Below are 576,716 nucleotides of genomic sequence, written 5' to 3' on the forward strand. Positions count from 1 at the left end.
TGATGCTGTGGAAGATTAAACAGCAGGATATGGTGACAGATTGAATGTGGAGGGGGGATATAAGTGACATTACTGGCTTTGTGGCTGAGGTGACAACAAAAGTAGTTTGTATGACAATTGCTTTCTGTCCAAGGACAACCACAAATTGAACGGTAATCATGACAGCATGTCTCTCTAAATAAATAAAAATATGTGATAAGACATGCATCCGATGAAGATAAAATTGGCCCATAAATTAATAAATCCAGTTATGATCTATATCTTCATTGACTTCTGCTTGGCTTTTGTTAACAAATGTCAATATAGAAAAGTAAAGGCCTTGTGTTAACAACAGTTCTCATTTATTGATTGCTCACCTACTAGGTAATATGCCAAGTATTTTCTACCCATCATTTTATTTAGTCTGTGTAGGTATGTGACCTACCTTGGAGGCAAAGCTGTCACTCCTCTCGTAACCCTTGAAGTGGACAAAGCATGAAGGAGAGTGGCCCAAACAAAAAAGGAAGATATTTGAGCCAAAAAACAAGCATACAAACAAAAGCCCAGATAGGCTTTTAGTGTTGTAACCTATCAACATCATCAATATCATCATGAACAACCAAACTCTAATGAGATGTATTTCCAAATTGGGTTTAGTCCTGATTGGCCACATTTTAATTTTGTGAAATGGAAGTTTTATAAAAACCAGTAGGCCTTAATGTAACTAGTCCATCTCAAATTAACCAAAGAAAGAGTTACGGGTTAAAGTTGTTATCCAGGGAAACCAAACCACACCAACCAAAAAGAAAAAAAAAAAAAAAAAAACTTCAGCTCTTTGAAGAAATTAGATGTAGCTTTGACATCACTTAATGAGTTATAATTCAAATCAGAAAATAAGGATAATCACACAATCCCCTTTAATCCAAAATCCTGAGCAAATCAAAAGGCCACTTGCCTTTATCCCAGGCATTAGGCCTTTTGATTAAATGTGATTTATAGGACATGAGTTGGTCTATAATCTTTCTTCCAAAATATGTAAAAAGAGTTTTTTTCCCCCTGTGGCTATTGTACAGGATAGAGTAGTCAAAATCTTCCTCAATTTAGGGTTTTAAGAAATTTGAGTGAGGATGTTTTTAAAAAAGAGTTAGACGTTATAGAGGGTATAATTTTATGTTAGGCTTTTTCACTTTTTGTGGGTAAGTCACTTAACCTCTTTGTACCTATGTTATTATCTCTGAAATAGGAATGAAAATGTCACCGTCACTGGCAATCTTGTTGTGAACCTCAAATGCAAGTCTGTTTGCACCACTAGAAACCAATACAGCAGTACAAGGTGTCAAAAGGGCCTTTAGTTTGAAAATTTTCTTTTTTCACTTGGTATTTTAGAGTTCAGAGTTATGTAAACTTTAGTATTGTATTAGATACAATACTAAAATACTCTTTTTGACTGAAAATACTCCTTGGTAACAAGAAATCTATCAAGCTACCTCAATATATTAGTTTCTTTAAACACATAAAAGTAATTGGCATACACTGAAGATTAATAGTGTTTGCCAAACACATGAATGCACTTACACAAAACCTCTTATGAACATAATTTATTGAAAAGATTATTATTTTTATTATTAATAGAATCACAATTATTTTTCCCAAAAAGATATTGAAGAATGAACACTCACATTTGGGAATTTAAATGGAAGAATATACAGAACCATGAAATAACATTTTGTGTCTTGAACAATTTTGTCTTCAGGACCACTTACTCAGCATTCCTAAATGCTTGCTGCTGTTGCTAAATCAGAATAAACAATTTGTTAAGAGAATGAATGCCAACTTCGCCTGTAGTTGCAAAACTATAATTTGATTTTTTTCGTTATCAATAGTGTCTTTAAAATCTCTGCTGAATTAAAGGGGATGAGGATGAGTATTTACTGAAGTAGCTATTGAAACTGACAGAAGTGAATTTTTTATTTAGACTCAAAAACATGGAGAAAAGCACAGATGATATAAGAAAACTTGAAAGCTGGGAGAGACTACCTCATCTTGTTACTCAAGAGTTTGCCTCAATTTTGCAGAAGAGTGACAACATCTATACCACAGGAGGATTTACACAGTTTACATGATTTGTAAGTGAAAAGTGACTGGGAATGTAGAGAATTCACTTGAAATCATTTTGTGTACAAGTATTGGAAACAGGGTTTAATCAGCAATGTTAACTTGTTTCGTCTCCAGTGCCTTAACACAGTGCTGAGCATACAGTAAACACTTAGTAAATGTTTAGTGGTCACATAAAATAATTCTATAAAACCAGCACATTTACTGATCATAACCTATGTCATTACTATACTTAATGATCATACAGGATATTTGCATATCCACAGATCCCTAAAGTATATCATCAGCTTCTCAACATTGAGGATACACAAGAATGGAAAGGCTACAAGAATTGTTTCAAAAGGGAAGGCATAAGAAAAATTAAGAAAAGGAAGGGTGACGAATTTGGTTTGGGACATGATGAGTGTGAGATGCCACCATGGCATCCATCGAGAAAAATCTAGTAGGAGATTGCAGATTGTCAGAATTAGCATAATTGAAGAAGCTTGGTTCTCTTCTTTGCAAATGCCCTTGTATGCCTTGTTGAAAGGTGGATCCTAGCAATGTATTAATATAGGTGGACACAATGTGATACTGTAAAGGTTTATTGGACCAAAGAATTTACTGATATAAAATGAGTTGCTCAGGTTATCTTGATAATTTGGACCGAGTCAGAAACTAGAGCTATAGGATAGGGTACTAGAGATGTAGAGTTGGGAGGAAGGTTGTTCTGTGGTGACCCAACTGTAGGCTTACTTCTCTTTGGTGGAAGCAGGACAGATATAAACACACCAGTCAGGAGAAAGAAAAGCTTGCTTTAGAATGGGATTGTTTTACTCTTTTCAGTTCTGGTTCTCATGAATCTTACTACCTGAGCTTTCTGCCCATGGTATCTCTGAGGTATCCCTGACTTCCCTTGCTGTGGATTGCTTAATTAAGACAGCTTGAGGTATAGCTTTTAAACTGATCCTTAGAGGAAATATTAGTAGTCATTAGAGCATTAGATTGGGGGGCTGAAAAAATAAGTCCCCCAATCTTAACTAATAAATATAGGCTGAATAATTCAAGTGATTCTATCCAGGAAACTGAAAACCAAAAGTAGAGCCAACACCATCTACATCTAAAGTAGTTTAATGTGCTCAGAAGTTTCCTCTAAAACCCCCTATGTCTCCAGTTATCCACCTTCATGCTTTGCTACGATCAGCTTAAGTCTTGATGATTTTTTTAAAAATCCATGCTGACATGGATTAGAACTCTCTTAAGTGGTTCACCTATCTGATGAGTAAAATCCTTTAGCATCCCTGCTTAATTATTTTTATTTAGGCACCCCTGATATCTCCCTCTTAAACTAGACTATTTCACCCTTACACAGTTCTAGCTATTGGATGGCTGCCTAATGTTGAGGTGAAAACCCATCTATGTATGTACTCACCCAGGAAAATTTGCTCTACCCCTCTGGGGCCACAAATGGCCTGAGACCCATCTTATATTTGTGAGTCTTTCACATTCTGTCTTACAATTTAACTTTCTTAACTTTGCTTCCCTGAGCAACTAATGGCAATAAGCTATGTTTCTCTTACTTATGCATGCTGTGTTGTGACTGACATATTCAATACGTGTCATTAGGACTCTGCTTATTCCAAACCTGGAATGATTTGGCAGACCATGAAATCTTACTGGAATTGTAGCCCCCTCAGAGTATATTAGCATGTCTATTAGTATCTCCTTTAATAAAAACATCACATTTATTTTTGGCAGTTGTGGGATTGTGCCTTGCCCTTATTCACAATTCACTCCATGTATATTTATTGGGTAATATTGTCTGGAGTTCTTCCTGTACAATCTCCTTCTCCTGAGTGTTTTTCTTCCCATTAGAAAGACCATTTACTCCATCAGAAAAGACTGGAGACAAAGATATAGGAATTTTCTTTTTATATACAAGAAACAAAAGCCTTTTAACTCATTTCTGGTGTATAGTAGCTGGAAATGAAAAGCTGGCAGGGGACTGGCTCAAAGGAATTCTCGATGCATAGTTTTCCTTCTTTGGAGGATAATACGTATATATTCTTGACAAAAGGAAGCCAGAGAGAGCTTGCTAAATTACAATTCATTTTGTCTATCCTAATAGAGCCATGATACAATTTGTAGCTAAATAAAAAAATACTGCATAAGAGAAATGAATGTAGGCTATATCCATTGCCTATATAAAATAGCAAGATTTGCTCCAGACTTTATCCAGAGAAAGGCAATTAATTGTGCAATGTCTTTGCAATAAAGTGTAATAAAACAGAGTAATAAATGTTATATTTGAAAGCTGCTATAACTTCCAGTAATTAAACAATGTCACAGGAATGCTTTAATTACAGCTGTCCTGTTAGTTATTCTGCGTATGGATTTCATATACTTTTACAAGATATTTTTCATATACTTTGATTTCATATACTTTGTGAACAAGGTTGTGTTCTAGAAGCAAGCATTAAAAGCTAGAGCATTTACTACTAATGAAGGGAAATATAAGGTTGAGAGGGTGTTTAAAGGTATTTCGGAGCATTCATTCAACTTAAACTGGTTAGAGCATTGACAGATGCAGGGAAATTGAGGGGTTAGGAGTTAGAAACAGTAATCTTAATAGTATCAACACTTTTTTTTTTTTTTTTGGACAGCTGGCCAGTACAAAGACTGAACCCTGGACCTTGGTGTTATGAACACCATGCTTTAACCAACTGAATTTGCTAACCGGCCAGCCCTAGTATCAACATTTATATGTGCAGCTAAAAGGAAACATGTGGCCATGGTTTGATTGAGTCCCATGAGAACACACTTGTCTTGCTTCAAAAGAGTTTAGAAGAAAATGCTCAAGTTTTCAAAAGACAAGTATTTTTTTTTTCCAGAAAATTTTTGTAAGAAATTGCTAAACTGTCTTCCAAAATGTCTGTACCAGTTTTCATTACCACTAGCAACGAGTGAGAATTTCTACTGCTCCACGTCCTTGACAGAATTTAGTTTTGCCAGTGTTATGGATTTCAGCCCTTCTAATAGGCGTACAGTGCTATTTTATTGTTTTAGTTTGCAGTTCCTTAATGATGCATGATGTCAAATATCTTTTCAGATCATTATTTGCTATCTGTACGTCTTTTTTGGTGAGATATCTTTTTATATCTTTTGGCCCATTTTTTAATTGGGTTGTCTGTTTTCTTATTGTTAAATTTTAAGAGTTCTCTATATACATTGGATATCAGTACTTTTTAAAAAATTTTGGTAATTTTTTTATTGTAACATAGTTGATTGTATATATCTGTGAGGTACAGAGTTGAATATCAATATCTGTGTGCAATATGTGATACTCAAATCAGGATAATTAGTATATTCAACATTGTACAATGTAATCAATTTCTGTGGCCCTTTACCAATTCTTACCTTACTCCCCCTTTCCCATTCCCACCTCTGGTAGCCTCCATTCTGTTTGCTCCTTTAAAAAGTTCAATGTATTATTGTGATTGCTGGATCTTTCTTTCTTTTTTTTAAATTTGTTTATTTTTTAGTTCCCACTTATGAGTGAGGATATGCAGTATTTCTCTTTCTGTGCCTGGCTTATTTCACTTAACATGATTTTCTCTAGTTTGGCTATGTTGCTGTGAATGGCAGAATTTCATTCCTGTTTATGGCAATGTAGTATTCCATTGTGTATATATAACACATTTTCCTTATCTAGTCATCCGATGATGGACATTTAGGTTGGTTCCAACTCTTGGCTATTGTAAATAGAGCTATGATAAACATGGGGATGGAGGTATCCCTTCAGCATGATGGTTTCCATTCCTTTGTGTATATACCCAGCAGTGGAATTGCTGGATCATATGGCAATTCTATCTGTAGTTGTTTGAGGAAACTCCATACTGTTTTCCATAATGGTTGCACCAATATATAGTCCCACCAATAGTGTAGAATGTTCCCCTTTCTCCACATCCTTATCAGCATTTGTTATTTTCTGTGTTTTTGATAATGGCCAGTCTAACAGGGGTGAGATGATATCTCAGTGTGGTTTTGATTTCATTTCCCAAATGCTGAGTGATGTTGAGCATTTTTAATGTGTCTGTTGGCCATTTGGATATCTTCCCTTTGAGAAATGTCTATTCAGCTCCTTTGCCCATTTTTTCATCAGGTTATTTGTTTTTTCACTGTTAAGTATTTGAGCTCTAAGTATATTCTGGATATTATCTTTTACCTGATATATAGTTTGCACATATTTAATGTGATTCTGTATGTTGTCTTTTCACTCTTAAATTTTCTTTTGCTGTGCAGAAGCTTTTTAATTTGATATAATCGCATTTGTTTATTTTTCCTTTTGTTGCCTGTGCTTTGGGGGTCAAATTCATAAAGTCTTTGCCCAGTCCTATATCCTGAAGTGTTTTCCGTATGGTTTTTTTTTTAGTAATTTTATAGTTTCACATCTTATTTTCAAGTCTTTAATCTACTTCAAGTTGACTTTGGTATACGGCAAGAGGTACAGGTCCAATTTCATTCTTCTATACGAGAATGTCCAGTTTTGCCAGTACAATTTATTGAAGAGGCAGTATTTTCCCCAGCATTTGTTCTTGGTGCCTTTGTCCAAGATCATTTGGCTATAAGCTTGTAGATTTATTTCTGGATTTTCTACTCTATTCCATTGGTCCGAGTGTCTGTTTTTATGCCAGTACCATGCTGGTTTGGTTACTATAGCTTTGTAGTACAATTTGAAGTCAGGTAGTGTTATACCTCCAGCTTTACTTCTTTGGCCCATGATTGCTTTGGCTATTCAGGGTCTTTTGTGGTTCCATATTAATGTTAGGATTTTTTTTTCTTTCTATTTCTGTGAAGTATGTCATTGGTATTTTAATGAGGATTGCATTGAATCAGTAGATTGCTTAGGGTAGTATGGACATTTTCACCATGTTAATTCTCCTAAACCAGGAGCATAGAATGTCCTTCCATCTTTTTCTGTCCTCTTTAATTTCTTTCAACAGTGATTTGCAATTGTCATTGCAGACATATTTTGTCTCCTTGGTTAAATTTATTTGTAAGTATTTTATTTTTTTGGTGACTTTAATAAATGGACAAGCTTTCTTGATTTCTTTTTCTGCTAGTTCATTGTTGAAGTATAAAAACTCTACTGATTTTGCATGTTGATTTTGTATCCTGCAACTTTACCGAAAGCATTTATCAACCCTAAGAGTTATTTTGTAGAGTCTTTAGGCCTTTTTGTATATATGATCATGTCATCTGCAAACAGGGACAATTTGATTTTGTCTTTCCCAATCTGGAAGCCATTTATTTCTTTCTCTTTCCTGATTACTCAGGCTAATACTTCCAATACTATGTTGAATAGGAGTGGCAAAAGTGGGTATCCTTGTCTTGTTCCTGTTCTTAAGGGCAGAGGTTTTAGCTTTATATTGGCAGTGGGTTTGTCATATGTAGCTGTTATTGTGTTGAGATACTTTCCTTCTATAACAAATTTACTGATGAAGGGATGTTGAATTTTGTGAAATGCTTGAGATAATTGAGATAATTATCTCTTGAAATAATCATCTGGTTTTTGTCCTTGATTTTGTTGATGTGGTGTATCACTTTTTTTTACTTGCATATGTTAACCATCCTTGCATCCCTGGGATGAACCCCACTTGATAGTGGTGTTTAATTTTTTGATGTATTGCTGTATTCTATTTGCCCATATTTTATTGAGGATTTTTGCAACTATGTTCCTCAAAGGTATTGGCCTATAGTTTTCTTTTTTTGTTGTATCTTTCTCTGGTTTTGGTATCAGGGTGATGCTGGTAGAATGAGTTCGGGAGAATGGTCTCTGTTTCAATTTTTGGAATAGTTTAGAGAATTGGTATAAATTCCTCTTTAAAGTTGTAGTAGAATTCAGCAGTAAAGCTATCCTGTCCTGGGCTTTTCTTTGTAGGGAGACTGTTGATTACTACTTCAATCTTATTGCTTGTTATTGGTCTGTTCAGGTTTTCTGTGTCTTGTTGGTTCAGACTTGGTAGTTTGTATGTGTCCAGAAATTTATCCATTTCTTCTAGGTTCTCAAATTTGTTGGCATATAGTTGTTTATAATAGTCTCTAATGATTCTTTGTATTTTTCTGGTATGTGTTGTAATGTTTCCTTTTTTATTTCTGATTTTTGTTATTTGGGTCATCTCTCTTCTTTTTTTAATTAGCCTAGATAATGGCTTGTTTGTTTAGTTTATCTTCTCAAAAAACCAACTTTTCATTTCACTGATCTTTTGTATCACTTTTGGGGGGGGGTTATTTCATTTAGTCCCTCTCTGATCTTAATTATGTCTTTCCATCTACTAATTTTAGGATTGGATTGTTCTTGTTTTTCTAGTTCTTTGAGGTGTTGAATTAGTTTGCTTATTTGAGCTCTTTCTATCCTTTTGATGTAAGCATTTGTTGCCATAAACTTCCCTCAGTACTGCTTTTGCAGCATCCCACAGGTTTTGGTATGATTTGTCTTTATTTTCATTACCTTTGAATAGTTTTTTAAATTTCCTGTTTAATTTTTTCTTAGACCTGTATGTCATTCAGGAGCATGTTGTCTAATTTCCATATGTTTGTATAGTTTCCTGAGTTTTTCTTGCTATTTATTTCTAATTTTAATCCTTTGTGGTCTGAGAAGATACTTGAAATGATTTCAACTGTTTTAAAGATTATTTGGACTTAATTTGTGACCTAACATGTGGTCTATCCTGGAGAATGTTCCATGCATTGATGAGAAGAATGTATATTCTGGTTGTTGGGTAAAATGTTCTGTAGATATCTGCCAAGTCCAATTTGGTCTAAAGTGTGGTTTAAATCCTTTGTTTTTCTATTGATTTGTTACCTAGATGAACTGTCCAGTGTTGAGAAAATGGTGTTCTGGTCCACAACTATTATCTTATTTGTGTCTATATCTTTCTTTAGGTCTAATACTGTTTGGTTTATGTATCTGGGTGCTACAATGTTGGGTGCATATATATAATGATTTTTATGTCTTCTTACTGGATAGATCCCTTTATCCTTACATAGTGGCCTTCTTTGTCTCTTTGCATAGTTTTTGGTTTAAAGTCTGTTTTACCTGATGTAAGAATAGCTACTTCTGCTCGTTTGTGATTTCCCTTTGTGTGGTACATATTTTTCCATTTCTTTGCTCTTAATTTGTGTGTGTCTTTACAAGTGAGGTGAGTCTCTTGTATTAAGCATATAGTTGAGTTTAGCTTTTTAATCCAATTAGCCTGTCTGTGTCTCTTGAGTGGGGAATTTAATCCATTTATGTTTTGGGTTGTTACCGAAAGGTATTATCTTACTTCTGGCATTTTATTGATTTTCATTTGGATGTTTGAAATGTCTTTTTTTTTTTTCCTTTCTTATTTTTTGTGGTCTGTCTTTGGTGTTTGTTGTAGTTGGTAAGACACAATTTATTTATCTTTTTTTTTGCATTTTTGCTCTACGAGTAGGTTTTGTTCTTTCTTGTATATTCATGATAGTTATTATTATTTTTTGGATTCCAGATGCAAGACTCCCTTGAGGATTTCTGTAGGGCTGGTTATGTGGTGGTGAACTCTTGTAGTTTTTGTTTGTCTCAGAAATAGACTATTTCTCCTTCATTCCTGAAGTATAGTCTTTCTGGGTGTAGTATTCTTAGCTGGCAATTTTATTTTTTTCTTTTAGTATTTTGACTATATCATCCCATTCTCTTCTGGCTTGTAGAGTTTCTGTTGAAAAGTCTGCTGTAAATCTGATGGGGACTCCCTTATAGGTTACTTGACAATTTCCTTTTGCTGTTGTTAAGATTTCCTCTTTGTCTTTTAGTTTTGCCAGTTTGACTATATTGTGTTGGAAGAGGACCTTTTTGGATTGAGTCTGTTTGGGGATCTTTGAGCCTGCTGAATCTGAAGGTCCGTGTCTCTCCTTATACCTGGGAAGTTATCTGCTATTTTTTTGTTGAGTATGTTTTCAATGCCTTTTCCTTTCTACCCCCCTTCAGGTGTACCCATGATTTGGGTGTTTGTGTGCTTTAGGTTGTCTGCTAACTCTCTTAGATTTTCTTCATTTTTTAAAATTCTTTTTTCATTTTATTTTTGTCCACTGAGTTATTTCAAAGGGACTGCATTCAAGATCAGGAATTACTTCTTCTGCTTGCTCTAGCCTGATGCTTAGCTATCATTTGTGTTTTTTATTTCATTGAATGAATCCTTCAGTTCCAAGAGTTCTGCTACATTCTTTTAAGTGTATTAATCTGTTTGTAAATTTTCTCCTTCATATTCTGGATCATTTTGCTCAGTTCATTGTGTCATCTAACTGCATCTTCTTCTATCTCATTGAGTTTCCTTAAGATTTTTACTTTGAATTCCTTTTCAGTAACTTCAAGAGTTTACTGAACTATGGAGTCTGTTACTTCAGAGTTATTGTATTCCTTTGGTGGACTCATAATTTCCTGTTTTTTCATATTTCTAATATCTCTACATTGATGTCTGCTCATCTTATATATCAGTTGCTTCTTCTATTATTCGTCCCTGGAGTCTGATGATGACCCTTGTTGTGTCAATGCAGTCAAATGGTCAGCAGTCTGTTCGCACAGTGGCAGTGGCTGCTATGGCTGCTGCTGTGGTAACAGGCCACCCTTGCTATGGTGGTGGTTGTGGTTGTGGGTTTGGTGGGCTGCCCATGTGGCAGCAGTGGCTCCAGTGGTGGTGGGCTACTCATGCAGTGATGGTGGCTGCCTGGTGGTGCCAGTGGTGGCAGCAGGTGCAGCAGTGGTGGTTTGGAGCACCCACTTGGGTGCAGTGTCTCCAGTGGTAGCCCATGCAGCTACAGTGTCTGCAGTGGCAGTGGGTTTACCTTGCACTGGCAGCAGCAGCACTAGTGGCTGCAACTGCCTCACTGACATCATCAGTGTCCTTGGTGGCAACAGGTTATCTCATGTATGTGGCAGCAGTGCTGGTCACTGCAACTGCCTCCCTCACATCTATGATGTCTATAGTGGCAGTTAGGTCACCTCATGAGGGCAGCAGGGGCACTGGAACTACCTGCCTCATGTCTGTGCAGTCTGCAGCAGCAATGGGGTCACCTCGTGGTGGTGGCAGGTGTGCCAGTGGCTGCAACTATATGCATCGCATCTGTGCAGTCCACAGCAGCAGTGGGGTCACCTTGTGGAGGCAGAGGTGGTGCCAGCAGTTGGAACTACCTCTGTTGCATCTGCAGTGTCCTTGGCAACAGTGTGGTTACCTTGTGGCAGCCACAGTGGCACTGGTGGCTGCAACTGCCTCTGCCTCCTTTGCGTCTGCCGTGTCCTTGGCAGCAGCAGGGTTAACTCATGGTGGCAGCAGTGGCAGAGGTGGTTGTAGTCACCTCCCTCATGTCTGCAGCATCTGTGGCTGAAGTGACAGGCCACCTGCAGGACTGCTGCTCTGCAGGGAGCTGCTCTGTGATGGGCGACAATTCTGTGACCAGCCAACGGTTCCAGCGACTGTGGCAGTGGGCCCATTTTGATTTTTTTCTGCTGAAGGAATGTGCACTGGGCACCTCTAATCCACCATCTTTGGGATATCAGTCCTTTATTTCAATATGTTCTGTGAAAATATTTTCTCCTAGCCTGTGGTTTCTCCTTTTTTTTTTTTTTTTTTTTTTTATTGTGGTAAGACATAACATAAGGACTGCCATTTTGAGTGTGATTTGTCTTTTAATTCTCTTAACCCCCAAATTTTGTAGTCATTTTAAAATGTAAATTCTAACCCAGAAAGTGAAATACATGTTCTGTATTAAAGCAGAAGCAAGATGGGAGGCCTGAGCCCCATCCAGTAGTGCCTCTCCCTACCTCCTCAGGGGCCCAGTAGAACCTAGGCCTGTGCCATACAGTTTAGAAAACAACATTAACAATATTGCTATAAGTAAAAACATGATTTTGCTTTAGAAGAACATTGTATTTTCACTTTTGGTCCATGGGGTTTATATGAGCTTAGTACTCAGGTCTGGCAATGACAATCACAGCATTTTGTTCTATGTTATTTAGTGATTGGCTCATAGATAGAAATATAGTCAATCAGAGACAATCTCTAGACTCTCGCTGCAAAACTCATGGGTTTTTTTGCTGGATTTAGTCCTGAGCAAATGTTAGTAGGATGTTTCTGGAAGCCATAATGCTGCCACATGGAATCTGAGTGGAAAGGCTGTTTGGAGGGGAACAAATCCAAAGGATGGAAGAGTCAGGTAAGGTTATCATCGTACACTCCCCTAGGACAAGCCATACCTGATCTATACCTGTACTTTCCACTACTTACAACCAAAAGAGTCCTAACTGATATAAGAGAAGATGAGTACATTCTATATTATGTTATTTATCTCTGATAAAGGAAACTGTGGTTCTGAAGAGATTTTCCTATAACACCTGTGAGAATTTTCTAAAATCCTCAGTCTGGAACCTGATAACATGGTTTTCCCCTCCCTCCCTAGTCCTCTCTGGAGCATGGGATTTACATAGAAAAGACAGAAGTATTTTTATGAGAAGTAGAACCATCAATGGCAATGACAAAAGGATGCACTTTTGATAAATAATGTAGACGCATTATTGCAAATCAGATGTGGATAACTGTGCACGTGGACTCTTTGACCTACGCCTTATAATCCCATTTGGTGTACAATTTTATTCTGAGGCAGCAAAGCTACAATTGTATTGTACCATATGACTCTTGGATAATTTATATCAGAAAAAGAGAAAAGGAAGCAAGCAAGAAAGAAGCAGAGTTTCCATTTCTTAAAATGTATTTTGGTCTTTGGTTTCACTTGTCACCTCAGCAAGCTCCTTGCCAACAGAACAGAAAGACAGTGGGACCAAGGAATTATCTGACCTGAATATGCTTCCAACAGCCAACTGTAAACATGCCTTTGCTGGCAACAAATAGCTCAGACCTTTGCCAAGATAGAGCTGTTCTTCTGTTGATTATGAATTAACTTCATTTCTTAATAAAAGAAGCAGCTTTTTTCTTCTTCTCTTCCCTACAGATAACTTAGGTTATAATATAATAGTCTGTGCTCTAATTGAAACTACTATAATTAAGTCATTCAGTCTTAAGGATTTTGATTAATATGAATTTATTATACAAATGTTTACTAGAAAGTTGGATGTGTATCACGTAACAAGGTTATACTTGGATACTGCTTTATTTTTTGTGAAGTATTTTATTTTCCTAATTTCTTTATAAATCTGAGAGCTCAGTGGTTTCTTCTCTCTCTTTTAGGAAATTGGGAAACCCAGAGAAGAAGAGAAAGACTTTCATGAAATCAGTCTTGAAGTAATCAAATATAATTAGTGCATAGGATGAAAATATGTGGTGGATTTTTTTCTCTTCTGGGAAAAAAAAAAAAAAAAAAAATATATATATATATATTAATTGTTGATGCTGTAATATACCCAACCACATTTTTTAGAAAAAAATATTTTAGAAAAATGATCAAAGGAGAAAGATCTGATTGTTATTATCCTGAGAGTTGGTTCCCCCTCTCCTCAGAGGGATTAACACATCACAAAGTGGTCAAAATATGTTATTGGTAAAGTTTTTTTCAAAGTGTTCTACACTTAGGAATGGGAGAAGATCACAGTGTGTGCCCTATTACATGCTCAAGACAAACCCCATTTAGTTTACAATATTGTCCCTTTGGGTTTAGCATAAGGACAGCAATTTCAGAACTGGTGAGTTCTCAGTTTGCAACAGTTAACTATTCTACCACCTGAAGTTAAGAATATCAACTGATCACTTAATATGTATAACTGAATTATAAGTGAATGTTCCTAATTTTATATACATTTATTTTTAATGCTCCTACTACCAACACCAAACAAACAAGATTGCAACCAGTAGGGTCATAGACTGCTGAGCCAGAATTTTAAACAAAAAATGTTTTAATAAAATTTTGTGTTCTACCTCTAAAGGCAGCACTTGAACATTTAGATCAAATGTCAGACACATGGGTGCACTAAAAAAGTCAACAAAGTAGCTTCTAAAGCCACACATTCTCTTCTCATGTTCTCTATGCACCTTGTTTATATGTCCTTTAAGCTAAAGTGACCATATAGTTAATAAAACAAACTGGGGCACTTTTGAGACAGAAAGAGGATCCTATTAATAGATGCATTAGAACAACTGGCAGAAATGTAAATGGAACTGGCAAAATAGGATCTGTGTTCACTTTAATTATAATACTTTCAGAGATGATTGTCAAGGTCAACATTCATTCATTTTATTTTATTGGGCACCTAATCTGCGCCAGAAACTGGAGATACAGCATACAAAAAGTCACAGTCCCTGCCCATAAAGAGATTATAGTCAAGTAGGGAAATTAAGAACCAATAAAGTTTCCAAGGGTAGAAGGAAAGGCTAATAAAGAGTAAGATATTAATTTTACCTGTTTGGTGTTCTGTTTGTGCTTCTGCATTTTTTTAAAAAATTCAGTGAAATCATACAACCGGCAGTTTTCTGTAGTAGATGGTATTAGAGCCCAGATCCTTTTCGCTGGAGAAAACTTCCTTCCCCCAGCAGTGTCAGCTGTTCAGAGCTCACAGCTGCCCCCAGAACAATTGCCTTTGCCTCTTGGAATTAGACCTACCAACCATGGGAATACCAAAAAAAAAAAAAAAAAAATTCTCTAGGACTGCAGAAAGCCAAGAGCTCTCATTCAGGCTGGGGCTCAACTGTGGTTTCATGATGTGTTATCATCCTCAGATATTAGTATCCTATAGGGTATTTTAGAGTGTTATTAATATATGTAGATATTTGGGGATGCTTCTTTTACTATGTTATTAGGCTTGTGAAAGAATTCCTCAGTGCTCTCCTAGAGGTTCTGAGTGGTGTACTGGGGTTTGGCTTATCCAGGGAGTTGACATTTCTGTTGGGCCAAAGGCATTCTGAATGGTGGCCTAACTGTGAAAATGTGGGGCTTTATTTGGGGACTTCAGCTGTTCCTGAAACCATTCCACTTGGGGTTTGGGCCCAGTGAAGCATCTTTTGTGTGGGAATAAAGATCAGTTTTGGTTAGTGCAAGGACTAACAGCATAGTACAAAGTCATGGATGAGAAAAACTTTTTAAAAACAGAATCAATTAGTATGAAGTCAAAGAATCTTCACGGATCCACCCTAGAGGTTGAACAGATGAATATGAGAATAGATTTTATAATGAGAGAAAAAAAACCTTGTTTTCTATTGTAAATAGTAGAGAAAATGCTTTGGAAACAATGACACTGAAATCAGTTTGTGGCTGTTCAAGGTACTGCTACATAGAGGCACTGGTTTGAGTACTGGTTTCGTCACCTTACTGTGGAGTCTGAAGAAAGTTACTTATCCTCTGAATGTCAGTTTTCTTGCCTGTAAATGGGGACAATTATTTCTACCCAGTCTCTCTCATGTGGTTTTGAGAGGCTCAAAGGGGTAACAAAATGTTTTGGACCTATAAACTGTTAGGGAAACATAACCTTCAGAATAGTTTGTTGGGGCTCTTTAGTTTGTGTTTCACATTTTTGTCTCATAGGGTTTATTGACCTTGGCTTTATTAATCTAGGTCAGTGACTGAAATTTCAAAAGGCTAAATTTCCCAAGCAGGTAACATCCATAAGTGGATCTGCCAAGTAGAAACAGTGGGGAACTTCAGAGGCCCACCCTTCTAGAAGGGACAGCCCTACTCAGCACCATCCTTTTTGCCGTATGTGAATGTGGGCCTGGGGTTGCCAGAGTCTTTTTTTTTTTTTTTTTAATATGTTAGAGTTCTTTTAATATGTTGTGTGGGACAAATAAAGCTCAGTTATTATCCATAGCCAGCCTGCAGGCCACCAGTTTGCAATTTGTGCCTCTGTCCAAGAAGGATTTAAAATGAATTCAAATGTAGAATGCAATAAGGGAGAAAAGCAGAGGAGGGAATCAAAGGAATAGAGTAAGCTGTTCTCTGTTGATCAATAAGAATTTATTAAGGTCTGCAGGCTGAATGCTTTCAGGGATGCTAACAAAACAGAAAACATGGTCTCTGACCTCAAAGAGCGCATAAGGCCCCTAGGGAAATATGCAAATACATGAAGTCTTAGAGAATGATAAAAAGCTGAGATATAATTAGGTGTGAGATAGCTCAGTACAGACCAGTGCCTCTAAAAGTGTGGTCTGCAGACTAGTGCCCTGTTTGTTACTCATCTGTGATAAGACATGAGCCAAAATTGAGAGTAAATGCTTAGAAACTTCCAGAGCAATTTGACAGAGTGCTTTTTTTGTCTGTTTAATCTAAAAAAAAAAAAAAGTTGGGGTTATATTTTTGACTTTGTTTTGTGTTTTATTTTTTAATCTTTATTTTTGTTGTAATTCACATTTATTGTATTTTACAAAGTATCAGTCAGCAGTGGGTTGACTTAACAAGCAAGCAAAAACCAAACCAACAGCACCAACGACCAACTGTTCTTTCACTATGGATATGTTGAGAAGCACTAGCAGACATCAGTGTTTGAGAAGTCAGAAGATGAATAATTTGCTATTAGATGGGAGTTGTTGGCTCTAGATTAGTTTACTGAATGATCAATGTAAGAAAATAATCTAAGTGATTCATTTTCAGAAATAATTCAGGCCCAGCCCAAATGTTGTCTGACTGGTCCAGCCCATTCTTGTGGGGTCGCTGAATAGATAAAGTTGCCCTTGAGATGGTAATGAGTTAATAGCCCTTTATCATTCTCTTCATTTCCTAATGTTTCTCCTTTCTCAGGGTTTTGGGTGGGCCTTATTCCCAGGCTTACCTTGAGCCCTCAGACAAAGAAATTTCCTACAAGGGGGTAGTAAATTGGGGTACTTTTAGACGTCATCTGGGAAGATTGTGCACCCCGTAGTACTCTCAGCGAATGAGGAGGTGGGGGGCAGGGACTTGCACACTAGGAAATAAATTGCTCCTTACAGCCCTTTTCCGTGTGCCTGCCCGTCAGACACCCAAACCTTGCAAGGCTATAATTAAAGTCTCGCTTTGCTGTACCTCGTGTCTCCATGTCCATCCTTTGGCCTTGTATGGGTGAGGGTGTTTCTCACAATCAATTCTTTAAAAAGTATCAAAAAAATCACCTTAAACTGTTTTACTATAAGAGGCAGGGCATAAGATGACAAATATTTAGAGGACAATATACTATGTTTAAGGGAAAACTTAACCTGTTACATAAAAACCATTGAGAAATTGAGATCTGCTGAGTCTGAAATTTGAAACATGAGAAATTGACATTCAGCTGAGCAGTCCTAGAAAATTCACAGCAAATTAGCCACTGGAAATTCACATTGAGACCAAAACTTCTTTGGGTGTGAGGGATCCCTCTTATTGAACCAATTGATAGTTTGGAAATTAATCATTCAGCAAACTGATTTACAACGAATAAATTTACTTCCAGAATTAGAGAAAGCTTTCTTGAGAAGGTAAGGCAGATCCCAAATTTCTCTCCTTACCACTTTGGCATGGAGGGAGACTGACTCATTGTGGTATTACAGAGGACATGTGTGCATAGAATGTGATGTATAGATAGTGCAAGGAAGCAGCTAGGATAGAAAACGTGGTGCCAGGCTGCCCTGGCAACTTTTTCTTTTGTAAGGACTCTCCTAACATCTTCTTCCGTTCTTCTCTCTTTTTATGGCATCATTTGTTCTTACTCCTAATCTGAGGTTCAAATGTTCATCAATTAGTAGATTAAGAAATACCCACTTTGTTAAGGAAGCCCATTCTCAAACGTGCCTTCCCTCACTCACAAGTATTGGGTGAGTGATTTCTTGGTGCCCGTCACTTTGCCAGCAGGTGCTAGAAACAGATGCTCCAAAGCCTTTTCATAATGTTTACAGTCACTTAGTATTAGTATTCCCCTTTTGTGCTATTTCAGTAGGGAATGCAGAATGGTGGTATTCAAATTCTATTAATCATCATTCATTTATTAGCTAGAATATTTCTATAAAGAATAACTTTCCCTGAACAGCTATTTGATTACCCTGAGGTGCCATTCATACAAAAAACAGTGTTTGACTTTCCCTTTATTTATCATCATCAAATTTTTTAAAGGTAACATCATGATAAAACAATTGTTGAGACTGATGAAAAGATATTAGAGGAAGCAGTGTAAAATAAATGCCAGAGAGAAGACTATAAGAGGGTACTCGTGTACTTTTTTTTTTTTAACATATTTATCATCTTACTAACCAGCCTCCCAGCACCCCCCTCTCCTGATCTTAGCAACTGGCTGTCGGCGTTCCTGGCTGTACAATGGTGATCCAAATGTGTGCCCTCCACCAGCTTTCAAGGAAAGAGTTGCTGTATGAGGGTACTTCAAAAAGTTCATGGAAAAATATAATTAAAATATAATATAAATCTTTCCATGAACTTTTTGAAGTACTGCCTTGGGTTGAGTTTTGCCCAAAAACTTAGTCTCTACCCTGACAATGTAAAGACGATGGGAAATCCTATTATGGTAATTGAAAGGTGGGGCCTTGAAGAGGTGATTAGATTACAGGACCATGCAGTATTGAATGGATTAAAAATGGTGGTTCTGAGGGCTTTACAAGAAGAGCACATGAGAAGTTAATCTCCCTCTCTGCTCTGCCATTTCACCATGTGCTACCCAGCTGTCACTAAAGTCACCGCCAAAGAACACCTTCACCAGATGTGTTCCTTGGACTTTGGAATTCCTAGCCTCTGAAAATGTAAGCAATAAATTTTGTTTTCTTTATAAATCACCCAGTTTCTGGTATTTATGTTATAAGCAACAGAAGTGGGCTAATACAAGAACCCTCATACAAGTATTCTAGGTTAAATATTTAGAGGCCTCATTAATGTGAGGCAAAATGGATATTGAACAGTTAAGCTCTGGGGAAAAAAATGTAAGCCACACATACAACCACATGACAGGATTCAGATTACAATATGTTTATATCTGGTACATTTAAATGGTGGCTGCCTTTCCAACATGCCAGATTTCTAGCTTTTCATTCTGAACTGTCGTTGTCTGTATTGTCTGTAAGAATGTTGGAGCATTATCAGGTCTCTGCTGTCACATAGATGATTTGTCCGCTAAGCATGATTCATGTCTATCACCAAAATTGCTCTTAATGTTTTTATTATCTAAATATTTTATGTTGTTTATATTTATTTGCTTTGCTTCTGTGGAGAGCTCTCTAGTCAGCTGTAGTTGCATAAAATCAGCACATTTTCGTCTCTGTCACACAGATAGTGGCAGGAGACCCATGTGTGTGTGAGAGAGAAAAGAACTCTTAAAACAGTAAAATTCTGTTGAAAAAATCGATAGTTTGTTTTCTGTTTGGGAAAAAAAAATAAGTTTATAGATTTTTTTTCCCTAACACACAATATTGATGGGTTCCATTAAAGCCCATGAGAAATTCGATTTTTAATGGAGTTGTTCTTTCACATATGCCGAACAGATTGATTTAGGAAGTTCTTATTCACTCCATTTGAAGGCAAGCGTGAAAACTGTTTCATATGAACAAGGAATATACTAAAGCTAAGAAAAAAATTTCAAAACCAACCATGAGCAAAAGATACAGTTTCACTATATTTACAGATGCATTAACATAATTTTATTTAAAAAATAACATCCTTTTTATTGTGCTCAATTTAAGCCAAGAGGTAGTGAAATACCACTATATAACTCAGCACATCTTTCCATAAATGGCTTTGCATGTTCCAGGAGTTGTCATGCCAGACCCTAGAAACACTGAGAAGAGCATCCAAGTATGGATATCGCCTGCTTACATCTTAATAATGACCACTTCAAGCCTAAAACATATAATTAAGCTCCCAGCACTAAGCATCTCAATGAAGGATATTGCTAAGTAACCAGTCTACAACCTATTTAATTAGCATAAACAAAAAAAGTACCACTTAGACTTGCTGTTGTGGGGCACCTGTGGGCCCTTTCCATTTACAGCACTTCGTGAGCAATTTTGAAAAGAGGAAGAGATAATGAAGATTATTACCCTGTTGCGCTGTTAGCCACACTTAGCTTTAAGACTGGAAAGAATAAGAAATTAGAGGATCACATTAGCCCTTTTTCATATGAATTCTGAAAGTCATGAATGGTTAAGTAGATTTTATTCAAGACATAAGAAGCATTCTGTGGGGACCTAATCATTAGAAGTCATTTCTCAACTTATTGAGCTTCCTTTGGTTTTTAAAGCTCATGGTAAGACTCAGGGAAAAAGGGGCTCCTGACTTGACTCAATAAGCAACGTTTTGAAACATTCTCTTAAAGAGAACTTAGTAAAATAGATTACAGTCCGTGTTCATTCAGTTATTTAACAGTAGCTTTATTTTTTAGCACCTATTATATGCCTGGTATAGTACATGAATGTAGCAGTTGCTTACCCTGATGGAGCTGACCTTGTAAGAAATGGAAAGAAAATAAACAACTACACATGGTGATAAGAGGAATTAAATGGTGACACAATAGAGAGCAATGGTGTTGGGAGAGGGTTTTTAAAATATTAAAGGGTTTTAAACAGGGAATTGAAGGGATTATTTTCAATAATCAATGTAGCTTCTGAGTAGATAAATTATTTTAGGAGAACAAGGGGCAAAGTAGGGAGACCAGTCGAGAGGTCATTGCAGTTGTCTGAGCAAGAAGATATGGTAATGGCTTAGACCAGGTCATTTTAGTGATGCTAGAGAGAAAAGAAGTGAAGGGATCCAAGATAAATGTGGGAGACAAATGCAGCAGAATCTGCTGGTGCTGAGAAAGGAAGGAATTAAAGTGATATTTAGGCTTCTAATATAGACAACTTGGTAGACCATGGTACTAGTTTGAGCAATAAAAATATGCAAAGGGAGGTTGGTTATTTAAAATCATAGTTTGGGAAGTAATTCAAATTTTCATTTTTAGTGCTTTACTCTCTCCCTTACTCTTACCTTGGATCTTAATGCAGAAATGGATTGATTAATTCATTCATATTTATTGAGTACCTACAATGCCTTGTTGTGCAATGGGCTCTGGGGGCCCAGCCCCTATTCATGGAGGAAATGGACATTAAACAAAGGTCTGCACTATTGAAACTATAATTATAAACTGGAATAAGTGTCCTGAAAGAACAGAGCATGGTTCTCTGGGAGTATATGACAAATGAATCTGCCAGAGGCAGGGATGGGGTGGAAGTGTTGAAAAAGGCTTCCCTGAGGAAGTGTCTCTTGAGCATAGTTCTGAAAGGTAGGAATTAAATAGAATAAAGTGTGTATTATGTTTCGAGTGTTTGTGTGTGTGATACAGAGAGACAGATAAGGCAGAGGGAGCACGTGTGATTGAATGTGATGAAGAGGAATGGGATATTCCATGTAGAGGAATAGAATCTGCTAAGTTCCTGTGGCCACAGAAATGATGGCTTCCAGAAATCAAAACTAAGGTCGGTGAAGTTCAGAGAGCAAGAGGAGAGAAATACAAGAGGAACATCAAAAGGCATGTTGAAGTTATCTCATGCTGGGCTTCATAGGGCAGTATACAGATTTAGGATGTTATCCTAGGATAATAGCAAACTCCCTAAGTATGAAAAGATGACTCTGGCCTCTGTGTGAAAAATGAATTGCGACATTGTTGGGAGATCAATTAGGAGACAATGGAAGTTCCTGGGCAAGACAAAGATGGATTACACAAGGATGGCAGCAACAGAGAAGGAGAGAAGCCATTCTTGATAGGACTTTATATGAATAGGATATTTGGGGTGAGAATGGAGTTGGCCAGTTGGCAACATGGCTTCTTGGCTGTATAACTAAATGAGGTGGAGTTGTTGCTCACCAAGTTATTAAGCCTGGAAGGAGACTGGGTTTGGAGAAGGGAGACATTGAACTGAAGATTTTTTTTTTTTTTTTAATCAGACTGGGAATTTATTTTATTTTATTTTTTGTGTGTGTTTTACAAATTTACTTAATTGGTATCATATTTTTTAAACTTTATACATTAATTTTTTTTTTACATTCTAAAATGTTGCAAAACACTTGGGAGGGAGGGGGAGAAGGGAAGGGGGAAGGAAATAGGGTGAGAGAAGGAGGAACGGGGGCATGTTTAGGCCTGTGATGCCCCCCTCATTCCTGTAGGAGAGACCAGGGGGCTTCCAGTGGTGGCTCGGTCATTGCTGGGCTGGATGCAGATGTCGGGGGGTGTAGCTGAAGCCCTCAGCCCCCCACCATCCCAGTTTGGGAGCCCAGGGGGCTTCTGGTTCTTCTAGGTTTCATAGGTGTTCTTTGGTGATTGAGACCTTTACTCGTCAATATCAAACTTTTTCTCTGATCTGTGGGTATTTTTTCTTTCAGTTCTGTGTTGGATTATTCACTGTTCCCACCACTTAAACTCTGCACTGGAACTGATTTTGTTGTCCTTTTCTTACTTCTAAACTGGGGGAACTTCCTGTGGGGGTCAGAACTTGAGTCCTGTGGTTGAGCTAAATTGCTGCTTTGCTGCTCTTTCCCTGGGGAAGGCTTTTGTGCAGCTCAGGTTTTAATCACTGACTTTATAGGTACTTCCAGGTCTTGTGAGTTCTGGTACACCTGGGTTGTATAGAAACTCCAGTCTGGACCTGAGACTTTTCAGAAAATTGCACCCCCTACAGATCTGTATTCCTGACCAGTCTTTTGAGTGGTCCTGTGCTGACTGGAGGGCAGATCAGCTGTCCATGCTGTGCCCCAGTGTTCCCCCAGTGGGCCCGTCTCCCTTACCGCCTGTGCTCCAAACATTTCCCATGGGACAGGTCAGGCTCCAGTCCCTTGTGATGACTCACCAGCCTCTGAGTAGCTCCTTTTTTTCAGTTGTTCTGGCTCCTCACTCATGTGGGTCCACAGGAACCTTGTTAGTGGTCTTGCTGGCTTGGGAGCCACCAAGACCCTCTTCTCCTGTGCCGCCTCCAAGCAACCTCATATGAAGGGCACAGCTGTGACTTTTGCCAGCTCCTGCTGTGTGTGCTGACCAGCTCCAGCCTGGAAGCAGCTAAGGCTTGAAATGGTTGGAGCCGTTCTTTCTTTCTCTCATCGTGGCTTCTCCTTCCTTCATGCACTCCATAGGTCTCTCCTCCTCTTCATCTGAGCTCTAGTGGCCCCAGCTTGGCTGTCGTTGCTTTTTATTTTTTTATTTTACTTCTCAAAATACATTGTACTTGTTTATCATGCCCCTTTACCCATTCCCCCCTCCCGCCCCCGATTGCTTTTTACTAGTTGTAAATTGGATGATTTGTGGGAGAGAGTGATGCTGGGTACCGTCTATTCTGCCATCTTGGTCAGAACTCCCTGAACTGAAGATTTGAAGACACCTTTGAACAGAAAGTTTGAAATGCTGAAAAGAGTTCCTGGATGGATGGATGTGTATAAGTAGAAATCAGAGCTGTGTGTCTGAATGTTAAGAGTGTGTAGTGAAAGGAGAGATTCTAAGGCTGAGCCTGGAAGAGCTGTAGCATTCAAACCTGCATGGAGGGAGGCAAACTTGCAATGGTGAGGAGGAAGCATGGACCAGAGAGACAGGAAGAGAATGACAGAGCGAGAAGTCACAGAAGCTGGGAGTTGAGATTGTTCAGTGAGAGGAGAGAGGCAATGGCATCCAGTGGTCCCAAGAGGAGGTCAGGTAAGATGAGGACTGAAAAATATGTTAGATAAGCCACAAGTAAATCTTGGTTTTCATGGGAACAGATGCCAGATTGGAATGCAGTAATAATCTTGCTTATGTGTTTGGTATTGAGAAATTTTCTAGGGCCTTTGTTTTTTCTCTGTGTTCTGAGACTCACAGGTTGCAAGACAAACAGTTTATGTATGGCAAAAAGCTTTGCACCTGCTATCAGAAGACTTAAAGTCAAGTCTTGGTGTCTGTGGTTACTTGCCATGTGACCTTTGTTGAGTCATTTCCTAGGTCTCTTTAAGCCCCAGTTATGTGTTGTGAAGAAATTGGGACATAATAATTACTTCAGAAGGATATTGTAAAAAACAAAATTGACAGTGTATGCATATGATCTCGGTGTGTGGTACATACAAAGAACATAATCAGCTGTACATATATATTTTTCTGTATTTATCGAAATTCTCTAAAAAGCATATTATTACCCTTTTAACAAGAGAAAAACCGAAATTATAAACTTTAATTTTAAGGAGGAAATGTATAACGAAATAAATCTGTGGAAAATCTGACTTTCCAGTTGGTAAGAAAAATTCCCTGGCCAAGCACTCATGTAGGTTTTTAACTACATACCCATAGACTTAACATGTTAAAAATTAAAATGAAGACTTGTTTTGTGTGATGTGGCTGTCTCTGGGTTCTCCTAGAGTTTTAGGTCTATAACCAGCATTGAAACTTTGATTTATTTTCCTGCTTGGGTATCCTTCTATGCCCGTGAAAATCAACACTGTTGTATTAGTTCATTTTCTGTTGCTTATAACAGAATACCTGAAACTGGGTCATTATAAAGAAACAAAATGTGTTATAGTTTTGGAGGCTGAGAAGTCCAAGGTCTGGGGGAAGCATCTGGTGAGGGCCTTGTTCTTGGTGATGACTCTCTGTAGGGTCCTGGGGTGTCCTTAGCTATTACATGGTGAGGAGTGGTAAGAGCAAGAGAGAGAGCTAATTTTCTCACTCACTTTCATTTAAAGCTATCAGAACCATGCCCATGACAACCCATTAAACCATCAACCCATTACTCTTTAAATGGATCAATCCATTCAAGAGGACACAGTTTTTGTGATCCAATCACCTCTTAAAGGTCCCACCTTCCACCATCATGAGCCACAGTCACTGTCAATTTTTTTTTTTTTTTTGGCATCTCCTATGAAGTCAGACAATTTATAAAGACACATTGAAAACTACCTGTGTCACACTGATATTTCCTGGAGATAGCAGGGTTGCTTTATAAAATGTAACCTGATTTTGGTGGAAAGGAATAGTGATGGCTATTCTGATGATCAGTATGGAAAAACTAGTATAAAACCTTATAAAACTGTAAAGTCCTCACAGTCTTATAAAACCTATAAGGACTGCTGAGAAAATTAATGAGGCTTCTGTTTAAAGATGTCAAAATCCAGTGTTTAAAACTCCAAATAATTTGCTTTACCCAAAATAATGTCAGAGGGAGAGAAGCATAGGAGGAGCAACCTGGACTGGAATCAGCGTCCAGCTCCTGCCCGACTACTAATGAGCTGCAGCCTGGACAGGCTCACACTGCTCCAGTTCACTTTTCTCTGGGAATACAAAGACAAGGTAAAGAAAGAAAAGAAAAGAGGTTGAACCTTCGCTCCTTTTGTCTATAATATTCATCAACTCTCTGATTCTGTAACAAAATCCTGAAATCCCTTTAAGAAAGATTCTGCTAGTGTTTGTTTACAGATTATTAACTGTTTGACACAGAACTGGAAGTTGGGGGTTAGTGATCAGGGAAAATTAAAACTCTTTTGTTTGGAGTCAATGCTGAAAGTAAACGAATTCAGACTGCAAATAAAGCATATCTGAAATTACTATGTAAGTCAGTGGAGAAGTAATGGTCATAAAGAAACAACTAAGTATCTTGTTCTTTTTATAGACACTTAAGCAGGAGCTTGAAAACAGGCATCCTCTGAAGAGAGTTTAATGATTTCTTTTGCTATAGTTTATTTAATTTAGCTCAGTTTTATGGTTTGCTAAATTACTCTTATCTTAGAAAACTTAGGTTAAAATGTTACTAAAATATAAACACATTTTACATTAATAAAAGTTTAGTGGGAATTAGGAAACCAAACCATTAAAGAACCTCTTCTTGTTTCAAAAAAGCAACCAAATAGCACACTTGCTTTTTGTGTACAATTTTTACTTGTGCGTTGTAGGCAGTAATATTACAGATGTGGTTTTTTGTTTTTGTTTTTTCTTTTCTCTCTTTCTCTCTTAGCAGGGCCTAAAGCAGATCTGAAAACATTGTGGTTGCATAATGATTGTTTTTAGAAGGGAAGACCGAGCTCGTGTGCAAAGGAACATGACATACTGATGGTCCCTCCAGTCTTTTGCCTAGATCACTTTTATTCCCTCAAAGATGACTACTGTTACCAACTTGGAGTAGATCTTTCCAGAGCTTTTGCTATGGATTTTACACTCATAGATAAGTGTCCATGGAAAATACATAGAATTAGTCAGTGTTTTATATTTTTGTTCGAAATAGGTTTTACATGCTTTACACTAACTTTTTTTCTTTTCTTTTCTTTTTTAACTCAATACTAGGTCTTGGAGATACACCATTGTAATTTACCTTACTCTATTTAACTTCTTTATACTATTCCTATTACCCCTTAAATCATAGTTTACTTAATCTCTCCTGTAAATAGCATCTTTGTTTCAAAATTCTCTTAAGCTTAGCTATGAAGTTAATAACCTTATTTTACTTTAAAATTTTAGTCTGCACTGTGTTTAAATCCATTAATGTAGCATTCATTTTGATATTAGTATTTTGGATGTGATAATGTGAATATGTGGAATGGAAGTGAATAAATAACACAGAACATTCCCTAGAAGCTGTTGTAGACCTATGGATATTTTGTGTGTGTGTCTCTCTCTCTCTCTTTTTTTTAAAAATAAAATGAGAGGTTTAATTGTCAAGAGGTTCTGAGACTAAATCATATATACTGGCAAATGCAATTACTTTTGGACTGTTCTGGTTATTGTTATTATCATGCATGAGTGTTGTTCAAACTTTTCTTTTAAATAACCACTAATGGCAGTGGAAAGCAGTGGGGGACTCTGTGAGGCTCCAACTTAGCCTCAAGCAGTCTGCCAGCAAGTGTGGGATTTCTTTGAAGTCTGATATTTTATCTTAAATATTCATGTAAAGTCTTAGTTTAATAATAAAAAAGTTATTTTAGATTACATAATATCTAGTAAATTTGACACTCCAGGAAGATGCAGCAAGATTATCCTGTGTCTCTGAATAACTGCTAAGTGTGTTGCTGGATGCCCTTGAAGTCCTCAGGCCCTAGTCAGAAACCTACCTGCAATGCTTTCTTACAAGGTGTTTCTGCTTACTATCTTGCAATGTCACTACTATCTGCTCTTTCAGAACAGAATATCACTGTTGTTGACCTAAAGAGAAAATGACACCAAATACATAGCACATATTTATTTATTTTGTATTTTTCCCTCAAAGATTTTATGGAAGTTTTATTATATGTACAGGAAAGTAAACATGTCATAAATGTACTGCTTCAAACATTTTTAGAAATTAAGTACACCTGTATAACCAGCACCCAAATAAAGACACACACTGTTCCCAGCACCCTTGAAATTCCCTTCATACTATAGCAAGTATTTATTGAACCAATGTGACGATTGCAACTGGGGAGACACATAAATCAGGTCACCATGAAAATGTGTTCCACATTAAAATGGCCAGCAGAGCTTACCATTTTGTAATCACAAGAAGGGGAAAGGGTCAAAAGAGAGAAGGAAAGACTCCCCACCTGAGTACTTCATCAGGCTTTCTATTGGTTGTACATGACATACAGATTTGGGATTGTTACTAGATTACATCCTACATGCAGCAATCTAGGGTTAGAGTAGTAAGTATTTTAGGTTATTTTACGGCCTTTTGGTGCCATTATGGCTGCCTTGAAGTAAAATTGTCTTATGATAATGTTTTCCAGGACAGGTGGATGTGAATACTGACTCATCCCAGGTCTCCCAAGGCACTTTAATTTAGCTGACCTGGTCAGAGCAGGTACTTTTGGTTATCACTGTAATACCTTAAGACTTTATTTTTCACATATGTAATTGTCAAGGTCTATGCTTACAAGTAGCAGAAACCCATACAACTAACTTTAATTTTTAACACTGTGTGTGCTGACGGTGGGAATTGTTATTAAATGGAAACAAGGGTATTTCACAGAACCGATGTCATAAAGTACAGTTGGGCTCCAAGAAGAACCAAATCTGGGAACAGGAAAGAGGACAGAACCCAGGTGCCTTGGGATATGAGCCTCTCTGGGTCTGACTGGTTTCTTCTCTTGACTTTCCTCTGAGCACGTGATCCATGATTCTCCATCTCTTTGCACATCATGACCCAACACATGGGGTCCCCACACAGCTCCTATATTAATGTGCTGTCTGTTCAAATGACCTGGAGAAACAAATTAGCATTTTTCAATTTCAGTTTTATGTTCTCAGGAAAGAAACTCTGTGCCAGAATAAGTCCCTACATGGGTGTACTTGAAGTTGGGATGAGAATTCAAAACTAGAAACAAAAAAAACAAAAAAAACCCACAAAGATAACAAAATGTATTATCGGCATATTTCTGTTTTTGTTGTAATTGACATAATTGCCTTTAAGTTGTCCAGAAAGGGCTTACCATTGCTGTATAATTTCCCATCATCCAAAATGCTTATTTCAAACACCTACAATTTACAACAACTAGTAAATATTTCAAAAAAATTTATGTCTTGTATGCTAATACCGTGTAATCCCTTAGGTAACAGAAACTAAAAAAGTTAGCTATACTCAGTCAAAGAAGAGAAAGTGGGATAATTTAACTGTCTTCTAGCTGAAAGTTCAGGTTCGGGGTGGTGTTCTGAATACAATTCTGAAATAATTATCATTTATACTTGGACAGCTTACTCAAAGGAGAAAATCAATGTTTTCTCTAACTCTAAGAGAATTTAAAGTTTCTTCGAATGGTTAAGCTGATTATAGCAAGATCAATGAAGTCATAGTCAGTAAGTAAAATAGTAAAAGCCACCTTACTAAAACACTTCTGTCACTTTTGATGATTTGTCTATATATTTGGAGGAGGAGAGATTTGTTTTACCAATCACATCATCTGCAAATGATGTCAATTTTACTTCCTTGTTTTCATTTCATCTCTAGTTCTCATTGTAAGTAGTCCAATACAATTGTTAAATAATACAGTGATAGTTAGCACTCATTCCTGATTTTAAAGGGAATGCTTCAAAGATTTCACCATTTATGACGATGTTTGCTCTAGTCTTTTTAAAATAGATAACGTTTATCAGGTCAAGGAACATTTTGTTCTTAATTAAAAAAGAAATTATAGTGGATTTTTTCTCCTAAATGGGTATTACATTCTCTTATTTTTTTGGTATCAGATGAGACAACCATATGATCTTTTTTCTATTTAAATCCCATATTGTTGTAAAAGACATTTAGGAATTTTCTAGTAATATTCTTGAGTCATTGAGATAAACCCCATTTTATCATAGTATATTATAATTTATGATGCAGGCTCAATTTGGTAAGTTTTTAAAGAAACTTTGAAATTTATATTCATTAGTAAAATGGACCTCTAATTTTTCTTGCTTTTAACGATTTTTGGGGATTTGGTGTTAGGCTCATACTGAACTTTACCTCCTATTCTATTAATTGGAACAATGTGCAGAAATTTGGATTAGTTGCTTGAAATTTTGGTAGTATTTATCAGTGAAATCAGATATGCCTGTTCTTGTTTTTTGTTTTCTGGGTTTGGGGAGGGGGATGTAGGAGGGGTTTTTCAATCAGTTTTGAAAAGTTATTTCTCTAGACATTTCATTTAGTTTTTCAAAATTGTTGGCATGTGGTTATTGATAGTACTCTTTTTATGCTTCTTTCAAAGCTCTATTTTTTCTGTTGCTATGTCCTGCTATCATTCATAATAGTTTTTATTTGAGTTTTCTCTTATTTCTTGATCAGTCTTACCAGAAGTTTATTTTCTTAGTTTTTGCAAAGAACCGACTTTTGACTTTATTGAGTGTCTGTATTGTATTTTTCTATTTTATTATTACCTATCTTCTATTTATTACTTCTTTCTACTTTCTTTGTTTTATGTTGTTCTTTTTTCAAACTTTGTAAGCTGGACAAATAATGTCCAGTAACTTCTTTTTTATTTTTATTTTTATTTATTTATTATTATTATTATTATTATTTTGCAGAAACATACATTTATGAGGTGGTGAAAATATCCCCAATACACAGGATATGCTGGTTTTGCTCACATTATAGCTAAATAAGCTTTCAGGTTTTGCATGCATCTATTCAGTCAAAAAGCATTTATTAAAAGCTCATTGTTTTCCCCGTCTGGTTTTACAAATTGAAAACATAGGCATAACCTAAAAACTCAAGGAGTCTATACTCTTTTGTCATTTAAGAATGAAAACTCTGTTATTTTGTTTACTGTTTCATCGATATAATTAACATACTGTAAAATGTACAAATCTTAAGCATTTGATTTAAGTTTTGAAAATTGTGTACACCTAAAACAGATTATAGAACATTTCGTTTCCCCCAGAAATTTCACTTCACACCTTTTCAGACCCACCTTTCCATGAACATGATATGGTTTCTATCATCATAGATCAATTGTGCCTGTATTTGAATTTTATATAAATGGAACCAGACACTGTATATTCTCATTTATGTTGTGCTCCTCTCACTTAACATAATGTTTTGGACAGAAACATTCAGTTATTGCATCTACTGGTTTTTATTTTTTTTATTGTCTAGTATCTTTCCATTCTATAGATATATGATGATTTGTTTATACACTCTCCTCTGATTGGATGTTTGGTTTTGTTTCCAAAACAAAAATGTTTTGGAATATGGTTGAATATGGTTGCTATAAACTTCTTTTACAAATATTTTGGTCGACATACATTTTAATTTCATTTGTACAGATATCTAGGAGTGAAATTGCTGGGTCATAGGGTAGATATATGCTTAAATTTTGAATGGTCGTACTCAGAATGAGGTCCATGGACTTCTGGGGATCTTAAAACCATTGCATTTGTCTTAAGACAAGGCCACAATCATTTTTGTGATAATACTAACACGATATTTGCCTTTTTCACTGAGTTGGCATTTACAAAAGCAATGTTGGGTAAAAATGAATGAAGCCTTAGTAATAGTCATGGTATTACTGCATTATTTTCCATCTCACACCCTCAGTATGCCAGTTTCAATTAAAAATGCTGTTGTGGTTTGAAATTGATTGCTTTAGGAGAGAAAGAGAGAACTGAGCCGACACACACGCCCTTGCCCTCTTACCATTGATGATCTCAGCTAGGTTATGTAAGCAGCAGCAAGAAGACCATTTAGGACCTTTTAGCCTCCAGAGCCATAAGGTAAATAAATCTCTCTTCTTTATAACTCAGGTATTCAGTTACAGCAACACAAAACAAATAAGACAGATGCCCTCGATAAATCAGTAAAAATGTATCAATTTTATTAAATCTCCAGTCTTAAATACTCATCTTTTTTCAACAATCTGCATGATGAAATGGGAAATACACATAAAGCACTTCTGCTTACTGAAGCACGATGGTTGTCTCCAGAAAAAGCTGCTGTACAGTGTTTAAGTTATACACTGAACTAGCTGCCTTTTTCATGGAGTACTATTTTTTATTGACAAACCGGTTATTCAGACTTCCATATTTGGTAGATAGTTTCTTATAAATGCACAAAGTAAGCTTGTCACTTCAAGGAAAATAACTGACTGTATTTGTTGGCAGTGATAAAATTTGAGCTTTCAAGCAAAAAATAGAATTTCAGAAAATGCATCATCATGGGCTTTTAGCAGCATTTTAGTATTATGCTCTTTTCTGATGAGATCGGTGGTAATATTAACAAATGTGATATCAAAAGATACATAGTGAAATGTATCGATATTTGGAAGAACCACATATCTCAGAGAATCAGTATCTTCCAAATGATCATTGCCTGGTGTTTCAAAGTCATGTATTTGGTACAGATTAATTAAAATTACAACATACACCAATGGATTTTAATGTGATTGAGTAAAACAAGTTCATTGATATGGTTTGATTCCACATTGCAACTAATTTCAAAAATCTACCACTAACTGAGTGTTGGTTTAGTACCAATAAAAATAGCCACAACCATCTGAAAAAGGCTATTAGAATAGCCCTTTCTTTCCCAACTATCTTTCTATGTGAAGCCACATTTTCTTTTCATACTTCAACCTACACAACAATAAGAGGGTGAACACAGACAGAAGAGTTCAGCTGTTTTCCATTAATCCGGATTTTGAAGAGATTTACAACCATGAAACTATGCCACTAATTAATTTTTATTCATTTTGGCAAACATTGTTAGTTCTCTTTTAAATGTTACTTAATGTTGATTGTTGTTATTTTAAAATGAATTAGGAAAAAAATTTTAATTGTTTTTAGTTCTAATTTCTAATATGGTAAACATTGATAGATAATTACTGTATAAGTGATAGCTCATTGGGTTCCTGAATAATTAAGAAAGTAAAGGGGTCCTGACCAAAAAGTTTGAGAACCACTGTTTTATAAGAAACTGCCAAACAAGTATTCAGTGAGATTGTACTATTTCACACTCTCCCAAGCAGTGTATATTTGTTTCAGTTTCTCTACATCTTCTCCAACATTTGCTGGTTTTATTTTATTTTAAAGTTTTAGCCATTCTAGCAAGTGTGGATTCATAGCTCATTGTAGTTTTCATTTGCTTTGTTCTGACTGATAATGATATTGAGCATCTTTCCATGATTAATGGCCATTCCTGTATATTTTGTGATTTCTGTGCTCAAGTTTCTGCCTATTGTTCTATTGTATTATTTATCTTTTTATTGTTTTGTAGAGTTCTAAGTCTTTCATTAGATATATGCTGTGAGTGCCTTTTTCCTATTTTGTAGCTTGTCTGCTCATTTTCGTAAATAGTGTCTTTTGCTGAGCAATTTTTTTGTTTTATTAAATATAATGTCACTAATTCATTTTAATTTCTATTGCTTACCTCTATTTCATTCCATTTTTCTATGTACCTATTTTATACCAATACCATGTGGTCTTTATTATTGTGGCCTTATAGGAAGTCTTGAAATCAGACAGTATAAGTCCTCCAAATTTACAACTTTTTAAAAAAGACTGGTTAGTCAATATTCTTTGCATTTCCAAATTAATTTTAGAATAGTCTTGTCTAGTTCATTAATTAGACTTCAGGAATTTTGATAAGGATTGCATTCAGGAGAATGGACATCTTAACAATATTGAGTCCTTCAAACTGAACATTTATTTAGATATCCATTTTTAGATCTTATTTAATTTCACTAAGCAATATTTTATAATTTTCAGTATACACTTCTTACACGTATCTTGTGTATTTATTTGTTCCAAGGTATTTAATGATTTTGATGCTGTTGTAAATGATATTGTAAGTTGATTTTTCCAAATACCCATTGTTAGTAAATATTGATCTTGTAACCTGGGACATTGCTAAATTTAGTTGTTAGTTCAGTTAGATTATAGATTTATTTGGATACGCATGTAATCATGTCATCAGTAAATAAAGTTTTTACTTATTTTTTGAACTTTATTTCTTTCATTTTTTTCTTGTTTTGTTGAACTCTCTAGGAGCTCCAGTAAAATTTTGAATAGAAGCACTGAGAATAAACTTCCTTTCCTTTTTCCCCTAATCTTAGAGAATGTTCAGTTTTTACCAGTAAATATGATTTCAAATTTTTATTTACCCTAAATATCTTTTATCAGGAGGAAGTTATTTCTATTTCTAGTTTGCTGAGGGTTTTTAATCATGAAAGGTGTGAAATGTTATCAAATGCCTTTTTCTTAATCTATTGAGGTGATTATGCTTTTTCTCTTTTATCATCGATGGGTTTTCTAATGTAGCACCCTGGCATTCTTAAGATACATCGATTTGGTCATGATATTTTATATAACATATGTTGCTGGGTTATATTTGCAAATAATTTGTGGAATTATGTCTGTGTTCACAAAGTATGGTGTCTTTTCTTACAACTTCGGTTGCTTTATTAACAAGGTTATGCTGGCCTCACAAAATAAATGAAAATTAGTCTCTCTTCTGTTTTCCAAGTTTTTGTAGTATTAGGATGTCTTCATTTTGCATTATTGTTTAAAGCATATCTTCACAGCCTATGGAATTGTAGTTCGATAATCCTACTATTTTTTTCATTCTCTATACTTTAAAGATGCCATTTCTTTGTCCACTAGTTTTTATTTTTCTGCAGTGCTCCCAAATATATAATGTGTCTCTTTCCACTGGCTTCTTCTCGAATTTCTCTCCTCATGTTTGTTTTTCAGTAGTTTGGCTATTATGTACTTTGATGTGGTTTTCTTTGTATTTATCCTGCTTGGGGTTCATGAGATTCATGAATCTGTGTGTTAATATCTTTCCTCAATTTCAAAAAAATTCTTTATTATTTCTTCAGATGTTTATTTTGCCACTTTCTTCTTCTTCTACAACTACAGTTATGTGCATATTTTAACATCTGATATTGTCCCATAGATTTTGTTAACTTAATCTTTTTCTATTTTTTTCCCCCACTCTGTTTTTCTTTGTGTTTAGGTTTGGATTCATTTCTGTTGAGCTGTCTTTTGATTTACTGATCTTTGCACGTGCTATGATCAGTCTTCTGTTTATTTGAATATAATAGTTTTCATTTCTAAGTTTTTATTTCTAACATCTCTGTTTGGTTTTCTTTTATAGTTTACATTTCTGTACCTAAATTTCTTTTTGGATACTGTTCATCTTTTTCACTAGATCCTTTGGCAGTTTCAACATAGTAATCCTAATCTGCAATATTTATTGCATTCTCCCACTCCCTTCCAGATACTATTTTCTGATGCTTTTTCTTTTGGGGGCCCTAATTATCCATATGTTAGTGCTTTTAGTTCTCCTCTCATATTCCTTAGCTTATTTTCTGGTAATTTTCTGTTCTTTCTGAAGTGTGTCTATACTTTCTTCTTCCACCTTTCTAAATCATTTTTTACCTATGCCCATTGGCTATTTATTTTTTCTACTTTTGTAATTCAATTGGTTTTTTTTGTTTGGTTGGTTGGGGGTTTTTCCCCCATTAACATTTCTTTTTGGTTATTTTAATTTTTTTTTTTTTTTTTTAAGCCAGCTGGCTTTCAGAATTTGTTTCCAAAGAGAAGACTTTGGCATGGTATTCTTTAGTCCAGTGGGGGACCTTATGTTTATTCGGCTAGTCAGTTATTTTATTAGATGCAGTTTGGGAAAGAAATTGAATATCACTCATTGAAACCAACACCTATGAAAAATGAGTTTCTGAATTTTCTAAATACCAATTAGTAGGTGAAAATTTTAGTAGATAACTTCTGATCAAGCAAGCCTAGTGAAATTCCTGGTGAATTTAAGAGCATAGCTTAGAGGGATAAAATAAATAAAAAGAAAAGAGAGAAAGTATAGTTAAAAAACTTGGAGGAGAGTTTGGAGGCTCCAATATATGCATGAGTTAGAGAAGAACATTGAAGTAATGTTGGGAAAGTAACATTTGAAGAGATAATAGCAGGGAATTTTTCAGAATTAAAGTCAGGAATCATAAGATTAAAAGTGAACTTCAAGTCCCAAGGAGGGGAGGCTAAAAATAAATCCCCACTTCGATAATCCGTAGTTAAACTTTAGAACATCAAGGAAAGATGAGAATATCTTTAAAACTACTAGAGAGAAAAGACAGATCACCTACAGAATAAAGAAATTGTCTGTTAGTGTCAGCAGTTTGGCACATATAGAAATCACATTTGATGGGTGGGAACATACCCCAAGTTTTTATAAAGGCCTTGGAATACAGCCATCATTAATATCAAAGTCTCTCGAATAAAGATACCCTCAGGTTCAAATGTCAGTGCTGTCACTTCCTGCCTCCTGAGATCTTGAACAAATTACTTTCTATTTTAAGCATTCTTTTTCTCTTTGGAAAAATGGGCAAACTAATAGTATCCATCTCAGGGTTGTGATATTTAAATTATATAATGCATAAAAGGGGCTCAGCATGGCATGTGCCAATCAGAAGGCATTGAAAATTTGCCACAGATACAGAGAGTAGGTTTGGAATACCCAGCGGACTGGGCATTTAAACCAAGCTCAGGCAGCTGACCAACCTGCTGGAGTGTAAGCTCCACAAAGCAGGAAATTTTGTCAGTTTTGTTTACTATTGTTTCTCCAGCACCTAGAACAGTACCTGAAATGTTGTAGGCATCAAGTAACTGTTTGGGGAGCGAATGAATGAGTTCTTTATGTCAAATTCTGTAGCTGGAATGAGGAACACAGAACATATTAGAACTGGAGATTATTATAGCACACCTGGTCAACACTGTGATTCAGGAGACGAGAAAAATGGGGAAAAGTGAGCAACCCAGCAACCACAGTGACAGAACAGCAGAGGAGGACTAAAAGCCACATCTTTTCTGTCATGACTGACATACTTTATGTCTTACCACTGAAGGCACATAGACACAATAGCTGCCCAACATTCTCTGAATTCCAGCCTCAGCCCTCATCCATTGTTATAATTCAGATTTCTTTACTTCTTTTAGGATTGACAGGTCAATCTGATTCTAAAGCTGACACTCTGAATAACTATGCTCTGCTCCCTTAGTCTTTGTGGGAGAAAAAAAAAAAAATGTTCCAAAATGGAACCAATGGATAGTGTTAGTGGTGAATATAAAGAGATATAAGAAACGTTACTTGCTAACCACTAAATTAGGGAGCGTGAGTTTATAGGGCATTGACAAGCTGACCACTTTACATGTAATTGAGCCTCTTGGTATGTTTTCTGCCAGAAACATGAATATGCTTACGCAGGCCTGGAATTTGAGACATCTGGTTGCTAGTTGAGGTTGCTAGTTGACTATCTGAACCAAACATATTGGTATTTGAATTTGCTGCCTAATGAAAAATTTGCCAGACAATTACATACCTTTTCTTTCTCCCCTTCATTAAAATTAAGAATATATAGTATTACTTATAATAATGTTCTATATCCTCAAAGGGAATGTAGTAACCTTCCCATTTTGACCAAAGAATTTTTCCTTTGCTTCACAAATCAACAGATGCACAAGCATAATGGAATCAGAAGTACACAGAAGAGCTGAATAAGTGATCCAATGCATTAACTCTTAACAAGAGAGAAATCTTGTAATGTTGGAGAGTAGTTGCTGGTAATTTTCTCATGAATTAGCTAGTAGCTAAAAGTAAACTCTCAGGTACTTCTCTAGTAAAGAATGAGTATTATGATATAGTTATCAAGAAGTAAAATTGGCCAAGTCTACACAGCATATTTAGATCTGCAAAATTTTCATCTAGGTAAATTGTATGTGTTAGAAATATTATAGTCAAAAAAAAAAAAAAAAACCTGAAAGCTAGCATTTGATATGGGCAAAATGTCTAATAAAACCCTCTGTGAAGTATACACAGAAAAGACAGTCTTGGTGAAAATAATTTCTTAAAAATTAAAAAGAAATTAGAAAAAGTATTTTATATTGCAGGGTAGACTATTAATCAAAAAATTGAATTGACTGTGGTTCATTCCAAAAAGCTTTTGCTCAATAAAAATATCATCTATGCTGGTACAATGCTATTAGTGTATTCATACACATGCACGTGCACATGCACATGAGAGAGAGAGTGTGATTTCTTGTTCATCAAGGACAGCAGTCCTTGGAAGCTATTTCTGTAAATACATCATGATCCAAGGGGCATGTCCCAGAGAACATGATGGATTCCTGTTCTCCCCTTGCTAACAATCTAAAGTTAGCTTGCTAAATGCAGCAGTGGCTAAGGCAAACTTTGCAACAGGTGCAGTGAATAAGCACATGAGCTGGCCATGCTGTCCAGATAGCTCATTCCCAGACAGAGCACCAACATTCTGATAAAGAAACTACTGGCAGCTTCTGACTTAATGCTTATGTTGAAAAGAAGGAAGGATGAAAAATCCAATGTGAAAGTTTTGCTTTTCCTTTCTGAGCAGAAGCAGAATTCCATTTGTCTTATAATTTTCTATTCAAATGAGAGTCCCATGGAGGTCCAAGGATAAGTTCCCCATTAATAGACATCCACAAGAAAGCACAAGCACTTAGTTCATAAGCTGAGAAATGCCTATTTTTCTCTCAAAGAACTATGCCTTCTTGTTTTCTGCTAAGACTGTGTACTTTTCATTTTTAAGAGTGGGGTTCATGCTTGCGTGCTTGCTTGCTTGCTTGTTTGTAATGTCCAAGAGTCTAGGAACATGATGCCAGATATCCTTTAGAGCAGGGGAGGGCGAACCTTGGCCCACACCCTGTTTTTCTAAATAGTTTTTATTGTTGTTGTTTTCTTGTTGTTGTTTTTAAACACAGCCTCAACCATTTGTCTCTGTATTGTCTATGGCTGCTTTTGAGCAGTGCAATGATAAAGTTGAGTAATACAAAGAGATGGTATGGCTTGTAAAACCAAGAATATTTAGTGTCTGGCCCTTTACAGAAGAAAGTTCACTGGCTCCTGCTTTAGAGGGTGAAAACTTACCCTAGAGAATTTTACTATTTTATTTCCTTATACCTTTTCCATGATCATTTTCTCTGCATAGACGAGAGACTATTGATATATTACTGGTAGGGTCCATGAAGAGAGTGGACAGGGCATGGGTACACGATGAGGACAATTTTCTCTTTACCCAATACTATTATCCAGGATTACAAGTCTCAGACGCCCATATGTCTTTAGCCTTCCACTAACTTGAAAGAAGCAGATGCAAAATAATTGCTTATGCCTGTAGTATTTATTTATAGTATGTCTTTCCTTGTGTATAGAGGAAAGAACAAAACACCAACAGGCTGTGTTGAATTCATTTTTCTTGCAGGTCAGTAGGAAGCCATGACAAGATAGGGAGAGATTTTGACAACATGGAAATTCTGCTCACAGCACATTGTCAGCTCGCTGCTGCTTGTGACTTCTCTCACTTTGGATCAATAGAGCAGTCTTTACCATCAGTATAACTTTTTAATCGGGCTGTGCTGTAACTCCATGATGGGATCTTTCCATTTTACTGGCTGAGCTAAATTTATTTCTCCTCTGACCTTTGAAAGGGTCTAATCATCTAGAAGAAAAGAATTTTTAGCACCCTTTCTACTGTGGTAGCAGTGGAGTCTTGGATATGTGCTATGCATGACACTTTTAAAATCTGGCTTTGGAATTTTTAAACATGAGAAAAAAGTTGCTGCTGGCAAATGGAGAAGAGTCACTTGGGGTTTATCACCAGATCCCAGAAGAGTGAGAAAAAAACTGATAAAAGCTAGAAACGAAAAAGTCACCGTAGCTAAAATTAGTAGTGCGAAAGCAGCTGCTACATTTGTAAGGTTGCTACGTTCTTGTTGGGAGCATAGATAGATGAGGAAACCCAATTCTGTCCTCAGTGGGGATTGAACATGATTCCAAGGCTTAATTCTTAAAATGATCCTGTGTCAGTTTGAAATACTATGTCCATTCTTTAAAATAGGGACACTGAGCCCCAGGGAATAAGTGATTGCAGCTATTGGGAGTAGTTCCAACTCAGCTCCATCTGAATGTCAAGCCCATACTCACAACCACTTCACTCTGCCGTCTTCTCTGTTCCAACCCGCTCACGCACTGGGCACAGATCACCAGGGGCATGGCAGTCAACATGGAGCCTCTCCGTTTATAGAGAGGTTCAACACTGCTGGAATTGTCTGCCTTATTCTTAAAGACACTATGGTATCACCATGAGATAATGCACACAGCTCACTGAGAGGCAGGTTGAAATCACAAAAGAGAACTACATTATTTGGTTTTATAAAAGGCTTTGAACTTCAAAACCTCAACCAAGTAATTTTTAATCAGGGTAGATAAGTTAACCTGGCAGAGGATGTGGTCGTTTAGCATTCAACATAAATTTCCCTTTTTCTAGTATATCTTTCAGTGCTGCAGAGGTAAAAAACCTAAAAACTACATTTTCCAAATTCCCATGTACCTCAAACCCCTGTATATATATATTTAAACAAATAAGAACATTAAAAATTCTCTCTGCGTAAGGTTTTTTTTTTTTTGATTTACTATATTTGTTAAATGGTGGCATAGGATTAACTCATTCTTCATGCATTCAACAAACATTTGTCGAATCCTTTTATGTGCCCCATAATGTTCTGGAAACAAAGTCTTTCCCTCATGTACTTATATATCTATAATAGAAACAAATAAGTACATTTAAAAATGTCTAATAAGTATGTATAAATACTAAAAATGTATAAAATGCCAGCTAGCAATCATTGTATAAAATTAATAATAATAGTGATGCAGTAATATTTCAAAGCATAAATGTACTAAAATTAATGTAACATCCCTCTAATGATAAGCATTTAGGTTGTTTTCAGATTTTTACTGTTAAATCAGAAAGCACTGAGCATCCTTTTGGATGCCTCTTTTTTCCCATGTGCAAATATGTATTGTTGTGAAAGACATCATAAAATTTCAAAATGGTCGGTTTTATTATTTGTAAGAAATACTCAAACACCCTATAGGTGTTTAGACTATGAAATGGAAGACCCTGTCGGGCTGTGAGATTTTTCTGAGATTTAGTATCTCGGAGGATTTCAGGTCAGTGCTTAAGAGGGTGAAGAGTGAGATGGGGCCTGGTGCTGGGCTGGCCACGCAAGCTGTACCTGTCCCTCTACCCCAGGACAATGTCTTTGCTGGGATCTTCACTCCTCCTTTCCCTCTTACGCCATCCCCAGTCTCTCCCTCCTCCCTTTCCCTGCTGTTATTCATGGCAGGCTGGCTGCAGTGCACACAGTGATATTGTTACCTCTCTTGGCCCTTGTCATATTTTATTCTGAGCCTGAGGTTTTGCTGATTGTTTGCAGCTAACAAGTATAAAAATAGCCCACTTGTAATAAAGGACATAAAAATGCAAAGAGGGCTGTGGGCTCTTGGAGCTGACCTATCAACCTTTGCAGGATGTTCTGTGGAGTATTGACCACAGCACAATACAACTTGGGTGAGTAAAAGAGGGACAGAAGAGAGCACTTGGATGACAAATGATAGATCAGTTTCACTATTTGAAGAGCTGGGGAAGAGACTGAGTAATTTTGCAATCAAGCTCTGATTCATCCCCTGCCACTCTACCTTGAGAAAGAACAGGCTGGATTTTCTTTCCTTTGGGATAATTAGATTGTTTTATCCTCAGTGAAGGATGTTTAGCTTTATAGGCAAACTAGCCTTTCCCATGATGCTTAAGAGATGTAAAGATGATTGAATGTTGAAAGGCAATCTATCATTTATATCTCCAGTCATTTGTATCTCACACTATGGACCAGGCATCGTGTTGTCACCAGTCATGTGGTCCCTGACCTCAAGGAAATTTTAGTCTGATCTGTGGGATGGATGTTACATGTACAATTGTATAAGTAGCAAATGGAGCATTGAACTGGAATATGCGTTAGGAAGGAAAGTCATAGGTTGGTATAAGAGGAAAAATGAAGGGGAAGGAGAGAGGGTCAGATTGCAGTGTCGGGGGAGCTGGTGCTTGAACTGATACTTCAAGGTAAAAAGATGCCAGTCCTGATAAGAGTGGAAGTCAGAACATTCTGGCAGAGGGAAGAACATATATGAAGGACTTGAGATGGAAGGGGAACTGAAAGAGCATTAATGTGACTGATGCAGAGTGAGCAAGAGAAAAGTGGAGAGAAATCACACAGTTACGTGTTGGCTGAGACCTGATTCTGCAGGGTTTTGATAAGAGCCTTGGGCTTGTTCTAAAGCAGCGGGACATTAGTGAAGAGTTTTAGGTGCAATGACACATGTGACTGGAATACATACTTTTTGATGTTTCCCTGGCTGCTCTTGCTTGCATAGTTTGGATTAGGGTGAGGATGGACACAAGGAAACTTCAGTTACTTGTAAAGATACCATCAAAGAAGAGATGCTGATGACTCAATAGAGTGAGGTGGTAGAGGACATGGAAACAAAGAGGAGCAAATCAAGATTTTTTTTTTTTATTTTAGGCAAAATCAAGGAGGCCTGATGATGGATTGGAAATCAGGAGTAAATAAGCGAGGCTTTGTAGGATATGGAACTCAAATCACTGTTATTTTAGTGAAGTAATTTATGATGCAGTTGTTTTGTGGCGGTTTCACAAGTACATTTCAAACCTATACTCTAGGAAATTGTAGGTTGCTTTTTTACTTACGTTTTTCATGGTTTTACTGCCATGAAAACACTGTGTAACATAGTTAACTTTTTGAAAGTTATCAGCCATGTAGACCCACATTCTCCTCTAGTGTTTCCTTCCATGCTCAATTTACTTGCCTTTTATGTCTCTTTTGCATTTGGAAAAATGGCTTGCCATGGCAGGGACAGAATTTCCATTTTGGAGACTGTCAAAGATTTCTATTCTCCATATGAAATAGACCAGTGGTTTTCAAATGGAAGCAAATTTTTGTCTTTTAAGGAGATGTTTGGAAATGTCTGGAGTTGTTTATCACAACTGGAGCGGTGCTACAATCATGCATTGGGTAGAGGCCTGGGATGCTGCTAAAACATTCTACAATGTCCAGGACAGCTCCTACAACAAAGAATTATCCTGTTCAAAATTTCAGTAATGCCAAGTTGAGAAAACCTGAACTAGAAGAATATTTAGGCTCTTGGGATCCTGCATGTAGCTGGAGAACTTAACGTATGGGTGATTATAGCCTATTACGGGCGGGGTAGGAAACATAAAGTTCTAAGTTCTTTCAGATCTTCGAAAACCTGCAACATTGTTCAGAGTGTTCAATTCTAAAAAATTTACAATATAAATAAAAATGACCTGTGGGAAATCCAAATATAGACTATATTGATAAAAACTTAAGTACCCCATTAATAGCATGCATTTCAAACTTAGATCATGCTGCTAAGTCTAACATTTAGAGTTTATACCCAATAGATACTTCTGTATATTTCTCCCAAATTAGATCTTTACTTTTTCCTTACTTGTTAATATGACATCATGAAAAATACACAAAACAACCCAATGGTGAAATGGACTAGTATATGAAAAACAAGAAATGCATAAAACTAACAAACATGAAAAATGTATCCCAGAACTTCCATAATATGAGATGCAAAAGTAAACAGTTATGCATATCAAGTCTCCCTACATTTTTATAAGACAAAAAATATCTAGGGAGTAGGGAAGTATACTGTGGGCGATGTTTGCTTTTTATAACCACCAGAATTTGTTCTTCTTTCTTTTTAGAAGAGTGGTCAAGAAAAGTGTTGGACAAGTGCAGTTATGCTTGAAGTTTTTTTCATGAGCAAGAACTATGCCATGCTATTTTCAAAGTCATCTTATTACTGGAGAGTAGGGAGATAGAAAGTGATGAGAATAAAGAGGGTCCCCTTGCTATGTTACTTCCCCTATGGATAGAAATCTCCAAAAGGCCTCACAGAGGGAGGTGTAGCTACACATTCAGGCAAAAATGATGGCCCCAGAATGAACCAAGTCATGGTGGCTGTTGCAAAAAGTAATCCACATAGGAATCTACTCATGTCTGAAATGGTTAGAGTCTAAGTTATATACTAACTAGTACTACTGAAAAACAGTTATACATATATGGATCTCCCCCCCCCCTTTTTAAAAAATACTTTACTGCTGGAGGCATTGTCTAGTCTTTTTCTCTTCCCAAATAAGATGAGATGTTACATTGACCAGAATGCTCCAATTTCAGTAGTAAACATTTTTGTTAGTGTGTTAGTGAGAATTAAAAAAAACAAACGCATTGACCAACAACTGGCAACAGTGTCATGCCCCCAGTTTGCCTCTCGTGATGTTGAGAACTGCTCATCGAACAGCTAGGATTTTGCACAGCATTGTATAAATAGGCATCCAAGGCCATTATCACAGGAAACCCATAGAGAATGTCTGATATGGCAATAAGAGTACATGCATAACTGTGCGTTTTAAAACATTTACTTACACAGTCAAGCTAAAAAATGCCCAGCAGTTTTAAGAATTCTTCCTGAGCCACAGAGACTTCTGAATATTTTATATTTCAGAAGACCTCCTTATAGCTTTTTGTTTCTTGGCTTTCAAGCTGATGTTTATTCAATCTAATGGGAAGCCAGATTTTAGGAAATATTTCTTCTCTCTGGGTTCTGCAATTACACAGCGCAGAGAAGAAAGAGTTTTAATGCTCCACTGGATATTTACAGTTGGATGATATTTTTCTTGTTAGGGGGCTGAATATACTCTGGTGTGCTGTTTATAAAATCAATCATAGATACATTTACATAGTTAGTACAAGCACAGGCAATCCACAGAGGGGGCACATTTCAGTGTTGTGGAGAAAAGAATTAAGAATACAATTCTTGCCAGTAACATTTGGACCCAATCTCCACCCATTTTTCCTTTAATGTAGCGAATTTTTTTACAGTGAATGAGTTTTCCTCACTGCATTGTATTAATTGGAATGAAAAGTCATTATTAGAGCAAACCTATAGAGCAAGGTTGCTTAATTAGGAGGCAGTTCCCAGAATTAAAGACATAGATGTGAGGGAAGACATTATATAGTATCACAGAGTGAAATTTTAACTAATTAACTTACATATATTCAACATTCAGCAGACGCTTATTGAGTACATACAGAATTCCAGGGACTATCTGGGTGATGTTGATACAAACATAAATGAGAGGCGAAGAAATTTACATCTTGATGTTTTGGAGAGTGTTACATTTAGAAATATAAGTACTCAGTTCCAACTCTACCTGATTTGTGCAAAAATATATGTGTGTGTGTGTACATGTGTGTGTACATATATATAGCTCCTGACATCTTACAGCTCTTTGTGATAATGAAAACAGAGTGTAAAGAAACATTGTGAATTGAATGAAAGGTACAATGATCCTAAGAGGATTTAGGGCATTGTAATAGGGTCAGTGAGTGGAGGAGGAGAAGGGGGGCGTGGTAGGAATGAAAAGGAAGATTAGAAACGAAATGATGCTCATTTGTTTATTTATTTATTTATTTTTTTGACAAATATTGAGCATCTGCCATGTGCTGAGTTCTATTCTATATGCAGAGGTGTGATAATAGACAGGTTCAACCACCTGCAAAAAAATAAAAAATAAAAATAAAAGTGACTACATGAACCTTATATTCTACTGGGTGAGGGATCTGACAGCAAACAGATATGTAAAACATACAGAATGTCAGGTGAAAAAAAAAATAATAAGGAAGGATGATATGGAGTGTGTATGTGTGCCTTCTAATTTAAATCCAAAGGTTAATCCTAGCTGCAGTCACGGCTAGATCCAGAAAACAAATCAAATGATGTCCTCAACACTTTACTTTTCCATCTCATGCTTGATTTCCTCAGTTTACCATATGCTCTCTCACTGTAGTAACTTGAAGAGTTCCCAGTTTATATTCTCACAAAACTAGCAATTTCAGCTGATAAAGCTTCTGTTTTCCAGTAGTTGTAATATAAATCTGAAGTGTTAAGTCTCATTAGCGTGGTTCAGGTCATATCCCAGACAAACCAATCACTGGTGGAGAGAATGTGCTCACAGAGGAGGTCTGGGCAATGTGACCATATCTAGCACCAAAGGGTGGAGTCAGCCCCCATCAAACCAGGTAAACTGGAAACGTGAGAGGGGCTGGTTCTCCAAATGAGAAGAGGATGACTCTCCTGTTAGAGGAAGGCAGAATGAGTGTTTGGAAAGCAAAAGCAACAGGTGTCTAATGCACCTTAACTTGCTCATCCTGATTTTACCTTCTAAAGCAACACAAAATAGAGCTATGTTGTTTGCATTACCTGTGTAGGGGAAAGGCTTATTTATCTTGCAGAGCATCATAGCCCTCAGTTAGTACAGCCCTGGATGTGGTAGGCACTCAAATACCTTTACTAAATAAATGGATGAATGAACCAATGGCGTAGGTATCTAATTGCAGCTGACTTGGTTAAATAATATTTTCTACCACTGGTAGCATAAGGAAAATTGTAAAGCAGCTGTGTGTATTTAACTGCCTTACACCGCGAACAAAGAAAAGTGATTCAATTAGTTGTGATATAGTTGGGTGCTATTAGATACTTAATTGAGTAATTACTGGTTTGGGCCAAGGAATATTTTTATCCTTTATTCTGATTAACTATTTTCTGGTTTATGTGCACTATTAAAAATTCATCTTTTGGAAAGAAAAAGGAAATCTCCTTTTTAAAAATTTTTTAATTTTTATTTTTTTATTATTTATATTTATGTTTTTACTGGCAATCTTTTTTTTTAATTGGCTATGAATATTCATGATATACAAAACTGATTGTCATCCCTTATGCCCAAGATGTGAAGGCCAGATTCATACTGGCAGCATACTCACTACCACAAATTGCATTGGTACCCCATGTCCCCCACCCCATCATCCCTATCCTCCCTCCCCCTCCCCCTCTACCCCCACTCCACTTTGTAGCCCTAGGTATGCTCTCTCCCTCTGCAAGTCCAATGCACCACTGTGGTCTTTCTTTCCTTCCTTCTTTCTCTCTTAGCTCCCACTTATGAGTAAGGACATGCAGTATGTATCCCTTTGTGCTTTGCCTATTTCACTCAACATAAGTTTCTCCAGGCTCATCCATGTTGTTGCAAATGGGAGAATTTCATTCTTTTTTATGGCAGAGTAGTATTCCATGGTGTATATATATGACAGTTTCCTTATCCAATCATCCATCAATAGACATTTAGGTTAGTTCCATGCTAAACAGAGCTGCAATGAACATGGGAATGCAGGTATCCCTTTGACATGATGATTTCCATTCCTCTGGGTATATACCCAGAAGAGGGATTGCTGGATCGTATGGAAGATCTACCTGTAGTTGTTTGAGAAACCTCCATTCTGTTTACCATACTGGTTGTGAATTTCCTTCTTTTAAAGAAGGAATTGGCATGCTTATCTGTTTACATTGAGAAGTTCAGTTGAATATTTGCAATTAAAATTTTTAAGTACTTTTAATAAAAGTAGATTGTCCAACTGGTAAATGTCTTAAGTAAGGAACATTTCTGTACATGGTATCATTGGCTGAAACTCTTAGCTGTGTTTACTATACTTCAAAAAAGATTCCAGGTGATTAAATTAGTGTTATTACAAAGACGAAAAGGAAAACTTTGCATTAAGTCTAATAACAAACTCTGCAGGCCTGTATTCCTAAAATTATTCCCCAGAGAGCTTAATATATAATAGGGACATTTAACTAGTTAACAGCACATTCACAGATGGTGATTGTTGAGGAGGGTGGTTAGAGTTTCCCATGACTATGCTGTCTATTACAGGGAAGGTGATCAGTACTGCTTGAGGAAAGATTCACATAAGCATTTCATTCACAAATGGTATTTGGAAACTAAAAAACTGAGTTGTCTTCTTTGCCCCAAATTGGGCTGTACTGTGGTTCAACATTAAGAACAGATCAGTCTCACCCAGAATGATCACACAGAAGCTTGTTCATACATCTCCTGCCCCCCTTTAATATTTCTTTACACTTACTCATTCTGTCATCCATTCTTCACAGCATTTTTTTTTTTTGAGTCTTTACCGTGGAACAGAGACTGTGTCAAACATTTTACCTCATCTCCTAGTGTTGTGATCTCTGCTAATTTCGTGACGTTCTTGCCTGTGTTATTAGTGACCATTGCTCAGCGCATGCTGTCTTAAAAGGAGCATTTCCATTTTAACAGGGGTTTATTGTCTTAACTCAGTGGTTCTCAAACTTGAGTGTACATCAGATTCACCTGGAGAGCTTGTTAAAACTTATTTCTTTGCCCCTTCCCAGAGTTCTGACTTGGTGGGTCTGGAGTTGTGCCCAAGTGTTTGAATTTCTAACAAATTCTCAAGTGATGCTGATGGCGGCAAACCATACTTTGAGAACCAGTGTTCAGTCTCAAAGAAGTAGATGATTATGATGAATAAGTTTGATATCGAGGAGAGAGATGTGGAAAGAGAAGTGCTGAGTTCCACCCCAGGTCTTTTATTTAGGAATAGACTGGGAATTTAACTATTGTGAGCTTTGCTTTCCAGAATTGTTAATGTGTGTGTGTACATGTGTGACTTCTTAGGGATTTTTGTGAGTTTGCAAATCAAGAAGGGATGTGTAACATTTTTGAGAATTGTTAGTATTATTTGGAAGAAGGGTGCTGAAAATGACTAAAAGAGCATTAAGATTGCTGAGACAGCACCAGTCAGTGGCTACCTGTTAGGCAGGAGCAGGTAAGTGAGGGAGAAGGTTAGGCAAGGAGTCCCTTTCTGTTCATTTGTTTTTTCAACAAATACTCACTGATCACCCACTTGGAGTTTGTGGGCAAATACAGCAGCAAACGAGAGAAAAAAACCCATGCTTTTGTGGAGTTTAGGTTCTAAAAGGGAAATACAGACAACAAAGAGGGTAAATATAGAGCACATTTGGTTGTAACTAGTGATAAGGAGAAAAATTAAGTGGAGGGGGCTAGGATGGGTGAGGAGAAATCAATTTTAATTTATATGTAGTCCATAGGCTTTTATAATACTACAGTAGCACTTTTCAAAATTTGCTGTGAAATGTAATCTCTCAGGGAAACCTGATCAAAATGTAAATTCCCAGATACTTGACCCCCAGATATTCTTATTCAGCAGATCTGGGCTGAAGCTTGGGAGTTAACTTTTTGGCTTAAAGGTGGTTCTAACGCAAATAGCCTCCTGGACTTCACCAAGAAACAGTGAACTAGAGGGTAGTCAGAAAGTTTAGAGATGCAGCGAGAGAATGTTGTAAAGGAGTGTGACACTGAAGGGGTAGAAACAAAAAGAAAATGAGGATTAACGTCTATATGGGAGAGATGTACTGAAAAGCTGAGGCAAAATGCAGGGTGGAAAGAACTTGGGTGATGGAGTCCGAGTGACCCAGGTTTGATTCTCGCTTCTGGCTCTTACTTACCAGCTTGATGGCCTTGGACATATTACTTAGCTTCTTGGAACCTAGTTGTATATCCAGACAATGAAAACATGTAAAAAATATATGCATAAACACATAGCAGAAAGGATGCATATAACATATGCACACACATATGTGTGTGTCTTAGTCCATTTTGTGCTGCTGTAACCGAGTACCTGAGACTAGGTAATTTATAATGAACAGAAAGGTATTGGCTCACAGTTCTGGAGGGTGGGAAGTCCAATATCAATGTGCTAGCATCTGGCAATAGTTAATATATGCCACGCACCAGAAACTGCTTCTAGACATAGGAGTATATGGTGATGAAGGTGGTCTTGATTTGCAGGCATAGGAAGTTGAGTTAGAATAAACTCTCAAAATATTATATGAGGGCTAAGGAAACCTAAAACCACAGAAACTATACGAGGAGGATCTTGACACTTTCATGTGCTTCATAACATCTTTTGAATGTAGGCGTATGCCAGGAAATTTTCACGACAGGAAACAGTTTGGAAATAGTTACTGTGGTAGAGTTCCCAGGAATTTTCTGACACTGAATTCTCTTTTCCTGTGTTTTGTGAATAGTTGTCTATTCACCTAAGGAAACCATTAATTCTGAATTCATCACTTGACACATAATATATCTAACATGGTGGAACTAAGAGTTTTTACTTTATTCTATTTGTACCATTAAGGTTGCTTTCTGTTCCCAGCTAGATCACAGGATGGAAGAAACATTTCTCAGCCTGCCTGAAATTAATTTTGTTTGTCAGCCCCTATGTTTTTTGTTGCCTATTTTGAGTGTTTATTTTTTACAATAAGAGTTACAAGGTACACTAAAGAGGATTGTCATGTTCAGGGTTTGTCCAAAGGAGAACCAGTTAAAGCTTTTTATTCCTGATACTGAACTGAATCACCAATGTAGTGGAAAACGTAGAATGGAAATCTCACTGTGTTAGCACCTTCATGGGACTGAAGATCAGAAGAAATGCCTTTAGTTCTTTTCTACAGATGAGTAAAAGATAAATTTGGACTTGAAAATATACATGTCTGGTTAACATTTTTCTGACATTTTTCAGATACCCAAAATTTACTTCAAGAAATTTTGTTTTGTGCTTTGATTCTGACTATGAGAATGTTACTCCCCAATTAAGTCTGTCAGAGCTAGAAACTGGTCCTGATTTCTAACCTATGGCATGTCCATTTTTATCCTGCAGAAAGGATGAAATACAGAATATTCTTTTTGCCTCCATGGTCTCCTAGCACAGCACTGGGCACATTATTGGTGTTGGGTAAGTTAGATTAGATTTCACTAATTAAAACAAGGTGTTAGAGTTCTTGTTAGCTCGTCTTAATTTCCTCTGGAGTGAATTTTCCAAAATGTGTTCTATAGAACTAATGTCCAATAAAATGCTCTGATAAAAAAGAACATTTTGTGCTGCCACTGCTACGGCGCCTGTCCAGGGTCCTGAGGTATGGAGCCAGGGACCTACCCCCTTCTCCCACAACCAGGCAAGGAGCATGCCAAAAAACTTCCGTGTGGGTGGTCCACCACAGCCACCACAAAAGCCACGACTGCCGCAAAAGTGGCCAGATGCCATAACCACTGTACAGATGGCCTGCCAGCCGCTTGAGGGCATTGACACAAGGAGAGTCACCAGCAGAGATCAAAGAAAAGAAGAGGATGTCTCTCTCCACAAAGCCCATTCCAGAGTGACAGAAGAAGCATCTGCTCTATGATAATAGTGGGGGACCTGAACACACCTCTCTCAGCACTGGACAGATCATCTAGGCAACCATTACTCTTTCAGAAGGAGAGAAGAAATCTAGGGTTATCAGAGGTGGGAGGGGGCAGGGAGAGGGGGATAGGGAGAGATTGGATAACGGACACGAAGAATAAGTACAATTTGTAATAATGTACATACATCAACGCTAAACCTGAAAAATATGTATAATCAATTATGATTCAATAAGAAAAAATCTGTTGGTCATATAACCTTGGAAACACTGTCTGTGTTGACTCCCTCTTGGAGATTCACAATACACATTGGATACAAAGCTCTGAAAAAATTCAGCATTAAGGATCCTATTTAATACTGTATAATTAGTTGGCTTTCAAAACAAATTTGACTAAGGAACCCCCTTCTAGTGCTTTATTCTTTTTACTGTGAGAACTCTTTGGGAAAACCTGCTCTATTGTACTTGGGCCCCACAGTCAGTTTTCATTCAAAAAATATTGAGAACCTATAGTATGCAAAGTAATATGAATTTCTAGTCTCCAGAATTTCAAATAGTATCAAGTTATATGGAGTCAAACACTGATTCATGTGCTGTAAAACAAATGTGATTGGTAGTTAGAGAAAGAAGACAACCTTAAAGGCAATTGGAGAGAGGTTGAATACTGGAAAGGTCTTGAATTGGGCTCTGGAGAATGGAAAAGATTTTGGACATTAATATTAGCAAGATGATCACAGCTAATGCTTAGTACTAGGTACTGTGCTGAGAGTACTATGCGTACCTTAATCTTCACAACTACTCTAGGACATAGATACTCTTATTACCTCTATTTTACAGATCAGGAGACTGAGGCCGAGAGAGGTTAAGTAACTTCCCAGTGAAATTATGTGGCTAGTGAGTGAAGGATGTGAACCCAGGAGGGATTACACCAGGGCCCATGTTCTCAACTACTGTGCCAAGCAGGACAGTTCCAGAATGGTCATGATGTTCATAAGTTAACCATATCTGTGATCATTGCTTTGTAAGTTATTCCCCAGTATCTTTTCATCAAAAAATAAGAAAGATTGCCCAAGGATCTGGATTCCAGTGCTGCTCCAACACTTACCCAGCTATGTGGATTTTGCAATGTACTTACGTTCTCTGATTCCCAGTGTTATTCCTTCTAAAATAGGTGGGTTGGCAATAGCTTCCCCATGCAGTACTGGTAAGGATTAAAAGAAACATTGCACATATAGTGTTGAACATAGTTCTGGGTACATATTAAATAAACAATAAATGGCAGAAGCTGTGAGAAAGTTTTAAATGTTAGATTTTCCATAAAGCAGCATCTAATTTTGTAGAAAGAAAATTAATTCACTGGCTTTGGTAACTGTACCTTTTCTCTATCTATGTGATTTCCTCTTTTTAAAAAATAGGATCCTGAGATGACTAAGAGGAAAATAGAAATGAAATTAAGTGAATCTCTGGATTACTGGAATCATTGACCACATTTATTTCCACCTATAGATCTAGAATGGAGGTTGACAAACTTTTTCTGTAAAGGGTCAAATAGTAAATTTTTTAAATTTTATTTTTACTCAAAATATTTTAACATTTACATGTATGTATTTGTGCAATACAGTGTGTTGTTTCAGTACATGCATATACTGCACAATGATTCCCTTAGGGTAGTATGTTTTGTTGGCCATAAGGTCTCTGTTGCAAACTACTCACCTCTGCCACTGTGGTACAAAGGCAGCCAGAGATGATGTTTAAAGAAATGGGCATGATTGTGTTCCAATAAAATGTTATTTAAAAAAGAAGCAGCAGGCAGGATTTGGTACAGAGTCTTAGTTTTACCAACCCTTGATCTAGCAAAACAAAGATTTTCTTTAAAATTCATCCCAAACGTAACTTGTCTATTTGGCCATTCATTCATTCATTTTTTTAAAAATTGTGGTAAAATACACATAGCATAAAATTTACTATCTTAAGCCTTTTATTTTTTACTCTCTAAAGGGAGAGAACTGGCTTCTTTAACAAAACTTGCCTTTTTGTGAAATGGTTTCTCTCTATTGATTCTTTCTTTATGTACTTATTATCATCTTTTTTAAATTGATAAATAGCAAGCTTCCAGTCAAGATGGTGGACTAGATGGTCCCCAGTGTCACTCTCTCCCACAAATCAACCAATTTACAACAATATAAAAAAGCAACAACAGCCAAGTTGTGCTGCTAGAGCTCAGAGGAAGAGGAGGAGAGACCTACGGAGTGCATGAAAGTGGGAGAAGCCACGATGAGAGAAAGAAAAAACTACTCTGACCATTTTGTGCTGCAGCCGCTTTAAGGCTGCAGCTGCTGAGCACACGGAGCAGGAGCTGAAAAAAGCCGCAGCTGTGCCCTTCAGATGGAGTTGCTTGGAGGCAGCAGGGGAGAAGAGGGCCTTGGTGGCCCCCAGACCAGCAAGACCACTCATAGGATTCCCATGGACCCACACAGGAGCGAGGAGCCACAACAACTGAAAAAAGGGAGCCATTCAGAGGCTGGTGAGTCATTGCAAGGGACTGGCACACAGCCTGTCCCATGGGAAGTGTTTACAACACAGGCGGTAAGGGAGATGGGCCTACCGGGGAAATCTGGTACACAGCAAGGACAGCTTAGGACCAATCAGTGTAGGACCACTCGGAGGAGACTGGTCAGGAATATAGAAATGCATGGGGTGCAGTTTGATGAAAAGACTCAGGCCCAGATCAGAGTTACTACACAACACAGGTGCACCAAGTCTCTGGAGTGCCGGAAGTGCCTATAAAGTCAACCATTGTAACCTGTGCTGCACAAAAAGCCCTCCCGAGGGAAACAGCAGCAAAGCATCAATTTAGCTAAACCACAGAGCTCAAGTACTGGTTCACACAGGAAGTTCCCCCACTTTAGAAGTAAGCAGAGCACAAAAAATTAGTTCTTGCTTAGACACACAGAGCACCTTGGGTCCACCCAGGGATGTGAGGCACGGAGCTAGGGACCAGATCCCCCTCCCACAACCAGGCACACCACACCAGCACCTTGGGGCCTGCCTGGGGACCCAAGATATGGAGCCGGGACCAGACCCCCCCCCCCAACTGGACACACTGCCAGGACCAAGGAGCATGCCAAAAACATCACCTCCATGTGGGTGCCCCACCACAGCCACCACAATAACCATGGCTGCCGCAAAAGCAGCTAGACAGCACAACCACCATGCAAATGGTCTGCCAGCCACTGGAGTGCGTTGACACAAGGAGAGTCACCAGCAGAGATAAGGAAAAGAAGAGGATGTCTGTCTCCACAAAGCCCATTCTACAGTGACAGAAGAAGCATCTGCTCTACAATAATATTGGGAGACCTGATCACACTTCTCAGCATTGGACAGATCATCTAAGTAACAAATCAACAGAGTAACCATTACTCTTTCAGAAGGAGAGAAGAAATCTAGGGTAATTAGAGGGGGGGTGGAGGAGGGAGAGGCGGATGGGGTGAGATTGGACAAGGGGCATAAAGAATAATTGTGATTTGTAACAATATATATGCTAGTAATATTGATTTGGTCAATATATCTCAACGCTGATTCCCAAAAATACGTATAATCAATTTTGATTCAGTAAAATTTTTAAAACAAATAAATAAAAATAAATAAATTGATAAATAAAAATTGTATGTATTTATGGTATACAACATGATGTTTTGAAATATGTATACATTGTAGAATGACTAAATCAAACAACTTAACATTCATTACCTCACACATTTATTTCTGGTGGGAACACTTGAAATCTACTCTCTTAGCAATTTTCATGTATATGATACATTGTTATTAACCATAATTACCATAATGTACAGTAGATATTGTGAAGTTATTTCTCCTGCCTAACTGTAATTTAGTATCTTTTGACCACCATCTCTTCAATCCTCCTACCCCCCCACCCCAGCCACTGGTAACTACCATTCTACTTTGCTTATATGACTTTGATTTTTTTTAGATTTCACATGTAAGTGAGATCACAAAGCATTTGTCTTTCTGTTCCTGGCTTATGTCACTTCATAATGTCCCCTAAGTTCTATCATAACCATTTTTAAATGTAGACTTCAGTGATGTTAAGTACGTCCATATTCTTGGGCACCACCACAGACATCCATCACCAGAATTCAGTTCATCTTGGAGTGTCAAGATGGCGGCGGCTGCGGCGGCTGGCACGGAGTAGCTGAGGTGGAAAAGGTGGCCACTGGGCCTCAGGCAGCCGGGAAACTTGTGGACCTTCCTCTGGCCATCTCTTAAGGGAGGACTGCTGCTGCTGGCCGGTCGTGGGGGCTCAACGCCACTTTCCCCCCGGCAGGAGAGGCTGCCTCATTTACCGGCAACAGCTTTGAAGTGTGGAGCAGGAAAAGAACTGATTCTTAGCTGCAAAAGCGAGTCTTGAAACAGGGAACACGGCGCCAGGGCTGCTGTGGATGCAGCCAGGATCCCGGAGGCTGGGGCCGCACTGAAGGCGGCCAGCTGCCCTATTCAGGATTCGAGGTTTCAGGCCGGCATTAAAGAAGATTCCTGGGAGCGCCCGAGCGGCGCCGCGACTGAACAGCCCGAGGCGGCAGCGCCGAGAACACGGAAGGCAACAAACCAGAGACAGAGCGAGCGCCCGACCTGGCACAGCACTGTGAGTGATCCCTGGCACAGCTCTGTTCGGGGGGTGGTTGCCCACCCGGCTCCCGCCTGCACCACCAGGCCACTCACTGCCCCAGTGCTGCCTCCATTTTCCCAGGTGCGGGCAGCTCCGCCCTGCTCGGCCATCACTGAGCCCATTTGCTTGGCCTGGCGCGGGGCTTTCCGGACCCTGCGGGCCAGCCTCCTCTCCCACTCCCTCCGCGGTTCTCTGGCGGGGCTGGGGGTGTGGGGCGTCCCGACCAGTGTTGGGAGGGCTAGGAAATACGGGCGGGCCGACTGTCACTCCACCACACCCTGGACTCCGGCCCAGTAAACTTCCTGTTACTGGGAGGCAGATACCATCTCTGCGACCACCAGTTTGGAAAAAAGCCTAACGAATTTCTGGTTGGGAATAGTGTGGTAGGAGAGTTCCCAGGTCCGCTAGAACCTGCCGGAGAGCAGGCTGCAGGCGGGCACTAGACTCGGTTTATACCGGGGGGATACAAAGGTGAACAAGACCCGAGAAAGATCTACACAGTGCTACAAAGGCATCCAGAGAGACCGGTCGTCTGTGCCTAGCAGAAACCTGGTAGACTTCCTGGGCGAGGCGGTGCTGAGCAGGGTCTTGAAGGCCCAGCTGATAGACGAGGGGTGCAGAAGACACACCCCAGCCCAGCACAGTGTGCACAGAGGGGGGAGACGTGCGGCCAGGGAGGCGGAGACTCGACAGAAACCACACACCCGGTGGGGTCGCCACTGCACGATCTAACAGCCTGGGCCAGAGCACACGGAACGGGGAGAAGTCCTGTACAGAAAGTGAAAGCTCAACAGAGATCACACACCCTGTGGTGCGTGATCCACCAGCCCAGCAGAGTACAAGCTGACCAGAAAGGTGGATCCCCGGAGAAGCCCAAGACCCGAGGCAACCACACACACAAGACACTAGAGGCCAACTGAGCAGTCACGGCGGGAGCCATACCAAATTGGCAACCACAGCAACATCCTAGTTAGTCATTAGTCTCAAACCGGTGGACTGTGAAACCCCCTGCCACAATGAATAAACACCAAAAAAAAGACACCAGAAATACAAAAAATCAAGAAAGTACACCACCAAAAGTTAATAAATCTCATACTCTAGATCCTATAGAACAAGAAGCCCTGGAAATAACTGACAAGGAATTTCGAGTGATAATTCTAAGGAAACTGAATGAGATACAAGAAAACTCAGCTAGACATCATGATGAAATGAGGAAAAGTATACAGGATCTGAAAGAGGAAATATACAAGGAAATCAATGTCCTGAAAAAAAATGTAGCAGAACTTGCTGAACTGAAGAAGTTATTCAGCGAAATAAAAAACACAACGGAGAGTTTAACCAGCAGGCTTGTCGAAGTTGAAGAGAGAACCTCTGAACTTGAAGATGGGCTGTTTGAAATAACACAAGCAGACAAAAAGAAAGAAAAAAGAATCAAGGACATGGAAGAAAATCTGAGAGAGACATCAGACAACCTCAAGCGCTCAAATATCCGAGTCATGGGTATTCCAGAAGGGGAGGAAAATGGAGATTCCATTGAAAACATATTCAACAAAATAGTGGCAGAAAACTTCCCAGGTATAGGAAAAATCACAGATCTTCAGATCCAGGAAGCTCAACGATCTCCAAATGTATTCAACCCAAAAAGGCCTTCTCCAAGACATGTCATAGTCAAATTGGCAAAACTCAGAGACAAAGAGAGAATCTTAAAAGCTGCAAGAGAGAAGCGTCAAATCACCTATAAGGGAGCCCCAATCAGGTTAACATCAGACTTTTCATCACAAACCCTAAAAGCTAGAAAGGAATGGGATGATATTTTCAAAATACTAAAAGACAAAGATTGCCAGCCAAGAATACTCTACCCTGCAAGGCTATCCTTCCGAAATGAGGGGCAAATAGTATATTTCTCAGACAAACAAAAACTGCGGGAGTTCACTACCACAAGACCACCCTTACAAGAAATCCTCAAGGGAGTACTGGGTTTGGTTCCTGAAAAATAACTACCACTGCCATAAAAACCTAAGAAAAATCTAAACCCACTAGTACAATAAAAATGGCATTCATGAAGAGAAAACAAGCTAACAAAAACACTATCTACAACCTAAGGAACCAACAAACAAAGAAACCAAACAGTAAATCAGAAAGCAAGGAACAAAAGACACCTAAGACAACCAAACAACCAATAAAATGCTAGGAATAAATCAACACCTTTCAATAACAACTCTTAATGTTAAAGGCTTAAATTCCCCAATTAAAAGACACAGACTGGCTGACTGGATCAAAAAGCAGGACCCAACTATATGCTGCCTACAAGAGACCCACCTCACCCATAAAGATTCACACAGACTAAGAGTGAAAGGATGGAAAAAGATTTACCATGCAAACAGAAAAGAAAAACGAGCTGGAGTGGCTATTCTTATATCTGACAAAATAGACTTTAAACTAAAAACCATAAAAAGAGACAATGAGGGACACTACTTAATGATAAAAGGACTGATCCATCAAGAAGACATAACAATCATAAATATGTACGCACCCAATGTTGGAGCAGCCAGATTTATAAAACAAACTCTATTAGACCTAAAGAAGGAAATAGACACTAATACCATAATAGCAGGGGACCTGAACACTCCACTGTCAATATTAGACAGATCATCTAGGCAAAGAATCAGTAGAGAAACACAAGATCTAAACAAGACTCTAGACCAATTGGAATTGGCAGATATCTACAGAACATTCCACCCAACAACCTCAGAATATTCATTCTTCTCATCAGCACATGGATCATTCTCCAGGATAGATCACATATTAGGTCACAAATCAAGTCTCAATAAATTCAAAAAAATTGGAATTATCCCATGTATCTTCTCAGACCACAATGGATTAAAACTAGAAATTAATAACAAACAAAACTTTGGAAACTATACAAACACATGGAAATTAAACAGCATTCTACTTAATGACATATGGGTCCAAGAAGAAATCAAGCAGGAAATCAAAAAGTTTATTGAAACTAATGAAAACAATGATACATCATACCAAAACCTGTGGGATACTGCAAAAGCAGTATTGAGGGGAAAATTTATTGCATTAAATGCTCACTTCAGAAGAATGGAAAGATGGCAAGTGAACAACCTAACACTTCACCTTAAAGAACTAGAAAAACAAGAACAATCCAATCCTAAAGTTAGCAGACGGAAAGAAATCATTAAGATCAGAGCAGAACTGAATGAAATTGAAAACCAAAAAACAATTCAAAAGATCAACGAATCAAAAAGTTGGTTTTTTGAAAAGATAAATAAAATTGACAAACCATTAGCATAGCTAACAAAAAAAAGAAGAGAGAAGACTCAAATAACAAAAATTAGAAATGAAAAAGGCGATATTACAACTGATTCATCTGAAATACAAGGAATCATTCGAGACTACTATAAACAACTATACGCCAACAAATTTGAAAATCTGGAGGAAATGGATAAATTTCTGGACACACACAAGCTCCCAAAACTGAACCGTGAAGACGTAGAAAATTTGAACAGACCAATAACAATAAAGGAGATTGAAGCTGTTATCAGAATGCTCCCAACAAAGAAAAGCCCAGGACCAGATGGATTCACAGCAGAATTTTACCAAACATTCAAAGAGGAATTGACACCGATTCTTTACAAACTATTCCAAAAGATTGAAACGGACGCAAATCTCCCAAACTCATTCTATGAAGCAAACATCATCCTGATACCAAAACCAGGTAAAGATATAACCAAAAAAGAAAACTACAGGCCGATATCCTTGATGAATATAGATGCAAAAATCCTCACTAAAATACTAGCAAACAGAATACAGCAACACATACGAAAAATTATTCATCACGATCAAGTGGGATTCATCCCAGGGATGCAAGGTTGGTTCAACATACGCAAATCAATAAATGTGATACACCATATTAATAAACTCAAACACAAGGACCATATGATCATCTCTATAGATGCTGAAAAAGCATTTGATAAAGTTCAGCACTCATTCATGACAAAGACCCTCTATAAGTTAGGTATAGAGGGAAAGTATCTCAACATAATTAAAGCCATATATGACAAACCCACTGCCAATATCATCCTGAATGGGGAAAAGCTGAAAGCTTTTCCTTTACGAACAGGCACTAGACAAGGATGCCCACTCTCACCACTCCTATTCAACATAGTGTTGGAAGTACTAGCCAGAGCAATCAGAGAAGAGAAGGAAATAAAGGGCATCCAGATTGGAAAAGATGAAGTCAAACTGTCCCTGTTTGCAGATGACATGATCCTATATATCGGACAGCCTAAAACCTCTACAAAAAAACTGTTGGAATTGATAAATGATTTCAGCACAGTAGCAGGATACAAAATCAACACACAAAAATCAGTAGCATTTCTTTTCTCCAATAGTGAACATGCAGAAGGAGAAATCAAGAAAGCCTGCCCATTTACAATAGCCACCAAAAAAATAAAATACTTAGGAATTGAGTTAACCAAGGAGGTGAAAAATCTCTATAATGAGAACTACAAACCACTGCTGAGAGAAATTAGAGAGGATACAAGAAGATGGAAAGATATTCCATGCTCTTGGATTGGAAGAATCAACATAGTGAAAATGTCCATACTACCCAAAGTGATATACAAATTCAATGCAATCCCCATCAAAATTCCAAAGACATTTTTCTCAGAAATGGAAAAAACTATCCAGTCATTTATATGGAACAATAAAAGACCACGAATAGCCAAAGCAATGCTCAGCAAAAAAAATAAAGCTGGAGGCATAACACTACCTGACTTTGAGCTATACTACAAAGCTATAATAACCAAAACAGTATGGTACTGGCATAAAAACAGACACACTGACCAATGGAATAGAATAGAGAATCCAGAAATCAACCCACACACTTACTGCCATCTGATCTTTGACAAAGGCACCAAGCCTATTCAGTGGCGAAGGGACTGCCTCTTCAGCAAGTGGTGCTGGGATAACTGGATATCGATATGCAGGAGAATGAAACTAGATCCATACCTCTCACCGTATACTAAAATCAACTCAAAATGGATTAAGGATTTAAATATACACCCTGAGACAATAAAACTTCTTAAAGAAAACATAGGAGAAACACTTCAGGAAATAGGACTGGGCACAGACTTCATGAATACGACCCCAAAAGCACGGGCAACCAAAGGAAAAATAAACAAATGGGATTATATCAAACTAAAAAGCTTCTGCACAGCAAAAGAAACAATTAAAAGAGTTAAAAGACAACCAACAGAGTGGGAGAAAATATTTGCAAAATATACATCTGACAAAGGATTAATATCCACAATATATAAGGAACTCAAACAACTTTACAAGAAGAAAACAATCAACCCAATTAAAAAATGGGCAAAAGAGCTAAGTAGGCATTTCTCTAAGGAAGATATCCAAATGGCCAACAGACATATGAAAAAATGCTCAACATCACTCAGTATCAGGGAAATGCCAATCAAAACCACATTGAGATACCATCTAACCCCAGTTAGGATGGCTAAAATCCAAAAGACTATGAACGATAAATGCTGGCGAGGCTGCGGAGAAAAAGGAACTCTCATACATTGTTGGTGGGACTGCAAAATGGTGCAGCCTCTATGGAAAATGGTATGGAGGTTCCTTAAACAATTGCAAATAGATCTACCATACGACCCAGCCATCCCACTGTTGGGAATATACCCAGAGGAATGGAAATCATCAAGTCGGAGGTGTACCTGTTCCCCAATGTTCATCGCAGCACTCTTTACAATAGCCAAGAGTTGGAACCAGCCCAAATGCCCATCATCAGATGAGTGGATACGGAAAATGTGGTACATCTACACAATGGAATACTACTCAGCTATAAAAACGAATGAAATACTGCCATTTGCAACAACACGGATGGACCTTGAGAGAATTATATTAAGTGAAACAAGTCAGGCACAGAAAGAGAAATACCACATGTTCTCACTTATTGGAGGGAGCTAAAAATTAATATATAAATTCACACACACACATACACACACACACACAAACCGGGGGGGGGGGGAAGAAGATATAACAACCACAATTATTTGAAGTTGATACAACAAGCAAACAGAAAGGACATTGTCGGGGGGGAGGGGGGGAGGGAGAAGGGAGGGAGGTTTTGGTGATGGGAAGCAATAATCAGCTACAATGTATATCGACAAAATAAAATTTAAAAAAAAATAAAGATAAAAAAAAATAAATAAAATGAAAAAAAAAATGAAAAAAAAAATAAAATTAGGTTACTTAGTTTTTAAAAAAAAAAAAAAAAAAAAAAAAGAATTCAGTTCATCTTGCAAAAAACAATCTCTATACTTATTAAACAACAATTTCCACCTCCCCACAGGCCCTGGCAACCACCATTACACTTTCTGTTTCTATGATTTTAACTATAAGTACCTCTTCTAAGTGGAATCATACAATATTTTCCTTTCTGTGCCAGGCTTATTTCACTTAGCATGAAGGCTGAATAATATTGTTCGTCGTATGGATATACCACATTTGCATACTCACTCATCTGGTGATTGTCACTAGGTTTCATTCCACATTTTAGCTTTGTAAATAAGGTTTCTGTGAACATTGGTGTACAGATATCTCTTTCTGAAACTCTGCTTTTAATTTTTCTTTTGAGTATATACCCAAGAGTAGAATTGCTAGATCTTATGAGAAACTGTCATACTGTTTTCCACAGTGGATGTACCATTTTATATTCCCATCAGCGGTGCACAAGGTTTCTAATTTCTCTATATCCTTGTCAACTCAACATTTGTTATTTTCTTCCTCCCTCTCTCTCTCCCTCCCTCTCTCCCTCCCTCTCTCTCTCTCTCTGTTTCTCTCTCTCTTTTTTCTGGTAGTAGCCATTCTAATAATGTGAGGTAATAAATATTATCATTGTTATTTTGATTTGCATTTCCTTAATGATTAGGGATGTTGAGCATTTTTTCATATGCTTATTGGCCATTTGTATATCTTCTTTGGAGAAATGTATATTCAAGCTCTTTGCCCAATTTTGAATTGCCCTGTTTATTTCTACATTATTGAGCTTTAGGATTTCTCTTTGTATTCTGGAAACTGGTACTTTATCAGATAGACAATTTAGAAATATTTTCTCCTGTTCTGGGAGTTGCCTTTTGACTCTGTTCATAGTCTTTTAGTACACTTTTTTTTTTTTTTTTTTTTTAAAGATGACCGGTAAGGGGATCTCAACCCTTGGCTTGGTGTTGTCAGCACCATGCTCAGCCAGTGAGCAAACCGGCCATCCCTATATAGGATCCGAACCTGTGGCCTTGGTGTTATCAGCACCGCACTCTACCGAGTGAGCCACGGGCTGGCCTTAGTACACTTTTTTTTTAATGAAGTCAAATTTATCTATTTTTTCTTTTGCCTTCGGTGTCATGTCCAAGAAATCACTGACAAATCCAATACTGTAAAGCTTTTGACCTGTGTTTTCTTCTAATAGTTTTATAGTTTTAGTTCTTACACTTAGGTCTTTGATTCATTTTTGAGTTAATTTTCTGCATGGTGTTAGGTAGGGGGCCAACTTCATTCTTTTGCATGTCCAGTTTTCCCAGAACCATTTGTTGAAAAGACTGTCTTTTCCCCATTAAATGATCTTGGCACCCTTGTTGAAGATTCTTTGACAATATATGTGAGAGTTTAGTTTTGGAATCTATTCTATTTCATTGTTCTATATGTCTGTATTTATTCCAGTACCACACTGTTTTGATCACTGAAACTTTGTAGTCAATTTTGAAATCAGGAATTACGTGTCTTCTGGCTTTGTTCTTTCTTTTCAGGATTGTTTTGGCTATTTGGAGTCCCTTCAGATTCCATATTAGTTATAGGAATGGTTTTTCTATCTCTTCAGACAAAAGGACCTTGGTATTTTGCTAGGGATTACATTAAATCTGGAGATAATTTTGAATAGTATTGACATCTTATCAATATTAAGTCGTTTAATCCACAAACATGAGATGTGTTTCCATTTATTTATTTCTTTAATTTCTTTCAGTGATATGCCATAGTTTTCATTGTACAAGTGTTTTACCTCTTTGGCTAAGTTCATTCTGAAGTACTTTATTCTTTTAGATGCCATTGTAAGTGGGATTATTTAACTTCCTTTTTGGATTGCTCATTTGTAGTGCATACAAACACAACTGATTTTTGTGTCCTGCCACTTTGCTGAGTTTGTATATTAGTTATAGTAGGGTTTATTTTGGTGGAGTCTTTAGTGTTTTCTACATACAAGATCATATCTGTGAACAGAAGTAATTTTACTTCTTCCTTTCTAATTTGGATATCTTTTCTTTTCTTTTTTTTTTTTTTCCTTGCCTGTTCATTCTCAGTAGGTCTTCCAGTATCATGGCAAACAGAAGTGGTGAAAGCAGGCATACTTGCCTTCTCCTTGATCATAGAGGAAAAGCTTTCAGTCTTTCACCATTGAATATGTTTGCTGTGGGTTTTTCATATATGGCTTTTATTATGTTGAGGTGTTCTCTTTCTATTTTTAGGTTATTGAATGTTTTCACAATGAAAGAGTGTTGAATTTTATAAAACACTTTTTTTGCATCAATTGAGATAAACATGTGGATTTCCCCCTTCATTCTGTTAATGTATATTACAGTGTTCAATTTTTGTATGTTGAACCATCCTTGCATTCCAGGAATTAATCCCACTTAGTGATGGTTTGTAATCCTTCCAATATACTGCTGAATTTGATTTGCTAGTATTTTATTGAGAATTTTTACATCAATATTAATAAGGAATATTAATCTGTAGTTTTTTTTGTAGTTTCTTTGACTTTAGCATTGGGGTAATACTAACCTCATAGAATAAATTTTAGAGAGTGTTCACTCCTCTTCAGCTTTTTTTTTTTTTTTTTTGAAAAAGGTTGAGAAGGATTGGTGTTTGTATATTAAATATTTGGAATTTACCTAATGAAGCCACCAGCTCCAGGGCTTTTCTTTGTTGGGATTACTGATTTAATTTCTTTACTAATTATAGGTCTATTCAGATTTTCTATTTATTCATGGTTTAACCTTACTAGGTTTTGTGTTTCTAGAAATTTGTCTTTTTTATGTAGGTTACCCAATTTGTTGGTGTAGAATTGCTCATAATACTCGTACTCTGTTATCCTTTTTATTTCTGTAGAATTGGTACTAAGGTCATCACTTTCATTTCTGACTTTAGGAATTTGAGTCTTCTCTATTTTTTCTTCAGCCCATCTAGCTAAAGGTTTGTCAATTTTGTTAATCTTTTCAAAGAACCAACTTCTGGTTTTATTGTTCTTTTCTATTATTTTTCTAATTTCTGTTTAATTTATGTCTGCTGTATTCTTCCTTCTGCTTTCATTTGGTTTAGTTTTTTTCTTTTCCTAGTTTCTTAAATTTTTTGTTTGTTTGTTTTGTTTTGTTTGTATTGCACGTGGGCAGTATGAAGATCTAAACCCTTAGTTTCTTAAGTTTTAAAGTGCTGTATTTTCCTCTAATTTGGTCTTGAGGTTTCTCTTAGGAGAATAGTTTTAAACTTGAGGCCTGCCCTGACAGAGCTCCAGGGCATTTTGTCATGGATGTTTACAGTGTGTTTTATGGGGTACGTTTTTGTCCTGGCAGAGGGCCTAATAACTAAGTGTTTAACCCATGACCTGGTGTCCCTTTCATGAAAAATTTGTTTATGCTGACCTATGTCCTTGTGTCTCTCATCTGACCCATTTTTAGTCTATTCATGCCGAGATACTCACTCTCTAGGAGAGCCCTGACCAGGAAAAAAGTTAGGTTTTGGTGTGTTGGTCAGATGAGACACAGAGGAGGCAACTCAACAAAATACATGATATAACCAAAGCAGTATATTACTTACAGATCCCAGAACGAAGAGGGCATCATGCCTCACGGCCAGTGGAAAGGAGGAGCTTTCCAAGACAAGCACACTCAACCAGTGGGTGGGGAGCAATAGAGAACAAGACCTGTCAGCCAGCATTTTTATTAGGGAACATGGCATTTCCCATGCAGATTTCCCCTGGGGCATTCTAACTGATGGATGTAGTTCAAGCAGGCACAAGTTCTGTTGAGTCACATTGTGACTAAAAGATGGTCACTGTGGTATATCTGCTTAGTTTGTGCAGGGTGTGATAGTAAGTAGGGTGAGTCAAGGTAGGTTGTTTCTAGCTGTCCCACAGGGATGTGCTCACCAGAAAGTGGTTGTGTAAGGCAGATATCTGGAACAACTGCTTTGAGGAACGAGGAGGAGGTGGGGAACTGGAAACTCTATCAAGGGTGACTTATCCTCACTTCTTGTAGGAGAAAGTCCAGTGCATATCCAAAATGAATGCTGAGGGAACATAAATTCTAGAAATTCACTACATAAAGTTAGTTCATTGATTGAAGATCGTTCTTGATTGTTTTTTAATGTGAGCATTTATAACTATAAATTTCTCCTTTAGCACTGCTTTCACTGTGTTTCATAAATTTTGGTATGTTGTGTTTTCATTTTTACTCATCTCTAAGTATTTCCTGATTTCCTTTGTGATTTTCTCTTTACTCTGTTGGTTGTTTAAAAGTATGTTGTTTGGGCCAGCCTGTGGCTCACTCGGGAGAGTGCGGTGCTGATAACACCAGGGCCACGGGTTCGGATCCCATATAGGGATGGCCGGTTGGCTCACTGGTTGAGCGTGGTGCTGACAACACCAAGTCAAGGGTTAAGATCCCCTTACCGGTCATCTTTTAAAAAATAAAAAATAAAAAATAAAAGTATGTTGTTTGATGTCCACAAAATTGTGAATTTTCCCACTTTCCTTCTGTTCTTAAGTTCTAACTTCATCATGCTGTGGTCAGAGAAGATACTTTATATGATATCTATCTTTGTAAATCTGTGATACTTAAATTGTGGCCTAACATATGCTGCAAAATGTTCCATGCACACTTGGCAAGAATGTATATTCTGCTGTCATCAGGTAGAGTCTTTTGTATATATCTATTAGATCTAGTTAGCTTAATTTGTTCAAATCCTGTACTTCTGTACTTATTTTCTGTGTGTTCTGTCCATTATTGGATGGGGGGAGGGTACGTAAGTCTCCAACTATTATTGTAGAAATGTCTACTCTTCCTTCTATTCTGTCAATATTTGCTTTATATATTTTGATGGTCTGTTATTAGGTATATAAATTCTTATGATTGTCATGTATTCTGCCTGTATTGAAATTTTCCTAATATATAATATCATTTGTCTCCTAAACTTTTTTTGAATTAATATCTATTTTTTTCTAATATTAATATAGCCACCTCTGATCTATTTTGGTTGCTATTTGCATGAGATATCACGTTTCATCCTGTCACTTTCAACCTATTTGTGTTTTTGAATCTAAAGGGTGTCTCTTGTAGACAGCATAACATTGAATCATGGCTTTTAGTTCATTCTGCCCCTCTGTCTTTTGATGGGAGAATTTAATTAGTTTACATTTAAAGTAATTACTGATAAGGAGGGACTTACTTTGGTCATTTTGCTATTTGTTTTCTGTATGCCTTATAGCTGTTCTGTCCCTTATTTCTTGCTTTACTGTCTTCTTTAGTATTTAGTGCACTTTTTGTAGTAAAATGCTCAAATTTCTTTTGTGTATGGTTTTTAGCTATTTTGTTTGTGGATGTCATGGGGATCACATTTAACATATTTAAGTTATAACAGTCTAATTTGAATTTAGGCAAGGTTAACTTTAATAACACAAAAACTCTGCTCCTTTTACAGATCTGTCCCCCATTTTTCAGTTGTTGATGTCAAAAAATTATATTTACTTTGTGTGTTGGAATACACACATATTCAGATAATGTTTTAATGCACTTATCTCTTAAATTATGTAGCAAACAAAATATGGTCTTAAAAACAAAAGTTACAATATCACTAGCTTTTAAACTAATTATTTTAAAATGCATTAATCTCTTAAATCATGTGGAAAACAAAAAAACAGGAGTTACATAACATTGTTACAATACTACCTTTTATACTTTCCCATGCATTTACCTTTATTAAGATACATATTTCTTCATATGCCTTCACTTTACTCTCTAGTGTACTTTCATTTCAACCTGCAGGACTTCCTTTTGCATTTCTTACTTAACTGATCTAGTGGTAATGAACTCCCTCAGCTTTTGTTTATCTGGGAATGTTTTAATTTGTCCCTCACTTTTAAAAGATAACTTTGCCAAATATACGGTTCTTAGTTGACAGTATTATGTTTTTTCCTTTTAGCACTTTGAATGTTTCAGCCCACTGACATCTCTGATGAGTTTCTGGTGAGAAATTTGCTGATAATTTTGAGGTTCTCTTGTATGTTACAAGTCACTTCTCTTCTTGCTTTCAAAATTCTCTCTTTGTCTTTGGCTTCCCACAGTTTGATTACAATCTGTCTTGGTGTATGTATCCTTGAGATTATTTTACTTGGGTTCACTGAGCTTCTTAGATGTTTGTATTCATGTTTTTCACCTAATTTGGGGAGTTTTCGGCCATTATTTCTTCAAATATTTTCTTTCTATGTCCCATTTTCTTCATATTTTCCTTCTCAAACTCCCACAGTACATATATCAATCTGCTTGGTGGTATCCCACATGTCCTTTAGGCTCCATTCACTTTTCTTCAATCTTTATTCATCCTGTTCCTCAGACTTGATAATTTATTTTATCTTACTTTTACCCATACTGATTCTTTCTTCTGTCCACTCAAATCTGACATTGCATTCCTCTAATGAATTTTTCATTTCAGTTATTATATTTTTCATTTCCAGAATTTCATTTTGGCTCCTTTTAAAGTTTTATATCTCTGTTGACATTTCTAATTTGTTTATACATCATTTTCTTGACTTTCTCCACATCCTCCTTTTAGTTCCTTAACCAGTTTTAAGGTAACTGTTTTAAAGTCTTTGTCTAGTAGATCTGCTATCACGTTTTTTTCAGTGGTAGTTTCTGGTTTTTTTAAAATTTTTGAATGGGCAGTACTGCCATGTTTCATTGTATGTCTTAATATTTTTTGGTTGAAAAATAGCCATTTGAAACTAGTAATGTGGTAATTCTGGAAATTGGTTTTTCCCTCTTCCCAAGGGTTTTCTGTTTTCTTATTTTGTTTGTTTTTGATTTGATTATTCTAGGCTATCTTTGTACCATGAATTAGCTTGAGGTGCTGACTTAAGGTCTTCTTGGGTCTTTTCTGAGCCCACACCTTCACTTGGGTGTACATGGTGATTTTTTATTTTCCTCCATACACGCAGTTGCTTCTGAACGTTCTGGTATTTAATGTCTGTCTCCTACAAGTGGAAAAGGGGAAAAATAATGTGGGGGCAGTTGGCCTTTCAATCCCTTGGATGTCACTTCAATAAAAAGAGGAGAGCCTTGCAACAATGGGGGGAGATGCAACAACACTGGCTATTGCCTCTTTGCACTTCTGTAATGAAAAGCAATTGGAGTATAGATTCCTTGATATTTGGAGAACAGGATCCTTTTTCCCTACTCTGGCATCTTCAAGCTATATGCAAAATGCCCCATGAGCACTTGCAAAGCTGCTTGCTCAGGGGTCAGGGGATAGGTAACTGCTACTGTGCTAGGATATGAAATTGAACAGAATTAACCACAATTTACTGTCCAGTCATTATGGAAGTTGCAAGCCTTCAGTAGACTCCAAAATTATTACATCAGACAGATTCTGTCAGTGAAGTTGTCATGTGGTTAGAGAGAAGGATTCCTGGTGCTTCTTAGTCCATCATCTTGCCAGAATCCTCTGTCACCACTTATTCACTTATTTGTTTTCTTTTTGTGAATGAATTAACAGATTATTTGAGTGCTTGGTATGTTTCAGATACTCTCTATGGAATCCAGTGTTAAAAAATAAAAGAGAGAGGCAGTGTTCTTGCTCTCATGAAACTTCTATTCCATAGGAAGGGATAGACGTATAGGGACAGGTGTCACAAGAAATTAATCACTTGTAATTCTACAGAGAAGTACAGAGTTTTTGAAAGAATATCAGGGAACATAAGTAGAAAGTGTCAAGAAAAATGTACTTTTAAGTGTTCTATAATGTCAAATAGGTAAAGAGGAGCAGAAAAACCTTCTGGTGAGAGGGAACAGCATCCCCGAGGCAAGAAGGATCTTGGTGAGTTTAAGAAATGAATAAAAACTCCCAGAACTGTGTTAAAGGTGGATAAAATTCAGGATGAAAAAGTGTTTTAATTACTAAATGCTAAGCAACTATAAAGTGGTTTTTATAAGAAGTGTTTTCCTTTCTCTCTGACACCTGCTATTTTACCACTGCCTGCTTGAGACTAGATTCCCTGCTGTTTTAAAATCTGTCACTTCATATGAGGTTTTGCAGAGTCTAGATTCATGAGCTATGCTATGAAAGACTCCTTGTTACTGTGTGGTGGTCTGGTTATTGAGCTTGAGCAGGGGTGGTCATTTGACCAGGCACACAATTAGCTAGGAGACTATGATTTTTTAATGTTCTAAGTTTTTCTATATGTCATTGGTTAAGAAATTCAATGGGTTTATTAAAACAATACAAATATATAGGAGTATATCTTTTCTAAAGGATTATCAAATGGGGGAGAGTGTTTTTTTGTAATATAGAATATAGTTTTTTAAGTGAGAGTCCTGGAAAGAGCTAAAGAGATAATTCAGTTGAATTTGCTCTTCAGAAATTTTTTACGGACCTCCATACAGAAGGAGTGAAGCTGATTTAGGGCAGAGCTCTATGCTCCTCTCTCCTACTCTACCCAGCAGAGTTCTAATTGTATTGGGTTTGTGTATTTTATTTCTATGCAATTTCAACATCAGTCAAAAAAAAACCCGTTTTTTCCTTTCACAAAAGGTTTTAAAAAAATACTGATCTAAGCTCACAGTTTTACTCAATGGTATGGTAGAGCCAGATCTTACCCATTGCTGAGAACTGACTTTAGTGACATCACATTGTTTACTTGTAACTAGCAAATGCTACAAATAGAAATTTCATTTACTTTATTTTTTTCTGAGGAGCCAGTTTATCAACCTGTGGTTACAAATGGATGTAAAGTATTAGCACCATGTTGCAGCTGGCTAAGGGCATGGTTGGGAAAAGAGCCCAGGTCTTCAAACTCTGATTCTGTGGGCTGTTTCTGAGATACCCAGTATCACAGGAAGGTGAAGGGAATTTGCTTGTGTTGCATGCCTACATGTACCAAGGCCCTCGTGTTGGTTAAATTGTTTTCTGCTAATGAACACTAAGAAGTTACAATTTTATTCCCATTTTTCAGGTGTAGACGCTGGGATTGGAAAGGGTTTGTTTGTTCAAAAACATGTGTTTCTTGAGCTGAGGGACAGAGTTACCAGGTACATAGATTGAGCCAGCTCTTTCCCGTCCATCATACTCACATTTACCAGCCCTGTGACCTTGAACTAGTCTCTTAACTTTTTTGAACATTAATTTCTTTACCAATAAACTTTGACACAGGTAATCCTTAGCTACCACATAAGGATATTGAAACCCAAGTGAAACACTGTGTGTGCAAATGCATTTTATAAATTACAAAGTGCTATTAAAATTACATTAGTCCATTACTCATATAAAATATTAAATCATGACACCACTCTAATTCAGTTTCATATTCGTTGATAGGAATGAGAAGCAGTTTAGCATAGCAATTAAGGACACACACTTTATCTGGCAGGCCTGAGTTGAATCCCATCTTTATCTCTTACCCACTGTTCCATTATGTGATTTGGGGCAGTCACTTAACCTCTCAATATCTCAGTTTCCTCACTTATAAAATGTAGGTAATTCTAACACCTAACTCATAGGGTTTTTGTAAGGATTAAATAATTTATATACAAAATTTCACGTGGTGCCAGGTGAAGAGTTAGCGCTCAAATATAATTAATTGGAATTATCATCATTATCATATTCATCTACACTAACTTAACTAGCGCTCTTAGAGAATTATCTAAGCCCCATTTTCCCCATGACACTGGCTGGATGACTACTCTTTTATTCTTTAACTCACTTGAAGCTTAATTTGTTTACAAAGCCTTTGACAGCACCTTTCTTCCAAACCTATTTGTTTTCATTTTTCTGACTTACTTTCTCCTGTCATCTCCTCTAAGTAGTTCGTCCCAAATTCATACATATCTAACTGTGCCCCTCATGGCTGAAATGTCCTTTTCTTTTCCTCCTCCTCTTCCTCTTTTCTCTTCTCTACCCTTCTCTTCCTTGAAAGTTTGACTGTCCTCACAGCCATTTAACAAATAATGTTAGTTACTGATTCACAATGCTTGAGGTTTCAGATTGGAAAAACCTATAGCTTTTATCTTGGAAGCTATGAAGATGCTTCTCTACCTTTTAAAATATCCAATTTTTTTTTTTTTTTTTTTTTTTTTTTTGTCGTTTTCGTGACCGGCACTCAGCCAGTGAGTGCACCTGCCATCCCTATATAGATTCCGAACCCGCGGCGGGAGCGTCGCCGTGCTCCCAGCGCCGCACTCTCCCGAGTGCGCCACGGGCTCGGCCCTAAAATATCCAAATTTAAAAGCATTTTAATTTGGTGCATAATGGATGCTTGATCTCTCACCCCTTTTCTTTCTCATTTTATTTTTTCTTTTTCTCTAGAAGTGGTTGGCTTCAGCAGTCTTTTGAGGTTTTAAACAACAAAAAAAGTTGTTTACCAATATTGAAATATATAAATAAAAGGTATATTAATAGGAAAACTAATTTGTTTTTTATTTTAGGGACCCCACCCTGTGTCAATACTGGACGGATCATCTAGGCAACAAACCAGAAGAGGGACAGTTAATCTATCAGATGGAGAGAACAAATCTATGGCTCTTAGAGGGGGGAGGCGGGAGGGGGGAAGGGAGAAGGGGAGAGATTGGATAAGGAGCATAAAGAATAAGCATGATTTGTAACAATGAATATGCTAGCAAAAAAATTAATTAGATAAATAAATATCACCTCATTAAACTGTAAAAAACAAAAAAACAAAAAAACACAAGCATTATTTATTAGTTTGATTTGCCAAAGCTACTTCCCTTCCAAATGAGAAGTCTGTGCATCTTCTCCAATCCTAGTTACAAAACATAATGTCCAATGAAGATTAAGTTTCCTGAGATAAATCCAAATACCTCAGATTGGCTATGGGAAATCAGATTTGAGGTAGTAGAGCTATATGAGTCATAAGGGCTGAAGGATGTTGTTATTTAAATGACAGAGTAGGTTTATAACTTTTCGGGGTACAGAGGTCATCATTATCTGTTTAGGTGGTAGCTGTCTCAGTTAAATAAATCCCAGTAACAATTTTTTATTCCTAAATGTAGACTCCACATTCAAGTTTGAGGTTTCCTGGCTAATGCAACGCATTCTGGAATTTGTAAATGCTGTTTATGTTGGCTTCTATGAAAATGGGTATGTAAAAATGCAGCACAGGCCATGGCATCTAGATTCTTTCTGTTAAATATTTAGGCATCTTTTCTATCATCACCTTTTTATAAACCCTGGAAATCTTGGTTCTCAGTTCTTGAAAGTTCAGAAATTGCCATTCCATGGTCACTGAGTTGATGAGATGTTTCAAGTTCCCCACAGTTACATACAACAAGTTCTTTGGAGAAAAGCCAGTTTAGTGAAAAATATAAAATTAATTAAACATAAACAAAAGGCTAAATCTAGAGGAAGGTTGTCATATTAATGAGGAGTCCATTCCCATTGAACTTCAAGGATGTGGTATTCAAGGCTGTATTAATTAATATAGTGGTTTTAAAGTTTTCTATCTTACGAAACTCAGTCTGTGAAAACTAAGCCAGAGAATAAAGTTTAAATGGACGTTTCATTAGTTGGTAAGCACTTTAGTTATTTAGGCAGAGCATAAAGTAAATGAAAATTTTCAGATTAAGCTTTATGAATAAGAATTAACTACAATATAAACATTGTTTTGTATTTAGCTGTCTAATCCACTGGTACTACACCTACCAATACCACCTGTTGGGGCACAGTTTTTAGTTCCTCCTTCCCTCCTTTCTTCATTCCTGTAACAATTGTTGTAGTGTCTGCTCCAGCTCAGGCAATGTGCTAGGCTCTGGTGATAACAGCTGAATCAGAACAGAAACAGTGCATTGTCTAAACAGCTGGCAATCTAGTTGAATATTCAGACAACTAAGTGATAACAATAAATAATGGCAAGTAGAAATTCACATTTTTTTCAGTTGTGTTTCTTTTTTCCCCCAACTTTATTAAAGTATGATGGACAATTAAATATTATATATATTTAAGGTGTGAAATGTGATGTTTTGATATATGTGCATATGGTAAAATGATTACCAAAATCAAACTAGTTAATATATTTATCACCTCACATAATTACATTTTGTGGGTGTATGCTGAGAACACTTGAGAGCTCTCTTAGCAAATTTCAAGTATATGATATATTATTAACTATAGTCATCATGCTATACATTAGGTGTCTGGACTTACTCATCTCATATCTGAATGTTTATACCCTTTAACTGATATCTCTCCTTTTACCCTGCCCACCTGCCCCTGGTAACCACCATTCTACTCTGTTACCATATGTTTGAATTTTTTTTTATATTTCACAGATAAGTGGGATCATGCAGTATTTGTCCTTCTATGTCTGGTTTATTTCATTTTGTATAATTCCTCCAGATTAATCCACATTGTCACAAATGGCAGAAGGATTTCCTTTATTTTTAAGGCTGAATAATACTGTATTGTGTGTGTGTCAACCATATGTTCCTTATACATTTATCTGATGTACACTGAAGTTGTTTACATACCTTGGCTATTGTGAATAATGCCACGAACAACATGGGAGTGCAGATTTCTCTTCAAGATCCTGGTTTTATTTCCTTTCAATATATACACAGAAGTAAAAGTGGGATTATTAGATCATATGGAAGTTCTATTTCTAATTTTTTGAGGAAGCTCTGTACTGTTTTCCATAGTGGCCATACCAGTTTACATTCCCACCAACAATGTACAAGGGCTCCCTTTTCTTCACATGCTCACCAATGCTAGTTATCTTTTGTCTTTTTGATAATAGCCATCCTAACAGGCATGAGGTGATATCTCATCATGGTTTTAATTTTCATTTTCCTGATGATTAGCAATGTTGAGCATCTTTTCATAAACCCATTGGCCATTTATATGTCTTCTTTCGATAAATATCTGTTCAGGTCTTTTGCTTGTTTTTAATCAGATCATTTGTTTTTTTTCTTATCAAGTTGTATGAGTTCCTTGAATACTTTGAATATTAACTCCTTACTGGAAATATGGTTTCCTAGCCAGAGCAATTAGGCAAGAAAAAGAAATAAAAGGCATCCAAGTCATTAGGGAAGAAGTAAAACTGTCTCTTTTTGCAAATGATATCAATTTATACATATAGAGTCCTAAAGATCCCACCCAAAAACTTTTAGAACTAGTAAACTAATACAATAAAGTTGTGGGATACAAAACCAACATACAAAAATCAGCTGTGTTTCTATACATTAGCAATGAATCATCCAAAAACAAAATTAAGGAAACAATCCCATTTACAATAGCATCAAAAAGAATAAAATACCCAGGAATAAATTTAACCACAGAAGTGCTAGATCTATGCACTTAAAACTATAAAACATAGATGAAAGAAACTGAAGAAGAGACAAATAAATAGAAAGAAATCCTGTATTCATGTTTTAGAAGAATCAGTATTGTTAAAGTACCTGTAATACCCAAAGTTCACTGCAGATTCTATGCAATTTCTATTAAAATTCCAATGGCATCTTTCACAGATACAGAAAAAAAATCCTAAAATGTGTATGGAACCACAAAACAACCCCAACTAGCTAAAGCAATCTTGAGCAAGAAGAACAAAGCTGGAGGCATCACTCTTAATGATTTCTAATTACATTACAGAACTATAGTAATCAAAATAGGATGGTACTGGCATAAAAACAGATAAATATACCAATGGAACAGAATAGAGAGTCCAGAAATAAACCCACACATAATACGGTCAACTAATTTTCAACAAAGATGCCAAGACTACACAATGGGGAAAGGACAGTCTCGTCAATAAATGGTGTTGGAAAATTCACACTTTATTCTAAGAGAAATGAGAATTTTTGAACAGTTTATACTAAGAGTGAGACTAACACTGTCTAAAGATTAAAGAGTGTGTTACCACTGAATGAGAGAGAATAGAGACAAAAAGTCAGGAAGTAATTGCCAAAACCAAGGTGAGTGATAATAGAGGCCTGGATCCAACTAGCTTTAGAAAGGATCCATTGAAGAACTGGTATTGAATATCATCTTACTTAAGAAGTAAACTAGAATGTCAGAGTCCTTCTATACTTAGGTACAACAATGAGTTCAGTCCTATAAGTGTACCCTCAAAATCATAAGCTTAAATTGTAATAATGAAGTCACTGGGAAATTAAGGGTAGACTTTGGTTCACTTTGAATATATCATCACAATTTTTTTTGGTATATGTGCTGCCAAAGGTAGCAGGATGTAGACTTCTGCTACCAAAGCATATCTATGTTCTGAATGTGTTAGATACAAACTAATGGGATGGCTCAAAAAAACTAAATAATTTAGTCATATATGCTCATGTTTGAGCATTTACTATGTAAGAGCACAATATGCACTTAACATATGTATGTTAGCTATTGCTATGTATGTAAAAACCACTTCTACCAAGATTGTTTTGCTAAACCCTTGCACAACCTTATGAGACAGCTGCTGTCCCACTTTATAGATGAGGACTCAAGAACAAGACAGTTTAAGTAACAAGATCTTCTCTTGACTAAGACAATAATCCAGGTCTGTCAAATTCCATTCCATAGCAAAGAAATTCTAGCTCCTGCAAATCACAAGCATGGTGGCAATTACAAAATTTTACCTTACACAATTTCCCATACCTGGATGTTAAGAATACTCTCAAGTTTGTACTATTAAAACTAAAGGTTACAGTTTCAAAATCATATAGAGGTAAAGCACTCACTTAAAATGTTGAAATGCAGTGAACTGCAAATTTTTTTTCTAGAGCCCCAAATATATTTCTTTGGTGTGGAAAAGTTCTATATTTTGACGTTGGCTCTTAAAAAAACAAAGATTTTATTAATACTAATTATGTCACTTCAAACTGAAGTTAAACTTCACCTTTTATATTGAGTTTCAATATTGCTATAGCTCTTCTAATAATAGAATCATTAAATGTTTCTGTAGAATAAAATATTGACGCATGATAATATCTTATAATGAAATGAAGTGGCTCAGCTCCTATGATCTCTTATAAATACATTAGTCCAATTCTGTTGCTTATAACAAAATACCTGGAACTGGATAATTTATGAAGAAAATGAAATTTATTGCTTACAGTTTCTGATGCTGGGATGTCCAGTGTCCAAGGAACACATCTGGTGAGAGCCTTCATGGTGGCAACAGTGATGGCAGAGTATTGCATTGCAAAAAATGGTGGCGCAGAGACAGCAAGAGAGAGCTCCTCATGCACTGTCCTTTTAAAGCCCTCAAACCACACCCCTGACCACCATTTTTAATCAATTCACGACAGCATGGTCCTACAATCTAATCACCTCTTCGAGGCCCCACCTTTCAATTACCATAAAAGGATTTCCTACACTCTTAACAGTCACAGTGGGGGACAAGTTTATAATACATAAAACTTGGGGGGCACAATTCAAGCTTCAGTGAGTTTTGGGGGACATACTTCAATCTACTACATACAAAAAATCTACTACATACACGGTTAAGGAATTGACCCATTTCTCTAGCTATAAACCCTTGTCTACATCCTACATCTGGGAATTTATAGATGTTATAGTGATTATTCATGGGCAAATCTCTGTCTGTAGAGTTCTCACAGAAAGTCTTTCATAACTTCAGTGAACAGCTTAGAAGGCTGATTCTGTCAATTCGGCAAGAGAGGTTTTCTCTCTAGATGGTAGATGTCCACTAACCTCATGAGATTGTCTAAATTAGAAATAAAATTTTTAAATTTACAATGAGAAATAATGTCATATGGATAGCAGTAGCTACATCTTCTCTTCCACTAAGAAGATCTGCACAAAAAGAGGAAACATAATGAGAAAGATAATTAATGCATTTGAAATCAGAAAAAGGAGAGTTAGATAAAAAGGATTCCTTAATGGCATCAGGCCAAACCAGCCCAACAGAGATAGTTTTGTCAGTGGTACCAGAGACACTAAAAGTCCACCTCCCGAAGACTTGTAAGTACCTTGAGGGTGAGGTCCCTATCTGTATCTACCATGTCTTTCATGCCTGGCATAGACCAGTCATTCATGAAACATGAATAGAGTCCACTGGCTAAACCCCCTTCATTCAGGGCTTGTATGAACTCTACCTACTTTTTTCCTTTTGTGGCTCTCCTTTCTTTTATGCATCCCTGGATAACCTCTCAAATGCCACATTCATTCATTAGATATACCGACATCATCACATTAGAGTCTAATATGCTGTTCAGGTAGCCAATCTGTTTCTTTATGCTGACTTTTATATTTTTGTTCTTGTTCGTTTGGTGTCTATGCCTCTTCCTGCTTTGAGAGGTGAGAAGTAGAACATGTCAGTATAGCCCCTAAGTACATTTTACACAAAATATATTTCTTCGAATCTATTATATCAACACTCCATCCTAAGACAGGATAGTAATGCAGTTCAGCCCGGCCCAGTTTCTAACAGTTTCTACTAATTATGAGAGATGAGGCTCAGGATATTAAGACACTGTTGAAGTTGATCAAAATGGAAGCCTTGGGGAAATCCCTTGCCAATTGAACCCTGCAATTCACTAAAGATACATGAATGTTTTCCTTCAATTCATTCTAGCAGATATTTAATGAGCACTTGATCCGTTAAGTGCAGGATTAAAGGTACATAAGACAATTTTTGCCTGCCTTTGACTTAGTATGGTAAGTCTATCTTTGGATTCATGTTTTAATTTTTTTTTAACAGCATTATCAATTTGCATTTATTTTTTATTTACTTGATACTTAGAAATCCTAAAAAGGACCTCCTGATTGCTTAAGAGAAGATAAGAAGAGAAATAGATAATCAGATAATGCATCTTGCAATACAAATTGTATTACAGGAAGTGAATTCCCAGCAGAAATTCCCCACCTGAGTAAAATGATACAGTGAATAATCTTCTAGAATCTGTCACTGCCCCAGGGGGCAATGAGGTATCAGATAATGTGAAGCTTTTGCCCAACTCCTCTCTTACCTATGTGTGACTCTGGCCATGTCACTTCCCCTTTTCAGTTCTCAATTTTCCCATATGAGTAATGAAAATATTGAACGTGATACACTGTCTGCTTTTAGGTCAGAATATGCTATGGCCCATCATTTGTGAGCTTTAAAAATTATATAAAATTCTTTTGCCTGCAGTCAATGGCAAAATGGTACCAGAATATTTTGTATGACTAACAATGTTCATTATTAGCAAAATAATGAACATTTACGAAGGAACTATTATGTGTCAGACATGGTGCTAGTTATGGATTTGCCCAACTATGTCTCTATCACATATCTAATGAACTCCTTCTAAAGATCAAATAATTTAAAATGTATAATGTTAGTTTTTCTCTCTTTGGCAGGTTTTGATTTTGGGGAGGTGTACAATTGCTGGGTTTAGGGGTTGAATTTTAAGGCTTGGCCTTTAGTTTCAAATAGCTCTCCTCATTCAAGGAGTTTATCATTAGATTGGAATTTCTACACCCAAGAGTTGTGTTTTGCACCACATTGATGTGATTGTGAAAGCAAAGGTGAGGGATGCTGTGTATTTTTGAAGCACAGGTCATATTCATTTCTGCCTATCATGGAGTCTGGCCCATTTTTATTGATAAATAAATTTTATTTCCAAATAAAAATGTGGTATTTCAAGAGTTTTACTTTAAGAAAGCTATAACAAAAAATTATGGACCAGAAAGAATTTCAAAAGAATTGATCAGTGTTTTGCACTGAAAAGGAAAGAATGCACAGAGCCATCTACTTAACTCTACCAGTATTTGCTTCATGTTACTTAATTAATCTCTTTTAAAAAGGTATGTTTGCAGTGCATTTAATTACTACTCACATTAAATTATCAAATGTGAGTTCCTTCTCAAAGTAATGACTTAGCCTGAGAATCATTCATTGTGTACCATGTATATTTTTGAGTTTCCAAAATAGATGTCAGCTTAGACATTATGTCTGGCCAGTGGAAATATTCTCAAAGTGTGTGGGTCATTGATTTGTCACTGAGCGAAACTTCCTAGTCTAGGTTGCTTCCACAAAAAACTCAAAGTCAACCAGGTAATTTTGCCCTTGGCCATTGAAAAATAGCATGAGATGTGCTCTGTTTTGAGGAGCCAAAGCAGGTGAGTGTCATTTCCCATCAGGTGCTATTTATGAAACGAACCCTCAGATGAAAGGCTGGTGTCATGTTGCTGTCTTAGTCACCTGCCATTAGTTGAAATCTAATTCAATTGTTGTTGGCTTATGTATAGTAAATATTTTTTTCTATCCTTTGACTAAATATTGCCTCATAATAGTTTTAAAACTGCCTTCCTTGGGTAAAATGCTGAAGTGTATTTTAGGTACCTTGTATTCGTAATCCACATGGTGCTTCAGTCTGCCTACCACCTTTTCTCTACTCCCTAATAATCCTACTTAGCCCTTGTAGTACAAACAGATGGAGCTGACCCCCTCCCTTTTGCCTGCAGGGTTGTCGTAGGAGGCAGATATGGCCAACACGACGACCTCATTCTCCTGGTCACAGAGATTTGTTCAGGGATGAGCATGTGGCTCAGGATGGGCTATCTAGAGTTCTTCTTGGAAAAGATCTCTCATTTTACCAGTGAAAGTGAGCTTGGGACCACCAGTGGATGTCTTGCAACCCAATGAAGAGAGCAAAACAGAGTGAAGTCCAGAGAAGAAGAGAGAGGTAGTCTTGATCATATTCTCACCACTACACTCAGTCCTGCCTTCACATTCACCACTTGGATTTACACTTGCATGATTTAGTACATCCCGTTCCCCTTTTTCCTTAAGCTAATTCGAATGCACTCTGTCTGCTGTAACCAAAAGTGTCCTGACCAACACCTCTTTTCAGGTTTGTGCCGTCTCTTCTGTACAGTATTATCTCAACACAGCCCACCCTCCACCCCAAATCAGTGGCACAACAGGCTCTCCTCCCTGTAATCACAGCTTACGTTGTATCTCAGGCCTCATGGCCTTTGCTAGGCACCTGACTTGCAAATTTCTCACAAAAGTCTTTTGGATAAACGTAGTAATGACTTACTCATTTTTGAGATTATTGCATCTTATAAGAGAACTGAGATTTCTTGAGTGGAATACAATATTTTAACAAGTCAGAAAGAGCAAATGAAATCTAAAAAGTCAGGATATAGAAAGTTGGGTCACATGCATATTCGTGTACTTGCGTTGAAAAAGAAAAAAACTGCATTCACTTAAAAATATTTATTTTGCACTTATGAGCTAGGCATGGTGCCAGGAATAGAATACAATGGTGTGCAAGCAGGCCTGGTCCCTGCCCTTGTGGAGAATATTCGTTGTCTATCAGGAAAGATTGAAATGAATCAAATAAAAATATAAATAAGTATGTAATCACCACTATGATAAGTGCTAGTCTGCGGATGTATGTAACAGAGGACTGTTGGGTCTGTAGGTGCAGGGAGAGATGAATCCTGGAGGAATGATACTGTACTAAAAACTGGACAAAGGATGAATAGACACTTTTCAAAGGAAGACATACAAGTGGTATATGGGAAAAAAAATGCTCAACATCACTAGTCAACAGAGAAATGCAAATCCAAACCACATTGAGATACCATCTCACCCCAGTTAGACTAGCCATTATTAAGAAGACCAAGAACAACAAATGCTGGTGAGGATGCGGAGAAAGGGAAACCCTTCTACACTGTTGGTGGGACTGTAAATTAGTACAGCCATTATGGAAAACAGTATGGAGGTTCCGCAAATAACCACAGATAGATCTATTATATGATCCAGTAATCCCACTACTGGGCATATATCCAAAGGAGTGGAAATCATCATGTTGAAGGGATACATGCACTCCCATGTTCACTGCATCTCTATTTACAATAACTAGACTATAGAGCTGTAAAGTAAGGCAAATCATAACTAAAGCCAAAATGTTTCACTATTTAGTTATTATTTTAGTTATACTAAGTTTCCATTTATATTGTCGGAGCTAGAGCTCAGACCCTTCAAACCCATTGTACAAACTGGGTCACCAGATCCCTCACACACCAGGCTGGGTCCCCAGACCCCTCACACGCAGGTCCATGCTAGGTAATTGGGAAAGATTCCAGGAGCTGTTGGCAGATGACACGAGATCAGTCCTCAGCTTCCTCAGCAGCAGCAGCTTACGGGTCCAGTAGCTTACAGGTCCATTGGTGGCATTGGCCTTGCAAAGGATCCCGGGAGCACTAGCAGTAGCAGCAGCAGCCTTCAGCAGCAGTAGTGGCCTCCCCATGCTCCCCACCCCGGGCATCTTCGGTGTGGAAGGCACCATGGATCAGAGCCACTCATCCTTTATACTTAAGTCCATAACCCGGGACACCCGGGTGCCCACGTGCAATTACATTAGACAGTAACTAAGGAACACCTGAGTGCACTTGCCTAGTTACATCAAATGCTCAGCAAGATTCCGAACATCTGAGGAGCCCTGACCATTTTCCTGTATTTTCCCAACAGGAGCCAACCCTAAATGTCCATTGATGGATGACTGGATAAGGAAAACATGGTGTATGAACACAATGGAATATTACTCACATATAAAAAAGAGTGAAATTCTGCCATTTGCAGCAACATGGATGAGTCTAAAGAAAATTATGTTAAGTGAAATAAGCCAAACAAGGAAAGAGAAATACCACATGTTCTCACTCGTAACTGCGTGCTAAGAAAAGGAAAGAAGGAAAAAAAGAAAGACCAAAACAATATGTAGAATTTTTGGAAGGGGAAAACAAACCTAAGGATACTAGAGATGGGGGGTAAGCAAGATGGGGGTTTGGGGAGGGATAGGTTGGGTAAAGGCCGTAAAGAAAAATCATGATTTGTAATTAGGTATATGCTTATAATAAATAATATAAAAAAAGGAAAGGATACTAGAGTATAAATTTGAAGGCTGAATAGGATTTAAGTAGATGAAAACATGACAGAGAGGGTAATTTTCAGGAAAAAGTAAAATCTTTCCAGATGAAGAAAAGAGTTTTTTTTCAAGATGCTCAAGTGGAAGGGTCATGATTTATTTGAAGAAATAGAAGAGGAAAGTGGTAGCAGATGAGGCTGACGAGGTAGGCAGGGACCAGCTCATGCCTTTTTTCTTTTAGGCAATGGTAAGCTATTTAAGGATAAGTTCATAGAGTGGCACAATTAGGTTTATGTTTTACGCTATTCTATAACCTAGTAATTCTTAATCTGACTCATATTAGAATGATCTGAGGAACTTTAAAAACAATACTGTTGCCTGGTAGCCATTCCATTCCAATAAAATAAGAATCACAGGGGTTAGATCATGGCTAACCCAGCTGACTCTAACATAAAGCTAGGCTTGAGAATCGTAGATGCAAATGATGTGGAGATTGAAGCTTGCTAGTAGTCCGCAGGATAGAGTGGTCCAAGCTGGCTTGACTCAATGTTGTTGCCCCCAGAGCTAATGTTGTCAACAGTTGCATTAATAGAAGTAGAGCTTCTGAAAGAGAGGGGCTTGTTCCTCCTCTCTCTGAATTAGACCCAGGACACCTGAAAGCATTGTTCACCTCTCAGTACTGCACTTATGCGGGAAATTAACTAAACTGAAATATTGCCAGAAGAAAGCAAACCAGGTGAGAAATCTAAACCATAATAAGGAGAAACGACCCAGTAGTACCAGATATATTTCAATTACAACCAAACCAGTTCTTAAAACAGGATGATTTAGGAATCTCTGTTTTCAAGTAAGTCAAGAGCTGTTAGAAGGGTACTTCAAAAAGTTCATGGAAAAGTAGAATTAAAAGATAATATGAATCTTGCCATAAACTTTTTGCAGTACCCTCCTATTTATTCAAAGGGTAAATATGAGTATATGAGGTCCTACTACGTACCAGTCCTAGGATTGGAAAAATGGTGGAAAATGATGCAGATAAAAATCCTGTCCTCATGGAGTTTACATTCTAGTAAGAATAAAGTTCTCTAGTTCATACGATCCTCAGGATAAGAATTTTTAATGGACCTTTATGGTTAGCAGTCATAGAATTTGTATGTATTATAATTTTGTTGTAATTTTAGAACATCAAAAGTAGAAATCTCCGAAAAGTAAAGAGGTCACTATCTGTAAAATAATTCCAGCAGGGATGGCCATTGCAGAAGGGATTTAAGAATCTAATGGTAAGATGAAAAGGTATAATAGGAAGGAGACTGATGAGTGACATCTAGAATCCTTTGCAAAACTGAAAACCAAGTATTATAGTATTAAATACTAGCTGTGTTTACAAAGTCTGAGCATTCACTGTCTGAATGCTCAAGTGCTTCATTATGCATTATCTCACTTAATACCCATAACACTCACTGCAAAGATGCAGAAAATGAAACAGTGGCAAACCATAACTTTTTTAAAAGTTAGAAACATGACCTATACAAATATAAAATGAAACTGTGTCAATGACTTTGACTCATTAATTAATGAGGGAATCAGTAGGATGGTAAAACTGCTTCTAAGAGCCTTTGAGAAACTCAATATTTATAGGTACAGTTAATAACGAAAATTTAGCATGAGATTGCTAGATCAGATACAAAACCAGTAATGTCCCATAGGGCAATAAACAATCACATCTGAAGTTTTTTTTTTTTTTTTTTTTTTAACAGAGCAAATGATTTGTTTACCAGACAAAAGTCTCCAAGTTAACATGTCACTTTACTACATCTGGGACCTTTATTCAGTAGCAAGCAGTGAGTTCAACTGAGCCCATTCCCCTTAAATTTTTCTTCAGAGGGCGTGTTGTGTGTAAACCATTCCACACATGGTGTTGAAAGAACATGACTACCTATTGGCCTTATTTTTAAGTTTTGGATAATTTTATTAATATTCGAGGAGGTTAGTAATTTTTCAGGATTTTCCAACTGGTAGTTATGAAACTGGGTCTCAAATTGAGGTGACTCCCAGATACCCACACTGAAACGAGGTGTGTAGCAAGTCATTGGGGCGACTTTGGGGTGGGGTCTTTTTGATCACATCACCATTGTTTTTCCTGTGTATAGGTCTGGCCCTGGTTTTACCAGTTTTTTTTTGTTTGTTTGTTTTTGTTTTTTTAATTTCCAAAACATTTGTAAACCAGTCCAAATTAACAATTGTTTGAACTATTTCTCTTCCTTTGCTTCTCCAAAGGAAGCTGGGTACACCAAACGTGATTAATAAATAGTAAGTGCTTCATTACCCACTTGCTTTAGCTCTAAGACAAAGGCTGTGGAATCCCAGATAGATTTCTGATTCTTTAGATTTTATAACAGCTGTTTGCTCAGAAGGATTTCTTCCTCCACTTGTGGGGTTTTCTTTTGCTGTTGTTAATTTAGGGCATTGCAGTTTTTGAACACGGGCATTGCAATTTTTAATGGTCTTCTATTTTTAGGATGATAATTTCGAGCTCTTAAGGTATAGAGAGAAAGTCCAGCTCTTTGTGGATGGCATTTTGTTTAGCCTCATGTAACTGACTGCAGACTTGATCTCGCTGTTTTCCTTTCCTATGAGTTAATCTTGAGAAAAGACTTCTGTTTTATGTTTAGGAAATGAATGAAAAGTAGCCATGTGGCTGGCTTAATGTTCCAATAAAGCTTTAGGACAGTTTCCTGTGTTTAAGGTGATAGGCCCCTATTACATAAAGATAAGGTAACAGAAAACTTAACTAGCCAATCAAATAGTTTATTCTAGAAGTCATACTAGATGTGAGAGTACAATTTTTCTTTTAAGTAAGAGAAAGCATCCGGTTTTTGCTGCATTAATAAAAACCACCCAACTAAACTGAAATTATTTACAGGCATTGTCATAAATACTTTATATGAATTATCTCACTGCATCCTTTAACAGTTCCATAGGTAGATTCTATTTTTGTTCCCATTTCAAAGATGAGGAAATTGAGGTCCAGAGAGGTTAAGAAAACTGACCAGGGTTCATAAGAGGCAGAGCTAAGATTAGACACAGGCCATCTGATTATAAGTCTACTCTCAGGAAGACTAGATGATATCACCTTCTAAATTATGATGAGAGAAAGCACATGGAAAAGGAGCACACATCCCATTGTCTAGCCTCAGCTATGGCATTAACTGTCTTTGCAACCCTGGGCAAATCATCTCATCTGTCTGGGCCTCTCTTTTCCTGTGTAAAATGAAGAGTAGAAACTATTAGGATTGGATGGTCTCTGGGGTTCCTTCCAACTCTAAAGTTCTCTGACTTTATAATTGCATCCTGACTTTAGATGTGCACATACACCCCACCAAACACACATACACCCATTGCTTCCCAAGGCAAAAATCTAATCCTGCTGAGAATATCCATTGCAATTTGATGCTAAACCCAAGACCCCACTGAATCCTATTACTTACAACAGCCCCTCAGGAACACACAATACTTTTTAAAATCTGGCAAACCAGTTTTTCAGAATAAGCTGCTAATGAGGTGTGATTTTTGGAAGTAAAATGTTAATATCAAAAAAAAAAAAAAAAAGGAAAAAACCCATCTCAAAACGAATGCTGCTCTCTCTTTAAATTGTCTCTTTTCTGCAATGTTACCTTGACAACTTAGCTTTGGCTGTTTAGATATGGGGTGTTTCAGTGTGGGAGAAGAGGGATGTTCTCCTGTGTTTTGAGATTTCATTTTGTGTTATGGAAAGAGGAAATGTCAAAGGTAGACTGCGAAATCCAGCAGATTGTACACAGGACATCTTGAGGCAGTGTCATCCAGAAATAATCACAGGTGCACAGAATTAGGACGCATTCTGATTCAAGGAACATTCTTTTCTCCTGTTTCCCATAATCATAACACACATTGCAACAGCCTGCAAAATGTTACATTTTGGGACCAACACAGTTATAGAGCAGAGAGCAACAAAAGTGCCTGAAAAATAATTGCATTATTTTTAGTTGCTGCAGCAATAGATATACCCATCAGGTTGAAGGGACAATTCTGAAGAACGGAAGCAGTCTGGAAATGCTAAAAATATTGTTCTCCCTCCAGCAATTGAAAATTTGAGCAAAGACTTAGGAAACGGCAGGTAGGGAGTTGAAATTAGAATTCCTATCTCTCAGCTGTAATAGGCTCCTTATCAGGACTGGCAAGAGCTCAAGAAGCTAACAGGGGTCAGTTGGGGACTGTGAGTGGCAGAAGCATGTTAAAAAGGGGCAGTGTTGAGCAGAAGAAAGAGAGGACTTATCTCCAGCATCTAGCACCACACAGAGCAGAGCCTGTGTGGAGAATGGCTGAAAATCAGAATTGGTTCTAGAAGCACTTTCTTTTCTGGTTGTGAATATGAGCCCAGCAGACGCCATGAGCACGGTTGCAGGGGCGTGAGCCCGGGCTTGACACATGTGTTTCCCATTGATAGCTGGAGACAGCCCAGTAGCTACAAGTCGGCCTGACAAAGCCGTATTGAAGTACAGAGTACGGTTTCAAAGCAGTCAGAAAAAGAACGGGAATGCTGTTCAGGAAATTCTTCAGGCATGGGCAGGGACTTGGCTGCAGTTCTGCAGTTGGAAAATCTGACTGGGGCAGCTTCTGAACACAGGCTGGGCCTGCTCACGAGCAGCGGGCTGAGTGGCCGCCTCCCTCAGAGGTCTCGGGATCGCGGGTGAGTTTCCTCGGCGCTTTGTGAAACACACAAGAGAGGTAGGGTCCTGTTCGGTTCTGGCATTTCCAAGCCTCTGCTCCTCACTTTCTAAGGTGTGTGCCTGCTGTTTGTTTGCAGGCACTCTGAGTTTTTGGTGTGTGCATGAGTGTGTTGATTAACAAGTTAGAAATCAATCACTTAAACATGTGGTGTGGAGTTGTAATCTTTGCTTTCCCCAGCTCCCTTCGAGATCTGATTTTCAGTAAGGCAGAGACACTTTTGTAAGTTCGGATTCAGCCGGCAACAGTACTGTAAAAAGTATGTGAACTCCTCGTATTGTCACTGCTGCAACCAGCTGTAACTTTTTCTTTCTGTGTGGAAGGACAGTTCATTGGCAGGAAAGATAATTTTGGATGAATCCGTCTGTGTTTTTGGCTTCACAAAAGTTTTGAGAGGCGTTCTTAGCAGAAAATGGCTCTTGTTTTAGGAGGGAATGAGAGTTTGAAGTTTCTATTTTGGATCACACTGTCAGAGTGTAGGAACAGATAAGTGTGTATGGGTTCCTGCGATCTTTTATTTTTACATGGGATTTTGACTGTCAATATGTGGAGTTTGATTGTCAGTTATATATTTGCCTAGAAATATGCCGGATCAACATTTGTAATTCTGTTTCTATAATTATTTCCAATTTTTCTCAGTCGAAGTATCTTGCAGTTTTACTCTCAAAATACTTCTGTGTTTTATGAGATGGAGATAGTAAAAGAGTAACAGAACACAGTAGTTTACTCAAAATCATTCTTAAAAGATGGAGATAAAGATGTGAATTCTATTTACTGATTGGTTTCATTTTTTACCTTACTGAAAAGATTGCTTTTTAAAAAAATCAAATTATAAATAATCAGCAGAAATTGAGATCTGTCTTCCTCTTTGGGTTTGACTCTTCCTTACACATACCAGCTATAACACAATATAGATGTCCCCCTTGTAGGAAAGCTATACCTTATTCTGTGCGAAGCATTTAGAAAACACACAACACAATGTAGTTGTAGTTGAGATTGGCTCAGCTCAGACTAAAGCTGGACTAAACCTCACTGCTGCTTTGTAATTACTGATAGATCAATCTGTGACAACAGTGGTGTTTTCCAAAAGGGGCTTGGCCAAGAGTCTGGTTGGTAAGATAGATGAATGAAAGGATTCTTGGATATTTCCTGAATAACCAAAGGATAACTAGATTCTTAGGGTGGATCTCTACGAAAACGGGTGTGTGTTTACCTCAGTGTCCTAAAATCAGTAAACAAGTAGCTAATAGTAGAGAGTGAGATAGGTGAGTGACAAGTGAGTAAAGAGAGCAGGGCTGAGGTTTCTCATTCTTTCCTTTGCACAGGACCTAGAATGAGTAGCCAAAGGCTCTGTTCTATTGATAGAAGGTCTGGATTTTCAGCCCACAATTTTATTTTCTCCACAGTTTTGAACTTAGAGGAGGGACTCGGGATATGACTGGCAGCAGGAGCTCTTATTCTAAGAGATGACTCAAGAATTTTTCTTTTTATTCAGCCTCATCTTTGTGTTGGGATTATCTGGGGAGGGTTTGGCAACTGCAGGACTTAGGGAAAAGATAGGGGTGCAGTTAGAAGTCAGGATGGACTGTGACATTGTATTTTTCCCAAGGTGCCTACTGAGTGAGCAAAATGCCAACACAAAGAGACGTGAACCATAGCCAAGCCCACTGCTGGTGAAAAAGGAGACTTCAGTGAGCTCGAATGTCACACTCCTCTAAATTTAGTGTGCATCAAGCGTTGAGCAGAAGAGGCATGAAATAGCAATTCCAGGTTGCAGGATTATGAAGAGCAGTGCCTAAAATGTGGAAGAAATGCTAGTACAGGAGGGGAAAATCAAGTTCTCTTGACATTTGAACAGAAAAAACGGGGGCAGGTGCTGGGGGAGTGTAGAGAAGAAATCCAGGGCAGAGGTGGAGGCGGCAGTGAGAGACGAGTGGCCTTGCCACAGCCCTGCGGCAGGGTGTGGGGGGGCGGGGAGCTGCCCGGGACTGCGACACATGCCATAGAAACAGTGAAAACCATCAGGCACTGATTTGCTGGACTTGAAGCGTATAGATAAACCATGGCTCCAGTGGAGAGAATTGTTTCACCCTCTTTAAACAGGAGACCCCATGGTCAGCCTGCCTGCAATGCCTTCTGGAAATAATCAGAAAGCACATTTTGTAAGAATGTCATTGCCCAAGGGCTCAGATTTCCTAAACAGGGAGGGGGAAGGCTCTTAAGGCCTTATTTTTAACCCATATTTGTTCCTTGCAGAGAGATTCCTGCTGGGGATGTTGAGTGAAGGGACCAGATGGACATGGGTGAGTGACCACATTGAGCAAAGCCTGTTCAAGGCCCTGCCTGTGGTCACTTTATTACGACAAACTTTTGAAAGGGATTATAAAGTGTTATATATGCTTTATTTTGATGAAAAAAAATTCTTTTTAATTTAAGAAAATAAATGTCAAGGACATATACCACATTGTTGGTTGTATTAGGGTTCTATCAGGGTTGCTATTAGAGCTAATAGGATGCAGATAGATATAAGAGATTTATTATGTGAATTAGCTCAGGCACTGGCCTCATGGAATGATACTATCATGACTAGTTTAGGCCAATCGTGTTTCACCCTCTGGGTCTGGAGTAGGAACCCGCAAATTCAGATTAAGGGCTTTCTGCCTGACGATGAACATATCAGTGTTCTATCAGCAACAGAACAGAGAGGATGCCTGTGCTATGGGTGATGGACAGTGTTGGCCACAAATGCTTAAGTGTTTTTAAAAAATAGATAAAATACATTTAAGAAAACACTACGCTAATAATCCATCTCTTCCATTTTAAAGACATGGACACTGAGACCAGAAATATGTTACTTACCCAAGGAACACAGGCAGCCCAAGACAAAGGCGGGGCTGCTTGTTCCTTGATTCTAAGTCTGGTGTGGAGTGCATGTTACATACTATGGCTCAATACTGACAGCTGAGTGATATGTTGGAAGCCAAGCTAGAGAGAATAACATTTATAGTGGTGTCTTAGTATTAGAAGGTCCCTCAGTAATCACTTGGTTCCATGGTTTCTCAAAACCTACTAATCAGAATCTCTGACGTTACAGTTGGAGAATTCCTATATTTTTGAAAGCTCTCTGGTAAAGCTGTTGAAGCCAGCCAGGCGCTGGTCCATGGAGTGGGGTTTGTTAAGTGCTGTTGTGGCTGAATCTCTCCTCTCCTGAAGGAATCCCGTCATAGCATTGCTGATGTCTGCCAGCCAGATGTGATAGCAGTGCCTTCAGAGACTGAGTGTCACCACTCTGCAAGGCAGCCTGGGGGTGTTTCTCTCTCGAGCCTCCTCAGATTGAGCCAAATTTGCCTCTGTGCACTTTGTAATCCATTGCCCTTGTCATGGTCTCTTAAGCCACATCTGAAGGTGGTGGTGGTACTCGGAGCATAAGTGGGGTTGGGAGGGGGAGTAAAGGTAGAAATAGTCAGAAGTTTGGGGATAGGTCCTGGCTCCACTAATATCTGGATCTCAGTATTCCCTTCTGTAAAATGGTATCCAATGCCTCTAAGGTGTTTCTGTTTCTTATATCCTATGATTTTTGTAATTCTAAGTCTGTCCCATTTCTTGAAGAACATCTTAGTCTTCCTTTCCCAAGGCTGGGTATCTTGAATCATTTCACCCATCCTTCCATCTTTTCCTGCACTATTCTCTTTAACCTTCTCCAAACATATTTTGGCCAACCTTCTCCTGACATATATTTGTCCCTGAGCTTAGCTCCAATCATCTGACTAGCGCATATTCCATGATCAGTCAGCATACATCTAAAAGAGGGTGATTGTAAGGGAGAGCAAGCACCAAAGAAAGAAGAATCGGAGGTGGGATGATCTTGCAGTAGAAGAAAGGTGATTATATTGTGAACTGAGCCCAGGCTCTGAGTCAGACAGATGCAGATTGAGATCCTGGCTTTGTTACCTTAAGCAAGTTACATCATCTCTGTGGCCCTGGAGTTTCTAATCTCTCAAATGAACAGTACCTCATAGAGTGTTGTAAGATTGTGCACATAATGCACTTAGCATGGTTTCTTGCACACAAAAAGCACTTTAAATACGTTAAATATACATACATTTAATATTAACTGAGATAGCACCAAGCAAACTTACAATGAAACAGATCAAGATGGAATCAAGAGATGAGATGCTCAGCAAAGGGGAGAATATTCTGCACTGAGTTGTCCGGGTTACTTTTTCTGCGTTGCTTGAATTTCTTAAGAGATTCTACAGTCCTCTTTATTTCACCTTTGCTGCCACACAGCAAGGTCTTCATTATTGTTTCAAGTTCCTGTTGCAAAACGTGAACCACCTCATCTAAAGGAAACCATGTAAGCTGTGGCCCCTGACCCGCTTCTCCGACAGGTCTGCAGGACTGGGGGAGGAACATGTCACCATGGTTCACTTAGTGTATAAATCCCATGAGATTGTTTTGCTCAGAAATCTTTGCTGGTGGTTGTACTAATAGAGCTCAGGGTGTGTAGGTGGACGTGGATGAAATCACTTCGTTTTTCTTTTTAACCGATAAAGCAATGGCACCTGTGAAAGTAAGCACAATTCCCTGATAAAAACTTATATTGCCAGGGATTGGAAACTCCCTCCTTGTTCAGACCACGTTCCCTTGCCAGGATGATAGGATCAGACTCTCTCGTGAACACCCTGATTTTCAAATGTTGCATTTGGAATGCCTGGAAACCCTGCTGTTCCTTGCCAAAGTTGAAGAAGTCAGTCACTGAAACTGCTTTCATTGAGCTCAGAATAAACAAACATCAGGGTTAACTCCCTTCTACAGGAAAAATCATTTGACAGCAGCCAGTTGTCCCAACCCTGATTGGGGTTGTGGTGATGGGCATGGCAGTCAATGACTAGGAATTGTTTAAAGGTAGAGACCGTTAGGAGCAGAACCCCACTGTTTTCTTTCATTCCTGTTCTTACCTATGGCTGACTTCTCTCCTTGCTCTTATCCTATGCTCTTTCTAGCTCTTTCCCTCTATTTCTTTACTCTGCTCTATCTTCCTACCGAGAGTTTCTTTTCTGTTATTTGTTCGGTATGTGCTTACCAAAGTCATTATCTGCTTCCCTTAAGGGTCAGGAGTATTGGTAATAGACCAGAGTCTGGACAGCATAATTTTTATCATATAATGACAAACATTAACTCCTAAAGTTGGCTGTGACCTTCAAAGGACTGTGGTCTCACTTCTGCCTCTGACAGAGCTACTCCTGGTGTTTCCCAGGCTGATGATCCAAACATTGGATCAGAAACTGGCAAGACGAGGGCTTTGCTTATAGGTACATTTTGGCTCACAAAGAGAGAGAGAGAGAGAGAGAGAGAGAGAGAGTGTGTTTAATTGACTTAGTTACAAAGCATTTAAACATCCTAAGTAAGATCTCATGTAAAAATCTGGATGTCTAGATCATCTTGAAAAAGCTGCAGATGGGCATCCCTTGGTCTGATTTCTCTCTGAGCAGTGGCTGGTTGTATCTGGGAAGCTCCTGTTCCTTTTGGAGGGCTTGTGCCCACATCGTTCACTGACCACACCTTCCTGGTCTGTAGGTTTACATTAGTCAACTCTGTTTTTCTCACTAGGGTTTCTCAACCGAACCATAGCACATAGACAGTGATTTGAGTGACCATTTTCTCAGTTCTTTCAAGGATGGTATGTACAGTACCATTCTAGACACAGGAGAGAAGTAAGGGCATAATTGAGTTACAGCTTAATTCTTTCAAAACACCATTGAGATGGGCCAAGCATCTGTTGAAAAGAGGTACAGGAGGACATCATGGTGGCCAAGAACACAGGTCTCAAAGTTAGACATTCCTCATAATAACCACCTCATAGGATTGAAAACTTTAAATGTGAGAAATCAGAACAGTCACTGCCTCTGCGGATGCAGATTAAGAAGGGCAAGAGGGAACTTTCTAGGGTGATGAAAATATTCCCTCTCTTGTTTGAATATTGTTTACAGAGATATGTGGATTTGTAAAACTCATTGAGCCTACATAGTTAATATCTGTGCATTTCACTGAAAGTAAATTATACCTCAATAGACATACATACATGTGTGCATATATACATGTGTACATACATACATGAAAGCATGCAAAGAGCTTAGCAAAGCACATAATCACTTTTAGCTATTGTTATCATGCTTGTTTCTGGAAACTTTGATTTAAAAAAAAAACAGATAAAATGACTAAAAATGAGATGAAGAACATTTCCTTTCAGACCACAGATTTCATTGCAAGCATTTAAGAGCTCAGGTAATAGCTGAAGGTTCTTGCCAAACACAGTTGTCAAGGGAGAATGTATTGGATCAATGCTAATTTTATGGAACTATTGAATCACTATAGAAGGATGTGCCTAATTTGTTGCAGCTGTTTTTCATGATGCTGTAAAAATTTATGAGTTACTGAGACATATCAAAGATGGTTTATGACCAGGCAGAAAATGGCTATACTTAGAGTAACATGCACCCTGGCTGAAGTACAGTAGTTGCTTAATAATTACTCTATAATTTGACTTAAAATTAATACTCATGTTGGGAAAGTCTAGCTAAAACAGTCTCAAAATATGATTTTAATTAGTAATCTCTATGCTATAACCAGTTGTTCACATATTTCTGTAAGCATCTAACACAAGAATTGAGAGAACAGATTTTTTTCAGCCAGGCATTCTAGGTGCACATTCTTGCTATATCTTTGACAAGCAGAGTGACTTTGGGTAGGTCACTTAACCTCCCTTTCTCCCTTGCCTCAACTGTAAAATAGCATAACAGTAGTACCTGTCTCACAGTCATATGTCTAAAGATTAAATACATTAAGTAAAGCATTTAGAACAGCGTCTGACACACAGTATCATTATACAAATGTTTATCATTTATATTTTGTGTGTGTGTTAGAAAACTGATTTTTTTGTGTGTCATTTATCTTTATTGTCCAAAAGGCATGTGTGTGGTGGTTGATGAAAGTAGTGTGAGACGGGTTCAAGTGGAAGAGATTGAAGCCTGGAATTTATGGGAAAACAGTCAGTTTTCAGTTTAGCTGACTGTGATTTTGTCACTCTCTCTCTGACCTTGATTAAGTCAGTTCACCTCACTGAACCTTGTTTTCTCATCTGTTAAATAAGAATTTGGACGTTACATTGTCCACGCTCCCTTTAAGCTTTGTGATCTTAAATATTGGAGTCATGTTCATTGTTATTTTATTACGTAGCTTGGTTCCCAAGTCCCAGAAGAACTGTAGTAGCTCGACTGTGACTGTCATGATCTGGATCTGGTCAGAATCATCCATGGGGATTTGAAAAGCACGAGGCTTGTACAACACAGGGTAGCTGGTTTGCTGAAGGGGTCTACCGCTGCTATGAAGAGAGCCGGCCACAGACGTGGCCATGATGGGGTAGATACAGCACCCTTTGCATGTGAGAGTGACACCATTGGATCTGTGGTCAGGTGTTTGGAACTGTTTTTCCTGTGCAAGGGTTTTCATTTCACATGTTCTTTTCCAGTCTTCAACTTGCAACACTAAGGCCAAGGTTTAGAATGACGCCTCTGAGCTTTATACAGAGCCAAATCTTCAGTAACTCTTGGGATTTCTTTACGTCTTTGTTCACATATGACCTTCTCTGTGAGGTCAGGCCTTCCTGTGCTTTTCAAAATTGGACCTGCTGTATTCCCCATCCCCTGGTACTACTGATCTCCCTCTTCCTGTCTTTTTTTTGGAGGGGAGAGTCTTTTTCCCATAGCATTTATTCTCTTGTAACATAAGCATGATATACTTCAGTTTTCACGTTTGTTATCTGTCTTTCCCATCACTACCTCCTACCACTGCCATGAGATTAGGGGTCTTTGTTTTTGTTCGTCGACGTATTCCAAATACTTAAAACAGTGCCATGGGAGGACCTGAAGGAAAACATGTATTTGGCAGGCAGGGCAGTGTTCGTACCCTTTTAAATGCATTCCACACTAAATACACCTCCATGATAAGTCTAAATACCTTGTATCATATTCAGGGAAGGCTAAGTCTTTGCCTCACTCTTTGTTATGGAAAGAAAATTGGGCCTGAGCTTGAGTCCACATCCTAACTGACTTACCAGTTAGGGGTCCTTAAGAACGTGCCTGCATTCCTTAGGACTTCAGTTTCTTCATTTATGAAATAGTTTTAATTATGTTGCTCTCACAGAATGTTGTCAGGAATGTATGCACTCACAGATCAGATAATGCCTAGTACAAGATATGTATGCATTGTACAAAAATATTTCTGTCTGAAACTACCTCAACTTGCACTTCTTACATCTGTATCTCTAGGATGGTAAGAATTGATTATTCATAATGATACTGAAATATTTTCATTATCAGAGATAAATACTTTTTGTTTTTTGGATGCTTACTGGATTTTTAAAAAAATTTTAAGGTCAATTGATACAGAACAAATTTAACAGAAAGATTAACGTCCTTATTGAAAAAAAGAACACTTAAAAATGAATTAGAAAGATTAAAGCAGAAACTTGGGGAAGGACATGAGCAGATAAGTCACAAACCTATAGAAATATTTGTGTCTAACAAGTACAGTCTAAGATGGTGTTATGCGGGTCGGGGGAGGGGGTAAGGGGTGGTGGCTCTAAGGCCCTCAGTCCCCCATCTCAGGATCCCTGGGGGCATCTGGCTCTGACTCCCTTGTGGCCGCAGGCCTGGTTGGGGACCAGAGATAATAAGTACTTTAAACTTAAACACAGAGCATATTACAATTTGAGGAGCATTTTGATAATAATGTCTATTAAAAACTATATGCACACACACACCCTTGACCTCGCAATTTGGTTTCTCAGGACTTTTCTGAGAGGCGAAGTTGGACATACATGAAATGTGTATGCTCTGCTTGGGTGACTTTTAATAATACTTACATGCTGAAGACTTAACATTTATGTCTCTAGGTCCAGTCTTCCCGCTGAATTTCACACTCACAATGATACCACTGGGGTGCCATCCTCTTGGAGTCTTATGTGCACTTTAAAATTAACACAACTCTTCCCCCCCTCCTCACCAGCCCCACTCCATTCACCTTCCGCCCTACGAGCCTCCTGTTCCCCACTGTTCCCATCCTGAGAAGTGGCACCGTCATTTCACTCAGCTGGCTGCTTACACCAGAACCTCAGCGTTCTCCTTTACTCCTGTCCTTTTCCCACACCCTGTGTCTCAAGCAGCAGCTTGCCTGCTAGCTCTGCTTTCCCAGTAGAGTCCAAATGCGGCAGCTCTCCTCCTTCTCACCCACCTCTCTCTCTGAGCGACTGCAGTAGTCAGGGGTCCCTACTCCCTACTCTTCTGTTCTTATCCTCTATAGCTTATTCCCTAGAGAACAGTTGGAGTGATCCCGGAGTGAAAATCCGATCGTCGCATTCCCACACCTCGGTCTCCAGTGATTACTGTCACAGTGAATATCATATCTAAGGTTTTTACTGTGGCTTATAAGACCCTACATGCGCCCCCTTCCGTCTATGCAAAGCTCATTTTCAAACACTCTGTCCCGGGTTCACTCTGATCTAGCCACACTGTCCTTCAGACCTGCCAAGCAAGCCCCGCTGTGTCAGGGCCTTTGCACTTGCTGGTACTGCTTTCTCTGACTAAATGCTTCCCCCAAATATCCTCACACTTTGCACTCTTGCTTGTTCGTGTTTCTTCCTCAGATTCCTCCACTACAGAGATGCTTTCCCTGACTGTCCCATAAACAGGAGCTCCACAGAATTGTCCCCGTCTGCAGTTTCACTTTCTAATTCATGAGACTGATCCCCAAGTTACATGTCTGTGTATTCGTTTATCGTTTCCTCTGCTAGAATGTAAAGTCTGTGAGGCAGGGAATCTGTCTTGTTACTGCTAGATGTCTAGTGCCAGCACAGGGTAGTACCTGGTAGTTATTCATTGGCTTAAATAATCATAGTAGAAAATCACTGGAAACAACCTCAGTGTTCATTTATAAGAAGTTGTTTAAGTTAAATGTCATACATTCATATAATTTAAAATGTCTAGCTGTTTAAAAAAAAATAGATTTCTGTATATTTGTGTGTGACTATCACTTAGCTATGTAAAGTGGGCCAAGTTAATTTCAAACAGTGTATGAAATATACTCTTGTTTGTGTAAAAAAAGAAAAATATTAATGTGTGTATGTATTGAGCATATATATTGAATAAAACCTGTATATGTATTGAAATTTCTGTAATGGTAAGGAAAAAGATGGTAATTGTGGTTGCTTCTGTGGAGGGGGGTTGAAAGTGTTGAGATTTTCTTAAGATTCTTTTAAATATAAGCACTTGTTTAATTTTTTTCAGTAAAAGTTTTTCAACAGTTATTCCAATTCTTAGAAAGCTAAAATATGGAATACCTAACTTTTAATCCAATATTTGTTTAAAAAGATGCCATTTCTGTGCTATTTTACATAAAGAGGCGTTTACTTTTCTGTATGAATTTCACAATTAAAATATGTTGATTATTATATCAAAACTAAAAGTAATGAGTTTGCTGCAATTGCGTAAATTGTGCCAAACACTAGCAATCCAAGACTAAGCCTTGTATGGATGGCTGAATGAAAACAACCCTTGAAAGCAAATAGTTTTAAATCAGAGACCTCGAAATTAACATGGCTAATGGAAGACTGTTTATGTGCCAAGATACTCCAAAATGACTCAGATTCTGTAACAAACTCTGGAAATTGTAATGAGCCTGCAAGGGAACTTACGCTTGCTATGTATATAAACTGGTTGCAATTGTATTGTTATATAATTCGTGTTTACTTTTTAATTTACTGGAAATGTTAGCATGCAGCATCACCATAAAATCCTAGCTCCAATTGATTTGTGTCACGTTTTATTTCTAAATAAGATAATATAGTTATTGTATTTTTTTCTCTTTATCATTACCCACAAGGTGTCGTACAGTGGTGCCCCCACCTCTTTCTGCAAACCCCTCTTACCCTGTCCTCTGAACTCATTCAGTTCCAACTCTAAGCTTAAGTGCTTAAAGCCACAATGCTTGCTGTGACTCCTTGTGGAAAGCTTGCTCCCCGTCTTGGTCTATCTTAATCATCACCTTGTCAGAATGGCCTTCCATGACCAGAGTGGGTCACCCTCTACTCTGTGTCATGTGACATGTTTCTTGCCTGGCACCTAACTCTAGTTCTAATGGTTTCACTCATTTACCTGTTTGTTGTCCATCTCTCCCATTAAAATATGAGTTTGATGAAGGCAGAATATGATTATTTCCCTCATTGTGAAAGACCTATGAATCTCCAGGACCTACTGTGGTGGCTGGCAAATAGTAGATGGTCCAAACATTTTTTTTTTTTTTTTTTTTTTTTTTGCTGTTGAAAAAAAATAGATTGGAATCGGGGATATACATGAAGGACAGATCTGTGCTTTGCCATGTTTCTTTTCTCCATCGTACATAATTGAATAGAGAACTGCATTCTCTAGCACTCCCCTTAATTTTTTTTTTTTTTTTTTTGAGCGAGATACTAAGAAGACTGGTAGGGAGCAGAGTCAAGCAAGCATTAGTAAAATGCCTCCCAATCCCTCCTTCTTCTCAGCTCTACCTTATTAGTAGAGTTGATCATGGCCCGTAAAATTTTACAGGTTAAAAAGAAAACTCATCATGAAATTTGATGGCATTGATGTGTCTTTAAAAACTTTACTGATTTTTTTTAATCATTCCTATAAACATAATGTACGCTTGCATAGCAAATTGGTGGTGCAGACACTGTAAGTTTTTTTCCAGATATATCTCTTACTTGGGGTGGAGGAAAGGGGAAGGAACAAAAATACCGAATGCAGATTGAAAGTGATGGCTTCTAACAGTCTAAGACTAGAGTATGAGCCCACCCTAACAAAATACACCACTGTGTATGTTTCTGCCCCAAGACTGTCCATCATTTCTACACCTCCTGTGAAAGTTAGGAAGAGGGGCAACTAAAGATTTTCATAGTAGTTATTTGATACTTACCAGACTTAGGAAGGGGACTCATGACTACCTTAGTATGATCAGGCCAGTTTCTCTGCTGGGATGTCAAAGTCTTATTAAAGAAGTGGGACTCACTACTTTGAAGCTCAGTGCAGCTTTCTTAATTAGAGGGACATTGGGAACACAGGATCCAGGTACCACTTAGTCTGGCCCTGGCTAAATCTTTGTGATGACGTCACACTGAGTGTGTTATTTGTACAAAGTAAGAAGGCTCCTTCTTATGACTGATGTTGGGCCCTTATGAGGCTATTGGAAAAATCTGCTTAGGAATCAGAAAGTCACTTCAAGTGTTGGTGGTGACTTCACTGGAAGAAGTGAAACAGGGCCAAACAGCCTGGGCGGAGCTTTTTCATAAGTACAAGCCATAAAAAATTCTTTCCCTGAGATTATCATCAAATTAACATCAGGCTTTGATTCTGTAATGTTATGTGATCCCAGGTATAAACATTTGAATGCCTGAGACCATGATGTTACAGCTCTCAAAACCATGCCCTAGTAACCAGAATGACCTCCTTTAGAAACTCCACATCTGTTATGCTAGTATTTGGTAACTAATTAGCTCATGATTATAGGTGGTTATATTATGACATTGCCTTGACTATTGGTAGTTCTTTCCTGTCTAATGGCAAAGTAACAAAAAGGTTTATTATATTCTCTGGGACTATTCTATTGCATTTTAGGAGCAAGATACATTATTTTTACGTCAACTGGATTTGTTTATAAACAGGTGAACACTGAAAATAGCCTCAAAGAAGTAGAGTAATGTTTTGGAATTAAGCCCACATAGCATGAGTATAACTTAGCGTGTGCCTTTGGAAAAGCAAACTTGTGTAAGTTTTCGTTCCTTCTTATATTAGAGCTGTTTGCTTATTACTAGAGGATATACTTTGCTGTTTACATTGGCTTGATTTTCATTCATTTATTCACTCATTGAACAAATGTGGGTATGTGAGTATGTAAACACACACACAATGTGTAGTTGCTACTAGAGTTCAAGGAGGTTTTAAATACTTAGGAGAGTTTAGGCTGTATTCACAGAGATGACATATAGCACTGTAAAAAAAATAATAATTAAAAAATAATAAATAAATGTTACATGCATTGTAAAAAATTCCCCCAAAGACTGATAGAATGTATTGCTGTCTTGTGATACTTAAGAGAGGGGTATTTTTGGACATGGATTCCTTGTTAAAATTCACATGCCCTGTGTATCCCCACAGATGCAAGGAAGACTCCTGGGGGGCGTGTTATAGTGGCTGAGATTAATTTTGCTAAATTAGTAAACTTTTGGGAGTGTTTTGGATGCATGATCATTAGAGAGGATAGGGGAAAAAAAGGTTGTTCATCATCATCAAACAACAAATATTTATTTAGCACTTATGGTGGTCAAGACACTGCTATATGCTTTCCAAAATTATAAACCAGATCATCACTCCCTTGCTTTAAATTCTGCTGAGGTTTTTACTGTCTTTTCCATGACAGCTGAACTTCTTACTGTGGCCTCCAAGGCCCAGCATCATCTGACCCCAGCTGGCTTTTTCAACCTCATCCCGTGCCCGGCCCCCTTCACCCATCACAAGTCGGTCACGCTGGCCTCCTGTGTATCGGGGCCTTTGCCTTTGCTTTCCTCCCTCTGCCTGGGACACTGTTTTACCCCAGTCTTCACTGCCTTCTTATTCTTCAAGTCTCAGCTCAAATGTTCCATCCTCAGAGAGTTCTGTCTTGATCAGTCTATGTAAAGTCCCTTTCATCCTGTGATGCGCTTTAACATGACCAGATAGATTTTGGTGCAGACACTTAACACGATTCATTTTCTATATACGTTTACAATGTTCATCATTCCCCACCTCCCAGACTGGGAGCTTCATAAAGGCAGGGTCACTCTTGTTACTTGCTTTATCTTGAGAACTTGATACGGTATATGGAATTGGATCGATGGTCTGTAATGATTTGATAACTGAACAGATGGATGGAAGACTTTTAGATAGGTTCAATTTGAGATGAAAACTGGAGTTAGTGAGGTGAGCTGTTTGATCCTCACAGAAGTACAAAATGCAAGTATGACATTGAACACTGTCTCTGAGGGGGAAAGAGAGATAATGCTGACTCATAAAATGAACCTGTAAGAAAGAAGCAAAGAGGGTTTGGAGAAACAGATGGTAATCAGAGATGTGGAGAAGAAACCTGGACTTGAAACATCATGAATGCCGAAGAAAGACAGAGTTTCCAGGCGGGAAGGAAAGTTGGCACTAGCGAAAGCTGCAGAGGGTTCAGGAAAAATGAGCATTAATAAAAATACATTAAGTTTTTATGAACGATATTTGAATGGGCCATTTCAGTAGATGGATGAGAACACGAGATTCCTAAAACTTACAAGGGATCTGGAAGCTCTGAGCATTAATGAGTGTAAAATAAAGCAATGAGTAGAGAGGACAGTAAAAATAAGCTGAGATTTTTTTCCATGGCAGTAAAGGTTTGTGTACATGGCCAAGACACAAAAGGCTGAAAATAGCATAAGATTAAATATACTGCTGTACCTACTCTGTGCCTTATTTTTATGAACTGTTAAATAGTAATGTTCTAATAATAACAGTAATTGCTTTGTAGCATTTCTGTTAGTATGAACATTGTTTAGAAGAGGACCTGGCAAGTAGGGAATGCTCAGTGAAGGTGTCATCAAGTTATTTTTTTTCAACAGTTTAATCAAATCAAGAAAAGAATAAAATACATAGGTTTCCTTAAAAATAAATATATAAATAAACAAATCTCCGAAAGAGGGTGATAGAAATGAAAGCTCCAGGGTAGAAATGCAGCAAGAATGTGAAGGATGACGAAGCACATATGTAGGGAGGTGGGAAGAAGATGGGCGATCCAGGTGGGAAGCGATGCCCGGGGAGGCAAAGATGGGCCTGGGGTGCATCTCTATGTCGGGTCTAAATTTGTGTGTTCCAAGCACGTCTCTGGGCCACTTGTATCTGAATCAGTTTTGGTGCTTTTTAAAAATACAGATTCCTGGGATGTGCTCCGGACTTACTGAATTAGAATCTCTTGGTGTGAGGCCCAAGGATCTACTCAATCAGTTTCCCAAAGTGGTTCTTATGCATTCTAAAGTCTGACAATTTCCCAGAGTGGTTCTTATGCACTCTCAGTGGAGCATAGATAGTTGTACCTTCCATTGAGTTCAGGTTGGCAGTAACGTCGATGGTGGTAGTACACTGAGGTCTTGGTGTATCCTTAGGCTTCTATATGGGAGGGACAAGAAGAGGATCGGGGTTTTGTAAGGCATGAAGCTTAAACAATTCGGTGGGCTGTTTCAAGAAAAAAACGAAAAGATTAAGAATATAAACTTCAGTTAAAAAAACATGAATATGTGTTTAGAATGAGAAAGGAAATCAGTTATTAATTTTTAAAAAGTGACATCGCAAAATCTAGAAGAATAATATTCAAAATGGACTGTTGCATACTGTTTGTACACTTTTGGGTTGCATAGCCTTTGACAGCCTTTTTATATGATAGCTATTTGCCACTATCATTTTCTGTATAGACAATAGAAAGATAATTATCTCCCATGGCAATCTCGAGAGAAGTTTTAAATTATTGATGGTTGTGATACAAAAAGCACGCATCTTTACATAGAGACATACATGGTATGTATAATCTACAAACACAAATATTCTGATTAATTTTATTTTCTATGATTCCCATAAAAAAGAAAAAAATGTATGAAGGATTTGTAATTATACATGCTGAATTGAGTATATTCTTGACAGAAATTTTGTTTTGACTAGACATCAATGAAAATTGACTCCTACACTTGAAGTTTTATATGTCTGATAATTAGAAAAAAATTTCCTACTAGCTTCTGGCTCCTCTACTACATTGTAGGTCATGTTCCATTGCAATGTGTCCTTTGGTCGTGTTCCTTCATGTCACCAGGCTTGGTGAGTTGGGCCATGGGTGGAAGGAGTATTCCTGGAAGACTTTCCTATTCGAGAAGAGCTAGCAATAATGCACAGGGAAGTGACTGCAAACCATATAATTATATTCTACTGCACCCAAACTATATGAAGTTCTAATTCAACTTCCTCTTAATTACATCTCCAAAATGCATGTACATCCTCCATAGCCACCCAACATGAAGGGAAATCACAGTTGAAAAAAGACAGGGTTTAGCTAGTTGCATTCAAAACATCTCACTTTTCTCAATTTTACAAAAATGTATATGTATGTTCATGCATTACTGGGCCCCTGCCAGGGCCTGGGAAGGGGCCTGCCCAAGAGGGAACTTAAAACTTCAGCTTCGTTTCCTGGACAATAAATTTCTTCTGGGAAGGAATAAGAAGAAACAAAGATTAGAGGTTGTCTTTTCTTTTTCATGTTTATCATTTCAACATGTTTTTATTTTTGACTAAAAAAAATAATGTACTCAATATGTCTAAATTTCCCTTTTCCTTGCAGGATTATTGATAACAGATGTATCCATTACCTTTTGTTTGGCTAGCAAGTTTTCCTATTATAATCATTCATAGAAAATTACTCACTCCCTTCCCTGTTCCTTATTTATTTATTTTTCACAGTTGGAAACCAGACTATCTTGTTTCATGTGGCTCATTAAAAGGGTGTGGTGGACATGTGAATGCCTCATAGCAGAACAGTCCACCGTACCATGCAGCAAAGAATCTGAGTTCTAATCCCTGCTCAGATTCTAACTCATGGTGACACTTGAAAGGAAGCTACTTCTTCCTGGCCTTGAGTTCCTTAGCTAGTCAATAAGGGTGTTGTCAAAGTCAGGGGTTTCTAGAAGTCCAAGGGATCTGCAGAGTTGCCTTAAGGGTGGCCAGGCCCTAGTTCCTACTTTAAGCAGAGGAACTCTGCTTTTTTGCTGTTTTACGTGCTATAATTTCTTTCAAGATTTTTGACATAAAGTGGTTATACTATGAGGGGGGGTGGCGAAAAAGCCATTTTTCTTTTTTTTTTTTTTGATAAATTGTCCCAAATGCTTGAAGTCACCTGGGAGCTTTTTAGCAATGTATCACCCTGAGCCCCGCATCTTAATCATGGAGCTTAGGATTTGTATTTGCTAAGTTTCTTTTGAATTCTGATGCATAGTCAGTATTAAGTGATATTATTCTAAACCAAATGGTATGCAATCCTGTCTACCCTTAACATTATCTGGGGAGCTTTTAAAAATACTGATACCTGGGTGCTACCCCAGTGATAGTTTTTTAATTAACCTGAATGTAGATGTTTTTAACAGTTCCATGGTGACTGCATGCAGGACTGAGAACCCCTAGTTGAGAAAATTCCTACACTCTGTGAAATTCTAACGTGTGTATGGGGGGAAAAAGACCCACAAGTGTGACATTCATATTCCCATTCTCTTATAAATATTTATTGAACATGTCATTTCCATTTTATAGCTAAATTATGTAATGACAGCATTGGTTGGGTCAAATGACAGAGAACAGGCAACTGGTATAGTGATAGTATCACGAGCTTCTGTACTCTGATTTGTGAAGAATTTCTCACTGTTCATCATACCAGCAAGAACCATGGGTGATCATTCTGGTTCTTGCCCTGCCACAAACCCTGTAGCTGGGCATGGGTGGGTTAACTTGAATCCCAATTTGGCTTATTCATAAAATTAGTTGAAAGAAATCAAAGGACCTTGCAGGTGTGATTTTAAGATGCTACAATCATTTCCTTAATTCATAGAAAATGAATTAATGGACAATAAAGGCCTAATTTCATTTTGGCTTATAAGACACTTTTTTCTTTTCTAATTGATCTTGGTGTATTAAAAGGCCAGTGAGCGATGACTTTATTGTGTTCTCATTTTCTTACAACACATCCCTGATCTACAGAAGGATTGTCAGGAGCTGAGTGATAAAATTGCAATCCTCGTGTAGGGTAAAGATCACTGCTTGGCTGGGAACCCAGTGCTCTGGGAGCCTGAAGTAGAAATTTGCAAGTATACAAGCAAGAACTTCCCTATGGTGTTTGGCTTGGATTTTGTACACCCACAGATGGGAAATCATTCATTTGTTCATTTATGCATTTTTTTAATTCATTCATTCCACGTATATATTTCAACATATACTTGTACTAGGTACTGATTTTGGCATGAAGGTAGTGTTTGGAATGAGATACATGCCATGCAGGCCTTCATGGAGGATTTTAGTTTACTGTAAGGAAGAACTCACTCAGTTTTTCAAATGGAATTTCACCAATGCCTAATGGCCATGAGTTCTCTGGGGAATTTTTAGATTCCATGTGTACATTTTGATAATTACCTAAAAACCATAAAATCATCATATGCTCAACCATCTGGAAGATAACCTAAAAATGAAGACTGTGATTTTAGGGCCTGCATTTTGGTTTATCATTATGGTCACTTTGGCACTGCATATTAATAATTTAATTGCTCTTGGCTAAGAAGAAAATAAACAGAGGCAGGCTTTATTTGTAGGGAATGCAGTACACCTATGTGAGGGCAAAATGAAGTAAAAATGCCAAAATAAAAGTCGTGCAATAATTGGAACAGAGAAAAGCAGTAGGGGCCATGTTGTCACATGGCTCATGGCAGAATAGGGATGATGTACTCAGAAGACCCTGTACCAAAGCCCTTGGTACCATATTCATGCCATTTAGTTTTAGCAACCATCATCCTTTGCAGTACTAGGTCACTTTTTCATTTTGAATGATATGCTTTTTTAGCTTTAATAGTATTTAATTTTAAATTTTGGTTTTAGGATTTTATAGAAGTGAGAAGCTTATTTAGATTTGTATTAGTACCTAATAAGTAATGCTAGCACAAAGGTAATTCATGTCAACAGCAGGGATTTGGGAAAGCTTCCTTACTTTAAAGAGGACTGACATAGTACTTCAGGTTGACATATTTTCTAACTTACCTTTCTCTACTGTGATCAATGTTTAATTAGTTGATTTTCCCATTAGCTACAAGCTCTTGGAAGGCATGATCACATCTCACTTGAATTTGACCCTCCTTTATGTTTATTAAATAAATTGGTTGATAACAATTAGAATTGCCTAACTCACAAGGACAGAGAGGGTTGTGACGTATTTACTAGACTGTCACTCGTTGAAGATTCCCAAGTCAAGTGAAGGTCAAGGTGTGTGTCCCCTAAGATCCCTTTTTAACAGTGAAACGGGAAAGGTCAAAACTGCTACTTTTGCCATTGACTGGCAATACAGACTAATTGCATTTGAAATTTTTTTCTCTCAAGATAAATTGCCTGAATAGTATTTTTATACTACCAAGATGAACGGCTGGGGTTAATTAATTTTCTCAGACTAATTCTACATTTTACCTTCAGGCCTTGGATAGGTCTTTGAGTGCCTCCCTTGCGAAGATGTTGGAATTCTGAGTCATTTGAAAAATGGCTTCCTAGGCATCCCTTCCCTCCTGGGATGTGTGTGCGTGTGGATGTCCCAGTGCACACCAGGAGAGATGGCTTCATGAACTGCGGGGGCCAAAGCAAGTACCCAGAGGAGCCCCTTTTGTTGCAAAGTACAGATTTTTAGAGTTGTCAGGAGGGTAGAAATGCACAGACAGCAACCAGGCATATCTCTTCATCAGTTGATTTTTCCCCTTCCTTTCTTTTTTTCTTTCTCTCAGCAGTTTAATGTGAGCACTTCTCTCTCCTCTCATTTATTTCAGATGCCTCAGGAACAATACACACACCACCGGAGCACCATGCCCAGCTCCGAGGGGCCACAGGTGTATAAAGTGGGGATTTACGGCTGGCGGAAAAGATGCCTGTATTTCTTTGTCCTGCTCCTCATGATTTTAATACTGGTGAACTTGGCCATGACCATCTGGATTCTCAAAGTCATGAACTTCACAATCGTAAGTAAAACCACACAGGTTTGCTTCGCTCTTGTTGAGGGAATATGATGAAGGAATGTGGAAGACTGATGATAGTAGGGTTCAAAATATCCTGCCACGTGGTGTTTTGGTTAAAAGGCATTTCTGTTCAGATTCAGTATGGCCATCACTTCTCTCTGATCTCAGTTCTTCAGAGACTGGTAAATCAGGTTCTAGGCATTTTCCTTCTTCAGGATTTCCTCTCTGCTTTCCTTGCATGTTGATAACTATGTTTCTGTATTTTGTAGATTTCAAGCAGTTGGAGTAAATAATGCAAGAGGTAATAGGGGATAAATTCAAAGTATCATGTTTCCCTGATTTTAGTTGTGATTATAAAAGGTTTTGTGAGGTAAGGGGTTGAAACATCTGAATAAAATTAGACTTTGCACATTATGTAACAATTTTAAGTGTCCACTGATACCCAGTTGTCCATTACTATGGTTAATTGCGAATCTCCTCAGTTTTTAGGAGGGCAATCCTCTTTGCCACTGCGTGGGTAAGATGGAAGTGAGAGGGATGTAGCCGTGTTTCATTTTCCAAGACTTCATGCTTATGTTTCGTTGAAGAAGTTCCTGCCATTAGTGCTGAGAGTCTGTGTACAGCTTCGGCACGTACTTGTTAAAGTTCAATTGAAAAGACAATCCTGGAAAAATGAATTCTGGAGTTATTCTGAGGTTTTTACCTAGATATTCTTCTCTATACTGGCAACATAAGTAATTTAACTTACTAATGAGAAGACAGTAGGCCCTAATCTGCTGCCCTAGGAATACTTCCCTTTCTTCTTCCGATGTTGAAAGTAAGCGATTAGATGGGCAGTAAAAATAATCTCTGTTTATAAAGAAATGTGACTGTAACAAAATTAACAGTAAGGTTTTCAGGGGAAAATACCAAATATTTTAGAGAATATTTGCCTTTCTGAATTATAAAGTTCATTTTTAGCCTTGGCTCTCCATGCATAGTCATACTTTCTTGCCTTTGCTTGGAGAGTTTCTTCTGCTTAGACTGCTTTTTCCTGTCTTCCTTGCCTGGTAAACCATGATGCTCCTGTAGCTTCATTTATACATCTCTAATTTATTATACATATCACTCCGTATGATGATTTTACTTGAGCTTCCCAGACAGACTGAACTTTGAGAACGGCGAGGGCTGCATCTTTTCTATATGTGCCTTTGTCTCCTGGGAGGGCTGGTTGGTGTTTGACTTAACTAGGACTCTGTAACGCCAGGTTAGAGACGCTGCTTCCGGCATCAGAATGGCTCACTTTTCAATACTTGTGGTTAAAGTGCGGAAACTATCTAATCAAAATATTACCTTAATATTAAAAATTTCTATCTTAAGGGGGGAAGAAAATTCAGTTCTTGTGAAAAAAACAGAACAATCTCTTTGTTGCAATTTTAACTTTGGAAGATTATACAGGTTAATTTCCATGGAGTCATTGTGAGAGTCTCAGGTAGTAAGTTCTAGAGTATTATAGCATATTACATTCTGTTTCTGAATTGCACTCAATGAACACTCTTTGAGCTTGGGCTTTCTTTATAGACAAACAGAATTCAGAGAAGTATTTAAGCATGTGTATCACATCTTCAGTGTTTAAGATGTGATCAGATTTACAGTCTAGAGAGCCGTGCAGATGAGGATGCAGTTGAATGTGGAAAGTTCCTTAGAGTTTAGGGCTCTGGAGGGTGCTCCATGTCTGTTTGGTCTTAAGTCTAAGCAGCCACAATTGCCATCTATTGAGGTTCATGTCCTATGATGTTCTCAATTTGTATTTTTAAAACTTGTATGAAAGCTTCTCTATTGCCATATTAAGCAGGAGAAGACTGAGCTATAGCAGTAGCATGGAGAATGAATATTAAATAGACACTTAAAAGATGGAATTGACACATGTGGACCGCTAGTTGGATGAAGAAGTTCAGGGATCAGAAGAAATTTTGGAAGATTCCCAGTTTTTGGCTGTTGAGACGGTTGGATGGTGGGGCCTAAAGAGTTAGATAGAGTTTATTATCTTTCCACTGGAATTTCGCTGGGGCTCAGGTATCCCTCTAATCCCTTATTTGAGGCTAATCCCTCTAATCCCTTATTTTTACTGAGTCTGACATGAATTTAATTTATAGAAACTGAAATATTTAGAGTTGGGGTGGAAGATATGAGTTCAAACCTTGATAACTGTGGTATTATAGAAATGTGGCTTCTAGAGTGTGTTTTATGTGGAAAGCTTAATAGAGGTATATGTAATGTATATTGAGCAGCACTTATATGACATTAAGGTAATAATCTACATGAAATAGGCTATTTCCTGTGGTTAAATAAATTGATTGCCAAAGTTGAGAGTCCTTAATGCTTTACCAAACCAAGTACTTACTGAAGTGAGAATAATGCCATTATTAACCATAATTGGTGCTTTATAGCAGTGATGCATTTGAGCTAATAGAACTGAAGTGTTAGAAAATTGGTCTGGCTCCACTGGTTAAAAGCATATTTTTCCATCAATCACAGTATAAAACATATTCTTTTAGAATTATAATTCTGTTGCACAAATAATAATTTACAGACAGTGAAGATCTTGGAAAAAGAATGCGGTATTAACCAATGTTATACTGGAGAAAGAGCAAAGGAGATCAGTATGACAGCAGCTAAGCATTTTATGTAGGGATTAAAAAATATTGTCAACAGGAAAGAATTATTGTTTTGTAGGCGTGGGTTGCTCAATAATTTGGGATTTTGGAAAACTCATGCTGTAATCAAACCCTCTCAGTAATAATGAACAAAGAGAATGATGTCATCTGAAAGTGATTCTGAGGACTGGGCAATTTCTCTAAGATTGTATATCAGGAATTTTACTTTGTTGTCAGACTTACATTCTGTGCCATCCCCAAGGATATATGCTGGAAGAGCCTTTACAATATAGCAATCTGGACAAGCATCCAACCAAGTTTTCTTTGTCTCAGAGGTAAATCAACAGAAAAATTATTTTGCTTTCCTCTGCTGTTAGCAGAATATCCTGGTGTTCATTACTAGGCAAGAGAGCAAGGTTACCCTTTTCTCTTCAATATCCCCCTATATTGAAGAGTGTGTGGTTTCCTATACTGTAAATACCCACAAATCGACCTGTCTTAGTTAAACACGCTGTGCTTTACAAAGGAACAATATTTATTAAGTGTCTATTCTGTGCTAGTCACTGTACATGGCACTTAAAAATCTCTCATTTAATTTTCAGAATAACTCTACAAAGGAGGTATTTTTATCCTCGTTGTATTAAATAAAAACCCAAGGTGCAGAGAACTTGAGTGACTTACTGAAAAACATACAGCTAGTAAAAGTGAAAAGATGTACTTCAAAGCCCAACCTTTTCACTCCTCTGTACCTCCTCCTCCTCATTGCTGCAATGATCTGGCTCTTCAACAAAATTCTGAAGCTGGAAAAATGGCTCATTATCTTTGTTGCCCACCCTCTGTCATTGGTCACACATTTCCCTCCCATCTGAGATCTCCAGTGACATCTTCTGCTTAGAGTAGTTCCCTGATAGCTCTGAATGTTCAGGCCTTACCTCACTGATGACCCTCTCCCTGCACTGTCTCCGCCTTTTGTCCTATTGTTGTATTAATACAAGCACTTAGTATAAATTCAATAATAATATCTGTGTCATAGGTTGGTGTGAAGATTCAGTGAGTTAATTTGCATTAAGCATTTATAGCAGCATCTGACACGTGGAAGACTTAGTGTTGACAACAGAAAGTCATAAGAGACCCTACATGATAATGGTGTGGTTAAGTGCTCAGACTCTAGAGACAGATGTTCTAAGTACAATTCTAGATTTTTCCACCTTTGACAAGTTTCTCAACCTCTCTTTGCTGCCATTTCCTAAGAGTAATAGCAATACTTGTCATGGAGATTAGAGGAGGTGATGAATGTAAAGTGTTTAGAACAGAGCTTGTCACATAGTAAGTGCCTTATGTAAGTATTGGCTATTATCATCTTCATCATTTATTATAGGCTCATCCTGTGCCAGACACTATGCTTTTGCGGTTGCAAACATCTAATTTAAACCTTATACAGGTAGGTACTATTATGATACCAACTTTACAATGGAAAGAAAGACTCAGTAACTTGATTTGAGATCACACAACTGTAAGGTGGCAGAGTACAGAGTAAAGATTTGAACCTAAGCAGTCGGACTCAGGGTCCTGGTCAATTAACTAGTTTGACATGTTGTAGGGAAGGACAAAAAGCCCTAGCATGACTGTCAGGGACTGGATGCCTAGCCCTAACCAGCCATAAACTACGTCACCTTTCTCTTCTGGGATCCAGTATAGAACTGAGTGCATTGGACTTGGTATCTTCTAGGGCATCTTCCTGTTTGGACATTATGATTTTGTCTTTTGGTCTTTCTCTTGGCCATGTGCATTTTCACTCTGTAGAGGGCTGTTGCTTCTGCCAACACTTTTTAGCAGGTCAAAGCAAATCACCTGGCCTCAAAGACCTTCCAAAATACTGAAGTATTGATTATCTGCACTATCATTTAGCACAGGTGGTTATTAAGTGACAAAACTAAAAAGGTTTAGGAATTATCAATAGATGGCCTGATCTTTTACCCCAGAGTGTGTAAAAATTAGATGAAGTAGGACCCTTAGGAGTCACCTCAACAAACATCCTGATTTTACAGATGATGGAACCAAAAGTAGATAGAGCGGTTTTCTGACCCAGCTTCAACCCCTCAGTTGCCTTGGGAACTTCTCAAAAACAAGGATTATTTTCTATTCATTTTTATAACCTTGGCCCAGTGCCTACTATACAGTCAGCTCAACAATATGTGCTTGTTAATGTTAAATTACCTTTTGCAGACCACACACATAAAATAATGGATGTCAAATACCTGGTCAGTGCTGGGTATGTGGTAGGTCCTCAATAAATTATAGTTATAGATAACTATAGTTTGTAGATCTCCCGACTTAACTTTCTCTTTCCACTCATTAAAATTACAAAATCCAAACCATTGTTATTTGTGATCATTTTAAGAAATGAATGTCTATTTGTTTAATGAAAACTTGTACAGAACATACTTTATCATGTTCTCATATAATACTTGTAAAAATCCGACGAGGTAGGCACCATTATAATCTACATCTTACAGATGAGGAAGCAGAGGCTCCAAGAAGTGCAGTAACTTGCCCAAGGTCATACAGTCTGTGAGCGATGCAGCTGGGACTGAGTTGCAGGGAGTCTTGCTGTGAAGCCCATGCTCTTAATCAGTACACGATGCTGCCCATTTCCCAAGTGCTATTTTTCACAATGACAAATTGAATTTGTTCAGTGCAATGTCTAAAACATGATTTATTTACCCTAAAGTAAGATAAAGATCCACTGAGGGTCAGAGGAAGGCATTCTAATCTTTGTAAATTGGACACATTGTAAAACAGTAAGAGCCGGGGAGAACGGCCAGTGTGTTCCATAGCTCAGCACACTGACACGTCCTCTGTTTTGGGAAGGCTCGAGGAACTGAAACCCAGTCAAACTAACTCAAGGAGGGGGCAGTGAGGAAAGGGAGAAGAACCTTAGGGGAATTCAAGACACCAAAGTAGCATGGGGGAGCCTCTTGGCAACAGGACCTAGAGCACTGTCAGGACCAACACCTCTCTGGGATGCCCTCTCTTGGGCCTTCTTGGACTAAATGACAAAGGTCTTGCCTTGGGAGATTCACTTCTGTCTGCAGGCCAGGTTCCCTCTACTCTTCCTGTGCTACTGATGAGCTCCTTATGTTTGTTTGTGTTTTCTGCTTCCTTCCAACTTCAGCCTATATCTGCCTTTGACCTTCCCTGTTTAATGACCTTTCCTCTTCAGTCTCCATCTCTACCTGTCCCAGTCTCTTGTTACTACCTAGGTGAAATCCCAGATAGGAAACTCTTCTGGCCCAGCAGGTTTTGCACATCACATCATAGTAGTTGGCTTGTACAGCCATAGACTAAGGCAGATGTCCTATCAGCTGTGGCCTGGGAGGTTATAAATTCAAATAGTTTGCAGAGCCCTGCTGCTTGAGCTGCCAGTCTGGACTCCCTTTTCATAAGAGAGGTCAGAATCATTTGAAAATCATATCTACATTTGGTCTTCTTTCAGTGCTGCCTTTTTAAAGATTGGTTTCTTTTCATTTTTTCTCTGAAGTCCTCCTAGATTGAGCCAAGGACTCCCCTTAGTGCTCTGTTGTGCCTGGTGTCAAGCAGGGGGAGCAAGTGATACTGAATTTATATATTTTCCTGTCTGTATCCTTCACCAGGCTGTGAGCTCCGGAAGACCTTACACTATTTATCTTTGTATTCACAGCTTTAAGCCCCTTATTTAGTACGTAGAAGATACTTAGAATATGTTTACTAAATAAATGAATGAGGAAAAATTAAGAATAGGCAGTCATTTTAAATTAAAATGTATAAAGATGGGTTAATAGAGTTTTATATGGCTTTTTAAAATGAAGTATTAGTTGATTTATTAAGGTAGACAGATCATAAATGAGATGAGTGCTTGAATTTGATTATGAAAAGGTATTTCTAATGCCAACTCTTCTTCCTGTTTATCAACTACCTGCTATGTTTTAATTACATGAGAAGAAAAGGGTAGTAATAGAGTGGGAAATAGATTAGAAATAAGAGACTTCATCCTAGTTAATAAATAGGTTTGCTCAGCAAATGCGAGAAAATGATATTTTTGGCTTTAGTTATACTTTTCATTTAACACTGTTAATGAATATATTGTGTATGCAAGGAGTATCTGCTTCAGCGTGGATGCCAGCTTCACTTGGGGACCTGGAAAGGTTTTCTGTACTGAGAACATCATGCTGCCATCTCTCAGTGCTTTGACTCTTGTGGCCACTTTTAATCATTAGCTCAAATCCATCAATCTGAAAAATTGCCGAAATGTAATTTTTTAAAAGCAACATGAAAATTATAATGCAGGAAAAAAAAAATTGTTCCATGGTCAGCCCTAGGATGTGGCTTTCTAATGTTCTATTTAGTTTGAAGCTTCCTATGTTTTATACCTTTGCAAAGGATGATTTTGGTATGATAATTTCTGCAAAATGATGTGAATCAAGACTGCTACAGGCTATAATTTATTGAGCATATTTGCTTCAATTCAATCAGTATTAAGCACACTGAGCAGTATACAATGCTTTGTGTGAAAACCAAATATTATAATAAAAACTATCCGTTAACAGCTCATAATTTACTAGGGAAAAAAACATGTATAATTTTAATACCTTCTAAAAATGACAGAAGAAAGTATGAAAGAAGAAATCAGGTAAAGCTAGAAGTCACTGGAAGACTTCTTGAGTTGAATCGTAAAGTATACATAAGGTGTTTTGAGTGTTGCTTACAGCAGAGAAAGCAACATGATTGTAGCCTGGAAGCAGGTGAGTTAAACTTGATTGGGAAGCTTCAGGCACAATGATTCTGGTACTGAGAGCTTAAGCCACTGGAGAGGAAGGAGGAGAGTGGAGCTGACACCAGTAAAGTCAAACAGGATGCAAATTATAGACACTCTTGAGAGGTCACACTGCGAAGCTTGAATCCCAATTATAAGCAAATTACTGTGCAACTTGATCCTGTTATTTGGATGATATTTATGCATTTTGCCACCTATGAGAGTTTTTATACACCCAAAATTATTTTGATGGTCCTAGAATTGAGAAAAATAATATTTAAAAAAAAATCTCCCTGGAAATATTTTTGTCTTCATTTATCACACATAGGTGCTCACACATGGAATTTTTAGTTCTTATTAGTTATATTGCTGTGAACTCTGAATAACTTTCAGAAATCAGCAGTTGTGACCACATCCCAGGGATCTGTTCACTTTTACTAAGGAGAGAGTTTACAAATCCCGAAGGACGTGTTACCACAGAAGTTAAGGGTCAGTCCTTCCAGAGTAGATAAGGTAGGTTCTATTATTCACACTGTAAAAATAACTAATAAATATGAGAAGGTGCCATCAGTTGGTTTGCCTGAGACTCATTATTAGGATTTCTGGGCTCAAGGTGCCTATGTAAGTACTCTCCCTAGAACAGTACTGTCCACTTAGGAATTAAAATTAAATAACACTAAAAATTCACTTCCTCAGTCACACTAGCTGCATCACAAGTATACAACAGCCACATGTGGCTGGTAGCTGCCATCTTGGACAGAGCAGATATAGAATGTTTCCTTCATTACAGAAAGGTCTCTGTTATAGAACTGGTCTAGAATCTGCTATCCTATCTCTTAGATTGGTCTTAGAAGGAACACTAAGACCCTTGAACAAAAAAGTTCTTCATTTCTCTCCATATGACAATTTTTGCCTGTCCTTTCTGTGCCTTGGACACGTTCCAAGACCTGGAGCCATGGGATAAAGGTAGGAAAACAAACAAAACAGTTTAACAGAAAAGAAAGTTTCTCATAATGTGGTCAACAGATGGCCAAAAATAACAACTACGTTATAGCAGCTTTGAACCCTTTCCACACTCTCTCTGTCTTCTCTCTTTTGATATTCCTAATTGGGAAAGTAGTGAGACTGTGAGAGATTTTTCATCTTGCCTGTGAGGAGCAAGATGGACTGTTGTTGGGTGAAGAGCTGTGTTGAGGAGGGAGGGTCAGGAACTGTTTCTGAGCCTTATTCTCCCAGTCTGTGAGGGAAAAAAAGCACCTGGACCAGGTCACCTCTGTGTGGAATTACTGGGTCCTCCCATACTCCTTGACTCAGAATGTGAGAGATGGAAGCATTTTTTTTTTCTAGAACTGTGTGTGTGTGTGTGTGTGTGTGTGTGTGTGTGTGTGTGTGTGTGTGTGTGTGTGTGTGTGTTCACTCCATATCTAGTGAGGCAAAGAGCCAAGATACTAAATACCAGAAAATACATCTCATGTGCTTTTGTATTTTTAATCTTAATTCATTCAATTATTTAATGAATAATTGGTCTGGTTATCTATTGCTACACCACAAACTACCCCAAGCTTAGTGACTCATTACCACAGCAATACTTCATTTTGCTCAGAAATCTGCAGTTTGGGAAGAGCTCAGTGGGGATGGCTTGTGTCTGTTCCCTGGTGTCTAGCACTTGAGCTGGAAGACTCCAAGGCTGGGGATGATTCCACAGCTGGGGCTGGAATCATCTTGAGGTGTGTTATTTACGTGTGTGGGCAGTTGATGTGGGCTATGAGCTGGCCAGAACACCTCTGCTGGCCAGAACACCTACACATGTCCCTTCCACGTGGGCTGGTTTGGGCTTGCTCTCAGCACTAAGACTGGGCTCCAGAATGTGTGTTCCATTTAAAGAAGGTGGAAGTGCATAGTGTTGCTATGAACTAGACTCAGAAGTCAGATACTCTGTTGAAGTCAGACACAAAGCCCTACCTAGATTCAAGGGGAGAGAGACTACTTCTTCATGAGGGAATTGCAAGATTCTACAAGGGTATAGAGGATGGGAGATTGTAGTGGGTTGAATGGTGCCCCCACCAAAAGATATGTCCATGGCCTAATTCTTAGAACCTTATTTTGATTAAGGTGAATGCTACCTTACTTGGAAAAACGGTCTTATCTAAATTAAGGATCTTGAGATAAGGTAATTTATCCTGGATTATCAAGCTGGGCCCTAAATTCAATAAGTGTCCTTATAACAGCAAGTCAGAGGAAGATTGACACAGAAGAGGAGCAGACAATGTGATCAGAGAGGCAGAGTTTAGAATGATGTAGCTACAAGTTAAGGAATGCTGACAGCCACCAGAAACTGCAAGTGGCAAAGAATGGATTCTCCTCTAGAGTCTGCAGAGTGTGTGTGCCCTGGTGACAATTTGTTTTCAGAATTCTGGCTTCCAGAACTATGAGAAAATAAATTTATGATGTTTTAAGATACCAGTTTTGTGCTAATATGTTCTGGCAGCCACAGGAAATTAATACAGATAATGTTGTGGCCATCATTGGTAAGTAGGATTTGGCACAACACCACCACCATCACCTACTGCTATTAAGCATGTGCCTTTGGTTGAATGTCTCCCCAAAACTTAATCCCCACTGTGACTGTTAAGATCGTGGGAAATCCTGTTATGACAATTGAAAGGTGGGGCCTTAAAAGGTGATTAGATTGTTAAGACCGTGCAGTAGTGAATGGATTAAAAATGGTGGTCAGAGATGTGATGTGGAGGGCTTTAAAAGGAGAATGAATGAGGAGGTGAGTCTCTCTGCTCTGCCATGTTATACCCCTGGGTCACTCACCACCACCAAGACCCTCTCCAGATGTGTTCCCTGGACTTTGGACTTCCCATCCCCTAAAACTGTAAGTAATAAATGTTGTTCTTTTACAAAATACCCAGTTCCAGGTATTTTTGTTATAAGCGACAGAAACAGACTAATACAGCATGTAAGCACCACACCTAATGTCGACCATTCTGAGAACAATGCTAAGTGCCTGCCACTGTTATCTTTCTCACAACAACACTGTGACGGGTACTATTATCTCCTCTTTGTACTCATATGTGAGGAAACTGAAATCGGAGAGCTTAATTAATCTGTCCAATTTTTTTAAGATAGTAAGTAGCAGGGTCAATATAGGCCCAGGTATGTTTAACTTCAAAGTTTATGCTTTTAACTTTTTCTGATGATACTGTCAAAAAGTAAAGTAAACGTGTCTTAAACGGTAATTAATTTACTTGTATAATGTTCAGTGGCAGTGGTGGTTAGTGTGTAGCTAGGACTAATGAGGAATGGGCATTTTCAACCTACTTTCATATTGTACTCAAGCTGTTTTAGCCTCATGGATAATTTAATGGCTCATACTAACTGGCGCCTGTGTTACAAGAATCATGGTTTGGTTGGTTTTTGAGTTATTTTTCTGCCTTTACTAAGCCACATGTAAATAAGGTCACTGCTCGTCACTTTGATAAACGAGGAGTTAAGGAACAGGAAGAAGTTGCTCAGTAGGAGAACGAAGCTCAGTAGCCTTTCTGTTTGTTGGAGAAACCTACCCGGATGCTTGTGTAGATACAATTATGCATCTTGATCAGCTTTTAATTACCAACTAGCATTATTAAGTGAAGAACTTCTTAGGTCTCATGCCTTATAAGTACTACAGTCAACCTCCCAACTTTAGAATAAATAACAATGAACAATGAGCATTAGAACTCAGCAATGTTTGCCTTTTGTAAAACTCAAGCAAGTCACTGCATTGGTACATAATGAAAGATTCAGCACATTCTCGTCCCTTAGCTAACCATCACACGTGGGTTGGCCAGTGTCAGGGAGTTTTGATGATTGTAAACTGCCATGTTAAGTAAACATGTTTTCCATCTCATTGATAATCTCTTAATTACAAAATTTAAAAAAATCACAGTTTCTAAAACCCAAAGAGAGAGGGAAATGATCATTTGGGTCCCTCGGTCACTCACTGGGCTAAATCAGTTTTGTGCCATGCACAATGGATTGTCACTTAAGAAATGAATGCTTTAGAGTTCACATAAGTAATTTCAGATATTCTCAATTAAAACCTGCATTGCAGTTATTGGCAAGGAGGGTTTTATGAGAGTGGGGATAATTTGTGTCTTGTTCATTTGCTATTGAAGAGCCTTGTGCTTCTAACTTTTGTGGTTTTCTTTTAAAAATAATTTTCTCGTCCCAATTAAGTGAATGCTTTCTATTTGATATCCTTACCTCTTCAAATCTATTATCATCCTAGTTACAGTCTGGTTACAGCCTAATGAATGAATAACAGTCATTTACTCTACAAATTTTTGTTGAGCTCTTCCTGTGAGCCAAGTGCTAAGTGCTGTACTGGGTAGCAGGAACAAGTATGTACTACGTGCTGGAGGTACCAGAGTTAGCAAAAGCAAGTCCAGTTTCTCCTTCATGGAGCCTTCTGTCTAGTGGGGTGCAAATAGGAATCAATCACAGGATCAAACAGATAAATGTAAAAGAGTAGCTATGATAAGTAGATGCTGTAAGAAAGTATGAAGGGGGGATTTGGCATTATCAAAGGGGGCGCTTTTGAGACAAGATGATTGCACAGATGCCAGAAGTGAAAACAGAACAAAGGAGGCTGGAGGAAAAAAGAGAGTGGCAATCTAATACTGTTGTATGTGAATCCCTGGAAAATCTGATAACAACACTTACTCTGGGGGAGGAGTTGAATGTTGGCGATGGTGGTGGGGTTGGGGTGGCGGGGAGGGGGAGCAGCTGGGAGAGAATGGTAGAAGGTGACTCTCCCTTATTACCTTATGCTTTTAAACATTTTGTGAGGAGAATGTACTTATGCAATACTTGTGGGATTCAAGAAACATTAAAAATAAGAAAACTAAAAGGGAAAGAAAAGAAGAGAAAAAGTGAGGACAAGCTATGATAGTTGCATTCTTAAGGACCGTTTGGCCATATTGTGATTGAATTGGGGACCTCATCTGTCAGGAAAAATGCAGACCATAATTCTCCACACTTAATACCAATATTTTCTGCATTAGGAAATAAGAAACTGTTTTATAGCAAGTCTTTTGCTTTCTTCCTGGACACAAAACAGTATTCGGCCACTCACAATTACATTGACATTGACCTCAGGATTTCCAGACTGATTAATGACATGTATTGAGAACTTATTCAGTGCCTGGCATGGTGCTGAATACTTAACATGAGGTATACGACCTAATCCCTGTAACAATCTTAGGAGATGGGTCCTATCATTATTCTCCTTTCCCAGATGAGGAAATTGAGGCTTAGAGGAGAGGTTAGGTCACTTTCTTAAGGTTCCAGTAAGTGACAGGGCTAGGATGGGAAGCCGGTCTGCCTCCAGAATTCCTGGCACCTGTGCCACACACCCTCCCATGATAGTCTGTAGTTCGAGAGGGTACTGTCTCAATCCACGTGCCATGGCATTATTAGGATGGTTCAAAGAATCAACAGCAGGGCAGATGAGGAATGCTGGTCTGCAGTATCCTAAGATGCACTCATTTCTGGAACCTTCTTAATGCCTGCATATGAGGATGAATACTACTTACTCACAGCTGGTGCTATGCCTCCCACACAGTTTACTGAGAAATTGTCTTCTCTTTGTGTTTTCTAATGGACCATATTGATTCTCTTTTCTCATATTGGATGAACCACTTATTGAACTTAGAGAGGTTAAGAGGCCTCACAACAAGCAGACTTAATTACACTGGAGCAAATCCTCTCAGTTCAAACTTCCCAGATTCTTGGCTCATTTTCCCATTGGGCTCTCATTGTCCAGAGTTGCTCTAAAGCTGTAGTGCTAAAGGATATTTGGAAAGTAGCCTGATATGTGAAAAAGTGATCTTAGGAGAGGAGCAGTATGATTTAGCAGGCTTTAGAAAAGACAGTCCTGGGTTGGAACCTCTGCTCTGCTACTAGTGAGGTAGGTGATATTAACAATGTATCTTAACCTTCTTTGAGCCTTGCTTCACTCATTTGTAGTAATGGGATTAATAATACTTGTGTTGCAGAGTTCTGTTGAAGAGTAGAGATAACCAGAAAGAAGATCGTGGTAGACATCCAGTGCTGGCTATCATTATTTTCAGCCTAAACACTTGGAGAATTGCCTTACAGAGGGGAGAGCAGGTTTTAGTTGCTAAAATTCAGCACAGTCATAAGCTCGCTTTCAAAAGAATGACTAATGGAGTCTTAAAAGCATGTTTAACTTGGGTGTTGCTGAAAATCATCATTGCTATAAGAATAAGAATTGCAATCACTCATTTCTTTTCTATGTACACTTTATTGCTGATTCAACTTAAAATAGAACTGTGCGAAACACAGCAAACTCAAACTATTCTGGTGGATGAGATGGCCTATACAGAAGCAAACTACTAAATAAACAAAATAATTACTGGTTGCAATGTGTCCTCTGAAGGAAACAGATATGATGATGTGAAATTGGACATGGGTCAGCATTTGCCTCTCTGTTGAGGTGAATTTTAGTAGAAGCCTGAAGGGATAGATTGAGACAGCTATGGGAAGAGCTGCGGGAGATTCCAGTCAGAGGGAAAAGTTCAAGGACCCTGATGGCGAAAAGACTTGGAGTAGGTAGTCTCTGCCTAGTGGTGAGAAAAGAGACATGCTGTTTAGACAGTCTACACTGTAGGAACACCTAAAAGGCAGTGAAGGAACAGCACACACCCACGGGGGTCCTGCCCTGTGCTGCGTCATTCATGAGAGGCCATTTGACCTTGAATGGCTTGTTTCTAATTGCTATAGTGTGATGCTTACATCAGGTGGTTCAGAACTCCTGCCCTCTTGGAAGCCCAGTGCCTGTAGCTTGTCCATTCAAGACCAATATTCCTATCTGCCTGTGAAGATCGAGTGTTCAAATTCTGTAGATATAATGGTCATGGCATGATGGCTGCTAACCTCATGGCTGGCCTCTGAGATGGCAGCATCGTAGGAAACCTTTCCAATAAGGGAGCAATTTATGAAAACATACTTCATTTGGTTTTTCTCAGAGTCCACAGCAACTTTAAAGTATTGAATGGGCTCCACTATCTAATCAGAGAATCATAGCAATCTATTAATTGCCATTTCTGATTATTTGCATTTAATTAAGGGGTACTCTTGAGAAAATGAAGGACAGCATAACCTCAAATATGGCTTTACACTTTGGATAATTGACTATAATTTCTGTCTTTACAGCTTTCCCTAAATTGTTTTTCTCCAGATGGTTCATAAAAACTATGATTTTACCTCTTTTAGTGAGTGAACAGGGTTTTCTGATAAAAGCTTATATGGTTTTCTCAGCTAAATTAAAGCTTAATTAGTCAAAAATCCAGATCTGTGATGTGTTTATAAAATTTATACAAGCATAATTAATTTCAGTTAATTGCACAAATAGCTTTCCCATGTAAACAGTAACCTTCTCATTGCTGACCTCGAAATGTTAGATTTCAGTTTATCTACATTTTTAGCCTTCCCTGGTAATGCTAAATCAACTCACATAATTCTAAATGCATTACTGTTTCCTTTGATTTATGACTTTTATCAAGGCAGTCAGTGATTACCTCAACAACCCATGTTTCATGCTTTGAAAACGCAGTGGAAAAAGTAAACTAGAATAACATTGCTTTTGTTTTGATGGAAGCAAAACTAAGTTAAAAATATGATTTTGGTTTGTTCTCCTAAGTTCACATGTTCTCATAGAGTTACCTAGGCTTTTTTAGTCATTTGAATGACAGTTCAAATTACATTGATCAGCTAAATGTCAAAAAGAATAGCTATTATTTTTAAAATGTCCTGATATTTCTAGGATTTCTGTTCCTGAGAAGAATAACTTTATACTGATCCAGATTCTCTTGCTGCAAAGCTATTTCCTTTGCAGAGGGCTTTAGAAAGCCATGTTTAGTCCTAAGGAATTATTCTCTAAAAGCATGTCTTCACATTTGATTGGCAATTAAACTTTATTAGTTCCCTCATCATTTCCCTAATAAGTCTTACATAAGGATACTGGTGAGTTCTCTCTTTTTCTCTCTTCCTTATCCATGTTCTGGAAGGGGAGTAAAGAGTTGCTTCGGGAGCTCCTTCAGAAGACCCAGGAGTACCCAGAAAAACTTAACACTTGTCTCATGGCCTAGAATGGAGTCATACACCCACATCTGGATCAGTAACTATGGCCATGGAATGTGATTATGGTCATTGGCTTGGGCCTTAGTCACAAGTCCCACACCTAATACTTGAGGCCTATGGGCTGTGCAGGGAGATACGGGCAGCAGCATAAAAATGAGAGTCATCCCAAGTAGAGCAGGAAGGGATGCTGGGGAGGCGATCACAGGTCCATCTTGCAGAACTGAAAGAACTGAATTATGCTGGGGGCATAACAGCAAAAGCTTGGGAACCTCTTGACTTCAGAGTGACTTTTGCCTTAAGGTGGTCAGTGTATGTGAATTTTGAATCTGAGAAGTGCTCTTCCTTGCTATATTTCTCCAAGGTTCATTAACAACCAGTATTACAGAACCAATTCAAAAGGAACATGTTTTTGGCTCCTATCTTATTATTGGCTTCAGGGCTACATTTTTAAAAATGCATAATGAAATCCATGGAAAGAATGTGGCGCTTTGCAAAATTGGCTTTGGGGGAAGTGCACGGCTTACAGTTGAGAGGAAAAGTGTCTGGCAATTGCATGAATTGAAAAAGATTTGGCTCGTCTCTAGGCTGCAGTTTCCCTGTAAGCAGTTGAAAAAGGAGAACTCCAGTATGTGTGTGACTTTCAAAGGTTCTGTCATGGTTCAGTACCTCTCTAGTCCTGTGCAAGACTATAGGAAGGTCATTTTCCCCTATGTGTATGAAGTTGGCCCCCATCCCTCTGTGCTGTTTTTTGCTCATTTCAGAGGATAAGAAATGGTCACTAGCTATTGTTAGTGACAGGACAGTGCTTCAAGAATAATGAGAGTCACTCCTCTTTTTCCCTAAAGATTGGTAAAGCAAAAGCACACACTGACTTAGTAGCTTTTTCTAAATAGCTATCATTACTATTTTCTCTCCAGAAGTATGTAGAGCCTCATCACTATAAAAGTCAGGACACTTGAGTTACGGTCTGAGCTTTGTCTCAAGCTGTGTGACCTTGGGCAAACTACATGAACCCTCTGGGCATCATGGTGCACCTTGATAAAATGGAGAGTTACAAAGGCATAGAGAACTAAGTAATACCTCAGGGAGCTTTTTCTCTAACATTGTACACATCTTCAATTGGGACTTGTAAAAAAGGGATTTGTGGCTTAAAAATGGCATGTTCTGCAGCCTCTCTTATCTACCTACTAAAATGTCTGAAGAGAAAACAAAGAAGGAAGAATCATTCCATTATCAAAAACTAGGAATGTTAATCAATTTTATGCCAAACCTTCAAGGTTTATGAAACTGCATTAAAGGACACAAAGAAGGTAATGTATGTTATATTATCTGAAATAGATAACACCTTTGCCCATCAGGAATTCTTCAGTAGATGCTTTATCTTTGGACCAATATTTGTGCCCTGAATGTAAACCACAGTATCACTAGCAACCAGGAAGGCAAGTATTTACTCTTCTTTGGCATGTTTTTGAATCAATCTGCTCTTTAATTCTCTGTAATTCTGTTCCCCCTCAGGGAATACACTCACACATGCATGCATATATATACACACACATATATACATATACACATATATAGACACAAATATACATATATAAACATATATATGCAAACATATCCACATGTGTATACGTATATATGTATACACACACAAACTAGTGAAAGGCTTCAATCCCCCCAGAAAAACTGAACTAGAAATAGGATGAAGCCAAGACACCTTGTATCTTGATAAATGTAGTTTCTGTATTTAAAGCTCTGTAAGCAAAAGAAGGTAGAAGATGACCTGAGTAGCCATGCAACCTGGAAAATGTTCTTTGTGAATTTCATGTGTTCAGAGCATCAAAGATGAAGGCCCTCCTGACCACCTGAAGGAAACTTTTCAGATGTGAGAATGGCATTCTCAGTCAGTGCCCACATGGATGGAGTGTGCCCCTGAGAGCAGCGTCACATCCAGATAGGTCTTTTCTCCTTGCTGTGCGAACAGAGACCATGTGGAGGCTGTGGAACAATACTGCAAAATAAGGAACAGAACATCATCCTAAAGACTTGAAGAAAGAGCCCACTGATGGGAATAATTTCCTTGACAAGTCAAAGATTTAGAAAACTGAGGTCAGGCACTGGTGGAACAGGGAAGGGTCATTGTGATTTCAAAAAGAAAGGAAATCCACAAGGACAAATCAGGCGGAGACAAAAGATTATAAATCAAGGGAAATCACCCAGAAAACATTATAAGGGTACTAAGAGGCAATTGCAGAATTAAAACTCACTTTTGAATCAGCAAAGAATTCATAATGACAAAAAGTAAATCAGCTAAGTAAAGAATAAAAATAAGTTTTTCCCCAGAATGAATAAAGAAGAAAAGTGAAAAAGCAGAAGAAAATAAATATGATTACTATGGAAGATAGAGAGTGAATTGTAGAAATTTCTAAGAACTATAGAAATTCCCAAGGAAGAGTCTAGAACTGGAGCTAACACATTAAAGACATAATGAAGAACATTCTTCTGAGCTAGACATATTGGAAGTTTTCACTGAGAGCCAAATGAAATAAACAAAAAGACAACCACACCCAGACACGTCCTGGTAAAGCATATGGTACCAGTGTAAAAACAAAAATCTTACAAACAAAAGGCGTGCTCATCAAAGGATTCTCCTTTAGAATAAATCAGAAAATAGACTATCTAAACATTTTTTAAGGAAAAGATGAATTCCAAGAATGCTTTAATCAGAAAACTTGTTTATCTTATATGAAGAAAGTTAAGATGCTTTCTTACATTTTATAAGCCTCACAAAACATACCTTCTATTTTCTCAGTTTGCTCCAGCCAACTAATAAAGTAAGAATCCAAAAATGAGAGGGTTGTGCTGTAAAATGACTGGAGGATAAGCTTTGGAACCGTTAACATATAAAAAAATTTTAAACAGTTTCTGCAAATTATAAAATGTAATTATAAACAGTTGAATAAGATACGATATAAAATAATCTAAAAATTGATGTCTAAATTGCCAGATTACATCCACAAAGACCAAAAAGGGGTAGATAGAGGATGCAGGAAATGGGGCATGGAGATGTAAATTTTTACAGAATTATATATTTTATGTAGGAGCAATTAAAAAAAATTATTTTTCACTTTGAAAGTAAATGTAGGTTTAAATTTTAAAAAAACAACAAAACCTTAAGTGGTATGTTTCTTCCAAACCTTGGGAGGTGGCAGGGGGCAGGGAGTTGTAATTTAAAAGTGACAGGCAGAAAACACTAAACACACAGTCAAACAAGCTTGAAGGGTATTTAGATTAATTTAAAAAGCTTAATCTAATTATTTGCTAATTCTAATGTGGAAACAATCAGTGGTTTCATGGCATATTCGAACATGCCGATCAACATTCAGTCACAGATCTTTAAGGAAGGGATATTTAGATCATCTGTATCATTCCTTCCTATAGCATGGACAGTCCCCACTGGATTGTGTTGTGCAGCAGTCCTGAGGATTGGTCCTAACCACACCTAGGCAGAGAGTTAATGGCAGACCCAGCATGGGCCAGCCACTCTGATGACTGTGCCTGGTGCTTTCCGCACCACTGTGGCTGCTGCTGAATAGTTTTTGGTGATGCCACATAGCCTTGGAAACACAGCAGGAACATTATGCCAGGGATAAACTGCATGACTTATCTGAGCTAAGTCTGACCTTCAGAAATGCTGTGGAATCTGTGCCCTTACATGGAAACCATTGTTCACAGTTCTTTGGCACTTTAAACACTTTTTCTCTTTAAGTGAGGCATCTACCAAGAAATGCTAAGACCCATTCCAGCCTTTACTGACCCTTCCAGAGACTATGGTTCCTTTTCAATGTCTTCGGCATATATGGTCTGTACTGTATGTTTTAGCACATAATTATATGTGTTATTTTCTATCTTATGATACAAAATGTCTGTTCCAAGGAAGAACCTCTATCCTTCAAAGCAAGAAGACAGGGTTCTTTGTTACTTACATTTTTTATTCTTTAAGGCCTCTGTAGTTTTTTTTGTTTGCTTTTTTTAAATTAATGGCAGTAACACTTTATCTGCCTGAGGCAAATAAAGGCAGTAGGATAGACCAGATGATTTCCTAAGATTCCTTGTAGCTGTAAGATCTGTAAGTGTTTGGGGAAGGCTGGGTATGTAAGAGGGAGAGTTTAGGTTTGACAGAAATGGTACAGATTATTAACCTCTTCAGGGCAAGAGCCGTAAATTCATGATTTTTCTACCCACTCCAGGGCTTGTAAATGAGTAGTGAACATAGTTGATGTTCCATAGAGACTTGTGTTTGTGATGGTGTATTTCCTCCTGTCTCCTCAGGATACAGGAACAAGCTGAAGAGGAAATTGCGGGTTTTGGATTAAGAATCAAGAGATCCCACTGGCAGATCTACATCAAATGTGCCCTAAAACAATCCACTTAGGTTTTCTGGGTTAAATTTCTGCATTTGTGAAATGAAAGGTTTGAATTAGATTGGGAATTACAGGGTATTAGTTGGCCAAACTGTCTAGCAAAAGTGTATTATTGGACTTGCACAGTGTTGACAATTTTTGTTGTTGTTGTTAATTTAAAAGCTGTTAGAGGAGGTGCCTGTCATCACTCCCTATTTCATAATCCCAGTCTACACCATTCGTTTTTCCTTACCTTATTAGCCTTTACAGGCATTTGATAGTAATCGAGAAAAAAAGGTGGGGGAGGGAGTTAGACTTTAAATCTAAAATTAGCTCTTCATCTCTGCAAAACTCAGGACAGTCAGTGTGCAAAGGTTTTTTTTCTTTCCTTTTTTTTTTTTTTTTTTGTAATAGACATTGGAGGTTAAAAACTATTTCACAAATTAGAATGGATTGATGTGGAAAAAAATGCCAATCTAGAAAGGCAAACCAGAGAAATTCCAAATGGGTTTAAAATAGAAATAGAAGACTTGAATCAGTCTACTTGTCTTCAGGTACCTTCTTTTCACAGTCATTAATCTGGCCTAAACTACATCAAAATGGTCCTAATGGCCCCAGTCACAAGAGCTATTTTACAGGTTGTCTAACTTGGTTAAATTCTTTTCTGCTCTAAATTGTTAATGATTCAGCATTTCATGGCTTGAGTCAGGTGCTGGCAGAGGGCGCCTTCCTTAAAGGTCAGTCACTCTCCAGAAATCAGCATCCAAGATTAAGATTGCAGATTCTGCTCAGTGACCTTGAGAGAATAATTATTTATTAGACACAGGGCTCAAAAAGCACAGTTTTATGGAGGAAGACCCCTGGCTGATAATACCAAGAAAAACAAAGAGGCTGCTGAAAAACCAGAGTGCTGGGACAGGCCAGGGGGTTGAGAACAGCTCTCCAACTGGGGGATGTGTGCCACTATTGAAGAAGGGGAAGCATTCTCTGTATGCCAAACACAGTTAAGAGCATCACATGCCCTGTCCTACTTCATCCTCTCTGGAAGCCTAGGAAGTAAAGGCTGTTATCCCAAGGTCACAGATGAGGAAACTAAGGTTAGGAGAGGTGAGGTAACCTGCTTCTTGTAAGAGCATTTTCAGAGTTTGCACAATATTTCATGAAGGGCATATTACTATTCTCTGCACACCGGTGCCTGATGAATGATTTATGTATTCTACTCATTTATTATGATGTTATGATATCTGAAAATAAGTTTCCAGTAAATGTTGACATGAGAACCCTTTTGTCACCTGCATGCGATTGTCACTATGAAATTTACAAGGCTAAAACATACACATTCCAAGAGGAAGTGCGTGGATGCATGGCACTTTTTTTATGGAGTTATTAAAGAGAGATCATTTCATGATATTAATAGATACAAAAAAAAAGAGGAGGGGGAAGATTTTTGCAAACAAACAGAAGAAGAATGATGAGGAAGTGGAATATTAATGTGGTCAGCAAAGCAGTATGCATTTACAAATAATTGGCCTCTACTACCTAAGATTCTGTGGGAGGCCATTGGAGGATTTATTGCATTTTTTTCCCATTTGCAAACCAGCAAGTAGATGATTCATGGACTGGAGGAAAAAAACAATAACTTTTTTTCCCCCTTCATGACATGCAGTTACCAGTTAGGTTTCTATTTTTACCCTCCCCTTGTCCCTGAGCATGTTTTTCCCTTATTTAGGAAACCTACAGCTACAATGTGTTAAATTCATTTTCTTACCTTTCTGCTAAATATAGAGAACAGTATTTCCATGCCTAGGGATTATTTTAAGCAGAAATGAGGGAAGTTCCACCAAGCAGTCCTCTGGTGCCTCTGGCATCATGCAAAACCAGTTGTTTTGTTTGTTTTTTACCCACTTTGGAAGATGCTTATCTTTAGGAATAATTTTTTATATTAAATTGAAGAGTAAAATAATCTTTAATTAAGGCTATTTTATGCTAAGACAAATGGTTTTAGGATTGGTGTAGGGAACTCTGTTAATCCTTTCATGATACTTGCAAGGAGTGAAAAACAAGGAGAAAACCTTAAGTCAAGTACTCGGATGGCAAAAGTTAAGGTTTCCTCTTGGAGGCCAGGTCTAAGCCCCCATGGAAGTTACTGGTAGGAGAGAAGAGTAGAGAGAGCCAAGTGGCAGTTGTTTGCCACCTTTGTGTTGGAATTGCTCATTCAGAGAAGTGGGGAGGTGAACCTGAAATCAAAATGCGAGTCTCTTCCTTTTTCTTTGGCAAACTGCCTCAAGAAACCAAGGTTTGCAATACCAACTCTGAGTCAGCACTTTGGCTCTGATAGCACTGGGGAAATTTATTTCCTTTTAAGTGTTTCTCCTGTCCCTCTCCCCTTCCTCTTCCATTTTCACTGCCCTCACTGTAATTCAAGCCCCCTTTATGTCATCTAATTCCCACTGGTTCCTGGAGGTCATGCCCTGCCCAACTAATCTTTCTGAAATGCTACTTTCAGGTGTCATCTCTCTCCAAAAATGCTCATCAGCTCGCAATTGCTGCCTGTGTAAAGACAAAATTTCTCAAATGTCAGAGGTGGCTTCATTAGGAAGCCTTTCAACCGTTGTTGGGAAAGTAGAATGGTTTGGTCAGGGCCCTCGCCCCGGGTCCAGTTGGTGTGGTTCAGCATCCTTTGTAAGCAAATTGTGTGTGCACATGTGTGTGCATGTGTGTGTGTGGATTTAGTGCACATGCGCACCAATGTGTCTTTTTAGTTTTCTTGCTATTCTTGTGTTCTTCAAAGAGAGAGAGAGAGGGAGAGAGAAAGAGAAGAGAGAGAGGAGGAGGAGAGAGAGAGGAGTTTGGTGAAGCAGGTGGGTGGACGTCTGCCTCGGGCATCCACCTGGCACAGCTGTACTCTCCAACCTATGGCTCCAAGGACCTGTTTGCCGGTTACCTGGCTCATAGCCCTCATGAAGGGCTCTGGTGACCCAGCCTGGCATGTGAGGGGTCTGGTGACCCAGCCTGGCATGTGAGGGGTTTGTGACGGGGTCTGTGAGCTCCAGACCCAGCCTTAGCTCAACCATCGGCCCAGTGGGTGCAGGATTACCCACAGGTAAAAGAACTGCGACAGCTAGCATGGTCGCGTAGCTTTACAATTGGCATCATGAACAGGATTAAGAGCTAGACAATTGCAGTAGGCAGACAACCGTCCATTGGACTTTCAACATTCTCTAGTGAATGCTCCCCTTTCCCTTGAGTGATGTAGTCACTGTCCCGTGAATGTGCTGTTCCTGATCTCCCTGCCTTGGAGCCTAATGTTTACAGTGCATCTTTGACTTTAAAATAATAACAGACACAAGCCATGTTGACTCCACTAACCTGCCTTTCCCATATTGAATTTCAACTTTTGTGTAGCAACTAACATTTCGAGCTATTGTGTGGTGACTGCCAGTTCATGTCTGCATGAGTGTTTATGCCACAACCATAAAAATGCACTGCATTTCCCTTAATTCTATTTTAATAATTGGAAAATAAAACTTAGGATGAAGGTTTGTTAATCTATGATGTGTGTTAATCTGTTATCTGACTTGTGTAATTTACTTTGGCACCCCTTTTTGGAGGTACGTGATGCCATAAGAGCAGATGGCACTTGCTCATCAACAGTGGGTAGGTAGCTTTACTATTCTCACCTGGATTCTCTCAACACCTTTCAGTCCATTAAGAAGCCGTCAGGACTCATTTGGGTTTACTTTCTCCAAGAAGCCATCTTCAATTGCTTTTAGGTTTTACCTCATCCTCCTTTGGGGCTGCTTTGAGATTACAGTAATACATATCAGCACAGTTCACATGTACATGCAGGTTATTTTGTACATACATCTTGCCTCATCAATGAAAGTGTGAATTCTGTGAAGTCAGGGGTAATGGTTTATCCAGAATACTTTGAGGGAGCATAAGACTATTTTAGCTAGTTATCTCAGAACTGTGGGACATACCTTTGCCTCCTGTTAAATATTGATAAGAATTAAATATCATGAAGCTTTTAAGACTTCATTCACATCCTCTCACAGTACTGGACCCCTTCAGTTTATTCCCCTTTGGGTGTTAAAATTTATTTTGTTCATTCTAAATACATCTCTTTCAGACTTAAAGAGCTTTGACTTGGGGTTTTGTATTTGCTTTTCCTGTTACCTTCAGATCTTTCTAGATTACAATCATGTATTCCTCCTTTGCCCTTGTGTTTTCAGCCTGAGATGCCCTAATGAAGGTGACATTTTATAAAATGTAGAGATGTCGTGATTTGCATATTCTCTTGTGCCATCTCAGAGAAATGAAATAGTGCTTCTTGATCATAAGAGGTATTTGGTGTTTAAATGCACAGCTAACAGTTGCTCATAATTTAGCTGTCCAGACACTGGAGTAGTTTCATTTGTGCTGGTGTTTGCATTCATGTCTTTTAGATAATTTACAGGAGAAGAGTATAATTTCTTCTAAAATATGTCCAATGGAAGACACTTGTCAATCCAATTACATTTCCATCATATTTCTTTTTCTATAATCTCTGGTAATTTTGCTGAACTTTTAAGGAAAACCATGATCTTATATTATTTTTTTATCTACCCTCAGTCAATGCTAATTTTAGTTGTAATGTTCATTCTTTGGTATCTCCTCTTCTATTGATTTGGTAACAGTTACCTTTAATCATTTAAAAGTAAGTGATGCATTAACACCACTCAAGGATAGCCTATATTTGGAAAAATCACTCCATTTACAAATTAAGAAGAGTCTATTACACATTTTACTTTGGAAATTCACTGGGATTCCTTCCATCTCTGAAAGCATTTATTATCCAAAAGAAATTAGGCCTAATTTTAGAGAATGCCATGGTGAAAAAAAATTCCTTAAATTTCCAGAAATCTCCATGACTCCAACTGTAATAATAATGTTTAAGATTCATAGACTTTCAGTTCTGAAAGAAAATGAATGCATAGAAGTTGTAGTTACTAGAACACCACCACCCAGCTTCTGATATTTTAAAGCCACATAAACAGTAAAATGAGGCACAGAAAAGGGGCTGCTGTTAATGCAGGCCAAGAGGGTGTCATGCTTTCATGGATATTTTTGTTTGGGTTTGTATTATGTTTGTGACCCGTTATCCAGCAGTCAGCATGGAGGGCCAGATATGGACAGACCAATTCCACTGTGTTGTGTTGGTGAGGAAGTAGGACCAAGACCTTAGATACCTCTTCCATGATATTTTGCTGAAAAGGAGAGTAGAGAAGTGAAATAGTCGCTAGAGGAGGAGATGTGGAGTCAACAGACATTTTATTTTTATTTGGGAAAGGCAGTAACTCTGATAAAATGGTGGGGCGTGCAAAGAGGTAAATGATGCTGGAGAGAGGGAAACTCAGGAGGGAAGAAAGGGTTCAAACTGCAGAAGCGCTTGTCGGCATCCTCAGTGTTCAGATCATTCATTTCACTCTCTAGCCTAAAATAAGTATTTAAATTTTTAAAATTCCATTTATTTTTATTGAAACATGGTTGATTATACACATCTGAGGGGAACAGAGTTAAATATCAATACCTGTGTGCAATATGTGATGCTCAAATCAGGATAATTAGTACATTCAACATTACACCATGTCATCATTTTTCATGTCCCTTTACCAGTTCCTCCTGGACATGTGTTAGTTATGTATATTTATGGGGAACAGAGTTATACTTCAGTACATGTTTACAACATGTGATGGTCAAATCAGGGTAATTAGCCTATTTTCTTACCCAGAAACTATATCACAGAAGATACCTATGAAACAAACTCACCCATGCCTGGCTTGGTAACAATAACTGGGGTTTTTGGATTGTCAAAGCTGTGGAGAAAGTAACAGGAGGCCACCTATATAACAACGCCAAAGTAATCCGTGGGTCACTACTGCCAATCAGCTTGACTCGGTAGCAAAGTAGGAATAGTTGTCTTGATCAGCAGCTATTGAGTTTTCAATCATTCTTCTTCAAGAGCAGCAGAAACCTAGCAAATTGTCTGCTTTTTATTTTTCAGCACTTGACCTATTCATTGATGGAAAGAAAAAAAAATAAGGGACTGTTTCTGATATTTGCTAAACACAAAGCATAATGAAAAAGATAAAAAGACTCAATTGTTTCTTAAAGCAGAAGCTTCCTGTGTAAATAAACAACAAAGCAACTCTCATTTTGCTGACCAAACAGTGACAGCTTACCACCCCTCCAGCCTGTGGTGATGAGAGCCGTCTTAAGCCCAAGCTCACTGATACGCCCACGGGTGCCATCCAGCTCTGAGAACAGCAATTTTTAAATAAACGTACAAAATGTTTGAAATGAAGCACAGCCAGAATGAAAATTAAGCCCACTTACTCTCTCTCTCTGTGTGTGTGTGTGTGTGTGTGTGTGTGTGTGTGTGTGTGTGTGTGTGTGTGTGTGTGTGTGTGTGTGTGTGTGTGTAAAATACCAGGCTTACAGAAAACGAGTTGCCAGAACTCCTAAAGATCCTTGACCAAGGTTCAACAAATATTTACATTTTCTTCTTCTGCTTTTCCTTCTCCTCTCCTTGCCTTCTCCCTCTTTACTAATCTTTCCTTTCCCTCTCCCTCTGTTCTCTTCACCCCCACATATGTTTTTTTTTTTTAATCTATTTGAAAGTAAGTTAAAGATGTTATGGCCCTTTGCTCTTAAATATTTCAGTGTACATTTCCTAAGAGAAATAATATTCATTTACATAGCATAGTACAATAATCAAGCATAAGAGCACTTAAAATTGATATAAATCTATTATCTAATCCACAGTCCATTTTTAAAAAAAATAAAACTTGTTAAATAGCACTTGTTAAAGCAGTAGTAATGTTACCTATGGTCCTATAGTCTGGCTTCTTATAAAGACACTGGGAAACTTTGAGAGAGAGCAGGATAGTCACCCTTGGATAATATTAATCCCAAAACTACAGGCATGTTCTGTGAGCATTTCCCAAAGTGTGCAACATAAAATGCTTGTTTTAGGAAATGCTGTGGAAAGTAAAGATTTTGAGTTGAAGGCTGGGGAAAAGCTTAAATAATACTTGCCCCACCCCTGCTCCATTCACTCCTTGGAGATTTGTGGTGTGCATTGGTTTATGAATGACTCTGAGCACTTAGTATTTATTTATACCATATGGAGACCTCATTATTTGTTTAACCTAGAATGTCTTTACCTTAGTTAAAGAATGTCCTTATCTACCTACATACTTCAATTTGGAAATGCTATTCTGTACTTTTACAGTACTTATTTCACTTTAAAAATTTATTTCTCTTTTAATCTTTTTTTATGACAGTGTGAGCTAGTCACCCTTCTTTTGGAACATTGAAAATAACTGCTACATTTTATAACAAAAAATGTAAGATCTATGCTGAAAATATTCTTGATTTCTCTTATGTATAGTTATAGATATAGGATCCATGACTTTACAGCATTGTCCTACTGCATGAGAGAAACACTAGATTCTATAACAGGTAAACCCCTGTCAGTGTCTTAAAATAGTCTGTTGCTCTCTCACCTGAAATGCGGTGGTGGGGTGGGCTTAGTGAGCGCTGTGCTCCTCACAGGTACTCAAGAACTCAGGCTGAAGGAGTTCATTTTTATTGCAGTGGCTCCCAAATCATCTTGGTGTTAACCTCCAGACAACAAAAAGAAAGCAAGAGAGTATAAAGAATTGTGGGGAAATTTTGTTTTGTTTTTTTGGGTTTTTTGGTGGCTGGCTGGTACAGGGATTGAACCCTGGACCTTGGTGTTATCAGCACCGTGCTCTAACCACCTGAGCTGACCAGCCAGCTCTTGTAGGGAAATTTGTATGGGACTGTCCTGTATCATTTACATACACATTCTCTTGACAAGAACTCAGCAGAGGAAAGAGAGCTGGGAAGTGCTGTTCTGGTCTGGTAGCTGCTTCCAAATAGTAACTTCCAACTATGAAAGGAGCACATGAATACTTGAGAACAACCAGTCTCTAGAATTCTGTATTCATGCATATATAATTTATAAGTTTGACTTTACTATTATTTATTAATCATGTTATCTCACTTGATTCTTACATTGACTATGGAAATTGGGAGGACAGTTGACTCTTAATTGACTATTGAGATTGGGAGGATATGCCCATTTAGAAATGGAGTAACTGAGTCCCAACTTAAGTGATTGGGGTAGAATAAAATGATTTGTGTGTCAGACTTTTTATTTTTTTATTTTTTGGTTATTAATCAAGTATTTTTGTATTTTAAAAATATTTTAAGCCTGAATTTTACTTTTTAGGGGGAATTTATACTTTTCAGAGAGGAGTTTATCAAACTTGCTACATTCTCCTAATTTACCAAGGAATTAACATCAAAAGTGGCCCAAAGTGCTTTCTGTTAAGATTGCTTAATAAAAATAGCATTTCCATTTCTTGACAGACAGTGGTGAAAGTAAGAAGTGTGTGGCCTTTGAATCCCAGGTTTGACTTTGGGTACACATAGCTAAGTAGCAGATGAGAGCCGAAACTAATCATCAGTGAAAAATAATGACAAAAAGATAAAAAGCTAAAGCTCAACTCTCCAACAGTTTCCATAAGATGTACATATCTCGACATCACTAAAATTGAAAATAAAACATTGTAGAGAAAAAAAATTTATGTAAAATCCCAAACCTCTGTTTTAAAAAATAGGTGTTTTGAAGTTAATGAGCTTAATACCTAGTATTTAATTAAACTTTAAGCCAATTAGTCTAATTAATTCATCTGATGAGCATCCAGATATTGCCAACGTTACTCTGAATCTTCCAGAATATGGTTTTAAATTTGGAGGGAGTAATTTAATGATGCTCAGCATTGGTTGTTTACACTGCAAAATAAATTTGATGTGTTAATGGGGACCAAACTCCCATTACATTATAAAATTTATCCTGATGCTTGCTGCTTCTACCCTGCAGGCTAGCCTATTCAATATTCTCAGAATACACAATGTTCTCTCATTAGAGCAAATATCACAGCCATAAAAGTAGTGATTTGTTATGATTTATGCAATATCTGTCTTCTGTAAATAATGGTAAGCTCTAGGAAAGCAAGGATTGTTTCTATCTTGGTCACTGCCAAATTCCCAGAGCCTAGTGCGTGGCAGGCATTCTGGAGACAGGGTGACACGGGAATGGATGTCCTCACTGAAAATGAAGCCAGGAGTGCACTTTAGCATGAGAACGGTGTGTACTGGTGTGTTCTAGCATTCAGTAAAACGTAGGCTTAGACATCCACTCCCTACCAATGATGTCCATTAGGTAACACCATTCTTTGCTTTAAAAATTTACAAAAAAGAAAATGGTTAAAGTTAATTGTGTAGTTTCTGGTGTTAAATATATTTTCCATTACTTGAATATTCATCCCACGCATGTGGAATGAAGTCCCTCTGGTGTAATAAAAACTCTCTTAAATTCTAAGGACTACATTTTTTATCTATTGCTATGTAACTTAGTGGCTTGCAACAACAGTAAACATTTGTTATCTGTCACACACACAGACTTTTTGTAAATTACCATATGATTTGGCAATTCTGCTTCTGGGTATACACCTAAAAGAAGTAAAATCAGGGACTCAAACAGATATTTGTATACCAGTGTTCATAGCAGCATTATTCTACAAGAGCCAAAAGGTGGAAGCAACGCAAGTGTCTACTGATAGATAAATGAATGAATAAAATGTGGTGTACACATACAGTGGAATGGTTTTTAGTCTGAATAGGATTATATTTCCTTTTTACATGTTAAGAGCTGAGACCAAGAGAAAATAAATGAATTATCCAAGAGCTCACAGATAGTGACAAAGAGGAAAACTAAGTCGTAGATGGAGGTTAGAAAATGTCAGTGGAGGGTTGAATTTTAAAATTTAAGCAGTTCAGGAAAGCCTCCTTTGGATGACTTTGAGTAAAGACCTGCACCGAGTGGAGGAGTTGTACATTCACCTGCCTGGGTAAGGGGCATCAGGGGGACCAGCATGTGCAAAGGCTCTGAGGTGGAATATGGATGGCATATGCAAGAAACAAGTGTCCTGTGTGGCTGGAGCAGTGTAATGACAGAGTAGTGAGCATGAGATCAGAGAGTTAGCAGGAACCAGAGTATGGAGTGTCGGAATCAAAACAAGGTTTGGGCTTTTATTGTGAGTGACAAAGGAAGCCACTTGTTAAGCAGAAGAGCAATGATCAGACTTTTGGTTTCACAGCATCTCTCTGGCTGCTGTAATGAGAATACACTGTGGAAGGGCAGGTGGGGAGGGGGTGAGATAAGACACTATTACAATAGTCCACGTTTGAGAAGATAGTGGCTTGGACCAGAGTGATGGTAAAATTGGGAGGGAGATCTTTCTAAAAAAAGAGTTGGTAGATGTTTTGTTGGATAGGATGCTGGTTGTGAGGAAAAAGGGAGTGCAGGATGACACCAATCTTCTTATTTTGAAGATTCCTTCAGAATAGTTCAGAAAATTGTCTTAGGAAAAAAAGAAAAAGAAAAACCTGGCTGCAAATGACAAATGGCCCATTGTAAGACTTCTTTTAGGCTTAAGTACTTGTTATTTTGCATTATTTTTCTGTATTTGAACAAGAGCAAAGAGTTCCAATGTTTGGACTCATCCAGGCCCGGAGCCCATCCAGAGCACCACATTTGTGGTCTTGGGTGTTCCCTAAAGCTATTGGCGGTTGAGTCTTAAACCCTACCCTTTAATTTTCTGTTCTCAGTGGAAACCGTCATTGCAAACATCTGCTTTAGGTTATTTTCCCAGGTCTTTTCGGCTCATCTGTGTTCCCTCTGGGTCTCAAAGAGAATTGCTCCAATAACAAAGAAGTTAATATATTGCAGACTTTACTAAAGCCAGATCAGACATCAAAAATGCTATACTACTTAACCTGATCTTAGAGAATCCTAACTTGATTAGTACGATTTGTATTTGGTATTTCTTTTCTTATTTAAAAAATGTAAACACAACCTTCCTCTTCAAGTCTACAACAGAAGAGGTTGACCAGGCTGAATTTATAAAAGCTGGAGGAGCATGATTTTCAGGCATTCATTCATTTACTCATTCATTCATAGAAAATCTTAGCAATAACTTGTGTGAGGCATTGTGGTTTACAGTGCTAGAAGTTTAATTTGTATTTGGTCTTAGGAACACCTGAGTAGTGAGTATTTAGGGCATGGCTTGGAGTTTAAGACTGATGTGGGTTAACTGCCATTTCAGCTGCTTCCCAGCCACACAGTATTGAATGTATCTCTAAACTTTTCTGAACTTCAGCTTCCTCATCTGTAAAATGGGGATAGTGGTACTAATCTCTCAAGATGTTTTGTATGAAGCAAAGAAATTAATATAAAGAAAATATGTAATACAGAGCTTGGAACAGAATACGGACAGATTGTGGTTCACGTTCTAATCTTAAATTATAAGGAGTATCTGTAGGCAAAGCCAAGTTACGGGCAGTGGAGGTCTGTCTTTGCTCTCACAAGTTGAATAAAAGCAGCATGCTTTTCCAGGGGCATTGTGTGCACTGTGATATCACCAGAGTTTGAGATACCATTTCAGTAACTTAGGTAACAGAATAAATTGAGAGTAAATAATAAAATTCTCCAAATAGTCTCTCTCCTTCCTCTCCTATAACATCAACTAAAAATAATGGTAATTGAAAAATCAAAGAAACGAACATCTCAGGAAGAACTGAGTTGGAGGTATCAAAAGAATCCAGAGTGGAGGCCAAGGTGATCAGGCTTGTGAATTGCCTGCAACATTCTGCTAGTTCTGAGGGTCTTTATTGTATATATTTATGATTAGAATTTTTTTTTTTTTTACCAATTTGTACTACTACATGCCACAGCTACTCGAGTCATCAGTGTCTGTGTTCAGAGGCATAGTTTGATATGGAAGTCATAGAATAATAGTATTTTAGAGGTGACAGTGACCTGTAAAGGGTTTGGTATATAGCAGTAAGTCTGCTCTAGGGGCAGTCTGCTCAGGGGTGGATTTCAGCCCCTTCATTTAAGCCTCTGTACCTTGGGTAGGTTACTAGTACTCTCTTTGCCTTTGTTTCCTCATTCATAACATGGGATAATAATAGTATATTCAGCCTAGGGTTGTGGGAATATAATCTGTGTAAAACACTTAGCACATGGTAACTGTTCAGTGCAGGTTTTTATTAATACCAATAAACATTATTTTTACATCATCTCCTTTAGTTCACACAAGTTGTTACAGTACGTACAGCTTTATCCTTAATTTACAGCTGTTAAACCAAAGGCTCAGAAATGTTAAATGACACAAGTAATAGTGGAAGCAGGAATCAAACCCAGGCATGTCTCATTCCAAAACCCACGATCTTAGGCAGCACAGTGCTCATGGGTCACTCACAAATATTTCATCAATGCTTCTTACATGTTCATCTGGCACATTACCATGCTCTCCCTGCCCTCACCTTTTTTCCCTGCCAAAAAAAGCCAGCAAAAAGATGGCAAAACTGCTTTGTAGGCTTTAAAGTCTTGGAGAAGCTCACTCATGTTACTGTATGTCAGAAATAAAAGTAAAAAGTCTATCAAGATTTATATAAACATAAGCACCAAGAAAATGCTGAGCACCAAGTTAAATGGCATAATGGAGTAATGGAAGGGATGCTATTGTGTCTTGATTCACTTTGCAAATCTACAGTAAATTTTATTAAGTCTTTCTATCTCTTTTCATCCAAATGCTAACAGGTTGTTACTCAAAACCTAAAACTAAAAATTTTGGTTTTCAAGAGCTATGATGGGGGTATAAAACAAAAATTAATAAAAATCAGGAACACTCAGTTTGACTTTTTGTAATAATATTAGTAAGAGTATAACATTTTCTAAGTCTAGTAGAGGAGATATTTACACTGGGATTTAGTTTGTCAGCTTTCTAAATCAGTTCACCCAAACATGTGAACAAAGCAAATTTCTCTCATCTAATTTGAGATTGCTTGACCTGGTGATTTACATAAGAAATTTTATGGACTTTCAAAGAGTAGAGTACAATGTCAGGAAAAACACTTCCTAGATTTTAAACTGGTTTATAAAGGCATCCTGGTAACTAAAACTATGATACTCCATTCATGGCAAATAGTTATATTTAGTATAATTGATAGTATCCTCAGCAACAACTAAGCTTATTCCTTTGTGTAACAAGCCTGCCAGCCATTTGTATTAAGGGTTGTTACAGAATAGATAGGCATTCATGAATGCCACCTGGTTCAAAAGATGGATATTATAGTAAAAAAGAGCACATGGAGTCTGGAAGATTATCCATGGTACTGTCGTGAAACCTGGGCCAAGTTCTCTGTGGGCCATTCTGTGCTTATCGCTGGAGTTGATCAACATGAAAGTTGGATGCTTAGGTATAGGGGTATTCTCTGGAAAGATAGGAGTCCTGGGGTTGCTCTGTCTGGTCTGCTGGGGAGCTGGGTGAGTCACTCTTCCTCTTAGCAATGTTGATTCTCTTATCTATAAAATGGAACCTTTCATTAGAATCTAAAGCGAAATCAATCCAGTGACTACAATGCAAAACACAGATGTGTTCAAAATGGCCTTGGAGATCCCTTCACATTAGAAACTTACATGCCATCTCTGCAGAAGTCTGAAACAGCCACTTTATTCCTTCAGTATTGGAATGGATCATGGTTTCTTTGATTCAGCACCAGATGTCAGATGTAGTAATTAGTTTATGTTTAGGGGTTATATGAAAATGTGTGTGTGTGTGTGTATTTATTTATTTAAATGCCAAAATCATATGAGTATGGCAAGAGACTCAATGTGTGAGAAAGATGCAGGGACTGAAATTGCCTGAGTGTCAAATCTTCTCTCTTGTGCTCATCCTAGAGTCCGTAAGGTTTACATTGTGTGCGTGTATATTTATATGCATGTCTGTGTGTGCATGTTTAGTGGTAGAGCTTGGGTTACTTGGGTCAAGTACATGCTGTTGAATCCACATAAGTGAAATATGTGCAGCTGCAGTAAACCTCAGAAAGAGCTGAAGAAGAGGGATAGAGAGGAGTGGACACTTTCCATTACTGGAAGGGACTGTGTTCTTACTCCCAGTCCTTTGGGTATATGCTTCTCTCTCTCTCTGGTTCACTGGTCTTCTTGACTCTTTCTTTACGTCCTCAGTTCCTGTTCTTTCACAAGCTTTTAATAGAAGTAAGTCCCTTCTTCCAGAAAGCCTTCCTTGACCTCTTAAATCTGGGTTACATGTCTCTTCTGTATGCTTTGCATCATTGTTGATGTTTCTATCAATGCCTTTTTCATACTGGGTATAATTGCTTGGTGACTTGGCTCTTTCTCACTAGTGTAAAAATCCATGAGAATAAGAACCTTATCTATCTTGTTTATTGAGCTCTTCTTGTATATCAGACACTGCTGGGCAGCAGAGATAGAACAGTAAACATGTGTTAAATGATTGAATAAGTGGACAAATAAATTAAAAAGTTAATGCCAAGAAACAATAAAATATTCAGAATTTTTATCTACAGAGTAGAACACTAAGAGGTATTCCATAATAAATGCAATTTTAAAAGAATATGGTATCTTTAAAAAACTGTCCAGTTTTTTTCTTTCTGCTATTATTGTCAGTGGCATCAGAGGTAATTTGGGATAGATTCTAAGAATTCTAGATTCTAGAAGGATGTTCTCTAATGCAGGATTGTAAAGACATGGTGTTCCATGTTTACGGGCAAATTTTGTCACTCCAGGCCTTCCGTGACCAGAGAAGGGATCTTTATGATCTTTATTGAGCAACAATTCAGGCATGAGTAATGGGGCTTGTAGGAATAGAAAGCCAGTTCCTTTGCTAACGTTGTCATATGATATAGGAGGAGGAGTCAGGGATAAATCCAGGCAGGGAGAGAAAGCCCGCTGTACCTCTGGGCAGGCAAAGTGTCTTCTGCAGCGTAGATGGGAGGGTTCAAGAATCCAGCCAGAAATGCGTGCCATTAAAAGTACCAGTAGACCAATCAAAAGTCTGTGTAACAGGGGTCTGCATTCACATGGCAGTAAGTACAGTAAAAAGAGCAATAACCCAGGAATTTGAAGACCTGAGTTCTAATTCTAACTTGGGTGGTAATCAGTCCTGTGACCCTTAACAAGCCATCTCCTGTTACTAGCTCCATCTTTTTATCTAACTATAAAATTAGGTTGGCCATTTCCTAAATTTAAAGTTGAGATTTCTCTTTAGACAACAAGCAACAGGACACCATTGTACCTTGTTGGTCAGCAGGAGGCTTTGAAGCGGAGATCCCCCACAGGTGTATTTTCTGTTTACAGCCCAAGTCAATTTCAAGTGTGGGCAGACTAGAGCCTAGGAGTAGGTAAGAATAAAGCAAAGAGAGAAATGGGGTGGGGGAGAGGGTGGCTATGAAGCAGCAAAGTTCCTCACAAGGATGCTGCATTTTGAAGTCAAAACCAATGGGAAAGCTGGCCAGTCACTCACCTGGGAGAGCATGGTGCTGATAACACCAAGGTCAAGGGTTCGGAGCCCTGAACTGGACAGCCACCAAGGCGGGAAAAAATACCAATGGGAGAACATTTATTTTTTAATTGACCAATCTTTATTGATGTTTCCTTTTTACAATATATTTGGGCCAAGGTTTAGAAGAGGGATTCTGAAAAGTATGTGGGAATATCAAAGTCAGAGAAGGGGTCCAACTTAACCCCCCTGGGAACTCTCTCTGCAGGAGGTAAGAGCTTCTCAGGGCCTACAAAGAAGAAAAGAACTTGACCAATGATTAGAAGGTGGGGAGAGGTAGATGAGTTCTTCCAGGTTGAGGGAACACTTTGAAGAAAGAACCAGAGTTTTATATGTTCAGAATGATGTACTTAAATACGTTGTTAAGTTTTTTTAAATTAGAGACATTTGCATTTATAAGCACTTGACAAGTGCCAGGCACTGTGCTAACTGATATTTACAAGTATGATCTCATACAGTTGCAGGAACTATCCTCACAGGTCTTTTCCATTACTGTCTCCATTGCTGAACTATAAAAAGTGAAGATTTAGGGTGTTTTGTCCAAGAGCATACAGCTAGTGAGAGATGGTATGTGAATTCTGAATTACTTAAATCCAGAAGATCTAGCAGGTGCGATGACTAAAATGTTTCTTACTCCATCAGGTGTAAAAATGGCCGCAAAGCCTCCCAACCTGTTTTGTGATAGTAGTTATTTGGCTTTCCTTAGTTTACATATTCACAAGTGTTTCTGAAGCACTAAAGGCCCTGTGCTAAATCCAATTGTGGGGTCAGCAGTGTGATCTTGGGGAGCTTTATAGTGTGGGTGGTAAAGAGGGTGGGTTCTATAGCCAGACTGTCTGTGGTTACTTTCTGGCTTTGTGACTCAGGGCAAGTTCTCTGGCCTCTCCGAGTCTAGTTTTTCCCACCCATAAAAGGGTGAAATGACCTAATATATTTAAAAGTTTAATACAAATGTCTCATAGCACACAGTGAAAATACATGGGACCGAGTGTTATAATCATCATCGTCTGCATTACCACATTTGATGGACCAAGTACTGGACCTAAGTATAAACATCTGACTTTGCAATTTTTAAATGGAGTTTAAAAGGTCACATATAATTCAGGAAATTCAGTTTCTCAGCAGGAAAGTAGGGGCCATAATGATCCCTCATAACATGATTGTATGCCTAAATGGAATGAAGGACATGGATGTATTTTTGGAAGCATAAAGCCTCATAGAAATGTTGGTGATGCTTTGCTGATGAGGAATCCCTTGGGGCCCCTCCACTGTCTATAGCTTGAGAATGCTCCAGATAATGGGGGGATGGGGCGTACGTGTTGATCTCTTCATGTTTGATTGTCATTACTTTGGATCAACCAAAACCATCTCAGGCTCATCTTGTTAGTTCAAGCATTTGTAACATTTCCCAAAAGTATTTCAAAAATGGTCAACCAAGTTAAGGTATGTTTATTCAGTGTTGTTTCTTGTTTTGTTATTTTTTTGTTTGAGAAAGTACACCCAGTGTGCTTTTAAAACAATGCCATTATGAGCAGTCAGGAATGAAAGTTCCAGAATGTCTCACAGATTCTGGAATCTTACAGCACCAGAGAACAATGTAGCATACACTTTCAAATCAAGAAGGCCTTTGAGAATGAGCTTGCCTCCCCTTTTCCTCTTGTTCCTGCCCATAATGAATGGTTTTGTCGCGAATGGGTAACACTAAAGCACATGAGCCTCATGCGTCTGGGTATGTGACAGATCCAAAGGGTGTTGTTTAAAAGAGCATGCTGTGTTTAAGCATAAGGATAATCAGTGTGTGGTGACATTTCAAGGTTGTGCAAATGCAGATTCCGTGTCCGAGTGCAGTATTAAACTCTGGATACAGAAACAACTGTTGTCTCTATCGTACTAGGCTCTACCAGATGATGAATGTGCTTTTAGCTTAAATAATTGGGAGGGGTAGCACCTCAGGGAATGCTAAACATATTTTTAATTGCTATATAAATATGTCATTTCCTTGCTAATTCAAATTATGCCTGGGAGATTATATCATACCACAGGGCTTCCAGGCATGATATATTGCACCTATAAGCTGAGTCAAAGGACTAACAGGGTCCAGCTGAAGATAAAATATTCTTTGCTAACTCTGTCTTAGCAGATGAAGAATTAGATGTTGAATCATGACGTTGCTTTATAAAACAAAATTATTGTTTGGCATAGAGTATGGTATCTAAATAACTTTCTGAGATGTTGGAAATAAAATTCATTTTCAATAAGAAAAAAGTGCCCAAAAACAATCCCAAGAAAAATACCTTTATTTGAGATAATGTACATGTTGAAGGAAAAATGAGTATTGTCTTTGACATGAAGCAAAATATACAAAATAGTGGAGGACATCAGTCTCGCATTGCCCGCATTCATAGTACAGTCTAAAACTGACCTTATCTGTGTTGGTGTCTCTGAAAGCAAAGATTCCTTTCACTCCAATTAATCTGTGCTCTTCCTTTCCATTTCAGTTCTTTATCTTGGAGAAAGAGAGAGATTTTAAGTTAGGCTCAGTAGGTATGAAGTTGTGCTAAGTCATCTTTTCAGGCTCAGTAGATATTGATGGATTGTCTAACCACAAGAGCTATGGAAGTTGGATTTCACACTCTGAGGCTGCAGAGAAGTCATATTTAAATTTTGGAGAGAGTCCATTTTTTGTTGACACCACCACCACCAACCTGTGATTCTCGATTATCATCAGAAAGAAACGAATGTGTGATAGAAAGGCAAGGTGACTACTGGGAAATCTGAGATGTCAGTATAAGAACTGTTTGCTTTTTTAAAAAGCCTCCTTATGGTGATTCCCTTGAATGCTTCTGTTTCTGCCATGGACCCTGATTCATTAACAGAAAGACGATCGATGGATTAACTACAGAAGGCAGATTCATTTAATGACTGGGTGCCCAGCAAATGGCAGTGTTTGGCAAACCCAGTGGTCTGATAGGGACAGCAATCAAATTGCTATCAGATGTGCCCAATCAGTTATCATTATTAAATTTACAAGGGCCTGAAGGTGTCATTTAATTTAAAGCAGAATGAAATCAGAGATCAGTTAATGACTGATTGCTGTTTCTCCCACAAATTGATTTTGAATTTGGCAGTGTGAAGACCCTTTTGTGCCAGAATCTACACATGGGCTACATTAAAACACAGCTAGGAGCTTAGATCACTTAATTAGGCCAGTTCTTCCAATTTCTTTGGAAAATCTGTTTTTTCCTTTTTCTTTCTTTTCTTCTTCCTTTTTTTTTTTTTTTTTTTTTGTTAAGTAATAAACTTTGTTATAGCAGTTTTAGGTTGACAGAGAAATTGAAGAAAGTACAAACAGTTCACATATCCCCCTAAACACACACACAGTTTCCCCATTGTTAACACCTTACACTAGTGTAGTACATTTGTTACAATTATGAACCAACATTGATCTATGACTATTAACTCAGTTTTACATTAGGGTTCCCTCTTTGTGTTGTATGATTCTATGGGTTTTGCAAATGCATGATGTCACGCATTCGCCATTATACTGTCATACAGAATAGTTTCACTGCCCTAAAAATCGTCTGTGCCTCACCTTTGCATTCCTCCCTCCCATCCGAGACTCTGGCAACTACTAATTTTTTTTTATTATTATTATTGTTATCTCAAATATTTATTATTTCTTTGTGTTGGATACATTCTGGTTTTTCTTAACAAAGTAAGTTTAACTTCTAAATTTTTCTCACTTCCATGTTTGCTAACTTGCCATTATTTTATTAATCTATAATTTTTGGCAAAAGAGGAGGAATGATAGCAATCCAATTGTGTTCTAAATATCTTCCTAATCATTTTTATAGGTAAAAACCTAGGACAGATAATACTTTGAAATATAGAATATTAAAACCAGAAAATCCCAATGTCATTTTTGTAAAATCAGTGTTATTTGTGCAATCTACTGAAATCTCATCATACCTGCAATGTTGATTTGACTTTGTAATGGGCATGGGAGAAGAGGGAAGGTACCATGCTTAGCTAGAAGGTACAATCATTGTCTAGAGTGAGCATGGCACAGTGCTTGTACATTCTCTCGTACCACAAACGTACACATGCAAACACTCAAACACTTGAAAAGGTACAAACTCCTAAAACTCCCCCTCCACAAGCCTCTTCAAAGATAAACCTCTCTAGGGTCTCATTCCCATGGGCCTTCTGTTGGCTACCTAATCTAGAGATAAATAGAGGCTTAACAAATTTTTCTTTCTGCGAGACATATCTCCATTTGAAATGGTGCCACAGAGGACTTGCCCAAAGGTAGGCAGGAATTCCGAGTCCTTGTCCCTCTGGTAAGGGGAGACATTCATTTGTACCCAAACCAGGGTTATTTCTCCCCTCTTCCAGAGACTGGTTGCCTACTGCAGAGAACTTCTAAGAAGATTAAAACTCCTACTTCTGAACAACTGCAATTTACAAGGATAAAAAGTCCAGGGACTTTTTTTGTTTAGTAGCTGTAGTGTGTAACACAATGTAAGAAGAGAGACTGTGGAACCAGACTGCCATTACTTAATAACTATTGACCTTGGGAAAGTGATTTAATTTGTGCCTCAGTTTCTTCATGATAATAACAGTCCATATATTAGAGGTTGTTGTATGACTGAATCAATAGTGCCTAGTATGTAAAGGAATATATATTTTATATATGTATATATGTACACACATATACATACATATTTATATGTGTGTGTGTATATATATATATATGTATATATATATCTGCTTCCTATGACTCTTTTTTTAAATTGCACAGGAAAGTTTCATCTAAGTCTAATATTTTCTTTTTTTGGAAACTTCCTCCTTATATTATGGACAAGAATAAAGTGTCATGTGAAATATTGCTATAGTTTTCTTAATTAGTTATTATTTGCTGTGTCATCTTGTAGTTCATAGCTAATGTCTAATGCTTTGCATAAACTGTTTTAAAAGGTGCTGCAACTGGCCCCTATTTGAAACCTTGGTCCTCGTAGAGTACATACACTGAATGTATTCTCAGGAATTTCTCACATGCAAGCAATATTAAGTCACACCAATAAAAGACTTCTTTTATGGCTCCTGTTTCAAACTCTAAGACACTGGCTGGCTGACTTGCAGCATTACCATTTTCATGGCAGGATAAGTGTGGCAACAAGACGCTCACATATTTATTCCATCCATGCATTCAACAAACATTTATTGACATCTTGACACCAGAAATACAGTGGTGAAGAACTCACAGAGCCTGTAGTTTGGTGGAGCAGATAGGCACTGAACATGTGATAAAAGGGAACTATGCAGTAAGGAAGCACAGGACAGGGACAGGGAAGACCCGCCTGAGTAAATGAATTGTAATCTAAGCAATGCCTTTACTATGTTGATCTATACCCTCAAATGTTATGGGTGTTTATTTTCACAACTGTCCTATAGGCTACATTCGTACAGGCTCCATGCTGTCCTTGATATAGTGGAGCCAGCTGTAAAATTTTTAGGAATTTTGCCAGTTACTCAGTTGTTAAACATAGCCATTGATTATTTGTAACCATACTGTTAAATAAAATAGATCGTAATAAATACTCAAAACTCATCACTTGCTAATTAAGTTTTACCACACTTTGTGGTTATGTACGCTCTCGAGGTTACTGAGTCTATTGTATTGGTATGGTGGTGGGAATACCGTATGATGGTGTGTTCCTGTGCATCTTTCCCTGCTCCACATTCAGTGAAGTTATGTTGATTGCTTGAAATTGGCCATGGTGAGAGATTTTTGTACCACAGAAATCGGCCAACACTATAAATCAAGATCCCCCTTACCCTAGAGACAGTTGTTAAATGGTTACTAGTAAAGTACTGTCTTACTTCAATGTTTGACATCTGGAACATCCATCTGCCTCTGTGATCTGGCTGGCTATGACTGAGATGTTGCTGGATGAACAGAAAGGAGGCAGGACTAAGGAACCAAGTGGCTCAGATTCTAGTACCAACTTTGCTGCTGGTGAGTTTTGCATTATGGGTGTGCCACTTAATAAATGTCAGTCCTTGACACTCAAAAGAGATGGATAAGATCTTATTCCTACCCTTAAAAAGCCCATACTCTAAGCTGTGGAAGACAGAGGTGTATCAAACTAATTATAATTATTTCTGATCTAATGGTACTTTGAGAGTAAGATAAGTAAGTCTCTTATTGGATATTTGGGAAGAATTCACTGAGAATATAATCTGTGAACTAGGTAGTGAGCAGAATGTATTGGCAGCCAGTAGGTGGAAGAGGACCATGGCAGGTTGTGATTTAGCCATATCTCTATGAAAGATGAGCTTTTCAGGGGCTTGTACAAGTGGGTGACACAGGATTGGAATTTATGATCAGATTGTTGGCACTCCACAACTGCTTATCACAAAATTTTAAAATTATATTTTTACGAGTTGAGTAATGATCTCTTCTGTGTTTTGATTAGCTCCAGTAACTTCTGAAGGGATAAATTAAAACTATTAATAAATGAGAAAATAGCTAAAAGACCAACTTGATAATTATCATCATGAGAGGAAAGATTATGAGAGGGAATCTGAAATGGATAAATGGCAGTGACCATCACCTTCTTCAGCCATAAAAGGACAATTATTATTTCCTATGACCAGGGCCACATTATGACTTTTGAAGGCCGTAGATACATTTGCTATGGTTAACCCCTTCCTCCACTAAAATATATTAAAAATCATATTTTATAACCATGTTGGCTTAGAAACTAATATGTTAATAATATATAAAATATTTTTTATCTAAAAGTTTACTTTTTTTCCTTCTGATGAAAAAATTTTTTGTGTGTGGTCCTCTAAAAGTATTGTGGGCCTTGGTTTTGAACCTACTGTGCTTTAATGGATAAGTCACCTCTACCTCTGATCCATTCATAAGGTTGACAGCAAATGAGGAAACAGTTGGGATACTCTTGGAAGAAGATTAACCACTGTACATATAGTCTTTTTAAGGTCCATATTGGCTAGAACAGGCTTGAGTAATCATATTGCATTGATTACTTCCTTTGCTGTTGGCTTATTCAATGGATTGAAAATCACAACACTGGTTTTCAGGAGTGGTATCTGTTCTTAATTCACTGAATGACAGCATATGTGCGATTATGCAGGGTATGTACAGGGTGTGCGTGCATTGTGAAAATAAGCAAAGACCAAACAAATGTGAAAAGCAAAGGCTATTTATTCTGAGCTTGCTATATCAAAGGAATCAGCTACCATCACTTGTATTTTTGGCAGAGTCTGGAAGGGAGGCAGAGCAGTGGGAAAGTTTCATAATAGAAAAAAGGGAAGGCTTTAGGTATGCCTTAACCAGAAACTGTTGGCATGGGAGAAGCTATAGGTGGGATAACTAGGAGCAGGGCATCCTATGTGATTGTTTAGGGTACACATTTGGCTTTTGCTGGTTGGTACTAAATTGGAAGCAGAGACAAAAATTAGTGAAGCTATCAGTTATTAATCATGTCCTGGCCATTTTAGGCCAGATTGTTACAGAGTTACTGTTTAGCTTCATGTATTGTCACTAGAGACATCAGTCTGGCTTCCTGCAAGTTTGACTTACAGCAGGCTGGCTTAATGAGTTTATTATAGATGAGGGATTGGTTTCCTGGGCAAGTTGCTACAGGTGGTGGGTCAAAGTTCTGTTTTTATATATGGTCTGGCCATAGTCGATTTGTCAGTCTTTCAGCAGGTACTAAGCCCTGTGCTAAGATCTGTGTCTGATCTTCTTAATGACCCTGTGAAGAAGGTACTCTGTTTGCAGAGAGGAAATGAATCATCAGAGAGGTTAGGCGATTTGTCAGTAAGAGGCAGTGTGTCTGTCTCCAAAGCCTGTGGGTTTAACCACCATGTTCTACTGGGGTGCAGTTTCCTTACTTGCAAAATGAGGAGATGAACTAAGATGATCTCCAGAGTTCCTTCCAAGTCAAATTTGCTTATTCAAAACTTGACCACAAGAGTCTTCCTTTTCAGTCATGTCCTTAGTTGGCCCACCAGAGCAACTGTTTCCCACCAGTCTGATGACACCATGAGTTTAATTTTGGTGTTTCCATGGGACCTTGAGTATGTTCATATTTCTTTACTTAGAATTTTGAAAACTCAAAAGAACTGAAGTCAAGCTACCTGGCCAACTGACCACTTTTCATGAAGCAAGAGCCCTGGAGGAGTTACGCTTCTGTCCTTTCCCTACAACAGCAAGCCATTTTCCCCTGGAATGGTGTAATATCATGCACACAGAGAGATTCAGCGTGGGTGAAGAGAATGCACTGTCATGCCATTCAGTCTTGTCTGCGATTTCTCAGCTTCTCCTCAGAGCTGTAGAAATGATTAATTCCTTGGGAAGGAAGCCAAGAAAATCATGAAAATAGCAAAAATATTTCGACTGCAATTGTAGAGAACATAAACTTGTCAGTGGAGTGATGAGAAAACTGCTGGGCTGCGTCTCATTAGCAACAAAATATTTTGTTTCTATATGTGGTTTTGTGTGTGTGTTTATTGTTCCAGTGTGAAGGGTATTGGGAGGGCTTTGGGCTTAAGTAAGTAGGGTTTTGGAGAGAAAATATTTTAGCCCTTGTTGGGTTTCTCAATTGAGGGATGCCAAGCCCTTTGCCAACAGTATTGATTGGTTAATATGTATTGAGTGTTCCCCAGTGGGCAGCACGGTAGGGTACTCTACAACATGCGTCCTATTGACCTCTGGACAGTATTGTTGAAGCTGTTTCAAGAGTTGGGCATGTGCAAGAGACAGAAAAAGAGTGTGTTCTCACAGTAATAAGATAGATTACATTGATTGATGTCTTAGTATGTGTCAGGCCTTCTGCTAAATGCTGCCCATGGATTATTTCATTTAACATTCACTGCAACACTGAAGTAGGTAGTGCTGTGATTCCTATTTGAGTGATTGACGTTTAGAGAGGTTAAGTAATTTACCAATGCTTACAGGTAGTAAACAATAAAACTAGGACTCAGTCCGAGTACTCTGACTCCCAAGCCTCCACACTAACCATTAGACTCTACTGCCTACCAGGAGCAAAGAAGATCAGAGCTAAAAGGGGGCTTTACAGATATGTTGGTCTGAGACTTAAAAACTGTACTTCCAGGAGCTTAAGGGGTTTGCAGAGAAGCCCTAGAAGAAAAGGTATTTATTCGTTTCCCACTCCTTCATCAATCTAAGCAGTTAGCATTTGGATTATATATTCAGTGTTCGGACTCCCTGTGAAATCTCCTTTACAGAGATGGTTCTAGTAAGACATGGGAAAGAGCAAAGTTTGAAAGAAAAAAATGTGGGTTTTTTTGTTTGTTTTTTTCTAGTTTATTCTTCAAACTTTTTCTGTAAAGGGCCAGTTAGTAAAAATTTTAGACTTTAAAGCCCCATATAGTCTTTTTGCATGCTCTTGTTTTGTATTTTATAAGTCTTTAAAAAAGAAGACTTATAAAATACAAAACCATTTAGCAGAGGGCCTTGCACATAGTAAGTCACCAGTCAATGTAAGCTATCATTATTATTGTGAGAATACACTCTTTTTCTATCTCTCACACATGCCCATCTGTTGAAACAGCTTCAGTACTGTCCAGAGGTCAATAGGTTGCATGTTGTAGAGTTCCCTACCGTGCTCCACACTGGGGAACACTCAATACATATTGACCAATCAATACTGTTACTTATCTGAGCCCAAAGCCCTCCCAATACCCTTCACACTTTAAAAAACCATTTTTAAAGACATAAAATACAGAGCAAAGAATATGCAACAAGACTATATGGGGCCTCAAAGTCTAAAATTTTTGCTAACTAGCCCTTTACAGGAAAAGTTTGCATAATAAACTAGAAAAAAAAATTAAACAACAAAAAGAGATACAACAATCATAATAATTCGCTGAACTTTTTAAGAGAACAGAACTGAGGTTGCCTGGGGTGTAAAGGGGGAGAGGAGGAGGGAAAGGGCCACAAAAATCAAATACAAAAAAAAAAAAAAAGAAAGTAAAAACCATTCTCAGCTCACAAACTATACAAAAACAGTCCACAAACTGGATTTGGTCCATAGGCGTAGTTTGCTGAACCCAAATAAATACAAAGTTCAGAGAAGAAAAGTGATTTGCCTAAGGTCACATAGCAAGGACCAGAGCTCAGATCACCCAGAATAGCTTCATGGACCCTGTCTACCAAACTGGGCAGGTAAACGTTCGCTGTGTGCTATGGCATGCCAGACCCTATGCTAAGTGCATGGAGGATTAACATACGTAGAACGAGCATCCTGCCTTCCTAGCAGCTTAGGCCATGGACAGGCAAGTCTTAAAGTCATGATAAGTTAACCAGCAATACAGAACACTGCGCCCCCTCCCCCACCAGCAGTACATAAGTCATTGCCAGGAAAGTGACTGACATTTTAAACGCTGAGTTCCACAGTAGCAGGGTGAAGTGATTTTTGACAGCTCCTAACTGAGGGCAGGGGCAAGTTCGATGAGTTTCTGGCCAAAGGAATGTGTTATTCTCCATCTCTCCTGCCTACTGAGAAATGGTTTTGAATCTGTTCTTAGGCTGATAGAGGCAGGATTCAGTAACATGGTGCTGTTTTGCTTTCGGGCCTGCATCCAAACCTTTTTAACCCCTTTGTGCAAGTGTTCCAGGGAATTTGAAAGCTGTTCCTACTGGTTAGATAAATATCTTCCCCAAGGCCCTGAAGTTCCCTCACTGATTATTTCTTCTGCTTAGGCATTAGATTCCTTAGTTTAGTGTGCAGATATGTCATCTGGGAGACTTGACAGTATGAAGAGATAGGATTGTGGATATTCTTAAGCACATGCAAGTGTTAATCGGATTAACATCATCCAGCTAGACTCTATGTGCAGTCAAGTTTTACTTGAAGGAAAAGAGAAATAGAAAAGCCGGAGTAAAGAATGTGTGGGAGAACAAGCCTTTCTGTAGGTTTCCTGAGGAGCCTATTTAGAAATGGAAAGGCCTGTCGGGGAATATTCTAAATGAACTGCCTGAACATCTGGTGGCAGTTGAATGCAATGATCTATTCATTTTTATTCGTCCCTAATAGTCTATGACTAGGGTTGATGGAGGGGGGGAGACGATAGAGGTTCCTAGAAAACAAGCTTCTTTATACATAGTCATGCATGGTAGAGAGAGCTGGCTGGTCACTGAAATAAGAAGTGCCTCCCTTCCATAATATGGAGTTCTTGCTGGTGGGTGGCTACACACCCAGAGATGACATTTTCGAGACTGTCATGCATTCACATGTGCCTGTGTGACTAGTTCTCACTCATGGAATATAAATGGAAATACTGTGTAGCACTTGCATGCCTGGCCCATAAAATTGCCCTACCCATACTTTCCTTTGTTTTTTTTTTTTTCCCTCTTCCAACTTAATGGATAGAGAACTCCCTATATTGAGGGTAGCAGAGCCCCCATTAGCCTAGATCCTATGCCTTTTTTGATGTGTTATCTAATAGGGTAGACACTAGACACATGTTGCTGTTTAAATTTAAATTAAATTAAAACTCAAGTTCCTCTGTCATATTAGCCACATTTCAAGTGTTCGATAGCTGCATGGGGCTAGTGGCTACCCTACTGGACAGCACAGAGATATAACATTTCCATTATTGCAGAAAGCTCTGTTAGATAGCTCTGCTCTATTGTATAAGATATGTTTTAATACTTACTGTTTTAGCAGTTGGCCCGCTTCTACTAATACACAGGTCAGGACAAAATTGACAAACGGGGTTTGTTGATCCCTAAAAGGCAAATATTTGGGTGCCTGCTGTGTGTTAGGCACTGTTCTGATATATTCAGAGTTCCGGAATATGTTAGTGAATACAGCAGATAAAAATCCCCACCCTCAATGAGTTCATTTAATAGGCTGTGTGACTTGGCTGTAGGATTTCTCGAGGTGCAGATCCAGGTATTTGATGTCTATTATAGCAGAAATATTCTCTTTCAGCAGTTCCCCAAATCTCAGCCATATTCCAAGCACAGGCCCACCCAACCATCAGCCTGACTTTGGAGGTTCAAAAGATCAGATGACCTAAGAGAAACAGGTCTGTCTTTGAGGGTATGTGCTGCGGCGGCTCTACTGGCCAGTCTCCTTGATGACGGTGACCTTTCCAGAGCCCTTGTATTTGGGGCTTCCTGAGAGCGTGTCTGTGGTACGCTTACTGTATCTGCTGAAGGAAGGTTCTTTAGTCCCCTCGGCCAAGGCAGTGGAGATGAGAGAGAAATGAGAATGGCTTGCAAAAGCAAATTAATGGCCCAAGTGATGTCGAAGTGTCCATTGTCCCTCTTAATGTGCCTTCGCTTCTTACACTGTGTGGACTTCATACATAACATTCTCCACACATTCATTGATTATCTGTCTTCCCCACTAGACTGTACATCCTAGGGAGGAAAGACTTACACCTGTCACATCTACTATGGTTTTCCTGGGGTCTGGCATGCAAGAAATATTTGTTCCTGTCATTATATATTGACAATCATGCAATGAATATGTTTTGATCTTCCATGATCTGGTGCAGCAATTTCTAATGTGTACCTCATGAACCACCGATTGTATGGACATTAATAGGTGTTACATGAAAAGGGGTGTGTGTGTGTCGGGAGAGGGCCACTGCATTTGAGTTAGGCTGCTTCAGATAAGTGTGTTTCATCACTGCAGGCCTCCTTGCTCCACTCATATGGTAACACAGTGATTTTCAAACTTTAGTGAGCATCAGACTCACCTGGAGGGCTGTTAGGGTACACCTCACTGAACTCCACCCCCACAATTTCTAATACACAAGGCCTGGGTTGGGCTTGAGAATTTGCATTTTTAACAACCTCCCGGGTGATGCTGAAGTTGCTGGTCCAGCAACCACACTTTGAGAACCACTGTGGAGGTGAGTTTTTGACCTTTAGAGAAAAGATAGTTTCCACTATTTCCCAAAAGTGTTTGATTAACAGTCATCTTAAACCTAGAATTCTGTCTGACTTGAGGATGTGCTGACCTACTTTATACTCAAGTGCCAATGAATTATAAATTAATGTATCCACATTTTAATAAGGGACATCTGGGCAGACAACTAGTTGAATCACAAATAACGTGTTTCTACCGATAGCGTTTAGACTTTATTTCAAAATAATAATGATAAAATTTTGGAGTGGAGTATCAAAAAAAATCACCTACTACTTCTAACCATAAAATGGGTTTGATCACAGCCTATATTGTCTGGAAGAGAATTCTTTATAACTCAGATCATTGACGTTGCTATTGTTTAAAGCAATTCTGATGCTTTATATCTGCAGCTGTTCTAGTTTAAACACACATTGCTTGGATCTGACAACATGCAGCTTTTTGCCTCTTGGACTCTCCTATGATTTGAAATGTGTTATTCCTAAGTCCACTGAATTCCAAGTATTTGAAAGAACAGTTGTGGACCTAAAGGAATAATCAAAGGAAGGATCTAAAAGAATATGTGTGTGCGTGTGTGTGTGTGTGTGTGTGTGTACAAAAAGTTTGTGGAAAGATTCCTATTATCTTTCAGTTCTGTTTTTCTGTGAACCTTCTAGAGTACCCTTGTAGAATTTTTGTTGCATTGTGAGTAAGAGTTCTACTTGGTTCTTCATGTTGTAAGATGTTGGGATGGAAGAAGTATCTGTAGGATAAACCAGTGTTGTATGCCTTTTTATGCTTGTATGAATATTAATCACTCAACTCAATATTTATTAATCTTTTAGATACTATAGGTAATGTCCAAAATACATAAGACATATTTCTTGCCCTCATGGAGCTTATAAGCTAATTTTGGAAGCAAGACAGGCTCGTGAAGTAATTAGAGCATAGATTTCCAAGCTTATTTGCACAGTAGTTAAGCAAACAAAAATTCAGATTCCCAGGGCCCATCCTAGAGCTACCGAATCACTATGAAGAGGATAGTGCCAGAGAATATGTATGCTTAACAGGTTCCCGAGTTGATGCTGATGACCAGGCAGAACTGGAACCCTCTGGAATATTTTAAATTCTTGGATAACAAAACATGCTGTATTGTATATTATTGAGATAAGTCCTTCTTAATCCAGACAACATGTTCGGTATTCATTCAACAATGTAGAGTCTATACTATCTAATCATGTTCCTTTATTGATAGATAGGAAAGAAACTTGGGAAAGCTTTGCAGGTGCCTTATTAGCCCAACTACAGAGGGCTGCTTAGTCGGGAAAGAACAACCTGCAAATACAGCCAAGAGACACTGAGTAAATTGTCAAAAAGCAGGACACTGTGATAAAGACAGCCACAGGTGGTGACACCTCCCAAGCATGGACAGGGGTTGATTCAATTACTTAAACATTTATTGAGAACTTGCCATGTGCCAGGCACTGTGAAAGCCACTGGGGATGTGATAATGAGCAAAGCAAAGGACCCTGCCCCATGGGCCCTACAATCTGGTGGAGATACACATAGTAAGTAAGTAGTTATGGTCTTCCCTCCTTTGAAAAATTGTGGTAAAATACGCATAACATAAAATGTACTATTTTAACCATTTTTGAGTATATAGTTTGGTGGCATTAAGTACATTCACATTGTTGTGCAGCTGCCACCACTATCCACCTCCGGAACTTTTTCATTGTCACCTGAAACTGTCCCCTTTAAACAGTAGCTCTCCATTGCTCCCTTCCCCCAGCATATGGTAACCCCCACTTTACTGTCTGTATGACTGTGACTGCTCTGGGTCCCTCACATGGCTGGAATTGTGCAGTATCTGCCCTTTTGTGTCTAGCTTATTTCACTGAGCATAATGTCATTGATTCGTTCATGTTGCGGCATGTGTCAGGATTTCACTCCTTTTTCAGACTGAATAAGATTCCATATGCGTATTCACCACATTTTGCTTATCCATTCATCTGTCGATGGATGCTTGAGTTATTTCCACCTTTTGTCTACTGTGCATCATGTTGCTGTGACAGTCACGTGCAAATATCTGTCTGAGTCCCTGCTTTCCATTCTTTGGGGGATATACCTAGAAGTGGAATTGCTGGAACATATGGTAATTCTACATTTAATTGTTTTAGGAACTGACATACTGTTTTCCACAGCAGTTGCACCATTTTATAGCCATGATCTTTTGGCAAGATAGCAGAGGTTAGGTATCATTCTTTTAAGGATTTTCTGTATGTCTGTCAGAACCATTTCAAAAACATTAAGGTTGACTACTTTGGGGCCACATTGCAACCCCAGGTCCCAATCCACCACCTGCCCCCACCTTCCCCTGTTCATTCTTCCATACATCATCCCCAATGAGGAAAAGCCACTGCATTGCATTTCAGCTTTCAGAGTGAGGAATTGAGGCAAGAGGCTTCAAGCTCAGGGTCAGGTGGCCTATAATGCATTCCTCCAAATTACAGTTTCCCCAAATCAAATCACCGTTTTTTTGTCCCTGGTACAATTTTCCATAATCCTGTTGCCCTACCCCAAAGGAAAAGCTTCTGGTTTTAGAGAACTCTGGCTCTGTTAAAGTTGAGCAAAGGCCTGGGGCATAGGCACTGGGGAGTTCTGATCTCAACTTTGCTCCTTAATGTGCAACAGCCCCAGGCAGGTCATTTAAACTCCACAGTTCCTCGTATTTTCTGACTCACTGAGAAGATTGTGATGACCTCCCTTTGGAACTGGTGGTAAGGAATACATAATGATAGACTAAGGGATGTCTCCAAGGTCTTTTGCTGGATGTTCACTCGGCTGCAAAAAGACTTGGACTTTCTTGCTCCTGTGTCTTTGTGTCCACATCTAGAACTGAGGCCCCCAAGTGCCAGACACAGCATCACTTTCAGATATATTCTCACTGCTTCCTGAGCACTGATCTAGGTCTTGTTCTTCATCTGCCAACCTTGCAGTTAAATATCTGGTCTGTGGATGTTTGTGCTCTGGTTTTTTGGAAAGAAGATGGAAAAGCTCCTGGGAGAGAGGGATATAATATTCCCTGACATCTTATTTCCCCTAGAATATTCAGAACTGAGCACAAATAGCACTAAGAAGGTTGTCTCCATTCCCTTCAACTTACCTGTGTGCAGTGCTGCTGTCTCCATGTGCAGACTCTGTCCCACACCACCTTTCATGTAGAACTCAGCACTGCCTTGTACATGTCAGGAAAACTCCAGTCCCACAGAAAGCATTAGCAAGGAATGTAGATTCTACTGAGGGTTTCATAGGGGAGCCAGAGGGAGAGTTCACCTCTCAGCTCCCACAGCAAAGACCTTGACATTTTCATCAGATGTGTCTTTCCTCCTAAGTCAGTACTTCTGTTCTGAATCACTGTGGGGACTGCCCTCCTCTGCCTTTCTCCCCTGCCGCATCCAGAATCTCCTTTCTTGTTTCCTCCCTCCTGTATTTCACCTCTTTAATCTCAAGTTACCCCCCCCCCATATCATACAGGGCAGCTGTCATCCCAGCTTCCGCCTCAAAGGGCTTTCTCTCTGTGTCCTCCCTCAGAAGGCATCATACCATCGTATGTACATGTATATGTATGTTTTCACTTACGCAAAAATAAGTTTTATGTAACAACTGTGATCGTTTTATATTTCAAGAATTTTTTAAAGATATCCTTGAAAATATTTTGGTATGGATTTGTCACTTTCTTTCTTTGGAAGAAGTGCACCTTGGTGGACAACAAGATGAGATGGCCACTGAGAACGTCGCCCCCTGGTGTCCATACCTTGCGTAGTATCCTCCCTTTCAGTGAAGAAGAGACTTATAAATATGATGACAGACCATTCCTGTGATTATGTTGTTGTCTAAGGGATTTTGCAGGTGCAGTTAAGGCGACTAATCAATTGACTCAGTTAATAAAAGGAGATTTTTTCGGCGTGACTGACCTAATCACGTGAGCTCTTTAAATATGGATTATGGAGCTCAGAGAGAGAGAGAAAGAGGCAGTGTGAAAGGGCCTCATGGAGGGATCAGATGGAAAAGAATTGAGCTGCATTCTAGGACCTGAGAGTGCACCCCCATCCGTCAGCCAAGAAGAGAACAGGAGCCTCAAACCTACAGCTGTAAAATGTTGAATGCTGCCCACAACCTTTTAAGTTTGAAAATGGATCTGAGCTCCAGCAAGACACGGCTCAGGTAAAACCTTGATTTCAGCCTTTTGAGACCCCAGTTCTGTGCCTGGGTTTCTGACCTGCAGAAACTGAAAGATAGCAAATGGGTGTTGATTTAAACCACTAACTCTATGGTATTCCATTACACAGCAGTAGAAAAGTATTACATGCACTTTATTCTGAGCTTGTTTTCCTTTCGTTTTGGATGTCAGAATATTCTTGATTTTATGAAATAATGGATCTAGTAGAGGATAGGTTTTTCTATTTTTAACAAAATGTTCTTACTTTGGCAAAAAATTTACAAACCCATGTCAGTTCTCCCCTGACTTACAGGGCTTGTTTGGTAATTTTAATGAACAATGAAATTGCCAAGTCTAAAAATCACAGATTGAAAATGCATCTTCTGTCATCTAAATTTTACCCCTCTCTGAATAAGAAACAAACAAATAAAACAAAAAAACAAATTTTACCCCTTTCCAAAGCTCACTTCAAGGCAACTTATTCAAGGGTTTCTAGATGTTTGCTGCTCCTGAGAAATCTTCTCTCTTAACAGCGAGTTCTGAAATCCTGTGCCTACGTAAGAACTTTCATTTTGTTGTCAAGATGGTTTTGAATCCTGGGTATTTCCACCTCCTCCACTTTTTGTCTTGCCTCTCCAGCAATGGGCCTGAAGGCAGAATCACAATTTGCAGCTCCTGTGTCCCCCACTGAGTCTGGCCAAGTACCTGATGCACAGTGGTGCTCCCACATACTTTCAGACTGATTGATTTTTACAAGCCAAGGACCAAAACTCCCTATTAAATAGTCGATTAACACACCTTTTGGATTCTTTCTCCTCTCCTGTGTGTAGATACCACCTGCTGTTTTTGATGCCACCTTTGCTAAAGAAGAAGAAAAGAGAGGGAGAGACCTGTAGGCATAAATCCCTCTTTCAGAGAGAGAAATAATTCTAGCAGCAGCTGGTCCGTGGCATTAGAGATTGAATGACTGTAATGTGTTCAGACCATGGTTGGCTTGTTAGGAATTCTGTGTAAGGCAAAAAAATAACCTGAGAGCCAGAGTCCTTGGTGACGGCACGGAGAGGATTGCTGGTGGTGATGTCCCTCCTTGAAGCATCATGTTATAATTTCTGGGCTGTTAACACAGATACCCTTCAGTGGCTTCTCATTAACCGCAGGAAAACCTCCAGCATCTCAGTGTGGCACACCAGCTTCTCATCCCCTTCCAGCCTCCTCTCCGGTGCTGTCCCTGTGCAGGCTGACATCAGTTTTACTCATCTACTCGCAGCTCTTCTGTGCTCCATGTTTTTTCTTCTGTCCAATTTTGGTGCATGCAATTTTCTTTACTACAGTGAACTTTTCTTACAGCCTCTTGCCCAGTCTTCTTCATCCAATGACTTCTACATCTATTCTTCAAGATTTCATCCGAGCATCACCCCCACACAGCCTTCCCAGACCTCCCCAGGTAGTGGGCTTTTTCACAAACATTTATTATTTTCCCTGCACTGAGCACTTTGTACACGTTATCTCACACAGTGCCCACAGCAGCCCGATGAGGTGGACGTTATCCCTGGTTTTACAGAGACTGAAGCTAAGGCTTAAGGAGGTTAAGTTACCTGCCCAAGTTTTTATAGCTTCTAAGCCAGCACATAAGCCTGGGGCTGTTTTAATCCAAAATCCATGTTTATAATGTCAAGGCCCCTCTCTTAGCCTGTGGCCTGTGCTGCTTCCTGAGCCCCGCAGAGCTTTCTGCTGTCTCTTAAGAAGCACTTGTCCCTTCCTGTCACTCTTCACGTCTGACGCCCTCATTGGTCTGTGAGCCTTAATGAGGTGGGGATAATCTTCTCTTTATCTTAACACATATCCCCAGGAATGTATAAAATGTTGGACATTCCTGAGCTTAATAAATATCTTTTTTTAATTGGCAAAGGAAACAGGAATGGAAGGAAAGAAAGATCCAAGGGAAATTCTAACTCTACACAAAACTCAATTTTCTATAAGCCCATTACTGACCTCGCTAGGAGTGCCTTGGCTGGAGCTTTTGTTTCATTGAAAGGGAAAGGAAAATGGCAAAGAGAAATCTCACACGGAGCAGGGAAGTAAAGGAGAGAGGGGAACTCGTCCGTTTCTCTCACAGCTGTATTGTATGTTTTTATTGCATCACTGATGCTTAATTCCACTTAATAAATATTGGACAATCTATTTTATGCCGTTGTGAAGTGTTCAGAGGAATAGTTTTAAGACATTCCACTCCCAAAGCTTATATTTACAAACTTTCCACCTTATGGCATCAGCTGTAACACATGTGGAGATTTTTTTTTTTTTTCCCCTTGAAGCAAAGGGTGATGGCATTTAATGCTTCGTTTTGGGAATATAAATGTGCACCTCAAAGATGGTGGTGTAGGGGGAGAGGAGCCATGCAAAGTGATATTCACATGCTCATTTTAGTATTACTGTTGAATATGTAATTTGAGAATATAAAATCACCACATCCTAATAAAAGTTTATTAGTATCTTCTTAAATCTTTTGTCCTTTTCTCTTAAGAGTGAACGTTTCTTGAGGGTTTAAGCATCTTACAAGGGATAAGAAGATATCCAGTAAAAACAAAATGATGGAGCCACCGTGCGTTCTCTAGACTTGTACATACAGGACTCACAGTAGAAGCAATCCTGAAAGTGCGCTTTAGCACGTCAGCTTCCTGTGCAGTGATCCACACTGGAGTTCATTAGCTGTCACCCCCTGTCTTGTGTCGGGGTCCTCTTCATTCCCCTTCTTCCTCTGCCATCACATTCTCTTTACCTCCTCAGAGTGTCTGTCTTTAGTCCTCTTCTCCTTCTTTCCCTTTCCAAAGGAAGCCATGCCTTCTTTTCCAAGGCTGAGACTTCTGTGTCTAGGGCAGAAATATGGCCAGGAAATGGAGAGCTCTGGAGTCAGTTTCACTACTTGCAAATGGTGATGGTGATTTAAGGCAAGTCCCTGAGCGTCTCTAAGTGTCAGTTTCCACGATCTATAAAAAAGGGATCATGGCTCCTCTGTGGCTCACATCTCCAGGCTCTGCCAGTGTACATTTTATCCCCCCATGAATGGGGCTTATATTCTCTTGGAAGTAAGAAAACAAACACAAAATAGTAACCTAATAAAAAATACTTACAAATATACCTAAGGCTCCTTTATTCTTTAAAAAATAAACAAACTTTCTTTGACTATCTGGGTGTCCTTAAGCCATGCTTGCTTTCCTTATTTTGTCTGGCTACATTGCAAAAGAAAAAAGCCTTATTCTCCATCTTCCTGGCCTCACCACCCATTCATTCATCCCTTAACCCATTACAAACCCCCTTCTTCCTTCCTGCCTTTTGAAATCATTCTCTCATGGGTCACCAAGACTTAAGTTTCAAATCCAGTAGGCTTTGTTTATTTTGGTCTGCTTGAAGTCTCTGTAGTATTTTATACTGCAATGGTCAAATTCCTCTGTTTTGAAACCATTGTGAACATTTTTTTTTTCTCTTTGTCCTGTCCAAATGAGGGCTTTCTCCTGATTTTCACTAAAGGTAACACAGTTCTTTTGGTCTCCCAAGCTTTGGACCTTATCATAAACTTGGTCATCCATCACGGATATTTGCTCAATGCCAGCCAATCAGCAGGCCCTGCCAAGTCTCCATCTGCAGCATACCCTTCCCATCCTTCCCTACCCTTTCTTTCCCTCCCATTCCCTTGTTCTCTCGTACTGTAGACAGATCACAGTTGCATCTATGTCCAGCCTCCATGTAATTGTGTGTTCTTTGGCAAACTACTTAACTTGTCTGAGCTTTGGTTTTCTCATCAGTAATAGGAATAATAACAATAGTTACCACCTCCAAGAGTTATTGTGAAAAGTAAACAAAGTAGTAGGTAGTTCAATCTGTTCTTGTACTGAATAGTTGACATATTTTAGCTATCATCCGCCCCACACCACCCCAACCCCCTGGTTAGGTTCTTTTTACTGGAACAAGAGGCAGCCATCTCATTTAAATTCTATTATTATGCTTTCCTCCAGTCTTCCCCCATCTAATAGTCTAGACCCCCTGTATGAATACTAAATCAATATTACCACTGTGCAATTGTGAAGATTTAGAAAGTAATGTGTTATTACAAGAGTATAGGCTTTGGTTTGAAGACCTTGGCTTGAATCCTTATTCTACTTCTTACTGGCTGAGTAATTTTGTTCTGGCTTCTAAACCTCTCTGAGTTTCAGTTACCTCATCTTGAAAAATCAAAACATGCTAAGAGTGAAAAATATTAAGCCCCTAGTATAGTGACAAGTACAGAGTTCTCACCCAGAAAATGATAACAGTTGATATTATATCCTCTCCCTGCTCTCTTTAATCTAGAGAATTAATGAACTAAAAGCTTTGATGGACAGTCAAACTCATCCACAGTTGAGCCTCCAACTATGCTTCCAGCTGCCCTTGCTTGTTATTCTTCCTAGTATCCCCTTACAGAGGCTGTTTGACCCATGTAAGGAGTCTCAATTTTCTCAGTCTCTGTTCTGTTTTCCCACTCCTCCTTTCTGGAATCCCAATCCCTTCTCCCTTCCTCTTTACCGTACTTTTTGTACTCCCAGGACCAGATCAACTCACACTTCATGAAATGAAAACATACAAGGGATTTGAAGATTGCTACTGATCTAGACCTTACTATGCCAATCTGTAAAAGGGACTCATTCACATTTATTATATAAACTCATCATGGTAGCAAATGATTTTACAGTCTTTGGTATTGTCTTAAAATAGGATTTTTATATGGTATTTTTTCCTCTTAATGGCTCTTTTTTTTCCTACCTTGTTTCCCTTATAATGCTGAGACAAGTGTTGGGCGGTTACACAATAAAAGCTCTGTAGACTCTTCCTGGTGACTTTCTTGATTGATTCTCATGGAATTCGCAGTTCATGCACCATCTGATCCTTAGGTCACACCATTTATTTCTTGGCCTCTGCACAGAACCTTTTTCTCCAAGCGGTTCCATCTGCTTTGCAGAAATTAGCTCCAGTCACTTCCTTCCCCACCCTCCTTGTAAACTGTAAAAGCAGAAGGGCAGCCCCTTCGGGGTAAGTGGAATTAGGGATCAGATGGAGAAGTTGGTGTTTTGAGACCTCTGGTAAATCAGTTAACCTCTCTGAATCTCTGCTTCCCCTTCCATAAGGTGGGGATAGCAATACCTGCCTTCCAGGCCTGTGGTAAGATCAGAGAGACTATATGAAAAGCCCCTAGCACGGTTTTTGGCCCAGAGTACTATTTAATACTATTATTTCTCAGTCCCAGAGATGTTTGGATGCCCCCAAAAGAGAGCACTGCAGAAATTACTGATGCACACACCAAACTTTACAAATAACTTCTCAACCACATTGAAGCCTGTTGTAAAATCATGTATAAAAATTGATTCTTTTGCTCTTCTTGCCTAACAGGAGGGACACATGATAAAAATACACCTGTGAGTTAGAGCTGTTTTGTTATTTCCTACCTGACAGCCAGAAAGGAAAGTCTGAAAATTACCTTCCTTTCTTGACTTTGAATTTTCAAGAGCTGATCAATTTTTATGTTCCCTAAAGAGGAGAATTCAATAAGGCAATCTGGAATTTAGCTAATATTTTTTTGCTGTGAATTCTAAGGTGGACTTTGATAGAATGTTTGTTCCTCCTTGGTGTTTTATATTTGCCACTTTAAACTGACTTAGCAAAGCTGATGTTGAAAAGCTAGACTGAGTAGGGGTCAGGGTTGCACCTGGCTTGGCCATCACATACCTGGGTGAGACACAAGTGCTGTGGCCTTTCGTTTCCTTGTCATTTCCACTCAGAATGATTAGAGTGACCCTCAGTTAACCAAACTTCGAAGAATTTCTCAGTGTAAAATTAGACCATATTTATAGAAGTGTTTTAAAAAATTGTAGTTCTATATGAATGCAAACAATAAAATATTTTTTTCTACACATTTATAAATTGGAAAATAACATAGTAATAGAAATAGCAAATAAGAATAGATGTTTTTTGAGAATATTCTTTATGTCTCAAGACCAAACTAATTTGAACCTCAAAGAATCGTATGGGTTAGATTTTTGTTTTTTGTTTTGTTTTTACTTTTACTATTGAGAAATGAGGAACACAGAGAAATTAAGTTACTGTTAACCATAGTTGCACTTTTAACAGAGGTACCAGTATTCAAATGTGTACAGTCTGTCTCCAGGGTCCAGGAAGAAAAGTCCCTCATTCTCATATTTATTCATTTCCTAATGGAGCAAATATTTATTATTCATCTCTTATGTGCCAGGAGGTGCAAATCACGGGTAATGTTGGGATGAACCACGAGGGCTTGGTTCTTGTTCCCATTGAGTTCGTAGCCTGGTGGGGTAAATGAGGAAATAAAATAATTGCACAATGTGGCTGTACCTAAAGCTAGCAGGTGCTGAGATGGAGAACAAAAGGTCCAGGGAGGCCCGATCTGGATCAGTTGTTGAAGCAAGACCTTTTGGGAGGGTTGCCATTTAAGCTAAGGCCTATGCAATGAGAAGGTAGACTAGCACATCTGTGACACCTCAACTTAACTGTTAAATAGGGATAGAAAACTCCAAGAAGATCAAACTCACCATGTTACTTTAGGCTACAAGGGCATTTAACCCAACAAACCTAGAAGGCCAAACAGGGCATCCCACCACTGGGCGGAAGTGGGAGTGGGTGAGAGTTGGATCTTGCAGTTGAAATCTTGAACTTCTTTTAGCAGCTGCTCAGTCATGTGTCATTAGCATTTACCTCATTCTTGAGACTTCTCAGCATGTAAAACAGACATCGTCCAAATGGATTCCTAATAGGTTAACCTCCTTGGACTGGGGCTAGAAAACTGGGAAAAGGAAACCTTTTTAATAGAAGCGAGTGCCTTTGCAAAGAGCTTGGGACTTATAGATTGGGGACGCAGTGCTGAGGCTTTGGAGATGGGAGCCACATGGGTTGCTTTCCTTACAGTGGTGCTGCGCAGGAAAGAAAACTGATTCATTTGAATTTAGGTAATGTAAACTTTGAGCTTTTGGAAAGGCTGAATTTTGAACTTCGCTTTACAACCCATTTTCTCAGTTAGGGTATAATGTGGTGTCTTGGCAATCCCTTTCCCATTCTCAGGATTTTTGGGAAAAAACTTAAAATACTTAAAATTAATATTCACTATTAAACTATCCCTAAGTACTCAAGGAAAAATGCAGTGGTTCTACAAACATTTTATTGCAATTATTTAAAGCAACTTTCTTGTAGATCTCTACCAGGCTTCACCTTTAAATGACTCTTCATTCCCTGTTTCTTGAAATTTATAAACTTAACCTGTAAAAATAGTTTACATATTCATCAGCAGGGTATTGGTTGTTATAAAACTTCTATAAAATTAAGTAATAACATTTCTATTAAGTTAGAAAATTTCTGTAAAATTCCTGTTATGTATCTTTTAAAAAGAATGAGGTAAATATAGTTAAAATTGTTATAAAAGGATATTTTTGATATCACATTGACAGGAAATAACAATTATAGAAGAGAGGTTGGCACCCTTTTTCTGTGAAGGGCACAAAGTAAATATTTTAGGCTTTGTAGGCCATATGGTATCTGTTGCAATTACTCGACTCTGCTGTTTTAGGGTGACAGCTGCCATACACAGTATGCAAACAAGTGGGCATAGCTGTATTTTAATAGAACATTTTATAAGTTTTTAAAAACAGACAGTGGGCTCACAGGCTGTAGTTTGCAGGCCCATGTAATAAACTGTATACTGTGAAATAATTTGTTATTAACCAACAGTTAAATATCTGGAAGGATATGTACCAAATTAATTAATGCTTATTATATTTTAGGGATACACTAATGGAGTGATTTTTTTTCCCCAACATTTGATAAATTATAATAAGCAAGGATTGCTTTTATAATCAGCAAAAACAATGAAGATACTACATTTTGATTAAAAAATGGATTTTGCCCAAATTCTGGATATCTCAGTCCAAAAAGGCAATATGTAACTATGTTTTTACTATGCTTTAGAGCAGTTGCTGGTACAGTATTTTATTCTTTGGAGGAAGCAACTGGAAATGTAAACTTGAGTTAATTAAATTTAGGCAAGAACAGAGTATAATTACCCCCAATCATCACGGACAAGTTTTCAGTCTTGAACTGAAGAGATATACAATGAAGGTCTATCTATAATTGTACTCTAATCTCATATTCTAGAAGATGAATTTGATGTAAACTTTTAGGGAATGCAAAATTGAAACAATAATAAAGCCTCAATACTAACTGGTTTGCTATTTCTCCACAACCTGAATTTTTTATCAGAGCATTACCTTCTTTTGCATTATACTGCCTTTAAATTACAAAGTACTCTTAGGGTTTTTTTCTATAAATGGCGTTAATAAACACAACTGAAGGGAGGAAAGCAGCTTACCTAAAAGTCTGTTCTTCATGGTTATTTCTTTTGCCTGATGATAGTGTTGAAGAATGGGATTTGATCAGTGGTTGGGTATGTCTAACGCTGTAGGTCCCTTCTGACCCTGAGGGTCTGTGATTTCCTCATTCAGCTGTTGATCAGATTGATTACTTTGTGTGGTTCTAGTCCTTGACTGGTTCTGAGATGAAATGAATGACCGTAATTCAGCATTTGAGATTCCCCAGCCAGGTCTAGTTGACTGAACAAGAAAATTAAAGCATAGTCCAGATTAGAACTCATTTTAATGAAAAGGGAAGCAGAAACTAAGCTGTAAGATATTGAGTGGCCTGCCCTCTGCTTGACTTCAGAATATCAAGCTAAACATTTTTCCCACCTGGTGACGTTTCTCTATCAGTGAAGCCAGTGTTCAGTGGATTTCAAATAGCCATTAAATGGAGCAAAGCTATGGTTTCTAATTTACTCTTCATTAGAGGAAAGTCTCTAAAACTTTAAATTAAAATAGGCTTTGTATTTTCAAATACAGAATCATAAATTGGCAAATATATATTTAGTGAATATATGTCTATGGTTCATCAAGTTTCTAGAAAAATGAATTGAACCATTTTCATATTTGGAACAATTACAATTTACTACCTTTCCATGGTTATAATAAATTTTCTGATAAAAATCTCTGGACACATAAATTTATCCTCCTTTTAACTAAGCTGGAGAAATGTCTAGGAGGGGAATAAAGTGCTTTGTCACCTCAATTTATTTGCCTGTTTGTTCACAAAGATTTAATAAGGATCCCACTGTATGACAAGCTGTGTGTATGTGCCGAGATTGTGTCAGTACTTGCTGTGTGATCTTGGGCAAGCTCCTTCATGTCTCTGGTCTTCCTTGTCATATTGACTTCATAAGAAAATGATTTAAAGCCTGTTCACAATGCCTCAGGAGGATCCTGAGGATCCATATCGTCAAGTTGCTCTCCAAATATTTGGTCAAATTCGCAAAGTTTTCTGCAGTCTTGTGCTGCACTAATTTCATCACAACCTTATGAGCAAGGGTTTTGTGTCCCTTTTAAAATTTTAGTCACTTAAATGAGTGAAAAATGTGCTGGGAACATTCTAAATCCTCTCACAGAAAGAAATGATGAATGTTTGAGGTGATGGATATGCTAACTATCCTGATTGGATCATCATACTTTGTACACATGTACCCAAATATCACAACATACCCTATAAGTGTATACAATTATTACTTGTTGATTAATAAAAAATAAATTTAATAAAATGGAAAAAAATTTTTTAAAAGGGTACTTTAAAAAGTTCATGGCAAATTAGAATTGAAAGGTAAGAAATATCTTTCCATGAACTTTTTGAAATACCCTCATATACGTGTGTGTGTGTGTTTAATGAAAATAAGGGCACAGTCAATAAAGACAACAATAACTAAATGAGTGAAAAATGGCACGTAATTGTTGTATTTTTTTCCTTCGTATACGCGTATTATTAGTTTGAAGAATGAACAACTTTGGCTCTGAGTCAAATACACTTTCAATTCCATACCGTGTTCTTGGATTTTCTTTGCCAAGAAAATTATTCTGAGATGGTAGGAAGCAGAAGAAAGGCCAGGAGAGAACAATGCTTTTTAAAAACAAACTCATTTTAGAGGAAAAAACTATTTGAGATAACTGTTTCTACAACACATTGCACATTGATAATGCAGCAATGCTTCAAATGTTTCAATTTTATTACTTCATCTCATTTCCCAAGGAAAATCCTCAATTTCTCTGTTTCTTCCCTTGTTCCAAATGCCACATGTTTATTTCCATCCCTATTTCTCTTTTGGAGATAATATCCCAAGCAACAAGACAGTAGCATACCTCTCTAGTCATTAATAAATAATCCTGAAGGCTTCAAAATGCAAAACACTGTATAAATACTTGGGGATAATGATAGAAATACCTCCCAGGGAAATGGGGAAAGCAAGTGAATTATTTGAAGTTTACTTAATGTTTGCAAGCAATTTTCAGGGAAGTCTTGAGTGTTGTCTTAGACTGCTTGGCCTTCCATAACAAAATACTGCAGACTAAGAGGCTTAAACAACAGAAATTATTTTCTTGCACTTCTGAAGGCTGGGAAGTCCAAGATCAAGGTCTGGCAGGGGTTGGTTTCTGGTGAGGGCTCTCTTCCTGGCTTGTAAATAGCTGCCTTCTCTCTGTGTCCTCCTCACATGGTTTAGGGAGGGTGCCCTGGCATCTCTTCGTCTTCTTACAAGGGCACCAGTGCCATCAGATCAGGCCTCCACCCTTAAGACCTCACTTAACCTTAATCACCTCCTTAAAGGCCCTATCTCCAATATAATCATGTAGGGGGTTACAGCTTTAACATATAAATTTGGGGGGCAGGGAAGGAATACAATTCAGTCCATAGCAGTTACATACACAGAAATTGAAGTATTGCAATTTAGAGCTCATTTGCCAATATCATAATATGCTTTCTTACCCTCATCCTTTGTCACATTTGGTTCATAAGCATCAGAAGTGTTTCTAGTCTTCTAGATTGGGTGACTTCTTGTCCATGGCTTGTCAACCATAAAAGGCAGTTGTAAAGATCACAGAAGATTGTAGACACATATCTCAGAAATCATCCAGACCAAACCTTACATTCAGCTTTTCAGATGGAGAAACTGAAGTTCAAAAACATGAAGAGCCTTGCCATAGGTCATTCTGTTGATCAGTTACTGATACGATCCCGGAGGTCTTCTGATTCCCATTACAGTGCCCAGTGTGAAAATGGATGTCATTATGCTTTCAAATGGAAGATTTTATGGAAATGGGTTCCAACTTCATGGAATAAGTCTTGACATCAGTTAGGATAGTTGTGGTTGCAAAAAAACATAAACTGACTATGATTCTAAATATAAAGGATATTGGGGGCTCACAGAATCGATGAGGAAGGGAGGGTTTGATAACTAGATGGGGTCTAGCAAGTTCCAGCAGCCACGGAGCAGAAAATACCACCAGCATCATTTACAGGAAATTGTCCCTGCTGCTGGAGGACACAGCTCCACCACCATCTGCTGGAATAAATTGAAATCAGTCCTTTGACTTTGAGGGACATCATAGGATGTGAGTGCCAGGAAGAAGGCTTCCCATAATCCCCTTCTAGATCGTGCATTTATGCCTTAACTGTAAGGGACTAGAAAGAGAAAAGTGAGGATCTGGCTCCTACATCTTCCATGAGGAAATGGTACCTTATTTCTACATAGAGAAAGTGGATACCCCCAAATAGAAAGTGGTTAGGTGCAGGTCATCCAAAAAAAATAGAGCAAAAACAAATATCTGCTATACAGTCTCCAATGTAAGAACTTTTATAGTTGAAGAGGGTTTGTGCCAAGGTGCGTCATTTCAAGTTAAAGTTTCATTTCTCAGCTTTCCCTACAGTTCTCTGGTCTATTACTAAATGAGTATTCATTTGGCATTACTTTTTATTTTCCCATTCTGAATGAAATCTAGTGTTGAATCTTCTATATATGTTGATTTCAGCATTCTGTTCCCTTTATAACTCTAAAGTATATAGCAACTTGGATGTTTCAGAATGGAAATAAGCTTTATTAATCTATTTTTTAAAAATTATATATAGTTGAGGGGGATGTCTTAGTGCACTCTTGGGGATATTTTCCCCACTATCCACAGAATGTAGGCATACTCATATTTGTTCATTTATGATCTAGCCAACAATATATTATGTACACATCTGAGTATTTGATATGTTGGTTCACTTTTCCATTTATAGAACTGACTAAAACAGAAGTAACAATCTCTATCAACTTTTTGATAAACAGCAAGAGATATATTTATCTCAAGCAAAAGAATGAGGGTTTGTCAACAGCAATGTTATTGTCCCAGATCCTGTGTCTTCTGAGATGTCTCAGTATCCTACCTTTTTCTATACAGCCCATGGCCATCATATTTCCCCAGAGCATAGCCAAGAAAGGAAGTTCAGGAATTTCTGTTCTGTTGGTGAGATAATGTGTCGATTTTTCTTTAGTCCCTGATACCAGCACCTCCATGACTTTCTTTTTTAAGATCAGATTAATAGTTTCTGCAGAACAGGAATACTGCCCCTCAGAATGGCACCTGGCTGCACTTCATGGATCAGTCTAAGAATGTGATAAAGCTGTGCAAGTGATAATGGCAAGATGTTGGTAGTCAGCAACTGGCTGGTCCTCCAGAAGCAAGGGGAGATAGGGATTAGTGGCTACCATTTGTAATATCTATTGGTTTTACAAGTGGATGAGAGAAAACAAAGGACTGGTTTAATCCACCTTCTTGATTTTTTCCTGAAACATTTTCTAAACATCTTTCTGGACTAAGACCTAGGCCAATTTCCATGGTTCCTGTAGCGCCACAGGCTATGGCTGATGTCTGGAATCCTGTTGACATCGCCAGTTATAGCACTCTTAATCCTGTTCCTGACGCCAGTTGTAAAGCTACTCGACCACGCCAGTTGTTGGGCTCTTTTACCTGCTGGTAATCCTGCACCCGACTGGGCCGATTGTCGAGCCAAGGCTGGGTCTGGAGCCCACAGACCCCTCACACCTGTTCACAGACTGGGTCACAAACCCTTCACATGCCAGGCTGGGTCACCAGACCCCTTCACGCAGGTCTATGAGCTAGGAAACTGGCCAAAAGGTCCTTGGAGCCATAGGTTGGAAAGCATGGCTGTGCCAGGCGGACGCCCAAAGCAGACGCCCACCCACCTGCTTCACTAAAGCTCTCTCTCTCAAGAACACAAGAATAGCAACAAAACTAAAAAGATATATTGGCGTGCATACACACTAACTCCACACACACACACAATTTGCTTACAATGGATGTGCTAAACCACACCCAACGGGACACGAAGCGAGGGCCCTGACCAAACTATTCTATTTTCCCAACAGTTACACAGCAGAATGGGCATTCCATTGCCATAAGTGACAGTGGGCAAGGGGATTGTGTGTATCTGAGAGTGTGCACTAAGCTTTGAGAATTAACTTGTGTGCTAATACAGTGGGCTCTTTTTCTTTATCCTTGTTCAGGAGAGCTCCATACCAGCAGAGAGCAGAACCTAGTAGCACTCATGTGACATGGCTCTGCCCCCCTCCACCTCAGGCTCTCCCCTCCAAAGACTTGATTACAGGATTCTTTGGCCCTGATGTGTCTTGCTTTAGCTTTCTCAGCCTCTTCCCATGGGAGCATTACAAAAATATTTACCCAGATTTTAAACTCACCTTTACCCCTTTTTTTTATTCACAACACCTGAGTCTTCTTTCTCTAAGTATTATCTATATTAATTACTATGAACATAGTAATTAATCTAAGTTATTCACTATATTAACATATTAATATAATTAATCAGTATAGCAAGAATAACTTCAGTGAGTCTAGACTAGTGATGGACCTGTCTTTATGGTTTAAATGAAGGCAGATGAAAAATGTCCAATGAATTCCTACCATGTGATTTTTAGATCTGAAAATGTTTCATATATCATAAATGCAAGGGAAGCTATTTTACAGGTGAAACACATGATATATATATATGAAGCATGAGGGAACTACCAAATGAAATTTGTTCTTGGGACATTTTTACTAAGCACACATGATTAGGAGCTTGAAGAATATTGGAAGAAATCTCTATAATGTACCAAATAACTTGTTGCAAATTTGTTACTAATTTTGTGTGAATTTCACAAGACTGTGAATTTTATTTCGCCTTATGTTTCTATACAATTTGCATAAAAACCCATCTCAACGGAGGCCAGATTCTAATTTCAATTTCTACTTTGCGAAGAAAGCTATTTTGCTTCTTCTCAGCTACAGGGGCAACCGTGTTCAGGTTTTTACAGCGATAAGAGATCAATGAGATATTTCCATCATGGCATTTTAAAGAGATTCTTTGCTGTGTAATTGCCAAGACAATTAGCTGCAAGCTATAGTTACTGTCTCTTAGAAATGAAAGCTGCTTCCCGCTGCAAGAATTATGTTACTCCTCAGTAGTGTTGACAAGATGAAGAGCCATTTTGGATGTTACGGTTCTGAAATGGCTATCTGGTGGTGATCAATGCTTTAAAGTGGTTATGAGTCAGTTCTAGTCAACTGATGTTTATGGCTTTTAGGATCTACACTGGGGCTTTCAATTCAGCTCAGTCAGGTGTCTGCAAACAAGCATTCATTATGATCAAGTTTCTTGATGTCTTTCTTTCAAACCTGTTATTTCCCCTAAATCAAATGCTTAGTAGAGCCTGAAAATAAAAAGCAAAACGTAACTCCAAATGGTCTCAATGGGATACTTTATAGGAAAATGTTATGAAAAGGCACAAAATATACGAAAGGGTTTAGAATGGAAATGGCCTAATTTCTCTAGTGTCTTTAAACTGTTACTAATTAAGAAAGTAATAACCCAGCCTAGATTGCACAGTGCATTCAAGGAACTTCTACTAGATCAGTTCAGTTCAGCTAAAGCATTGCGATAATCCAGTTGCAGAACTTGGTGGTGGTGTAGGGGAAACAACAGTACTCTGACAGCATGGATTGGCATCCTCACTGTGAATCTACAAATGCTATGACCTTGGGTAAGTTGCTGATCTCATATTAGCATTGGTTTCTTCATCTGTAAACTGGGGGCACTCCTGTTAGATTAACAAACTTTTTCATCCATACATAGCCTCTGTTTTTGTGCCTGGCACTGCATAAATCATGGGGGATTCAGGTAAAAAGGAAAACAACAAAAATCAGACATGTCCTTGCCCTTAGGAAGCTTATATTCTAACAAGGCTTAACGGCAATTAATATTATTATTTTATCCTAGATATCTGCTGAGGCAAACTGTCCTTTGAGATTTAAATGAAATAAATTCAAACCTTCTATTATGCATACATTGAATCATTCAGCATCACTCTCAGTATCATCAGAAATTCTTGGGAACAAAGAGACATACCTGTGTATTTTTCAGTCTGGCACTGAATTCTTTCTTTCACTACATTGGTGCAGTCTCTGGATCCTTTCACTGACCAACCTATACTGTCTCTGTTCTGTGTACTGGACACATTCCAAGCCATCAGGTCCCCAAAGTTTTGCCAACACAAGGCTATGGTCAATCAAATAGTTATGTGGGATTTGAGACCATAGAATAGCTTACATTACAAATTACCTAAACTTTAAATCTGTCTTTTCTTGTGAGAAGTCCTTTGGCTATTGCCCCACCAGAAATTTCTAACCTATTCTGTTTCTCTTTAGGGGCTGCTGCTACTGTATTGCTAAGTTCCTGCATCCTTTAGTCCAAGAGCTTGAGGCCTTACCTGCCAACCCATAGTAATCTGAGTATCATATCACTTACAGATATGCATCTTGTCTAGAGGATTTTTGGTGCTTGTAATTAAAGTAACATTTTTTCCCCTCACCTTTATATTGCTGTTGGTGTTTGGCTCTCCCAGCAATTGAGTTATCTTTGTTTTATTCCACAACCACTGAGAACTTCACAACAGATGATGACTTTGACAAACATAGGTCAGCACAACTCTGCAACAAAAGAAATTCAGCCACACCTGTGACTCTATAGCACCACAGTATCAACCTCACACTTGTATGATCATCTCTTCACTGGAGATGTGGTGTGAAGGGCATAACTTGAGAGGAGGAGTGGGTCACATGAGCAGACAGGTCACATCTCAGTAGCAATAACATTTGAATTGCTTAAATGGCCCTCAAGTAGCACTTGAGGCTCTCAGTGGTGGCCTGAAGAGGCCCAGTTTGAAATCACAGATGTTACTTATAAAGCCCAGGAGATTCCTTCACTTACTCCTTGTTGCCTTTGGAAAGATTTCTGATTAGGCTCTGGTTTAAGGATAAGTCCTAATACCCAATCAGCAAGCTTTTATCAGGCACTGCACACAGGATAAATGTGAAATGACAGCTCGTGCCCTCCGGAAATTACAGAGATAAATACAGCTCGTATTATGCTGGGCCGGTGAGTCCGGGGAGCTCTTGTGGAAACATACACTTTCCACCTGCCAGCTCAGCGTGTTTTATCAGCACTTTACTAATGTGGTTTCCAATGAAGGTCAGAAAGTTAAACTTATCACCCAGTAGCCAGGGTTGATAGTTCATATCTTGATCTTATCACTGGGCCTCTTTTTCCCATTCCAATTGCTTTTTGAGGGCTTAAAACTGCTCACTTGGGGGAACTGTTTCCTGTGAGCAGGAGCCTAAGTAAAACTAAAAATTACATTGTATAAGGCAGAAACAAAATATCTGAAACAATATTGCAGTTTGCTCCTCAGAAGTGGAATAGGACCCATCCATTTCTACCAGAGTAGTGTCATCCAATAACAAGATCAATTTTTTTTTTTGTCTTGGTTCCTCTTTCTCAGATATCAAAGAAAAGCTTGTTTTGGATAGGTGACTGTCAAAGAAATCCTCTTTTGTTTTGGCCACTTTCCATTTAAATACAATTGATGGCAGCAGCATCACAGCAGATTTTTAAAGGCATCTGCACTTCAAATAGAAGGGGATTCACTGAAAATGACTAGATCCTTGGTATTCATAAGCAACATAACTTGATATGTCCTCAAATCCCCGAATAGAATACAATTTCTTCCATTTCCTTATACATAGAGTTTCTCAACAGCACTGTTGACGTCTGAATCCGGGTAATTCTCTCGTGGTGTGTGTCCTGTGCCGTGTAGGATGTCAGCACTCCTAGCCTCTACCTACTAGATGCCAGTAGCACCCCCTCATACCCAGTTTTGATATCCAAAAGTGTTTTCAGACATTGCCAAATGTCCCCTGTGAGGCAAATTGCTCCCGTTCCCCAGCTGAGAACAACTGATGTAAAGTGAGATTAATACTTCCTTTTGTAGACTGCCAGGAGGATTAAAGAAAATCATGTGCAAGGTGAGACCAAGAAATCTGGAAGTCGTGAGTGCCTGGAGGCCTGCAGTGTTCACTCACTAACTGATTGATTTACTCAGACACAAAGCTCAGTGTTGGATTAGTTTTAGCAAAAGTACGTAAGGCTGCATTTCACAAGGGTTCCTAGAAACAGCTGAAACAGGAAATATTTAATTGCTCAAGGGTACAGGCCTGCTGGAGACTCCTGCACTCTGGATGTGAAGGTTCACCTAGCATCTCACATCTTTTCTTCTTTGGATATTATAATATGAATTGTAAGAATGTTGCCTGGTACTTAGCATATGCTCAGATAAATGTTGAGAAGGAAGGAAGATAGCATCTCAAGAATAGCCCTAAGACCGCAATGGTCATGCAGGCACAGGCTGAACCTCAGCATCCTTTTATCAACTCCTAGGTTCAACTCTATGCTCAGTTCATGTCTTGGCTCTTTAAAGCCTACTGTGTAATCTTGGCAAATTGCTTCACTGTTCTGCACCTCAGCTTCTTCTTCTGTAAGGCAGGGATATTAACAGTGCATACCTCATAGAATTGTACTGAGGATTAAAGTAATATGTTAAAAATATGGTACATTAGATGCTTAATAAATGTTATCTGATGATAAATGATCACATCTGGTACATTAGATGCTGAATAAATGTTAGCTAATGTAATCATTGTTGTCTTCATCATGGTCATATCTTAGTTACAGTGTGAAATAGATTTATTTTGGATCTCAGGAGCAGAAAGTTGAGTTAGTCCTACTCTTGTGTTTGTGACATGTTTTTATTATCAATTTGTACAAGGCTCTACTCTTATTTTAAGGGTTAAATATGTTCTTTAATTTTCACATCCCAATTTCACCACCCTTCCTGCACCATAGAAGATCATTTCAATGTAGCTATTGAGAATCTTTTTGTTTGTATGTGTTCATGCACAGTGTATATTGTTTTCTATGCACATCTTTAATTTTCATGTGATATGTGCTAGATCCAATTTTTCCTAACTCTTCTCACTCTGCCTGTTACCGTGTGACCCTACACTCCTTTGCAATTACATGATGCTCAGTGACATACATCTATATGTTTTACCTTTGTATTCCCCAGTGAAATGCACCCCAATGGTCCCCATTTCTCCACAAGTAGCACAACCATGAATATTCACATTCACAAACACTTCAGATATGTGTGAGGATGTATTTGGGGTATATATTTTCCCACATTCCTGTCAAAAAGAAGCTGATGTGGGAAAGTCTTCCAAAGTTTTGGTCTTGCCACATCAGTATCACTATTGCTGGCAGTTTCATTCAGAGCAATAACATCAATAGACTTAGATGATGACAATGATAAATACATCTACTAATTTGAATGGTTTTTTAATACGCTGGATATTATGCTAGATATTTTATGTTCCCAAGACCACCCATGGGTTTGGTAATTCACTAGGAGGACTCACGGGACTCAGTATGTAGCCATACTCATGGCTATGATTTTTTTCAACAAAAGGATGTCAAGCACAATCAGCAGAGGAAAAAAGCACATGGAGAGAAGTCCAGGGAGAATCAGATGCAAGCATTCAGAGTCCTCTGCCAGTGGAGTCCTACACAACACACTTAATTCTCCCAGAAGTAAGTTGTAACAACATGCACAAAATGTTGTCATCCAGGATAACGCGTTTATGTTGGGGTCGGTCACATAAGTAGCCAGCGCCTGGGATATACCAAAATTCTAGACTCCCAGAAAGAAAAGCAAATGTTCAACATAGAGCATATTGTTTGTGCAAACAGCTCAGGAAGAGTGAGCCATTCTTATCACTTCTTGGAATGGTGAGAACCTTCCCAATATCTAAGTTCCCAAACCCCAGCCAAAGGGCAATCTTACAAGCAAGTCTCTCAGAGGACAGCAGTGAGGGCCACTATGTTAACTGTTTTCTGCACATTTTGCTTTCATTATCTGTCAGTACACACAAAAGCAGACAACATTCTCATTTTAAAATGAGGAAACTGAGGTTCGGAGAAGTTAAGTAACTTGTCCCCAGTCACAGAAGTCAGAAGAGAAGGAGCCAGGAGGTACCCACACTTCCTAGAAACCAGCCCCCTTTTTAAACCCCCCTCAAAACTGACATTCTCTCTGCTATTAACTTAGGCTCATTCTTAGTAATTAGACACACAAGATTCGATAGTCTTCTCTTTGCTGTAAATAGCTTGACCTGTCATTTTCTTGTTTTGCAAGCAGTTCCTGGGAAAACCTCAGGTTAATAAATTGACGTAAGTGCAGAGTTTGGCCATTGCTGCTGTCCTGAGCAACGGATTCAAGGTAGGTCAGCCACCAACTTGGTCCTTTGTTCCTCTGCCAGTTCAGCACTGGCTTGGTGAGCATTAGCAAGTCCTTGTCTCTCTGTGCCTCGGTCCTCTTGTTTCTGAAATGAGGGTAACAATTTCTGCCCTATCACCTGCACAGTATAATTATGGAGCTCAAATAGGACAGCCAATGTAAAACTAATTTGTGTGGTTAAAAAGAGCTTATATCAGTTATTCCTCCTTCAGTTGTGTGTGGCTTCAGGCAAAATGGTCTCTTATCAGGGTGTAAAACTGAAGATCCAGGGAGTGGGTCTGTCACCATGAGTAGCTTGATGGGAGGGCCAATGCCATGTCAGCACACATTGGTTTCTCTCCGTGCAGCTTCCAGGCCCTGTTGTCCTTCATGGGAGCCCCTTTCTCAAAAGTGTGCCCTCTTGTGGTTACAGGATGGCTATAGCAGTTGCTGACCTTGCTGTCTCTGAATGTGAAATGTCTCAGGAAAGACAGGGTAGCTTCTTACATAGCTCAAACTGAGATTCCCAAAATCAAGCTTCATTGCTTGTGATAGGCCTCGGTTGGGTCACATGCCTGGGTGTAACCTCATCCTTGTTATTAGGTGATACCAAATGCTCATTGGCTTGACCCAGGCCACATGCTACCCTTGCAGCTGAAGGTGGAACCAGGACCTGCAGAATACTTGGAAAAACAGGAGGGGGAAGGTGTGGGTCTCTAAGTGTTATTACCTAAAGGAGATTGGTTATATCAGTAAGGAAGGTTCACTGGCATCTTCTGCATGCTATGCATGTGTAAAGTACTCTTACTAAAACATCACAGAGTGAGGAAAGCCACAATCTGGCTGGTGTGTAACAGGCAAAACTGAGATGTACTTTTCTGAGCATAGAGTTTAGAAGGGGAGGGATGGTTCCCCACAGACACACATCATTTGTTAGACTTGCAGCGGGGGTAATGCAATTCAGCAACGGTGGGACTCCCTCCCTCTCCAACCTCATTTAAAGCTTTATTTTTCAGCCCTTGTCACATTGGCCCACTTAGGGAAGGGTAACTATATAAGGTAATTATGAAGATAGTATTTAATTAGTTTTGGTTTCAAATCAAGGTATTTGCTGCAAACCTGGCCAGCAATGCTGATGGGCATTAATGAATGAAACTGTATGATTAAAACATCTGTCACTGTCAAGCGGGGTCGATTCAGGGTGGGGATTGGACCGTCACTGGGAATGAGATGATGGCCACAGAAAGCCAAATTAGCCAAACTTAATGTCTCCCTAATCATTAGGCAATTGAGCTGACAGTGATTGGTCGCAAACATGCACCGATGAGCAGTAATGAAGTTGCTACCAGATCAGTTCAGCATAGGTTTTTCAGGCTAATTAGCTAGACAAAAATGTTAATTTAATCAAAGAAACATGTATTCATTAAAGGTGTATAAGAGAGCTGGAGGAGAAAATTGGCTCAGTCACTGAGGAGGTAAAATTATAACTGCCAAGCAAGTCATCTCAGCTCCACAAAATGATTCCTGAATTTACAGGATCTCTTAGAAAACAGTCTAGTTACACTTAAGCATGTCACGTGGTCTTTTTTTCTTCAGATCTGATTATTGTAAAGGAGAGATCATCTGCAGAGCAATGTAGAATAAAAGGAAATGCTTATCTCATTTTATCCCCAGAAGATTAATTAATTCCTTTAGAAAAGTTATTTTACTTTGATTTATGAACTATCAGAATAGGAATAGTTCTTAGGAATTATCTAATTTGTGCCACTCTATTTACAAGAAAACAATAAGGAACAGAGAGGCTATATCACTTGCTCAAGGACACACAGTACATTTTAATTTGTGCCTTAGACATAAGACTCCCTGTGCAGTCAGTGGAATGTGACTTGTAAGTTAATTATTGCAAATAATAATTTTGCAATATTTTTTGTCACAATGCTATAAGGACATCCTCAGACACTCACTTGTAATTGTGAGGAGAATGAAAAATCTATACAATGGACAAATACAATTTGAAGTTTTATTTCTTGGTAAGGGACCATACATGTGAAAGTGCTGGAAGTAACAAGTGCTATTTAGATCAGCTCTTGCTACATCAGGACTAAAATTATTTTCTATGTCTCCTCTTAAATATTGTTTTGGCTAGTGATATGGAGATTCAGATATTCCTTTGCAGGTACCATGCACATTAAAATTGTCTGAGTTATTTGGTAAAAATGTGAATCGCTTGTCTGTGTCCTACACTTAGAGAGGAAGAGATATAAAGTGGATTTTGAGTAAGTTTATTAGGTGATTCTTGCACATCACAGTATTTTTAAACACTGTTGTTCTCTCATCTAACTGAAGGATGGACAGGCTCACAGGAAGTACAACATATGTATTTGTTGAGTGAATGAACAAATGAATATTGAATTCTAATTACATCGAAATCAACAATCAAATCATATAGCAAGAACATTCCCAAAGAATTTAACTCATACCTTTGCTACTATAGGATCTCATTTCCGATGCTCCAGAAGCTTAGGAGTCATAACGTTTTGGAAGTTAAAAGAGTCCTTAAAGATCGTCTCATCCACTCCTGTGGCTGAGATGACCAGATGGAAAAAGACTTGCCTTGGTCATAGAGCACGTTAATGGCAGAGACTGCATCAGAACCCATACTTCCAGTGGGTCCATTGTCTTTCCTATTACACCATGTTCCCGCTACAGTGGTTCTACGCTGAGAAGAAGCAAAGTTGTTCTTGCTGTGCTACCTCTCAAATGTCTAACTTGCCACTTTTATGAAGAATTAGAAGAATGAAGAATTAGAAAGAAATCAACATGTTGATAGTTCCCATGTAACTAACAACCTTTCCTCCTAGAGGCGACTCCTTTATGTATATACTCAGCCAAGTCTAATTCATGGAGAGGTTCTTATCAAAACGTCAAGGTGCTGATTATTTCAAGTTGTAAAAATCAGTTAAGAAGTCAGCCTCATGGAATTGGAGCATCTTGTGGCCAGAAAGGCCCTCACTGTCGTTTAGTCCAAGTCCACCGTGTACCATATTTTATTCATCCCCATTCATTCAGCACATTTTTTGATATATCCAAATATCAAACATATTTTGGATGAACTTTTAAAGTATTGAATTAATTCTGAATAGTTGTATGCATGTTCTCTTAGGTTTGATGTACTAGGTTTTTTTTTTTCATAATACTTATTTTAAAATATTATTTTAAATGCTATCCTTCTTCCATGTAAGTCATCTCATATATAATCAATGTTATATGCATCATGCTTTGGGATTCAACTTTTTCATTATTTTAGTTGGATTCTGTCATCTTCCATTACACCCCAGGGGAAGACATTCATAAATTTTCAAAAGAAATGTTTTTATGATGTAATGTAAATGAAAATAAAGATGCTATCCTAGAGTCATCTTAACTTCTCTGAGATACTGTCTGTGGCAAAGTACAGTTTGACAGTCCTCTATTTTAATATCATGCCCAGAGCTATTTGGTTATTTTGAAAGAATGACAGATGGCACAAAGGTTGTTAAGGTATCAATTAAGGTTTCTTTGGATGTTTGGCAAATTTTATAGCTGTTTCAGTGCTGTGATTAAACAATGCAAACAGTGTTGCATTAGCATCTAACTTTACATCATTTTCAAGAAAACAGAATCCTCCTAACAGATGGAAATGATTGATGTCTATCCAACAACAAAGGAGAGTCAGAATTTGACTGCTAGATGTTTAAATCTCTGCCCACAAGGGAGAGGGCAATTCAGGAAAATTGAAGAGGATATATTTAATATCACTCTTTTGGAAAGGGAATAAAATATATCTTTTAACTTTTGTAAGCAATAACCAAGTTCAAGTTTTGAAATCACCACTGTGGACTCGTTACAAGAGGATAATTTGAATGAACACTCCAAATGCTTTCCAGCTGCACATTTCGTAGTGTTGTTGCAGAGAAGCTATGAGAATCCTGGAAGCCGAAAGAAAGTTACATTTAGAGGGATTGAAGACGTCTGCCTAAGTGTGCTACTTCAAGGATGTGTTGGGAAGGCTGGATTTGCAACCTCGAAATGGCAATACACTCTACTGGGAGTTTAAGGCTCTCCATAAGGGTTTTGAATTAGGAGAACATGTTTGTCAGACTTGGGGACAGTAGGAAATCAAGCATTTTTGGAAAATCATAAATGAGTTAATGTAATGTTTAGGACAAACTGTGAATTGGCCTCTCAAAGGAGGTTTGTAGTAATAACCCGCTGTAAAAATTACCACTGCCTTTCCAGCAGTTTTCACCATATGCTCCTGCTCAGAGAGCTGGCATTTTCCGGCAGTCATTGTAGCTTAAGGACCTATTATTCTGTGCGGTGGACTTTGGCTCCATTTACTATATGCTTTCAAGTGGACAATTTGCAGCAAGGGAGGGGAGCCTGTGGGAAGTTAAGTAAAGATGGAAGGATCTTTTTCAAAAGGTTGTTTTCATGCACAGCAACAAAGAGAACATAGCTAAAGAGTGGTGTTTATATTTCTAAATGATGGAAAGGAGACGTCATTTCAACTCCCACCTCTCCCTAGGAAGCTTTCTTTAGTTCCTCCAGTTCATGCTATTCTCTGCTGTTTATAAAAATTTGGAGTACCTGTAGTCTCTATGCAGTATTTAGCAATTAGTCTTTTTCTACTGTTCCTTTTCTTTTCTCCTTCCATTCCTCACAGGGAACCCTAAGCAAATGGTGTCCCATTTTCTACATTTTTAAAAGTCTTTTGTACCCTTTTCAGCACCTAGTTTAATTATGACAGCCAGATAGGCTAGTAATAATAATAGCTGCAGTAGTAATCGTAGTAATAACAGTCATAACAACTTAATGTGTATTGAACGCATTTTCGGTGGCAGACGCTGTTTAAGCTTTCTAGGAATTAAGGCTTTTAATCTTTGAATAATCCTAAGCAAGTTACTGTTATTTCCCTCATTTGACAAATTGTAGGGGCATTGAAAGCAAGAAATGTTAAGAATTTGCTCAAAGTCACAGTGAATACACAAGCCCAGGCAATGTCTTCTTAGCCCCTACTCCTAACCACCAAGGCTCTTTCCTTAGTGAAAAACAAGGAGTAGCAGCTAATTTCCATAGAGAAGTTAGACTGCTCCAGGCACTGTTCTAAGTACCATTGTCCCTTGGTATCCCGGGGGGATTGGTTACAGGACCCCCTCAGATTAACCTGAGGATGCTGAAGTCCCTGATATCAAATGGCACAGTAATTTGTTCACACCCTCCCCTATACTTTAAATCGTCTTGTAAGATCCGTGCACCATGCACAAACCCCACACGTTGGGATGGCTCACCTCACAAAGACCAGGAGACAGAGTCCGATGCAATCAAGCAAGAGGAGTTTATTTTCAGCATGCTGGGGTCACTCAGCATTCAAGACAAAAGCGACCCTGACTTTACAATAGAAGCACTTTTTATACAGTTTTTCTTTTTTTTTTTTTTTTTTTTTTTACATTTACTATTTGTTTATTTTTTTTTTTAATTTTATTTTGTCGATATACATTGTAGCTGATTAATGCTCCCCATCACCAAAACCTCCCTCCCTTCTCCCTCCCCCCCTCCCTCCCAACAATGTCCTTTCTGTTTGCTTGTTGTATCAACTTCAAATAATTGTGGTTGTTATATCTTCTCCCCCCCCCCCCCGGTTTGTGTGTGTATGTGTGTATGTGTGTGTGTGAATTTATATATTAATTTTTAGCTCCCACCAATAAGTGAGAACATGTGGTATTTCTCTTTCTGTGCCTGACTTGTTTCACTTAATATAATTCTCTCGAGGTCCATCCATGTTGTTGCAAATGGCAGTATTTCATTCGTTTTTATAGCTGAGTAGTATTCCATTGTGTAGATGTACCACATTTTCCGTATCCACTCATCTGATGATGGGCATTTGGGCTGGTTCCAACTCTTGGCTATTGTAAAGAGTGCTGCGATGAACATTGGGGAACAGGTATACCTTCGACTTGATGATTTCCATTCCTCTGGGTATATTCCCAACAGTGGGATGGCTGGGTCGTATGGTAGATCTATTTGCAATTGTTTAAGGAACCTCCATACCATTTTCCATAGAGGCTGCACCATTTTGCAGTCCCACCAACAATGTATGAGAGTTCCTTTTTCTCCGCAGCCTCGCCAGCATTTATCGTTCATAGTCTTTTGGATTTTAGCCATCCTAACTGGGGTTAGATGGTATCTCAATGTGGTTTTGATTTGCATTTCCCGGATGCTGAGTGATGTTGAGCATTTTTTCATATGTCTGTTGGCCATTTGGATATCTTCCTTAGAGAAATGCCTACTTAGCTCTATTGCCCATTTTTTAATTGGGTTGCTTGTTTTCTTCTTGTAAAGTTGTTTGAGTTCCTTATATATTCTGGATATTAATCCTTTGTCAGATGTATATTTTGCAAATATTTTCTCCCACTCTGTTGGTTGTCTTTTAACTCTTTTAATTGTTTCTTTTGCTGTGCAGAAGCTTTTTAGTTTGATATAATCCCATTTGTTTATTTTTCCTTTGGTTGCCCGTGCTTTTGGGGTCGTATTCATGAAGTCTGTGCCCAGTCCTATTTCCTGAAGTGTTTCCCCTATGTTTTCTTTAAGAAGTTTTATTGTCTCAGGGTGTATATTTAAATCCTTAATCCATTTTGAGTTGATTTTAGTATACGGTGAGAGGTATGGATCTAGTTTCATTCTCCTGCATATCGATATCCAGTTATCCCAGCACCACTTGCTGAAGAGGCAGTCCCTTCCCCAGTGAATAGGCTTGGTGCCTTTGTCAAAGATCAGATGGCAGTAAGTGTGAGGGTTGATTTCTGGATCCTCTATTCTATTCCATTGGTCAGTGTGTCTGTTTTTATGCCAGTACCATACTGTTTTGGTTATTATAGCTTTGTAGTATAGCTTAAAGTCAGGTAGTGTTATGCCTCCAGCTTTATTTTTTTTGCTGAGCATTGCTTTGGCTATTCGTGGTCTTTTATTGTTCCATATAAATGTCTGAATAGTTTTTTCCATTTCTGAGAAAAATGTCTTTGGAATTTTGATGGGGATTGCATTGAATTTGTATATCACTTTGGGTAGTATGGACATTTTCACTATGTTGATTCTTCCAATCCAAGAGCATGGAATATCTTTCCATCTTCTTGTATCCTCTCTAATTTCTCTCAGCAGTGGTTTATAGTTCTCATTATAGAGATTTTTCACCTCCTTGGTTAACTCAATTCCTAAGTATTTTATTTTTTTGGTGGCTATTGTAAATGGGCAGGCTTTCTTGATTTCTCCTTCTGCATGTTCACTATTGGAGAAAAGAAATGCTACTGATTTTTGTGTGTTGATTTTGTATCCTGCTACTGTGCTGAAATCATTTATCAATTCCAAGAGTTTTTTTGTAGAGGTTTTAGGCTGTTCGATATATAGGATCATGTCATCTGCAAACAGGGACAGTTTGACTTCATCTTTTCCAATCTGGATGCCCTTTATTTCCTTCTCTTCTCTGATTGCTCTGGCTAGTACTTCCAACACTATGTTGAATAGGAGTGGTGAGAGTGGGCATCCTTGTCTAGTGCCTGTTCTTAAAGGAAAAGCTTTCAGCTTTTCCCCATTCAGGATGATATTGGCAGTGGGTTTGGCATATATGGCTTTAATTATGTTGAGATACTTTCCCTCTATACCTAACTTATAGAGGGTCTTTGTCATGAATGAGTGCTGAACTTTATCAAATGCTTTTTCAGCATCTATAGAGATGATCATATGGTCCTTGTGTTTGAGTTTATTAATATGGTGTATCACATTTATTGATTTGCGTATGTTGAACCAACCTTGCATCTCTGGGATGAATCCCACTTGATCGTGATGAATAATTTTTCGTATGTGTTGCTGTATTCTGTTTGCTAGTATTTTAGTGAGGATTTTTGCATCTATATTCATCAAGGATATCGGCCTGTAGTTTTCTTTTCTGGTTATATCTTTACCTGGTTTTGGTATCAGGATGATGTTTGCTTCATAGAATGAGTTTGGGAGATTTGCGTCCGTTTCAATCTTTTGGAATAGTTTGTAAAGAATCGGTGTCAATTCCTGTTTGAATGTTTGGTAAAATTCTGCTGTGAATCCATCTGGTCCTGGGCTTTTCTTTGTTGGGAGCCTTCTGATAACAGCTTCAATCTCCTTTATTGTTATTGGTCTGTTCAAATTTTCTACGTCTTCACGGTTCAGTTTTGGGAGCTTGTGTGTGTCCAGAAATTTATCCATTTCCTCCAGATTTTCAAATTTGTTGGCGTATAGTTGTTTATAGTAGTCTCGAATGATTCCTTGTATTTCAGATGAATCAGTTGTAATATCGCCTTTTTCATTTCTAATTTTTGTTATTTGAGTCTTCTCTCTTCTTTTTTTTGTTAGCCATGCTAATGGTTTGTCAATTTTATTTATCTTTTCAAAAAACCAACTTTTTGATTCATTGATCTTTTGAATTGTTTTTTGGTTTTCAATTTCATTCAGTTCTGCTCTGATCTTAATGATTTCTTTCCGTCTGCTAACTTTAGGATTGGATTGTTCTTGTTTTTCTAGTTCTTTAAGGTGAAGTGTTAGGTTGTTCACTTGCCATCTTTCCATTCTTCTGAAGTGAGCATTTAATGCAATAAATTTTCCCCTCAATACTGCTTTTGCAGTATCCCACAGGTTTTGGTATGATGTATCATTGTTTTCATTAGTTTCAATAAACTTTTTGATTTCCTGCTTGATTTCTTCTTGGACCCATATGTCATTAAGTAGAATGCTGTTTAATTTCCATGTGTTTGTATAGTTTCCAGAGTTTTGTTTGTTATTAATTTCTAGTTTTAATCCATTGTGGTCTGAGAAGATACATGGGATAATTCCAATTTTTTTGAATTTATTGAGACTTGATTTGTGACCTAATATGTGATCTATCTTGGAGAATGATCCATGTGCTGATGAGAAGAATGAATATTCTGAGGTTGTTGGGTGGAATGTTCTGTAGATATCTGCCAATTCCAATTGGTCTAGAGTCTTGTTTAGATCTTGTGTTTCTCTACTGATTCTTTGCCTAGATGATCTGTCTAATATTGACAGTGGAGTGTTCAGGTCCCCTGCTATTATGGTATTAGTGTCAATTTCCTTCTTTTGGTCTAATAGAGTTTGTTTTATAAATCTGGCTGCTCCAACATTGGGTGCGTACATATTTATGATTGTTATGTCTTCTTGATGGATCAGTCCTTTTATCATTAAGTAGTGTCCCTCATTGTCTCTTTTTATGGTTTTTAGTTTAAAGTCTATTTTGTCAGATATAAGAATAGCCACTCCAGCTCGTTTTTCTTTTCTGTTTGCATGGTAAATCTTTTTCCATCCTTTCACTCTTAGTCTGTGTGAATCTTTATGGGTGAGGTGGGTCTCTTGTTTATACAGTTTTTCTGAACAGATCTTTGTGACAGGATGAGTTGTTGGTTATCTGTGGCGCCTTTAGATTTACAGGTAGGCTTTAGCAGGCTGTCTGGCACCCCGATAAGGAACAGCACATTTCTCAATCGTTTATCTTCCCTGGGGTCTGGCCGGTGGCCTTGTGGCCTTTTGATAAGGAACTAGTTAGTTCCTGGAACCGGGTGGGGTCATTCCCTTCCTTGGAATGTTTAGTGTGCTCTAAACATTCCAAGGGCCCACCTGACCTTTATACGGCTTCTCAGGAGTTGCTTTACTTAAAATGTGTTTAGCAAGCATATGTTACAAAACTGCATTCATTAAAGGTATATTTTTCTACAATTCTACTACAATTTTTTACGTCCTCCACAGTCTTTACATTACTTACAATACCTAATACCATGTAACTGCTTTGTAAATAGTTGTTATGCTGTATTGTTTAGGGAATCATTACAAGAAAACATCTGTACATGTTCAGTACAGACCCAGTTTTTAAAAAATACTTTCGATCTGCAGTTGATTAAATCCGTGGATGCAGAACCCACAGATAGGGAGGGTGGATTGTACCTTTGAGGTATAATCCCATTTAATTCAGTAACCAGTGAAGTAGGTGCTCTTTCTCCCTTTTCCATTTGAGAAAACTGAGTTTCAGAGAGGTTATTAGTTGCTCAATGTCCTACAGCTAGGGAGTAGAACAGCTGAGGATCCTGTTCTCTCAATCACTGTGTGAGATTGTGCTTCAGAACATACTTGATTTTTTTTTATTATTTTATATTTTGTAAATAGCAAATTCATTATTACAAATCATGATTTTTCTTTATGCCCTTTACCCCATCTATCACTCCCCAATCCCCCTCCCTCCCCCTATCTCTAGTACTCTTAGGTTTCTTCTCTCCTGAAAATTCAATGTATTGTTGTGGTCTTTTTTTGTTTCTTTCTTTTGACATACTTGATATTTGTCTGGATGGTAAACAAATATTGTTTACGTGAAGATTCCTCCTTAGGGAAACTTACTCATTTCTCAAGAGAAATGGATCATTCCTGATTTTCTTTATTAATCTATGGTAGTGTTTCTCAACGCTTTTTTTCATTATTGTCCCCCCAGGGGCCTCTTTAAGTCTTTTTGCATAATCATCATGCAAGTGTTAATGCCACAGATCCACTGTTTATGTACTATATGTATAACTGTGCTCTGTACGTGAAAAGATTGACATTCTAAACCATCAAGGACAAATTTTCATCCCATTTGGGGCAATATTGCCCTAATGAAAAAGCATGGATGGGTCTTTCCACACCCTCGTTTTTAAGCTGCTTTGGCATGGGCTCTTGAAAAGCAATGCACAGTGAAATTTTTATGTAACGAGAGCAGGATGCTGTAGTTAGTTAGCTAAGAATACTTTATGTGTATAGGCTTAATACCTTGCCTGGTTGTATCAGATTACTCTGACAAAAATGGAAATCAGCGTATTTGCCTTCTGTGTCTTCCACTCTCTCTGTTAAGGCCCAGAACTCATAGGAGACCCACCCCACAGGTCAGTGATGTCTTTTTAATTGAGGTGAAATTCATATAACATAAGAATAACCATTTTAAAGTAAACAGTTCAGTGATGCTTAGTATATTCTAAATGTTGTCCAGCAGCCATCTCCATTGAATTCCAGAGCATTTTCAGCACCTCAGAAGGAAACCCCAACCCATTAAGCAATTGATCCCCATTCCACCCCTCCCCCAGCCACTGGCAACCACCAGTCTGAATTTGTGTCTATGGATTTACCTATTCTTAATACTTGTGTTGATGGAATCATACAGAATGTGGCTTTTGTGTCTGGTTTCTTTAAATTAACATAAGGCCTCATCCCTCAGTACTTCATCCTTTCTATGGCTGACTGATATTCTTTTCTATGGATTATGCCACATTGGTGCATCTGTTTATCACATGGTGGACATTTGGGTTGTTTCCACATTTTGGCTATTATGAATAATGCTGCTTTGAACATTTGTTTTCACATTTTTGTGTGAGCATATGTTTTTGTTTCCCTCGGGTATAGAGTAAAATTGCTGGATTATATGGTAACTCCAGGTTTAATTTATTGAGAAACTCCCACGCTGTTCTCTATGATGGCTGCTATATTTTGCATTCCCACCAAGAATGTGAAAGAGTTCCAATTTTTCCACTCCTCACCAACACTTATCATTCATCTTTTTTATTATTGCCTTCCTAGTGGGTGTGAAGTGATATCTCACTGTGGTTTCGATTTGCATTTCCCTAATGACTAATGACGTTGAGCATAATTTCACACGCAAATAGGCCATTTGATATATCTTCTTCAACAAAATGTCTGTTCAAATCTTTTTTTCCCTTTTATAAAAATTCAGTTGTCTTTTTATTAAGCTGTGAGGGTTCTTTATATATTCTAGATACTATGCCCACCCTCACAAGATATGTAAGTTACAAATATTTGCTCCCATTCTGAGAGTTGTCTTTATACTTTCTTGATGGTGTCCTTTGAAGCACACTAGTTTTTAATTTTGACAAAGTACAATTCATTATTTTTTTTTCCTTTGTTTCTTGTGCTTTTGATGTCATATCTGAGATATACTGGCATTTTAATGGGATTCTTGTTCTTATTAAACCCTTAACCTAAAGGATTGAAACTTTGTTGTGATTTCAGACCATGTAGTAGTTTGGGTCAAGACCAGTTTTGGTGGGAGTGTCCTTGTAGCGGTGTCTTTCAAGTTGACATGTCATCAGCCACCTACTTTGAACATAGTAAAGCCACCCTGAGGACAGGGAAGATACATCTCTAACAAGCATAGCATCCTGGCCTTAGGCACAGCTTTGGATGCAAATAGAACTGAGTTTGCATCCAGCATTTACTTGCTAGTTGTGTGTATTAGTCCATTTCTGTTGCTTATAACAAAACGGAACTAAGTATTTTATAAAGAAAACAAAATTTATGGCTTACAGTTTTGGAGGCTGGGAAGTCCACAATCTAGGGAACACATCTGGTGAAAGCTTTGGTGGTGACAGTGACCCATGGGTCTCACATGGCAGAAAATGGTGGAGCACAGAGAGAGACTGACATCCTTATATGTTCTCCTTTTAAAGCCCTCAGAACCACACCCCTGACCACCATTATTAGTACATTCATTAAGGCATGGTCCTGCAATTTAATCCCTCTTCAAGGCACCACCTTTTAATTACCATAATAGGATTTCCCACCCTTAGCAGTTACAGTGGGGATTAAGTTTTGGGGGTACATTCAACCCAAGGCATTGTGTGTCCTTGAGCAAGTTAATGAACATCTCCTAGTTTTCTTATTCTGAAAAGGGGTATGATAATGCTGTCCTTCATGAGGACATTTTGTAAATAGTTTAAGACAACATGTACAACATAGTGCGTGCTTGATAAATGTTATCATTTTCAATTCTTTGCTAATCCTTACATATGGTACAGAACTAAAAAAGAATGATCATTTCCACATTCAGTGGTTCTACATTATCTACGCAACCGTTCTCTTTTACTGTGACTAATTGAAAGATGATTGCACAGATAAACCTCCTGTATTTTCAGTCAAGATTTGCCATTGACATGTTGCTCAGTTGTGTCTTTCTCCATGGGTTTTATAATGAGAGGCCTATTGGCCACCTGCACAAGTGCAGGGAAGGTTTGCCTAGAAACGTGTATAGAATCCAGCCATGGCTGTTTCTTTACCTTAGCTCTCTGCAGTTTATTATTAGGATGTCATCAGTCCTTGGGGTTAATTTCTTGCACTCCTTGAGTGCTGGAAATGGATAAGTTGCTCACAGTTACCTGTGGTGGAAATGGCTGATTGGGATAGAAGGAATGTTTGTGACTCTGTGCACTGTCATAAGAGCACTTTCCTAACTGTGAAATTAACTCCTTATCCAAGGAGAGAGGTAGCAGCCTGCTGTTTGAGAGTAGGAAGCTTCTAAATCTTGCAGTCTGCTTTGGACTCAAATAATGGTGCACTTGCTTGAGTGGAAGTAACAACTTATCAGGGTCCAGGAGGAGAAATCAATACGTTTAGCTCAGAATTTAGCAGAAGGGTTGTTTTCTAAGGCAGGGGGGTGACTGGGTACAATTCTTCTAAGAAATTATGCATTGTTTTTCTCTATTTTCTGTACTGGTGAAATTCAGATCAGTTGAGTATGTCCTGCAGGTGTCACTGAGTTAACACGTAAGGACTCTAAAGATACTCTTAACCCTAGGAATCTGGCTAATAGAACAGAAAGAGCATTAAGATGGAATTGGTTTACACTGGTTTAAACCTCCGCTTTCCCACTCCCTATCTTTGGACCTTTCTGATGTCCCTGCATCTCTGAAAGTCAGTTTCCTCAACTGTACAGTAAAAAGATCAGAATAAAAAAAAATTTTGGTGGTTGTTCAGTTATTTTATTTTATTTTTTTTTAAAGCAGAGCATATATACCAGAGGATAAAAATTCAGAGGTACAAGAGTATATTTCAATCCACAGTATACATGCAGTTTTGTAGCCTATTTTCTCTTTCCATTATATTATTAGCATTAAATTATGAGCATTTTCTTAAGTTTCCAAGTCATCTTTGTAACTATCATTTACATTCTTCCCTAATAAGCCTTAGCATTAAATTATGAGCATTTTCTTAAGTTTCCAAGTCATCTTTGTAACTATCATTTACATTCTTCCCTAATAAGCCCTCCTTCTCTAGCTGTTCATTTAGGTAAAAGCCCTTGTCTTCTATTATAAATGCATCAAATTTTATTCATTATTTATGTTAATAAAAATAGATTGAGCACTTGTTTTGTATCAAGTACCATGCAAGGTATTGGAGATAAGGATGGAGAATAAGACAGAAAATGTCTCTGCCCTCATAGGGCTTATGTTCTAGTGGAGGAGACGGACAGTAAATAAGAAAACAAAGTGATTTTTTATTGTGATTGGTGTTTTTGAAGGAAATAGCTGTGATGAAGCAAAAGAGGGAGTGGACCTACTCTAGAGAGGATGTAATATTTCAATGCATGTAGCCTTTTCCACCTTCTTGTAGACTATCTTCTTTTAATATATGTCCAAATTTGAGCTAACATTTTGAAAGATAGTAACAACTTCACGAGCCCTTGATAGAATACATGGCTAAATTCTTGTTGGAAATAATTTTGCCAGCATGAATTAGATACTGTACCATGGGGTTCTGCTGTGTTTCCACCCCAAGAATCATTAGACCGACTCTCTATCATCATTCTTTGGGACTGTAAGTATTAGAAGTTGAATTGAGCTGATTAAAGGCTAACTCATGATCATCTGTTGAAGTTCAGTTTACAGGTTCATGGACACAGCTGATTGGGTGTAAATAAGACTCTACTGACATGTCAGGACTCCAGGACTAGGAAGGAGCAGGGACATTTGGTATCTGTTCCAGTCTCTGATGGTAACTTGCTGTGTGTCTTTGAGAGAGTCACTAAGCTTCTCTGGAATTCAGTTCCTCAGCTGTAAAAATAAGGAAACTATTGGGCATGAAATGGCTTCTAGATTTTATCCCATGTGCCATCAGTAGCAAAGAATGCTGGGTTGGTGCCCCCCCCCCCCCAAAAAAAAGTGAGAAAGAATGCACAGGTGATTGTCTGCCACAGGAAAGAGACAGGGGAAGTTATGGCACACTGGACTTGCATTTGCCGACCTCAAAGTAAACAACCTTTCTGGTTCCTCATCTAGCTATGAAAATCTCCTACATTTATAAATAAGAATCTCTATTAACCGAGACTTTCTGCACTCTAAAGACTTACCTAAACAAAACAGATACTTGTTGATTTTGTCCATCCTACCAGGTTTTCAAGACCTGTTTCTCTGTGTGTCTGCTTTTCCCTCCACCTGTAAACTAATCATCATTAGAGGAATGACTGTAACTGTCAGGCTTTGTATAACTGCACAAGAGCCTGGGAACCCTGCTCAGAAAATAACCTTTCTATCCTTTGGGATAGACAGGCTGCCTCTGCTGAAATGCTTAGCTTAGAAGCTAGTTAGGGCTTCCAGATGTGTTCTGAGGAGGCAGTTTGCATTTTGAAAGCTGGGTCTCCAACAATGCTGGTTGAAGGCACACAGCTGGTTCAATGTGCTTAGAGGCTTGCTTTCTTCTGAGACATGATTTACTTGAAAAGGTTGACAATCCTGAGCATAGGAATCTCTCTGTTCCTCCCCCACCTCTGCCCCCATCTCCAGACTTCCCTGCCGTGCAAAGAAATGCTTCGACTGGAAGAGGAAAAAGGTCCTACTTTTCAAAAATCATAAATCGCTTTTCCTTTCTCTAGAGATTATGGTTAATTTCATTATGGTGTATAATGGATGAAGGACATTGAGCGTGAAAATGTATCTATTCACTGTAATTACATCAACATTTTTAAGTTTAAAAAAAGTGTCGGAGGAAGAACTCATTTCACATCTATAACCAAGAATGCTCCATGTGCTTTTATAAGAGGATAATAAAGACATAAATGGGATAGATGGGGCTAAGTAGTTTTACAGATGGCGGTTGCATATTAAAGATTAAATTGCTGTCTATAAATAAAACCACTTTACAGTAACTAGGTTACTGCTTTATCTTAATTTAGGTGTAATTGAGAGCATTAGTGTTCTTCATAATAGCCCAATGAATGTTCCTGCAGACTGTAAACAGGACTCCATGGGATGCTAACTGATGAATTTCCTCTGCCACTGAGAGGCCGTATCTTAAAAGGTTACCCTAGAAACTCTGGTTTCTAGTTCTTGTTCTCTGTTCTGACCTGGACGGTTTTAGAAAGATCTTTTGGAGCTCCACAAATAGTTGGCATATATCTGTTTTCATAGCATTACGATGGCTGTCCATGTGTGTTATGCACTCTTGTGTGTTCATCTCCAATACTGGCTTTTTCCTCTGTATTTTATCAACATCGCTATTTTCACTAAAACAACACATCTTCAGATCTTGACCTTCTATCTTCTTGGTAGAATGATAACCATAAAGTCAAAATGGTTACTAAATAGAAATCTATATTGAAGTGCATTTATTTGATTGAAAGATGAGAAAAAATATAAAATACAAGATATCACCTTTTGAATGGAAAGGGAAAAGTAAAAATATAACTTCCCAGGTTTATTATATTGTCACTTTCCTTAGTCTTGTGTCCATGATTGAGATGACATAACAACATGATTATAAGTATGGTCTAAGGAGCTAGACTGCCTAGGTTTAAGTCCTCCCTCCTGCTTGCCATCTCTGTGACTATGGATATGTCACTTAATTTTTCTGTGTGTTGGTTTCCTTCTCTGCAAACTGGCATTATAATTGAATCTATCACACAGGATTTCTGTATGTGTTAAGTGGATTTATCCATGTGAAACTGTAGGAGCAATCCTGGAGCACAGTGATAACTCTATGTCACACACATGCACGTGTGTTTGCGCACACAATGTTTTTACTATTATGTGCTATTAAGGTCATTTTATTCATTCATCCTTCATCAAATTTTTTGAGGATATGTACTTTGTACCATGTAGTGTGATGGTTGCTGGGGAGAAAAAAAATGGTCTTCAATCTCTAGGAGCTCCTGTAGGAATATAAGTTCCAAAAAAAGCAGGAGCCTTGCTACATTGCCTGCTACATCGTTGGGGCTGAAGCTACTTGCTGAATGGTGAGAATGGGTCAGCCAAGACTCTCAGCTCCACCCCCAGAGCCCCAGGAAACACAGGCATAGAAGATGTTTCTCCTAAAGTTGACTTACTTTTGACAAAAGAAGGCAGAATAGGTGCTGGGCAGCAAAACTAAGTGTACCCTACAGACACAGGAAAAGTGAAGTATACGTGGGAGAATTAAAACACAAAATGGAAAAAGTGTAATAAGACGAAGAGAGTCATAAAGGCAGTTGCACTGGAGGAGGTGGGTAAGAGAAACTCACTGTAGGAGTGAAAATCCTGAGAGACCCGAGAACTGGGGCAACAGTATTATGGAAGGAGAAGGAGAAGCCCAGATATTCAGCCAGCTTCAGGATTGTAGAGCAAAACAAATCTTATTCAAAAGTCCCTTTTATTTTCTGGTTTTGCAATGTGTTTTGTGATTTCCCCCAATAGGTTTACTTTCCTAATTAAATTTATCCTAGGCAACCATTCAAAAACAGAATCTGTAGAATTATGGGACAGATGGCTTGAGTTCTACTTTCCTTCCCTGGCCTAAAGAGCTGAGTCCAGGAAAAGGCTGGCTGGGTTGGAATAATTGTTGTGCAAATTAGCCCTTGGAAAAATTCCTGGCATGGAATGATTTTATGAGGATGAGGTAATATGGGAAGGAATATGAATCCTGAGCCCCTCACACTAGAGCCCAGCTATAGAAAAATGGAATGTTAGAGTTGGAAGAAATCTGGGAGCTCTATACTCCAACTCCTCTGTTTTATAGTTGGGGAACCTGAGGTCCAGATAAATTAATCAAATTTTCCAAGGTCAGACATCAAATAGTGGCAGACCTAGAGCTTTATCCATGCAGGTCTTCACAAGGAACGGCAGAGACCATGTGTACTGTGTCTAGAAGAGTGCTCAGAACATAGGAGCAGTGTTAATCAGATACAGACAGGACGCTAAAGAGAGGCTACAGCAGCTTGCTTTAAAACCCACAGAGAATTTCATTCTGTTTAACAGATAGTCCTGTAGAATTACAGAAATACTTTAGTGAAATTCATGTACACTGCTTCTATCCACTATCAAATTTCTCCTTAAATTATGAAATAGAAAGGTATGATTTGGGGTATACAGGAGGGGTCTTCAAAAAGTTCACGGAAAGTTTTGTATAATCTTTTAATTCTATTTTTCTGTGAACTTTTTGAAGTATAGTTCTGTATATATTTTATACAGTTCTGTACAGATAAGACCATATGAAATATTATATAGTTCTATACAGATAGAACGGTATAAAATTGCCAATATCTGACCATTTTGGACATACAGAAATGGAGATTTCTGTAACATTCAGTCTAATGCAATACAACACACAAATGAGTGCTTACTTTATATTCTAAAAACACAGAAGTGTTACCAGGAATAATTCATACTTCCTGAATTCTCTAACCACATTTTCTAGTTCTGCTGTAGTCATGTTGCCTTAGTTAAAATTTATCTTCCTCCTAAAATTTTGGCATGCCTCATAGAATATAAATACCCCAATGGAAAACCTGGATGTTTAAAAATCTGATAATATTAAAAATATTTGTAAAAAGTAGTAATAATCATTACCTGTTATTGAGTATTAACATATATCAGGAACCATCCTAAATATTATTGTATTTAATTCTTATTACTGCCCTGCGAGGTGTAGACACTATTATTAATCTCCGATGAGATTAAGCAATTTGCACAAGGAAGGTCAAACCAGTTTTCAAATCAGGGAGACAAAATTCAAACCCAGGTCTGTCGGAATCTAGATATTTTTGATGTCCATTAATATTATACCTTTGTGAAATCCCCCTCTACCACATCCTCAAGTCATCTTCCTTTCTCCATGTGAAGTCCCCAGTAACTGAACTAAGCACATCCTGAGATACCACCATCACTGGATGGTTCCAACTGTTCAAAAATTTGTCTCACCCCCAAAAACCCCCTGTTCACTTCCAGCTCTGTGCATTGATTAAGCCTTGTGCTGTACTTGTTGCAAAAGACGTCAGTTTCAGTTTGACCACCTGCCGGAGTTCGCACAAGGGAAAATGAGATCACATTAATTAGAACACTCTATTGGGGATGAATTATATTGATTTCTCAATCAGAACATGATGATGGAAAGCAGTTCTTTAATTTCTTTATTAGCGTGGTCTGTGGTTCAACACTAAACAGCAGCAAGCTCTCCGTGGGACACCTTTGGCAATCCCATCTTTTCACAGAGGAAAGCAGCATGAGCTGGAAGGACATGGTTGAAATAATTTCACATTGCCTGGAAATTAATTTTCAGGGCATTTCTGCATGTATATAGTTATAGTCTTGGCAGTTGTCTGTTCCAAGGACAGGCAACTGTTCATGGTGATATATATGGGCAGAAACATCTCATCCACAGGGATATTTAAAGTGTGCAAGAAGGATTCAAGTCCTTATGTTGCTTTCCTGTAGGGGCCTTATCAAAGCACCCAAAACATTTGTACTATCCCTTATTTATGATTGAGTCTTCACTTCTTAACAGTGAGTTTTTCAAAAGATCAGTTCTATGGGATTGAGCAGGTTTTACTCTGAGAAAGCATGTGTGACAGATAAGCTTATTAAACAATTAAGCAGCTTTATTTCCTCTCAATTTCAAATTTATCTTCATTTGTCAAGTTATTTGGATCAAGTTTGTTTCACACTAGACCATAAGTTTTATAAGGGCAGAACTAGGTCTGGATTTCCTTACCACTGAATCTCTCGTAACTAGCACAGTGCCTGAGCGATTCAATACATGTTTGTCAACTGAATGAATGTATGAGTGTGTAAAAAAAAATGAAGTAAAGGGAGTTAGGCAGGGAAGGCTAAGAAGGTGACCTGAGGACCCACCAGGAGTAGGGAAATAGGAATATTAGGAGGAAAAAAAGAAACTTTTTCAAATTCAGAATTTCTCCAAAGCTGGTCCTGCTATAAACTCTGTGTGGACAAGGCTGGGGTTGTTTGGATTTGTTAAGATGAATGGTTATTTTTATTTGTAGGTTCCCGAAAGCTTGAAACTGTGTGTTCTCCAGATGGGAGGGAGGATAAGATCATCTGGAAACAAAGTTGCTGTGAACTTCCTTTTTTCAGTACCCTTCACACCCTGGCTGCTGGTCAGAGGAGCCCCAGTTAACAGTTGCTGCTATATTTCAATATTGTCCCCTCTCATTCCTCTCAGAAAGCTTCTGTGGGCTGCAATTTGGATTGCCCATTTTTCCTGGAGATTCGATTTGCCACCTTTGCTGGCAGCTTGGCTGATGTGATTGCCCAAAACAGTCCATTTTTCATGTCCATGCCGTCAATGGGAACCCAGGTGGGGAGTTGGGAAATGTGGAGAGATGTTTAAAGCCTGCCCCAGCACACACACAGTGTCCCGTGCACGCTGCATGGGAAGGCTGGAAGAGAGTAAAGCTGCCAAAGACAGGATTGGGTTCATAATGAGGGTTCCTAAAGCTGTATGAAAAAATCATTCAAAACTCACGCTGCATTTTCCTAGCAAATATAAATAAATCAGAATAACATTGTATACAACAAGCTGAGACATTCCCTGTAAAATCACTTGGATTAACTGTGAATGTACTTTGGAAAGGATTCTTGTGTTCCAGATTAAAAGTTAATGGAAACACCCCGCCCCCGCCCCCCGCAGTATTCTCGTTTTCTATTATTATTTGAGGGAGGGGAGAAGTCTCATTGCTAACAAAGCACTGACATTCATTTTCAAATAATAATAAATATCATGTATAATTTCAATTCCTTTTTAAATGAAAACTAATTCAGAGGAGGGTAGCTAGAACTTAAATCAATGATAGGAACAAATTAATGCAGAGTGTGTGTATGGATGATTTGGAGGAAATTATTTTTTATATGCTGTTATGGTAATACAGACATATTGTAGAAAATTGTTAAAAACAGATGAGCAAAAAATAAATTTACTCAGAGTTTCTATTATTCTTGAAATACGCCTTTTATTTTCTCTTTCCAAAGATAGGCAAACAGATTAGTGTAATCTTTCTTTTTTTTTCTTTCTTTTCCTTCCTCCCCTCCTTCCCTTGTTCTCTCTTCCTCTCTCTTTCCTTCCTGCCATTCTTTCTCTCTTTCCTTCTCTCTCTCTTGCTTTCCCTCTTGCTTCCTCTTTCTCTCCTGCTTTCTCTATCTCTTGAGATCGTACTATTTTCCAACAGCCTTTTTCAGCTAAAAATTAATGGGTTTGATTAGTAGATAATTTTCACACCATAAAAGTGTGGGTATGGGTTCCGTGAAGCATTTGACACAGTCTCTGATTACATACTTGGGGACAAGATGGAGAAATGTGATCTGGATGGCAGGACAATTAGGTGGGTTCACAGCTGGCTGAACAGTTTTACTTAAAGGGCCTTGATTAATGCATGGATGTCAACCAGGAAAAAGGTTCCCGTGGTATTTGTAAGATTATGTTTAGCAGACATTATCTTGAGATGATACCCAGGATACACCTTGTTAAGGAATTTTTTGAGAAGTGCTGAGCTATCTACTCCAGATACAAAAATCTTGGCAAAAGTTTTTAATCAAAGTCCAGTCGGCAATGATGGAGCAGTCTTGTAAGAATGGAATGATCAGAGTAGACTGTGGGCATGAAATTGCTGTGGACACAGTCTGCCCTCTAGCACTGATTTGCTACCAAACTTGGAGGAGTTTTTCTAAATAGAGACTTTACCCAAAGATAAAAGTTCTGAAAGATTAGCTAAATCTTTACTCAGTGAACTGAGTTTACTAAAAAGTTAACCTGACTAAGTAGAACATCAGCCTACAACATGGTACATGGCAATTACTCACACTCCATTCTATCTGCACCAAGAAATCATTGACGCACTTAGTCAGGTGTGGCTAACGAGGCTGTCCCTACCTAGTTCCTTTGTGGATAACAAAACAGTTGACCTCTATTGAGCTTTCACTCTGTACCAGATACTGCTCAAAACTTTTTATGACTTCTCATTTACTATTCCAACAACCCCATGGTGGTAGAGATATGAACATTATTCTAGATTTACATATGAGAAAACTGGGGCAGAGAGAGGCCAGTTACCTAAAGCAGCATCACACAGTTGTCACAGGGTATGGCAAGGGTTTGAGTCTAGGCTGTCTCACTTTGGAGTGTGTGCTGGTCACTTGGAATATTTACGGTATCTTCCCTTTACTTCCTGATTCAGTCTTACTGCCCGTTCTTCACCTGTGTTTTTAATGCACGGTTCTTACTCTCATCTTGGTTCCAATGACTGCTTCTTTGTATCACCAATTTTCATCCTCATTGTAGAGATCTCACAGTCCCTGCAGTACATCAAAAATCATGCTCTAGGTACAGCCTCCCATTAAGTTTTTTTAAAAGAGTCTTTTCTGCCCTGATACTTGCTCTTTGCATAATGCAAACTGCAGCACTGTATGTTTTTCTCTCTGACCACAGTGGCCACTTGCTTTCTACCCATTTCTCAGATTGTACTGCCACAATTACTAGGCTTTTTTTTAGGCCATTAGCTTTTTGGAAGGAAGAAACATGGTTCCCTCTCTGGATTATACATGAAAAAAAAAAAAAAAAAAACCTCCCTGATTATGCAGAAACCAAATGTTTCCCTCTAGGCAACTCTAATAACAGCTTCTCCTTTCTATAGCAACCAGGGTTTTTAGAAAACATTCAATAGATGCATGCCAAATCAGTGAAAACCAACAGGGTCCTTGGATTTTTCTCTTCAATGTTTATTTTAAAACATAGAAGAGGAGTTAGATAGTATTCTAAATAAATTTCTGGATGCCACAAAGCTAAGACACTGCAGTGAATGACAAAATGAAGATTCAAATTAATCCTGACACGTTGAAATGATGGTTTATATCAATAAAATGAAAAGTAATATAGAAAAACGGAAATCTTATATTTGTGCTATCTACCAAATAGTTGTACAAGAATGGAAAAAAGAAGACCTAATTAATAGCAATTTACATGAAAAAGATTGGAAATAGAGTGACTTGACCGTAATGTTTTCTATGAGCCAACTCAATCCTAAACCACATGAAGTAGAACAGTTTTTCTTAATGACTATGAACATTTGTCTTTTCATTCTACTGTTAGATAGTATTTGCTTTGGTTTTGAATATTGCATTATAAAAGCATCATTGCCAGATTGAAATGTTTCCTGAACAAGGCAGACAGAATAGTATGATTTTAGAAACCGTGTTATATGAAGAAAGGCTGAAGAAACTAAACATTTTTAGGAATGAAAAGGAAAGGAAAAACTGAAGGAAAACTGAAGGAAAAAAATCAGTGGAGAAATAAGAAAACCTAACATTCGAAGCATTGTCACATGGAAGAGGAAATAGGATCATCACATTTTCCCCAGTGTGGAGCAAATAGATAGATGATTTCTCCTTCGTGTAGAAAACATGGCAGGAACTGCCTTGTAGTGTCCAGTTCAAGAATTAGCTGTTGTGCAAAGTAGTGAGCACCTCCTTTCACAAGTGTTCAATTAGAGGCTGATGTAGAGCTAGAGTTGGGGTCTGGAGCTCACAGACCCCTCGAGCCCATTCACAAACCCTTCACATGCAAGTCTACGAGCTAGGTAACAGGAAAAGGTCCTTGGAGCCTTGGTTAAAGAAAGAATAGTCTTTATTCAGCACACACACATCTAAGAGCTAGGCAGTCCAAAGAGAAACAAAGTAAACATGCTCTATTTTCAGATGCAGGTTCTGCTGAGCTGCTGCTTCACACACTGAAGAACACACAAGAATAGCAAAAAGCTAAAAGTACCCAGGTGCGCATGTGCACTAACTCCACCCCCACACAACTTGTTTGCAAAGAATGTGCTACACCACCCCCAATCAGACCTGAGGAGAGAGGGCCTGACTAAACTACTCTATTTTACTCAAAATCCACCCCTTCAGGGTCCCTCACCGTACAATCTATGCATTCAGAATCTTCCGCGATGTTCCCTTAGTGAGGATAAATGACCCTTACATTCATATAACCTATTGTGTGTTCAATATGCCTTAAGGCTTGTCCTTAAGGCTTGTCCTGTAGTTTTGTCCTTTCAACTATTAGCTGCACATGTCTGGTTAATAGTCATCGTTGGGGTGATTTTCCATGGGAATCCTGTAGTCATACTGATGGGAAATTCAATGCATATTCAGTAGGCTAACGCATTGATCATGTGACTCTGGTGCAGTGCCTGCAGCCAGAACACTATGGGCGAAAAGACAGAAGGATTATTTGTGCCAATAAGGGGAGGTCTCGCTCCTCTAGTAAGATACATGCTAGTTTGCCATTGTGAGGAAGGATGGTTGCAGGAATAGGTATCTTACCTGGTTTGGGGCTCCACAAGGCCATACAAACTGAAGACCAGTAACTCTCTGACTTTGGCAGTGGTCCTGCAAGATCTACCTGCCACCGTGTCAGGGGCACTGTAACACGAGTTATCTGCCCATTAGGGGCACCCATCTACTCATCAGGAGAACATTTGCCCATCAGGAGCATTTTTTCTCAGGTTTATGTGGCACCTGGCAAGTCATCGACCACCTGGTCTTGCAGCCAGCATGCTGCATTCTCCAATGTAGCCACCCAGCTACATCAGCTGCTGGAGCTCTCTCCAGCAACCTCACCTTAGCCAGCACATCAGCGTCATCATTGCCAACTCAACATGAGGCCTCTGGTCCTCGCCTGTCCTGAAAAAATGAGCACCTTGGCCTGCTCCCTAATCAAAATGAAACATTTCATCTGCCTCCTTGAGAGCAACCAAAAAATACTTTAAATCCACTGAGCGTAACTTGCTACCTGTTTCTGGACGTTTAGTGAAACACTGTTCAGGACACAATTGCTGCCACACGGCAAACAGAACCGCATTTGGCTGCTATCAACCCCGTGCTGCAAGCAAGTCAAGCCACATCTGCTTATGGCTAGTCTTGCTTGGTCCCTTCAGGATAAAACCCTGAGCATTTCTTGGGGGTTTGGTCTTAGCCACCTTTCGGACCCCTTTTGCTTGTCCTGTATCCTCTACTTCACCCAGGCTGGCTATCATGGTCATTACCTCATGTATAGGATGACCAACATATGGGGCCAGTATGGCTGTCAGTGACCCAAAGGACATTGACAGGGCATTTTTCAGCACTATGCCTCTCATGCTGCCTGTAAAATTTTCATCTTCTGGGCCACACGTGTTAAGATTAAACATGTACTGCTGCATCCCCAGCTCCCAAATTATTTGGACCAACTCAGCATATGTTTGCCATTTACTAACAGTCTTGGGCAGTTCTCCAGCATTTGCCCACACAGTTCGGGCAGCTGCATTCACCCATTCCATTAAGGAGTGATTACCTGGCCTTTGTGCATATCTACAGCTGTTCTGTAGCTGCTGCCTCAGGGACAGGTGTATGGTAATGGAGGCCAATTTTTCTATCCCCTCACCAGAGCATATCACACTATCCACCCCTTGGTCCCATAACTGCAGCAGCCAAGCAGCCACAGACTCCCCCGTTTCTGCCAAAACTGTCTCCCCAAGTCCACTAATTCAACCTGGGTATAGAGGACAAAGGTGGTGAATTGGGTCACCTGTGGGTTGCCTGCCAGTTGTCTGCCTGATCCCATAGGCTGCTCACGTTTCACTTTTTGATGCATGACAGGTCATGCCTGGAGACACATGGTCTCCCCCAACTCACCACTGGGTTTGTTGTCTTCCCTGGTATGAGAGGCAGGAATGACCAGTTGCTGCACATCATCCTCCAGGACATATATCCATGCTTCCAACAACTCTGCTTTCTTCTTCAAATCTTGATCAGTTTGCAGCATAGTGAGCAGTAGCCAGGCTCCGGTTAGCAGAAAAGTGGCCACTAGGCACCACAAGCTCAAGGACAGCCACATTTCCTCCCCCTCCCAAGGGGTTCTCTACTGTAGTGCCCAGTCTATGCTGCCTTGCAGTATAGTGAGCAGCAACCAGATCCCGCTCAACAGGAAAGTGGCCACAGCGCAAAACATATTCAAAAGTAGCCACAGTTCCTCCTCCTCCCAAGGGCTTTTGGCTCCCTACCTGCTCAGAATCCTGTTGCAGACTATGTCAATTGTAGAGCTAGGGCTGGGGTCTAGAGCTCACAGACCCCTTGAACCTGTTCACAAACCCTTCACACGCAGGTTTACAAGCTAAGTAACAGGAAAAGGTCCTTGGAGCCTTGGTTGAAGAAAGAATAGTCTTTATTCAGCACACACACATCTAAGAGCTAGGCAGTCCAAAGAGAAGCAGCTACAGGCAAAGTAAACATGCTCTATTTTTAGATGTGAGCTCTGCCAAGCTGCTGCTTCACACACTGAAGAACACACAAGAATAGCAAAAAGCTAAAAGTACCCGGGTGCATGTGTATACTAACTCCACCACCATGCAATTTGTTTACAAAGAATGTGCTGCACCATCCCCAACTGGACCTGAGGTGAGGAGGCCTGACTAAACTACTCTATTTTCCTCACAGCTGGAAAATTGTATATTGTGTAGGCTATAAAAGGGAGTGTTATCTTTAAACAGAAATGTTCAAAGTAGCTTCATTCACATTATCTCCAAACTGGAAGCAATCTAAATGTCCATCAGTAGGTGAGTGGTTAAACCAGTGGCACTCAACCAGGAGTGGTTTTATTTTCCAGGGGGACATTTTTGTTTATCACAATGGGGATGCATCCAGTAGTTAGAGACCAAGGATGCTGCTAAACATCCTATGATACACAGGACAACAAAAAATTGTCTGGTTCAAATGGCAACAGTGCCAAGAATGATTAATCCTGGGATAAACAAACTTTGATGCATGCATACAATGGAACTGGTCAGCAGTAAAAAAGAACAGACTGTTTATATATGCCACAATGTGGATGAATCTCAAAATCATTACAGTGTGTGAAAGAAGCCAGACAAAAGCATACATACTGCATGATTTCATGTGTATGAAATTTGGGAAAATAAAAATGATCTGTAGTGAAAGACAGTAGATCAGCAGTTGGTTGCCTAGGGCCAAAGGTGATGGGAGAGAATAGATTGTGACAGGTCATGAAGAATCTTTTGGGGGTTACAAGTTTCTTTATCTTGACCATGGTGCTGCTTTCAGGTATATACAACTGTCAAAACTCATTGCATTGCATACTTTAAAAAGTGCACTTGACTATACGAGGGTACTTCAGAAAGTTCATGGAAAATTGGAGTTAAAAGATAATATGAATCCTTCCGTGAACTTTGTGAAGACCCCTTGTGTATAAATCATACCTTAAAAAATTATTTTAAGAAAATAGGACAACTACATTGGGAGGGACTGTACTCAGTATCTTCTATTTACTTCCCAACTCCAAGATGCTGTAATTTAGGTCCATTGTGTTGCTGATCTAGTGAAGATACAAAAGGACTGTCTAAAAGCTCATTGTATTAGGGTGGGTACAATCATGAGATAGAAACCACAAAATAAATTGAAGAGGGGAAGTTTTATATAAAGTTATTAAATTCCGATGAAAGAGTAACTGTAAGATGTAAGGAAACTATACTTGGTACCCTAGGGCTGAGGGACAGCATCCAAGGAAGGCCAAAGTTGGAAGGGGACCTTCTCCTCAAGGTTAAGGTTCACACTTTGTTGGAAGAGGTGTAGTTCAGCTCCCTAGATAGCAGAGAAGTTTGCTTGTTTGTCCAGATTGGAGCTGATCTGCAGTCACTGTTCAAGCAGCAAGCAACCCTCTGGAGCGCAGATGGGGACAGACAATCAGCAACTGGATATGTGAGTATGCAAAGGGAGGAGGTCCTGGGGCACAGGTGAGCCAGGAGCAGATCTACAGAGAGAGTAGTGGCACAGTGGCAAGAGTGGGGGCCCTCACGGCTGCAGGCAAGCCAAGTGTGGGCTTGAAAAGGGTATCAGGGCTCTGTGAGGGCAGAAGAGCTGGAGCTTGTGATGTGCCTGTCAAGAAAACTGCTGATAGGTTAATGTCAGGCTAGAAAAAAGCTGCTGGGGGTTGTGTGCTCTGGGCAAGTGCCTGGATCAGAGCTCTACAGTGTCTTCACACCCACAGTTCTGATCCACTGTGCAGTGGCAGAAACAGTGAGAGAGCACCTTCCACTTGCCATGTCCTTTCAGAAAAAAGCTCAACATCCTCTTCACTGTAAAGGAGGGATCCTTAAAGAGATTCTGACCATTATTAAAAAGTGTGTATTGAAGGGTATAGGGTTGAGAGACAATAAATTGATACTTGGCTTACTTGTTGTTAAGGTTGAATTATGTCCCACATAAAGATACATCAAAATCCTAACTCCCAGTACCTAGAATATGACCTTATTTGGAAATAGGATCTTTGCAGATGTAATGTGGTTAAGATGAAGTCATGAGAGTGGACCCTAATCTGATATGACTGATGTCCTTATAAGAAGAGAAAAATTCTGTGTGAAGACAGACACAAGGAGAATGCCATGTTACGACAGAGACAGAGATTGGACTGAGTAACTACAGGATGTGAAATGCCAAGGATTGAGGACCACCACTAGAACAAGAAGCAAGGAAAGATTCTACTTAGGCGTAAAGGGAACATGGTCCTGCTGACACCTTGGTTTTAGACCTCCTACCTCCAGAACTGTGAGAAAGTAAATTTCTGTTGTTTTGAGCCACTCAGTGTGTGCTATGTTATTATTATGGAATGGACTTGACAAAGAAGTGGTTGGCACTCAGAGTGTTGGAGAGTCAAGTATTTTACTATGCCGTAGGCCCAGACGAGCTAGTGCTCCAAGCTCTGAGCCCCGAATTTAGGTCTTACAGGATTTATATAGGCAAACTCTTCCAGGTTTTAGATTTTGCTTTCTCAGCATTCATGTAGCTATTGCAATAAGCAAGCACAGTTTACAGAAGCGGGAGTGCAAAGCAGTTGATTATCAGTAAAGCTGATACAATAAGCAGGTTCTGTTTCAAAGGCAAAACAAGCTACTGAAAGAATTAATTTTGAATTTTTCCAACATTATGACAGCCCTAGGAAATGAATACACATTTTGGCACCTGAAAGTGGGGGGCTTTGTAACAAATGTGTAAACATGTGGAAGTAGCTTTGGAATTGGATAGAGGCTGGAAGAGATTGCGGTACTTGATAGAAAAATTCTAGATTGCCTTGAAGAGGTTGTTGGTAGAAATATGGATGTTAAAGGCAATTCTGGCCAGGGCCAAGAAGAGAGGAGAGCTGTAGAGAAAGCTTCCATTATCTTAGAAAATACTTATATTGTCATGAACAGATGTTGCTGGAAAAAGTGAACATTAAAGATGCTCCTGGTGAGGTCTCAAATGAAAATGAGGAACTTGTTTTTGGACACTAAAGTTAAGAAAATCCTTGTTATAAAGTGGCAGAGAACTTGACTGAATAATGTTCTGCTCTTGGGAGGAAAGTACAACTTGTAAGCTATGTACTTGGATATTTAGGTGAAGAGAATTCCAAGCAAAGTTTGGAAGGTGCAGCTTGGTTTATCCTTGTTCCTTACAGTAAACTGCAAAAGGAAAGACATGAATTGAAGAATGAATTGTTAAGCAAAAAATAACTACTGGTGTTACCAGAAGCAAGAAGAAGCAAGAAAAGTTTCTCCTCTGTAGGTTTCAGAGGGATCATGGTCGTGCTAACACCTTGTTTTCTGACTTCTATCTTCCATGACTGAGAGACAATAAATTTGTTTTAAGGTGACTGATTTGTAGAGACTTTGTCACAGCTGCTTTAGGAAACATGGCAAGTTTTATTCATTCATTCAAATGTTGAATTAAAACATATTTAGTAATTACATCCACTTTAGTTAGAATATAGGCAAAATTTATTTTATAAATTGTAATAAAAATTACATTAATTCAGAAGTAATTTGGTCTCAGTGAACATGTCTTGATTGGAGCCTTTGCCTAAGGAAATATTTTCAGATTCTAAACTTTAGCATTGTTTGGTTATCTACATTTCACCAGAACACAGACCAAAAACTCATGTTATGCTGATATTCTTGTTTGCTCCCCCATATGTGAAAGTTTGTAATTATTATACTTAATTCAAAAGCTGAATTTCTTCAAAATAGTAAAGATTTTAACAAGAACACTTTATTTGTCTTTAATAATACAAAACTTCTGAAAATAGCCTTTTGTGAGCCTACTTTATTTCTTCAAGTTGGTAACTCTTTCTATACCTTTGATCCTCTAAAATAACTTCTGGCATATATAAAAGGTGGACTTGAAATTTAATGATTAGATATGCAGCAGAATTAAACTTCACAGAAATATTAATTTTTTCTGCAACTTTTCTGACTTCCAAAAGTTAAATACTTAAACTGGAAACCATTTCAACAAAAAGCACAAAACAGTAAATATTTGACACATTCATCCCAAAATGTATCAAATATTGCATCTCTGAATAGGGGCTTCAGATATTTCAGGGTATTCACTAAAGCACCAAATTAATTTTTTTAACGTATACATTAATATTTTAATAGAGGGGGAGAGGAAAAGGGGAAAGGAAATAGGGTGGGAGGAGGAAGGGGGGAGAGTGGTTGAGGCATGTGGCACCCCCCTCATTCCTGCAGGGGAGACCAGGGAGCTTCCAGCAGTGGCTTAGTCATTGCTGGGCTGATGAAGATGTCAAGGGGGTGTGGCTGAGGCCCTCAGCCCCCCAGTGCCCCAGCTCAAGAGTCCGGTGTGTTTCCAGTGGTGCCTCAGTGGTTGCCACTGAACTGATTGTGGGTGTCAGGGTGGGGGGCATGGCTGAGGCCACCAATTGCCCTGGCTTGGGAGCCTGGGGTGCTTCCTATGGCAGCTTGGTGGTCATTGCTGGGCTGGTTGCAGATGTTGGGGGGCGTGGCTGAGGCCCCTGGCCTTCCCTTCTCTCTGGCTTGGGAGCCCAGGGGGCTTCCAGTCCTTCTAGGTTTTATGGGTGTTCTTTGGTGATGTGGGACCTTTACTAGTTAATATCAAACTTTGTCCTTGGTCTCTGGGTATTTTTGTTTTTTTCTTTCAGTTTTGTGTTAGATTATTCACTGTTCCCACCACTTAATATCTGCACTGGAACTAATTTGTTGTCCTTTGCTTGCTTCTAAAATTGGGGAACTTCCTTTGGGGACCAGCACTTGAGCTCTGTGGTTGAACTAAATTGCTGCTTTGCTGCTGATTCCCTGGGGAAAGCTTTTTGTGCAGCTTAGGTTTTAATTGTTGACCTTGCAGGTACTTCTGGGTTTTGTAAGGTCCAGTACACCTGGGTTGTGTGGAAACTCTGGTCGGGGCCTTAGTCTTTCCAGCAAACTGAACCCCCTGCAATTCTACATTCCCAACCAGCCTCCATTGAGTGGTCCCGCACTGATTGGGGGCGCAGATCAGCTGTTCATGCTGTGCCCCAATGTTCCCCCAGTGGGTGGGCCCATCTCTACCACCTCCCACAGACTAAACACTTCCCATGGGGCGGGTTATGCACCGGTCCCTTGTGATGACTCACCGGCCTCTGTGTGGCTCCTTTTTTTAGTTGTTGTGGCTCCTCGCCCCTGTGTGGGTCCATAGGAACCCTGTTAGTGATCTTGCTTGCCTGAGGGCCACCAAGCCCTCTTCTCCCCTGCCACCTCCAAGCAACTTCATACGAAGGGCACAGCAGCAGCTTTTGCCAGCTGTTGCTCCATGCACTCGTCAGCTCCAGCCTTGAAGCAGCCAGGATTCTAAATGGTTGGAGCAGTCCTTTCTTTCTCTCATTGTGTCTTCTCCTGCCTTCATGAACTCCATATGTCTCTCCTCCTCTTTCCCTGAGCTCTAGTGGCACCAGCTTGGCTGTCATTGCTTTTAAATAGTTGTAAATTGCTTGATTTGTGGGAGATAGTGATGCTAGGGAACGTCTATTCTGCCATCTTGACCAGAAGCCAGTTTCAGAGGCAGGGAAGTTCAAAGTCCAGGGAACACATCTGGTGAAGGCCTTGTTAATGGTGACAGTGATGCAGGCATCTCCCATGGCAGAATGGCAAAGCCCAAAGCACCAAATTTAAACCATCATTTTGGTTCACACTAGGAAAATACGGAAGCAAAATAAATTCTCTCCACTGTCATGTCTGCCTTTGCCATGAAATCCACTGCCCAGTGGTGCTTGAGCCTGAGGCAAACAGGAACCTCAGAAGATTCACATGCTAAGCCCTTTCCCTATGCCTCTCTTAGGTAAGAATAGGAATGTGTAAATGTCACCACATGCTCTACTTCATTATTGGTCAGAAGACTTGCATTTTAGTTCATGTGTGAGATCTTGGGAGCTGGGAGGTCATTTAACTCCTGTAACCTTGTTTTTTCATTTGGATTATGTATGTGTAAGTGATGGAGTTAGAGATATCTGGAATCTGATCCAGGTTCTGCTACACCCTAGCTGAGTGACTTTTGACTCCTTGATTGATATCTCTAAGGTCCAGATTTTTATTTGTAATATATATATAAAAAAATATTATTTTCATGCAGATGTTTTAAGAATTAAATGAGTTCATTTGTGTTAAGGATAAACATGGTTACATTGTGTGTTAGTCTGTTTTTGTTGCTTATTACAAAGTACACTGAACTGGGTGATTTATAAAGAAAATGAAATTTATTGCTTACAGTTTCTGAGGCTAAGTCCAAAGTCCATCTGGTGATGGCGACAGTGATCCAGGGGTCTCACACTGCAAGACAGTGGAAGCAGAGAGAGCAGAGAGAGAGAGACAGACTCTCCTCTTCTTTTAAAGCCCTCATAACCATGCCCCTGACCACCATTTTTAATCCATTCACTACTGCACGGTCCTACAATCCAATCACCTCTTCAAGGCTCCACCTTTCAATTACCATAATAGAATTTCCCACCCTCTTAACAGTCACAGTGGGGGCTAAGATTCTAATACATAAACTTGGGGGACACAGTTCAAGCTTTAGTGAGTTTTGGGGGGACATAATTCAGTCCACTATATTTTGTAAGAGCTGTAGTCGTCATCATCATCATCATCATCACTTGCAGAATAGAGATTCAACCTCCAGGGTATTAGGAGCATCACATGAGAGAGCCTTTGTAAAGTGTTTAAACAAGTGATTAGAATATGGTTGCTTTTCAACAGGTTTTACTTTCTTCCTCATTCTTATAACTTGAAACCTTTTAGAAAGACGCCAAGTTTAGCAGGGGTTGTTAGAGGCTAATGATAGTGGGAGTTTTTTGTTTGTTTGTTTGTTAAGGTATTTAACCTGAATCATGAAAAATAAAATAAAGCCCTTTCAAAAGATATATATATTTTTTTATTCAACAGATAGCATATAATGGTGGGGAAACTCTTGATTAGATGCCAAAGTCAGGAAAAAAAAATCAACTGAGGCCAAGCACCCTGCATAAAATACTATTTTGGCCCTTTTCTTTCCTTCCTGTCTTCCTCTTCTCCCCTCTTCCTATCCTGCACTTTATCAGTACATAATTGTGTGCACACTGTATGGTTCATCATGTTCTAAATCCTGGGACATAGAGACATAAGATAGACAGGTTTCCTGCACTCAAGTATCTTATATTCTAGAAGAAAGCGTACAGTGTAAATGGAGAGTCATAGTCTATTTCACCATCCCAGTCATTTTACTTCCTTGACACAGTGCTTCTCAAGCGTCGGTGGGCATGAGAGTCACTTGGAGGACTTGTTTCAAAACACTCAATCTCTTAATTTAAGAAAGTGACAGTAAAGACGTGGCAGGTGTTTCCCATTTTGCCTGTGTGTCCTTGGAGCAATTGGTTTGCTTTTCTGGGCCTCAGAAACTCCCTAGCTCAGTGGCCACGTTTTACACAGTAAGAAACTAAGAGCCTTTTCTCCGTTTTCCATGTCTTATCCCAACAGTGTTTGTGTTCTAAAGAACTCTTGGTAAATACTTACAAGCTCTTTGGTAAGGGCTTGGTGATCTAAAGAAGTGTATCTAATGCATTTAACATATCATCACTACTGAAAATTAGAAAAGGCCAATTAACATGTCGACCTAGTGCTTTTAAGTAAGGAGATTTTTAAGGATTAACTAAACTGATTTGTAAAGTCCGAGGTTCAGTTGGACAGCAGGCATTTACCTACTTCTGTTTCCCTCTGCAGGTGAGCTAGATTTCCTCTCTATGTTCCTTAGAGGTTTGAATTCAAGCAAGAGATAAGTATTGGCTCTGATGTCCCCTGCTCATTTACAGAGAAACCTTTTATAGAGAGCCCCTCCCACCTGGATTATTGAAATGTGATTTTTTTAAAAAATTGCATATGGCACCGTTGTGAAGAAACCACAAGGCGCCACTAATGGATTGATACCATCAATAAAGCATCTTGTTTGGCTGAGATCTTTCCTTTCAAACCTGAGCTGAAGGTCAATTAGAACTATGATGGAGGGCAGTTAATTTCCTGTTTATAAATACAGACTGGGAAATGCAATATTGATTGCTGCATTTCAGAGAGGGGAACAACTACCCTCAACTGTGGGCAGTCTTGGATAATGTAATTTGTAAGGCCAGAGAGTACAGTGGTGCTGCATATATCAAGTGAACAATGATTTATTGGACCAAGATCACATTAGGTCCGTGAGTCTGAAATATGTAAAATATAGTCTCTGCCTTTTAAAAGCTTAAAAATTTAGGCATCAGATCAAAATCTAGAAGTATTACAAGACTTAGAAATCATTATCATAATTGTGTCTATGCTAAATGCTTTTGGAGTTCAAAGACGGGAAAGATCCTTTGGATAGCAGACATTGCAATAGAATTTATAAAGGAAATGAGATTTGTCAGGAATTTGAAGAATAGGAAAGGTAGGGGGTACAGTCTCAATAATGCATGCCACAGACAGAGAGACCAGATGGTGAGGTCTGCAGCATGGGGAGTCTTAAAGTTGCGTCTGGTGCTGATATTGTTGAATGAGTGAATGAATGAAAGATATTCTGGTGTTTATTATTTCTAAGCCTATTCATTCCACAGCCTGAAGTCGTCCACCTAAAGGGATGGCTCACTCTGACATACCACAATCCCAGATTTCCAAATTAAGTGATATATCATAATAGCATTTTCTGCTGTGCTCTACAGAGTGTTAAAAAATGGTTCATGAAAAGGAGTTCCCTAGCCAAGCAAGTTTTCAAAACACTGAGATAAAGTGAAATAGATCATACTTTACCGTGGGTTTCTTGGAACCTCGAACAGCCTGCTGTGCCTTGTCAGTCTCTAAGAAGATAATAGAGTACACAACATTAACCAAAATAATTTAGCCACGGAAAGAATATAATTAATATTCTTGTGTGTGTGTAATTACACACACATACATACGTAGAGACAGTAGCATAGATTTTTTTTCTTGCAGCATCTAGTGGGGAAAGTGTTTCCAGGGCATACTTTGAGAAGTGTTCACATAAACATTTTTCTCTTGCTAGGTTTTTACTAAATATAAGTACCTCCTTACTTATGTATTTATTTTTAATTGAAACACGATTGTACATATCTGTGGGGTACAGTGTTGGATATCAATGACTGTGTGCAATATGTGATGCTCGAATCAGGATAATTACTATATTTATCAATGAGTACCTTTCAATGTGAGCTTTTTTCTATGTCTAGACTTTTTATTTCAAGTCTTTCTCTTTATAATGTCAATTGTAAGAAGCCCATGAAAATGTCAGAATAGGTAGCATAAGATGTGCGTTGCATTTCCAAACATATTGTTTTTTAATGATTAAAACATTTACATATAATTAGGCTGTTTGATGTGTCTGGTCTTTCCTGTCTCGTTAATGTAACAAATGCCAAAATAAACATCTTATTCTCATAGGAATTTCTGTAACAGGAGAGCATTACCAGAAATTCTGGAAGAAAATGAGAACTTTCTATTGCTATGAAATGACAGTAAATTTAATGTGACAGACAATTGGCTAAAATGAAAAATTTAATTTTTTATTAAAGGCAGCTATAATGAAATCCAGTTTTCTTAGTGGAAAAAAACCTTCATTCTATGAACTACTTTTTATGTATAAAACATTGTTAAGAAATTCATTTTTGCCATAGGTATTTCCTCTTTTTTCCCTTTTTTATTTTTATTTTTTTTTTTCCCTTTTTAAAAAAAAAAATTTCCTTCTCACTTACTAGAAAAGACAGGGACTTTACACTGGAGTTAATTTTCACAATCTCATTCCAAATAATTAAATCTCAAGTCACCTGTATTGTAATATAATCAAGGAGCACTGAGGCTTTGGGTTCCACTTAGAAGGGCAGGAGAGGTGGATTGGGAATCCCATACTTACTCATTTGACTTTCTTTCCCTGAATACATCCTTTCTAATTGACCAGGTAAACTTCAAGTATTTCCCTCCTTCCTGGACAAATCAGTTCTGCATTGTCCTTAGTGTTACTTATTAAATCAAGAAAGTTTTGGCCGTAATTGTATCCTGAGACCTTGAGCTTTCCACATATGTATGAGGGTACTTTAAAAAGTTCATGGAAAGACTTGTTTTATATTTTAATTCTATTTTTTCAAGAACTTTTTGAAGTGTCCTCATAGTTTTTACAAATATTATAGATTCAGGCCATAGGTGGAACTTTGGGTGAAAGAAAAAATATGTAAAAAGCTGTTTATAGAAGCATAGCACTAGATTTCGTATAGTCAATTCTGTAATGCTTGACACAGAGCGTGGGAGAAATGGGGTGGGGGAGGGGATGAGAAGAGGGAAACAATCAAATATACTGTGTTCTTCCCTGTTCAAAGAGATGCTGGCCTTTGTAGTCCCATGGATCAGGAATCCACAGCCAAATGCAAATAAAATAAAGGTAATTTTGAAATCTTATGTTGTTAGGAATCCAGCTTCTGGCTCTACTGGACAATCTAAGAAAATGTCAAAGTTAACTATGTTATGTAAATTTTTCATTTTCACTTTAACTCCTAATTTCTAATACCTGTCCTACTTAAGATGCTATTCTACTGAAATTCATATTATATGACTTTAGAAATAAAAGAAACTCAGGGGATTTTTTTAGTTTAATCACCCTTATTTTACTGTTGGGGAAATCAAGACACAAAGAAAGGAAATGACTTAAGTCTACTGAATTGGGGGAGGGTAGATAAAATTTTGGTTTCCTTAATTCTAATCTAGTGCCCATTCCACTGTGCTCAGAAATCAGATAACCGAGCTTGTTATAATTATGTATAAATGAAGATTAAATGGACTTTCAGTGGCTGGTAGTAGAGATAATTGTGACAAAAGTATTATCGCACAAATGAAATACAAGTGTTTAGAATATAGACATTTTTCTTTATTTTCACAGTAACATTTCCAAAGAAAAGAAGGCTGTAATTGGCTTCTATAATTTTATGGGTTTATAGAATTTTGTGAGGTTAGCCTTTATAAAAGGTTATAATTTTATGGGTTATGAGCTTAGGCAGAATTGTGAAGAATAGACAATTATGATTAATATGAATTCTGATTAATTATATTCTGATTCGTTAAGAGTTTGTTATTCTTGAGAAAAATTTGCTGTGAAATAAGCCCATCTCTTATTTCAAACTCTTCCCTATAACTTGGAAGGATTGTAATGACACTTTGAAAGAGTGTGACTAGCTCTGGGAAATATCAGAGAAAATGTGTATCAGCAGCAAAGAAAAGATGTTAACTTTTCTTAAAGAAGTCCTCTTTAGGGAGCAGACATATAGTTCTTGGCTTTCAAGCAAATGATGAAGTTGTAATAAGCTATAGCAATTAGGCTTTGGGGCACAATATTTTACCTGAACTTTACTTTTCTTTGGATGAATTAACATGGAGATGGTATGGTTTACGTTCAGATCAGTGTGGTGTTTACTGAGGTGTAGACACCTAGAGCGAGCAGCCAGTGAGAAATGAATAGATCTTTGTTCTCTTCATCCCAAGAGCATATTTCCTGTCTGAGTCACTGAACTTCTGTGTGTCTCACTTACCCCACTCAAAATGGGGCTAATAAAAACTGACTGGCTGCTAATGATGATGATGAAAAGGTAAATTTTGCAAAATTTACTGTGTGCCCCCAGGTACTGTGCTAAACGCTTCACGTGTTCTGTCTTATTTAAAACTCACAACAATCCTATGAAATAGCTACTACTATGATACCCATTTTACTGATGGGGAAAATGAGACTGAAAAAGATTATACAGCTTGTCCCAAAATCACACGGCTAGTACATGGGACAATCTAGATTTGAATCATTAGTCCTAACCACCATTTCATGTATGAAAGCATTCTGAGAATAGACATACACAGAAATACAGAGAATTGTTTATTTGTAGTGCTCCTCAAGACTCTTGTTTGCTGCAAACAAAGCAATGGCAAGAAAGGGTGCTTGATTCATCAGATCCCTTTTTTAGAAGCAAACTGGGAACAGTCCTTTGACTTCCCCCGCAAGCTCTTTTCCCTCTGAACAAACATGGCTTGTACAATACACCACAGTGCATGCAAGTTCCATGTTAGGTTTGTTCAACAATGTAATGACATTTAGGAGTGGGCAGAGTGTAGCAAGAGTTGTGTCGGCTCCCAAATAATTGAAAGGCTTTTGTATTGCTATTGATTTTTTTTAAAGTCAAAACTCGAACAATTCCCCAGCTGTAACATTAATTACAGCATTTTTCTGTAGTTGAACCGAAATGCTACATAGGTTAAGGTCATTCTGCACACTTAAGATTTGTTGAGCTCTGTTTGAAGCCAAGTCTCCAGTGTCTTAGCTGCAACTTGAGCATAAATGGGTGTTACTGCATGCTCAGTCACAGTGCTGTGCCCAGGGGGGTGTGTGTTTACCAGAGGAATTCAGGGTTTCTCCCTCTAGGATTCACCCCAGGAAATCACCCATTTACCTCTTAGTAGGTCAGTGCCTCAAGCGTTGTCTGTAGATGGTGCTTCTCAAACTGCAATGTGTGTATTAATCACTGGGATTTGGCAAAAATGCACATTCAAATTCTGTAGGTCTGGGGTGGAGCCATGAGGTGCCGAGGCTGCTGATCCACCCAAATGCTTTCAAACTCGAGATAATGCAGGACATTCTGTATTCTAGTGGAAGGAATTGATGTACCATGTCAGTTTAGGGAAAACAAAATCCTTGAACAACCTTCCACAATTAATTGTAGTGAGATTTATGGGAATATTGTGAAACTAGCAAATTTATTTTTAGCATCCCCGTGAATACAAACACACACCGTATTTTCTTTCCTTTTGTAAATCTCATTCCCCAAGTCATTAAGTGTTCATGATGGTCTACCCCCAAGGCCTCCAAGAGCATCTCTCCGCCTTTCCCACACAGTCCATATCTCTAAGATGTCTCCATCTCCTCTCTCTCTCTAACCCACATCAGAAATTAATCCACATCAGTCTTACTCTCAAGTCGATTCCAATCTAAACAACTCAAAGCCTTTATCCAAACACAAACCAATCAGGGAAGTTGAATAGAGAGATTTTGAAGCAGGGGAAATTCCTAGTACCCTTGAGATGATGTCATTAAAGAATTGGTTACTATTTGCAGCCACAGGACTTGGGGAGTAATTGCTCTTTCTATTGGGCAGACAGTCGCTTGTTCTTGTTATTCTAGATTACCAGGCTTCTGTGGTAGCAGACGTTTTCTTTTTGTTTCAGAAGTTCTTAGTTGGTATGTGTTCATAAAGAAAAAGAAAGTAATATACTTATTCCTTCCCCTTTGGGACAATATCTTTCAAATCTCTCATTTCTGTGCAGCCTCCTGAGCTTTCTCTGCAGCCAGCAATGTCATATACAAGTTGTAGATAGCACTGGAAGGCAGCTTAAATTATTTTTCAATATATTCTTGGAGTGAAAACGCCAAGTCATATATTTTAGCAAACAGATGCGACTATAAAAATTCGTTGTTTCCTTAAATGGGGAACTGTAGGGGAGGACCAGGTGACGAGGGAAGTCATTTCTTCTCTATTCTTGGTAAAGGACTCTACAAAAACTCTAGGGAGTGAAAATGTTCCAAAAAATACATATTTAGCTGTTGTCCACAGCTATTTATTTTTAACACACATTACAAACACTAATTAAAATAGTTTTAAGAATGAGGACCACAAGGAACTCAATTAGCTCTAGCCCCTAATAGATAAGGTTTCCTTCTATTTCTGGTGGTTCTTGATTCATTTATCCAACTCTCTCCTCAGTCACTTCGGGACAATGCAAGGCAGAGAGAATGTACGGGAAAGTGATTAAGAGTTCAGACTCTATCCAGAGCCAGGCAAGACTTGAGTTTTGTTCTTACTAGCTATGTGGGCTTACAGGATGACTTCAGATGCTCTAAGATTTGATTTTCTCATCTCCATAATGGGGAATGGCTGGGAGTTGGAAATGTTATGATATAGGCAGGGCTGACTTCATTAGGCACAGTTGGGTGCAGTGCCCAAGATATTTTTAGGGCCCCACAAAAATATTTTAATTTCTCTTAAAATCAGGAGAAAAAAAATTAACTTTTAAATCATCAGAGGAAGGAAAGGGGGAGGGAGGGTTAGCAAGAAATTGGTAAAGGGATGCAAAAAATGATTAGATTGTGTAATGATAAATATAGTAATTATCCTGATGTGAGGATCACATACACAGGTAGTGATATTCAACACTGTACCCCACAGATATGTATAATCAATTCTGTTTCAATTACAAATAAAAAAAATCAAGGAAAATGGTTTAATATATATTATACCAGTGTAATCATAAAATATACTTTTCAATTTTTTTTTAATGGAGGAAGCGGTCACATAGGTAAAAGTGCCTAGGGCCCACAAAAGTCACACTGGGCCCAGGATGTACATGTCACTTAGCACAGAGACTGGCACATGGGAAGTAACTACTCATCTCTGCTATTGTAGCCTGAAAGCACCCATACACGACATGTAAACAAATGGGGAAGGCTGTGTTCCAATAAAACTTTTAATTTTATTCATTCAATTACCTATGAAATGTCCCCCAAGAGAATGTGATCAAGAAGGAAGGATATAAGTGGGGGGTATATTTTGGGGTACTCAAAATAGCCACATAAAAGAACCCCATTAATATCTCAGTTATTCAGGATTCATCTAGCTAGAACAAGCCTTCACGTTTTCCCTCACTATACTAAAGAAAGGAGTCAAGTATAACATAACAAAATGCTATGGTCACACGTGGATGTCCCCAGAGAACACTTTGTATGGAAAAATTAAACACTCATAAATGCAAACAATCTCTGTTAAGGAGAAATTTGTGTATTTATACAAATCCATAAACAGAAATTGTACACGATGGCGTATCTAGTTATTCTCTGCGATAGTCCGTGATGATTTGAGTCTGTAGAATGATTTTCCCTGTGATTTCTTTGGCAGATCAGGCAGTTGCTTAAAGAGAAAGAATATTTGTAACTATGTTGGAAGGGCAGGAGGGTCTTCCCACAGACTAAGCCTCAGTTTAGTACAAAGAACTATGAGGCCCTGGAGAGGTGGGCATGAGTCCGTGCATGTGTTAAAGGCATGTATTTGCGGAGCAAAGATCCCTGTTCACTGTCTGTTGAAGCTCTCATCAACTTTGGCCTGAGGAAGAAATGGCTAAACTTATTGGCAATAAAATTGGTGGCCATTAGAAGTAGGAGGAAGGGAAAGACCATAGCCTTTGGGAGTAAGTTTGGACTTGTATCCAGCGTTTGCTACTTGTTTACTCTATGGTGTTAGGCAGATTATTTTAATGTCTCTGTTTTTATAACTATAAAATGGAGTTAAGGATATTTATACATTGTCCATGGCAACTGAGATGATTACATAGGATTTCAGATGTAAAGTCCGTATATCATTGGTTGGCATGAAACAGATGCTCAATAAACGGTCCTGTTTTAATTTCTACTAGAGATAGGAGCAGTGACTGCTGGGCAGAATAACAGAGAAGAGATGACTTAGAGCAGTGCTCAAGCTGCAGGCTCTAGAATGAGTCTCCCTTCTCTTCAATTTTAGGTATCTTACACCATGTATGTTTCCTTTTTCTGATCTTGAGTTTTCTTATCTGCGAAATTGGTCCAAGTAGAGCATATCTCATAAAACTGTTGGGAATATTAAATATGATAGTGCAGATAAAGCCTTGGCATAGTGTCTGGCATAGTGCAAAGCTCCTGGCATATTGTAAATGTGTATCCACTTCTTCCTCCTCATTGCTTACAGTGAAGCGTGGGTTCTTGGAGTCCCTCTAGAGATATGTGGTGGCCTTTAAGTGCACATTAATCCTCTTAAAATTCTGTATATACCAGCACTTGTGGTGGTGGTGGTGATGTGGTGGTGTTTTGTGTGGGGTTGTCTTTGGTTTTTGTTTGTTTTTTGTTTTTCCCCCTGTATGTGCATGTTTATGGAGTAAAAGTCCACAGCTTTCATCCACTTCTCTGATCCACAACCCGAAAAGTTTTACAAATAATGTCAAACAATTAATATGCTTTGAGGGCGTCTGTCGTACCCTGTATTATAATAGCTTGTGATGATGATCCAAGTTATCAAGAAATCATTCCCTAAAATTAGTATACCACTTAAACAGGTACCCAAGGATGCATAGTAATAGATTTTAGCAAAAATTCCAGACACTAAAGCATTGATTTTCATGTAAAAGATGGAATTCACCTAAAGGTGTGAATTTCAGTACTTTGGAATATCGATTCAAGTGAAACCACTCATTCCATAATGATTATGGATAATGATGGTGCCATAGTAATAAAACAAAATACAACAGCTGATATGTATTTACCACTTTCCAGGTATCTTCTGTAACAAGTGGCTTAAATGTATTATGTCATGTAGTCCTAGCCACAACCCCAGGATAATTCAGTTATTCCTTGTTTCTTGATTAAGATCAGTCTTTTTATGGGTTAGTATCAAGTGACATCTTTGATGGAAACTGAAAGCAGTTGCAAAAAGTAGAAGTGATTTCATTAGCTATTGTTGATAGTGACTGCCTTGTTTGACTTGCTGTAAGGAGAGATGCTGTGAGGGCCACAGCTGTCGAAAAACACATTGAGAAAGGTGTGGACATGGGACAGGTCAAGCTGACGTCTTTAGTGCTGCTAGTTTTCAAGCCTCCTAAGTTTATATTGGTTTAATAAACTTAGAAAATATGCTGGTCAGAGAGAGGGACACAGTTTCTGAAGTAATCAGCTTCTACTGGGTAGTTAGCTGTAAATTATACTCAATGCTTCCAAGCCAGGCTAGGTTGCTCATGGCCTTGGGAAAAGAAGTTGGCTTATATGGTAAAATAGTCTCTTTGTAGATGTGAAAACCTTCTTTTCAAATTCAAATTCATTTTTCTTGAGCATTTTGGAGGAAAGAGAAATTTATATATGAAAATACTTGTATATACCATTAGCTTCTCAGCTCACTTCTGGGATATAATGTGAGAAGAATAAGAAAACAGCAGAAGTATTTCATAGGCTATATGTCTAACTGTGAATGATTGCTACTTAATTCATGAAATTGGTGACGTTTTGATATTTTTCCTATCATTTCTATTGCTCTGAATTTTCTCAAAAAGACATTTTTTCCAAGTTTGTGCCATATCAAAACATTGGAATGTGAGCCAATACAGAGTATATCAAAAGCAAATAATAAGAGTGAATTTGATTCAAACTGTGTTCATCTCTAATAACCATAAATGTTGTATTATAGTTTCTTGGTCACAAGTAACAGTTTTGTTAAGGAAATGTTTGGAAGGATATTGGGTAACTCACTAAATTAAAGGAAAAGCTTAACAACTGAAGTCTACAGAAATATAGGAGGTAGGTCATGTCTGGAAAGCTCAATCAAAAATCCTAAGCCATTTTTTGGTCAGGGATACTGAATCTGAAGTATTTGGCTCTTCAAATATAAATTCCTAAGAGGGAGAATTTAATTAGGTGGCTTAGTTGGGTGACTTCTCACGCATTACTGTAGTAAACAAGGACAACAGGACTTTCATGGGATGGGAAAGAGGCTATTTTCTAGAAGACAAATTTTGAAAGACATAGTTAAAAGAGAGGTATACCATATTCATGGACTGGAAAACTCAATATTATTAATATGTCATTTCTCTTCAAATTGACCAATAGATTTAATCAATGCAGGGGTTTTTATTAGAAACTGACACATTATTTCTGAAATTTATATGAGAATTCAAAGAACTAAAATAGCCGAAGTTTTGTATAATTTAAAAATTTTTATGTGCATATCCTCTAACCCAGCAATTCCACTTCTAGAAATGTATCCTATTAATATGCTCATATATATATGAAATAAGCTCTGTACAAGAATATTCGTGTGGTGTTATTTGTAATCAAAAATGGAACCAAAAGCCAAAACAACTTATAAAAAGAAAATGTTGAATAACTCATACTACCAGATTTAGTATAAAGCTACAAAATCAAGACATTATGGCACTGGCAAAAGTATTGACAAATTAAATGATAGGACAAAATATGAAGTCCAGAAATTTACTCATAAATACAGGGGTACTTCAAACAGTTTATAGAAAAATAGAATCAAAATACAATATGAATCTTTCCATGAACTTTTTGAAGACCCCTTGTATATGTCAACATATAGTCAATTGATTTCTCACAAAGGTGCTATGGCAGTTCAGTTTGGAGAAATGAAAGGTTTTTCTACAAATGGTGCTGGAAAAAACAAACTTAGTTTGAAATAAGAACATCAACCTCTGTCTCACACTACACACAAAATTAATTTTGTTAAATGTGTGTAACATTTAACATTTTGTTAAATGTAAAATTAAATGGATTATAGACTAAAATATAAAAGCTAAAATTGTAAAATCTGTAAAAGAAAACATAAGAAATTCAGTTTGAGATAGGCAAAGGTTTTTTTAGGACACAAAAAGTACTGAAAGTAAAAGAAAAAATGATTAGACTTCATTCAAATAAAAAGTATTCATCAAAAAACACCATTAAAAAATGAAAAGCCAAGCAAGAGACTTAAAGAAAATATTTGATATAGAAATTTCATAAAAGATTTATATTAATAATATATAAAGAGTTTCTACAGTCAATTAAAAGCAACAATACAAATGGGCAAAAGACTTAAATATATACTGCACAAAAGAAGATTGAATGGCCAATAAACACATAAAAAGGACCTCAACAACATTAGTCATCAGGGATATCCAAATCACCAATGAGTTAGTGTTCCACACACTAGAACAGTTAAAATTGAAAGATTGACTACACCAAATGCTGAGAATATGGAGTAAATGGAACTCTCATACGTTGCTGCTGAGAGTATAAAACAGTGCAACTACACTGGAGAATTGTTTGCTATTTTCTTAAAAAGTTAAATATATACCTATCCTCTGACCCAGCAACTTCACTTCTAAGTAGCTAAAAGAAATGAAAATATATGTCCAGGACAGGACCTTTTTAAAATTATTTATTTATTTTTATTTTAACTTCTCAATATACATCGTAGTTGGTTTTCATGTCCCTTTACCTGTTCCTCTTCCCCCCTCCCTCTCTCCCTTCCCCCCATCTACATCATATCTCACAACAGAACTTTTAAAAGAATGTTTCACAGTAGCACTTTCATAACAACTGAAAAATGGAAATAATCAAATATTCATCAAAAGAAGAATGAATAAATTTTGATATAGTCATACTCATCAGTAAAAAAGAACTACTAATAGACACAGTGACACAGATGAATTTTTAAAAATACTATGGTTAGTGACAGAAACCAGGCACAAAAAAGTATATACTGTGTGATTCCATTTATATGAATTTCAAGTGCAGGCAAAAGTAATCTATGTGATAGAAATCAGAACAATGCTTGTCTGTGGGTTTTAGCAATTGACTAAGAGAAATACCAGGAAACTCTCTGCAGTTACAGTGTTAATTGAGATGGTGGTTTCATTTTTTATCAAAATGTATTATAAATTTATAATTTGTGCATTTTGTTTTATGTAAATTTTCCAGCAATAAGAAAGAAAAGAAATGACTGACAGGATTCAAATAAAGTCATTTAACAACATGTACTTTACTCAATGCCTACATTGGATAATTTCAATTAGGAATTTCCAACAAAAGTCTCACTGAAGACTTGGATACCTATTTTAGCATTTTTTTTTTCCTATTTTAGCATTAGTTGATGTATGGTTTTTTAGGTTTTAAAAATTGTTTTCTGTTTCTTCAAAGAGATTGTAAACTCCTTGGAAGCATCATCTACATCAGTGGTTTTCAAACTTTAATATGCACACGAATCACCCAGGGAATTTATTAAAATGCAGATTTTTAGGCTTCACTCTGCAGACTTAGTGATTCATTAGATTTGGCATTGATCCCAGGAGTCTGTCTTGTAAAGTAGCATTCCAGGTGATTATCCACCAACCACGTTTTGAGAAACAATGTTCTATATCATATTTGAATCATTTCTGTCATATCCACAAGGCTTGAGTCCTGTGTGCCAAGAAATAAACTGCGCAGTAAATAAACTAGATGAGTTTGAATCCCTCTGACACCACTTTCCAACTGTGGCTAGCTGTTTTTGTGTGACATTATTAGAAACTTCAGATTGCATTCTAGGAAGGGACCCTAACTTAAAAGATGAGTTTTCTCAACCTGTTCATTTTGTGTATGTGAAAACTGAAGCCCAGAGAACAACAGGGTCTTTCCCATGGTCCTGCAGATAGCAAGAGCTGAATGGAGTCTGGAACTCAAGCCTCCTGACTCCCAACCTAATAGTTCTTTCTAGCAAGCCACAAAGTGTCCAGATGGGAAAGTTCAGTGGTTTTCAAGTGGGGGTGCAGGAAGGATCTTGTCTCCCAAGAGACATTTGGCAGTGTCTGAAGATATTTTTGGTCATTCCAACCTGAAAGTAGGGCATGGCTGGCATTTAGTGGGTAGAAACCAGAAATTCTTCTAAACACCGTACAGTGCACAGGACAGTCCCTGCAACAAAGAACTGTTAAGCCCAAAATGTGAATAGTGCAAGGTGGAGAAACTGTGGGATAGTCCTTGTGGAATTTAATGGTTCCAGATACTTGTCAGAGAGGTTCAGCCTGTGCAAGCACTGTGTGTCAGGATCAGCCCCTCTCTGATGGCTGTGCTGTGTGCTACTGCATTCTCTTCCTGGCTCTGACCCCAAAGCCTGGCTGCAGACATTCCTTTCTTCAGGCAGCTTGAACTGACTCCTCCTTCCATGGCAGCTCATCTCGTTTCTTTGACAAAGCATCTGCCAGCAGCAGGGCAGGGAGCCCTGAGCATGGGCCTTTCCAGTCCCACTGACAGCTCTTTGGTGAGGTGGGAGATGCTCCAGCTGGTGGCAGAAAGAAGCAGCCAGCTGGGTTGGAAGGGAAACAGATTTAATTTTGGTCCCAATTGTAGCAGAAACCGGTCTAGACATGTGCTCTCTCGAATTTGGAATTCTTGAAAGGATAATTGGGGTAACAGATAGAAAGGCAAACTTATAATTCAGCATATAAGAAAGGAGGGATGCTCAGTGTATGCCCAGAGTCTATTTGGTCAATTTTTACTATGATATTAGGATAGGATTAACTTGATATATGAGCATTGGGTGTCAGTGGCTCAGCACTTCCCTACCCATGTGACCCTGGGGATTTAATAAACTGCCATAAGCCCTAGTTTCCCCAAATACAGAATGGAGATAATTACAACACCAATACTATAGGGTTGTTGTAGAGATTAAATGAGCTTATGTCTGCAGAGAAAAATATTAGTGTAGTGGCTGGCATGCAGTAAGCACTAAATAAATAATGGCTATTTGTCATTGCTTTCCTGCACCATTAACTTACAAAATATGCTAGGCTCCACCCCCTCTGCCTTTTTATACCAACAGTATGCTGGCACAAGCCCTCTCAGCTTTAATTAACACAAGTTAGCCCCTCTTCAAGATACATCCATTATTTTTTAACCATGCTTAAAAGGGTACCTACCACATGCCCACAAATCAGTCTGTCATTTGTGGCCACCATTACCCCTGACTCTTCTTGCCTGAGAAACCCATTTGGAGGTCTGCCCACAAACCCATTAGGAGATGTCCTTCCTCTGCCATGGAATATATTCAGAACACCAAAGCTCATGCTGATAATTCAGACTGTGGGTTCTCCCCAGGCTGGTGGCATTGGAGAGGTCAGAGCACATCTGGGATCCATGCAGAAAAGGGAGAAAAAAATCTCCTTGCAACTCTGTGCCTTTTTTTCTTATGGGCCACAACACAGTGCATCTCTTAATTAAAAATCTGTGCTAACTAGTTCTATCAGCTTGTTTCTGTAGCCCCTCTTTCCAAAGGGACTTTAGTTCATCCAAAACATAGGAAAAGACAAGATACTCTCTTTCATTTTCTTCTATCCCTCCTGCAGGCCAACACTTCTAGCAAGTGTGCCTATAACAAAGCAAACATTCCCTGACATGCCAACCTCTGCACACAATTCCAGAAGGGCTCTGCAGAAGTGTGTATTTCTTTGGCGGTTTCAGGCCCCCAATTCATCGCATTACAATCAGGAAGAGGTCTATAAATCATAAAGTATTAGGGAAGCGGCATAGAAAGGGGAGCTATGAAGCACTTGGTGGAGAAGGAAGCCAAACCTGGGGAAGGCAGAAAGAAAAGGGAAAAATAAAGATGTGGAGGAGAGGCAACAAATCCCCTGGAGTAGGGTGCATTGGGACTTAAAGGTTAAGTTCCCCAGGGCCGCTGAGTGAGAAGTCAGAGAGAGAGGCAATGATCTGCTTTGTTTTGACTTGCCCTGGCTGAAGACCTCTTCCTCATGACTAATACTGAGCAGGCTTGGCTAGCCTGCATCTCCACATATTTATCATCAAACCAAGCCAGGAAATGTACAGTGTCCGAGGAGTCTCCTGTATGGCTATTTCTTGAACTTGGGGTATAGGAGGATAGCATAGGGATTCGTGGGGACCTGCAGGCCTGCTTGTCAGCAACCTGTAGTTGCAATTCTGGGGGTTTGCATTTTAAACCAGTAAAACACTGAGTTTTGAGTTAAAGTTTGAAAAATTGGTAAAATCCATAAAGAAGTGAGAAAAGAGAGAATCCTAGATAGAAATTGGGTGTACATAGGTGACAGCAGAGAGAGTGGAAGCAGAACTCATTTGTAGAGGAGCTGGGGAGGGGGGAGAATTAGAAGAGATAAAAGATTCAGTAAACATCATCGTTTACCTCTAACTTCTAGAAAGACCGAATTCTAGTGTAGTCATTATTTTCAAACGTGGCCATAGCAGACTTAAAGTTTAAGACTTTTAAAGAGAGGCATTTGAAATGTATTTTGAAATCATGGCATAGAAGAACCATTTCTGAAAATGGAGAAGAGAAAAATGCCTTCAGGAAAATAGGGCATAGTGTAATGCTTCTGTAGCTAAATGTTGCACGCAAGGGAATTGGAACGCAGCGAATGGTAAATCCTGAACTTCTTCAGCAAGATCGTTGTAGGAGAAAATTGTCACCCGAGGGAGGAACCCATCCAGGCTGCTTTACTTACAACAAGGACTCTGGGAATCCTAATCAGGTGTCTGATAGGTAAACTACATCCCTTCACTTTAAAAATACACATCCAGACCAGCTGATATCGCCTATCTAAGTCACAGGTTTGTTTCAAAATAGATCTTAGCACTGTGATCTCAGCAGGGATTTCTTTTTTAGAGAAAGATATTTTATGAGCCTAGAAGCAGCTTTGTTGGAACTCACATGTCCTTGAACTGCAAGCAACAGCAATTTTAGTCAGAGCATTAATTCAGTGAATTTAAGGAGAAGGAAGGAAAGAGAAAAGGAAAACCTATACCATTGTTGGTGCTAAATGAACTGAAAAGTAGTTTGAAAGAGCATTTCAGACTCAGTTCTTTCTATATTCTATTTTTATGTTTAAGGAATAAAAAGATACCAACAGAATATAGTGTTTGTTTAGATTTGTATATTTTCATATAATACTGTGGTGGAACCGGTACATTGAGCAAGTGAGACTCATAAGATGCACTGAGACAGCAGAGTTATTCTCCCAAGTACAATATAACCCATTAGAACCCACTGTCTGTACCCAGTGTATCCCCTGTCCTTGGATAAATGTAGGGCAGTCCCATGACTTTTCTGGTCACTCAGATAATGAGGAGTCATCTGGACAATTTGCGTCTTAAAAACAGTCTCATTGCCTTAATTCTAGGGAGAAGAGGAAAAAGGATAGAAAAGTCTTTCTTGACTACTACTATCACAGCTGGTGCTGATGTTCTCTGCACTTGGCCTCTATTGATGGGACTTTTGTGAGGGACTTGGCTGGGACCTCTCACCAGCTGTCGCCTTGATACTGACAATTGGATTTTTCCAGCTTCTTACAGTGAACATAGTTTAAAAATATTTAAGAGCAACAAAAAAACAAGATGTCAAGCCCATAAACACTAGATGTAAATTTTATTTTGATGATTTAAAAACTAGTAATGGTGATAAAATGAGCAGTTGAAATTTACCTTTCAATTAATTATTTTTTTTTATGTCTCAGGTACAAAACACAGCATCTGTCAAAGTAGACAAGGGTACTTCAAAATGTTCATGGAAGGATTCACATTATCTTCGAATTCTGTCTTTCATGGAAAAAATAGAATATGAAGATTTCCACGAAAATAGAATCCAAAGATAATATGAATCTTTCCATGAACATTTTGAAATACCCTTGTATTCTCTGGAACACTCTCTCGTTCCCCAGATGGTTAACAGATACTAGAAAGAAAAATGTTGTAATAAAATACTCTTGGAATCCGTGGATTAAACTGTCATCACCATCTAGGTAGTGCAGGAAATAGTAAGGATGGAAAAAGGGCGGGATACAGGAAGAGCATTTGGAGAGATAGCACGGATCAGTGGGGACTAGGGTTACAGTACAAAGACTGCCCTTCACAAGCCGTGTGGACTCTGGGTGTTGTATAGACTTCTGATGCTTACCTCACCTGTCAGGTGGAAATCACAGTTTCTACTTTAACAGTTATGGCTACTCCATGACATGTTAAATTTATTTTCATTACTTATCTTTAATTTCTGAGTGTGCCCTCACTAGGATTGATGAGAATCCTGTATCAGGAATTCGAAGGGGCTCCCTTCCCCCAGCCAGGAGAAGGCCTTGGCCTCTGCTCCTTGTGGTGGTCACTGATGATGTTAACCCCCACCAGTGAGGTCCTTTTGAGGTCAAGTGCCCTGTGCAGGCAGCTCTGCTCCCTATGTGCAACACTCAGCCACAGGAATCTTTGGAGAAGCTCCAAGAATCCTGAGGTTATCCAAGAATCCAGAGTCCTGATGGGAATCTATGTAGTCATCCCCATCAAAAACCCCATCCCCTCAGATGTCTCTGTTTAAGCCCCTTGGGGCAACCACAACCCTCCATCTCCATTCTGAATTTTGCTGAATCATTTTCCACTTGCAATCCTTGGAAGCTAAAAGCTATTTTTGCTCTTCCTGCTTTCTGATAATCCAGCCAGCTCCTTCAATTGTCTTTAGCCTGAGGGTCAAATTCACTCACTCCGGTGTTTGATTTGATCTTCTTAGTCTTGAGAGGGCAATATATATACGAGGGTACTTCAAAAAGTTCATGAAAAAAATAGAATTAAAAGATGATGCAATATTTCCATGAGTTTTTTGAAGTACCTCATGTACACATACCCACACACATACCTGGGTACCCACCTCATTCATTAAGGTCATGTGCCCAGCCTCTGTGAGCATTTGAGCTTGGGATCCCTGCCTTAGACTTTAAAGCACTAAGACCTGAGGAGGGCTCACTCTTTGTTCATGTCCATTGTGGTATCTCACCTACACTCATAACGCCAAGAACACCTGTAGAGCCCCTTTTGCCCCAGTACAATGGTAAACAGAATAGAGAAGATGTAGAAGGCACTCTGGAAACACTCAGCCCTGACTTTTCTGATATTCCTTCTCTTTCTTTGTAATTGTGTTCTTCTAGACAAGGTAGAAGTCATCATTGACACAAACCATCCACTCACAGGTCACTGTCTGATATTACAGAAAGTGCCAGTATCCGGTCTTCTGGTTCTTCCAACATTTTCTATGAAGTGACTTGCTTTGACCCTAATGTATGAAGTTGCCACAACTTCAAAGCAAAGCAGACACCACCAGCTGCTGTCTTGGCTTGTGGGTGGAAGGGTCAGCCCTTCAGCTGTCTTGCCCCACATTTCTTCTCTACCCAACTGGGATGGCTGTCACAGCAGCAAGGCAAGTGGCTGTCACAGTCTCAGCAGTCAGGAGGGAAATACGCTGGTGAGCCTGTTCCCTTGGTCCTGAGGGTTGTCTGACAGTCATTACTCTGGACTTACGTATAAGAGTATGTGTTCATCTACCTAACAGCTCTTCCTGGATTAGAGATATCATACTTGACTGGTAGGTAATGAAAAGGTCCAGAGAAAGTGCGGCTTTGATTGGAGTTTCCATTCTTCTGGGATTCCCTCAGCTTTGTGGTTCTCTTTAGTTGGGGTCTCCTCAGTGGCTTCACTCATGGCAGTGGAATGGCAGCAGCTACTCCAGGCATCACATCTATACACGGCACATCCAGAGCATGAAAAAGCTTCTCTTCTCCTTTTCCCCCAGCCTTGAATGAAAACCTTAGACTTCACTCTGATTGGATCAACCTATTGCACATGCCCAACCTGAACCAATCACTGTGAAAGGGAAATCAGATGATGTGGGTGAGTTTGACTCAACCGGAGTCTTCCCTTGGAACTGGGAGAGGAGTCTGACTGCATGGGTGCTACTGCAGATACTGCATGGGCAATTGCAGTAACTGTTCTTCAGGTTATTTAGTATAGATTATGGAGGGATAGAATTAGCATCTCTGAAACCCCACTCTCTTCCAGGAGGAATGCTGGGTGCTTTACTTACCTCACAGTCACCACTACGAAAATCAGTTTTGATGGTTTTTTTTTTTTTTTTTTTTAAATTTTATTTTGTCCATATACATTGTGGCTGATTATTGCTCCCCATCACCAAAACCTCCCTCCCTTCTCCCTCCCCCCCTCCCCCCCAACAATGTCCTTTCTGTTTGCTTGTCGTATCAACTTCGAGTAATTGTGGTTGTTATATCTTCTTCCCCCCCCCCCCGGTTTTGTGTGTGTGTGTGTGTGTGTGTGTGTGTGTGTGTGTGTGAATTTATTTATTAATTTTTAGCTCCCACCAATAAGTGAGAACATGTGGTATTTCTCTTTCTGTGCCTGACTTGTTTCACTTAATATAATTCTCTCGAGGTCCATCCATGTTGTTGCAAATGGCAGTATTTCATTCGTTTTTATAGCTGAGTAGTATTCCATTGTGTAGATGTACCACATTTTCCGTATCCACTCATCTGATGATGGACATTTGGGCAGTTTTGATGTTTTTAAGAAAACTCTAAAAGTTAATTCTCAGGAGGTTGAGGAACATGCTCAATGATTCTTAAGAGGTCCATTAGGTATTAACACTCAGATTTTATTGCCTTCAAAGGCCATACCTACAGAACACTATGTAAAAGGTCACAATATTCCCTAAGAATTAGGGGAAAGGAGTACTATAAAGTAATAGAAAGATGATTCCTGGAGCTAATTTCAACCCATCCACTAACCATTTTACATCATCATGATTTTCAACACCTCTCTAAATCTCTCTGGGCCTTGGTTCTGCCATCTGACAAATCAAGAGCACAATAATAGGATGGGTTCTATAATGTTGGGGAGAAGATTGGGATAAGGCACCTGGTATCAAAGCACGAAGAAGGTGCAAAATAAAAACAAGTATTTTTCTCTCATCTAGAATATTAGTATTTCAAATTCCACCATGAGCCCTTTATTTCTGTAGCTTAAAACCTCCCTCATTAAAAAAAAAAAATGTATACCTTAAAGTCTGATGCATTAAGCTAGGGTCCCAAACTCAAAAACCTGCAAGAACTTGCCAGTAACAAATGAACCAAAAGGGGCAAGAGAAGACATCGGGAGGTAGCGGCCTGCGGTGCTCTGGACCTGGGGTCCCTGACCATGTGAAAGAAAGTGGCTGCTCAGCCTCAGCCAGTCATACTCATGTGGGAATTTGGACCTTCTTGCTAAAATTTACAATCTTCCAAGAGAAACCCACAATCTGAATGTCTTAGTTTTTGTTTCATTTTATTTTTTACTTGGAATACTTTGTGGATCCAAAAAACTACATCTGCTAGCCCCAAATAGGCCATGGGCACCTAGTTTGAAACATCTGTTATTATATGTCTCATGATCTGCATGAGGCAGGGGTTTTCTTATCTGCATCTGTCAGAAGAGGGAGATAATAGTACCTGCTCTCATAGGATTTTAGGGAAGGGGAAGAATGGAAATGTTTTCACAGTGAATTTCAGATCCCTTCCCAAGGGCAGGTTAAAGAAGGAGACTGATAAAGAGGCATAGTCCATGGAAACACTTCAGGCAAACGGGCACACCTGGGTTGAACAGAACTCAGGATTAGGGTCAGAACACAGAACCCCGATGAGTCACAGAACCCGAGATAATCTTTCTCTATTTCCTGTGGCCATTATTAGCAACACTGTGAAGAAGCATCAGCTTCCTTTGCCTGATTAATCCTGACTAATCACAGACACCTGTATAGGCCACCTTCTGGGGCCACATAGCAGACAGTGACTCAGGAACCAACAGGAGCAGGCAATCTGGTCCTAGGTCCCTCAAAGGAGAAACTTCCTCCTTTCCCACATTCGTGCCTGGTGCCTCATTCTGACTGTCAGGTTTTTAATGAGATGTTGAGATAAGAAAATCAAGGCCACTTCTGGGACTAAAATATCAACCTTTGAATAAAGATGAAAATCTAAGGGATCAGGTGTTAGATCCCAGTGCCATGGAGTGAAGGAGGTCATGCAAGGTCACTGTAGCCCAAATGATCACTGTGATTTGGGCTCTTGTGAAGTTTTCAGAAATTAAAATCCAGAAAATAATGCTAAGTGGTACAAGATGCTTACATCTCTACTGTCCAATATGGTAGCCACCAGCCACATGTGAGAGCACTTAGTTTATCATCTTAGTGAGGGACTGACAATAGTATTTTTTCATTTTGTTGTTAGAGTTCTACACACATAATCGCTTCTCGGCCTTTTGGCTAAGATCAAGTGTAGAGTTCTACACATATTAACATCAGATAGTTACTGTTGAATCTATAAACAAAGTACCTTTAATGCCCAATGTTTTTTCCTTAAGAAACAGGCCAGATGTTCCTTCTGCCAGTTTTTATCTCAAAAACAGGGACGGTTATGCTTACTAACTAGGCTTTGGTAAATAAGAAGCTCTGTGTTCTTTAGAATAAAGATCATCTCTAAAGTCAATGTAGTATGATTGTATTGTAAATGAGTAAGATTACAAGTACCTTTTAAGCCTACTTGTGCGATCTGCAGAAGTGTTAGAAGCTAAAAAGAAAAGTAACATTTATAAAGCACTTTTTGAAACACTTATATGTACATTATCAGTTTCTATCCTCCCTACAAGATAGGGTTAGAACAGGTAGTATTATCCTTTCAATCGGTTAAAACACTGAGACCTTGCGATATTTGAGTTTTCTAGGGCAGGATTTCAACCTCAGCACTTTGAACATTTCAAACTGGATAATTCTTTATTGCAGGGCGAGTCCTGTGCATTGTAGTATGTTCAGTAGCAACCCTCACCTCTACCCGCTAGATGCCATTGGCTTTCCCTCTCCCCAGTCGTGATGACAAAAAATGTTTCCAGACAGTGCAAAATGTTCCCTTGGAGGGTAAAATCACCTCTGGTTGAGAACCACTGCTCTAGACCTCTACAGATAGTGAGTGGAAGAGCTTGTCCTAGAGCCTGGGCTCCTGCTTTCTTCCTGTACCTATAGGAATAAAAAAGGGTGGAAACAGGAAGGCAGAAAGAGTCCTGTTATTTGGGCATGGGAGCTAGCAGGAGGGATGTCCAGGTGAATAGGAGACAAATTTCCCAGCAAAGAAGGATGAATGGAAATGACCTAATACGGATGATGCTGAGATGCATTTCTTCTAAAAACTCGGGCTGGAGGTGTTTGTATCTCAAGTAATGTTTTGCAACCCTCCAACGATGACTATGTGAGTGTAAGAGGCAGGGGCTTTCAGCTGGAGTCATTAATATGGCTGCCCACATTTGATGTGGGTGTGCCCTAGAGTTTGATGGGAGCCAACTCTTCTAGGATCATCTCAGCCAGTCCAAGTATATCCATTCTTCTCATCACTGACTGTCTGGATGACTCTGTCCTTCTGGCCAACCCACAGTAGTTTACCCTGCCAATTGCTTGCTGTTCTCTTTTTTTTTTTTTTTTTTTTTGTCTTTTTCGTGACCGGCGCTCAGCCAGTGAGTGCACCGGCCATTCCTATATAGGACCCAAACCCGTGGCGGGAGTGTCGCCGCACTCCCAGTGCGGCACTCACCCGAGTGCGCCACGGGCTCGGCCCTGCTTGCTGTTCTAATCTTAGTGCTTTGGTTACCAGTTCATATTTTTAAATAGTAGAACCTTTTGGGTCAGAACTACTTACCTGCCTTAAACTCTTTATCCAAAGACCGGTTATAAAGTGTTTACAGGAAATCTGGTCCAAGGTATGTGTTTGGCCCCCTCCCACCTCCACGCCTGCCATATATCAATGTTTGTTAAATTAAAGACCTTCGAGCATCATTTGAATGAGTGATTCAACTTGGACCCTTGCTTTGAGGCATTCTTTATTGTGTCTGGTTTGAATATCCACTGTTTTAATTCCCATCTCCATGAGTCAAAACTGTACACCTGGCCCATTTCTTTCCCTTTTATTTCTCCAGAATAGGCCTTACATTTCTTCTGTTTGTCCACTTATCCACCTGTTCATGAAACAAGAATTTATTAAGTGTCTATACAAGGTCAGGCTCTGGGCAAGTCTTCCCAGTGCCTGGAGCTCCATAGTAAACACTGGTTTGAAGAATGGCATGTGACTTAGGTGTATTTCAAATGTTGGCTGAGAAATAGGATTGTTTTTAATTTGTTAAAGAGAAAAAGACATCACCTCTAGAGTATTTTTCGTAGGTGATAGTTGCCCTTGACTTCCTTTGTACTATCTTCTCCTATCAGGTCCACTTGGCTTGATTACAATGACACAATTTTTTTAAAGCACCCCTGGGACCCAGAGTCCCAGAATGTTGGGGCCACCTGTACAGAATACTGTAAAAATCATTTTATTAACTCAGTATGTCTTCGTTTTAATCAGCAGTATCACACTGGTAAAGTGACTTCTCTAAGCCACATTTCATAATCTGTAAAGTTAGAGAATTGTACTTAACAATTGCTAAGGGGCTTTCCAGCTCTAAAATAACTTTTAAATAGTTGTAGGAATATTGTGATTTCTTTGTATCTGGGCTGTTTTTCCTGATGACTTACATTTTGGGTTTCTGCAAACACAACTCTGGAGTGAGGTAAGGTCCCTGTTTTAATTCACTGCTTGACATTTTCTATTGTTTTGTTCCACGGTAACTATCAAAAGGTCTGACTGATTTGGGCATTGCTCGGTACTAAAGAATGGTTAAGTGGAAAGAGCCCTGAGCAAGGAGTCAGGAGACCTAAATCATGGCCCAAGTTCTGCAACTAACTACTTGTGTGGCTATGGACAAGTCATCCCAGAGCCTTGAGACTTCTTTTTCTGTTAAATGGCAAGGTTGTTTACATGATCTCCAGGGTTCCTTCTTGCTGTAAAATTCTTTAGTTTCATGTCTAGATATTACATTCAGGTCATTTCTGATCTCATCTTTCTTCATGAAATAGAACTACAGACAGTAGGATGTCCTGTATTTACTGTGGATTTCATGAAATGTGAGATGTAAATGTGATTCAAGAGATGCACATTTTATTGAATGGAATCTGCAGTGGCCGGACCCACTCAGAGCTGAATCTGCTGTCATTTCTGACCACACACTGGTAAACCCAATTGCATCAGCTTGTCCTCCCTGCCCCCCTTCATAATGCACCTGCCAATATCTCTACGCCTTGGGCTGACAATACCCATAGGTACAGTAATTCCTGTCTCTCCCTAAGGACTTTTATCTATTTTCACTTAAAAGAGTGAATTCATGACTACTGTTAGGACTCCTGTTTCCAAGCATTTTATTAATAAGGACAGTTTTGTGTAATGTTTGACCAGTGATTCAGCTTGGATCTCCAGGTTGGAATCTAATCCAGATACTCTTCAGAGTATCTGTTTTGTAGTCTTTGGGCTGGGTTCTGTTACAGTGTCTAGCGTTTTGTCTTAATTCCCAGATTTATGAATCAGAACTGCACACTTGGTCTCATCCCCTTTCCTTTTACATCTGTACCATAGACAACTTTTTCACTCCTTATATCCATTTATCCATCTATTCAGCCAACAAGAATTTATTGCATCTACTTTTAACTCAAGCCTGAAGGGGAAAAAAAAAAAAAGTGAAGTATGACTGCTGCTTTCAAGGAATTTTCTCACTCTTTGAAAAATATATAAATCAAGCCAAAGCTTCAAGATCCATTTCTACATAGGGCTGTGATAGAAGAGCTAGTTAACAATGAAGATGATAATAGCAATTACTAATATTTCAGTGAATTTTATGGTTTATCAAAGTATTTTAATTCCCTTGGAAAACTTGATGATGGCAGGTATCATTACTATTCAATTTCTAGATGAGAAAAATGACTTAGCTTTAGTGATTTGTCATAAATAACAATTATTTTTAAAAATTATTTTTTTCACCCTGGTTGTTTCTTTTGTTGCACAGAAGCTTTTAGTTTGATATAATCCCATTTGTTTATTTTTCCTTTATTGGCCTGTGCTTTTGGGGTCATATCCATGAAGTCTGTACCCACCCGTACTTCCTGGAGTGTTTCGCCTATGTTTTCTTTAAGGAGTTTTATTGTTTCAGTATGTATATTTAATTCTTTAAGGCATTTTGAGTTGATTTTGGTATATGGTGAGAGGTACGGGTCTAGTTTCATTCTCTTACATATGAATATCCAGTTTTGCCAGCACCATTTGCTGAAGAGGCAGTCTCTTCCCCAGTGTGTAGACTTGGTGCCTTTGTCAAAGATTAGATGGCTGAAGGTGAATGGGTTGATGTCTAGGTTCTCTATTCTATTTCATTGATCCTCGTGTTTGTTTTTTATGCCAGCGCCATGCTGTTTTGGTTATTATAGCTTTGTAATGTAGTTTAAAGTCAGGTAGTGTTATGCCTCCAGCTTTATTTTTTTGCTCTGTCTTGCTTTAGCTATGCATGGTCTTTTGTTATTCCATATAAATGTCTGGATTGTTTTGCCCAATTCTGAGAAAAATGTCATTGGAATTTTGATGGGGTTTGCATTGAATTTGTAGATAATTTTGGGTGATATGGACATTTTCACAATGTTAATTCTTCCTATCCAAGGGTATGGAATATCTTTCCATCTTCTTGTGTTCTCTTTAATTTCTGTCAACAGTAGTTTGTAGTTCTCTTCATAGAGATTTTTCACGTCCTTGGTTAACTCAATTCCTAAGTATTTTATTTTTTTTGGTGGCTATTGTAAATGGGCTAGCTTTCTTGAGAAAATATTTGCAAAATATACATCTGACAAAGGATTAATACCCAGAATATATAAGGAACTCAAACAACTCTACAGCAAAAAATCAAATAACCCAATTAAAAAATGGGCAAAGAAGCTGAATAGGCATTTCTCAAAGGAAGATATACATATGGTCAACAGACACATGAGGAAATGCTCAACATCACTCAGCATCTGGGAAATGCAAATCAAAACCACTTTGAGATACCATCTCACTCCAGTCAGGAAGGCTAATATCCAAAAGACTGAAAATAATAAATGCTGGAGAGGTTGTGGAGAAAAAGGAACTCTCATACACTGTTGGTGGGACTGCCAAATGGTGCAGTCTTTATTGAAAATGGTATGGAGGTTCCTCAAATAATTACAGATAGATCTACCATATGACCCAGCTATTCCACTGCTGGGAATTTACCCAGAGGAATGGAAATCATCATGGCGAAGGGATACCTGTACTCCAATGTTTATTGCAACGCTATTTACAATAGCCAAGAGTTGGAACCAGCCCACATGCCCATCATCAGATGAGTGGATAAGGAAACTGTGGTATATCTACACAATGGAATCGACTCTGCTATAAAAAAGAATGAAATACTACCATTTGCAACAACATGGATGGACTTAGAGAAAATTATATTAAGTGAAACAAGTCAGGCACAGAAAGAGAAATACCCATAACACATGTACTCACTTACTTGTGGGAGCTAAAAATAAATTTATAAAATACAAACAAATAAGTGGGGGGGGGGGAGCAGACACAACAATCACAACAATTCCTTGAACTTGTTAAGACAAGTGAACAGGTATGATGTGGGGGGGGGGGAAAGGAACGGGTAAAGGGTCACAAAAATCAACTACAATGTAGAAGTTAAAAGAAAAAAAGAACACTAAAAATTATTTATTGACATCCTAATATGTGTCACAAATTGTTCTAGCGATAAATATAACAATGTCCTTCTCTCCATGGAGCCACATTCTAGTGGGTGATACCAACTATTTACAAGTAAATAAAAAAGGAATGTTAGATATTAAGCAGCGTAATAGGACTGGGGGAGTGAGGAGTGCTATCTCAGAAAGATATCTCAAGGAAGACCTTGGGAATAAAGTCTTAGCAAAGACCTGAGCTGTGTGGAGGAGCCAGCTGTGCAGAGAGCCCAGAGAAGAGCATTCCAGGCAGAGGGAACAGCAGGTACAAAGGCCCTAAAGTTGGACCTGTTTGATGTGTTCAGAGGACCGGCAGTAAGGTCGGTGTGGCTGGAGCAGAGATGTGTTCTCCCATTTTGCCTCTTAGCCCCCAAGATCATGGACTTGCTTAGACACAGGCATTCCTTTTCTGATGTCCGTGCTTAATATTTAACAGGCATGAGACTGTGACATTTTTAGAAAACAACAAATCTCAGATGTCTGTCTTTGAGGGAGAAGGGAGTCACCCTGAGGTTGAGGAGACAGAATTGATACAAATTACAGATGACACAGTATGCCCCTCTTAAATGTGTCCTGACTCCTGCTGCACACATTGTTTTGCCATGGTGCATGAACAGTGAAACAGGCAAACCGGGCATTGGCAGCTTCATTTGTATGTGGAGTCAACCATGTTTCCTTCTTTTGTCTCTATTTCTGAATCTCTCTGTTGAGAGCAGTAGCCTCAGTAACTGGCCTGGTGCCTGTGCATACAGTATTGTGGGTAAAGTATATTGTTGTGACCCTCAAAATAAGAGCCGAATGCTACTCTCATTTAAACTGAGACTCACTCTTCTCCACCTGCCCATCCAGCCAGTTTGTTTAAAATATCTGGTTTGGGGGTATCCCCCGTAACATTCTTATCAACTTTGGGACAGAGCTTAGAGCAAGTCTCACTGTTCTGGGATAAATCCAGGTGAGAGAAGCATTAACCTGCTACCGGTGAGAATGGCTGTCTTTGCCTGGATGTTATCTGTTTCAGGACTTGAAGGTTAAATCTACAGCAGCGAAAGAAACTTTGTGAATTTTTCCACTAGCCTGAAATTGGCTTCCCTGAAATCAGATCTTTCTAATAAACAGAGAAAACAACTCAACTGAGTCTCTCATGTCAGGCCTGAACCTAAGGGAAATAACTCGAAGGGCTTCAGTCTGTATCCACTAAAGAACTCATACTCCGTTACATGACATTATCCTTCAAGAAAGGGAGAACCCAAAACAATCCTAGCTTCAGGAATTTCCACCCTTAACAGAAGGACTTTTTTTAAAAAAGTCAGAGCTTGAGAAGGCCAAATCTTTATTTTTTAACCGAAGGAAAGGAAGTAACATTTATGGGGCACTTGTGTTCTATGCGAGATGATTTAAACATGTTAAATTCTCAGATCCAGCCACCTAGATAGAATGCTCATATTTTATAGAGGAGGAAAATAAAGCTAAAAATATTAAGTGACTTGCCCAAGGTCACACAGGTAATAAGATCCCCGCTTGCATTTGGGAGTGGGTCTTTTCTATACTAAAACCACTGCTATACTACTCTGTGAAAAAAGACATTTTAAAATCTGAAGTTAAGGAGGAAATATTGAGTTACTCCCTCAGCTAACATCTTCCTTGTGTAATTGCTTGTTAAACTGTGCATTTCTTCAAGCTGTTCATACTCCCCTCTCATCCAGCTGCTCCAACATGGCTTTTTTGTGTTTCTCGGACCTGGTCTCATTCTCACATATATATCAGTCATGACGACATAGGCTTTTTCTTTAAGGCTTGCCCACTGCAAGGCATTGTATGATGAAAAAGGTGACTTAGATGGTAAAACAGGATTGGAGAATTTCCCTGGTACCCTCCGAATGGAATGAATAACACGTGGCCATTTATGTTGAAGGGTTTCCTTTTACCTGAGCCTGGTAATTTCCAGGGGTCCTCTTGATTAAATTAGATTTTAATTCTGAAATATTGTTGCTGGAAATGTTCCTACTGGCCAGTTCGTGTCTCTTGGATAATAGGATTCAAGCCAGAACTGAAAGTGCTAGTAAAGTGAGTGCAGAGTATCTGCCACATAACCACTGGGAACAAGTTTTTTTGCATGTGTTTTTTGTTTTTGTTTTTAATAAAAAGAGTTTTACAAGCGTGAGAAGTTGTTACTATAATGCGTATATCTGATGTTTCTGGAAAACAGAGGAACTTCTCAGGAGAATATTTTCTAGCTAACTTGAAGTTTCCCATACCATATCTCTTAAGCATGAACTGAGGTATGTTTTATTCTGTCTATTCATTTTTAAGCATCTCTTTTTTTATGCCATGTTTTGAGTACAAGAGAGGGAGGCTTCTTGTTTATTAACCTCTCGGACATACTCATGTTATACAGAATGTAGGAAAAAGTGAATCTTATTCATTATGTCTTCCTCTTATCCAAAGTGTATAGAGAGAGCTATCAATAAAATAAAGACAAATCTCTAAGACCCTTCCATAAGCTTGTGGAACACAAACCTAACCAGAAGAACCATACTTTCAATTTCTAGTTGGATGTGGTAACCACACACTCATATCAAATTATGCCCAACAAGTTTACGTTGTATTAAGCAGTTAACTTCTTAGTACCTGTGGTAGCCTTGCTTCCCAGCAAGGTCAAGATTATCCAAAACACTTTGTAGTTGTGACATAGCTTATTTTTTACATAGCCACATTGTAATTTTGAGACTGGCATCCTGTTCTGGAAAAGATCCTAGTAAAAGCACTAACTTGGTGATTGAGAACCTCTGATATGGCCCCAAAATGGGGTTTCCCCATCATGGAAAGCAGAGATGACTGACAGGCTGTGGCAGTGATGGGTATTGTTTTCACAAGGCCTAGGAAAGCCTTACATTCTCTCCAAGGGAGAGGTTGGCTGCCTATTGTTAAGGGGTGTGTGGTGGATGTAGAGATTGTATAATATGTATGAATCCTTTTAGAAAGTCTTTTAATTCAGCGTCATACTCACTTGCTTTTTTGGTACAGACAGATGTTTGTGTATATGTATGGGTAGATATTTATTATGAGGAATTGGCTGAAGCAAATGCAAAGACTGATCAGTCCCAAGATGTGCAATAGGCAACCTGGATCTGGAGACCAAGGACAGCTGATGGTGTGGTTCCAGTTCAAGCACAATGACCTGAGAACCAGGAAAAGCCAATGCTTCAATTAGAGTCTGAAGACAGGAACCCCTGCTCCCCTTTACTCAAGGGTCAGACTTTTTGTTCTGTTTAGGGCTTTAGCTGATTGGAGGGGCCACTCACATTAGGGACGGCAATCTGCTTTACTCACTTATCAAGTCAAATGTTAATCTCATCCAGAAACTCCCTCACAGACCCATCCAGCATAAATGTCTTGGCATTTTTAATTTGCCTATTCAAAATGACCAAAAAAATGAATATATTTATGGTGTACAATGTATTTTGATATATGTATACATTGTGGAATGGCTAAATCAAGCTAGTTAACATATATATTACCTCATTTCTCTTTTGTGTGTGTGTTCAGAACACTTAAAATCTATTCTCTTAGTAACATTTCAAGTATTCCTTTTTTCTTTCTTGTTCCCTTCCTTTCGTTTTCTTTTTCCTTCTTTCTTTTTCTTTCTTTCTCTCTCTATCTCTCTCTCTTTCTTATTATCAACTATAGTCACCATGTTGTACAGTGGATCTCTTGGATTTATTCCTCCTGTCTAATGAAGAATAATGTTTGACCAAATATCTGGGCACCCTATGGACCAGTCAGGTTAACACATAAAATTAACTGTCACAACTACTATCCCAAATAAGGTGTAAATAATATTTACGATTGGGTTTGCTATGGATTTTTGATTTCCACTGTTGTTTGTCTGCCTGCCCTTCTTGCCCAGGCATACCCTAAAACAACTTTGGCATACCCTAAAACATCTGTGGAATACCTTAAAGCATCTCTTCTGCTTTCCTTTTGCCCTGGATTGCTAGATTTGAGATATCAGGAAAGTTCTAATCCCTTCACTTTCCCCTAGGAACTAAGACAAACTCTTGGCATACTTCTTTTTGCAGCTTCATACCTGCCCATTATCTCCCTCATTCTTCAACCTCTTGACACTGGAGGCTCTATTATTGAACCTCTTTTTCTTTCTCTTACACAAGCCTCTTGTGGTATATCAAATCAAGTACATGATGAGTTGTGGGTGGCAGAGTGTAACTGCTGGAGGAGATCAGAGAAGGCAGTCAGAAAAGGAATCACGAAGGAGGTGAATGTGGGAGCCAGGGATGAGGAGGATGGATGGTTAGCACAGGGCTGGGGTTGAGCACTTACCGCATGCCAGGCACTTTGCTAAGCAGGTCAAATGCGTGTGCACACACACAATCCTCAAAGAGGGAAACTATGATCTCCATCTTACAGACGAAAAAAGTTCAGGGAAGTTCCTATGGGAGTTAGACTCAAAAACAGATCTTTCTGATCCAAAACCTATAGTCTGGACCATTGTATATGTGGACTTGGTTAGGCCAAGAAAGCAGGGAGTACATTTCAAAATAAAAAATTAAGTTGAACAAAATCACAGAATCTATTATCAGCAAATTCTTTACGTTATTTTTGGCATTAAGTCTGAGGGAACAAACTCATCAAAGTGTGGTTCAGTATTTTCCTGGAAGTCTTGTTGGAATTTACCTAAATGAATATGTCAAACAGCTCCCATTGTTCCCTTGCTTAATGTGTTCCATTGGTGTCTGGTCACACAAAGAATAAAAATCCAAACTCCAAGATGCTCTATTGATCTGGTCCCTTTCCACACCTCTGAGTTCATCTACTATTACTCCTTACCTTGCATTGCGGTCCTGTGACTCCACTCAGGTCGCATTGGCAATTGATATTCTTGGATTTCCTCAGATGTACCAAACTTAGTCCTCCTTTACCCGATCTTCTCATGGCTGGCTTTCTCACTTCATTTGGGTTTCTTCTCAGAGACAACTTCTTGTACCTCCTGTCTAAAGCATGCCCTGCCCTTTTTCCTTCTCCTGTGTTCTCCTACTCTGCCTCCTTCTCCTTTGTAGGACTTCATAGCTCTGGCCGTGTGATGCTGGGGAAGAGGGGAGGGAGAGAGGAAGGCATGCCTCTGCCCACTGAGCAGACAGGGTTCTCCAAGGGTTGTCTTATCCCCCATGCACTATCCAGTTGTTCCGCTGTTTTGAGAACACCTGCATGAAATATGACATGATTATTAGGGCTTAGGAGAACAAGCAAGAGAAGAGCAATAGACATCTCTGGACAGCTGCTTCTTTTTAGTTAAAGGCTAAACATTATTGTGGAAATTGGCGACACATCTGAAAGACAGAGTACATCTAATAGCATTCTTTGGAAGGCCAATTTGGACATCAAAACTTGAAGAGACGGCCAAATTAATAGGTAAGACAGCTCTAATGCCAGGAATATATACATCTGGCTCTCATTTTTCTGAACTTATCCCCGGAAACCTTTCTCACAAGTATCAAAAAGGCACTGGGCACTTTGAAGCTATAACTTGAAGTCTCATAAAAGACACTGTCGTGTACAACTGACAACTTTTCCTAATGAAAATAGAGAAAAGATAGGACAGGTAGCTCCCTTGGGGTGTAAACACCAGCGAAAGAATCTATTTTAGGAGGGATTTTCACAGTGTGCATTTTTAATATCACTCAGGCCAGCATCTTAATCGGGCTTTTCTGGTGGGAAGCTTACCTAGCAGCAGGGATTGCCACAGTAGGAATTTAATCTGAACACTTGGCATAGGCCTAATCATATTTCACTTACTTTCTTTTATGTGACTCCTTAAGATAAATGAGTCCCCTCCTTCATCAACAATAGCTCAGCATTCATACGCTCACATTTTTCACCTAGGACAGGGGATGTGGCAACTTACACTTTATTATCCATCTCTCATTTTCTTCCTTTCAAACAATCAATAAATTCATCACCGACGTCTCTTTTTAAAGGTTGCTTACAAGTTTCTGTTTAAGAACAATGTGCTGGCGTTAGTTTTTATGCCTAAACTTTCCCTAAATCTAGGTGAGCATTTGGAATGATTTGCAGCTTTTGCAAGAATTTCTTTAGCAAAACTACAAGCCATGCAAGATGCCCTACTTGTAGCTCTCTGAGTCATGGGCACGGCTTTCCAATGACAGGTGTCATTTGTTGTCCAGATAGCCATTCCTGTGCATCAGAGAATAGGACTTTTTTTTAAGTGGAAAAGGCCTTAATATTTATACTGTCCAGCTGCCCATTATGGGGTGAAAGGAAACAGTTTCAAAGAGGTTAGGCTTGTCCAAGTTTGTACCAAAAGCTAGTGGAAGGGTGGAGGCCAAAACCCAAGTGCTACACCCTTCCTGTGATTCCGCAGATGTTCTTACACTTCCTCACAGACATTCTTTAGATATAATAATCATTAATTAATATCTAGAAGTATACAACAGAACTCATGTTGATCTGGCTATTTTTTCAGTGGCCAGCAAGCATAGTATGGGCCTGCATAAGTGATATATGGGCTCGTTGACTTTTAGGCCACACTTGACTTCATTTGGCAGCTGTAATTGCAGTTCTTTGTGGATAACAGAAGACTTTGCATCCAGTGAGTCAAAACTTACTGTCTGTCTTCTCTGAGTCAGGGACTATAGTAGGAGATTGGAATAAAAAGACAGCTACAGTACTGCCCCTGCCTGCTACAAGCTTGCAATCTAGAGAGAGAAAAATGATAGGAGAGTGGTCAAGCATGTGGTGGCTCTCAAAGCATCCGCTCTGAACTGATTCTGAATTGCCCATGTTTCACTATAACCCTATATGTGCCCAGAGTAAGAGAGAGAGGCAAAGTGTTTAAACGGTGGCTGTTTTATCATCCCGTATCCCTGAGTGACTACCCTGTCAGCCCTCCATGGACATGGATGGAGCTTGGGTGTGAAATAAATTTTTGTTGTTTGAAGCCACTGAGATTTTTTTGTCTGCTATCATTGTATAACCTAGGCTGATTGAATTCTCATTGTAGAAGTTATAATTATTTTGATTGCCTAAGGGTTCATACATGGAGTGTGAGGCTTAGAAAGGGTACCAGGAAGTAAGTGATCAAGCCAACAACTGATTCCAGAACTCATATCCTCAGCTAGTAGAGATGGTGCCTGGTTTACGATGGTCTGACTTAACAATCTTTCAACTCTACCATGTTCTGAAAGCAATATGCATTCAGTACAAACCATGCTTCAAATTTTGAATTTTGATCTTTTTCGGGGCTAGCGATATACGGTAAGATATGCTCTCTCAATGCTGGACAGCAGCTGGGAGCTTCAGCTCCTAGTCAGATATATCCAATCACAGGTAAACAACTGATACCCTACAGTGGACTGTGTTGCCAGATGATTTTGCCCAACTGTAAGCCACTATAAGTGTTCTGAGCACATTTAAGGTAGGCAAGGCAAAGCTAAGCAATGATGTTAGCTAGGCTAGGTGTCTGAAATGCACTTTTGACTTACAACATTTTCAATTCCCTATGGGTTTATCAGGATGCAACCCTATCATAAGTCGAGGAGAATTGATATATTAAACTGCTGTGTGTGTGCATGTGTTTGTGTGCGTGTTCCCCAGTTACTGAGAAAAGATGTTTTCTAAAGAATTGAGGAGAATCAAAGAAGACTTCCCAAAGAAATTAAACCTAAGCCCCGAAGGACAAATAGGAATTAGGCAATTTGGTAGTAAACAGATCTAGATTTATTTCTTCTGTGTGTGTTGGGGGGAGGGGTAATCCCATCCTCTTTGATTTACTTACCCCTAGGAAAAGTATAGAGCAAAGAATGCCTAATCATACATTACTGTTGGCAACCAGGAAATACGGAATGCTTCAAGTACAGTGGTCTTGGATTCATATATTATTAAAAGCAACTTTATGAGATATTATAAAACTTAAATAAGAAATCACAATCCTGACCCATTGAGGCACCAAAGCAATTTGACAGTTTTATATGTCTTATATGCTCTCTGTCTCTCTCCAGCCACCCCTCCCCCCCACCAACACACACCCCCATACACACATTGTCCTAACCGATATACGAGCTTTAGCTCTTTGGTAACTGGGAAGTAATAAAGAGAAGAAAGAAAAACAGATGACATAGCAAATGACAAAAGGGATCAGAGGCTATGACCCAGACACTGAGGGGTCATCTGGTCATCTCCTTTGTTATGTTAATCATCCAGGACTGATGATATCCCCCATTTTTAATGCCTCCTAGAAAAGAAGGTCAGTAGCTGCATTGTAACCTATTTCACAGTTTAAGTGCCTTGATCACGAGACTGTTCCTGTGTTTAATTCAGCTCTGTCTTGCTTTACTCTAGAAATCCTTCATCAAATGTGTGCTGTCTCTGATGGAAAGAGAACATTGCCAGCATGCTCCTTTAGTAACCCCACACTGGTCCAGCCTGTTAGCTCAGTTGGTTAGAGCATGGTGCTGATAACACCAAGGTCCAGGGCTGGGATCCCCTTACTGGCCAGCTGTCCACCCCCTCCCCCCCCAAAAAAACTACACACAAAGTGTAGACAATTAACAGTCATCTCTTACCTGCCCACTCTCTACAATCTCTAACCTACTAACTCTAACCTACTACCTCTTACCTCCAGCACACATCTCTGCACTAGTTCTTTTTATTGGTTTTGGGAATTACAAAGCACATAATGCTTTGTCTTCTGACCTGTACTCCTCTTTTCTGTGAACATCATTTTATGTCTGTTACTCCTTATTTAAAAAACAAAACAAAACAACAACAACAACAAAAAAAAACTTTAAGGTTATATTTGCCTACTATAAGATTCACCTATTTTAAGTATACAATTCAATAATTTTTAGTAAATTTATTGTTATGCTACTATCATCACAATTCAATTTTAGAGCATTTTCATCACCTCAGTAAAATCCCTTGAGCTCACTTATAGTCACTCTCCCTTCCCATTCTCAGCCCCAGTCAATCACAAATCCACTTTCTGTCTCTATAGATTTGCCTCTCTGAACATTATATATAAATGGAATCATACAGTTTGTGGTCTTTTATTTCTGATTTCTTTCACTTAGCATAATGTTTTTGAGTTTTATCCACGTTATGATGTGTATCAGTCTTTTATTACCTTTTATTGCTAAGTTGCATGGATATAGGATGTTTTACTTAATCCATTCATTAGTTCATGGGTATTTAGGTTGTTTCTATTTTGGGCTATTATGAATTATGCTGCTGTGAACATTTACGTGGGAGTCTTTGTGTGGACATATGTTTTCATTTTTCTTGGGCAGAGAGCTAAAAATGGAATTGCTGGGTAATGGTCAAGCTCTTTTCCAAAGTGGCTGCACTGATTTATGTTCTCCCTCATGGTGTGTGAGAGTTCTGTATCTCCACATCCTTGCCATTGTGTGTGCTATTCATCTGTTTTCCCTTAGGCTAGAAGCTCCCAGAAGGGAGGAACTATATCTACAACTCTTCATTCCTGTTCACCTAGAATTTAGTGCAGGGCTGGGCACACAGTTGGAGCTTAGCATGCAGCATGGAGTATGTTAAGGAGTTTTGTCTTGGAGTTAGACTGCCAGGGTCTCTGAGCATCAGTTTCTTACTGTAAAATGGGACTTACAGCCCCTAGGAGTTATGAGGATTAATTAATATGATATAGATAATGTGCTTTTTCTAGTACATATGAAAATGGTTGCTTTGATCATTAATGTTTTGAAATTCACATTGATGAACTCTTTCTGAACAATCTCTAGTTTAGCCAATTTCTTTTTTTCTCTTGCAATCACATGTTAAGGTATAGGCAAGGTATCGGGCCCCAAAGATAGAATGATGAGTAAACACATAATCCCTCACATCAAGGAATTTGAAGTCTAGTGAGGATGGACATAGGTATAAATGGAAAGTTACAGTGACATGATGTGAGAAGAGATATGAGATGGGAGAGATGAGGAGGGAATCCCACATGGACCCAGAAAAGGCATCTAATGGGAACCAAAGGACTGAAGAGAAGAGCAGAAGGATTGGAAAGAGCATTGCTGGCCAAGGGAGGGATGTTTACAAAGACTCAGAAAGAAAAAAAGGTTTGTAAAAATTTCTAGCATGTTATGTGACGGAGTCGAGAGAAACTGGCAAGAGACGAGGCTGGAGAAGTGAGCAGGTGCAGATCAAGAAGGTTAAACGTTGCGTGGAGGAGTCTGCCCTTTACCTTTGCTGCTATCGTTCTTTTACATTTTACAAAGAAGGAGCTACAAAGAAGATGGTTCAATATACGAATGGCAGAAGTGACCATTTATAGATTAGACCTTTAGAGAAGAAAACTAGAGCCATCTCAAAATTTATAATGCTCTAACACAATATTTCTCAACGTTTTTTCATTATTGCCTCTCTCCACCCCAGGAATGTTTCTAGACTTCTTTTCCTCCTTATTTGTCCTCCCATGAAATTGTAATACTACAGATATACTGTGTATATATTCTGTGCATAAAAAGAGTAACATTTTCCAGCCCCCCTCCAATCCCCCCCAAAAAAAACCAATTTTTGCCCATTGGGGGCTGTATCACCCTGGTTGAGAATGCATACTCGGATAGATTGGAATCTGATGTAGGAACAGGCATAGGTGTTAACATTTTTGTAGTCCCCACATCACCTTTCAAAATGCAACTATTTGGAATGAATAAATTTTATCATTCAACAAGCATCTGCTGAGCACATACTATTTATCAAGCAATATTTTAGAAATTGAGATTGTAGTAGTGAACAAAACAGTCAAAAATCCCACCCCTCATGAAGCTTACATTCTAATGCAATGTGTGTATAGGTAAAATTGTTTCATTCTTAGATCAAAACTAATGCCTGCCATTAAAACTGCTCCAGCAAGAGAGAGTCTTGAGACCCACTTACTAAAACAGCACTTGGCATTAATTACTTCAAGCCTGGAAATGTGCTGATTGGATTAAAAACCTGTCCAATGCTGGTGCAGCAAGAAAATCAGAGGAGCAAGAAATAACACTTTTTTTTAAATCAACGTAATACCACTTCCCAGCCCCCAACTCACAAGGGCCAGCAGGAGAGTCTACCTCACTCAGGATTTTGCATCACCAGTGGGAAGGCCACAGAGGGCAATGGTCACTGTCCTGCATTAGCCATAACTGAGAGAATTGTTGTCCCATCCATGTGATCTCTTTAGGCTGGAGGTTCTGCTGCCCCTCTACCACTTCTGGGTGCTGGAAGCTTCAGAGAGGCTGGAGCCTGGCAGCTGTTTCCATCTGTGGTCTTAGCCCCTCCCAGGAACACTGGCAGGACAGTGGTTTCTAGAACTCACAGGAATCACAGATCTCTTGTCTACCCCAAGGTGGAAGTATCTCCTCTTCTCCTTGTCCCCCTTCCCAAGACACCTAGCACAGCTCATTCAATATTTTCCTCTTGCAGAAGATAAGGAATCCCACTGCTTTCAGGCTGCCTCTGCTTCTTTGCTATCAGAATCTCTAAGCCGAGTAATTACAAGCTTGGGAACCTGTTTGAAGCAGTGACTAAGGGAGTCAGAGGCCGGCATGAGAAATATGAGGAAAGAAACAAATTATTATTTCAGTTTCTTGTCCTACTACTCTGAAATTTATTTATTCTGTGCTCATCTTGGAACAAACTGTCTATTCAAAACAGTCAGGTAACCAATATGGACCACATAAAGAACAAAGAGAAAACGTCATAATCCTTGGACCAGCCCAGAGGGAAATGTCCCAGATTCCACCTACCTCTGCCCCCAGGCCGGATCTCCCCTGAAAGATTGTATAGGGGGCCACTCTGGATTGGACTGGGAAAATAATTGGATTTGCTCATGAGTTTTTGAAAACTCATATTTTGAGTGAGTTCCACAACAGGTGTGGGGGTAGACATTGGTGAACAGGATACTCAGAAGCCCTGCCTTCGCTGGATGACAGTGGGAGCCTGGCCCCCCACTTCTGTCTCAGATGCACTTCATAGACTTCAGAACCATCTGCTGGACAGAGCTGCTCAGTCAAGACCAGCTCTCCTGCTACTAGAATTTTTATGTTTGCCGTAAAGAAAATTAAAGTTTAACCATTTGAAGAGGAAAATAAGATATTGTCTATTTCCTTCTAATTACTTTGAATATAATTCTGAATCTTCTAAAGGCCTCTTTTACAACTTACTTTGAGGAAAGTTATTCTTTGGAACCAACCTAAACTCCTATCTTAATAACACCCGTAGCTTTTTATGAAGTTAAAGGTGAAAGGGTTTTAAGTAAGGCTGATCTCAAGGTATTTTGATGTGTCTCCAGTTCAGTCTCATTGTTCTAAAGCTATAAAGGAGACTCTGTAAATGTGGGGACATATTTAGTTGGCTACTCTAATCTGCTTTGTATCATATTTTGGAAATAGAGGCCAATAACAAAAATTCACACTATTTGATAGGACTTTCCTACCAAATACCTTTAGGCAGACCTAGGGACAGGGAAAAGGCTAGAAAAAATGAAACTGATGGTGCACAAGATTAGGACGAACCAATAAGTGGAAGAAATAATAGAGATTTGGCAAGTTTGTGGTGGGTTTCTTGCTAGGAGAGTTTTGTAAGCAAAGGTTAAATTACCACTTGCAAAGTTGTTAATTGACTGTTGGATTAGAATCATGTTTCTCAAACTTAGGTCATTTCTGTACCTACTTCGTTATTTTCCTTTGGATATGTAGCACCTGCATTATAAACTGTCTCAGAGGACAGGATTTAGAAGATTAGACAGGATTCTCTTTGTGTGACTCCCATGGCATGCAGCCCACGATTATAAATATATTTATTCTAATTATGTTTCTTGGTATGAGAGGCAGTTGGGTTGTAACAAGGAGCCTCTAGACCCTTGCAAGGTGGAATAAAGGTGTCCTGCTGTAAGAACGGATGGCGGTCGTCTTGGGATTGAGGATAGTCCTATCTGCTGTGATTGAGCTCAGTTACCAAATAAGCTGAAACCAAAGCGATGTTAAGAAATCTGGCTGATACCTTAAGGATGTTGGTTTTGTATATATTAAAATTTAGGTTAAGATAATGACTAAGAGTATACAGTCTGAATTAGGACGATTTGGGTTCAAATTCCTGGTTCTGTCATTCTAGCTGTGTGATTTTGAGCAAGTTCTTTATCAACAAATTTGCTCACTTATAAAATAAGGAAAGTAATAACTGTCTCAAAGAGTCATTGAGAAGATGGTAAGAGATAATATATGTGTAGCATTTAGCATATGGCATATACTGTATATTCTTGATAAATATTTATTTTAAAAATAAATCAGTGAGGAAAGCTTTATTTTGTTACTTAAGTTTTATTACAAATGATTTTTATATAAAATTATAAAGTATGGATAAGCAAAAAGAAGAAAATAGAAAGCATTCATAAAGGAGACATGCAAAGATATTAAATATTAACATTTAAATGTATTTCCACCTAGAATTTTTCCTATATAAAGTTTCCTTTAGAGTTTTTTGTCTTATCCATATGATTATGTGTATATATGTGTATCAATGTGTATATATAGTTATTTTTAAGTGGGCTTATATATATATTTCTTTACCTGTTTCACTCAATGATGCATTAACATTTGTCCTGGGCTGCTAAATATTTTTCTACAAGAGCTGCATAGTATGCCATTATATTATAGCATACTCAATATCCTTTTAACATGCAACTTGTAGGTAGTTTCTAAATTTTTATCTTTTCTGTTATAACTGATATGGTGATGAAACTCTATAGCTAAATACTTTCACATTTGTATAACTATTTCCTTAAAATAAAATTCAAGAAGTAACATGCACTTTTTTAGTAATAATAAAGAGAATGAGGTAAAGCATGAAAGTCAGAGTATAGTAATCATAGTAAGTCATAAATAAAAGTTAGGGGTAGGGGATGTATGTATGCAATATAAAAGGAGAGGAAAATATTTGGGAAATGCTTGCTAACTACCCCAAATATAATCTTTTAAGAGTATTTAGGAGTTCTTGTTTGTTTTGTGAACACACATCACGCAAACAAACAAAACAGTTTATTCAGTTTATAGATGTCAGGTTTAGTATGTGTTCTGTGAAAAGGTCCTCCTCTCCAGCTAATGGGAGTGACGAAGAGTAATCCAAAATGAACTAATGTACATATCTATTTTGGGCATCTTTGAGGTGCCTTTGGATATTTGCTTTTTCTTTTTTCTCTTTGTTGCAAGTTCTGCCTGCTGCTGGTGAGACACGAACATGTCACCTGGCCTGTTGTCTCTCCTTCTGGGTTTGAATGCCCAGTCTGTAGCCCTCTTGGCAGAGTTGTCCCCACAAGTGCCAGAAATAGAAATATACAGATGGCACACTATCTGTGAAGGAAAAATATTGACCTGCAAGATCTGTTCTGATCCACAGGCTGATGTGCTTTTATGAAGAAGGGGTGGGGAAAAGTGCTCATTTCCCTGTTGGTCATTCCAAACCCTGGTGTGGCATCTGTCCTGAATGTATTCAGGTACTGGGCACAATGGCAGTACTGGAGAGAAGAAGTGTCAGGAGTCTGCGGTAGCGCTGCTTTCTGGAATAAGCTGGGTGGAGACTGTGGTGAACTAGAGAGCAAATGGTGTGTCCATGCAGGGCAGCTACTGCTCATCTCAGTGGATGGTGGTCATGTAAGAAGGCAGGCCCAGAATCACCAGAAGTTCCAGTTTTCACGAGGAGCTGGAAACCTGGATTTTTCATTCAGATATTCCAATATTCAAACGTTACTGGGAAATGGAAAAAATAAAAAAACAAAGGCTGTACATAGCGTGTGTGTACACACTCACACACATACTACTTGGAGGAGAGAAAACATGGTGGAGGGACAAAGACAGAAGCTAGACTTCTTTAAAATAAACACTGTATTAGTCTATTTCTGTTACTTATAACAAAATACACAGAACTGGGTGAATTATAAAGAAAACTAATATTGTTGCTTACAATTTCGGAGGCTAGGAAGTCTCAAGTCCGGGGAACACATCTGATGAAGGCTTTCTTTGACGTTGACTTCAGTGACGGAAGGGTATCACATTGCAAAATGGCAGAGCAGAGAGGGCAGAGAGAAAAACAGACTCTCGTGTCTCTTCTTTAAAGCCCTCAGAACCACGCCCTGACAAGTATTAGTAATCCATTCACTACTGCACAGTCCTACAGTCCAATCATCTCTTCAAGGCCCCACCTTTCAGTCACCATAATAGGATTTCCCACCCTCTTTACACTGTCACAGTAGGGACTAAGTTTTGGGGAGACATTCAACCCAAGGCAAATACTTGTTGATTTGTAGATTTGACTTTGGTGCCACATAAATAGTTTACAAATCTATAAAACACAATTGGACTTTAAAAAAGCAGTCATGAAAAATAGAGAGGGAGAAAAAATGAAACAATTGAACCTCACTGGTTATAAAGTAGGTGACGTAACCACACAGAACAAAATTATTTCAAGTGACTTTGAAACCTAATAGTTTGTACTTTCCTCATAAGATATCTTTCAGTTTTTAAACTGAAATTTTTAATTGTTTTTATTAATCATAATGTTAGTTTTGTAGTGGCGTTGATGTCTGAAAGTGTCCTATGTATACTGTGGGCTAAATCAAATGAGTAATCATGTTGGTGTCATTGAGAAAAGGGTTTTTTGGTACAGAAGAAAAGTGATAAACTGTAAAATCTATGAGGTTAAATGGAAAACACCAAGTCCTGAAGTTGAATTAAAGTTGCATGTGAACCTATGGTATATTTCATTTTTTAAAAATGCACACAACTTATCTTGTAGCTTTCTCCACAAAATCAAAGACCAATTCGGTAGCAACGAGCATCCAAAGCTCCTGCTTTGTCATCTTTAAATACAAGTTCCCACTAAAATGAGCCAGTGCTTCTTACTAGAAACAGCTAATTCCAGGCCTAGGGCAGGACATGTGTAAGACAGCTCTGGAACATTTTGTCATACCATGAACAAGAGGTCCATCAAACAGTACCAGGTTGTACTAAGAGGACTCAGGAGCCAGCCTGAAGAGGCTCCCTGACCAAAGGAAGGACAGTTAGAAAACCAAAGGAATACTAACTGTGCTGGAATGAAACAACAACAAAGTTCATAGTAATATTTAGGAAATAAAAACCTTATTGGAGGATATTAGGTAACCAATTCAATATTTTGAAGCTCAGTAAATAAAGGAGGAAAAATCAAGCTGTCAGTTTCCGTTATAAACTATAATTTAAAGTAAGTAAATAGTTGTTGAAATGAAATTTCTCTTTATAGAATATAAAAGATATTTAATAAATATCAGTTAATAAAGTCAGAAGAAATAATAGAATGAGGATATCACCAGTTTGAAACCTCTAGTGAAATCAGAGATCCTCTAGGCAAAGATTACCAATGGCTGATAACATTATAGCAAAAGATGTTTTGTGCCTCCTGATAGTGTAACCTATGTGGTAGGTGGAAAAATGCCCCCAACCCCAAAGATGTCCAAATCCTAATCTCAGAACCCATAAATATGTTACATTACATGGCAAAGGGGAATTTAGGTTGTGGATAGAATTATGGTTGCTAATCAGATAACTTTGAAGTGGGAAGATTATCCTGTATTATTCAGATGTGCCCAATGAAATCACAAGAGTCCTTAAAAGTGGAAGAAGGAGGAAGAAGGTTCAGTGTTAGAGTAATTAGATATGAGAAAGACTCAGCCAGTTGTTGCTGTCTCTGAAGATGGAAGGAGGTAGGGGTGGGGGGCAGGAGCCCAGGTATGTGGGGCAGCCTCTAGACACTAGAAAAAGCAAAGAAGTGGGTTGTCCCTGAGAGCCTCCAGAAAGGAACACAGCCCTTCCAGAACCTTGATTTTAGCCCACCGAGTCCTAGGTCAGACCTCTAACATACAGAACTGTAAGGTAATATATTTGTGTTATTTTAAACCACTGTTTGTGCTTATGTTACAGTAACAATAGGAAACTAATATACTCCATTTTCTAGGATAAATTCTTTCTGGAAAAGTGACCCTGAATCTAATTGAGCCTCCTGATGTAACTACCAATTTACTGGAAATATAGGGGTCAGAGAAACACATTATATGTAATGATGGGAACGTTCAGTGAAAACTAAACTGTGGAAAACTCTATTGGAAAAATGACATTTTATTTATCCAATAAAGTATGTATGTGTGTGAGTGTGTGGATATATGATAGAGATACTGACCAGAGATTTTAGGGAATAACCTAGTATTTTATGTACTAACTAATTTTAGTAGGAAACTTAATTCAAATAAACAAATCATAAAAAAGAGAACATTTGTATTGGTGAAATTTGAATATTGACAGTGATGGTGAGTGTTTGACATTAAGGAATGATTGTTATGGGGGGTGATAATGGTAATATTATGGTTAAACATAATAATGGGTATGTTTATACAAAGGAAGGGAGTGTAGGTGGGTGTAATAGATGATAATAGCCAGAAATTGATAATTGCTGAAATGGGTGATCGGTACATAGTATTTGCTATCCTTTCTATTTTTGAATATATTTTAATATTTCCATGGTAAAACATTAGTAAAAGTGTTAGTAACTAATTTGACTTGTTAATGTTCTGTGAGCAAAAAAACCATGTCCAGAGGCTGGATTTGACCAACACACTGCCAGTTTAAAATTTCTGCAGAGATTTGTGAATAGAATCTTTCACTTTAGCCTAGAGAGTCATTTTTTTCTCTCTTCCCACTCACCTTCTGCCTGCATTCTTTCTGTACTGCCTATGGAAAAGGACCTCCTTCATCTGTGCCAGTGAATGACTAGGGGACATTACAGATTGCTTGCAATAGAATTTTCTCAGAATAAGTGAACAAAAAAGATAATATTCATAATTGCATTGAAGAAAGCCTCCTAGTATTTTATGTTTTCTTTTGGACTCCCTCTCATGCTATACCCTCAAAAAAAAAAAAATCAATAACTTTATTTCAATTTTTGACAGCCTGAGGTATTTTGAAATTTTGGCTAATCATATTTTCCCTGTTATCTCTGTGTCTCTATTTCAGGATGGAATGGGAAACCTGAGAATCACAGAAAAAGGTCTGAAGCTAGAAGGAGACTCAGAATTCTTACAACCTCTTTACGCCAAAGAAATCCAGTCCCGACCAGTAAGTTCTTGTTGAGAGAAGAAGGAATTACTGTTCCTCTGGAAACTAAATGTGGAGAAAATTTATCTTGCGATCAACTGATGTGGAGGATTGGGGTGGGGAGAGATACAGGTAGTGAGATGAATTTGCATTCAAATCCAGAGCCTTGAGTGTAAGCAGAGCTGTGGTGCTACAAGCATTACTGCCAGAGAGAGGGCAACAACCCCTGCTAATGAACTTATAGATTGTGCTGAAAATAAAGCAAGATGATAAATGTGAAAAAGCCTTAAGTACTGTACAAATGCAAGATAATATTAGTATCATTTTTAATTTTTAAGTGCTTCAAAGCAGTCTTTGGAAACACAGAACCAAAGAAGTGGAATTTTGTTTTTCCTTAAGGACTTAGAAAACATTATATTAAGTGAAACAAGTCAGGCACAGAAAGGGAAATACCACATGTTCCCACTTATTTGTGGGAGCTAAAATTAATAAATAAACACACAAACAAACAAAGGGTGGGGGGAAGAAGACTGAATAACCACAAAAATTCCTTGAACTATTTAAGCCAAGTGCACAGATACGATGTGGGGGGGGGAGGGGAGAAGTGGAGAGGAATGGGTAAATGGGCATGAAAATCAAGTGCAATATATTTTGAGAAGTAAAATTAAATTAAATTTTTTTTAAAAAGACTGGACTGTGTAGCCTCTGTGGGTAGAATCAATTCAGTATCACACATTATGCTCTGAACTGGTGTTTAAATAATCACCACAAAATGTGTGCTCTGTTCTAGACACGTTGCTACTCTGCATGTATTAACATTATCTAATTCAACTCACAGATTGGCTCACTGGGGTGATAACTATTGTTGCCCCCATTTTACAGATTATAGAACTGAGGCTTGGAGAAGTAACATGTCCAAAGCTACATACTTATGAGATAGTAGGGCAAGGATTTCAACCCCAGAAATCCAATTCTAAAGCCTTCTGTATTAACCACAGTTACCTGCCAAGCTTTTTCTTTCACTCTTTCTTTTCTTTTTCATCATGTAGAAGTGATTCCTATGTGCCTTGCTTTTATTAACCAATATTATCAAACTGTTTTTTTCTTTTGGGGTGATTTTTGGGGGGTGGGGTGGGTGTTGGTTTGTTCCTTTGCTTTTAATTTTTGATTTTGAGTGAGGTGGGAGGATTTGCTATTTGAAAAGGATTAATAATGCATTTGCTCTGCTTGGGATTGACCCATGTCCACCTGCAAGCAAAAAGTAACGTGAAAATTCCCCAAAGCATCATTTGCATTGTGTGCATTGATTTGGGTAATTAATGAAATTCAGTAACTTGGTGCAGTAGGATATTTTATCTGAATGCTGTCTAAAGTTCTGAATTGTATTAAACTGAATGCAAATATTGAATTGTCAGTACGTTTACTTTCTTGTGTGTTTTATAAAAGAGAGGGAGCCAGATTGTTAAAATCATCAAAACTATCAAATCAATTCAGCCACACGATGATTTTAAAATTTAACTGGAACCCATAGCACACTGGTTGGGCACTTAAAGTACCAAGAGCATTGTGAACATATTCACTGTCATAGAGGAACCTGTTCCCCAGAAGGAGTAATGAGATGACCCTGTAATGAGGAGGGTCAGGTGATAATTCTGCCTTGCACTGAATAGAAACAATTTCAAGCATTTAGGAAATACCTGTTATATGCATTGCTCTTGATCTACGTTTAGTTCTCCCAACCTGGCAAGTTGGTTAGTTAAGTCATCAGTTTGAGTTACTAGTTGTACTTTAGATTAATTATCTTATCTATATTAAACTTGTTTAACTCACTAGTTGGGATTGGTCATTTTCCTCCAATGGTATTGGCAACTTTTTCTGTAAAAGGCAAGATAAATATTTCAGGGTTTTTTCTTTTGTACAACTCTTTAAGAATGTAAAAATTATTCTTAGCTCAGGGCCATGCAAAAATATGCCACAGGCTGTACTTTGCCAACTCCTCTAATCTATATTAGTGATATATCCATAAATATGTAAATACTGTGATTAGACAGGATGTGGTACAGGGAGTACATTCTAAGATAATGGGTAGAAAAGTTGATATGTGTTAAGTAAAACACCTTGAAATAAGTTTCCCTGGTGTAGAATTAAAGTCATATAAAGTAATTGAGAAATGTGTTTTGGAAGACTTGAAGTAGGGCAACTGTTACATCTCTTGGGTCCATATGAAGACATTGAAATTGTAGCAAATATGTCAGCCTGCGTATCTAAAGATTGACAGTCCTCTGATACCAACTCAGAGAACACACGATTGGAAACTTACAAAGTAATGATAATTTCAAATAACTTAATAAATTAATGAGTTAAATTCAATGCTTTCAAATCACTGTTTAAAGAAAATGAAGTGTTAGAATTCACTATTTTCACTGTTCTTAAGTATTTTTTCCTTTGAAAAGTAAATAATGAAAGAGAAACATACAACCTTAACATATAGCCAGAAACATATACCCTCATATGTTTCTGATAATAAATATCTTCTCACTGGAGAAAAAAAGACACAGGCATGCATGCATAATAAAACCCATCAGTAAGTCGTGTGAGCTCTACCTGAGACACCTGCCCGAATCCATCCACTCCCTCTCGCGTGCCACAGCCTAGCCCGAGCCGTGCTCCTCTCTCCCAGCACTGTTATAATAGCCTCCTTGTTGGCTGCCACCTTTCACTCTTAGCCTCATTATCCAAGTTGTGACCAAAGCAGTCTTCAAAATGTCTCTCCACGCCTTTGAAAAGGATTCGCCCTTTACTTCCCATTACATCTAGAATAAAATCTAAATTCCTCACTGAGGCCTATAAAATTCTTTACCAGATGTTCTTCATGAAGGCCTCCTTCTGATCATCCTGGTTATGAGTTCATTTTAGAAAGAACCTCCTTCAACCAATCAACTCATGTAGCACAACTGCCCTATATAAACAGCACACTGGATTTTTCCCCTTATAATTGTCATTATTTGACATTTGCGTAAGAATATATATTTAGAAGAGCAGGAGATGGTCGGATTTTCCCTACTGTGTTCCCCAGCCCTATAACTGTGCCTAGCACATAGTATGTGTTCAATCGATGTTTGCAAAATTGTGTAAATTAAACCCTAAAAATGAAAGTTTTGCTTAAATTTATCCTGTAGAGGCAAGTACTGCTAACGGTTTAGTATACGAGTATTTTTTCAAACATTTTCCATGAGTATATATTGTTTAACATAACCATACTTTGTATGCTATTCTGTACCTATTTTTCTCTAAAGAATATATTACCCGTAAATTTTCTGCATCTAATATTTCAAGTTTTAAAAGCTTTTTTGAGGTAAGCTGACATGTAATAAACTACACATATTTAAAGTTCATAATATGGTAAGTTTGGAGATACGTCTATACACGTGAAACCATGACCACAGTCAAGCTATCGAACAGATGCACCTCTCCTAAGAGCTTCTCCATTCCCCCCCTTTAATCTCTCCACCCTGCCGCATCTACCCTACTTCCCCAGACAATCACTGATCTGCTTTCTGTTCCATACATTACTTTGTATTTCTTAAAAGTTTGTACAAATAAAATCATATAATACATGTATCTAAATAATTTTAAGAATAAATTGTCAGTTTATCAAGATCTTTTTTACAAACCATCTATTTAATATCCAACTTAAAGAATAAGAGTTTTTTGCCTGCAGTTTGGCTATGTCTTGATTTGCTGGGGAGAAATATTAGAAGTGGTTCAGGGCATAGACCTTTAATTTTTCCCCTTTGGATGACATCAGAGCACAGAGAAGGGAATAGAGAATAACATATTGGGCTTGGCAAGAAAGGTGGAATTAGTATCTCCTTGAATTGTCAGCCAAAGTAAAAACAAATACATTGGTGCAGAAAGGTGAAACAACAAGATTAGGAGATGGTGATTTAGTCTATAGGGCTCTTCTCCCCTCAAGCACAGGGATTTTCCCAGCTGGACAGAATCGAGGTTCTGGTAGCAAAAAAGGTAGAAGGAATGACTGTTGGGCAAGCAGCCGATAGAATCTGCAATACTTACTGAGTCAGAACCTCACATGATGCTCATGCGAAACTCACATGTGCTTTCCATTGTCCACTCTGTTATCTTCAGCTTCTTGTTTTTTATTTGTTTGTTATTAATGTATCTGACCACCACTTGTAGACCACCCCTGGAAGACTCTTCTATGTAGAAGTATCTGCAATATCATTCCTTAGTAGACCACAGTTGCTGATTCTGTGTCATGCAGCATCTCCTTCTGCTGTTCCCGTTGAAAAGAGATCAGTGTCCAGTTGAAAAAAACTGGTCAGCTACTCTTAGTGAGAATCACCAATGAAGTAACACAACTTCATTTTGGTTTGGTTTTTCACTGATCTGAGAGGAATATCCAATTCTGTATCCAATTTCATTATTAAAGGTTGCAACCTTGATAAAGTCGTTACAAATTGATCAGTGTGATAGCAATCACTTAGAAAGATAAATTAATGAGAAAATGTTCACCTTTCTAAAAATTTCCATCTGGGAATTGAATGAAAGCCTCAGGACCTTCCAGCTTCAGCCACATGGATGCACAGCTACTAAGTGGTAAAAGACCATGTTGCTCAGAAACTAGATTGAGAAGGATGCACACTATATTAAGTATTCCACCATGGCTTCCAGAGACAGCCTGTCCTAGAAATACCACTCAAATACATTAGCACAGAAATTTGCAATTAAGGGATTTAATGCCATAAAACTCTATATTTGGATCCCTATTTCAATGTGATTAGGCATCTTTTTAGTTGCACTAAATACAACTACAAATTTTTGGCAGGAGCTACTAGTAGATAGATTGAATGAATGTATACTAAGGAGACCTTTATTCACAAAGTATCATTTGGACAAAAGTGGCAAATCCTTATTCTGCAGAGAGGCTTCTTACCTTGCTTCTCAAGATGCTGCAATTAGATGATGCTTTTACATAACTTAATGTCAAGTGGCAAAAGAAAGGAAACTAATATGTATTGAGAACCTGCTGTGTTCTAGGCATACAGCAATGGGAAAGTTGCGTAATGGTTTTATCTCATACTCTCCTTAGACTATGCTTGAGGATAGGTGTAGGGGTCCTAGCTCATTACTGTATTGAATTTAAAAATTTAGGAGAGGAGAGGGTAGAAAGAGAAGTTGGAGGAGGGATCAAAAAAATTACATTAGGAGAATAAAGTGAAAAATTACAATATAAGTCTTGAGTGTATTCATATGTCTTTTAAAGTATTTTATCCTATAAAAAATTTCCTGCTTTAAGATGTTCTCACCTACCAAAACCTGCATATCAAATTATGAAATCATATCTAAATGTGGTTTTTAGAAGTTGCCTATACCGAGAGGTGGTATAACACCATGGTTAAGCACATGTAGTGTACTGTTGGACTTAGGTGGTAACTAGTGCTACCATTTGCTAGATTGGTGACCTTTGAGCAGTTTCCTAACTTTTCCAAACACTTGTTTTCTTACCTGTACAACTGAGATGATATCAGTACCTACATCATGGGTAGCTGTAAGTAAGGTAATGATTCTTAAGTGCTAATACAGAGTTTGGCATGAGGTGAATGTCCAGAAATGGTAACTGCTGCCCTCAGCCCCTTCTAAAGATGATGATAGCAATAATAATTGTCACTGACTGTTATCATCAAGACCAAATGGTCTTTCCTCTGCTTGAATATCTTCTCTTTGAAAAACTCACTACCCTCAAAGGAAACCCATTTCATATTCAGTAGCTTTTAGTTTAAAATTTTTCTTTCATTGAGTTACACGCTTCCATTGTCAACTCACTCGTCTCATTCTTAAAGTTTTTTGCTGGGTCTGGCATCCTAGACCATTGGCATAGTCTTTCTGGAAAAGTAACTTGACAATATATGTCAAGTATCTTTCATATGTTTATACAATTTGATCCAGTATTAACATTTTCACTCATTTTATAGCATAGCAGACACAAAATAAAATATTTAAAGATCAAAACACGCACATATGCCAGTGCTGTACAAAGTCCTGTCTAATTGTTTGTTCATATTTAAGTCTGAATTCTACATATAAAATATGGTTTGTGGATTTCCAAGTTTGTCAATATTTATGAAAGTTATAAATACCTGTATACTCCTTGGAACTCTGAAATGGTCATCTTCACCATGAATCTTACTTTTGAACTTGTTGTCTCATAAGAATGATTTTTTTTAAATTCCATTTTGATTTTAATATAATCTCAATTGAGATTTATCACACCAGCATGAATTACTAACACATATGCAGGATAGAGGTTGAAAGCCTCTAATAGTTTAATTACACCAGTTACTTCATTTAAAGGTTGGGGCAATAAGGCTCAGAAAGGAAGTGGGAATTACCAAGGTATACCCAGCTAAAGTTGGAACTAAAATCCAAGATTGTGATTCTTCCATGTGAGCCCACTGTTTAGATGGTAATTAATTTTCTCATGATACCATACTTAGTATAAGTTGAGTTACTGCATTAGTCCATTTTCTGTTGCTGGTGAGAGAATACCTGAAACTGGGTAATTTATAAGAAAATGGAATTCAGTTGTTACAGTTTTGAAGACTGGGAAGTCCAAGGTCCAAGGGGTGAATCTGGTGAGTGCTTTCTTCTGGGTGAGGACACTGTAAAGAGTCTTGTGGCAACACAGGGTATCACACGGTGAAGACTGAGCAAGAGTGTTTCCACATGCTCACTTGCTCTCCTTATAAAGCCCCCAGTCTACTCCCTGATAACCTATTAAACCATTAATCCATGAATGCATTAATCCATTCATGAAGGCATAGTCCTCACCTGTTAAAGACCTCACCTTTCAAATAATATATTGGGGATAAAGTTCCAACATGAGCTTTGGAGGGGACAAACATTCAACCCACAGCAGTTACACATGATGATTTCCCTTCCATGAGGAATAACTTTCACTGGAAGGCACATTTTGTCCTCTAGGATTCAAAAGCACTAAAGGAAACTGGAAACAACAGTGGATAATGCAACAAAACTTAGCTTAATTGTGGTTTATCTAATCACTGAGATGATATTCATAATAGATTTTTTGTAAGGGGTATGTGAAATAATTTAAGTGACCCATCTTATAAATTAAGTGAGGTACTCATATTGATATGAAGACCTATGACAAAAGTTAGTAACAGAATCCAGCCCACAGATATAGTTTATTTGCCTCAAACAGTATTTTCCTCTTAATATGCATTTGTTCCTAATATTTAAAAACCTGGAGATTTCACATTTTAAAAAATTGATATTTGTGATTCTCATGAAAGAACAGAAAACCTGGCAGAGTGGTTTGGTATTCCTAAGGGCTGGACCTCTGTTGCAGCTTTCTCCTTTAGATGGGCCATTTGTTCTCCAGTTTGTCACATTCACCGCAAGCCACTATTATCTCACACCAACTGCTTAACTCATTCATATGAGGTATCTCTGAAGTCCCTTGCAGGAGCAGCCCCTAGATTTTGGAATTGTGAATGTGTGTATCTCATCATGCAGGAGTGAAGGAATTAGGTTGATTCCCTAGGATTACACTCACTCTTAACTCATTCTTTCTTTTTGTTTCTTTCTCTTGTGCCCGAATTCTTTCTAGCCATCTTGCTCCTGTGGTCTCCACTCCTCCCACCTCCCCACTTTATTGGGGTGTCACTGACAAATCAAAATAGTATATATTTAAGGTGTACAACATTAATGATGTTTTGATATGCATTGTGAAATGACTTAATCACAATTAAGCTAATGAATATATCTATCAGTTCATGTAATTACCTTTTGTGTGTGTGTGGTGAGAATACCTAAGATCTACTCTCTTAGCAAATTTTAAGTATGCAATGCATAAGTGTTTGTAGAGGATTCATAAAGCAAATGTACTTCATAGGGCCTGGTTTTCCAAAGCCTTGCAGTTTCAAATTGCCCTTGCAAAGGACAAGAAATTTTCCTCAGGCTATAAAGTCTCTGGTATAAGATAAAGATTTGTAACACAGCAAGGTTGCTGGCTCAAAGACAGACTAGTTACTGATTGATATGTAAAGATACTGGGAAATTGCTGTAAGAAGGGAATGTTTGCTAAGATCAAGCTTTTGTTAATGGATCACTTAATTGCCTTACTGGAATGTCATCTGGCTTGTTTCACTGAAAGTTACCAGCCAGTACTGTTAAACTATAACCCCACCTATGTTCTCTTCCTGTAACTTCCTGGTCTGGAGAATAAGTGCAGGAAGAGAACCCCAATTCGTCGTTAATTTCTCAAGGAAGGAATGCCTCTCGCTTGAGGATTCTGGGGAAGTTAACTGCTTCGGGGCTTCTCACTGCTCAGAAGAGATGGCCTTTGAGTAATCGTTTGTGGCTCCGTCACCTGGGGGAAGAGGGGTGACAAATTCGTGGGGGGCAAAGCAACAAGTGTTAACTATAGCCACCATGTTGTGTGTTAGGTTTCCAGAGCTTATTCATTTTATAACTGAAAGTTTGTTCCCTTTGACCAACTTCACTGCATTTTGCTCATCTTACCCCCACCCTAGTATCAATCCTACTCACTGTTTCTATGAGTTCAACCTTTTTAAATTCAACACATAAGTGAGACTATGCAGTGTTTGTCTTTCTGTGACTGGCTTATTTTACTTAATGTCCTCCACATTCATCCATGTTGTCACACAGTATCTTTCTTTTTTTAAAGGCTGAATAGTATCCCATTATTTATTCCTTTCACTCTATACCACTTTTTCTCTACCCATTCACTGATTAGTGAACACTTAGGTTGATTCCCTATCTTGCGTATTGTGAATAATGGTTCAGTGAACATGGAGGTGCAGATATCTTTTGAAGGTAGTGATTTATTACCATTGGACATATACCCAGAAGTGGAATTGCTGGATCCTATGGTATTTCTGTTTTTAATTTTTTCGAGGAACCTCAGGAGAGTTTTCCTTAATAACTATACCAATTTATATTCCTACCAACAGTATATAAGGGTTCCCTTTTCTCCACATCCCTTCCAACACTTATATTTTGTCTTTTTGATAGCCATCCTAACAGGTGTGAGGTGATGTCTCATTGTGATTTTAATTTGTATTTCCCTAATTAGTGACATTGAGTATCTTTTCATATATTTGTTGGCCATTTGCATGTCTTCTTTGGAAAAATGTCTATCAGGTATTTTTCACTTTTTAAATCATATTTTATTTTATTTTATTGCTGTGAGTTATTTGAGTTTTTTATACATTTTGAATATTAACCCCTTACCAGATATGTGGTTTGCAAATATTTTCTCCCATTCTATAGATTGGCTTTTTGCTCTATCAATCACTTCCTTTGCTATGTAGAAACTTTTTAGTTTGATGTAGTTCTACTTGTTTGTTTATTTTTGCTTTTATTACCTGTGCTTCTGGTGTTATACAAAAAAAAAAAAAAAATCATTGCTAAGACGAACGTCATGGAGTTTTTCCCTTATGTTTTCTTCTAGTAGTTTTATGACTTTGGGTCTTACATTTATGTCTTTAATCCATTTTTACTTGGTTTTTGTGTATAGTGTAAAATAATCCAATTTCATTTTTTGTATGTGGATGTCCAGTTTTCCCAGCACCATTTGTTGAAGGGACTGTCCTTTCCCCATTGTGTATTCTTGGTGCCTTTGTTGAAGATTAGTTGACCGTACATGTTGGTTTATTTCTGGGCTTTCTATTCTATTCCATTGGTCTATGTGTCTGTTTTTATGCCAATACCATATTGTTTTGATTATTATAGCTTTGTAATATAGTAATTAAATTCCTTTGAAATCAGGAATTGTGAAATTGTGATGCCTCCAACTTCATTCTTGGTTTTGAAATCATACGCAAGCTCAATGGCAGGTGGGAATGGTCTTAGAACTTCTAGACACTGAGTCTTTGACTCACCACAGCCATTCCCCACCTGAGTCTCCTAGGACATGCCTCCTTTTCATGCTTATTCCTCTAACCACTAAACAGCATAAACTGGGGAAAGAAGCAGACAGGGACAAGAAGGTGCATAGTGTGTAAGAGGCAAAAACCAAGAAGTAACATGGGATGGCAGACATACACAAGCTTTGTTGAAAAGGCTCTATTGACAATTTAGTTTCAATGAGCAGAGCTTTGTCTCTGGTTAGTTTAGAAACTGAATGAAGGCTGTGGTGGCCTCTCCTCTGTAAGCAAAACAGCTTTAACTCCCAGCTGAATATATTGCACACAAAACTGTATTTTCCATGGCACTTGCATGGAACATGAGCATCTTACTGTCTTTAATTAAGAAGTTAGCTGGACCATGAAGTATTGCTTGAGTAAATAAAAGTAAATAAAAGTGATTTGTACTAAGAGGGGTGCATTAGGCATCTTTGCATTTCTTTGCTCACATGTAAATTATGACATTATTAAAAATTGGAATGGTCATCTACAAGCCCATCTGTACTGGGAAAGCCAATTGCCATTTCCCAAATGTACCTGTCTGTTTATGTGTTGTAATTTATTGCAGACAGTAGTGTGAACCAGGTGCTTGCTTTTATTTTTTTAAGCAGACACAAAGTTTGAATAGACTTACACTTAATACTATAGTCAGTTTGTTTGTTTATCCTGGAAAACAGAGATAGCTATTCAAAGGCTGTTGGTTGCTGCGGAATTAAAATGGGCTGATTTTAATCTTCCTTTAATTTGGGAGAAATTGACTTTGCATGCTTTTCTTAGTTGAAGTTCATGCTGAAAATGTAAGTGTTACTGAGGGCTTCAGTCAGTTCTCAGTTATAACTGTTATCAGCCGGAGTTCTGGTAGAAGACATAGGTCCAAACTTCAAATAAAGCTGAGAATGTCTTATTGAATGATTTGAGGTTGATTGGGCAGGGATGGTGCCCCCAATTCTTTCCTGTTGCCTTTCATCGTTCACGAATACCCACCATTAGAATTTCATTTATTTAAAGACTCCTGGATCTCTCAAAAATGTTTATGCATGCCAGACTCCTACTGCAAATACCTCATCCCCCTATGCATTTCCAGAAAGGACTGAAAATAGCTGATAAGAAATATGTGCAGTAACATAGTAACAAAAGATACAATGGGTTAAGATTAGGAAAAATAGAAGAGGCAGAGATGGGAGCAAGTTAGAAGGATACGGAGGCAAGGCCAGGGCATCCCATGTAGTTGCTCTTACTAAGCCTGGAGTTTGGTTATGAATTTTAAAGAGAGGCACAGTGTGTTGGATGAAACTTTCTATCTTTATAATCTATAGATTCAATTAAAATGTCCTGGATGGGGAGGGGAGTTAAAGGCAGCAGTTTGGCTTTCTAGACAGTACACTAGATTCAAAGAGGGGTCTGGGTTCTCTCCTCATAGTCCTGCTGATCAGCAGTGAGCCCTCGAGCAAGTTATTCCTCTCCTTGTCTCAGCTTCTTTATCTGTAGAACTAAAGAGGCTGGATGTAATTGATGGTTTTCTACAACTTTGGGGGGGGGGGTTGTCATGGAATCTTTTCAAAGCCAAATATTGCTTGCAACTCCAACACCCAAACCAGGTAGAAGATGAGCTATTGAGGTTGAACTGGGGATGGGGCCCAGCAGCCAGTTGCATGCTCACCTGTCACCAGCCACAGGATGCTGAGGCCCGGGGGGGGGGGCAGTGTTTCCACAGACCAAAGTTTGAAAACTTCCAAAGTATATGAAAACGTAGCCCCACTTTATCTGCATCATCTAAAATATACCCTTTACCTAGTAGCTTTGTTTTATACCATGTATCATGTCATATCACGTTAATTATGTATGTATGCCTGTATATATGTATGTATTATATGTATATATTATACAATATTTATATACATACCTATTTGCTTTCTCTATTATTATATAATCTCCATGACAGCAGGGATGGAGAAAGGCAATGCTGAGTGGTATTTATGACAGGCTCTGGAATACTAACTTCCTGGATTCAGATTCTGGCTCTGCCATTTACTAGCTGTGTGCCCTTGAACAAGATACTTGACTTTTCCTGTACCTCGTTTTACTCCTCTGTAAAATGGGCACAATAACAGCACCATCTCAGAAACTTATTACAAGATTGTAAGAGTTAATCTACAGAAAGTTTATAGAACAGTACCTTGAATATAAAGCACTATATTTAATTTGAATATAAGAATTACATATTATTATTAGCATTTATTAATATATTATTAATGGCTTTATTTACCACTGTCTCCTTAGTTCCTATACTAGGAGGAAAACAAATGGTAGGAAAACAAATTATTATTGTTTGAACAAATGAATGTTCTCTTAGGATCCTTCTGGCTCAAAGATTCTGTAAGAAACTCTCAGGAAGACAGAGACAAATAGGAGGAGCTTATATATTGATAAAATAATTACAGAAAATTTATCAATATATAAGCTCCTATTAAAGAGAGGGGCTTATACATTATTATTATAAATTATAAATAATTATAAATTATTATATCAATGTATAAGCTTCTCTCTTTAATAGGAACCTATATATTGATAAATTATGTGTAAAAGTCACATACTAAGTATTCAATTATGTAGAAAATGGCATGAGCAACTATATGGCATGAGGCCACAGGGGAGTGGGAACAGACTGGGTGGAGGAGAAAGAAGTAGACTAAAGGTATTGAAGTCCATCTTTTTCACCTCTGCAGTTTGGCCCTGCTGTAAGCTTTCCATAGACTGATAAAAGCTCCCAGGTATGGGCCTGTGTGTTACAGACAGGACAATTTAACAAAGCAAGATTAGCACTTCTAGTTCTTCAAAACTTCGAGCTTCTTCTCATCACCACTGTGGCATATCAACATCGTCCAACACTTTTGATTTCAGGAACATCCTAGCCGCCTTGGAATAACTACTTGATGTTGAGACTGCTTGATGCTTATGTCATAAATGACATTTAAAGGAAAAAAATGCATGCCAGAGTCCACTGTGATTTGATTTATGTTACTTTAATGGTACAAAGAGCTCTACTTCAGTGAGGGGCATCTCACAGCCACTAATACCTGCTAAGTACTTGGGGAGAACAATGGGGAGAGAAGCTAGCTTTAAGGAAGGCACATGTTTTCATATCTCCTTCAAAGCTTTGTTATTCTTTGCTCCTAAATTGTTGGGAAAAAAAAATGTTGCTTTGAAAAACACTTTTTCTTAATGCTTTGATCAAAATATACTCACCCCCTCGCAACTCTGGTCACACCCAGTGCTTTATAATTACCATGGGTGTGTTGCACTGTTAGTCTCAATTTTTAAAAACTTGTCCATTGCCAAAAAAAAATTGATAATTTTTCAGGAGATGTAATTTCAGAGGCTGAAAAAACACTTCTTTGCCGTATGAAATTATAAGCAAATACTTACTCTGACTTTGATTTTGTGATCTCTCTCAGCAGCTCAGAGTAACCTTCTGATACAGTGCTCTGTAAATTATTACCAGCGATGTATGTTTTAAACGGCTGTGGCCTAAATTATGAGTGTGGGACTTCCCATTTTCATGAATGATTTTGTTTTTATCAGCATTGATTCTATCTCTAGGTGAATACTAAATGGTCTGCAAAGTAAACGAGGCTTTTAAGACATAAATATTTTGCAGATGTACTTGCATTTTGGAGGGACAAAAAGGAAAAGTAGACTGTGAGAGTAATCATCATGTTGAAAGTACGAGACAAACATACTGCCATGCTTTCTTCCTTGCTTGGTGCAATAAGGTAGATTTCTCCACCTAGTAAGCCACAAGCTTCCATTTTGCAGCCTCAGAGTCATGGAAATAAAAAGTGGCATCTCTCTACAGTAAAAGACAAGTACAGATGGTACCATAATTGAAGTTTTCCATCATCAAGCTGTGTAGATTGGTTTTAGCCCTCAGTTAAGGCTCAGGCAGTTATTTTAAAAAAAAAAAATGAGAAGAATGTTTATGGAAGGGTGAATTATCCTTATGTGGTAGTTCGTTAGGAGATGAGAAACGGAGTTGGGTCTATTTTTAAATCACTAATGCATAAGTATTCATATCATTGTGTGTATATATAGTTTCCATGTTTGTTCCTAGTGTCAGTTGCTAACAAACCAAAGCCTTTCACTTATTTCTTAGCATTCTTGATAACCTTTTGACTTGTTTTACCATGTGAATTTTCTGAGCCATGGTTCCTATTGCTGCCACAAAGAGTTTATTAAAACACAAAGTGTTCCTTTCTTTCTTATCATATCTTAGCAGAACTCGAGTTAAAGAGTACTGTGGTTTGAATGCATTTTTCCAAAATTGGTGTGCTTAAACTTAATGGCCTATGTGATGATATTGACAGGTGGGTCCTTTAAGAGGTGATCAGGTCATGAGGGCTCCTCCCTTGTAAATGGTTACAGCAAATAGGCGCCATCGTGGAAGTAGAGAGCAGACTTTGCCGATGCCAAACTTGCTTGTGTCTTCATCTTGGACCTCCCGGCCTCCTGAACTGTGAGAAAATAAATTTCAATAGTCTACGGTATTTTGTTATAGCAGCACAAAGACAGAAATGTAGAGGGAGAAGTTTAATGAAAAGAGAACAGATTGGCAGCTTTATGACAGATGTCATAAAAGTATAAAAAGATGGGTGGAGGACAGTTACCTTCTCTCTGGGGGTGAAGGTACTAGGAACTCTTCTTCTCAGGGTTCTCCACCAACACTGATTATATGGTGAGGCTACATGTTTTGATTTTTAAAGTTGGCCCATATGGCAAAAAGTCCATTTTAAAAATTACCTTTGAAAAAAACCTTAAATCACTCACAAAGTGTAGTATCCATGGCTTTATATGCACAGCCTTGTAGAGTAAATCTAATGTCCAGGAGAACCACTGAGGCTGGGTAAAGTAAAAGAACAGTCTGGACACTCAAATTATTCTGTTCTTGAGGCAACTAACAAATTGTTATGAGGAAACTGGGAATGGTTAAAAAATTTTAAAGTGTTCCTAAGTGCCTTCAAGGTTTTATTGTTCTAATATTGAATATCCATCACTTTAATAAGTATTGAAAGATTTGCTGTTGTGGAGATTAAATGGTTTAAAAGTACCTTGCAGAGGGCCTAGCCCATAGTAATTGCTCATTAATGTTCACTGAATTTGAGTCAAAATAATGTGTGATTAGACTCTTATCTTATAATAGCTAATAGACACTGTGTGCTAATGTAAAATTATCTCATTCATTCCCTGTATTGACCCTAGTATGGATCTATCATTCTGATTTTCTGTTTAGAGATGAGCAGCCAAAGGCTCAGAAAGAACACATACCTAGTTTTCTAACCCAGGTTGGAACCCTTCCAAACACCTTAACTGGAGTACTATGCTATCTTGGGATAGTGGACAGTAGTTACAGTTTGGCCTGTGCTGTTTACCTGGCTTGCTTTTTCTCTATAACCCAAAGAAACATGCAGGACCCTGGCCAGTTTCATGAAGAAACCATCTTATTTCCTTTCTCTACCAGTTGCTGTTTCTCTAGCCATTCCCCATACCGTCTCTGATGACTTCTCTTCTGTAGTTTTTCCTCATGTCATCACAGCTTCCTGTGGAGGTCATCTTTTTCTCCATTCAGACCAAGAATATCCTAAATTGTACATCTACCACTACACCATTATTTCTCTCTATTTATGCCTTTTATTAGAATGGTATTATAATATCTCTTTGGAAATAATCAAAGACCCAAATTAAGTCCTTGTCTCAGGAAAAAAAATGCAATGATATCCCAGAGACATTAGATTCTCAGAAATGTCTTCATCCAGCACCTCAGACTACATGTTAATTTTTGAGTTTCTAAGTGTTCTACTGGTTTCTCAGTCTGAGTCTATCAAAATAAAACAAATATGGATTTATAAAAACTTACAGAAATTGAACATTACCAAAAACCTAATGTTTTTTTAACTCTGGTTTCTTATCTCAACTACAGAACACAGCAAATATGAGTAACTATTTTCTCAGTCCTTCCAGTTCTCCAAATACCTAGTGCCACTGTAGATGTTAGTTATACATAATGGATACCTCAGGGTGTAATTACCTCTGGGAATGCCTTTGGAGAAATGATTGCCTTCTCCATTCTAAATTCAACTTGCCTTGTAAATTCTTCTCAATAATAGGTACAAGAACCCACAATGATTCTCATTCCTTAAACTATTCTTATATTTCTTATTAGCCCAAACTGACATACTCACAATATGGCTAAAAGCACAGTACACCCACTTATACAGTAAATATTCTTGGATGAACTTTTCTTGCACTTTTAAGATGAAAACTTTTCTCCCATCTCCTTTAGGTATTATGGTGGGTGTGCATGTCAGTCAGTGTAACACCATTAATTTGTGTATTTTCTGGGTGTAGTATTCATTAATGGCAGCCTAGGGAATAGCTAAAAGTTTTCCTGATCAATTTGTGTGAATTACAATTAAATGCAGAGAGTATATTTGGATATCATCAGTGTTGCACATTATTCTGGTTTTTTGCCAAGAAGATTTACAAGATGAACTTCTCTGGTCCTTCCCAGCTCCATGGAGCAATTGGATATTCCCCCACACTATGCAGTCACCAGTGTATAAAAGTGGAAATCCAACCTTGCCATATGTTCACACAGGCTTAGGCTCATATTGCTTGCCCTAGCCCAGCCTCTACTCCATTTACTAGTTTATCCTTAGCCTTTGTCACTTCAAAATCATCCTTTTGTGTGTGGCCTTGCTTGGTTCTTTAAACCTCATTCTGCTTCTCCAACTTTGATGTGTATTTTCTCCCTCAGTTGTGGTGTGAGTTCTTCCTGCTTAACTCTATAGCTTTTAGCCATGCTAGAATTTTCCCTATAGTCCGCATATTGAAATGCTTTGGATATTTTCATTCCTGTGCTCATTCTTGCAACAGGGCACTTGTGAAGGCAATACAGCATAGTAGCAAAGTATATGTGATTTAGTGTTAGACAGAAACTGCCTTTGAAGCTTGGCTTTGAGCCTCACTAGGTTTGTAGCTTGGGGCATGTTACTTGATGTGTTAGCAGTTTATTTTCCCTATCCATAATATAGGCAACTATATTACCCATATGGGTAAGTATTTTAGAGTTGTTCTGAAAATTGAGAAAACATATACAGCATGCCCAGAACAGTGCTTGCCACTTAACCCACTGTACATGGCCTCTATTATTATAAAGGGCTTCATGGTAGAAAAACACCCCAAGACAGGTCTTGAAGGATTGGCAGTTAGGACACTCCTATGTCATTGAAATGTAGGTAAGGTTCCATACATTCATCTCCATTTATTAATTCCAGTTACACCGATCAGATGAATGATTTTGAATCCTACCAAAACTGCACCTTCTGAACTGAAGCAAATGGAAAGAGAAATCTCTCTTTTCCAGAAGCCAAAAGCCATTTCCCAAGAGGTATCTATTCAACCCACACATTCAAATGTAGCTGTGAACAGAGCTTGTCAGAGGTTGTTCAGAATATAATACACCAGTGTTCGCTTTAAAGAATGACACTGGGGCTTGCTGCCTCTTGGTTCATGGGGTGTACCCTCAAGGAAAACAGAAACAAAGCAGAGGTAGGTAGCCCCACTCGGTACAGTTGATTGACTTTAATAGGTCGTGATTATGCTGCTCATATTCCATGAAATTAAAAAGCTTACAAATGTTATGAGCCATTACCCTTCCATTTAAGGGAGATTATGACATGTTAGCAACATTTAATGAAATACTTTTCAAAATGCCATCGGCAGATTCAATGAGATTCCATGTTGAAATTCAACTTGAAGAATTGTTTGAGGAAGTTTGTCCTCTCCCTGCCTACGTTTGTAATGTGTGGGACCCACCTCAAGGCCAAAAGAAGTTTCTTCTCAGTTAGAGGGTGATTTGCATGTATCAAGAAGTATTTCTCCTTTGACCCTGAGAGAGTTTTCCAGTTTAAAAAAAAAATATATATATTACAGGGCCGACCCCGTGGCGCACTCGGGAGACTGCGGAGCTGGGAGCGCTGCAGCGCTCCCACCGCGGGTTCGGATCCTATATAGGGATGGCCGGTGCGCTCACTGGCTGAGCGCGGTGCAGCCGGTCACGAAAAAAGACAAAAAAAAAAAAAAAAAAGAATATTACAAAGATTGCTATGTTTATGCTTAGAGTGGGAGCTCAGAATACCTTACATTTTGATACGATGATACATTTTAAAACTTAAGTCCCATCTGTTTAATTCTGTCTATATTTGTTGACAATCTAAAACATTCTATTAAATATTTCAAAACGTTATTGCTTGCCCTATCTTCAATGAGCTATTACATTATAATTTGGGAGACAAGTCTTTGTGCAAGAAGACAAAGCATAAGAAATGAAGTGATTAAATCCCAGATATTATGGTACTTATTATTTATACAAAAAAGGTCAGGAAATAAAAATATTGTAGTCAGTTGAAGGGGACTTTTGATAGAGTATGAGAAAGACGGGTAGTGAGATATAAGTTATAAAGTGATCATTAATACATTCTGTTAAATATCTTTCATTATAACTTTTATGATGGTAATATTTAATGGGAATACCCATTTGTTTTGTCTGGGCACTAGCCATATTAACATCTTCTTGGTGACATCCCCTACTACTTTTTGAGATCTTATGGGTCGGGAAGGATACAATATGCTTTATATACATTTTCCTGAAATCCTCCTGGCAGTCTTATAAAATAGATCATATTATCTCCATTTTACATGCGAGGAGAACTGATGTGCAAAATGCGTAGTAGTCTCTAGCTAGTATGTGAAGCAGTTGGAATCCAAATGCAGGTATGAACTACCCCAAAGCGTATATTTAGTATCTTGATGTTGATCTCCTTTGAAGAACAGATTATGTCAAGGCAGCTCCCAGTCTATCCTACTGGCTTGTGAACTCTGCAGGCAGGAAACCTGCTGTAGGACTTAGTTACCATTGTATTCATTTATCGATGGCTGTGCTTGGCACTCACCAAACTTTAAATAAATACGTAACTAGTAGTTAAATAAGCACAACTCATAATGTAATTCAAATGCAACTTTGTTTTTGTTTTCACCATTTCTTTGAAGTATGAGTGGGGGACTGTCTTCTCTTCTAACTCCTCCATGAAAATTTGGACAGTTTCTAGTGGAACTAGGAACTACTCAGAAATGGTAAAGAGTCTGGTGATACATTAAGGAACAAAATACATGTTCAGTTCCAAAATTTTAAATGGCTCATCTAAGATACTTACCAATGCTTCAGACTTCATTCAAAGGTAAGTATTGTTTCTTTTTCCAAATGTAACCTTTAGTTGGCAGCTCTCTACCTTTGGGGAGTAGGAATAGAGCTCATTCCACCTGTCTCTTCCTTCATTGTGTTCTGACTTGATAGCTGCTGGCTATAGTGTTAGACTCTGCCGGGGTGGAGGATGGGGTAGTTCTCACTTGGCTGGGTGACTTTGAGCCCTCTGGGACTGGTAAACGATTAAGCTCACTTCCTCCTCATGAAACATTTTCTGTGCTCTTTGGAGATTTCTGGTCCTGGAAATGTAATACATCTCCTACTACTCCTATGGAGAAAGCAGGCAAAGCATTCCAGTCTTGAATGGATGTTTTACCCCTCATTTTAGTCCATGTAGAAACTTCTTACCTCCTCAAAGTCCACTTGGGCAGGACTTCACATATTTCTAGGATAGCTCTCTGTCCCACTTGGCCCATGTTTTTTCTGAAAAATGATCACATATCCTTTACCCGACAAACTCTGAGAGTACAGCCCTCTCCTGCTTCTAGTACCCTCTGGATTCCCTGGTGGAAAGTCTGTGGTGACCTTGGTGATAGAAAACACATGTCAAGATCTCAGATTGGATTCATTGAAGCCTCTTCTCATTGGCTTGAGGTTAGAAGGTAGCAGTCACCCTCCAAAGTAATTATTCACAAATCTCCTCTCATCCATCCTCTTGACCCATGCATTCTCTTGTAATCAGTGAGAGAAATCAGAGATCATTGATATTTACTTTGTCAATTCTACATATTTTGATTTGATGCCTTACTTTCACATCAATTGTATCTTCATGTCTGGTTGAAACCTCATTTTTAACATTCTCCTAAATACGCCCTGTAGTTGGCTGACTTTCAGAGTAAAATGGTTAGGTGTGCTGCCTTAGCTAGTTTCACCCCATCCTGTGTTTAACGTTCCTGACACCTTGATGGGAGGAAGAAAATGTAAATAATCACACAGGATGCATAAGTGATTGGAAAGAAAATAAAGGTGCCAGTGGCTAGATGAGAGATATTTCTGCTTTCATGACTTACTTTCTCTGACATCTTGATGTTCTGGGCCTGGACAGACACAATGACTTGTCTTCTTGTAAGGGTTAACCACATGAGAAAGGATGTATTGTTTCCCTTGCAGCCAAGCTTCTGTGGGACCATTCTGGGGTGATTTCTTGGCATCATGGTTAGTAGTAAATTTTTCTTGGCTTTCTCAGAGCCCCAGGGTCCCTAGAGTGATACATTTCGCAAAAGCTGCCATTGACTGAGGATAAGCTAAGTGATTGGCTGAAAGTGCTTCTTCCGGGTGTTCTGCTGTCATCTGGAACAATTCACTAAAATTTTTTAAAGGGGGGAAGCACATATTTGATGAACAGATGAGAGCAACTGCAGTGGAAGGGTGCTGTTTTTAGTGGATCTGACAAGAATCTGGAGTTGAATGTGTTCTGCTTTTCTGTTTGTGGCTGGCTTTTCATAACTTCCTTTGCTGACTTTATTATTTTGGAGTATTTGAGGAAGATGGTCAAGAATGGCTTTTTCTCCCCATACCTGGAGACTTCCCTCTCATGACTGACGGGAAAAACTGCCTGTGAGTTCGCTGCCATTGCAACCCCATTGCCTCTGGTCCCAGAACTCTGCGATTGCTTTGCTCCCAGTATCTTAGACAGAGCAGGTACTTAGCAAGTGTTCATGGACTTAATTGTCTTGGACTTAATGCAAATTATGACACCATCATTTCCTCTTGCTTTGTGTTTTCTGGTATATAACACTTTAAAAAACCTCTCTGCGCTCTTTCTGTTGGCCTAGCATTGTGCTAAGTGTTTGGATACATTTTACGGCACAGAGTAGATTCTTAATAAATTATTATTGAATCAATGGAAAGAATTAAGGAAGGAGGGAAAGAATTGGGGGACAGAGGCATGCCCTCTCCTGTGGTGTCTTGCCTTAGCCCGGTTTTGCAGGGTTCATACTATCCCTTCATGTTTCCAAAATTTCTCTGTTTCATTCTTAATTCTCTTCCAGGCAATTCCTAATTGGAGTTTAATGTGAGTTAGGTTATAGATAACAGTAACAGTTTCACATAGTAAACTCAAGGGATGTGTGCATTGTGGCAAAGTACAAAGGGGACTCAAAATCAGAATAATATTTTTTAATTTAACAAGTATTTATTCTTATTTTGCATCATAGTTTGCTGCTCTGTTTCAACACACAGTGAAGTGCTGATCAAATTCTGGTGACAGCCATGTTATCCACAGAACAAGCAGCAATTCAGAAGTGAGCTATTTACCAAATTACCTTGCTAAAACATGGTGGTCATGCATAATGTTGATGTACTCAGTTCACCATTTCTACAAAGATGGATTGAGCATCTCCTGGGTGCTGGGCAGGAGACTGGGGGCTGGGGATATAATTTTTCTAAATATAAACATTTTTTTTCTACTTCCATGGAGTTAATAATCTAGTGAGGAAAATAAACAGCAAGAAACAAGTATCAATTGTGTTAAGAGCTATGATGAAGATAAAGCATGATGTGATGGCAGCAAATTACATAGGAGGACCTAATTTAGATATTGTTGCTAGAGAAGATGTCTCTTAGACCCAAAGGCACTTGCCACAGGAAGAATAGCAAGGAGGATGTTTCAGGCCAAAGGAGCGTGAATGCAAAGACTCCAAGGCCGAGCACTTGCTGTTCTCAAGGAGCAGGAAAAAAGGCTAACACAACTGGACTAAGACAAGGGAAGAGTGGTACAAGATAAGTTGGAGCAAGGCTGTGTAGGTTATGTTGAGGGGCTGGGGTTTTACCCTCAATAAGTTAGGAAATTTCCAAACTGGGGGAGGGTACATATAAATTTTACAAAGTTTTATTGTGGCTGATGTGTAAAAGAAAAAGAAAAGAAAAAAATGGATTTTAGAGGAGCAAGAATAGAAACAGCAAGATCAGGGGGAGATACTCACTGGTTCAAGTGAGAGACAATGACAACTCGAAATGAGATGGTGGTAGAGGAAGGAAGAAGTGGAGACTTGAGAGATGTATTTTAGAGGTAGAGTTGACAGGAGCTGCTGAGACAACCACTGAAAACAAGGAGGAGCCGAGAAAGGAAGTAATCAAGAATGATTCTTGGACTTTTGTTGGAATGCTTTTTTAAAAAAAGTAGATGTTAATCTTTTCTAGGTCATAAACGGTGTCTGTAGCATGGTTGGAGGGCAGTGAAGGGGCGCATCATAAGAAGAAAAGAGAAAGGAGATCTAACATTTATGGAGACCCTTAAGTGTGTCAGGAATTATGCTAACCTTCCATGTGCTATTTAATGTTCTTCCGTGTAGTATTCCTATTAAGTAAAAACCATCACTATGCATTTTACATATGAGTAAATAAAGCTTGGAGAAGTTAAGTGACTCACCAAAAGTCATAGAGTTGGCAATTATTTGGGAACCAGAAACTGAAACCTATCTTCAGTGTCTCTTCTCTTTCTACAATATTATTCTACACAGCTCGATATTTTATTCCTCTAAACGTGAGTAGCATTGTGATAGGCATCTGTTGAATGTTTATTATGTGCTTTTTAAAAAATAAATTTAAATAATCACTGTCAACAGCTGTCTTTATTGAAATGCCAAAAGTTTCGAAGGCTAGTGAACCTAAAAAACAAAGTGTATTTCAAGATGGGTTGATCAAAACAGTAGACAGGATATTAATTGGCAGTCTTTGTAAAAAGTTTATTTTCATGCCTGCTGTGTGCAAGCATTTCCTCTCCTCCCAATCAACTTACAGCTGAATTGGTGAAATAAAGCGCAAATAGAACCCCCCCAATTTAAACCTTTAATACAAGTCACATCAAAAGATGCCAACAGAAGTTCCAGGATTGACTGCCAAAGAGTCAGTGCTGGAAGAGTTCAAAGGAAGGAAAAGAATTCACTGCATGCTACGTTGGTCAGAGGATTCCATTCTGTGATTGGAAAGATGACTTCTGTTTGTTTGGCTTTGCATATATTTTAACACACATATGTATATGTTTATGACACGCTCTGGGTCAGACTTCTCTGGGTCTAATACACTTGGAGATTGAGCATCTTTACCTTGGGAAAATCACTACATGTAGTTTATATGGAAGAGAAGATAAAAGTTATCGAAACTCTGGGGAGGAGTTTACAAATTGTAAGACAACAGGTCCAAATCGGAGTGTGTGTGTGTGTGTGTGTGTGTGTGTGTGTGTGTGTGTGTGTGTGTGTGTTGGGAGGATGCAGAGGATATTAACTTTTTAAAAAATGTCTTTGGACAAAGTACACCATTCCATAGATTTATATAACCCCCTCTGTTCCTTTTTGTCTTAATGCAACCTTTTAACCTATTTACAGTAACTGTCCTGCCCTTCAAGGTAGTTTAGTTTGCATTGGATATGTTAAACATGGTCACCTTTAAATTCTACATCTAAATGCAAGAATTTATCAGAATGATTTATCTGCATTAAATGAATGCAACCTGACTTTCTGGAACTGGCTTAGAAGAGTGCAACCAGCTTTCTGGAAAAAATTAAGTTGAAGCACTTTTTCATATACTGTCAGGAAATATGCATTACACATATTAATTCATGTAATGCTCATAGCAACTGAATGAAGTAGGGACTATTATTATCCCTGTATTATAGGTAAAAAAAAAAAACCCAAAACAAAACAGGAAAGTGAGCCTCAGAGAGATGAGGTAACTTGTCTTAAAGCTAACAAGCTACACAACCAGTATTCCCACTTAGGTAGTGTGACTTTAGAGCAAGCTTTAACCTGTCTGTTTTGCTGCCTGCCCTTAGCAATAACCAAACCTATGGGTTCTGCTTTGCTGTCTTGCAACACACTGACTCAAAATAAAGAATCGTCCAACATATCAGCAAATCAGCGGCAACTGCAGAGCAAAAATTCCAAGCCAGAAGATCCAGGTACTCGTAAACAGTCTTTTGAGATTAGAACCTGCAGATCATGTAACCTATGTACATGAATTCAGGTGAACGGAGGCAAGCATCCAAGATGTAGACAAAAAAAAAAAAAAAAAAAGCCAGAAATCTAGATGAAGCCATGATAAGGTCTAGAAACCAAAGATGATCTTGACTCTAAAAAGTGTCTCAAGGCAGAAGCTGCTTTATGACCTATAGATATTAGTGTGGCTGGTTTCTTAGAGACCAGGGTTTTTCAGCCTCAGCACTATTGACATTTGGGGCTGGATAATCATTTATTGTGGATGGATGTCCAGTGCACTGTAGGATCACTTGTCTCTACCCAGTAGGTGTGAGGAGCATCCCAAATATACACCAGTCTTGACAGTAAACACAAAAAAGGCTTTCAAATGTTCCCCCTCATCAATTGATAACCACTGACCTAGATGAAGAAAGGATTCAAGAGAATCTGTTTATTCATTCAACAATTGCTTCCTAAGTACTGTTCAGTTTTCAGTATCATGTGACTTCCGTCCTTTTCCTAGTCATAAAGCAGGACTCCTGAATTATGAGATTTCAGGTAATATGGTGCTGTTATGGAGGGCATGTGCTCTGGATCAGACTGTTCTGAGTCTAATCTACCTAGAATTTGGGCATCTTTACCTTGGGCAAGTCACTAACTCTCGTTAAGCCATAGTGTCCCTATCTGCAAACTAGAGATAATAATAATACCTAACACGTGAGTTTGTTGTGAGGATTAAATGGGAAAATACAAGTAAGAGACTGGGCCAATGGCCAGACACAGAGTAAGTGCTCAGGTGATCCTTTTGGTAGATGGTATCTTCAACCGCACATCCAAGGGCAGCCAGAGATATCCTTTGGTCCTCTAAGCCTGAAGTGCAGAAACCACCAGTATGGCTTTACTTTTAGGATAAATGTTAGATAAGTGGCCAGCGAAGAGGTTGTTCTCCGTGATTGTGAAGAAACTTTTCCATACACTCTGGTAGACCCCGTGGAGTCAGTCCAATGCGTGGACTGGCTCAGCTTCGACGGCAGTTTTGTGATTAAAGGATTTAGGAGATTAACAGCATCTCTTCAGGAGGTAGAGCGGAAAGTGCAGTTGGGTGTATTCCAGTGAAGAGGAATTTCTGAATTAAATCTCTTCTGTGAAGAGCAGGATGTGTGTGTATGTAGAACAAGTGAGAGGGGGACCTCAATTTCAAGTTAACAAGGAGCTGGTTCCCCAGTCTGTTGATAACCCCATCAACCCTAGGCAGTGTGATATTAGCAAGAATGTGAAAGAGAGGCAACAGACAAGTTGCATCATTATCCTTTCATTCCATAGTTGGGAGAATTTGAATATCATGCAGTAAGAACTAGCTAAGTGGCTTGCCTTCTAATGTTTGGTTCTATGAGTAATTGCCTGTGGGAACTTTGGTAGGTCAGTCAACCTACCTGGACATAAGTTTGCCTCTTAATTAAATAAGAGGATTATTGAGAACTGCCAGACTGTGAAGTTTGAAAGTTTGAGTCACAAAGTTTGAAATGTATAACTTTGCCAAATTTGAGAATTGCTGCAATACCCTTAAACCTAAACAGCACCTACTATTGGCCCTATAGGAAATATTGGCTGAACTGAAAGGAATTTCTGAGTGGTGTCATGTGAATATCACAAAGAGGTCAACTGGAGAAGTACCAGGCTGTCAGAACTGCTTTTTGGTTGGGGTTACAAATTCCTCAGACCTTAAACTTTCCAACACCTGGGCCTGGGCAGATAACCCAGGCTCAGAAGAACTCCTCCAGGCAATGTAAATGTTTCTGGTTCAATTTCCAGTTATTTCTTTCCTTTCAAGTCTGGAGCATTTGGATGTAGGTGGTGGTCTTCCTCTAATCCAGATTTCTCAGTCTGATCCTTCTAAACAATCCAAAGTGAGGGCCCCAGAAGATTCCAGAGCAAGGGGTGGGCTGTTAACCAGGGAAATTATTTTCTTCATCCCCCAGGGGTAAAAATAGACATTATAACTCTCTACAAAGTGTTGTGGTAAGGTTTGTCTAGGGAGGGACTGAAGGAAGAATTTACCAAGGGATCAGGATAAAAGAAAGGGGCATTATCAAGGGCAAAAAGTAAAGACAGCTTTTTCTTCATTAACAGGGATCTCAGGTTCAGCTCTCCTCTATATGCCATAATACAGTGTATTTGCCATCACAGTGTCTTCACAATGTAGAATTTGAGGGTCTTTTGGTGAACATGCACATTCCCATCAATGTTAGGCATTGCCACAGTCTGTTGTTTGGCTTTTGAAGACATTTGAGTTTTGCTTCTGCCAAGTATGAAATAAATACAGAGTTGGTGTGTTGGCAGCTGCAAATGGACCAGCCAAATGAAAATGGATGGTTTTACCTTGGCCAAGAAGATAAAAGGTAGGTTTTTAATTTTTTTAATTTTTATTTTTTATTTGCATTTACTTGCACATTTTGAGGGTACAGTGTGTTTTAATATATGCATATACTGCACAGTGATTCTCTTAGTTTTGTAGCTCTTAGTCCAACACTTCTCTGCTCCGCCTCCCTCCTGGCCTCTGGTAACCATTATTCTACTCTTTAAAGGTAGGTTTTTTAACAGAAGGGGGGAAATACAACACTAGACAAGGACGTTTTCCCCATATGTATGGGCATCTAGTTGTTTTGTCAGTAAGTAACAGTGATGGTGACAATTGTTACTGTTTTGCATAATGAGCTTCAGCATACATATATGCAAAAGTAATAATAGTAGCAATAACACTACTAACTACTGCTATCACTGACTATGCTAATTCGCTCACATATCCTAATAAGCACTAAGAGCTGGATGTTAATAGCCCCATTTTTCAGAAAGGGAAACAACATCTTAGCAAGGTGAAGTGACTTGCCCAAGGTCGTACATCTAAGTCCAAGCAGACTTCTTACTGGGTGACTGATTCAAAAATGCTGGCTCTACTACTACCTTGGATACTCTGTCTCCTTTTTGCATGTCAGTTTGCCTGTTCAGTGAAGAGGTTGGACCAGACATTTCTTCAAATCCCTCCTTTAATATCCCATTATTCTAGATAGTAAATTTGTTTGAGTGTTTACCCTATGAAATGGAATAACATAATGTAATGTGATTTCTGTGTTTCAACTTAATATGAAGGGACAGTAGATCATACCTCCCCTGACCCAAACTTTGTCAAAAAGTAATTTCTGTTACTACAGTGAAAAGAATGAGGAATGGAATAAGAGCAGTGGATTGGTCCGGAATCAAGAGCCTTGGGTTTCTAGTCCCAGCTCTGCCACTCTTTCCATGGTTGTGACCAAAATGTTGAGCCTCTTTGAGGCCTCAGTTTTGCTTGTCACACAGAATTTGGAAGTGGAACTATGTGTCTGTCTGGAGGAGCCCGGAGTTAAGGACAATCAAAGTATGTTGAGGGCACAAAATAAATGGAGTGGGACAGGATTCCACATTAGGAAACCTGGCTTCAGCTTCTGGTTCTGTAACTAATTATCCAATGTGTCATGTGGGTGTCAGTTTCTTCATTTGAAAAATGGAAGCATTATTCTAGATCAGCATTTCTAAAACTGTCAAGAATAAATGTCCCTCACAAATGTCTGAGGGACATACATTTGGAAAACAGCATATTCTATCTCCCTCTTAGATGTTAGTGTGTATTGGTATATTCTGAGATGCTCTGTAGTAAAAAAGAAAAAGAAAAAAGAAAAAAATGTAATTTTATTTAACTCATTTGCCAAATTACATTGACATTGAATGCTGTTTTCTGGAATACTTATTAATATCCCATGAGACACATTTGGGAAATTCAGGATTAGACTCAGAGAACTAAAGAGAGGGTATTATTAATCTGTTTTATGTTACATCTACAAGTGTCAGGGATCACTGTCTTGTACTCTTCTGTCATCTTTCTTTCATACTTAATTTGGCTTTCTTAGTTTGTGGGCCAGGAGGCACATAGACAGACATGTGCATATGTGTGCCATGTGTATTTTGTTAAGTATTTTGAATGCTAGTGAGCCTACTACTGCAGTAGATTCTATAGGCCATGGGACTAATAGGAAATGTGCTTCTTTAACCTCCATTGTGGACTTCACTATCTATGAGAGAAATCCTAATGCTGAGTGATTTTTAGATTATTTTATTTCATTGAATTCTGTGGCACTAAATGCAATGGAAGGAAAAAAAAATAGAGATCATCATGGGTTGAGATGATTAGAGAAAGCTTTATGGAATAAATTAAATTTTGTTTAGATCTTGTAAATGTGTGAAATGTTATGTTGTTGGGAGTTATATGGAATGGAGCAAGAATTTGAAGGACAGGAGAAGTATATTGACTTGTTATAGTGGACCCTCGCAGTCATCGTAAATTACTGAGCAAAGACATAGTACAGGGAAAATGAGTCTAATTAGAGAGAGAGCTGGGAGGTAAGATCAGTAGGAGGCCCTTGATGTGATCTTAGACAAGGTGACTGGATACAGTAAGGCATTGTTGTGCAGGATAAATACATTGGATTTTAAATGAGAAAAAAATGCATTTTTGTTTCAATTCTTTTATTTCAAAAATTCCACATTTATAAATACTTTATAATTAATTTAATTTCTTAAAAGTAGTTGTATTTGGTTTTGGCACCCCTCTGTTACCCATTTCTCCTCTACAGAGGCAATTATAATTACCACTGTCTTGTGCATCCTTCCAGAGCAAGTTTCTCAACCTCGTCACTATTACATTTGAGGCCAGATAACTCACCATTGTTGGGACTGTCCCGTACATTGTTAGATGTTAGCAGTATCCCTTGCATCTTACCCACTAGATTCCTGTAGCACTCCCTACCCCCTCAGTTGTAACAACCAAAAATATCTCCACACCTTGCCAGATGTTTCTTGGAGGGGACACCCTGGTTGAGACCACTATGCCAGGGATGTTTTGTAAAGAGGAAATCACTGTACCAAAGGATGAAGGCAATCTTGATAGAATTTTTGTATAAATGAAAATGGTTTCAAGGACCCAGGCCTGTGTAACTAGAAGAAGATTAGAATCTGTATCAATTATGATGCTTTTGGCTGCAAGTATCAAATCTGCAAACTTAAACTGGCTTGAACAGGAAGGAAATCTACTAGCTCAATTGACAGGTGGTCTTGAGGCAAGTTAGACCCCTCAAGCACACAGTGTCATGGACTCAGATTCTTTTTGGATTTGGGGCCTGTCACCCGTTGTATTGGATTATGAAATGGCCACCACCAGCAGCTGTGTCTAACTGCTTCCTTTTTCATGTCCAGTTGTAGAAGAATAGCCTGTCTCACCAAAGGTTGAGATTGCTTCTTTCCTGGAAACCATCAGAAGACCACTTTACGTGTGTTACTGACTCAAACTGACTTAGCACCCCACCACACTCCCCATCCCTGTTCCCTTTACTGGAAAGATAAATAAGATTAGATTTGTAGAGTGGTTGTTGAGTCTACCCTACACAATCTATGAAAGGAAAAGAGGTAATCAGACAAGTATACAAGTATGGAATATGGTGAGGTCAGTGTGGTTGGTACCTCATGTATTTTGAGCAGATCACCATTCAGATAGATTATATTTTGGTCAGTGAAAATACCAAATTGAGTACAAGTTGGTTCATACAAATCCAAAACACCCAAGAGAAGAATTTGCTGAGCAAGCATAAAGAGAGAATAGAACACAGGGGGCTAAAGACAATAATTTTGGAGGACATTAGATATCAGTAATTAAGTCATGGTTTGAGAGCTTTCATCTTAGTTCTAAACAGAGCTGACTAAGCCACCTGCTGGGCATGTTATCTTGCCAAGTGACTTTTCCTCCCTGAGTGTGGGTTTCCTGATTTTGTGAAATTCAGAAAATAAGACCTTCTTTATATTACTGGTGAGGGGATTAAGTGAGGTGATGCATACAGAGCAGTGAACCAAATGATGGGCGTCAGAGAGCATTAATATAGTCACTGGTGGTGGTGGGTGAAGTGAGTGTTTTTGAGCTGGAAGGAGTGGAAGGAGCCAGCAAAGGGGAGTGAAGGGAGGTCACTGGGAGTGCAGGGCAGGTCTCTGATCTTGCAGGAGGGATGACTGCTCAGAGCATCCTCAAAGAACTTTAAATAATATTCTAAATTACCCTATCTCCAGGTAAACATCAAAGCATTTTAAAAGTTGGTTCAGCCCTGAATCCTGTCAGTGCATACAAATTGCCAACTGAGAGAGCACGTTACTCAGATCACCCCTCCCTTCACTTCCTTTTCTATGACAAAAGGGAAAATTCAGTTATTTAACTCAAAAAGGAAAAGGAGAGAATTAGCCTAAATCTGGGAAATATGTCCAAGGTGTTTGAGGCTAATATTCCATAAGCACTTAAATGTGCTATTATCTGCCCAAGGTATGATACCATCTTTGATCACAGATTAGTACTGAAGGAAAACATCTGTTCCATGGGATTTTTCAGTAAAATAAGATGCAGTGTATTTCTGTTAGCAAAGAAGGATGAGCTCAGATTGTCAGCCTAGGTGTGAACATGGTGGTATTTTATAGCTCTGGAGTATATAAAGCCAATTAATATATTATTCTACTGTTTAACATACTTGGCTACAGGTATCCATCCTTTCCATGAAATACACATTTCTCAAGCACCTACTAAGTACAGAGCATAAAATTAGCTTGATGCCTGTGCAGAGACTCTGAGGCAGGATAGAGGATGGAGACGCAGAAGGACTTAGCATTTACTAGGCATGTGTTCTACTCCAGGAAATGGGCTAGAAATACAATATGCTGTATAGAAGTACATGTGTTATTTTGTCTAATTCACTTTGCTACCTTGTTGCAGTAGGGCATGTTCACTGCATCAGTTGTGGCTTGGGTTTTTCTTTGGTTACATGATCCTTAGGTACTTCATTCAAATGCTGAATGTTCATTAATGGCCTCTCAGACTCTTGGCTTTCTATGCCATTGCCTAAACTCACAGAGCTAATAGGCAGTTGAACTGAAATTCCAACTCATGTCTGTCTGTCTGTGGTTCTCAAACCCTTTCCACTAAATAACTCTGCCTCAGAGGTGGATCAAGAAGTAGTCACTGCCATCAAGAAATTTACTGTCTCTTATTCTTTTATCAGATAAAATAGACTTTAAACCAAAAACTATAAAAACAGACAAAGAAGGCCACTATATAATGATAAAGTGATCTATTCCGGAAGAAGACATAAATAACAATCATAAATATATATGCACCCAACACTGGAGCACCCAGATATATAAACACTATTAGACATAAGGAAAGAGAGAGACCTAAATATGATAATAGTTGGGGACCTAAATACCCCTCTGTCAACATTGGACAGATCTAGACAACAAATCAACACAGAAACACAGGATTTAAACCACACTTTAGACCAGTTGGACTTGGCAGACATCTACAGAACATCCACCAACTTACAGAATATAAATCAGAGAAATACAAATCAAAATCACACTGAGATATCATCTTACACCAATTAGACTGGCCATTATCAAAAAGACAGAGAATAACAAATGCTGGCAAGGATGTGAAGAAAAGGGAACCCTCCTACACTGTTGGTGGGACTTGTACAGCCATTGAAAAACAGTATGCAGGTTCCTCAAAAACTACAGATAGAATTGCCATATGATGCAACAGTTTTGTTGCTGGGTATGTATCCAAAGGAATGGAAATCATCATTTTGAAGGGATACCTGCACTTTCATGTTTATTTCAGTTCTATTTACAATAGCTAAGAGTTGGAGCCAGCCTAAGTGTCCATCATCAGCTGATGACTGGATAAGGGACATGTGGTATATATACATACAATAGAATACTACTCTGCCATAAAAAGGAATGAAATTCTGCCATTTGCAGCAACATGGATAAACTTGGAGGAAATTACATTAAGTAAAATGAGCCAGGTGCAGAAAGAGAAATACCACATGTACTTACTCATAAGTGGGAGCTGAAGAAGGAAAGAAAGATAGATACGGCAGTCACGATAATCCTTGAACTTTCAAAAGGAGAGAACAGAACGGAGGGCACCAGAAATGGGAAAGGGGGAGGGGGAAGGGGGTTAGGGAGAAATTGGTGAAGGACCACAAAACATGTCCATGTTGTATAATGATTAAAACAACAACAGCAACAACAACAACAAAAACACAGCATAGTACTGGCATAAAAAACAGACACTCAGACCAATGGAACAAAATAGAGAACCCAGAAACCAACCCACATACTTAATAGCAATCTGATCTTTGACAAAGGCACCAAGAACATACATTGGGGAAAACACAGCCTCTTCAATAAATGGTGCTGGGAAAACTGGACACCCTTATGTAGAAGAATAAAACGACTCGTACCTCTCACCATATACCAAAATTAACTCAAAATGGATTAAAGACTTAAATATAAGACCTGAAACTATAAAACTCCTAAAAGAAAACATAAGGGAAACACTCTGGGAAGTAGGACTGGGCAAAGACTATATGAATATGACCTCCAAAGCACAGGCAACAGAAGGAAAAAGAAACAAATGGGATTATATCAAAATAAAAAGCCTCTGCACAGCAAAAGAAACAATTAACAGAGTGAAAAGACAACCTACAGAGTGGAAGAAAATATTTGCAAACTAGGCAAATATTATTCCAACAAGGGAATAATGTCTAGAATATACAAGGAATTCAAACAACTTAACAGTAAGAAAACAAGTAACCCAATTAAAAAATGGGCAAAGGAGCTGAATAAGCATTTCTCAAAGGAAGAGATACAAAGGACTAACAAACATAAAAAAATGCTCAGTCACTCAGTAAAGGGAAATGGAAATCAAATCCACATTAGGGTATGGTCTCACACCAGTTAGTCTGGCCATTATCAAAAAGGCAGAGAATAATAGATGCTGACAAGGATGCAGAGAAAGGCGAACCCCCTACACTGTTGGTGGGACTGTAAATTAGTGCAGCCGTTATGGAAAATGGTACGGAGGTTCCTCAAACAACTAAAGATAGATCTACCATATGATCTAGGAATTCCACGGCTGGGTATATACCCAAAAGAGTGAAAGTCATCTTATCAAAGGGTTACCTGCACTCCCATGTTCATCACAGCTCTATTTATGATAACCAAGAGTTGGAACAAAGATAACTGTCCATCATCAGATGACTGGATGAGGAAAATGTGGTATATTTACACAATAGAATGCTACTCTGCCGTGAAAAGTGTGAAATACTGTCATTTGCAGTAACATGGATGAACTTAGAGAAAATTATGTTGAGTGAAATAAACCACACACAGAAGGAGAAATACCACATGTCCTCACTCATAAGTGGGAGCTAGAAGATAGGTAAATAAAAGAAAGGATGAAAGATACAACAATCACAATAATATGTTAAAGTTTCAAAAGGAGGGAACAGAACTGAAGTTACCAGAGGTGGAAAAGGGGCGGGGGGAGGGAGGAATTGGTAAAGGGCCGCAAAAAATGATTACATTGTATAGTGCTGAATATACTAATTACCCCAATTTGAGCATCACATGCTGCACACAGGTATTGATATTCAACTTTGTATGCACAGATATGTACAATGAATTACGTTACAGTAAAAAAATTGTTAATTAAAAAAAAATACTGTCTCATAGGCAAGTGAAAACTGAACACAAACAACTCTTACTCTCATAAAAAATAATAAGAATATTGAACACTTAATATAAGCCAGGCCCCATTCCAACTGTTTTACATACATAAACTCATTCCATAGTCACAAGGACCCCCATGAGATTTCTACCATTATTAAACCAACTTCATAGGGGAAACTGAAGTGCAGAAAACAAGTAAAGGCTGATGCACAGAGTTAGAAAGAGGTAAATCCCGGATTTAAAACCAGTTGTAGCTCATAATGACAGTGCTACCTCTCATAGCCATATCACAAGGTTACAAGTGACATGGATCCTACAGGATGTATAAGTAAATTGAATTTTTTATCTGAGTATATGGGTGAAGCAAGTGGGATTTGATCAGATCTTTAAGGAACAGGGAGGATTTGGTTGTGTACAGGTGGAGAAATGGGCTGGGAATTCCAGGATAAGGGCTTTCCAGCTGTGAGCAGAAGGGAAGGGATGCTGGTGCCTGCATGGGGTAATTGTTTCCACCCTTGTTCTGTGATAAGCTGTAGGATGGCTCTGCTCCCCGCTGACCCCCAGTCTCACTGCTGCTATTAGTTGTGGCCTGAGCATGGCAAGCCTGGGACCCGCCAGGGCAGCCATGAGAGCTGACTTTATACCCATTGATTTATCCTCAGATCCTTCGGTGCACAGATACATCACCAAGCACTCCTGCTCGCGGAGTCAGTGAAGGGAAGTTTATGACTCAATTTTATTCGTTTGCTTGTGCAGACAAGTGGCTTCAGTTGTGGAGGAGTCGTTTGAAATAAAACATCATTATTAGATTCCCTCTCCCTGAGCCCCCTCTCTTGGCCTGTGGTTACCTGTAAGTTAAAGCTCAACCCAGGGCCTGCCCAAAGATATTTTCTCTGTGAACTAAAGAAAGGTCACATATTGGCAAACAGAGATTGAAGAATTGGGGGCACAATGCTTTTTAAATGAGATATTGAAGGACTCAGGAGCAAGCATGCTGCATGAAGATGGCCCTTGAATTGTCACATTGTTTTTCTGCCTTTGCAGGTCATCTTCTTCACTTCCATGTTTCAAGAGAAGCATGTTACTTAGTGTTCATGTCCCTTCACCACCTGACAGTCTTGCTCTTCCAGCATCCTGTGTAGACTCAGCTGCTATCCTCATTCCTCCAGCTTAACCAGGGTCCTGTCCCCAGATCTCTTGTGACTTTGGCCCCACACCTGCCCCAGCAGTTCTTTATCCCTGGCCCCTCTGGCAACACAAACACCCCTACCCCAGGGCCTTTAACTTGTTCTTGCTGGGGGGGGGGGAGGTGTTCTTAGCTGAGATGTCCACGCGTCTCATCTCTCACTTCATCTAGATCTCTGCCAAAATTGCCACGATTTCAGAGTGTCTTTTCTATGAAAAATACACACTCCCAACATGTACTCTTTTTTATTTTTTCCTCAGTACTTACCCCACTGAACATATTAATTTAGTTAGTGTTTCTCATCACAACCCATCTCTTTCTCCCTCCCTCCCTGGATCTTCTCTTCTGATCTTCCAGATTCTTGCTCTCACAATGTCAGGGTCAAGTCTGTCCTTCCTTACTCGTCCCTCAAATATATATATGCATGGAAAAGAGAGCAGGATTTTTTCTGTTTAGTTTTCTGTATCTTTAAAGCCTGGTGCAAAACAGTGCCTGGCATATGGTGACAATTTGATAGTAATAGAATACATGAAAGAAAGAAAAGAAGGAAAGCAGGAGAGAAGAAAGAAAAAGGAAAGAAGAGAAAAGAAGAAAGAATCCATCCATGATCCAGCTGTTTTTCATGTTTGTTAGCTTAACCCAGTCAGTGATTTGCGGCTGTAAGAAATGCCTCTGGTGGTCTAGTGTTGTCACCATCAGTACTTGCTAATGTATGTACTCCAAGCCCTTGACACAGAAATGACCATCTCCTGATGTTCCCATTCCGTGCTTTCTTACATTCTGCTTTTCTCATAGCTTCTACCAGTTTTCTCCTGTTCTTCAAAGACCTGACAAAATTGTCACCTCCACCATAAACCCTTTCCTGACTGACCTGAATAAATGAGGTTCTTGTTTATCTTCCTCTTCGCTTGGCCTGATCACTCATGCTGGAGCATTCAATGTGGCTCGTTTACCCCTCAGGAGTTGTATCTGTTATGCACTGCCCAGGCCTTTGTCTGTAGCATGGACATCTGTAGGCAGGTCTTCTTGCTATGGACTTACCATTCAGATATGGAGAATCAACCAGAACTCCCCACAGCTCATGCCACAGACACACAAGCACATGTTTTTCTCCAGCACTCCACTTTCCTCCTCATTTCCCCTGATACCATCAGGATGAGAGCCTGCAGGGCACGTGTGCAAGCAGGTTTCCTCTCAGTGACCAACTGAGACTGGTGCTATCTGCCTGGGTGCTATGTTAAGAGAACTGTGCAGCTAAATCTGAGCCCCGTGGAGAAAGTGAGCCACTACCAACCAACAATCCCTGCCCTAGGCACAGGGATGTGGTGGTACCAAAGTTCAAGTTTGCCATCCCTACCTTAATATGATCTAACATTCTGTGTTTTTATTTCTAAATAACTCACAACAAGCATGTTTATATAAATCACTCATCTCTTGTTAGAGCCAAGTCCAAACAGAAGAGATTTCTTTACCTACATCTGTGTGTACAGTGGTACAAACAAGTACAAATGAATTTTGAGTTCCTGTGAATGGAGGACATTTCCTTTCCCATTAAGAACAAGGATCAGCTCAAATCCCACTGCAGTAATCCAGATTTCTCTTATTTCTCTCTGAGATTGATGATAATAACCATAAAAGTAGCATGGGCTATTTTATAGTAGGGCACAGCTGTCCTCTGTTTTTGTCATCAGCCTGAAATATTTTTAGATTTTTTTTTTCAGAATCCCCTTTTATCTATTCACTTAAACCCTTCCCAGACTTAATTTCATCTTTGGCTCATTCCACCTTAAAGGATACCAAGGTGTACAAATGTATTTCCTCATGTAGATCCCCTGAAATCACTTGTCACCACACTTTGAATACATTACCTTGATTTTCTCCATTTGAGAACCAGCCTATGCCCACCCAGTGCCCACCTTCACAACCCTTATCTTAACTGATATATAATTCATATAACATAAAATTTACCTTTAAAAAGAGTACACCTCAATGGTCTTCAGTATATTTACTTATTGTGCTACCACCACAGTCTAATTCTAGAATAATTCCATCATCCCAAAAAGAAACCTCCTACCCATCAGCAGTCACTCTCCGTTCTCCCCTGCCTCCGACCCCTGGCAACCACTAATCTGCTTTCCGTCTCCGTGGATCTATTCTGGATGTTTCATATAAATGGAATTATATAATGCATGGACTTTTCCGTCTGACTTTTTTCCCTTAGCAGAATGTCTTCAACGTTCGTCCATGTTGTAGCATGTTATCAGTACTTCATTGCTTTTTGTGGCTGAATTAATCATTCCATTGTTTGGGTAGACCACATCTTATTTATCCATTCATCAGTTTACACACATTTGTTCTTCCATTTTTGGCTGTTGTGAATAATGCTGCTATAAATGTGTGCAGATTTTTGTTTGAACATACGTTGGCAATTCTCTTGGTTATATATGTAGGAGTACACTTGCTGGGTTATGTGGTAATTCTATGTTTAACTTAGGAAACACCAAAGTGTTTTCCACAATAGCTATACCCTTTTACATTCCCACCAGCAACATATGAGCCTTCCAATTTTTCCATATCCTTACCAACACTTGTTTCCTATTTTTTGTTTTTATTATAGCCATCTGAGTGAGTGTGAAGTGATATCTCTTCATGGTTTTCATATGCATTTCCCTAATGACTAAAGATGTTAAGCATCTTTTTATGGTCCTATTGGCCATTTGTATATCTCCTTTGGAGAAATGTTTATTCCAATGTTTTGCCAACTTTTTAATTAGTTGTCATTTTAATGTTCAGTTGTAAGAATTCTGTACATATTCTGTGCACTAGACACATCAGATACATGGTTTACCAGTATTAACTCTTATTCTGTGGGTTGTCTTTTCACTTTCTTGATAGTGTCCTTTGCCATGCAAATAGTTTTATTTTTGATGAAGTCCAATTTATCTCCTTCTTCTTTGGTTGTTTTTGCTGTCATATCTCAGAAGCTGTTGACTAATCTGATGTTATGCAAATTTATACTTGTGTTTCCTTGTGAAAGTTTTATAGTATTAACTCTTACATTTAAGTCTCCTATCCATTTTGAGTTAATTTTTGTATATAGTGTTAGGTAGGGAGCCAAATTCTTTCTTTTGCATATGTATATCCAGTTGTCCCAGCACCATTTGTTTAAGGCTATTCTTTCTTCCACTGAATGCTTTTGACATCCTTGTTGAAAATCAACTGACCATAATTGTGTGATTTATTTCTGGACTCTCAATATTGTTGTACTGTTCTGTATGTCTATCTTTATGCCAGTACTACACTGCCTTAATTATTGTAGCTTTGTAGTAAGTTTTGAAACCAGCCTCCAAATTTGTTCTTCTTTTTCAAGACTGTTTTGACTATTTGAGGTTCTTTGCCTTGCCATATGAATATTTAAGATCAGCTGTCTATAGCTGAAAAGAAAAGGCTATTGGAATTTTGACAGTATTGCACTGAATTTGTAGATCCATTTGGGGAGTATTGCCATCTTAACAATATTAAGTCTTACAATCCATGAACACAAGATATCTTTCCATTTATGTAGACCTTCTTTAATTTCTCTTAGCAGTGCTTTGTAGTTTTCAGCCTATAAATCGTTCACTTCTTTGGTTAAATGTATTAGTAAGTATTTTTTTGATGCTATCGTCAATGGAATTATTTTTCATAATTTTTTAAGCCCATACATAATTTTCCCTCTGAAGATTCATCTTTTCTGCCTGAAAATTCCCATTTCTTAAGTCAATCATCACATCGCACATGCTTGTTTAATTCTCTTAACAGTGATTTAAACACCTGATAGGTAAGAAAATACTTTGTGATGTATATGATACGAAAAAAATAGAGTTAGTCTCCATACACTCGTTCGTCTTCCTCCAAATAAGCTAAGCCAAGTTGAATCTTACTGTGTTCCCTAGTAGAGCAGAGAAACCCTTTGGAAGATTAAGTTACCTGTGAGTATTTGTCACCTAAAAGCTCCCATATCATTTTTGTCACTCCATCTCTTCTTTGAGAGGTTCTTTCCTAGAATATATCTTTTCCTGTGATTTTCCACACTCCTGCTATCCTAATGTCTAAGTCAGGTCTGTCCTTCCTTGCTGCTTTTCTACTGCCACGTTCCAGGGTTTTCCTCCCTTAACAGTGTCTTTCTGTTTATTAAAGATGTCAAATGCTAATCTGAAAGCTAGGGAAATCATCCATGGTTAGCAGTGGCTTAAAATGAATAACGTTAATGCTGAGGACCTCATGGATTTTACCTTGGTTTTGTTAATTTCTATATCTCTGCAACTCCTCTGTTTTGCTGGAATGTGTGTGCTAAATACATTTTTGTGAAATAGCTAAGGAAAGAATTATCTTTTTAGACTCAAGCCAGTTTAAAGTAAAATAAGAACCACTGTGGAGTCAAACCATGTGCATTTTACTCTTAGGTTGGCTGAGAAATACCTTAAGCCTTTCTTAAGCATTTTATTTTTTGATGAACAACTATGTAAGTCAGGATACAATATGGGACTTTTAAGAGTCTCAGAGAAAATAGCTGCTTTTCTCAAACCGTGGTTGCAGGTTATACTCCAGAGAATCACATTTATGGATACAGAGCTGTATGTTTTATCACATGATTTTTTCTATTGTTTAGACAGCAAATTTCACAAGTTCTGGAGTTAAGAGGTCATCATGAGCCAAAAGTGCATATGGGGTTGTCTGCTCTTAATATCTTATGCTGTCTCTAGTTTCAGTGATTCCCTGGCTGTTAAGGACTAGTGCCTTTGATTTCCCTTTTTGCTACCAGGTACTCCTCACTTAAGAAAATTAAGCTTGCCTCTGAATTTCCCATCTGCAGAATATTTCTGCCTTTTAAATATTGTCCCAGGAAGCCATCAGTTGGTTGATCATTTTCAGCCTGCAACCCGCATAGCTGCAACTGCAGCTGAGGGGGATGTTGAAGACTCCATAGCAACACCATCTGTTCATTCACAGAATGTTTTCTCTCAGATAAAGATGGGAAGTGTTCGTCATAATTAGGCGAGTTGCATGCTGAGATCAGAAGCTGATTTGATTTCCCACGATTTCTGCACCAATAAGTATTACGGGGCATGTCAGTATTCATGAATTTGGGGGAAGTTGAAACTAACACTGCTATAGTGGGTTATGGTTTTTCATACTAGAATAGGAGTCAGCAAACAGTAGAACATGGGCCAAATTTAGCCTATGACATATTTATATAAATAAAGTTTTACTGGAACACAGCCACACCCATTTGTGTATTGCCTATGGCCACTTTTAAAATGGCTGAATTGAATAGTTGTGACAAGAGACTATATGGCCTGCAGAGCCTAAAATATTTGCTGTCTAATCCTTTATAGACAAAGCTATCTATCCCTGTACTGGAAGATTATTATATTTTGTACTCTCACTGAATCAATGTGACTTTCACGTGAAGCATATGACCATTTTAGATTTGAAAGGATTAACTTACAACAGAGTAACACTGCCTCCAGGAAGTCTTCCATGATACTTTTCCTTTGCCGCCCCCGCCACCAATCAAGCTGAGCATGGTGCTCTTTTCCTGTCCTTCTCTAATACTGTGGGCAGGTCTCAGTTACTGCATATCTTATTTACATAACTTTAATAACTTAATATTGAAGATAAATCATCTCTCTGTTAATTCCTCTCAGTCTGTGAAAATTCTCACATTATATCCTGATTTGGATAGTTGTCCATCAAAAAAAGGAAATGTTATCATTCTTGAGAAAGGACTCTGTTTTATTTGTATTCCTAGTGCCTAATGTTAGTATCTGCAATGACAAATGCACTCAAAAAATGTTGAATGAATGAATGTGCCGAATGAGTTATTAGTAAAGAAAAATGAAAATATTATTTGACCCTCTTTTAAGGGCAGTTTGGGATAGTGGTTGGTTGTGATCTCTGGACTCCAGTGGCTTTTAGTGAAAGCCCATTTCCCCCATTTATTAGCTCTGAGTCTTTGGTTAAGTTAATTATCTTCTCCTGCTTCAGCTTCCTTACCTGTAAGATGGAGATAGTAGTATTGCCTCCCTCCTTCATTATTGTGGAGGACAAAAGCATATAATCCATGCAAAGTTTTAGCATGGCACGAGGCACATACTAAGTATCCAACATATAATAGCCATTACTGGTGACTCTCATTTCTTTTAAACAAAATTCAACGCTTTGTCATGTCACTGTTAGTTTTGTCACCCTTCTAAGTTTTTACTTGCATGTATGCATGAATATATCTTTCATGCAAGCAATCTATTTTGGGGGGAGGGGTTCCTACTGTGTATCAGATACTGACTGCACCAATCACTGGGGATAGAAAGATGGAACAGATATTATTATGATCCTTAAGTATTTTATAATCTAGTACACTGATCCTAAATCTGCCACTTAAGAAAGGATGTGAAGCTCAGTCACAAAAGGGGGCCAGAGATTGATAACTAAGGATTATTGCTGTTCCCTTTTTATGAAGAGAGAACAGAACCCTAAGCAAATGAAATGATGCTATATCTAAGGACTTTCATATTATCAGCCATGGACTCCAGTTTTGTGGGCATAGAAGCATCCTGATGCCAAGCAAATGTGGAGACACTGTTTCTGTCTGCACTCACAGATGGCCTAGGGTAAAAGACACTCAGGTGTTCTGACCTGAGAAAAGTTCTGTACTCATTGGCTTTCGTTCAATTCTCTGAATTAACTAACAGTACTCTGGAAAGCAAAAGCAGGCATTTGGTGGGTGGATTGCCAGCCATTTGCTATGCAAAGAATAAGGCTAAGAGTTCCTGTGCTGAATCAGACAGACATGGATTGAATCCCTGCTCCACTATTCACTAACTCAGAGACCTTCTGCAGGCCACTTCCTCTCTCTCAGTTTTCTCATCTATAAAATGTGAATGGTCATAGTATCAACTTTATCAGGTGGTTGATCTTGGTTTGAGCCTACAGCCTTTGGAACACCAGTCCAGTTTCAGAAGTGCCCCTGGATTTCTCAGACCAGGGGGTTTTTCATCATGAAGGCAGCGAACAGGGAACTCTGCCATCAACCACGCCCTCCTTCCTGGGCTCAGTCTCTGCCTAGCTGCCTCTTCAGTCTGTGGCCACACCATTGTGAGAGGGGTATCAATAGGTCAGCAGCAGGGTCTCATTGGTACTATTTTTTTTTTCTCATTGGTACTATTAAGCTTGCAAAGTAGAACTTGGGTTTAGTGCATGTTAGAGTATTAAAAACAAACATACAAAAAAAATGTGTGCTGTCTAGATTGATACAGAGGCTATTTCTGCACGAAAAGTCTATGTTGACCCAGGTATTTCCAAAAGAGGCAGACTACATAAATAAAATATAAAAAAAATAATAAAAATAACTAATTGGGTGGAAAAAAAGAGGTAGGGAGGCACACTAGAACAATAATTAAAAACATAGACTCAGGAATAAGAAATTTCAAATTTTCCACTTTCTAGTTATGAGACATTGAGCAATTCACCTCATCTGTAAAGAGAGAATAATGATGCCTACCTCCCTAGGGTACTTTGAAGATTAAAGGGTCTAGCATAGTCCTCAGTAACAGTGGCTGTTAGACAAGATCCTGAATTCTTGAACCTCCACAGGAAACATATGTATTCTCTAATCTTTAGCATATTGGAGACCTGAGCCTGTGTAGGAGATTTTTATCTCCCCTAAGACTTCTCAAGAGGATTTTTAGCTCTAGATGATAAGGGTACTGAGAACATTGCATGTATTATAAAGCAGCGTCAATTTCTATCTAATGATATTCATCCACCCCAGGGAGGAAAAATTGTCAGTCTCTTTGTATTTTTTCCTCCAACGAAAGAGGAAAAATGAACATTATAAGAAGTTTCCATAAAAAGCTTCCAATGATAATAAAGGTCAGAGGTTAGAATATAAATATGCATTGCCATGGTGACTGAGTTAGTATTCTGTTGTGAGGTTGTTTTATTTATGGTTAGTTATTTCTATCAGTTTTCTTCCATCACCTTTGGTTTTTCTCAAATTACAAAAACAATTAAAGAATTTGGCAAGGAAAATGAGCCAGATGTAACAGTTTCCTCTTACATCTTTTAATAGAAGCAAACATGCTGTAATGTAATTTTTCTTCCCTTCACCAAAATTGTTCCTCCCCTGAGTTCTCAGCTGCAGAGTGGTAACAAATCCCCTTGGAAGTGGAAAAGTCCTTATTCTCAATGGAATGTAATTAAATTTAAATAATGTTGCATCAGCTGGTTGAAGAGGGAAATCTGGAAAGAAAATACTCCAGTTTCTGGAAGTTACCTTAGGCTACACCCAGAAATCCTGCTAAGTGCTGACATGATGTTTCCATATGATGGTGGTATTAATGCACTGGTGGGCTGTATTTATGCTGTCATGAAGAGGACTAAAGGAATTCATAAAACTAAAGGACTTTATAATAGAAAATAAAGTTCAAAATTCAGAGTCAGATGCAATTTATAGCCCATTAGTAAGCTAGGAGGGGTAGCAGTTTGCATTTCGGATAAGACTTATTTTTCTTCTGCCCTTTATCTTTGAAGCAAATGAAATTAGCTGAAGATAATTTTTATTTATTTATTTATTTTCATAAGAAAATGAAATTTATTGTTTACAGTTTTAGGGGCTGGGAAATCCAAAGTCCAGGGAACACCTCTCATGAGAATTGTCTTCTTTGGTGGTGGCTTACTGAAGATAATATTTATAAGAAACAATGTAGTGTAGTAAAGTGATTATGAACACTGGCTTTGGAGTTAGGCCAACTCGTGCCCAATTCAAATCTATGCCCTGCCAGTGATTCTCTGGACGAATTTAGGTCAGTTGGTTTACATGCTTGATCTTTAGTTTTCTCATCTGAAAAGAAGATGTGGAATAATAATGTTCATAACTGGTGAGGCTGTTATTAGGTTGAAATGGTCCAATGAATATAAACCTTTTACCCTGGAATACAGTATATACTCGATAATAGTCACTGCTATCACAGTTATTCATTATGTGTTGAGGTTCAGAAACAACGTCATTAATTAGAACTTGCTTCAGGGGGGAAGAGAGAAACACACAGGTGAAACCAGTCCTGATGAAGGATAAGATTAAAGAAAATGTGCACAGATTTTTCTTTCTATGACTCCCATACAGAACATGAAGTCCTACTGTTGACAGGATTTGATTCTTCTACATTATAGGTTTTGGGAAGTCATTTCCCAACTCTGGCCCTCAGTTTTCTTCATCTGTAAATTAAGAACTCAGAGTAAATGACTTCTAAGGTTCCTTCCAGTTCTGGCTTTCTGTCCTCCCAGGAGATTCTCCCAGGATTATTCCAAGTCACTTTTGAAGTTATTTCTAGACATAATCATCCTTGTCTGGGTATACAAAAATAATGAATGATTCTTCATTTGAAAGGAATTAACCACCAGAACTGTAGCAATAGACAGGCTGAAATTTATGCAGTCTTATATAATAAATCCCATAAGCAAAGCAGTGAAACTCTTAGGAAGGCTTTTCTCACAATTCAGGCTTGGATAACTAGATTTTGATGAGTTAGAAACATAAATCAGAACTGTTCCTGTTAGGGCAGGAGAGAGTGTTATCTGCTTATCTGGACGTAGAAATAATCAACTTAATGGTATTGAATGGACTTAAGTGGTTTTTCAGTGTCTGAGTGGGTTATGCAGGTCAATCCTGCAAGTTGGAGTATAATCTACAAATGGGCCAATTTTGTTATATAGCATACTGTTTTTCTGCTGTGAAAGTGGTCTAATCAAAAGAAGGCTAAGTTTAGAGTCAAGAACTTGGGTCTAAATCCCAGCTCTCACATCTATGATCTTGGATAAATTACTTCACTCTTTCATTGAATTTCAGCTGCATTCTCTTTAAAATGAAGGTAATTTTACTCATATTAAAGGATCACCATGAAGACTTAATAAGATAACTCTTGTAGGACCCAAGCACATGTGTTGTACATGGAAAGCACTCAGTAAATAAATAAAGGACTATTCACTTATTGTTTTATTCAACAAATATCTACACAACACTTACTATGTGCCAGATACTGTTTTAGCTACTTGGGATAGACCAAAACAGATCAAGATCCTATACCTATGGACTTTATTTCTAGTGGGGAAACACAATACAAAATAACCATAGTAAAGTAAGTAAATTATATACCACGTGAGAAGGTAGTATTTTACTGTGGGAGAAAAGAAAACTGTAGTGTAGTAGACAGGATATGAAAAGCCAGGGTGAGACTTGCAGGAAGATGGTAGACTAGAGGGGCCAAAGACTCATTCTTACTGCAAAAGAAGATCAAAACAAGTCCACTGCCACCACTGCTACAGTTACCAGAGCCATTGTCTGATCCTAGAACCATTGCCCATCACAGAGCAGCTCCCTGAAGAGAAGCAGTCTTGTGGGTGCCCTGTCACTGCAGCTGCAGACTCAGTAGGTGCAAGAGAGGCGGCTGCAACCACCACCAGTATTGCTGCTGCTGCAAGTTCACCCCACTACTGTTGCAGAGACCGCAGTCAAGACGGAAGTTATTGCAGACACTGGCACTGCTGCCACCCCCATGAAGTAACCCCACAGCCACTGCTGTGGACACCACAGTTAACCAGGCAGCTGCTGCAACCCCCACTGCTGCAGTCGATGCCACCACCAGTGCCACCAGGCAGCCACCACTGTCATGTGAGAAACTCACTGCTGCTGGAGCCACTGCTTTCACACAGGCAGCCCAGAAAATCCATCTCCACAACCACTGCCACCACAGGTGTGGCCTGCTACCACAGCAGCAGCTGTAGCAGCCACTTCCATTGTGCAGGTGGACCACCAACCAATTGACTGCATTAACACGAAGAGGTCACCAGGAGAGTCCAGGGAAGTAGAGTAATAAAAGAAGCAACTGCCCTACCAGATGACCAGGCATCAGAGTAGAAATACTAGAAATATGAAAAAAACAAGAAAATATGGGTCCACCAAAGGAATACAATGACTCTCAAGTACCAAAACCCATAGAGCAGGAAATGGTTGAAATGATTGCAAAGGAATTCTGAGTAAAAATCTTAAGGAAACCCCATAAGATAAAGAAGATGCAGTTAGATGTCACAGTGAGCTGAACAAAGTTATGCAGGATATGAAGGAGGAAATCTACAAAGAGATTAATACTTTTAAAAAGAATGTAGCAGAACTTACAAAACTGAAGGAGTCATTCAACAAAATAAAAAACACAACTGAGAGCTTAAGAAGCAGGCTAGAGCATGCAGAAGAAAGAATTTCTGATATTGAAGACAGTTTCTTCGAAATACTAGAAAACTAGAAATAACAAGCCAAATTCTGGAAACTATATGAATGCATGGAAATTAAACAACATGCTCCTGAATGACATATGGGTCCACGAAGAAATTAAACAGGAAATCAAAAAATTTCTTGAAACTAATGAAAATAGATACATTACACCAAAACGTGTGGGATGCTGCAAAAACAGTATTAAGAGGGAAGTTTATTGTATTAAATGCTTGCATCAAAAGAATAGAAAGACTTCAAAGAAACAACCTAATGCTTCACCTCGAAGAACTAGAAAATCAATCCAATCCCAACATTACTAGACAGAAAGAAGTAACTAAAATCAGAACAGAACTAAATGAAATAGACCCCCCCCCCAAAAATACAAAAGATCAATTAAACAAAAAGTTGTTTGTTTGTTTTGTCTTTTTTGTGACCGGTAAGGGAATCGCAACCCTTGGATTGGTATCGCCCGCACTGCGCTCAGCCAGTGAGCGCACCGGCCATCACTATATAGGATCCGAACCCGCAGCAGGAGCGCAGCTGCGCTCCCAGTGCCGCACTCTCCCGAGTGCGCCACGGGGTCGGCCCTGTTTTTTGAGATGACAAACAAAATAGACAAACCATTAGTGAGGCTAACTGGTAAAAGAAGAGAGAAGACCCAAATAACAAAAATCAGAAATGAAAAAGGAGACATTACAACCAATACCAGAAAAATACAAAGAATCATTAGACACTATTGTAAACTACTATACACCAACAAATTTGAAAATCTGGAGGAAATGGATAAATTTCGGGACACATACAAATTACCAAGAGAGAATCGAGAAGAAATAGAAAACCTGAACATACAAATAACAGGCAAAGAGACTGAAGCAGTAATCAGCAGTCTCCCAACAAAGAAATGCCCAGGACCAGACAGCTTTACTACTGAATTCTACCAAATCTTTAAAGAGGAATTACTACCAATTCTCTTCAAACTATTCCAAAAAATTGAAACAGAGGCCATTCTTCCAAACTCATTCTATGAAGTGAGCATCACCCTGATAGCAAAATCAGAAGAAGATAAAACAGAAAAAGAAAACTATAGGCCAATATCTTTGAATATAGACAAAAAATCATTGATAAAATATTAGCAAATAGAATACAGCAACACATCAAAAAAAATTGTACACCACAGTCAAGTAATGTTCATTCCAGGGATGCAAGGATGGTTCAACATATGCAAGTCAAAAAGGTGATGCATCATGTCAACAAAATCAAGGACCAAAACCAGATGATTATCTCAATAAATGCAGAAAAAGTATTTGACAAAACTCAGCATCCCTTCATCATAGACTTACAGCAAATTAGGTATAGAAGGAAAGTATCTCAACACAATAAAAGCCATATATGACAAACCCACCACCAATATCATCCTGAGTGGGATGATATTGAACATCCCATTAAGAACAGGAACTAGACAAGGATGTCCACTCTCACCACTCCTGTTTTACATAGTATCAGAAGTACTAGCCAGAGCAATCAGGCAAGAGAAAAAAATAAAGGACACCCAGATTAGAAAAGATGAAGTAAAATTGTTCCTGTTTGCAGATGACATGATCCTATATATAGAAAAGCCTAAAGACTCTACCAAAAAACTGTTAGAGTTGATTTCAGTAAAGTTGCTGGATACAAAATCAACATGCAAAAATCAGTAGCATTTTTATACTTCCAACAGTGAACTAGCAGAAAAAGAAATCAAGAAAGCTAGCCCATTTACAACAGTCACCAAAAAAATAAAATACTTACGGATCAATTTAACCAAGGAGGTGAAAGATCTTTACATTTAGAACTACAAATCACTGTTGAAAGAAATAGAAGAGGACACAAAAAGATTGAAAGACATTCCATGCTCTTGGATTGGAAAAATAACATTGTGAAAATGTCCATACTACCCAAAGCAATCTACAGATTCAATGCAATCCCCATCAGAATACCAATGACATTCTTCACAGAAATAGAAAAAACAATCCTTACTTTCATATGTAACAAAAAAAGACCCCAACTAGCCAAAGTGACCCTGAGCAAAAAAAAAAAAAAAAAAAAAATGAAGCCAGAGGCATAACACTACCTAACTTCAAATTATAGTAACCAAAACAAGATGGTGCTGGCATAAAAACAGACACTTGGACCAATGAAATAGAATAGCAAACTCAGGAATCAACCCAAACTTACAGCCATCTGATGTTCAACAAAGTCACCAAGAGCATATGTGGGGGAAAAGACTGCCTCTTCAATAAATGGTACTGGGAAAACTGGACATCCACAAGTAGAAGAATGAAACTAGACCTCTATCTCTTGTACTGTACTAAAATCAACTGAAAATGGATGAAAGACTTAAATATAAGACCTGACACTGTAAAGCTCCTAAAAGAAAACATAGGGGAAACACTTCAGGTAGTAGGACTGGGAAAAGACTATATGAATATGACCCCCAAAGCATAGACAACAAAAGGAAAAAGTAACAAATGGGATTATATCAAACTAAAAAGCTTCTGCACAGCAAAAGAAACAATTAACAGAACAAAAAGACAACCAACAGAGGGGGAGAAAATATTTGCAAACTGTGCATCAGACAAAGGGTTAATATCCAGAATACACAAGGAACTAGAACAATTTAACAGTAAAAAAAAAACCTAATAACCCAATTAAAAAATGGGCAAAGGAGCTGAATAGGCATTTCTCAAAGGAAGAGATACAAATGGCCAAAAGACACATGAAGAAATGCTCAACATCACTCAGCATGAGGAAAATATCAAAACCACATTTTGATATCATCTCACTCAAGTTAGACTGGCTATTATCAAAAAGACTAACAAATGCTAGCAAGAATGTGGAGAAAGGGGAACCTTTCTACACTGTTGGTGGGACTGTAAATTGGTGCAGCTATTATGGAAAACAGTATGGAAGTTCCTCAAACAACTGCAGATAGAACTAAAGTATGATCCAGCAATCCCATAAATCCAGCAATGCTGGGTAAATACCCAAAGGAATAGAAATCATCATGTCAAAGGGATACCTGCAGCCCCATGTTTATCGAAGCTCTACTTACAATAGCTAAGAGTTGGAACCAAAATAAATGTCCATCATTAGATGACTGAATAAGGAAACTGTGGTATATATACACAATGGAATACTACTCTGGCATAAAAAAAGAATGAAATTCTGCCATTCGCAGCAACATGGGTGAACTTAGAGAAAATTATGTTAAGTGAAATAAGTCAGGCACAGAAAGAGAATATCACGTCCTCACTCATAAGTGGGAGCTAAAAAATAAATTTTTAAAAAAGAAAGATACAATAATACGGTGAACTTTCAAAAAGAGTGAACAAAACTATGGTTACTAGAGGTGGGAATGGGGAAGGGGAAGGCAGGATAAGGGAGGAATTGGTAAAGGGACATGAAAAATGATTACACTGCAGAATGTTGAATGTACTAATTATCCTGATTTGAGCATCACATATTGCACACAGGTAAAGATATTCAGCTCTGTAACCTACAGATATGTACAATCAACTATGTTACAATAAAAAAATAAATTAAAAAATTAAAAATATAAAGGACAGGGTGTGGGAGGCAGGGGTGTAGGGAAGGATGTAGAATTATGTAAGATGGTTAGAGTAGGAATCGTGAGGAGTTGCCATTTGAGCAGAGACATGAAAGAGGTGAGGGAATGAGCCATGAGGATATTTATTGGAAGAGGGTTTGTGGCTGAAGTTCAAAGGCAGGAGCGTGCTTGTCATGTTAAAACACAGCAAGGAGGCCAGTGTGGCTGAGGCAGACTGACCAGGGGAACAGCAGTAGGAGATGAGATTGGAGAGCTGGTGTGGATCAGACCCACCTGGGGCCTTGGAGGCCACTGTAAGACTTTAGCTTTTACTCTGAGTAAAAAGGGGAAACATTGAAAGATTTTGAGCACAGGAAACATGTGAACTCATTTACATTTTTAAAAGGACTACCTAGGTTGCTACTTTAGGTCAACCGTGGGGCTGGGAGTAGAGAGACCACGTAGAGACATTTGCAGAATTCCAGGTGACAGGTGATGGTGGTCTGAGCCACAGGGTGGTGAGAAGTGATCAGATTCTGAATGGAATTTTAAGGTTCCTCTTTCCACTTTCAGCTTCTTAGATTGTAGTAAAAATATTTACCTTATTAACCTAGGAGAGCTATTAATAGAAAGAAGATGGTGATGATAGACAATTACTAACACTTGTTCTGAAGTAGGCATCTGATTGCCCATCAACCCTATGAGGTAGGTGCCATTATTAACTATTTTTGACAGATAATGAATCTAAGGCTCAGAGAGACCAAGGAATATACCCGAGGTCCCACACCATCTTAGTGTGATAGGGTTAGGAATCAAACCCAGTGGGTCCGACACTGGCGCTATGCCATGAGGGTGTGGTCTCCACAGTGTGGAGAGCCATGGGAGGCCACTCTGCTCATCTCCCAACTTTTTCCCTCAAAGAAAACTCTTCCCCTAGCCCCTCAAATTTTTCAGACTAAATCACAAAGAGATTTGCCACACTTAGACTCTTTCCCATATGGAATCATAATCAAAGGACGATGAAGTTAATAGTAGAAGTTTGCCCTTTGGGGGATGGGTTGGTTGGTGGGTTGGTTGGTGAAATGATTTATTGGAAAAAATCAGGAACAAACAATTATGTCAAAACACCTCCCCCCCATGCCCCCAGGTCACGATGAATTTTGAAAGAATTTTTAACTGTGGGAAGATATATGTAACATAAAATTTACCATCTTAACCATTTTAAGTGTACAGTTGAGTGGTATTAAATATACTCACATAGTACAGCCATCACCAGCATCCATCCACAGAACTTTTTTCATCTTCTAAAACCTGAAACTCTGTACCCATTGAGCAATAACTCCCCATACCCTCCTCCCCCCAGCTCCTGGTGACCACCGTTCTGCTTTATGTCTCTATGAATCTAACTGCTCCAGGTACCTCATCTAAGTGGAATGTTACAGTATCCGTCATTTTGTGACTGGCTTATTTCACTTAGCATAACATCCTTAAGGTTCTTCCATGTTGTAGCATGTGTCAGAATTTATTTTTTAAGACCGATTAATATTCCATTGTATGTATATACCACATTTTGCTTATCTATTCATCTGTTGATGAATCAAAACACATTTTAACAGTCTGTAGTACAATGACTTAACAGCTTGAATTTTAGAAGTCACATCATTTTATAATCAAGTAGAGATTCAAAAGCAGAAAGTCATTTCTTTGCTCCCAGCCTGTAGAGGGGAGAGATCGGTAAGATTAGAGACTCAGAAACCCATTTGTTTAAATTAACAGAACAATCTCATAGTTTCCAGGACAGAAATTTCTGTTGACTTTTCTTCCACAGACTCTCATAAATGTGGAGCATTTCCCATTATACATCTTCATCTCATTTATTATGTTTTATTTGTCCCACATTAAGCTAATCATTTCATATGCACAACAGTTTGCTTTGGGGGTTGTATTTAGATTTTGTGAAAATTCTACTTTCCACTGTAAGTAATAGATTTGTTCAAATATTAACCTTGGGGAAATATGATTTGACAGTTCTTCAAAGAATGTATAAAACTAATTACAAGTGAAAGTCATTTCAATTTAAATAATTAAAAAAAAAAAAAACTTGCCAGCCCTGGATTATTCTCTTTCAACTCGTATCATAGACCTGTCCATCATTATGGTTCTACATGTGACTGTTGACCAATTACATGAATCAAAGCAGTGAACACTTAATCACTTTTTTTTTTTTTTGGTATTTGATTCAGATTTTATTTTCAAATAAAATTTGCATAAACTCATTTTTAAAAATGAGTGCATATCTACAAAAATAAAGATGTTTCCAGTGTTTACTTCTGAAAGTTATTCACATGGCTTATTTTACCTGTTTTATATGGCATGCTATCTTATGATTAGAATAAGATCACACCAATTTTAAATGGCCCAGCATGTCCTCAAATATCAGGGTTGAAAAAAACATTAAAATTTATTTAGTCCCCATGTTCAAGTTGAGCTGAATCTACTCGGTAGTCTGTGGTGTTCCAGCCTTTGTTTTAATGCCCTCTTACCTGTGTTACCCAAACTTCAGTCATCTTTGTAATCCTGGCATGACTTGGGGTATAACCACGTGACCTCCTTACTAGCATTTACTTAGTATTTTTCTTTTAATTGTCTCCTGTTTTTCTTTGATAATTTAAAAAAAGAAATATAACACTATCCTAAGTGAAAATCCAATGATTTCCCATGATCTGAAGGCAGATGTAAAAATAACTACAAATATTGAGATCTTAAACTTGAGACCATCCCTGCTTCCAGTTTAAAAACAGAAATGTGAATGTATTACAGAGGTGTTAATGTCACCATAGGCCCAAAATGAGATTTTTTAACATCATCAAAGCTATTAAAAGAGAATTGAAAAGGAAGTGACCATCTTACACATGATGCTATGCTCTGGGATGCTAAAATCATCTTGCGTACTACTGAGTCCCAAACTTTGGGAAACAATGCTTCACCTAATTTCATCCTTTGAACAGCTTGGCTGTTAGAAAGTACTCCTGTCATTAAGTTGACATTTGTCTGTATCCATGGAGTGCCCACAAATTATCCTTATCTTCAGAGCCTCCCAGAACAAGCTTGATCTCTCTTTCCCATGACAGTCCTTTGATTATTTGAAGACAGCTCTTACATGCAAGCTAGCCTTCTCTTCTCTTGGCTGGACTCCCTTTCGCATCTTTCCTCATATGACAAAATTCTTTAGTGGTGCTTACCATTTTCTGCTCCTCCGATGTATTTGTTACCTGTGTTAGATAGGGTTCTCCAGAGAATCAGAACCAACAGAGTGCGGGGCGGGTGGGTGGGTGGATGAATGGGATGGATGGATAGACAGACAGATACCTATTTTAAGATTATTCTAAGGAATTTGCTTACATGATTATGGAGGGTGGCAGGTCCAAGATATGCAGTGTGGGCCAGCACACTAGAGGCCTCCTAAAGAGTCAAAGTACAGCTCAAATTTGAAGGTCATCTGCTGCAGAGTCCTCTTTGTTAAGGGGAAGACAGCCTTTTTCTACTCAGGCCTTCAGCTGACTCAATGAGGACCACCCACATGTGGATGACAATCTGTCTTATCCAGAGTCTATGGATGTAAATATAAATCTCATCCAAAAACACATTTGTAATTGACAATGAGAGCTCAGAATTGTTAAGTGATTTGTCCAACATGTAGTATACAGCTTATTAGAACATGTTAGACCCCTGCACAAGACAAATTTAATATTCCCCTAAAAATTTGAACTAAGCAGCCCAGTGATTATGATCAGTTGGTGATGGGTGCTGGCTGATTACAATGATGCTATGGTCATTCTGATTAGCCATGTCAACAACAATGGCTAACATGGATTGAGAGTATGCTGTCTGCTAGGCACAGTTCTCATTATTTTTCTGATTTTATGTAATCCTCGTAATACCCTGTAAGGTAGGTTCTACTTTTATTTTTATGGTGTGGAGGCAGAACCTGAGTGGTAGAGGAATGAAGTTGCATGTCCAGGTTTATATAGAGCTTCTAAGAAATAGGGACAGGATTAAAACTCAGGTGGTCTGACTCCAGAATCCATGTCATAATAACTAAGTGGACCATGCCCCTACTCTTCCTCCATCAAACCATCGAAAAGCACTGCAAAATATACAGGGTGGCCATAAAATCTGGATGCATAGGTGTCTGTTTGACTTATTTGACCATGTTAAGTGACACAATTAGTGCCCATACTTGACTGGCTAGTAAGTCACTCAGAGTGGTTCTGACAGGATGGCATCTCCTCCACACCAGTGTGGTAAGGAGCTTCTGGGCTGACAATTTCTAAAGCCTGGATTGGACAGTGAGGATGTGTGCAGTGGGCTACGTGCATGCCAGATTTGAACCCTGTTGACATGCCTAAAGTGCAAGTTTGCATCTGAGACAGTGCATCACAGATACAGGTTCAGAATTCAAGGGATATGTAATGAACCACATTTGTTTCAGTTTTTTACACTTCATTGAACTGTGCATTGTTAATGAGGAACAACACATTGAAAATATCATGCAGTGTCATTGAGCACATCATGTAATGTAATAGAATACCATGAAACCATGATTGTGCATCTGCACCAGTATTCACAAGTTTATGGACATATTGTAGTCACTATCTTGGTTATTTACCTTTTCCTAACTCATTCTTTAAAGTATAGGGTCTGGATCTATATATCCCTGATGTGCTCTCACTATAAATGGTGTAGAAGGACCGTCCTCCCTTTTGAGATACTGCAGTCTAAAAGCTTTCTGGCAATCAGTGAACTCAGCAAACTCATGTTGACTTAGACATTCATTCATCTTAAAAAAAATTTTTTTTATATTCCTACCATGTACAAGACAGTGTTTTAGGCACTGAGGATACAGTGGTGAACAAGACATGTCCTGCCTCATTGATCTTTTATTGTAGTACAGGAAGACAGATAAAAAAAAAAATAGACAATCACATAGATATATAATAAAATGTGAAGTCATAATAAGTGAAGTGGAGAAAAAGAAAGCAAGGAGAAAAAGAAAGCAAGGGTAAAAGGGTGGAGAATAAAGAGGCTACTAGGTGAGACAAGGAGGTCAAGGTGACCAGATGGATGTCTGGGGAAGGGAATTCCAGGTAAAGGGAACAGGAGGTACAAATGCCCAAAAGAGTGAAGACACCCGGACTGCGTGAAGGACAGAAAGAGGCCGATACAGCTGGAGTAGAAATACCGTGAAGAGATCCAGTAGGGAATAAAGACTGGAGAGATCGGAGCAGACCAGGTCACGTCACGTCTTGTAGTAAGGAGTTTGAGTTGAAGCCCAGTTGTGACCAAAAGCCATTGGAGGATTTTTCTCCCCCATGAGAGTAACATAACTTGTGATGAATTTGAAAAGTTTTGCCCAACCACTCTGAAGATAATAGATTTTAGGAGGGCGAGAGTGGAAGCAGGGTCATCAACGTGACTAACATAGCAATGTTTACATTTTCAAGATACGCCCATTTTTAATCATCCTTTTGATTTGATTTATAATGTAATGGCACTGCGGTCAGAAAATGTGTTCCATGTGACGCTGGTTGTTTGAAATTCCTTTGTGAACTAGCCATGGTTAATTTTTGCAAATGCCTTAGTGTGTTTGAAAGTAATGTAAATCCTCAATTAGTTGGGTGCAAGTTCTACATATCCATTAGTTGAAATTATTTAACTATTGCTATTCAGATCCTTGCTATTATTTGGTTAGCAGAGTCTATAATTTTCTAACAGATTTTTGTTAAAATTTCGCACTAGGGTTTGCTAAATTTGACTCCTACTTCAGACAACTTTTAATTAATGTTTTTAAGACACATTGATAAATACCTAGTCATGATTTGTATAGCTTCTTGTTAGATTTTTCTTTTATATGCACTCTCTACCATTTGCCTGAACACTTTTTGCTTTAAATACTGTTTTGTCTGTTGTTAATATTCATACTCCAGCTTTTTCTTAGTGAGTATTTGCCTGGGATATCTTTTTGCCATATGTTTATTTTCAACCTTCCCATATGGTTTTACCTTAAATACTTATTTTATAAGCAGTGTTTACTTGGATGTTTTGGTATATGAGTCTGTTATGGATATTTTATGCTCCTACTATCGATGTTTGTATTTCTTCCTTATACTCTCTTTCTTTGCTTTCTTTTTAAAAAAATTTTTGTCTTTCCTTCTGATAATTTATTATTATTATTATTCCTGCCCTTTCTCCCTTTATCTTTTGCTGGCTTCAAGACTATGGATTGTATTTCAGTTACTTCAATGACCACTTTAATTTTGACATGTTATACATATTTAGTATTTATATCCTCCATCTTAAATATGATGTAGCCACCAGTCTGTTTTCATTTTCTGCTCTCCTCTGTAGCACACTCCTCTCCTCCCCCTCCACATACACACCTACCAGCAGTGAGCTTGGCTCTGCTGTCTTACCTCATAGCACACTTTTAAGGTTCCCTCTACTTTGCTTGATCGAAGAATGTGGTCACCAGGGCCTGCTTCTAAACCCTTGTGCCAGAAAGCCCACAGTTATAGCCCACGCTCCGCTTAGTATTTCTATTTCTGGTCCATGAAAATGGTTATCCAAAAAAAAAAAAAAATTGTGGTAAAATACACAACATAAAATTTACCATTTTAACTACTTAAAGTGTACATTTCAGTAGCATTAAATACATTTACAATGTTGTGCAACCATTACCACCAGCTAGTTTTATCATGTTTTTAATCACCCCTAACAGAAACCCCATACCCGTCAAGCAGTCACTCCCATTTCTTCCTCCAGCCCTTGGCAACCACTAATCTACCTTCTGTCTCTGTGAATTTGCCTGCTCTGCATATTTCATATAAATGGGATCATACAGTGTGTCCTTTTTTGTCTGGATTCTTTTACTTAGCATAATATTTGTAAGGTTCATCCGTGTTGTAGTACATAACAGTACTGCATTCCTTTTTACAGGTGAAAGATATTCCATAGTGTGGTATACCACATTTTGTTTAGCCTTTCATCTGATGATGGGTATTTGGGTTGTTTTCATCCTTTGATTGTTATGAATAGTGCTGCTGTGAGCATTTTTTGTAGAAGTTTTTGTTTGAGCACCAGCTTCCAGTTTTTTGGGGTATAAACCTAGGAGTGGAATTGCTGGGTAATGTGGTAATTCCATGTTTAACTTATTGAAGAACTGACAAACTGTTTTTCATGGTGGTGGCACCATTTTATATTCCAGCAGCAGTTTATGAAGGTTTTGATTTCTCCAGTCCTTGCCAAACATATGTAATTTTCTGGGATTTTTTGGTTTTTTGGTGTTTTTTTTTTTTTTAAATGACTGTTCTAGGTGGTGTGAATACTCAATTTTTTAGTCCCACTATGACTTGTTGGTTTTCCCTTTGTTGTCATTGTAGTTACCCTAACACTGCTGTGAGCTTGAAGCCAAAGGGTCCACCAAAACATGACCTGATCTCTCCATCTTGATTGGAACCTCAAGTATCTTGTCATTTCGGGCCATATTTCCTTAGTGGACAAATGAGTTAAGCACCCATAAGCCAAAGTACCTGACCACGTAATACCATTCCTTTTCTACAGAATGAGGGAGGAGATATTATCTTTGTTAGGTAAGACAGACCCACACCAATATAATTAAAGGTTACTTTAGCTGATTTCCTCCTTTGACAAGTCATCTGTTCAGTACAACTAATATAATGTAGACATTGCACTAGTTAAGTGAGGAGAGTGGAGAACATATGTGCTTTTCCTGCAAATACTGAGCTTCTTCTCAAAGGATTAGTGACAACTAAAAAATCATTCCTCTTCTCTTCCGTTTGACCTGCTCAAGAAATTAGAAATTTTGACCTTCCAAGAATGAAATTGAGAGCACCCAAAAATAATTAAGAAACTTATATATTACCTGTATTTTTCAATATTTTCTTATTTAATAATATATCATGTTCTTTTATGACTATTTTATATTTTAAATACATGATAGACAAGATTATGAATTTACTGTATATTCGTGACTTATAATCATAAAAATAATGCATGCTCTTTTCTTCTTTTTTGAACAAGAAAATTAAAAGCATGTAGTATCTGCCACTTGCTAAGAGATATGAGTCAGAGGGGTCACAGTATGAAGGTCATAGCCCTGAATTTGGATGATAAACCCAGGTTCTAGTTCAGGTTCTGTGTGATCTGCAAAAAAAATTTTTGTATGGAAACTTAATTGACTATACATATTTGTGGGGCTACACAGTTGACTATTAGTATTTGTGTACAATGTGTGATGATCAAATCGGGATTATTAGTATATTCAGCATCACAAAACATAATTACAGCTAGTATGTAGAAGAGCCAGGTTCTAGTCCCAGCTTGACTGCCTAGAATCATGCTCTTCACCACTATGTATCAAGCAGGAACAGTTCATGTCCTAATATTTCTGTCAGTTTGGTGGTGGGGAAGGAGGGTTGACAGAGCTTATCACTATCAGCATCATAGATTAACACCCTTTAAAACAATGTGTGTGCAAATGTACACTCATGATGCTGAATTCCTTACATATGCTGTTTTGTTAAATCCTTTCAGCTCTGTAAGGGAGGTACTGATGTTATCTCCATTTTGCACGTTATTATACCCATTTTCCAATTGAGGAAACTGAGGCTCTGTGGTCTGGGGCTGCCAGTTCATAAATGGCAAAGCTGGGATCTCAGTTTGCACCTCCAAAGCCCGACTTAACCACAACAGCACACCACAAAGAAAGGCTCCAGTGACCCCAGGGTTAGTAGTTTGGAGTTTGTTTCTTTCCTGTGTCATTCTGATTAATTTTTTAAGAGGTCAAGTCTCCATCAAGTCAGTCAGCATTAGGCTGAACATATTCCTTCTAACAAGATAAAATAAAATTGTATCTCTTCTACAACATAAGCCAGTCTCTGTGTAGCAGTTGTTTTTCTCCCTGTGTTAATTCCAACCTTGGCTTGCTTGCACTTCTCTCTGAAAGGCTCGCATCATCTTTATCCAGATTTTTCCTGACAGATGCGTTTTGACTCCTGAGAATGCCATGCACCATTCTGTGAAAGGTCAACATCCAAAGCCCTCCCTGACTGAGAGAGGAAAAATGTGCAAATATAGTTGAGGAATGCATGGGGGCCAGCCACAAAGCTTGGACTTGTTCTCCCAGATCTGGGGGTGCTCTCAGGCCACTGCACGGCCAAGGACCCCATGCAAGGAAGAGCCCTGTTTGCAAATGTGGCCAAAAGCCAAAGAAATTTGGCCTATAGAGCTTCTACAGCAAAGAACGGAGGTGGAACAATTTTTGTCTGTTTGCTTTCTCTGTTTTGAAAAACAACCTTCCATGTGAAAAGCATATCTTAATCTTGCTTTAATATTGGAATCAGCTTGACTTCATGGGGAAAGGACAGAGCTGCCTTCTTGCACTGCAGGGTCTCTCTGCTTGTTGGTTTTCTCAGAAACCCTGAGCAAGCCTCTCCTCTCTACGAAGATTTCCCTAATTGTCCCAACCCGTGCCAAAGTCTTTCCTTTATCACAGCTCTTACATTTATAGCTTAGACTACACGTTTCCTGGCAATACAACAGGAAGAAAGTGCTCAACTCTGGAGTCCTGAATCTTCTTTTTGCAGCTTACCAACATGCAAGATTGGGCAAGCCGTGCCCCATACCTAACCTCAGTCTCCCCATCTATAGAATGGCAATAACACCTGCTCACTAGGATTATGGACATTAAGCCATGCAGCAAGGATTACTGAGAGCCCATCATGTTTCAAGTTCTCTGCTTAGCCCTTTCACGGTTTTAAAGAAATCAAGTCAGAGATATCTGAGTCATTACTTGTGTATTTAAAACAATGTTAAAGTAGCACTCCCCGAAATTGGTCCTGCAGTGTTCAGTCAAAAGCATCTATTAAAATGTAGCTTAATTTTAAAAAAACAAAACAAACCTATGATTAAATAAATCTTGGAACTGTTGGGTACACAACAGTAAACAAATTATGTTGATGTAGGACTTCTCAGAGCCAATAAAATAACAACATGGGCTGTGCAGCTAGAGCAGAAGGTACAATGAATTTCCTGAACTTTTTTGCTCATAAACATTTGGGGAGCAGATTTGATTTATTTATTTATTTTAAGAATGACTACTCACATGCTATGGAAAAGTTTTCTGCAGAACACTGGAAAATTCCAGAAAGAAGGTTCAGGCAGTCACTGAAGATGTTACCATTTGGTATGCTATGAAGAAGAAATTGTCACCTAAGATCATGAGTGCAGTGTGCGTTGTCAAGTGCCACCTTTACAGTCTGTCTCTGATCTCATAGGAGCTTGGGATTGTTACATGAGTGTTAATTTTGTCTTCCATTTACAGCACAAGGCTCTAGACTCCCTCTTACACTGCTCTGTTATAGTTCCTAGTACTATGATGGCTGCATAAAAGGGAGACAGACTGAACTGTGGCCTTGACTTCCCCAGCCAAGCAAGGATAAAACCTCTCTTTACACATCCCAAAAGCCATCTTTGAAACAGCTGCACTCCCAAAGAATTGAGTCCAGGGTACACTCTGTCACTTTGTGCTCTTTGGTTGGATATTGAGGAAGTCATTCTCAGCCAAAACCATTAGCCATTGTTAAGGTCATATCTGACGTTACCCCAAGAGAAGGAAAGGTATCAGCAGTTTTTTCTTCTATAACATTAGCTACACTTCAGGAACCCCAACTAACAAATTAGAATTGATTTATAGTTTTATGCCTCCTTTTGATGTGTTTATTCATAGATCTATATATTTAATTTGAATCTCTCCCCCACCAGCTTTTGGATACACACACACACACACACACACACACACACACACACACACACACACACACACACACACACACACACACACACACACACACACACACACACTCACACACACATCAGAAGAACCACTGATTTTTCACTTCCAGAGAAGTTTCTTCAAATTCTTTGTAACCTTCAAACTGTGAGAAATTTATAGATGTTACTTTTAACAGTGGCATTCTGATATGTCTGCTGTCTCACAGGATCTCTACTGATGATGCCGAGAGAGCAGAAAGTAAATTTTAAGCTGTCAGAAAGAATCAACAAGGAAATGCACAGATTTTTTGTGTGAAAGTTGACAAGCTGAGATAGTGTAATTGTGAACATTTTTATAAAGGAGATTTTACTATCCAGTGTGAATGCACAGCAGAATTTAGAAGACATGATGTAGTATTGAAAGAAATACCAACTCTGCACCCCATTACATCAAACTCCTAGGCGTTTCATACTTAACATTTCCTAAGCTAAATTTTTAAATATTTTGCCTCCTACCTGCCAAACTCTCCCTTCAAATATTATCTTTCTCACCCACTGTTCTGTAGCTTGGTAAATGGCTACTACTTCTCTAATTGCCATGAAACACAGGAGTTATCCTTGACTCTGCCCCCTTTCTCATCCCCAAGCCCAATCAATTAGGAACCCCTCTCAATTCTAAAAGTTGATGCATTTAATCTGTCTACTTATCCTCCCCTGCCTCAACTCCAATTCAAGCTGACATCATTTCTTACCTGGGTAACTATAATAGTCTTCTCCCTGGCCTCTCGCATCAAGTAATTCTCTTTCTAGTCAACCCCCATAAGGTAACCAGACTGATCATGTTTAAATGCAAATCAGTTCAAATCACTCCTCTGCTTAAATCTGTCAATGACTTCTTATTTTTTGAGAGAGTTCAAAACCCTTAAAATGGCCTATAAAAGCCAAACAGGAAGGCAGACCTATCAGATATTTAGATATATCACTAAGCCACAAAAATAAAAACAATATGGTATTGATACAAGAATGGATAAACAATAGAATAGATTTAGAAGGCTTTGAGACATAACCATGCATATTTTGAAATTAATATATGATAAAAGTAGTACTGTTGTGGGAAGGAGTCACCAAGGAGACACAGTCATTCAGAGAGAGTCTGCCGGCAGACCCAAGTAGACTTTCATTGCCAAATACCTGGGCACAAAATGTAGGGAGAACTAGCCTTAAATACTCTTTTTGGGTAGGTAACCAGCTAGCATTTCTCTTAGCTCTGTCTGTATTCAGGCAGAGTTACCTAAATTGGGAGTCTTTAACAGATGGTTAACTAGGTTAGTGGCTTTGGGTAAGGGGCTAGGGGCTTCATCACAGCTGGGTGCAAGGGCAGGAAGTGTGGTCAAAGAGTGAGACTACTTCCATGAGATCTTGAGTAGAGGTCTTCTTTAGCAAAAATTAAAAATCAACTTTGTCTCTCATCTACACAGGAAACATCGCAGCACCGCCTTTTACCCACACAAGAACACAAGGCGGGGGAGGGGAACTGTCAGCTTTGGAAACTGCAGAGCCACAGAACTTAGAAGCTGCATTTCAGCTGTTTAACACTTAACACAACTCTAGATACTTTTTACATACAGGCGAGTATTAGCTGGAAAATTAAAACAAAGTAACAAAGGGAGGACAAGGAATTTAGCCATATCAGTACCATGTATCAGTGGAGAAAATAATAATTGGTAGACAGTATTGAGAAAACTGGCTTCCATTTAGGTCCCCACCTAACTGCATACAGAAGTGGACTTCAGGGAGAATAAAGACAATATGAAAAGCAAAACTCAAATGTTAATAGAAGAAAACATAAAGAATGATCCAGGACAGTGAATTAGGCCATTTCTGTTGCTTAGATATCTGAAAATGAGTAATGTATACATAAAATTTATTTTTTATAGTTTCAGAGGCTGGGAGGTCCACAGTCCAGGGAATACATCTGGTCAGAGTCCTTTCCTGGGGTTAACTCTATAGGGATGCAGGATATCACATGATGAAATGACTGAGCAAGAGAAAGCCAAGCTTCTCACTCATTTGCGTTATAAAGCCGTCAGAACCACACCCATTTCTCCATGAATGGATCAATCCATTTACAAGGGCACAGTCCTCACAATCTAATCACTTCTTAAAGGCCCCACTTTTCAATTATCATAATAGGATTTCCCACCCTTAACACTGTTACAGGTTTATACATGAAACTTTGGGGAACACATTCAACCCATAAGAGACAGGAAAGGATTTCTTTATGAAATACCAAGATACCATGTATAAGGAGAATCAAATTAATTTTCTTACATCAAAATTAAACATACTTGTTCATCAGAGGATGGCACAGGCAATGTTGACAAATTTTCTTCTCTCTCTTGATCAAGCTCCAGCCACAATGGGCTTTCTCTACATCCTTTACATACACTAAACTACTTCCTGCTTGGGGGCAACAACATGTGTCTATTGCTCCATCTGAAAAGTTCTATCTCCTCTGTTTCAGCGAACCAGTTCCCACTCAACCCAGTGATCTTGAGGCACCCATACTTACCTGGCTGTGTCCCTCCTGGCTGTGGCCATTGGGCATCCATGCTTGCCCAGCTGTGTCCTGCCCTGCTGTGGCTGTTACTGATCAGGGACTTTGCACACCCAGGGAAAGAAAGGCATTTCTCTCCACCCCTACTTGCTGAATACTTCATGCTTGCCTTAATAAGGAGACAATCACTATCTCCCCAACCAGGAAATAGAACTGTGTAAAAAAAAAAACAGACCTGCTGTGTTAAGGGCTCAGCCTTTGTGACACAAGTCCACTGAGCCACTGCCAGCATCAATAAACTCTGCTTCCTGCCTTAACCCTCGATGGTTTCTGCCTTTCTTTGGGAGTTTGCTGTAACACGCTGCAAAAATCTTAGCCAAAATGTCTCTTCCTTAGAAAGGGCTCCCCTGACTTCCCATAGTAGGTTAAGTCCCTGCATGTGATCTCATTTCACCTTCTACTTTGAGTCATTTGCACACATTGCAATTGCAGTTATGTAATCATTTATGGAAGTCTTAGTTGAGTGTCCATCTCCCCTAGTAGGTTGTAAGCTCCAGGAGATCAGGGGCCACCTGCTCAGCACTTGGCACAGTGCTTTATGCTTATGAGATACTTTTAAAATGTTAGTGGAATGGAATGGTACAGGGAGACTGAAAGAGTACACATTCAACACCACATGCCAGATGGGTGCTACATGCACAGAGAAGATTCCAGGCATCATCTAATCTTGATGTCAGCAAGAATTTGGGATAACAATTTGTGCTGCTGCTTCTGCCTGCCATCTAGACACTCAGCATCTAAACCATGTTTTTTGTCTCCTACAGTTCTTTGCACTGCATTAGGTGGTAAACAGGTATTCATTGATTGTATATCATCTATACTGCATCCTCCCATCACATCCAGTAATGTGGATTGCTTGAATTGTGTCCCCAAAGTTCATGTATTAAAAGCTTAATTCCCACTGTTAACTATTGAGGGTGGGAAGTCCTATTATGGTGATTGAAATGAGGGGCCTTGAAGAGGTGATTAGATTGTAGAACAATGCTGTAGTGAATGGATTAATAATAGCAGTCAGGGGCATGGTTCTCAGGGCTTTAGAAGAAGCGCACAGGAGAAGTTGTGTCTCTCTGCTCTGCCATTTTCTGCCACGTGAGACCCCTGCATTGCTGTAAAGCCACCACCAAAGAAAACCCTCTAAGATGTGTTCCCTGGACTTTAGGCTTCCCAGCCTCTAATACTGTAAGCAATAAATTTAATTTTCTTATAAATTACCCAGTTCCAGGCATTTTGTTATAAGCAACAGAAATAGACTAATACAGTCAGTTTTCCATGTTTAGATTATCACATCACCCATGTTTAATGGGTTGCCTTTTGAAAACTCTCTTTGACAGTTACTGTCAACCTTCATTTAATTACTTCTTTTGTTGACAGCTCTCACACTCTGTTGACTCTTAATTGATCTGAACATCTAGTTATTCATAGATATTTAATGAAAGCCTATTAGGTGCCAGGAATGTGGGGGCAATAGAAAAGCTGGCAGCCCCTTTGCAGCGCTGACATGTTACCATGATGCCTCAAAGGAATCACTGAGATAGAACAGCTCAATTTAGTAAAGTGTTGAGATGCACCCAAATTTGGGCACAGTGCAGAGAGTGGCTGAACAAGATTGCTACAGTGCAAAAACTGGACCATTTCCCAACTTATTTTGACTAAGAATTTCACACTGTAGCTTCATTATTCATGACTGGAAAAAATTTTCAAAACAATAGAAATCCATGCAAACATAATTATAAAAAAGATATTTCATGGTAAATGGAAATAACCATACTATACTATCATTTTAAAATACTTATCATTACTTTCAAAAGGGCTAATTCAGAGAACTTATAACATAAGTTGCTGTAAGTAATAATAATAATGAAAATAATTATAAATAATAATGGTAAAAATGGAAACATTTGATACTGAAGAAAAACTTACAAATTACCCTTTGAAAATGATTTTAATGAAAAATTTGAGTTCATATCAGTTTTTTGAGGTCATATCAAGAGTTAGTATTATTTTACTAATTTTATAATTTTACTAATGTTTATAATTTTACTAAACATTGATTACTGCAACCGATGCACTGTGATACCTACTGCATAGAAGCCAGTAATTTCTATTACCCTGTTTTCTGTAAGCAGACCAGTGATTAATGAGCCTGCATGAAGAACCCTGGGTGGAAACTGGTTGTGAGAAGCCCCCAAAACTATTCTGTTAGTTTTCTAAAGACAAAATCCTACGGAAGTAAATTTTATCTCAGTGAAAGAGAGGATGGGTAAAGGGCATAGAGAAAAATCATGATTTGTAATAATGAATATGCTAATAATAAAAAAAGAGGATTTTCTAATGTGATCAAACCAGAAGTAGAATCACTTGTCCACAGAGTCTCAGAGTTCCTGCCTCCTCAAAGATGGTCTCTTCCTGAAATTCTAGATCTTAGAATTTAGCAGCCTAAAACAGGTTTCAAAAAAATTTTTTTTTAATTTTACAACAGTTATATATTTAAAGAAAAGCTGTGAAGATAGTACAGTGTCACCATACACCCCAAACTCAGACCTTCTTATGATTGACGTCTAACATTAGTAGGTACGTTTTGTAACGATTAATGAACCCAGTTTGCTACGTTATTCTTAATTAAGGTCCATTCTTTACTCAAATTACCTTAGTTTTTACCTAATGTACTTTTTCTGTCCAGGATACCATGCTATATTTAGTCTTCATGTCTCCTTAGGCTCTTCTTGGCTGTGATAGTTTCTCAGATTTTCTTTGGTTTTGATGACTTTGACAGTTTTGTGGAGTACTGGTCAGGTATTTTGTAAAATGGCCATTAACTGAGATTTGTCTGTTTTGTCATGATTAGACGAGGGCTATGGGTTTTGAGGAGGTAGACCACAGAGGTGAAATATCATTTTCTTTACATTGTATCAAGAGTATATGCTATCAGCATGACTTTCACTGCTGATGCTGACCTTGGTCACCTGGCTGAGGAATTTTGTCAGATTTCTCAACTATAAAGTTACTTTTCTCCCTTTCCAGTTTCAAAGGAAGACGCTACACAGTTCACCCTTAAGGAGTGGGGAGTTATTTACATAAATTATTTGTAATTCTTCTATATGAGAGACTTGACTGTTCTTTCATGTTTATTTATGGTATTCATGTATTTATATCTGCATGGACTCATGGTTATTTATTTTATGCTCTGAATTATAATCCAGTGCCACATTATATATTTTGTTACTCAAATTGTTGCAGTTTTGGCAATTGTAAGCTCTTTCCCTTGTCTCCTGTGCCTCTTTGACATACCCACATCATTGTGGGATTTTTGCTTTCTGTTTGTTTTTTGAACACTTCCTTTCTGGCATTAAAAGGGAGGCTCATGTTGTATATTTCTTGCCCCAGAACTGGAATCAGCCGTTTCTCTAAGAAGGCCTTTCGCTAGTTGCTTTGTTTGTAATTTTGAAGTGTTTTTATAGCCACTATGCAGGCACTTTACAAATATTTTCTTTCTTGATTTTCTTTCATTCTTTCAACACCATTATGTAGCCTTTAACTTCATTTCATAGCTGCAGAAACTGGAACTCAAAGATAAATGATTTATCCAAAGCCATATACAGTTAGCAAAGAAGTAGAGCTGGGATCAAAACCCAAATCTGCCTCCAAAGCTCACACTCTGAACCTTTCCTTCACAAGGCCAGCGTCCCTTATTACTAAGTTAGTGTTAGATAGAAACAATGCTATTGTGAGCTACCCTGCCTTTTTGTTAAAAGGAAGAGGCAAAAGCCAGCTAAACTCTCCTCTGGGAAGATTCCCTTAGGATTCCAGCCACACTGATTCCTTCCTTCTAGGAACTTTGTTCACACGGAGAGTTCAAAGACTTCCCTGAATGTTGTGGAAGTTGTTCGTGGGCTGCCCTGTGGTTTTCTCTCTTTATCTAAATTTCCATATCGGATTGTCAGCTCCTTCGAGAGTGAAGAAAACATACTACAGTGTAGAATCATTCTGGCAGCCACATCTCTTCAAAACAGATTGTGGTGAAATGGTTGCCATTGAATGCAAATACTAAAACCTGCAGCTCTCATACCAGGAGAGCATAAATCTCCACTGAAGTGATATTACATTGTTGTTACGATTATTTTGTATTGACTGAATTGACTGCGTTTCCCCCTGGGCTAGGAGCTTCTTTTATTTATTTATTTTTAATTGTAAATTGACAATCTAAAATTGTGTAAATTTATAGGATACAAAGTGATATTAAAATTTATAAATACAATGTAGAATATTTAAATCAAGCTAGTTAACATATTCATCACCTCAAATATTTCACATTTTTTGTGGTGAGTTTCTTAAAGATAAATGTCATTCATATGTTTCCCATTCTCCAGGGCCTCAAACAGTACTGAACATGTTCCAGGCACTCCATTAGTGTAGACAGAATGCTTAAGAGAAGCACTTGGGTCTCAGACCAGAGACTACCTGCTCCTGACATAGACACTATTTTAACCTACTTTCCTCTTAAGAAGGCAGTTGTATGAGATGCTCTAGGGTTAGACACACTGATAGCAGTGAGAAATCATGGGTCCCTGCTTCCTTTAAAAATCCCACTGAAAAAGACAGTAAATGAAGAAGAAATAAATAGGAGTGAACTCATGATCATAAAGAAAGGGAGATTAAATGATAATATACAAGAAATGTCAACAGAATTTTAAAGGATGGTAAGTAGGTGGATGAGAGGTAGTTGACCTGGCGAAGTTGGAATCTACAATCTTTCAGTGAGTGAAGCAAGAAAGACGTGAGATGTAAGACTGGCCCGAAAGCACGAATCTTAATTGTTGGGAAGGCTCATCTGGCAAAGACCAGGAGACAGAGATCGCTGCAATCAAGCAAGAGGTTTTTTTATTCCAGCATGCTGAGGTCGCTCCATCTTCAGGACAGAAGCGGCCCTGAGCCCTTAACACAGGCGCTTTTTATACAGTTTTTAGACAGACTTTGGCAACAGGATAAGTTGTACATAGCTCATTGGTCATCTGAGGCGACCTTTAAATTCATTGGTAGCTTTTTGGCAGGTTGGCACGCTAACAAGGAACAGTGTATTGCTTAATCATCTTCCCCTCTGGGTCAGACCCAGTGGCCCCTAGATAAGGAACTGGTCAGTCCTTCCTGGAACCTGGTGTACTTTCGGTGGTTACTCCCTTCCTGGAATCTACCGTGCCTGGGCCTGCCTTTACTATGCTTATCCTCTACATGACCCCTTAGAAGCTGCCTTACTTAAAATGGCTGAAGTACTTAAAATTGCGCTAATTATGTTCCCCGTCACAAGCAAGCAGTAGTACAGAAGCAAATTGCGTATGTTAGAGTAATAAAATTTCCTTTACAGAGACAGTCTGTTATACAGAACCTAGAAAGGCTCAGGAACTGAATGCCCTGTAGGGCTGAATTTCAGGGCACTGAATGAGTAGAAAAGGGGCACCTATCCACAAGGTGTGTTAGTAGATAAAAAGCTAGTTGAGGAAAGCCACTTTGCACCCTGGAGTTGGGCTGAAAAAGTGGACTCGTTGAAAATATGCATGAAGACCAGTTAGACAACCATCTCCTCTTAGATCCCATTCCTGGTGACTCAGTCAAGTACCTCTTCTCCACCCAGTAGAAGACAGAAGGATTATTTTCTAGAAGCTAGTTTGAACCAGAAGAATGATGTGCTGTAAGGAACCCAGGCACACAGATGAGGTCAGGAACAAGGCACTGAAAACAGAAGGTGTAATTGAAATTCTGTCCACTGAACAGGAAAATGTCCAGCCTCCTTTTCTTCTCACACTCAGAAGGCTTATATCTAAAGTTTTACTCACCACCTTCCTGGCAGGGGTTTGGAAAATTCCTCTTTGATGAACCTGGCTGAAGTACTGACTGGCTCATAGATAATCACATTTGGAGATTCTCCAGTGAATTAGCCAAATCATCACAACATACTCTATGGCAAGGTTCACCATTCCAGAAACACAGAGCTTCCAATCAGTTTCCTTATTCACCTCTAAGAGAAAACAGTATGTCAGTCAAATAAGGAAGAGATGATAAAAAGAGCAAGATTCAAAGAATAAGAAAATGCTCCTGAAATTATAGTAAAAATTTCTGAGAAATTAACACAAAGATTAGAACTTAAAGTAGAAGATATCTCGCAGAAAATGGAACCTGAAGAAAAGAGATTGAACCAAAGGAGAGAAAAAAAAAACCAGAAAAGTAAGCAATTTTCTGGAAGATGAAGTATATATTGATTCCAGGAAAAGAAAAAATTGGGCAAGAAAAAGGAAATGTAGTTAAAGTATACTAGGCTTGGAGGTGGACAATATACACGTAATTATAATAATGTACACTGAATATTATTTTAACCAAAGTTACACGGAGGAGTCCATATCACTGGAGAAATCAATGGATAACATCTGAAGCTAATAAATCAAGAGATAGTAGAGAAACTTATTGTTGGGAAAATAGAACAGTTTGGTCAGGGCACTCACCTTGGGTCCAGTTGGATGTGGCTCAGCATCCTTTGTAAGCAAATTATGTGTGTGTGTATGTGTGGCGTTAGTGCACATGTGTGCCAATGTATCTTTTTAGTTTTGTTGCTATTCTTGTGTTCTTCAGGGAGAGAGAGAGAGACAGAGAGAAGAGAGAGAGAGTTGGTGAAGCAGGTGGGTGGGCATTGGCCTCGGGTGCAGCAGTGCTTTCCAACCTACAGCTTTCAAGGACCTTTTGGCCGCATACCTAGTTCCTAGACCTGCGTAAAGGGGTCTGGTGGCCCAGCCTGGCATATGAAGGGTTTGTAGCCCAGTCTGTGAACCTACTTGAGGGGTCTGTAGTTTCCAGACCCAGCCTTAGCTCGACAATCGGCTCAGTTGGTGCAGGATTACCAGCAGGTAAGAGAGCACCACAACTGGCATGGTCAAGTAGCTTTACAACTGGTGTCACAAACAGGATTAAGAACTAGACAATTGGTGCTGTGAGGATTCCAGGCCTTAGCATAGCCAGAGCAGGATCCTAGCCACCACAGTAGCCAGACACATATTTTGGGCTACAGGGAGAGATATGCCTAAAGAAACATCCAGCGCAGTTGAAAGCTCTTGCACTGGAGTGAGATGTGAATTGCTGCTCTTTGTTATAAGCGTTGTAGTATTTGACATTTACATGTACTGTTTTGACATAAAAATAAATAATACATTTTAAAAATCAAATACAGTAATTGAAAAATGTCAGCATGATGGAGCCATTCAGTGTTCAGATAGCCACATGCACACAGTAGTCCCTGCAGGACATAGTGGAACAAATAATGTTCATTTCAATGGCCCCAAGTCATCAAGAAAAGGTTTGATTCTGTCCTGCATATTCTGCTTTGGAGAAATAGGGATGTGGCTGGGATCCTTCTCCATCAAAATTCTCATGTGCTGAGAATTTCAGCATCACAGGAGGCACACTTCAGTTATTTGGGATGCAGACCATCCTACTCCCCATGTGTTGCCTAACCTGTGTTTCCCATGTATCCTCCTGCATCCAGAAGAATTGCAGGATGCTTGGCTGCAGACTGACTTGACCTGGTACAAGCTCCCATCTTCATCTTTAAGTGCCATGTCTACCCGACTCCTTTCTGCCCAGCAGAGCTGACCCTCCACGCTGGTACCCACAGGCACCTTGTCCTTGGATGACTGCCTTGAGAGCGGCTAGTGAAAGTCACCAGCCCCTGAACAATATCTTTGGAGGCAGAAATTCACCTCCCCAGGCACAGAGGCTGCAGTGGTGAGTGGGATGAAGTGCAAGGGAAAGAGAAGAGGCAGAGAGGGCAGGCTCTAGCTTCTCATTAGACAGTATGTCCCCTGCTTGTTCTAATACTGCAGAGACCCCAGGGACGCTTTGCTCAGCTGTTATTTTCCTGGTGGAGTCTCAACAGGCAGAGTTGGAGAACAAAATAAAAATCACACTGACCCAGCTGCCATGTGAGGCTTTTCACATTTGTTAGCTGGCTCATGCTTTTTTCCTGGCAATCTTTCTGCCATCAGGTAAATGGGAGGATTACAGCAACACATCCCAGATAAGCATGAGAGCTCAATGTAGCAAAGATTCTGTTTCCCTGGATGTTAGAATATTAGAACAATTAACACTAAACTATAATATTTTGATATGGTAATAAAAGGAATGGATGGTTTTATTATATTTCTTGCTGTAGATCTTCAGCAAAGCTGTTAAGAGATTTTTCCATGATAGAATTATTTGAATAATATTAAGGACAGGCAAGCAACATTTAGAGATACTGAGATTTGAAAGACAATGGCGAGCCACTGCATATAGGGAGACCCTTTGGTTTATGGAAATAGAGAATGTTGGAAATGGAAGGAATCCCTGACTCACTCTGCAGGTGGGTTGGGAAGATAAAGTGACCCGAGCAAGGTCAAGGTCGTCTTCCTCATTTCTCTCCATGTCTCCCTCTCCCCTTCTCACCCCCTTCCTTTTTTCCCTTCTCTCCTCCCTTCTACTTCTTCTGTCTCTTTCACTACTGCCCCTTTCCCCTCTTCTCTTTACTCAAGCAATTACTGAGGACTTAGTGTATGCCTAACACTGGACCACATATTTCAATAATTACAGGTGCAATTTATCGATTTTAATAATTGTTTTTTAATAATTTAATAATATCTGCACCATCATACATATAAAGAAACTGAGGCTTGGAACAATTATGTAATTTGCCGAATGTCACACAACTTGCAAGTGGTAGAGTTGGGTTGGAAACTAGACAATCTGACTTCAGAGCTGCTATGCATACCTGGCACAGGGTGAGTGCTCAGTTATGTCAGCAATGAGGTTGGTGTTATTGGTGGTGAGTGGGGGGAGAATGGGAAGAATGAAACACAGGACAGTTAGGTGATTTGCTTAAGGTCATCCAGTAGTCAGTGGCAGTGGACTTTATCTAGTTGTCTGACTCCAGGCCACCCTTCTCTCTGCAGTGCCAGGGTGCTGAATATACGAACAGAAATGTTTGTATATTAATTTCTAGAAACATAACCTCCTGTCCAGTTTCCAGGTTCTGAATTCTCACTTTACTTGAATTGTTTTGATGTTTTAAAGAGACCTGCTAAGCATGATCAGAGACAATGCTGAAGAAACTATTTTAGGCTAATATTTGTTTCCTTACAGGCAGTTAAAACAAAACTATGACAGTATTAGATTAAATGTACTTTTTCCCTGGCCCAATATTAAAAATATTTTTTTCATCAAGGGAAATTTTAATTTTAAACCACTATGTAGGGTCACACTGAACCTGTGGCTGCCTGATGTATCAGAAGTCATTGTCTCTTTTCACTCAACACTAGGTCAGTCATTCCCATGCAAAGTTAATTGGTTATTCAGGACCTGAGTGGGTCATGAGTAGTGGTTATCCATTTTAGCAGTTAACCTTAGGTAAGAGAGACCATGGCTCCAGACTGTCAGCCCACGGTGGCTGCCACTCCATCCCCATCCTCCACTTGTGTAAGCCACCTTGGGCCTGAGTATTAGCTGCCCTGCCACTCTGCCATGTGCAGGTACGAGGCTGAGCTGACTAATCTGGTCCTTAGTCCCACCAATTTTAGAAAGAAAAAGACTGGACAGCCAACCTGCAACATTCTTACCTCCATGACGTTTTTGGGTTTTTTTTACTTTCAACTTGGTAAAATTGTATCAATGTTATTTTCAAGGCTTAGCTCAAGTGTTAACTCCTTCAGAAAGTCTCCTTTGCTTCTCATTCCACAGCCTCAAGCTGTGAATAATCTCACTCTTCTGGAAAGTCCCCTGAACACTTTGTAGCTCTCTAATCCCCTTTATTGTTCTCTGCCTGGTATATTTGTGACCATTTCATTGTCCCCATTAGAACATAAGGCTTTGAAGGCAAAGACTGAGTTTTGCCTATCTTCAGTTTCTTTACAACTTATAGGACAACAGTTTTCATGTATTTGGGACTCAGAGAATAGAGAGATTGAATTTTCAGGCAGGTATATACCATGTGGGGACAAAGGTTTAGCAAGATGGAAATGACTGCCAAATTCTTTTTTCAAATAATGACTAGATGATACTGACATGTTCTCTGTCAGAGATTCATCCTTTAGTCTGTGGCTTTAGTTTACTCCAAGTAAAGGAGAACTCCTAAACTGGGGGTTAGCAAATGCTGGCCCATGGGCTACATTTAATAAACTGCTTGTTCTTATATCACCAGCTATAAGAATTTTTATATTTTAAATGATGGGGAGGGTGCAAAACAAAAGAAGAATAGTATGTCATGACACAAGATTATATTAGATTTTAAAGGTGAAACTAAAATTGTGTGAAATTCAAATGTCAGTGTCCATGAATAAAGTATAATGGATACAGCCTTACCCTTTGTCTATGTACTGTCTAGGGCTGTTTTTGTACCAGAAAAGCAGAGTTGAGTCATTACAACAGAGATTGTACATCCCACAAAGCCTGAAATATTTACTGAAAAAGTGTGCCACGTCCTAGTCATGCTCAAAAATGTCTGCCGCAGTGTGAAAGAGGGAAGGGGAGCCCTTTTGATAAAAGGGGGAAGTGGATGAGGTCACAGAGTGCCTGGAGAAAAGAAATCTGGAGACAAGAAAAGGAAGAAAGTGGAGGCAGACGCTTTCTTGGGAATACAGATCTTCGGGGTTGTGTATACACGTCGGCCAGCATCTCCACAAGAGATTCTCACAGCTAGTGATCATGCCCTATAGGCAGACCCTAGGTATTTCGCACAAGTTTCTACTCTCCTTTTAGGACTCTGCATGGTTCCTTAGGAGAAAGGACGATGTTAGGAGATTGTCAATCTTTCCTGATCATTTTGTGTACCAAGGCTAACTAATATATGCATTAAGATCTAAAGGGCTCTGTGTCAAGGTTGTCTCTGATTCAAGTATAATAACGTGTGTGTGTTGTAGAGAAATCTATATTGTGTGTGTGTGTGTCTGTCTGTCTGTGTGTCTTTTGGGGGGAAGTCTATTCTGGATGAATGCCAGTTATGCCCTATGTGGGGATCATTAAACATTTGGAGTTTTCAGATAAAGACACATCAATTGGAACTTGGCTAAAACTAGTTGCCATTTAAAGAGTTGGGATTACAGTTCTTTTCATTTAGAAATCTGCCAACTTCATGTGTTTGTCTTGTTTTCTTATTACAGGGTAATGCCCTCTACTTTAAATCTGCCAGGAATGTCACAGTGAACATTCTCAATGACCAGACTAAAGTGCTAACTCAGCTGATAACAGGTAAGAAAAGGAAGAACTTAGTGCCTGATCCATGCTAGGCACTCAGAAAATATAAACTTGAAGGTGAAATCAAATACCATGTTGTATCAGTCCATTTTTGTTGCTTATAACAAAATACCTGAAACTGGGTGATTTATAAAGAAAAATGAAATTTATTGCTTACAGTTTCTGAGGCTGGGAAATCCGAAGTCCATCTGGTGGTGGTGACAGTGACCCAGGGGTCTCACATTGCAAGATGGTGGGAGCAGAGAGAGCAAAGAGAGAGAGAAAGAGAGAGAGACAGACTCTCCTCTTCTTTTAAAGCCCTCAGAACCACACCCCTCACCACCATTTTTAATCCATTCACTATAGCAAGGACCTACATCCAATCACCTCTTCAAGGCTTCATCTTTTGATTACTACAATAGGATTTCCCACCTCTTATTAGTCACACTGGGGGCTAACTTTCTCATACTTAAAACTTGGGGGATACAATTCAAGCTTCAGGGAGTTTGGGGGGTACATAATTCAATCCACTACACATGTGAACTTGAAATGAATGTTTGCTAACAAAATGACTATGTTGCAAAAGAGAGTATCATTTATTTCATGATTCTACTAATGGGTGGAATCCCATCTATATGCTTATTTAACTTTTGAAACCTGATGATACATGCTTAGGAGGAAAAACCTATTTTTCATAGAACATGGCCCCTAAATACAAGCCAGCTGCTTCATCTGGTAATCAACAAAGAAAAGCTCCCTGCCCCAGTGCTGGAGGAAAAATTGGCTGTGTTGGATTGATTAAATCCATACTTTATGGGTTGTGAAAGGGATTTTTAATGACAGTTTGAATCCATGCCATATTTGCCATCCATGCTGACTTTGAACCTAACTGCATTGCAAGATGCAGATGTATCTCTACAGAATATGTTTCTGTTGTTCCTTTTAATATAGCAGATCTGCTCCTAACAGCTGCAGAAGGCACTCACTGGATTTTAAGCCTCCTATTGCCGAAATTTAAACAAGGATTTGTTATTCACAATAGTGATTGTAATGATAAACATGGGCCCCATGGTCCTGGTAATGTGTTGAGTGCTATGATCAATGCCCCCTCTGTAGGTTATAAGCAGCAGTAAACAGGGAGGCATTATGCACCCCCACAGTGGAAGGGAAAAAGGAAAAAGTGTGAATGGCATTGTTATACTTCCAGACAGAAAATGCCATTTGTTTGGCTTCAGGGCTAAGAGAAAATATGCAGATGAACATTTTGAGAAGCCAGTTGCCCGAATGCCCTGAAACATTACTATGACTAAAAGCTGGAGGCCCACTAATAAACAAGCCACAGGAAAACAGGTGCCTTTGTGCCCAGAGTCTTCCCTGCCAGGGAGAGCCTCACTCCCCGTGCAGCCCACCGCCAGGAGCACTGCGTAGGCTGTCTAGAGATTCACAGCCCGTGGGTGACTTGGACAGTCCGCCCATGGAGGAGCCCAGGGATGGAAGGAGCCGTGGCACCGCAGAGCCTGTAATCCATAAACATGTGGTTTCAGTGCGCAACTGGATTGTCGGCCTTGCTTATATAACATCTGGCCCACAGTCACAATGCTAAATAATTAAATAAACAGCTTCAGTAAGCAATGATTTAAGCAGCATGGGTGAAAACTGCTTCCAGGAGGGAAATAAATCCAACCTCCAGCTCCCAGATTCTCGTATTCAAAATGAACTTATTCAGCCTGTTGATCATGTGCCATTTATTTGCAGTAAGAGCTTTGGTTTCCTTGAGAGATTTTGTTTTGATAAAGCTGGAACTGCCCAAATGAGTATTATTCAGCAAAAGAGTCAGGCAGTGTCTCTCTTTCCTTCCACCTCCATCTGCCCCTTCCCCTCCCTCCTCCCACCCTCCCATTCTGTCTCTCCTCCTCTCTCCCCCTCTGTCTTCCTTCTTTCCCCTCCTCCTCTCTCTCTCTCCTCTCTTGCCTTCATCCCTCTAGTCGTCTTTCTCTTTCTGCCTCCCCTTCCCAAGTGAGGCCTTCTTGGGGACTGGATGACACCTGTCCCTCACTCTTAAGGTAAGGCCCCAAACAGCTAATACTGAAATGAGAAAGGCAGAAAGCCATTCTAACACTATATAACTGGAGCCTTTCATGAGGATGACAGATGTGTTAAAAATATAATGCTAAATACACACTCACCCCTAAAGTTTTCCTTCAGGGATTCTCTTTTTATATTACATTTATGCACACAGTGGAAAGCACCAAACAGCTCCTCAGACAATCCCTTCTGATGCCTGTTATACTTGCTGGTGAACTTATTGGAAAGTAAATTACTCCTGCCTTCTAAGCACTGAGGTCTACTGAGGTACTCCTGAGGATTCAAGAATTCTCTTGCTTACCTAAAGAATGTCTCAAAGGCCTTTAGAAACTCTCGTGTTAGAAGTTCAGGTCATCTTTTCCCATAAAACAATCCTTTAAATGACAGTTAAGTTCCCAAGTTAGGCCACAAATGCATATTTGGCCCAAAATGCTGCTGATTTATTATCTCAATAGTGGGTCCAGATAGGGAGCCCTCTTACCTGCCAGGAGGAGAGCAGTATGGGTGCCTTCGGCAGCATCTTATGAGGGTGGAGAAGGGTCCCAGTATCAAGGGGGGTGGGGAAAGAAATGAGGCTAGATGGCCCCCAGGCCTTGTCAGCTCCCAGACTCATGGCAGTGGCATAACTTGGAGACTGCTGATACATCCTGATGGGCTCCAGTTCTCCTCCCTGTTTAGGAGATTAATTAAGGAGGCACTTCACACATGGACTATCACACGCAGAGGGGGAGTAATTGAAGATTAGCTTCACATTACAAATAGTGCTTTTTCCTATCCTGTAGAGGAACAATGGGTTCACCAAGGGACCTCCTAAGCAGTCTCCAGCTCCATTTGCATTTCCCTCCAGAGTCATTTTTTAAGATTCCTGTCATGTCTGGGGAAGTTCGGCAGCCCCAGGTGAAATCGACAAACGACAAGCCGTCTACAGTAATCGAGCCAGCAGTTCCTCTGTGGGGTTTTGGCTAAAACTACCAATTACTGAGCTTTAGATACCCAAATGGTTCTGGCCCCTGGTAAATTCCATTTTGTGTTCTGTGAAGCCTTGAAAAGCAAAATAACTTAATTGTGCTTTGTGTTCTCTGATTGCTATAGTCTCTTCAGTACACACTCCTGTGGGTCTCACAAACCATTCATGAGTTCAGAGTAAACTTGATTCATACACAGAAAAATGTCCTTGACTCTCCAGGGGTCAAGTATGAAGATATTGCCCAGGTCCATGGCAGCAAACTCCAAGCATTTGTATCCCCCCAGTCATCCCCTCACTTTGCCATATTGCTGGATCCAGAGTGGACAAACTGCTGACACTATGCCCATCCTGAGGTCATTCATTCATTGGCACTTCATTACCTCTGCATTCCCAATCTCCCCCCTAAAAGGTAATAACCCTAAAGTATTGACAAGTAATACAGATTTCACTGAAAGCTTCAGTGCAATCAAAAAGACAGCTGCATCTTAGCCCTCACGGAAAAATCTAATCCAGATCTCTCATTACACATCTCTGTTCTTCAAGATCTCTCTTTGGCCCTCGTCTCCAGTTTTCTACTTCCTCTTATCCTCAGAAAGCTCATCTCCTCAGTGCTCCAGATGTGTTGGCTCTAGCCCCCTTCTTTTCTAGGCAAATAAACATCCCTTTCCTCTTGTGAAACAACTCCAAGAGCTCAGTTCTGCCAATGGCTCACTCAGTGACCTTAAGAGAGCCCTTAGTCTTGCTGCTGCTTATTCTCCTCACCTACAGCAAGACGGCAGTCGGACAAGATAATGTCCAGATCCCATGACACTTGGAAAGACTGTGCTTTCTATGTCGATTCAATCTCCTGCTCATTAAGGAGCCTTTTTCCAATATGGTGCTTTGTGTCAGAGGACTAGTGTGGATGTACTCGCAAGAGATGAATTCTGCCAAGTGGATGTGACTATGTGCATAAGAAGTGCTCATTGTTAATACGAAGTGTGTTGAACACATTGCTGTTGAGATATGGGGATGGTGATGACCACAGTGATGGCAACCACAAGAGCAGCCTCCTACATTTCACAGCACTTTTATGCCTACGGAATTTTTTTTATAGGCACAATATCATTTGGTCATGAGGTAGATAGAAGAGGTGGTGGTAGTCCAATTTTATAAATGCAGGAACTGAGATACAGAAAGATCAAATGATTCACCCAAAGTCACATTACCAGAAAATGAGAGGGAGTTGGGACATAATTCCTGTTTTCTTATTCCTAGACCAATAGTTTTGACAAAAAGAAAAATGGCCCCAGATGATCAGGGGTTGGCCTGGTTCTATCACTCAAGTCTTAATGATCTCTAGCTTGAACATACGTAATTTCACAAAACATCAACACCAGACATGGCCACACAGTGTCCATGGTGGATCAAGACAAAACAAAATACCAAAAAGCAAAGACAGCTCTGATTATGCCTGAACATAGACAAAAACATAAACATCGTCCACACCACCAAAATGACCAAACATCCCCCCATCCTGGCTGGTGAGTGACCGCTGTTTCCTTATCCGTGACAATTTCAGCATTGCTCTGGTGTTTCCTACTTCTAGATAAGATTTATTAAGATATCCAATCTTAAAATTACTCCCACTTCCTAACAGTATCTAATCCAGAGTAAAGCCTTGCTTCCTTAACCCCTTCCTCAAATAACCTAACTTACAGGGTCAAATTCTGTAAGTCATCCTTCCTAACCACTTCTTACTGTGGTACCCATGGTTCCCCATGGTGTGTGTTCTCCCTGCAATGAGTAATAAACCTAGTTCACTCAATTGCAGGTGTGTTTCTAGTGGCCTTTGGCTGGACGACACTGAGGACTCTTTTATTGCTACTTATTTTTAAGTGACATTCTTGAAAAATACCTAGAAGAAAACAAAAATGTTCTATCAGAATCTCTTGGACAGTTTTGGAAAAATACAAGATTTCTGGACTCTCAAAAATTGTTTTGTAGGAATTTCTAGACCAAAAGATAAATTCCTTTTTATCTGAGCTAGATTCAGTAAGGATGAATACGCCTCTGTGTTCTTCTGATGCAATTTCTATAGACCAGCTTTTAGGTGCCACCTGAAATTGAGGTATTCAGGTAGATCCAGCTCAGATAGATTGATATATCTCCTCCTTTCAGAAATTCTCATTAACCTGTTTTACTCTTTCTATAGTTCCTAAAACTCTCTGTGGTTTTCTGGTTTGTTTATTAATAAATTGTTAAATTTGTATTGATCTGTTTCCATCAGAATATAGGTGCTGTGGGATCAGGGGCCTTGTCTTCCTTATGCATTGCTGTAATGGCACCTTCACGGACAGCATCTGTTGTCATACGATAAACCCTCTAAACTTTTTTTTATTGGATGAAATTCTACCATAAAAGATTCAACAGCTTCCAAGGCAATTAATTATAATATATTATAACCATTTCTGCCAGGAAATAATGTATATACTGAGGAAATAGACTTGTGTTGGTGTCAAATAAAGCCAGTGGGTCAAGGGTACAAAATAAGATACATTTTAGCTGAATTTAAAGGAGGCTTTTCTGACAGTTAGGGCTGACCAAAGATATTCACTTCCCTCGAGAGGTGGTGAGCCTCCTATGCCTTGATACATTCAAGCAAAAATCTACAACTATTTGATAGTAATTTGGTGGTTAGCTGAAACAAATCTCATTCTAGCATTAGTTTGGGGAAGGGTGTGATGGTCTTTAAAATCATAGCCTGAAAGCATATGATTAAAAGTAATTGACAAGACATGGCTAAAGTCATAAGACTGATTTTCACGGTCAGCTTCTGAAAACCAATCCACTTAACATTAAAGTCCAATACAGTCTCGTCAGATGTGCGTGTTCTATGAAAAGCTTTTTGTAGTCAAATGCAATGGGACTAATGTATTCTCTCTTTCGCCCTTCTAGGTCCAAAAGCCGTGGAAGCTTATGGCAAAAAGTTTGAGGTAAAAACCGTTTCTGGAAAATTGCTTTTCTCTGCAGATGACAATGAAGTGGTAGTAGGAGCTGAGAGATTAAGAGTTTTAGGTAAGGAAACTTTAATCATTTAATTGGCTTGATGCTACTGGCTGTATTTGAGAGGAAAATTTAAATGGTATTCTAGACTGAGTGTTTGTGTCCCCCCAAAATTCATATGTTAAAATACTAACCCCCAAGATGATATATTGGGAAGTGGGGCCTTTGACAGATCATTAAGCCATGAGTGTGGCACCCTCATGAATGAGATTAGTACCCTTCTAAAGAGATGAAGAGACCAGAGCTCACTCTCTGCCATGTGAGGAAACAATGAAAAGTGGACAGTTTGCAAGCTGGAAGAGGCCCTCACCAGACCCAACCAGCCTGGTACTTGATCTCAAACTTCCAGCCTCCAGAACTGTCAGAAATAAATTTCTGTTGTTTATAAGCCACTTGTCTATGGTACTTTGTTATAGCAGTACGAAGTGACTGAGACAAATGGTGTCTAGGAGAGTGATTTAGGCCAATTTCCTGGATTCTTTTAAAGCAGGACAGTTGTACCTCCCCAGAGCCTGGTTCCCTGGCGAAAATTTCTCAAGTTGTGAATTTTGACACATTTTCTAACACATAGCTTTGGGTGGGGATGTGTGCTCATGCAAAGAAGAATAATACAGCACATCCTGTCCTCGCAGACTGGCAGTCTTGCTTGAAGCAGTCAAGACTTGTATACATGATACGGCACTTCCTAACCTGATTGCAAGTTAAGAATCATCTAGGACAAGCAACCCAATTAAAAAATGGGCAAAAGAGCTAAGTAGGCATTTCTCTAAGGAAGATATATGAATGGCCAACAGACATATGAAAAAATGCTCAACATCACTCAGCATCCGGGAAATGCAAATCAAAACCACATTGAGATACCATCTAACCCCAGTTAGGATGGCTAAAATCCAAAAGACTATGAACGATAAATGCTGGCGAGGCTGCGGAGAAAAAGGAACTCTCATACATTGTTGGTGGGACTGCAAAATGGTGCAGCCTCTATGGAAAATGGTATGGAGATTCCTCAAACAACTGCAGATAGATCTACCATACGACCCAGCTATCCCACTGTTGGGAATATACCCAGAGGAATGGAAATCATCAAGTCGAAGGTATACCTGTTCCCCAATGTTCATCGCAGCACTCTTTACAATAGCCAAGAGTTGGAACCAGCCCAAATGTCCATCATCAGATGAGTGGATACGGAAAATGTGGTACATCTACACAATGGAATACTACTCAGCTATAAAAATGAATGAAATACTGCCATTTGCAACAACATGGATGGACCTTGAGAGAATTATATTAAGTGAAACAAGTCAGGCACAGAAAGAGAAATACCACATGTTCTCACTTATTGGTGGGAGCTAAAAATTAATATATAAATTCACACACACACACACACACACACACACACACACACAAACCCGGGGGGGGGGGAAGAAGATATAACAACCACAATTATTTGAAGTTGATACGACAAGCAAACAGAAAGGACATTGTTGGGGGGGAGGGGGGGAGGGAGAAGGGAGGGAGGTTTTGGTGATGGGGAGCAATAATCAGCCACAATGTATATCGACAAAATAAAATTTAAAAAAAAAAAAAAAAGAATCATCTAGGGACCTTTTGAAAGGTGTAGGTTCATAGATCCAATCATGACTTACTAAATTAGAAGCTCAGGTGAAAGAGCCTGAGAATTCGTTGCAGGAATTTCTGTGGTCCCACTGTTAGAATCACTGAATTTGAGCACACAAAAAATGAATCTTCTCCAGCCATACACTGAAATGGTCTAGCGCGGTGGTTTGAAAATCCTGGTACTGGAGCTGACCTAGCTTTTAACCCTGCTGTCACCTACTAGTTGGGTGACTATGAGCAAGTTACTGACATCACTGAGCCAGTTTCTTTTTCTGCTTAATAGGGATAATAACCATTACCATCTCAACTTGTCCCTAGGGTTGAGACCAGGTTTTATGCACTTATCACAGTGCCTAGCCAAAAATAGTACTCAGTCAGTGGCAGCTGCTGCTGCTGTTAGTATTTGTACTACTACTTTTATTAATACTTTTCCTCTTTTTGCTCCCTAAGATTTACTGTAAAATAGTGGTTAAAACTCAGGCTCTGAAATTATCCCCACTTTGATTTTTAACCCTATTTCTATCCTTTATTAGCTGTGTGACCTTAAGCAAGTTATCCAACTTCTCTGTGCCTGCTTATCTATAAAATTGGTGAATAGAAGTATCTCTCTTCCAAGATTTTTAGAAAGATTGAATGAACTAATGTATGTAAAGAAGTGAGTTAGCTAAAATGAAGTGTTCAGTAAGTGCTGTTATTATCTTAATTATTATAAGTTATTTTTACTTGAAATTATTATTTTTCTCTGCAATATTGTTTGCATTCTGCATCTTCTTCTTCATTACTCTGTCCTCCTCCTGGCCATCACCTCTGCCCTTAGTCAGCTGTCTAATCTGTCTATTTATCTCTCTCATTTCTCATATAATACATGCTCGTGTCTAATTTCCTTGCAGGATGACTTATATCTCCATCCCCAGCCCTGGTATCTTCCCTGAGTTCTAAATCTTCCTCTTCATCTGGATATTCCACCAGACTCTCAAACTTGGTGGGTCTCGAGTGCCTAGCATAGTCTCTCTCTCTTTCTCTCCCTCCCTCCCTCATACACACACACACACACACACACACACACACACACACACACACTGTGTCACCACAAACCTCCACTCTTCCCACTTTTACTGTCCCCATTATGCTCACCTCTCCCAGTCTCTAAACTTCAGCATCATTCTGACCATTGTCAGCTCAGCAGAGTCAGAAGATGGAAGTGACCCTTCCTTAGGGGACTGAGAGGTGGTGAGATGCAGGGTGCAGAGACAGAGAGGCAGGGGGCAGTCACATCCCTGGTCACTGGTTTACCTGCAGCATGATCTGGAACAACTCCCTTTGTCTTTCGGGGCCTTGCTTTTTCCTGTCTGTAAAATGGTTATCTAGAACAGAAGTTTTCAAACAGTGTTTTCCAGTGACAGAAACTCTTAGAAATAAAATTTCATACGTAGCCCCAATAAATAAAATAGGTCAAAGACCAAGATTGCGCTGGGTGTAGGTGAGGATTTGGAAGGGGAGAAGTCAGACATTGGATTCTTAGCTGTATAGTTTCATTTTTTCTTCCTGTGGGGACCACTTAGAACTTTTATTTAAACCCTTAAATGAATAATCTTTTTTAAAAAAAGAAATAGTATTGACCACTTGCTATGATCCAGGTACCATGCTTTATGTGTATTGTATTTATACCTCATGAACACATTTTTTGGTGTTTTTTTATATGGTAGGCACCATTTTTATCACCCCTTTTTGACAGAGGACAGAACTGAATCTCAGGTAGAGGTGAGCCAAGTACAGACTGAGATCCAGGATTCCCAGCCAGGTATTTTGGACACAGATGTTTCACTTTAAAGCACTGTACCTTGCTGCCTCCTCTGATTAGTCCCATTTTAAGATGAAGAAACTAAGACTGGAAAAGGTAAAGAAACTTTCTAAAGATCAAGTGCCAGCACGTGGTAGGAATGATGTTCAGATCCCTGCCTATGGACACTAGCCTCATGCACTCATGCATAAATGTGTTAGCTTTAAGACCTTTTCCAAATCTCACAATTTATGCTGTTCTATTTGTAGCAATGGCACTTTCTATGTTAGTTTTAGGCTGAAGGAACAACAAAACACAAAAACTTAAGCTATCCTGTTGTCCAAGGGTACTTTGCCGTACCAGCTCTAAAATAATTGCCTAGGGGGAAAAGTGATGGCATCTCGTGCCAAGATCATTTTGTACAGTTGGGTCTGGCACTTACCTTTAGTTCTTCGGTGTTTCAACTCACTGCTTTAAAATTTGACTTTGCAAAGATACAGGATAATTTTACATGTCTAAACACTTTGGTTTAATCTTAGGGTACAAAAGTCTGTGATGGTATCATGTAAGAACGTCCCCCAGCCCAGCCCGCTGTTACTTAGAATGGGCTGGAAGATGATCATAGTTTTCATTGACTTCAAGGGAGGTGGATATTTTTGTTTTTTGTGGTTATGTTTATGATATTTCACTTACAGAATGATGTAGAATAAAATCTGTTTCTCTCCATCATTAGGAGCATTTGCTTTTTTATGTAAAAATGTAGAAAGGAAGCATCAAAATCAATACCATGGCTGCTACCCATGCTGGAAAGATTTGGGAATGACCACCCCACAAATCTCGCATCAACGTACTCAGTGAAATGAACCCAGTGTGTTGCAGAAATGAGCTTCTTGTCCGCTGGGATTCAGCCATATGGTGTGGAACGAGAAGTTTAGGCAATTTCATTTTCAGCTTAATGAGAACTTGGTTTTTGAGTTGTCAGACCGCACAGGCTCTTGGGAGGTTTGGATCTGGATGCGTTTCATGGTAGCAGCTTACGCAGCTGTGTTTGAATACTGGTTCCACGACTGAAGATCTGAGTGATCTTATTCAAGTCTGTATTTCTCTCTAAGCTTTAGTTTATACCTGTAGAAAACAAAGAGAAAGGAACAAAATAAAGAGTGGAGGGAAGAATGAGTATAGTAAGAAACATATGTAAATAAATCTGTTTTAGTTGATAGTCAGTGGAGTAGAAATACACAATAGGGGCCTGGGATGATAATGCCTCTTGGATGTGGTGGCTCCATTCGTGGATTCAGAACAATTTTTTAAATTTTTCTTTGGATAACCACACCCACTTCTTCAGTTTTCAGGACAGCGACGGCCTTGAGCACACTCAAGGGACATTGAATATTATGGCAAAGACACTAGAAGCCATGCTTCACAAAGAATGGTTCAATTATATAGAAACTTTATCCTGAAAAAGATCTGGGGGTAGAAAATGTAGGCAGACTGTAATCTCTGATCTCTCATGTATGCACATCTTAACTAGGGAAATAGCGCAGGCAAGATCCATGCAGTGCAGTATTTTGAGAGCACAGGTTGTATGGTTAGCTCTGGCCTGTGATTCTGGTTTCTGTCCTTTGTCAGCTGGTACCTTTGGATATGTCACTTCACCTTTCTAGGCATCCTCTTACTCCATTGTGACATAAGGTAGTAATGTCTGGCTCTAGTGTTGCTGGGAGAACTGAATGGCACAAAGCGTGTAGAGTGTCCAGTATCACATGTGGCACATGGGAAGCATCCAGTATGTGTGAACTACTGTTTTGTGGTTCATGGTTTCTACTGACCCACTTGGGCTTCCAGGAACCCAGCAAGTCCTGAAATTGTACACAGTCCTTGTATTTTCAAAAAAGAAATTGGCTTAGAACTTACACAGCTATTTACATGTCAGCTAAATTGGGACTAGTGGATTTCCTGCGCACAGCCAGGGCCAGAATAAAAAACATCTTTCCAGGCTAGGAAGTACCACACCACCCATTTTAACCGAATGCAGGTAAAGCTGGTCTTACTAACATGTGTTCTCAGGTTGGACTCTCAAGTCCTACCCCAGATGTGCTGATTTAGAAACTCAGGGTGGAGCTCTGCAAGCTGGGTTTAAAGAAGCCCTCCAGGTGAATCTGATCCACGCTATGTGAAACACTAACCCGAGAATATCACAGCAACATCATTTCTCCACAACTCTGCTGGTCACTTTCAGGTTAGTTCAGGCCGGGCTTTTCCCAGTGAGATCCAGAAGAGCTACAGTATAAATACAGCTAACATGCACTGAGCGCTTACCATGTGCAGGGTGCCGAGCTAATCACTTTCCACAGTTACCACAGTTGGTCCCCACAGCAATCTCAGGAGGAGGGCATGGGCTTATCTCCTTCATTTTCAGATGAGCAAAGGGAGACCATGGTATAATAACTTGCCCAAGTTCCACGGAAAGCAAATGACAGATTCAGGATCTGAATTTGGGCAGTCTTACCCTCCACATTCTATGACTTCTGTCACAGGAACCTTCAACTTCTCCAAACTCCACAGCATGTTAGCATGAAAATGAGAGGGAAGGAAATGGACAACAGTACTCAAGATATTTCCCTCCTTTTTGGCTTCCAAACGCTGCACTGTCCCACAATGTGCTTATGTCTCTGTTTCCCTGCTTCCTTCGTGAACTCTTCCTTTAACTAGTAAATCATGTGGATTCACATGTGGGGTCACTGGTGGACTCTCCCAAAGTTGAGTCAGGAACAAGTCCTTGTTCCTCTTTTCACATTGCTATGGGAAATCTCATACCTACAAATGACCTACTTATGGTTGCACCATTTGCTTCATTTCAGATGACCCCCAAATCTCTATTCACCCTGAACTGTCTTCCCAATTCTAGTTCCAAATTCCCTGCAGCCTGGAATCTCCCACCCTGTAAGGAGATCTTTGCTTTGCTTCTACTTCATTGCGAGTAGCTGGACGTGTGTCTCCTCCACAAAGCTCCCTGCCCCTCTGAGCCCACTTCCCTAATTCCCCTTGTGGAGCTGCCATTCTCCTAGTCCTCAAAGTCTTGCCGTCATTCTGATACAAGACCCTTTCTTTGTATGAACACAAATTTTTTTGCCATCCTTGGGTTTTCCAAGTTACAAAGGTATCTCTTTAGGCCTGGCACAAAGAACTTAGGTTTGTAGTTGAATCCATCCACTTAATTACCAAAAAAGTGTAAAATTAGTGTGCAAGATGAGGCATGATATAGTTTAATTACAGAAAACACTTATTAAGTATCAGACAGAAATGGCATTTAAAAAGCAGCGAGTAAGTAGACAACATAACAGACAGTGCATCTAAGACATCTTTCCCTTGGCACCAGGGAAAACATGACTTTGGTTTTCATTAATGACTAACTTCATTGAACAATGATTTGGACGTTATAGCATTTATAAACAAAGCATAATTGTAAAGAGCTATTCTAATTGTTAATTAGGTCTATTTATACTCTAGATTAGTTTTTTAAATGTGTCCTCTAGATGCCACTTGATGCCGATTATCCAAGTTACATTATTATCAATTGAAAAACATTTTTAATTAAATCTAAAGCCAAATTAGCATAGGATTTATAGAAATTTAAATGTGGTCTGGTGCTTAACATTACTTTTCTTGAACCACATCAGATGATACATTTAGCCTTTTGAATTAGTTTTTGAGGAAACTCTGTACTGCAACCTGGCAATTGATAGTTATGATGAGAGGAGTAGGAATGTTCTTAATAGTGGCCGGTCATTCATTAAATGTGTGTGTGTCTATCTACACACACACATATATACACAGATACATACATGTTTTATACACACACATGAGGGGTCTTCAAAAAGTTCATGGAAAGATCCATATTGTCTTTTTTTTTGGACCCTGGAAAAGCATTTATATTTTTTATTTTTTTAATTTATTAATTTTTATTATTATCATATTCATTATTACAAATCACAATTTTTATTTATGCCCTTTACCTGACCTGCCCTTCCCCAAACAAACCCCCTCCCTCTCTCTCCCCGTCTCCAGTAAACTTAGATTTGTTCTCTCCTTCTGAAATATCAATAAATTGTTGTGATCTTTTCTTTTTTTTTCTTTCTTTCTTTCTTTCTCTCTCTCCCTGCCTCTCTCTCTTTCTCCCCCCCTGCCTCTCTCTCTCTCTCTCTCTCCCTCTCCCTCCCTCCCCCCTCCCTTCTTTCCTTTCTTGGCTCCAACTTATGAATGAGGACATGCAGTATTTCTCTTCTGCGCCTGGCTTATTTCAGTTAGCATAATTTTCTCCAGGCTCATCCATGTTGCTGCAAATGATAGAACTTCTTTTTTTTTAATGGCTGAGTAGGGTTCCATTGTTTATATATACCATATTTTCCTTATCCATCCATCTTTTGATGGACATGTAGGTTGGTTCCATAACTTGGCTATTGTAAGTAGAGCTGTGATGAACCTGGAGTGCAGGTGTCCCTTCTACATGGTGCTTTCCATTCCTTTGAGTATATACCCAGCAGTGGGATTGCTGGATTGTATGGTAGTTCTACATCGCACTACCGTGCTACAATGGCAGAGTTGAATAGTTGAGACAGAGATCATATAGACCAGAAAGCCTAAAATATTTACTATCTGGCCTCTTACAGAAAGAGTTTGGCGATTCCTGGTCTATACCTTTATTCTGCTTTATTCCTTTCCAGGCAAGTTATCACAATATGACTTGGTATATATCAGTTTACTTTCTTCTTATCCCTCCTTATTAGCATGTAAACTTTATGGCAGCAGGCAAGTTTTGCAGAGTCTAGAAAAGCACCTGCCACAGAGTAAGTGCTCTGTAATATTTGTTGCAGGAATGGATTGAGAGATTTTGAACACTGGAATGTCTTACAACCAACCTGACGGTGTAGTGAACAGAAGGCAGAGAGAGCTGTCACCTAAATTAGGAGAATATTATAATACATTTGTTGAGGATTTATAAAGGCCTGAACTAAGGTAGAAAAAGAAGAGGGAATAAATGGGAAAGAGGCAGAACTAATAAAACTTCACAAATAACTGGATGTGGAGGGTCAGGAGAGACGAAGTCAGGGATATCTCTGGTGCTGTGAGCCTTGTCAGTCAGACAGTTGTGGCGTCATTAATAGAAATGTATAAGAGCAATAGCAGATTTGGGATAAGAGGTGAATAGTTGAGTTTTAGATGTACCAGGTCTTGAGGTTTGACCTCTGCCTCGGGGAGGTCCACTGTCCAGTGGGAAATGCCAGGTAAAACAGCTCTCGAGAAAGGCCTGGTGAGCAGAGGGGTCAGAGAGCCATCTGCTGGATTGAACAGATGAACTCCAGGGAGGGGACGGCCTAGGAGGTGTCCTGGAACAAGTACTTACACAGACAGCTCCACCAAACAGCCCTGAGACCCCCAGCCCGTTTCTTTCTCTGAAGGAGCCTGCCAGGGCTGTTTTAGCCTGATGTATCCTCATCAATCCAGGGCCCTATCCCATGTTCTCATGATTTTCCTAATCCACTCTGCCTCTTACCATGGCAATGTGAAGGAACTTTAGAGGCTTTAGATTCTAACAATATTTGATTCTGTTGTATTACCAGCCATGTGACCTTTACCATGGACCACATTATTCAGATCACTTAGCGCGTGTACTTTCTAAAAAACAGGCTCTCGCCCCTCCTTTCTCTTTGTTTCCTTCTTTTTCTCTTCTTTCTCTTCCTGTCTGAAGTATTGCATCAGTGCTAGAGAGGCTGAAGGATTATATTAAGGAGTGGAACATGGTTCCACGGTTCCCTCTGGGGCGGTAAAAACACAGTAGTTCAGACATTGATCCTTGTGAGCAGAGAGCCTCCCAGGCTGCTAGTAACATTTGGGTAGCTCATCAGAGGAGCCTGAAACTCACCTCATCTCCTGCTCTCTGTGAGCATTAGCAGAGATAATCTGCCAGGGATTCAACAGTTGAAAAAGCATTGCTGGTTGGATAGTTCTTTCATGGCAACTCATTCCAAAGTTGGTTTATTATTTACAGGAATAATGTATTAGATAATAAAGATACATTTCCCATAAACAATGCAGGGAGAAAGCCAAATATAAAAGTCTCAGATGAACAACCCCAACCTCATAAACCAAAAATATTTAATGACAAAAAGCACAATTTACAGTAGAGAAATAATCATGAGGTTTTATTTGAAATGCTACTGGGAGTACAACTCTCATAACTCACCAAAAAAAAAAAAAAAAAAAAAAAAACTAAAAAAGATCCAGCCCAAAAGCCTAGGTGATTCTGCCGCCTGGTTTCATGCATTTGTCCACCCGTGCACATGGGCATCGTGAGCTACAATGGCTCAGCTTCTCCTGCAAGCTTGGGGCTGTTAACTCCCAATGGAGGAAGAAAAGGTGTTTGCTGGGCCCCATGCAATTTTCCCTTTGGCAAGAGGGAGATGGACTTAATGAGTGTGATGGGTTCATGGTTCTATGTCATCTTCCCCAGCTGTCCCAGCAGCACTGCCTTAGCGGCCCTCCCCCAGCCACTCAGCCATTGTCCCCCTCCATGGTGTGTCGGGGGAGGGGAAGGAGAAAAGGCCGTGGGCACGTGTCAGCTCTCCAGTTGGATTAAAGAGTTGACGGGGTTCACTACTAGGCTGCTTTGAAGAAAACCAGTTCCAGCACTTACCAAGGGAGGGAGACATTTTGGTTTTTTGTTTGTGGAACTGACAGTAATTTGATTTCTCTATCAGGCCACAGTCAGTGTACTTTCAGACATCTGTTGGTTTGTTTTATCGCCAGTTTTCTTCTCACCAGTTGCACCAAGAAGACAGTATTTTCAGAGGAGGAGATCAGCCTCTCCCAGGCCATCTTACATGTTAGAGTGTGGGTATATTATCTTCTTTCTCATTAGTTATATTGACTGTCACACAATGTTCTTATGCCACCCAAAGTCACCTGAGTAGATTTTTTTCTTCTTTTCCATCAGAGGCCAAGGGGAATGTTGGTATTCCACAGTGACATTAGGAATTTAATGAGATGACAATGTGAATAAGATACTCTTGGTGCACAGAATAGGGAAGGAAATTAACTTTGTTCTCCTTTATTGGAAGGACTTGAATTTCATTCACTTATTTAATTGGGAGAAAAGAGTCCTAAAAATATTCTCTTAAGCTTCTTATATTTTCCTTGCTCCCTACATGACAGTTTTGCCATGTGCAACGCTACTAATTTTAACTCCTCTTATACCTTGTTTTCCTTAGGAACAGTGGGGAAGGTGGTGAGGGTGAATCCAAACAGAGGAAATAGGGAGAGGCAAAGGAAGAAATATCCAGACCCCTTCAGGGCACAGAAAAGAAGCAAATGCATAAATTTCTCCCCTTAAGGAATGAAGTGTAGGACAGCAGAATGGTTAGGTGAGTGTGGGGGTTGGACATAAGACTGCCTGGATTCCTTTCCTGGCTCTAATGATATAATCTTGGGTAAGTTTCTGAATCTCAGAAAGCCTCAGGTTTTTCATCTGTAAAGTGGGACTAATAGGAGTACCTACATAATACATGTAAAGTACTTGGCACAGTGCTAAGCACATAATGAGTGCCCAATGTACTGATGCCTGTTATTATTCCTTCTGCAAATTCCTTTTGGGCACCATTTGTACAACAGTCACCAAACTAAGTTCAAGGCAGGGACGTAAGGACACAGAATGAAAGTTTCTCTTAAAAAGTTTTGAAATAGGTTATAGTCTAGTAGGGATGCCAAAGCACATGAAGTATTAAGTAACCGTGAAAATGTTTTTAAAAAGGTGAACAAAAATGTGAGATAGAACTTGGCCGCAGTACATACTGAGAGGATTAGGTGGTAAGTGCTGGAGACCAAGCCTGCAGAGGTAGTCAGGAGAAACTTTGTAGAGGGGAAATTGAGGTAATGTGTAAGGGATAGGGACAGAGTTTGACTTAGCAGATGCTGGGGAGTACAGCGTCCTCCACAGCAGAGTCTGTAGGACCATGAGCACAGCTGTGTGTGACAGAGGACGGGGGAGGAGTTGCCATTGTTTTTTCCAGCAAATAAGCACATTTGGATTCCTCTTTTGGGAAGAGATTGTCATTATCAGCATGTACTATACAGGAATTTCTTACTTCCCTAAAAGCCTGAAGATCCTCCTGGGGACTTTTTCTCTCTTGGAACTGTACTGTGCAGGATGGTAACTTCTCTCAGGAAGTGTACTGTGCTGAAATGGTAATGGAAATATTTGCTGTCACTTTGATTCTGAAAAGACAAGTATAGTTAGACACAGAGATTATTTATGATGCAAGAACTCTCAGGGTTCTAAAAAGAAAGGAAGTGCCATCAACAGGAAACTTCTTGGCATTATTTAAGATGTGGTATAGGTAGGTCTCCTTTTAAAAGACATTCAGTCACATTCAGCACATGTTAATGGAGAGCTCACTCTGGCCAACTGCTGTGCTGACCAAAGGGACACTGGGTCTCAGCCTTTCTGGAATCCATAGCCAAGAAAGACAGGTGCTTTAAACATTTACATAAGAATGTGTGTTATCATGGGGACGAAATACAAGATGCTATGGAAGTAAAGATTAGGAGATTTATTTAACCTAATTTTATAAGTAAGAGAAGTCTTGCTGAAGGAAGTGATGACTAGGTTGCGACGGGAAGGATGAATTATGGTGAGGCAGTCTAAGGGTTGGAGGGGCTGAGGGTGGCGTGGCTGTTTCTGGCACGTGGCACAACACAGACAAAGTCCTGGTGAAGCATAACCTTTCAGAAAGAGTTTTAGAAGTCCAGTACAGACAGAGGGTAGATATGAAGAAGCAGAGATCCCAGATACAAGAGGGGAGGGGTCCTGAATATGACAGCTAGCATTTATTAAATGTTTACGCCATACCAAGTAATGTTCTTATTGCTTTATGTGTGTTAACTCAGTTTTCACAGCTCAAAGGAAACAGACTGAGCATATGAGGAAGGGCAGGAATAGCCCAGTTGGAATGAACATGGGTGTATCTGATGAGTGCTGGACAGAGTGCCTTGTTCTCCTCACTAAATTGCTTGATGTGAGCTGATCAGAGGTCAGAGCACATTTAAAGTATCCTATCATGGGCTTGTGTGAAAGACTGCATTTAACCAAACAAAGCAGAAAGCCAATATGAAATCAATAAGCAGGGTGCCTATAAGCTATGTAGGAAGGTAATGTGCTGTTATTTTTTGGCTGTTAAAAGCATCTGAGCTGCCAGGGAAAAAGGCTTTCCCTCTTGACTTCCTATCTGTCCAGCTGACTGGTTATTGGAGAGTATTCAAGCTCTAGTAGTTCAGCTGTATGTTTAATGTGGGCATCCTCGCATGAGAGCCTGAGCAAGTTCCTCTGGCCTAATTCTTCCTCCCAGGACTCTGAAAATAGGTGTCTCCTCAGCAAACTGTGATCAAAGACTTCTGGTAGAGCAAAGAAAGGAGCGAGGGCCTTGGCTTTATAAAGCATGGTCTCTACTTGCCATTGGGAATTTTGCTGGCGTATGATTTCTGAGAAATGTACCAGAGAGACTTGTATGCAAGTGGCCCACACTGTCGGAGCTGCAGAAATCTCAAGGAGAGGACATCACTGAGAAGAGAATATTTGAGTTTGCCCTTGAAAGATTTCAGTGGATGAAGTTAAGGGAAGGTGTTCCCACTGGAAAACAATAACATCAGAACCACTCTTTCTCACATGGTATAGCCTTGTCACTGTAATTTTAAAAATTCAGTGCAGTCACCTGAACAATCAAGAGATAAAAAATGAGTGGTTAGATAAGAGTTGAATATACTGTTTTTTAAAATGGTCTCTTTTCTCTTTCTCTCCCTGTCTTTTCCCTGCCTTCCTTTTCTTTCATGATTCCCAGACAGAACAGTTATACGGGTGAGAGAAGCCAGCTTTGGGTAAAGTCTATGCTACTACAAGTCATAAGTGGGCTGATAATTCACAAGAGCTAACGAAATCCTAGAGCATTGAACATATAATCACATCTGCGTACAGTTATCCCTCACTATCCAGGGGGATTAGTTCCAGGAACCCCCGAGGATACCAAAATCTATGGATGCTCAAGTCCTTTATATAAAAGGGCATAGAATTTGCATATAACCTACGCACATCCTCCTATATACTTTAAATCATCTCTAGATTACTTATAATAAAATGTAAATAGTTGTTATAATGTATTTTTACTTGTATTGTTTTGATTGTTGTTATTTTTAATTGTTTTTAAAATTTATTTATTTATTAAAATATTTTCAGTTTGTGGCCTGTTGAACCTGCAAATACAGAACCTGTGGATACAGAATTTGCAGATGTCAAACCTGCAGACATGGAGGGCTGACTATAGTGGCATTTAGTTAGATCAGAATCTTGCACACTTTTTGCTGTCAGCTTATTTGATTCTCAAAACCATCCCTAAAGTACTCAAAATGAGAAAGAAAAGAAAAAAGAAAAAAATCTCCATCTCAGAGATTACTGAGATTAAGCCTGTGGAAGTAAAACAGTTTGCCCAAGATCACAGGGCTAGTGTGTGTTTTTGCCCCAGTGTCACATACTGGCTCAGTCTAGAGATGGCCCCACACCTCCCACTACTAGTAGTTAGACCCCTACTGTGAGTATGGCCCTCCCCGAAGCCCCACTGGGGACGATGCAGGATGTGCAAAGAGACTGACCATGAATTCCGAACACTTGCCTGATTTTTACATTAGATGGTCAATCTAAAGCAGAGGTTCTTCAGTTTTCTTCTGCCATGTACTCCTTTGTCAGGCTGTTGAAGAAAATGGACCCCTTCTCAGAATGACATTTTTAATTTTATTAAACAAAATGCCCAGGATTTCCAAAGAAAGCCAATTACATACAGTTATCAACATATTTTTAAAATTTTATGATATAATAATATATGTCTTTCTTTGTTAAACATTTTAAAAGATCTAGTTGTAGGTCTAATACCTACTGTCATTTCAAAGTAGCAATAAGCATCGACAGTATCTTGAGATGTCTTCAACAGCTTGACTGTGATACGAAATAATCTATGATTTCTCTTGGTGACAGAGTCCCAGAGTGATTATTACTACAGATTATTTTCTCTATTCTAGTAAAAAAAAAAATGCTAGATTTCAGTTAGAGATTACTGAAAAGTGATGTGAAATCCACCCCTTTGAAGGTCACAGGCCCACTGAAATGTTTCCATGGATCCCTAGGCTCCACTGTTTCAAGGTGAGGCCCCTGTCCTGAAGTAAGTGCTTAGCACCTGTTATGTGCAATCACTATGATTAGCTGAGGATTCAGCTAAAATGTAACAAGAACAGGACATAATTTCAGATTCTGAAATATGTCTACATCATTTTATGTTATGGACCAGATGAAAGCCCTCCTGTTTCATGAGAACTTGTCACTGAATTCTGAGGATGGGGTTAGGCTGAAGCTGGCCAAGGCAGGACATTTTAACATAGTAGGACCAGACAGTGGTTCTTAACAGGGGCGAGGAGAAAGTTCTTAATAGCTGTGATCTTGCCTCTAAGGGGATACTTGGCAACATCTAGAGCCATCTTTGATTGTCGCAGCTCAGGGAGTGGGGTGAGGAGGGTGCTACTGGCATCTGATGGGTAGAGGACAGGGATTCTGTTCAATATCACCCAGTGCACAGGGCAGCCCCCCCACAATGAAGAATTATTGGCTGTAATTGTTCATACAGCTGAGGTTAGTTGAAAAGCCCTGGACCAGAAGGAAGGTGTACAGAACACCGACTGAAGTGCCGTTGTAAATAAACTTGTATGTCCCTTGTTCTGTGCCCTCCTTCCCTTTGGAAGGTTCTGTTTCCTCCTTTCTGATTGCTCAAGGGTGCGGGTTACATTTTTCCCCCTCTATAGTACAGATGTCAGGCCATGCACATAGCTGGCAAATAATTAATGTTAACCCCTGGTAAGGATGACCATGCTGTCTCTTTAGCCTGGGCCTTGGTCACAAAATAGTAGCAGAAGCAAGAAACTCAAGATGAGAGCTCTGAAAGAGAAGGTTCTTTGAAGAGGAGAAAACAGACCTGATGTGTGCAGAGGTTAGAGTCTGATCCCCTTCAGAGCAGCGAGAGCACAGTGGCCTCCTTTCATGAGTGAAGCAATGAATGTAGTAGCCTGGGCAAGACACATCCATTCCTACTTTGCACAGCAAAAATTATGTCTTTCACACAGGATGGATATCCAGTTCCCTTATTTGTATAATCTTAGAGTCAAAATAGGCTTTAAAAGGGATTTACGGCAGTACCGACATTTGTTAAGCACTAATACATACTTAGCATGATTTTATACCTTTCACATTCATTACATGTAAAGGGCTTGTTTTTGATTCTCCCCACCCCAGCCCCCACCTTTCCACTGAGAACTAAGGTCATTTCTTCAGTTACAAAAACCTACTCTTATCGGGGCCAAGCATGAGCTGGGCCTGTTGTTCCAGGTATTTAAAATGGCAAGTGTGAAGTTGTGTGTTAGATGTGAGCATGCCTTGTAGACTCCTGCAGTAACACAGGTGTGACCTCATAGTGTGCCTCTTTAAAATTCTGAGTTGTGCTGAAATCATGACATTTTCTTCTGCTTTATGGCTGATTTGGCCCAATCCTGAAATGATTCCTCAAGTTATGATCTATTGCCCTGTGCGAGAAGTGTTTCGGTGGGGTCCCTGGGTCTTTAAAAGTCCTTTGCTTTAATGGATTAGAGGGAATGTCAGCTTCATCCATTTAGTGAGATTCTCTTAAAGCTGTTTCCATTTGTCATGAAAATCTGGAAGGAGTTTTTGCATTGCCTGAGTAAGAAGGCTCAGAAAAATGAGCCCAGGCTTATTGATTTGTTAGTGTCCAGTGTCCCTAAAATTGGGGCTTGGGGTGGGATTTTTTTGAGAACTATGAAAACATATATAAAGAGGATTTAACAGACCTAGATAGAAGTCTTACCTTTAATCTTAAGTTAATCATATTTAGCATACTCTTCTGACTTTAAGGGGACCTTTTTATAAAAGGGGCAATTTTGAAAGATTAAAAGGGAGTCTGTATTTTATCTAGGGAGAATTCCCTGAGTTGTGCCACTTATCACTAACATCTGTATTTTGCTGTGCAGGTTGAAAAGCTCACTGACCTCTCACTTGGTCTTCATGATAAACCTGAGCAATAGGTTGGGTGGGGGATAATGCTTACTTTATAGGTACAGGAACTAAACACAGAAGAGTTAAAAGGCTTAGTGTCACACAGTAAGATTGGTGGGAAATCCAAGATGGTAGCCCTAAGTTAGAACATTTTAACAACTATGCTACAACATGTAATTGAAAAGAAAAAAAAATTACACAATGAGTTAGAAAACCTGGGTTCTAGTATCCACACTACTATAAATTAAAGCTGTATCACTGCTTGGAAAAGTTTAGAACCAAAATTTGAAATATGGAAGGACTCTATCCCATCAGTTACAAAGATGAACTGGCAAGAGCCAAAAGGGACTTGGTTCAGTTATGAAAATATAGAGGATGAAATACCTTGGTAATTTAAGATGTAAAGGAAATGTCTTTGGCCAAATTAAGTAACCCATTGGTAACTTCTCATTTAGAGAATATGTTTTTTAATACACAGGAGTTCCAATACTTGTCTTGCATTACCAGTCAGAACATGGGCTGGGATTTGATTTTAAAATAAGAGATAGCAAAAAATAATTGGGATCAGGCATCCTTAAGAGCTTAAAGCTGATTTACATTTGAGCAGAAGGCATTGTTATGCCAGTTATTGTCATCTCCTTCTATCATTCTGATCACCAAATTGCAGAAAAGGAATAATCAAAATATTTTAAAGTTGTCTACTCAATGAGGGATCTGCATGCAAGCACCACGTTTGATTCAATGGAGAGGAAGAAGGAAGTGATAGATGTCCATGTGGATGAACCATAGGGTACACTTGAAGTGAGTGTCCTAAGAACACACTTTCTGACCTCAGTCAGATTTTAATATCAAGTCCTGGTGCTCCCACTTACTAGAGGAAGGGTCAAAAGCAAGTTGGTAACTTCCCTGAGCCTTATGTGTATGATGGGGGTGTCAATACTGCATTCCTAGATAGTCACTGTGGGAATGAATTAAGACAACCCATGTAAAGCTTATGCTCAGATATGCTAAGTTCTCAAAACCTGTTTCCTCCTGTGCAAATGGAGGTCATAATAGTATCAAACTCCTGGGTTGTTACAATTAAGACAGTACCAGTGAAGTGCCTGTCGTACAGTTAGAGTCTACTAGTGCACTTGTTAGAGTCTTGAATGTTTCCTTTAAGCTGAGAATTAAATGAATACTTAAAACTCTCATGAAAAATAATATTTTTTAAAATTCTAGCTGCACAATAGCATATGAACCCATAGAGACTCAAAGAATAAAAGCCAAAGTAATACTGATCAAAAAGAATTCTAGGAGTGAAACACAGGAATGCTGTTCTCTGCCCGGTGAGTCACATAATGGGGAAAAATTGGGCCAAGAATGAGATCATAAGGGAGCCAAGGATGGCTGATGATGTTTGGGTCATAAAGAGGAGACAATAAGTAGGAAAGGAATAGTAGGACCACAGAAGAGTGAGTTTATGCTTTGGAAGGATGCTTTCACAAGGTTATCCAGCCTCCTGCAGAGGTCAGTGGAAGGAATTCCCCTGGGAAAGTTGGCAACGTCAGAATCAAGTACTTTTCTGCATTTAGGGCATATCATAAGATATAGACAAGCTGATTATCCTATGTGGGTAAGCCATGCCTTTTTACTTTTGCAATTCCAAGGGATGATAAGGTGGAACAGCTAAAAGGATGCAAGAATGTAACAGATTTTTTTTTTTTCCTGTCAAGGGCCAAATCATAAATATTTTAGGTTTGTGGGCCCACAGGATTTGTGTCACACTACTCAACTCTACCATGGTAGTGGGAAAGCAGCCATAGACTACACATAATTGAATGAGTATGTCTGTGTTCTAATAAAACTTTACTTACAAAAATAAGTGGTAGGACAGATTTGGCCCCCGAGTTATCAATCCCTGGTCTGGGCTATGGTTCTGTTACCTTTTCAGCATTTAGTATGTGAAGTCTGATACCATATACAAATACCAAAGACCGAAAAACTAAACTGTGAGAGCTCTGAGAGCTTGGGCTTATTCAATGAATCTTCAGCATCTTTTCTTATACCTAACATGCCATAGGTGCTCAATAAATGTTTGTTGGGTGGATGGAAGGATGGATGTCAAATGGATGGACAGAAAGACAAACTGACAGTGGCTTAGGATTCTCTGTTTCTAAACAAGCACATCATCTTCACAGTTACCAAGAAGTCAACATTTACTACATTCTCCCTTGTGTGCCAGGCTCTGTTTTAAATCCTTTACTTGCATTTTCTCATTGATGTTTTATAGTAACCTGTACGGTACATACTATCACAGCCCATCAAGTATTAGTAGTATACTGAACCCCTGGACCTTTTAGTTGCTCAGTCTTAAATGAGTCACTTAATCTCTTCTTCCCTGCTCCCATCATATAAATATTTGTGAGAATTAAAAGGTATGTATGAAAATCCCCATAAACTGTAAAGTGATAGTCAAAGATAAATAATTGTTGTTTCAGCCCATCTCAGTGAGTATAAACCAGCCAAGATGGTCCAGGATAGCAAGGTTGTATGTTAGGTGTGTATTGGCCCAATTGGCTGTGGAAAAATTGGAAAATTTGGGGGCAAATTGTGGGACCTGTAGATATTATTATTGTTGTTCACCATTATATCCCTAGAAACTAGGACAGTGCCTATCCTATAGCAGGTGGTAACTATTGACTGAAGGAAAAAATGAAGAAATAAACAAACTAACAGAGGAATACATAAATGTGCAACTTCTCCTACCCCAGCCGAGAAAAGGCAGTATGACTATAGATAGTGTGAGTGTTAATAGGTCCCTGCAGAGACTGGCATATAGATCACAGTATAAAATATGAGAGATGCCTGATCTACTTACTGCTGCCTTGAAAGCTGAAACATTTTCATAATGTGCCAGAAAGGCATTTTTCAGGATACCTTGGTTATTCATCTTTATTTCCTTGTATACACAGTGCATTCCATTTAAAAAGAGATGCTAATGCACTTACATTAAAGCATATGGATTTACAGCCTGGGATGAAATATGTTCATAGATAGTATACCTTAATCCTGTTTAGGGACAGGGAAGAATCAAATAGCATCGGATTAGTATTGATTAACTGTCACTTGGATTGACAAAGCAGCACACAACACACTTAGCAAATACCCAAATTGAGCTAAAACACTCTGCAGATAGGGGTTTTGACACTTGATTTTTTTCCCTTTAAATGATAATCAGTTCATCATCTAAAAACACACTCTTTGGCACTGAATAATTCAAACTTCATAGACACTGTTTTGTTTTGTTTTTTCTTTACTGTGTGATATTGGTGCTATTTGGTAGGGATGGAGGGAAAAGCTATAAAAGGCTCACAAAATGTGTTTGTCCCTGGATTGTTAAACAAAAAGAGAGAGAGATACTAAATGCCCTTAGAGATGTCTTCAATCAATTCAGACTGGAAGAACACTTTTGAGCGTACTCATTTTCTTAACTCTTGCATGGTAGTGAAAATTGACTGGCATTTACTGTCCTGTGAATTTCCATTTCGTATAAAGCAGGCATTTGATGTTGAGTCATACAGGAGTAATGGTCACTCTCAAAAGAAAGACTGCTTTGTGGACTCTTGAGAACTGTTCTCCCTGCTTTAGTGATGTGGAATGTTAGGGACAAACAGTGAAGACATGGACTCTTCCACCCCATGAGAACAGTGAATTCTTCATGGCACTTCTAACTGCAAGTGACACAAAGCAAAATTAATCTGGTTTAAGAAAAAAAAAATTTTTTTTTAATGGGAATTTGCAGACTCATATAACTGAGAAGTCTAGACATGGCCGACTCTGGTGCTTTTAACAACCTCTCTCCCTCTGCACAGGTTTCCTTCAGGGAGCTCCTTAGCAGGCATTATCTCAGAAGGAGACAGAAATGCCCTTGTCCAGGCAGCTAGAGCAATCCTTGGGAAGAACTGATAAGCCCTGCTTGGGTCACATGCCTTTGGACCAGTCACTCTTTGTAGGGAATCAGATATTCTGCTGACCAGCCTGGGTCATATTTCCTTCTTATACTTGGGAGTGAGAGGGGGGTGTGATTATCAACCTCAGCAGGTTTTCCCAGAGCAAATAATTGTTGCAGTATCAAAAGGAGGGTGAAGGGATGCTGAACAGGCAAAGACATTGTAACCACTCCCCCTTCGTCCACTGCTTCATATGCAGATGTGACATCTTATTTTAAAAGCCTTTCTTCAGACCTTGTTTCTTGCTATGTCTGGAAGATTTGTAATGATGAGCGACTCAGTTAAATGAAACTTCATCTTCTATTGCCCTGTCTTTCCCCATGGCTATATTACCCAACCCCGGTAAATATCAAGCCAGGCTTTAAAGGGTGCTTGTTATGAAACATTGGAGGCAAAAAGAAATGGGAACTCAAGACTATTACAATTGCCACCACTTGGGTTTAATGGAGCAAAGTAAGTGAACTGGAAAAGTTCCACCCCCTTTCAGAGGCTTCCATTCCCTGAAGAACTGTCATGTGAGGAGTATCTTCTCTCTTTCCAAAGGGCCCAACCTCAGTTAATGCTGCTCCAGCATAGGTACCTCCAGACCCCATGGTGTGTTACATATGGATGTACAGAGATGGGGGAGGCATACAAAAAATGATAATGGAGACATGTTTGGGAGATATCTCAGGGTATGTTCATTTTTTACAAGAAAGAGTTCACCCCAGCTAGGTGATAGGAAAAGTGAGAGTGCCCATTGTAAGGTTGAGAGGACAACTCGTGCAATTTACCCACATTCATTCACGCACACTGAGGGTTGCGGCAGGGAAGCTTCTAGAAGGAAAGTGTTTCCTCTGCCCCTCTGCCATGTGACCTCTTTTCTCTCTGCCTTTCTCTTTCACATTTTCTCATTGAGATGCTACCTCTTGCACACCTTTCAACATGGCTTCTGGCCCCAAATCTATGTTTGGAAGTTAAAAGTAACAAGTGTCAGCTCTGGAACTAGTTTGTTTGGTTTCTTATCATAGCTCTATTACTGCAGATAGAAGGGACAGTATCTGTAAAAGCATGGAGCATGACTCTCAGTAAGTGTTAGTTATTACTGGTTAGTACTCATCACTCACCAGCAGTGCTCGGTGTGCTTTAGTTTCAGTTCTCAAGCTAAAATCTGGTCAGGTGTGGACAGGTAGCAACTCAAACAGGACCCCCTAGATGGCCCTTCAACAGAAAAGCAGCTGTGAATAGGAAGTATGCAACCAAACTTTATTATTCTGTGGTGGTCTTTTCCTGGAGAAGGTGATTTACAGAGTCTGACTCATAATTTCCAAACCCATGGTTGAAAAGGTAACATGTTTAGCAGGGAGTTAAGAACATGGGCTCTGCAGCTAGATTTGCCTGCGTTCCAATCCTGGTTCCCACATTTGTGCTCTATGAAACCTTTCTGTGCTTCAGTTTCCACACCTAAAAACAGGGAGATAATATTATCATGCGTCTCGTAGGGGTGCAGTGAGAATTAAATGAGTTAACCCACAAAGTGCTTGGAAACATTCCTGGCAAATAGTAAGCACTCGATAGATGTCAGCAGTTGATAATGACTCTTATTCCCTAAATCTGGCTCTGAGCTCCCACAATAGTCTGGTAGGAAAATCCACCTCCATCATTATTGGGTTGTTCAAGAACTGAAGAAGCATATGTGGTGTAAAGCACATATAGGCAAGCCTAAAACTCCTTGGTCCGTTAAGATCACCTCTGATACTTTTAATTTCCCATCCCATGTGATCACTTAAAATATGTCAACTCTCAACTTCCCTGCCACAGAGAAGGCCTGAGAATCTTTGCCGAGGCTGTGGGCCTCTGTGCCAAGGGTCCTGCCTCGTAGGGGCACAGCACAGCCATCCCCTCTGAGAGTGTTTCATCTTCTTAGGGATGACTCTGGTTCTCTAAGGACCCTAGATCTCTAAATTCTCCAGGTCAGGGACAAAATCTGCCCCCTCCTTGGCTTCTTTCCAGAGCATTCCTCTCTGCCCCTCTCCCCACAAGACAGTCAGCATGCTCTCCACTAAGGTTAGGCTTCTACAAAGGGCAGAAATAACTATTGCTTTAAGGCAGCTTGTGCTTGTGATCCAATGAAAACTCTCTATTGTGAAAGTCAAATGCATTTTGCTAAGTGAAAACAGCTAGACCCAAAACTCTGTCTATTGGATGATCCCATTTATATGACATTTTAGAAAAGGCAAAAGTACAGGAGAGCAATGGAAGGCAAGAGTTGGGGCTTGGGGGATGGATTGACTATCAAAAGGTAGCATGGGGGAAATTTTGGAGTGATTAAATTGTGCTATCTTTGCTTATGGTGGTAGATACACGACTCTATGTATTTGTCGAAACTCATAGATCGTACACCACAAAGAATACATTTTCCTTTTTGGAAATAAACAAACATCAAGGACATGTGAAGGGCCTGGCTTCCTGCTCGAAATAGAGGGGAGAGGAAAATATGGGAAGGACAAACACAAATTAGTATTTCAAAAAATTATCAAGCCACAGACAAAGGTAAAGAGATGGGCTAAGCCTGATTTTCATGTTAAAAAGTGGGACTTCCTGTTGTAAGAAACAGGAACTCATCAAAGGTTATAAACCAGACAAGAAACCTGTCCCACTTGGGCTTTGGGCTGTTGATTTGACTGCACTAAATTGGAGAGATAAGAGAGAGAGCTGTTAGAAAATGGAAGAGCAGTTAAGAGGCTATTCCTCTGAGACCTACAGCTGTAGCCTTAACTGTTTCTTCTCCTGGACAACAAATGGTAACAATGGTATAGCTGCCGCTGACCAGCTCAGACCTCTCCCCTCCAGAAGCTTCTTTTTCATCCCACAGCTTTTCCTGCTTAAATAAAATTGCATTCAAAACATATAAGTTTGTGCTGCTTGTCTAGAAAAGCACAGACTCCCATGGCATGGTCTTTGTCTTTAAGTGGCTCATGTTGTGCTGAAGGCAGAGCACAGTCAGTGACCAGTGTCATGACAGAATGAAATAAGTGTTCATCTAAGACATGAGGTAGGTATACTATGCAAGCACAAGAGAAGGAGCAATTCATGATAGCGAAGTGAGGACCAGGGAAGTCTTCGTTATGGAGGAGCATCTGAGCTGGGCTTTAAAGGATTCGATGCACTGAAAAGGAAAGAAAAGTATTTTTCGGCTAAGAACATCATGAGAATAGGCAAGGGAGTGGGAAAACCCAGCCCCACTCAGCAATCAGTGAAAAGATACTTCAGTGTGACATAAAGGCACAGTAAGAGTGATTGTCAGCTTTTGGTCATCTGGCTTTCTGCAAAAAAAGCTTTAGATGAAGAGTATGACCCTCTTGAAGGGTGCCTTGCTTACTTCTCCTTGGTAATGGGTAAAGTGGCAATGAACCTTAGGCAGGGATGAGTAACAGAATTCTCTTAAGGTGGCTCGAACAAATAATAAATAGCAACTTGTTTCTCTCGCATGAGAGGAAGTCCAATGGTGGACAGTTGCTGGTGACTTAGTGGTATCTGGGTCAACACATTTGAAATCCTCTTGGTCTTGTCATGTTTGGAAGATGGCTCTTACAGCTCCAGATACCATGTTGGTATTTGGGTAGGAAGAAAGGAGAGGATTGGACTCAGCCCCTGTATCTATATCTATACCCTCCTATGTGCAGGAAAACTTTCTTACTGTCCCTCCCCAGTGGACTGCCACCAGCATCTTATTAGATCAAATTGTGTCATCTGGTCATACCTAGTGTCAAGGGAGTCTGGGAAGGTGATTATTTAGCTGGGCGCTTTGTTCCCATAAATAATAATGGGATATTTTGGCAAGGGAAAAAGGGGAAAATGATCAGTGATAGGAAAATAACATGCTGACCACACCAAGGATAACGTCAGTGGATAGATAAGGTAAAAATCATAGAATAAAAATTACCCTTTAAGTCCTCTGTAAGGCATGCCATTTTGAGGCTTGCTTTCATTTCAAGATTGTATTCAGAAATTAAATTGTTCAAGTGTTTTAATGCTTTGAAACCTTCAGCACTTTTATTAAGATTTCAGCTTACTGGTCTCGCCTTTCAAGTCATCATCTTCATCTCCTGTAAATGGTTTTGTAAGTTTCTCCAATTATTTTTCAGACAGTGTTTCTCTGTGGTCCTCAATTAATGTTTCAATTTCCTTCTCCATAGGAAGGCATCACCACCCACTTGCTTGGCCACAGGAACAACGTGTTCTGCTTCTTTTTCAATGACCGGGAAACACTTAAAATCATGTACATATTGCTTTCTTAGGTCTCGCTGGCCTCCAATAACTGCCTTGAGTCTTGATTGCTCTCACGCTCTGAGAGACACTTGAGAACTGAGATCTCCACTGAGAAAACGGTGTACTCACGGCTCCCATCTGACCCTCCCTCCCGAGTGGAAGGGCAGGCAAAACCAACGTTCTCCTTAACGTGATCACATTATCCGTGTTTATTCTCTCCCTCACCCCCCATACTGTTGACCTGGTTCTGGCTGCTTGTCCCACAGAGGTCTGGAGGGTGGATAGCCACATTCCTCTCATTCATGGGACACATGGTACATTGTCTTTGAAGGAGTCTCCCTGGAGTGCAGCTCTCTGATGCTGATGTCAAGCAGACTTCTCAGCTGGTCGCTCATGCTCTGTGTTTCATAGACTGTCTTAACTTACAGGCTGCCTCATGTCAGAGTGCTTAATCAATGTTAGACACGACCAATGAGTCAAAATTGTTTGTTGTATGGTGCAGTTTTATTTACTATCAGAAATAATGTAGTCATAAGACACTGAAATGAGATTGCTTGCTGCATGAATAGTTCCTTTTATTTCTTCCAGTTTTGGCTTAATGATACACCGAGCATGAGTTCTGGTCTATTGATTTCTATTGTAGTTTGTTTAATTAAACTACTTGTCTCTTCGTATCTTGCCAGGATGTTTCTATATGTGAATCTTAAATTACCCTGCAGTTCCACCTTTTACACAAATGTTTAAAATGTGTACTTTGATAGTATGGCCAGTTCAGTTAAATCATTAGAGTATTTGAAAGGGCACATGTCTTATTTTATTCTTCTCCACTGTTAACATTCAAATTATTTAATGGTATTCTTTTATCTTTCTGGCTTTCTATTCATCATTATCTTCTATCACAATAAATAAAAAATATCTGCCATTTATTGAGCATTATGATTTACCAGGCACACATGGCATTTTATTATAATTATAATGCACTTTAATATATATGACACGTAATATATCTCATATATACATGCGTACATAAGTCTTATGTAATGTATCTTATATATACATACATATATGTGTATGTATAGAATCACTGATCTTCATAATAGCTTCATAAGAGAAGTATAATTATTATCACCATTCCACAAAGGGGAAAACTGAGGCTAGAAGAAGCTAATTAACTTACCCAATATCATACTCCTCTTCACGTTCTTCCTGGACAACCCTGAGCTCATTGTCCTCTCTTTTCAACATACACATCTGTCAAAACTCCCAGCCTGGATGAACCCAAACATCCACATTATGCAGGCCTGTATCCAGGCAAATGAGCATATGTGCCTCTACCCAGCCTGTGGCACAGAGCAGGCTGGTGCCCCTATATAAGTGTGGTTACTAACCGTAGCTAGGCCTTCAGTATCTAGTACCCAGTACCCAACTATTTCACTATAATTCTCTTGTCAAAAAATTATAGCTCTTGCTATATCCATTTCATCACCTCCTACTTATTCTGCTCACACAGTCTGCCTCCAGCTTTGCATACAATGACTCTTGCGCTGTAAATGACTTCCTCTGTTGTTAAATTCAATAGACATTTTAATTCCTCTTCTTCTCAGCACTGTTTAACACAGATAAACTATCCACACCTTCTTGAGATACTTTTTTTCTCTTGGTTCCTATGTTACCCCATTCCTGGTCTTTCTAGCTTTCTAGTCATTTCCTTTCAATTACCTATAGTGGCTCATCTTCCATACCCAAACTTTAAATGTCAGAGTCCCTTAAAATTATGACCTTGGCTGTCTCTTTGTATTACCCCAACCATTCCTTGGATCATATCATTCATTCTCTTAGTTTCCGTGATTATCTATATTCCAATGACTGTCACATCCCCAGCAAAGCCTTCTCAGATCCTCCCAGCCTAGGACAAGCCCCCTACTCAGTGCTCCATTGGCTCCTTGTACTGCTTCATAACATTCACAGAAGTGATTCTCAGTCCTTTTTCCAACACTTCCCTTCTAAGAATTCTTTTCAGATATTTTTCCCTAATCACTCCCCTTCCATGAAATTTTACTATCACAGATATACTGCATACTGTTTATATGCTATGTATGTGTATGTGTGTATATATATATAGATATAGATACTACCGAGAGATATATTTGTGCTTATACATAAATAGAGTAAGATTTCTCTTGCCCACCATCACCCCCCGCCCCAGGAACCAATTTTTATCTCTTTGGCAGGCAGCGACATCACCCTTGAGAATACATAATTTACAATAATTGTTACTTAAAAAATCAATTTAAATTTTTTCTTTAATATCTATTTGTCTAGCTATAATAAAACTACATAAGGATAAAAATCAAATCTTCTTACTGAGCATAGCCTTAGCACTGTGCCTTGCACTTAGTGGGTACTTGTTAATTATGTATAGATAATGAATGTTACAACCCTTGGAATGGCTACAGATTTTATATACATTTTGAAACCTTTTATTAATTTGTTATTTCTAAAGAAGAAAGTCTGAGTCTGTTTTCCCCACCAATCCATTTATGGAGTATCCTATAAATATTTGTTGAATGAATTAATTATCTGTACATTTTAGTTTAGGGGAATCTGTCTTGATTCCTAAAAAGAAAATATTTGGTATGTATCCTAGGAACTACTTGTAATGACTACAGATGTTTTGCATTAGCAGTTTATTAAATGCCTCCAGCGGCCCCGGAGAGACACGATGGGATTAAATTACCCCAAGTGACTTTTTCCACTAAAAGTTACTGTCTAGCATCTGTGTATTGCTCATGTCTGGGAAGGTTTTCAGAAGCTGACAGCCAGCTTCAATGTGCTTAATCTTGAAATTTGTGGAAATTCTGCATCCTCATTGCTTACTCAGTTAATTTTAAATCTTTGTTTAAACATAACTCATTTCCTTAAAAAGAATTTTTCACTGCATATTACTTTTAGGAGAAAGCCAAAAGTTTGTGTTAAGAATTAAACACATAAACCACTGCTTCTGAGGAATTTTCTGTGATCTGTTGTCCCATAATCCTATACATACCATGGACAATGTGCTGCAGAGAGCTTGTTTGTAGAAAAATGGATCTCAGTCATTAAAGAATATTTAAATATCAAAATATAACCATGTTCACTAGCCTGGATTTACAGAGGCAGAAACTGCATCTCACATATTTCATAAAGATTTTAAACAATGGAATATACATGAAAATGTCTTTTGCTTAAACTTTGGAGTAACCAGAAAATTATCTTGCATAGAAGACAATGTTCATCATTCAAAGAGTTATTAGATTATTAATAGTTTTTTTAAAAATATATTGCTTATAAATATAATGGCAGATTTAATTTAAATTTTGTCATATTTCCTGCTTCTTCATAAGAAAAAAATACAGTTGGATTCAGAGCAGCTTCCTTTATTAAGTAAACGCAATTTCTATTATGACTCAACAAGTATTGAAAAAGCTGGATAGTACTTGGAGTGTAAGGTTTCCACAGGCACAGCTGGCTTTGAGTGTTAATCACTTGGCTTTGATCACTCGTTTCAGCCCTTCCCATGGGCCCTGTGAGCCTCCTTCAGTCTCTTCCTTGTCTAGAACATCGCCACATGCCACTGGCTTTCCTCTTAGATACCTCCTCAACCTGCCCCGTCTTCCCTGTCCTCACTGCCAGTTCTCCAGTCCAGTCTACCACCATCTTTCTGGGTCTTCTCATTCACACTTGCCTTCCTCAAGTGTCTTTTCCATAATGTAGCATCTCACTCATTCTAGGCTGCTAGAGCAGATATCACAGACCGTGTGGCTTGAACAACAGAAATTTATTTCTCACAATTCTGGAGGCTGGGAACTGAGATCAGGGTGCCAGAACGGTCAAGTTCTGGGAAGGACCCTCTTCCTGGTTTGCAGACAGCTGTCTTCTTGCTGTGCCTTCACATGGTGGAGAGAGTTCTAGTCTCTTTCCCTTCTTATGAGGACACTAATCTCATCAGCACTCTGACGACCTCACCTAAACCCAATTATTTCCCAAAGGCCCCACGTCCTAATACCATCCCATTGGCAGTTAGAGGTTCAACATATGAATTTGGTGCGTGAGGGGACACAAACTTGCAATCCATAACATGAAGCCATAGTAATCTCTGAAAAATGCTACTTTCATCAAATCAGGTCACCTGCTTAAAATCTGCACTTTGGCTTCCAAGGCTCTGCACTCTCTGGACCAACCTCCCTCTCCAGTCTCATGCCATAATGCTCCCTCTTGCTGAATACGGTCTAGCCACAGAGGTTATCCTTACCAACTTGAATTTCTCAATTCTGAAGTCTTTGCATATCCTTTTCTATTGCAACATCAAGTTAAACTTGTCAAATCTCTTCTTGACTAGTTCATTCCTAATTATTTTTCAAATATTAGCAAAACTTTTCTTCTTCAGGAAACTTGTCTGCCAGAACAGGGGATGACTTCAAGTTTTATACTTTCAACAATGTCTTTCTTTTTGAGTCTTTATCACCTTTATCACTACTGTATATTTTCTGAAATTACTTGATTACTAATTATTCGAGCCAGTCAGTGTACACTACTGAAGGTACTACCCTCTCCTAGATGATGAACTCCTGGTCTCTTTTCCTCACCACTAGAACCCCCTGCTCCTTATGTACATATTTGTTAAAAGAGTTGAACTTGGACTTTATCCAACATACCATGCTCCTGTCCTTGACTGCCCGCTTCATCCATCCAGTTATTTGGAGGATTTTAAAATAGCAGAACTGGAAACCACCTTGCAGATCATAGAACCCACCCTGCCTTATATAACCAATGGGGGAATACTACTAGGGGGCAAATTGCCAAAAGCCATATACTGAGTATGCAAAATCAGAATTAAGAACCAAGTCTTTGGTTTCCCAGTTCTCTGTTGTTTCAGAAAATCATATAACTACTTCTCTCATTTTATCACCATTTTTTAGATTGGCTTCCTTTCTTCATTATATAATCTAATTTTGCTATAAAAATATATCCTTATCAAGTAAAATATGGGTGTTATTAATGTTGTCATTCGGGTTACATCTACCCAAACAATGTGAATTTGAAAATTTACAATGTTTTTACTTTAAACAATATTCGCCAGATATTTTAACTCTGCCTTTTGAAACTGTTGAACATTTTGACCCCATATTTAAACCCAAAGATTATTTTTAATCCATGTTCATTAATTCAAAAGCATTAATCATAATTATACCAATATTAATGATGTTCATCAAGAAAGAATTTACCAGAGCCAACTCCTCCATTAAGCTAGTTTAATCAATTTTCTAAGCAGTACACTTAAACCATTTCTCATCTTTTTCAGAAAATTTCTTGAAATTATCATCTTGAGATCAATTCTTTACAAAGTATAATAAACATTTAATTATAAATTTTCTGAATCAAAATTCATTGATTATAGCTTCTGCCATAGTAATCTTCCTGTCCAGTCTTTCTCCCAAGGTCAATTTTTCTGTTTCAAGTTTTGTAAATCTCAATTTTTCTTTCAGTATTTAGTTCATAGTTAGTTTTTAACTTATACAGATTTAGGCACTTTGGAATTTATTATTTTTTAATGCAATATAAATTTTCTAGGTTAATTTTTGGAGTTTTAAAGAGTTACAAACAAGATTTTGGAATTTTTCTTTGGTTGATTGGTTGGTTTTTTAGTTAGTTGTATCTGCAATAAATTTTGCTCTCTGTTATTTTATCTCTTACAAGGTATTTTTGGTGATTATCTCTACTAATTAAGTGCAGTTTAAATTAGACAAAAGTCTGTTTGCATTTATTTGTTTTTTCCTTAAACATGGAGAACGTTTTTAGTCGTTTTCTTTGATATTCTAGAGTTGTTCTGTTTTCCCATTTGGGACAGGAGGTGGCTAAGATTAGATTGTAACCTCATGAAATTTTAGATTTGAGGGGAATACACTTTAGCTCTGGTATTTCTCATCTCATACCACATTGTATAGATGAAGAAATCAAAGGCCAGAGAGGTTATCTGATTTGCCTAAGATCACAGACATAGAACTGGATTTTAGGTCTCTTGACATCCCAGACACTCTGAGGGAAAAGAAGGACCAAACTGAGCTCTGAATTTAAGTATTTTTTCTAAAGAGGAGAAACTGGTTTTGTGTTACTATGACAACTGAGTGCATTTGAGATTTTTTTTGACCAGTTTACCCCCTACCTGTGCTAATGGGGAAAAAAAGCCATTGTACTGATCTTTATGGTGATTCAAAACACTCTAGATAGATCCTGTCACATGCTTTATAAGTTCCTGATTGATTGTGTGGAATTAAGTTATTGGGCAGAGAACCAACTGATGGAAACACATTGATGAAATCATTTTTGAGGGACATTAAATGGAACTTAAAATAAAGCTGAAATGGCTTTATGGATTTTTCACTCAAACTGTTTATGAACATTTATTGCCAGTAAATTATATTGTGTCAAAAGAGGGAATCCATAGGTATGGCTTTTAATAGAAACCTTTTTGAAATAACAAAATTTAGAGTAATTTATTACCCAGGAATGGATAGAGGATGGGGTGGGGGAATTCATCCTGATGAATGTCTGTCCACTCTTCAGCTTCTGGGAAAGTGAAAAATGGTGTGAAAATTAGAAACCTGATAGATAGGACTTGGAAAGAAATGGTCTTTTTGAAAAGTATTAATATCTCATCTCATTGTACATGTGAATTCTTTTTAGAAGAGCGATTGGGGATTTAGCAAGCATTACTTGGGGTATAAATATTGGTATTTGTTCATTTATCATAAAATGATGAGCAAGTGGAAAGCAACTCCATCTACTGAGGTACATCATATAGAGCAGTGATCGTGGGCATCAGCGGCAGAGCGGAAAGATTGAGTTCAAATTCCAGCCTCCCCTCTTAGCCGTGTGACCATAGGAAAATGTCCTGACTTCACTGAGTTTCAGATTCCACATCCATAATAACAGATATTTAAACCAAAACACCCAAGTATTCAATATAGTATCTAGTTCATGGGAAGTATTTCAAAAATGTTATTTTTTAGAGTCATACATGATATGGATAAGAGGAGGAAAAAGGGATTCATAAACATTTTATTACTAGTAGCGTTATTTTAGTAACTATCATTTATTGATTGCTGTGTGCCAAAGATTCCATTCAATCTCTTGAGATCCCTAGGACATAAAGGTACTATCACAATCCCTTCTTTTCAGAGAAGGAAACTGAGCATCAGAGAAGTTGAGTTTCAAGTCCAAGGTCACTCAGCTAATGAGAGGCTTTGAAACGTTCCCCTGGGGAGTCATATTAATGAGTCTGTCCTTCCGTGTGTGGAACATATGGGCCTCCTTGTTTAAAACCCAGCAAACCAAAACCAAAAGGTTTTTGGTTGGATGGTGGGAGCTGAGGTAGTGTGAATGTCTTGTCTTTCACTTCCAACTCACGTCCACAGCCTGTCAATCAACACCTCCTCTACTTGTCACAGCCCACCCCTCTAGTTTTTTCTGGATTGCCACTTAGCAGCTGCCACATAAAACAAGGCACTAGGGCACAGTGGCTAAAAGTGGCTTCTAGAGTCAGATGCCTGGATGTGAATCACAGCTCTCACGCTCACTGGCCATGTAACTATGAGACCCACATGCTTTTAGCCCCAGTCTTCTTATCTATAGGATGAATAGGTTCCTTGGTTTGGAGAGAAGACTACAAACCTTTTTGATCATAATTTACTACAAAGAGGTGTTTTTATTTAGGCCAAATAGTATTTCTTTATTAGCATGGTATTTTTTTTGTTTTTTTTTAAGAGGTGGAATTAAAATAATGTTTTGGATTGTGATTTTGGACATTCATTTGAAATGTAATGCAGTGAATGAGTTTTATAACAATAAATTAGTACCACCATAGAAGCAGAAGTATCAGTTAGAAATGAATTCAGTAGAAGCCTTGAGACTCTAAAGTCAATCTGGCTATACTCCATATATGACTTTGTCCCTGCCCACATGGAGCTGAAGATCTAGTTGAAGAGATGGGATGAATGTCTGCAAGGTAACTGAAGATCCCAGGTCTGTTCAGTGCCAAAGGAGTGTTGCAGTCATTTTACAAATATTTGTTGAATGCCTGCTCTGTGCCAGGCACTGTGCTAGACATTGGGAATATGACAGAGAACAGGATGTACTCCTAGCTACAAGGACAGCAAATGTAATGGAAAATCAGAAAAAGCTGAGCACCTGAGCTCAGGTGTTCAAAGGAAATCATGTTCTTTCCACAGACATTTAATGAGCACCTGTAATGTGCTGGATGACTTTATTGTAACTTCTATTGTATTTTCTTGGAGTCACTTGAGAAGGTGGCAGAGCTGAGAGCCACCAGCTGCAGGAGAGTAGATTCTTCTTGAGCCTAGGATAGCCAGATGTAAGAAATCAAGCAGCGGATGAGTTTCAATCATTATACCTGACAAATGAAGAAACATACTCAGCATGAAGTTGGGATGGGACAAAGAAAGTGATAACAGCTTTTGAGGCTCATTTACGTAAGAATGTCATTCCTCATTTTTGGATAATTGGTCTGAAGAAATGTAACATATATCCTACGATGTGCACATTATTCTGCACAGTCAAAAGTTGTGAACTAGGTATTCTTGGGCTCCAATGGCCTTATGAAACAGTGGGTGTGGGCATGACAAGCGGGTGAAACATTAAACATCACAGCATTGTAATAACAGTTTACATAACAAAGCTCGTCCATGGCAGTACTGATTGCCATGTGGGTAAGTTGGGTAATTGAGGCTGACTTGAATAGAGGTAGTACTCTTTCTACTGCAGTTTTCATAGAATTCTTGGTAGAGGAAGGGAAGATTTGAGCTGGAACTAAAGAGTATGAACAATATAAGCTGAAATAACTGTCCTTGCTGTATTGAGATATATAATTGTTCCTTTAAATCATAGTTTTAAAAATAGAGTTCAAATGGCTAAGAACAGAGCCTCTCTAAGAGTTTCACAGTGCAGCCCCTGTTCAGTGCAGTACTGGGAGTTGTTCCAGAGCAGGTTGAAGACAGTATTGAAAGGTGGTTAAGGGCATGCCTGGGGCCTCTTCCTGATGTGTTCTGTGAGTCCTGCAGGGCTGTTTCATCTTTGGCCACCCCCACAGTGCCTGTGGCCTACAGGTTCCTCAAAAGATCACGAAAATGTTGGAGATGTGGAATGTATACTCTAAAAAACCAAATTTAATACATCTTCAACAAAAGCTACATTATAGTCTCTAATCCAACCCATTCTTATTCAGTTATATGGAATATAATAAAATTTAAATCACAAAAACAAAATTAATAATTTATGAATAACAAAACTATGGATATTCTTATGAAATTTACATCAAAAAAGTAAAATTTTTATATATATGTTTTGATATATTTGAAATGATGTCAAATGATGTGGTTTGGGGTCTTGAAAAGTAAGAGTGTCTACAGGATGAGAACGATCTTAAATGGCCCAATTGTTAATGTCTGTATGCCTACTGAAACTGTCAATTTTACGGGGTTGTTGTGGGGAATACATGAGTGAGCTAGTATATATGAACTTACATGATGGTGTCTACCATATAGGAGTCACTCAAAATGTCAGCATAAAATAATAGTTATTATTCATCAAGTTATTCCTTCAATGGCCATATATAATATTAAGTAGAAACATTATTTTCTGACTTTACTTATAATAGTCGGTTATATAAAAAAATATTAAGTATTTCTATAGTTGCTACAAAATTAAAGAAACCAATTCATTTTCCTGGACTTGTCATTTTTTCAGGATAAATCTAGATTTGAAATAATAGTGGTTAATGGGGGATTTCTAGGTGTAATAAAAACACAAGAAGATTCTAGACATTCACACATAAATGCAAGATATTATTCTGCCCCTCCCTACAGCATTAAGGAAGTACACCAAATGAAAAGAAACACATTTACTTCAAAGTACAGGATACTGCCTTGGCTAAGTTTAATTGAAAAACTAATATCCAGTGCAATTGTCTGAGGTTTAAATGATTTGAAAACACTTTAGGAGTAGACAAATCAGATAATCGCAGTCTTTATGGCTAGAAAGTTTCAGCTGATGTTGAAAAGTTGTAAAGATAAAAGTTTATAGCACAGTCAAGAGCTAAATGTCTAGGTTGGGCTGGGGATCAGTGTTAACACTCAAAGTGTAAGAATGCCGAACTTCAGATGATCTCTCAGTGTTCTGTTTTGCTTAACTTTTCAAGATGATAGTGTAGAACTTTACTGAAAAACTTTCGCTTCTCATTAGGCAAATAATTTACTGTGTTCTCTACCATCTAACCCATTGCTCAAATGACATAGGCGGTATGTGATTTGTGCCCTGCATTGCAAGAAGAGGGCTTTGCCTGCTGTTTTTCAAAAACATTTCTGGCTGGGTGACTATTAATAGTTTGTAAAAGACAAGATTCAGACCTTACCATTTCTGGGCTTTTTTTTTTTTTTTTTTTTTTTTGGAAGCCAAGATGGAATTTGCCCCATGGCTTCCCTCTGATCTCAGCAAGAACACTTTCAAAAGATGTTCCTTGTTTTTTCAAAGGCTGTTTGCATGAGTTGATTTAATGCTCTCCTATCAGAAGCCCTAAAGCCAGTGGCAAAATGTGTGTATTGGATTGTGTAATGGATTCACTGCATTTAGCTCCAGTCAGTGTGTTGATTGTGCCCCCAGGTGACTCCTGCAACATCTCCAACCTCTGTTTGCTTTTGTCTTTTGTTTACAGGAGCGGAGGGCACAGTGTTCCCTAAATCTATAGAAACACCTAATGTCAGGGCAGACCCCTTCAAGGAACTAAGGTAAACTTCTGACTTTGGTTTGCATTGATTAGTGGCTATTTCCTTTCTCTGCACAACTGACCAATGATTCATTTTGAATAAATAATAACAGTACCACAACATGAATACATAAGTTGGGAAAGATTGGAGAAGGCCAGAAAATAATCTACAACCAAAAGAAAAATTTCTCTGAGAACTTAAGAAAATTGAGGGTCTGGGGTAAGAGGTTGACAACTTTGTATCTGCGAGATTTAGATTCATTCATTTGCATCGGTTGTATCCTGCTGTATTTTGTGGTACCAAAAATATATCCAGTTAGAAAACTAGTCAGTAATTGGTGCTAATCAGCCCAAAGAAAAGTGCTGTTTAAAAGAAGCTGAAGTCTGAATACAGTACAGATGTTTTTCTATGTAACAAGCTCTCCATTACTTGGAGTGGTATGGTGCTAGGTGCTAGAACTACCTTCTGTGGATATTCCATGTACTGGTGTTTAACTTCAAATATCCATAAGCATACTGGTTTAGCAGAGGATGGCCCTGAGATGCTGTGTACTCACCACCACCAACTATGGAAAACATAAAAGAACAACAGATATGTAGATGAGTAGATAGACAGACACACAGAGAGACATAGAGATATTGTCTGAAAACCACTCTGGTCCAGCCGCTAAAGGACCATCTCCCAATCCCCCAAAAGAAATACATAAAAAATAGTATGTTGATACAAATGTAACTGTTATTTCTATTGTATAATTATAATTATGAAGAATTCAGTGAATACTGGCTTTCTTCATTTCTGGTAGGGTTTTTTTTTTTTAACCTAACACCAATCATAAATCACCAAATGACCGTAAATAGCATTGAATAACCATTTCGTAATAGACATCAGCCATAAGTAAGTGTGTTTGCATCGCACAAGTCACATCTCTTCTTTGACGATGCAGTCTCAAGACCTATGCTTTGCTCAAACAGAATTGCCATGTTGGAGCTTGTGTTTCCCTTAACAGAAACACATTCTCAGTAAGTGGAAAATACATCACCTTATTACAAAACCCATAACATTTTTTGCAAAGCCTGTAAGTCTTTATGAATATAGGGAAAGAAATTGCACCAAAAGAAGACAATAATTGGTGGGGAATGTGAACCTTTTCAGAGCAAAATTGCACATACAGTGGGCCATATTTCTGAGGTTACACACCACACCACAGGGTTTTATTTTCTACTAGCATAACTGTTTTCAGTACCGCTTCCATATGCCAGAAGTTACCTGACTCTGTTAACTAGATCCTGTGTTTCATATAATGTTCTGAAGTTGGACTCTTTTAAGCAAATCCACCCAAGGAAAGCTGCAGTTTTAGGACTCTATGACAGAGAGCTTATTCTCCGAGTGTGCAATGAACCCACACGTCTGTGATGTAAGAGCCCTTTCGAGACAAGCTAATGGGTAGCCTAGTTCCCTTTCTTTTCATGCTCCTCCCTAGGAGCAGGTTTCTTACAGAACTAGCCAGTAATGAGTGCTGATCAGCTCAAAGGCTGTATAAAACAAGCTGAACTCTAAATACAGCACAGATGTTTTTCCTGTGGAATAAGCTCTCCATTACCTGGAAGACTTGGGAAATATAGGAGGAAGGAATTTAGGCTCACTTGGCTTTAAGCAGTAAAATTAATCTTCCGTAGTTAAAAACAAACCCAACCAAATAAAAAGACAACTCTGCATGCATTAGCCCACTTTAGATATCTATATCCTGAAGAACACAGAACCGAGATTTTGCTCATACAGTGCTATAGACATAGTCTCTGTACACAACCTGTGGGAAATCCTGGAACCTACTTTAAAAAAATTAAACCTCTAAAGTTCCCAGGCAAATCTTCTAAGTCTAGAGCAACAAGGCAAATGAAGACTTTAGGTAGTCGCTGCATCTCCATCACTTATTCTACAGTTATGGGCGTATTCCACAGAAGCTAGGAAAAAATTGTCTTATAGGAAGCATGAGAATATTTTTGAACATAATTCAAAACTGTTCTTTTGTTTGCCCCTGCTGTTTAAACTGCGCAATCCAGGTGATAGCCTGGACTGAGTCTGCAACCTTGTCCCTCATCCTTCTGGAATTTTTTTTTTTAATGGCATTTTGTAGGAGAGTCTGTGAACAACTGAAAAGATAGCCAATTGTGGTCAGTAGATTAGTCCAAACCAATGTGTCTGTGAATGTTCCATATTTGTCTTTTAAGGGTGTCACATTTTTCAACATGCTATTGATTGGTATTGACCTTGGATATTGAGTAAATAGGTAATTAACTTGGTGACTAAGTCATCTGGCCTCTGACGTTAGCACTGGATCAGTCTTACTTGGCCACATTCATGCTGGTGTGTCTTCTAGACTTAAGAAAGTAGAGTAATTTGAGTGAGATCCTTGGACTTGTACCAGCAGGTGGAAATGAGTGAACTGTTCAGGCTAAGCAGAAGCAGGCCACTCCTCAGTGGAAGCCCACTGCAAACCTATATGTGGCTTGAAGCTAATCGTGGAGCCCTGCTGTCTGTAAAATGCAAGATCACTTCTAGCACCAAACAGCTAATCCATTTGTGTTATTTTGCCTTTTTGTTTTAAAATAATTTTAGATTTAAAGAAGAATTGCAAAATTCATAGACTATTCCCATATACCCTTCACCCAGTTTTCTCCAAAGTTAACATCTTACATATCCATGGTATAGTTAGCAAAACTAAGAAATTAGCATTGTTGTTCTATAAAGTCATACTTTACATAAGGATGCTATCTGAATATCATATAGATTTAAAAATATACAAAAATAAGTTCAACAGAAAAGCTATTTGTTGAGATTTGTTGAATTAATTGATCTTTAAAACTCTCACTGCAGTTAATTTGGAATGTTTTTAATGAGGGTTTCTGGTTTTTCTTTAGTGTTCTGAACCCAAATTTTCTTGGTATTATTTGTTATAAATGGTAAATAAACTGAGTTAAAAGATCACAGCTTATTTATACTTAGACAGTCTTTTAAAATAATCAAGCAAAGATTTACATATCCATGTACTTCACTTACCCAAGCAATCAAATGCGAGAAAATTGCATGTATTTTAGAAAGTTTCTCCATTGGGGTAACTTTTGTTTCCCCAAACCTCTGTCTTGGCTGTTGGAGGTTTTTTGTTTGATCTCTCATTATGTTTTTTTTTTTTTTTTTTTTTTCTTGCTTGTTTGTTAATGAAAACCAGATTTGAGGCCTCGGGCATTTTTTCCTGGAAGATCTCAGTTAAAGGGGACATAGTTTCCTCTTTGCTACAGTTTTAGTTCACTGCTTTTCTTTCAGAGTTACTGCAGTTACTAGATTTGCAGTCTTTGCTTAAGATGTTTGTAAAGAATCCAGAGTTGAGCTCAAAAATGCAAAAAAGAGTTGCTTCTTTTTAGACAAATAAGGAGTGTTACAAAGGTCTATGCCAAACATCCATCTCAGGCAAAGTTTGTTCATTTTACCCCTGCAAAGTAGCTGAAATAATAACATGTTACTCTAGATTCAGACTATACTTAAAAAGGCACTATACAGGCACTATACCCATCCCTTGAAATTAGAAAACCTAAACTTGAATAGAAATTGGATTTTAATAAATTCACAATCTTAAAATGTGAATATATTTAATGTTCACTTGTTCCTTTTTTTTCCTGGAGTCTATATAAAGACAAATGGAAAAAAATCACTGATCTGAGTCTGTTCATGATCTGAAACAGGAAATAGGCTATTCAGTTTTGCATATGTATTTTCTCTAAGAACAGAGGCTGCCTTTGAATGCCTACCTTGGTCTAAAAGTCCTTTCAACTGTGAAGTTTCCTTGTAGGATTCTGATCCTACAAGAACAGGAAGTAGACTGTGAAATCTTATTTCTTAGACATATACCATGGGAAATATGAAAAAAGAGAGGAGGATATATAGATTACTATGCTCATATATCCAACTCTGTTCCCCTAAATATCTCCAAAAGCTTAGAAGAAACCACAAAAGAGCAAGAAATCAAAAGGTTTCTTTAAAAGAATTCTTCATTCTCACTCAGCTAATATGATAATGTGCTCTTATGTTACATACAGTTATAACAAGTGTGATGACCTGATTATCCAGCTCAAGGAAGATCAGAAACTGTTTACCAAGTACTTTTTGGACATTTATTAGGAGTCAAAATGTGATAAACACACTTGGAATGCAGAGATAAATAAAATGAGTACTCAAATAATTTATAGTTAAGATGAATACAACAGAAATGTAACCCCAAAATACAATACAATGTGATAATTGCTAGGATGGAGGTATGAACAAAACAAAACAAAACAATACAGAGAAGGGGGCTGGCTGGTTAGCTCAGATGGTTACTGCATAGCCTTATAACACCAAGGTCATAGGTTCAGATCCCCATACCAGCTAGCTGCCAAAAAAAATAAAAATAAAAATACAGAGAAAGGCTAAATCTACCTGGGAGTGCTAGGTAAGGCTACGTAAAGGATGTAAGCTTTGGGTTGATAGAAAAGAGAAAAGGTAAAAGTAAATAAAGAGGTCTTAGAATTCAAAAGGAATGGTTTTCTAGGGCCATTTAGTATAGGGGCAAATAGCCCAACATATTTCCATAGCTCCCCAAAACATTCCTGAATATTTACAAAAATGGGGGTTTGTAATATAATTTTCTTTATGACAATTGTGTTTTTTAATAAATTGTGTGAAAGCAATTTCAGATAGTTACAAAAGACTTTAAAGATTATTTAAAAATTAGTACATCGCATAATTTAGGACTGAAAAATTCACTCATTTCAAACTATTCTACAGCTCCAAATAAATAAGGTATTACTTTGTTACTGTTTATTTTTCTCCATGATATTACTAGGATTTTAATGATAAAGCAGAAAAATTGTAAGATACATCTGTTACTCCCTGTATTCACTTGAACATTCTGTAGGTTTTATGTATTTTTTTAATGGAAAAGTACTAAAATCTGAACTCCTTTGGGAATGTGTGCATTTAAAGTCTGTGACTATCACAGTGAAACAAGGATTAGACAAAGCTTACACAAGTTGACAAAAATAAATTCTTTCTTTAATTTTAGGATGTCCGTAGCCAACTAAATATTTGTTCGCTCTCATGATGTATAAATTTTAGCTAACAAAAGAGTCAGTCTGTCAGAGCCACAGGGTTCAATTAATTAGAGGCTTGGTAATCCCCCTCGCCACCCCTCACCCCCCACCCCCCACCAAAGGTTACAATAGGGAAAATATTGAATAGATAGTCTGACTTGTAAAAATATATGTTGAAAGATATACACAGAGGACTGTATATTGAGCTTTTTAGCTGTGGGTACATAGTATGTGGGGCAATACCACTGAACACTATTGTGGAAGAAATTCCTACATTTTCTTCCTTTTGAACATTTTGCAAACATGTTCTATAATTCTCTTCATCTCCTTTTCTCTCCCTTATCCCCTCTCCTAGCACTCCATGTACTTGGAATAAGTTTTTTAATTTTGTTTTTCATGCATAGGATTAAGAATTATTTGATCATGTAGCATGAATATTAAAATGATTCAAAGAAAAAATGAAAAACTAAAGTGGACCAAATTATAGCTGTTACTCCAGCCTTACAACATGGAAGAATTGTGAACAGTGCCCATGGTGGTCAGTAGCCTGTCCTTTGAAGGTGCCTTGTGCTGGGTTTGAATTTGGCCCCCATGATGCCTGTCTGCCTTGTGAATCTGGCAAGTCTCTTAAGCTCTCCTAACCCCAGTGCCTAGAACATAGGAAAAGCTCCTTGAGCATAAGCTCAACAATTGTTAGCTTTTGAAAGGGGAGGTGAACATCTCTTTCTAAACAGTGCTCAAGAACTCAGACAGGATTCCCAGAGTTTGAAATTGCATCAGCCAGTAAAAAGTTTTCATGGTAACCAACAGTTCTTTCTCCATTAAGGAAAACAAAAAACAAAAAATAGAACCAAACACAACTACTGTACTTACATCTACTATTAACAACATTTTATATAAAAGAAAGGATATTTTAACAGAGTACAGAAAGCATAACCTTAGAATAAAAGACAGTCGCATACATTGGATCCATTTAACTCTGTGAGTATTATCATGTCACTGTGTTGCCTCTATTTTCTCGTTTTGCCAAAGATGCAAGTGACTGCATCAAAATTCTTCTCCTCACACAGTCTGCATTGCCTGCCCAGAAAACAGGAAGGTTGAGAGCCACAGACTATGGCATAATGAGCTCCACTTGATTTTAAGGTCATCCTGTTTGAAACTCCAAAACTAATACATCTGCCCCCTTTCGAGACCAGTCAATTAATACATATGTGTCCTCTTTTCCCCTCTCTTTTCTTCCTCCTGTATTCTGACATGCTGTCATTCTTCCCTTCCTTCCCTGTTAGTATCAGTTCTATAGTTTGAATTTATCTGTATATTTCCTGTTTCTCCCTTATCCCCAATATTTCTCTAGGATGCCCTTTTCTTCATGGTTCTCTTGTGTGTAGAAGAAACAAACATGACAAAGGAAAACTGATGCTTCAGGATTTGAGATATTTCCATCTTCCCCCTTGACATGTTTATCTAAAGCTTTTATTTTATAAATGTGATAGAAACTATATTTTGAAGTCAGTAAACCTATATATTCTGTTTTCATCTCCTACGCACATTATAGTTCTGCCGTTGGAGGCCAGGGAAAAATGGACAGCAGATAACACCACGGGAGAAGATGGAGCGTGGATATAGGGGAGTCCCATTCAGAGAGGAGGAGGGTGTTAAATCGTGGGAAGAAGATAGGAAATGTAAGCAAAGTAAGAGGTGAAATATATGTCCTGATGACCTCTCTTCTCTGAGTCACGGAGGGAAGAAGCCAGTTAGATGGTTTTAAGGAAAGTCGAAAGCACATTTTCATTTGAGACTCTGGGAAGAGGGCAGTGTGCAGGGTGGTCTCACAATCACCTGCACTGTTGTTATGTGGCTGGAGAGGGGGAAAGGGTTGGGTTAGCACCCTTGAGTCTCCTTCAACTCCTGGAGCAAGGGTGGATGGTTAGTATAAGTGCTCACATGGAGTCCTGATGAGGAACGTGGATAGATAACTGGTGATGGAGGCTGGCAGGCTTCTAGGGAGATTCCCTGCAGTGCGGCTGAGGCTCCGAAACATAGTCCAGCTTGGGGGTGGAGCAGGAGGCACACCCAAGCATCATGGTCCAGCAGCACCATTCACAGCCGATACTCAACGGGTGCTGACCGGGTGTGGAGAGAACCAGCCAGAAGCCATCCACTGAGATTTTCAGCATGGGCTACTAACCAGACACCTGGTACTGATCAGAACCACATCTCCTGGAATCTGAATTTTCTTTATTCCTGTTATCTGAAGGTAACATAAGCCGCTTCCCTTCTGTACCCATAATGATATCCTGAAGACAGAAAGAAAATTTGAAAGACTTATTATCTATCCTAAAGTGAAAGTGTTCCCCAGTTGGAACTACCTTCTGCCTCAACAGAGTACTGTGACTATATTATTGTTTTTATCTTGATTAAAATGTCAGCCGCTGCCATTTATTATGTGAAGTGCATGGGGTATATTGTTCTATTATTCTTAAGAAACACACAATTGTTTTTGACTCTTCCATTTTTCCCCCAGTAGGATGGCCCCACTGGGTGGATAGACAGAAAATCTTGCTTAATTACACCCTTTATGATCCTGGCTTGAAGCCAGCCTTGTTTTATTCCAATTATAACCTTTTCAAAACAAAGAGTAATGGGAGTTTAGAGGAAAAAGCTGACAACAATTTTTACCTGAAAAAAATTGAGAACCAGAAGTGAATTATAAAAATAAAATCAGCCAATGGATATCTTTTTTTTTTTCCTTGATCCAGAATTGTCCATGGTTTGTTAGAATATAATACAAATGAGAATAAGATCATCAGATCTCAGAAAGAATGAGATAAACTTGCCCAATTTCCTGGTCATGAGCTATGTGCCATGTTGGGCCAAATGTCATTCCATTCTTTGCTAGCCTGTGGCTTCCACTAACTTGAACATAAACTTTCAGAACAAAAATGCTCACACACACAACCTTAACGTGACTGATCTGGTCATCTCCAGTTACCCTTTCCCCTACCTCCAACCCTTCCTTGTTAACATCTCTCTGTTCTCCTCCTCTTTATTTTCCATTTCTTCGATTGAACTTTTAATTTCTGCACACATATATTAAATTCTACAAGTTCTTCATTCTGTGGTGGTTCCATTTTATAGCATCCTGTATTAGTTTCATAGATATACTGTTGTTTCTTTTTCATTATGTTAATAATAGTTTCTCTTAAGTGTCTTTTCTCCATTTTTAAAAAAAACTCAGGTCTTTGGCTCGCTGATTGGAGCTTTATCAAATGGTTGATGATTCATGAATGTCTATTCATCTTTAAGACTGAAGCATTAGGATCTGTTAGAAAGTTTTGTGTGCATGAATTGGATTTGCTGGGTGGTGGGCTTTGAGGTAGGATGATAAGCTGTGACTTTTAGGTGGATGACCCCAAATGTCAGAATCTGTAGGTCTTTTCTCTTGGGCTCGTCAGTTTCTCCAGAGAGGAATTCTATTCCCTTGCTTGGGATAAGGCTGGTTGTCAATATATTCATATTGGGTGGGGCCTGGGAGGTCTCACTCTTCAATATGCAGGCTTTCATTTAATTCTGTTTTCAGTACAGCACTGCTACCTCAGTTGCCGTGGTATCACAGAGCCCAGAGTTACAGCGAGGATTGCCTGGTCGCCAGGGTGTATGCAGTAAAAAACCAGTCTAGGAATCTGACCATTTTCCATGGAGACCTCAAACATTCTTCCTGATTGCAGCCCCACCAGATACTCCTAAGCACAGAGGTTCCTGGTAGCTCCAGTTCCTGGGCCTCGCCAGTATTTTGCAGCTTGAATCACCTTGCCTCTTGGTCTTCACTAAACCCATAGGCTTTTAGCTTTTTCTAGTCTCCTGTCGTCTGACAATGAAGTTACTATTTGTTGTTTGCATTCCAACTTCCAAAGTGGTGTTGATATCTTTCTTCTCTTACCTCTTCTCTTGTTCCTTGTGGATTTGGGCCATTTGGGGTCCATTTATAGTCATTGCATTAGTGTTTCAGGAAAGAGGAGAGGTAGACAAGGGTGTTCAGTTCACCATTTAGTCAGAAGTCTTCTCTTCTCTGTCTGTGGGCTTCGGCCATACTGTATTCCTGGTTTGCCCTAGATTGCCTTAGAGCCTTTGTGTGGCTAGTCCCTTTTCCTGAAATACTCTACTCTCTTTCTGGATAATCCTATTCATTTTTCAACTCTCATCTTGAACAACACTTCCTAACCTGAGGGGATCGTTCTTGGCACACCCCCAGGCTCACTATGGTCCTCCTATTACAAACACACCAAGCATCCTATACTTCTCCTTCATTTTGGATTGACTGACTGAGATGTATTCCACCTGTGCTATTGTCCACAAGGGATTTTGAGATAGATGAATCATTACAAATCCATTCTCCTCAAAAGTGTGTGCTCAACCAGCAGGAAGGTCAGTCACTGCCTCCAACACACCGTTTGTAAAGGATGGCTACCAACGTCTTCCTGTTTTGTCTAAGCAGCTATTTATCCCATGCCTTTCTTTCTTCTACCCATAATAAGTCATTTCCAAAAGAGAATAATTCATTTCTCTCTTTTTCAAGCAGTTTCCAAATTTCACATTTCTTATTCATCTGTGTGTTTTGCAGTAGTCTCGCTCCAGCAGAACTGTGCTTAACTTGAAGGCTCTAGTCTACAGTTCCTATTCATTTTGTCAACCACGGTTAGTGTAATTTATAGACAACTGCCAAGTCCCCTTTCACCCAGTTATACTTTTCATCACTGCTTCCTGTTCACAAAGGAAGATGAGTTTGCAGTTCTTTGTATTTTTTCACACATACAGCCTTACTCATTAGTGATAATTTTCCTAGCCTGGCATCTGAGCTCAGACACACTCACTCCAGAATAACAAAGCCCAGAAGAATTTGAACCCTTTGACAATCTGTGTACCATACCCGTAACCTTGAATAGGAAATAGATGCTAATAAATTCAGGGTCTTAAAAATGTGAATTACAGTCATTTCACACTCCGTGGCGGCTTCATGCTGAAGAAATAGCTTAAAACTTAATTACCATGCTTGTCCCTCTTTAAGTGCAGATGACATTCCTCAGATAGATTTTTGCAATGACATCGGAGGAACAGAGTTGAGAAACTAATTAGTTATTCATGATGGAGAATATTGACTGTGTACTGATTAAAGGAAAGTGTTGACATCCTTTCCAACATGATGCATCTGTCTATTAGTTTATGATTCTCCCTCTGGTCCTCATAGAAAGCTCTTTGGAAAATGATGGAAAAGCCCTTCAGCCTTTGAATGCAGACGTATAGAGAAAATCTGCAAGATGAGTGGGAGTAAAATGGAGAGCAGAAGTCATTAGGCTTCTTCTCATTACGTACCCCTGCAAATGACTGGGCTGCACTTAGACGACCATTTCTGAGACACACAACCATAATGGATTGGACATGGCCCCTCCCGGCGCGTGAGAAGCCATTACAACACATTCAGTACTTCAGTAGCACATTCCAGAGCTAGAAGTTGGTTAGGAGAGGATGACGTATGGAGGGTCTGTCCCCTGTCACATAATAACCCTGCAGTGTGAGTCATGCAGCCAATAAATGAACACATAAAGACATAATCCCCCTTTCTTTGTGCGAGGTGTAATATTCTTACAAAAAGAGAATTTTGCTCTTTATTCTAATGACCTAGTATGGCTCAGGAATGAGGGGGGCAGAACCAGAAGTGGGACAGCTTAATGTAAGAAAGCAGATTCTAATGATCTGTGGTAAATTATCTCCCTTGATAGTCATGAGGGGCCCCATCACTGAGAGACTCAAGGCAAAGGAGACTGTTACATCAGGGCTATTACAGAGCTGTGTCAAGAACCAGAAGGAGAGAGGGTTTTAACTAAGTGACCTTTCAGGTCTGCTCTAATATGAAGATTTTAAGACTCAGGCTTCCAAGTGCTGCTCAAGGATACAATTTTACCAGAAACTCCTCATTAAGTTTAAATTCTTTGAAAAGCTCTATTCATTGAAGGACAAAATCTGTGACCAGATTTCCTTTTTATGTCTTATACTATGCGTGGTTGGAGAACAATTCAAATTCTTTTAGTGCTTTGTAAACTTCAAAGCATTTTCACAAATACTTTCTCAAAAACTTCCTAAAGCCAGATGGGAGGCATTGACTTCATTCCCGTTTTACAGATGAGAAAACTGAGGGGTAAATATGAAACACCTGCTGCTTGGCATAGTGAAAGGCCATATCCTTTCTCACAGCTAAGTCTTATGGTGTTAGTAGATGGGGCAGAATCTCTGTGCACTGGTGGTAGAACATGATAAAGATTAGCAACAGAGCTCTGGGGTCAGACTGCTGGACACTGGATCCTGGTTTTGCCACCGGCTAGAATGTGACTCTGTCTCAATTACTTCCTTTGTGAAAAAGGGAGGTCGGTTCTTACAGCACCAACCTCAGAGGACTTTGTGAGAATTAAATGACCTGATGTATATGAACTACTTCAAACATTACCTAGAATTTAGGGCTTAATCAATGTTAGTTTCATGGGCTTTGTGGGTGAAGTAATAGATTGTTACTCATTCTCAAGAATGACCCAGGAATCTATCCCAGTGATCAGGTAATTTGCCCATATCATATTGATCAGCAAGAAGTTAATAGCCTATTTTGTACAAGTCAAGACAATCAATACAATAACAAAACAAGTGGGAGCCAATTAATTTGCCACATTGGTCCCAAAATTTGCAGTGAACTTTAACCCTGCTTTTGAAATTTTCTTACAGCAAAGGTATTTGCCTATGTGAAGGCATGCAAGAGCCAACCCTTTTCCCAAAAAGTGGCAAACTGACAAACTTAAGCACTACACAGACAGAATGAAGTGGTAAATATCGTGGTAATGAATGCAAAGAGCTTTTGAACTTTTTCTGAATTTAATTGCAATATGATGAGGGATGGGGTGGCAGCATTGTTTAAAAATTAAAAAGAATAGCGTTTAAGTATCAAAATGTTTTAAAATCTACTAATTGTAACACTAACTATAGTGACCAAAATACTCTCCTGCCTGACTCCTTCAGCCATTTGTAGGAGGGAGATCGGGATTTAAATCCAACTTCCTGGAGGACCAGATTGAGCAGAAAATTCCAGAAACAAGACACCTTGTCTGGTTACATTTTATTCCTGTTGCTGACTGCCGCCAGGAATCAATCGCTCTCTCCTAACCATAGCAGGAAAGTGAAATTACACATTAAACTCTAATGAGATTAAAAAATTTTTTTCAAATTGAAAATTTTGTATCATCCTAGAGAGCGCCTATTTATTTTTACATACACTCATAAAGTTTTTGATCCTCCATTAAATTGCACCCTTATGAGTTATGTTGATTTCTTCCCCCTGAAGGTCATAAATGGGTACCCATTTTTCTTGTGGGTGGGATGGATTTTTGTCTCCTAACCACAGGTTGCTGCCATGGAACTCTTGCTTTCTGCCTGCAACCTATTAAAGTGGCTGTTGTGGGTTTTCTAGGAAAATTCATTCTCTTTGGTAACAACAGCTAGTTAGACACCCCCATGGCCATTGAAAGCAAAACCCAGCAGTATTATTCAAAGGGCTGGTGTCCCTTGAACAGATACTCTAATGAGGTCTATTGGATGAATAGCACACAATCAGAATGCTGGTTCCGTGAGCTTTGTGGGGCAGCACTTGAAACAGGGTTGAGGGGTTTCAGCTGGGGACCTCGAAACAAGCTAAACAGTGTCGACGCTTTGGTTCTCCAACACTCCCAAGTCCTACATGAAGAGCTTGATAAAATCTAGGGGCACAGCCTATGAAGTAGGACAATTGAGAGAAGCCTTAGAGTGCCATTTCACAAGTTGAACCCACCCACAATGCTTGCAGATGACATTTGCTGCCAGAACCTGTACATTTCAGCTGAATACAATTCTGCTGGACTTGCCAGGCTAAACGTATGAATAAAATCCAAACAAATGCACTCCTTCTGAAAATATTTGAATACCTGCTACATGTCTGGCATACATGCTAGGGAAACAATGATGAACAAGACAGACATGGCCCTTGCCTTCATGGAGTCTGGTCTAGCAGGGGAGGCCTTGAATACCCAGGGAAAGTGATGAGCATTTATTGAGCATATGCCTATGCCTAGCACTGGCCTAATTCCTTGTGTATCTTATCTCATGTAATCTTCACATCAGGAGAATGTCCTGTAGGAGAAAGTCCTGTAATATCCCCATTTTACAGATAAGGAGCCTGAAACTCTTAGAGATTCAGGGACCTACACAAGGATGTTAAAGGAGCCAGGAGAAAAAAATCTCATCCTTGCTTGACTTCGTCCTGTATTCTTCCTGTTAAACAAGACCACCGTGCCAAAGGGATCTGCTCTCAGCTAGAGGACAGAAGGGGTCTCAGTGTCATGTTGCATCTCTTGTGCCTTCTATTACATTTATTTAGAAATGCTCTTGGACTTTCTGATTAGGAAAAGTAACTTAAGGACATAGCAAGAAAAGCCCAGAGTTACACTTTCTGCCCATTACCTCTCTGATATTCTGCCACAGAGAAACGTCTATTACTACAAACACAATCACCCCATGGGAAAGATGTGTGGAAACACAGATGAACAAAATTTGCTTGTCAGTCACAGCCTAATAGCCTTTGGGCCTTTTCTCAGAATGGAGACTTGATAGAGGTGACCAGAAAGAGTGAAACACCCATCTTCGTGGCCTTTTGTATCATATAATTGCAATTCATTTGCTCTCTTGTTTACTGTTCATCTCCCTTCCTGGACTGTAAGTGCTAAGCCAGTGATTCTCAGCCTTTGTTTCATATTGGAGCCACCTGGGAAGCTTAAAAATAATCCTGATTTCTAGTCCACATCCCGGAACAATTAAAATCAGAATCTTTAGAGGTTCAACCTTGACATCAGTATTGTTTAGAATGCCTGGGGACTCCCGAGCATAGCCAAGGTTCAAGAATTGGGTTCTAAGAGGACAGATGCTGTGCCAAATGCCCTTATCCCTGTGCACAGTGCATACTGTAAGCTGTGAAACAGTGCCCAGCATCTCAGTGGACAATGTGTAAATGTTTGTTGAATAAGCAGGTGGTTGGAAAGATGGAAGGATGAGTGAGTGAGCAAGTGAATAAAGAAACCAACAGTTGTAACTCCTATTAGAGATAAGTTCTTAGAATAACTATTACTAGATAGTTGTGTACAGTTGACTTTATAATAGCTCAGAGTCTATGCCACTGCACAAAAAAAAAAATCACTAGGGCTTTTAGATAAATCTATAAGTATAAGAAAAAGTAAACAACAGACTGCAGGGTACTCCCGTCACCTCGAAGTGTAGTAGCCTTCCTTGCCAAGCATTAATCTCTGATCTTGGCACACTCTCATCTCGACGGTGCGGGCAGCCATTACATCAATGGTAATGGTTCATTATTGTTTCTTCGGTGAGTCATGTTTGTCTGGAGGAAGCAAAGATAACAAAGAGGAAATTATAGTTTGTGTGGAGTGATATGATTGCTTGTAAATCGAGCAATAAAAAGGAAGTGTACACGAGCCATTGAGAATTCCCTCTCTGTCCTCCAACTGAAGAAAATGACCACAGCGAGCAGCTTATGCCCTGTTCACTTATTAATTGGGGCTGGGAGAAAGACACTGAAGTATCTTCCATACCTGGGAAACCCGCAAGCTTCTTGTTACAGCATTGATCACACTTCTGAATAGTCCAGTGGAATGCCAGTGCGTCCATTGCATTGGATACATCAATTTTTTTTGTTGTTATTATTCACATAAAAGTCAAGTGTGTCTGTGCCTATAATAGAGAGCAGTGGAAATACCAGTGGGTAAAGCAGCATTTGCAGGGATTTCTGTTGGTGTACCTAATACTTCTTTGTCAGTATGTTACTTGGATGTCAGCTGAGATTACCCTGTCCTCTAATATCTACCAAAAATTGATTGAGGCAAAACTCTTTAGACAGATTATGGAAAATGTAATGTCCTTCCAAACAACCTCCTTCTGGTTTCATAATCACCTCTGATTTTGAACTTCTGTTCTGTCAGTGTATTTAGTTTAGGACCAAGCACCACCACTAGAGCATATGTCGCCTTTGTTTAAATTAGATAAAGACATCCCCTCTCTCAAATCACTTAACTTCCATTTGTCAATAAATTGTCATAACGTGGTGATTTTGTTAGAATAAGACACTGACTGCCATTTACTGGAAAATCATAATACATGCACAAATCTATGATATCTAGGATTTGAATTGCCCCTACACAAATACACATACACACACATGCCACCCTTGATCAATGCACAATCAGTGTAGAGTCCCTGAAAGAGCATGTCCCCATCCTGCTCAGGTGGTCATCTAATAACGCATTGATTGGGATTGGGAACTCAGCATTTTTCACTTAATTTCCACCAGAAAGTCTACTCACACATGGCTCTGGTATGAACAGAAGATTTTACTAAAAGTTTGAGAAAGCAAAACAAGCTAAAATTCTTTTTTTTTTTTTTTTTTTTTGTTAGTGACTGGTAAGGGGATCACAACCCTTGGCTTGGTGTCACTTGCACCGCGCTCAGCCAGTGAGTGCACCAGCCATCCCTATATAGGATCCGAACCCACGGCCTCGGCGTTCCCAGCACCACTGCGCTCCCAGCGCTTCCAGTGCCGCACTCTCCCGAGTGAGCCACAGGGCCGGCCCCAAACAAGCTAAAATTCTAAGCTAAATATTCTTGTTCTGAGAAGTCCCCAGGCTACATTACCTACATGTAGCAGTCTTTCCTTCTTTCTTGCTTCTCTTCTTCACTTTCAACTCCTGATTCCCCAATTTCTGGATTCTTTCTAGCACATGTCAGTTTAGTTATCTTCTTGGTTTCTCAGATTCCCATAAACCCACGCCGTAGGGTCTTACTTTTCCCTTGAGCTGCATAGTATTTTTTCAAACAAAAAGAATTCCTTCCCTAAGAGAAATTCTGGGGTAAGCCTTCAGAAATTTACTTTAAATTTTTCTATAAATATTTAAACTAATTTGGACTTGTTCAGTATGGCGGCTTATTTCTATCTACTACACATTCTGTTGGCTGAAAATAGGAAGGAACCATTAAAGAAGAGGAATTCATAGGAGTTGGAGATGCAAATGGCCCTTGGATATTATCTGGTCCAATCCTGATATATTATGAATAGGGAAAACAAGGCCCAGAGAGGTGGAGTGACCTGCCTCAAGCCACACAGTTAAGTGGGGTAGTCACACTGGAACTAAGGTCTCCCAATTCCCAAGCTGGGTATGTGAACTAAATTGCCTCTTACACCATTTAGTCTGTATTTTTTATTCTGATCACACGCCAGCGTGGTATCATGACTATTAGAATGTTGACCTTACAGCCAGGCAGTCTTAACTCTGTAGCTTATTACTTGGGACTTAACCTCTCTGAGCTTCTATTTTCTCATTTGCAAAACAAGGATGCTAACACCATTAAGTAAGAAAATCCAGGTTGAAATGCACTCTTTGTGTTTTGGAAGCTTTGTCAGTGTTTAAAGCCCTGTACTTCCATCCACTCAACATCTTACACTTGCTTAGATATTAAAAATGCAAAGATGAATAAGCCATGATCCCACCTCATGAAGATATCATGTAGCAAGCATGAAAGTCAGCTTTATAATAGGCCCATATAAAAGGGGACAACAGAGAAGAAAAGACTTGTGTGCTGGGTTTTGAGGATGAGTCGGAACTCATCAAAAAAGAGAAGAAGGTGAAGGCACTCCAGTAGTGAGAGGTAGCAGCATGTGGTATGTCACGGAGACAAAAATTACACGCACGATACGTTAGAAGAATGATGGACATGTCGACAGGACGTTTGGGGCAGGGAGTGATGGAAGACGGTGTGGGAGAGGTCAGTTAGGGCTGGATGGCAAACAGACTTGCAAGTTGTGCTAATAAATTTGGGTTTTAGCCTATACATGACGGGCAGAAACAAACACTACTGCAAAATAGAAGAAGCTCCACTGTATTATTAGAAAGATTTTTTTAATGTTTCAGTATTATCCGTGTTCTTGATTTATTCTCAATTCCAGATTACTTCATTGATGAAAAATATTCTTATTCTAGTCCTAAAATGTCCATCTAAAAATGGATTATGTCAAATGAGGTTGCCAAACGAAATGCTGCTATGAAAGTGAAAATATAATTTCAGCAGGCTTTTATTTAATTGAGGGCTAGTATAACGCAGAAGTTCACTGTAGCTCAAATAGCATGCTCTCAACCCCTGGATTTAATGAGAACTCACTTGAGTATACTCATACATACAAAGGGTAAAGACCTAGCTTTGTTTTCTGTCTGATGCATTTCTCAGGACTGTACTTACCCAGGATCAAACATGATGCATGTTACTGACTTATTTGAGGGTTTGTAATTTAAAAGAGAGAAGAGATAATATAGAATGTCAGTTTAATTACAAAAGATATAGATGGGTTGCCACGGCTATAATTACACAAAACACTTAAATAGCAAGTTTATAGATTCCTTCCCTTTGAGAAATAAAATTCTATGTTTTCTCGTAGGATGTGACAGGCACCTGATGATTTATAAAATGAAATTTTAGAAGGCCTCAGTAGAAGTGTACATGTTAAATAGCTTCTCATGTGGGCAAGTAGCAAGAATAGAATTCTTTGGAAAAACTTTTCACTGGAATAGGTTTTTAAAAAATCTGTTGACTTTTGCTTCTGCAAAATCAGACTGCATAAATGCAAAAATCTCTTCAGCTTCTGCCAAAAAGGCAGTACCTCCAGGCTGTACAATAGCTTGCTTTAGAGTTTAACACAGTGACCAAGGTAAAGAAAAAGAATGCAGTGTGGACAAGGAACACTAAAGCACTAGGCAGAAACTAATTAGAAATGTAGGAAGAAACCAGCATGTCCAACTGGGAAGAGAGACAGGGCATCATCTGATCAGCAGGGGCTGGGTTATCCAGGGTTTTGAGGTATTAGGAGGGGCCAAAGACTGGGGGAGCTTAGTTTTACACTTGAGACCGCTTAATAATGACTTTGGCTGCAGCATTCAGGCCGAGGGTCTCCAAAGCATCAATACACAATGTCCACATGCTCACAGTGGATTAATGGGTGTTTAGCAAAGCTGATGCCAGTGTTTCCCATCTCTGTGCATCCTCCTCTCAGCACACATTCACACAAGAAGTTTAACTTAGAATACCCAAAAAGCAAACATTATTAATTGGTACATTTCAGTGAAAGAGGTAAGTTGTCAAAGCTTGTGACATAACATGGAAGGGAAAGGCATGATTCCACTAATGCTTCTCTAATGGCAGGAGCTGAGGTATCTGAGTGAGTGACTGCCAAGTACAAGCATCAAAGGAACAGAGAGATGCCCAATGTATAGAGATGTTTACTTCTACCAAAGGAACCTCACTGGACTCTAGGAAATACCTGAATGTGGGACTGCTCATTTTATAAAATTTTATTGAGTGGATAAGCTATGTAAGCTCTTGAAACAAACACTTCTCTTTCTACTGCACATTCACTCTCAGGTATATTACATTTATGTTTGTATCTCTGATTAGCCAAAAGCATCTTGAAGACAGGGGAACTTTCTTTCCTCTCTCTTTTGTCCTCAGTGTCTAACACATAGTAGTTATTCTATTAATATTTGTTGGATGAGAGATAAACAAATGAGAATGAATCAGAGCCAGATGGTATGGTTAACCCTAAGAGAGGAGATGAGTATTCCTATAGACAAAATTGTATTTTTTAGGTTATAAGGTGTCTTATACCTCATTATGTCTGATACAGGTCTAAATAAATGTCTTTCCTAGACAAAAACAAGAAAACCAACTCCCTGGTAACTTAATTAACAGGAACAACACAGCCAGCACTTACAAAGCACCTAGCCATCCACATGGTATCCTGAGCTTTGGACTCACATAGACCTGAATTAAGTCCCTGGCTTTGCCACTTCCCAGTCTTGTGACCTTGAACAAATCCTAACCTCTTGGATGGTTAATTGCCTCCTCTGTGGAAACAAATCATAGTAGATTCATCACATAAGGCTTCTGTAAGGTTTGGTAGACAAAGTGCCAACCTGTAGAGACATCTAATGTGATAAAATAGCTATTTGAATTCAAGAGAAACTTTGGAGAGTTTAAGATCTATTCAATGAGACTAAATAGAAAGATGACACCAAACTGCAAAAATGACAGCTCAACAAATGTTAACTCCTTTTTCAGTAGTTGATTGACTCCTGTAAAAAGCTATAAGATTGTAAGTCAGGGACAAGTTACTCTTGTTTATTCTCAAGTGATACCAAGCACAGGGCCTTGCACATAGTAGGTCACTGATAAAAATTTGATACATGAACGAATGAGTAAGTAAACTTCCAGGGAAGACATTATGAATTGCCAAACTAGAGCACTTTATGGTCTGCACTACGGTTCAGACCATCGAGGGTTAGAGAACCCTAGAAAGGGTGTTGGCTTTCTAGGTGGGAGGGCCAGGGAAGATGATGAAGTGAGAATTCTATGACAAGAGAGAAAGCATAACACTGTGGACTCCCACAAATCACGGTCAGCAGTGCTTTCCATGGGTACTAGTCTTCCATGCCCTGACCCCTGTTTTGTTCTCCTGCACTGTGGACTCCAAGTTTGGTGAATTATTCCAGATTCTCAAATGCTTTCTCTTCCCACTTGGTCTTTGAATAGTTCTCTGCCTGGAACATTTCTGAATCCCTTCTATGCATAACTGCTCCTAACTCTTTGGGTCTCAGACATCTTCTCCTCCTGTAAGGCTTCTGTGAATCTCCAAACTGGTTTTTGGGTTTAACATGAGTACAGCAATTATTGGTCTGTGTTCTATTTCCTGCTGAGTTCGTTTCCCCCTAGCAGGTTGGGGAAAGACACAGAGAGCCTGTGCCTCCATCACACGTACCAGCCTCTAGCAATCATAGTTAGTATTTACTGAATGAATAACACCATTCTAAGATGTCAAGCCTAAAAGATTCATGGAAATGTTGCTAGAGAAATAGGAAGGTTATGGGGGGCAGGTTGGACTTGAAACTGAATAATTTCAGTTTTTAGGTTTCTTTGAAGTCACAGAAAGCCCGATGAGTAGAAGTACCTAGTAAGAGAACAGGACTACACAGGAGAGGAGGCAGGGCACAGTGGATACCATCTCCAGAGGAGAGAACACAGGAGGAAAAAAGGAGCCAACAAAGTAATAAGATATAGTAGCCAAGAGTGGAAAAAATGTTTCTCAGAAGACTAGATATTGTCAGACCCTGCAAGTGGGATTTTAAAAAGCCATTAAAGGAAAAGGGCAGATGCTGAAAGGAAGCAGGTAATGGAATGCAGCCCCTGTTGCAGCCCCCCAGGGGAGGGGAACGCCAGGTAAGAGCCCCAGTGGGCTACTTGGCCAAGGGCAATGGTTATCACGTTAGACTTCGGCTTGTGTAAGAGAATGAAAAAAGAGAGATGGAAGATGCCAGAGAATAAATTGAAGGAGGTGGATATGAGATTGAAAGTCATTGGTGTTATTCTGTTCTGTTCTGAATCCTTATGCTCCTTTCCTGCAGGGAAATGGAGTTAACCATATTGCTCTTAGAATTAGTGGTTTCCCAAACATTGGAAGAAGCCGGCAGCAGAGGGGTTGGAGAGGAGGGGAAAGGACCACAGCAACCCTGATGACTGTCTTTTTGCCTTGCTTTGTAGCTCTAAGGCTTTAGGTATTTCAATACCCACAGAACCTCCAGCTTCTTGGAACCCTTCCTGAGTTTTGTTCACACATGCATGCCTTGTCAAGAAGTTTATAGTACAGTTGGGGAGACAACAGGGTATTGTCATTTATTTTATTGTCTTGGCAGTAACTAGTATCTCCAGTAGCTACTTAACAAATGTTTATTGAAGGGAAATCAAGCTGGGCTGATGTTCTTTTATGCCCTGAGGCTTGACTGATCTGTTTTTTCTTCTAAGTGGGTTAAAAACACTTTAGAATTTTATTCTTCCGTGAATTACAAAGAATAATGGCTACTATATACTGAACATTGTGTGAAGCACTTTAGTTGCATTTAATCTTCAAAATAACTCTATGAGATAGGTACTATTTGTATCCCCATTTCATTGATATGAAAACTAAGGCCTGGAGGGGTTAAGGGATTTATTTATCCAAGGTATATTGCAAGTAAATGACTCAGCTGCCATTTGAATTCAGGTTTGTCTAAATCCCAAGACCTCCTCCTCACATGGTCAACTCCTCTCTGAGCCTCTCCATTAGGCATGTACCCAAACAATGTCAGGACTGTGGTGATCTCCAAAGGCACTATTTTCTTACTTCTTTCCTCCTTTGCCCTCTAGCCTCAATAGAAGCCAAGATTGCTGGTGAAATGAGCACAGACACTGCCTCATTTGGCAGTAGAACCCTGATGGATAGTCTCTCTAGGCGGGCTAGTATCTTGCACACCATGGTTTCCCAGCTGTCTTCATCCTTGAACAGGATCCCTGCTGAACACAAAACAGCCTTAGTACTTCGTACAAAGCTCATTCAGTTGCTGACAGGTTTGCAAGTGTCCAGGGGACAGAGCTGCAGCTGATTATTAAATTTTCCTTAGATCCATGAAATGATTTAAGCGAGGTGCTTTGAGGTAACCAATTTGTGTAACTCCTTTGAGTAACTGGGGATGGCTGTACTTGAATGTCTGATCAGCTTTGCTTTCAGGAATTCTATAGGCAAAGCCAAAGCTGCAACGGAATTTGATCTTGAGGACTTCACAGGGCCTATCGTCAAAACTGACCATTTCTTCTCCCATTGTCAGCCTCTGTCAGGATTTAACAACCGTGGCTGTGATTTATTAACGTGTCTGATTCCCTCTGGGGGCAGTCCCATTTTTCAAAGATATCCCATGCTCCAGGCAGCTCTTTGCACAGTGACTGTCCATCGGAGGCACCTGCTCCGGCAATCAGCAGTTCCAGATATAATTCTGCCTCACCAGACAATACCACAATCGCCTGGGAGCTGACACACAGAGGAATAATGGATTTATAGAACTATACTACTGTGACAAAGTGAGCAGACAGATTAGGCAGAAAAGGCAGGGCAGGCCAGAGGCTGAAGAATATGGAGACTAAATTCCAGGAAATGAAGCCACACCATAGTAGCCTTTAACACAACTGTAGCATCTTGATGTGTCCCCTCCCACCCAGCAAGAGGAGTTAGCATTTGAGAAAATGGGGGAACATTTGAGCACAGTCTCAAGGACTGTGAAATGGTCTCTGATCGGGATTGAGGCAGTCTGAAAATCAGCAGAATAAAAGACACACACTCAAGAGGAACAAACTTTCCTTGCTTCCCATCTTTTCATTCCATGTTATTTTCTTTCCTCTTTGAAAGCCAGTTAGCAAGGATCACGAAACAGAACAAAGAGAAAAGGGAGCTATTTATTGGGGGTGGAAAATCCAACTAGTGTTGGCATCATGTCACTGAACTGAATGGCTATCTGAGACTTGCTTTTCTAAACTTTGAATGGGCCCAAAATGTCACTGTTATTAAAACTGCACATTGGAGAAGACAGCAGATCACGTGCCTGGTAAAATAGGCAGCCTCAGCCAGGAAAATGCCTAACGCTTCCCTTCACTTAACCTCCTTTCCCTTTGCATCAACTCCTGTCCCCTTTGTAACATTGCTGTTTGCTGACAAGTCATACTGATGGGAAGCCAAGGCTGCTTGCAGCACAAGAGAAACATGCCATTCACTTAGTGCCAGGGACAGTCAGCCTTGTTCATGCAAAGCTAATCACCATGCTGCTGACTGGTGGAGGGAGGAAAGGAGATAGCTATCATTTATTACAGGCTTAATTCCCAGATTTGTGCTTCAGCAGCATTAGTGACCAAAAGACAGACATTCAGCCACTATAGGAAGCATGAGAAATTCTGCTGACACCTACGCCACCCCTCCCAGTGCCCCAGCACACACGTGTACATGTGCCACTGTCTCACTACAGAGCAGGAAGTATGGCAGGACACTTCAGCCTTGATCTGCCTTGATAATGATTTTGAAACATTTGCTATTTTTTAGCATAGTGGCTGATACCTATAAATAATTGGTACTTAAATGGTTTTTGGCTGGAAGAGTAACCAAATGGATTTTATCTGAATAAAATGGATTTTATCTGAATGTATCAACTAGGATATTCATTGTAGTGACTGTTTATTATGGGCTTTCATAAATACTTGCACATTTGATCTTTCCAGCAACCAAAAGCAGCAGTTACTCTATCTATCCTCTTACTTAGGATTTTTTGGAAGTAAACAACAGAAACCAGTTCTGGATTAATTACCTAAAAAAGGATTTTTAAAAGGATGTCAGGAGCTTTGAAAATCAATACAAGGTTGAAAAGTGAAGCCTGGAGACAGGAAAAATGTAAAATGTCTTCAGAAGACTGGCAAGTAGAAATCCTGAGAACCAGAAAAGTCTGATCAAGATGAAGAAATGCCACCTGGTTTCCATCTCTCTGTCCCACTCAAGAGTCACATTCTAGGCAGGGTGTAGCAAATCATACAGGATTGGTTCCATGTCTGCCTCTTGACTCGAGAATTGTGGGCCCAGATTACAGCTCCATTGGAGTGTATTCAATGAGGAGAAAATCTCCAAAAGACATCCATAAAGGAGAGTAAATGAATGCTGGGCAGCCAAAAACATGAGGTTCTACCATATCTCCCTGACAAATAGAAACACCGAGGCTCAGAACTTAATTGATTTCTTCAAAGTTGCACACAAGGTGTTTCAAAGAGAGACTCAAACCTGGGATCTTACTTCCAAATTCCACATTCTTTCCTCTACCATAGTTATATAGTGTGTTCATTTAGACCTCAAAGTAGACTTGTGCAATGTGGTATCATAGATTGGATCCTGCACAGAAAAAGAACATGGGGGAAAACTGGTGAAATCCAAAGAGAATCTGTAGTTGAGTTAATAGGATTGTACCAATGTTAATTTCTCAGTCCTGACAAATGGACTGTGGTTATGTAGGATGTTCATGTTAGAGGAAGCTGGGTGAAGGGTATGTAGGAACTCCCTGTACTATTTTTATAACTTTTCTGTAAATCTAAAATTATTACAAATTAAAATGTTTTTTTAAATGTCAGGTGGATAGCTCTCCTCAGGCTTCTTTGGGACAAAGTGACACACATTTATTGATAGCCTTTGATACAAAGAACTATGGAATTCCCAACCTTGAAATCCCAGCCTTTCTACCAAAGGAAGCAATAGCTTAGAAAGGACAGTACCTTACCAAAAAGGGATATGAGAGACAGGCATCATACTCAGAAATCCTGGAGGAGACAAGGAAATTTGGGGGCAGACTTATGGGGAAAGTGGTATTTGAGTTCATCATAAAAGATGAAGAAATTTGTGTCACCAAGGAGAGGGAAGTAGGAATCATAATCCCTGGGTTATAGAGCGAGGAATGAGACTGAAATTGTAAATGAGGTGGGCACATGAGAGCCCCCACAATCCAGACAGAGAATCTGGGGTTTCCTCCTCTCTGGTGGCAATTGGTTGATGTCATCAGGGCTGTTCTTAGAAAGGATACTCGGACTTAATATGTAGGACACATTCTGAGTAGAGAATTAGGAGGAAGGAAGGATGGTGCGAAGATGATTCATAATTAAAGAATAAGAGATAATTTAAATCAGTTCTGTGTAAGCACTGGAAATAGTTATCAGTGAAAGTCCATGTGTGTCCAGATATCCAGAACTATTTTACAGAAGCACCAAAACACTTGCTGTTGTTTATGGTGACCTAGAGAAGCAAACTGAATGTGGAATTTGTCTCGTGGCTTCTAGTAGTCTATGATAGCTTGGTGAGAGATTATGAAAATATCCCTTTCGTTGTATGAAATAGCTGTTACCATTTTCAAAACATAATGTTTACATTTAAGACATATGACATATTAAACATATATTTAAAAGTTACATCTTCTAGACACTATGCTAAATGCTATACAAAAATTCACTTAATCTTCATATTGTGCACACTTAGGAAGTAGGTACTATATTAGCTCTGTTCTACAGTTGAGAGAACAGAGGAGTCAGGGAGGTCAGGTAACTTGCTTAAGATCACAGAGCTAGTAAAACAGAGCTGAGATTTAAACCCTGGCAGCCTGGCTGAGTTTGTGCTCTTAATCATGGCTTTTTATTATCACTACCATTTAAAAGTTATGATTAAAACAAAATAGATAATGTTAAAACGGCAGTGCCACTCCAAGCATATGAGTCTTTCAAGTGGAAGATTTTCTGGGAAATTTAGGAAAAAGATATTGCTTGGGGGGACAGAAAAGGGGTGGTAAAGGATAAGATTGGGCTTGTAAGCTGGTGAGTTGCTTTAGTAGAGAGGTACAGCAAGCAGGTAGATTTGTGAGAACACTGCTTAGGAGTTACAGATATGAACGCCACCTGCTTAGATGTTACAGTTGGTGCCACAAGAGTAAAGGTTACTGTTAGGAAAATAATTATGATTATAGGACGTGGCCAAATCATTAGTAAATATCTACTCTTAAGGATATTTAAGAAAAGCCTCCAATAAATAGAGGTATGAAGAAATTTCAGAAGCCAAGGAAGGAGAAAATAATTGAACAAGAAATGATGAGTACTGAGAATGGGACATTGGATTTGGTAACTCAAAGGTCAGTTGTATGGAGGAAAACAGGATGACTGATAAGGTGACAAGTTTAAGGAGATGGCAGAATACTATAGTCTTTGAAGGTCAAAACAGGACCCGAACTGCCATTATAGACAGACTAGAACTGTGCTATCACCTAGGTGGTTAATTAAATTAATTACAATTAATAAAAAGTTTCTCAGTCTCACTAGCCACATTTCAATGGTTCAATAAGAATCTGTGGCTACAATATTGGACCACACAGATGCAAAGCATGTCCATCATTGCAGAAAGTTCCATTGTGCAGAGTTGAAGTAAAATAGGGGTCAGGAAACTTTTTCTGTAAAGAATCAGATAGTCATTTTTTAGGCTCAGTGGGCCACACAGTCTGTGACATAATTACTCAGCTTTGCCATTGTAGGTCAAAAGAAGCCATAGAAAATACCTAATCAAATAGGTACAGCTATGTTCCAACAATACTTTATTTATAGACAGTGGTGTCTGAATTTCATAATTTTCACATCAGAAATTCTTCTCCTAGTTTAATTTCAACCATTTAGAAAGGTAAAACATGCTTAGCTTGTGTGCCATGCAAAAACAGGTTTCAGGTCAGGTTTGGCTGATAGGCTGTAGTTTACTGACCCATGGACTGGAATATTTTGGATCTTAGCAACAAAATTAGCACGTGCATTTGTGTGTGCTGGATTGGCTGGACAAGAATAAAAGTATAAAATGAATATATATTAGCACTGATTTTCATCTGTTCTTCATCATCCAGAAAGATAATGCAAATCATATAAAAATACACATCAAAATTGCATGAGCTATTAGAATACAAAAAGAGAGGCTACTAATATGTAACAATCAAAAGGAAATTTTAATGTGTGGAGTTGATATTAATATGCCAGAATCTCAGTTTGTGACCAGGTAGCTAGATTTGTTGCCATATAAAAATCAAATTAGAAGTTCACTATAAAAAAAAATAATTCCCATATTCAGCCCAATCTCCTGAAATATTAATATTTATAATCCTAAACATTAATCATTCCAAGACTGTACAATGTCCTGAAAGAAAATGCAGTTAAGTTCAATAATGTCCTTCTTCATGTATAAGACATTGGCAGTAAAGCATTTTCTTCTTATCTAACAACTCTCATCAATCAATAGTAGCTACCTGAAGTAATATCTTCCATGGGTGAGAGTATGGGGAGATGCACAAGTGCTAGATATTTGCCATTCTTGTATGAGCAGTATGGTACAATGGGGGGAATAATTAGATTTTGAACCCGTTGAAGATCTGGCTCTCCTATACATGACTTTTTTTAGGCTTTTATTATGGAAAAGTTTAAACATATTCAGAAAAGAGAATGGTATAAATGAACCTCTAATGTACCCGTCACCCAGCTTCAATAATTATCAACTCAGAGGCAATTCTTATTTCATTTTCCCACCCCCATATTATTTAGAAGCAAATTATAAACCTCATAGCATTCACAAGCTGTTTTTTGACCAGTTGCTGATTCTTTCTAACATGCCTCTGCTGTTATACAATAAATGCTTTTAAGTTGTTAAATGTTTTTCAGTGTGTAATATTAAGACAAAATCCGACTGAGATATTTTATATTTTAGAAAGGGTCTAAAAATAATAGATTTTTTAAAAACCTTCAGTTAATTGCATTGTAACCTGATAAGCCTACAGTATATACAGGTACAAGTTTGTAGACATGATTTACAATGTATGTACTTAAAAGTATGCTACATCCTCAAGCTCAGCCTGCAATTTCCAAGTGCAACCTATGGGTCAGACACTATGCTCAGCATAGTCACCTCCTCTCATCCTCTCCAGAACCCTGTAAGACATAGTTATCACAAGGCAAACTGAGGCACAAGTGTGCTAAGCAATGGATTTGAGGTCAGTCAGCCACAAGGGAAGGCAAATAACAGTAATTTATTGTCCTAATGAAACAAATGAAACATGTCTTCTGATACACCTAAGCTTCCTCTCCTTGTTCAACCAGACATCATAACTCTCTGATGTTCCATTTGGTAGATTTTACTTTTCTACTCAAGTTGTCTTATGAAACCTGAGTCCAGTAGCTACAAATTTCAGATGTGTTTGAAAAAAACCATCAAGAGAGACCTGGAGGGGAACAAGTGACTTTAGAACTAATACTTGTGACCATAGAAATAAGAAAGTCAAGAAATGTTATTATATGCTGCAACTGCCTAGAGTAAAAGACACCAGTGCATCCTACATGCACAGACTTTAGAAAAGAACTGTGTGATCTAACCACTAAATCTACTTTACAATATTCTGCAGTAGTTCAATTTCTACCTTGAAAATGGCTGGGGCTGGCTGGTTAGCTCAGTTAGTTAGAGCATGGTGTTGATAACACCAAGGTCAAGGGTTTGGATCCCCACACCAGATAGCCGCCAAAAGAAAAAAAGAAAATGGTTGGAAAGATGGCAATGAAAGTAAGAAAATATTCTTAACTTCAGGAATACCTGGGGGCAGTTATACATTTTATATTGAGTAATGAAAATGGTGGGAGCAACCATACACTTGCTCAACGTAGTATAGTAAAGAAAAGGCAATGCTTTAGAGGCAGGAGGACCTGACCACTCACTGGCTAATTGCTCCTGGACTAATCACTTCTCTCTGGTCTTGTTTCCTCATTAGTAAAATCAGAAGGATAAACTGTATCAGAAATTGCAATTGACAGCCTGTAGATTGTGGTTTTTCTTTTTTTTATTTTGAATTAGCTACCAATATTTAAAAATTGGTAGATTTTATATCTTTTCTTGACCACAATTCTTCTGTGGCAAGAATTGGGTCCTTGAATAGAGCTGTTGCCTGCAGAAAGGATGAGTGGTCTGTTATTCTCCTCAGTCTCCACCACTCCTTATTGTCTCTGTGACTCTGCAGCTGAGGGTCAGTTGCTATTTTATCATTGTACTTGCAGTGACTTCTGACATATTTTACTCTTCCATTTCCTGCCAGGTCCCTGTAGACATTTGCAATTGCAACCATGACTTTATGAACTCTAAGGTCTCAGAGATTCCTATGGTTGGGTGGTAAAATACAACATCCCAGTGGCTAAGGTTATATTATGTCATCTAATTAAAGTTTTCCAGCAGTGGGAGCTTTGGAGTCTAAATAGCAGGACAGACCTTTTCACCCAGGTCACTGTAATTTGCAGAGGAAATGCTGACTGCTGGATCTGGGAGGGAAGGTGAGCACATTGGAGTCCTGAGTTCTGTTTAATTACATCCTCCTGGCCTTTGCTTTGACTTAGTATTCAGCCATTCACTGAGAGTTTTTCTAAACTTCTCAGGTATTTACATTCAAATCTGAACTATAGCCAACTAGACTATTCTGGCCATTTGCTTTCTCATCTTCTATTTGTATAGTCCTTTATAATTTTCAAAATTCTCTCAATATCATTTGCTTTTCACATTGACCTGGTCAGAAAGAGAGGGCAAAAACTCTACCCACCTTACAAAAGTAAATTAGAGTATTATTAACAAAGGTTTTTACACTTCAGCCTTTTTCCTTAAAACCAGACCCTCCTTACTTTGTTTTTAAAGCTATTTCCTAAATACAAAAATAAAAACGTGTTTATTTAATTAAAACATCATTCTCCAAGGCCTAAAGACTTTCAGACTGCATTATTCTCCCTCCCCACTGAGACATAATTGAAGATTGATATGATACATTTTATTAATTAGACCCGTATGGTTTTCCCACAGAGAAAAAAGGAATGTGTCATCTTTTATGCCAGCTGATTTAAATAAAAATCCACTTGGGTTTAGCCTTTTCATGCTGGTGCTACACCAAAACGACCAGGATGTGAAATGTGAAATATTTACCTTTATCTCATTTTCTGAGAAAAAAATATGAATTGTCGTGCTACATTCAATTCTCATAACACCCAGAGTAAAGTGAATTTCTGTGCCAGTCTTATAGAACCGGAAACTAGAGTTTGGAGTAATTGAACCATTTGCCCAAGTAGTAAACCTAGGACTCAAATGAAGGTCATTCTGCCTCCAAAGCCAGGAGTTTGAATCTCCAGCGAGTTCTATTAATCCAGTATTTAATGTTCTGCTGTTGGAGTAGATTACAGTCTGTTAAGTCTGAAATCTAATTTGTGAGTCCAGATAAAAGAAAAATAAGCCATGCAAGGCAGTCTCCTGGAGCGAAATGAGTGATACAGACAAGGGCTACAACTTCAGAGAAAGCAGAGATTATTACTAGGAGTTAGGGTAAGGCTCTAAGAGGTGGTAGTTGAGTTCAGTCTTCCAGGACTAATAGGACTCAGTTGATAAGGACATAAGTTATGGGCCAGTTCTTAGCCATTTACCACTTCTTCCAAGTGCTTGAGAAATTTTAAGATGCCTCTCATCTGGAGACTTTATGAAACTGTTTAGGTGGGGCCAGGAGAGTGGGAAATTATCTCCCTAGTTATACCACACAGTCATTGCTAATCAGACTCCAAGAAAGACCTGGGATTTTTCATGGAGACTTTGAGTTTCTTCTGGTGATAACTGTGAAATGAAGCAACGGTCAATTTTTTCTGGGATCCCTTCCCAAGTCTTACATGCAGTTTCAGTTTGTTGACCCTGTATTTCTCAGTCTAGTGTTCTGGAGTTCTGGGCCACAGGCAATGTCTACACTTCATTGTTTTTTTGTTTGTTTGTTTATTTGTTTGTTTTTTTGGGTATCAAATGAATCGTCTTTATCAAAGAACTAAAGCTCACATAGCTACAAGAGTGCTTCCCTGATCAAAATCTTTCAATAGTTCTTTATTGAAATATAATTGATTATACATATTTGTGGGGTACAGAGTTGAATATCCATACCTGTGTACAATGTGAGATGATAAAATCAGGATAATTAGCATGTTCATCATTACAAAATATAATCATTCTTTGTGTCCATTAACCAATCTCTTGCTAACTTCTCTCTCCTGGACCCTTTCCCACCTCTAGAAACCACAGTTCTGTTCTCTTCTTCTGAAAGCTCAACGTATTATTGTCTTCCTTCCTTTTCTCTTCCTTCCTTCCTTCCTTCCTTCTCTCCCATACATGAGTAAGTACATGTGGTATTTCTCTTTCTGTGCCTGGCTTATTTCACGTAACATAATTTTCTCCAAACTCATCCATGCTGCTGCAAATGACAGAATTTTCTTTTTTATGGCTGAGTAGTATTTCATTGTGCATATATACCATATTTTCCTTATCCAGTTGTTTACTGATGGATATTTAGTTTGGTTCCATATCTTGGCTATTGTAAATAGAGCTATGATAAACACTGGAGTGCAGGTATACCTTCGACATGATGATTTCCATTCCTTTGGATATATACCCAGTAGTGGAATTGGTGGATCATATGGTAGCTCTAACTGTAGTTGTTTGAGAAATTTCTATACTGTTTTTCGTAATGGCTGCACTAATTTACAGTCCCACCAACAGTGTAGAAGAGTTCTCCTTTCTCTACATCCTCACCAGCATTTGTTATTTTCTGTCTTTTTGATAATAGCCAGTCTAACTGGGGTGAGACATCTCAATGTGATTTTCATTTGCATTTCCCTGATGTTGAGTAATGTTGAGCATTTGTTTCATGTACTTGTCGGCCACTTGTATGTCTTCTTTTGAGAACTGTCTGTTCTGCTCTTTGCTCATTTTTTATTCAGATTGTTTTTTTTTTACTGTTCAGTTGTTCGAGTTCCCTGTATATTCTGGATATTAATCCCTTATTGTATGTATAGTTTGCAAATATTTTCTCCCATTCTGTAGGTTGTCTTTCTGTTCCATTGTCTCCTTTCCTGTGCAGAAGATATTTAGTTTGACATAATCACCATTGTTTATTTTATCTTTTGTTGCTTGTGCTTTTGAGGTCTTACTCAAAATCTTTGCCAGCCCTATGTACTGAAGTGTTTCTTCTATGTTTTCTTCTAGGAGTTTTATAGTTTCAGGTCTTCTATTTATTCTTTAATACACTTTCAATTGATTTTGATGTGTGGAAAGAGATACAGGTCTAGTATCACTCTTTTACTTATGGATGTCCAGTTTTCCCAGCACCATTTATTGAAGAGATAGTCTTTTCCTCACTGTATGTTCTTGGTACCTTGGTTGAAGATCAGTTGGCTGTAAGTATGTGGGTTGATTTCTGGGTTCTCTGTTCTGTTGCATTGGTTCATGTGTTTGTTTTTATGCCAGTACCATGCTTCCAGCCAACTGCCAAAAAAAAAATCTAAATTTTTAATGTTTCCCTTTGAGTTCTTCTCCTGACTGCTATTTGTTGAATTGTTTGGGGTAGGAGAACTGATGTAAATATTAATGCTTAAAATTTCTAAGCCCTTTTGCTCTTACTATTCCATGTTTGGGGGCTTAATCAGAGACAAAATCTTCTCCCCAAAATACCTCTGCTTTCAGGAGCCTATTTTTGAGCTAAAAGTGAAGAATCTGACCCATTATTCTGTGGTCTCTTAGAACCCTCTTCTTACCCCATCCTCCCTACACTTAAACACATGCTTCACCACTGCAGTAGACATAGAAAGCCATCCTTGATTCCAAAAGCTTCAGTTTCTATTTATCTCTGGACCTATAGGATGGCAAATGGATCCTTACACCTTTTTTTGCCTGAAGGTCACTTACCTGTATAAAAACTGACTGCCTTAGGACTTGACAGCTAAAGGTCATGAGGTTTCTGTTTAGGGTGATAAAAATATTCTAAAAGTGATTCCTCCAGAGGGACTTCTGGAAAGATGGTGGCCTAGAGGTACCCAGGGCACATTCCTCCTTCAGAAGAAGATTGAAAGGGCGCAACATCACCACACCACAGTTGTCAGAGCCATTTTCCAGTCCCAGAACCTTCTCCTATCACAGAACGGGTCGCCACAGAGGAATAGTCCTTCCGGTAGCCGGTTGCTGCAATGGCAGACTTCACAGATGCAAGAGAGGCGCTGCAACCACTGCCACCATTGCTACTGCTACAAGTTATCCCCACTGCCTCTAGGGACACTACAGATGTGAGGGGAGGCAGTTGCAGCTACCAGTGCTGCCGCCACCCCCACAAGGTAATCCCACTGTCACCAAGGACACCGCAGACACCAGGGTGGCAGTTGTAGCTGCTGTTGCCACTACCACAAGTTAACCCTGCTGCCACTACAGACACTGTAGCTGGGCAGGTGTCTCCTACAACCACTACTGCTGCAGTTGTTGCCACCACCAGTGCCACCAGGTAGCCACCATTGTCATGTGAGCAGCCTGCCACTGCTGGAGCCACCACTGCTATGTGGGCAGCCCATCAAAGCCACCGCCACAACCACTGCTACCACAAGGGCAGCCTGCTACCACAGCTGCAGCTGCAGCAGCCACTGCCATTGTGCAGGCAGACTGCCAACCACTCGACTGCATTGACACAAGGAGTCCAGGGAAGAGGAGGGTAAAAGGAGAAGTGACTGCTCTACCAGATGACCAGACATCAATGCGGAGATATGAGAAATACAAAAAAACAAAAAACAAAAAAGCATGAAAATATAAGTCCACCAAAGGAATACAATAATTCTCAAAAACTAGACCCTATTGAGCAGGAAACCCTAGAAATGACTGAAAAGGAATTCTGAATAAAAATCTTAAGGAAAGTCAATGAGATATAAGAATACGCAGGTAGAGGACACAATGAATGAGCAAAACTATCCAGGATGTAAAGGAGCAAATTTATAAAGATTAATACCTTAAAGTGATTATGGTGATGGTTGCACAAACTTCTTAAATATAATAAAAGTCATTGAATTCTGTACTTTAAGTGGATGAATTATATGGTATGTGAGTTATATCTCAATAAAGTTATTTAAGAAAAAAACACTTAGATTTAAAAAAATGGTGTAGATCTCTGTGAGCCTTGACTGTGTCTGAAGAGGTAGATAGAATCTACTTGGAGATGTTCTATTCCCCAAACACTGCACTTTATGGTCCTCTTCACGTGTTTCTTATACTACAAAACTCTCCCTGGTTCACTCTTTGCACCTCTCCCCCAAACCCCACACATCTGTACTTGGTCTAGAGAATCCCAACTCATCCTTCGGAAAACATTTTAGACATTGGCTATTTCCATGAAATTTTCCTTGGCTAGCCAAACCTTAGTTAAGAGCCCCTGCCATGTGCTCATTGGATACCTTAAAGTTTTCCTGTCCCAGCTTATTCCACACCCTATGCATAGTTGCCACCTCACTGGACTGCGAAGTTTGCCAGAGGAGGAATTGCACTCACCCTGTCCACTGGTATATCCCTAGTGCCTGGAAATTAGTACAGGATGGATGGATGGACGAGTGGACAGATGACCTGCCCACTAATAGACAGTTTAGAACTTTATTTCTGTGGGATATAAACTGGTGGAAGCTACAAGGTGTTTTTCTCTCTTAAATCAGGAGAAAGAGAGAGATGACAGATTGGTCATTTTGTTATTTCAGTATCTTAATTTTTTAAGTGGTACGTAATGAAGACTTTCTCTGGGAATAGTGGCTCATCCACATTTGCTATTATAATTGGCCTAGCTCTGCTGTCCTGCTGTTTTCCCTGCTTGTTTATAAATTAGAGGACATCTTTCAACTTGGTGGGGGAGCTGTAATCTAACACAGAAACAGTAAGACAGCAATAGGTACAGGACAATTTAGAAACATTGCTGCAGCTCAAATGTGATGTCCCTCACTTTCTAGCCATGAAATTGCTTGCTAGGACAGGACCAAATAGAATGAGAACTTATTTGCAGGAGCTGCAATTTCTAACCAGGTTAGAAGCAAGGATAACATAAAAATTGAAGATTTCTGTGGGGACTGCCTCTTCCCTTTCTACATGTTTTCTCCCTGATGGTTCTCGCAATGGTCTCATATGGCCACCAACTCAGCACCTCAAGACCAGCTCAAAAATATGACAACCCCTTACCCAAAGGTAGTAGTGATCAGTTGGAAGGAGCCTCAGAGGCCACATGGTACAACTTGTGTTAATGCAGGTGTCCCTTCCACAGTATTCTGAACAGAAGGTATTCAGCTTGATCTTTGGGTATCTCTGGTGACAGTTACTCACTGCTGCAGGAGACAACTGATTTCTCTGTTGGATGATGACATGGAAAGTTTGTTTCAGAGGAGCAGAATCTTAAAGTACACAGGTCTGGAGACACACCAAGTTTGGAGTCCTGGCTCTGCTTCTGACCAGCAGGTGTCCTTGGACAAGTTACTTAACCTCTTTAAGCCTCATTTCTATGTCTATATAAAAAGCAAGTCAATAATATCTGACTCACTATATTATGAGGATTAAATAAATAAATACACACACACACACACACACACACACACACACACACAAAAAACATTTAGTGTGTTGCCTGACCCATAGGAAGTGTCCAGTAAGTAGTATCTTAAAAATCAAACCAAAAAGAGTTCTTAAAAGGTTCTAAGACTGACATGACATTTATAGATAAAGGTCAAGAAGAGAATAAACTACAGTAACCCTGATTGTTGAAGTCATGTCAATATCTTACTTTACTGTGTATGGCATTCTGTGACTCTACCAGGACTGGAAATGAAGGACTCTGAACTTGTTCTCCATCAGAGACTTAAGGATCAGAAATTACCAAGCAGAGGGTGATTATTTGTGGAAATCATGGCATAGACTCGACTATTCCATTTTCTTAAGAGGGAAAAGTGGAGTAGAAGGTGAGAACTCCTTGGGGTCCTGCCTGTGCCTCTAGGTCATCTTGCTTTGGAAGCCTGCTGTTACTGCCAGAACGGCTGGTGAATACCACTGGACAACACAAAATGAAACAAATAAATTAGTATAGAAAGAAAGGCCATTTCTCTACTACCAGTACCTGTATGCAGAGAAGTGGCCTTTCCTTTTTTGATGACTCCAATTTGTGACTCCAGTTGTGATTTGATGACTCCAATTGTGATTTCAGTTAAATTTTGTTTTTTGTTTTTTTCTATTTCTAAAGCTTGAAATTACCTAGCTCATCAAGGCGATAATTGGAATCTCTGCCCAATCTCTAAAAGCAGTTGGCTTGTTCTTCTCAAATAAAAGACTGTTTTTCTTGATTTTTCTGAATTGACTTGTTTTGCAATCAAGAGGTATCATTACAAGAAAAAAGACCAAGCCTCAGGCCCTAGCTCTCAGGTCAGCAACCCAAGAAAGGAATCGGATTTATAATGACTCCTCAAGATCTGAAATCACGTCCTCTTACTTCCTAAAAGACAGTCAGCACCAGAACCTGTTTCTTCAGAGTAGCCGTGAGTTCTAGGGGGCTGCACTCTTGAGAAATAGTCAGTATCACTTCTCAGGGGCCAAGAACTTGTTGGTGTTCCCTGCCGTGGTATTGACCAACATCTTAGACAGGTCACCTCCCTCATTTAAAACACGTCTTGTGCGCATGGGCACAAGTTTAAGTGAAATGGACTCCTCAGTAATCAAGAGTGAGTCACCAAGTTTCTTTTAGGACCAGGGGGCATCAGTATTTTCTGGTCACCAACTTTCATCTTGTTCCACCACTGCCTCCAACTATAAAAACCCATCTGAGTCTGATTCCCCTGGAGACATCTTCAAGCTCAAAAGGAATGTGAAGAATTTTTTCTGAATAAAAGAAATTTAGGAAAATTCAGGTTTCTTTCCTTCAGTGAAGTGAGCCATGACCAACTCCTTGAGTGATTGAAGGGACTGATTTTTTTTTTCCCAAACCCCATGCTTTTGAACCTCTTCTTTTCTCTCATCTGCAATACTAGAGTACTACCCCCTGCTTCTCTTTATCAAGATAACAACTGCTTACCTTGAAATGTCATCCATTCCTGGACATCCCCCAGGATCCTAGTGTCTGTACCTTCATATGCAGCCTGCACTATTGTCTTGTAATTTACCTGTTGCCCACCTGTCCCCAAGAGACTGTGAGCTCTAGCTACCTTTGTACCCTCAGGTTCATGGCACATAATAACCTCCTAATAATGGTTTTGTTGAGCAGTCGTGACATAAATACTATTCTAATTGAAGTTTTTTTTTTTTTATTCAACACATTTATTGAGTTACGAGGGTACTTCAAAAATTCATGGAAAGATATGTATTATATTTCAATTCTGTTTTTCCAACAATTGACCACCATCCCCTCACCTGTATTTTCAACTTTTCCCTCTGGACCATTCTCGTAAGTCGTCAACTATACTGTCATCTCCTATCAAAGAAAATAAAAGAAGAAACCTTCCCTTAACCTACATATTGCCCCTTGCAACCACCCCATTTATCTGCTCTCCCCTATTGGAAAACTTGAAAAGGTCTCTTCTCTTTGTCTTCGTTTCCTTTCCTCCCATTTTTTCTTGATCCACTCCACTAGGCTTTTCCACCACTCCAGAGAACACTTTCCAAATTCACCAGTGACCTACGCCAGAGGTAGATGTATCTTGAAGCTAATGTAAGGTAAACTTCAGTGACCCTTGTTTTCAAAAGTCCTTTCAAGGTCCTGTACCTAATCTATATTCTCTCTCTTAAAAAGAGTTCCCAAATTACATTAGCTTTGGACCTAATAAAACCTGGACCTGCTCCTGACTTCTGAATTGCTATATCCAATAGTCAGTTTTTTGGTCCTTTTCTTACATCTCTTAGCAGAATTTGACATGGTAGGTCACTCCTCCACTTTCTCTGCTTTGCTTTGGGTTCTCCTTCTCTAGACTTCCCCTCCAATTTCACTGGCCTCTCCTTTTCAGCATCTTTGGTTTTGATCCTCATTCCCCTGCCCTCTACCCAATGTCATACCCCAGACTCAACTACCGGCCTTTATCAACACTCATACCCTAATGATCCCATCCAGTTTCATAATTTTAAATGCCATCTCTCTGCTGATGACTCTTTATTATTTACCTCTCCTGTGAACTCCATATTTGTATGTCTAAATAGTTACCTGATTTCCCTTTTGGGTGTCTAATAGGTACCTCAATTACTAACTCTGAACTCCTGATTTTTTCCACCATGCCTGAACTCCTATGGTCTTTCCTGTCTCAGTAAATGAAAATTCCATTCTTCCGTTCTCAGGCAAAAAAAAAAAAAAAAAAAGAATCTCTTTCTTTCATGTTTTACATGCAGTTTGTCAGAAATCCTGTTGCTTCTGTCTTGAAAATATCCAGCATCTAATCACCTGTCATCGTAGTCATCTCTACCCTACCACTTCAAGCTACTTTTAGCTCTTGCCTGGATTATTGTGTTGTAAACCATCTTTCTGCTCCCACAGTTGACTGTTTATATTTTCTGTGTTTCAGTCAAAGTCAGCTTATATCGCTTCCTTACTCAAAATCATCTAATTGGGGGTGGGGGAACTGAGTAGAGAAGGGATGGGAGGCAGGGACGCTGAGAGAAGACCAGATGGGAAAGGGGCCCATAAGTGCTTTTAAGGAATGAGACAGTCATCTTCAGTGAAATGGAAAGCCTCTGAAGAGATTTAACAGGCAACTCGCCCAGACTTTCATTTTAAAATGTTGTTTGGATAATATGTTCAGACCTGGAAGAACAGTCATAGGATTTTGAACGTCCTCTAGAATTTCAGATCATGGAGATATGCAACAATCAACCTTGTTATCTAAAAATGATAGTATCTGCATGCATTCACTATGTTTTTTCGTTTAATAAGGCATTAAATGAATCAATCTCTCTCAATTCTTAATACTTTTACAAAAAGATAAAACCCCCAAAATTAAAATTGGTTAACAGAAAATCCATCAAACTAATTCAGCCTTACTTTTTTGCGAGTATGTTAGGGTTGCTTCTGTGACTCGAGTCTCACAGTCTTAAATGATCTTGCTCCCCCGTTTTCCTTCTTTATGTAAGTAAAGTTACTGTTGATCATTTGAAATTGCTTTGTTCTCCCCTCACACTAGACCCATCTGTGTTGGGTATTACAGCATTGCTACTGGTAGTAAAATGTGGACTTAGCAGCACTTGAATTGTTGTGTTGAAGGGCTGGGTGACTAAAATTTTCCGCATTCGTGCCAGTGTGCCCTCTGCTTGGGGTTAATTTTTCACTCCTAAAGGTATAGCCCTGCGTCTCCTGCCCTCTTAGCAACTTATATCTCAGCTCAACATCCTTTTCTCTGTGAACTCTTACCCTTTCATCATACATTCTACCTGGGCATCAAGTTAATGGTCCAGCTAAAATCTAGATACTCCTGATTCATTCCCAAACATACTCAGAGAGAAATGCATCGAGACTCATCCTAATAAAACCAAAACCAAAAGAATCTAACTTTCTTTAGAAAATGATTCTCAATAAAAAGCAATATCATTTTTGCTTTTTATTCTTCAGAAAGCTTCAGAGTTAAACGGGCTTTATACATGTTCTCTTTCTGATATGGTAGGAGTTCTATTTGAGGGAAAATTAAATATCTGAGGTTTAACAAAATTGGACTTTAATATTTTAGATTTTCTGATACTTCTGTTACTATGGGTGGGCAGCAGCTCTCATGAGTCTCTAGTGTTTCTGCATGTCTTGTGAGTGAAGCACTAGCTGCCCTTTTCTAAACTTTCTTCTTAAAGATGTTTAACTGGTGAACAGCTTTAGAAGATATAGTGTCTCCCTCCAAAGCAAAGCAAGTTACTGCCCATTAAAAAAGACGTGGATTCCCTAAGCTCAGGGTTTCTTTCCTGTAACACAAGCCACTGCATTTGCAGGCATCTATCGGGGAACATCTATGTTCCTCCCCACCCATGGGTCTGGGGGCACAGGAAATTGACTCTGATTGATGTTGCTTATGATGCTTGCTGTGCTGTAAGTAACAAAGCCCCTTGTCTCTGACCCAGGAGTCTCATATCTTCTGCCAGCTTCCATGAAACTGTGGTGGGCTACTTTGTTAGCTTGCAGGTAGGGTGAAATCTCAGATTCTCCACAGTTATTGCTAACTATGAAAAATATACCTTTAAATAATGTGAAAACAAGGAAAAATAAAACACTGATTTGAAATCTGTGGTGGGTGATTCTAGGAATGAAACACATGCCTCTGAGTTTTCCCACACTTTTCTCTTTTTTTACTTTACTCAGCTATTCCCTCTGCCTAGAATTTCCTTCCTTCCACATATTTAAGTCATTTAACAGCTGGCACTTGGAAGGTTTTTTGAATAGCATTACATTTTAATATGCATGTAAAAAATCAATGGCTCATACTGTGAAAACTGATTGAAATAAAGTGATTCATCCTCAGTGACGTTTAGTACGATGCTAGGCAACACTTTTACTAAGGAATGTTCACTCTTTTGCTCAAACGTTTAACATGTACCTAATTTGTGCCAGGCACAATGTTGGATACAGAGATAGGGAATCTCAATTAATGAATTCCAGGAGTAAATGAATATAAAATAATGAGGTAAAGATGTGACAAAATCTATGCCCATATAAATCCTATAATCTTCTCCTGCCACAATGCCTCGCAGAGAGCATGGTCTCAACAAACCATAGCTTTGTACTGTTTTTGTGGCTCAGTGTGGAACGATATGGTACTCTGAGACTCTTCACCTGCCATCTCTTCTTGGTTCATTATATACCACTGAGGGAGGAATGAAATATGTCCACCATACAAACAAATTATTAGTAAGTACTTTGGTTTCAAGTTAAAAAGCACCTAACTCAAGCAAACTTTTAAAAGGGCGGGGGGAGGGTAGTGTTTGGCTCACATCACTGGGGGTAACATGCTTCATATGTTTCTGGATCCAGGCACTCAAATGATGTAATCAGAACTCTATTCTCTGAGCTCTGTTTTCTGAGCTCTGTTTTTCTTTGTGTAGGTTTCATTCTCAGGAAGGCTCTCCCATAATTCTGTCAAGATGCCTGCCAGGCTTCCATCCTATCCTTTAATTCACCCCAGAAAAAAGAATCTCTTCTCAACAGTTTCAATAAAAATCCTGGTTTTACATTTCAGTCACCTGACTTGGATCACATGCTTATTCCGGAATAAATAATGGTTAGCCATGGGAGTACAGTGCTCAAATTGGCTGGAGATAGGTTATGTGACTTTCCTGAAGTTGGAGGTTGAAATAGATGCACCCAAACCATATTACCTGGTTATATGGAAGAGGTGAGTCTCCATAGAAATGCAGGGTGCTGTAGCTAGATGAAAGGGAAATGAATAATAGGCAGGCAAAAACAAAAGATGCCTATTGTCTACCTAAAGATCTTTTTTATTCTAAATGTTCAAATATAGAAACTATATATAAAAATTTCTTGAAATCACTGAATATAGTAAAATAGGAAACTGACTTATTCAAATGTTAGTAAAGCAGATATCAACTAAGCAATGATTGACAAGATATAAAACCTTATCTTTATGTTTATATTGCTTTAAATGTTGGTCTCAGTTAAATAACATCATTAAAATATAGTCAAAGCTGAGATACACGTTTTCCCCCATTTTATTTTATTTTTTTAATCAGCTAACAATACCTATGTGACTTATGTGGTCATCCTCAAGGTACTACCGTCCATCTGGTGGTAGCTTACCTGGATTAAAAAAAAAAAATGAAGTACTCATCTTAAAATCCTACCCAACTATTTTATCCCTGTTAATGTCAACCTAAAGAACCAAATCTGATGTAAAAGTTTGAGACAGATTGGAAGAACAGAAATGAAATTTTAGCTCCTTCTGGAAGGTGTTTAATTTATAATGATTTGTTCATAATAATGATTCAGCAAACTTTTGTTAAAAACTTCTATATATCAGACACTGTTATAGGTATCCTTAATACGATAATCAAAGTAGGTACTTCTTTTCTCACAAATTAAAGTTCTCATTTATAAATCAAGCTATCTAATTATTATAATAATTTTATAAGTAGGTTGCTAAAGAAATCCATTTGTGATCATAGAGATAAGGATATCTATGGTAAATTGTATTACTGTAAGATATATTTGCTACCCTTCCCTGGAGGAGATTTACACTGTCCTGCCCATGTCAGGAATCATATGATTTGCTTTGATCGGTGAAGTGTGAGTGACATATACCACTTCCAAGAAGAAGCTGTAAGAGCTGTTGCTTGCTTATGCCATTTTTTTCTCTTCCCTTCTGCTGTGATATCAGCAATTGTTTTTGTAAGCCATCGAAATACTGGGTCCTCTTTGTTGCAGCATAAGAGCCTAAACTGACTAATACAAACCAAAAGGTTTAGAACGACTCTGTATCATCTTAAATGTGATTACCCTTTTGATCTGCAGATAGACTTTTTAGCCCCTCACACCTGCAGGTCAAAGAGATATACTCTGTACTAATTAAGAACAACTCAATATTTTGAGTATTGGCCAATGAGCTGTGTGTGACTTGCTTGCATCGATTCTGCCTAGACGCTGCATACCTTTCAAAGAAGATGAGTTTCTTTGTCATGACTCTGTGATCACAGGTATTGAACAGTCCCTTACTAATTTACTTCAAAGAACTCTAGTATTTGATTTTGTGTCTTGGCCAGTTCCTTAACAGTGATGTGACTTAGATCTTGCCCTTCACTACTATGTTTTAGTCCCTTTTTTTCATTCATGGTGAATTTCAAATATGTTTACTAAAATACTTCAATCAACCTGGTGCAATCACCTTCAATTTTGTAAGAAATTCTAAAGCAAAAGTCACTTGAAGGATATATTTAAACCCTTATTTTCTTTCTCATCTCTATGAAGGATATAGTAGTTTGAGTGTATTAGCTATCTTCTGGGTACATAATCTCAAATTCTATGTATTCATAGTAGGTAGAACTTCCAACCTATAAGAATGGAATTTTAAAAATGAACTGTTAAAAAATAAATGTAGAACACCTGTTTTTCTAGATAGCATAAATTTTTCAATTAATTGAGGATATCATTATCTTCTACTCTGAGCAAGAGCTCCGATTGTGCATCTCAATTATGGTGGGAGTACTAACATCATGCTAAGGCTTCTGGGTGCTAAAAGTTGGATTTTTGTCATTTTTCACCTATGCTGGCATCTGCTGAGATGCCTGTATTTCCCTTGACTTTTGGTCATTAGTCATGGCAGGGTATTAGGCTGCATCCCCCTAATGCTGCCCATAAGACCACCCTGCACTCCATCCATTCTCTGTAACATTCCTGCTGCCCTTAGATGGTGGGAAACCTTTTGCTTCTTCCTGTGCCATGCTCAGAGGCATACTGAAAGCCCTTGATCTGTCTGTGGAGTCCTTCAGGAAGCCATTTCTTCTTGGGATCTTGACACTTTTCTGGCCTTTCCTGGGAAGAAAGTGAAGGAGACATGTCACCTCTGTTCTCAGATTCCCCATACTTACCTGGAAGTATCAAAGTTCTGACCCTCCATGCACTGGGACTTTGTGGGGTAAGCGGGGAGAGTGTAGAAGTAGAAACTACTGCCCATTCTCAGGAATTCCTCATTATTTAAGCTTTCTTCTTCCCTTCTGACTTACCCCTTTCTTCCTTCATCCAGAGACTGTTGATTTGGTATGGTAATATGTCACTTTGACTCTTCAACTGGTCTTTTATAACCCGTTGTTTATACCGTGACCCAGCCTTTTTGAGTTCCAAAAGCCAAGAACTTGGCTCTCTTATCGACTCCATCCTACCATCATTTCTTACCTGAGGTAGTTTGCCTGTAATATAGCATCCGTATCCTGAATAAGGAAAAGGGTTATACAGAATGACAGGAAGTAGCATGTGTTCCAAAAAGCACAATCATTATTATATCAAAATATTATTCTATCACAGATACATACGTCAAAATGTATATTTATAGATTAAACAAAATACACAAACTTGGGGCTCTTGATGCAGCATCTTTTGATCAAAAGTCAGACATTTTTTATATAAAAATTAATATGTTTTCATTGGTCTTTCCATCTACTCCTGTCTGCAGACGTGGGTGGTACTTAACAGTATGTTATAAATCTGTGCCACCAGCATGTCATGGAACACATGAGCTGGCCTCATGCCTATCTTATTCTATAAAATTACTTCTGTAGACTGACATCCCCTTTATTACTTGTAATTATTACTCTTATTAAAGAGTGCTTGAATGTGCTTAAATTTTACACATTTTAGAGTTTATCAGAGCTTACTACAAGACCCCATCTTCTCTTTTTTAACAAGTTTCATGGTGATTCTAGATAGCAGGCTCTTGAGCAGATATGAATGAAAACAACAAAAATGAACACAAAGGAAGGATACAAAACACAACCAAATGAATACGAAATATTTGTCCCTTGTTTGTGAAAACTAGTCTATAGTTATCTCTTAGAACACACAACAAATTATCCTTTTCCTTTTAGAGATAACCTTAATGTTAGAAGAAACTTGAGCTAGACTATTAGGCAAGCCATTAATGATGTAGACTGAATAAATAGCGATAAACAGTCATAATAGGGAGACTAAAAATAGCCCTTAAATGTCATTTTCCCTTTTTTCCAAGTAAGAATTTGTGTACTTGAAAAACCACTTAATTAAAGGTCTGAAAGAGACTCCAAGTTCAGCTCTGCCATGATTAATAAGTTAAATTACTTATTAAGTAAGTTATATTACTTATTTCTTCATTTTTCAGAACTGTATTTTATTCAATAACAGAAGAGATTGGACTATGTCAGTGTTTTGCACAGCGTGGAAAGCACACTACTGGTGTCACTCGAGATAACTTTAGGTGGTGTATTAAATAACTGAGTGAGACAGCCATTCCCTTTCGAACTGTACCATCCTGACTAAGCCAAGGGTAAAGTCTTGTTGAAGCCACTTTGGGGGTTACTTAGTGTGACTTTTTCCACTTTTTAATAAAGAAAACAAACTTTGAATTTGGAGCTTTTTGTATGTGACAGCTTCTGAGTAAAACGTTGTGTTTTTATTGTATTTTTCTGGTTATCTTTTGGGGACAAGCAATGTTGATTTTCCATTTATAGCAATAAAACAAAGTTGCCTTTTAAACTTCAAAAAAAGTATTTTTAAAAATAATAAGTAAGTGATAGTGCAGGTAGAATGTGAATGACTAAATTTTTTACACTGCTGGGTAGATGATATGTAAGGACTTCTTATAGGGTCCAATTTTGTTTTATCTTTGTATCAGTCAGGGTGAAAGACAGCAAGGTGTAAGTTTGGTTCTCCCTCCCCCTTTGCTTATGAAGCAGAATTCGAAGTGGTAAAATGAGCTTCAAAATATAAATAGGACATATTTTCCAGAGCAACAGCCTTACTCAACTTCAGCAGCAGGATGTACAAAACACATAGCATACAAATGGATGTATTCAGGAATGGATGCTAAATTTGTATGAATTTGCAGGAGAAAGCATTAGTCTTCAAACACATTCATCACTTGTTTTTAAAAGGGAAAACTGAGCAAATGGGATAGTTGTCAGATTATGTTAGTAGACACAGAATGTGGGATGCCCTTAAATTCAGGGTATCAGGGAGAAAAAAACGTTTCCTCTACCGTCGTAAGTACTGCTGGGGCCCTGCAAATTAAAGTGACAGAAGACAGATGAACAGGGGAGAAAGGTTTATTTTATATGCATATGGGAGGGGGGTCTCACAGAAATGAATTGAAAATCCCAAAGAGGCAGTGAGAAGCAGAGCATTATATATCATTTTTTAAATGAGAAATAAATTTGTGGAAAAGTGGACAAGACAAAGAGAAAGGATTTTGAGCTTCTAAGGGGCAGTAAATTGGAGAAAGATAAGCATATGGAAGATAAGGGTTATTTTACTAAGGTTTGTTACACATATTTCTCTTTTGCCATCTCTGGGCTGGTGAGTCTGGAGTCTTGCGGGGGGTCACCTTCACAACGGGAAATTTAGGCCCTGCTTTTAGACAAATAGGAGGATAGTAGGGAGCTTCCTTCTATGTGCACTGTTTCTCAGTTGCCATCAGCTCATAAACCTTATGTCAAAGTGACATATTTTGGGATGGCATATTCCAATCCCATTCAAGGACAATATCCAGAGGCCACGAAGACCATCTGGTGACAAAAACAATAGGAAGGACAAAAAATTGCAGAGTATTTCCACTGTGAGCCCAGAAGTGAACCCACGACAAATACACCTTGGAGTTTGCCCAAAAGGAGCAGAGGGTCTGAATGAGATTAGGTTGTTCGCGTCCCCTTCTTTGTTCACCTCCTTTCTGTGCTAACATTATAGTGAAAGAAACTACATGCCAATAACATGCTTAGCCATTAGAGTTGGAGTACCTTGAGGCCTAGGCCAGCTCTGCCTTAGGAGAAAATCTGGGAAGGAGCAGGGGAAAGGAGTTTGTGCTCAAAACAAAGACTGAGGAGAACAAGGTCTGGAGGGGAAATTTCAGAGTAATATGAAAAGGATTAAAAGGATCCCGTGCACTTCAGACTTTCTGGGGAGCTGGGTTTTTCTCCCCCCACCCCCACCCCCAGACCACACTTGTATGTGCAATAGGTTATGTTCTTGCACACTTACGTTTTCTCTCCTCTTTTACGCATTAGTAACACTGCCAGCAAAGAACCGTGGGTTTTTAAAGAGCAGAAATTCATTCTCCTGGTGGTCTGTGTTATGGGCTTAGAATGGGGCAGTTGCAACTTCCTACTGCTTGTACTATTTCCCCCTACTCTGGGGGAGTTGGGAAGGAAATCAACATGAAAAGCATGCTACATCTGTACACCCCAACGTCCCCTAGCCCTCAGGGACTTCTGATAGAAGAGTTTGAGAAGCACAGAAAAAAGGTCCAGGCTAGGCAGTCTTACATCCCTCACTTGGCGTTGCAGCTATGGGATCTTGGGAGAGTTTTCTTGCTTCCTGGGCCCGCATTTCCTTATTAGTCTGGTCCACCAAGGATTATGGGAGATATTTCATGCCTGATGAATAGGAAGTGCCTGGAATATGAAGATTCCTTTCTCCAGCACTTTCTTACCTGCTTTAAGAGTTGTGGTAGACAAAAAGACAAAGCTTTTTTATTTTTTTAAGTCAAAAAAATAAAATAAAATACACATATTTCTACAGAAACCAAGGCTTGATGGAGAATAGATGTTCAATAAATACTCTATGGATGATTGGGTGCTGGTGCCATTTCCAATACCCCCAGAAAAACCAACCAAAATATGCCTCTCTAAAAAACATATTTTTGTTGACCTGGGTAATGTCATCTGGTTATACCAGGTGCTTTGAAAACTACTTCCACTTTTCAAACCCGGAGCAATATTCTCAAATGCTTTATAGTGTTTGCCCCATAGAGGCTGAGTTCTACAATTCCCTGTCTTAGTAAATACTGTGTGTCCACACAGGCACTGTTTAGGCAACAGTGATGGTTTTTACCAAGTTAATATTAAGTTTCTGCAAAAGTATCTCTCAATATCTTCCTTACAGAGATGGCAGAGATAAGAGAGTAAAAAAAGTTGAGAAAAAATAACTTTTGGATGCAAGCAGCTCTGCTAGACTTCACCATAAGTACTTTTTGAATAAGCCATTATATTTTGCCAGAGGATGGCCTACTATGTTAGGGGTGGCAATTGCTACACTTGACTTCTTGCTGTGACTTCAGGGAAAGGTGGTCCCCAGGCCCTAACCTCGCTTTGCTTAGTGAGAGATCCCTGGGAGATTTAATCTAGTACATGGATTTTTCTTTATCAGATTTTATATTTTAATGACTTTCTGAAACTCCCCATAGCAAAATACGTCATAAATATCTCTGTAGAGGTGTGACAGTCTAATACTCTGGCTAGTTTTTACAGTAGGAAGTAAGGTATGCTCCAGGCTCTCCAGATCTTTAAAAAACATTTAAGATGACTTGGTATGGGAGAATTTTATGGGAGTCAAATAAAATAATGACTATGTTATCAACTTATATTTAGTCAATTAAAGTTTATTTCCCCAGCCAAGGTAATGTTCTCATTTAACTACCCCAATCAACTTTTCTATTAGGTAGAAATCATTGGTTGCAAATATTAGCAACTAGACTTACTTGGGTTAAGAAAAAAGAGAGAAAGAAATGTATTATAAGTTTGCTGGGTTTCTCATAGCATCCAGAGACCAGCATCCAACTTCTCCTGCTCCAGCAAGGCATTCCCCAGCCCCTTTTCCAGAATAGCCTGTTTTTCTACCCAGTTGCTATATATCACTTCACTGTTTCCTTCAGGTACTTAAAATAATGGGAAACTACTTTACTTGTTTACTTCTTTGTAATGTGTCCCTCACGCTGAAATGTAAACTTTACGAAGAGCTAGTTCACCTCTGTCTTCTCATCATCCAGACAATGGTCCCCACGTGGTAGGTACTCAATAAATATTGACTGAATTAACACATAAATACAGGCTCAGCTGTGAGGGGCCTACCGCCCAACCTTCCTAGTAGGTAGAAATCTCCTGTGATTAGCAGTGACTGGGCAAGTAAAGGAGACTATTTTGAGTGAGGGGAGACTCCCCAAAATGTTCACTACCACTAGGCTGTCTTAACCAACTTCTAGTATTTTCTCAACTAAGCAAGAGAATGCGTATCACACACTGGCTGTTCCTTTGAATTGAGTAATCCTAATCCTTTCACCAATCCGATCAGCTCTGTCACCAGCTCAAAGAGCTGAATAATTGTACTTCTTGCTATGACTTCAGGGAGCTCTATGTGCTCTTCATGGAGGATCGTGCTGTGGGTCCCAATCATGTTAAATAAGTGCTCCAGTGTCCTATTCACTCCAACATATATAAAAAGAATCTCAGACTGAAAGCTTGTGATTAATATTTACAGCTCATCTCATTGTTCACAGATTCCATATTTGTGAATTTGCTTTCTGCTAAAATTTATTTGTCACCCTGAAATCAATACTTAGTCTGTTCACACAGCTATTCAGACACGTGCAGAGTGGTGAGAAATTTGAGTCGCCCGACACACACATTCCCAGCTGAGGTTAACCAAGGTGACATTCTGCCATCTTATTTCAGCTCTCCTAGTATAAATACACAACCTTCTCGTGGTCTATTTACTGCCACATTTTTTGCATTTTTGAGCTTTTTGTTGGTGGTTTCGTTGTTTAAAATGGGCCTCAATCATAGTCCTGAAGTGCTGGCTACTGATCCTAAGCACAGGAGACTGACATGTGCTTACAGAGAAAATGCGTGCATTAGGTGAGCTTCATCAGTGCTGCTGGCTGTGAGATCTGTGTTAATGAATCAATATATATAAAATAAGGTGTTGTATATTTAATATATATACAATGCATGTTAAATAAGGGATCTTTAAACAGAAACACACATAAAACAAAGTTATGTATTGATTAGTTGATGAAAATGTTGTGTCCAGAAGCTCACAGGAACCTAACCCTGTGTTTCTCCCAGGTGTGATGGCTCAGTATTCACAATTCCAGGATTCAAGGTGACTTGAAAGAATATGACTATTGAGAATAATGACAATAGACTGTATGACTTAATCCAGCAAGACTTAGTTCAAGGGATTTTCAGACCTGTTTTTATTCATGATAGCAGGTAGATATTATTTGAAGCCTATCTTTGTTTTTGTTTGTTTTGTCCAAACAAGCCATTCAGAACACAAATCTTTGAAAAATGCATATCCTTTCAATAAATTATATATATATATATATATTTACCACTTGTCTAAGTTGATCTCAGGCCATTGGTGTCAAGTTTGTGAGAACTAAATATACATCCATAAATACTTGAAGCTGAGTGAACTTTCTGCTGTTGCTGGAGAAAAAGAGATTGTGTTGCTATCGCTCACTGATGACAGGCTCAGGACAGGGCTCACAGAGCTGTGAAAGTGATGTTTGGCACACAGCCACTCAACGTCTAACGTAGTGAAGCTGTAGGAAAGAACGTGAATGTGTCTGCTCAGTCATCATGTGGCTTGCCACTTGTCTTGGTCCTAAAATTAATTAAGAAATAATAATGGGGAGGGGGAGGTAGGGAGTAGATAAGATGAATAATGAAGATTGACTGGCAATTATAAACGGGCTGATCTAGATTAAATGGAAAAGACAGGAGATTATAACCTTTAAGGCTGATAGAAGCTCTTCAGCAACAGGCAATTTGGTTGCTGAAGACAAGCTTCAAACTCAGGGAGGATTATTATGCAGGACACAACCGAATGGTTACACTTGCACAGTTAGGGTTTGTATTGTGTCGTTTTCTGGCCAGATTTGGCTGGCTCTCCCCCAGTCCTGGGTCACTAATCCCTGTAGCCACTTCCTCATCAATCTGTCCCCACCCAACAAACATTTACTTGAGGCTGCTACAAGATGCTAGGCAAGGAAAAACTTGGGGATGCTAGGTTCTGTAAGCTTTAAGTGTTTGGACTGTGATGCCAGAGTGGGCTTGCATTCCAGCATGCCACTTATTAACTATGTTTTCTTAAGCTGGTGACTTAACCTGCCAGGGCCTCGATTTCCACAAGTATAAAGCATAGATAACACCAGCACTCACCTCATAAGGCTGTTGTGAGGATTAAATGAGATAATCCACCTATGGATGGTCAGCACAGTGCCTGGCAGAGAGGGAAGGAGTACTTGTCTGAGAAGCGGATGGGTGGTCACTGTGCCAAGGTGTCCTTAGCAAAGCAAGAGCAGTGCCAGATGGGGTAGGTGGCCTAAATTCTACAGTGCCCCAAAGGTAGCCAAGGTAAGGATTTTTAAACTAATTCTTAACTGCCTTTGCATTTTTTTAAGTAGGACATCATTGTTTGCGAGAAAATAATGTTTGTACTAAATATAATTTCTGCAGTACGTTTTCATTTTTTTAACTAGAAAACTTTGTAAGACAGCCTTGATACTTTAATTCTCTTTATTTCTGCTTGGTCCCTGAGTTACCCCACAGTGCTTCTAAATATCCTGACATAAAATCCTGCGGGGACCCACTAACTTTGTCTGATGTTGCTTATGAAAGGACAGGTGGAAGAAGTACTAACTACTGAGACCTGTGACGTGCATACCCTTGCTGGCTTATAGGCATTATGTTATTCAAGCCTCACAGCTACTATCCAAGGTCTCATTCCCCCATTTTATGGATGAGGAACTGAGTCTAGAAGTCTGACAACTAGGAAGTACCTGGAGTTCAAATGCACATTTTCTGCTCCAGGGTGCACTGGCTTCTGACTTCCAGAGGAAACTTTTATGTCTGTGGTGGGAAGAGGGCCCTGATGTCAGACAAGCTGTCTTAGCTCTGCCTCTTGTACTCTCAAGAAGGAAATATTTGAAAAGGGTGAATACCACTTCCTACTTCACAGCACAGTTGTAAGGAATGACTGTGGTAGTAATGCACAGTGGTCACCAGAACGCCAGACAGAGCCAACACTCTGTAAACGTCCCACTGTTGCATTATTTTGCTGGGTTGCTTTTGCTGTCGTGTTCTCCGCGTCTAGTGCACAGAGGTAGTAGAATGAGAAGCTGCTTCTTACCATGAGCCAGCTCCCGTGCTGTCTCTGAGACTGTTTGTCGTGCATGAGGGAAACACAGCCTGGTCCCCTGTAAAGGACTGCTCCTGTCATTTATACTCGCACATCTGTTTTCTCCATCCTCAACAGAGGAGGAAAAGGGAAGCAGTGTGTGCACAGATTCAAGAAGCTAAGCCCCAACTCCTCCTAAGCTAGTTTTCTCCAAATTATGCTTTTTAATTACACCATTCAAGGTTTAATTAGGAAATGACATGAATCATCTTTGTTTCTGAAAATGTATTTGTGGTTTGGCTAATTATGTAGTAAGATTTAATATGATTTTTCCTTATGTATGAAATTAATACAGTGAATATTTAAAAAAGGAAAACATCTAAAGCATTTAGCTGGGCATCAGGTTGTGAGCAAATAAACTGTTCAAAGGAGTTCCTCTTAAGGTAATGCTAGGAAAAGGCAGGCGGGTTTTTAATGGGTCGCTTTGTATGAGATGCCTCAAAGACACACACACACTCTGTCTCTTAACCAATATATGTGTAATCACGCAACCTTTAGTGTCATCTCTATGGCTTAGAGAAAAAATCTAGGTTTCTCATCAAGGTGCTTTACTCCAATTCCACCTCCAACCCAACCTCGTGCGTCCTATTCTCCAACTGCATTATACTCTGTCATTGTCTAACACCACCTGGCTCCTTCCTGCCCCGTGGTGGCTCTGCACTTGGTGTAGCCCTCCTTGCAGTGCTTGTCCCTTCTCTTTGGATAAACTCCTCTGCATCTGTACTAAGGATATCTTTATTTTCTGGATTCCCATGATTTGACATCATGGAGCATTGCTGTCCCTGGCAGGGTTAGTGAATTCCTAGAGATAGTAAACAGCTGCTTGCCTGCAAGTGCCCCTTCCACATGCAAACCACAGCCACCTCCAAGATCAAGCTCTCACATGGTGGACCACTATCTCCCTGCCCTAATCACCCCAAGGCCAAATCCCAGATAACTAGGGATAGCCCCTACCCAACCTCACTGAAATATCAAACTAGCCAATCTTAAACCCACTTACCACGCCTTCCCCTCTCTCCTTCTGCCTCCTGACCAGCCCTGGGGATTCCCATGTGGTCCCCCTGAGCAGCACACCATGCCTCCTGCTTCTAGGCTTCTTCCTTCATGACAATCATTTCCATTTCTGTGGGTCTTACCATACCTGATAAAACAAATTCCAGGTTCAAGTGAAACAGCATCAGAAGTCACTTTCTCTGTAACACCTTCCTCTTGCTAAGATGCTGTCTGTGCAAGCCGCACTATAATATGAACATGTCTGCTGTCCTCCTTAGGCTGAGCTTTTCTGGATTCCATGCATGTTCATCTATGGACTCCTGACAGCCTGAGACCTAGTGTGTATAGTGCACATGGGGAATAAATGAATGAAATGAAAATAACACAACCTTTCTAGCTGAATCCATTAGCGGCAGATGAGTCAGAAAACAGTATAGTATGAATGCTTCCCTAATTCTCCTAAATATGAATGGGCACTGTAGCTGGGTGGTTGAAAAGCACAGGCTCTGGAGTCTGATTTGCTCCCTCAATTTCTGTTCTTCTGTGTCCCAACTATGTGGCTTTGGACAAGGAGTTTCGCTTCAATGTGCTTTAGTTTTCTCATCTATAAAATGGGAATAACAATAGGATGTATCTCCAAGTGCTATAAAGATTTAAAGATGGGGGGAGAAAGGCTACTGGTCTTTTCACAAACTCTTTCCTCTGCCTCTAACGTTCTTTTCTGCCCTCTCCCCTTCACCTCCTGACCCCTCCCTACTCTTGATATCACAGCTCGGGGCCACTTCATTAGGGAAACTTTCTCGGACTTCTCTAACTAGGGCAAATCTTCCTAATTAGGACATCTCTAACCCCATTCACTTCTCCTTAGCAGGACTTGTCATTCTCCAAAGAAACAGAACCAACAGGATGAAGAGGGAATTTACTTTAAGAAACTGGCTCATATGATTGTAGAGGCTGTGGGTCAGGCCAGCAGTCTGGAGACCCAGGGAAGAGTTGTGGTTTGCATTTGAAGGCAGTCTGTTGGCAGATTGCCTTCAACTGATGGGAAAAGTTCTGCCTGCACTGTGAAAGATAATCTGTTTTACTTAAAATCTACTGCTATAAATATTAATCTCATCTAAAAATGCCTTCACAGAAATATCTAGAATATTGTTTGACCAACTATCTGAACCCTATGGGTTAGCGAAGTTGACACATAAAATTAACCATCACAGATTACAACCTGTATGAGGGCAGGATTCAATTTAATATTACTAACTGTTGAATCTAGCACATTATATGTTCTTAATTATTTTTCAAGTGAATGTAAAGCACTGCAGTTTCTAAATGTACAATCTGTGGTGTATGGTGTTATTCTATACAATAGAAACTTTTCATAGTGTTAAGATACAAAGAGATGGGAAATAGCCAGGACCCAGGATTTTAAGTAGCCATCACAGAATGAAAGGAAAGTTCCTGGAACATCTACTTGTTACAGCTATCACCAGAAGGCCTCTAAAAGGGGTGATGGGTGAATGAATGGAGTTAAACAACAAGGAGGCCCTTTTAGCAGAGGCCGGCCCTAGGCACAGAAAATGAGGGCAGTCAAAAAAAAAAAAAAAACATACACACACACACTCACACATTGCTGGCTGTAGGTTTTTGTCCCCATACTCCAATGTAGACCTTAATAAGCACAGTTGGGTCCTAAGGATCCCTTATTCACCTCTGCATTGCTGCCCAGAGAGAAACACTTTCCAACAGAGCAGCCCACTTCAGCTGTCTTTCTGCTCCAGCCCCACTGATTCCAAGTGTTCAGCTCCTATCCTGGTCGCCCCCAAAGCTCCAGCCCCTAATTTCTCTACATGAGAGAATGAAAAGGGACAGAACTTTGATATACCATGAGGAGCTAACCAAGAACACATCTGGATCCACTGCTTTTTTAACCTAAGCTTTTCAATGAATGGTCACTGAGCATTAATTCAACAAATATTTGAGCATCAGTCATGTGGCAAGTAGATGCATATAACTAAAACACAAATGTCAGGTAGCGGTAAAAAGTAGGGTGGTGAGCACCTAGGGAGAATCCTACTATAAAGGGGTGGTCGTTTCTGAGCAGCTGACATCTGAGCAGACAAGTGGAAGTAAGGGAGTGAACAAAGTGTATACGTGGGAGAGTGTGCTTCAATCAGTGGAAACAGTGCAAAGGCCCTGAGGCAGGAACATGCTTTGTGTGTCCCAGAAACAGCAAGGTAACTGATGAGCGCACAAAGGGGAGACTGTTTAGAGAGGAGGCTGGAAAGAGGCCAGGTACTGTGCAGCATTCTGGATGAAGTGAAGACTGGAGCTTTTACCCGGTCTGAGATGGTTACCACCTGTGGGTTTTGAACAATTCAGTGAAATCAGGGCTAGAATCAAAGAGTGCCCAGCAGAGGGCTGAATTTTCCTGAAGACCTGCATGCTGGCATTCTCCCAAAGAAAGGTGGTGTGTTTATTTTCTAATCCACTCAAAGTTATCTTTGGCTCATAAAGCCTGCATTCCTGCATCATGTTGGTCTAGACATGCCACCTTTATAAGATTCTGGCTTCTAGGAGGAGAAAAGACTGTGAGGGCCAGGGAGGAAGGCAAGGAGACCACTTAAAGATGTTCTTCCAAAATCCAGGATGTTATGATGGTGGCTTGGGCCAGGATGGTAGCACTAGACGTTTTGAGAAGTGCTTGGATTATGAATATATATTGAAAGCAAGGCCACAGGAACTCCTGACATATTGGTGTTGGGTGTAAGAGAAAGAAAGGAATCAATGATACCCTCAATGATTTTGGCCTGAGCAACTGGAAAATGAGGTTGTGGTCAAGAGAAATGAGGAAGGCTGTAGGAGGGGCACAGGTATGGGGGTTGGGGCAGGAGAAATCAGGAGTTTAGTTTGAATGTGTGAAGTTGGGCATCCAGATGGAGAAATTAAGTGGGCAGTTAGATATTTAAGTCTATTGTTCAGGGCAGGAGATGTCAATGGGGAGGGAAGTCATGTGTAGTGATGGTAACCAGGCCAGGACACTGGTTAGGATCACCTGGGAAGTGAGTATTGATCAAGGGCAGGGAGATGACGAGGAGCCAGAATATAACCTTGAGAAAGAACTGCCAGTGAGATAAGAAGAATTGAGAGAGAGATGGCCAGGCAGCCATGTGTTGTGAGTTTTGAGAAGAGGGAGTGATGAATGATGTCAAATACAACTGAGAGACTGACTAATGAGACTGAGACTGGACAATGGGGTTTTTTTTTTTTTTTCCTTATAATGGGAATAATTTAAAGGAGTTTTGATATCAAAGGGAGAAAAATTAGGTGGTAGCTGGAGGGGTGTTCAGGATCAACAGATCTAAGGCAGGAAATCTGTATGCTGTTGAGGATGGTGCAAGAGAGAAAGGAAATTTGATGATAGGAGAGGAGAGCAAGAGGCTATACTCTAGTGGGAGAGAGAAGACCTCGAGTGAAGGGAAGGCTGTAACCCTGGAAGCATGTGGAGCCCGTGCATAGTGAAAGAAGGCAGGACAAGCATGGATGTACTTCAGTTGGTGAGTGGTGGGAACATGTGGAAATTCTCTATTGATTGTTGTCTTTTCCTTAGTAAAATGGGAAGCAAGATCATAGCCAAAAAAAAGGAAGACCACCACCACTTTCTCTTTCACTTCCAGGATCTCCCATACTAGGCTCCTAAAAAAAACAGGAGCAGTTGACCACAAACATACTTGACATCTGATAGACAGAAGTGATCGATCACAGAAATACTCATTATTTCTTGAATGACTGTGTGATCCTTAGAAGCCTTGAGTACCCGATAGTTTTCTCTTAGAGTGGAATCACACAGGCAAGGGTAATTAAGAAAGAATTCCATTCTTTCCTCACATCTCTCAAAGGACACAATGGGGAACCAGTCTCACGGTCTACAGCGTCACGTGTTGGCACCCCACGAAGCAGCTAGTCTACACCTCTAGTCCCAAACCCATTGTGCCCGAAGCCCACAGAGTAGTCAGTTCTCCTGCTGTACCTTCTGTGTCTGCTTTTTATGAGGAAGATCAAAGTAGGCACTCAAGTTGTCTCTCCCAATTCTGAAAGTTCTGGAGGAAAAAACAAAACAAAACAAAACAAAAACAGAGCAGCAAAGACAAATTCTGGGGAGGAAGGAACAGGACAGAAAAGAATCTGAGCAGGAAAGGCCACGTTTATTTTCTGGCAGACATGGGGAGGAGGGAAAGCTGCAAACACTCACACATTAATAATGTTTGTCTTGTCACAACTATAATCAAAGCCCTGATGACAGTGTTGTCATAAAATCTATACAGCCACTATTCTGGGCTTGGGTTTACTCTGTATCCTGGGCTACAGGCTCGGAATTTACCACAATAAATTCTCCATGGCTGTTCAGGCTTCCCTTATCGTACTGTGTTTTAATACCTCTTTCCAAGTTTAAAAAGAAACATGTTATTTACACCAAATATAGAATCTCAGAGAAGGAAGCTTGGAGCTTATCTTATCCAAGGCTTCATCCAGTTCTGGAATGACTTTTATAACTTCCCTGACCACTAGCTATTCAGACTTCATAAACAGCCTCAGCTGTAGGTCTCCCCACATCACAAGGCCGACCATTCCACTTACGGAATGTTTTACGTGAGAACAAACAGAAATCTTTCCCTTCTGCTTCTAACCATTGAATCTCTGGCTACTCTCTGTGGCCACACAGAACAAATACATCATATCTCCTTTTTTGTGGGGACCCAGACATCTTTTTCCTCTATCTTGCCAGCTGAATGTCCAGAATAGAAGCCTTTTCATAGTCTTTGCCTGCAAATTAATCATTAAAGAAATGATTATTAAAAGAAAGAAATAATTAATCATTAAAGAAAGAGAATATACCTACTTGAAGTGGTGTTAAAAAATAGTCTGTTACCAAAAGAGGATGTTCCTCTAATGCCCACACTATTGAAAAATTAGACCTGGATGCAATTATATTTCTAATTGATGTATCTTCCAGGACTGCTACAATGAATGAGAGGGAAGGAGCGCATGATTATCTGAGATGATGAGGGAGAGTCTCTCACCTTCATCCCTTTGAACTGTCATCTCAGTCCTGCTCCTTGACATCTTTCTCCCATCACGTATTTAATCAGTGCCTGCCTGATCCAATCCTTGAGCACCCCAGCTGGGTGCTAGGGCTTCAGTGCTGAGCATTCCTTCACTTTACTCATTCAACACATATTTACTGTGGACCTAAAAGTTGCCTGCACCATTCTACCAATAGGGTCTAGCAGTGGCCCAATAAAACAGTCAGAAAAAGAAACTCACTTTGTGCAGCTAGTGAGGCAAATTAAATGAATCAAATAATCCCACAAATATGTGTAAAACTGTAACAGTTACAGATGCTATGAAGGGAAGATTCAGGATGCCACAAGAGCCCTAAATAGGACGAACCTGAGCCAGTCCAAATGATCAGGAAAGCTTCCCCTGAGGAAGTGATGCTTGAGCTGGGCTCTAAAGGATGTGCAGGAGGAGGTCCCTGGTGGGGGAGCAGCATGTATGAGCACAGTCTGTGGTGGAGGAGCTTGGCACATGAGAGGGCTGGAAGGCAGACAGTGGGGAGGATCGAGGTCAGAAGAAACTTGAGAGGTAAGGAAAATCCAGATAATGTGGTTCTGTCTGGGCCATGTCAAGCTTTTCCATGTTTAGCCTATGAGCAGTGAGAATCTCCCAAAGTGTTTTAAGCCAGGGGTGTATGTGTGTATGCAATGTGATCAAACTTATATTTAGAAGAGATCACTCGTTTTTTTTCTTCTGGTGGCTGGCCAGTTTGGGGATGCAAACTTGTGACCCTGAGGTTGTAACACCATGTTCTAACCAACTGAACTAACAGGCCAGCCTCCCCCGACCTTTTTTTTTCCCCACAGAAAGTGCTGTTTATTTAGGATGAAAATATTGAGCTAGAAAAAACCTGTGCTGACAAAACACTCCATACTGTGTTCATCCCAACCAAGTGCAAAAAGAAAAAGGTGAAGAAAACACAAACAAATGAAAACACCCAAAGAGTGAGATGCTACAGCTCTCTGATTTAAGATTCAATTCCTGATTTTTTGGAGGGTGGGGGGCAAAACAGAGAGGTGCCTGGGGGTCACAGCTGTGTGTCCCATTTCCACAGGTGGCCCTCAAATTTGGTAGCTGTGTTTTTGAGACATCTCATAGTTGGTCATGTCTATTTTTAAGGAATAACCAAAAAAAAAAAAAAAAAAAAAACCTCAACATATGTGCAGAGCACCTTTGAACCACAGGGAGCAAGCCAAAGCCTCAAAGTGCCTGCTTGCCTGTTTGTGTGGCACCTAAAGACTCGCAACCAACCAACATCCTGTAATTTATGGAAAAGGGCCTGGCCTACTGCACTAGAGAGACCTTGGATGAGGAGAGGATGTCTCCAGGAAGGTGGCCAGCTTTGGCCAAACAATTGGGAGTGCCTGAGCTCCCTTCCTAGACCTTGAGCAGAGGTCTCAGATTAGAGGGTGGCCACATCTGGGGATGTTTCTAGGGAATGGGGGACGGGGTGGGGAGAGAAACACCCAGAAACTGTGACTGTCAGCGGTACAGACTCTATTGCCACAGTCTAGAAAGAAGTCTCCTTGAAGTCCTTGTTTTTAGAAGCCTAGTTCTGGTGCCAAGTGGGAAAAAAGAAAAGGCCCCAGTTTCTCTCCTGACCTTTTCTCTGAGGCACCTCAGGATCCTGGTGAAAGCTACAGAACAGTAGTAGAACGTATAGCTGGGACCCTTGCCCACAAGTTAAAGGCTGGGGGGCAGTGCTTGACCTCCCCAAATGCTACAGAGATGGCTCCCAGCCCGACCGTTGGATGAGAAAGGCCCCCACCAGCTGTAGAGATTCTCCCCTGAGCACACAAGGCGATACCTTCAAAGCTTTTAGTCTTTTTTTAAGTAATGTGAGAATTTGGGGGAAAATATCAAGGGGCTGAAACCCAGAAGTCTGTTTGAAGGAGGCACCAACTCATCTCCTCTTTGGTGTTTGCAGGAAAAAAAAACCACACCATACTAGAAGGGTCTCCCTAAGAAAAGGACGATCCAACAGTTCCCACAGGGCCCCTGCCTTCTGCTTAGCTTTCTCCAGAAGCAGAAGGCCAGCAACGCTTTCCCTGCAATTTGCCCAAAGATAAATATCAGATTGTTTCTAGTCTTCAGGAAGGATGGAGGGGGGCGGTGCACAGCCTCATCTTCGGAGAGCTTGAGGGGAGACCTTAGCGAGGGCCCTCTGCCACTTCCAGCATAGAGGTGGCATGGCCCTAAAGGCTAGGCCTTGGGCAACATACAGACCACAGCAGAGGGACTGGTGGGAACCCCGAAAACCCCAGGAACTAGGACAAGACCTCACCCGATTTCATTGGCAACCAACTGTGGTTGAAAGGCTCGAGGGCCCAAAAGAGTGATGTGCCCTGGCGTTCACTTGTGATTCGCTGGGTGAGTATAGGTGACAGGGCCACCCACCCATGTGGCTTGTTGCAAGCATGGGGGTTTCTGCCAGCGTTTTCAACCACAGACAGCTTGGAAACCCAGCACTTCCATTCTGCAGAGCCGAGCCTCAGCTCAGTGGCCTCTGCTCCCTGAATCGCCCCTGGGAGAGGAAGAAAATGTCCCTCCTAATATCCTGCCCTGCTGGTGGAAAGGCAGGAGCTGCCTTCCCTCCCGGGCTGTGCAACAAGAGGCAGAAGTGGCCAGAAAGGGGAGGGTGGAGGGAGTAGAGGCCATTACAACCGAAGGGCAGGACTCTGCTCTTCCAAGTGCGCAGAGGAGAGGCGGAGGGGGTGGAGGGGGCGGACGCAGCAACACACGGTGCCACTGCCCACCTTCCCCTCCCTCCTGATCTCTCTGCGCTGGGGTTTATCCCCAGGGCTGCCCTCACAGAAGAGTAGAAGAGACCCCTCTTGCCGCAGTGTAGAGGATGGATTGGAGGGGACCATGGTGAAGGGAGAGTTACAATGGTCCAGAGGCGAGATGTCGGTGACTTGGACCAGGGTGATAGCAGTGGGTATGGAAACAAGGTGACAGATCTGCCAGAGTTCAGCGGGTGTGCGGTGTGGTGATTTGTATCTTGGAAGCAAGGAAGAGCCTGGTGACCATAGGAATCCCTGCCACAGTCACCTGTTGGTCATCTCACCCTGCTGCACATGGCTGGGCACTGGGCATTATTACCCAGTTTAATGTGGTGTTCACGTAGGATGCCTAATCACTATTATCCAACTTCTGGATAGCAGAGCAAGATAGAACTGGGGCACAGGAAAATATAACTGGGTGCTATTCCAGTTGATGTGGCATTTTGTTATTTTTTGCATATATGTAAGTTAATTGTGCTGGATTTCAAAGTGGTATGCTTAGGGGGTATAGGTGTTTGTTAAGCCCCTATTTAAGTCTCTCTGCAAACTGGCAGGCCCTCACCCTAAACAGATAGATTCCCTTAGCCATCAGTCCAAGCACATCTTCTGGGATGATCTGAAGAGACTTCAGAAATCTCTCTCAAACTTCCTCCAGCTTGAGATCTCATGGTGAGCTTTGCTGAGAAAGTATCCTTTGGGCTTGCCACAGTTAAAGATAACTCCTCCAAGATTTGTATGTCAGGGTGCTCATTTTTACTAAGCTGCTCCTATAGTGCTCTGCAGGACTTCTGCAGTGTCAGGAATGAACCCTACGTGGTGACTAAAGGTAGTGTTGCCACTCACTGGCGTAGGAAGTGCTCTAAGACAGCCAGACTTGGAGAAGAAATGCCACAGTGAATTGGGGACATGTTGAGTTTGGATGTGCAAGATGAAACACAGTAATGGAGATGTCGATAAACAATCTGAGTCTGGAGTTCTGTGGTGACTCTAAAAATGACTTAGACTGGCTCAGGGGAGGGCCACGCTTGGTCAAGGAGCATTGCGTATTAGAAGTGTTGTCGTAGAGAACCCTTTATCCAAGGAAGACTGGGCCTGAGCCTCCCTTCTCTGGGGTTTTATGATTCATTAATAGATGGTCTTAAAAGCACTTGGACATCTGATTAAGTCTGTCTTAGTGCTGGATCAATTGGTTATAAAGAAACAAGTCAATTTAACCAGCTAATGGAAATGTATTAGAAAGAAACAGGAGTGTGAGATAGAGTTCAAAGGCAGCCGGGCCTGATGGGTTTCATAAATAGGAATTGGGCACCATCTGCAAGTAAGATTACCCTTTTCTCAGTAGGGAGTGTTCTCTGTTTCTGTCACAGGTAAAGCAAAATGGCAACCCGAGCCCTAGCGGTCAGCAGAACATTGTTGCCCCAGGGAAAGTATTCTTTCAGCGCATCTTCAAGCACCTTAATTCAGGGAGTCTTCCTAGGGCCCATTGCCTATTCAGCAGGGGTGGTGGGAACAGAATTTCTGAGAAAGGGCATAGGCAGGCCTGACAAATTGACTAATGTGTCTGCAACACAATTTAATTAATGATCTTCCAATCTTTGAAGAAGGAAAAAAAAAAAGCTTTCTGCTTTACAATCAACAACTCTTAATTACCTTGATAGTTATTAATTTGTACATCCATATTTCTCCTTGGTTAATTATTAAGCTTATGCTTCTGTCTACCATATTTTCTATCAAACTGTCACTTTCCAGTACTGGATGTTAAGATTTCTTTCTTTCAAATTCTAGTCATCTCCCCAGAATTTCACACTTCTCAGCTGTATTTATGTCACTGTTTGATCTCATTTTGTGTTTAAGTAGTTACCTTCATGTAATCCATCTTGAAGATGGCTCTACTTAAAAATTCTGAAAAATCCCTGAAATATTTTAGCCATATTTATCCTGCTTTCTTTTTCAGAGGCCTTGCCCATCACAATAAGAATGAGGATGCTAAGCTCCAGACCCTAATATAGGGGTCCACTAAGATGTTCAACTCTCCTGAGTTTCACAGACACCTTGAAATGTCTGAAACTGAGTCCTTAGTGCCACCCTACTTGTCCCTCCCTCCACATTGTAACCTGTGTAGCTGCCTCCTTGTCTACCACCCTCTCCAATATTTTCTCTGCCCTGAAGATAGGTGGTCTCTCTAAAGAGTCCTCCCTGTCACTTCCTGTTTAAGGCCCTTCAAAGGAAAGACCCCTGTATTAGTCCATTTCTGTTGCTTATAGCAAAGTACCTGGAACTGGGTGATTTGTAAGAAAACAAAATGTATTACAGTTTCAGAGGCTAGGAAGTCCAAACTCCAGGGAACACATCTGGTGAGGGTCTTCTTGGTGAGGGCTTTACAGCAATGCAGGGGTCTCACATGGCAGAGCAGAGAGAGAGAGAATATCCTGTGCTCTCAAAGTGCTCAGAACCACGCCCCTCTCCGCCATTATTAATCCATTCACTACTGCATGGTCCTACAATTTAATCACCTCTTCAAGGCTCCACCTTTCAATTACCATGATAGCTCATCCCACCCTCAACAGTTACAGTGGGGAATGAGATTGGGGGGACATAATTCAATCCACTGCCACCCCACACTCCTTCCCTTTGCCAACAAGGTCCTGATGGCCTATTCTTGCCTCCACCCTACTTTCCACGTATAACAACTCCTGCTTACTTTACCTGGAGAGGTCTCTTTCCCATTTCCTGTTACTTTTTCCTTGGCAAACTTTGCTAATCTCAAAGTGTGGGTTAGCCCCTCATCCCCAGCTCAAATTGTTCACCTCATTCTGCTCCTCTTACAATAAATGCTTTCTGCCATATTTCAACTGTCAGTTTATAGGTTTGTCCTCCACAGGAGAGGCAATGTAATGAGCACTGATTTTACAGCCAGAGTGCTCAGGTTCAAGGCCAGATTTTGCTGCTACATGCTTGTGTGAACATGGGCAAGTTGCTTAACATCCCTGTGCCTCAGTTTCCTCAAATGCAAAAAACAAGAATAGCAATAAAATCTATTAAATAGTATGTCATTATATTCTGCACACACAGTACAATGCTAGTACACAGCCAAGCCTCAATAAATATTTATAGAATAGTGTTAAAGACGAAGGCAGACCTTATTCAGGACCATTTTGATAGGCGCAGGGACCACTGCAATGGGATTTTGCAGTCAGGGAGAGAGATTGGTCTCAACTGCAAATGTTGGTAAGAATTCAGAAGTTGACAAAAGAATGTCAGAATAGTGAATTTTCCAGGCATATGCTAGAAATTAAATTCTTAAGCACACTGGAAAGGATGCAAACTGTGAAGTTAGATCTGGGTTTGAGCCCTATCTTTGCTGCTTACCTGTGTGTTCCATAAGAATATATGGATAAATTGCCTACTGCAGTGGTTAAACAGGGAAGGTAATCAATGTATTCCATTTTCCTTGATAAACCACCTTCTACCTGTTATAGAAGTTTTCTTTCAATGTAAAGTACAGAATGGAAGTTTGATGAGATAAGAACAGGTCAAAATTTCCTCTTTATCCAATGAACATTAAATTGTTCAACTCCATAAACAATAAAGTAGTTAATATTTTTGAACTATCTAAGTTATATTCAATACCCCCTTTATGCTCGCAACAATCCTGTGGGGTTAGTACTAGTGTTATCCTCACATAGCAAATGGGTAAGCCAAACTTGGTTTTTAAAGAAGACCAAAAGATAACAGAGAAGAATGCCTTCACGACAAATCCCAGAGTCTGTTTTGAGAACCAGGGTAGCATAGAATGGGGAAGGAAGCCATCTCAGCACTGTGCTCTATAGACTGTCCTTTACAGAAACTGGGATTCTTATAGTAGTGGTACATTTTTCCTGTCTCCCCTTGCAATTTCTTACTAATGTAGGTGGTGAGGCCACTTCACAAGCTTGGCTCTTCTTCAGCAGCAGCCCCCAAATAAGGCTTTTGTAAGTAGTAGTTGACATTTTCCTGTGATAGTTATTTATCTCTTAGCCAATAGGTAGCCCAGCAGTTGCTTAAGAGCATGATATTTTTCAACTTCACTGTGCATAATGGTCTGTGTGAACTCTTCCTCATTATCCCAGGATTCAACACCATTAATAAACATGCTCCAAAATCAGATAACAAAGTCGCACCATAACTGTTGGATATTACCTGATGATTAATGTCATCTAACCCAGAAAACTATATTGCAGTGAACTTGAGGATGTATCCATAAATGGGATAATAATCCTCTATCTTTGTTTACATCCATAATTAATGTAGTTCAGGAGGGAGCCGTTGAAATTTTATATGAGCAAGATTTATCCCCACTGGAATAGATTAGAGCTATATGTCACCATGCAAAAGGTAATTGGTACATTTCATTAGAAAGTAATTGAGAAAGATTTATTTTAATGCCTTGTAATAAATCGTCTTGATAAACATTATTGTTAGCAGAGATATCTGCACCATGTAGAGAATTTGCTTTACATCAAAATATGGTATATACTATATATCATTCTCAGATTTTTCTAAGAAGCTGATTTGAGTAAAGAACAGCACATTATACTATTAGTTTTCCTTTGGGAAAATCCTCCTCCTATGGCCACACGCCTTATTGATAAGACCCTGGTTTACTCTATATCCTCCAAATGAAAATCTCTTAAGTGTGTTAACAGAAATGTTTTTAACAATGGGTTGGAGCAAAGGCCTTAGAGGCAGTGAGACTGGGCTGTGAGACCTCTCGCTTTGGCTAAATGACGATAATGATAGGACATATCTCTAGTGTTGTAGCAAGCATGAAATGGAATAATACACATAAAAGATTTAAGCAAATTCTTGGAATACAGGAAGCACTCAATGAATATTCATAAATAGTACTATTATTATCATCTCCATCATTGTCTTGCTGCCCTGAGCTTTTATTTAAATAGCATTATAAAAGCAAGGATAGCATATACAAGTACAAGCATTTTCTTTTCTCCTTGTCCATGCATTAAGTCATAAATTAACAAGTACAAAATATGCAATATTCTCAACACCAGCCATAGGCAGAACTAAAATGGACTTCTAACCTCCCTTTCCCCTTACCTAAAGGCCCTGAAGTAAAAACAGATCAATAATTATTTTCAGAGTTTTGCAACCTTATGAGCTACTATGTAGATTAAAAGCCATTCCATTTAGTTCTTCAACAAACTGAGACAAAGAGCAAAAATCCCCAGAGGTCACCCACAGATTAAAATGAAATTATGCTTCTAACAAGGAACCAACTGAAATATCAAAACAGTGGCTGGAGAGAAGTGAGTTAAATAATTTTCATTGTGCATTTCCAACAATCAAGCCATGTTTGAGAGCTTTTCTCTACCTACTTTCACTATTGTACCACAGTAGTCCAGACCTGTGCTAAGCGGTGTTGTAGATGAATAAGTAGTGTTTCAGAAAGGTGGACATTTATCTGAAAATCACATGTCTACTAAGTAGAATGTCAGCTCGCAGATTCTGTGTTTAGTTACTTTGCTTTATCGCAGTTGTATTCTTCTTGAATTAGGGTACAGGAAATAGGGATAAACTTGACACATTGTCCAAAGATTATTTTGCCCAAAGATTTTAGAGTAGAATAAGATAATTTAACAAACGATAAGTTAAATCATCATTACTTTATTAAATGGGATATTTTATGCTGTAGAGCACCAAATCTGTGTCATCTTCTTAAGCTAAATACAAGTGACTTCAAAGAAACACTAGCCTTTTAGTGCCCCAGACCACCTCAGGACCAAGCTATTCCTCTATGATAGTTGGTAATTTAATGGAAAGTTTGGAGAAGGTTACTTTGAAGCCAAACAGTTCTGGTCACCTGAGTCCCCTCTCTTAGTCAGTGACTAGTGGCTTGGGCAAGTCACTCCACCTTTCTGAGACTTATCTGTTTAATAGAGATCCTACCACTTACTGTGTAGGACCCCCTGAGAAACTCCCTGGACCATGTGAAAGTCTGAGAGCATAGTAGGTGCTCATTGCTATTAAGCATTCATAAATCCCTTTCAAAGCACGCCCTCTGATTTATTCAGCCACTGGCTTTCTTGTAATCCCCCAAGTAACAGTGCTGAGTTCCAAACCTGAACCATCAGCCTCCCCACATCACTTTCAAATATCATTTCAGCCTTCCCCTGTTATCATTTTCACTAGCAGAGGATCCTAAAATAGGTAATGCAAAATAGCAAGGTATGTAGGCTAGTGACTAACCAAATTATTTACTTCATGGTTGGACCAAAAATCAAAGTTTTAATTAATATCCAATGGAGAACCATTTACTTTCATTTTAAATGGATATATTCACATTAACTAAAATGTCTTCCAACACTAATTAGATATTCTCTAAATTTTATTTTGATTATAATTTACTTTCCTCCAGGGCTCTAAAACTTAGTCTCACTCAAACATTTGCTCATTCTCAAAGCAGTTTTAGGGTAGCATTTAAAATTATGGGTTCTGATTATAGAGCTGTGGTTGAAGCATCTGCTCTGCTGCTAGTTGTGTGACCTTAGGCTTAACATTCCCAAGCTTTACTTTCCTTATCTATAAAATAGGAATAATAATAATATTAATAATAGAAGTGACTTCTTCCTAGAATTATTTTAGTTAGCACAGTGCCTAGAGCTTAGTAAGAATGCAATAATTTTAAGCTACAATTTTTTATTAAATGGCTTTTACAAAATTAAGCTTGAATGAAGTGTAATTATTCACATGAGACATTAATTCTACTTTTCTTCCTTCTTCAAACTATGTAGCTCACCTATTTTGGTTCCAACAGACAGGGATTCCTGTACATAAACAAGCGGATACAGAGTACTCGTGAGGATGTCTACTGAGTGTTAGCAGGGTTGATGAAGAGAGTTCATCATGACCACTTGAGTTAGTGCAAAACATCTCTTGCATTATAATCATATGGCAGGCATTACACTTTGTTGCTATTAATCTTCCAAAATCTGTATGCTGATGAGAAACATAAAGTGTATTTTAGGGCAGAGGAGGCACCCTTAGCAATTGCTGGTCCAAGTCTCTCATTGGACAGAGGAGACTGCGTCCCCATGGCAAATTAGGGGTACACCTGGTGACAAGAATCCACTCCTGACTCCTAGTCCAGTGCTCCTTCTGCTATATAACACACTGCCCCATGAGGCAGGATTGACTTCCAGTCCTGAGCAAGGTTAGAGCCAAGAAATCCAAATAACACCTGTAAATTTAATTTTAACTCCTAATGCAAATAATCGACAACCTGGCTTTCTGTTACACAGTCAGGTTAGTCTCATGGGCCATTAAATGTTCTGAGAGCATTAGTTCTTATTGGGAAGACTTGAAAATTAGTACTCTAATGAAAGCTGGGAAAGTGGAAGTGTACCTCATTTCTTGATCTCCAAATCAATTATTTAGTTTCTGTAGCACTTTAGAAAAAAATCACAATGTGAAGAATATAATGGTTTGGGGATGGCAGGGTACCGGGAAGACTGGAGATAGATTTCCTCTAGAAACTGCAATTATGATATCTGTAGTTTCATATGCAGTCACCTTGGAAACCTCAGGTTTTGAGAAAATCTGAGCTTCTAATCACAGTTTGGAAGCCCACATTAGACTACTAAGGCACAGTATTTGTCATCAGTTTTGATCTGTCAGGCAAAGATAAGTGACAAATTCTACAGAGAATCTGTCAAGCTTTTCCCTTCTCAAAGTCCTTGAAGATTTAACAGTCAAACACAGAGCGAGAAGGAAGAATTGACTTCTTTGGCCACTTGCCTTTGAAAATTTTGGATTACAATTAGTCTCTGCATTCAAGCTCTTTGCAACATCTGTCATGTGGCCACTGTGTGGAACAGAATACCTCTTGTAGATGATGAAATGTTAAGAAACCCCGAGAGGGGATTAGAGTTAGGAACAAAAGAAATAATCAATTCTAACCAATTGAGGAGCAGGGAATGAGTAGGTGTGACTCAGTTTTTATCTGGATAAATAGCAACATTTATCACATTACCACATCCTGTGTACCATGTACTTGACTCAGGCTTTACCTACATTTCCACATTCTATCCTCAGTCCTCTAAGAGAGATACAGTGAACTCCTATTGAACATGAGAAACAGCTCAGCCTCTTGGAGTAAAAGATTGTAAGGTGGCATAAAATTGTTAATAAATTAGAAGAATGAAAAATTTAAAAGTGGGAAACCATGATCCTTGTGGAAATTCTAAAAGGTAACATGGCAAAATATGGCCTCAGCCGCACGATTATTATTATTGCTATTGTTGTTATTATTATGTCTAAGTTCAGTATGAGATAACACTAATGTGACTGCCAATACTTAATGTAACTAGATTGCAATAATCATCTTAAATTATTCAGAATCATACCAAGAAGGTAAGGGGAAGAAAGGAGTGTTTTTTGGCCCTGAACCTTGCTCAGAACATAACAGGAGCATCGTTTTCAATGCCACGTAGCAGATTGTAAGAAGGACATTGACTCAACAAATGTTTATAGAACACCAGGCAACATCCTTGATGCTGGGTATAAATCTAGTGGAATCCTCACCTTTACAGAGCTTACTCTAGAGGAAGAGGGAAATTAAAACAAGTAAATAGACAAAGAATTATAACATGTGTCTAGTGGCATGAAGGAAATGTCATTGAGCAATAGAAGGGGTAGTCAGGTAAGGCTGCTCTAAAGAGGTGACTTTTTAGGGCTACCTGAAAGATGAGAAGGAAATAGAATCATCAAGAATGTGCCTACCATCTGCTACAGGGCAGGAAGAGCACTCAAGTCCACTCGCTAGAGGGTCTGTTGAAGATCCTCTTTAAAGGAAACTTCAAGATAGCCAGAATGCTTGCTTTTGTAAACCTATGGAAGCTCCAGATGACACAGCAGGTTACGGGAAGAGATTTCTACCCAGTAGGTAAAACTACTTTTCAATAACCAGAACCATGGAATATTATGAAACATACTGCTTGGAATCAGGGGACCCGGGTTTGATCTACAACTCTCTAATCATGTGGTCTTGGCCACAATGTTTAACCTGTCTGAACCTCCATTGCCTCCTCTGACAAGTGGGCTGGCAGTGACTACCTGATGGAACACTACATGTGAAAGTCACCTAACGTGCATGATATATAATGCGGCGTCACTAATGCTATGTGAATCTAAATCTGTCCCTGGAACTTGATACTAGATTTTCATTTGAAAACCCTAGGCCTCTAAGGTTCCTTTGAATCAGATTCTGAAAAAGCCTAACTAAAAAATATAGGATGAGTTACAAGGTTTGCAGGAAAATGAGGTCAGAGGGAATGTTATGAATTTTGAAGCTGAAAACTAATTGGACCATAGAGTTTAACATGATGGTAGCCAATACCATGCTCTTCAAGTTGTCTAGCACCACAGTCTCACTCACCATTACTTTAAATGGCCTGTGACACTGATACGGATCACGTCCTTCGAAATGCCTGTTTGTTCATTACTATTTATCAAACAGCACAACTAAAATATGGGAGCAAGTTTTAAAGTGCTTTCTTGAAATAAAAATTAAACTTTGAGCTCTTGAAGATTCAATGAAAGCTAATGAACTTCAAATCGATGACAAAATTATTTGAGAAATACACACTCTTTAAGAGTTGCCAAAAATAATGTCACCTCTTAGAAATACATACATACCTTTTGAAGAATCCCAGTGATTTGCTGAAGTTTTATATACTTAGTATCATTAGATTGGCAACACAGAAATGCAATGGGCCTACAGAGTAGGCTGGCAAATCTTCATTTTACCACACATGCTAACTTAGCTATTAGGGATGCAACGTGGGTTACTTGTCCCCCAGAAGTGATATTAGAACCCTGCTGTTTCCATCAGTGAAATGATAGAGTTCCAAAATAAGTTCAAAGATCTGCAACACACACATAGATCTGCTAAGTCCGTGTCAGTGGTTCTCAATCATCACTGTATAGAGAAATTTAAAAATGCACAGATGCCCAACATTCTGATGTAATTTATATGGGGCATGATCCAAGCTTCAAAAGCTCCCCATGGGATTCTGGCCACACTGAAATTTCCCAACCAGTCTGAGAACTCCCAAGTGCAGCTACTTTGACGAAAGATACATAGTCTTTACAACACTTCCCAACAGTTTTTGTTCCCCCTAAGTTCTCTCCCTTTTAATGACAATGTTCTCTAATTATTTTTTCCCTCGAACTTATACCACACAGAGTAATCCCAGGTATTGATGTGATTCTGCTGTTTCCCAGGAAATACTGGAGTTAACCCTCTTCTATTTCAGCAACCACGTATATTATTCGGTTTGTATGATGTTCTGAAGGTCGCTCCCCAAAGTAACAAAACCCTGGTCTCCATTTTCTGAGGATGAGAGCAAAATATGATGTAAAAGCTTGTCTAGGTTTAGAAGTGATTCATGTAGATTCTTATGATGAAGGAAATGAAAACGAGAAATCTGGATAAGTAATCACTGTTTCAACAAAAACAATTTCAACAAAAAATGAGCCTGAGACAGAGAGAACAAGCTGATAATGCCAACAGCAAATAAATTATTCTCTGAGTTTTAAAAACAGACCTTGCGATAGCATTAAAGTTTTGTGGTGTTTTTTGATTCATGAGACTTCTGAGTATCATCAAGAAGGAAAGGGACACAGTCGCTGCCCCGGGTTTCACAGGTACTTAAAATGGAATTGAGCAGAGAAGGAGGTTTCAAATGAATGCAGAAATGTGCCAGGAGATGATAGCTAGATAGAGAAAAAAACTCACAGCTTCATAAACCTAGGAGACATGACCGATTCTCTCCTTGTCATATTCTCTGCGCCTAAGACTACAGTTGTTTGAGCAGGAGCAGTGAAACCACCGCAGAGGGCAATAGAGGCCAGGCACTGTGGAACTCTGATCAGGACTTTGCCTCATTTCTGGCTGTAGAATGAGAACATTTCAGAGGAAATATTCACCCTGGAAGGACGCACTCTACATTGTGACTTGTCTAGACAACAGTTCTTGGAGTGCACCTTCCTAGTCTCACCAGCCAAAAAAGAGTCAGCTGACATGCTATAGCATCTGACGTTTTTGAGGTTTTATATAAGACATAGTACCACTTACTCAGCAATACAGAAATACATCACCAACCACAATCAAATATCCCTCCCACTTTACTATCTCTAGCCCTACGTTCCCACTTGACGTGTCAAACATTTCCAGTTCAACATATCTAAAACTGAACTCACAATTTTCTATCCTGATACTCCCTAAGCATTCTGCTTACACTCCTCCCTTTCTCAGTGGCTGACTCCCACCCTCTACCAGTTACAAAATCCACAATGCTGGAAATCAACCTTGACTCATTTCATCACCAGCTTTTAAGATTCTCTCTTTGTCTCTGAGTTTTGCCAATTTGACTATGACATGTCTTGGAGAAGGCCTTTTTGGGTTGAATACGTTTGGATATCGTTGAGCTTCCTGGATCTGAAGATCTGTGATTTTTCCTATACCTGGGAAGTTTTCTGCCACTATTTTGTTGAATATGTTTTCAATGGAATCTCCATTTTCCTCCCCTTCTGGAATACCCATGACTCGGATATTTGAGCGCTTGAGGTTGTCTGATATCTCTCTCAGATTTTCTTCCATGTCCTTGATTCTTTTTTCTTTCTTTTTGTCTGCTTGTGTTATTTCAAACAGCCCATCTTCAAGTTCAGAGGTTCTCTCTTCAACTTCGACAAGCCTGCTGGTTAAACTCTCCATTGTGTTTTTTATTTCGCTGAATAACTTCTTCAGTTCAGCAAGTTCTGCTACATTTTTTTTCAGGACATTGATTTCCTTGTATATTTCCTCTTTCAGATCCTGTATACTTTTCCTCATTTCATCATGATGTCTAGCTGAGTTTTCTTGTTATCTCATTCAGTTTCCTTAGAATTATCACTCGAAATTCCTTGTCAGTTATTTCAAGGGCTTCTTGTTCTATAGGATCTAGAGTATGAGATTTATTAACTTTTGGTGGTGTACTTTCTTGATTTTTTGTATTTCTGGTGTCTTTTTTTTGGTGTTTATTCATTGTGGCAGGGGGTTTCACAGTCCACTGGTTTAAGACTAATGACTAACTAGGATGTTGCTGTGGTTGCCAATTTGGTATGGCTCCCGCCGTGACTGCTCAGTTGGCCTCTAGTGTCTTGTGTGTGTGGTTGCCTTGGGTCTTGGGCTTCTCCGGGGATCCACCTTTCTGGTCAGCTTGTACTCTGCTGGGCTGGTGGATCACGTACCACAGGGTGTGTGATCTCTGTTGAGCTTTCACTTTCTGTACAGGACTTCTCCCCATTCCGTGTGCTCTGGCCCAGGCTGTTAGATCGTGCAGTGGCGACCCCACCGGGTGTGTAGTTTCTGTCGAGTCTCCGCCTCCCTGGCCGCACGTCTCCCCCCTCTGTGCACACTGTGCTGGGCTGGGGCGTGTCTTCTGCACCCCTCGTCTATCAGCTGGGCCTTCAAGACCCTGCTCAGCACCGCCTCGCCCAGGAAGTCTACCAGGTTTCTGCTAGGCACAGACGACCGGTCTCTCTGGGTGCCTCTGTAGCACTGTGTAGATCTTTCTCGGGTCTTGTTCACCTTTGTATCCCCCCGGTATAAACCGAGTCTAGTGCCCGCCTGCAGCCTGCTCTCCGGCAGGTTCAAGCGGACCTGGGAACTCTCCTACCACACTATTCCCAACCAGAAATTCGTTAGGCTTTTTTCCAAACTGGTGGTCGCAGAGATGGTATCTGCCTCCCAGTAACAGGAAGTTTACCGGGGCCGGAGTCCAGGGTGTGGTGGAGTGACAGTCAGCCCGCCCGTACTTCCTAGCCCTCCCAACACTGGTCGGGACGCCCCACACCCCCAGCCCTGCCAGAGAACCGTGGAGGGAGTGGGAGAGGAGGTCGGCCCGCAGGGTCCGGAAAGCCCCGCGCCAGGCCAAGCAAATGGGCTCAGTGATGGCCGAGCAGGGCGGAGCTGCCCGCACCTGGGAAAATGGAGGCAGCACCGGGGCAGTGAGTGGCCTGGTGGTGCAGGCGGGGAGCCGCGTGGGCATCCACCCCCCGAACAGAGCTGTGCCAGGGATCACTCACAGTGCTGTGCCAGGTCGGGCGCTCGCTCTGTCTCTGGTTTGTTGCCTTCCGTGTTCTCGGGGCTGCCGCCTCAGGCTGTTCAGTCGCGGCGCCACTCGGGCGCTCCCAGGAATCTTCTTTAATGCCGGCCTGAAACCTCGAATCCTGAATAGGGCAGCTGGCCGCCTTCAGTGCGGCCCCAGCCTCCGGGATCCTGGCTGCATCCACAGCAGCCCTGGCGCCGTGTTCCCTGTTTCAAGACTCACTTTTGCAGCTAAGAATCAGTTCTTTTCCTGCTCCACACTTCAAAGCTGTTGCCTGTAAATGAGGCAGCCTCTCCTGCCGGGGGCAAAGTGGCGTTGAGCCCCCACGACCGGCCAGCAGCAGCAGTCCTCCCTTAAGAGATGGCCAGAGGAAGGTCCACAAGTTTCCCGGCTGCCTGAGGCCCAGTGGCCACCTTTTCCACCTCAGCTACTCCGCGCCAGCCGCCGCAGCCGCCGCCATCTTGAAACTCCGACTCATTTCATCACCAAATCCAAATCACCATCTTCTCCCACTCAGAAAATAACAGACTCTAGCTACTTTCCTTGCACTCCTCTTGCCTCCTCTGATCTACTCTCCACTCTATATCCAGAGTAACTGTATTAGTAAGAGAAACAAAAACAAGAAGAGATAGATATATAGATTTATTATAAGGAACTGGCTCATGCAATTATGGAAGCCGCCAAGTCCCCTGACCTACCATCTGCAAGTGGAGACCCAAGAGAGCTGGTAATATAATTCTAGTCCAAGTCTGGATGCCTGAGAACCAGGAGAGTAGATGGTGTAAGTTCCAGTTCGGGGTCAGGAGACTGATGTCTCAAGAAGTCAGGCAGGGAAAGTTCCCTTTTACTCAGCTTTTTTTGTTTTATTCAGGTCATCAGTTGATTGGATAAAGCCCATCCACATTACGGAGGACAGTCCATTTTACTCAGTCACCAGATTCAAATGTTAATCTCATCTAGAAACATCCTCACAGATACATCCAGAATAATGTATAATCAAATGTCTGGGCACCCCATGGTTCAGTCAAGTTGGCACATAAGATTAATCATCACAATAATCTTTGCAACACAGAAATTAGATCATGTTGCCTAATACCATCACTCCATTTAAAATCCTTTATTGTCTCAGGATATTCTGCAAAGCATGCCTCACTTCCTTTCTACCTATTATTAGCACCACATTCTCTGTCTACCTTCTTTGCATTACTTTTAGGAGGAAAATAATTTTGTGGGTTAAACGTCTTCATTCTGCATGTTATTCCCTCTACTTAGAACTCTCATCCATCAGATGTCAGGATAAGCCCTCCCACTACCCATTCCCCAGTTAGAGGTTCATACAATCCCTCTATCAAGGACTCCTTAACACTACAAATAAATAGTTACTTAGTGTACCTCATCCTCAGTAGCAAGTAAACTGACTAGGGCAAGAATTGGGTCTATCATGTTTATAGCTGTAACCTCAACATTTTGCATATACTAGGCACTCAATAACTGTCTGTTGACCAAATAAATGGACCTTCAGAACCAATCCAGACTCTGCCAGTCTGGGATACAAGCCATTTTTCTGTGTCCCTGTAGGCCTCATATAATAAATATTAAATAAATCAACAAGCTCTACACTGGGAAAGAAGGGTTGATTCAAATGAATGTTTTGTGGTGGTTGAGCTTGCTTTTCATAAAAGCAAACTTCAAAATGGTTTTGCTCCAGAGGACAAAATATCACTGCTTTTCTGAGAGAAATGGCCTTCAGATGAGTCTATCCAATTCATTTCTTAAAGCTTTAGAGCAGAACCCTAGGATATTCTGCATAGATTTTTCAACGGATTTGAAGACAGATCTCTACAAACTCAGCAGCTTCATTCATAAAATTTAAATACCTGTTGCAGACAGAAGGGCCTTGAGTTTCAAAGTAACCCTCAGTTTACTTAAAAGTAGAACCTATCTAATTACAGAAGCCCAGGCTTCTTATTATTTGCAGGTGCTTATTGTATTTCATCCAATTTCTGTAATGCAAGTTGCAGTTGGTTCCACCAAGTACAATGTGTTCAAGCCAGAGCAGGCATTTAAAACAGAGATGGCATGGTGGGGTGGACTTATAGTGTATCTCTTTAGCTACGCTGGAACTGCATTTCCCACAAAGCCTTCCCTGAGTTAGCATGTTGCATGAAGTTTGGAAGGTGGGAGTGAAGCAGCTACCACACTCCTGGGCCAGGTTCCTAGGGAGAAGGGCAGCAGCCTCACATAGACTGTTTACCCTGCTCCCCCAATTGTAAAGTCAAATTCCTACAATAAACCTATATATTTTGCACTCATGGAGGTTCTCTAATTGAACCCTGATTAATAGCTTCTAAAGAAGTTTCTGGCAAATTGGCGACTCTTTAATAATAAGTTGCCAACCATTCAAAATAAGGTAATTTCCCTGTATGATGTCAGATTCCATCTTCTTTTGAAAAAAATCAAAACCCTGGACCTCTAGTACAGCAGTGTGGTGGTTTAAGTACCTTGACCAGCTCACTCACTGAAATCAACAAAAATTGCTGGATAAAATACATTTGAGAATTATTTTTTTAAATGTGTTGATGAGCTGGAAATTAGTTAAGATTATTCAGAGTTCAAAAAGTAAAGCAGCATTGGAACCCAGAGAAGTCATTTGAACATTGAGAGCAGGTTAACTTTATAGATTTTGCTAAACTAGATAAAATTCAACTTCATTTCTCAGGGCTCAGTGAAGTGAGGAGTCTAATAAGAGATCTCACAGATGAAGCTGTGACCCCAAAGTAGCAAACCCTCAGTGTAAGGGTGAAATAGAACTCAACCTGCAACCTGCCTAGTCTTCCCACCCCTGACCCTTTTACCCAGAGGACTGCAAGGGATTGCCTATCTTGAATCTCAGCACCGAATGGAAGGGAAAGAAAAAAAAATTTCTTCAAGGCTTGGTAACTTCAAACTGATTTTTACTCTGGTTTGTAACCTGAATTCATATTACCTGGGTGGGCCTAAAACCTCAAGCAAAGAAATGAATTTACAATGGGCCAAAGCTGAGGGTGGCACCAAAAATAGAAATAAATGTAATTCCTCTCTAGAGAATCACCTTAAATGCAGGTCTCAAATAATTTCTGAAGATAAGGATCTAAGAAATATGAAACATAGTCAAGAAGTACAAAACACACTCAGTAACAGGGCACAGTAAACAAGAGACCAGGCAACCAATTTGGACTCACAGAGGCTTCAGATATGGAAATTAGCAGAAAAAATATATAAAATAAGTTTGTTTACTATGTATAAAGAAACAAAAAACGAATTAAAAGATTAAAGGGATATAAAAATGGCTAATAGATAAGAAAACAAACCTAACAGAATTTCTAGAAATGAAAATACAATCTTAAAAAGAAAAACCCCAATGGATATAAGAAATAGATGAAGAGAAAAATAAATCAATATGAAAATATATCTTAAGAATTCTCCAGAAAGCAGAGGCAAAATAAAAGGAATGCTAGAGTAAAAACATCTAATCCAAGTTACAAAATGAAGACAGAGAGAGAGAATGGAGCAAAAATAATTTTCAAAGCCATATCAGCTGAGTATTGTCCAAAAGTGATGGAAGACAGAAACCCTACAAATTTAGAGAGTAAAAAAAAAAAAAAGATTCAAGTAGAGCAAATAAAGTGAAATCCACATCTCAGCATATCAGAATGACACCACAGACCATCAAAGATAAAAAGCAGTGGGAGAGAAAAGAACCAGATAGAAGTTCTAGAATTGAAGTTAGAGTGACAACTGACTTCTTCATCACAACAATGAGAAGCAGAATACAGAAGAATATGATCTTCTACTCCTGAGAGCAAATAACTGTCAATACAGGGCTGTGCATCCAGCCGAAATCCCTTTCACAAAGGAGAGAAAAATTAGAGATTTATTCCAGAAAAACAAAACTGAGGTCTTACCGCAGAAGACTCTAACTCAGAGAGAATATCAGTGATCCTCTATGACGACAGAGGAGTAAGTGAAGAAAGTGGTAAATATGTACGTATGTAAAAATAAGCATTGGTCGTATAAGCAATAATCTCACAGGATTAAAGAACACATGATCAGGATGCACAGGAGCACATACATCAGAAACAGTAATTTTGGACAGATTAAAAAGAAAATCCATTAAGGACTCAAGATTGTTAAGATTTACTCTCCTCAAAATTTATGTATAAATTCAACACAATAGCAATCTAAATCCTTTCTTTTTTAAGAAACTAAGTTAATTCTAAGATTTATATGAAAAAGGAAAGGATCTAGAATAGTCAAAACAATCTGTTTTCCTTTTGCAAAACTTAAGGGACTCACACTGCTTGGTTTTAAGATTTTCTGTAAAGTTATGGTAATCTAGACAGCCAGGTATTAGCATGAGGCTAGACAAATATATAAATAGAACAGAATGGAGAGTTTGGAAATAGATCTACACATATAGGGTTAATTGATTTTCAGCAAAAGCTCTAGTGCACTTCAGTGGGGAAAGAGTTATGTTTTCAATAAATGGTGCTGGAACAGCTGTATAAACTTATTAGGAAAAAATGAACCTGGATTCTACTCTTAAAACTTAATTCCATAAATTTAAACTTAAAAACTAGAACGATAAAATTCCTAGAAGAAAACATAAGAGTATCTTGGTGACCTTGGGGTATCCATGGTTGACTAGAGAAGGCACAAAAGTACTAAACATAAAATAAATTGAAAACCTTATCAAAATTAAAATCAACATTTTTAAATTTGTGATCAAAAGACATTTTTTAAAAATGAAAGGAAAAGTTATGGATTGGGAAAAATACTTGAGAGATATATATAGATAGATCTACATAGATCTATATATATTTGAAATAAGAATTTTAAATATATATATATACACACACACACAAAGAATTTTTATCCAGGATATATAGCAAATCAATAACAAAAATATGAACAACCCAACTGTAAAAATGTTGGGCAAAAGATATAAACAGACCTCTTCCAAAAGAACATATTTGAATAGCCAATAATCATATAAAAAGTTATTCAACATCATTAGTCATCAGGGACATGAAAACTGCAATAAAATACAATTTTATAGCCACTAGAATAGCTCTAATTAAGAGGGCAGTCAACATCAACATTGGTGGTAAGTATGTAAAATTATGCAACTATCTTGGAAAACAGTTTGGCAATTTATTATTATATTATTAACCCATTGCTGTGTAACACATTGCCTCAAAACTTAGCATTATAATACAAGAGACCTTTATTATCTCATAATTTCTGTGGGTCAAAAATCTAGGTGCAGCTTAACTGATGCATTGGACTCAAGATCTTTTATGAGGTTGCAGTTAAGCTATTAGCCAAGCTATGATCTCGTTGAATGCTTGACTTGGGGAAGACCCATTTTCAAACACACTGGTGTGATTGTTGGCAGACTTCAGTTCCCTGAAGACTATTGGATTGAGGACCTTAGTTCCTCATGGGCTAATGGGCTCCCTCCGTTTCTTGGGCTTCTTCATAGGGCAGCTATGGACACGGCAGCTGGCTTCCCCTCAGGGTGAGGGGATGAGAACCCAAGCCCAAGATAGAAGACACAGTCTTTTTAGACCCTAATTTCATAAGTGATATGCTATCCCTTTTGCCTTATTCTTTTGTGTAGAAGCAAGTCACTACATGCAGCCTATATCAAGGGGAGAGAATGACATAGGACATGAACACCAGGAGGCAAGGATCATTGGGGACCTCTTAGATGCTGTGTCACCACAGTTAAATCACACCTGTCCTAAAACCTAGGAATTCCACTCATAGCAACATATTCAAGAGAAATGGAAACTTTTCCTTAAAAAGACTTGTATGAGAATGTTAATACTACTTTAAACAAACTGGTCACAAACTAGAAACAACCAGATGTCTATTAACAGTAAAATGGATAAACAAATCATGGTCTATTCATGTAATCAGACACTACTAAGCAATAAAAAGAATGAACAACTGATGAACAAGGCCACATGGAAGAATTCTCAAAAGTCATAAAAGAGTAAAAACCATTACTCTTGTTTTATAAAGTTCAAAACCTAGCAAGACTAATCTGTGGTAATAGAAATCAGAAATGTGATTGCCTTTGGAGGGGGATGGAGAGACGACTGCAGAGAAGCATAAGGTAATGTTCCGGGCTGGTGATGTTTGATGGGGTGGTAATGACATGAAACAATATATTTATCAAAATTCAACACAGTGTATAATGAAGACCTGTGCATTTCACTGTATGTAAATTTTGCCTCGGTAAGATCATCTGAGATAAAAATAATAATATATGAGAGATGCATCTAAAACATAGCTATATAAAATGGATGGTATTTAAAAGCATGGACAAGTGTGTCCCAGAAAAATATTAACAGAAACAGAGTGTAAACAATTATACTAATAGGCAATAGATTTTAAGGCAAAAAGCATTACAAGAAATTAAGAGAATTGCTATGTATTGATAAGAAAGTAATAATATAATGAAGATAGAAAAATTCTAAGCTGGTATGCATCTAAAGACATACTCCTTTTAGTAACTGATAGATTAAACAGATGGAGATAGATATGGGTATAAAAATTTTAACAATTAAATATCTTGAGTAAGATCTGTATAGAATATGACACCAACAACTGATGAACACACATTTTTTTCAGACAGAAATGGAATATTTATAAAAATTGATACAAGACCAAAACTTAGTCTTGACTTTTAAAGAATTGGTTTCATACAGAAAACATTCTCTATTATAAGATTGTCAGTTCAAAAAACAATGTTCAAAAGTTCAAAATCAATGAAGAAAATATATACCAGAAATATCTAGAAATAAATACTAGGAAATCTTGTATATTTAGAAATTGAGGCACATCCTTCTATAAAATTCATGGGCCACAGGAGAAATCATACTAAAATCAGAAAATATTTGCACCTGTATTACAAATTCTCCTTTGTGATGCTGTCAAAGAAAAATGAATACCCTTAAATGCATATATTAAAATTAGGAAAGACAAAAATTAATACAGCAGCACAGTTTAGAACTTAGAACAACTGGACAATTATCCTAACTCATCTGGAACAAAAAGACAAGGAGAGATTCAAGAACTAGAAATAAACATAAAATAGATAGGACTGCCAAAACCGAAAGTTAGCTCTTCGAAAGGACTAACAAAATACACTTCTGGTGGTACTGTCCAAGGGAAAAAGAAAACATGACTACAAATGCAGGAGGACATTAAAAAAACAATGAGGATATTATGAAGAACTTTGCCAACAAACTTAAACCTTTTATATGAAATGGAAAAATACCAAGACAAAGATAACTTACAAAAACCAACCTGAGAAAAAACACAAAACCTTTGATGCTATATTTATTTTTTAATGAAAATAAGATGACTTTCCATGCCCAGAGGGTTTATCAGTAAGTTTAAACATACAAGGGACAAATAATTCTTATCTTAATAAACAACTCTGGATTATAGAAAAGTGATAGAACCTGACAAAGATATTATAAGAAAAATTACATCAGGAAGCGCTCCAGGCTCTCCTGAGCTGGAGCAGTGGGCTGAGGGCCTTGGCCACACTGCCTCCTCCTGCCCTACCCACAACAGCGAGCAGCAACCAGCACCCCGAGCTGGGGCAAGGGGGGGGGGGCAAGGGCTTTGGCCATACCCCCTGACATCTGCACCCAGCCCAGCAACGACCAAGACACCACTGGAAGCCCCCTGGTCTCCCCTGCAGGAATGAGGGGGCTGCAACAGGCCTCAACCTTGCCCCTTCTCAACTGCTCCACAACATCATAGAATGTAAAAAAAAAATTATTAATAAACTTAAAAATTTTTTTTAAATAGGAGAAAAATTACAGGATACATTCATATATGAACACAAGTGAAAAGTCCTTAAAAAATATTAACAAATGGTTTTGTGAATATATATAATATAGTGTTGCGCTCTCTTACCTGCCTGTAATCCTGCCAACTGGGCCAATTGCTGGGCTAGGGCTGGGTCTGGAGCTTACAGACCTCTCACACACCAGGCTGGGTCCCCAGACCCCTCACACGCAGGTCTGTGAGCTAGTAACTGGCAAACAGGTCCTTGGAAGCCATAGGTCAGAGAGCATGGCCATGCATGGGCAGACGCCTGAGGCAGATGCCAGCCAGGTTGCAGTGCTGCGCATGTGCACTAACTTCACCCACACACACACACACACAGTTTGCTTACAAAGAATGCGCCACACCACCCCCAACTGTCCCTAAGGCAAGGGGACCTGATTAAATTATTCTATTTTCCCAAAATATAGAAAAGATGATACATAATGATAAAGTTGGGTTAATGACAAAACCACGAGTGGATTGTTGTTGGAAAATTAATATAACTCACCAGATTAATATATTAAAGAAAAATATATTTATATATTACAAAATAAAATAGCATTTGATAAAATTCACACTAATGATAGAATAAAATAGTTTTTGATGCAATTCATATTGATTAATGTGCTAATTTTTAACAAAATAAGAATAGATGGGAACTCCCTTATCTGGTTAAAAAGTATTTGGGGGAAAATAACCCTAGAACAAAAAACATACTTAATGCTAAATTATCGAGTTTCCCTACAAGGTCAGGAAGAAGTAAAATTTCCATTATTTCCAATCAACACTATATTTGATAGTCCTAGACAGTACAGGATGAAAAGGAAAAAAAAGGTATAAGAAATGAAAAGATATAAAACTGTCAAATAAAATAATTAGTGGCTACAGTAAAAGCCTAAAATACCCTGTTTATAAGTTATGAACAATAATTTACCTAAGTGTCAACTACTTTACCCAGGTGTTGACTACTTTACTAGTAAGCCCTCAGTAAAACATAACTGATGATTATGGTAAGAAAGAGAAATAAGACCAACAAAATAGGTCAGGCCAAATTCTAAGTGGCTGAATAGGCTCAGGAATTCAGATCCTTACTAAGGAACTTGTGAAGTTTTAATAAGAGAAGTGACATATTCAAAATTTACTTTGGCAAAATATATTTTTGTGTGAAGCATATTGGGAAAAGGGACAATTTGCAGACAAAACTCATGAGGCAGTTACAATAGTCCAGGTTAGAGATGACCTAGTATGCTGAGAAGGGAGAAACTGGGAGTTAAAAACTGAGTAACTGGTGAAATACGGGAGGGAGGGAAGGAGATTGGCAGTGCTGTTGAGAAGGGATGAGCAGGCAGCGTTACAAGAACAAGTACTTGCACTGTAAGGAGAAAGGAGCAACATTAGAGGAAACAAAAGAAGTTAGAAAACTCTGAATCAACTGTGTAAGTCAGCCAGACTGTATCGGACAGAAACAAACAGAAAATGGCACAAAACCGTCTTCAAACTTCAAAAGCAAGAGGGAGGTCTAGAGCACAGTGTACCTCAACTGAGTTGGATTAAGGTCCTAACCGAGGCTGCACTGCAGAGATGTCACTCTCTGTGGCTGTGGTAACAAGACCCCCACCTTATCACACCTGACAGTTTCCTGAGAAAAACCACATGCAATCAAAGTAGACCATAACAAGAAGTGGAACCACACCTGGCTCAGCCCAACCTTGGTGAAAGTCTTGTGAGGAGGAAAAAAGGGGATTGGGGATTTTTTGGCACACACCAAAGGCTGAGATCAGAAAGGAAAGAATGAGTTAAGAAAGGACTGGCTTGAGCTTCTACTTAAGTACTACAGGCTTGTGGCTTCTCTGTGACTCTGGTTGAGTCACTGTAGGGTAAAAATATATCAAGAGAGAAGGCTACTGCCTGGAAGCAGTCATCAGGAACCCAGCCGTGAGAAGCGGGGAGAGCTCTCTCATGGCATCTGAGTGGTGTGGCTGGGACTGCTAGAGGTGACACCCTGCTGGTCAGCTTGCCACTTCCTGAGCCCAAGAGGGTTTGCCCTGCCCAGAGGGAGTGGTGGAAACAGAACGGGGAGTCGGCGGTAGGCAGAGCAGATGATGGTCCTTTTTTACATGTTCAAGGTATTTGAAAGTTAAAAACAGAAATAAAACCCAAGAAGTGGGTCTGAATTAGAGCAGTTTGAGCCCCGTTGCTGAGGTCCCTGCTTCCTAAGTTGGGATACTTTCTTTGTAGCAGAGAATCTTCATACTTTCCTATCTGGTAATAATATTAAAATCTACAATACTCAGGGGATGGTCGAGTTTTAGTTATTATTTCTCTCATTAAATGAGTTAGTTAGGCAAAAAAAAACTTTCTAAGGAGTATTAGTCTCTGTTTTACCATAATTAGCATAGAGTGTGGCTGATTCTTTTTTTTTTTAATCTCTCATACAATAAAATCCACTCGTTCGTGACCTTTCACAAATACATAGAGACATGTAAACACCATCGCAATCAAGATACAGAACATCCCCTCATGCTGTTCCTTTGCAGTCAAACCACCTTCCCTCCCCAGCCTCTGGCAATACTGACCCATTTTGAATCTTCTTTTGATAACTGTATTGAAGAGTGGCTCAAGATTTCTTTATGTTTCACTGGTATAACAATAATCCTAATACATATTTGCATTTCCCATGTGTCAGGCCCTATTTGAAGCATTTCCTAGATGAGGAAACTGAGGCTTTGAGAAATTTTGGAAAGGAAGGAGGCAAAGGAAGAAAGACTTGCCCATGGTCATATTGTGGCCACCCATGGCTTGATTCCAAGCACGTCTGATTCCCAGATCTATTTTCTTAACTTCTGATTCTACCTCCATGGAAGACACAGAAAGTAGGACAAAGTTCAGGGACACCTGCCAATTTCAGGAATATCAATTTAGACCTGGGATTGCCTTAAGCATATATAGATAAAGCTTATTAAGAGTTTGGTTAATTATCCAATAAAGCAGTAACTGGGTATAAGATTAAATGAAACCAGGACCCCAGAATACCTTCTTTACAACCTTTGTGAAATGCAGTGAAGATAAAGCCTAGACCTGTTATGTTCCCTCTCATAAACTTGACCAGGTTTGTAAAGCAAAAAACTAGAAGAATTTCCTGCTCACATGCTGAAATGCAGTTTCAACACCCTGAGCGTCAACTTCCTCTAAAATTTACCAAAAAGGAACTGGGGTCTTCAATCTCAGTCTTGTGTGTATTTCAGGTTGGAGTCCCCCACCCGGTCTCTGGTGATGGAAGCCCCAAAAGGAGTAGAAATAAATGCAGAAGCCGGCAATATGGAAGCCACCTGCAGAACAGAGCTGCGACTGGAGTCCAAAGATGGAGAGGTGAGCGGTGGGAAGACCAGAAGTCCAGAGACATACGGCTCCAGTCGGCCAATCTTTCCCATAGCTGGTTTGCCACCAAGGTTGATCCTACCCTGTATCAACAAAACAAGCCAACCAGAAGGTTTTATTTTCTGGAACTAATAATTGAACAGCATGATTATAAGCCAAACTCACAATACATGGAAGTTATGATTCAGTATTTGTAAAGTGCTAAGATAATGTCATGCCCTGCAAGTACAGAACTATATGACCATAAAAATGAATACTATTTCCAAATTCTCTCTCTTGTCACCTTAAAATCAGATTTAGTTAGCCAGCATAATTAAGCTGTATATCACACACATCTGGCCAAAGGTGAACTTAATTTACTTATAGTTATTTTATGTTGTATGTTTCTGTTGTCGTTGAGAATGGAGAAGCAGATCCGATAGCTATCTTAAACCAGAATAAACCAAAACGTAATAGGATAAGACTAGGCAACAAAAGGGTGAAGAATTGCACATATTCATTCTCTTCCCCCAACACAATCCCAGGTGGGTGAACAGAAACGCTGCTTGTGTTTTTGCAAGGAAGGTAAGCCACATCCTTCACAAAAAATATGAGTTGGCTGAAAACTTTTAAAAATGCTTTCAAGGTGTTCATAAGCAAACTTTTCTATCCAAGAATGAAAGATGGAGAAAGCTTTTTTTTTTTTTCTTAAGGCAAAACTCTGCTCTACCTTTCCTACACATTTAGAGGTTATCAGTCTCCACCTGCCTCTGTACATCCACTCTGTGGATATAAAAGCTCCCCTTTTGATTGGTTTGGCATTTGCTATTTTGTTTTAAAAGACTTAGTCAGATAGAGCTTTCAGTTATCACAACTGCCTCTTCAAACAGCTACAAACTGCAAAACACACACATATAAAAATAGTGACTGCCTCACACGTGCAGTTTATAACTATCAGAATCGGAACTCTGGAGGAATCAGTTGTAATCATAAATCTAATAGCACTTTCCTTTACTGCTTATTTTTTTTAATAGGTATGTATTTCTCGAAGTATATTCTATAGAACACCAACCTTGCAAGTTGTTATGGAAAATAAAAGGCTCACTGTTCATTCAAAATTCAGAAAATGCTCCATACTCCACTTTCTTCCTCCAGACTCACCTTGTACACAGATGTAGGATCTGAGAAGTCCCATAGTATAGAAAATTCTTCAATGTAGCATTTTCACACTTACTTGATTCTAGGACTCTATTCATGACATACTTTTGCAAAATGCTCATATAGGCCAATGCAGCATTATCTTGCTAGAATGTAAGCTTTTGTGAGGGTAGAGACATTATCTGTCTTGTTCATCTCCAAATCCTCAGTACCAAGAATGCTCAGCACATAGTAGGTCCTCATTAGATTTAAGTTGAATTGAACATTCCTGTACTGTTCCTGAATGTCAGGAGAACAGATGACAGCCTCTGACTGACTCTTTCCTTCTTACTCACCCTTTTTAGATTAAGTTAGATGCTGCGAAAATCAAACTACCTAGACTGCCTCATGGATCCTACACGCCTACAGGAACGAGGCAGAAGGTCTTCGAGATCTGCGTCTGCGCCAATGGGAGATTATTCCTGTCCCAGGCAGGAACTGGTTCCACTTGTCAGATAAACACAAGTGTCTGCCTTTGAAAGACTATCCACAGTGGACAATATCGGCAGCATAAAGGCCTTTTTTGGCTTCAGACACTGGCTGCCAGCTATTTTTACTAGAACACAGAAAGCCTATCAAAGACCTTTTGAGTGTGTGAGTGTACGTGTGAGTGTGTGCGTGGGTGGATATAAATATAAATAAATATATATATCCTCTGTATAAAATGAGGTTTCAGTACAAAAGAAACCATGGGTGACCCTGTGATATCCACTGTCATTTTTCATGTCATCCCACCACCTCCATGACAAAATATAAACACTAATTCAGGCCCAACAGTCCCCAGACCATTCAGAATCACACAGTATGTTGGACACTTACACAATGTTCATCTACACGTTCGAGTAACAGATCTTCTCCTCTAGAGTCATTACAAGGCAGTGATGGCGGGAATCTCCAAGCCATGCTCAAACAATGAGACTCCTGTATCAAAAACAGGTATTTGCTTTCCTCTTGTAGCTTTAGTAAGGCTGGCCAACGTCCCCCCATTCAAGTTAGGGGTGAGACACTGCCGTAGAAGTCAGCCATGGGAACTCAAAATGTCAGCCCTACCTTTGCAGCCAAATGTACCATAGTTGGATACATGAGGAGGAGACATTTTTGCAAATTTTGAACTGCTCACCCAACTTCTGCTATTTTACTCCCTTCAAACTCACATATTCTCCCACACTTAAAATAGGTATTATAAATCAGCACAAAATAGGGTAACAGCTGCTCCTCAGTTGGCTGGAAGCTACTCAGTGGTCTGACAGGCAAAGAATAAATGGGCAATATGTCTCTAAGAAAAAAATTATGGCTCAGAAACTGTTATGGCTTCACATCTGACTTTATCCAACATACTCCAACCCGAAACAATCAGTTCAATCAAAATCCCTAAGAGCAGAACCCATACCCCAAGAGAAGACATTTTGAGATAGAAGTCTAATTAAGAGTAGCATTGGAAACCTAATTATTTTTTATAAGTTTATTGGGATTGGTAGGTAATTTAAAGATGTGCCTTTTATTTTTAAAGGCCTGCACAAACTCTCTGAGTGGGTCATCTTATATATTTTTCAGTTCTGGGATATTCATCTTCCTAAACCCACTACTACATTTTCTGCAAGAATCACAGATGAAAAGTACTTCGTGCTGCTACAACTGCTCACTGAACATTACTGTAAACTGAGTCAAGGGTCTTTATCAGAATCGCTGTGTCCCCTGGGGCCCAGCAGCACCTGCTCCCCCAAGTGTGGAGCCAGCTCTATGATTCCCGCCGTCAGCTACCACTCATCAGCCACACTCCACCTTCATCATCATGTTCCAGGGTCACCCTGGCCAGCTCTTGTGCTGGGACAGGGGATTACACCATCTCTGTTCAAAGAGGGGGAAATGTGCCTATGCCTTAAGTCAATGCACTCAGCAAGGAGAAGCACATCCTATTTATCTTGTTACTTGTAGTTTATTTTGGGTGATTGGAGGGGAATGGTTTTGTAATGACTGGGCATCTTAAAAGCTGGTTGATGATAGATGTGGACTCACTCTGGGGAACCCAGAATGGTGATGTAACTGGCTTAGTCAGTTCTGGATGCCATTTGGCAAGCAGTGGCCCCACAATCCTAAATGAAGTAGTATTTATAGGCCTGAATTTTGAATTGTTGAGAAAAAAAAAAAAAACCAAATCTGTTTAGTTTTTTTTTCTCAACATGGTTCTAATTTTTCTTATTTCACAAGCAAGGGAAGGTTTGTCATAGGAGATGAATTTTGAGATGACGTTCAAGACAGGTTTGCACACGTGGGATGTAAAAGCAAGCTATGTATTGCTTAGTCACTTAGAAGTGGGGGTGCGGGTGGGGGGAGGGAAGGGTGATCTTAGCCTGCCTAGTGATGCTGCTGGCTTCCAGACCCCAGGCTTGCTCCAATCACTCTCGCTCAATACCCCATGCAGAAGAATTGGGTTGGCCGGTCTTAGGGTGAGGTCATAAGACTGCTTAGTTTACAGCACTAGGGTCTAAAAGGAAAACCATTATAAAATACATCAGTTTACTCTGGATTAGTATTATTAATATCCTGTCGGGTCATGCTGTCAGATCTGCATGTATCACACCCAGGGTTTTTCCAAGCCAAGAAAGACCACCTTGGCTACCAGGAGGACCTACCCCATATCATTCAGATAATAGCTCTGAGGTCCTCTGTGGCTAAATACCTTAAGACAAGGTTTGTTATTAAGCAGACAGACCATCTTTGCATTTTGCCATCTCAAGTACATAATGTATGGATTACCAGAAAGCAAACAGTTCCCTGAATCTCTTTCCTCTGATTTTGTTCTAATCATTATGTGAAAGTCTGCGATCAGCACCTTAGAAGTTTTATGCCAATAAAAAAGACTGGTGTGATCCCAAATGCACAATTTAATACTAAGGGTAATCAGATCTCAAATAGAATAAAAATAATAATAGCAACCAAGAATATAAATCAAGCACCTATCGGGGACAAACATGCTATAAATTTCTGGTTTTCATTGATCCTATGTGACCACAATATACAAGGTAATAAGCAGGAAATCTCATGTGGATTAAATTCTGTATTTCAGTTCATATTTTAGAAATTGGTAAAAGACATCCTAAGTTCTTCAATGTACATTTTTTTCTCCCACCACCCTCTGCGTAGAATGTCCATGGTCATGAGAGAAAGTGTTACCTGAATTCTGGAAAAAAAAAAAAAAATAGCTCTTTTATTAAAATCTGCTACCCCCTGATTTTAAAAACTGAGATTCTTTCTAATCTTTATATATAATATCTTCTGGACAATCACACATTTGCATATATTAAGCAGCCTGGACTGTAACAAACAATAAGTTCAAATGAATCTTCAATATACTAGAAGTTCTAATCTGTTAATATTCTTCAAAAGATTTTTATAAATTAAAAACTGATCTCCAAATATGTTTAGCACTTAATTCTATTTGATATCTGCTCAGTAAGTCATAAAAGTTCAGTCTAGGAAAACTACTAGAGTATGACAGAGGTTTTTAAAAGCCATTGTGGTGGCATCCATCTAAGTGGAAACTTGACATGAGGCTTTATAATTGTTACGTTACTCAAGGGATAGATCTTATAAACTTGAACTGGCTTTTAACTTCCTTTACATCATTTTCCCTTGAATAACTTTCATTGTATATCCAGCAACCATAGACCAAAGAGTGTTTGAGGTTTGACCTTAGAGCAGGGGTCAGCAGACTGTGACCTGGAGACCAAATCTGACTCACAACCTGTTTTTGTAAATAAAGTCTTATTGTAATGCAGCCACACACATTGATTTACATGTTGTGTCTGGCTGATGTCACACTACAACAGTGGGGGTAAGTACTTGTGTCAGAGACCACGTGGCCTACAAAATAAAATTCTTATTTTATTATAATAAAATTCTTACTATTTGGCCCTTTACAGAAAAAGATTGCTGACCCCTGACATAGGGGTCATTTGTGGTATGTTTTAGATACAGCAGGAAAGAAAATAAATTTCCCAGTAGCAGGGAGTAGTAAGCCTACATTTCCATGTGGGATTGGGAATAGAAATACTCGGCTATTGACAGGACAGCCTTCCTTACACTAGAAGTGATCCACTTGTCAGAGAAACATAGGCTCAGAGAATTCTTGGAAACGGGGATAAAATTAAGGTAAGCTTAGTGAGATAGGAAAGCTGTGATCTTCCAAGAGTCTTTTCCAAGGACCTGTAATAGGTGCTTTCTCAGGTCAGCATTATTGTGTGACAAGTAGTGAAGCAGGGATCCAATGACTTAAGCTTTCTTAAAGAGACTATTTTTGCTGTCTGCACTCATACAGAGATTTCAACCTCACCTTCTCATATTCTAGAAAGAGGCCCATTCTGTGGTCCTCCAGAGAATGTTTTAGACTGATCACATCTTTTTGGGCCTCCATCATCTCAGTTATCCACACCTCCAGGGTACTCACTGCTCCTACAGCCACACCAGGCCTGAAGAGTTGGAAGGACCAATAAATAATTGGAAATATTGTAAGAAGCACTTAAAATATGTAGGTAGAAAAAATATAGTAAAATTCTTTTTATGAAGCTGTTGCTGGGAAAGAACTAGATGAACACCAATTTGGTTTTTCTTCCAAGGACCTGGGTCTTTGTTCTTGATGAGAGGGAGTGCAGAAAGGATGTATCTTGAATTCCAACATCTCTGTTTCTGTGTGGTAAGGTAGGTTACTATCACAGATTTGTCCCTTCAGTCAATATCCTTTTTGCTAATCCAGAGCTTTATACTCAACATTGTTAAATTATCAGTTATGAATGACTTTGTAAGTATAAGTATTCATGCTGGGGAGGAATATTTTTTTAATGTAAATGATCACCATTTACCAGACCCTAATCAATGTTGCTTAAGGGAATCCTTCAGCCTTTTATTTGGATATAGCGAGAGAGGACTAAATTGGTAACACTGCCCTTAATAGGAGCAGCTAGATGAGAATATCTTGCTTTTGTTTATTTTAGGCAAAAGGTAGCATGATGTTTGGACCACAGGGGTAAATAAATCCATTTAAGCATCTGATCCTTATTTTTTAAGGCTCTATGAATAAAGTGAAAAATATCATTTAAGTATGTTGTAAACAAGACCAGTTCTCTCCCTCCTGCCCCAGGAAATCTTAGGCACAAAAACTATAACTAAAGCAGTTCCTGGAATGATACCTTTGCATGGAGCCCCAGTAGCAGGTGGGGAAAAAAATTTTAGTGAAAGAAACAACCTTAGAAAACAGACCTTTTATCTCAAAGATAAAATGTCTCTCTTGTGGTCTTTTATCACTATCTCCTTGGTGGAAGTTTCTCCCAGTTCCAGCATACTTCCATTAAAATAGTCAAAGCTACTGCATTGGGATGTCAGATGCATCTCTTTGTGGTAATCAGAATTTAAAATTATACAGTTGCCTCTGAATTTCATTCACAAAGCCAAACCACCGATAAGAGATAAAGCTGTCTGAAGCCTGCTGCTTCAGCCCGCACAGCATACCATGTGCATTAGTGCTTTCAAAAGCAATGTGATTTCTATGGTTCTTAAAAGCTTTCTTCATAATGGAATCCTTGAAATTTCTCAAGGCAGGTCTGAATGGCAAAGGGAAAATAATTACTTGTGGGAGGTCTTCCTTTGGGTATTGTTAGAGCACAAGTGTAACAGAAAATACCCTCCTTGGGGCAACCCATGCTCACACATGCTATTTTCTTTGGTTCTCCTTCTGCCTTCCTTTTGTAGAAACTGACAGAGTAGGAAATTAGCATCTTCCTTTGAGGAAAAGACAAGAAGAATGTCCCAAGCTCTTGATGCAAAAGGAAGTGTGATGTCATAACACAGTATTAAGGATGCTTTCAAATCCTTCCATAAGCAGTTTCACACATACCAACAGCAGTGCTAACAACTCTCCTCAGCTTTAGCCCAGCAAGTGGCAATATCAGTACCCACCTTGAGGTTTGCAAAGGAAGAGCCACTATAGGCAAGAAGCATGTTTAGAGTCAAAATCCACCTGTCAAAAGAGGAAACCAGAGTAGTGTTCCAAATGCCTAACCAGGCATATAGATACCCTTACTGGGGAGCAAGTGGATTTTACATCATCACTAAACATTAGCTAAGATCAACTAAATAAATAAAATATGGAGCTGTCATCTTTGGGAGAAGAGAACAGTAAACATCTGTTTAATTTAAAATGTACCTTGCACACCTAGAGTTGTCTAGTAGTCCTTTGCCTTTCAATGTCTGCGCAAGCTGCTTCTACATTTGGGGATTTTGTTTGTTTGTTTTGTTTTGTTTTGTTTTTTTAGTGAAATCAGAGATAGCTCAAATTTCATGATGTAAAAAACTCCAAACTCGTCTATTAGGTTACAGAAGAGCACTATTGCAAAGGATTGTCTGAGGCCAGAAAGGTGACATTTGCCAACAAGGAAGACACTGGTTTTTCTTCAGTGCCTGTATTCATCTAATTCATGGGGTCCTAACACTTGAGGGTCATGGATTCTTTTAAGAATCTGATCAAAACTATGAAACTTCTCCCCAGAAAAGAATCACACCCACAAAATTTTGCATAAAATAGGCTTTCTTGGACCCAAAGCCTAGTCTACAATATGGAACGAATTGGATTCAATTCTTCAATTTATAATAATAATTATTAATTAATATTCATTGGGCACTTATTATATGTAGGCACTGTACTAAATGTTTCCATGCACTCATTTCTTTCATCCTCAAAACAATCTTTTGAGTTGGGTTATATTATAATTACAATTTACAGATGTGAAAACAATTTTAGGTTAAGAAACTTACCCAAAGCCACTAGCTAGAAAATGGCAGAGATGTGGGTATAACTACTACTGTGCTATGAAGTCATCAACATGTCTATTTTTCAAGCTATTCAGAAGTGTCTTCTAGGTTTTAGACTAGATCTTCTTGGATGGATGAGGCTATAGAATTTTTATCTCCCTGCTTTCTGTAGTCTCTTACTGTGACAGCATCCATCACTAAAGTATAGACACCAAAGGTAAAAAAATAAATAAAAATAAAAAATAAAGTGTGCATGAATAATAGAATCTAGAACCAAAAAAATTAGTTTGTTCTGTAATGTGATTTTTGTTAAGTCAGGCTTCTTGTCTTTACAGACTGGACATCCCTGGATTGTTGGCCTCTTGTTTACGAGAACATTTTAATACTCAATGATCTATGGGTGTGGCTAAACATATCAGCATTTCTGCATACATACATCTCCTTCCACTATACCTCCATTTGAAAGACAAATGTCATATCTTAGATGAGACCTTTGACATATTTGGTCATCGTTCGTCCCTACCTTCCTTCACTTGTGGCAAAATTCAAGGAAAGAATCAAATAGAAGAGAGCTCAATCACTGTCATTGGTCCTGTTTCCCTATAAGAAGACAGGACTATCAAGGACTCAGCATTAAGCATTCAGTGTCAGAGCTGAGCTGGCCACTTTGACTCTGTAATGGCTTGAGCCTCACACCCCACCTTGTAAGCCATCACTAATGGGCCATGCCCCTCCCCGTGAGCAGATTTCTTCTCACTGAAGCACTCAGGCCATCACTACAAATTCATCTGAGTTGGAAATAAGACCCATTTGCCAATTCTTATTTAAACAGTGGCACCCTTTAACCTTGAGCCTGTATGTTTCACACGGAGTCCCCGATTCAGCAATGAGGTTGGTGGCATTCCAACTAAAAAAGGAGAAAACGAGTGCATCTGAAGTTCCTTACAACTTGGTAGGTTTGGAGCACTTTCATCTTTTGAGCAAAGGGATCAGGGTTTGATCTCTAAGAGTTGAAAGACTAAGTCATTTTCAAAAATTAACTCAGCCAGGGATCATCCAAACAGGTTATAAACCAGTATGCCCTTGTTAAGATCCTGCTGTCAACCTGCCCTCACCCGCAGCTGAGAGGGCACAGCAGCAAAGAGATTGGGGTCCACCCTGCTCTGATGTACTTTTTCCACAGCACATGCCTATTCCACAGAGGGGACTGTGGACAGAGCTCCTCACGCACCTGGCAGACTTAGTCTCATGCTAGTGCTTGTCTGGCCCAACCTCTCCATAAAACCTTAGCAAAGGGATGAGCTGAAAAATGTCAAAGAGCCTATTTTAGGGTAAGTCAGACAGGAATTTCCTTTTTAATGGTGTGGATATCTGCATGGCAAGCCAAGTATGGGTACCTTTTAAGGAGCTCATGCAACTAGTCTCACTGGAGACAGAATTCTGGCTCCTTAGAAGATGGGAGATTCTAGCAAAGTAAAGAGAAGTGTTGGTACACCTAAATTTGGATAGACACAAAATTAATTTTTATTCAGTGTTTTTGTGAGGGAGGGAATGAAGTTTTCTACATGTTTACCACTTTCCCCAGTCAAGTTTCCTTTTTTAAGGCCATGAAGAAGCAAAAACCCACTACTTTTGGAGGTCATGTTTTAAAAGGAAAAGGCAGAAGACATCCATTATTATGCTGGTTAGAAACAGTCCTGGAGAAGCCAGATTCTGGTGCTTTTAAGAGAAAAGATGAGGTCACAGAAGTCCCATTTGCTTGGAGATTTTGAAAAAGGAACCCCATTCCCACAAAGCAATTGAGTTCAGCCTTTGGGTTGTTTTCGGTTTTGTTTCCTTTGGTTTTTCTCTGAATTTGGGTGTGATGTAAGAAGAGCTTTCTAGTTTTGTTTTGAATAACATCAATCCTTGCACACTCTATGCAAAAATTTTGTAAGCATTGCAATAATGCTATGAATCACAAGGAACTATTTTAACTTTATTACACTTTCTGTATAAAAATTTGTATTTAATATTATTTCAATTGCAGTCTTGTAAAATATATTAATAAAAATAATGATTGATAAGAAGGAAAGAACCCTTGTCCACTTCTTTAGGGAATTTCTCTCTCACAGTTAATAAAGCAGTCACTCCTACTGACTCTACCTCAGAAATAAATTTTCAGATTAACTTCTCTTCCTCTTGTCTTTGACCAGTGGCCTAATATGTTGGTTAAGCCACCTGGCTCTCAGGAAGAGATTCTCACAGGCAGCCTTATGAAAAGAAAGCTTACTATAAGGTAATACATGGCCTGGAATTTAGGAGTCCCCCGGATTTGGAGCAAGTCAAGGGAACAGCCATCCTTGACTGCTCTCCTAATGACCTACTGTAGGTTCCTCTGGCTTCAGTTTATTACTTCTCTCCCTAAATATTTAAAGAAGCCACTCTGGTCTCTATTGGGGAAAATCTTTTCAACCTGGCTACCTTAGCATTCCTGGGCAGCCCATGGGGGAGATATCTCGGAGTTAGGTGCCCATCCCTGGTCCAGCCTTTTTTTCATTCTCTTCCAAAGACTATCCCAGTACTCCTCCTCTAGATGGGGCCACAGGCGAGACAATTTATGACAGAAGGCATCATGGCAGAACCACTCTGATCTACCCACCACAATCAATCCTTCATTCGGAGCATCTCATCTCTCTTGGCCTTCCACAATGACAAGTTTTTACATGTCCTATTCCACCTGCCTGGAGTACCCTCCCATGTAGCGTGACCCCTCCACAGAATATTATCCTCCACATCCCATTCACGCATCATCCTCTCTCTGTGGCCCTCATCATTCTTCTTTGATTCCACCATTAATTTGTTCTAATTTCTTTTATACTCTTTTTATACCACTGTGACCTACCTATTTACCTATCTGGGACCCTAGAATGCTTATATTCATTTTTAAAGTTTATACAGAATTAATCACATATAGAAATTGATCTTCACAATGGTGTTATAAGGTAGATAGGTAATTTCCTAATCAAGAAACTCTAAGACAAACTATAGATATCCAGTACGTGACAGCACCAATGTCCACTCCCAACTGTCTTCTCATCAAAGGCTACATCTCATTAAATTTACCTCCTGACTTCCAATGACACTGAAGCAATGTTATAGAATCTTCAAGGTAAAAGGCTATAATAGAAATTTTATTTCCAGGCAGGGTGCAATTTATCTCCAAAGATTCAGTAATTTTCTTACCTGGCTTCCCTTTTGAGAAGATTTACAAAAAATAAAAATAAAATAAATCTAAATCAAAGAGAATAAATCACTATTTAAGAGACCTGGTGAAAAAAAGTGTTGAATCTTAGCTAAAAAGATAAAGAAACACTAATGAGAGTGAAAGGCTCTTACTTACTAGTCAAACTATTTGACATCATTGTTGATACAAAATTAGAGCAGATAAAATACCAGGAAGCTAAAAAGAGCTCTATTCCTTTTCTTCCAAGGAAGAGAATTTTAAAAAGTAGCAAATAGGTATAAATCAGCAACTTTTAGGTTTCTTTTGATCTTGAAACTTTTACAAAAGATGTAAAATTCTGAAGTCCACTTAATACCCAGCCCCACTTTATCTTAGGAAAAGAACAGGGTAGAGGGGTGTGGAATGGAGATCAGAGTGCAAAGGAATAAATTAAACACATTTCAGAAAAACGTGAGCAGCATGTATGAATTAGCTTCTCCAATTAAGTGCAATGACAGTTTAATTTTAGTTTCTTAATGCCAAATTTAATTAGTCTCATGCTTACAGTTGAGGATCAATGTACAGCCCCCAAGAAAGACTCCTATGACCCCGCTATGGACAGACAGCAGATGAGCTTTTGAGGCTCCCTGGCACAGATAACTAAACATAATTATAGAATACTGGTGAGATATTTCAAGACAACTCATTAGAATATAAAATGGGTATGGAAAATGTAAAAATAGGATCTTGCAAATTTAATATATTTTAATAGGAAGTAAGCAGAGTTTACTTTGGGACAGCAAAGTTTAGGATAACAAATATTAAATCAAAGGTAGGAATTATAACACTAAATAATTGGCTTTAATCTATTAAGAGAGCATCAAGAAATGACTTTTAAAATATGTTGGGCAAAAATTAACCTATAAAATTTGAATAAAAGGAAATCAATATTTTAAAGTAGACTTTATGGTGAAAAGTATTAGGAGAGATTCAGATTAATAATAGTTAAAGATAAAATGTTCTGTCATTAATCAGACATGACTAAACCACTATATTAAGCAGGCAAGTAACAACAACAACCAAAAAAAACCCCAAAACTTTGGATTTGAAAAATAATAATGAGAAGAATATCAACAAATAAAATTTTAGGGGGAAATTTTTACCCATTCTGTATTCTATAACTTAAAAATTGGCAAAGCATAAAAAGTTAACATTCACACACACACACACACACACACACACACACACACACACACACACACACACACACACACACACACACACTTCCATGCATGGCAGCAAAGAAAGAAATTTTGACTGTCCATAATCATATAAAAGAAATATATATAACCTCAAAATGAAAACGTTAAAAAATTTGACTGTATTTTCTGAAATTAGAAATAGATACATTTTATATTATCATACAGTCCCAGAAATGTAAGAATTGAAAAACATTTCCCTAACTAATTGATTTGAGGAAAGAATCAGTGTATTTTAAAAATTATAAAAATGCTATAAATTATGGTATTTGGCCAAAGCAGTCTTCTGACATAAAAAAAGCATTTGAACTTATCAGTAGAAAAATGAATAATCAAGCATTCAGCTTAAGATTCCAAAACAATCAACAAAAGAACAAAAATCAACAATAAGACTAAGATGGGAGAAATAATTCTAAATTTCACATTTTAAAAAACTGAAACCAATAATCTAAGACAGATAAAACTGCTAATGTCTTTAAAAACACAAAAATAAGCTTAAAAAACACAGATATAAAATTTTAAAATGTGTCATGTCATAGCAACATGTTATTTCTTTATTATCAAAAAAAGAGAAAACCTAAATGAAATATACAATTTAAAAATTTAACTAAAGTTAAAGTAAAAAACAGTGTTTCTTTTTTAAGCAAAAATAAAATAATTTTTGTTTAGGAAATTCTACCAAAGATATATCCTGTCTGATATAAATAAATACTACATACATATAATGTTCATACATACATTCATAAGTTTATCTGTGAAGAAAAGTTGTAATAAGAATCTGTAACCTATGCTAAGAAAAATATAAAATTTTGAGAGAGATTAATATATAATGAAGAGATCAACTCAGCTGTATAGACTAAAATTGATAAAGATTTTCTTGTTTTCCTTCAAGTTAATTTATACATGTAACAAAAGGCCCATCAATATCCCAACAAGAATTTTCCAGGAAGTGACCAAAATAATTCCAAAATTTATCAGGCAAAATAAAATAGAAAAAAAGTAAGGAATATTTTCTATAAAAAAGGCATTAAAATGACAAAAACCTAACAGGCTGTTTTAAATCACAAAATAACAATAATGAAGATAATAACATTGCAGAAACAGAAATATAGATCGATTGCATTTGATATTACCTCCCTACCTGGAAAACACTCTTCTTTTTTGTTAGGCTTACCCCTGATTGTCCTCTAGGATTTCACTCAGACATACCCCCTCTAGGAAGGTTTTCTGGCCTGTTCTCTTGATGGATCAAGTGGAAGTTTCTTTGTACCTTCAGAAAACCCTTGGCACACTGCTGTCAGAGTCTTCCATCGTACTGAAGCAACTCATTCATTCTTCAGCTCATCCCACTAGGATATGGGCTCAAGAACTGCGTTCTTATTATTTGACCACCCGAGCCTAGCAGAGTGCCAGATACTTAAAAAGAAATGGTTGACTGAACAGATCAAAAACCCAGAAATAGATTCAAGGGAATATAAGAATTTGTCTTATATTAATTTATCAGTTTAATCTACCACTTAAACACTCCAAAACAGCAAGAAGATACTGATCTCTGTGCTACTTTAGCTCATAAATAGACAATCTTGACAATGAAACAAGCAGCCGCAGACATGAAATAAGCAAGATAGGGAAGAACACGGTGCCAGGGAAGCAGATAGCTGGGATGGCATTAAAAACCAATGGAAAAGGTGATGAATATTTGATTGTTAGTAGGAAAACTGATCAGCAATTTTTTCTGGTGCAGTTGAGGGGGCTTTACAGTCACACCTTAAATTAACTCCAGTGGACCAGAGTTAGATATATTGTTCATCTAGCATGTACTGAGTGCTTATTCTCTTATAAATAAATCACACACTTTGCTTGTTAGTGAAGATCTCAGAGCCTAGTAGGGTAGACAAGGATCTAAAGTGGTCGATTACAACCAGTATGGAAAAGCTATGAAAAAGAAAAGACAAAATAACAGGAAATGGGGTAACAACCTACCTATGATCTGTGGAAGAATGACAAAGGAAATCTCAAAGAGGAAAGACTGGCATGTTCAAGCATATGTAATTCCTAAGTTTTTACATTCCCTGCCTCCCACCACCCAACCCATGCAAGAGAACTTTTAAAAAATAAATAGCTAAAATAATAACAGTAAGTAGAAGAAACGGTTAAAAGTATAAGCTTTGAGGAGCTCATGCAAATTAGTAAGAAAACTGTCAAGACATCAATTAAATACATAAACAAAAGAAATAATAAGCACATAATTCACACAGCAAAAATGTGCATTTTTTTCTCCACTTTAAGACACTGGAAGACAACAAAATTAATAACCACTTTTCAAGGAAAACAAAGGATCATACCACATTAAATATTCACCTGGATTTTAAGATGAAATCTGACTTTAGAAATATTAAAATGGTAAAAAGTGCAACTTAGAATCTGCTAAGTAAAATGTGGTTAAATCTACCAAATAAGTGTTGTTAAACATGGTTATAACATTGCAGAGAAAATAGAATTGAGGCAAGTTTTTTTTTTTTAACCTACTAGATTGGTTAATGAGCAACTGTATTGAGAGCCAGACTGTATTGAGAGCCATGTAATGACTATTTTATACTTTGTCTAATTCTGGAAAAAGCCCTATAAGGTAGGTAGTATTATGCTCATTTTACAGAAATAATGCTCAAAGAAATTAAAGAACTAGGCTAGGGTAATTCCACTAGCAAATGGCAGAGCTGAGTTTCAACTTCAAGTATAATTCCTTCCATTATATGAAACTCTAGCTTTCCCATCAGAGGAGAAGGCAAATGCACATTCACACAATAAAGTGGTGGACATGGGTGTGAAGTTCAAAAAGTAACTGGTCAGTATTATTAGTGATAAAAAATAATCATACCCTTTGGCCCAGTAAATCTACTTTCAAAATTCATCCAGACAATAATATTTAAATAGGATAAAGTTGTTAGCAACAGCAATGTGCATGGCAGTAGAATTTAAAGATGGGAAAAATCAGCAATGCTACCTAACCAGCTAAAAAGGAAGGCTAATTAGATCATGGCTATTTCAACTTTATGGAATATCATGCTGCCTTTAAAAAGATTTGTGAGGATTTTATTTCAATATGGCAAATTTTAATGTTCAATATGTAAAAACAATGTATGCACATGAATCAAGACTTCAAGGGAAACTGAAAGATAAAGCAAGTTGATTTACTTGGATGGTGGTATTGTAGGTATTTCTTATGATCATTCTTGTGTTTATAATATTTGTATAATAAAACTTTTTCAAAAAAGACTAGTATCTGCTCTTCTTCTATGAAACAATTAATAACACATATTTTGACCCTACAAATAATTTACAAGAAATTTATAGACCCCAAATTGTTTACTACAGTGTTTAAAGAAAAAAATCTGGAATTTGTCTTTTTTCCCAATGATAGGCATGATAGGTAAATAAATCATGGCACATCCAGTAAGTGGAATAGTATAATTATTAAAATAATTTTAGAAACCATAGAACAATGTTACATTTTAAAAATACATTTTGAAAGACCTAGCTTTACATGAAATCTAGTTGCACTTATATCTTAGTTTGGGTTGCTATAACAAGGTACCATAGAACAAACAGATGGCTCATAAAAAACAGAATTTACAGGATTCCGCCCCCCCCACCTCCAGTTTTTCTATCCATGATTTCAGTTTCCCATGGTCAACTGTGGCCAGAAAATATTACATGAAAAATTTCAGTAGTAAACAATTTGTAAGTTTTAAATTGTGCATCATTCTGGGTAGTGTGATGAAATCTTGCACCACCCTGCTCCCCACCCAGAATTTCAGTCATCCCTTTGTCTTGCGTATTCACACTATGTATGCTACCTGCCTATTACTAGAGATCTTGGTTACCAAATCAAAAAAGCAAAGTATTTATAGGGTTTGGGACTATCTGCAGTTTCAGGCATCCACTAGGGATCTTGGAACATATCCCATGTGGATAAGGGGAGACTACTGTATTCCTCGCAGTTCTGGGGAGCTGTTCTAGGGTACCAGCATGGTTGGGTTCTGGTGAGGGCCTTCTCCTAGGTTGCAGATGGCCAACTTCTCATTGTAGTCTCACATGGCAGAGAGAGGGCAAGCAATTTGTCTGGGATCCCTTTAATAAGGGAACAAATCCCATTCATGATGGCTTCACCCTCATGACCTAATTACTTCTGAGAGGCTCCACCTCCTACTACCATCACATTGGGGGTTAGAATTTTAACACATAAATCTGAGGGGACACAAACGTTCAATACATTGCAAGCTATGGGAAAAAATACTTTTAAGGATGAAATAGGATCACTGATAATTTTAAGTTATGGTGTTAAGGTAATATGAATATGGCTGTTTATTTCTGTTTTCCTAATCTTTCTTAAATATACTTATTTTATAACCACTGATTTTGAAAAATGGATGAACAAAATCACTTTTAAGCTTATCTTAAATAATTATTTAATTTTCAATTTTCAGTTCATTTATTCAAGTCTACCAATGGATCAAATTTGAAAAGACCTCTGAACACAGAGAATACCTGGGGATTTAAGGTTGCTTCTCTTTAGATTCCACAGAAGAATAAAACCTTTGAAAATGTTCTTCTGGTCCCTGTGATGGTTAAAAAGCTCTACTACAGATTTGACATCAAAGAACAGCAACACATCTGAGCTCTGTTTGGGCACCAAGGTTGTAGGAGCTTGGGTCTCCTACTGAATTTCAAGTAAGGACCAGGTGAGAAAGGGCCCAACCCTTCCCCCTTTCAGGAGACATGAAGAAGAACCAAAGAAAACTTTAATCACAACTTGAAATGGATTGCCGCCTACACATTGTGACAATAATCACTGGTGTAGTCTGGTCTTAGAGATCCTTTCTGAGCATTGCTACCCTATTTCCATCTCATTCCTTAAACTCCCACTTGCTTCAACATTCCAGGCTTGTTTTGTCCAGTTAGACCTCATATTCTCTAATTTCAAATGGTTTCCTACAGATTTGATACATCTTGAATCCATCCCTTCCATGATTTCTAGACTTTTTATAAACCCCCTCCCTTGGCTCCCATGATACTGCAGTTCGTGGTTCCTCTTCCAACATCTGACTAATCTTTCTCCTCTCTATAAAAGACTCCATAATAGATAGTCCACCAAGGTCCCCAGAACTCAATAATTAACCCCTCTCTCCAGTTCTATAGACAGTTACCACAGAGATCTTTCACTATTCTTCAAAAGCTAAATAACTGATACACTGTAATCTGCCCCAACTAGCTCATCTTACTTTAATCCTTCCCTTCTAGCTAAATGGATATTCCCCAACAAAACTATGTCTCTTAACAGAAAAGGGGCTTGACACAGAGTGATGGGTACAGACAGCGAGGAAGGACATTGGTTCTGGCGTTAGTTAGACCTGTTTCTAAGCTTGACCAGTGTTTAAGACCGAGTTCCCTCATAAAGAATGCTGCTAAATTCTGATCTCAAAAATCTGGGTTCCTGACACCTTTAACCATCCCCACTCAGTTATTTACTTAGTCTTCCTTAATACTGTGTGTACAGTTTCTTTTCCTTGAAGAAAAGGATATTTCTTTTCTTGAGCCTCTTTCTTTTTTTCCTGGATCTCACTATATTTTGCCTACCAGTACAGTCAAACTTTCCCTGTAACACACACAGACCCAAAAGTGTTCATTCAACATTGCTCACTGTAAGAAAATTCACCACCCAAATTTTTGAACTCACAATCTAAGCTCACTTCTTCACTGTTTGCACACTTAAAAATATCCTGCAATCTAATTTTTGTCCCTACCTCTAATGTGACACTGTTCTCAGAAAAGTTCACTATTGACTTCCTAGTGGTCCAATCAGGTTTTTCAGCAGCCATTTCTCCATTTTGACACAATCTAGTCCTGAATCCAGTTTGTGATAGGCTCTCGGTGGTCTACTCAGCATCCATTTATCCATCCTATTTCTTTATAGAACCCCATATGGTTCAGGCACCCCCCTTGTCCCCATGACATCCACGTAACTCAGGGAAACATAAAATATTAACAGTAAGTAAATAATAGAAAAATTAAGTGAAAGCATTCATCTCTTTTGTTTTTATTTTCCATTTTGATGAAAATTTGGCGACTTCACGGCATCCCAGACAGATCTCTGACATATGTTTTACAATTTGCATAGTCAATGTCACTCCTTCTGGCAGCTCTATCATGATTCTGATAGTTACAAAGACACTTTCTTAGAGAAACAGAAAAGAGCCCATTCCTCACTCCTTTAATCACAATGTCAAGCTTATAACACCAGCCTTTCCTCATATCTTTCTCCTTGCCTATTAACTTTTTCTTCAGGTCTTGGATCTCTTATAATATCTTCCCTAGCTCTTGACATCAATTTTTGTCTGTAAAACATGTGACACTGGCACTTTTACGCTTCTTTTTTTACTGCCTGTCAAACTAAGCTTTCACATGCATTTCCAAATAACCTCGTAAATTATCTCATTTAATTGCCACAATAACCCTATAATATAAGCAACCTATATCATGTTGCAAATGGGGAAACTGAGTCCCAGAGAGTCTTAATGACTATTCAGGTTGACATGTGTACAAGCCGAGGCAGGTCTGGAATCTGTTCAGTGAATCTATATTTACTGAGCACTTAAATGGCAGGGGCTCCAAGGGCTAGCAATCCTTCAAAAACTGGTAATGGGAAAGGATAAAAGAAAGTCAACCTTGTTTCCAGTGTGGCCAACAGTTATTTAGGTGACTGTGACAAGCCTTGAGCCTCAGAGTTCCTTTTCCTATGTAAAGTAAAGGTGTCAGACAAATGATCTCCAGTAGACCTCACACCTGATGATTTTACCTAGTGCCCTGTAGTTTACCATCAGAGTGATCACTGCTGAATTCTGGACAGAGCTAGTCCACTTATTCTTGGGCACATATTTAATGAACATGTGCCGAGTGCTGGCCATGCTTCTATGTGTTTGGAGATTATAATAAACAGCGAAGTAGGCATGGCCTCCATTGTCAGGGAGTTTACAACCTCGTGGGAAGGGGCAATGCAAAAATGTATAAATGGACAAGATAATTTTCAAACACTGAAAAGTACAGTAATAACATTAAGGCCCTCCTTGAAGAGGCAACATCTGAGCTGACATTTGATGAGAAGTCAGACACACAGAGATTTAGGAGAAGATTATTCCAGCAGATGAAACAAAGTTCTTAGAAAAGTGCAGCAGGTCATTAGTTTCGTTGCCTAGAAAGACTGAACACTCAACTGCCTTGTTCATTTTCATTTTCCACTGATTTAGACCTATGGAAGGCAGTTATTGCCTTTCACCTGCTAGGAGAGTGTGAATATTATTCTGTCTTCTAGGAAAGGACAACACTTTTTAGGTGCTAAGTATGGCATCTGTAATTGACCATCAAGGACTGTAATGAAAGAACCAAAGGATGCAGGGAATGCCTTTGAGGCCAACAAGAAAAGAGCATATAGAGATCTTTTGAGGTTAACAACAAGAAGAGAGAAGTCACTAGTAGCAGACATTTCACACCACACCAAGACAGGGTCAAAACTTCAGAAGCCAAGATATGGCATACCACGCACTGTCAAGATGGTCTCTAAAATAAGAAAAACATAGTGTAAAGCAGAAATTGATTAAAATGTAAACATGTAAGGATAAAGCTTTGAGACTGCTGGTGCCCAGGACTGGAGCAGACAGAAGTTGCCTGAGGGTGATATTCTCACTGCTGACAACTGAAAATAGAAGGAAAGGAGAGAGTCTGCAGCTGACTGCTGCCTACACTATACTTAATGAGAAGCTCCCTGCCTACAGCCAGCCTGTAGACATAGCCTCATTACCAACACCTGGAAGTGTGCAAAATTCCCTCAACGTTGCTCTGGAGAAAGAGCCTTAGCAAGTAATATAAAACCTAGTTTTGTACTAAGAACTGTTGGGGACCCTAGGAAAAAAAATAATAAATAAATAAATAAATAAATCGTTTGAGTCGGAGAAAACCACCAAAACAAAAATCTCCAGCTGATGGGGGGAAAAAAAAAAACCTAAAATAGATGAAGGAAACTAAGATGGGTAAGCAATATGTCAACAACTTATAAAATTGAATCCAGACTAATATTATAGAAGAGTAAGAGTCTAAAAAAGACTTCAGAATAAATATGTATAGAATCCTCAAAGGGAAAAAATGAAAGGAAAGCATGCTTAAAAATGGAAAACAAATATAAAACAAAATAAAGTTCTTCCCCTCCCTCCCTGTTTTCTACCTCCCTCCACAGATATACATATGAATATAGATATAAATATAGGTATAGATGAAAGTGTCAGGTAAAACTTTTGGAAATAAAAATATAGTCACTGAAATAAACAGTTAATAAATAAAAAAGGTAACCTTTAGAATGGACACAGTCAAAAAGAAAATCAGTGAATTAGAGAATAGCATTAAAGAATTCAGCTACAGTACAGAATAAAAAAATAACAATTATTAAAATATTAAGAGAGATGAAGATTAGATTCAGAGGGACCAGTATATGTCTAATTGGAGTTTCAGAAGAATAGAAGAGGAAATATTGGAGAAGCAATATTCAAAGTGATACACACTAAGTGTTTTCTAAAATAAAAGATACACAAGAATTCTCAATGTGAGCATGCACTAAACAAAATAAATAAAAATTAATTTACACATAGATACATTAAAACTGCAGAAATCATAGATAAAGTGAAAAATATTAAATGCTACCCAAGGAGGAAAATGGCTTATAACCCAGAAGGCAATAATAATAATAAAGATCATTAGCTTGTACCATCAAAAGTGCAGGTGGAACATAATTATCAATATAAAATTGTTTACACATTTAAACTATCATTAGAGAGAGGGAAGAAGAAAATTAAACAGTTTATATATACAAAGACTAAGAGGATGGGAAACTCTCTAGAAGATCTCTCTGAAAGAATAACCAAATGATGAATTCATAGAAGAAGAAAATCTATCCTAGTTGGAGGAAAGAATGCAAGAAAGTAAAAGAAAAAAAGAACAAGGAACAGATGAAATGAATAAAAACAAATGGTAAGAGTGCAGATTAAAACCCAAATATGTCAGTAATTATATAAATTTGACACTCTATGCAAAATTCCTCAAAAAAGCAACTTACCAAAGCTAAAAAAAGTTACAAATTACAAACATTCCAATATCTCTTAAAAATTTTGAATCCATTATTTTGAAATTATTCCACCAAGAACACTCAAGGCCTAGAGATCTTTACCAGTGAATTCTTCCAAACACTTAAGAAATAATGCCAATCTTTCACACACCCTTCCAGAGAAAAGAAAAAGAGGAAAGTGGTCTCAGCTATTTTTATGAGAACAGCATAACCTTGATGCCAGATATAACAAGGACTTTATAAGAAAAATACTTACAGACCAATCTCTTTCATGATGACAGATGTAAAAATACTTAAAATATTAGCAATTCTATAGCACCGAAAGCATAAGCAACAGAAGAAAAAAATAGGTAAGTTGGACTTCATCAAAATGAAAACTATTTGTGCATTAAAGGACACTATCAAGAAAATGAGAAAACAACCCAAAGAATGGAAAAAATATTTAAATCATGTAACTTATAAGGACCCGGTATTCAGAATATGTAAAGAATACTTACATTTCAATAACCAAAAAAAACCCCCAATTTAAAAATGGGCAAATGACTTCAATAGACATTTCTCCACATAAGATGTACAAATGGTCAACAAGCACATGCAAAAATGCTGAACATCATAGTCATTAGGGATATGCAAATGAAAACCACAATGAGATATCACTTCACACCCGCTAGGATGGCTATGATCAATGAAACAGAAAATGTGTTGATGGAGATGCAAAGAAATTGGTAACCTCTAATACCGCTGCTAAGAACATAAAATGGTACAGCCACTGTGGAAAACAGTTTGGTGGCTCCTCAATAATGTAATCATAGAATTACCATATAATCCAGCAATTCCATTCCTAGGTGTATATCCAAAAGAATCGAAAACAGATGTCCAAATAAAACTTGTACATAAATATTAGTAGCAACACTATTCACGATAGCCAAAAGATGGAAACAACTCAAGTGTTCATAAACTGATGAATGGATAAGGAAAATGTGGTATATACATTTAATGGAATATTATGCAGCCATAAAAAGGAATGAAGTACTGATAGATGCTATAACATGGATAAACCTTGAAAACAGTATGCTAAGTGAAAACAACCACACACAAAAGGCAACATACTGTATGTTTTAGTCCGTGTTATGTTGCTTAAAACAGAATATTTAAAACCGGGTAATTTAAAAAGAAATGTATTTCTTAACAGTTCTGGAGGCTGGGAATTCCAAGGTTGAGAGGCCACACAAGGTGGAGGGCCCTCTGCAGAGTCCCAATGCATCATGATATCACATGATGAGGAAGCTCAGCATGCTTGCTCAGATCTCTCTTTCACTTCTTATAAAACCACCAGGCCACTCCCATGATAAGCCGTTAATCCCTTAATCCATGAATGGATTAGTCTATTCATGAAGGCAAAGCCTCCTAAAGGCCCCACCTTTCAAATACCATAGTCAGATTTCCCACCTTCTTAATACTACAATGTTACAACAGAGATTAAGTTTCAACATGTTTTGGAGGGGACAAACATTCAAACCATAGCACCGTATGATTCCATTTATATAAAATGCTGAGATAAAAAAAATGCATAGGGAAAGTAGCCTAGTGGTTCCCAGAGTGGTTCCCAGAGAGGGGATGAGGGGGACAGAGAGTGACTGCTTAATGGGTACAGGGTTTCCTTTTGTGGTAACGAAAATGTAACGAGATAGTGGTGATGGTTATTGTGGAATGCATTAAATGCCACTGAATTTTATGTTTTAAAATGGTGAATTTTGTTATGTGAATTTTTTTATTCCCATTTTATAGATGAATGTTATGTGAATTATACCACAATGAGAACAGTTTGTACGTTGATTCTATTAATATATAAAAAGGCAAATATATCAGCATCAAATGGAGTTTATTCTAGGTATAAAAAAATGATTTAATGTTTAAAAAGAAATCAATGTGACTTACACTAACCAAAAGTAATAGAAAAAATGTTTTTACATCTTATAGATTCAGGAAAGTTATTTTAGAATTCCACATCTCTTGTGATAAAGCTAAAAAGAGAGTTTAGCAAGTTTACTGGATACATGATTACAAAGTAAAATCAAAAGTGTTCTACACATACACATTAGCAAAAGACAATTAGAAAATAAGATAAACAATCCCAACTAACCTACTAGCAATATTTGTGAAGCACTTAAATATAACCAAAAATATATGAGTCCTATCTAAAGAAAATTACCAAATGTTATTGTAGCACTTCTTAAAAGATTTGAATGAACAGAGAGATATTCCATCCTTGTACATGGGCAGATTTAATGCAAGAAAGATGGCTAATCTTCCCCAAATAATCTATTAATTCTTGATTCAATTTCAATAAAAATCCTAGGGTTTCTCAATAAATTGATAAGCTAATATTAAAAGTTTTATTGAAGATTAATGAGCAACAATATTTAAAACAATTATGAAGAATAAAAACACAGAAGAACTCTATCTACCAAATATATTAGTTTATTACCAGATAGATGAATTTGATTACTTTAAAAATTAAAACCTCTATTTAAAAATACCTCCATAAAAAGGAAGTAAAAAGACAAGCCACAGGCTGAAAAGAGTTATTAATAGCATTTATTCAACAGGACTAGTATCAAGAATATATGAGCAACTCCTGTATATTAATATGTAGAAAAAAAAATACAAGTACAATCTAGCAGAAAGAAAAAAAGTGGGGGAGAGGGGTATGGACAAAACTAATTTTCTGAAGAAATATATGACAAGATGCTTCAACACACTGCTAAGAAAGGAAATGCAAATTAAATCTACAATAAATAGCATTACATACTCCTCAGATTGGCTAGAAATAGGAAGTCTGACAATAACAAGTATGGACATCATTTGATGAATGTAACTGTCCATCAAAGGGACAATGGGTGAATAAATGATAGTGTTTTTATACAATGAAATTACACAGAAATTAAAATGACAGACCCTTGGTTAAACAAACCAAACTGGAACAATCCTCAAAAACACCACACTGAATAAAAAACGAGAAAAATATGTACAATAGGACAATTCTGAAGTAAAAAATTTAAATGCAGAAAGGATGCTATTTATCATTTATGATTACCTACATACGTTTGAAAAAAAGAAGTATAAAAATATAAGTAGAAGGATTCTCCCCCATTTCAGGATTGTGGTTACTTCTGGGGAGAGGTAAAAAGAAAGACTGGACTATGTATGTAAGTAAACAAAGTATCTAAAGCAACTATGACAAAATGTTAAAGGTTTGGTAATTCTGAGCAGGCACTTGTTACATAAACTTCTGAACTTTTGAGAAAATTTGAAATGTTTCAAAAAAGTACATTTTTTAAAACAATGTTCCTCTGTGTCACCAGTGTCCATATAGCCAAGTTCCCCTGTTACTGGAGCATAAGTTTCCTATTTCTAGGGATGGGAGACTGAAGAAGCTCTGATCAGGATTGAGAGCAAATTTTCTGTCTGCATTAAAGGAGCGGAGCATCAGAGCTGGAATTAGATTGATTTTAAAAACACTTTAAAAATATTTTTTACAGAATTGCATCACGGACTTTATGTCTACTATACATGCATGTCAAGAGAGTTGGAGGGAAAACAAAAATACACAGATAATGTGCCAGATTTACTCTGAAAGACGTTCATGGCAGCTAGTCATTGAGAAAAAGCTAGAAACCATGTCCAAGTGAGCAGCAGGAAAATAAATTATGGTACAACCATACTATGGTATTCTATACAATAATTTAAAATCTTATTTTCTAAGAATATGGATGACATAGAACAGTAGCAAATCTTACAATTCTATACATAAAATTAACTGAAGAACATAGGATGCAAAATTAAAGCAGCAACATTTTTGAATCGTATAAAAACATTAGTAAGGAAAAAAAGACTTAGACAGATCCCTCAAACTCTTAGTGTTTTCTTCCCTATTTCTCTGTATTGTTATATACTCTCCCAAACTTTTCAACTGTGCATTTATTCATTTTATATTTAGAAATAAATCCATTAAGTTTACATTAAAATAGAGAATAGCAATATACTACTTCTCTAATGTAAAAGGAAATTATAGTTTACCAAGGGTATGTTTCTCTGTCTTAGATGTTTACTGGTATTTTCTCTTCTGTTTTGTCACATGCTGCATTTGCTTAAAGATTTTATCTTGATTAAAAAAAATAAAATATTCTGCTTATTTGCTTAGACATTAGAATGCACAGTCTGTGGCATCACTCCCTGCTCTGTTAGAAAGAATAATGCTCTTGTCTGATCATCTCAGGGTCTCTCACCACACTACACAGCTGGACTCTGGCAGCCTGGCAGGTGGATACTCCAGTATCCACTTAGAAATGTTAGAGTGTTATACTTGTAAAAAGAAAAAAAAGGGGGGGGGAGAACTAATGAATAGATTTAGATAAGAGCTCTGTTCCTTCTGCTCATCTATCATCTTAGGAATATATAGGAAAGAAGAGAAAAGGAAAGAAAGGAACGAAGGAAGGAAAGAGAAGCAAACAAGCATAGGGAGGAAGGGAAAGGAGGAAAGGAAAGAGAAACAGAGAGGGGGAGAAAGAGGAAGGAAAGAGGGAGGAAAGGAGGAAGGGAAAAACAAGAATGAAGGAAGAAGAAACAGCAGATCAGATCAGCTTCCCCAAATCAGCTATTACATTTGCAATAGAGAAGATGTAGCAGATGCTTTATTTAAAATTGGTAAGAGAATGAGGACATCACACAGAAGTTAAGAAATGGATTTGAAGTCAGTTCATGATGGGGTGGTTTTGACCAGAAGAGTCATTTAACGTCCTGGCTCTCAGTTTTGTCATGTGTGAATGGAAATATAATAATCACAAAGTGAATATTGATTGTTTCTGGTCTATCCAGCATTGATGCCCTGGGAACTGTCCCTTTCCCTAGTCTCTGGCTCTAGAAGGGCTGCCAGCCACAGGCTTGTGCATGGGAACAAAGCCATGCTACCATGGGGGCCCATTCTCCTGGCCATGACGATTGATACAAGTGTAGACACTTAAGCCAGGGTTGGCCAGCCAAAGTCCTTCCATTGGGTTGTTCAATTTGAAGCTGCATGAAAAGAGGCCTTGCCTCTGGGTCATGTGGCTAGAAATAAGGTACCATCTTCCCAGCCACAAGGAGAAAGACGAGGTGCGGGAGAAAAGGATGAGGACGATGCACATAATAGAAGAGGAGTGTCTGAGAGAGGCTGAATGAGGGCAAGAGAGGAAGGAGGCCATGCGGCAGGGCCAGGGGTCTTGGGCAAGAAGAAAGAGGATGAAAGGGAGCAAGACAATGGATATTAGTGGGGATAGAGAGAAAGCAAGATGAGGTGAAAGAGCTGGAGCAAGAGCAAACTGTGGAGAGAAGATGAAAGAGAGAGAACACACTGAAGGGTACAAAAGGAAACAAGGGGTTGTGAGCCTAAGAGATGAGAGAAAATGAGATTAGATTAAGGGAAAAGGAGGGGGTGAGAGAGATGAGGGGATGTAGCTGGTGGGAGAAGGGGAAGAAAGGAGAGGGAGCAAAGCATAGAGGCAAACAGCCTGAGATGGAGAGAGGAAAGAAAAGAGTAGGGAGCGTTAGAGGAGATTGAGCTAAAAAAATCTTCCATGCATGCTCATTTCATACAAAATCATAGCTGGGACTCTTTTCTGGCACTCCAAGCATATCACGCTCTGATCTGTATCCAACTCTCCAGCCTCATTTCTCACTATTTATACCAGCCCACACGTCTACTTGAGTTTTCAGTATACACACTGACCTCTACTTCATTGCCCTGGGCTCATGCTATATCCTCAGTCTAGAATGTTCTCCCCCACGCCATTCCCCTTTGGACCATACTTCATTGCAGAGTTCAAATATACCACCTCCAAGAAGCCTTCTGAGATGTCCTAATTGAAATTAATTTCTTCTCTCAACATTACTTAAGATTACTTTGTCATGACACTTATTTGCCTTATATGTCTCCATTAGTCTGTGAGTGTTTAGAGAACAGGAGTCATCTTTCAAGCTCCTTCCGCTGAAGTTCTAAGTGCTTTACACAGAGAAGTCACCCAATACATGTTAGTTGTATTCACCTAGACTTAAATTTATAGCTGAGTGGCTGTTGACACCGCCAATGGTGACTCCCCCAAAATATTACCCAAACACCTGATAAGACAAAGCTGAGTTTCTTCTCCTTGGGGAAGGAAGAGCCCTACCTTGACAGACTTCCCATTCTCACAAGTGGGGAAGGACAAAGGAGCTGTTATGGAGATTTAGAGTTTACTTTTCAGTGGGTCTTTCAATGTGGGGAACTTGATTAGGATTGGGTAAGAATCACAATATAGTAGTCTAGTATTGGTAGACACTGTATGGTGAAATTTTTGAGCAAGTATACCTTTGAATAATAAATTTATATCGTTGAAGACAGTGGAACAGTAGAGTCATGTGTGGTGGGTAGATGGCTTCTTTCTCAGCATCAGTAAGAATTTGCCAGCCATCCAGTAACAACATTGTAAGAATGGACTTAAGAAAACCAAAACAAATATAACACCCTAAAACTTCTTTATTTCGTCATATTCTGTCTTTTCCATTAGTCAATTATCTCATTATTTTTAAATGGGACAAAACAACTGGAGCCACACCCTGTGATTTCAACATACAGACCCTACTAGGAAATATTAATACATCTATTTCAGAACTTCAAAGATGCTCATAAGTTCCTGAGATATTAGACATGAACAAGAGAGGATGAAATATGGAGACTCTGGGTTATGCCAGGGATGCTAAATAAGCTTATTTTGCATACAATGTTGAGTTCCTAGGGGGTTGTTTTGTAAAGATTCCAAGGCCATGTCTGGCTTAGCAGAAAAGAGCAGTATGATTACTGACTTCTGACACCAGCACGGGAAGGGCAGTGGTGGTCCACACACTAAGTGTTTGCTATTGCTGGGTTACAGAGTCAAGAAGGACTATACTCATTGTTTCGCCCCATTCAGACTCCTTGTTTGGTTTTGGTTTGATTCTGTTTCCCATTCATTCTTCCTGGTAGACCCACATCAATCCCAAGTAGCCATGGTGTCTTTATTGCCAAAACCTTTCAGTGGCTGCTCTGGGGGTTCCATGAAAATACAGGCATTATTTCAAAGAAGTAACAAAGTCATGTAACATTATTCTTAAATGACAGCTAGAACAGACTCAGCTGACCAGAATCTTGAGGGAATCAAGGTAAATGCCAAGAATATTCTCATTGGGGTACAGGACTAAAAATAATATCTGCAGGCCCCCCAGCCACCAACTGGCCAACAGATGGGAATTTGACAAGAATTGTGCAAGAGAATCTTTCCCTAGGATTTTATAATCTGATGCTAGGAAAAGAAACTATATCTCATATTTCTTGGGTTGCTAAATTGGGTTGGTTTAAGCCTGAAACTGTTGCAACAATGCCACTGCCACCCTGTAGCTCACCCTACACTCAAGGCATGGAGGAATCCCAAACAAAGCAGAAAAAATTAAGGTGAGCCGGGTGAGAAAAGCACTGCACAGAAAGCAAGAGTGACACAGACGGGATGACATTGGTCAATATTGAGGATTACCCTATTGGCAGACTTTTCAGTTATGTGAACTGATAAATTGATTTTGCTTAAACAGGTTTCTGTCATTTCAAACTAAAAAAAAATCCTTATTAATATAGGCCCACATTTAATGATCAGTCTTAAATTCTGGAGACATGCATAACTGTGAGGGTCTTCAGGGACCCTCATCTCTCCTGCAACCCCCCACTCATTGCCATAGATCTCGTAAGCTGGAAACAAAGTTTTTCATTTCACTTTGTAATCACAGATCTCATACCAGTCAGCTGTATCTTTTGCACTGCATGGAGCCCAGACTGAAATTAACAGAAATTCACAAGAGGCCCAAGATACCCTTTAGTGATGACTGCATATGAGTAGACAGAAGAGAGAAACCACACTAAGCCATTTTGGGGATGAGAAAATAGAAGAATATTTATATGATCCCAAGCCATCTCTTTCAGACTCTGAAAATGTTCTGGGGTTAGATGATAATGGAAATGAAAAAATTAAAAAACTATCAAATCTTCCTTATGAACAACTAATTTTGTGAAGAGAAAGACAACAGGAAAAGCCTGCTCCTCCCAGTGATGGTGTTACTTGAATTGGCCTCTAGAGGTCATGTCTAGTCAATGCAGTTCTCTCCTGATAATACAAATTTCCTTGGCCTCCTTAGACTAGTGTTTTGCAAATTCTGCTTCCTGAAGCCCTGTTGAGATGTCGCAGAGACTTCATCAGAGTGAACAGGAAAGCAAGAGGACAGGAGTTTCTTGCCATCTTGCACCAACTAAATTATCTCCTGTAAAAAATTCTTTTATGTATTGAGTTCCCAAGGAAAACTTATGTGAAAAAGAGTTTTGATTGCTTAAAAAATTAGAAACTATTTGTTTTAACTAAATAGCATTAATATTATTTACAATAATTAATTAATTATTGAGTTCTTAGGACTCTCAGATATTGAGAGTCTTAGATAATGGAAGAAGGTACCATTGGTTTCACATAGATCGAGGTAACCTCTGGCACTGTAAGTTGTGTGCAATGTATTAATCTAAAAGGATCACCCACTTCTGCCAACACTTTATTAGAAAATAAGATTCTGTTCATCCTGTCCTCTGGAGCATGCATCAATTGATGAGTTCTGCATTTGTTAGGAAGTGAAATAAAGATTGAGACAGGGCACTAGTGCTGCCTCTGGGGTTTAATCACTTGGGCTTATCAGTCTTGATGTGAAATTCTACCATTTGAGATCAGAAGCTCAGCATGCAAATAAACCTCTACTGCTCCAACACAGAGAACCCCACACATAAGTAACATTTCTTTAAGGCATTCCCTTTACATATGATCAACGATGCAGAAAACACTGGGGCTAGCAGTCTTTGGTGGAAAGGAGAGATAGAAAGAAGCTATTACAAAACACTGGTATAACAAGCCTTTAAATACATTATGTTTTTAGTAGAACTATTCCCCAACACATCAGAAACTAAAGTTATTGTGACCTTGTTAATTTTACAAGTTTGTCCTTTTCCAAAACCATAAAAGGTCTTAAAAGAGAGAGAAGAAACTCTAATTTTTCATTCTGCTCTCCGTCTTCAAAGCTTCTTTCTTTTCTTTTCTTCCTTGCATTTAGATTCCATTCTTCAGCTTGAAGTAGTAACAGGGAATTTTCACAGAGAGGAAAGCTACTCAAAAGAATATAAATGTCAAACACATGTAAATTTCTCCTGCTCCATTTTTCCCCAAGTCAGGAATGTCCTTTGTTGTCTCCTGGTATGTTTCAGCTGGCTGACATCTCTGGTTGAGGAGCAATCATCCAGGCAGCGTCCTTACAATGTAATGACAATCAGTTACCAAAAATGTGCAGGCACTGATAACAGGATTCAGAAGGGTCAGAAATGAATGGAAGACAACAGGCATTTCAAACAAGTGCATAGCAGCTGCTGCCGACCTTGGCTTAAGATTGCATCCAAGACATTTATTAATTTTCTGCGGTAAAACAGAAGGAAGCCAAGTAAAATACTGATAAAGGGTTATTCTGGAGAGGGGGAGAACACTTTACTGTTTAGACAGTATTCCTGCAGTTAAATTAAATTCTTTCAGAAACATCTTTCCTCCCACTTGTTCAGACAAAAGAGGGAGGTGTTAGGGAGGAGGCAAGACATATCTTCAGATTTATACCTTCTTTGAGGATGATTCTATAGTTTTTATGGAATTGGACAATGAAACCAGGTACATGTAAAGAACAGATACACAAAAAACTTTAGCAAACCTCAAGAATTTATCCCAACTACATGCCAAATCAAGGAGATAACAAATATATAAATATGAAAGCAAGTACAGCAGCTATTTTTCATTGAGTGCCTACTATAATCCAGGTACTCTCTTAATTCAAAATGACTCTGCAGGTGAGGTAATATCCTCCACCTTGCAGGTGAAAAATTAGAAACTTAAGTAAATTAACTTGTTCATGGTTAAGCAATTAATAGGACAGATCTAGGATTTTAAAAGTAACTTTTTTCGACTCTAAAACCAGGAGACAATCTTTGTGTTCTCCACATAAAAATAAAATAAAAGATAAATTGGGAAACTAGAATGATGAAGGTTCTATGTCATATGAGCTGAAAAAACTTTATCCATTTAATCTAGAGAAAAAAGCCTCAGTAGACTTTATAGGATCTGTGGGGAAATACCTGAAAGATCACCGTATGGATGAGAGACTTCCTTTTAATCCCTATGTTTTATTAAAAGGCAAAAAACAAACAAAAAACCCCCAGTAATTTGTAGGTTCTACTTCTAGCTATGGCAGAGAAGCATGATTCATAGTAAACTTCCCACTGAAAACAACTATAAAAAGCGGGGAAAATATACTTAAATTTAAAAAAAAACTATTTATCTTTATCAGAGAACAAATGAGGCAGCCAAGATTCAGTAGATCAAGATCTTGAAGGGAAATATATTGAGAAAATCCCTATATTTGTCATTTGCTTTTCTCCACAGTGCCCTTGCCAATTTTTAGAGAAAAGCATAGAGGCAGATCAGAAAGTAGCAATCAAGAAGTTCTGGCCCTCTCATTGGGTTGGGAAAACCAAAATAAGTAAGCCACCAAGGAAGCCAGGTTTTACGGTAAAATAAAAACATTTCTAGATAATGCCTCCCCTAAAAGTGAGATAATTTGTTACTAGCAAAGTGACACTAAAGAAATACTAAAGGAGGTTCTTTAGGCAGAAAGAAGATGATCCCTGGTAGAAGAAAAACACTACAGCAGAAAAAGATGAAGACCACCACAAAGGGTAAATACTTGCATAAATCTAAATGAACACACACAAATGAATATAATGCATTTTTACATAATTTACATTTGTGACAATAATAACACAAAAGGTGGGAGAGAACAGTAAATGGAGTTAAAGTTTTTAAGCTTTATCCTAGAAACGGTAAAAGTAAAATTTAAGGTAAAATAAGTCAAGGATTCATTTTGTGATCTTCAGGATAAAATCTAAAATGTAATAAAAGAATGTATTGTTAAGAAGATAATAGAGGGAAAAGAGAAGGATATAAAAATATTTGATTAGTGTAAGGTTTGAGTATGGTAAAAAAAAAAGTTTTTTGATTAATTTGAAAGAAGACTAAAAAAGAAGAAAAATATAGTAATTGCTGGGACAAATTATAAACATAGTAAGATAATAGATTTACACCCAAATATACCTGTAACTACACTAAATATAAATGAACTAAATATCCTATAAAAACACAAACATGATCAAATTGTAAAATAAATTAAAAACTCTGCTAAATGTTGCTTCCAGGAAACACACCTAATCTCTAAGACCCAGAAAGGGTAAAAAAAAAAAAGAATATGTTGCAAATACTAATCAAAGAAAGCTGGTGTCGGTTTACTAATACAAAAATAAGATTTCTAGATGAAAAGTATTATTAGCAATAAAAAAAGCATAGTTTGTAATAGTAAAAGATCAATTTAGCAGAACATAAATGTGCATACACCTAATAACATAGGTTCAAAATACATAAAGCACAAACTGACCAAACTAAAAGGAGAAACATAAAAATACAAATGTATAGCTTGAGAACAACTCACATATCTCAGTAACTGATAGAACAAAAGGAGTAAAGAATAAGATATGGACTGTAGTATGTACTTAATAAATATTTGTCAAAAGAATGAATGAATGACTTGGTGTTCTGTGCAGATTTGGAATACAATAAATACCTCAGAAACAAACATAAAAAAAAGAGAGAGATTTTAAAACAGTGTAAATAACCAACTTGATTTAATTGGTATGTATAAAAAACACTGCATCAAACAACTGCAGAATACACATTTTTTCAAATGCACCTGGCATCTTTACTAAAGCAGGCCAGGATGCAAAATATGTCTTTTGACCACAGTAGAATTAAGTTAGAAACCGGTACCAATAATTAAGTAGAAAATCCCCCAAATATTTATAAGTTAAGCAACTGTTTTCTGAATAACTCATCAGTCAGAGAAAAAATTAACAAGGCAAATTAGAAAATATTTTGAACTGAATAATTATTAAAATATAGCTATCACATTTGTAAACATGGCTAAAGTAGTGCTTAAAGGGAAATTTATACAATCAAATGCAAATTTTAGAAAAAAACTGAAAAAAATTATACAATCATCACCTAAGAAGCAAGAAAAAGAACAGCAAATTGAATCCAAAAAAAGGTGAGATGTCAAAGAGCAAAAAAATCAATAATAGAAAATAAGCAAAGAAAAAATTTGCTTTTTTGAAGTGATTAATAAAATTGATAAATACCTAGCAAAACTAATTATAAAGAAATAAGAGAAAACAATAAAAAATTTTCAGGAATTAAAGAGGGACATTGTTGGGAAAATATAATAATTTAATCAGGTCCCCTCACCTTAGGTCAGATTGGGGGTGGTGCGGTGCATTCTTTGTGAATGGGTTCTGTGTGGGTGGAGTTAGTTCACCTGCATGCTGCTGAGACCTTGGCTGGTGTCTGCCTCAGGAGTCCACCCGCACACGGCCATGCTCTCCAACTTACGGCTTCCAAGGACCTTTTTGCCAGTTATCTAGCTCATAGACCTGTGTGTGAGGGGTCTGGTGACCCAGCCCAGCATGTGAAGAGTTTGTGACCCAGTCTGGAATGGGCTTGAGGGGTCTGTGAGCTCCAGACCCAGCCCTACCTCAAAAATAGGCCCAGTTGGCAGGATTATGGGCAGGTAAAAGAGCTTGACAAAAACCTTCTACATCCTATCTGAAAGCTGGAAGTTACCATTTTAAAAATATCTCTAATGATATCTGTCGAGCTCTTCTACCTGAGGCAGACACCAGCCAACTAGCAGCGCCGCCCATGTGCACTAACTCCACCCACACACAACTTATTTACAAAGAATGTGCTGCAACCTGACCTAAGGTGAGGGGACCTGATTAAACTAAACTATTTTCCCAACAATCTACCCCGTCAGGGACCCTTGCCATACAATCTATGTGTTCAGAATCTTCCACAATGTTCTTTTAGTGAGGATAGACGATCCTTACATTCACACATTACACATTCCATCCAGTCCCAAAAGTCTTTAGCTTGTTGCAGCACCAACTCAAAAGTCCAAATTCTTATCTGAGACTAAAGGCAAAACTTCTTCCAGCAGTGAACCAGTAAAGAGTCAAAAACATGTTTATCTGCTTCCAAGATACAGTGGGATAAACACTGGGTACACATTCCCATTCCAGAAGGGAGGAATAGAAAGGAAAAACAGGCCCCAAAGAAACCCAAAACCTGAACAGGGCAAATGTTAAGCACACTGGGGCACCTGGACCCCTAAAGCATTGGGCAACCTCACTCCTACAGTTCTGCCAAGTGCAGCCCATTGAGCTGCCCTGATGCCTGCAGCTCTTCCAGGCTGTCGCTGCACACTGCCAGCAGCCCTATGGTTCTGGGCTCCTGGTGGCAGTCCCACCATCCTGTCTCCACTAGACATTTCCTTAGTGGGGGCTCTCTGTGGGGGCTCCAACCCCACTTTTCTGCTGCACATTGCTCTGTAGATGACCTCTGCAGAAGCTCCACCCCTGCAGCACGTCTCTGCCTGAGTCCCCAGCTTTTTCGTACATCTTCTGAAATCTAGGTGGAGGCTGCCACGCCTCCACTGCTCTCACATACTGTTAGCCTGCAAACTTAACACGATGTGAACGCCACCAAGGTTTTCAGCTTTTGCTCTTTGGAGGTGCTGAAGCAGGATTGCTCCAGCCAGAGCAGCTGGGATGCAGGGAGCAGTTTGCTGAGCGCAGCAATGCTCCAGGTCTGTCCTCCAGGGAAACTCAGTTCTTCTAGGCCTCAGGGTCTGTGATGGGTGGGGCACCCTTCCAGACTTCTCAAATGCCTTTAGGGCTTTTTTCCCATGTCCTGGTTCTTAGCATCTGGCTGCCCCATCCCTGACTACTGAATTACTTCAATCAGCTCGGCTTACACCGGTTATTCACTCAGTCTCAGGCAGTTCAGCAGCATTTGCCCACACAGTTCAAAAAGCTGCATTCACCCAGTCCATCAAGGAGTGGCTGCCCTGCCCCTGTGCTTATCTGTGGCTCTCCTGTAACCGCTGCCACTAAGACAGGTGTGTAGTAACAGAGACTAACTTTTCCACATTTTCACCAGGTGAAAACATACTTGAAATTCTGCAGGGGTACCTGTCCTTGGGTCATCTGCACATCTGAATGTGGCACTCTTTTCTCGGGTTTATATGGCACCCTTCAAGCCATCAGGTTTGAGTGGTACCCTTCGAGCCTTTTGCCTTCAGGCAAACGCAACATGCATTTACTCTATTGTCTCTAGAGCATGTTACACCATTCACCCCTAGGTCCCATAGCTGCTGCAGCCAGGGTCTCTCTTCTGCTGCTTTACTGTCTAAATTTCTCATGCACAACAGGTCGTGCCTGGAGATGTACAGTCTCCCCCAACTCACCACTGGGTTGGTAATCCTCCCTGGTGTGAGAAGGAGGAGTGGCCAGTTGCTGCATGTCATCCTCCAGGATAATCATCCTTGCTTCAAACAACTCTGCTTTCTGCCACAAATCTTGATCAGTTTGCAGCATAGTGAGCAGCAGCCAGGCTCTGGTCAGCAGAAAAGTGGCCAGCGGCACCACATGCTCAAGGATAGCCACATTTCTTCCCCCTCCCAAGGGGTTTTGCATTGTAGTATCTGGTCTATGCTGCCTTGCAGTACATGTGCAGCAACCAGATCCCAGTCAACAGGAAGGTGGCCATAGTGCAGAGCATATTCAAAAGTAGCCACATTCCCTCCTTCTTCCAAGGGCTTTCAGCTCCTGTACCTGCTCAGAATCCTGCCGACTATACCAATTGTCGAGCTCTTTTACCTGCCTGTAATCATGCCAACTGGGCCTATTTTCAAGCTAGGGCTGGGTCTGGAGCTCACAGACCCCTCAAGCCCATTCCAGACTGGGTCACCAGACCCCTCACGTGCCAAGCTGGGTCACCAGAACCCTCACATGCCAAGCTGGGTCACCAGAACCCTCACACACCGGTCTATGAGCTAGGTAACCAGCAAAAAGGTTCTTGAAACTGTAGGTTGGAGAGCATAGCCTCATGCAGGCAGATGCCCAAGGCAAACGCCAGCCAAGTAGCAGTGCCACCCATGCACACTAACTCCACCCACATACAACTTATTTACAAAGAATGTGCTGCAACCTGACCTAAGGCGAGGGGATGTGATTAAAGTATACTATTTTCCCAACAGTGGGAGGGATCATTGTTCCCACCACATAAACCAGAAAAATTACCAAATTTTTCCCCTTCCCCAATATCTTATTTAAGAGATTGGAGACTTGCAGATACATAATAGTCTAAAGAAATTAAATTACAGAGGAGGATAAGATCTTTCTGGGTAAAAAGATACCAGTGGTCAAATTCTCTTCTGCAGAGTTTCCACAAGGGGTTGTGGAAGACTATACTTACCACAGACGCTGGAACTTTGCTGGGACACAGAAAAGCCTGCAGTACTAGTGGGCTCAAAAATGAAATACTACTATTGCCTTAAGGGAGTACAAAGAAACCTGCAGAAAGAATAACTGAGAATGGTACATGGAACTTGCTGTATCATTTGTGTTAATCACAGAAAAATTTTCAGGGGAGGAGGACCTGGCATTTTTTATATACAAATATACTCCTAATATAAGTTCATTTATGAGAATACCATTTATGAAAAGTTACTGAATCATTCAAAAATATTTGCTGAAGCACTCCTCTGTGCACCAAGCACTGTACTAGTCCCTGGAGAAAGGACACTATATTAGACAGATGATGTCCTCTTGGAGCTTACATTCTAATGGAGAAGCCCAGCAACAAACAAGCCACCAAAACCACAAATTGGTCATTTCAGGCTGTGATTTGTGATGCAAAGGTAGTAATTTGGGGGCATCCCTGTCCCTCTGACTTGTCTTTGCAGTGCACTTTGGTTGCTTGCTGCTCACAATGTAATGTGACCCTTAGGACATCAGCAAGGGTATTGTCTGTAAGAGTCCCAGAACTGCTGAAGCAGACTACATTTTAACAAGATCCCCAGGATTTGTGTGCACACGGAAGTTTGGAAACTACTCTTCAGGACTGCTTCTACCTGCCAGTATTTGCACTATTTCCACTGCTCTGTCTGTATAACAAGGAGCAATCTGGAAGCACACTCGCTCCCCATCTGTGGTCCCACCCCAGTGGCCCAGGGGAGTGGGTGCATAAATGTCTGGATCCTCCACAGGAATAACTCTGAGGCAGCAATCTACACTTTTCCCAGAGCTTCCCACAGGACTAAGCTTGGACGCCCACTTTGGTAACTGGTGCCCTTACAGTCTGCCTTCCTCTGCTCAGGTCCCTTATACCTCCCAAATAAACTGCTGCCATCTCCTTGCTTGTCTCAGAGTGCTGTGAAGAGAACCCAAGCTAAGACATAGGGCCTCTCTGAGAAAGTGATAGGTGAGTTGAGAGATAAAGGATTAAAAAGGAACCCCCTGGTGAAGAGCTGGGACAGAAGTTCTCCCAGGAGAAGCAATGGTCAGTGAAAAAGCCCCAAGGCTGGGAAAAAACCTGCAGTGCTCAAAGACCAGGACTGAGGCAATAGGGAAGGTGTGTGTAGAATAGATAGGGAAGTGCGAGGGTAGAAGAGAGAAGAGTTGAGGCCAATTGCACTAGCGTAGGGGCTAAATGCTTGTGACTCAGGTGGAGCAGGTGGGAGCAGTGTTGTGAAGATTCAGAGGTAGGTAGAAGAGTCTTGACCTGTTGCAAAATCCAGTTGGAAGATATCCACAAACTGTAATATTCACATGCTCTACCAACTTTTGACTAATGCCATAAAAATTAAGCATGTCCTCTCATTTTACCTGCTCTTAATATGACTACAGTAAGGATGCACAAGCTAATGGCTACACCCCAAAATGTTTGGTCCTTATATGAAAATGTCCAGTACAGCACCTGGCACAGATTAAGCACCCAGTAACATTTCCTTCCCTAAAAATCTAGTCAACGTTCAGAGAGAAGCAAAGATAACTAAGATGATCACGAATCCACTTCCTGCCTTTTGTGTTCCTGGACTTAGACTGATTTTCATTCATTTAACAAACATGTATTAGACGCCGTCTGTTGGCAGGCACTGTGCTGGACACTGGGGATTCCAAGATGAGCGAGACAAAGGTACAGAGGGGAGCAGCCTTGGATAACATAATTCCACATGATAAGTTGATAAGCACACTATGAAAAGGAGCATACAGCTACTGACAGAAGTGTCTGACCCCTTTTATGGGAGTAGAAGAGGCAAAATAATAAAACCGGCATTTGAGTTGGACTTAAAGAGTGAGTGAAAGTTTGTCAGTCAAAGAAAAGAGGGAAAATGAAAGTATTTATCTGAGGAAAAGTTCAGTAGGGCTGGAGCACAACCTGAGTCCAAGTCACACAAGGTGAGGAGGGAGCACTGGCTGTTGGAGCTTTTTTAACGTCAGGACTTCCCGAAGCCTTTAACACGTGCTTTTTGAGTCTCCATGAGGAAGGCATAATACGTAGCAGATTCTAATCTTATTGGACAACACATAGTGCCATTTAATGTTTTTAATTTTTAAAAAATTTAGATGACCTCCAGATAAGAAAAATGACTTCAGACCACGTTATGAAGCAACTTGTCTACCAAACCCAGGCATCAGGAGTAAAGAGCTAAAATAAATTGTTAAGAAAATTCTATCACTGCGGTCAGACTGGTGTTTTACATAACTAATTCTAAAAGCAGAGACAGTTTGCTTGAACTATGAGAGCTACAACAATAGGATTAAAGAAGGTCCTGTAATCTCTGCCAATAATACTTTCTAATATTGAAAAACCCTCCCTGTCAAGAAGTTTTTCAGTGTGCCTAACATAAGTCCTTCTTACTTCAAATTAATTCCATGAATCATCCCCACATCCTCTTTTATAATTAAGGTTATTCTTCCTGCAGACTATGATAACAGATTATTTTCCACCCTCACTAACTGTGGAAGAAGTGTTACCAAATACCAGTACATCAGAGAAATGCAGGTGGTGAACACGAAGAATCAGATGATATCCGAACTCAAACGTTTTTTCTTTGTGACGAACGATTCAGCTTCCTGTGCATTTGTTTCAGAGTCTATTGCTTCCTAGATATGAATATCCTTCTTTCGGAGTCTATTTCCTCTTTCATATGACTATTCTATTTTTCTTCCTGAACCCTATTGTTCATAAATATTTGTACACAACACAATTTGTGTTGTCCAATGGCTGGCTACATGCCCTCCCTCACCAACTCCCATAAGATCAGAAATTAGGAGAGTTGGAATCAGGAGTCCTTTGCCACTATCTATGTGATCCTGAATAGATGACAGTCCCATATACTTCACCTTCCGAATCTATCAAATGAAGGTGTCTAAAGCCTGTTCTTTTACTATGAGTCTGAGAACTGCTCTCTCAGACTCTCAGCTCTCCCATCTATAAAAGAGGCAAATTCTCAGGTTTGGGAGAGACTTCCAAATGTTTCTCTCCCATAGCTCCAGTCCTAGTAATTCTACAACAGAAAATTATCCAACACTGAAAATTTGGTGGCAATCTAACTTTCTCAACCTCTCCTAAATCAAATGAGGTTAAAGATGACCATTTAATCTTTCTGGTCTACCATCCCCTCAAACAGCTGTGCAAAACACATCCTTTTCTTTGGATAAAAAAGTGATACAGTTGCCAAAGACAAGTAAACCAGATGCATCTCCCAAGGGATCTTCTCTCATCACGCTGGAGCCAATCAGCTCAAACTGGAAAATGTAAGGAAAATAAACCAATTTGGGAGAGAAAACATTCAAGTTATAGTCCAGAGATTATAGCTTGTTATTGTAGAAGTTGCATATCTGGCCCACAGATGGGCTTTGATTTTTTTAAGAAGAATCTGTCTTATATAAATGAGAATTCACATAAAAATTCAGATTTCCCATTTCTCTGGAAAAATCTGAATATCTACCTATGCTAGGACCTGGTCCCGCTACACATTCTCTATTGTCTCCCCAACATGTGGCCAAGAGTTGGTTGCCTTTTATCATTATACTTTTGCAGTCTTTAAAAAAAAAAAAAAAAAAAAAAAACATTTTTTTTCGAATCAAGGTTGGGAAATAAAAGACACCAACTGGACTGATCAAGAAAAATGGGAAATGGCATCTTTCTGTGTGGGAGAAAAGAGCACCCCTTCTTGTTTACTGGGCAAATACAGAGTCCACTCAATTCTTCCATCTGCCTGACCCTATGGACATTTGAGTTTGAGATCCTGATGTAGTAATTTGGGAAGCCTGGGGTGGTGAAAACCATCCTGAACAGGAACCAGCTGTCCCTTCTTCATGACTCAGTTCCCTCCATCCCTGTGAAGAAGGCTGGTTGGACTAGGTGGTTCCTCCTGGTTTGAACTGAAAGTCTAAGATCCTGTATTGCAACAAAACCAAAAAGTCTCTGAAAAGGACAGAACCACCAATTCAGGTCCTGCCAGGGTAAGAAAAGACAACACTGACACCCAGTGGTCCATTAACCAGTTCCCATTTGATGCCCAATTTCTGAGGACTACTGGGTGCTCAGACTCAGCCAAAACCTTATTCATGTCCTGAAGGAGCAGGAAACAAAAGATCCCCAAAAGTCAGTGACACATAAAACAAAAAATAGCATGTACTGGTTTGTTTTCTTAACCCCTGTGATGAGGACCCGGCTTTGTCTTGGTTGGGCTTAAATATAGCCATTATATCAAAGCATTTGTATTCAACAATGTATTTCTCTTACATCATGAAAACAAATATGCTTTTAAAAATGCAAGACTTATTTCCCAAAAGATAAAAGCCAAAATACCCTGAACTGTTCTGATGATTTCTTTGATTTATTAATTAGTCTTCTAAGCCCTGAGGAGTAAATAATAAATATCTGAAATTATGAGGACAGGGATTCTGTTTGATTAGTTTTGTAAACCTCCCAGCACATCCTAAAATCCTTAAATTTGGAATAATGAGGTTACTAAAGGAGTGAGGGCTAAACATAATTGGCAGGAAAAACGTATTTTGAGAACTGCTTTTACTTCCAATAGGCTAAGAGTTCCCAGAGTTTTGAAATCAGCAAAATCTAAAATATAACCCTGGTGAAGTTTAGTCTGACTGCTGACTGAAAGAAAATAAAGGAGTGAAAAATGTTTTTTGATAATTATTACTTCACATTTAAAGCTTTTGATTTTGACCAAGTGGACAAGTGGCCTGGCCTTCCAATCCTAACAAAAGCTGATGTTTCACTGTAATAGTCTAAATCAGACTTTAGGATAACAGCATTGGTGAGAAATGTGGGTGGAATTAACGCTAGTTACAAAAATATCTAATGATCATGCTTTTTTTTATTAGTGGAAAAGATACCAGCTAGTATAATGACATAACTGAAAGGCTCAAGACAGGCATACAGGTAAAGAAAAAGTGAACTGAAGCATAGGCTCTCCCTCCTCTCATTAACAATGAATTAAAGGGGAAAAAATTTTAAAATCAGCCACAACCAAACAAGGAAATTGAATGCCATACTATCCAAAAGGTAGTAGCCAAGAAAGGAGGAGATGGACCCCAATCCTATACCCCAGAGGGTACTGCAACTACTGAGAGCACTCCTCAAAACTCCAAATTAGACAAGAAATATGAGGATGGTATCCTCTCTGTTGCTTTTGACCTCAAAGAAGTCACAGAAATGGCCTGAGGTAGGGAGAAATGAAAAGGGACGTGAACAGTCAAATTGACCCACTTGTGCAGAAGCACAGGCTACTGGACTCTGTGCTAAACTGAGGAAACCATCCAGAAGATATTACCCTATGTGTCATTAAGTGGAACAATCCCAGGCTTAGGACAGAAAACAAAATTTAAGAAACAGAAATCAGTTCCTCTAAGAATGACTGCACCCAACCCAAGCTGAATTTTCCCATCCCCCACCCTGCCCACAGGCTACAGAGAGGGGGACGGAACACAACACCTAAGCCTTGCAGCTGCAGCTGGAGGAGTAGACGAATCTCAAGCAATGGTGGAAAGAGGGCAGGAAAGAGTTCACTGAGACTGAGGGAGGGAGAGGTCGGCTCCACAGCAGCTCTCTCAAACAGGAGAAATGCAAACAGGAGGAATGTGTCAACCTGAACATATACAAGAAGACACAGCATGACAAAGAAATTCAAAAATTCAATATCTTGGTTTTATATAAAACATACTCCAATGGCTGGCCAGTTACCTCAGCTGGTTAGAGCATGGCACTGATAACACCAAGGTCAAGAGTTCGTTCACAGCCACAAAAAAAAAAAAAAAGAAAAAGAAAACTTACCCCAATGATCATTCTCAAGTACTTTGTCCAAAAGAATAAATTAATGAGAATAATGTTATTTAAAAAGCAATAAACAAAGAATAAAATGTCTCAAAATCTAGCCAATAAACATCAGAATTAAGTATAAAAGGATATGGTAGACCTAAAGGAACAAAATAAGAATTGAACTAGAATGACACCATTTTAGAACTAATGAATAAATTAGAAACAGCAAGAAAGAGAATAATATAATTAAAAATTAAATTAAGAAAGAGAAGAAAGACTTAAGATGCAGTAGACATGAGGGGAAAAATAAAGCTCATGAAAAGCAGACAATACATATGAAAGTTGTTATTGTATTTTTCTTTTGTTGTGGTGGTGGCTAGCCAGTAAGGGGATCCAAACCCTTGACCTTGGTGTTAATAGCACCATGCTCTCCCAAGTGAGCTAACCAGCCAACCCCATTGTTATATTCTAAAGAGAAAAAAACCCTGCAATAGCATGGTGGTTGAATTGTGTCCCCCAATGAAATAGGCTGAGCATCTGCGAATGTGATCTTATTTGTAAATAGGATCTTTGTAGATATAATCAAATTAGGATGAGGTCATACTCATTAGATGGACTCTAATCCAATATGACTGGCATCCTCATAAAAGAAATCAGAGACCTAAAGAAGAGAGTACTACGTGAAGGCATGGAGACATGTAAGGAGAAGATGACCATGTGAAGACAGAGGCAGAGATTAGAGGGAGTTGTGTACAAGCCAAGGGATGCCAAGGATTGTCAGCCATCACCAGAAGTTAGGAGGGAGACACAGAACAGTCTCCCTCAGAGCCCCCAGGAGGAATCAACACTGCTGATACTCTTCTGATTTTGAACTAGTAGCCTACAGAACTGGGAGAGAATAAATTTCTGTTGTCTTAAACCACTCTGTTTGTAGTACTTTGTTATAGCTGCACTAGGAAGCTAATACAAGTAGCAAATCCTACAAGTGGAACAAAAAAATCATTTAAATATATATTAGCAAGATTTTTTAAAATAAAAGACACAGGAAAACTACAGATGGGCAGGACATACCATGTTCCAGAAAAATTTGAAATCGCTGACTGACACCAAACTATCACCTTAAACAACTAACCTTAAAGAATAAAAAATTTTTCAAGCTTAGAGGCAGAAAAAGAACTCAAAAGCTCTGGTAATCTACGAGCTCTCCCATTTTCCCCTTCTTTTTAAAAATAAATTTTATTGTGTATATTTGAGGTTTACAGCATGATGTTATGGGATACATATAGATAGTAAAATAGACTTCAAACCAAGGACTATAAAAAGAGACAAAGAAGGACACCATATAATAATAACAGCATCAATGCAGCAAGAAGATATAACAACCATAAATATATATGTTCTCAACATCAGAGCACCCAGATATATAAAGCAACTGTTATTGGATCTGAGGGGAGAGATAGACTCCAGCACAATAATAATTGGGGACTTTAACACACTGTTCTCAGCACTGGATAGATCATTTAGACAAAGAATAAGCAGAGAAATATTGGATTTAAATGCCACTTTAGACCAAATGGACTTGACAGACATATACAGAACATTTCATCCAACAACAGCAAAATATACATTTGTCTCATCAATACACAGATCATTCTCCAGGATAGACCACAAATTAAGTCTCAACAAATTTTAAAAGTTTGAAATCATATCAAGTATATTTTCACACAACAAAGGAATAAAATTAGAAATTAACAACAAACAAAACTTTGGAAAATATACAAATTCATGTAAATTAAATAATGTGCTTCTGAACAAAAAATGGGCCAAAGAAGAAATAAAGCACAAAATCAAAAAATTCCTTGAAACAAATGAAAATACAAGTGCAACTTGCGAAAATCTATGGGATACTACAGAAGCAGTACTAAGAGGAAAGTTCATTGCAATAAGGCTTACATCAAAAGAATAGAAAGACTTCAAATAAACAACCTAACATTACAATTCAAAGAACTAGAAAAACAAGAACATTCCAGTCCCAAAACTAGTAGATGGAAAGAAACAATTAAGATCAGAGCAAAACTAAATGAAATAGAGACCAAAAGAACAGTACGAAAAAAATAAATAATAAAAAATAAAATAGACAAGCCATTGGCCAGACTAAAAAGAATGAAGACTCAAATAAAAAATCATAAATGAAAAAGGAGACATCACAACTGATAACACAGAAATACAGAGAATCATTAGAGACTGTTATGAACAAGTATACACCAACAATTTGAAAACCTGGAGGAAATGGATAAGTTTCTGTACACAAACAAACTACCAAGACTGAAACAAGAAGAAATAGAACACTTGAACAGACTGATATCAAGCAATGAGGTTAAAGCAATAATCAGTAGTCTCCCAACAAAGAAAAGCCCAGGACCAAAAGGATTCACTGCTCAATTCTACCAAATCTTGAAGGAAGAATTAATACCAATGTTTTTCAAACTATTCCAAAAAATTGAAACAGAGGCCATTTGCCCAAACTCATTCTATGAAGCCAGCATCAACCTGATACTAAAATCAGACAAAGACACGATGAAAAAAGAAAGCTACAGGCCATTATCCTTCATGAACATAGACACAAAATCCTCAACAAAATAGCAAACAGAACATAACAGCACATCAAAAAGATTATACAAGATGATCAAGTGGGATTCATCCCAGGAATGCAAGGATGTCTCACAGAAATCAATAAATGTGATACACCACATTAACAAAATTAAGGACAAAAACCAGATTATCATCTCAACAGTTGCAGAAAAAGCATTTGAGAAATTCAACATCCCTTCATGATTAAAAACTCTCAACAAATTAGGTGTAGAAGGAATGTATCTCAACACAATAAAAGTCATATATGACAAACCCACGGCCAACATGGGTCTAGTTTCTAAAGCTTTTCCTTTAAGACCAAGAACAATACAAGGATGCCCATTCCCACCACTCCTATTCAACATAGTATTGGAAGTATTAGCCAGAGCAATCAGGCAACAGAAAGAAATAAAGGGTATCCAAATTAGAAAAGACAAAGTCAAATTGTCCCTATTCACAAATGATGTGATCCTATACGTGGAAAAACCTACAACCTCTAAAAGAAACTCCTAGAGCTGATAAATGAATTCAGTAAAGTTGCAGGATACAAAGTCAATACACAAAAATCAGTAGTATTCTTATACACCAACATCAAACAAGCAGAGAAAGAAATCAAGAAAGCTAGCCCATCTACAATAGCTACCAAAAGATTAAAATACCTAGGAATAAATTTAACCAAAGAGGTGTGAAGGATCTCTACAATGAGAACTACAAATCACTGCTGAAAGAAACTAAAGAGGACACCAAAAGATGAAAAGACATTCCTTGTTCATGGATTGGAAGAATTAATGTGAAAATGTCCATACTACCCAAAGTGATCTGTACATTCAATGTAATCCCTATCAAAATAATGGCATTCTTCACAGAAAAAAAAAAAAAAAATCCTAAAATTCATATGGAACAAAGAAAGACCCTGAAGAGCCAAAGCAACCTGAGCAAAAATAAATAAATAAATAAATAAATAAATGAATAAATAAGTAAAGCTGGAGGCATTACACTACCTGACTACAAAGCTATAGTAACAAAAACAGTATGGTATTGGCATAAAAACAGACACACGGATCAATGGAACAGTGCAGAACCCACAAATCAACCCACATACTTTCAGCCAACCGATCCTCAGCAAAGGCACCAGGAACATACATTGGGGAAAGGTCAACCTCTGATGTAAATGATGCTGGGAAAACCGGATATCCATGTGTAGAAAAATGAAACTGGACACAAACATCTCACCATATTCCAAAATCAACTCAAAAAGGAGTAAAGACTTAAATATAAGACATGAAACTATAAAACTCCTAGAAGAAAACATAAGGGAAATATTCCAGGATATAGGACCAGGCAAAGACTTTATGAATGAGACCCCAAAAGCACAGACAAGAAAAATAAATGGAATTAGATTGAACTAAAAAGCTTCTACACAGCAAAGGAAACAATCAACAGAATGAAAAGACAACATAAAGAATGGGAGAAAATATTGGCAAACTATACATCCAACAAGAAATTAATATCCAGAATGTACAACAAACTCAAACAACTTAACAGTAAAAAAACAAACAATCTGATTAAAAAATTGGCAAGGGACTTGAATAGATATTTCTCAAAGGAATACGTACAAATGACCAACAGGCATGTGAAAAAATGCTCAACATCGCTAAGCATCAGGGAAATGCAAATCAAAATCACATTGAGATGTCATTCCATTCCAGTTAGATTATCAAAAAGACAGAGGATAACAAATGATGGCAAGGATGCGGAGAAAGGGGAATCCTTTTACACAGTTGATGGGACTGTAAATTAGTACGGGCATTATGGAAAGCAGTAGGGAGTTTTCTCAAACAACTACAGGTAGAACTACCATACGATCCAGCAATGCCATTTCTGGGTATATGCCCAAAGGAATGGAAATCATCATTCAAAGGGATACCTGTGCTCCCATGTTCATCCCAGCTCTTTTTACAATAACCAAGATAGGGAACCAAACTAAATATTCATCGACAGATGACTGGATGAGGAAAATGTGGTATATATACAAAATGGAATACTACTGAGCCATAAAAAAGAATGAAATCCTGCCATTTGCAGCAACATGATGAGCTTGGAGAAAATTATGTTAAATGAAATAAGTCAGGCACAGAAAGAGAAATACCATGTTTCCTCACTCATAAGTGGGAGCTAAAAAATAAATAAAGGAAGAAAGTAAGAAAGTGAGAAAGACAGACTGAGAAGCAAAGAAAGAAACAACAACCACAATAGTACATTGAACTTTCAGAAGGAGAGAACAGAACTGTGATTACTAGAGGTGGGAAAGGGGAAGGAGAAGGGAGGTTTAGAGAGAAATTGGGTAATGGACACAAAGAATAATTATGTTTGGTAATGATGAACACACTAATAATTCTGATTTGATCATCACATATTGTATACAAATACTGATAGTCCACTCTGTACCCCACAAACATGTATAATCAATTATGTTTCAATTTAAAAAAAGAAATTTAAACCAAATGGGATCAAGATCCTGAAGCATTTTTTCGAAGAATTGCAAGGAGATAAAACATGGTTTTATCATTATGGTCCTAAAGACAAACCACAATCAAAGCTTTGGTTACCAAGAGTTCAAAGAAGAAAGGGTTGGTCAGGAGTGAAGTTCACGACAACCATTTTTGGGTATGTTCAAGGAATTTTGCTTGTTGACTTTCCGGAGATCCAAAGAATGATGACATCTGTTTATTATTATTTGGAGAAAGTTAGCCAAAGCTTTAGCAGAAAATGCCCGGGAAAGCTTCTCCAGAAAGTCCTTCCCCACCCAAAAATGCTCCTGCTCATTTCTCTCATCAAACGAGGGCAATTTTGCAAGAGTTTTGATGGAAAATCATTAGGCATTCACCTTACAGTACTGATTTGGCACCTTCTGACTTCTTTTTGTTTCCTAATATTAAAAAGTCCTTAAAGAGCACCCATTTTTCTTCAGTTAATAATGTCAAAAAGACTGCATTGACATGGTTAAATTCCTAGGACCCTCAGTTCTTTGGGGATGGACTAAAAGGCTGATATCACACTTTACAAAAGTGTCTTGAATTTGGTGGAGCATATGTTGAGAAGAAAAAAGTTATCTCTCATCAAGTGTAGAGAACTGCCAAAATATTTTAATCATGCAAAGTGAAATGGCCAAAAAGACAATGGATGTCTCTTTCAAAAGCTGACATACTATTTTTACTAAGAGAAGAAAGGAGTAATGAAAAAAATGAGTCAGAGAGGAACTAATGACCACTTCTGTGAACTACTGCAGCTCCCACTCTCTTCACCTTGACAATAACTCCTGATTGCCTCACAAATATTTGTCTCCAGCCCTGTCTCTCCGCAGCTCCAAGAAGATGCTAGAAATTCAAAAATATTCATTCAACAAATAATGGTAAAGATCTACATGTGCTAGACACTGGGAACTCAATATGAGTAAGACATGGCCCCGGCCTTCCAAAGGTTCATAATCTCATATATATTCATGCTTTATTAGATGTTTCACATTAGCATCATCACAGCATCTCAAAACATAGTATGAAATAGGCATTGATCAAAATGCTTTCCATATATTTTAGGGGTTCCATGCAACAGATTTACAAGAAATGTGTATTGTTCTCATTTTACAGATGAAGTGAGGCACAGAGCAAGTTGCATATGTTGTCTCGTTTTAGACTCACAATAATTTGTTCTTGGTACCTGCATAATACCATAAATTATACTCATTGTTGGCAAAGGTTGGGGAAATGGATGCATATAGATGAGTGCTGGGAGTGTAAACTGGTACAGCTTTAGTGGAGGAAAAACAAGACACGATTTAAAGAGATAAAAATGAATTTTTTAAAAGACATAATTGATTTTTATTTAGTCCCTAGTTCATGTATTTATTCATAGCCTCGCTTGATATTATAATTTTAAATATATAAATTAATATCCAAAAGCATTCTGGATAAAAAGACTTTCTTACAAGTCTCACAGGTAATAAAGCTCAAATATAAGTCCAGGTAACCTAAATGCCAAACTGAACCTCTTCTAAAACCTTACCATGTAACAAGTGCTATTACATGAGTAAGCAGAGGACCTAACGGGACCACCCAGGGAGGAGATCTAAGGAAGCAGAGAGGGAAATGGCCGTGAAATGCTTCTTAATGAAGATACACCCAAGCTGAGCCCAAAAGAATGATTAGGCCCTTGGTGGGGAAAGCTTTCCATGTTGAGAAGACTAAGTACAAAGTCCTGCAGGCAGATGATGACCTGCCTCCTTTGGGGAAGTACTAGCCCCATGACTGGAGTTTAGAATGAAAGGGATTGAGTGGGAAAAGATGTGACTAGAAATGGCATCTGTTTGTTGGCCTCTTAGTGCCCAAGTGTCCACAGCCAAAGCTAATCTTTCTCTAAAAGTTCACTCCTGTTTCTCTGGTTCAGTTATTGTTTCAATTATTAAGGTTCCAAGTCTTAAAATCACCTCTGATATGTCCCTCTCCTTTGCCTCTGCATTCAACACCTTAACACATCTTGTTCAATTATCTGATATCTATATCCCTTCTTGTTATTCCCATTGCCACATCCTGAGCATACCCCTATTCACCTTAAGTCTAGACAAGAGCCAATATCCCACCAGCCTACAATTTTCATCCCACCTTCCTAAAACTCACATGCTGCACAAGCATCATGGGTCTCATGGGCACAGAGCAAAAACAGGCATTTCACTCCCACACACAAATACTCAATACAAATAGCACTACATGTGTGTAAGACACTTAGCCTTACTAGCAACCCAAATAAATGCAGATAATAATATAAAGGTTTTACTTCTCAAATTCTGAAAGATTAAAAAGATCGGCAATGCTCATTGCTGACAAATATGTAAGAAAATGGGCACACAGATTTTTGGGGGAGTGTAAACTGATACACTATTGTGGAAAGAAGCTTAGTAATGGAAATCAGCATCCTTAAAAAGGTACATGTCCTTTCCCAATAATTCTACTTTGAAGTGTTTCTCCATAGGAAATAATCCAACCCGAGTTTAACAAGAACATATAAGGATGCTTATCATAGCATAATCAAAAACTGCAAACTATGTATCAATCATTAATTGATTTATTTTAAAAGGTATGGAAATGCATATATAATGGAGATGATAATGTAGATATACATGTATTGATATGGAAAAATATCAATATAAATAAACATATATGTGTTTATATACATACATACACACACACACAATTTTATATATGAAGGGAAAAAGCCTCTAAGGCAATACAAAATCATGTGTAGTATGGTCTCATTTTTGTGAATATCTACATATCAGTAACCCAAGTTAATTCCATAGCTTAATTTTGCCACAATATCATAACTGAAGAAAAATAATCCATATATTAGGGAAAAAAGAGAAAAGATTAAAATTAAAGAACACAATCTCAAAACCAAGAATAAATTCTTACTCGGATCAATGGAGATCCAATGTGTCACTCCAAACACACTTTGTACCCCCTCCTGTGCTCCTTTCTCCCCGGTCTCTCACAATCTCACAACCTGATGCTGCACAGAATCCTTCATCTCCCTCTGTTCCTCAGTCTTGTCCACCAAAGTAAATTATCCACCTGGCTGAGATGTAAAATGAATAGTATGCATTTGAGAACTCTTTAGAACTGCAGCCCAGGCGACGCAGATTCAAGAGAAAATGTGCTCCAAAGCACAAAGAAAAGTCAGGGTATTTAAAGGAAAAAGGCCACGGGAAAAAAGGGTGGTTACAAAAGTTGTGATTGGTACTAGGATATGTCACATAGCCCTGTCCATAAAGGATTGGTTGTGACAGTTCTTTGAGGTGGGCTTTGGCAGGAACCTTCTAGTTCAGCAGGAAATAGCAAAAAAGTAGCAAACAGCAACTTGGCCTGCAGTTATTCCTCTAGGAGTCTGTGACCCTTGTGATGGTGCTGAGTGCAAAGTTCCAGAATGTTCTCAGTTAAGAGGTGCCCGAATCTCAAGCTGAGATTGCCTCCTGGCTCTATTTCTAGTGCCTCAACCAAACCAATGTCATTTTCCCTTGTCACCCTCCACCCTCCACCTAAATCTCTCTGGCTTATGCCCTCCTTCCTCCACTCCTACATTTTGCCCCCACTCTCTTGAACATCAGCCATGTTTCTCTTCAAAGCATCCGTCTCCAAAGACCATCCTGGTCTTCAGTGATTCCCCAATTAGTAAGCCCGGGAAGGGGGTGAAGAGAAATGATGAAAAAGTGAGAAGGTGCAGAGTAATGGGAAAATTCCCAGAAGGCAATATAAAAATATCAGATATAAGCCTACTGAATAGAGATTCTCAGACATACTCATTTTCCTGATCAAACAAGACTGGCACAAAATATGTAGAGACAGAAAGCACATTAGAGGTTACTGAGAAAGGAAAAAAAGAGAAGAAATGGGTTACTGCTTAGTGGTTACAGAGTTGCTGCTTGGGGTGATGAAAACGTTTAGAGATAGGTAGTGGTGATGGTTGCACAAAATCGTGCATATTATTGATGCGACTGAATTGTATATTTAAAAATGGTTAAAACAGAAAACTTTATGTTATATATATTTTACCACAATAAAAAAAGAGAGGACTGGCATGGACTTCGCAATTTTTGCCCCCTTTGCCCCTGGTTCCTGTCTGGAGTACAGATAATGCCCACATCGGTACCGGAGCCAACTAGAGACCAGGAGAAATTAATCACAAGGATGAAAACTGATATATGAAAGATGATAGAGCAGAAAGATTGACAGTATCAGATCCCTGTGGGCATGAACAGCCTCACAGTTCAAACTGATTACCCTCAGTTTTTTTTAATTATGAAAGAAAATTAAAGTCCTCCTTGTTTAAGGTACTTAGTAAGTTTTCAGATACTTGCTGCTAAATACACTTCTGACAGATTCAACTACCCATTGCCTACTCTAGGAAATCAAGTATCTTAGCATGGCTTTTAAGACCCTTCCCAGTCTTGCCCCAACCTCCCTTTGCAGATTTATCTCACCCTCTTTTCTCATATGAACCCCAGACTCCAACTATGCCTTTCTCTAAATGTAACATTCACCTTCCAGCTTGTGTGTCACTGCTTATGGCAGTTCCCTACTTAGAACATCCTCCCCTACCATCTATGCTTAGCTACCCTTCAACTTCACCTCTCCTGGAAAGACTTCACTTCACTCTAGCAAGAAGTAAAAACTCTCCTTCTTCTCAAATTCAAAAAACCCTGTTTATATTCCATTTTTCAGTATCCAATCCATCCACAAGTCTTTTCAGATTTACTTTCATATCGCACTCCTCCAGAAGCCACTTCCAGCCATGACTGCCGGTGCCACCTACTGCAGTCCACCTCTAACTCTCCTCTGGTCCAACCAAACAGCCTCCACCTGGCCTCCTTGTTTGAATCTTACCTCTCTCCCTCCAGTCAATTTCTAACATAGATGCCAGAATAATCTTTTCTTAAAATGTGAAGTTAGATTATGTCATCCTCCTGGTCAGACCTCCAGATGGCTCCCCAACACACTTAGAATGAAATCCAAATTCCTTTCCTTGGCCTACCAGCCCTTCCATGATATAGTCTGTGTCTGTGTCTCCAAACCCAATTTTTACCCCTTTGCACTTGTCCACTCTAATTCAGTCATGTTAGCCGCATTCTTTTATCCTCGAATATGCCAACCTCGTTCCAGCCTGAAGGCATTTGTGCTCGACATTCCCTCAGCCTGGAATGATCTCCTTCCAAATATATACATAGCTGGCTCTCTTAGTACTTCAAAATCTCTGCTCAAATGTCACCACCTCAGTCAGGCCTGCCCTGACTACCTTATCTAAAATAGGTATCAAAACACACTAACCTTTGTTCTTTTTTTTTTTTTCTATAGCATTTCTCTCTCCGAGTTTGTACATGTATTTTTTATTATCTTGTTTATTATAGGACTGCCCCCTAGAACTTCAACTCCATTAGGGCAGGAGCTATGTTCTGTTCAACACTGTGTTTCCTGCATCTACCACAGTGCCTGGCACATAGTAGGCATGGCTACTTTAACTTGTCCTTTTTTTTTTTTACCATCTGTGCACCTGCCTGGTTATTGCCACTGGGTGGATATTTGTAACTTGCTGTCACATTCAATGTTTTTTCCAACTCTGCCTCCTCCTCGGTTTATCCACCCACCAACACCCTATACCTATCACAAAGTTCAGAGCACCAAAATATTGGTAAAATGAATGAACATTTCTGTTTCTGGTTTTTCGTTTTTTTTTTTTTTTTTGTAATTTGTTTTTTTTTATTTATTTTATTTTTATTTTTTTAAATTTTATTTTCTCGATATACATTGTGGCTGATTATTGCTCCCCATCACCAAAACCTCCCTCCCTTCTCCCTCCCCCCCTCCCCCCCAACAATGTCCTTTCTGTTTGCTTGTCGTTTCAACTTCAAGTAATTGTGGTTGTTATATCTTCTTCGCGCCCCCCCCCCGGTTTTGTGTGTGTGTGTGTGTGTGTGTGTGTGTGTGTGTGTGTGTGTGTGTGTGTGTGAATTTATATATTAATTTTTAGCTCCCACCAATAAGTGAGAACATGTGGTATTTCTCTTTCTGTGCCTGACTTGTTTCACTTAATATAATTCTCTCAAGGTCCATCCATGTTGTTGCAAATGGCAGTATTTCATTCGTTTTTATAGCTGAGTAGTATTCCATTGTGTAGATGTACCACATTTTCCGTATCCTCTCATCTGATGATGGACATTTGGGCTGGTTCCAACTCTTGGCTATTGTAAAGAGTGCTGCGATGAACATTGGGGAACAGGTATACCTTCGACTTGATGATTTCCATTCCTCTGGGTATATTCCCAACAGTGGGATAGCTGGGTCGTATGGTAGATCTATCTGCAGTTGTTTGAGGAATCTCCATACCATTTTCCATAGAGGCTGCACCATTTTGCAGTCGCACCAACAATGTATGAGAGTTCCTTTTTCTCCGCAACCTTGCCAGCATTTATCATTCAGAGTCTTTTGGATTTTAGCCATCCTAACTGGGGTTAGGTGGTATCTCAGTGTGGTTTTGAGTGATGCTGAGTGATGTTGAGCATTTTTTCATATGTCTGTTGGCCATTTGTATATCTTCCTTAGAGAAATGCCTACTTAGCTCTTTTGCCCATTTTTTAATTGGGTTGCTTATTTTCTTCTTGTAAAGTTGTTGGAGTTCCTTGTATATTCTGGATATTAATCCTTTGTCAGATGTATATTTTGCAAATATTTTCTCCCACTCTGTTGGTTGTCTTTTAACTCTGTTAATTGTTTCTTTTGCTGTGCAGAAGCTTTTTAGTTTGATATAATCCCATTTGTTTATTTTTCCTTTGGTTGCCCATGCTTTTGGGGTCGTGTTCATGAAGTCTGTGTCCAGTCCTATTTCCTGAAGTGTTTCTCCTATGTTTTCTTTAAGAAGTTTTATTGTTTCAGGGTGTATATTTAAATCCTTAATCCATTTTGAGTTGATTTTAGTATATGGTGAGAGGTATGGATCTAGTTTCATTCTCCTGCATATGGATATCCAGTTATCCCAGCACCATTTGCTGAAGAGGCAGTCCCTTCCCCAGTGAATAGGCTTGGTGCCTTTGTCAAAGATCAGATGGCAGTAAGTGTGTGGGTTGATTTCTGGATTCTCTATTCTATTCCATTGGTCAGTGTGTCTGTTTTTATGCCAGTACCATACTGTTTTGGTTAAGATCATCTAGGCAAAGAATCAGTAGAGAAACACAAGATCTAAACAAGACTCTAGACCAATTGGAATTGGCAGATATCTACAGAACATTCCACCCAACAACCTCAGAATATTCATTCTTCTCATCAGCACATGGATCATTCTCCAGGATAGATCACATTTTAGGTCACAAATCAAGTCTCAATAAATTCAAAAAAATTGGAATTATCCCATGTATCTTCTCAGACCACAATGGATTAAAACTAGAAATTAATAACAAACGAAACTCTGGAAAATATACAAATACATGGAAATTAAACAGCATTCTACTGTTTCTGGTTTTTAAGTCTGTCACAAATCTCTCGATTAATCTGTGATTTTATTTAAACTAAGAAAAATTGCCCTTCACCAACAGTTAACTACTATTCCACAAAATGGTAATAACGATATCCCTTCTGTCCATTTATATGGGGCCTTATGCTTTAAATAATTCTGATACTAATGATCAGATCATTTTATTCTATATTTCTATTTCATTAAAGAAAGAAGTTTCATTTCATTAGAAAAAGCAAAGCCACTTTGAATCCTTCTTCTAAAGAGATATAAATACATTTTAAAATACAAAAGATAAAGTTTAAAATCTAAGTAAACAGAAATAATGGTGTGCTATTTAAAAGGACAGGATCACCAGCAGCCATGAGTCTTTACATATAAATGTTAGTTATTTTCTATTTCTGCTTCAAATCATTCTACTAAGTAACTGCTTCTTGAGTCTATGTTTCCAAGTGTCTTGAGAATATCCTCCCAATGCCAGGCTCATTCCACACAGCACATCTCACAGACCTATGCCCATGACTGAAGTTCTAATGATAAAATTTTCAGCAGCACTACTACTTCAAATAAAGTAATTAAGGGCTGAGCCCGTGGTGCACTCAGGAGAGTGCAGCACTGGGAGCGCATCGACGCTCCCACCGCGGGTTCGGATCCTATGTAGGAATGGCCGGTGCACTCACTGGCTGAGTGCCGGTCACGAAAAAGACAAAAAAAAAAAAAAAAAAAAAAAACCAAAGTAATTAAAACCATAGTTCTCCATAAATGCATATTGGTTAGTGAAAGAAGCCAGTCTGAAAAGACTACACACTGTATGATTCCAACCATATGACATTTTAGAAAAAGCAAAAGTATACAGTAAAAAGATCAGTTATTGAATTTACTTAGTACCATGAACTTTTACATTTCAAAATGGTTAAAATGCTAAGTTTTATGTATATTTTACCATAATTTTAAAAAAGACGGGGGATAAGGAGGGTGGTAAGTAAATCACGGGGGGGTTTATAAGGTAGAGAAATTATTCTGTATGATATTGTAGCAGTGGATATGTAAGAGCATGCATGTGTCAAACCCACAGAACAGTCAAATACAAACAGTGAGCCCTAATATAAACTACGGACTTTAGGTAGTAAGAAGATATCAATATTGTTCATCAATTGTAAGAAACATAGTATACTAACCCTAGATGTTAATAACAGGAATCCATGAGCAGGTGGAGAAAGAGGGTATATGGGAGCACTCTACTTTTTGCTCAATTTTCTGTAAACCTAAAACTGCTCTAAAACATAAGGTCTATTAATTTAAAAAGAAAGAAAGAAAAAGAAAGAAAGAAAGAAACATAATTCCTTTTCTGGCCAGTGACTACTCAAAGAGAAATTTTTTAAAAGTCCTTAGTGTTTCTCTAAGGAAGATATACAAATGGCCAACAGACATATGAAAAAATGCTCAACATCACTCAGCATCCGGGAAATGCAAATCAAAACCACACTGAGATACCATCTAACTCCAGTTAGGATGGCTAAAATCCAAAAGACTCTGAACGATACAAGGTTGCGGAGAAAAAGGAACTTTCATACATTGTTGGTGGGACTGCAAAATGGTGCAGCCTCTATGGAAAATGGTATGGAGGTTCCTCAAACAATTGCAGATAGATCTACCATATGACCCAGCTATCCCACTCCTGGGAATATACCCAGAGGAATGGAAATCATCAAGTCGAAGGTATACCTGTTCCCCAATGTTCATCGCAGCACTCTTTACAATAGCCAAGAGTTGGAACCAGCCCAAATGTCCATCATCAGATGAGTGGATACGGAAAATGTGGTACATCTACACAATGGAATACTACTCAGCTATAAAAACGAATGAAATACTGCCATTTGCAACAACATGGATGGACCTTGAGAGAATTATATTAAGTGAAACAAGTCAGGCACAGAAAGAGAAATACCACATGTTCTCACTTATTGGTGGGAGCTAAAAATTAATATATAAATTCACACACACACACACACACACACACACAAACAACTGGGGGCGGGGGAGAAGATATAACAACCACAATTACTTGAAGTTGATACGACAAGCAAACAGAGGGGACATCGGTGGGGGGAGGGGGGAGGGAGGAGGGAGGGAGGTTTTGGTGATGGGCAACAATAATCAGCCACAATGTATATCGACAAAATAAAATTGTAAAAAAAAAAAAAAAAAAAAAAAAAAGAATGTTAAAAATAAATAAATAAATAAAATAAAATAAAATAAAATGTTACTCTCAAAGTAAAAAGAAAATAAAAAGTCCTTAGTGGCAACTCATAAATTTAGAGTGGCATGACCTTAATTGCATGTACATATTTCTTCTCAATTTGTGGATTAGTTTTCTGTTTAACAAGTATTCTTAAATACTCAACTCATTGGGGCAGATATTTATTATGTGCTTACTCTTTGCAAGGTTCTGTGACAGGCACTCACATACTTTTAAATAAATAAAGTAAAATATTTATTCCGAATCACCCTCAGGGAGGGAAAAGAAAGGTTTCTGTGGGATTTCTCCAGAAGCTTCCTATGTGGTATGCGGGTCACCTTGCTCCCTAATTATTCTCCTCAGCAATTTCAGAGGAAACTGGGACTCTCTCCTATCTTCTGCACATTTTTATGGATTCCTTGGCTTCTCTCAACAGAAAGAAGATCATTTCTCAGAGCAAACGGCCACATTGATATTCATGGGATAAATGGTTTGTAACCGAACAGCAACACCCTGCTAATGTAAATTTCATACACAGCTTCCGAAAGGTTAAACAATGCCGCTTAGCCCTATGTGCCCAGAAAGCAAATGACTGCAAGAAGCTCAGCCTTAGTGTCAGGCTAAGTCCTTATGCAGAAAGTTCTCTCAGTAACAAGGTCTTGCCCTCTGCTTGGGAGAGATGTTCAACACCCTTCAACAGTCAGAGTCCCCTAGAAACTAACAACTCAGCACATACACAAACAAGCCCCATTCTACTTCCTGGACTCAAAAATGAAAGACCACAGGTTGAGGATGGCAGGGGCCAGGGTGAGGGATGGAACAAAGATGGAAAGATTTTCAGGTTTGCTTAATGAATACATATTTTCAAACAATTTCCCAAATATGCATGCTGTTATTATCCTCTCCCACTGATCCTTGATTTAGCACTCTAACTCCATCCTGTCTCATTCAATCAGTATTTATTGAGTGCCTACTGTGTGCCAAGTACCCTTAGAGGTACTAGGGTATATTAGTCCATTTTCTGTCGTTCGTAACACAATATGTGAAACTGGGTAATTTATAAAGAAATGAAATTTATTTCTTACAATTTTGGAGGCTGGGAAGTCCACGGTCAAGGGGGTACATCTGGTGAGGGTCTTCTTCTGGACTGGAACTCTCCACAGGGTCATGTGGTGATCAGGGTATCACAGGGTGATAACGGCCAGAGCTCTCTCATGTGCTCTCCTTATAAAGCCACCAGGCCACATCCATGATAACTCATTACTCCATTCATTAGAGCATAGTCCTCATGATCCAATCACTTCTCAAAGGCCTCACCTTTCAAATACTATAATTGGATTTTACACCCTCTTAACACTGTTACAGTGGGGATCAAGTTTCTAACACATGAACTTTTGGGGAGCACATTAGTACCACAGCATAGGGATACAATAATTAGGAGTTCAGACAACTTCTTTGCATCCCAAGAGGCTTATATTCTGGGAGAGACAGGCTATAAACAAGCTAATTTCAAACTGTGTGAAACGCAATGTAGAAATATAAAACTGGGTAATGGTGTAACAAGGAGAACGACGGTGGTGGGGCATTTGGTATTTAAACTTTAGATAAGTGGGTCATGGAAGGCCTCTATAAAGAGGTGACATTTAAACTGACACTTGCGTGATGAGAAGGAGCTAACCATTTAAAGATGTATAAAGGCCCTCTGGCAGGAATAAGCTTGCATGTTCAAGACTGGAAAGGAGGCTAGAGTGTCCAGAGGAGAGTAGGGATGGGAAAAAGTGGTGGCAGAGGCTAGGTCATGTAGGACCTTGTAACCAGAGTGAGGATTCTGGGGTTTATGCTACATACAATAGGGAAGCAAGTATAGATTTTTATCAGGAAAGCAAAATGATCATGTTTTGAAAAGGCCACCTTACTATGGTGCAGAAAGGATTGAGGTAGAACAAGAATGGAGACAGGGAGATGTGCTGGGAGAAGACTGAGTGAGAAGACCAGATAAGAGGAGTGGCGGCTGGGCGAGCATGGCTGCAGTGTCCTGCTGCCCAGTCTGCTCTGCACATGTGCCCGACTTGGGGGACAAATGTGGGTGAAATCTCGTCCTCGCCCATCATGCCAAGCTCTGTAATCCAACTTGGCAAGGGGCTGATTCAGAATGGAAAGGACAATATTTTGACAATTTTTCTACCCAAGGGAACAGCTTTTACCCTACATATGAAGGTGACTTATGCTTGGAGAGTCCCTTGGACCAGGTCAGCGTCAGTGTGATGGAGAAAAGATCCTTGCTGAAGAAAATACCACAGAAGATGACCTGAATTAGACTTGCTGATGGACTTGATTGGGGGTAAGTGGAAAAAGGAGAATTAAGAGACTCCTGGGTTTTTGGCTGAAGCACCATGGTAGGTGGTCCCATTTCCTGAGATGGGAAACACAGGAGAGAAATAGAAAACCAAAAGTTTTGTTTTAAACATGCTAATTTGACGTGTCAGACATCACATGGACAATCACGTAGGGGGAGGGTGGGGAAAGAGGAGAGAAGACTCAGTCCTGTCAGAGGGTGGCAACATTTAGAGGTCAGGCAGGGGAGAAGGAGGCAGCATAATCCATGCTTGATTGACTTAGCGGCTAACACACACCCATGCAGTGAAACAGGACATGAAGACAATTTGTTCCAGAAACAGCTGCAGGGCGGGTGGAGGCTGGGTGGTGTTCACTCAACATGTGCTTTATAGCTCATTTTCAATCAAGAGCTCCCATATAAATCCAGACAGTAGATCATCTACAAATTTAATTAACTGTATTTGTGCAGAATCTCAATTTGACCATAAAAATTTAATGCTTAATATAGTTTAAGGTTCAATGGCCTTTCTTTTTAAAAGGAGACAGATGAAATAGCCACAGATTAATTTTTCCAGTCATCCTTAATATATCAGAGTTATGAAGACAACTGAGAAGAGTGCATGCTGTAAGTACTAGTCTAAATATTGGGTAAAATATAGGGTTTAACTGCATTCTACTGCACTCTCCTTAAACAAGATTATTTTCTCCAATTAGCTAATTGTTTGCTCATAGTAACATCTAACCAGTGTATCCTGAAGCTATTCTCTGAGGCCAGTTATCTCATATCCCAGCAGAACAACTGTATCACCTTCTAATACCACCTCACCTTTGGGTACACAGGTACTGTGTGAATTTGCTAATGACAGTGGGGGGAAAACACCCTGCAATGAGTAGGGCCAAATCCACAAACATTTATAAGGCCCAGAAGACCTAAAACTCATTCACATTTTTAGGTCTTCTAATTTATGAAAAGTTGTCATAAAGAACACTAGACCTAGATTCTAGCATCAGCTCTGACATGCTAGCTGTGCAACCTTGGGAAAAGCAGTTGTCACCAGTTTCTGTATCCATAAAAGGGGGAGAGGAATGTGTACTCTGGCTACTTCACTGGGTAGTTGAGCAAACTAAATGGAATGAGAATGTGTAAAATCGCTTGCCATTTCTGATACCAGGGTAAGTAAATTTAAGTACATAACAAATAAAGTATTGTTCTGAAATATCTTACCCTGTAATTGCTGGAATATCAGAAATTAAATGTGTTTGGCAGACCTGATTCCAATGCAACACAGAGCCTATGTTCTTTCACGCTAACACATAGAAGTTGCCCAATAGATGTCCTTTTTCTTCTGTCCATGCTTCCTTCATTGATTAATGAAAGAGATTTCTGAGATTAATTAGTTTGCTCTTGCTTTAAATACGAACAAACCAGGGTTCAGAGAGGTGAAATGACATACTTCTGCTTTCATAGTAAATCTCTCTTAGCCTAAGTTTCTCCATCTGTTAAATAAGGGGCTCAGAATAGATAAATCATTTTAAAACTGTGCTTAACAGCAGAGCTCACGCATAGGGTTAGGAGGAAACACAAAGAACATCTTCCGTTCGCCTGAGCAGATCTGCTTTTAGGATATTATATACTCCAGTTCTGTATAAGTTAGTTAGAAAAGAGGGTTTCATGCTGCTAAAACAACAAAATATTTTAAAGCAACTCTTGGTTTGTAAGAATTGATAAACTAAATTGTCCAAATCCCAATAGCAGACTCTGTTTGAGCTGGAATATGGTCTAAATGTTCCATAAACATGCATTTTCCATAATCCTTCAGGCAGGTCACAGCTCCACAATTCACCTGGTCCCCACAGCTTCATTTTGTCTTATACCAGCCTGCTTCACTTTATCAAGTTAACTAGCTCGCCCCTCACTCCACCATCTTCCACATTTTAGGAAATCCTATGGTTCACTTGCCTAAGTTCTTATCTGTATACTTAGAATGCCAATTTGGCTGCCATAAAATATGACATAATCTTAAACAAGATAGTTTATTTCACTCTCACATAGCATCTTGAGTGTAAGCAGTCCAGGGCTGGTGTGGCATTTCTGTGGTGTCTAGGGCCCATGTTCTTCCTGTCTTGCTGCCATGCCATTAGGCATCCATGAGCCCAGATGAAACTCAGGATTCCTAATGGGAGAAGGGATAGTGGCTACTGGGAGAAAGCAATTGGTTCGTGACACATATTCTCTTAAATTTTAAACACTGAGGCAGAGACCATGAGATGAGCTTCTACATACCCTATGTGGTGCCCAGTTCTAGGCAAAATCTGTGCAGGTTTCTGCTTCATACTCAATTACTGTGATAGAAAACCAATAGGGGAAGAAAATATCGTAAATAGGACAAGCAGATCGGGTGTGAGGAAGCAATTCAGATTTGGACATGCTTATTATGAAATGCCTGTTAAGTATCAAATGGGGAGATCAAGTTGACAGATGTACAGACTAGTCTGCAGTACAGAGGTAAAGAATAGGCTGGGAATGTAAATTTGGAGTAATCAACGTGTGCATTTTGTTAACACAGAGCCTTGGATGATAACCTAGGGGAATGAATGTAGGCAGAGAAAAAGAGAGGTCCAAGAACTGGGTCTTAAGGTATACTGACATTTAGAAGTTAAGATGAGGAAAAACCAGCAAAGGAGACAGAAATAGCAGCCCTTGAGGTAGGAGGGGAGAAAGAATGATAGTTCAGATACCAAGGGAGGGGGTTAAAAGTGGTAGTGATTAATTACGTCAAATGCTGCTAACAGGTTGAAGTTAAGGAATCAGAAATGAACATTCAATCAGCGAGGGAAGGTCATCAGTCATTGGTCACTGTTCCATTAGAATGTTGAAATTAAAGCTGTCTGGAATAGATTCAAGAATAAATAAAAGGAAAAGAATTGGAGACAGCAAATATCGATGATTCTTCCAGCAAATTTTGTTGTAAAAGAGAGAAAAAATGGAAGGTAACTGACAGGGAAATGAGAGAGAGGGGGCCAAGAAAACATTTTTTTTTAGAGATAAGAATAATAGCCTGTTATGTGGCTAATAGGAATGATCCATTAGAGAGAGAAAATTTAATGATGTAGGTGAGAGGGAAGAATTGCAGCAATGTCCTTGAGTAGGCAAGAGGTGACTGCATTTAATGTAAAAGTGGAAGGACAATGCTGGATAGGAGCATGGACAGTTCATCCTTGGTCACAGTTGGGAAGTCAGAGGATATGGACATCAAAGCTGGCAAAGGAATAGATGTGATGGAGGAATTGGTGGAAGATTTTCTCTCTCACATCAATTTTTTCAGTGGAATAGGAGGAAGATCATCATTAAGAGTGAGATGAGGGAGGAGGTATCGAAGTTTTTAAAGAAGAAAATGATATATAAAATAGTTATGTAGAAAACAGGAGAGTGAATGGGGACTGAGAATGTACAGTATTCTTGCTTTGCAGAATCAAGAGTCCCCTTGAAAATTATGGTCATGAATTTAAAGTGAGACAAAATCAGACCAATTATATGTTTTATTCCAGCCACGTTCAGCTGCACAGATACAGGCATGAGGGAGTGAGAGAGAATCAAGGTTGTGTAAAAGGTAATGATTATAATGACTGACCTTGGAATTTAAGAAGCAAGGTGAGGTCATTGTGGTGGTGAGGTATAGCCAAAAATGTAGTAGGATTAATAAATTGAATGTTCAGGTGGGTTTGAAAGACAGTTGAGGCTGAGCAGCAGATGGGAGGAAGCATGCAGCCCCCTGTCTGACCAGCAGACAGCAGGAAGCATGCCTGGGGACCTCAGCAGCCACAGGTAGCCCCTTGCACTTCCACAGACACCACTGCCACCATAACAGTCACTTCCACTTTGAAGGAAGCTTGCCAACACAGCAGCAACCATCACCGCCATGCAGATGTTTCACTAACCACTTGACTGCACTGACACAAGGTTACCATCAAAGGAGACCAGGGAAGGAGGTGAACGAGTGCACACACATGACCCAGTGTCCCAACCTATAAGGTTAATTATGTTGCCACATGCTATAGCACACCAGGGAGTGGGAAGTATGTGTGCAGCACATGCAACTGTCTTGATCCGAGGAGATACACACACAGAAACCCCTAAGACTGCAGAAACCAGGATACCCAAATAAAGTAGAGAAGAAAATTCCCAATTACCACCAACCCATCCTCCAAACAGTGGAAGCAAGGACCCAAGGGGACTCTGCCTGTACGAAAGAGGAAAGATAAATCCCACCCAGGGTCACCCATTCAAACTGAAGAGCTCCAATATACCCCATTGCACTCATCAGGCTCATGGGACACTAGCCAGAGTACTAAGAAGCCCACCCAGGGTCACCCATCCCAGCCAAAGAGTGACACATCACCCATTCACTTCTCCCAAGAACTTGAGAGCTTGCCCATGTACTCAATGAACAAACACAATGTCATTATCCTAAGCAAGAAGTCACTAAGTGTCACAGTGCCTAGGCAATGGAGGCATTCACACACAACTCCAACACCGAATATAGCCAAAGTACCCACACAGAGACTACACTACTTTGTCTACCTGAAACCAGTACTAAAACATCCTATTTAATGGTCAATAAAAAACACATCTATGGGAGGAAGTCTCTCTCCTCAAAGCACACCCTAGAATAATAGAAGAAATAACTCCTCTATCAGATGAACAGACATCAGTGTAGGTATACTAAAAATACAAAAAAAAAAAAAAAAAAAAAAAAAAGAAGAAAATATGACACCACCAAAGGAATACAATAATTCTCAATTGCCCGACCACACAGAGTAGGAAACTCTTGAAATAAGTGAAAAGAAATTCCAAGCAATATTCTTAAGGAAACTCAATGAGATACAAGAAGACTCAGTTACATGACACAATTTAATGAGAAAAAGTATCCAGGATATAGGAGGAAAATTAGAAAGAAATTAATACCTTAAAAAAGAATGTAAAAGTCCAGAAACTCAAGGATTCATTCAATGAAGCAAGAAACACAACTGAGAGTTTAAGGAGCAGGTTACAATAAGCAGAAGAAAGATTTTCTGATCTTGAAGATGGTCTTTTCAAAATCACCCAAGCAAATAAACAAAAAAGAAAAAGAAAAAGAGAAGGAAAAAAAAAAAAAACCAGAAAAGAATCAAAAAGAAAAAAGAAGAAGATCTAGGAGAGCTAACAGACAACCTTAAGCACACAAACATCTGAATCATGGGTGTTCTAGAAGGGGAGGAGAAAGAAAAAGTCATTTAAAAACTATTCAATGAAATAATAGCAGAAAAATTCTCAGGTATAGGAAGAGACACAGACATTTAGGTCCAGGTGGCTCAAAGATCTCCAAACAGATACAATCCACAAAGGTCCTCTCTGAGACACATAATAGTCAAACTGGCAAAATTCAAAGAAAAAGAGAGACTCTTAAAAACAGCTAGAGAAGAGCATCAAATCATGTATAAGGGAGTTCCCATCAGACTAACAGCAGACTTCTCAACAGAAACTCTACAGACCAGAAGAGAATAGCATGATATATTCAAAATGCTAAAAAAATATAAATAAATAAATAACAAAAACCAAAGCAAAAACAAACCTGCCGGCCAAGGATACCATACCTAGCAAGGTTATCCTTCAGAAATGAGGGAGAAACAGTGTATTTCCCAGACAAATAAAAACTGCAAGAGTTCACCACGTGACCAGTCCTACAAGAAATCCTCAAGGGAGTCCTGCATCTATAATCCAAAAAAAATGATAACCACTACCATGAATATACGAAAAGAACAAAACCCACTGGTAGAACAAAAGTGCAAATAAGAAAGAGAGATAAATTATATCTTACCACGTCAAAAAACCAAGAAACACTGAAGACAAACAATAAAATGGGAAAAAAAGAAAAAAGATATTTAAAACATCTCAAGGAAAATTGTTAAAATGCCAGGGGTAAGACTGTACCTCTCAATAACAACCCTAAACATAAATGGAATTAACTCCCCCTCAACAGACACAGACTAACTGGATTAAAAAGCCAGACCCAACTATATGCTGTCTTCAAGAAACTAACCACTCCTGTAAACACACACAGAGCTAATAGTGAAATGATGGAAAAAGATATTCCATGCAAATGGAAACCAAAACCAAGGAGGAATAGCTATTTATATATCATATGAAGTAGACTATAAACCAAAAACCATTAAAAGAAGGACATTATATAATGATAAAGGGATCTATCTAGCAAGAGGACATATCATAAATATATATGCACCCAAGACCAGAGCACCCATATATATAAAGCAAACACTATTAAATCTAATCCAAGAGATAGACCCTAGTACAGTAATAGTTGGGGTCCTGAACACCCCTCACTCAGCTTTGGACAGATCATCAAGACAACAAATCAACAGAGAAACACAGGATTTAAAATGAACTTTAGACCAATTGGACCTAACAGATATCTACCTCACATTTCATCCAACAACTCAACAACTACAGAATACACATTCTTTTTACCAGCAGATGAAACATTCTCCAGGATATGCCACATGTTAGGTCACAAGTCAAGTCTCAGCAAATTTAAAATACTGAAATAAATTCAAGTATCTTTTGGACCACAATGGATTAAAACTAGAAATCAAAAAATGAGAAAAACTCTGAAAACTACAAAATACGTGGAAATTAAACATGTTCCTGAACAATCTACGGGCCCAAGAAGTAGTTAAACAGAAATCAAAGAATTTCCTGAAACTAATGAAGATAAAGACGAATTATATCAAAACTTGTAGGATACTGCAAAAGTGGTATGAAGAGGAAAGTTTATTGCAATAAATGCTTCCATCAAAAGAAAAGAAAGATTTCAAATATACCTCAAAGAACTAGAAAATCAAGAACAATCCAATACCGAAATTAATAGATGGAAAGAAACAATTAAGAGCAGAGCAGAAGTAAATCAAATAGACCCTAATAGAGATATAAAAGATCAATGAAACAAAAAGTTGGTGATTTGAGGGTAAAAACAAAACAGACAAACCATTAGCTAGGTTAACCAAAAAAAAAAAAGAGTGAGAGAGAAGATCCAAGTAACAAAAATCATAAATAAGAAGGGAGACATTACAACCAATACCAACAGAAATACAAAGAATCATTAGAGACTATTATAAGCAACTATATGCCAACAAATTTGAAAACCTGGAGGAAATGGATAAATTCATGGACACATATAAACTACCAAGAGTGAATCAAGAAGAAATAAAAAACCTGAACAGACCAGTAACAAGCAACAAGATGGGAGCAGTAATCAACAGTCTCCCAACAAAGAAAAGCACAGGATCAGATGGCTTTACAGCTGAATTCTACAAAACCTTTAAAGATGAATTAATACCAATTATCTTCAAACTAATCCAAAAAATTGAAACATAGGCCATTCTCTCAAACTCATTCTATAATGCCAGCATCACTCTGATACCAAAATCAGACAATACAAAACAAAAAAATAACTCTACAGGCCCATAACTCTGATGAACATGGATGCAAAAATCCTCAACAAAATATTGGCAAACATAATACAGCAAAACATCAAAAAATTATACACTATGATCAAATGGGATTCATCCCAGGGATGCAAGTATGATTCAACATATGCAAGTCAATAAATGTGATACACCACATCAACAAAATCAAATACAAAAACCATATGATTATCTCAATAGATGCAGAAAAAGCATTTGACAAAATTTAACATCACTTCATAACAAAGACTCTCAGCAAATTTGGTAAAGAAGGAAAGTATGTGAACACAGTAAAAGCCATATATGACAAACCCAGTGCCAATATTGTTCCTGAACAGGAACAAGACAAGGATGCCTACTCTTACCACTCTTATTTAACATAGTGTTGGAAGTACTGGTCAGAGCAATCAGGCAAGAAAAAGAAATTAAGGGCATCCAGATTGGAAAAGATGAAGACAAACTGTTCCTGTTTACAGAGGACATGATCTCATACATAGAAAAACCCAAAGACTCTACCAAAAAACTCTTAGAGCTGATAAACAATTTCACTAAAGTTGCAGGATACAAAACCAATACACAAAAATCAGTCACATTTTTATATCTAATAACAAACTAGTAGAAAAAGAAAACAAGAAAGCAAGCCCATTTACAATAGTCACCAAAACATAAAATAAAATAAAATACTTAGGAATTGATTTAACCAAGGAAGTAAAAGATCTCTACAATGAGAACTATAAATTACTGCTGAAAGAAATTAAGGAGAACACACAAAAAAGGAAAGACATTCCATGCTCTTGGATTGGAAAAAGTAACATTGTGAAAATGTTCATACTACCTGAAGTGGATTGAATTATATCCCCCCAAAACTCATTGAAGCTTGAATTGTGGCCCCCAAGTTTTATGTATTAGAAACTTAGCTCCCATTGTGACTGTTCAGAGGGTGGGAAATTCTATATTGATAATTGAAAGGTGGAGTCTTGAAGAGGCGATTAGATTGTAGGACCATGCAGTAGTGAATGGATTAAAAATGGTGGTCAGGGCATGGTTCTGAAGGCTTTAAAAGAAGAGGAGAGTCTGTCTCTGTTGCTCTCTCTGCTCTCTCTGCTTCCACCATCTTGCAATGTGAGACCATTGGGTAACTGTTGCTGCCACCAGATGAACTTTGGACTTCCCAGCCTCAGAAACCATAAGCAATACATTTTGTTCTCCTTTATAAAATACCCAGTTCCATATATTTTGTTATAAGCAACACAAATGGACTAATACACTACCCAAAGTGATCTACAGATTCAATGCAATCCCTACCAAAATATGAATGACATTCTTCACAGATATACAAAAAGCAATCCTAACATTTATGTGGAACAACAAAAGACCCAGAATAGCCAAAGCAATCCTGAACAATAACAACTACAAGCTGGAGGCATAACACTACCTGACTTCAAATTATGTTCCAAAGCTGTAGTAAACAAAACAGCATGGTTCTGTCAAACAAACACTCAGACCAATGGAACAGAATAGAGAACCCAGAAGTCAACCCACATACCTACAGACAACTGATCTTTAACCAAGGCAACAAGAACATACATTGGGGAAAAGAATGCTTCTGTAAATGGTGCTGGGAAAACTGGACACCCATGTGTAGAAGAATAAAACTAGACCCATACCTCTTGCCATATTCCAAAATCAACTCAAAATGGATCTAAGACTTAAATAGAAAGCCTGAACTTTAAAACTTCTGAAAGAAAATATAGGGGAAACAATTCAAGTAGAAGGACTGGGCAAAAACTTTATGAGTAAGCCCCCAGAAGCACAGGCAACAAAAGAAAAAATAAACAAATGGGATTATATCAAACTAAAAAGCTTCTGCACAACAAAGTAAACAATTAACAGAGTGAAATGGCAACCTACAGAATGGGAAAAAATATCTGAAAACTATGCATCCAACAAGGAATTAATATCCAGAATATACAAAACCTCAAACAACTTAACAAAAAAACTACTAACTCAATTAAAATATGGGCAAAGGAACTGAATAGGCATTTCTCAAAGGAAGATATAAAAATGGCCAACAGACTCATGAAAAAATGCTAACATCACTAAACACCAGGGAAATGCAAGTCAAAACTACATTAAGGTATCATTTCACCCCAGTTAGACTGGCCATTATCAAAAAGACAGAGAATAATAAATGCTGCTGAGGAAGCAGAGAAAGGCGAACCCTCCTACAATGTTGGTGGGACTGTAAAATAGTGTAAAAGTTATAGAAAACAGTACAGAGGTTCCTCAGACAACTACAGATAGAACTGCCATACAATCCAGCAATCTCACTGCTGGGTATATTCCCAAAGGAATAGAAATCATCATGTTCAAGGATACCTGAACTCCCACGTTTATTGCAGCTCTGTTTACAGTAGCCAAGATATGGAACCAACCTAACTGTCCTTCGATGGAAGACTGGCTAAGGAAAACATGGTATATATACACAATGGAATACATCTCAGCCATAAAAAAGAATGAAATTCTGCCATTTGCGGCAATATAAATCAGCTTGGAGAAAATTATGTTGAGTGAAATAAGCCAGGTACAGAAAAAGAAATACCAAATATCCTCTCTCATAAATGGGAGATAAAAATAATAAATAGTAAAAAGAACGATACAGCAATCCCAATAATCCATTGAACTTTCAAAAGGCGAGAACAGAACTGAGACTACCACAGGTGAGAAATGAGGGATGGGTTAGCAAGAAATTGGTAAAGGGCCACAAAAAATGATTACATTGTGTAATGTTAAATTACAGGATACTAATTATCCTGATTTGAGCATCAGATATTGCTCACAAATATTGATATTCAATGTTGTACCCCACAGATATATACAATCCATTATGTTTCAAGTAAAAAAAATTAGTAAATTTTAAACATACCAATAATATATATATACCCACTACTGTGCAGTTTTACACCCCTCCCCGAACTTTCTTTGTAGGGAGGCACACATTTATGTGGCATACAATTTTAATATCCTTATTATTATTATTCAAGTTGTATCTACTCAAGCAAAGTAAAGTGAACAACTTTCTAACTAATTAATTTATGTATCTACTGTGGATAATTTGAACCAATAAAAACTGCTTTCATTAAAAAAAAACAGTTGAAGTTGAGGGTAGAGGTAGTGAACTTAAAGAAGGAGATGGCGGTCAGATCCTAAGTTATAGGAAATCAGGATTATGGAAAGGGTAAAGCTATGTGTAATGGCACAGTCTGGAAAAAGTGAGTATGTGACTGATGAACACAGAAAAAGGAAACCTGGTTATTGGAACAAAGAACACACCTTTCCTGTGTCTTCCACCCACATCATCAAGGCTGAGGAGGGGCCTTTGCACTTGGAGTAACATCCAGTTTCCCACAGAAGCCAGCAATGTCTATCAACAAGGTCAAGGTGAGCATACACCCTTCAAAGTAAATTTGCCCTTTCCCCAGCAGGAGTTAAGAAGGAACCAGTACATGAGGATCAACACTACCTTAGATTTCTACCCCCATGATAAGAGTTAAGAGGAAACTCCATGACTTTGAGTATGCACAGCCTTGCCAGTGCTATATGCTTTGAGCCCACTAAGTTGTACCTTACTATGCTTTTTATTGGACAATCACACATGGATCCCCTCCCCACTCTAGGTTCCCAGATCACCCCTCATCTCCAACATTCTATTCTTCACCTAGTGCTGCACATTCTTTTTGCCCTCATCTCTCATCTGTCTCCAATCTGAAACTTTTTCATTAAACCCATTTTAACTCACCACCCGTCAATAGCAAAACTTCTATCATCTCCCTCTTTGCTCAACATTGCCTTTACCTTAGTACAATCAATGCATGAGACCCGGATCTCTCTTGAGGACACAGCTTCCCTTGCAGCCCTCTCAAATAGTTCATCATTTTTCTCATGTACTTCCTGACCACTGAGTGTATTGAGGTGAGGAATTTTCTCCTTGCTTCTCATTGTGGCTTCCAGATTCTTTTCCTTGTCTGTTTAAAAAACAAATGAGCAAATAGTTCTTGAACCTCATGTCATCACATTATATCATACATTATTCCTTCTTGTGGCTGTCATCAAATGACCCTTGAATTAGGGCCACTCCCCTAAATTCTCTAACACTTTTAGTTCTTGGGTGTTAGTTTCTTTATTACTATTCCTACATTAGTTTTTGAAATTTTAATATATATGTGAATAAATTATCCAGCACTCTGGCTTCTTAGTTTCCTAGTCTAGTCCCCTCCATTTCCTACATCCACTCCCTTAACTCAGTGCTATGGACTGAATTGTGCCTCCCCCTACTCAATTTATATGTTGAAGCCCTAACCTCCAATGTGATGGTATTTGTAGATGGGGCCTTTGGGAGATAACTAGATTTAGATGAGGTCATGAGGGTGGGTCCTCATAAGAAGAGATACCAGAGAGCCTGCCCTTTCTCTACCACATGAAGACACAGAGAGAAGGCAACTTCTATAAACCAGGAAGAGGACCCTCACCAGAAACCGACCATGCTGGCACCTTGATCTTGGACTTCTAGACTCCAAAACTGAGAAAATAAATAGCTTTTATTTAATCCACTCAGTCTATAGTATTTTGTTATGGAAGCCCTAGGTGACTACTGTACTCAGCTTCTCACTACCATGAGTATACCTAGATCTGGTCATTTCCTCAGGTGAGAGCAGTGAAGTCCATAAAGTTTTTTTTTTGTTTGTTTTTTGTTTTTTTAAACCAGTATGCTCTATTGTCTTTATGAAGGGGACATAGACCTAGGTGAATTTGACCCAAACTCTAATTTAGACTCCACTACTTACTAGTAATATGACCTCAAGCAAACTCCTTAAGCTTTAACTTTCTCATTGAAAAAATGGAGAATATTATCACCTACCTGTCAGGGTTGTTTAAGGTAAAAGCATAGCATTGTGCCTGAAACTTCAAATGTATGACAGTTATAAAATGATACCTTCTTGCTACCTTCTCTACTCAAGAGGCAGTATGACATATTGTTAAGAGCATGGACTCTTCTGATAGACTGCTTGGGTTCATGTTGACAATTCCATTACTTTAATCATGTGATCTTGAACAAATTTCTTAGCTATTCTGTTTCCCTGTATCCCAATCTGTAAAACAGGGGAGATAATAATAGTGCCTACTTTGCTAGGTTTTTGTGAGAACTAAATGAGAGAGTATATGCCAGGTGAGAGCTGGCAAATTAGTCTGCTGGCTGAGTAGCCCGCTGCTTGCTTTTTTGAATAGTTTTATTGGAACACAATTGCATCATTTGTTTAGGAATTGTCTGTGGCTGCTTTCCTGTTACAATGACAGAGTTGAGTAGTTGCAACAAATTCCATCCGGCATGCAAGTCCTAAAATATTGACTATCTGGTCCTGTAAAAACTTTGTGGACCCTTGGTATGTTTAAGCATTTAAAACTGTCTGGTACAGTATAAGCTCTCAATAAGCAATAATGTTTTTCTTTGTAAAAGTCTTCTTATATTTGCTCAACAAATTGTAGAAAGAAGTTGGGTATAGGAGGGCAGGTAAAAAAAATTACTTGCATTGTGAAGTCCAACAGCAAAATTCTAGAGTGAATAGCCCCATAGAGCAGCTCAGATCTCCCTGGGGACTGTGTGGCTGAGTTTCTATACTGGGAATAAGGCTGAGTTGGGCATTTATTGGATTTTTATGCTTGGCATTAAATATGTTCCCAAGGCTGTAACCTACAGAAGATGCCTAACTAAACCCAGGATTCTCACAGCAAGACAGGGAGGACAAGCCTAAGAGTAAAACCAAGAAGTTCTCAAAGAATATAACCACTTAAAAATAGTTTTATTTTATTCTACATATCTAGTGGCTTTCAAAATGAAAAGTAATGTATTAGCAGAATTGTAAAGAATATCTAAAAGCCATTGGTATCTTATACTTCATTGGGTGAAATACATAGAAATAGTCTCTTGTCACATGTTGATTTATGCAAGGACATAAAAGCACTTCATAAAAATGTGTTTATATAGCACACATTGAAACACTAAAAAAATAAATAAATAAGAATTTAATATTCCTCCAAATGCTTCAATGCTTCTACCCCAGCTCTGGATATAACATATGAGAGAAACTGGCACTTACACAAAATGTATTTCCTTATTCTGTGCATTAACTCATGACAAAAGGCCCAGGGGGGATCTGACTAAGACGGTAAACTGGAAGGCTGTGCTAATTACAGTGACAGTCATGTAGTATAGTAGTTACCATCTGGCTCAGGAGCTCAAAGGCCAAGGCTTGAATCCTAGAGCTGCCACTTACCAGCCTAGAAGGGTGTTAAGGTTATTTCCCCTAACCCCCCCTCCATAGAGTTGTTGTGAGGACTCAGATGATGCATTTAAAACTTTTAGCACATTGCTTGAAACATAAGTTCTCAATAAATGTTAGCTAGTAGGGTAGCTGCCTGGTTAGCTCACTTGGTAGAGTGTGGTGCTGATGACATCAAGGTCAAGGATTCCAATCCCTGTACTGGCCAGCCTCCAAAAATAAATAAATAAATGTTACCTAGTGATAGCAGTAGTTGTCATCATTGTATTGCAAAAACTGTAAAATACACTCTTGGAAACCTATTTTGATTGATGATAACTTTATTTCTACTATGCCTGAGGATTCTACAAAACCATAGCCAGTAATGTTTGATATACTAAAAAAATAAAAGAATTAACACCAAAAAGGTCTTAGCATTCCTAAAAAGTAGATTTACATCACAGTTTAGGTGTTTTATGGTGATCTTAGGTATAAGCACATCAACAGACCTAGATATTCTCCAAGTAAACTTTATGTAGTAGCAACTTATAAAATAGTAACTAATTGAATGATCTAATTTGAAATATCATAGTTAAATATTGAGGAATTATTTTGTTTTTTAAATCAAGATATAATTCATATACCTCAAAATTCACCCTTTTAATGTGTACAATTCAATGGTTTTTAGTATATTCACAAAGTTGTGTGACCATGGTCACTATGTAATTCTGGAACATTTTTATTACCCCATAAAGAAACTTCATACCCATTAGAAATCACTTCCCATACCCCACTCCCAGCCCTTAGTGTTTTTTTTTTAAGGTATTATATTATTATGATTATTTTGTAAGATTTCTTAAATTTTGATATATACTAAAATAGTTACAGATGGAATCATATGATATCTGAGAATTGCTGCAAAATCATCCAGGGGTAGGGAAATAGTTAAAACAAGATTAACTAAGTACTTAATCATTGAAACTAAGTGATGGGTAAATCAAGATCATTATATCATTTCTATGTTTGTATAGGCATGAAATTTCCCTAATAAAAAGCTTAAACAGAAATACATGAAATTTTAGAGGAAATATTTTAATCAATTATACCTAAGACAAATCTATCCAATTAAGCCTTTAACTGTAAAAACAATTAATTAGGAAAAGCTATACTCTCGAAGGCCAGAAAAGGTGGAATAGAAACTTTACATTCCCACATATACTACAAATATAAAACATTTCTTTCTTCAAACTTTTGTTCAATCTTTTTGTGCCCCTATATCTAAAATGTGTCTTTTGTAAGCAGCATATAGTTGGGTTTTGTTTCTTATCCATTTAGAGAAGTGCCAAATTTTAATTGAAGCATTTAACCCATTTACATTCAACGTAACTACTGATAGTTGGCTTTAAATATACAATTTTTCTATTCATTTTTTATTTCACCTCTTTTATGTTTCCATTTTTCTCCTTTTGTGCCTTATTTTGAATCAAATGTATTTTTATTATTCCACTTTTTTTCTCATCTGTTAGCTTTCACTATTCTTTTAACAATTACCCTAGAAATTACGACATGCATCATTAACTTATTCAGGGTAATATAAATTAATTCATTTTATCACTTCCTAGCAATACAAGAAACTTTCAACACTTCATCTCCATGTCCCTCCCACATTTTGTCCTAATGTTGACATGTATTTTATTTCACCTATATTTCAAACCCCACAAGACATAGCCATTTTATATAGTAAATATTCCTTTAGATTTACCCACATATTTACCATTTGAATTACTCTAATTTTTTTCCTATTTCTAGGATTCTGAGATCATACTCCATCTTGCTGAAGTTTTTTTAGTGTCTCTTTTAGTTTGCATCTCCTACTGATAAATTCTCTCATTTTTTATTGAGAATGTTTTCGGCTTCATATTAGCATATCCTTAATGGCTATAGTTAATTTCTTAGCACTTTAAAGATATCACGTTATTGTCTTTTGGTTTCCGTGTGTGTGCGTGTCTCTGGCTACTTTTTTACACTTTTCTCTTTGTCTTTTAGCAGTTTTACTATATATCAGGTAAGTTTTCTTTACCTTTATCCTGATTGTTCTTAAATCTGTAGCTTGATATGTTTAATCAGTTTGGAGAAATTCTCGGCCAATATTTTTTCAGATATTTTCTCTGTTCCCCTCTTTTCCTTTCTTTCCCCACCCCCCATTATGGGACTTCAATCGCATGTATATTAGACCTTTTCACATTGTCACATATGTATTTTATTTTCTCTATTTTTCATCCTCTTTTTCTCACTATATCTAAGTGTGGATTTTTTTTTCTCTCTGATCTATCTTTCAGATAAGCTAATGTTTAGTCTGGTATTAAACCTATCAGTTCTTAATTTCAATTACTATAACTTTCAATTCTAGCATTTCTATGTAATTTTAAAAAATAAATTCCAAATCTCTGGTGAATTTACTATTTTAAAGTCTATACTTGATAACACCAATATCTGGATCATCAGTTAGTCTGTTTCTATTGTCTGTATTTTTACTTGAAGCTCTGGATAATGTTTGAATTCTACAGAGATGATTTTCTTTACTCTCTGGCAGGTAATTAAAGTAGAAACTGCTCACCTTAATCCAATAAACTAAGCAAATCAAAGCTATATCTTAATCTTTACAAAGCCTGATAAATTCCTTTTTTGCTTCACCTTTATTCCTAGGGTATAATCCTCCAGAGGTCCTAAGAGAAAGTCTTGAATGTTTATCAAGGCACATTTACCTTGGCAGGAACTTAACCACAGTTTTTTCTTCAGCTAATGAAAATGCTGATGACTTTGCTTGCTTTAAAGCTTCTTCATGGTTGCTTTCTGGTTGGCTTATCTGATCTGCCTGCACCTTACAAACTAGAGAATGTTTCAAGGAGAAAAGTGATGCAGAATGTTGGATTCATGATAATAGCTGTCCTTTTCTCTGAGATTGTGACCTCTCAAGTCCTTGCTAACTCCTAGCTTCATCCAATTTTGTTTCTCCAGGCCTGTAAGATTGCTAAATGTCAGTTTCTCAACCTCATCACCCATGACAACTATGAATCAGAAAATGCCTTGAGGAAAAAACCAACATAAAATGTCAGACCCCACTCAATGTATTTCTCTTTTCTTTTGGGTCTTGGCCCCTCAATTCCTGCTGACCTGGTAGCTCCCTGCTTCTCTCAGACAGATTGTTTTTGTGTTTTGTTGAGCTTTTCTAACTATCCTAGGAATGAGAAACGGTCTGCTATAAGCTAATCCCTCCAATCTAGAGACAGATTTTACATATTTGAATATAGAAATGTATATACATAAAGCAGTGGTCTTTAATCCTTTTGGTCTCAACACCTCTTTACCTTCATTGTTAAAGACTCCACAGAGCTTTTGTTTAGGTGGGTTATATCTGTTAATATGTACTATAATAGAAATTAATACTATAATTCTAAAATCCATTTTACTTAAATATTTTAAATTAAATATTAATTTTAAAAAAGCAATAAATCCATCACAGATTAGCAAATATTTTAATGGAAAAAAAAACTATTTTACATGACAGAAAAACTGGTGAGTAGAGTGGCATTGTTTTACATTTTTGTAAATCTTTTTAATGTTTATCTTATTAGAAGAGAGCTGGATTCTGTTATTTACTTCAACATTCCATCTGCTACCATATATTGTTTCGGTTGAAGTATAGGAAGAAAATCCATCCTCACACAGATATACAGTTGAAAAATGGAGAGTGTTTTAATAGCCTTTCAGATAATTATAGATCTTCTTTGATACTACACATAAATTTAAGAAGCAATAGTTTCTTAAGTTAACTGCAATATGGAATCTGAAACCATATCAATAATTTTTTTTTTACTCTGTTATATTCAAATCTAGTGGTCTATCTTGAACTTTAAATAGATTTTTTATATACCCACGAAATATTTGTAACATTATACATTCGTCTTCTGGAAGTTACTGGATGATCAAGGTAAAAAGATATTTTAAATGTTGAAAAACGTTATGATAGAGTGTTCAAAACACATTTGTTAATACCACCACCATTTTTTTTTTATTAGAAAAGTCTATGTACTGATAAGCTATTAAACTCATGTTGGCAGAAACATGCTTCCCAAAACTTGAATTTTATCATTGGTAACAAATATTGTCAATTTTTAAAAATTTTCAGTTTTTTGATGTAACAGGCTCATTTTTTCCACCTATTTTCAAGACATTGTCTACCAAATAACCAAGTTTGAAAAACAATAATCGTCAGGTTCTCTTTCAAGTAAGAATGGTATTCCACGAAAACAGTGGCCCTATCAGCTTGCAACCCAATTCCTCAAGCATTTTAGTATCCAGAAGAGCTTTAGGCAAAGTTTCCATTTTGTCACACGGAATATTAAAAAAGATATGTTCTCAAGGATTGAAATGTAATTAATACTTTTTAATGCTTTCTCAAGGACATTCTTAAGTAAAATTGGGATACATTTATATATATTCACAGTTGATCCTCATTATTCACAGATTCTTATTTGTGAATTTTCCTACTAACCAAAATTTATTTGTAACACCAAAAGCAATACTTGCTGCACTTTGGCAGACATTCATGGACATGTGCAGAGCACGGAAAAATTTGAGCCACCAGTTGCACGTGTTCCTGAACAAGATCAAATGAGTCGATGTTCGGCCACCTGTTCCAGATCCCATGATGTAAACAATGTCTGTTTTGTGGTTTATTTAGTGCCAGATTTTTTGCATTTTTATGCTTTTTGTTGGTGATCTTGCTATTTAAAATGACCTCTAAATTCAGTGCTAAAAGACTGTCTCGTGTTCCTAAGTGCAGGAAGGCTGTGATATGGCTTATAGAGAAAATACCCATTAAATAAGTTTTGTTCAGGCATGAGTTATAATGTTGGCCATCAGTTCAATATTAATAAATCAATATATATTAAATAAGGTGTCTTTATACAGGAACACACATAAAACAAGGTGATATGTTAATTGGCTGATGAGAATTTTGTGATGAGAGGCTCCCAGGAATCTCACCCTGCGTTCCTCCTAGGAACAATGGTCCAAGATTCACTAATTAGGGATGTGTGGTGACTTTAGAGAATATCATTATTGCAAACAATGAGTATCGATTATATATACAAATATATGTGTGTGTGCATATGCATATAATATCATGTGCATGTATATTATTGTGTGTGTGTGTGTGTGTGTGTGTGTGTGTGTGTGTGTGTGTGTGTGTGTGTGTGTGGTGGTGGCAGCAGTTTTATCCACCATTGCTTTTGCACTACAAATACAAGTGTCAAACACTGTAGAAAATAACATCTCAATATTACTATGAAAATACTAAGGATGTCCCCCAGAAGTTAAAATAAAAAAGTTTTTATTACCATACAGACTACTTTGAAGAACTAATTACACCTTTAAATACTTCTGCATTTTCTTAGTACTAAGTTATATGTATAAATTTTACTGTTTTTACCTTTTATACATTTGTTTTTACCTTTTATACATTTATAATTTCAAATTATAAATTCCTCAGGACAACAGTAAGCCTTGACAACAAATATGTAGACAGAAGCAAAATTCATGCCTTGTTTTTCTTTTTTGAGTGTCAATTGAATGCTTTTATTTTGTTTTGCTAATTTCCTCAAAATTTATGACCTATTCCTATGTTATCTATAAGTTACTTCTACTGAGATAGAAATTAAATGTTACAGGTTGTCCATTTACACATTTTAAAGTAGAAGATGCTAATATCCAGAGCCTGACTTGAGGGAATCATAAATGGAAAAGAGGAGCCTGGTTTGAGGTGATGTCAAAATAGAATTATTAAAGGGAAGAGACATTTTTTATTTTTAAATTACAGATATTATTGCCCACAGGAAGGAATAGACAAATAGATCACTTATATGGCCTCCATGTCTAAAAAATAATTTGTAGGAGAAAAGAAAAGGATCATGATTTAAAAACAAAATAAAAAAGGTAGATCACAGGAGTGGATAAAAGGGGGATCGGAGGGGGATTAGTGAGAAATTCGTAAAGGGCCACAAAAAATGACTACATTGTGTAATGATAAATATAGTAATTATCCTGATTTGAGGATCACATATTGCACACAGATATTGATATTCAACACTGTACCCCACAGATATGCATAATCAATTATGTTTCAATTAAACATAAATTTTTTAAAAAGACAAATTTGAAATAGGAATTAAAAGTGAAGAAAGACCGAGAAATTAACAGACGTATGTGTAGAAGGCAATTTGTATAAAAGACCAGCTTTCAATGAATCCTATCATTCCAGTCTGATGGAGTCTCTTCTCTCACCTGCTTCATTATATACTAGCCATGCTATAAGGTTATTAAAGGTGAGATTTGGAAACACCTGGAGTGAGCTGGTATAGTCTCCCTCAGGGCTCACAGGGTGCTCTCTAAAACTGCATAAGCCAGACTGGGAAAGGTACTCATGACCCTGAAGAAAATATGTTCTCTCTGTCAACTATCCTGTACAGATACTGATTATAGGGCAGGAAACAAGGAAATTTCCTCTCTTATCTCTGGGGTATAAGGAGAGAAGAAGAAAGGAACAGTAGGGTATCATTTTGGCCTTCACTCTGAAGCACAGAGCTTCAGAGTTTTTGGTCATGGAAAACAAACTGGTCCTAGGCACACAGAGTTGAACCAGGAATGAGTCAAGGAGCCATGCTAGCTGAAGCTAGGCAGATGTAACTGTTATTCTGAGTATTTTCTAAATTCCTTCAGTTATTGCTAAACATTCTGTAAAAGCTCTTCTCAGTTGCTTTGAAGGGAAGTTAGGAGGCTCTAAGCCCATAGTCAAGGCATAACTCACCCTTCTAAGACTGAACAATGAAAAGTGTGTGGCTTGGTGGTTAAGGAACCCCCCCCCCCAAAAAAAAATGAAAAATGGAATAGAGGTCCCTCATAGAGGAAATGTGATGCCTTGAGGGTCACCTGCAGCAGAGGCAATAATGTGGCATTGGGAGAGGGGGACAGGACAGAACCTAAAGACTTACTCCAGAGCCAAGACAAAAGATAGAAGCCCCTTCACAAGAATTAATGTCCAGCCATGAAGCCATAGGGAATCATGTCACGTATGAGCTATTAATTTCCTTGATAGCTCTAGGGTCAGCAAGCTAAAAGAATAGTTTGGGCTCAGTTTTAATATTTCTGTGTCTTATGAAGTATCTCTTGATTAGGGTTTTAGAGGCTTTGCTCTTGAATCAGGAAATGATGCAGGAAAGTCAAGTCTTTGGTTTGTTACAAAAACACCTCCCCTTGCTTCTATCCTCTGCAGAACTTGCCCTTTGGGATGTTTCCCTTTAATATCTTGGCTCTGTTCTTCCTCCACTGCTTTTGCTAAAGACAGGATCAGTTTAGCCTAGTATGATAATGCATAGCCTCGTGTGTAACAGTGACTTTATTTCTCCACCTTTGAAACTGGTTAATAGCCGTTATCAGCAAATAAAAGCCTCCTATAGCAGACAAGTAGAGTGATTGAGAAAGCCATAAAAAGCCAAAGAAAGAAAGCTGGATGAAGTTAAAAACAAATTTCAGCTCTAGGTTTCCAAGATCTCCACAGTAAATATAGAACCTAACATGTTTATTGGCCTTCTTTTGATTATAAGTCATTATTATTGCACTGTTTTCACATCTACTAGTACGTTCTTAGTTGGGACCTTCCACTAAAACACTCAAACTAAGGCATTTTTAAAGATAAAGAGGCACAACTGTACTCAAATTCTAAACTTGTAAAGTTATAGGTTTTCGAAGGATCACTTGGAATTATACCATACACATAAACAATGGTTTTTAACCAAGCTTTGCATTCTAAAATATCTGTCTAAATTTTGTTCAATAAAGAAAACAGTCATTTCTAAATTAAGAAAGCTGTATTATGTACAACGTTTTTTCAGGAGATAAGAGACTAGTTAAAACTATGTATAACTAGTGAAATAAGCACAAAGGCTCGTGCCTATAATGTGATCCTGTATTAAACTACATTTCTATATTTAGACACAATACGATGTAATTAGAATCATTTATTCTTAAAGAGAAATTTTGTGATGACTTTTAATCATCAAGTATTGTAAAATTGATTAGATGAAAAATAGCACTTACACTTACTCTATGTGTCCCTAAAGATCAGCATTTAGGTACTATCAGGAAAAGGCTAAAGGGAGAATTTGTGAAGTACAAGTGAGAAGGTTATTACTAAAACACATATCCAATTTTGGAACAAGTTATAACAGGAGTTGGTGAGCTTCTCGTCACTGGAGTTACTCAGATGTAAGCCATTAGGGTATTTCAGTGGTCCCTCAAACATAAGCTGTTAAAATAGGTAAGTAATTTCAAGCTTATTTGGTATGTCTTAGCAGTAGAAGCCTTTATTGAAAGTAAAAATCTTGATTTCTAGGTTTCCATAGAAATGATGGCAACTATAGAAATCAGAATCTTTTCACCTGTCCTCCACAAACTATTCCAATAAATAAAGCACAAATAAAAACCTGTGTTGTTTTTTTTTAACCAGAAAGCAGATTATACTTCAGACTTTAAGTTATGTGTATATTGGGAGGTAAACATTCTGAAGCCAGCAGTGCTGTTGCAGAGCCCATGTCAGAGCAGAGTCGCACACAGACCGTGTGGGAAACAGGACTGAACAGTGAGATACTAATACTGATGGAACACGGACAAAATTGTTTCTGGAGAAAGAGGATACCACCCTGAGTGGCAAAGTTCTTAATACAGGCCTGAGATCTGGTGTATCAGAGTGCTGGCTAAGGGTAACAGAAATCAAGGGGTCCGAAATTGCTCAGGACCACAGGTGGTACATTTGGAAGCCAATGCGTGCATGCGTGTGTGCGTGTATGCGTGTGTGCGTGTGTGCGTGCGCGCGTGCGCGCGTGCGGTGTGTGTGCGCGCGCGCGCGGTGTGTGTGCGCGCGCGCGCGGTGTGTGTGCGCGCGCGCGCGGTGTGTGTGTGTGTGTGTGTGTGTGTGTGTGTGTGTGTGTGTGTGTGTGTGGAGGTAAGAGGTGGTTACCACTATGCCAAATAAGAAATCACAGTAAAACATGCCCTGAATTCAGTAGAAAAAAAATTTGAAAAAGTGTTTAGAGGTTACTTTGTGCAACTTTACACAAATAAAATTGAAAACTCACATAAAATTGATAATTTCCCAGAAAAATACAATTTACCAAAATTGAACCAGTAGAGTTAGAAAACACAAATTTCCATAGAGGAAATTATCTCAGTAGTACCCCACAAAATCACCAGGCCCAGATGTTTTCACTGGTGAATTTTAACACAACACAACTTCTGAAACTGTATAATCTCAATGTCACATAAATTATTCCAGAAAAATAAAAAACTTTCCAGAATCTTTTTATGAAGCAAGTATAACACAGACATCTAAGCCTGGTAAATACATCAGAAAAAAACATACTAGAAATTCTACAATACAATCTCATTTATGTAAAAATGAACAAGCAAGCAGAATCCAACATACTTAATAAAAATTTTGAAGTAATGCAGGATTGTTGTAATATTAGGAAACCCAGTAATATAACTCACCATACTAATAGAGCTAAGAAGGAAAAGAATATAAACAGAATAGATACCAAATTTTAACAACATTCATCATTCAAATAAAGTGAGAATTGACATTTTCTTAACATGATACTATACATGAGCATTTGCACACACATGCATGTCCACGCACACGCACACGCACACACACCCTGCCATCATAAACTACTACCTTACTTGATGGGAAAACATTAGAGTTATTCCTGGTAAAATCAGTTGGAAAGCAAGAATGCTCTCCATCTCCACTACCATTAAATTGTAGGTATTAGTCAATACAATAGATAAAGTAAAGTAATCCAAAGCATAGGAATTGGAAAGTAAGTATAATTATTCCTCTTCACAGATGACATAATGTTATAGTACAATTGGAAAAACAAAAAGACTCAAAATTAACACAAGCAATAAAAGAATGTAATAAGATAGGATGATACAAAATTGTCATTAAAAAGAGTAATAACCTACATATTTGCATATAATATTCAATTAGAAGAAATAAGGAAGAGAAAATCCCTTTTCACAATAGCATCAAAAAGATAAAATACTTAGAAACAACCTTGAAATAAATGTGGAAACTTTTAAGAGGAAATTTTTAATACATTTCTAAAAGTCACAAAACAGACTTGAACAAACAGAAAGACATCCTTTATTATAGAATAAGATTAACCAAATTCATAAACTTTGGATAAAAATTCTCCAACTTAATTTATAAATGCAATGTGCTCCCAACTTTAAAACGAACAGTTTGTGTCTGCTGTCACACATGTGGATTTTGGTTTTAATGTTCATATGGAAAAAATAAACATGCAAAATAGATTTCTACTTGAGGGAAAAAGGAAAAGTGAGGATTAGCCCTCTCATAATAAAACGTATTATTAATCTTCTTTAATTAAAAGAGTGTGGTACTGGCACCTGATTAGACAGAATAGAAAGTCCAGAAAAGACCCAAGTATACAGGGACATTAAGTATATGATGATGATGGCATTTCAAATCACTAGGCAAAAAAATACTGCACAAAATGATACTTTTAATAAATGATGTGGGATAGCCATTAGGGAGGAAACGTAGAGAGCCATTTGTGAGGAAAATATCTGGGTCCATTTCCCACAAATATACCAGAATACACTCCAAATGTATCAGAGATCTAAACTGAAACAATGGTGCCATGCAAGTATTAAAAGAAAACCTGGGTGAATTACTTTATAATCTGGCTATAGGGAAAATTCATATGCAAAAAAAGAAAACATAGTTATACTCGACTCCATAAAAATGAATGAATGGCAAAAGTCACAATAAAAGTCAAAATAAAAATAATATGTTTGGAAAAAAATATGTGCAATGTATATCACACATAGATATAATCTCCCAATTATATAAGGAACTGTCAAAGGAGAGAGAAAACTGACTTGATAAAAAAAAATGGGCAGAAGACATAAACAGACAATTCACAGAAAAATAATACATACAAGTAGCCTTCAAACCTGCAAAATCATACACCTCTGAATGTGATAAAATGGGAAATATGTAGATGTATACAACATTGGTGATTAGGGTTCACACCAAATATGCTTCACATGAAATTAATCATGAAGAAAGAATAGGATAAATCCAGATGATGAAACACACAAGACAACTGACTTAGTCATAAAAGTTTTTTTTAAAAAAAGTAGATATTCTGAATTAAAGACACTCAAGAGAAAGGACAACTGTGGCAGGTAGCTCCTGGAATGGCTCCCAGTGATCCCCTCTCCTGGTATTCACACCCTTGTGTAATCCACACAGTGAGCGTGCCCATGCTCCAGGTCCCACAGGTGCATGCACTTGTGTGTGTAGGGAAAGCTGGACCTAGAAACTTGCTCCTGATGAACAGCATCCAGCTAAAGTGATGGGATGTTAATTCCAAGATAGGCTATAAAAGAGAGACTGTGACTTCCCCTTGCAGGAAGCAAGATGCCCTGTTATGAACTGTCCCAATGGAGAGGCTCACATGGCAAGGAACTAAGGGTGGTGGTATAAAAGTTTTCTACTGCTGAGTAAAAAATTACCATAATCTTAGTGACTTTGAAAAAAGCACACACGTATTGTCTAACATTTTCTGTATGTCAGGAGTCTAGGCACAGCTTAGCTGGCTACTCCCTACTCAGAGTCTCACAAAAGTGACCCTTAAAAATCAGCTAGGTGAGACTGTGTTCCTTTCTGAACTCAGCATCCTTTTCCAAGCCTGTATGGTGGCTGGCAAGATTCAGTTTCCTGCAGTTGTGGAACTGAGGTCCCCGCTTTCTCGCTGTTAGGCTGTGGCTGCTCTTCGTTCCAAGATGTCTGCAATTCTTTGCCAGTCGTCCCTTTCAAAGTCCCTCTTAGAACATGCAGCTTACTCCCTCAAAGACAGCAGGAGGCTCTCTGGATCCAGCCTGCTGAGATAGAATCTCATATAACATAACTTATGAAGGGTTACTCTCCCATCACATTTGGCTGCACTCTACTGGCTAGAGGTTGGTCACGCATTCCACCTGCACTAAGAGGAGGGATTACACAGAAGGCAGTCACTGTGAAATTCTGCCTACCACAGGCAGCCAACAGCCACATGAGTGAAATGAGTCTCGAGATGACTGGAGCCCCAGGCAAAAATATCTTGATTGTGGCCTGCAAGAGACTCTGAAGCAGAAGACGCAGCTAAGCCATGCCCAGACTCCCTGACCCACAGAAACTGTGAGATAATAGCAATAGGAAACTAATACAATAAATACAATTGTGATTCTTAATTAGATCTGGAAAAAAAGATACGAATGATACTACTGAGACAATTGGAGAAATCTGAGTATGAGCTATATTCCAGGTAATGTAATATAATATCGCCAGGTCTACGTAAGAAAATGACTTAGTTCTTAGGAGATATGTGCTAAAGTATTTAGGGTATAATGGCAGGTTAGCTGAAATTCACTTCCAAGCAGTTCAGCAAACAAACCAGAATAAACAGTAAAACACACCCATATGCAAGTGTACGACTGGTTATACGTGCTATATATGTATGTATATGTGTGTGTGGCAAAATGCTAGTAATTTGCAAATGTACATGAAGAGTACATGGATGTTTATTGTATTAATCTATATAATTAAAAAGTCTCACTGTATAAAATTGTCAGCTATTCTGTAGGCTTTAAATTCTTCAACCTAAAAGTTTACATTTAGAAACTGAATATTGCTGGGATTCCCCAGTATGTAAATAGAATTTTTAAAAGTATAGTGACTCCATGGGGAAGACAGGGCACAGTGCTTGATCCCAGAGCCCTGCCCACTGAACTCCCCAGCCCTCATGATGGCCAGGGGATGCTCTGGGAATAAGGCCCATGAGGAACTCAGTTAGAAAACTATTAAAATAGATAAATTCGCAAGTCTTATCCCATCCTGAGTATCTACAATGGGATGCTTGATTCGTTGTAAAACCTAATCATGAGGCAATTGTTTTGCCTTTATGTAAGTATCAGCTTCAACTAAATCCCACACCTTCCAGGAAAGGTTACTACAGTAGAGAATAATTAGGTGTTTTGAATTAAAATAAAGCTCTACTCCCCCCGATTTTATTTCCTTTAGAGTGCATAAGAGTCACCTTGGAATCCTGTTAAAATGCAGATTCTGATTCATTAGGTCTGGAATGGGACTTAGGTGTATGTATTTCTAATAAGCTTCCAAGTTATGCTGATGCTGCTGGTCCAAGAACTGACCCCATTTCTAGTTGCAAGGCCTTAGAACAACTTCCCAGCAGGCTACACTGTAACTTTTTTTTTTTTTTTTTTTTTTTTGATGACCAGTAAGGGGATCTTAACCCTTGACTTGGTGTTGTCAGCACCATGCTCTCCCAAGTGAGCTAACCGGCCATCCCTATACAGGGATCCGACCCCATGGAACTGGTGTTATCGGCACCACACTCTCCCAAGTGATCCATGGGCCAGCCCCTCTACACTGTAACTTAAAGTGAAGTTAAAACTCTAAGTCATTGCAGGGCTAGTAATTCACCTGTAGATTCACTTGCTCAAGAAGGCAAGAATATACTTATAAAGAGATTCACTACAGGAAACTTGCAATTGCAAAAGAAAAAAAGAAACAACCTAAATGTACATCAACATGAAAATGGTCATATAAATTATGGTTTATATATATATAATGTTATGCATATCTCTTTTTAAAAACTGTAACATATACTTGCCCTATGACCCAACAATTTCAATTCTAGTTGCTCCCACAAGGCTCACAGAAGACCTGTCCAAGTATGTTCATAGCAGCTTTACTCATAATTTCTGAAAGCTGATAACAGCTCAGGTGCCTATCGATAGAAAAATGAATAAACAGACTGTAGTATATTTATACAATATGATACTACACAGCAATAAGGAGTATCATACTACTGCTATCCTCAAGAACATGGGTGAATCTCAAAAACACTATGCTCAGGGAAAGAAGCCTTACACAAAGGGATATGTACTTTCTAAAGTTTTGATAGTTGTCTATTTCTTAATAGGGATTTCAGTTGTGTAGATGGATGGCATTTATCAAAACTCACCAAATGTTACACTTAAGATTTGTGAATGTCATTGTATGTAAAGTTTATCTCCACAAAATAAAAAAAAATTATACAAATATTGACCTCTAGTTAATAACATGCACAGGAAGTAATTAGGGAGAAATTCACTAATTTCTGCAACTTACTTTGAATGCATCAAAAATATAAGATGGAATGAGGGATGGGTAGAGGGATGAGCAGAGGGATGGGTGTGCGATAACACAAGCATAGTAAAATGTTAATATTGGAATCTACATGGGGGTAAAATTTCTTCAACCTTTCTGTATGTTTAAAATTTTTTCTTATTAAACTGTTGGGAAAAGTGAGATAGACGTACATGTTGGCATGGAAAAATCACCAGGCTATATCATTATGTGGAGAAAAATAAGTTACAGAGATATACCTACATAGCCAAGTTATTTTCTGGACAGACAGAGAACTTAATCGTTGTTACTTCTGAGGAATAGGAAAAGATGATCATGGTAGAAACAGGGAGAATTTCGCTCTCTAAAAGAGAAAAATAAGAAAATTTAAGAAATGCCAATACTGTCAAAAATAAAGTTACACAAGCAGAGGAAGAAATGACCCCAAACAGCCCAAAGCGAGATCGGTGTTGTACATAACAATATGTGTGTTGGAATGCAAAACTAGCGTGTTTGCTTGCTCTGGCCTTCACAACTCAAACAGAAACACTAAATACAGTTACCTCTCTGTATCCATGGGGGATTGGTTCCAGAACCTCCCACAGATACCAAAAACCTGCAGATGTTCAAGTCACTGATATAAAAGGGTGTAGTATTTGTATATAACATATGCACAGCCTCCTGCATACTTTAAATCATCTCTAGATTACTTATAATACTTAAAACAATGGAAATACTATGTAAATATTTGCTATATTGTATTGTCAAGGGAATAATGACAAGAAAAACAGGCTGTACATGTTCTCTGCAGATACAATCTTTTTTCCTAAAATTATCAATCCACAGTTGGTTGCATCCATGGATGCAGAACCCATGGATAGAAAGGGCTGACTGTACTTCCCTTGATCCTCTCTCTCTGTACAATCAACTTATGATACTGAGAAGAATACAACTAATTGTTGCATTAAAATTAATACTGTACTAGGAGTTGGGGTATTATAATGAAAACAATTTAGTCCCTTTCCCATAGTACATCCAAAAGAGTGAAAATATACCTAAACATATATGTGACAGTGATGTGCAGTTAGTTGTAATGGAGAGCTTTGGGATATCTGCCCAGTCAATATCTGCCCAGTTCCCTTCTTTGAGAAGTATTCTCACAGGAGTATAATCCCAGGCCCACATTTCTTCTGCTTGACCCCAGACTTGCAGTCATAACTAATTGCAGTAGGATGAACACCTGAGCCAAGATGACCTAATCAGATTCTCTTCTCCATGAGTTCAGAATTAGATTAACATCCACTCATCAAATTTTGCTAGTGCTGGACCAGACAGGACATGCAAGATCAGGAACTGTGGAGATGCCATTTTCCACAATATACAAGTGGGAAGGAAAAAAAACTGGTCTGCCAAAAGACAGAAGTAAAGATGAGAGCCAATAAAGCTTCCAGAGAGCTAGAAAGAACAGCTACCTGATTTCTATTCACCCCTGGCCCTTCTTCCCCCATACCTTGTAAAACACAGTCATGGGTCACTGCCCCTGGTTCCATGAGACAACCCTGAATCTGTCCATAATTTTTTTTTCTTTAACTAGCCTGAGGAATTTCTCTTGCAGCCTGAAGAGCCATAACTAAGGCAATTATCGCAGAAGAATGTGCAAAATGCAATCCAGGAGATCAAAGGAGATATCATCCGAGGCTCTGAGAACACAGAAAACTTCACACTAAACAGAAAGTGACCAGGAACCAGACTCCGTGGGCCTTGATGCTCTAAACCCCTTCTCCTGAGAGTTATGTAATACATACCCCCTTGAGCTCTCTTGTGCTGTGACTTCCATCCTCCATCCCTCCAAGCTGGAGGTACAAAGGCAGAATAAATGTATGTCAGGAAGTAATGTGCTCCCTAAAAAAGAAAAGAAAAAACAGGAAGTGAAAGTATGCTATGGTTTGAATGTTTATCCCCTCCAAAGCTCATGCTGAAACTTTGTCCTGATTGTAATAGATTATGATATTGGAAAAGTGGGGCCTTTAAGAGGTAGTTAGAGGCTATGCTGTCATGAGAAGATTAATCCACTCACGGATTAATGGGTTACCCTGGGAGTAGACTGGTGGCTTTATAAGGAGAAGAAAGAAAGAAAGAATGTGGGCATGCTCAGTCTTTTCACCATGTGGTACACTGTGCCAACTCAGGACTCTACAGAGGGCTGCCACCAGGAAGAAGGCCCTAACCAGATGTGCCCCTTGACCTTGGACTTCCCAACCTCCCCAAAAGTAAAAAATGTATTTTCTTTATAAATTACCCAGTTTCAGGTATTCGTTTACAAGCAACAGAAAACAGACTAAGACAATGTATATTTTAGGTAGGGTAGTCAGAGAAGACCTCTCTGATCAGGGATATCTGGGCAAAAGCCTGAAGAATATGAGGGAAGAGCTTAGAAAAGAGAACGACAGGCAGAGGTGAACTGCATGTGCAAAGGCCCTGAGGAATGCCAATGCCAACAATGCAGGACCTGTAAGGACAGAAGATAATGTCACACAGGGAGTGAAAACAGACCTTGATCTGGGTGAGCAAAGCATCATGAATGATGAAGAACTGCCTCGAATCCTTAACACTTCACTGATCTTCATAAATCCCTTCACTGTCTAAGTGCCCCATAATTTTTCATCAAAGCGCCAAGGTAATTTATTATTAGAAAATGGTTAATGGTTATTTGGAAGTAAAATTCTTTTTTCCCCTATTTTACTAAACCCTATTTCATCTATCAGGTCAAATATTAAATCTGTCACATAAGCACATTACTTCCTGAAGTGATATATAATGACCAGAGGATAGCAAAAAGTAATAAAATAAAGTAGTCTAAATCAAATAAAAGGCCTTAGGGCTACCAACAAAATTAAGACTGCAAACTTGGGATCGGGATTAACTAGTACATGTAACTTTGAAACCGTGGCTTTTGCAGGAAAAGACAGATAAATGAAATAGAATTGAGACTCCAAGGTAGAACCCCCCCCCCCCACAACACACACACACAAAATTTCTTACAAAGGTAGCATTTAAAAGCAGTTGGAACCAGCCAGCTACCAAGAAAAAAAACAAAAAATAAGTAAAAACATTTTTAAAATGTAGATTGCTCAACATATGAACAAATGGTGGAGGAATAACTGGCCAGACACTGGGGTGGGGGTGGGGAGAAATAAAGGTGCATCATCACTACTTACACCAAAATAAATTCCAATGGGTCAATAGGTAAAAGAATAAAATTGTAAAAAATTAAAGCAAACATTGCAATTAAAAAAAAAATTGGAGTGGAAAAAGCTAAAGCAATATACATGACCCAAAAGCCTCAAAGAAAAAGATTAATAACTGATTATATAAAAATTTCAAAACCATAAAAGAGTAAGAACACAATTATGTTAGGAAAATGTAACATAATACAATAGGAAAATTCATCAATTCAGAAAAAGTTCTGACAGATTAATTTCAAAGGACAAACTATCTTCCAGTCCCCCCAAAGTAGATGGATACTTGGCAAGAAAAGAAATGCAAATGGCTTTAAAACATATGTGCAGGTGCACCTTTAAGATTAAAGAAACGTAACTAAAAACCATGAAATAATATTCATCATATTAACAAATACTAAAAACCTTGAAAACAAGGTATTGATGGGGGCACAGGAAACAGACTTTCCTATGCCATTGTTGTTGGAAGTATAAATCGGTACAGCTTCTCTGAAGGACAATTTGACTATATCTGTAAGGATTTAAAATTTACATTCCTTTTGACTTAGCAATTGTACTTCAAGTAACTTATCCCAATAGCTATGTTCTTACACATGTGTAAAGAAGAATGCCTAAGGCTGCAGTATGACTTATAACAATAAAAATTTTAAAACGACGTAAATGTCTACTGTTGAGAAATGAGTTAACTAACGGACAGTGCAATCATACTATTGTAATAATGGGTAGCCATTAAAAAGATTGAGGCTGACTCATGGGCTGATAAGAAAGGACTTCTAAGACATAATGTTAAGTGAAAAAAGCAGGACAAAGGTATTATAGATACTGTATATATACACAGCCGCACACACAAGAAAAATATACTAGCAAAGACTAACCATGGAAAATATCCATCATATCCAATGTGGCCCAAGTTCATTGGTTTTATTAGCCCATGATCATATTGCCAATGGGTAGTGAAGTGATGACTTAAACCCAGATCTGTCAGATTCCAAAGCTCACACTGTTAATCATGGTGCAATATACCATTTGATGATGCTAAAAGGACAAAAGTAGCAAGAAAACAAATGGCAAGATATTTCCCACTTTTTACTTCCCAAATAACCAGGTATAAAAATGAACAGACCTATAATAAAGGAAATAATGGAATTTTACCAAAGAAAGGCATATTCATCTTTAAGTCCTTGAAGGGAAAAGGCTGATATGGCAGAAAAATGTGTAGATCTGTCTCCCTGTCCCAGGGATAATCCAAAAAGAGAAGCAAAATTTGTCAACATTTAGAAGCTTTTCTCTTCTGTATGAGTCTTAGCTGCAAAACCTATCAGGCTGGAATGCTTACCTTCTGGCCATACGTGAAACCCAGTGTTTCCCTTACTGGCTTTAACTAAATTCTACCAGTTTAAAAATTAAATAAGTCCCTGTCTGTCTATTTGAAAGCATTGTGTCAAAAAAACATACTTATCTATAGCCAGACATATGAACATCCATCACACACACTGCCAGCTCACTGAGAAGGAGTGAGATTCCCCAGGTCAGTTTTAAAATTTGCAGCCCTAGGTTCTGGCAAAACTGCATTCTAACCCTTGTATTAGATTTTTCTATGTCAAAACCAACAATGATAGCCACTGAGCCTTCAAGAATTCACTTTTCTTTGGGAACAAACTCTAATACCTGGGTTAGGCCAGAGCACAAAGGCCATGGTCTATTCCTCACAATCTTGTGACCCAGATGAAGCTGACTGAACCAGAGAAAACAAGGAGCCTCAGCTTGGCTAATCAAATTCTTTATCTTATTAATATCCAGAATATGTAAGGAACTTAAACAACTCAACAGCAAATAATAATAATAATAATAACAATCCAATTTAAAAATGGGCAAATGACCTTAATAGACATTTCTGAAAAGTAAACATACAAATGGCCAACAGGTATATGAAAAAGTATTCAACCTCACTAATCATCAGGGAAATGCAAATCAAAATCACAATGAGATAACACCTCAACCCAGTAAGAAGGGCTATTATCAATAAGGCAAAAAATAACAAATGCTGGTGAGGATGCAAAGAAAAGGGTACTCTTATACACTATTGGTGGGAATACAAATTAGAACAGCCACTATGGAAAAACAGTATGGAGGTTCCTCGAAAAACTAGGAATAGAACTACCATATGATCGAGCAATCCCACTGGGTATTATCCAAAGGAAAGGAATGCCCAAGAGATATCTGCACCTGCATGTTTATTGCAGCACTATTCACACTAACCTGGATATGGAATCAACCTAGGTGTCCACTGACAGATAAATAGATAAAGGAAGTGTGGTATATATGCACAATGGAATATTACTCAGCCAAGAAGAATTAAATCTTGTCATTTATGGCAACATGGAAGAGCCTGGAAGACATTATGTCAAGTGAAAAAAGTCAGACACAGAAAGATAAATACCACATGTTCTCACTCATATGTGGGAGCTAAAATAATAATACTAAGTTGAACTTTTAGAAGTAGAGAGTAGAATAATGGTTAATAGAGGCTGGGAAGGGGAAGGGGGAAAGAGGATAATGAGAGGTTGATTAATAAACACCCACTTACAGCTAGGTGAAAAATAAGTTCTAGTGGTATACAGTAGTGCTAGGCCTCTATAATTAACAATAATTTACTATATGTTTTCAAATAGCTAGAAGAGAAGAACTCAAATGTTCTCATCAAAAAGAAACTATAGATTTTTGCAATGATGATTTGCTAACTACCCTGACTTGATCACTATACACTGTATACATGTATTAAAATACAACTCTGTACCTCATAAATATGTACAATCAATACATTTCAATTAAAAAATAAAAATAAATAAATAAATATTGAATTTAAACTGGAGCCATGAGCAGTAAGCACATAGGAATAGTATAATTGCAAACAATCAGTGTTTCAGGTGTAAGAACAGACTTTAAGCCAATAGCAAATTGTGGGTATAGGCAAAATCTAAGTTGCTCAAAATAAGCTCAGGACCCTAGAAGAACTAAAGTGGTCCCATAATTGTAGCACTTCCTGGTTCACAGCATAAGTCAAATAATTGCAAGTCCTCTCTGGAGGAATCCATCTTCAATTTAAAATCGACCTCATGTACTCTCACAATGGAAATATTACCAGACACACAGAGGAATGAACCACCATGAGTGAGAATCAGCAGGAAAAACAATAGTAACAGACTTAGACTTTTCACTCCCCAGGACTTGAGATATTAGAATTATCCAATTGCAAATTAAATGAAATACATGAAATGTATTTAAATGCATTTCAGTGCATAAAATGATTTTAAAAATAAGACATGGACCCAGAAGACTACCCAAAAAATTAACCAAATAACTCCTAGAAATAAAAATATATTTTATTATTACATATTATAATATGTATTTATAATATAAATAATAGTATATATTTACTATATATTATTATCATTGGTGGGATAGATGGAGATTAAACAACCTTAATGAGAAAACTGTGGATTGGAAGATAAATCTGAAGAAATTACTCAGGGGGCTTCCAGTCAAGATGGTGGAATAGACGGTCCCCAGAATCACTCCCAAAAATCAACCAATTTACAACTATTAAAAAGCAGCAACAGCCAAGCTGGGGCTGCTTGAGCTCAGGGGAAGAGGAGGAAAGACCTACGGAGTGCGTGAAGGCAGGAGAAGCCACAGTGAAAGAAAGAAAGGACTGCTCCTAACATTTTGAGCCCCAGCCACTTCAAGGCTAGAGCTGGTGAGCACATGGAGCAAGAGCTGGCAAAACTGCAGCTGTGCCCTTCAGATGTAGTTGTTTACAGGCTGCACAGGAGAAAAGGGCCTTGGTGGCCCCCAGGCCAGCAGCACTACTAACAGGGTTCCTGTGGACCTGCATAGGAGTGAGGACCTACAACAACCAAAAAAAAGGAGCCGCTCAGAGGCTGGTGAGTCACTGCAAGGGACAAGAGCATGGCCTGTCCCATGGGAAATGTTTGGAGTGAGGGCAGCGGGGAAGACGGGCCCACTGGGAGAACACTGGGGCACAGCAAGGACAGCTGATCTGCCCCCCAATCACCATAGGCCCACTCAGTGGAGACTAGTCAGGAACACAGAACTGCATGGGGTGCCATTTGCTGAAAAGACTCAGGCCCAGACCAGAGTTTCCACACAACCCAGGTGTACCAGACCTCACGAGACCCAGAAGTACCTATAAAGTCAACCATTAAAACCTGAGCTGCACAGAAAGCCTTCCCCAGGGAATCAGCAGTAAAGAGCAATTTAGCTCAACCACAGGGCTCAAGTGCTAGTCCCCACAGGAAGTTCCCCTATTTTAGAAGTAAGCAAAGGACAACAAATTCATTCGAATGCAGAGTTTAAGTGGTAGGAACAACAAATAATCCAACACAGAACTAAAAGGAAAAACAAAATACCCACAGACCAAAGACAAAGTTTGATATTAACTAGTAAAGGTCTCACATCACCAAAGAACACCTTTAGACCTAGAAGGACCAGAAGTTCACTGGGCTACCAAGCCAGGGAGAGGGGAGGGCTGGGGGCCTCAGCCATGCCCCCTGACACCCACGACCAGCCGAGTGATGACCACTGAGCCACAGCAGGAAGTGCCCTGAACTCCTGAGCATGGGAAGTGGGGGTGAGGGCTTCAACCACAACCCCCTGACATCTGCACCCGGCCCAGCAATGACCAAGCCACCGCTGGAAGCCCCTTGGTCTCCCCTACAGGAATGAGGGGGTGACACAGGCCTCAACCCTGCCTCTCCTTCCTTCTTCTACCACCCTATTTCCTTCTTCCTTTCCCTCTCCCCCTCCCCCCAACTGCTCCACAACAATATCATAGAATGTAAAAAAAATAATGTTAATAAATAAACTTAATACATATATATATGTTTTAAAAAAGAAATTACTCAGGATGCAGCACTGAAAAACAGAAATGAAAATTCTCAAGAGACTACATGATAAGAGATGCAAAACTCCTAAATGAAATTATTAGCAAGGTGTTTTTATCAATTAATCAAACATATCTATATGAATGCAAGGATTGTTTAACAGAGTAAGAGAGGAAACAAAATGATCTTAAAATATACAGGAAAAATTGATAAAAATCAACATTCCTGATAGAACAATCAGCAAAACAGAACTGAAAATTTTTTAACCTGATAAAAGAAATATATCAAAATCTACCAAGTGCGCCACGGGCTCGGCCCCTGGAGCTCTCTTTAGGAGGTGAACAACAGTGGATGGGCCAGAATCGCTGGCCTGCATACCCCATTCTACCTAGGAAGGAAGGGATGCACTCAGGGCTGTTAGGAAGACTTGGCTCTATTTTGGAGCCACTACTGATAACTCCTGAGAACCATGGGGCAGCTGCTTTATCTTACAATTTATTATGCAAAGACAAGCCTGCTAGTCCCCAGTAGACTAAGGGATCTAAAAGTCCCAGTGGAAAACTAGCAAGTCCAGTGTTTCCACATTGCACTCTACAAAGTCCTAGGGGTTCTATGAAAACATTTTAGGGACACAGTTGGTGGTGAGAGGTGTGGGGAGGGAATGAACAGCAGACAGGGCTCCAAAAAGAGTGGATGTACTTCCATGGGTTTCAAGTTATAACTAACTATTATGGAGGGCCTACAATATGCCAGACACTGTGCTAAGTATTTTATATGTGTTCTCTCAGTTCTCATGACAACTGAAAGAGGTGATGTTATGAATATTCCTAATATACAGGCAAAGAAACTGAAGAGAGGTTAAGTAACTTGCCCAGGACTACACAGCTAGTAAATGGTAGCAGTGAAATTTAAGCCAGGCTATTTACTACTGTGTTATGCAAGGGCCCTCTGTAAGATTTCCTCTGATGAAAAGGTTTCCTTCCCTGCACACCGTAGAGGGTGTATTTAAGGTGCCACACTCATAAACAGCAACCTTAAGACTGACACCCTAGATCCTAAAAAATCTCTGACGGCAGCTCCCGAGTCGTGAGAGTCACAGCTGCTCTGCAGTGTACTCTGCCACCTGTTAAAATGAGAATATTAAATATTGACCTCTTGTGGCCCAGGCAGGCTTTGTGAGCTTTAAGGATTTAATGTCTGAAAACCACCTCCTAGACTTGCTTTGGGAACTTCATAGCAGCCCTCCTGTGGATATCACTCTGTCTTTTGCACACCCAGAGCTAACGAAGGAACAGAAGCCAGTCTGAAGGCTTTATCCAGACATGCACCATGAAGCTTGGCATCAAAAAAAGAAAAGGGGAGAGCAGTTAACGTGCGGGGGGCTCCTGGTGGAGATGATGGAGAAAATACTGAATAAACATGGGAGACAGCCATATGAATGTTATCTTTTATACTAAGGAAGGAAACAGGTTGTCTCCTGAAGAATCACTGTTTGCTTTTATGAGATCGTGAAAGACAGCCACGTTTTTTCTACCTTGCCTGTAATAAAACTCGGTCAAATTTTATGTTTGAATTTAGTCTGTTTCCTCAACTTAGGTTTTTGGCAACCAGCCTCTCTCTTACAATAAAATTGAAAATTATCCAAAATGAGGTAGCTGTGCCTTGTTATGATCTGGCTTCATATTTTTATCAGGAAGTGGACAGAAGATAACTAATTGTTATGCTAACAATGGAAGAGAATACACACTGGCCCAAGAAATGTGTGCTAAAAAAGACGCGACCCTTTCTCAGTCAGAATTTTCACAGAAACAATGCCCACTCCAGGAAACGAAGCCTAAGAGAAACATAAATTGCTTTTTAAATTTTTTAACATTTAATTTATAATTGTTGAACATTTTAAAATTAACTTAATGTTTATAATATAGAAAGAATCTGAAACAAACATGGAAATAGCATCTGGGTGGTAGGCATACACCCTACACTTTTTTTGTACACTTGAAATATATCATAATTTTGAAAAATAATACAAATTGCTCAGAGAGAAGACCAGCTGGCCTGAGAATTAGAAGCCCCAGACAGCTTGAATAACCCCTGATTCTGTCATATAAACAGCTCATGTTTTAGTTGGGCAAGATTGAGGTAAGGAACAAAACTCTGAATCTCCAGTCTCCTGTTTGTTCAATCATTCAGACATTTTTAGAGCTCCACGGTACGCGTGGTACTTTTGCAGGCCTTAAGGACGATAGGGTGATCCAAACAGACATGATCCCTGCCTTCCTTGTGCTTCTGGTTTAGTGGAAGGAACAGACAAAAAGGAAACAAATAAATGAATGAATAATTATACATTGTGATAAGTGCTCTACGGGGGTAAAAAAAACAACCTAATAGTGTAGATAGAAAACAATGGCCAAGCGGTACGCTCACTGGCTGAGCGTGGTGCAGACAACACCGAGCCAAGGGTTGCAATCCCCTTACCGGTCACAAAAAAAAAAAAAAAAGAAAACAATGGCCAAGGGCACATTGCCCAATTTAGACAGGGTGATTACAGATGGCCTGTATGAGGAAGTTCTATTCAGCTAAAAATTGAAAAATAAGAAACAAGGGAAAAATGGACACTCCAGGCTAAGGTAACAATATGTACAACATTCTGCAGTAGGACAGAGCTGTGTAAGTCCCAAGAGCAGAAGACAGCCAGAGTGGTTGGTGCACATCACTGAGGAGGAAAAGGAGCTCCAGATGACATTCAAGAGGTGGGCAGGGGCCAGACCGGGCAGGGGCCAGTCCAGGCAGGGCCTTGGACACACAAAATCAATATGGCAGCCACTAAATGTCTTAGTGCAAGGGAGTGACAGGCTCTCAACATACCTTGAGAAACATCACTCCAGCTTCTATGTATAGGATTGTCTCAGAGGTTGGTAAGAGGGGAAGCAGGGAGAGGAGTGAGAACAGGAATTAGCAAACTGTAGCCTGCGAGCCAAATCTGGTACCCTGCCTGTTTTTGTAAGTAAAGTTTCACTGCAAAATGCTGCACACTTATTCACTCTATACTTATTCACTCTATACTTATTCACTCTATAATAGAGTTCAGTAGTTGTAACAGAGACTGTATGACTTGCAAATCCAAAAATGTTTACTATCTGGCCCTTTACCAAAAGGCTGTAGCAGTAGCTGAGGCACTGTATGATGGTAGCTAATTAGCATTTATCCAACAAGAATCATTGAGTACCAACCGTGTGCTTAGGAGAAAACTAGGTCCTTAAACTATACATAGCACGTAAGACCAGGTCTCCATCCTCTACAGCTCTCAAACCTGTAAGATCCATCCCCCCACTGATTCTGACAAAATCCTTCTCTTTCAGTGCCTCAACCATTCCCTTTAATACCTTCCAGTTTGGTTCAAGCTCTACTCATCTCGCAGAGGTTTTCCCCAACTTATTTCTTACTCTGTATTTTTAAACTCCAGCCGTAAGTATCTCCTATGTTATATACTTTGGCCTTGATTATGCTTGCATATTTGTGGTTTTGAATGACCAAAACACTTCCCCCTATGGTTATAAAAACAGCCTTCCCCACCTTGTCCCTTAGCCTCTGAAATACCACTGAAGCCTGGCAATAGGAGAAACCTAGCTCCAGGCTACAGGAGTTCACTCAGAGATGGAATAGGACCCTAACAGAATCCCCCCTGGGAAAGGGAGAATGGGTTCTGCTGGAACCAGTAAGAAAGAATGCCTTTTGTCTCTGCTATGACAGTCCCAGAAGCCTATAAGTCTGGGATCTCCCACACCCCTGCCAAACATGCTCATGCAGAGTCTTGCACAGCCCACCTTTAGTAAGGGGAGAAGCAATGGAGAGAGAAGCAAACTGAGAGCTGGGAGTCCTGATGGCCTCCCCCGAGCCCTGTATCCCCCAGTACCTGCCATCCTTCCTCATTACAGAAGCCAATAAATCCTTACTGTTTCCGCTGATTGAGTTTCTGCCATTTATAGCGGAAGGAATCCCGACCAATATGACAGCCTTCATCACCTGGGCAACTATCTCCACCAAAGAAAACTAAGTCAGGGCCATTTGGTATCTTCATAACCCTTAGCTTGGTGCAAGTCTGGGAGACCATAATAGGCTGCCCCCAAATCTGAAGAAATGTTAACCTAAAAACAATGAAGAAGAAGCCCATGCAGGAAAGCTCTCTGCCCTCCATGTGCCTAAAAATAGGACAGGGATTTACAAAGACAGAGGTTATCCTGCCCACCTCCCTTCTATCAGAGAGAACAAAGGTTAAAGAATCTTTGGACCCTTGTCAGCCTGGGGATGGCATCAGAGGAATCTACATGAACCAGCTTTACTAACTAGCCTTTTGCTGCCGTTTATTTGCCTTTCCATAAGTCACCAATCCTAGAGACTCAAAGATCTTTTCCTGTGTCCTGTCGCTCTCTAAAACCTTATGGTTCTTTGTGGAAGATGCTAGGTAAGTTGAAAGTCAAAGCCACCTTTCGGAGAATGATTCAGTCCCTGGGTGTCTCCCATGTATATATAAAATATATACATTAATAAACTTCTGTTTTTCGCTTGTTAATCTGTCTTTTGTTGCAGGGGTTCATTCTAAGAACCTGTGTGGGTTATTCTTCTCCTACATCAGGAAAGTTCAAATCACTGGCACGCTAGAAGCTGGCTGGTTGGTGGGCACAGAGACCTTTCACACTTTGCCGTGGCTATTATGGCTTCACCCATAAGCAGCCTCCACTAAGAACAACAAACCTGGGAAGGGTCTGGTACAAAACCAAGATAAACTACCCTCTGCTAGCTGTGGTACAGACTGCGCCACTAACTTGCTATGTGATCTCTGATAAGTCCTCCTCAACTTCCCTAGCTGTAAAATGAAGAAATTGGCCTTTGTGAGCCATTCTCTGATTCCTGGGCTATGCCACTGCTCAATTCTTCCAGGGAAATGAACATTTTTAGCCCATCACTTTTGGGTCAAGGTGACTGTTTTCACGGAGCATTATTTGATGTTGTTCTGGAAAAGCTAATCTCTGAGCTGCACGCAGCAGCAGAAGTCTGCTATTTAACTTGCACTTATCCCACCCTGCACTTGGGCAGCTCCACACACCAGGAAGGGACAGGCTGGGGGGATGAGAACGCTCTGTTACTCACGGTGGTTGTGTGCCCCACGAAAGGCCTCAGGGGCTTCTTGAAAAATGTAGCAAAGAAAATATGAAAAGAAGGTTTACAAATGTCTTAGAGGACAGCATGACTTATGCGGAATTTCAAAGCTGGCTGAAAATGTTATTTTCTTCTTTCCTATAAAAACACCTTGTTTAAAAAAAATAAAAACCCATCAAGAAGTTTTCTGGTGATGGTTTCTTGTTTCCTACCCATAGCCTCATTTCTCATGAGCCTTGTTATTCATGGCCCATCATAGCTACAATACAGGCCAAGATCATCACAATGTTTTTCAGCTAAGGCACTATTAGCATTTTAAATGAGATCATTCTTCTTTGTGTTTCTATGTCCCCTGCATTGCAAGACCTTTACTGCCCTCATTAAATACCTGTAGTACAGTGTACCATCACTGTGACCATCAGTCAAAAAATACCCCAGTGTGTTTGTAGTAACCACAGTGGAGGCGGTAGATAGTGCTACCTCCTGATAAAACTCTTTTTACAGGGGCCAGCCCCGTGGCTCACTCGGGAGAGTGTGGCACTGGTAGCGCTGAGGCCACGCGTTCAGATCCTATATAGGGATGGCCAGTGCGCTCACTGGTTGAGTGTGGTGCGGACCACACCCTGCTGAGGGTTGCAATCCCCTTACCGGTCAAAAAAAAAAAAAAAACCCAAAACACTCTTTTTACAAAAAATAGGTTAAGTGAGGTCCAGAAATGTGACATGGCTTCCCCAACATCGCACAAACAGAATGTGGCTCTCCATCTGAAACCACATATTTTGATACCCAGTCCCAATAATTTTTATACTACCTTACTCCATCTCTGATATCTGTGGGTTTCAGTTCTACAGCTTGGTGGTGTTGTAAAACTCAGAACCAAGTTATTAATATTAATACCAACCATTATCTCCTAATTATAATTTAATTGAACTTAATACATTCTTACACCATAGTAACTTTTTTCATATTCATGAGTGTCTTCATTACCATAAGTAGCTCATCAGGCCTGCATTTGTTAGTGGACAAGGGGTAGCCTAGCAGAATCCAAAAGCAGCCTTCTAATTCTTGCCTGCTAGCTCTCAAAAGAGCCTAGAGATGAGTTGGGGGCAGTATACCCAGAAAGTAGACATCAGATATTCAGCAACTCAGAAAACTACTTTGCCCATAAAACCCTAGCATTTCTGACATTTAGAGCCCTGTTTGTTCAAGGTTTATGTTTTCTCATAAGGAGCTTCTATTGGGTGGAATCGACCATTTAGAGTTAGGTGGGTCTATGTTTTTAAGAGTAATCAAGTATTGTGGCTGAATCTGCTCATCCCCTGCCTGTTACAGGTCCTTCTAGAGGAGGAGATAAACAGATAGGAAGAGAAGGGTACTATATTAGAGTTAGCGGTATTTGTTTTGCACTGTCCTCCTACAGTAAAGTCAGTGGCAGCAAGGACAGAAAAGTCTGCCTGCACATCATCCGGCTCTGATCCACCTCACACTCACACAAACCCGATCCATCAATATTGTATGAAGGTGAAGGAGGACAGAGCCTTCAGGACTGTTTTCATGGTATTTTCAGAGCAATTCGTGAACCTCTTTTAACACATTTGCCTCCTCCGAGATGTGCTGCAGACAAGCCCACGTGATCAATGATCGAGTGATGCCTGGTCACTTTTTCAGAGTTTTGGTAGACCAAGAAGTCTGGAGGTGCATTTTAATAGCAAGACTCTCTCATAATACGGAGAGTCTTTTTCTCTGCCTAAGAATATTGAAGACAGGAAAAATGCATTGATTCAAAAGTCTAATACGATGTAAAAAGAACAAAGCCAAGGTCCTGAGTTTGGGTATTTCTTAGCCAAGAGCATTTTAAGATGTAAATACAATTTTATAGAGATGCCAATATATAGCTAATAACTATGAGGGGAAAATGAAATTTTATATATATATATATATATATATATATACGCACACACACACACACACACATATACATATATATATATATATATGTACACCCCCAAAGAAAAAATGTGGTAATGGTATTTTCTGTTTCATATTTTTAGCAGTGTTATTAGAAACTCATTAGGAGTCAATTACCATTTAATTTCTCTAAAACATCCAATTATGGTTTTGTTGTCCAGGGACATCATTTTTAAAAATATTTCCTCATTTCACATGGGCCATTTCAAACAAAACTAAAAGTCTGCTGCCTTTCCCTCCCACCCAAAGAGGGTCAATTGTGGGCTTCAAGTTCCGGTGGAACCAGAGAAACTTGCCTGAATCCTGTAAAAATGCCGGCAGCTAGACAGGGGAAAGCGCTCCTAATCTCCCCTCCTTTCGTAAAGCTGAGAGCTACCCAAAGTGTTTATCTAAATCCATTCTTCAACAAATATTTGTTGCAAACAGGGTAAGGCATACAGAAATTTACTGTTAGCACAGAGGGGAGAAAAATCATCTGTGAGGGGAAAAAATAAATGACCCTAAAAAAATGCAATTATCTGGCATGCCTTAAAGCTAGTCATAACTATTTTAAATTACTTTGCATATAAATATCTGTTACCCCAATGGGAAAATGTAAAACTCAAAGAGAAATGCCTAGAAATGATTGAGTTGTAAATCTGGCACTACTGTTGGTAGAGTCACGCAGTAGAAAAGTGCATAATTCCCTTCCCCGCAGTCAAAACCCACTTTCAATTCCTTCCTGTGAAGCATATTGGCAAAGTAAACTTTGTGGTGGCAGAAAAAAAAAAAAAAAAAAAAAAAAAAAACCTCAAAAACAACAACAGGAAAGCTTGGAAGCAAATCAACTAACTGCATCAGACAAAAATCAATAAGACTGATCTTCAACTCAATTATGTCCCTCTGAGGATGAACAGCTCTCACAAGGAGATATTTGTACTCTACGGTATATACATAGTTTGCTTGAACACAGCATCATCTCTTCTCCCAACGCCTCTCACCTCTATCCCCAAGAGGTAATAATCAGGAATTTATTGGGGAGAAGGTAGTTGTCTTGCAGCAAAGTGCAGATGGTAAAGGAGTAGTAGATCTTATTTTGAAAAGCTTGCCAGAATGTGAACAGAAGAATTTTCAAAGCTTAAGTCAATAAACTTCAATCAGGTTAGCTCCAGTGTTCTCTGATTAATAAAGGAGAACCTTAAATCATTCAACCCCAAATAATCAAAACCATCAAGCTAAAGAAAATCCTTTTGTACTCCTGTGAGACCAAAGTTAGTGTGTTAAGAAACCAAGGCAAAGTCAAACTTTTTTTTTAATGCAAGGGTGACCGTTGTTTAAATAAATATCAAGACATATCATGGCTATAAGATTAATGACATCCATGAGGCCCACTCAAGCACCTTGCAGGGCTGACACTGCATGTCACTTAGCAGTATGATGCAACCTGGCCTGGGGATTTCCAGGAGACAAAGCCACCTCAGCACAGATGCAACTTTCATGAACCTTAAAGATTACCCTTACAAGAAGAGCTTAAATTCCCTTTATGAAAGAAACACCTGTTAACTGATCCAGACTGCATACAGGTGTAGGAAAAGGGAAAGAATCCCCTAAACTGTGAGAATGGTCTCCAGACAGTCTCCTGCCTGTATCCTGACCCCCTGCCTGTATCTGGCCCATGCCACCGGCCTGCTCCTGCTTTTAGTCCTATAAGAGCGCTGCCAGAATAAACCACTTGATCACAGACAGTGTCTATGGCTCATCTTTGATGCAAATTGGACCAAAGCAGAGAAGTCGACCCTGGGGAAGGTGGTCAGCTAGGACTACCTGAGCTCCCTGAGTGCTGCACAAGGGCAGAGGAGAATATACTTTGGAAGAGTAGTAATCAGAAATATTGCTGACAAAAAGGCAAGAAATCACAAAAGTGCAAAAATGAGAAAATGTTTCTGTGGAAGGGTGTTTCTTGGGTGGGTTGCAAGTATGTGAACTTCCTTCCTGTCCTCTGTTTTTGTTTTGAAGCATTAACTCCAGAAATCTTCTGGCTTTGTGCTGAGAAAAATAGGAAAATGTCAGGGCCCCTTGGATATTCAGAGTCTTGCCAAGCATTTGCTGTAAATGTCCTCCGGTGTTCCTTGTTACTGCTTAATGTAAGTTGCGTATGGGCACCCAGGTGTCCAGGGTTGTGGACTTAAGTATAAAAGACTATCAGCTCTGATACACAGTGCTTCTCAGAACTCTCATAGAAGCCACTAGGACAGATGCTCCTAGATCTGATTAAAACCCATTCATTTTTCTATACCCATGGCTCCCAGAACCTTTCTTTTTTTCTATTACCTAGTTTACAGACCTGTGTGTGGAAGGTTTGTAACCCAATCTGGGCAACAGACCCGAAGGGTCTGTAAGCCCTAGCTTTACACTTTGTCTTTCACAAAAGCATGAGGAATTCAGGGTCTCCAAGGGCTCCAATGTACCATGCCTATGGTGGTTCTTCTTTATTTAGAGAGAAAGCCACATTGCAAGAAAATGTGTCCATCCTGGGTAACTGGTCTAAAAAGAAACTTCCAAAGTCAGGACCATGGTCAGGTCACTTTGATCCTAATCACTTAAACTTTTCCCCACCCTCAGTCTCCCTCAATGATCAATGAGGTTGAGAATGTAGTTCTAATAAAATTTTCTTTTAGTCATCTTAGCAAGTGCTAAAAGAATAGAAATGAACATCTTGGACAATTTTGGGGGGTGTTTGTTTGGCCAATGTGGGGATCTGAACTTGTGACCTTGGGGTTATAAGGCTGTGCTCTAACCAACTGAGCTAACTGGCTAGCCATCTTGAATAACTTAACCAAATCCAGAAGAGGTAATTGCCATATAAAGGTGGGTCAAGGGAAAAAGAAAATTTTAATGCGATAGGAAATGCAATTAATCCAGAAAATGCCAATCCCCATACATGCGGGCTTATGAAGGATGTGGAGTTTGGTTTTAAAACTGTTTTGTATTAGGAATGAAAAGCAGTGAGATAAACTAGAAAGAGCATGAAGATGACCTGGATTCAAGCCTCTTCTGACCATTTTGGCAGAGCTGAGGCCACTAGTGGGAAACGGTAAGAGCTAAGCCTGGAAAAGGGGTTGTGGGGCGGTGGGAGGATAACATCTCAAAGAGCCCATTAGATGCTTAGCTAAGGAATGGTGATGGTATCCTCTGGCCAAGGCAAGCTATCACAGGTTTTGGGAAAGGCAAGGCCCTTGACTGGAGCTGTGATTTAGAAAGTTCCCTGGAAGCATCTGTCCTTGATGAGTTGACAGTAGTAACACCATGTGCAGCAAGACCAGTTAGGAGGCTATTGTGATGGTGCAGACAGAAGGTAATGAGGTCCTGAAGCAGACAAGGCAGCAGGGGCGTGACAGGGTGGATGCAAGGAAGCCCTGGATGGAGAGGCAAGACCACAGGATGCTCTGTTTAGAGCATCTTGGCTTCCAAGTACCAGTGGGACATGAGGGTGGAAATGGGCTGTTGGAAATACTCAGAGATCTGGGTAAAATTCATCAAGTTCCTGCCAGGCTCCAGACCTTTTTAACTATACAGTAAAGGAGGTATTGAAACAGAGCAAATACATCGACATGACCAAGCATACACAACCTGCTGCAAAAACAAAACACAAGGACAAACAGATCTTGGAGCAGCACTGCTCAATCAGCTAGGCCTGGAAATGGCTTCCCAGCAGCCTCAGCCTCATTCACTTAGTAAAATCCTTTCCCTTATTCTTGGGTTCCTCAGCAACTGTGCCTGGCCAGTTTCTAGGTGGATTCAATAACCTCTGGCTTCTCCCCAGGTGAGGGAATTGTCAGCTCATGAGTGCTGCGTCTGAAGCAAGGAGCAGCCCCTCCCTGAAACCCAGAGATAGCTGCATATCCCTCCCTCTCAAGCCCTCTCTGAACACTTCAACACCAATTGTTCATTCTCCTGCAGAGACAATAACTACTTCTCCCTCGTCTTCGTGGCCCCCAATTTGGGAGAAACGTCTTCTTCTAAGTAAGGATTTCTAGAAAACTCAAGAAAAGATGCCAAAGCTCAGACTTGTCTAGGTTTCACTCAGACTGCACTTCATCCTGTTTCAGGGAATCATGAGCTTCCTTCCCTTTCACGCACTCTGCTTCTTAAAACTGCAAGTTAAAGATACTGGGAAACTTTCTAAATGCCCATCAGTATGTGATTGGTTCACAAATTCTCCAGATACTTGAGTGAGCACCATTCAGCACTTAAAAACCAGAAAGGCAGATCTATGCATGCTGATACGGAACAATCTCTATACTCCACATTAAATGAAGAAGATGCAAAATAATGTGCATGGCATTCTACCATGTGAACCAGGAAAGTGGCTCTAGATGCTCCCATTTGTATTAAATAGCTCTGGATGAACACTGTTTTTAATTATGAGAGGTCAACCTTAGAATCCAGTACCCATAGGTTTACCCCAGTCCTGTATGAGTCAGGGGAAAGGAAACTTAACAATAAAATTATTCTAGTCACTACTTAACTTCTTCTGTCCCATGGAAATTGATAAAAATTGGTTTTCTGCTAATGTCTTTTTACCAGGATACCATTTTTCCAATTACCCACAAAGAGCACTGATTATTAACCCTGTGATTTTATTCCAGTGAGGCTGTTCAAAATTCCACTTCCTGCCATCCACAGAGGTTAAATAATAAATTATGAACAGCACAATGATAATGAAATTCTCAGAATGAACTTCTGTAAGCTCCAAATAGGTTTTCTTGGTAGGGTGGAAGGGGCCACAGGGAGGCAAGACAAGCATTCAGAGTGTGAAGCTCTAATGGACTCAACTCAACCTTACAAAGCAACAAGAAAGCCCCCAAAGCCTCTATCTCAGAATTTACTATAAGTCCACTCAGCAAACATTGTTGAGCCCGTGTCTGGAAGATTTTAGAATTAAATGGAGTAGGAATTATTTGCAACAATATTTGCTGCTAAATCACCTTACGTGGTTCCTCTTTGGACCTTCCACCAAAATGGGATTTGTTAGCAAACTCTGACCTGGGCAACCCTTTCTGTGCAGAAAGGGAATAGGACTGGAAATGGCTGCCCCAGCCTCATTCCTTCTATGCTGAGTTCATGGGGGATCTGTGAGACCCTGCCTCAGGTGAGTCCACCAGGTGCAGGTCATCGAGAGGCAGAATGTGGTGCAGCAAGTCCTAGGAGTGGCTGAAGATAGCTAAAAGCTCAGCCCAGGCTCTGGTTGCAACACTTTCAGCACCAGTAAGCTAGATCAGTGCTGTAGCAGCATCTGGGAGCTTCTTAGTAATGCAGAATCATGGGCCCCACCCTAGACTTATAGAATCTGCTTTTTAACAAGATCCCCAGGTGATTCCTTTGCACATACAATTTGAGTAGTGCTAATGAGAAAGGCTTACTGCATTGAACGCAAATAAGCAGGGGAAAAAAGTCCATCTCTTTTCAGCCCATCCTCCCAAAATGTTCAAAACATTTTCTCCAATTTTGGCTTGACACTGATGCTTTGAAAAGATTCTCCTGTAGAGAAGCGTGGCCTTCCCAGTTCACCCTGGGCTGAAATGAAGGCTCTGTTCCAGGTTTAGTCACTAATTCTGATCGCAGACAAGGTCTTTGCCCTTTCCAGACCTTGCTCTCCCCACATGTAACACAAAGACTTTAGAACTTCATCATCTTCTAAGCACCCTCCAAGTCAGTGACAGTCTAAAGTTCTAACAGGAAGAATAGTCCACACTATGAGGTCTCCAGATCACAGACAAAAGTGCCCTCCAATTCATGCCCTTCATTGACCCCTGGATTAAACAAACCCCCTCTGGCCAGAACCCTCTTTTGATCTTGGCTCTCTGTTATCAGCCCTTGACTCAGTCAGAAGATCCACATTTACCTTGAGGCCAGCTGGTCTGTTTCCTGGACTCTTTTCTTCAGAGTCCTCTTAGTAACTCTCAAGGCATGAATTCCTAGAAGTCTGAGCTTTCAGCAGGATATCAGGCTTTTTCCCAGAAAGAATAACACACACACATATTCTTTGGATTTGTCTCATAGTCACCTTAGTTTTCCACAGCCCACAATAACTATATACACAGCTGATTATTCTTAACAGAATCTCAGGGCAAAAGTCTCCTTAAAGAGCAAGTACCCCAAAGTATATTCAAATATCTCCTTTACAATATCCTGACACATTATCTTTCAGTCTCCATTTGAATATTTCCATTATCAAAAAAATCAATTACCTCCATGCCATTCCTCCTGCTCTCTAGAAATTTCCCTCAGTTTATGGATCCCAGATCTGCCTTCCAGTCATTTCTACCCACTGGGACTGGTTCTTCCTCATAAGGCCCCCCAGCTCCCTTCTAGCTATTGATCTCTAATTAAGCAATCCCAGTTCTTCCCACCTTGTTTAAAATCTCTTTAGCAGGCTCGCATCCCTTTTAAAGAGTAGCACCTGAACTTGAAACCAGTCTTTAAGGCATGGAAGAGAGAAAAACTCAGTGATGAGTGTTTTGCTGATTCTCTTCTTTGAAAAGGAACGGAAAGAAAAGTATTACATGACAGGATGATTTAGTGAGGTATTGGTTTCTGTTTTGTTCTTCCTTTTTGTCTCACCCTGCTACCCAGACCAGTTAGTGGGATCTTCATGCTCCCATACCTCTGTGATTTGTGTAAAACAAAAAGAGCAGAAGTTGTCCTCAGAACACTGGCATTCTTGGCTTTTGCTTTCCAGGATCTTCTACTCTGCAAACTTGAAGGGTGGCAGGAAGAGCAGAGAAAGGAGGTTGCCTTTGAAGCAAAAGAAAAACAGGGGAGATGTTCCAAGAATGGAAGGAGATAAAGGTGATCCACAAAGTACTGGAGACTTCTGCCAGCGTGATATGTAAGAAATGTCAGATCTTGGAGAGGAGACGACTGCCTGGGAAAACTAGAAGGGCTGGACTCTAGTCATTGGAGATTCCACCCAGGTAAGTCAATATTCCTGGGCCCAAGCTTGGCACAAAAGCAACTGAAACATTTATCTTCAAGAGACCCAATCCTCACCACCTCAGGCTTGATAATGAGGATTTCAGCAGAGGCCATGAGGGATTGAAAATGAAGGAGACTTTCAGTCATTTTCTGGCCACACTTTATGTCTCTAAAACTTGGATGTGACCTCCGGGAAGGAAAGGGAAGCCTCCAAAAATGATTGAAAGTTACTTTCCTTCCAGCCTACCTGGTGTAGATTTTAAAACTCTAAGAGTTGATTTAGAGAAAATAAAATCCTTTTTATTTTTTTTTTATGCTTGCACTTATTGTTTAAGATGTATTTCTGTTATAACTGTGTAAGGTAATGTGAAGAGACTCAAAAGAAAAGCTTCTTGCCTCGATGAAAGTAGTCTTTAATCTGGAGATAACACTCGGATTTCTCTTGGTGTTGGGAGGATTCGTAGCTCAGTATATACCAGTATGATCCCTTGTCACGTCATTTTATCTTTCTGTGTCTCACTGCTGTCCTTTATAAATAGAGATATTAATGCAATGACTTCACAAAATTACTGGTAGAATTCTAAATTTCCCATGTAGATGGTCATGTTAGATTCTCAATAAACATAGGATTTGTAGTGATTGTTTGGGATATGGGTTAAAAGCTTGGGCTCAGAGTGCCTGTGTTTAAACCCTAGCTCTGTGTGGCTCTAGAAAAACTAGTTATCCTTACAACACTTCATCTATACAGTGGGGATAATAATGGTAGTTAGTTTGTAGGGTTCTGTGAAAATTAATTCTCATATGTAACATTCCTAGCAATGTACTTGGTTCAAGCTAAATGCTAACTAACTATTGCATATTAAGGAAATTGAGGTAAAAACATTTTGCAAAATTAAGCACATCACACAAATGTAAGTCATCATTATTAAGTACTTGCTATTTCAGTTGATTTGGAAAGAAATTTTTCTATTTTTAAAAATAAATTAAACATCTGGACCTAAAACATATATAATTATAACAACAAAAAGAGAGAAAACATTTAAATCCACAGATGGACAATATTACTTATTTTGGCCTAAAAATAACCCAACACTTTGATATAACTCAGATCCAGTTTCTATGAATATTCATAGGATGATTAAATGACGGAGAGTTAAAGAAAAGTACTCAAAATTTCTTTTGTGCACATATGAACATCTTTAAAATTAAAGTTTTCCCTTATCTGCCAGGCAGATGATACAAAGATCTAATCAATAATTTATCCTGGCAAAGAAACCCATTACTCAGTCAAGGCTATGACGCAAATCCTGTCAGGAAGTCTTGTTCTGGCTAAAAAAGATAACTTAGTGCCAAGTGAATAATCCAGCTCTCTATAAATCATTCATTCCAAAATTAAACATTATGGATTTCTCCATTAAATATATATCCCAGGCCCAGACATGTATTAACTTCTATATCACTTGGCCCTGAGGATGGTCAATTCAGTGTTCTTGGAGTCTCTTTGAAGCTGCCAAATCCACGGGGCAGAACACAAGGGAAATAAAGGAGAGTTTTGGAGAAAATAAGAAATTAGAGTTGAAAATCCTCAAAACCAACCTTTTACATAATCTGGGCATCTCCTCTGCTATGAATGTCCCTTCCAAAGTTCGTGTTGAAACTTAATCCCCACTGTAACAATATTAAGAGGGTGGGAGATTTAACTATGATATTTGAAAGGTGGGGCCTTTAAGAGGTGATTGAATCATGAAGGATATGCTCTCGTGAATGGATTGATCTCTTCAAGGATTAATGGGTTAATGGATTAATGAGTTATTATGAAAGTGGACTGGTGGCTTTATAAGGAGAGAGCATGAACACACTCTTGCTCTCTTGCCATGTGATGCCCTGTGCCACCTCAGGACTGTAGAGTCCCCACCAGGAAGAAGGCCCTTACCAGATGCACTCCCTTGACCTTAGACTACCCAGCCACCAGAACTGTAAGAAATAAATTTATTTTCTTTATAAATTACCCAGTTCCAGGTATTACATTATAAGCAACAGAAAACTAAGACACTCTCCATGTCTACTCTGAAGGCTGGTCATCCTCTTCTGAGTGAATACTACTGTGAATGGGAAGTCATTACCCATTTTAGTTAAAACTCCATTTTAAATGGCAGAAAACCCAACCCAAACTGGTTTAAGCCAAATGAGAATTCATTTCCTAATATCATAGATCATGAGCCATCTAAGACACGATCAAGACTCAACCAGTGTCATCAGGGTCTCATTTATATTCCCATATCTGAGCTCCAATTCCTCTCAAATAAGCTCTGTCACTGTAGTAGCACAAGGCAGCTACAACCTCCCATTCTCTTCAGGCCAGCAGGAAAAGATCTGCAACCTGGCTAACTCAAACGAAAGTATTGGAATTGCATCTTTTTGTCTTTGATTGACCTAACGTGGGCCTTGTAGTACTCAGTCACTACTGCGGGGGGTGAGGTGAGAGTATTCAGTCTTCCAGTTTGCCAGGCTTAGAACTCAAATCATTGTTGGATAGAGGATCAGTCAGTTCCAAGGGAACCATAAATAATGAAGGGGCAGAAAAGAGGTATCAAATAAGTCAGTCCAAATAGAAAAGCATGACAAGTAAGTGCTAGGTGACCAAAATTCCATTCTCCATGACAATATTCACCACTGTAAATTATTCTTGTAATGCATTCCTTTCATTAATAAAAATCAATTTCTGGGATTCCCATTTCAGCCCTAAACTTACCTTCTGCAGTCATGTAGAATAAGGTCACTTCCCCTTCCCAATGACAGTCCTGTAACTCTTTGTAGATGGACATCAAATCTCCCTTGGTCTACTCTCCTTCAGGTTGAATGTATCACATGTGAGGCAGTAGACTTTTTGGACTGGAAATAAATCATTGCTACTAGGTAGACACCATAGTCTTATTGTGGAAACCAAATATAACTTTAACTTCTGTTCATCTTTGTTTAAAAAAAAAGTTTTTATTAATAAATTTGATAACAATTAGCATTGGCAAAGCTATTGCGGAAATAAACATTTTCAAGGACCATCAGTTCTGGTAATGCTGATTAGGAGATTTGGACCAACCATTCTATCATTAGAAACACAAAAGCTGAACAAAATATTTTGAAGTAGTCATTAAAATAAAGAAGTAACAAAATAATTTAAAAGTTGGTAAACCTAAAGCTAAAGAACATGCTAACTCATAGAGGTAACTCTAGAACTCAACATTGCTTTTGCTTTGGAAGCATTTTCCAATCTGGAAGGAATATCAGCATAATTGAGCTGTGGTTTTGGCTGCCTCATGGAGTTAGAGAAAAAGTGTCAAAGCCTAGGACTCACCAAAGTTAGGACTTTGATAAACCAGTATCCAGTATAAGCTAGGACAAAAAGGGCTATACTCTCAGATAAGGGTGAACCAGTAGTAGCCCTGTTTTTACATGGGCTTGTAACCTGGCTCCAAGTCATATAAGTAATTCATGAACTTAAAGCCTTGAACTTGAATTAAGATATAGTACAAAAAATATGCTTTGAAGAAGCAAATGCAGGTTCTTTATGGAGAAGATCATGTTATTCTGGGCCTCAAATTATTCCCACAAATAGTTTTTCAAATGAAATAACCTGCATACAATAAAAAACAACCAGGCACACAAGGAAGGAAAACACATGAGTAGGAGCCAGCAGAGACAAAGGACAACATAAACAGATCCAAAAAGACTTTAAATAGTGGATTATCAGACAGGCATACTCAGTATTTTCAAAGAAATAATACTAATTTTAAGTTCCATGTCCATTTAATGAGGAAAAGAATAGTACCTTCAACAGATGGTGCTAGGACAACTGGATTTCCACATGCAAAAGAATGAAATTGGACCCCTACCTCATGGAAAATACATACAAAAATAAGCTCAAAATTAATCAATTACTTAAATATAAAACTACACAAAAACACTTTTAGAAGGAAAGACAAGTACATCTTCAGACCTTAGATTTGGAAGTGGATTCTTTGATATGACAATGAGAACACAAGCAACAACAAAATAGACAAATTGGACTTCATCAAATTAAAAATTTTGTGCATCAATGAACATTATCAAGAAAGTAAAAAACACCCTACAGAATGGGAAAATATTTACAAATTATATATCTGATAAGGGAGTAATATCCAGTACACGTAAAGAACTCCTACAACTCAACAACAAATAAACAGCCCAATTTAAAAATTGGGAAAGAATGAATAGACATTTCTCTAAAGAAGATATACAGATGGCCCATAAGCATACAGAAAAAAGCCCAACATCATTATTCATTTGGGAAATGCAAATTAAAACCAATTCACACCTACTGGGGCAGCTATAATTTTTTAAAACTGAGAAATAACAAGTGTTGGTATGGGGAAAAATTGTAACACTCATACATTGCTGGTGGGAATGTAAAATGGTGCAGTGATTTTACATTCAGTATGGTAGTTTCTCAAAAAGCTAAACAGAATCACCATAGTTCCACTCTTAGGAATGTACTTGTAAAAAATTGAAAGCAGAGTCTCAAACAGATGCTTGTATGTCAGTGTTCATTGCAGCATTATTCACAAGAGCCAAAAGGTGGAAACACTCAAAGTATCTATCAACAGATGAATGGATAAACAAAATGTGTTATATACATACAATGGGATACTATTCAGGAATATTATTAAAAAGGAATGATATTCTGATACATGCTACAATACAGATAAACCTTAAAAATATTATGCTATGTGAAATAAGCTATATACAAAATAAGCTAGATACAAAATATCTAGAATAGGCAAATTTGTAGAGTCAGAAAGTAGAATGGTGGTTACCAGGGGCTGAAGGATGAGGAGAATGGGAAGTTATGTTTTAATGGTTACAGAGTTTGTTTGGGATGATGAAAAAGTTTTGGAAATACTCATAAAAAATAATGATGATTATACAACAGTGTGAAAATAATTAATTCCACTGAATTGTACACTAATATAGTTAAAATGGCAGATCTTATTTTAAAAAATAGTTTTTTTAAAAAGCTAAGCTAAAAATTTTTGGCCGAGAACTAGGAACTATAAAAATTGACATAGCATATTTGAAAAAGAACCAAATGCAAATTTAAGAAATTATTTCAAAAGCTGAAATTAAGAACCCAACAAATTAGTTAATCAACATATTAGACTCAACTTAAGAGAATTTTGAACTTAAAGATACATCAGAAGATACCATTCATAATGCTGCTAAGAAAGACAAAAATGGAAAATACAGAAGAGAGGCTAAAAAATAGGAAGAAGTTCTAATTTTTAGTTAGAGTACATAAAGAAGAAAAAGAATGAGCTGAGGCAAAATTCTGAAGAGATAATAGAGAATTTTCCAGAATTGATGAAAGACATGGATCTATAGATTCAAAAAGTCAACAAATCCTGAAAAGAATAAATAAAAAAAAAAAATTCTAGACCTAAACAGATCATAGTGAAACTACAGAAAGCCAAAGACAGGAAAATATCTTTAAACAGTTTGAAATAAAAAGATAAATTAATTTCAAAAGAGCAACTGTTAGACTAACAGTTGACTTCTCTCTAGCAATAATGGAAACCAAAAGAGAGTACTAAGTTATCATTAATATGCTAAAAGAAATTCATAAGAAAAGTCTCAAACAGATGTTTAAGAAACTGCCAACCTAGGATTCTAAACTAAGGGAAAATATTCTCCCAAGATTGAAAGCCAAGACATTTTAAGACATACAAAAACTATCAGAGATGACTACCAATAGATCTTCACTAGGAAAATGCTAAAGGTTGTATTTTAGGCAGAAGAAAACTAATACCAGATTGAAAGTTATATTTGGAAAAGAATAAGGAGCACAGAGAGTGTTAAAACTAAGTAAATGTTGACCATATAAAACAACAAAAATAATACCATGTTTAATCAATAAACTTATTTACAGTTAAAAAACATGACAATAGCATATTTCAAGAGAAGAGTAGATGGAAATAAAGTGTTTGAAGATCTTGGTTGGTCCAGGAAGAGAGTAATGGTGTTGATTGACATTAGGGTTTGATAAGATAAAGATGTATGTTATCAGGTGTATAGAAAACACTAAAAGAATAGAAATACAATGTATAATTTTCAACCTAATAGAGAAAAAATTGAAAGTTTAACAAAAAATCAATCCAAAAGAAATCAAGAAAGAAGAGAGAAATGAACATAGATCAGGCAGCACAAATAGAAAGCACAAAATAAGGTCAGAGATTTAAACCTATAATTCACGCAAATACAAATATATTAATTGCTCCAGATAAAAGGTAAAAATTGTCAGAATGGAAAACAAATCTATAAGTTGTCTACAGGGAAAATAGACATTTTGTAACAACATTAATGGAAGTATAAATTGGGAAAATACTTTGGAGGAGAGTTTGGCAATAAATAATCTACCAAGATTTTGATTATAGGTACCCTTTGGGTCAGAAATTCCACTTATAGGAATTTAACAAAGATATGCATATAAGAATATTCTTATAACACCAAAGTCAAGGGTTCAGATCCCCTCACTGGTCAGCCATACCCACCCCCCCACCCCCCAAAAGTGTTCATTGCGTTGCAGTTTGTAATAGAGGACTGGTCTCAATCTAACTATTTACCAATCAGGACCTGGTTAAATCATAATAATAAAACAATAATCTATATAACATACATTATTCAACCACAAAAAATGAATGAAGTGGGTTTTTATGTGCTAATAAAAACAGATATCCAAGATATATTATGAAGTATAAAAGAATAAGATACCAAATAATCTGTACAGTACAGTACGTTTGTGTTATAGAATATGTTAATATATACATTTTTCTTGTTCATGAATAAAACATTTAGGAAGAATACACACACACACCCAAAACAGGCAATGGTAGTTTTCCCTGGGAATGGGATTGTAGATGCAGGAAGCAGGGAAAAAGATCAAAAGTTGTGTATACAACTTCTATGTAATAAAATACCTAATACAAAAATGATATTAAATTTTTCTCTTGCCATGTTAAGGAGTTTTGCAATTGAAAGCAGTTTGGCTGGCACATCACACACACACACACACACACACACACCATCTATAGAAATCCACC

General features: G+C 38.7%; 1 protein-coding gene across 4 annotated transcripts; it reads left to right on the forward strand.

Moving 5' to 3' along the window:
• The first annotated feature begins 40,750 nt into the window (after positions 1-40,750).
• Positions 40,751-463,519, forward strand: SGCD (sarcoglycan delta). 4 transcript variants are annotated; one of them, XM_063084383.1, is made up of 8 exons: positions 40,751-40,854; positions 106,876-107,064; positions 258,005-258,106; positions 332,644-332,731; positions 338,706-338,825; positions 374,372-374,444; positions 458,794-458,917; positions 460,408-463,519. In XM_063084383.1, the coding sequence occupies exons 2-8, from the start codon at positions 106,876-106,878 to the stop codon at positions 460,579-460,581; spliced, it is 870 nt and encodes a 289-aa protein (XP_062940453.1). In that variant the 5' UTR covers positions 40,751-40,854; the 3' UTR covers positions 460,582-463,519. The 4 variants fall into 4 exon arrangements, with proteins under 4 accessions (XP_062940453.1, XP_062940447.1, XP_062940459.1 ...); XM_063084377.1 differs by lacking the exon at positions 40,751-40,854 and adding an exon at positions 86,742-87,164; XM_063084389.1 differs by lacking the exon at positions 40,751-40,854 and adding an exon at positions 86,742-87,126.
• The last annotated feature ends 113,197 nt before the right edge of the window (positions 463,520-576,716 follow it).

The sequence above is a fragment of the Cynocephalus volans genome, chromosome 2, assembly GCF_027409185.1.
Source record: "Cynocephalus volans isolate mCynVol1 chromosome 2, mCynVol1.pri, whole genome shotgun sequence".
NCBI classification, from domain to species: Eukaryota; Metazoa; Chordata; class Mammalia; order Dermoptera; family Cynocephalidae; genus Cynocephalus; species Cynocephalus volans.

Excerpts from the sequence above, each read along its gene's own strand:
- SGCD (XM_063084383.1), top strand. The coding sequence starts at position 106,876 with ATGCCTCAGGAACAATACACACACCACCGGAGCACCATGCCCAGCTCC. Across the intron at positions 107,065-258,004 it reads AAGTCATGAACTTCACAATC|GATGGAATGGGAAACCTGAG; the intron begins GTAAGTAAAACC and ends TCTCTATTTCAG. Across the intron at positions 458,918-460,407 it reads TGGAGTCCAAAGATGGAGAG|ATTAAGTTAGATGCTGCGAA; the intron begins GTGAGCGGTGGG and ends CACCCTTTTTAG.